General features: G+C 47.3%; 1 protein-coding gene and 3 long non-coding RNA genes across 5 annotated transcripts; 2 read left to right on the top strand and 2 right to left on the bottom strand.

The window, feature by feature from the left end:
- The first annotated feature begins 20,324 nt into the window (after positions 1 to 20,324).
- LOC128110941 (uncharacterized) lies at positions 20,325 to 26,011 on the top strand. Its single transcript, XR_008218418.1, has 2 exons — positions 20,325 to 24,822; positions 25,617 to 26,011. It is a non-coding gene; the product is annotated as an uncharacterized LOC128110941 (long non-coding RNA).
- A 40,144-nt stretch (positions 26,012 to 66,155) lies between these two features.
- On the bottom strand, positions 66,156 to 409,512 carry LOC128110943 (uncharacterized). Of its 2 annotated transcripts, none has more exons than XR_008218421.1 (5): positions 409,365 to 409,512; positions 258,981 to 259,125; positions 80,738 to 80,847; positions 69,336 to 69,447; positions 66,156 to 68,045 (listed from the first exon to the last, which is right to left on the bottom strand). It is a non-coding gene; the product is annotated as an uncharacterized LOC128110943 (long non-coding RNA). The 2 variants fall into 2 exon arrangements; XR_008218422.1 differs by lacking the exon at positions 409,365 to 409,512 and adding an exon at positions 330,989 to 331,094.
- A 125,795-nt stretch (positions 409,513 to 535,307) lies between these two features.
- Positions 535,308 to 538,427, bottom strand: LOC128110536 (uncharacterized). The gene is made up of 3 exons (XR_008218242.1): positions 536,533 to 538,427; positions 535,743 to 535,884; positions 535,308 to 535,509 (listed from the first exon to the last, which is right to left on the bottom strand). It is a non-coding gene; the product is annotated as an uncharacterized LOC128110536 (long non-coding RNA).
- A 114-nt stretch (positions 538,428 to 538,541) lies between these two features.
- Dio3 (iodothyronine deiodinase 3) lies at positions 538,542 to 540,878 on the top strand. Its single transcript, XM_052738219.1, has one exon. The coding sequence runs from the start codon at positions 539,174 to 539,176 to the stop codon at positions 540,086 to 540,088; it is 915 nt and encodes a 304-aa protein (XP_052594179.1). The 5' UTR covers positions 538,542 to 539,173; the 3' UTR covers positions 540,089 to 540,878.
- Positions 540,879 to 576,716: the final 35,838 nt, after the last annotated feature.

Raw genomic sequence — 576,716 nt, forward strand, 5'->3', positions numbered from 1 at the left:
CAAATGCTGCCTGGAAGCAAGGCTGGCGGCCTGGGCCTAGCAGAAGGACGTGGTCACTCCAGGGTGAGTAAGTGCATGGTGGGCCACTGTGCATGGACTCTTCCTACATCTGACTCTCCGGATCTCGTGCATGTTTCTGAGAACTTTCTTGAGAAGAACCCGACTGGGGAGATCATACAGGCTTTTCTTGGCAGAGCTGAATTTATCTAGAAAACTGCTTCTGCTTCTGACCATTCTTCCCAGTGTGATGTACATATCAGCCCCTTGTTCAGTGCCATAAGAGTGTCAACAGCAATCCAGTGCCTATTTAGATGTGGGTCATATGCCCTATCCACTCTCCATAGCCAACTCATCCTTAAAATCACCTTTAGGGCTTCCTGTCCAATTAAGGGAAGGGGGTTGGTGGCTATCCAAAGTAAAGATGGCCTCAGAGGTCACCAAGACTGTGAAACCTCCCTCCCTAGGTGTCTGCTCGGCCTATAGTCTCATAGCATGGGTTACTAATAATTTAGTTAGACAGAGTTGGTACGGGGGGTGGGGGAGGCGTCTCATTTCCCTTTGGTGAGCCTTGCACTGGGTGGATGTTTAGAGTGGGGGCTCACTGTTCCTCTGGGTTTCTGAACTCACCAGCACCAGCAAAAGAGACGGTGGTCTCAGCACTATTCTGGTTTGGGAGGCGGGCGGAGGCTCTTCAAATTGGTTTCCTGGTTTTTCTTCTTTCTTGAATGATGCATGTTGCTGTGCGTTCTAATCCTGCTCTTTCTATGACCATCTGGAAGACTTCCTGGAGGCTGCGGCTGTGGGCACAGATGGAGGTTTTCTTCCCAGGGTGGCTTTGCAGGCTCTAAAGGAACGCCAATCATTCTCCATTGCTTTCTGTCAAGTTCCGCAGGATTTCCCTGTCTTTTGGAAGATCATCCTGTCTTGGAGTGATGCTGAGGAAGGAGTAAACCAGCTTCAGGGCTGGGTCCCAGTGTGCAGAGTGCAGGGCCCATGCCAGAGCTGATCAACTGAGGCTTGCTTCCGCAGCCCCTGTGCTCGGCTCAAGGCCTGAGGTGGAGTCAGCCACTCTGCTGTTCCCTGGCCCAGTCCTCACTCTTCCTGCCCTGATCTCTGGTACCTGAAGAGAGGATAGCCTCTGTACATTCATTTTATTGATGGTGAATATGCAGAGAGAGCCACTTCTTTTCATATCGAGCTCCATCTGGGAAGCACTCCAGCCCTGCTCCATCTTTGGGGCAGGCCTCTAGCCCCAGTGTCATTTAGACCCTCTCAGGTACGTTCCATTTCTTGGTTCTAGGATGGGGATTATGGCTGAGCGGCTAATCTTAGGTCATCCTTGTTCCCTTGGCACATGATTCTTTTTCTCTAGAGGATACCCTCAGGTGTGCCATGCTGGCAGGGTGGGGGAGGGGGCGGTTATGCCTATTGCATGTGCGTTGAGTATAATGGCCCAACTGTGGCTTTCTCTTTAAAGGACAGTGGCACACAGACCTGCTGTCTGTCTATACCAAGTCATCTCCAGAGCCTTCCTGCCCACAGCATTAACCTTAGAAGGGAAACTGTGATGTTGGACTGTCCCAACAATGATACACGTGATGGAGTGTCACAGGCACCCACTTTTATTTATAATGGTTTCAGGCCTGATCCACCAATCTCCCATTGGGGACTTCCTGGATGTGGTGTCTGTCTTTGGGAAGAGACTGAAGTTTGTAGTCACCTGCTGCCTATCTAGCGGTCTTCTGTGGCTGGACCTATCAGAAGAAGCATTTGGAACAGCCCCCCATCCAAGGAAGCAGACCAGCTTGTCCAAGAAAAGTGAGTGTTTCTCCTGGCCATGACCCACTGCTCATCCGTGGCAGCCATGACCTGTTCTTCTCTGGGGAAAAGGTCCCAAAGAGGAAAGATGGCTCCCTCCATCACTCAGTGGCATGTGGAATTTTACTCCTGTGTAATATTGACTTTCTCCTAGTCTTGTCCCATACCAGCATCTGGCAGAGTTAGGGGGACAATGTCTGGTCCTAGGAGTGACACTGATATCCATAACTCTTAGGGAGACAGGAAGGACCCTGGCCTATCTCTTCCATAAATTCATTAGGTCCTCCTGCCTTCTGTGTGCGGTATACCAATGGGTGGACATCTTAGAGTAAGGATACTAAGGGTCCATCGCTAAGAAAAAGACTGTTCCTAGCCAGATCTTCCCTCAGAAAGCAAGAAACTGAGTTCTGTATTTCCTGAGAGAGCCAGGAAAGGTCCCTCTTATATCCCAGCCCAAGCTCCTTGGATGGAGAGCTGACCAGTGGGCACACATCTGGCAGGTGGTGTTTGCCACCTGGTCGGCTGATTGTGAATCTCCCATCCCTCCCCAGGCTAAGTCCCGGGCGACGAGGCTGACCCTGCTAGAGCGGAACCTGCCTTATGCTATTGTTTGGTACTTAAAGCGAGGTTGCCCTTTGTATATTCGGTTTATTGACATGGAATATACAAGGGCAAGCTCTCTGTGAGTATCAAACCTTATCTTGGATCCCGTCCACACTCAGCGAGGGATGTGGTATGTGTGTGCATGACAGTGTGTATCCATCTTGTGTGTGACAAACTGCTTCCTGGGTTCTCCATTTGGCACTGATGGCTTTATGGTTGCAAGATGACTTCAGGAAAGACCTTGGGAACATCCCCTCTCCTTGTTCTGTATGGGTGGGTTCCAAAGCATGCACTGTGTGTGTAGCCTGGGTCCCTGCTTCCCAGGTGGGCAGTCCCCAGCCCAGGCTGATGGTCAGATTTGTGCTGGTGTGGGCCATGGTTTTAGTTTTGGTTTGGTTTTTGGTTTTTTTGGTTTGTTTGTTCATTCGTTCACTTGTTTTTGGTGTTCTGTTGTGATGTGGTACTTGAGTGTGCATGTTCTTGCTCGGTGTGTGTGCCGTGGTCCGCTAACCCTCAGCATCTAATTCATCCCCAGGACCCCACCTGGAAGACATAGCAAGTCCACCCAAGGCAGTGGCCTTCCTTTCCAGGCCAACCTTTGGTACTTGGAGAGTGGTTATCCCTGTCCTCTTCGTTTCACTCATGTCGAATCGTACAGGGTCATCCACTTTTTCAGTATCAAGTGCGCAGACTCTGCAGCCTGGCTTCCTGCGCCTGGATCCTGCTTCTGACACTTCCAGCGCACATCCTTGGACAAGGATGTCGTCGTGCTATGCTCGTTGTCTCATGTGTCACATGGGAGTCGCGTTGGGGTCTGCTGCCTATGGCTGCTGGGGCTGGGAGAGATCAGGCTCTCATAAGGCTAAGCGTAGAGCCTAGGCTCATCGCTTCTTCTGTGCTAGCCAAAACTCTGGTGCGCCAGGAGCTGACTAGTGGCTGCTGTGGTGGTATTATCAAAACCGCTCCTTGGATGTGGGAGTCAATGTTGAGACAGAAGTTCTCTGTCAGGTACATGAGTGGGTGTTGGAGCTTAGAGTTTGTGCTGGACTTCCGATGAGACCGATGAAGCCTGTGCTGCTCAGTAGTGACAGCATTCCAGCAGCGGCTTCTGAACAGGATACCCCATGCAGTGGGGTCAGCGGGGCCACCAGAATGCTTGCTTCACTTAGGATGGCAGTGCCTGGATTCTTGACCCCAGCCACCATTACCCTTAGAAGACTCTTGTGTGAGGATGCCAGGCTGAATGGAGAGTGGGTTCCATGGCATCTCACCTCCCTGAGGAGCCATGAGCAGCACATGCATGATGCACGTGTGTGTTGTGTGCAGCCAAGTGCTAGGAGCGGTGCTCACTCCCAGGAGGCCTATGGATGCTCGTGTGCCATGCTACTGTTTCATACTTGAAGAGAAATTATCCTTGGTGTGTTCGCTTTTTGGGATGAATCATACAAGGACAATTTCTTTTTGAGTATCAAATACTACCCCGGTGGACTTCCTGGATGCCAAGATAGCTCTGTAAAGAGGTGCATGGGTTAACCTTACCTGGGCAGAGGGCAAAGAACTCACAACTGATGTGTAGAGGGTGCACTGGGCTCCTACCTCAGAACCTTACCCAAAGGGTCCAGGGGCTCCTAGTTGGTGCCATCTCCATGGCTTGGTCATGGTGGGATAGCATAGCTTTCGTGACTCAGAAAATCCTGCTTTTGGGATGTGACACTGATCTCAGAGATCGTCACTGGGCTCAAAACCCTGCCTCTCACTTGAGAGTGTGACTGGCTCCACAAGCATGTGCTTGACTCTCATGGAGTGACACTGACCGACTAGCCATATAGTCTGGACCATGGGAGATCAGGCCAGAGGAGCCCCTGGCTTTGGAGGCGATCCTGAGGTTTTTCTCAATGCCGTAGTTCTCTGGCACTTAGAGAATGACTGTCCATAGTATGGTCTCTGTATTTATGATGTTTAATATCGGACAAGCATTGTTTTAGTTATCTGAATTTGCTTCAGAAGGTACTGGAACACAGTGCTGACTTCAGCTGATGGACACTGGTGCCTGCACCAGGAGAGGGTGACTTTATTAAGCTTTCTTTTTAACAAATGCAGTGACCTCAGAATGCAACCCATCCCCTCACCCCCCATCTCTTGCCGTGTGCTCTCACGCTGACAGCTTTGAGGTGGCAATAGCTTTGGTGGCTTAGTTCTTTCTGCTTGGTCTGGAGGACACTGGGAATAACTCACCTGTCTGTTCTTGCTGTTGAGTCTTAGCTCAGAAGAACTCCTTGGGGGAGGTACTGGGGTCAAGCAACTCTGTAGCTACACAAAGCTTGGCCGAGGACTTCTAAGTCCAGCACCCACTCTCCTTAGCATCCATTCTGAGCACAGACTTCCTGTGGGAGATATAGGTGTTAATGAGGACACTTCGTGCCATGGTTGCTTTAAGTCACTCTCTATCTGGTCCTATGGCTTATTTGTGGTGGGCATGACATGGGTTCTTTTGGGCTGACCTTATCTTAGAAGTATGTGGACTAAGACACTGTGGTCAACAGCACATCTTTTCATCTCATCCCAGCACCTGATGTGTGGTGTGTGTGTGTGTGTGTGTGTGTGTGTGTGTGTGTGTGTGTGTGTGTGTGTGTGTGGTAGGTGTGTGTGTGGTGTGCATAGGTGTATAAATTAGAAAACCATTTTTCTAAACCATAGGTGTACGGTTAGAGTAGGGTCTCTCAAACTGCTCAGTGCTGCTAAGATATTCATCGCCTAGGGATCTTGTTAAAAAGCAGATTCTGATTGAGGGACCAAGATTCTGCATTTTTAGCAAGCTCTCAAGTGATGTTAATGCTGCCAGTCTGTGGACAACACGTGTAGCCACTGGGGGCTGGAGCTGCGCTGTGTGTTCCTTGTAGTGTGTGTGCACCATCTCCCCCATGTGCTCTACATTATCCATCATGAGTGAGCATCCTTTTGATAATCAAACTGTGGTCAGTTGTGAAGAGCCACCTTCTCCACAAATGTCATGTGATTATTCTTTCAAATCAAATCATGCCTTCATGGGCTTCCCAGACATAAGAACTACTTCAGGGAGGGGCTCCTGAAGGACTTGTCAGCACCAGGTCCCCAGCCTTAAGTGTTATTGATGATCGAGGCCATCTGACTCTGTAACCCTCCATTTCCAGTTGATCCTCGGGAACAGTTCCTGAAAGCACAGCCGCTGGGGCCCAGGAATCCTGCCTGTAGTGCCAGAAGCACTCCCTTCACTTACCCAAAGAGGTATTAGCCACGACGGCCTTGCCCTCCTGTGATAGTCCCCCAGCTGGCTTCTTGTCATCCAACCTACCTCTCAGGGAGAACCAGAGAAGGTGTCCTTTTTTTTTTTTTTCTAAATTGATCTACCTTAGAAAACTTCCCAAACTTGGTTCCAATGGGTGTGGGTTTCTGTCAGACCAGATGTGGACCTTGGGACCAATGTGTAGCACCGAGTGGTTGATGTCAGCTCATGTGCTTCCTTACAGGCTGTGGGCATGTACCTCTCTGGCTAGGGGTTCAGCTCATCATGGGAAGAATCTTCTGGAAGCAAAGATGGCAGTGGGCATGAGGCCTTGGTTTTCCTGTCAGAACTATCTGAAGATATTTGAGGTCATCAATGTCATGTTTATTTACTCACCATGAATAATACACAGTTTAAAAACTCCTTTTGAATATCAATCTCTGAATATCAAACTTTTTTGAAGGTCTTCCCTCACAAGAGATGCGAGATTGTGTGCCTTGTGTGACCTTCAAGTGAGCCCTGCACCTCCTTCAGGATGCTACTTGGATATTTTGCTGATGGGCAAGCACCCTAGGAAATTTGGTCCTGCTGATGGTGAACTTGATACATTTTTCTGATCACCTTCCTTCATTCTACTCCACCAGTTTTCAGAGCAAGGATGCACTCAGAGGGTGAGCTGACCACAGGACTACAGGCTTCCCCAGTCCAGAGCATGTGGGCAAAATCCTTTCACGATGGGTGGGCAGTGGGAAGAACCCATGACAAGTAGTCACATCCTCTATAAAGACTCCCCTGGGAACAGTCTAGTTTTCAGGGTTACATTCCCACTCAAGAACACCCTGGGAATTCAGGCTTGACTTCTCCCAAGGTGTGGGAAAGGCAAGCTAACTTGGCCCTGTTCTTTTTTTCTCACTGAGGTCACTGTTCTTGGCATCCACTTCTTCCTCTGGTAGACACCAACAAGGTGCAGTCACTACCTCGATGGAGCTTCCTGACCTGCTGCTTGGCTCTGGGAGAGACTGGATTTCTTTCCTTCCTTGCTCGTGGAGATCACACCCAGAAGGTAAGGAGATCCTAGCTTCCAGGGTGTCTTTTGATTCTGGGAAAGGGAGGTTGACCCATACCCCTGCTATGTGGAAAGATACTGTTCTCTTGGCCTATCACTTTCAGGGATGATGCCTATGCCTGATGGAAAGCTCAGCTCCCGCCCTATGGATGACGGTTCCCTTTGAGATGACCACTCCTGTTGAATCCTTGGATAGAATCCATTCAAGATGGATGTCAGCTTCATACAAGGGCACCATCAGACTTGGCCCAAGGTCTGTGGGAATAGAGTGGGTCCAGGTAAACCCAGGCACTAGGGATGTCTATGGCCTATAGCCCATACACCCCATCTTCAGAACACTTGTGAATTCAGGTTGCTCCAGCCCTGCTCTCTCTCTTTGTCAGAGACAAGTACCATCAGCTACCAAAAGCACATACTAGATGGCCAGTCTATGTAAGAATCCTCAGAATGGAAGCCCAAAGCCCAGGAAGATCTGATGGATCAAAGGCCACAGGATGTGCCAGTGAAGGTCACAGGCTTCTTTTTACCGGACCCTCAGCACCCAAGCTACGCTAGTGGGGCATGACATCCTTCTGCCACACCTTGGCAGGTATAATCCCAGCTCCATTGAAGGAACATAAATATTTCCCCAGGTATAGGGAAGGAGAGCCTATTTCACAGCCTGGGCCTTAACTGGGACTAAGCCCCATGTTCTCCAGAGATACACCATTAAAACTTGGGAAGCCATTTCTAATGGAGTTTCCATTTGTCAAGACAAGCTCCTTGAGTAGGCCAAAAGGAAGCTTCCTGGGGGCAGAGTGTTGTCCCTCATAGGGGAAAGGAGTCTGATCAAAGAACACACATGTAAACTGATGCCAGCAGGTTATAGCCCCTTCCTACCAAGTGACTTCTTGGGTGGCTCCCACAGGCCATCCAGCTCTGAACAAGTAGTGGGGTCCTTACAAGTTGATTTCCTGGCACATGAAGACAGGTTTCCACTCAGTTTGTTTTCTTTATTTTTCTCCCTTTTATTGTTTGAGTTACGTTTTTATAGACAGAATCTCCCTGGCCTGGAATTCACTATAAAACCAAAGTCCCCAGAATTGAATGTATGCCAATCCTCCTGCCTTAGGCTCCCAAATACTGTGACTTCAGAAATGGGCTATGGAAAGCTAAGAGTTTGCTTTCTTTCATGTATATGTACATAGATATATATTTTTTAATTTTTTTTTTTTTTTTTTGTGTGTGTGTGTGTGTGTGTGTGTGTGTGTGTGTGTGTGTGTGCCGGAGTCTATGTATGTGTAACAAGTGCATTCAAGAGTCTGCGGAGATCAGAAGAGGCCATTGGATCCTCTTGAACTGGACTTATACACGACTATGAGTCAACCATATGGGTTCTGGGAACTGAACCCAGTTCTTCTGAAAGAGCATTAACTCCTGAGCCATCTCTCCAGCCCTCCAGGTTTGCTTTCTTGACATTGGGCCCTATATGGGAGTATTGATCTTGCTGGGGAAGGGCGGTTGACCTCAGCCAGCCTCAAGGACAGTTGTTCATTTGGCTAGATAGGAAAGCAAGGAGTGTTACCAATTCTCCTGATTCTTGGTCCTCAATCCATTCTTAGGGATACTTGCTGGATGGTGGATGTCTCTGAGAAGGCGGGGCCCATGGGCAGCCTCTTTGATGTTTGCAGAGCAGTAATCCCTTGTGCTGTTGGCTTTATTTGTGATGGTCATACAAGGATAGACCAGTCCCCAGTGCCGCTGTAGAGGTTCCAGGTACGTACACAGACTTCTGAGCTCTTACTCTGAAAGCGGTAGAGGCTGTGGGGAAGGAGGCACCAGAGAACAGTGTGTGGTCTGTGTTCTGAAGAGCCCTCTGATGCAAGGACAGTGACCAGAGAATCCATGCGGGCTGTTGTGCAGGTCATGGAGAGCTGATAAAAATGTCACCAGAATGAGAGGTCTTCCCGATGTGGAGGTGTGGAGACTGCAGGGTGCCCTCAAGGTGGGAACTGGATGAGCCAACATCAGGAGTGAGCGGGTAGGAAGAGGAGGGCCCGGAGGCTGTACAGGCAGGATGTCTCTGAGCCCTGATCCTCAAGTGACTCCATGGGCTACAGGGGCCATCCTTGCTGGTGTCATGGCTATCCCAGCTAAGGCAATGACCTGGGGGTCTGAAAGGCTAGGAAGATGGAAGCAAGGGTGACTGAAAGTGAGGAAGTCATAGGACTAATGCTGGGGAGTTAGATGACATGTCAATGAGTAGGTGGTTACAAAGAAAAAGAAGAAGGGGGGCGTGAGACATTGATCACTCATAGCCGGAAGTGTAGAAATTGAGAAATTAAAAACAATTTCCATGTCCTTAGAGGAGAGCCAGGTTTCCATCAGGGTGGAAGGTGGAGCTTTGGGAAAGAAGTGAAGCCATGAGGGACTTTGACAGTGGAATGTCTTATGGAACAATGGGGGCAGGTAGGACATGGAAAGGTGGGAGGCAGGTTCTTAGTGGAGCTTTGGGAAGCTACTCTAAGGAATAGCTAGCTTCCCAGTAGCTAGCCACTGGGATCTGGAAATGGTACGTGATCCTACACGTCCAAGGTTTCTTCTAGGAGGTAGGTAAGCCATTTGTGATAGTGTCCTTCTTGGAAGTGATTTCTTAGAGATGATGCAGGGGTGAAGCAGTGCAAACAGGAGGGGTGGGTCTCCTGGGATCATGAAGAGCCCAGTGAACTTCCCCTTGATCCGCCTGAGGATGCTAGTAGCCTGGGCTGGGCTCTTTTGCAGTGGGACTTCTGTAGTCCCCTGAGGAGTTTGAAGTGTCTGGTGGCTAACTGTGTGTGCACCACAGAGAAGTCCAAGGCCCCATTCACACACCCTGGGCTCTATATACCTGCAGAGGACTGCTGATCTACAGCAAGTGGCCTCCCCTTCTCCTCTTGAAAGCTTCTCAGTGCGGACTCTGGACCAAGGAAGTTTCAACTTCAGAGAAAGAGGACATTGCCAGCATCACTGCAAGGAAGGTGAGTGGGCACTGCCGCCCCACTCCACTGTGCTTCGAGAACACTTGTCCCCCACCTCACTAACACTCAGCATCCAATCTGCCCACAGGTTGGTGGTTGGAAACCATAGCCCTTGGAGAAGTGGAAGGGGCCCTTTGTCTGTCTTGTCTCTGCTTTTCTGTGGTACTTGAAGAGAAGTTGTTCGTGGTGGATTCGCTTTACTTGTGACGAATCATTCACGGACAACACTTTTTTCAGTACCAAATGCTACCTCTAAGGAATTCCTGGACATGATGGCAACTTGCAGAAAGATGGCCTTTCAGTCAAGCTTGTAGAGAAGCCAAGTATGGATGGTTGGCCACGGACAGTATGCTTGAGCTAGCTGTGAGTCACCTGTTCTGGTTCCCTGAGCATCTGACCCATCTGTAGGCCTCTCAGTGAGCCGTGCTAACCTTGGGGAGGCAGCTCTGGTTTTACTCCCAGCGTCAATCACCTCACAAGACTTTGAAGAGAGGCCATCTTCCAGAAGAGATGTTGGTGCCAGCACCATTCAGGGTGTGTGACTGGTTGACCAGAGGGGCGTGCACTCTGTTCACCCTGTGGGCCACCTAGTCACCAACCCTCAGCATCAATCTCACTCAAAGAAGACTCTCCAGAGATCCTGTCAAGTTTGGGGAAGTGTCAATGGACTTGATGGCTGTGCCTGCTCGGTGGACCAGGATGAACTGTGGTCTTGGGGGTGTATGTTTACATAAGATGCCATGAGGCTTCCATGCTAGCTGCTGCATCACTATCACAGCCTACTTGAAATGTTGACTTCAGATGTGGACATGATGTTGACTTCCCATGAGGGACCTGAAGTCCCTTCTCTCCTGGGTGTGTGACTGAATTGTACTTCACTAAGCATGTGCCTTACTTAGCTGATGTATCTTTCATCTGGTCCTCTAATCTCAGTCTCTTGTCTCTCTGCAGGAGAGTCTGTGAGATACCATCATGGTTGTCCTGACATCACCACACCACCACGGGGGCTTCTTCGAGTACGTGCTCCCTTTGTGGAAACTGTGGAATGGCGCCCCCTCTGGTCCAGGAGGACTAACAGGATCTAACAGCATCACCATCCCCTTCAGGTAAGTGTGCCTCGGGTGAGCATGCACTCAATGTAGGTGTATGTCACTCGGCTCGGCCCACTACCCACTGCTGTCCCTCCCCTTCTTCCCAGGACAGAGGATGTGATCACCGTTTGGCAAGAGTCGACACGTTCTTCACCGGTGTTCATGTCTGGTACTTGAAGAGAGGCTGGCCGTGATGAATTCGATTCATCTAAACGAGTCATACACGGCTCTCCTCTCTTTTAGTGCCAAACTCTGCCTCAGAGGGCTTCTTGGACCAGTGCTATTTCCAAGGTGGGTTTCTGAATGGCTGAACATGTGATAAGTGTCTCCCTCCAGCTGCATGTTTCACACATTAACCCCAGTGTCCAAACTAACCCTAAGATAACTTCCTAGAACACCTCTGATTTTTAGAAAGATCACAGTAGCTCTTAGGGGAGTCTATCTGTTTAAATATTGAAATATACTGGCTAGCTTCTGTTTTTATTAGTACCTAATTCTACCATGGAGGAGCACCTAGAAGCAGCTTTTGTTAGTTAACTTTCAGGATATGGAATAGATTGGGAACCAGGACTTTGTGGGACCCAATGTTGACTTATCAGTACCATTCCATGCCCTGAAGTGAAGTCTTTGAAAAGTGAGCACAGGTTCATCTAACAGCCCCAGGACAACCTGTTTTATAAACTTGTGGTTTTCTGTGAGTGTGGCTCCACCACCTTCGACTCACTGAGTATTGCATGACAAGTTACCTTCCTCTTGGCACTAACTTTGGGCTGATGAACTAGGGGTTGGCCAGAGAGCATGGGTCTGATTGGGAATTGAGCCACCTGATCCACTCATCCTCAGGGTCCTGTCCACTCTCAGAAGCTACTCCCAAGCTGCCCTGCTTCGAAGAAGATGCAGGAATGCTGTGAGAAGTGCCACCTCCTGGTACTTGGAGGGAGGTTGTCCGTGGTAAGTTCACACAATTTAATGATGCCCAATACACAGTTGACCTCTTTCCACTATCACATCTCATCAGGTGTCTTCTTAGACCTGATGCCAATCTTGGAAGCCACGTTCATGTTGGTTTTATACTAGTGTCCTTGAACATGTGGTTGCCTCTGTAACTAGCCGACAGGCACGCTGGTGTTCTCTAACTCCATCTAGGCCCTTCATGGAGGGCGTTGCCAGCATTGAGAAAGACACCTATGTTATAGACTTAAGGCATGGATGTGGTAGTACCCATGGTATCTCTTGCTTTTTATCTATTTGTAAAGGAAAGTAACAGATCTCACCCCCCTTCTTCCACTGCTAGCAAATCTTGTCTCACAGGGAGGACTTCTAGATATATTGGGAAATTCAGGAAAGGGTTCCAGGGGTCAACATTTTGGGGATGATTTTCCATGCCTGTCAGCCAGGATATCAGAAGAACTGAGCACAGTGGGAAGAAATATTTTCTATTTCTTAATTTTCTTTGTGAAAATAGTATTTACTCTACCTATTCATATATTTATAAAAAAGATGCATGCTTGTGATAAAAATTCAAGCAATATGAAAAAATTAAATTAAAAAAATTACTAAAGTTTCCACCCACACATAAACAACTTTAGGAATTTCAAACTTCCTCCTGAGACTATATACACAAATGGAAAGGGAGGCTAAGAGAAAACCATTTCACAGGGGTGAATCTACCATGTGTCTAATCATTTTATTTAAAATATTCATTATTTTAAATAATTTCACTTGTGCTTAACATAAAGAAACAACTAAAGGAGCCTGGAAGGTTTGGTAAGCTTCTTCTTTTGCTTTACTGAAGAGTTGTGAACTCTTAAGAGTCCAACACCACTAAGAAAGGTGATGTGGAAAGCAGTGAGTAGTGGAGAATCAGTTCCCCTGCTGCTTCTGACAGCTGCAGACACGACCATGCTCCCACACTGACCCACATGCTTTCTTTACTAGGGTTATGCATTTTAATTTTTCCGTTGGAAAAAAATTAGAAAGTAAGTCTTACAAGTGTTGAAGATTGGTCCTCAGTATGAACAGCTTTGGTCACTTGTTTTGTTTAAACTCTGCCTTCTTTTTTTAGAGTCTTTAATTCATCTCTCAATGCAATTAGGATTTTTGTCATTCCTTCAAGAATGTCTCACAGATATACCCTTGAGTTCTTAAGATTGGTCTCCTGCTCTCAACCACAGGGGACAGATTAGCTGTGTATAGAATTCTCAGCCTACTTTGGACATTTCCTCTGAGAATGTCCATACTTCACTATCATCTTCTGTATTATTTTACTACCTCTTTTGGTGTGGCTTTCAAAAAACTTCTTATTTATCTAGATATATTATCTAGTGGGTCCTCCTTTGTAGTTCTAGAGAGTGAATGCACAGCCTTCTGCATACTAGACAAGCATTCCTACCTAGCTACACCGAAGCCCATTGTACTCTCAGTTCTGCATATACTTTGAGGAGAGACTTGGGAATACTGCCTTCTGTGAGTTCTCTTATCTCTAGGAATGTCCCTCTAATGCCTGTATAACTCTCCTTTTCATGGGTTTGCTAACTTTTCATTGTCTGTCTATAATCAGCCCAGAATTTAAAAGTTTGGGTTTGTTCCTTTCTTTCTGGGTGTAGGGGTCATAATGCAGGGCTGGGCAAATGGCTCAGTTGACAAAGCGCTTGCCATACAAGCATGAGGATCTGGGTTTGACCCCAGCACCTATCAAAAAAAAAAAAACTAGGTTATGGCAATGTGTACCTGTTATCCTAGCACTGGGCCGGGGTGGGGGGCAGAGACCAAAGGATGTTTCCTGGGGTGCTCACTGGACAGCCCGTGTAACCAACTCAGTGAGCGAACTCCAGGTCCAATGAGAGACCCTATTCAAAGCAATAAAGTAGGGAGCAATTGAGGAAGTCATTGGACATTGACATCTGGATTCTACACACATTTATGTATCCCCCATGCACTCATTACCCTCCCCCACCTGCACACACACAGTTATAACATGGTGGTTCGCATAAGGTTCTGTCTGGTACTTCAAAGGTTTCACTAAATTTATTGGTGAATTCTCTGCTCCACTTGTTGGCTCGTACCTCATGACTAGTATAAATTCCCCCATCTTTGTCTTGGAACTTTGACATCTCACGGATGTCACTGTGCCATCTTTATGGCAGTCCTCCCTGCTGTCATTTGCATCACAAATTTGCTTAGTTAAAGGAATCAGACCCCTTTCTCAGTGTCACCTTCTATCTTCACAGGATGCCGAATTGCTGCGCCAGCTTCTGGGATGGACAGGGACCCAGGACCCACCATCATTGGGCAGGTATGTGAACTTACTGTCAATTATTGGTTTTTCTCACATGCAGTGGGCCATTCACTACAAGTTACAACTTATCTTTAGGCAGACATCCTGGAAGTTTGCTTGCCATGAGAGGTGAGGCCATGACCCTGGTCAGTGCCACACCGTGGTGTCACACAGTTGGCATTCAGTGCTGACACTGTTTTTATGACCAGTGTTGTAGAGCTGGCCTCTCTGTGAGCTCTGCAGGCAATTCCTAGGCACAAGGCCTATGTAAAGTAAAAAAAAAATGTGAGCATCATTGCTGTTTGCCTCAATGCTGATGTGAAGCTAGGGACCCTCCACTCTTATGATAGACACAATAAAATCTATGCACTAGGGCCTCCTTCATCAGACCCTGTAAGAGGCTCCTTCGACACTGCGTCCTCAGCAATGGTGCCAAGGCTAGATGACTGCTTCAGTGGGGAAGGGTTGGATATGGGGTGTGTGATACGTCCTCAAGCCCTCTTGCAGTCAGCGCACTAACCTGTTGTGTTCACTGTGCTCGGGGGACTTCCTGGAGGAAGCCAGCTTCAGAGAAGAGACGCTGGCACTCACCCGCGGTGCTTGAAGATAGGTTATCCGTGTTGCCTTCGCTTTACTTGTGACGAATCATACACGGTTGACCTATTTTTCAGTACCAAATCCCGCCTTGGAGGAATTTCTGGGGTTGACCCTCACTTCAGGGTGGGACTTTGGTGTTAGCGCTTCTCCGGGGTAAGTGAAGAGGTCATTCACCCCAGGCAGATCCAGGAACACACATGCTGTCCTCACCCAGTGCGTCCCTGGTTCTCTGCAGGACTCGTGGAGGTGGTACCTATTTGGAATGAGGGGAAGTGTCCTATAATCATTCAGTTTATTCCCTCTACAGATGACAGATAGTTACACTTCTCTGGTATAAAATGTGGCTCTCAAGGTCAAGTTCAGAGCTAGGAATTCTGTACACACACATCTACATGGGTGTTTCCATCAGCCCTCCTGGCACGCACTCATCTCTGGGCTCACTGGAAGACGTGGAAGTTCTGTTCCCTGAGTGTTGTTCTGCTGAGAGGCCTTGTCCCTGCTCTCTAGGACACACCCTGTGTTCCACTGGAAAACCCTTCTGTGATAGTGCAATGGCTTCTGACAGTGGCCCTAACCACAGGCAGGGGACAAGAAGTAGCCCAAGCCACAGGGCATGTATCCTTTGGCTAGAATGTGTAGCTATCTGCCCAGTCCTCAGGGATTCCCTCTTCAGGCCTGCTGCCTGGGACATGCCAACACAAGCTCCCGAAATCAAGTGTTTGAACAGAGGTTGTCCATGGTGTGTTCATTTTATTTATGATGAGTATTACATGGCCAATCTCCTTTCGGCACTAAAATCTTCCTGGGAGAGTTTCTCCGGGGGAGTTCTGTCAGCATCTGTGCGGGGTAAGGAAATGGAGTGTCCCCTGCACCTAGTGCTTTTTTTTAAAAAAAAAAATGAGATTTATGTCATCTGGTTGTCAAAGTAGGATGTCCCAGAAATGACACCAACTATTTGGGGTGGCTCTGTGGTTTTCTGGCCATTGTTATAAAGAGCAAGCACATTGGGTCAAATACCATATTTAGATGAGAAACTGTCTCAGATGGAGACATGCTGTAGGGAAGGGAGAATTTGAGCCACCCCTGTTCATTCATCGCTCTCATCCTCAGTGTTCGAGTCCAGGGGTGATCTCCAGGAAGTAGAAGCAGCTATCAGACTGGAATGTGGGAGGGCATCTCATGGTGACATTTTAGTGGTATTCGAATGCTGATGTCCTTCCTCTGACTCCAGTGTCCCTTGTGAAGGAGAGGATGCGGCAGCATTCATTACTACCTGGTGCTTGCTAATGGTGTGACCTTGAGTGAGTCAGCCTGTCGTCTGTCTGTGCCTCAATTTGTCTGTATGAGAGCATTAATGGCTGCTTATAAGGTATGTATGTACACACACTGAATGTGTGCTCAGTATTTTTGTAGTGCCTGGTTTTCCAGGGAAAGTTGGAAAACCATTGGATCTTGTAATGATGCTCGCTGTATGAATGTAGTTACCATGTGGATGTCCTTCCACCCTCTGGAGCACAGGTTCCTTGAAGTCGGAAGCCTCGTCTCTAGTACCCTTAGGTGTACACAGTACAGATGATGTTGGATGAAAGGCAGTTTGACATGCTTTCTTTGTCGAACCCTCTTTGAGGCCTCTCAGAAGCTGGAGAGAATGGAGGACGTTCCCAGAGCCTTGTACTCCCTGATGCTGCTGGTTTGTCTGTGGGGTCTTGCTGTCCTCTCAGGATGCTGCCTTGGAGAGGGAGTTACCCCCTTTTAGGTCAGCCTTCATTGGTGGGCTGGATGGACCCCGCCACACAGAGAAGTCATGGTTCCTACTGTGTCAGACCCAACTCAGGACTTCTCTGGGAGACACATTTTGGGATTCAGACTTGGTATCCATACATTTCTGGGTGAGTGACCAGTTCCTGGCCAAAGCCTGGACCCACGATGCATTTATATAAGCCTCTTTCCACCTGTAGGCAGGATAGAGCTCTGCAAGCCAGTCCATGAAAGGCTGTTTTGCAGTTGGACCTGGGGGCTCATTGGAGGTAACACCAGCCTCACTAGAGGGTGGGAGTCAGGGAGCCAGAGCCGAGGGAGGCAGTGGCGCCTGGGGAAGAGGTGCCCTGCACTGCTCTCGGCCTGCGCTGACGTTTGATTCTGGAGCAGAGGTTGCCCTTGGTGAATTCGCTTTATTGATGTTGAATCACACAAAGGCAACTTTTGTTTGAGTATCAAAGCCTGCTTGGGGTGGCTTTGGGGAGGGTCTCTGTGTATGCCATGTGCTAGAATGGGTGACGGAGATAAGGGGTGAATAGTCAAGGGTGTGGCTCAGAAAACACAGATGGTGTAACCAGATGCAGGATCCCTGGAACCCATGAAGAGATGCCAGTGTCTGCTTGGCAGCTTTTCTCAACCCAAATCCTCTTTGTCACACCAGCACTTAGGCCCCCTGGTTCCAAACACATTGGCTACTCTAATCTGAAGACACCTTGACCAAATGAGCTCTCCCTTGACTGTGTCAAGGACAATGGCAGCCTGCCTTCTCTGTCTTCCTCCCCTCTCCAGCTCACTAGGTCAGGAGCTCTTACATTCCATCCATTTTCTCCCCCCAACACCCGCCCTTCTCCCTGTGTGCTTCTCTTTCTCCCCTATTTCTCACCAAACCTTGTTCTCCATTTTTGGATGGGTTAGGAAATGAGTAGAGGAGACCAGCATTTCATCCCATTTACATTAAATAATAGTGATAAAATAATCACAAAATAACACTACAAACTACCGGAACGGCTCGGAGGAAAATGTGTTCAATTGACTACAAATTGGCAGAAGAATCCAATTTTCTTGACAACGTTTCAGCTACGACTTTTGACCTGGGGAAACAGTACTCTGTAGACATGGCAGCCGCAAGAGGAGGCTTGCGATAGTGGCGGCTGCTGTGAGCAGTAATATTTGTGGTAGACGAACACACATTGAGGAATCAAATCTTCGTTCAGATTTTTAAATGGGAAAGAATTGATCCTAATGAAAATGATTTGAGGAAATAACAAGGGAAATAAAAGAAATGAAAATGGCTCAACAGCACAGTCAAGGAAGCTAAACAGGGAATTGGATTAGTTTAATGGAATTTACTCAAAAAAAAAAAAAAACAACAAAAAAGAAAGCTTTTTTTTTTTATGAAAATCAATGCGGGTGCAGATTTTGGCCAGGTGGAGACATCCATGTGCTTAGACTGAAGCCAGTGGGGCAATAGGAAGACCTGGTCTCCTGCAGGTCCTCTGTGTGGCTAAACTTTATTTTCTGTCCCAAACCTTTCCAGAGCTCCTCCTAGACCGATGTGCTGCTGACTGCAGCAGTAACAAGCTGGCGAGGGTCCTCTGGAGGATGTGAATGGGTGCCAGTGCAGAGCATGTACCCCGTGAGCAATCTTCTTCAGCTTCCTCTAGCCTCAAGACACATTCTGGGTGAGACACTGGCTCCAGGGTGGGGTGGATGCTTCCTGGACAGTGGGTTCTGCCCTTCCTGAGCAGTTGGCACCTGGAACGTTCTAGGGACTGCCCTTCCTTTGGGTTCCCATGTTACCAGCTCTCAGTGTTAGCTTTTAAGACATGCCCATGGTTGGCGCTGAAAGTCTCTTTGTCCTGGAGCCTAGCCCCATCTGGGAGATCGTCACAGAGCTGATGTATCTAGGATCTAATGTACTGCCTGTGGTGTGAAAGGGCTCATTGTTTTCTGGCTCGCTTTAGAGGTGACTAGGGTTTCATGGTGGTTCTTTCCAGAAGGATCTTTACTTCGAAGGACCTCAGAGGCAACACCATTATCTTGGAGCTGGTCAGTGGCTGGAGCCCTCTCCAGGACAGGTGCTTGGAGGAAGACCCTGGAAGTTCTAAACATGCTTGCTGGCTGGAGCTTGTATTTACCACTAGCCATGGCCGTTGCCACTGTGTGGTTCTTAGGAACACTCCCAAGAGGTGATGCCAGGTCGGGAAAGAGCCTCTGATCCACAGGTCAGTTTCCAGAACACCTAGCTGAAACTGCCCGTGACGTCTTTTCCCCTTATGATAGACTGCGTGCGAGTGGCCTCTTTCTGCGCTGCAGCAAGGCTAGAAGCCTGTGAGAACTCTTGCCAATGTCAGAGAAAGGATTCTGCTGTCGGTCCCACTCCACGGTTTACAAAACGGGTGGTGCGCACAGAATCCAGCCTCTGCTGTGGCCCATGTCATCAGGTCCTGACCCTCACTGGCTAGCCTTCTCCTGTGACACGCTTGTCTGGGTTCTGCAGATGAACTGTTCTACTGTGTGAAGGGAGACTGTCTAGGGTCTGGTTCAATTGTTCTTCCTCTCCTCCATCCATGTTTGTCTTTGACATTTTAACTGCTTTGTTTATGGGCTGAATGGTCAAGCAGTTCTTGCTGTTACCTCTTAAACCACCTGTGAGGGATGACAGGGTGGGGGTGCCAGGTTGGGGGGTATGCGGTGGTTGGGCCCAAAGAAGAGCATCTCTGGATGTTGGCATCATTGCCACTTTGCTCCTTCTGGAAGGCATCCTCGCTGAGAGGGTGGAGGGTGTGCATGCAGGATCTTAGGGCTTCCCTGACTCCAGGGCTGGCAAAGGAGTGTTGAGAGTGAGCAGAGTTCTGTGTTCACTTCCTGCACTGTGCCCACTTCTCTTGCTCAGTGCCAGCCCCTATCTACCTGGGTCTCCAGGTCAATCTCAGGGAAGGCTCTAGATAATCATTCTGGGGAGATGAAAGGATGGTAGATGCGCCGGGGAGGTGATGGGATAATTGCTCTCAGGTAGTGGAGGGTGGCTCCTTGCTGAATGGGGAGACGGGGTACAAACTCCAGGGATGGGTCTTCTGGAAACACAGCCACCTTGAAGCATCGGCCTTGGTCTGAGCATCCGAGCCTCTCCATGGTACTCGGAGAGAGGTTACCCGAGCAACTTTGCATCTGGAGGACGAATGTTGCTCGGTGAACCCCTTTTCGGTATCAAATCCCTCCAGGGAGGCCGAGTGGAGGCCCCGGCACCTCTGGGAAGAACGTGGAATCATCTCTGCTCTGGGGTATAGGACGGATGGTCGACCAGCTGGAAAGTAATTGTTTCTAATGTACTTCACCTGGTCCACTAGCCGTCGGTGCCCGCTGCAGCCTGCGTCTAGGATGCCACTACCTCGGCTCAGCACCTCTGCTGGTACTTGAAGGGAGATCGACCGTGTTATATTCGCTTAGCTGACTTCGAATAATACATGGTTGATCTTTTCTCGGTATCAACACTCAGCTTGGAGAAGCACTTGGAGTTGCAGCCCCACTACCCCCCGAGGGGGTGGGAAATGGGATGGTGCTTCTAGATTGCTACCTCAGTGGGGACTGGGCTGGGTGGGACAGGCTGTGTGCTGTCTGTGTCCAACTCCTCTCACCATTCATATCTACCCTACCCCCCTCCCCAGGACAGCTTCAGGAGGTGATGCAAGCTCCATGGATGCAGCAGCCAGCATTGGGTACTTGAGGAGAGGTTGTCTGTGATGAGTTCGCTTTATTAATGACGAATATAACACAGATGGCCTGTTTTCAATACCACCTGTCACTCCTGCTACACAGCAGTACATACCAGGTGCCACAGCACTGCTCGGTAGGTGAATGCATGGACTCTGTATGACACTTGCCACCCTCTTCACTGAGCCTCAGCTTCACATCCATCCTGAGGAGCTTCCTGGGATCACACCAACCTTGCAGGCTGGGATCACACCAACCTTGCAGGCTGGCCACGAAGCATTGGCCTGGTGTGCGATGGATGAGCGGAATCTGTCCACTTGCCATGCCTCTTGCTACAAGAGTGGGTGTCTGTCCCTATCTAAGGCATTCCACTGAGGGCTGCATGCCTGCATGCCCTGCACCTGGGGTGCCTCCCAATACCAAAAGTGCTTGAAGGGATGGCATAATACTTGCGAAAGAACCAGGCCAGCCAGTTGTACATATAGCCCATGATGGGTTTCCATTCCTCATGATGGTATAATACATGGTCATCTCTCTCTAGTATTGGATCTCACCTTTGTGAGCCTGGGTGTCAGGGGAGGGACATGCTTTGCTGGCCCACTGGACACAGCTTGATGGTCAGGCATGTATCTGACTCATCCTGATCCAGAGCAACACATCTCCCTCAGTGGGGGTTAGGAAGCCCATCTTAGAGGAAGAAGCACCCTATGTAGAGTCCATGCTGCTTCGTAGTACCTGAAATAGGTTGTCTCTGAGATGCTTACTTTTTGGATGCTGACATCCTACCCTGGACCACTTCTGCTTTGAGATGCTGATGCCAGCAGCAGAAGCCTCTGTGTTGATTGACACCATAGTCTGTGTGTGAGCCTGCGCCCTGGCCTCTTACCTTCCCAGTTCTCCTCTGTTGGAAACAGCATAGAATGTCCCCTTGAGAGTATGAGGCAGTGATACCCCAGCTGTGTCCCTACCTCAAGCAGACGCGAGTCCCAGACAGGGTTTGGCCTGTACATAACGCATGCTTTCTCCATCTTTGCACTCTGGCTTGCCATAGAGGCTTGACCTGGAGATCAGAAAGCAGCTGATCATGCCCAGTAGGAGCCTTGGAGACGTAGGCTAGAGACATTTGGTATTTAGTAAGGATCTCCAGAGTGGCAAAGAGTTCTTTCTGAGTAGGCTTGCATTGCCGTTCCCCCTTCCCCCTCCAATGCAAGTAGCACCCTCACCTTGGCAGCTCTACCCTGTGGGCTTCTTCACCTCTTCTGGGTCTCCTCATCACCAAAATCCTCTGTGCCCACAGAGACAGTGTCTCCCTCCCCTCTCCATCGTCACTCCCCCACAGACCTGCCCAAAGGGTATGTGGTCTCTCTTCAGTCTCTTCCTCTTGTTCAGGAAGACCTGCCCATGCCCCTCCCTCTGGGAGCTGGTCCTGGTTGCCTTTTCCCTACCTAGTCCATCCCTCTTCCTCAGCCTTCATGCTCGCACATTCCTTTCACTGGAATTCAGGATTCCAAGGGGGATGGAATGGTCCCTGCTCAGCAGTGCCATGGAAGGCTGGCTGGCAACAGCTATCCAGCGCCTTCCTTTTCCACACACTAGCACTGTCTATCAGTCTACTTGTTAGCTGTTCCTCCCAAGCTACCTGCTGTCCCAAACTGCCTAGTACAGTCTTCATGTTCCCAGGCTTTCCAACCCCCCCCCCAAAAAAAAAAACCAATTTCCCAGGGTAGGGACAGACCTTTACATTTTCCTTTCTTTTTCCTTCCTCCCTCTCTTCCTCCTTCCCTCTCTCCCCTCCCTCCTTTCCCTTCCTCTTTTCTTACTTCCTTGGCTTATCCTCTGCTGTATTCTAAGCCTTAGGATCCAGGCCAGGTCTATAGTGACAGAATAATGAAGCGTGCTGATTGACTAATAGAGTCCCCAAAGGCAGAAACCATATTAAGTTAATCCCCTGGAAAGTGGTGAGCATGGAGCAGGAATTCCATAAGATGTGGTGGCTGATTCCATAAATATGGAAGCTGGGTTTTGCATAGTCTTTGTATTTATTAGAGGCTGTTTGATTTTCCAGTCCCTCGCCCCCACCCCACTCCAGAACCTCACTCTTCTGAGAGTTGTTGCAACGGGGGACAGGTTAGCTAGGTCTACAGGCTTTTCTCCACTCCTGTAGCTGGGGCCCCATGCTAGTCCTCAGATTCAGCGGAGCACAACCCCCACCCTCCACTCCATGAACACTTCTGTGGCGGTGAGCCAGAGGCCCCGTAGGGCCCCTGTGCAGCAGCCCTGATCCTCTGTCAGGGCTGATATTTGATGCATGGACCTGAGTAAATGGGAACATTTGGAGATGGAAATTGCTGTTAATGGCACATCTTTGGAATATATTAAGCGTGTGCAAGGCTGCTGCTGGTCTCCCAGTTTAATTGTTCCAATGTAAGCGCAGCCACACCACAGCAGCAGCAGGAAGGCCACCCCAAGTCCCTTCACCACTCGATGGGGAAAGCCCCAGGTACCTCACCCACCAAGGGAGTATTATGCTTGAGACAGAATGTCAGCTGGGATGCCAAGCAATCAGCAGCATGCATATTCCAGACTCAACGGAGACCTGGAGAGGATTGACCCCTCCCGCTTGAGGCAGACTTTTATTAAAGGCAAAATCACTAGATTTCTCTATTGTTTGAGGAGAAGAAAAGACAAACAAAGGATTTTTCTCATCCAATGAGTCAAGTGAAAATGTCTGTCCCCCAGGACAGCAGGCAGGCAAGAAGAAAGTCCCTGGGGGCACTTCAGGGGTCAGAGAATTCACCATCTCTGAGATAGTGCATAAACCCTGTGTGGCAAGGTCACAGAGCACAGGCCGTTTCTCTGTGCCTGGCAGATGTTAAAGCCAATTTGCCCATCCCATAGTTTCTTCTGGGTGTGACTGGACTGAAGCAGTGGTGCATTCCTTTACTGTTTTTAAGAGGGGGGAGGTGTGTGTGTAGGGAGTAAGTACTAGCTGTCTCCAGTGAGTATTTGTGACCAGGCAGGGGAGTAGGTTATGTTTTACAGAAGAGGAATTTACTAGGACTCAGAGAGTTTGAGGACTTTCCAAGATAACCCATCTGGAGACAGGGCTTCAGGCTATGTGTTCTTAACATTTCTGCTTGTGCTGGCCCAGGTACCTCTAGAAATGACCCCATGAGCCATAGATGACAAACAGCTCATTGAATAGGTCTCCACATCTTTCTGCACAGTGAGGCAGGCTCACTTTTCCCAAGACATTGCTTGCCAGGATTGTCAAGCTTTTCTTTTTTCCCTGTTAACTTACTTGGTTCCTCTCCCATTAACTAAGATGCTTTCATTCATGTCTGCCTTATAATAGGGCTGCCTACTCCATCAGAAAACCCAGGGCACTGTGGATGTTAAATATCAGGCCCAAATTGGCTGTTTTGTTTGCTTCCACTGAAGGCCTGCATTAGCTGTCTCTGTCATTGTGTGTGTGTGTGTGTGTGTGTGTGTGTGTGTGTGTGTGTGTGTGTGCGCACGTGCATGTGTGCATGTGTGTCTGTATGTATGTGTGAATGAGCCTGCTGCCTCCCATCAGAGGCTGAAGAGCTGAATACCTCCTGGCTTGTGTGCTGGGTAGACTAGGCCAGTTCTGAAGACGTCATTCCTCATAGGAGTCTGGCCAGTTTCTCTTATCACATCTTTGAGCAGCTAAGGACTCAGGACTGTAGGATCCTGTCCCCCTGGGGTGGGGACGTGGAGTCAGACCCACATCTAGTGAGTTAGTGGTGTTTCTTTGTCAAGATTTGAAAGGCTGTGAGAACCTGTGGACCCCTAGGGCTGGCTCAGAGTAGATGCTCAGAAAATACCTGTCTTCCTTGGATCAAATGGGTTTAGATGCTAGCACAGGAGATGATGAATAGACGGCTGTGAGGGGCACTCAGAGGATGTTTGTGGAATGAATAAATAAACACACACTTTTTTTTTTTTTGAAGAAATTAAGAAACAAGGAAAGGGAGAAACATCCAGGGCAGACAACATAAATCTCCAGCAATATTACCAACGCTCGCTACAGCTGGGGCCACTGAAAAGACCCTGTGGAGGTGGTGGGGCCATTTGTCATGGGCGAGGACAGGCTTGAGGGCTGGGACATGGGGCCTGATGGAGGCTCGTCCATCATTTTCTCATTATCCCCGCGACGTGGAGGGCAGCTAGCGCATCGCAGAACAGCAGCCTCCAAAGGAAGGTGGCAGGGTTGGGAGTGCGAGGGACCCCGAGGGAGGGCAGGCTGCCCCAGGCCCTGCCCCCTCCAGGAAGCCTTCTCGCTCCAACCCAACACACGATCTCACTTGCTCTCGGACGCTCATCTTGCGATCTTTTATCGACGCTACTGGGAAGGGGCCGTTGGGAACTTGTCCGCATGTGTGCCTGTGCTTGCCCAGTTTGCGTCCAGAGAAGGCGCTGTGAATGCTTGTTGGCTTGTCTTTCCATTGTAGACAGGTGAATTGGATTGGTCCTCCAAAGTAGACGTTCAGGAACTCCACCTACTTTCCATCCACACTGCTAGTCCTAGGTTGGAACAGTCCCATTGGGTATGACCATGGAACAGCTATGGCTATGAACAAGCCCTGAGGCCTGACCTGAAGCCGTCAGTGGGCCTGGTAAGTGTCTGCCCTCAGGACTGGTTCATTTAGGGGTTGGAGCAAGGATGGGGTTTTCCCAGGGCACAAGGGGTCCAGAAGTTGTGTAGAAGATACACAGAATGAGGTTGGAGGCACACATCCCAGCCCTGCTCTCCCCCCACCCCCACCCCACCCCAATCCTGCCATCTGCGACAGCTTCGTTTTCTCTAACACTCAAAAATACATGGTTCTGCTACGTTCTCCTTGGCAGGCAGGGTAGCCAGAGCTGCGGGGCTGCCAAGGCCTGGGGGAGCCGCCAGCCTGCAAAGTTTACTGTACAAACAGTTGGGGGGGGGGCGTCTCCGTTAACTCGAAATCCCCATCAGTAAACATGCCAGTTTAAAGTGTAATTAACTCAGGCCGGAAAAGAATTCTGATTTGGACTGCTTTTCACAGTTGAGATTGTTTTTCTTTTATTTATTTATCTCTTTCCGGGTGTGGTGGTGTCTGTGGTGGGTTTTAGCCAGGAAAAATAGAAAGGGGGAGGGCTTGGTGGGATGAGCCAGTTGGGAGAGAGAATGCCAGAAGGAAAGGACAAGGGTACATGGGTTTGCCACCTGTACAAGCCGGGGATCTCCATCTATTTTCTGTCCTGGGTGGTGGCTCCCTGCAGATAGAGAGACTAAGCTGGAAGGCATACCAGGGCCGCTTAGTGAAGAAGGAACACAGGTCTCTGTGCCAGCTGGTCAGGTGGCTCAGCGGTTATGGGATGCTAGCATAACCCAGAGTAACTTGGAACTCCCTCTGATGCCTTCTTTGCTTCCATCTTCCAGGAGCGGCTCTGCCCATCTTTGTTACCTCTCCCTCCCTGGATCTCCTGCTTAAGACAATGAAGCCTTCTGACTGGAGAAGACGCCCCTCTGAGAGGACCAGGACCATTCCGGACCCAGTGAGATCCAGTACCCCAGCCACACCCTGTGCCATCTGCCACTGAGCCCGCCCCCCCCAATACCCTCTGCTTCTTACCATTGCCCCGCCCCCCACCCCAGCCTTGCATTTCAGATCTCAGCGGGACCTGAGCAGCCCTTGCTTAGGAACCTGAGGTGGGGGTTGGGTAGGCAGACCCAGGGGACTGAGCATGGGTATAAGAAAAGATTTCTGCTCTTGGTTTTCAAAGTCTCAATGTGTGGAGCCCTTTGAATAATAAACATATATCATAAAATGTAAATATGCCTACGTGTCTGTGTTCAGAGGGACTTTTGTTAAGTGGGGGTGGGGGTTAAAAGCATGGTCTGGACTCCTTCAGGGGGGACCTCCTGGGATGTCTCTGGCCTCTGTCCTGGAAGCACTTTGCTGAAAGCAACATCCCAAAGCAGGAGTTCACAACTGTATTCCTGACCTTGGGTACCAGCCCCATAGTCAGACTAAGGAATCAGGGACATGAAAAGATACCCTTTCCTATCATCCTGGTGTCTCACATGAGCCCCCCTTCCAGCTCCTTCTGCACAAACTGAACCCCCCTCAGGAACAGAGGCCAGATCCTGGGATACAGCCTGTGCCCACGCGCCTCTCATTGCTGGGCCTCAGCTTGGTCACGACTCAGCCGGGCTGACTCAGACAGAGCCCGGAGCAGGAGACTCATAAATTACATAATTACCCATGAAACCTGCCGCCACCGCTCTCTCCAGCCGGGAGGGACACGCTCCACTCAGGCTCTGGCCGGTGGTGACTCACTGTTTTCCCCAGAGCCTCTGCCCGCCCACCCACACAGCCACCTCATCTGGGCTGCTGGGCAGGAGGAGGGGGGCCCCCCAGCCTCAGCCCCATTTCCCCCTCTTCCTGCTGTCGAGACAAAGGCAGGCAGCCCCCGTCTTGCTGAGGGCTTTGGTGGGGGCACTTGCCCCACCAGCGTCCCTCTACAGCCCCCTGGTGGCACTTCTCATAGAAGGCTGCATGTGACACAGGAGGAAACTGAGGCTTAGGAAGGCAGGCCTGTCTCCTGTCCCTCCTGTAAGGTGGTTTTGCTTACAGCTGGTCAGACCAGCAGAGAGAACTATGAAGCCTCCAGCTACCCATATCTGCTTTAAGACTTTTATCCCCTTCCCCAGTGAATCTTGGGCAGAAACTAAGTGCCCCTTTGGAAAACACTTTTCAAAAATGACTATGCATTTGACAGGCATAAGGTGGTCTTTTCAACCCTCATGAGGGGTGGTCAGCCCCACAGCAGAAGGGACACCCACAAATAGGAGAAATGGATCAGTCAGTAAGGTATTTTTCATGCCAGCATGAGGACCTGAGCTCAGAGCCCCAGCAGAGCTCAGAGCCCCAGCGCTCATGCAAGATGCCAGTTACAGCAGTATGGGCCTGTCCAATGAATGTCTATGACCCAGCATGTTGAGGAGGAAAGGGCAGAGAGACCTCTGAGCTCACTGACTAGCCAGCTTAGCCAAATCAGCTTAGCTGCGTGAAAGAAATATCACAAAATAAATAAATAAACTAGAGTGGAGAGACATTCAATAAGATGGCTCAGGGGTAAAAGTACCTGTGGCTGAGCCACAGTTTGATTCTCTGGACCCACATGGTAGAGGCAGAGAACTGATTCCAGCACGTTGTCCTCTGATCTTCTCTGCATGCATGCTTTAGCACATGCACACAATGCATGCAAACAAACAAATGCAAAAAAAAAATCCTCTTTAAAAGTGGAGGATTGCCGGGCGGTGGTGGCGCACGCCTTTAATCTCAGCACTCGGGAGGCAGAGGCAGGCGGATCTCTGTGAGTTCGAGGCTAGCCTGGGCTACAGCGCGAGATCCAGGAAAGGCGCAAAGCTACACAGAGAAACCCTGTCTCGAAAAACCAAAAAAAAAAAAAAAAAAAAAAAAGTGGAGGATTATAGAAGATGCCCATGTCAACCTCTGGCCTCTACATGCACATGCATGCACAGCATACACATACACATAATTAGATAATAAAATGGTGTCTGAGACTGGAGAGATGGCTCAGTGGTTACAAACATGTCTTGCCTCAGAAGACCCAGGTTCGATTCCCAGCATCCACATGAAATAAAAGTAAATAAATCTTTAACAAAATGAACGAATGAATAAATAAATAAATAAAATGCTGTCTGATGGTATAAGCTATGTTTCAAAACCCACCTGTGTCACCAACCACTGGTAAATGTGGCTTTCTCATCTCTAGGCCTCAGTTTCCTTAGCTACAAGTCAGGATCAAGCCCACCATCCTCTTAAGCAAGAAAAGGGGAATCTTTAGCAGTGTTTTAGGCTCTCTTGAATTGGGAGATCCCTCCAAGGCTCTCATTGACTTAGAGGCTTAGGGCTCCCTCCACAGTTCTCCCTCTAAGGCTGTCATTCTGTTGAAGACTCCCCCACACACAAGGCTCTCATTGAGTTGGGGGCTCCCTCCAAGGCTCTCATTGAATCTTGGGACTCCTTCCAAGGTTCTCATTGACTTGGAGCCTCCCTCCAAGGCTCTCAATGAGTTGGGGTCTGCCTATAAGGCTCTCCTTAAGTAGGGGACTCCCAATAAGGCTCTTATTGAGTTGGGGACTCCATCCAAGGCTGTCATGAGTTGGGGGCTCCCACTAAGGCTCTCAGTGAGTTGGGAGCTCCCTTCAAGGCTCTCATTGAATTGGGGACTCCCTATAAGGGTCTCACTGAGTTGGGGGCTCAATCTAAGGCTCTCATTGAGTTATGGGCTCCCTCTAAGGCTCTCATTGAGTTAGGAGGCTCCATCTAAGGCTATCATTGACTTAGGGCCTGCCTCTAAGGCTGTCAAAGAGCTAGGGGCTCCCTTTAAGGCTCTCATTATGTTAGGGAACTCCTTCTGAGGCTATCATTGAGTTGGGGGGCTCTCTTCAAGGCTCTCATTGAGTTGGGGGGCTTCCTCTAAGGCTCTTGCTGTGTTCAGGACTCCCACAAAGGATCTCATTGAGTGGGGTTCTCCCTACAAGTTCTCTTTGAGTTGGGGACTCCCTGCAGGGCTTTCATTGAGTTGGGAGCTCAATCCAAGACTCTCATTGAGTTGGGGCTCAATCCATGGCTCTCATGGAGTTAGGGGATCACTTTAAGGCTCTCATTGAGTAGGAGGCTCTGTCTAAGGCTTTCTTTGAGTTGAGGGCTCAATCCATGGCTCTCATGGAATTAGGGGATCCCTATAAGGCTCTAATTGAATTGGTGACTCCCTACAACGTTCTCATTGAGTTGAAGGCTCCCTCCAAGGCTCTCACGGTGTTAGGGGTTCCATCTTAGGCTCTTATTGAGTTTGGGGCTCCCTCTAAGGCTCTCATTGGGCTAGGGGGCCCTGTCTAAGGATATCATGAGTTGGGGGCTCCCGCTAAGTTTATCATTGAGTTGGGGGCTCCCTCCAAGTCTTTCATTAAGTTTGCAGCTCCCTCTAAGGCTTTCATTCATCTGGGTGCTCCTTCCAAGTCTCTCACTGTGTTAGGGGCTCCCTCTTAGGCCCTTATTGAGTTTGGGCTCCCTCTAAGGCTCTCATTGAGTTGGGGGCTCTCTCCAAGGCTCTCATTAAGTTGGGGGCTCCTTCTAAGGCACTTATTCTGTTAAGAGCTTCCACAAAGGATCTCATTGAGTTGGGTTCTCCATACAAGCTCTCTTTGAGTTGGGGACTCCCTGAAGGGCTTTCATTGACTTGGGGGCTCCCTTAAAGGCTCTCATTGAGTTGGGGACTCAATCCAAGACTCTCATTGAGTTGGAGCTCAATCCATGGCTCTCCTGGAATTAGGGGATCACTATAAGGCTCTAATTGAATTGGGTGACTCTCTCCAAGGTTCTCATTGAGTTAGGGGTTTAATCCAAGGCTCTCAATGAATTGGGGGCTCAGTCCAAGGCTCTCATGGAGTTAGAGGATTCCCTCTAAGGTTCTCATTGAGTTGGTGCTCTCTCTAAGGCTTGCATTGAGTTTGGGGCTCTCATGGAGTTAGGGGATCCCTTTAAGGGTCTCATTGAGTTGGAGGCTCCAACTAAGGCTTTCATTAAGTTGAGGGCTCAATCCATGGCTCTCATGGAGTTAAGGGATCTCTCTAAAATTCTAATTGAACTGGGGACTCCCTACAAAGTTCTCATTGAGTTCAGGGCTCCCTCCAAGGCTCTCAATGACTTGGGGGCTCCCCGTAAAGCTCTCATTAATAAGGCTACCATTGAGTTGGGGGCTCCCTCCAAGGCTTTCATTAAGTTTGCAGCTCCCTCTAAGTCTTTCATTCAGTTGGGTGCTCACTCCAGGTCTCTCACTGTGTTAGGGGCTCCCTCTCAGGCTCTTGTTGAGTTTGGGGCTCCCTCTAAGGCTCTCATTAGGTTAGGGGGCCCCATCTAAGGCTATCATTGACTTAGGGGCTGCCTCTAACGCTCTCATTGAGGTAGGGGCTCCCCCTAAGGCTCTTGCTGTGCTTAGGACTCCCACAAGAGGATCTCATTGAATTGGGGTCTCCCCATAAGCTCTCTTTGAGTTGGGGGCTCCCTGCACAGCTTTCATTGAATTGGGAGCTCCCTCCAAGGCTCTCACTGAGTTGTGAGCTCCCACCAAGACTCTCATTGAGCTGGAGGCTTCATACAGGCTTTCATTGAGTTGGGAGCTCCCTCCACAGCTCTCATTAAGTTAGGGGCCCCCTCCAAGGCTTTCATTGAGTTAGGAATCCCTCCAAGGATTTCACTGAGCTAGGAGCTCCCTGAAAGGCTCTCATTCAGTTGGGAACTCTCTCTAAGGCTCTCATTGAGTTGAAGGTGACCTCCAAGGTTCTTATTGAGTTAGGGGCTCCATCCATGACTCTCATTGAGATAGGGGCTCCCTCTAAGGCTCTCATTGATTTGGAGACTCCCTCCAAGGGTCTCATTGAGTTTGGAGCTCCATCAAGGGTCTCATTGAGGGCTCCCTCAAGGCTCTCATTGAGTTTGTGGTTCCCTCTAAGACTCTCTTTGAGTTAGGGGACCCCCTCTAAGGCTATAATTGACTTAAAGGCTCCTTCTAAGGCTATTGTTGAGTTAGGGGCTCTAACCATGGCTCTCATTGAGTTGAGGTTTCCCTACAGGCTCTCTTTGAGTTAGAAACTCCCTCTAAGGCCCTCATTGAGTTGGAGGCTCCCTCCAAGGCTCTCATTGGGTTGTGGGCTCCCTCCAAGGCTCTCATTGGGTTGGGGGCCCCCAAGGCTTTCATTGAGTTAGGCTTTCCTCTACAGCTCTCATTGAGTTGGGGGACTTTCTCCAAGGCTCTAATTGAGGGGGGGCTTCCTCAAAGACTCCATTTGGGTTGGGGGCTTTCTCAAAGACTCTCATTGAGTTGGGGGCTCCCTCCAAGGCTATCATTGACTTAGGGGCTGCCTCTAAAGCTATCATTGAGTTAGGGGCTTCCTCCAAGTCTCTTAATGAGTTGGGGACACCCTCCAAGGCTGTCACTGAGTTGGGGGCTCCCTCCAAAGCTCTCATTGAGTTGGGGCCTCTCTTCAAGGCTCCAATTTGGTTGGGGGCTCTCTCCAAGGCTCTCATTGTTTGGGAGAGTTCCTCCAAGGATCTCACTGAGCTGGGGGCTCCCTCTAAGGCTTTCATTGAGTAGAGGACTCCCTCTATGCCTGTCATTGAATTGGGAACTCCTGCTAAGCTTCTCGTTGTATTAAGGGCTCCCTTTAAGACAATCATTTTGTCAGGGCTCCCAAAAAGTCTATCATGTGTTGAGGGCTCCCTCTAAGGCTCTCACTGAGTTGCTGGCTCCCCTCCAAGCCACTCATTGAGTTGGGACTTTCTTCAAAGCTCTCATTCAGTTGGGTTCTCCCACGAAGGTTTTTACTGAGTTGGGGGCTCCCTCTAAACTCTCATTGAGTTGTGGGCTCCCTCGAAGGGTCTCATTGAACTAAGAGTTTCCTCTGTGGCTCTCATTGAGTTTGGGGCTCCCTTCATGACTCTCACTGAGGTAGGGGCTCCTCCTAAGCTCTTGTTGAGTTGGGCACTCCTTCCAGGGCTCTAATTGAGTTTGTGGCTCCCTCAAAGGCTGTCATTGAGTTGGAGGCTCCCTCTGAGTCAATCATTCAGTTAGGAGCTTCCTCCATGGCTCTCACTGAATAGGGGCTCCCTCCCAGGCTTGATTGAGTTGGGGGCTCCCTCCATAGCTCTTCCTCTAAGGCACACATTGAGTGGGCACTTCCTCCAAGGAGCTTCATTGATTTAGGGGTTCCCTCTAAGCCTCTATTGAGTTGAGGGTTCTGTCTAAAGTTCTCATTTGGTTAGGGTGCTCCCTCTAAGGCTCTCATTGAGTTGGGAATCCCTCCAAGACTCTCACTGAATTTGGAACTCTCTTCAAAGCTCTCATTGAGTTGGAGTTTTTAGTGAGTTGGGGCTCCCTCTAAGGCTTTCATTGAATATTCTTCTCTTTCTAAGGTTCTCACTGATTTAGGGTCTCCCTCCAAGGCTCTCATTGCCTAGGAGGCTCCCTCCAAGGCTTGCACTGAGTTGGGGGCTCCCTGTAAGGCTCTCACTATGTTGTGGGCTCCTTCTAAGGCTCCTATTGAGTTGAGTATCACTCTAAGGCTCTCATGGAGTTAGGGATCCCTCAAAGACTGAGTTTGTGGCTCCCTCTAAGGCTCTCATTGAGTTGAGGGCTCCCTTCAAGGCTTTTACTGAGTTGGAGGCTCCCTTTGAAGCTCTCAATGAGTTGAGGGCTCTCTAAAGTTCAAATTGAGTTGGGGTTCTTCTCAATTTGGGGGCTTCTCTAATGGTCTCATTGAGATGGGGGTTCTATCCAAGGCTTTTACTGATTTGGGGGCTCCTTCTAAGGCTCTCATTGAGTTGGGAATTCCCCCAAAGGCTCCCATTAAGTTGGGGGATCCTTTCAGGCCCTCATTGACTTGCAGGCTCCCTCTGTGACTCTCATTGAGTTAGGGGCTCCCTCCAGAGGCTCTTGTTGAGTTGGGGACTCCTTCCAAGGCTCTAATTGAGTTTGCAGCTCCTCCCTTAAAGGCTGTCATTTAGTTGGGGGGGGGCCTTTGAGATTCTCATTCAGTTAGGAGCTTCCTCCAAGGCTCTCACTGAATTAGGGGCTCCATCCCAGGCTCTGACTGAGTTGTAGGATCCCTCCACAGCCCTCCCTCTAAGGTACACATTGAGTGGACACTCCCTCAAAGGATCTTCATTAAGTTGGGGGCTCCCTCCAAATCTCTCATTTGTTTAGGGGGGCTCCCTCTAAGGCTTTCATTGAGTTAGGGGGTTCCCTCCAGGCCTCTTATTAAGTAGGGACTCCTAGTAAGGCTATCATTTGTTAGGAGCTCCCTCTAAAACTCTCTCATTGAGTTGAAGATCCCTCCAAGACTCTCATTGACTTTGGAACTCCTCCAAAGCTCTCATTGAGTTGGGGCTTTTAGTGAGTTGGGCGCTCCCTCTATGGCTTTCATTGAATTTTCTTTTCTTTCTAAGGCTCTTACTGATTTGGGGGTCTCTCTCCAAGCCTCTATTGCCTAGGAAGCTCCCTCCAAGACTTATACTGAGTTGGGGGCTCCCTGTAATGCTCTCACTATGCTGTAGGCTTCTTCCATGGCTCCTATTGAGTTAGGGATCCATTGATTTAGGGATTCCCTCCAAGGCTCTCATTGAGTTTGGGGCTCCCTCCAAGGCACTCCTTAAGTTGAGTGCTCCCCCTAAGGCTCTTGCTGAGTTTTTTTACTGAGGCTTTTACTGAGTTGAGGGCTCCCCTTGAGGCTGTCATTGAGTTGGAAGCGCCCTCTAAAGTTCTCATTGGTTTGGAGGCTCCCTCCAAGTCTCTCCTTAATTTGTGGGCTCCCTTTAATGTTCTTACTGAGTTGGGGGTTCTCTCCAATGCTTTTACTAATTTGGGGGTTCCCTCTAAGGTTCTTATTGAGTTGTGACTCCCTCTAAGGCTCTAATTGAGTTGGTGGCTCCCTCTAAGGCTGTCATTTGTTGGGGATTCCCTCTAAGGCTCTCATTGTTTTGGGGACTCTCTCCAAAGCTCCTTTTGAATTAGCAGTTCCTTCAGAAGCTTGTTAGTTTACAATACCCTCTCTCTAGGTAATTCATAGACTGATACAATTCCTGCCCCTCAGTCCAGAAATAGACACCTGTGGTCCCTGACTCCTTCTCTTGGACACAGAGTCATATTTTCATGCTTGCCTATATCTAGTGATTGTGCACTCCCTAGATGTCCTCCCAGGTGCCCTAGAAATTGACAGAGACCCTCAAACACAAAAGCCAGTATGCTCCAACCAGTATCCCAGTTCCAAGTAAATCTCCTTGATGGATTCTAGAGGAATAGAGAGAGGGTCATCAGGAGTGGACCTGGGCCATCTAAGAAACCCTCCCAGTCAGATGGGGATATGGCAGAATGTCTACCCAGTGCTTTTAATGCTCTAAGTTCCACTCCCAAATCCATGATTTTTTTTTCTTTTTTACAAAAAAAAGGACTAATATGTATCTGAGGACCAGGCTTTCTGTGGGAACTCTACATGAGGTAGGAAGGTGCTGAGGCAGCCAGGTAGCAGAGCATATGATGACAAGGAGAGAGAAAGAAGCTGTAAAAATAGAGACAAGTGTGTGCTGTGTCTGAAGTGGGCTAGAAGAAAGGAACAGTGTTAGAGTAAAGGGACTGGATATGGAGCTCAGTGAGTAGAGCCTGACACACAAGAAGCTCTGGTTTCAATCCTTAGCACCACCTAAAACAGGAGTGTGGCTGACACATGGAATTCCAGAAAGATAAAGGAAGAAAAACAAGGAGTTCATCTTTGCAGGCAGAGCCACTTCAAGGCCAGGCTGTGTTATGTGAATCCCTGACTGGAAAAATTAGATGATAGATAGATAGATAGATAGATAGATAGATAGATAGATAGATGATAGATAGATAGATAGATAGATAGATAGATAGATAGATAGATAGATAGATAGATAGAAAATGTTATCAGGTCAGAGTGGGCCTGGCTGTCTAGCTCCTTCTGAAACCAAAGCAAGTGATACTCTGATTCTCTGTCCCTGGGTCACTTTGTATGATACAACTAAACTACAAGTCTCTCTCAAATTCCCCTACCAGTTAATGGGGCCTTGTGATAAGGCCCTTTTCACACAGATGGTTTGTCCTTTAGTGTCTAGGTCTCCTAATGCTCATGTTCCTTTGCTTCCAGGGCACAGAGGTCACTATCCCTCCTCTGAGGATGTTCAACTGGCCATGCCCCTCCTGCTGTGATGGGTATCAGGGTGGCCCACCTGGCCAAACTGACTTTGATCACACACCACCTAAGCATAGAAGTGAGATTCCCACACACAGAATGTTTGCATTCCAGCAATCACTATCCTTCCCGGCCTTGGGAAGGGACCAAGGGACCAAGGGGTAAGGTACTGATACCAGCCAGTCTAGTCAACCTTGGGCTCTAAACCTAAGATGGGGCTGTTCAAAGACGGCTCACACTCTGACCCATCTGAACACTCAGCCCAGCTCTCCCACACAACTGCTGTATGACCTTTGGGCAGTCCTTTGTATTCTTTGAACACTGCCATTGTTGAATGACCTGGGTTCTTGGGACTTGAGAGCATATGGGTGTGGTGCCCAGTGAGTGTCAGATGCTCTATCAGTCCTAGGTCTCTTAGCCTCTGCCTCTCCTGCCCTGCCCTATGCCCAGTGCTGACACTAGCAACACTTTGTGCCTGGAACAGAGGCTGGAATTGGAGTGTGGCCACTGGGCACTTTTCCTATGGAAAAAGAGCCCTGTGAACAGAGCCCCATGTGGGAGAATGGGCAGCATCAGGTTAAGGGGTATGGGGTTCAGGGCTTGGCCACTAAAGGAGCTGTCATTTCTCCCCTGTTGATTGTCATACTCCCCCTGCAGTTTCTTTCTAGGCTGACAATTTCCTGGGAAGGTCCATAAGGAAAGGGTGGTCCCTAACCCCACAACCGGGAATGGGGTATGTCCCAACTTTCAGGCTCTATTCCCTGGGCTTGGGGTAGAAACGATGTAGTCCACCCCTCCGTGTATGTTTCATGGGAATTAGTCAGTTTGGCCCTCTGGTCGCATTGTGTGTATAGCACAGTCGCCTGCCCCCAGCTGTACTCCAGCCTGCATGAGTGGCAGCTGTTTCTCTATTCTGTGACCTTCCATGGGGAGAGATGAGCAAACATCTATTCACCCCAGATAGAACGCTGACAATACACCCCCAAAATTTATACATATATATTATAAATTATATATTCCAATCCAATTTCTCATGGAAGAAATTTACTTTTGCTAATTAAGATGTTGTGTATCTATGGTAAATGTGTGTGCATGTGTGTTGCCCATATATGTCCATGTGAAGACCAGAGGAAGTCTGGCTCTGTTCTGTCCTTCCTCAGACTTGCTCATTGAACCTAGAGCTCACTGTTTTTCAGAAGGTTGACCAGTAAGCCTCAGCAACCCTTTCATCTTCACTCTCTCAATGCTGGAGTTAGAAGTGTGTGCTGCCACCCCTAGCTTTTATGTAGATGCTGGGGCTCTGAGCTCAGGTCCTCATGCTCACACAGCAGACCCTTTGCTCACTGAGCCATCTTCCCAGGCTTCCCCTAAAATTTTTTTATGTCACCCAGCACAGGTCTATAAGATAGATATACAAAGCAAACACTTACTCATAGTGCTTGATTTTTGTTTTTTTCAAGACAGGGTCTCACTATGTAGCCCTGGCTGTCCTGGAACTTACTATGTAGATCAGGGTGGCCTCAAATTCACAGAGATCCACCTGCTTCTGCCTCCTAACTGTTGGAATTAAAGCATATGCCATCATGCAGGGTTAAATTATAAAGTTATTAAAAATTCTTTGGCATATATATTTTTGCCAATTTATTAAATATTAAGGCAAACTTGTGTATCAATGAGTTGGAAATGTTTCTTTATATAAACAATTAAATCCTGACTGAATATTTGATCCTTCAGGACAAAGAACCTCTTCAACATTTTCCAGAGTTGGTTGATATTTTTATTTCATAATCATCAAAGCTGAGAACACTGCTTCACATGAATACATGGTACAGAATGGCAGAAATGCATTTAGTGCCATTTCAGAAATTGTTGGGAATTCTGTCCTAATCCTAGGCCAAAATCCATTTAAAGATTTTTTTAACATAAAAATTAAGCCAGCCACTCAAATGGCAGTTTTAAAAATCAAACATTGTAACAATAGACTCCAAAGGTATACTAATTGGATGCACACTGAGAAATGATGCCAGGAAAACACTCAAAGCTTTGATTTCGGTAATTAAATGATTATGTTTCTATAAGAGTAGGATGCTGTGTATTGTACAGTCAAGCACTGCAGTTCATTATGTGTAGTAGGCTTGAATTGGAGGCCAGGGGAGACTTTTGTTGGCATCGCATGCCGAGATGGCATGTGCTGTGCACAAGCGTGTTGTGTGTTCAGATCAAGACTGCAGTGAAGTCACAGGATGCAACATGGGTGGGCATTGGTTATGGATTTGAGTTTTGAATGAATTTTCAGTCCATGTGCATTTAGAAACCTTTTATGGTGCCAATATTTTTTTAACCCACCATCCCATTCAGTTACACGACTACCTATGGGGTCCCAACCCAGTTGGAGAGCTAGGCTGCATGTGCCAATCGCCATCAGTGTGATTCATACGCCAACTGTGGGACTAGGGGACTCCTCTCCTCTCCTCTCACAGGTACCCCACTCTCCTGGGAGCCCCACGATGAGAAGAACTACTGCTCCCCAGTAGTACACCAGACTAAAGCAGCAGGGGTGAGCCTCAGCAGGGCTTCTGCCAGTGAAGCTGCTGTGTCCAGCCTGGGGCGGTGAGAAAGCCGGATTGCACTGTGTCAGAGGCAGACCCACCTGTAAGGAAGGCATCTTTTCAATTCCTTATCCCTGGCATTTGGCATCAGTCTGTTGTCCCCCTCTCTAAAGGAAGCCAGCTCTACCAGCTCTACGTGGACCTACTTGCCCACTGCCAGCAAGGATGGTTGCTAGATGCTGCCCAGGGCTGGGGGTGGATGCTGAGGGATGCTGTGGAGGTCAGACCACAAGAAGCTTCAAAGACCAGCTCAGCTCAGCAGCTGGGCTAGCGAAGACCCCCACCCCCACCCCCCAGACCTAGGGCTGCCATTTTGTTTGTATTCTGACAAATAAAGCTTGCCTGGAGATCAGAGGGCAGAGCTAGTCACTAGTTAACCATAGAGGCTGGGCAGTGGTGGCACACACCTTTAATCCCAGCACTTGGGAGGAGGAAGCAGAAAGGACAGGAGTTAAGGCCACCCTGGGCTAGACCAGATTGAACCAGTCTAAAAGAGAAACAGAGCTGGGCAGTGGTGGCACACCCCTTTAATCCCAGCACTGGGAAGGTGGAGACAGGAATGTAAGGTGGGTGGAGACAGAATCTCCGGCCATTCAGTCTGAGGATTCCTAGAGATAGAATCTCTCCCATTCGGTCTTGGATTTCTTCCAGGTAAGAAGGGACTGGTGGCTGGCGGCACTGCTTCTCTGGTCTTTCAGCTTTCACCCTCAGTATCTGACTCCAGGTTTGTATTGTTAAGACTAATTAGGGTTGTGCATCAACAGAACACTGGCAGGGAGGACCTGACCGGGGGGGGGGGGGGGGGGGGGGGGGGGGGGGGGGGGGTTTCCTCATGGTAAGTGGGAAGGACTGTGAGCCTGGGTGGACCCGAGGAATTACAAATATCACCATTGATATTCAGAGACTTAGGGAAATGCAGCAGAGTTTCCTGAGTGGTCTTTTGGCCCAGGGCTACTGAGTATTCACTTGGGGTGGGAGGATGAAAAATGGGTGTTTGGGGATGGATGGTGGAAGGTGGTCTGCAGGGGTAGATGAAGCCTGGCCTGCCAGAGATCATCACTCTACTGTCCAGGGACCAAGGCTTGCAGGTAGGGGTCCATACTAAGAACTCTGGGAAGGTCCAACGAGGGAGGAAAGGCTCTTGGAGGTAGGTCACATCCGAGCTTCTGATATTTCTCCATTGGTCCCCACCCCAATGTTTCTGATATGGAGGTAGATGGTGACCTGGGAGCTGTGGGACATAATTTTTACATCCACTTCCCTGGTGCATGGTCTTGGCAACCTCACTGAACACCAGTTGGTTATAGATATATGGATTGTTTTCCAAGCTCTCTCCTCTTTTTACCTAGTCTGTTTGTTCCCATGCTATGCTGTTTCGGTTATTATAACTTTGCTGTATGTTTTGAAGTTAGGTAGTAGGATGCCTCCGGATTTGCTGTGTTTGCTCAAGATTGCTTTGAGTATTTAAAGGTTTGGGTTTTATTTATTTTTTGTTTTGTTTTGTTTTTGTTTTGGGGGAGTGTCCATAGGAATATTTTCAAATTTTTCTATTTCTGTGACTATTATTTTTAAAAGATTTATTTTAATCGTGTATATATTCATGTCTGCGCATGCACCTAGGGATAGATGCCTCTGGATCCCCTTGAACTGGAGTTACTGGGCCTACGGGCTGCCTGATTTGGGTGCTGGAAACTGAAATAAGGTCCTGTGGAAGAGCAATCCACACTACCGCCAAACCATCTCTCTATCCCCTAATATTCTTATTTTTTAAGATGGCTTTGTATTATTTTTAATTGTGTGTAAGTGTTTGTGTCTGTGTAGGGTACACATGAGTGCAATGCCTATGGAAACCGTGCGCCCTGGGGTGACAGACCACTGTGAGCTATGTGATGTTAGTTTTGGGAGCTGAATCCAGGTCATCTGCAAGAGAAGTGAGTTCTCTTCGGCACCGAGCCAGCTCTCTAGCCCCATCAATACCGCTATGGATGTTCAAAAATAATGCTTAGGTTAGCATACAAAATGATGCATTCACCACGGCGTCTTCAAACACACCTGTGTGTCACTGGAGTTTGTTCTCATTTGTCCTCGACCCCCCCCATCACCCCCCACCTCACCCACCCCCCAACCCCGCTGGTTCCCTTTCTCCCCGACTCAGTCCCAATTTTACTTTCCCTCTATTTTCTACCCACTTAATATCTGTTCCTTCTTGTCATGATTCACTTTTTAGTTTAATGACCTGCACACACACGTAGAGTATATAATAAATGTATAATATATAATTGTGTGTGTGTGTGTGTGTGTGTGTTCGCGCGCATGCATGTTCCATGTGTACAAATGCCGGCAGAGGCCAGAGAGGGTGGTGAGGGTATTGGATCCCCTGTAGCTGGAGTTACAGGTGGTTGTAAGCCACCCAACATGGGTGCTGAGAACTTAACCGAGGCACTCTTGAAGGGCTGCAAGACCTCTTGACCCCTTGCCAACCCCACTCATATGTATATATATTGCCTTATTTCACTTAACATGAGTTCCAGTTGTATCCATTTCCTGAACATGTCATTATTTCATTTTCCTTTATGGCCACATAAAATTCCATTGTATATATGCCCCACAATTTCTTTATCCAGTCATCTGTTTATGGGAATTTAGGCTGGTTCAATTTCCTGGCTATTGTAAATATTGTAAATACATGCTACCGCAGAAGCATGGATGTGCACGGGCCTCTGAGGCACACTGACTTTGGGTCTTTTGGTACATACTCAGGAGTGGTACAGCTGAGTCATATGATAGTTCTGATTTAGTTTTGGAGGCACCCAGCAACAGTTACTGCAGTGGCTCGACTCCTCTGCATCCCACCAGCCATGATCAAGGGCTTCCTTTTTCCATAGCTCTCCAGAATTCTCCATTTGCTTTCCCTTTTTAAAAGCATTATATTGTTTTGCTGTTGCTGTTTTTTTGTTGTTGCTGTTGGTGAGTGTGTGTGTGTGTGTGTGTGTGTGTGTGTGTGTGTGTGTGTGTGTGTGAGTACTGGTCCCTGTGGAGGTCCAAGGTATCAGATCCCTTGGATCTGGGGTTATAGGTAGTTGTGAGGCACCCAGCTTCTGTGATGCAAGAACAGTACGTGCTCTTAACCACTGAACCATCTCTCCATCCCTGCTCCTGTTTTCTTAAGGACTGTCATACTGGCTGCAGTGAGGTGGAATCCTATTGTGGTTCTGATTTGTATTTCTCTAGGGACTGGTGACTTTGGTCAGTTCCTTTCATGTTTATGGGTCATTTGTATTTTATCCTTGAGAACACTCTACTCAGTTCACTGGCCCATTTGTTGATCAGATGATTTGATTCTGGGAGTTCAATTTTTTGCATTTCTTTCTGTGTTCTAGATATCACTCTTCTGTCAGATGTCTAGCGGGCAGAGGTTTTCTCTGGCTCTGCAGGCTGGCTGTCTCTTCACTCTGGTGACTGCTGCCTTTGCTCTGCAGAAGCTGTTCAAGTTCATGCCATCCCATTTGCCATGTCCTAAGATTATTTCCAATACTACTGAAGTTCCTTTTAGAAAATCCTTGCATGTTCTGTATCTTGAAGAATTTACCTGTGGTTTCTCTCTAGCAGTTTTAAAGTTTCAGGTTTTATAGCGAGGACTTTGGAATAGATCTTTGTTTAGGGTGGGAGATATAAATCAAGCTTCATTCTTCTCCAAGTGGAAATCCAGGTTTCCCAGCACCATTTGTTAGGAGGTCATCTTCCCTCTAGCGTATGTTTTCTTAAAAACAGGTGCCTGTAACTCTGTGGTTTGTTTCTTCTGGGTCCTCTGTTCCATTCTGTTGGTCTACAGATCTGCTCTATGCCACCACCACACCCATTTTTGTTATCACGGCCTTGTGATACAAGTTAAGATTGGGGAGCATGAGACCCCCCTCCCCCAGCATTGCTCTTCTGCTAAGGACTGCTTTGGTTATTCAGGCCTATGATGGTTTTAATGTCAACTTGATACAAATTAGGATCACCTGAGTAGGGAGCCCAAGCTGAGAGATTATCGTGATTTTCATAGTTAGTCTAGGAAGACCCATCCTGAACATGGGGCAGCACCTTTGGTGGAAGCCAGATGAAAGGGGGCACAGCAGGAGGAAGATTACCTGCCTTTGGCTGGCTTAGACTTCCCTCCTGCAGCCAAGTTGAGTTACCCCATTGCTGCTGCTGCTGATTCCTTCATGAATATCAGAACCACCATTCCCAGACTTCCATCATTGATTAAGGACCAGTGTCCTTTCAGGAATCTTCCAGGGTTTTGGCACCATATTGGGAGTACTGAGACACCTGGCCCAGTGGACTGAGTAACTGCCAGGCTGTTGGGTTCTCTAGCTACTGTGGGACCACTCCAGTTCCAGGGACTCTGATGCCCTGTCACAGAAGGCACACACACACACACACACACACACACACACACACACACACACACACACATACGCACGCACGCATGTGCACACACACGGGGGTGGGGGGGTGAGGAGGGAGGGGGAGATAGACAGAGAAAGAGAGAGTAAAATAAATCTTTACAAAACCTAGAAATCAATAGCAAGGAAAATTATGGAAATTATGCAAATGCATGGATATGGAACAATATACCCCTGAATGACCTCTGATTAATTGAAGAAACCAGAGAGGGAAATAAAAAGTTGCCAGAGGTCTGGTTAGATAGTTCGGTGGTTAGAGGCTCTGAATCAGTTCCTTTCATTTACTGATCTGGAGGCTGACTTGCTCTTATTTTATCAAAGCCTGAAGGTGCATTATTATTGATGTAACCCTCTGATTTATTTTTAATGCAGGCACTTGTCGACTGCTTTCATCATATTGCATCGGTTTGATAGGTCGTGTTCTCATTTTCATTTAAGTCTAGAAAGCTTTTAATTTTTTTCTTCTTCTTGATTTCTTAAATGACCCATTCATCATCCAATGGAGTATTGTTTAATGCCAAGGGGTTCTGTGTATCCTAGTTTTTCTTATTGCTGATTTCTAGCCTTCTTCTAATGTAATCAGATGCTATTTCAGTTTTCCAATATTTGTTATTTGATTTGATTTGTAGCCTGTTATGTGATCTATTTCAGAGACAGTTCCATGAGCTCCTAAGAAGACTAGATATTCATCCTGTAGTGTGTGGATGGAATGTTCTGGATATGTGTATTTGGTCCATTTACTCAATGATGTCATTTATCTGAGATTTTTCTGTTTATTTTTTTTGGTCACAATGCCCTGTCTATTTGGATGAATAGGACACTGAAGTCACTTGCTATTATTGTGTGTGGGTTAACCTTTGACCTTACCTCTAGCAGCATTTGTTTTATGAAATTGGGTGCATTTATGTTTGAATTGTGATGTCCTCTTGGTGAATTGCTTCCTTTATCAGTATGAAATGACCTTTATAACGCCTGACTAATTTTTGTTTGAAGTCTATTTTGTCAGATATTATAACAGTGGCACCTGCTTGCTTCCTAGTTCCGTTCACTTGTAATACTTTTTTTTTGTTTTCTAACCTTCTTTTACCCTAAGGTAGCATCTTTTTTTTGGCGATGAGGTGTCTTTCTTAGAGACAACAGATAGATAGGTCCTACTTTAAAATCTACTCAGCTAGCCCATGTCTTTTGATTGAGGACTTGACTTAATATTCACTTATTGAAATATATATTAATTATTATCATTTTGTTTATTTTTGTAGTGTTTGGTATGTTTTTCTAGTCCTCATTTGCTTCACTACTGTTCAGCTGAGGTTTATTCTTTACTGTAACCTCCTGGGTGTGTTTGTCTTTTTCTTGGACCAAAGGGTTCCTTCTAGTATCTTCTATAGAGCTGGCTTAGTGGTCTCAGTCTCTTTTAGCCTTTTTTTTTCCTTCTTCCTTTGAGTGCAGCTTTGCTGAGTATAGTCATCTGGGTTGGCAGCTGTGATTTCGCAAATTAAGATGCTTCATCCCAAGCTTTCCTGTGGAGAAATCTGCTGTTATTCTGATGGGCTTGCCTTTAAATGTAATTTGGTATTTCTCTCTTGTAGCTTTTACTATACTTTCCTTGTTTTATATAGTTAGTGGGCTTTTTCCTTTATTATTAACATTTTTCCTTCATTTTACATATTGACCACAGTTTTCCTCCCCCCTTCTCCTCCCATTACCTCCCACCCCACCCCCCACACCGACTCCCATCTACTCCCCTCCCCATCCACCCACTCGTCCTCTGTCTCCACTCAGAAAGGGACAGGCCTCCTTTGGACTTGAACATAGCATGGCACATCAAGCTGAGGCAGGACTGAGCTCCTCCCGTGGCATAAAGGCTAGGAGAGGTAATCCAGCATGAAGAACAGGATCCTAAAAGCCAGTTTAGTGCTAGGGACAGGTCCTGATCTCACTGCTAGGAGCCTTCAAACAGACCAAGCTACACAACTGTCACACACATGCCCAGGGCCTAGGTTGGTCCCATTCAGGCTCCCTAACTGTTTGTCCAGAGTCCATGTGCTCCCATGAGCTCAGGTCAGCTGTTTCTGTGGGTTCCTCCATCATGACCTTCACACACACACACACACACACACACACACACACACACACACACGGATCGTATACTCCTTCCTCCCTTTCTTCAGGAGGACTCCCGGAGCTCTGCCCAGTGCTTGGCTGTGGATGTCTGCATCTGCTTCCATCAGTTGCTGGATAAAGGTTCTCTGATGACAGTTAGGATAGTCAACAATCTGATTACAGGAGAAGGCCAGTTCAGACACCCTCTCCACTATTGTTAGGGGCTCTTAGCTGGGGTCATCCTTATGGATTCCTGGGAGTTTCCCTGGCACCAGGTTTCTCCCTAGTCCTCCATCCTGCCTCCAAACCACCTCTTGCACCCAGCCCACCCAACCCGCTCCCTCAAGTTCCCCACCTCCTACCCCCGCCCCCAGTTTACCCAGGAGATCTCATCTATTTCCCCTTCCCAGGGAAATTCATGCATCCCTCTTTGGGCTCTCTTTGTTCTCTAGCCTCTCTGGGGCTGTGAATTGTAGGTTGGTTATCCTATACTTTATTTACTCTTAATATCCACTTATGAGTGAGTATATACCATGTTTGTCTGTCTGAGTCTGGGTTACCTCAGTCAGGATGATTTTTTCTAGTTCCATCCATTTGCTTGCAAATTTCATGAGGTCATTGTTTTTTACAGCTTAGTAATACCCCATTGTGTATATGTACCACATTTTCCTTATCCATTGTTTCCAGATTCTGGCTCTTATGAATAATGCTGCTATATACATAGTTGAGCAAGTGTCCTTGTGGTATAATTGAACATCCATTGGGTATATGCCCAATTTGGTATAGCTGGGTCTTGAGGTAGATTGATTCACATTTTTCTGAGAAACTGCCATATGGATTTCCAAAGTGGCTGTACCAGTTTGCACTCCCATCAACAGCAGTTTCCGTTACTCCACATCCTCTCTAACATAAGCTGTCATCAGTGTTTTTGATCTTAGCCATTCTGACAGATGTAAAATGGTATCTCAGAGTCATTTTGATTTGCATTTCCCTGATGACTAAGGATGTTGAGCAATTCTTTAAAGGTCTTTCAGCCATTTGAGATTTTTCTGTTGAGAATTCTCTGTTTAGATCTGTACCCCATTTTTAACTGGGTTATTTGGTATTTTGATGTCTAGTGTTTTTAGTTCTTATATGTCTTGGAGATCTGCCCTATGTCAGATATGGGGTTAGTGAAGATCTTTTCCCATTCTGTAGGCTGTTGTTTTGTCTTTTTTTTTTTTTTTTTTTTTTGGTTTTTTTTCGAGACAGGGTTTCTCTGTGTAGCTTTGCGCCTTTCCTGGGACTCACTTGGTAGCCCAGGCTGGCCTCGAACTCACAGAGATCCGCCTGGCTCTGCCTCCCGAGTGCTGGGATTAAAGGCGTGCGCCACCACCGCCCGGCTGTTTTGTCTTATTGACTGTGTCCTTTGCCTTACAGAAGCTTTTCAGTTTTAGGAGGTCCCATTTATTAATTTTCAATCTTAGTGTCTGTGCTACTGGGATTATATTCAGAAAGTGATTTCCCTTAAAGAAATTGAGGAAAAGACAAACAAAAAATTGGAAGAAATCAATAAGTCTGTAGCATGAATCTTGAAGAGTCTTATTAATATAATCAAACCTGAAGCCAGGTATTGGGGTAAACACTGGAAGATCAGAGAAGCAGAACAAGCCACAGCTACCTCACCTCACAAGTTCCTCAGCTGATCCTGTTTCCTCAGACTGAAAGCCTCTGAGTCCTCATCCAAATGGGTCTCAGCTGAACTGCTGCTCAAAAGCCTAAAAGCTTAACCAGCTAAAAGCTTCTAGTTTCTGGTCCTCACACCTTATATACCTTTCTGCTTTCTGCCATCACTCCCTGAGATTAAAGGCATGAGTCACTATGTCTGGCTGTTTCCAATGTGGCCTTGAACTCACAGAGATCCAGACGGATCTCTGCTTCTGGAATGCTAGGATTAAAGGTGTGAGTGCCACCATTTTCTAGCCTCTGTATCTCATGGCTGTTCTGTTCTCTGACCCCAGATAAGTTTATTAGGGTACACAATATTTTGGGGAACACAATACCACCACATAAGTTCTTTTAAAGAAAGCCAAGACTATAGGTAGTGTTTTAACTATAATACAATGCAAAAACAAACAAACAAACAAACAAAAAACCCCGTTGTTCTCTGGTTTTGTCTCTTTGATGTTCTGAATGCCACCTGTACCTGGGTGGGCATCTCTTTTCTTAAAATGGGAGAAATTTCTGTTATGATTATGTTGAAAATGTCTATACCTTTGGAGTGAAATTCTTCTCCTTCTTCTGTGCCCATGATTTTAGATTTGTTCTTTCCATGGTATCCCATAAATCTTACATGGTCTGTTCATACTTCTAAATTAATTTATCTTTGTCCTTGACTGTCTCAGTTCTTCTATCTTGTACTTGATCCCTGATATTCTGTCTCTCTGCTATCCACTCTATTGGTGAGGCTTTCCATGGAATTTCTAATTTGGCTTTGTGGATTTTTCATTTCCAGAAGCATTTCAATTTAGTTTTTCTTCAACAATTCCATCTCTTTATTGAATTCCATTTTTTATTTAATTTTTTTTATTTTACATACCAACCCCAGTTCCTCCTCCTTCAACTTTTCCTGCTACCCACCTCCCCCATCCCACTCCCCATCCTCAGAGGGGTAAGGCCTCCTGTTGGGTAGTCAACAAAGTCTGCCATACCAAGTTGAGGAAGGGCCTAGCCCCTCCTCCCTGCATCAAGGCAGAGCAAGGTATCCCACCATATGGAATGGACTCCAAAAAGCCAGTTCATGCACCTGGGATAAGTCCTGGTCCCACTGCCCGGGGCCCCACAAACAGATCAAGCCACACAACTGTCACCCACATTCAGAGGGCCTAGTTCAGTCCCATGAAGGTTCCCCAGCTATCAGAGGGAGCCATTATGGGGTTAGAGAGAAATTGGTGCTAGAGAAATTCCCAGGAATCCACAAGGATGACCTCAGCTAAGACTCCCAGCAACAGTGGAGGGGGTGCCTGAACTGGCCTTCCCTTGTAATCAGATTAGTGACTACCCTAATGGTCATCAGAGAACCTACATCCAGTAACTGATGGAAGCAGATGCAGAGATCCACAGCCAAGCACTGGACTGTGAACCCCTGGAGTCTAATTGAAGAAGGAGAGGAGGGATCATATGAGCAAAGGGGGGAGGGGGTCAAGATCATGTTGGGAAAACCACGGAGACAGCTGACAGGAGCTAGTAGGAATTCGATTTTTATAACCCATTTTGAATTCTGTATTTCATTCAATTATTGTATAGATCCTTTTGAAATTCATTCAGGAGTTTGTGGACTCTTTGATTTCTTTAAACATATTTATAATCGTTCTTTTGAATTCTTTGTGATTTCATCTATAAAAGTTCACTCATATTGAGGGGTCATTACTAAGGGTGAGTTCTGGAGGATCCATGCCTTGGTTTTTTGTGTTTCTTGTGTTTTTGCATTGAGACTTACACATCTGGGGCTAAATTTCAAAATCTTATTTAAGTCACCTTTAGTCCTTCAGTGGGAGAGTGTGCAGTGTTCAAGATTGGCTCAGTTCCAGAGTTTAGAGTCATCGTACCTCTGTGAGACTGAGGTTGAAGGTGCCGGGCTCAGTTCCCCTTAGAGTTGAATACCACATGTAACAGTCACTACCAAAGGGCAAGCCCATGTAAAAAATACAGAAATAATTAAACAAAAAACAATTACCCCTTAAGCAAAAATCATTTTAGCAAGTTAGTGAGTGTGAATGGAAATAGAAAAGAAAATGGATTAAGATTAGTGGTTGATATTGGGTTGATAGACAAATGGTAGAGATGGAAAACAGATAAAAAGGCTAATCATAGAACAAAACAAGGGAAGATGAGGTGGCTTTGACTAAAGGTAGACTGAGAATAGAGACAAAGACATGTAACCAGATATGTAGAACAGTCATGGCCCTTGGAGTCTGAGACACAGAGACCTCGCAAACCAGGCTAACCTTTGCTGTTGCTGCTGCTGCTGCTGCTGCTGCTGCTGCTGCTGCTGCTGCTGCTTGTTTTGGGATTTTTTGGAGAGGAAAATTGAAAAGGAAAAACTAAAGTGAAAAGAAGAATAGATACAGGGCAATATCAGAGCAAGATGGACCTGGCTTGCTCAGTTGACTCGGGTGTTAAATATGGAGTAAATGTGAAGGAGAGAGAGACTGGGGAGGGTATGGGGTGTGGATCCATCACCCTGATTGCTGCATTCTGTCTTCTGTCTTAGTGTTATTCCCTCAGCCCCCGGAAGGCTGTCACATCCCTGGCCACTTCCTAGCAATGCTGGGTCACAGTGCTGACTCTGCTCTTGGACAGTCCTGTTCTTACCTTCAGGTCTTCCATTGACAGACTGGATTTTACATCCTGATCGGTACAGCGAGCAGTGCTTCACTGCACAACCTCAGGCTGGTCTCACCAATGAAAACCATTTAGGAGCGCAGTTGTGAACACTGGCTTCATCTTATGCTTCCCAATCTAATATGCTACTTAGAGCCTGTGTTCAAGTTCTCCTGCAGACTCTAATTTGACCAGGACTTCTATTTTGCTGAGGATGGTGTGGTTCTTCTTTCCTTCAATGTAGAAAATTTCTCTTGGCCGGGTTCAGTACATGCCATCCACCGACACTTTCTTTGGGGTTCCCTAGGATGTGCTTCACAGATGATCTTGGATTGTTGAACCAATTGGATTCTTGGATTGTGGCTGCAGGGGGTCTTTCTGAAACAGCAGCATGCCACTGCTCTAGCCAGCTGCCAAGTGTTGAGAGGAGAAAGTTTTCCCAGCATCTCCTTCGGGCATCAGTTTGCCACTGGGTCCTGCTTTGTTTCTGCTCATTGAAAGTTTCATTATTGAAATTTCAGGGCGAATTTTCTGCGTTTCTCTGTCTGAAGCTGTGGTTCTCACAGTCTGTCTGTGTTTCCTCCCAGTGGGAGTTTAGAACTCCTCAAACCAAGACAGTCTTCCTGGAGTGAACTCTGGACTTTGTTGCTCTGCAAAATTCCTCATTTTACATGGTTATTAAAGATTAAAATATCTGGGCATCACCTACATCTTCTGATATCTCTTGTCTGATTTTCCCATTTGTTCTCTAGAAACACCAGCAAGCCACGCTGGGGTATTGCCCGTCTTTCCAATTGGAGGCTGCTTTATTGATGTTGAGTTCAGATAGCCTCTTTGGAAAAAAGAGAGGGGAATTGAAATCACTCACTATTATTGTATCTGGACTTATCTGACCTTTTATTGTTAGTGGAAATAGTGTTTGGTTTTATGAAATGAGGAGCCATGAACATTTGGTGCATAGCAGGGCAGCTGTATATATGAACCCACAGTGTTTGTGACATGTACAAAACCTGCATATGTATTTACAATTGATATTTCTTGTTGAATTATTCTCCTTATTAATATGTAGTAGCCTTCTTTGTCCCTTCTAATTTTGTTTCAAGTCTACCTTATTGGATATCAGAATAGTTATGCCAGCTTGTTTTCAGTTTCTGTTTGTTTGATATATTGTTTTCCATTCTCTGGCTTAGTCCATAGATATCTTTCTCAGTAAGATATATTTCTTGGAAGCAACAGGTACTTGGATCTAGTCTTTTGTTTAATTTACTCTTTTCTCCTTGTTATTATTTGAGACTTTCATACATGCATGCTGAGGTGGCTTGAATAGGAATGGCACCTATAGGCTCATACATTTGAATGCTTGGTCATTAGGGAGTGAGGTTACTTGGCAAGGATTAGGAGGTGTGGCCTTCTGGAGGAGGTGTATCCTTCTGGAGGAGGTGTGGCCTTCTGGAGCAGGTGTGGCCTTCTGGAGGAGGTGTGGCCTTCTGGAGCAGGTGTGGCCTTCTGGAGGAGGTGTGGCCTTATGAAGGAAATGTGCCTCTGCGGGGTGGGCTTTAGGGTTTCAAAACCTCAAGCCAGGCCCAATGTCTCTGTCTTCTTGCTGCCTGTGGATCTGGATGTAGAACTCTCAACTTCTCTAGCACCATGTCTGCCTGCGTGCTTCCATGCTTCCCGCCATGATGATAATGGACTAAACTTCTGAAACTGTAAGCCAGCCCCAACTAAATGTTTTCATTTATAAGAGTTGCCATGGTCTTGATGTCTTTTCACAGTAATAGAACACTGATTAAAGCAGAGGTTGTTACCAGGGACTAGGGTATTGCTGTGACAGGCCTGACCATGGTTCTTGTTGGCAGAGTGTGGACTTTGGGAGTTTAGATTAGGAAAGCAGTTGAGCATTTTAAGCGGGGATTAATAGGCCGTATATACTACTAGAATCATGAAGACAGTGGTGCAGAGAGAAATGTAGATTATGATGGTCCGACTCAAGAGATTTCTGAGAAGTGTTATTAGTAAGTGGCCTAGAGCTCATTCTTGTGATATTTTGGCAAAGAATGTGACTGCATTTTGCCCTTGTCCAAAAAGTCTGCCTGAGGCTAAATTGAAGTTTTAGATTAATGGCATTGGCAGAAGAGATTTCAAGGCAGCCTAGTATTGACTCTGTTGTGTGGCTGTTAGTGGTTACTCTTATGCAGATCTATAAAGAATAGGAGCATGGTGAGTAAAGAAAAATACAAAATGTACAGTTTGAGGAGAAAAGGAGCACCAGGAAGTGGAATTATGCTACATCCAGTGTTCAAGGAGATACAAAGTTTAAAGAAATCCTGAAGCTGAATGGAATAAAGGGAGTAGTAGCCTCAGGGCAAGACCCCTCCCAGCTAAGCTTCCAACTAAATTTGTGAAAAGGAACTAAAGAAAAGCTTAAGCAGTAAAGGAAACCACTGAAAATAGAAAACTGGTGAAAACCTATTTGAATGAGGGGGCCAAGTTCAAGCTCCAGGAAGTAGCAGAACTAGACAGCTTCAGCCACTTGGCTCTGGCTTTAGAGTCAAGAATAGAAGGAAAGGGTTGTAGAATCTCCCTCTGCATTTAAGGAGAACTGCTGAGGCCAGGCATGTATTAGAAGTGTCCCTGCACTGAGGCCCAGAGAGGCCATTGAATGAAGCTGTGAAGCTGAAGCCTGGATGGCCTTGGAGACCCCAAGATGTTGAGGATGTCAGAGCCGAGGGATACCTGCTGAGGAGAGCTGCTAACAGGGATGGAACCAGCCCAAGAGAGAGAAGTGTGCTACAGTCAACAAAGCTGAAAGGAGTTGGAGATCTGAAGAGCCCTTTGACATCAGACATGGAGATGCAGAGTTTGAGGTTTGTCCTGCTGGTTTTCAATTTTGCTTTGGTCCAGTATTTCCTTAGTATGTTCCCTTTTAGAATGGTAATGTATATCCTGTGCCATTGTATGTTGGAAGTATGTGACATGCTTTTTAATTTTGACTTTACAGGAGATTACAGTTAAGAGATGAGTCTCATAAAAAACTTGGGACTTTGAAACAGGGTTGAGACTATTATAGACTATGGGGAGTTTTGAAGTTGTACTGAATGCATTTTGCTTTATGATATGGCTACAAGCCTATAGGGGCCAGGGAGTAGAATATGGTGGTTTGAATAGGAATGGCCTCATTAGGCTCATAGATTTAAATGCTTGGTAATTAGGGAGTGGTGCTTGGTAGGGATCAGAAGGTGTGACCTTGTTGGAGTAGGTGTGACCTTGTTGGAGGAAATGTGTACTGGGAGTGGGCTTTGGAATCTCAAAAGTTCAAGCCATGCCCAGTGTCCCACTCTTCCTGGATGTAGAACTCTCAGCTACTTCCCTTCCTCCTGCCTGTGGATCCTGATGTAGAATTCTCAGCTCCTTCTCCTGTACCATGTCTACCTGTCTGCCACCATGCTTCCCACCATGCTGATGATGGATTAAACCTGTGAAACTGTAAGCAAGCCCTAGTTGAATTCCTTCCTTTTTAAGAGTTGCCGTGGTCATGGTGTCCCTTACAGCAATAGAACACTACATATCTAAGACACATACAATATGCTTTGATCAAATCCACCCTATTATTCCCCAAACCCTACCACTTTTCCCTCCCAACTTTATATGCTATTTTTAAAAGAACAGAGTCCACCCAGTGCTCTCTATATGTGCATAGGTTTAGGACCATCTACTTGAGTGTTGGTAGCCTCTCACATCCCTGACTCTCCTTCCCCAGAAGATGTAAATGACCAACAGTTCCTCAGGTAGGGGAAGGACTTCACAACTGCCTTGCACTCCATTCTGGGATTTTGATCTTGCGCAGGTCTTGTGCATGCTGTCACAAACACTGTGGGTTCATGTGTGCAACTGCCCTGCTGTGTCTGGAAAACATTGTTTCCTTGTAGACACTCACTACCTCTGGCCCTGACAGTCTTTCCACACCCTCTTCTGCAATGATCTCTGAGCCTCGGAAGGGTATGTATGATGCAGATGTCCCATTTAGGATTGGTCACTCCATGGTCTCTTATTCTCTGCATGTTTACTAGTTATGAGTCTTTGTGTTAATACCCTTTGGTGCAAAAAGAAGTATTTCTGATGAGGGTTAAGAGATGCACTAATCTATGGATATAATAATAAGTCATTAGGAATTGATTTAATATTATGTTCAATTAACAGATCATAGTACTGGGTTCTCTCCTAGGGCCTATGGTCTTTCTGGTTATAGATTCTTGTCCCAATAATGGTGCCAGGCATGGATTCCATCTAATGGAGCAGGCCCTAAATTCATCCAGAAAGTGGTTGGTTATCCTCACAGTATTCATGCTTCTATTCCACCAAAATGTGTGTTTGGTCATTGTTGCAGCTTGCACAGTTTGGAGTTAGGTAGGATCGATGATCTTTTCTCCCAGATCCAGATCTAAGTTTTAAATCCATGAGTCTGACTCTTGTTTGGGGAGCTGAAGTCAGGTTATTATTGAGAGGTGTTTACTAATTCCTGTGACTGTCTTGATTGTTTTTCTCATTGATTGGGCTGTTTTTGTTTGTCCTGTTGTTTTGTTTTTGTTTTTCCATCTCCCTTGTTTGCTAACATTACGAGTTTGCTTTTTGACTGTGTGGACCGTGATGGATTCCTTCCTTGGTTGCTTTGTATAGACATTTTGTTGATGAGATTTAATCTGTCTTGTATTCTCATGACTGATACTTCCTCCTTTCTGTATAGCATATATAAAAATAAAAACTGTAGTTCTGGCTTGATGGTTATGCCTTAGTTTGTGAATGAAATATCCTTATTTCCCCACCAATCTTAAAAGATAGCTTTACTGGAAGAGTAGTCATGGTGGACAGTATTTATTTTCATAACTTGAATAGATCATTCTATGCTTTCCCAGCTTTGAGGGTTGCTGACGCAAGGTATGATGCTATTCTGACGTTTCTGTCTTAATAAATGAGTTATATTTTCCCTTACACTTTTAAAATATTGTTTCTTTGCTTTGTGTTTTTGATATCTTACCTATGAAATGCCTTATAGAGATTCCTATCTGGTCATGTTTACTTGGGGTTCTACATGTCTATTTTGTTTTAATGCCTTTTTCTCTCTTTGGGAGATTTCTGTCATGATTGAATAGATTCTCTATGGTTTTAGTGTTTATCTAAGCTTTATTCTATCTCACAGATTCTAACGTTTTATCTCTTGACCATATCCCATGGTCACTGTGACCATCCTTATTTTTCCTATTAATATTTGAATGAAGTAGTTCACCAACCTTGTTCTCCTTTCTTGATAGTCTTTCTTCTGCTTGGTTGAGCCATGAGTGATTCTCTCCACCATGTTTAATATTTGTTTCATTGAGTTTTTCACTTCCTATCTATCTGACATACTTTTTTTTTAATATCAATTTCCTTGCTGGTTTTTTCTTCCATTTTGATGATTTTTATTGTACATTTTGAGGATGTTTTACTCTGTTGCTAACTTTCCTCTCCAGGTCTTGAATTGAATTCACTTGCCTATTTATACTGTCTTGCAAGTCATCCATCATTCTTGCCAGAACACATTTGGAATCATCTGGCATTTTATTTATTTTAGTGTCCTTGAGTTCAGTAGCTGAGGAGGCGCAGGCTTTGGGAGGAATCATACTGCCCTACTTTTTCATGTTTCTTTCATTGCAGTCTTGCAATCTGTGCATCTATTGACTTGGATATCTCATCTGTGCTTTTTTTGTTTTTGTTGTTTTTATTGTGAATCTTATTGAGTAGTCTACTCTTGAAAGCATCCCCCATACCAGTTAGTGAGGAAAAAAAATCACACTACCATAACAGCGATGATATCAAACCACATATAACATATAAATTCACTTAAAAGGCAACTGCAGCCCACTAGCACATCACCAATGACTATGACCTTGGAAATGGAAAACTACTGTAGAGCATGCTCTGAAGTTGTACTGGCTAGTTTTTGTCAACTTGACTCAAACTAGAGTCATCTAGGAAGAGTGAATATCAACTGAGGGATCATCTTCATCAGATTGGCCTGTAGTAGGTCTGTGAGTCATTTTCTTAATTAGTAATGGATGGGGGAGAGTCCAGACCACTGTAGGTGATGCCACCCCTGGGCAGGTAGGTGGTCCTGAGTGGGGACAAGAGCAAGCCATGGAGAGCAAGCCAGTAACAAGCATCCCTCCATGGTCTGTGCTTCAGTACACACCACCTGGTTCCTATCTCAAATTACTACCTTGAGTTTCCTTCATGAAATAAACCTTTTCCTCCCCAAATAGCTTTTTGGCATAGTGATACAGCAATAAAAATCAAACTGGGACGGGAGTTCAAAATTATTTATGGTAACCATGGAGATAGAAACCGATTGAGATAAAGGAAGGAGACACTGGAGGGGAAGGACGCCATGATAGTGAGAGGGGTAAGAACAAGATAAGCAGAGAATACTGTCAGGGAAGAGAGAGAACGAGGTGTGAGATTAGGGAAAAAACAACAACAACAAAACAACAAAGATCTCTCAATAATGAAATAGTTCAAAAACCAAATATGGAAAGTATAAAAATGATACTAAAAATTAAAAACTTAAGCATTAGGGGGAAAAGTCCAATAAGGTAAAGTCCAAATACTACTGAATGTAAAGAGAGGACAAAAGAGGAAACACAGGGTAGGGAATGTGTGAAACTCAGGCAAAGAAAAAATATTGTCCCCAGAGGGAAACAATGTATTAACAAAATTAGATGAACATATGAAGAGAAATGACAAATAGAAACATTAAAGCTTTAAAACAGGAAGCAAACATTCTGCTAAATACATAGGGAAAAGGAAATCACAAGAGGAAAAGGAAATCAACAGGGAAAAGGAAATCACCAGGGGAAAAGGCAATCACCAAGGGAAAAGGAAATCCCACGGGGAAGAGGAAAGGATGAGATGTTAGAGCAGCTTCATTCTGGATACTTGAAGACTGTAGACTGCCAGTTGTGTTCACAAGGAGTGGGCATTTGAACTTGTGAACTCTTATTTATTTACTTATTTATTTTTATTATATAAAAAATTTTAAATTTAAATATATTTTGGTCATATTCTTCCCCTCCCCCAAGTTCATCCAGATTGTCTTCCTCCTCCCTACCCATCCAACTTTAAGTCTTCCTCAATAAACAAACCTAAAACCCAATACAATAGCAAAACCTAGAAAGCAAAATATAAAAACACGCAAAAATAAAAAGAAACAAACAACAACAACAAAAAGCACCAAACTGTAACCAAATAAAAGCACACAAAAGAACCTGTGGAGTTCATTATTTGTTGGTCAACTACTCCTGAACATGAGGCCTGCCCTGGAGTGGTTGATATGTCAAGGTCATTGCATTGGAGAAAACTGATTTTTTTCTCTCTCAGGAGGTATAAATGACAGCTCAGTTGTTAACCTTTACCCTAGTGGCTAGCTTTTCATTTATTTATTTTTTAAAAAAAGTATAACAAAATAAAGTAGAGCAAGAGAAAACAAAGACCATCCCGTTAAGTTGGATGAGACAAACCAACAGAAGGTAGAGTCCAAGAAGCAGCAGAGTCAGAGACCCACAGGTTCACACTCTCAGGAATCCCACAAAAGCATTCAACTGAAAGCCATAATAAATATGCAGAGGAGCTAGTGCAGACCCGTGCAGGCCCTGTGCATGCTGCTGCAGTCTCTGTGAGCTCATATGAGCTTTGCTCATGTTGATTCAGAGGGCCTTATTTTCTTGGTGTCCTCCATTCTCTCTGGCTCTTACATTTTTTCCACCTCTTCTGAGTGTTCCCTGGCCTCCGAGGGGAAGAATTTGATGGAGACATCCCATTCAGAGCTGAGTGTTCCAAGGTTTCTCACTCTCTGCATGATGTCTGGCTGGGGATCTCTGCATTTGTTCCTATCTGCTGCAGGAGGAAGCTGGTTGAACAAGGCACTCAGCTAAGAATATAGCAGGATATCATTAGGAGTAATTTTTTTCACTACCCCCCCCTTTTTTTGTAAACCAGTATTATTTAGTTTTGACCAAGATCCCTGGGCTGTTTAGTCTCTGGGTCTTGGTCACCCAGCAGTGTTGGGCATGGATTCCGTCTCTCAGAGTAGGCCTTAAGTCAGATCTATTATTGGTTTTGTGCCAATGTTGCCCTAGTATGTCTTGCAGGTGGTACACCATTGTAGATAAAGGATTTGTGGCTGGCTTGGTGTTTATATTTCTTTTTTGATAGCATGCAGCATACCTTCCTGTACCAAAGACACTAAAATATAGAAGGAAAGGCTCTATGTAGGCACTAGCTCTACATCTCTTATGTTCAAGGAGTTGTGTAGGTATTGTCTTCAGCAATGGGGCCTTGCTGTCAGTTTGTGGAGAGCAACCTATGGTCTCGACAACAGCCTAGGTTGTTTAGAGATTCTCATGTGACTCCCTTTGGCCAGCAACTCAATTATAAGTAACCCAGACCTGGTACTGGAAGCTTCATTAGATGATAAGAGATGGCCAACTGGGACTCTGTTTCCTCCATTGTTTGGTGATTTCTCACGTTTTCTGAAAGGCACCCAGGGTGATGGCAATAACTTATATATGGGGATTTCATTTAGATTGCCTTCATATATGTACATATTTTAGGTTTCTACTGAATTAAGTTTCCATACTCCTCAAATGGGCCTTTAATTTTTGTTGTCTCTTCCTATATTCTCTCCCACAACCCCCTTCCTTCCCCTTTCCTCTTTCCACTTCTTCCTCCCATTCCAGACCCTCCCATCCATCCATAGATACCTATTTTATTTCCCTTTCCTACTAAGATCTATCTATTCCCTCTTGTCCCTTACTCTGTACCTAACCTTTGTAATTCTAGGAACTGTAGCTTGGTTATCATTGGCTTAACAGCTAATATTCACATATAAGCAAATACATGCCATATTTGTCTTTCTGGGTCCGAGATACTCAGGATGATTTTTTTTTCTAGTTTCACCCATTTGTCTGCAGATTTCTTTTATTTATTTGTTTATTCTTCTCTCATACATTCCATCCTAACCACAGTTTCCTCTCCCTCCACAACTTCTAGTCTCCCCACCAGCTCCTCTCTCTTCCAGATCCACTCCTCTCCAGAAAAGAGCTTGCCTGCAAATTTCATGAAGCCACTTTTGTTTGTTTGTTTGAGACAGGATTTCTCTGTGTAGTCCTGGCTGTCCTATAGACCAGGCTGGCCTTGAGCTCAGAGATTAGCCTGCCTCTTCCTCCCAAGTGCTGGGATTAAAGGTGTACACCACCACCACCATCTGGCTAATGAGGTCATTTGTTCAAACAGCTGAGTAATACTCCATTATGTAAATGCACCATATTTTCTTTATCCATTCTTCTGTTGAGGGATATCTAGGTTGTTTACAATTTCTGGCTATTTAAAAAAAAACAAAAAACAAACAAACAAAAAAACCAAAAACAGCAATGAACATTATTGAGCACATGTCTCTGTGTTAGGATGAAGCATCTTTTGATTATATGCCCAAGAATGGTATAGTTGAATCTTGAGGTAGATCTATTTCCATCTTCCTGAGGAACCACCACTCTGATTTCCATAATAGCTGTAAGAGTTTGCACTCCCACCAGCAATATATGATGTTCCTTTTATTCCACATCCTCACCAGAATAAGCTATAACTTGTTTTTATTGAGGTTAGTCATTTTGATACGTATAAGATGAAATCTCAAAGTTGTTTTGATTTGCATTTCCCTGATGACTAAGGATGTTGATCATTTCTTTAAATGTTTCTCAGCCATTTGCATTTCCTTTATTGAGAATTCTCTGTTTAGATTTGTACCCCGTTATTAATTGGGTTGTTTTCTTGATACCTAGTTTCTTGAGTTCTTTATATATTTTGAATATTAACCCATTAGATGTGTAGTTGGTAGAACTCTTTTCCCATTCTGCATGCTGCCAATTGTCTGAATGATGATGTCATTTGCCATGCAGAAGCTTCTCAGTTTCATGAGGTCCCATTTCTTATTTGATCTTAGTGCCTGCACTAATGTTTGAACTTGTGAACTCTTGACTTTCCTGTGGTCCATGCTGTTGCTGAGTCTGTGATGGATAAGCACCTGATACCTTAGTATTTGAATACTTGATCCCCTGTTGGTGGAGCTGCTTTGGAGACTTAGGAGGTATAGTCTTCCTGCAGGAAGTATGCCACTGGTGGCAGGCTTTGAGATGCAAAAGCCTCCTGCCATTGCTAGTGAGCTCTCTGCTTCCTGTTTGTGATTCCATATGTGATAACTCAGCCTTCAATATCCAGCTCCAGTCCCAGTGACTGTCTGCTGCCAAGTTCGCCCACTGTGATAGCAAAGGACCCTTGTCTCTGAATCAGTAAGCCCAGACAAAGCACTCCTCTTAGGAGCAACTTTGGTCTTCATGTCTTTATCACAACGACTGAAAAGTAAGTAGGACTGTAGCATGAATCTTAAAGGGTCTTATTAATAAAAACAAACCTGGAGCCAGGTATTAGAGTGAATGCTGAAAGATCAGAGAGACAAAACAGGCCACAGCTAACCTCACCTGGCCAACTTCTCAGCCAATCCTGTTTCCTCAGACTGTAAGCCTCTGTGTCCTTATCTGAATGGATCTCAACTGAACTGCTGCTCAAAAGCCTAAAAGCTTAATCAGCCAAAAGCTTCTAGTTTCTGGTCCTCATGCCTTACATACCTTTCTGCTTCTTGCCATCAGTTCCTGGGATTAAAGGGGTGTGTCACCATGCCTGGCTGTTTCCAGTGTGGCTTTGAGCTCACAAAGATCCAGACAGATCTCTGCCTTTGGAATGCTAGGATTAAAGGTGTGTGTGCCACCATTTTCTGACCTCTATGTCTATCTAGTGGCTGTTCTGTTCTCTGACCCCAGATAAGTTTATTAGGGTGCACAATATTTTGGGGAACACAATATCACCACATAGGACAGAGGACATCTTCATGGACTTGGTTCTTTCCTTCCACCATAGGTGTCAGGGATCAAACTGAGGTCGCCGGGCTTTGGTACAAGTCCTTTATCCACAGAGTTTTTCGATACGTAAAATCATGTCATCTGAACTCAGGAAGAATTTGGCTTCTTCCTGTCTAGTTTGGATGCCTATGGTTTCTTCTTTGTTTTTTATTCTGGTCAGGATGTCAGGGACTATGCTGAACAGAAGTGGTGACAGTGGGTAGCCATGCCTTGTTCTGAATCAGAGGAAAAGGCTTCACCTTTTGCCTACTGAACATGTTAGCTGTGGGCTTATCATGTATCCCTTTAGTTTATCGAGATACATACATCCTATACCTGATACATTAGCATTTTTGTCATAAAGGGGCATTGAACTTTTTCAAATACCTTTACTGTATTTGTTTTAACAATCTTATGGCTTTGTCTTTTTTGCTAATGTGATGTATCACATGCATTGATTTCCTTTACTGTATTTGTTTTAACAATCTTATGGCTTTGTCTTTTTTGCTAATGTGATGTATCACATGCATTGATTTGCATATTTTATCATCTTCGCATCCCTGGGATAAATTTCAGTTGACCATAGTAGATGATCTCTTAAGTGTGTGGCTGAATTTGAATGCTAGTGTTTAAGGTCATCAGGGATAATGGTATGCAGTCTCTCTCTCTCTCTGTCTCTCTGTCTTTCTCTTACTTATTTTCTCACTCTCTTCTTGTTTTGCTTTATTAATAGCATAATGATGACCTAATGAATAATGTTGGGCATATTCTCTACTCTTTAGTTTTCTGTAAATATCTGACAAAATGATATTATTTAGTAAAAGTTCAGTAGACTCCAGCAGCAGCAATACTATCACGTCTTCAGAGACTAGGGCTTTTTTTGGGGGGTGGGGGTGGGGGATGGCTTCTTTGTACTGACTTCATCTCTTTACTTGTTATTGATCCACTCAGGATTCCTTTCTTCCTGGTTCATTTTTAGGACCTGTGTCCTTAGCAATTTATCTTTTTCTTCTAGGCTGTCCAATTTGCAATGCATGAGTATATTCTCCCACTTGTTTGTATTCCTGTAATATTAGTTATAACAAATCTCCCATTTCTGATTTTATTTATTTGAGTTTCCTTTTCTTAATGAGTATAGATAAATGTTGGTCATTTTTTTTTAAATAAACTCAACTCTTTTGCTCATTATTTGGAACATTTTCCTAGACTCGGCTTCATTTATTTTTGCTCGGATGGTTATTACTTCCTTCCTTTAGTCATTTGGGGGCTTGTTTTTTCTTTCTGTAGTTCCTTGAATTGCAACGTTAGCTTGTTTACCGGCAGTCTTCTTTTCTTAGATAGGCATATTCCCATAAACGTCCTTTTCATCGTTGTCTTTGTGAATCCAATGAATTTTAGTGTTCTGTGTTTTCTTTTAACACAAAGATACGGTTAACTTTCTCTTTCAACTTCTTTATTAACTAATTGGCTCTTTATTATTTTGCTAACTACTACTATGCATGTGCTTGTGCTATCCCTATGTTGGTGTGGCTGTTGATTCCTGGTTTTATACTACAGTGATTTGAAAAGACATGACATGACCTCTGCCTTCTGGACATCTTCAGGCTTGTTTTGCTGTCCACGTGTGATGTCCTGGAGAGCAGTTCTGTGTAGCTGATGGTAGGTCTTCTTCCTGTGTTCTGTGTCTGTTAGGTGCGGGAGGCTTGGAGAGCACTTTCAGTCTGCTTTCTTTGCTCGTTTCCTTTTTGGATGATTTGTTCATTGCTCAGCGTGGGTGATATGGTTTTCTTCTACTGCACCGAGTTCTTCTTTTGGCTTTGTTAGGAATCAGTTTGGGGTCACAAAGACAGACCATCATCCCAGTTAAAATGTCTCAATAAGACACAACTTGACTTCTGATTACTTCTCAAAAAGCAGAAGAGCAAGCACACTGGGACAGGAAGTGACCTTGTTTATATTCTGATGCAGGGGTGACTGGGGTCTGACCTCTGAAGTCTTTCAGGGCCAGTTTTGAAGGAATCTGCAGCACAAAGGAATGAAGCAAAGTGGGTGGGGACCATTCACTCAAGTTCTGAAAGAGTGGAGTAGGGCCTCCGGCTAAACAAAAGTTTTGCTGGGTGAGAAGGAACTAAAATAGTTGCATAAAGGTTTCATGTAGGGAGTGAGTGAGGTCCTGAGCAAATGTGCATTGTTGGACATGGACACAGCCATGTCATGGGCCCCAGTGTCTCAGTCCCATGGGAGTGGCAACATCTTCCACAGGTGAGGTTCAAAAGGATGGCAAAGTCTTTCTCAGTCCAAGTACAAATGTTGACAGTGTGTGCAGAAAATGTCCACCATAGTAAATGTCCACCCTACCCCTGGATGTTTATGTCCTGAAGACTGCTCCCCTCGAGAGACTATTCCTATGGGATTAGTTAAGCCCAACTTTTTTTTTTAATTAATTAATTTTTTTAATTACACTCATGATATTCATTAATTACACTCATGATATTAATTACATTTGTGGTATTCATTGATTACATTTGCAGTATTCATTCAATAATTACATTTATGATATTCATTAATTGCATTAATTGTATTGACTTATTACATTCATGATATTATGTCCTGATACTACTGTCCATTTGTGGGGTTTTTCCATCACACAAAACAGAGATTCTGTACTTAGTAAACCATTGCTCTATATTCCTTTCTTCTCTATCTTGAGATAACGTCTAATCTTTCTGTCTCTATGAAATTTGTATATTCTATATATTTCATGTAATACAATTCTATAGTATTTGTCCCCTTTTTTTAATGTAAAAACATTTTATGTACAACTGCAGGAGAAATAATATACAGATAGCCTGAACATAAAAACAGATTATAATTTAAAAGTCCAGGGTTATTTTAAACAGTAAAATAGTTTCTCTGTAGAAAATAGTATAAATGATAACATTTCCCTATAAGCCCTTTTAAGCCAAATGATAGCTAAATTATACATATAAGTATTGATTAGATTCTGGGATACAGAAGAAACCTATCTTCATCCGTTCAGAGAGCTATGTTTTACTTAAGTTGTGTTAGTGAGATTCCTATTCATCTTCTCCTTCAGTGTTTGATTTATGGCAGACATATTTTTATAGGCTAATCCATATTCTAAAAAGAGTTTAGCCTCCCCTCCTGAAAGTATGACCAGCATTTTCTTTCATCAGCTTGATACAGAACAAATTCTTATCCTAAGAGTGATATGTTTCACTAAAGTTTGCCCAGTGATTCGGTAAAACCAAAACTTATTATAAGCCACAGTCATCCTAGGGTCGCCCTTGCTAGGTAGCCTCCCTGGATCTGTGGGTTGCAGTCTGATTGTCCTTTGCTTTATATCCAGTATCCACTTATGAGTGAGTACATACCATGTTTGTCCTTCTGAGTCTGGATTACCTCACCCAGGATGATATTTTCTAGTTCCATCCATTTGCCTGCAAATTTCATGCTGTCATTGTTTTTCTCTGCTGAGTAGTACTCCATTGTGTATATGTACCACATTTTCTTAATCCATTTTTCAGTTGATGGGCATCTAGGTTGTTTCCAGGTTCTGGGTATTACAAATAATGCTGCTATGAACATAGTTGAGGCTTGTATCTTTGTGGTATGATTGAGCATTCCATGGGTATATGCCCAAGAGTGGTATGGCTGGCTGGGTCTTGAGGTAGATCAATTCCCAAATTTCTGAGAAACCACCATACTGATTTCCACAGTGGTTGTACAAGTTTGCACTCCCACCAACAGTGGAGAAGTGTTCCCCTTGCTCTGCATCCTCTCCAACATAGACTGTCATTAGTGTTTTTATCTTAGGCATTCTGACAGGTGTAAGGTGGTATCTCATAGTCGTTTTGATTTGCATTTCTCTGATGACTAAGGATGTTGAGTATTTCCTTAATTGTCTTTCAGCCATTTGAGATTCTTCTTTTGAGAATTCTCTGTTTAGCTCAATAGCCCATTTTTTAGTTGGATTGTTCAGTATTTTGATGTCTAGTTTCTTGAGTTCTTTATATACTTTGGAGATCAGTCCTCTGTCAGATGTGAGGTTGGTGAAGAAGATGTTTTCCCATTCTGTAGGCTGTCTTTTTGTCTTATTGACCATGTCTTTTGCCCTCCAAAAGCTTCTCAGTTTCAAGAGGTTCCATTTATTAATTGTTGATCTCAGTGTCTGTGCTACTGGCATTATATTCAGGAAGTGATCTCCTGTGCCAATGTGTTCAAGAGTACTTCCTATTTTCTCTTCTATCAAGTTCAGTGTAACTGGATTTATGTTGAGGTCTTTGATCCACTTGGACTTGAGTTTTGTGCATGGCAATAGATATGGATCTATTTTCAATCTTTCACATGTTGACATCCAATTATGCCAGCACCATTTGTTGGAGGTACTTTCTTTTTTCCATTGTATAGTTTTGGCTTCTTTGTCAAAAATCAGGTGTTTATATGTGTGTGTATTAATGTCAGGGTCTTCAATTGGATTCCATTGGTCCGTATTTCAGTTTTTATGCCAGTACCAAGCTGTTTTTATTACTATAGCTCAATAGTAGAGCGTAAAGTCAGGGATGGTGATACCTCTAGAGGTTGCTTTATTATTTTAGCTATCCTGGGTTTTTTGTTTTTCCATATGAAGTTGAGTATTGTTCTTTCAAAGTCTGTGAAGAATTGTGTTGGGATTTTGATGGGGATTGCATTGAATCTGTAGATTGATTTTGGTAAGATTACCATTTTTACTATGTTAATCCCACCTATCCATGAGCATGGGAGATCTTTCCATTTTCTGCTATCTTCTTCAATTTCTTTCTTCAGAGACGTAAAGTTCTTATCATACAGGTCCTTCACTTGTTTAGTTAGTGTTACCCCAAGGTATTTTATATTATTTATGGCTATTGTAAAGGGTGTTGTTTCTCTGATTTCTTTCTCAGCCCTTTTATCATTTGCATATAGGAGGGCTACTGACTTTTTTGAGTTGATCTTATATCCTGCCACTTAACTTCTTGTTAAACTGTATATAATGTCCAAATTTCTTTGTTCCACTGAATGCAATGACCCTGTCTCCCTGTTCAACTGGAGATAATAAAGACTCTGTGCCTCTGGGCTACAGAGAATGCTTCTCCATCAGAAAGCCCAGTCCACCCAATCCCAGTGTCCATCATTTCTTCCCTCCCTCTTCACTATTGGTTCCAAAACCCAAACCATGCAAGGATGCAGAAGTTTTACAAGGTGAAAAAAATAAAAATATTTGCATAAAATTCCTACAAGTTAGGGGAGAAAACTTAAATTCCTTGTCATAAATAAAAGTTTTACCATGTTTGACAGAAAGTTTCATATTTAATATTTCTTACAGATCTCATATTGACATTGAAATATACATTTACAATTGTTACAATCTCTTATTGATGTTAGCTATTTTTATGTATTCTTCATAGAAATATATATTCATATGCTTTGCCCACTTTTAATTGAGCCTTTCCTTGCACTGAGTTATATGAATCCTTTTTTTTCTAGGTGTTTTTTGAGACAGAGTTTCTCTGTATAGCCCTGGCTGTCCTGGAACTCACTCTGTAGACCAAGCTGGCCTTGAACTCAGAGATCCTCCTGCCTCTGCCTCTGGATTGCCAGGATTAAAGGTGTGTGCTGCCACCTGGCTATGAATTCCTTCTCTCACTTTTTGTAATAACCTCTTGTGCATGGTTTGTAAATGTCACCTCCCCTCTACTCCCCTACCATGAGGTCGTCTTTGCTGATGGCCTTCTGTTATGCTATTTGTCTACTTTGGCTTCTGTTGCTTGTGCCCTTAGGGGTCACATCTAAAGAAGAGTATTGGCCAGACTGATGACATGAAGTTCTTCACTGTCTTACTTACTATTCTATTGCTGAGAAGAGACACCATGACCAAGGCAACTCTCATAAAAGAAAACATTTCATTGGGAGTTTGCTTACAGTTTTAGAAAGTTAATCCATAATTATCATGAAGAGAAGTAGACAGACATGGAGCTGCAGGAGTAGCTAATATCTTTACATCCTGACCTACGAGCAGCAGGCAGAGAGAGAGAGAGAGAGAGAGAGAGAGAGAGAGAGAGAGAGAGAGAGAGAGAGACTGAGCCCAGTGTGGCCTTTTAAAACCTCAAAACCCACCCCCAGTGACAGACTTTTTCCAACAAGACCACACCTCCTGATCCTTCTAATCCTTCTCAAACAGTTCCAATCTCTGGCGAGTAAGCATTCACATAGATGAGCTTATGGGAGCCATTCTCATTCAAACCACCACATTCCCTTTGTCTACTTCTAGTGGTTTTACAGTTTCAAGTGTAATTTTGAGTCTTTAATCCATTTGAGTTGGTTTTATATATGGCATAAGATGAGGGGCAAATTCTGTTTTCTCCATGTGGATTTCCTCATGTGGATTTCCCATGTGGATTTCCTCCTAGCCTTATTGTTGAAAGCCAGCTGATTCTCAATGAGTACACCAATCTCAGGGGCTGACTTTCCAAACTGGGGGTCCCATCTACCAAGGAACTGCAGGACACACACCTGGAGGCAGAGACCCTGAAACCAAGAACCCCTATCTATAGCATATACCTGGTGACACATGGGACCCTGGAAAGCCAGTGAGGCCGTTTCTTTTCTGTTGCTGTAATAAGACACCAGAACCAAAAGTGACTAACAGAAGACTTTATTTTGTCTTACAGTTTCAGAGGGTTAGAGTCCATAATGGTAGAGACAGCGTGACAGCAGACAGCCAGTACAGAAAGCTTAGAGATCACATATTTAACAAGCATGAAACAGAATGAACTGGTAATAGGGCTAGGCTATGCATTCTCAAAACCCACCCCTAGTGATGTACCTCCTCCACAAGGCTGCACTACCTAAACCTCCCCAAACAGCACTACTAACCAGGATCCAAGGGTTTGAATGCCTGAGCCTATGAGGGATATTTCTGATTTAAACCATCACAGTGATCATTATGAAATGGAAGTGGTCACTTACTGGCCAAGGGGACTCAGCATTTGCTGGGGACCCACAACTGTGCCAGCTACTCCAGTGAATATAGCAAAGCCTGGGCATAGATGGACTGGAAAGCTTGCTGGGCACAAGGATCTAGAGGGCATCACCAAAGGCCCAAGGGGCTGCCTAGGTGTTGGGGTCAGGGGAGGTATATTCATAAGAGAAAAGGCTGAGAGGCCCATGGAGGCTTGTAACATGTTCTGGGCTTCTTGGCAAGGCATCCACTCTGGACACTATTGGGGTATGACTCTGAGTATAAGGAAGAGGATGGATGAAGAGCACCCAAAATAATCCAGGCAGGGACTTTTGCCATGGCCCATGTGGAGGCAGAAGAACTTAGTCCTGGGGATGAAGCAATGGCAATAGATATAATTTCAAGAAGAGGAATCAAACCAATGGGGACTTGGGCTATCAGGGGAAGAACCTAGGGCAGACTGCCAGTGCCTGGATGGATTCGTAGGTGCCAGCCTGAAGATAACTGCTAATAGGGGCACCTAGAGGAGAGGTAGGTAGTGAGCAAAGATCTGGCCCAGTAGAGAAGGTCCCCTGCTTTGGGTTTGCCTCTGCAAACTAGCTTAGTTCCCTGGGATTAGGATGTTGAGTGGGAGGTGTGACAATAGCCAAACAGTCTGACCCTGGGCTGGAGGACAAAGTGGAGAGCCTGACTGGTTATGATGGAGGCACCAGAGCTCTGCTGCACATGGCTTTGACCCTTGAGTGGTGCCCTAGGAGGCAGTGTGAATTGCGAGTTCTGCCTCAAGTCTGAGCTCTGAAGGTAGCCGGCTCAGCTCCGCATGCCCCCTGTGTGTTTCCAGAACTCCAGTCTTTGGAGACTGGTTTGGCACCAACTGAAAACCACGAGCAAATTGCCAGTGGTAAAATATCGCATAAACATCACTTCTTGCAAAATACTGGTAATAACCACAGCACATTACCCAACAGTGAAGCAAGAGTCCTGTGTACCATACTGGAGAGCCCAGGGTCCCCTGGACGGTGTGTCCTGCCAGCTTGGGAGTTCCCACTCTTGGTGGCCAGATTCCTCAATGGCCACTTGGAGCGGCAAAGAGAAGTAGAGACCAAGGACCCTTGAGACCAGAGCCTCTTTCACCTCCAGTGTTTACTGCCCAGAGCTGGCTTAAGTCTGGCAAGTACTCGGTTTCCAGTGGCCAATGGGCTGCTGGCTCTGCAGTGAGAGCCATGATCCAAACCTGGTGGGTGAGCAGGAGCAGGATTGAGGACACCCTGGACCTGGCAGGGTGTGGTGGGGTAGGAGGTTTATCTTGATGTACTTGGGAATCCCTGGACCACGGAGTGAAGAGAACTCTGATAGGGCATCAGAGGGGTGGAGTGGAGATGGCTTGGCTTCACTTGGATGAGAGTAACTTCCATTCAGAGAGTCTTACCCAAGCACATGGTGAAGGGGTCCCGGCAGCTCGTCACTCTGGAACAGGCAGAGTAGGGATCAGGGAAGCTGGCATCTATGACTGTTCTCCACAAGACAGAGCCAAGTGCTATCTATGTTCCTTGCAGAGAAACTAAACACTGCAGATCAGGAAAACAAGTGATACACCAGAACAAAGCCGTTTTGCCTGTGCCCGCCCCAGCACTCTAACGAGTTTAGTTAACTCTCTTTTAATTGACAAATATCAAATGCGTTTATGGAATATAATGTCGTCTTAGTATCTAAGTGCTTAAGTGACAAAACCAACATAGCCATCACCTCACACACTTCCTCACACACTTCCTCTTTAAGAGCGAGAACATTGAAACGCTATTCATGTAGTAATTTAGAAATATTACTGTTCTCACGTGCTGTGGCTCTCTAGAACCCTGTCCCATTGTCCAGCCAAAGCTGGGTACCCTGGACCCACATCATTCCATTCCTTGCCTCTGTGTTCCCTGCAGCCCTGGCAACATCATTCTATTTGCTACTTCTAAGAGTTTAATGTGTACTTATTTATTTGTGTATCTATCTATTTAATGTGTGTGTTGTGTGTGTGCCATATGTATGTGTTTGTGTTTTGTATGTGAATGTATTGTGTGTATGTGTGCGTGTTGCGTGTGTGTGTGTGTGTATGTGTATGTATGTGTGTGTGTGTATGTGTGTGTGTTGTGTGTGTGCCTGTGTATGTGTTGTATGTTTGTATGAGTATGCTCCCGTGTGGAAATCAGATGATTCCTGGTAGCTTCCTTTATCCCTGTCACCTTATTTTTGATACAAGATCGCTCATTTAACCTAAAGGTTGCCATTTCTGATACGCCAGCTGGTCAGTGAACCCCCAGGATCCACCTGTCCCGAACCCCCAGCACTGGGGTAACAGCTACAGCACAACAGCCGGCTTTTATACGGGTGCTGGAGATCCAGACTCTGGTCCTCATGCTTGCCCAGCAAGCATTACCCCCTGAACTGTAGCCCTGACTCCGAAGTTAATGTTTTAAATGCCACATTAGCAAGATCCCGTGGTTTCTGGCTTCCTGTAGACTCGCCCTTCTTGTTATGAGTGACTGAATCCCATTCCCTTCAGAGTTTGAATAACATTCCACTGTGTCTAGGTACCACAGGTGTGTCTGCATCCATAGTGTGAACCATGCTGCCCTGTGCTGCTCTCAATGTGTTTCATGTCTGTTCTGGTGGGATAGCTGAGTCAGACAGAAGCAAGGATCCATTACACTATCTTCCAAGTTGCTGCACTAACTTAGACTCCAACCAGCATGTGAGAACTTCTCTTTTCTCCATGATTCCCCCCAGCACTTGTCAGCACCCCCACCTTTTTGACAGTAGCCATCCTAGGGCATGAAGTGGTATCTACAGTGACTTCAACGTGCTTGTACCTCATGTTGGTCATCTTGATGTCCCTTTTAAAATGTCTCTTTTGGACCTTGGGACACTTGGCTCTAAACAGGATGTTTCCATCAAATTCCTCCCCTCAGGGCTCAGGGAACCCTGCAGAAGAAGAGGCAGAAAGAATGTAAGAGCCAGAGGGATGGAGGACACCAAGGAAGCAATACCCTCTAATTCGGCATGATCAAAGCTCAAGCTCATATGAAGGATATGCACAGAGCCTGCATGGGTCTGCACCAGGTCCTTTGTATATATATTATGGCTTCCAGCTTAGTGTTTTTGTGGGATTCCTGAATGTACAAATGAGAGGGACTCTGTTTCTTGTGCCTTCTCTTGGGTTCTTTTTCTTCTGTTTGTTTTGTTCAATGCCAATGTATTAGTTTTGTTTTATCATATTGTACTATATTAATTATATTATTATCCCTTAGAACCCTGTTTGTTTTCTTTTTTCTTTTATCAAATCTTTCTATTTATCTTATTTATTCTATTTATCCAACCACAGTTTCCTCTCTCTCCCCTCCTCCCTTTCTCTCCCCCTACCTCCCCTCCATCATCCCCCATCCACTCCCCAGAAAGGGCAAGGCCTCCCACGGGAGTCAACAAAGCATGGCATATCAATCTGAAGCAGTATCAAGCTCCTCCCCCCTGCATCAAGGCCTAGCAAGGGAATAGGCTTCAAATAGCCAGCCCGTGCACCAAGGACAGATCTTGGTCCCACTGCTAAGGGCCCCACAAACAGACCAAGCCACACAACTGTCACCCACTTGCAGAGGGCCTAGGTTGGTCCCATGTAGGCTCCACAGCTGTCAGCCCAGAGTCCCTGAGCTCCCACAAGCTCAGGTCAGTCGACTTAGTGAGTTTCCCCATTATGATCCCAACTCCCCTCACTCATATAATCCCTCCTCCCTCCCTTCGACTGGTCTCTCTGAGCTTGTCCAGGTGCTTGGCTGTAGATCTGCCTCCATCAGTTACCGGATGAATGCTCTATGACGACAGTTAGAGTAGTCACCACTCTGATTACAAAGGAAGGCCAGTTCAGGCACCCTTTCCACGATTGCTAGGAGTCTTACTTGGGGTCATCCTTGTGGATTCCTGGGAGTTTCCCTGACACCAGGTTTCTCCCTAACCCCACAAAGGCCCCCTCTATCAAGACATATCTTTCATTGCTCTCCCTTTCCTCCCCTCTCCCAATTTGACCATTCCGATCCCTCATGTTCCCATCCCCCATCATCTCCCCTCTACCTCCTCCCCTTGCCCCCAGTTTACCCAGGAGATCTCTTCTATTTTCCCTTCCCAGGGAGAACCATGTATCATTCTTAGAGTCCTCCTTGGTACCTAGCTTCTCTGGGGCTGTGGATTGTGGACTAGTTATCCTTTGCTTTACATCTACTATCCACTTATGAGTGAGTACCTACCATGTTTGTCTTTCTGGGTCTGAGTCTGGGTTAGCTCACTCAGGATGACTTTTTTTCTAGTTCCATGTATTTGCCTACAAATTTCATGAAGTCATTGTTATTTTACAGCTGAGCAATACTCCATTGTGCAAATATACCATATTTTCTTTATCCATCTTTGGTTGAAGGGCAACTAGGTTGTTTCCAGGTTCTAGCCATTATGAAAAATGCTGCTATGAACATAGTTGAGCAAGTGTCCATGTGGTATGGTTGAGCATCTTTTGGGTATATGCCCAAGAGTGGTGTTGCTAGGTTTTGAGGTAGATTAGTTCCCAATTTTCTGAGAAACTGCCATACTGGTTTCCAAAGTGTCTGTACAAGATTGCATTCCCACTAGCAGTGGAGGAGTATTCCCCTGCTGGGGATGTCTTTCTGTATGCTGTGAACATGTTGCTCTGATTGACTGATAAATAAAATGGTCATTGGCCAGTAGCCAGGCAGGAAGTATAGTATAGGCGGGATAAAGAGAGAGAAGAATTCTGGGAAGGGAAGGCTAAGTCAGGAGATGCTACCAACTGCCACTGCCATGAGATGCAAGATGTAAAGTACCTTTAAGCCACAAGCCACATGGCAACTTATAGATTAATAGAAATGGGTTAATTTAAGATATAAGAACTAGATAACAAGAAGCCTGCCACTGCCATACAGTTTATAAGTAATATAAGTCTCTGTGTGTTTACTTGGGTCTGAGCGGTTGCAGGAGCCGGGTAGACACAGTAAAACTTCAACTACATTCCCCTTACTCCACATCCTCTCTAACATAAGCTGTCATTGGTGTTTTTTATCTTAGCCCTTCTGACAGGTATAAGATGGTATCTCAGAGTTGTTTTGATTTGCATTTCCCTCATGGCTAAAGATGTTGAGCAACTCCTTAAATGTCTTTCAGCCATTTGAAATTCTTCTGTTGAGAATTCTCTGTTTAGATCTGTACCCCATTTTTTAAAAATTGGATTATTTGGTTTTTTGGTGTCTAGTTTCTCGAATTCTTTATATATTTTGGAGACCAACCCTCTGTCAGATATGGGGTTGGTGAAGATCTTTTCCCATTCTGTAAGCTGCTGTTTTGTCTTGTTGACCATGACCTTTGCCTTACAGAAGCTTTTCAGTTTCAGGAAGTCCCATTTATTAATTGTGGATCTCAGTGTCTGTGCTACTGGCATTATATTCAAGAAGTAGTCTCCTGTGCCAATGAATTCAAGGCTACTTCCCACTTTCTCTTCTATCAGGTTCAGTGTAGCTAGATTTATGTTGAGATTTTTGATCCACTTGGACTTGAGTTTTGTGCATGGCAATAGATATGGATCTATTTGCATTCTTCTACATGTCAACATCCAGTTATGCCAGCACCATTTGTTGAAGATGCTTTCTTTTTTCCATTGTATTATTTTGGCTTATTTTTAAAAAATCAGGTGTTCATGTGTGTGTGGATTAATGTCAGGGTCTTCAATTGGATTCCATTGATCCGTATGTTGGTTTTTATGCCAGTACCAAGCTGTTTTTATTACTATAGCTCTATAGTAGAGCTTGAAGTTAGGGATGGTGATGCCTCCAGAAGTTGCTTTATTGGAAAGGATTCTTTTAGCTATCCTGGTTTTTTTGTCTTTCCATATGAAGTTGAGTATTGTTCTTTCAAGGTCTGTGAAGAATTGTGTTGGGATTTTGATGGGGATTGCATTGAATTTGTAGATTGCTTTTGGTAAGATTGCCATTTTTACTATGTTAATCCTGCCTATCCATGAGCATGGCAGATCTTACCGTTTTCTGCTATCTTCTTCAATTTCTTTCTTCAGAGACTTAAAGTTCTTGTCATACAAGTCTTCCACTTGTTTGGTTAGAGTTACCCCAAGATATTTTATATTTGTGGCTATTGTAAAGGGTGTTGTTTCTCTGATTTCTTTCTCAGCCCGTTTATCATTTGTATATAGGAGGACTGCTGAAATATATATATATATATATATATATATATATATATATATATATATATATATTAGTTAATCTTGTATCCTGCCACATTAATTGAAGGTGTTTATGGCCTATCCCCTTGATCTCCTTTTGTTGCCTTATTGCTCTAGCTAGAACTTTGAGTATTATATTGAATAGATATGGAAAGAGAGGACAGACTTGTCTTGTTCCTGATTTTAGTGGAATCACTTTGAGTTTCTCTCCATTTAATTTGATGCTGACTGTCCTTGGCTTGCTGTATATTGCTTTTATTATGTTTAGATATGTTCTTGTATTCCTGAACTCTCCAAGACCTTTATCATGAAGGGGTGTTGGATTTTGTCAAAGGCTTTTTCAGCATCTAATGAGATGATCATTTTTTTTCCTTTCAGTTTGTTTATATGCTGAATTACATTGACAGATTTTCGTATGTTGAACCATCCCTGCATCTCTGGGATGAAGCCTACTTGATCATGGTGGATTTTTTTTGGATTTAGTTTGCCAGTATTTTATTGAGCATTTTTGCATTAATGCTCATGAGGGAGATTGGTCTGTAATTCTCTTTCTTTGTTGCATCTTTGTGTGGTTTGGGTATCAGGGTAACTGTAGCCTCATAAAAAGAGTTTGATAATGTTCCTTCTGTTTCTATTGTGTGGAACAATTTGAAGAGTATTGGAACTAGCTCTTTGAAATTCTGGCAGAATTCTGCCATGAAACCATCTGGCCCTGAGCTTTTTTTGATTGGGAGACTTTTAATGACTGTTTCTATTTCCTTAGAGGTTATAGGTCTATTTAAATTGTTTATCTGGTCTTAATTTAATTTTGGTATGTGGTACCTATTCAGAAAATTGTCCATTTGTTTTAGATTTTCCAATTTTGTGGAGTACAGGTTTTTGAAGTATGACCTAATGATTATCTGGATTTCCTCGGTGTCTGTTGTTATGTCCTCCTTTTCATTTCTGATTTTGTTGATTTGGATATTATCTCTGCCTTTTGTTTAGTTTGGATAAGGATTTGTCTATCTTGTTGATTTTCTCAAAGAACCAACTCTTTGTTTCATTTTTTTTTGTATTGGTCTCTTTGTTTCTATTTGATCGGTTTCAGCTCTCAGTTTATTTCCTGTCGACTACTCCTCCTGGGTGAGTTTGCTTCTTTTTATCCTAGAGCTTTCAGGTGTGCTGTTAAGTTAGTAGTGTGAGATTTCTCCAAATTTTTTATGTGTGCACTTAGTGCTATGAACTTTCCTCTTAGCACTGCTTTCATAGTGTCCCATAAGTTTGGGTATGTTGTGCATTCATTTTCATTGAATTCTAGGAAGTCTTTAATTTCTTTCTTCATTTCTTCCTTGACCCAGTGGTGATTCAGTTGGGCATTGTTCAGTTTCCATAAGTTTGTAGGCTTTCTGTAATTTGTGGTGTTGTTGAATTCTAATTTTAAGCCATGGTGATCCCATAAGATACAGGGGGGTTATTCCAGTTTTTTATTTTTTTTTATCTGTTGAGATTTGCTTTGTGACTGAGTATGTGGTCAGTTTTAGAGAAGGTTCCATGAGGTGCTGAGAAGAAGGTATATTTTTTTGTGTTTGGGTGAAATGTTCTATAGATGTCTGTTAAGTCCATTTAAGTCATAATATCTGTTAGTTCCCTTATTTCTCTGTTAAGTTTCTGTCTAGCAGACTTATCCAATGGTGAGAATGGGATGTTGAAGTCTCCCACTATTAGTGTGTGGGGTTTGATGTGTGACTTAAGCTTTAGTAATGTTTCTTTTACAAATGTGGGTGCCCTCGTATTTGGGGCATAAATGTTCAGAATTGAGACTTCATCTTGCTGGATTTTTCCTTTGATAAATATGAAATGTCCTTCTCCATCTCTTTTGATTAATTTTAGTTTGAAGTCTACTTGGTTAGATATTAGGATTGCTATACCAGCTTGTTTCTTAGGTCCATTTAATTGGAAAATCCCTTTCCAACCCTTTATTCTGAGGTAATGTCTGTCTTTGGAGTTGAGGTGTGTTTCTTGTATGCAGGATGGATCCTATTTTCGTATCCATTCTGTTAGCCTGTGTCTTTTCATGGCAAACTGAGTCCATGGATATTAAGAGATATCAATGACCAGTGATTGCTAATTCCTGTTATTTATTGGTTTGGTGGTAGTGATGGTAGTGTGTATGTTTCCCTTCTTTACGATTTGCTAGTGTGAGATTATCTATTGCCTGTGTTTTCATGGGTGCAGCTAACTTCCTTGGGTTGGAGTTTTCCTTCTAGTACTTTCTGTAGGCCTGATTTGTGGATAGTTATTGTTTAAATCTGGTTTTGTCTTGGAATATCTTGTTTTCTCTGTCTATAGTGATTGAAAGTTTTGCTGGGTATAGTAGTCTGGGCTGGCATCCGTGGTCTCTTAGTGTCTGCAAAACGTCTGTCCAGGACCTTCTGGCCTTCAGAGTCTCCATTGAGAAGTCGAGTGTAATTCTGATAGGTCTGCCTTTATATGTTACTTGGTCTTTTTCCTTTGCAGCTCTTAATATGCTTTCTTTATTCTATATGTTTAATGTTTTGATTATTATTTGGTAAGGGGACTATTTTTGTCCCATTTATTTGGTTTTCTGTAAGCTTTTTGTATTTTCACAGGCATTTCCTTTTGTAGGTTGGGAAAGTTTTGTTCTATGATTTTGTTGAATATATTTTCTGTGTCTTGAGCTGGAATTCTCCTTCTATCCCTATTATTCTTAGGTTTGGTTTTTTCATGGTGTCCCAGAGTTCCTGGATGTTTTATGTTAAGAACTTGTTGGATTTAACATTTTCTTTGACTGATGAATCTATTTCCTCTATCATATCTTCGATGCCTGAGATTCTCTCTTCCATCTCTTGTATTCTGGTGGTTATAACTGCATCTGTAGTTCCTGTTCATTTACCAAGATTTTCCATTTCCAGAATTCCCTCAGCTTGTGTTTTCTTTTCTTTTCTTTATTGTCTCTATTTCAGTTTTCAAGTCTTGAACTGTTTCCTTTACCAGTTAGATTTTGTTTGTTTGTTTGTTTTTTTGCTTTCTTGGAGAGATTTTTTTTTATTTCTTTTTTTTTTATTTTTCTTTATTAAGAAATTTTCTACTCATTCTACATATCACCCACAGATCCCATCTCCTCCCCCTCCCATCCCCCAGCCTTCCCTCCCAAGCCACCCCACATCCCCACATCCCCCAAATCAAGGTCTCCCATGGGGAGTCAGCAGAGCCCAGCACACTGAGCCTAGGCAGGTCCAAGCCCCTCCCCACTGCACCAAGGCTGCGCAAGGCATCACACCACCAGCACTGGGCTCCCAAAAGCCTGCCCATGCACCAGGGACAGATCCCTATCCCCCTGTCTGGGTGCCCCCCAAACAGTTCAAGCCAAACAACTGCCTTCTGTATCTAGAGGGCCTAGTCCAGTCCCACGGGAGTTCCACAGCCACTAGTCTGCAGTTCATGGCTTCCACCAGTGTGACTGGTTATCTCTGCACGTCTTTCCATTGTGATCTCAGCGTCCCCTACCTGCAGAATCCCTCCTTTCTCTCCTCGATTGGATTCCTGGAGCTCAGCCTGGCACCTGGCCATGGATCTCTGTATCTGCCTCCATCAGTTACTGGACAAAGGCTCTATGATGGCAGTTAAGGTATTCACTTGACCGGTCACCAGAGTAGACCAGTCCAGGCACCCTCTAGACCACTGCCAGCACTCCCAGGTGGGGTCATCCTTGTGGATCCCTGAGAGCCTCCCCAGCACCCTGCCTCTTCCTATTCCCACGATGTCCTCATCTATCATGGTATCTCCCTCCATGCTCTCTCACTCTGTCCCTGTTCCAACTTGACCCTCCCATTTCCCTATGTTCTTATCCCCACTCCTCGCCCTCCGCCCTCCCCCCCCACTCCCAGTCCACTCATATAGATCTCATCTACTTCTCCTTCACTGGGCCATTCATGTGTCCCTCCTAGGGTCTTTCCCTATTAGCTAGCCTCTCTGGAGCTGTGGGTTGCAGTCTGGCCATCCCTTCCCTCACATCTAGAATCCACTTATGAGTGAGTACATACTATGTTTGTCCTTCTGAGTCTGGGTTACCTCACTCAGGATATTTTCTAGTTCCATCCGTTTGCCTGCAAATTTCATGATATCATTGTTGTTTACTCTGAGTAGTACTCCATTGTGTATATGTGTCACATTTTCTTTATCCATTCTTCATCCATTCTTCAGTTGAGGGGCATCTAGGTTGATTTTTTTTTTATTTCTTTCATTTTTTTGTTTGTCTTTTCCTCATTTCTTTAAGGGAATTTTTTTACTTCCTCTTTAAGGGTCTCTATCATCTTCATAAAGTTATTTTTAAGGTCATTTTCTTCTGTTTCATCTGTGTTGGGATGTTCAGGTCTTGCTGTTTTAGAACCACTATTTCTGGTGGTGCCATATTGCTCTTTATGTTGTTGAATGTGTTCTTACACTGCAATTTACCCACCTGGGTTTGGCATAATTATAGGTACAGGTGTTGATTTTTGTGATGTCTTTGTTGGATGGGTCTTTTGTTCCTATATTGTCTTTTGGCCTGAATGGCCAAGGGTTCTGGTGATTGGCTAGTTGTCTGTTTAAGTAGGGTTGTCTCAGCTGAGGTTAGTGGGGGTTTAGATGCCTAGATCCAGTGTATTGTCCAGTTCTTCTGGCTGGTATGGGCTTTCCTTGTGCCTATGGGGTCTTCTTCCGACTGGAGTGGGTTGTTCCTGTACCTATAGAGTCTGTTCTTCCAACTGGTGTAGGTTTTGCCTGCACCTGTTCTTCTAGCTGGTGTGGATGGTGCATGTGCTTATAGGGTCTGCTGATGTTGCTGGAGAGGACTGTTCATGGGGAGGCTGCTCTCCTACCAATCGGTGCAGGTGGTACTTGTGCCTCTAGGGGGATGGTTGGCCAGAAGGATGATAGGTTTGGTGGGTTTGGGTGTCATAGTGGATCTTGTAGGTTACAGAGTCCAATGGGTGGCAGTGGTGGTGGAGGGGCCTACCCACAGTACTCTTACCTACTGACTGACTGCTGGGGCTGAGATGGCCTGATTGTTTTCTATTCAGAGAGAGGGAGTGGATCCAGATGGGACAGGAGGTGGGGAGGAACTGGGAGGAGTATAGGGAGAGAAAACTGTCATCAGGATATGTGAGGGGAAAAAATCTACTTTCAATAAGTGAGAAAAAAGAATTAGAAATGGCTTATTAAGAAAGGAAAGGCACTCTCCAGAATTAGGAGTGGGCAAGTGAGGAAAGGGCCCCCAAAGCACCCACCAGGAGGTTTAAGACCTTCTATAAGACAGCTACACAGAACTGGAGCATGCTCTGTTCCTTAGATGAAGCCCAGGTGAAGAAGGGCTTCCAGTCTTTTACTGCCAGCTGGCTTCCTTCTGTTTTGATCACCATGCAGCTCTTTACAGTCTCCCTACTCCTGTTACAGAAGCACCCCTCACTGAAGACGTCAGTCCAAGCAGCCTTCTCTCTGTATTAACATGGATTAGACTAGCCTCAGAGAGCTGTATGGATGAAAACATAACCAGTCAGGGAAGTGAATTGAGAGTGGTTGCCATTGTATCTTACTGAGGAGTCTTATCTATTTAATGGACAAAGGTTCAATAATGAAGAAGCTGTGGTTGACAAACAAGGCCAGTGCAAGATCAAGCCAGTCAACACTCCAGCACAGCAAGGGACTTAGGGGGCCCACCCCAACTGAGGGGCTATTGGCATTTGATGACCCCTGGGGGAGGAAGAATCCCTTTTCTTCAAAGGTGGCCCATGCTCCAGTGGGCATCATTAACGTAATCCAGTGGGCATCATTAACTGAATTCAGTGGGTTATAAAAAAAAGCATGGAAGACATGAAGTCAGGAGGGAAATGTGGAGGGGAGGTCCTGGGGGAGTTGGAGAAGGAAAGCAGGAAGTGGGGTGGGGGTATGACCTTACACATGGCATGCATGTATGAAATTACTAAAGAATAAATAAAAAATTTTAAAGGAAAAATGGCTCTTTGTGGGGGAGTCTTTGCTCATTCTATAATTAGAGTTTTGTTTTCTTGTTGTTGAATTGTTTGAGTTCCTTGTGCACTTTGGATATTAACCTTATGATGTATGGCTTGGCGTGTTTTCCTTCAGTTTGCTTCCTTGGAACTGAGAAGCACTTTTGCACGATGTAACAATACTTGTACATTTTTTCTCTTTGCTTTTGGAGATAATATAATATAATATAATATAATATAATATAATATAATATAATAATTTTTTCAAGGATCTGGGTGTGGTGGCATACTTCTTCAATTCCAGCACTTGAAAGGTAGAGGCAGGTGGATCTCTGTCTTCAAGGCTAGCCTGGTCCTCATAGAGAGTTCCAGCCAAGATAACATAATGAGACCTTATCTGAAAAGCAGTGTTTTAAACCATGAAAGGCCAAGACCAATGTCTCAGCGTCATGAAAACTCTTCCCCCTTTGTTTTCCTCTAGTAGTTGTACAGTTTGGGGTCTTATGTAGGACACTTTAATGTTTGGGGGTTGATCTTTGTATATGGTGAGACAGAATGGTTCAGTTTCATGGACTGAATGTGGATATCTATCTAGTTTGCCCAGCATGACTTATTCAAGACACTGTCCTTTGCCCAGTGTGTGCTTGTGCCATAGAGATGTGTGGATTTACTCTTGGATGCTCTATGCTGTTGCGTCGATCCAAGTGTCTGTTTGAATGTCAACATCATAATATTCAGATCAACGCTCGCTAATAGATTTTTAATTCAGGTGTTGTGGTTCCTCTAGCTTTTTTCTTTTTGATCAAGGTTGCTGTGGCTATTTGGAGACTTTTATTATTCAATAAGAATCTCATTTTTTTCTTAGTTCCATGAAAAATGACATCAGAATTGTGATAAGAATTGCATTGATCTGCAGATCACTGAGTAATTTAGATATTTTAACAACATCAGTTCTCCCAATCATGAAAAGTTACCACATGCTATCTTTCCATTTATTGGTGTCTTGCTGTGTTCCTTTCATCAATGATCGACAGGGTTCAGTACATGCATCTGTCATCTCCTTGGTTAAATATTCTCCTGAGTAGGTTTAGGGACTGCAAGTGAGATTGATTGTCTTCTTAATTTCTTTTTCAGATAATTTGTTATTGTTATATATAAGCATAACTGATTTTCTCCACAGACCTTCAGAACAATACAGGCTATTGACATTGCTCTTAGTTGCCCACCTGAACTTGATGGTAAGACCCTGTTGCTGAAGACACACACAGGCTAGTCACAGGACATGAAAAAATCAAGTCAGTGCTTACCAGGAACTCTCCTCTCTACTGGATAGCTTGCATAGTACCAGAAGATGCTGTGCAGGCTTCTTGGGGCTTCTTGGGGTGGGGGTGGGGTTGCAATAATGACAGTCAACAGCCTTATCAGCTGTGAGCCCTGTGAACTATAATAATAACCATAGTGGCAAGTTATGCCCATGGATACAATTGTGGTATGTATGTATGTATGGGGTATCCAATTGCTTTCTGATAGGATTTAAAGGCTTCCTCATAGGAGGAAACACATGCCTGGCACTGCAAACCTGACCAAGATCCCATGGTTGGGGAGCTCACAGGCCCCAGAAGTGAGTCTACTATTATTATTCTGCTAAATGGACATAGTATCAAATTGCACTCTTAATCTATCTCTCTCTACTCATAGATTAGTGTTGCTCTCAGATCTCATCCATGGAGTTTCTTTGTGCAGCTAATGATAGTCAAATTACAGATAATGTGTCAGTAGAGTGCTGAGCCACAAATGGGTCATCTATATCACACATACGCACACACATGCACATGCACACGGACACACACACACACACACTCCAGGGCTAAGGGATGACTGCAGATCTGAGGCTGAAGGATGGCTGAGATCTGAGGCAGGGGGATGGCTTAGTGAGTAGATTTCTGTTATTCAGCATCCATGTTAAAAAACAAGCAAATGAAAAAATGAATACCTGAACACAGTGTTCCAGTCTGACAGCAGCACTGGGGGGAGTGGGAAAGTTGATCCTTGGAGCTGGTTGGCCAGACAGCCTAGCCGCACTGATGAGCTTCAGATCTCCATCTCAAAAATAAAATGGAGAGAATAAGGAAGACACTGGCTGTCTAGCCTCCACACACATGTGCACATGTATACAACATACCCACACAAACATGTACATAAGACACACACACACACAGTGCCAGGAGGGAAATCTGAGGTCTCACTAGGCTGAGAATACAGAGTTGGAACTCCCCAGTGAACCTAACCCCATTACCTGGGTCTACCTTCTACCAGGGTATCCCTATTCAGATACTCCCGTGCTCATGAAATGGCTGCACCCACTCCCTCTGATCCCTTGGAGAATCCATAATTCCAGCCCTATTCTGCATTCCTGCCCCAGTTCCCCCTGCTGTCCATGGGGTCCACATGCCCTTCTGTGCACAACTGGTGACCATGCTAATTCCCTGGTAGACTGACCCCGGACACCCTTCACTCGGTACTGCTAAGTTGCCCAAGCCTCTGGGAAGCATTTTGGCTTAAATATGTTCCTTCCATAAAAGACTGAATCCTAACTCCCTAGTCATACAGGAGATTAGAGCTTTGCAGTAATACCCAAGTTAATACAGGGTCATTAGGACGCGAACAAATCAGAAACATATGGGTTCGTATCCCCCATACTGCAAATGGGTTTATGGGTATTAAAAATATGTTTAGATTTCTGAGACAATCTGGGTACCAGCATGTGCCAGCTGCCCAGGATGGGAGAACACAAAGCTAGGGGCTCCAGATGTCATTGACTCTGCATATAAAATTCCAGGAAGCCAACAACCATGAGCTACAGACCTATCACATGATCCCCTCCTTATTCTCCCAGTGTCCCATGATTGACCAACCTCACCTTCCAGGTGGAGAAACTGAGGCACACACAAGGTCATGATCAGGCATCTGCATTCTCTGAGGCTAAGTCCCATTACATTCTGCATAATGAGGGCTCAGGAGCCTCAGGGGCCCCTGCAGAGACAGGCAGTTCAAGAGAAGCACCAGGTTTGAGCACAGCTGCGTCAGAGAAGGGGCTCTGGGCACACGGCGGGGGAGAGGGGGCAGTGGAACATGGCCCTCCTCATCCATGGCATGGAGAATGCTAAATCCCTATTGGGAGCAATGTTCTTGTGGCTTCTGGATGCACAGATGGGCTGTGGGCTGTAAGCACGCACATGGTGTCTTGGTTTGTGGTCTGACTGCATCAGGAGGTGGGTGGCCTGACCTTGGGGCACAGCCAGGTGGTGTAAGTGACCTCAGGTGGGACTGATGGCTTCCCAGGACTGGAATCTCCATCACACGCCACCCACACTGTCCTGGGCTTTGAGCCCATTGTCCCCGGATGGCTCTGGCTTGCTGTCCAGTGATTCTCCCTGGAGTCTCAGCTATCAGGGGAGCTACTGTGGGTCATCTGAGGCCACTTCCTCTTGACAGGGAACAGTCAATGGAGAGAATCAGGGGCTGTGAGGACTCAGTACTGCCTCCCCTAAATAAGCTGAGCTGGGGCAGGGCTGGGGAGACACTGGGGGTACACATTCACTTATGCCAAGACTGGCAGGGATGAAGCCACAAGCCCAAGGAACCACAGGTTCCGCTGAGACCTCTTTGCACCCATTTTGGCCTGTAGTTTATTCCCAAGTCCCAATGAGGTGCTTGCCCATACAGCAGGCTCATCCACACCTGTGTGTCTCTTCCACACCTTAGTGTCTTTGTCTCTGTCCCTACCTTCCAAGCTGCTGTTCTTCAACAACTGCAGACTGACTCAGCTCTTACTGTCATGGTAGAGTCTGCCTAGCCCAAGGTGTCCGCCTTTTGAACCTATGCCCATCCTCTCAGATGTGTGTGTGTGTGGGGGGGAGAACCAGAGAACGTCACCTTCCTCCTCAGCCACGGTGCTTTGAGGGTTTGCTTAGGAGATGGCGTCACTGTCCTTCTTGTTTAGGAGATGATGTCATCATCCCTCTCCTCACCACACTCTTTGACCCCCACACCCAGCATAATCTGCAGCTGATGTTTCTTCACCTTCCTCAGAGCAGCAGAGAAGCTCAGAAAGGCTGTTGGCCCATTTGTGAATACCCCCTGCTGCTATCCGTACCACTAGCAGCAACCCCTGAATGTCAGTCTCCTACACATGGAGTGCATCAGGCACAGGCCTGCAGAGTGGAATATTTGAAAGCTCCTAGGAGAAAAGATGGGAAGCGAGTCTGAGCAGTTTGACTCTTGTGATTGAGTATTGTCTCAGCCCACCACTCTAGATCACTCCTCATCCCATCTCCTGAGCAAAGTCTACGCAAGGCAGAAAAGCTCCCAGCCTGCTTGCATCTCCCTTGTCCATCTCAGGAAACCTGTGTGGGTTCTGGAAAGGCATCTGTAGGCTGGACATCTGTAGGACTAAAATTTAATCTCCTTGGGAAAGAGGTATATGAGAGCTTTATTCGGGAGTTCTTAAAGCCTAGAGGTAAGGGACAGACACTCACTGAAAAGCTATTGGCAATTTATGGCCACTAAGAGAGAAGAAGTAGTTTTCCTCAGAGATGTGGCCTCCTGAGGCTACTTGTGTTCTGGTGGCTGGTTCTGAACCTGTGCTCCCTCGTAGATGACTCTGTGCCCTACACAGGCAATAGGAAGTGGGCTCAGTGGGGCTTTTCCAAAAAGGTGTGAAGAAAAGTGGTAGAGGGAGTAGATTGGAGGAGAAGGAATGGGGTGGATTTGATCAAAACACAATGTATGCATGGGTGAAATTATCAAACAATCAATTTTTTTTAATTTAAGAATAAAAGAAATATTACCTCAGCCACAACTGCCCTGGTGAGAGACAGAAAAAAAAAAATCACTGGGTCTTTGTTTTAGTAGTTTTCATCCCCAAAGATGCCTTTACCACGTGGGATTCCTATGATCTTCATCAACGTCAAACTCAGCTGACAGCTCCAGAGAGTCTGTGCTGCACTCTTACTGCACAGTTAGCCAGCCTTTGTACTCACTCACAAGAGAAACCCCTTTCCTATCAAAACCATCCCACGGGGCTGGAAACAGCTCAGCGGTAGGGTGCTCTCTTAGCGTGTATTAAGATACTGGGTTCCATCCCCAGCACCCAAGAAAACAAACAAGCAAACAAAAAATAATAGGAAACAAAAAAGTAATCAAGGGTTGGAGAGATGGCTCGGCCATTAAAGGCTAGGCTCACAACCAAAAAAAAGTAACGACAACCAATCCGTAAAAAAGTGGCTGCTTCCACATCTGTGCGAATACCAGTCTAGAGCAACACAACAAGAAAAAGCAATGGGATGCACACCACTGAAAAACACATTGTGATACACCTTTGCGATCCCAGCTCTCGGGAGACTGAATCAGGAGGATCAGTACAAGTTTGAAGCTAACCTGAGCTACTTGCCTAGATTCTGTCTAGAAAACATCTCCTATCTTACCAAAAGTACCCCACAAAACAATGGCTGTCCCCTCCCCAAATGGAGATCTACAAACTGCTTGACAAAGAATTCCAAGTAATTAATCATGGAACTCAGAAAACTTCAAGATAACACAGAGAAACAATGAGATAAAACAAGAAAACGGTATGCTAATGAGAAATGGAAATTTTAATAGAGATTGAAATAAAAAAATTTAAAACATAAGAGTTCAGCAATGAAGAATATAGTAACTAGAATGGGAAAAAATGCAATTAAAAGCATAACCACATAACTGATTGAGCAGGATCAATAACAACTCAAACTCATCAGAAAATGAATTATTAATTAAAAATAATGAAGAGGGCCGGGCGGTGGTGGCGCACGCCTTTAATCCCAGCACTCGGGAGGCAGAGCCAGGTGGATCTCTGTGAGTTCGAGGCCAGCCTGGACTACCAAGTGAGTTCCAGGAAAGGCGCAAAGCTACACAGAGAAACCCTGTCTCGAAAAACCAGAAAAAAAAAAAAATGAAGAGGAATTAAGTTTGTGGGGTTTAAGTTACAGAAATTAAATTAAACTTATTATTTAAATATATAGTCACCGAGAGGCTGGAGAGATGGCTCAGTGATTAAGAGTACTGTCTGCTCTTGCAGAGGACCTGGGTTCAGTTCCAAGCTACATGGTGGCTCACAGCTCTATGTTACTCCGGTTGCAGGGGATTTGATGTTGTCTTCTGGCCTCTGTAGGCATGGCAAGCACACAGCACACATACACACATACATACATACATACATGCATACATACATACATACATACACACAAAGTCATAAAATATTTATAAAATACTTAGCTGGAAAATCCATAAATCTGAGGAAAGTAATCAGATTCAATCCAAAGAAACCTACACCAAGGCAAATTTTCTACAACTGAGGACAAAGAGAGGGACCTGAAGACACCAGGAGAGAAGGAGCAGATGACCCCTAAGACAGCCCAAGTTGTTAGCCTAGCATCAAATTTCTCAGAAGGACCCTTAAAGGCCAGGGCAGAATGGGATAATATATTTAAAATGTTGAATGAATAAAATAGCCGGCCAAGAATGTCACCATTAAAAGTCACCCTTCATAATTGAAGGGATGATGAACCAAACTTTCCCAGATAACGAAAGTGGGAAAAGTCATTTATCATTAAACCCACCATACAAGAGAGCAAAACAGAGCCCCAAAGCTGATAAAGCCTTTATATTAATCACATGAAGCATAAAATAAAAATAAAATAAATCAAAAAAATAGAGTGATTGAGTAACTAAACCATTAAAAAGTAGTTGATCCAGTGATAGAAACTCTAACTAAGACAGAAGTTGTTACCAGCAACTAGTATTGCTGTGATAGGCCTGACTGTTTTTGCTTGGAGGAATTTGGACTTTGGGTTATGAAAACAGTGAAATGCTTTAAGTACTACTTAATGGGGCACACTAGTAGGAGCATGGAAGACAATGGTGCTGATAATGATTTGAACTGTTGGGGGCTGGCTCAAGAGGTTTCAGAGGAGAATTTTAGTATGTCGCCTAGAGATTGTTCTTGTGATATTTTGGTGAATAAAGTGGCTACTTTTGCCCTTGTTTAAAGAGTCAACCTGAGGTTAAAATGAAGAGATTTGGATTAAATCCACTGTCAGAGGAAATCTCAAAACAGCTGAGTACAGACTCTGTCATGTGATTACTAGTGTTCGTGCTTATAAAGATTTATAGTGAAAAGCAGCAAGCTGAGAAAAGAAAATAATTTGAATAAAAAAGGAGCACTAAGAAGTGGAATGGAGCTAAGTCCTGTGTTCAAGGAGATAAACAGATTAAGAAATGGAATAAAAGGAGTGGTGACCTCGGCAAGATCCCATGCATCTAAGTTTCCAATTTGTGAAAAGCAATTAAAGAAAACCTCAGAGCCGGATATAGTGGTGCACACCTTTAATCCCAGTACTCCAGAGGCAGAGACTGGTGGATCTCTGAGTTTGAGGCCAACCTGGTCTACACAGCAAGTTCAAGGACAGCCAAGCTTAGTCAATGAAGGAAAACAGAAAGCTTATGAAGATGTAATTGAATGAGGGGGCCACGTTCCAGTCCCAGTAAGGAGCAGAACTTGGCAGCTCTGGCCACATCATTCTGACTTTAGAGACAAGAATAGAAGTGGTTGTGGAATCTTTCTCTGTGACTAAGGAAAGTCTCTGAGGCCAACCATGTGTCAGGGGTGTTCCTAAATGGAGGCCCAGAGAGGCCATTGCATGAAGCTGTGAAGGCAAAGCCTGGATTGCCTTGGAGACTCAAAGATGTTGGAGATGCCAGAGCCATGGAATACCTGCTGAGGAAAGCTGCTAACAGGAAGTGAAACCATCCCAAGAGAAAGAAGTGTGTTGTCAACAAAGCTGAAAGGAGTTGGAGATCTGAAGAGCGTTTTGACATCAGACATGGAGATGCAGAGTTTGGAGTTTGCCCAGGTGCTTTTCAGTCTTGCTTTGGTCCACTATTTCCTCACTATGTTCCCTTTCCTATATTTTGGAACAGTAATGTATATACTGTGCCATTATATGGTTTTCTTTAAAGGACACACATAGAGTTAAGTTTGGAGGGATGGAAAATATAGTACCTGTAAATAAAACCAAAAGACAGTAGAAGTATCTATAGATATAAAGGGAAAGAAAAAAGCAGAAGCCAAGAACATACAGGGAGTGCTAATAAGTATCTACTTACACAATAGACCTTCAGAAAAACAGTAAATAAAGAACGAAGAAGTAATTATCTGATGAGAGGGTGTCACTTCATCAAGAGGATATAACCATTACAAATATATTTTCACTCACCATCAGAGTACAAAAGCTATAAGGCAGACAATAACCAACCTAAGGGGAAAGACAGGCTGTTATAACAATGGGAGACTTCAACAAACCACTTTTCTGAACAGATTATCTAGAAAGAATAGCAAAACATCAGAATTGAGAAATGCTTTAGACACAATAGATGTAACAGCCACAATACAGAACATTCCATCCGAAAGTAGCTGAACACACATTCTTCTCAAGTGCATGCGGAATGATCTCTAGGACAGATCATATGTTCTGCCACAAAATAAGCCTTAACACACTTAAGAGGATTAAAATTACATCAAGTATTTTTCCTGACCACAATGGTTTGAAAGGAAGAATCAATAATGAGAAGAATTTTGGAAAACTGACAAATATTTGGAAATGAAATAACATGCTCCTGAATAACCAGCTTGTTAAAGAGGAAGATTTAAAAAATAGCTCAAGGGAAGATGGAGGACAGTGGCCGTGTGTTGACTGTGAGAATCTCCAGGGAATGAACCAGAGATGGTTGGAGAGAAGCTACCCTCAGTTGTGGGGGACTGAGGAGAGGCACTGAAGTTTCAGTGGGCAATAAAACTTTAGAAAGTGGGAGGGACAGAACCAAAGAGAGTCCTTTCTGGGAAGGAATCTTCCCAAAGAGGTAAAGCACCTCCATAATGTAAACTTCAAAGCACCGAAGAAAAAAACGGGGGGAACTAGAAAATGGAAAAACCTCCCATATTTGAGCATTTGCAGAATTAGTGCAAAAATGGCTCGATTACCAAAAGTGATCCACAGATTTGATGCAAACTTCATGGTAATTCTACTGACATGCTTTACAGAGTAGGGAAAACTATCCTAAAATTCATGTGGAAATAATAAAGACCCCAAACCATGCTGCACATAAGGAATGCTGCTAGAGCGATTCCTGGTTCAGATTGTATTGTAGAGATGTGATAACAGAAAAGAGCGTGTTACTAGCACAAAGCTGGTACAGCAGAACAAGGAAATTAAATGATAGACCCAGAAACAAGCCCACACAGCAACAGACACCTGAGTTTTGATGGAGATTACAAAATACACATCGTAGAATAGAGGCTCTTCAGATATGGGGGAAACAGGGAAAATGTCCACATTTACAGAATGAAATTAGATTCCCATCTCCCACCCTGTACACAAATTAATTCAGAATGATTAAATACCCGAATGTAAGAGCAGAAACCCTGAACTGTTAAAGGAAAACGTATCTTGAAAAAAACGCTTCAAGATACAGGCATAGGCAAGAACTTCCTAGAAAAAAAAGGAATCAGTAGCTCAGGAAATGCAACCATGGATTGACAAAAATTGGAGAGAAATGTTAACTAAGTGAAGAGAGAGCCTAAAGAAGGGAGAAAATCTTAGTCAGCTGCACATCTGACAAAGGACTAACACTTAGAATACATAATAAACTTAAATATTGAAAACCCCAAACCCAAACTATCCAGTCAGTAATGGGTAAATGAAGTGAACAGACAGTGCTCAAAAGATGAATTACATATAGCCAATATGCAGATGAAAAAGTTGTTAAACATCTTTTCATCATCAGAGAAGTGCAAATCAAAACCCATCACCTCATCTCAGTCAGAATGGCTGCCATTAAGGAAACAACAAGTACTGGAGAGAATATGGGAAGGGCAACCCTTGTGCACTACAGAGAGAGCGCAAATTAGTCCAGCCACTGTGAAAATTAACACAAGGGTTCCTCACAAAACTAACAATATAACCACCATATGATCTGTGCACCATTCCTGGGAATATACTCAAAGGAATCTAGGTGAGAATGGTGTAGAGACCATTGGTGCACATCCATGTTTACTGCAGCACAATTCACAATAACCAAGCTCTGGAGTCAGCCTAAAAGTCCAACAGATTAATAAAAGAAAATCTGATATATCTATATCCTCTGTATCTATAAATAGACCTATATATGCATATATGTGTATATCTACATATACACATATGAACAAAATTTTGTCCAGCTATAAAGAAGAATGAAATTGTCATCATATGGTTGTTTCTATGAGAAAGCTACCTCTCCAGGACTCATGTATTTGAATACTTGGTCTCCAGTTGGTGGCACTGATTAAGGATGTTATGGTACATAGATAGATAGATAGATAGATAGATAGATAGATAGATAGATAGATGGTAGATAGATAAATAATAGATGATAGATAGGTAGATCTATGTGTATAATAGTTTTATTCTTATAGAATTCATACAGTGTATCTTCATTTCTTAACCATGTTTATCATCCAATCCTCTCCCAACTCCTTCCAGATCCACTGCCTCTCCTCTCTCCTACTTCATGTCCCCCACCCCTTTTTTGAAGAAGAGGCTATCTCACAGTAGATGTCCTAGTCCTCAGCTCTTACACTCTTTCCACCACCTTTTCTGAGCTATTTCCCTGATCCTTAAGCATAGCGGTTGTGTTATGAATGCATTAATTGGGGGTGAATAGTCAATTGCTGTGGGATGTGCTGTATGCTCTGAATGTGTTGCTCTGATTGGTTAATAAATAAAGTGATGATTGGCCAGTAGCCAGGCAGGAAGTATAGGCAGGACAAAGAGAAAGGAGAAGGCTGGGAAGTGGAAGGCTGAGTCAGGAGATGGTGCCAGCCGCTGCCATGAGAAGCGAGATGTAAAGTACCAGTAAGCCATGAGCCACGTGGCAACTTACAGATTAATAGAAATGGGTTAATTTAAGATATAAGAACTAGCTAGCAAGAAGCCTGAGCCATTAGGCCAAACAGTTTAAATGATATAAGCGTCTGTGTGTTTATTTGAGTCTGAGTGGCTGCCAGTCCAGGTGGGACTGGAGATAACTCCAGCTACAGTCCACAATCAGTTGCTTTCTGCATTTGACCAGCTGTGGTTTTCTGTGATGGACTCTGCTGCACAGAGAAGCATCTTTGATGAGGGGTGAGAGCTACACACTGCAGGTACAAGGATAAGCACTTAGAATACAGTTTGGAATTATACTGGTTTAAAGCAGCAGTAGCAGGCTCTCCTCTGGGGTCCATGGCCAAAATAGCCACAATGAATTGGCCACATTTACAGTTCCAGACATGAATTTCCTCACATTGAGTAGACTGTGAGGCTATTAGATGGCTGTTGCTTATACCCAGGATAGAAGTGCCACTATTTCACCTTCCAGAACATCTCGCCATGCTGGTCAATGTCACGGCTCATTGACATTACAGATACATAAGACTACTGATTGCTTTTCTCCATTAGCAGCTTGCACGGCTCCATCCAAAACGTTGAGAGCTGGTCCTCAGTGTCTCCCAAGTTATATCCAGATCTACTCCTCCAAATTCTGTGTCTCAAGTATGTAGAGTCTTCTTTTATTGGGAGGCCCCAAGGGTGATGGCAGTAACCTATGTATGGTAATTTCATTTAGATCAAGTTCATATATGTATGTAATTTAGAAAGTTCCTGCTGTATTAGGTTTCCATACCACCCCTCAATTGCCCCTTAATCTTAGCTGTCTCTCCCCATATTCCCTCCCACAATCCCTCTCCTCTCTCCCTCCCCACTTGATCCCATTCCACATCCCCCATCTATCCATAAATATCTATTCTATTTCCCTTTCCTAATGAGATCTGTTTGTTCCCTCTGGTCCCTTACTCTTTACCTAACCTCTGTGGTTCTATGGATTGTAGCTTTGTTATCACTGGCTTAACAGTTAATATTCACATATAAACAACTGCATACCATATTTGTCTTTCTGGGTCTGAGAAACCTCACTCAGGATGATTTTTTTTCCAGTTCCATCCATTTGCTTGCAAATTTCATGATACTGTTTTTTAATGGCTGAGTGACACTCCAACAGTGTAAATGTATCATATTGTCTTTATCTATTCTTCTGTTGAGGGACATGTAGGTTGTTTCCAATTTCTGGCTATTATGAATAGTGCTGCTATGAATATGGCTGAGCAAGTGTCTCTGTGGTAGGATGAAGGGTCCTTTGGGTATATGCCCAAAAGTGGTATAGCTGGATCTTGAGATAGATTGATTCCTATCTTCCTGAGGAACGGCCACACTGGTTTCCATAGTGGTTCCATGAGTTTGCACTCCCACCAGCAATGGATGAGTGTTTTCTTACTCAACATCCTTGCCAGCATGAGTTGTAATTTGTTTTATTGATCTTAGCCATTTTGATGGGTGTAAGATGAAATCTCAAAGTGGTTTTGATTTGCATTTCCCTGATGGCTAAGGATGTTGACCGTTTCTTTTAAGTGTTTCTCAGCCATTTGAGTTTTCACTACAGAGAATTCTGTTTAGATCTGTACCCCATTTTAATTGGGTTGTTTTCTTGATATCTAGTTTCTTGAGTTCTTTATATGTTTTAGATATTAGCCTTCTACTTGATGTGGAGTTGGTAAAAATCTTTTCCCATTCTGTAGGCTGCCACTTTGTCCTAATGACAGTGTCCTTTGCCGTGCAGAAGCTTCTCAGTTTCATGAGGTCCCATTTACTAACTGTTGATCTTGGTGCCTGCGATTACTGTGTTCTGCTCAAAAAGTCTTCTCCTGTGCCAATGAGTTCAAGGCTATTTGCTGCTTCTCTTCTGTCAACTTCAGTGTATCTGGTTTTATGTTGAGGTCTTTGATTGATTTAGAGTTGAGGTTTGTGCAGGGTGGTAAGTATGGATCTGCCTGGATTCTTCTATATGCAGACCCAGTTTGACCAGCACTATTTGTTGAAGATGCTGTCTTTTTTCCAATGTGTATTTCTGCCTTTATCAAATATCAGGTGTGTGGATTTATGCCTGGGTCTTCAGTTCGATTCTATTGATCAACATGTCTGTTTTTGTGCCAGCATCACAGTTTTTATTACTGTACCCCTGTAGTACAACTTGAAATCGGGGGTGATGATACCTCCTGCAGTTCTTTTATCATTCAGGATTGTTTTAACTGTCCTAGGTTTTGTGTGTGTGTGTGTTTTCATGTGAAACTGAGAATTGTCCTTCCACGGTCTGTAAGAACTGTGTTGGAATTTTGATAGGGATTGCATTAAATCTGTAGATTGCTTTCGGTAGGGTGGCCATTTTTGCTATATTAACCTACCAATCCGTGAGCATGGGACATCTTTCCATCTTCTGATATCTTCTTTAATTTATTTCTTTAATTACTTGAAGTTTTTATCATACAAGTTTTTCACTTGCTTGGTTAGAGTTACTCCACGATATTTTACGTTATTTGAGGCTATTGTGAAAAGTGTTGTTTCCCTGGTTTCTTTCTCACTCTGACATTTCTATATAGGAGGGCTACTGATTTTTGTAAGTTAATTTTGTATTCAGCTACTTTGCTAAAAGTGTTTATCCAGTGGAGTTTTGTTTGTTTGTTTGCTTGTTATTTTGAGACAGGGTTACTCTGTGTAGTCCTGGCTGTCCTGGAACTTATTCTGTAGAACAGGCTGGCCTCAAACTCAGAGATCCACCTGCCTCTGCCTCCTGAGTGCTGGGATGGGATTAAAGGCATGTGCCACCACTGCCCAGCTGGAAATAGATTAAAAAAATACAATATATTCTTGATTATGGCTTCCCCTCCCCCAATTCCTCTAAGATCCTCCCTACCTCTATTCCCATCAGAATCCACATCCTTTACATCTCTCCTTAGAAAGCAGAGCAGTATCTGAAGAATAGTAATGAAGTGAACCAAGATAAGACAAAAACAAAAGAACCAAAACAGGCTAGAACAACCAACAAACAGAAGGAGAAAGCTAAAGAAAAAAACATGGAGAACCACATGCAGATGCATACACACACACACACACACACACACACACACACACACACACACACACACACAGAGAGAGAGAGAGAGAGAGAGAGAGAGAGAGGAATCCCATAACAACACAAAACTAGAGGCTGTAATATAGACACAAAGAACTCATGAGGCATGAGGTTAAAAAAAATCTTGGTTTTCTTTTTCATTTGTTTGTTTTTTTTTTTAAAGCTTGTTATATATTTTGGATATTAGCCCTCTCTCTGTTGGCTGTGTACTTGATAAAAACCTTTTCCCATTCTGAAGCCTGCCACTTCGGTGGTATAGTGGTGAGCATAGCTGCCTTCCACTTAAAACATGTATTTTTCAGTGTGTGTGTGTGTGTGTGTGTGTGTGTGTGTGTGTGTGTGATGAAACTAGAAAGGGACTGCTGTGATGTAGGAGGAAGAAATCTGAAAGTGATAGAGGGTGACAAAAGTGTCACAAAGTACATGTGACATGAGAGCAGAAGGGAGAGCTAGTGTGAGGACCGGGGCCATCAGGAGGGAGATGGATTCGAGAAACGGTGATATCTTCCATCTACTGTGCAAGCCCGTGGAGACAACCTCCACACTTCCTGGCTGGTTGATTTTCTCTTGCACACCACTGAACTGCTGAGGATTTTCAAAGAAACACCAAGTAAATATGGATGTCACCCGGAAGGTGCCTTCTTTCCAGACTGGAACTTTCTTTCATTCCTGGTTATTATCAGACTCTGATGTCTTGAAGACAACCGTATCTAGGGCTTATCACTGTAATAACTAGGAAGGCTAGTTTGGCATAAGCCATTTCGTCATTGCCAGAACCCCCCTCTCTCTTCCCCTCCCTCCCTCCTTCCATTTTGCTCTGTTGATCCACGTGTGTTTCTGTGCCAGCGCCATGCTGTTTGTTACTATAGCCCTCTAATCCTGAGTTCTGAAATAATTCCTCCACCATTGCTCTTAGGCTTGCTTTGGCTACTCATTTCTGTAAGGTAACTTCATATTCTGCCACTTTGCTGAGATTGTTGGTAGGAGTCTCCTGGCGTTTGGGGGACTCGTGTATAATATCATAACGTTTTCAAATAGGAATACTTAGATTTCTTTTTCTGTTTGTTTCTCTTTATTTTCTTTCTTTTGCCTTACTGCTCCAGCGAGTGCTTCAAGCATTGTACTGAGTAAGAGTGGGGGTATTGGACGGCCCCGTCTCGTTCCTCCTTTTACTGGTATTGCTTTGAGTTTTTCTCCGTTTACTATGATGTTGGCTGTAGTTCGTAGTTTTTTGTAGCCTTTATTAGGTTGAGTATGTTCCCTCCAGTCCAACTCTCCAGGATTTGTATCATGAGGGTGTGTTGTTTTTTGTGAAAAAGACCTGGTTCTGGTGTTTGTTTGTTTGTTTTTGTTCAGATGGCCATTCTATTGGAGAAATTGGGGTATCAGAGTCACTTATTATTATTGGGTTGATGTAAAAAGTTGTGTCCTTCTTAGGAAACTGAGTGTGTAAGAGTTTAGTGTGTGTGTGTGTGTGTGTGTGTGTGTGTGTGTGTGTGTGTGTGTGTATGTGTGTTTAAGATTGTGATGTTTTCTTTTTAATCATCCCCTTGATTAGGATGAAGCATCCTTCTTTATCTCTTCTGATTTGTCCTCATTTGAAGTCTGTCCTGTCTGATCTTAGGATAAAGACACCTGCTTGCTTCCTGGTCCCATTGACTTGGAGCATTTTGGTCCATCTTCTTACTTTAAGGTGGCTCTACCTTTGAAGGTGAGATTAGCTTCTTGTAGATGACAGAAAGATGGGTTTTGTTTCTTAATCCCTTCAGTAATCCTGTGTCTTTTGACTGGGAAGTTAAAACCATTTGGCATTTAAAGTTATTATGTGTGTTAATTAGAGTAATTTTCTTTGCTGATTGTGTTCTTTGCCTTCCTTCGTGCTTCAGAACCCCCAGCCTCATCTATGCTCTCACTGTAGTGTGTTGTAGAATATTAGTTTAAGGTATGCTACATTCGTTTATGCTCTGGGGTATTTGTTTAATGATGCAAAGATGTGTTGCATTCTTTTATGCTGCATTTGTTTAACTCTGTGAAGCTGTGTTACTTTGCCTGCCTAGATTAGATTGGTCTAATAAAGAGATGAATGGCCAATAGCTAGGCAGGAGAGAGAAATAGGTGGGGCTGCCAGACAGGGAGAATAAATTGGAAAAGAAATCTAGGCTCCAGAGAAGAGAGAAGAGGGAGGAGCGAGAAAAGGAGAAGAAGATGACAGAGATCAGCCACCCAGTCACATAACCAACCATGGAGCAAGAAGGAAAAAAAAGGTATATAGAACAGAGAAAGGTAAAAACCCAGAGGCAAATGGTAGATGGGATAAGATAAGTTAAGAAAAGCTGGCTAGAAACAAGCCAAGCTAAGGCGGGGCATTCATAAGTAAGAATAAGTCTCCATGTATTTATTTGGAAGTTGAATGGCGGGCCCCACAAAAAGTAAGAGTAAAAAAAACCACTATTGTGTCTTAGCTGTTTATCCCTCTCTTCAGTGGCAAGTATTATTTCCAGTAATCTCTCTAGGATGGTTTGCTGGACAGAAATTCTTTTAGCTTGTTTTCATCATGGAAAGTTTTTCTGTCTCCTTCCACTATGGCAGACAGTTTCACTGGGCAATGTTGTCTGAGCTGTCGTCTGTGATCTTTAAGACGCTGAAGTGGATTGCTCCAGACTCTTCTGGCTTTTAAAATTCCAACTGAGAAATCAGCTGTTATTCTAATGTGTTATCCTTTATATGTGACTATGGCTTTTCTTATGTTGCTCTCAGTATCCTCTCTTTGTTCTATGTATTAAATGTTTTTATTGTATTACGCTATGAGAAATGTTTTCTGGCTCTGTGTGCTTCTTGTATCTGTACAATGTGTCCTTCCTTAATTTGGGAAACTTTCTCCTATGACCTTGTTTGACCTACACCATTGACCTGGCGGGGGGAGTTCTTCTCCTTTATCTACACCTGTAATTTGGGGGAAATGGATCTTTTCATGGTGTCCATGGTCTTGTATTTTTCCATGTGTTTTAAATAGTTTTCTTATTCTTTGTTTGGGTGGTCTAATTCTTCCCCCTTTGACTTCAGGTTCTGGTATTCTCTCTTTTACTTCATCCATTCTACTTATAAGGCTTCCCTTGAGTTTTGTATTTGGGTGATTGAATTTTCCAGGTCCATCTTAACTTCAGCTTGAGTTCTCCTCAATATTTGAACTCAATTTTCAAACCCTGAATTGTCATCATCATTTTTATATATACGCTTGTTGGACATCAGTCTGGCACGTTTTGTCATCCTCTTGTTCAGTGAGGTGTTTGTTGATGTCGTCCTTGAATTCTTAGAACTCTCTGGTAAAGTTTGCAGTTTATGGTTGTTCTTTCAGATTCTGTATCTTTCAGGACTCAGATCCTGAGGTTCATTGAGGTAGTTCTCGTTGGAGAACATTTCTGTAAGGCTAGTTGGTTTGATGGGAGACATGCTGTCTTTGCCATTCATGTTGTTTTTGGTTTTTGTGAGGTGACCTGGACATGTGGACTGCTTTCTTTGGTTGTGTGTCTGATGTGAGATTCTAGGCTGCCTTAGATGGAGTCAGTGCAGGAGCTGCATGGCCAGAGCTAGGCGGAGTAAAGCTGCTACACAGGCTGTTTTATTGTACACAGGCCAGGCAAAGCTGGTTCATGAGCTGTGAGTCTAGACCTAGGCTTGTAGGTACAGAGATATCAGTGTGGTGAATGGAGTGGGATTATGGGACATTTAAGACACAGAGCCTTGCTGGAGGAAGCAGGTCATTGGAGTTGGGCTTGGAGTATCTATAGCCTCCCATCACTTCCACTTTGTCCTCTCAGCCTCCAGTGTGTGGTTGGGATGTGGGATCACAGCTTCCTGCTTCTGCCATGCCTGCTTGTTGTCATATGATCCCCACCATTATGGTCCAGTTGATTTTGCTTATGGTATTTAATCACAACAATAGAAAGTTAACTGATATATGTCATTGGCAGTACAATTAATGGAACTGGAGATCATCGTGTTAGGTGGAAAAGTCAGATTTAAAAATAATATTACAAGCCTTCTCTAACATGTGGGTCATGTATATATATTTAAAATCATACACACACACACATACACACAAACACATACACATATATGACATGAAATAGAGGAAGACCACCTGAGAAAAGGAAGACTAGAAGGGCAGGGAGGATGAAAATGGGAGAGTATAGGTGGTTAATGTGATCAAAGTATATGACATGTGCCCTTCCTGAATTTCCCCATGTTTGTAAAACAGTGCTTCTCCAGGCTGTGCCTTGACCCAAGAGATTCCATTTCACACACAGTTTTCCACTCCATTTGGAAGATGGAGGATGACTATTGGATACATGAACACCATCTATCCATATAGCACTGGTAAATGACTTATTCCTGGGAGTCTAAAGGGTGCCACCTGATACATTTATCAAGGTTAATTGTTACTGCACAGGCACCCAAGTTTGTTAAGTCATATAAGGGGAAGCCAGGCCCAAGAACTTATCAGACACAACAGACCAAGGACTCCTTCACAGGGCCCCCATGAAGACATGAATAACCAGCACTGCAATCATTATGGCCTCCACCAATCTGTCATCTGATCAACCAGTGTGTGTGTCAAGGACCCATAGGCAGAAAATTCCATCTATCCCTGGGGCTTCATCTTGGTTCCATCCCTGCTGTTGACATGGCCTACTCAACTGCTGTCTGCCCATCTCTGCCTGCTCATCCATCTGGACCTGGACCTGGACCATCTACTCATCAGTTCCCCTGTCCCTTTGTCTGTAGTGATCCTGTCTTCTGTTTCTGAAGCTCCGTTCTCAGACCTCATGACCCTCGGTGGCCTGCTTCACAGGAGTGCTTTCTTCTGTGTAGCTGGTGTGGGTTCCTTGTCTTGTCAAGGGAACACAGACTTACATTTCCTCAAATTCTATTTTTCAACATAGAAGCAGTTTAATGAAGGTTTTATCATAACAGGACAAAGAAAGTCACAAATCAAGAAACTTTTCAAATACGTTGGTGGAGACATGAGAGACACAGGTTACCACTAAGCAGAGAAATCGCTACTATACGCCCTAGATACTGCCTTATAATAGCGTTCTTCACCCTCTGATTGGTGGAAAGTTGGGCTTTGTTAAGTTGGTACGTTCCAAATGGTTTTTAATCTGTTTTCAAGGGATGTTAGTTAGATCATATTTATAGGTGAGCAAAGAATGGCAGTTTAGAGGACTTAAGATAGCCCAAGAGAAATTGTAATTAGGCTCTGCATCTACAATATTCCAACTTCTCCAAAGCGCTAATCAGCCAACCAGCCTTTGCTGACACAGCTTCTTGTCAGAAATTCTTTGCTCATACATACAAATGCTAATATAGATTTATTTATGTGGTATGAGAGTTAATATTAGTAATTAAAATCATAATAAAGTAACCTGTGTTCATATTAGCCGGGTTACCAAGGAAAGTGGGGATACCTGTCAAATAGCTGCCATGTAAAGTGTTATATCCTGTGCATTTATTGTTAGTTAATCGACTCTAACATTGCAGAAAGACACAAGCATGTTCATCTATGTTTCTGACTTAACACTGACAGCAATACACTTGAGTGAAAACATCTTTATAAAACCCATCACCATGTAAAATAGATACGCACTAATAGCTTCTGATGTGTATAAAAGGTGTCAATAAAAACAAAATACTTCAATGTATAAAAATAAGTTTATAAAAATGAGACAAAGGGAAATATAAACATAGTGTGTCAAAGTGGATGGGATGTAGCAAACATGCTTTTAGTAAGTATATGGCGATAAACACTTACATATGAAAAGAAAGCTCTTAAAGAGATAATCCAATGTTGCACCTAAAGGCTTAACAAAAGAAAAAGCCAAAACTTGGGGGGGTTGGGGGAAGAGTGGTAATAAACAGAAATTAGAAAGCCCAAATAAAGGCTTAAAGCTTGTCTTTTAAAAAGATAAAAATCCTACAAAGTGAGTTCCAGGACAGCCAGAACTGTTACACAGAGAAACCCTGTCTTCAAAAAACAAAGACAAACAAACAAACAAACAGATCTTAAACTAAGAGAAACAGTGTGAAGTTTTAAATAAATAAGATTAGAAATAAAAGAGGAGATATTGTAACTGATACCACAGAACACAAAGGGCCACTGTGAGCAATCCCATGTCAACAAGTCAGGTAACCTCGAAGGTGGAAAAAGCAGATCTATCAGCAATGAGTCAGGAAAAAAAAAATAGAAAATCTGAACAGACTAACGGCAAGTAAGGAGCTTGAGTCTGTGAGGAAATCAAGACAAAAAAAAAAAAAAAAAACTCCCATCCAAGAAAAGCCTGGGATCTGAGGGCTTCATGGCTGAACTCCACAAAACATTGAATACACAGATATCAGTCCTTCTCAAATGCTTTCAAAAAGTTGAAGGAAGAGTGCTTCCCAAAGGAGCGGTACATGCAGGGCAGCATGACGGCGAAGCAGGTGCAGTGGTGCAGTTCTAGCATGGCGGAGGCGAAGGCAGGGGAAGTGCCTGAATTTGAGGCCAGCCTGGGCTCCATAGCAAAATCCTGTCTCAAAAAAGGAAAAAGAACGCAAAAACAGGCCACCACTCAGGGATGTAGCCCAGCAGAGGGTCACTTGGCTAGCATGCATGTAATCTTGGACTCAGCCATTGGTATTAGAAAGGAGGAGGAGGAAGAGGAGAAAAAATTATACATGCTTGATGGCCAGATGTAACTACCCTTAAGGAGCCACGCACACACCAGATTCAACAGCACATTGAAGGGACACTCACCATGATCATGTGCTGTTTTCTTCTGAAAGGCAAAGTAAAGACCTTTCTCTCAAAATGCAACATCTTTTCATGATAAAAAGCTCTCAGCACACCATGTGCAGATAAAATGTGTGTCAACACACAAGACAATCATACGGGACATTATATGGGAAAAGGTGACAAACAGAGCTTTTTCAGGACAAACAAAGCTGAGTTCAGGAATGAGACAAAGATCCCCACCCTCACCACTTCTGTTCAGCATAGGAGAGCCTGGTCAAAAGCAATTAAATAAGAAAGAAAAATAAACAAAAGACTTCCCCATCAGACAGGGAGTCACTAAACCTTGTCTTTTTGCATACAACGTGATTCAGTACAAAGAAACCCCCAATGACTACAAAAAGAATGCTATAACTAATAAACTAATTCAAAAACGTGGCAGGAAATCAATATATAAAAATCAGAAACTACCTGCTTACAACAGCTATTTGGAAATGAATCAAAACAGCAATCCCATCTCAGTAGCTACAAAAGCTACATCAATTTAACCAAGGATATGAAAAGCCGGTACAATGAACATAAAACCTCCTCGATGAGTTCAAGACGGGTAAGTACAAGGAAGTTAGCCCATGTTCAGGGAAGGGAAGCTAATTTTCTTAAAATGTCCACAATGTCCAAAAAGATGGCTACAGATTCCATCAATGCCTATCAGACTCCCAATATTACTATTCACAGAAGTAGAAAGAACGATCCTGAAATTTGAACTGAGACATAAAAGTCTCTAGATAAACAAAGGAACCTTGAGAAATAATAGTAGATAGCTGGAGGCATCACGTTTAATTCAAACTCTCCCACGTAGCTGTAACAATCAAACATGACATACACTGACAGATGCAACAGGTGGGTGAGAGTCCCAAAGCAGACTCTGTGGCTGATTGACAGCAAGCGGGAAGACTAGATGCCATATGTAGGAAACAAAACCGAACCATTGTCTCACATCACAATGGAAAACCAGTCCCCAGATGGATTAAAGAGTCTAACATCACATCTCACACTGTAAAATTATTCTAAGGGAGATATCTTTGTGATATGGGTCTTGTTGGCCATGATTATTCTTTCTTAATCATCTCCGAAGCACACACAACAAAGGCAAATCAAAATAAACAAAACAAAAACAAGACTACATCAAGCAGAAAGGGGGAGAAAACACTTTCAAACCAAACCAAACCCCAGCATATGAACCTTCTGACTGGAGGGAGAGTACATAACCAGGCTGGTGGGGACCTTCTTGTAGCCAATACAAGCCACCTCTGGGTGAGCTGTTCTCTCCTTGGCTGATGGACCGCCCATTGCTTAAAGGGATGATTAACGGCCCTAGGCCAGTCTTGTCCAGTCACCCTCCCTTCCTGCCTAGTGGACACGCCCGCAAGTGGATCTTCCTGAGGCTACAAAGGCTGCCAGACATGGGACATTCCTTGGGAAGGTACAGCCACCTTGCCTGTTCCTGCAGCAAGCTGAGTCAGGCCCAGGAATGAGAGGTTCTGGGGTATGCTGGTGAGGGATACTTTGGGAACTGCTGACAAATAGACAGAGAGAAAGAAAGGAAGAGAGAGAGAGAGAGAGAGAGAGAGAGAGAGAGAGAGAGAGAGAGAGAGAACAGAATTATCAGAATTAGAGGTGTGTGTGTGTGTGTGTGTGTGTGTGTGTGTGTGTGTGTGTGTGTGTATGTGTATAGAGGGCAGTATAGGGAGAGAGAGAGAGAGAGAGAGAGAGAGAGAGAGAGAGAGAGCAGACAAGAAGCAATCCAGGCAAGCAGAGGCACTTGGACAAGAACAGCAATCAGTGCCCAGCTTGTGCTGGGCTACTGTGTCTTTTAGGTTTGGGACGAGTACCACTGAGCAGGAAAGCTGGGGACGCCAGGGGGCAGCCATGTTCGGGTCTGGAACTGGCACACAGGAGCAGACACACCCCTGTGCACAGTGAAGGGCAGGTGCAGATACCCAGGCCTGGCCTGGTTGGTGGGAAGTGGACCAAGATGTTTTGTATCACCTGCAGTCCCCAGGCCGATGCATGGGTCCTGACAGGGCATCTCTGGTGGTTAGATTACTTTACAGTCATGGCATGTTGTTGAGGCACGGTTAGATTCAGCAGCCCCAGGGCCACCAAAGGACAGCGTTCTGCTGGGGTGTGGGCAGCTCCAGCCTCCCCTCCCTTCATTACCACAGGCTCACAGGGTGTGTGGACATGCCCTCCAGCTAAGGAAGGCCAGCTCAGCCCCAGGGCTTTTGGGTCTCAGCCCAGGGCCACTTTCCCAGGCTGACCCGGAGGCCCGGGGCTCTGTGGGCAGCAGCAGTGACCCCAGCTCACCCTAGGGGAGGGGGGGCAGTCACGTCTCCTGTCTGGCCCAGTCGCTCTCCTTGGTGGCTATAATTGGCAGGACCACAAGGAGGGTTTTGTTGACCCCTCTGCAAGGGCAGCACTTGGTGGGGGGGCTGCCCCTTTCATCTCCCAGGCCCCCAATTACCCCTTTCTCTGGCCTGGATCAAGATGCTTTTAAATAGCAGCAGTCCAGGCCTGGGGGGCTGAAGTGCTGGGGGAACACGGGGCCTCTGCAGCTGCTCACAAAGGAAAGAGGGTGGACTCCTGGACCTGGGAAGAAAGAGGCTCCATTAGGGCTTAAAAATAGAATCCTGTTCTGAGATGTCCCAGCCCTGTTACCCAGTTTGGGGACACCCACTCAAAGTACCAACCCACCCCAACCCCTGTTGCTCCCCCCTCGGTGTCTACCTGAGAGAACTCTGGAAAAGAGAGCTTGGAACAGATAATGGGCACCAGCTAGCAAGGCTTGCCCACAGTACTTCTGCCTCCGCAGCACCCAGGCCAGTAATGGCTCTCTCTCTTCGCTCTTCTACCTGTAGACACCTTCTTGATCTCTCAAAGCCAGTTCAGACACGGTGAGGGACTTCCATGTACTTGTCATTGCCCCATGGGCCACACGCCACACTGGACATCTGTCATCATGTCTGGGCACTTCTGAATCAGAGAGATGCTTTCTTTGAGCCTTTGACCCTAGTACAGAGCCTGGAACTTGGAGCTAGAAGGAGTGAGGAGGTGTCCCTAATTCTAATTTAAACCTGCCTTAAGCCTAAGTCTTCTCTCCTTTGACTGAGCCCTCTAGGTCTGTTCCCACTGCTTGAGCCAGCCTAGATACCCCAATTTCAACATGCGCTCTGAAGCCCCTGCCGTCTGTGACAGGGGCCTTTTTCTGAGGTTCACACAGACTACTCGAAACCTCAGTGTGGGGCACTCAGGGTGGCTATAGCAGAATAGCTGGAGGTTGGGACTCCCTTCCCATACTCTGTCCCCACTCATGATGCTCTGGTATGTATCCTCCACTCAGGGCTTGTGCTTGTTAGTTTTGTTTTTGATTTTGTTTTCAACTTGACAGAGTTGGAGTCAACTGGGAAGAGAGAACTTCAGTTGAGGAAATGGCTTCCTAAGAATGTCCTGTAGGCCATCTGTGGGACATTTTCTTGGCTTATGATTGAAGTGGGAGGTCTCAGACCACTGTGGGTGGTGCCAAGCTTGGGTAGGTGGTCCTGAGTTGTATAAAGAACTGAGTGAGAGCTGAGTGAGCTGTGGGGCTCATCCAGCAAGCAGCGCTCCTCCATGGTCTCTGCTTCCATTCCTACCTCCAGGTTCCGGCCTTGAGTTCCTGCCCTGACCGTCCTCGGTGATGGACTGTATATTATGTACATTGCTTTTGGTCAAGATATTTGATCACAACGATAGAAAGCAGACTACCACAGGGGGATGGCCACATCCATCTTTGTCACCTCACCTTACCTTCCCTGTCCCCATTCACGTGCTCTCTAAGGCCAGGCCTCTGCAAAGTGGCCAACGCTAACACCACCCTACAGTGGCTTCTCGCTTTCCTGCTCACACCAGTCTTGGCTTCCCTCTGCACGTCCCATGGACTGATACTGTTTTGGAGAATAACAGGACCCTTCTGAGCCCAAGCATCTGTGACCCGGGGACTTACGACACCGGGACTCAGTCACCAAATGTCAGCTTGACACAGTTGATCTCAGGTTGACTCCACACTGATGGAGATGAAGAAAACAGCATCCATGAGTAGAAGCAAAACCAAAGCAGGCTTTGCTAGAGAAATTCATTAGAGAAAAGTGACAGATACCAAGAGATAGGAAAAGCATCTATTATTTATTTATTTATTTTTGGTTTTCCTAGACAGGGTTTCTCTGTATAGTTTTGGTGCCTGTCCTGGATCTCACTCTGTAGAACAGGCTCAAACTCACAGAGATCTGCCTGGCTCTGCCTCCTGAGGGTTGGGATTAAAGGCGTGCGCCACCGCCGCCCAGCTATGTTTGGGTTTTTATAGGATTTATGGCAGAAACTAGACAGACTGAAGTAATTGCTGTTTGAATTGGTTAGTCCTCTGGGCTATGATGGGCTGATACAATGGAGGACACGCATGCTCTGTGCAAGTCCCCCTGGCCAAAACAGAAATATGACCGTTCACACACTGTCCATCCAGTCAGGGGTTGAAGCCCCTGACCTATGCTCCTTAACTGTTGACCTTGACTCTGCTTCCTCCCATTAGCCCGGTAGTCATGCAGGTGGTTTGCTGGCTGCTGATTAGACTCGACTCTCACTCTTACGTGAGCAGCTTGTAGTTTCACCGTGTGGAGAGCTAACTATCCCAGCCCTTGAGACATAGCCACCACCTCTCCTCATGACCTCATATCTAGCTCCTAATCTGTGAGGTCCTCAGGGTGGTCACCTTTCTGGAGTAGGCAGAAGCTTCTTGCTAGAAGCCATTCTTAACTACAATATAGTGTTACAGTTAGCTGTACCAAAAGCAAGACTGTGGAGGGCTTCATGGTAGTTAGCAGCTGGCCACGCTGTGGGGAGGTCAAGGCAGGACCTCAAAGTGGCCAAGTCACATCTACAATAAAGAGCAGAGAGAAATGGATGTGTTCATGCTTACGCACGCCAGCCTCCTCACTACGCTCCTACATTTCAGGACCCCAAACCCAGAGAACAGTGTGGTTTACACTAGGCAGGTCTCCCCAGCTCCATGACACAGTCCTCCACAGACATGCCCAGAGGTCAGCCTCATCTAGATAATCCCTCCCTGATACTGTCTTCCACTGAGACGCTGCTGTCAAGTTGAAAGTTAAAGCTGTCGCGGGGTCCATGACTGCCTGCCAGTGGGCAGGGCTGCAACCTGAGTGAAACTTTTTCCTGCTCGTTTCTCTTCCCTCCTTCAGCCTCCCCTCCCCCTTTCATTCATCCATCCACCACTCATTAGCCTATCTTTCCAACATTCATTCCTTCATCCACCTCGCCATTCCTCTGGCTATCATCCATCCTTCCACCCGTCATCTGCTCTCCTTTAACCCTCCCATTCTTTCCTTCATCTACCTCATCTTCCCTCTACCTATCCACCCATCCTTCCACATTTCCATCTACCATCTAGGATGTCTCCCATCTACCTACGCAGTAATAACCATTGTAATAATCATAGCAGATAAAAAAATTGCCTCACCTTCCACCCGTCCACGTCCCTTCCTTCCTCTGTATCCTTTTCATCTTTTCCTCCACTCCTCTCCTTCCAGCCATCTCCTCATTCATCTGCCTTCCTTTATTCTTGTATCCATATCTTCAGCCACTCATTACTCCCCCCATCTACCCATCTGTCCATCTCCACCGCGCTCGGCAGCACACTCACTAACACTTCCCTCATGTTGGGGCTCAGGGGCTGAAGTGGATGACTGCTTCTTTAGAAGAGCAAGTCCTCGTCACTGGGAGACTTCAACCAAATACAGACTCCTAGGACAAGGAGTAGGGCGGGGTGGACAGGTGTGCCATGCAGGACTCCAGAGGAGAGCTTCAGAACTAGCCGAGTGAGGGCCAAGGTCCTGGAGGAGAGTCAGTGGCCTGCTTTCCTCCTGCCGTCCAAAGGCTGAGAACCTGAACATGTCCTCTGCCCCACCTCACCCCGATATCTTCCTCACCTGTCTGAGCAGGAAAGCCACCTTCAGCTTCACAATTTAATTTCAGTTCCCGTCACGCCACACTTTTTCTAGACTCAAAGACAAAGATAAAGACATCATAATAACTGTAGCAAGGCAAAAAATAATAATCCCCAGTGCTGAGAAAAAATGGGATGCTGTCGCTTATGTCTGGGTAATTGTAAGATTTATCTTCTTGCGCCTATCACCCCTTCTCTATTTCATTTATGGTGGATTTTTAATAAAAAAAAAGTTGATAAAAATCAAAGCAATGTAATCAAAATAGAAAAGTCTGACATTTATAGATGTTGTTTATTACTTTAGCGTTTTAAAGTATTAAAAAAGCACACCCAAATTAGTTTCTTATCAAATGTCAAATTTTCATCAAGTCTGTGCCCACAAACTATTTAAACTTTGTTCTTTGGAAGGAAGTTGTGCATCTTGGGTAGAATGTGGAGGAGACTCCCCAAAGACTTAGCACGGATGCTTTCCCTCATCATTCACCACTAAAAATATTAACTTGTCATGTTGTTGTCCCCGTAATGAGCCTTGGGAGGCAGTTGTTTTCCATGCTCACAGTTGGAGCTGTGGCTGGTGTCTGTAGCCCACACAACATACACGAGGACAGAAACAAGAGGCAGGATGGCTTTCTGATTTTGGCCGGGACCAGATTCCTTCTAATTCATCCCGCAACATCGGCTTTGAACAGGTGGAATCCCTCCCCATACACAGTAGTTGTTCAAGGTGCAGGGCAGCAGCAGCCAGGGAAGGGACTAAGGGCAGAAACTCAAGCTGGAGTCTGGGAACAGCGGCATAGACCAGTTTAAACCTGTTTTGCAGGGTAACCTCTGGGACCCCATAGGGGAGCCTCCTGAAGCCAGGAACAAGTTCCTAGTGGGCAGAGAGAGGTGGGGGTGTCAGACCCTAAGGAAGCCAGGACTACCATTCTTAGAAGTCTGGTGACTGCCCAGGGCAGAGGCAAGGGAGCCAGAAGTCGATCAGCATGCATTTTTATAGAAGTCTAGCCATGACCTGAGCCAAGTCATTCTCCGTTGAATGGTTCCAATGACTGAATTGCCTTCAGCATATTTCTCACTTACCAAATGAAGCTAATGAACCCCCAGCCCACAGGCACACTGGCACCAAACACTCTTTCTCCTGACCTCTGAGTCCCCTCTGTCTTGGAGATCCTACATCTCTGTAGTTGAGCCATTCAATGGGGAGACTTTTCCCCTGCAGGCCTCATCTCAGGCAGATGCCAGGCCCCTGGCTGTGGGGGAAGAAACAAACAAAATCCTGGTTGGGGGCAGAAGTAGAGACCCTCAGTGGGAGTGGGGACAGGCAGACAATGGCCTGTGATGTGGGAGAGGGAGAAGCAACACACACACACACACACACACACACACACACACACACACACACACACACACACACACACACAGCCGCCCTGGACCAAGCTGTGGTTTCTGATTGTGTCTCCCACACACACTCCCTCTCAGTTCCAGGACCCTAAGAAGGGGCCTCTGACGCAGGTTCATGGTTCTTGGGAGCTTTGGCTCTAGAGGAGGCTGAGTATTGGACAGCTGGTGGCTAGAAGTGGGGGAAGGCAGCGGTGCCAAGAGATGTGGCATTTATGGATGATTAAAAGGAAGCAGCCACCACCGCTGCTCGTTTGGGAAAAATCTGTGCCAACAGCCATCAGGGAAATCGCTTCCCGTGAAAGTCACATGACTTCAGACCCGGGAGAAGAAAGCCTTAAATCCCAGGGAAGATAGTGAAGGGTGGAGAGTTCTGTCCCCTTCATAAATAACTAGCAGGGCTTTCATCCTGTCATACAGCAGAGAGGACCACATGGCAGATGGGGATAAGAGGCGCCCAGACCTCTGCTACAAAAACTGCTCAGAGATAAGAGATTTACCTCCTGGTGACTAAGTAACCATTCTAAGGATGGTCCTTGGAGCTTAACTGTTCCTGCAGATTACACCTCCCTACACAGTTGAGTTGGGGATTTAGTTTCCAACTGTGAACCTAAAGGACACATTAAGGCCAAGGCTATGATGTCCCATCCATAGACCCCATCCACTCTCTCTGCTGGCTCCAGGCTGTCTTCACTGTGTCGAGAATGGAATCCTTTTCTTTTCTTTCTTTCTTTCTTTCTTTTTTTTTTTTTTTTTTTTGCCCCTTTGCAACAGTCATAAATAAAATCTGCTTGAAACTGCTCAGGTCAAACATAGGAATGCCACTGGGGATCAAAGCAATCCTCTCCATCTGGAACATTCTGCTCAGACCCCGGCTTCCTTGATCAAGGCCAGGGATTGTCAAGATGGGGGTGGCGTGGGAGCGTGGGTAGCAGCAGTACAGGGACTTGGGAGGGTGGAGGTGGAGTGAAGGAAGTCTTGGGAAGTGTGAGCAGACAGAGTGCAGGCCTGTGTCTTCTTCTGCTAATCCTAAAGGTCCCTCCAGTCTTGGTCAGGCCAGGGTTTTGGAGCCATGTGTCTGTGCCCCAGCTGCTCAGGGCAAGGTGGGGTCCCTGGGAACGGGCACCCAGTGTCCTTCTTTGAAGACTGTTTCTGTTTTTAGGCCTCTCGAGCCAGAATGCCCACTGAGGCTATTTTCAGCTATTCATCACAGAACTGTCTGACCCTTATGAAAACCCCAGTTAAAAATTTCACCAGCAGAAAGCAAACAGTCAGCCCTTGAGCACCCAGGTTTCCTGAAGGTTCCAAATACCCTCAACTGTGCAACCTCCTGGAGGCCTTTGCCAAAAGGCCAGAGGGAACTTAGCTGGTCCCTGGGATCCTGTTTCTGTCACTTCCACAGAAAACAAACCCTGTTTTCCAGAACCCTGTTTCCCCAAGGCCATGACTATTCTCTTGAGGATATGTAGTGATACACAGGCCTACTGCACACCACCACCAATTCACCAGCTCCGGAGTCTAAGGCTTCCTTCCCTCTCAGTGGGAGTGTGGGGCCAGGGAAACCGGTGACCTTCTGGCTTCTATACGCTCCATGAGCTCAACCTCTCCAGGATAGGTGCTGTCTGGCTCTGCGTGGAGTAGGGTTGGATGCAAGCCCCAGGGCTTGCTCTCCGATTCTTGCTCCAGAGTCAGGCTTGCACAGAGCAGCCAACAAGTCAGCCTCAGGAGGCCTCGAGAGATATCCCCAAGCTGGCGTCCAACTTTGCCTGCAGTATTCATGTTTTAGTTTTACAGTGAGACCTCCAGCCATGGTACCTCCTTGAGTGGGATGGGACGTTGGTTCAATGGGCTCCACTCCCTGGAATAGTTCAAGTCTTGATTTCCATGAGCTCAGCTGCAGGTCAGCCGGAGAATGGAAAGAGAGGAGAGAGGCAGAAGCCTGTCTTCCATTAGGACTGAAGAGGAGGTGCCATGCTGGGGCCATGGGCAGATGAGCCACACTGCTGTATAGAATACTACACAGCGAGGAAAAAGATGAGCACCAATGGACAGAGGCCTCTCGAGGGCAGTGGTGGAGCTAAGGAACCCAAGTACAGAAGGATGCACTTTTCATGGGGCCATTCACATGTGCCCCAGACCATCTGCCATTCACATTGGTGGGATGGCGACTGATCTCTCAGTGCAGTGACATCTGAAGGCTTTGAGTTCCTGTCCTTATCCAAGGTGCAGGCGGTTATCAGAGCATGGCTTCCTGCTGGCAAAGGAGTCACCCCCTCCGGTTCTTCACTCCTTCATCCCACCTTGGGATGCTGAGCAAAAAGGCCTTTGTCAGGAATTTCTGGGCTTTCGACTCTCCAGGTTCCTGAACTGTGAGGAATAAACCTCTGACAGCTCAGACTAGACTAAGGCAGTGTAGTGTTTGATAGCTCCATGGCTAGCTTTGGGTGATTGTCACCTGGGGGTGGGCACAGAACCATTTTTGGTATTGGAAACACCTTAGAGTTACTAGTATCTTGGTACTTGCCTCTAATCCTAACACTCACGAGACTGAGGCAGGAAGACTGAGAGTTCAAGGCCAGCCTGGGCTACATGGGGACAACAAAATAAATACTCTATGGCTGCTCTGTGGTTTCCTGAGTGCCTGTGCATGTGAAATTCATGGAACTGTAGGCTTAAAAAGTATGTAATCATATCTCATACCTCAATCTTAAAATGTTTTTAAAATGTTTATCTTAAGCAGCCTCCAAAGGCAGCAAAAACCAGCTCTGGGCCCCTGACATTTTCCCAGGTCCTTCACCATCTTCCAGAGCTGTGCCCTGACATCACCCTGAGGTACCACCAAAACAGACCTTCCCCAGACTGTGCTGGAGCCATCGTTCTATAAAGGGTGCTTCAAGTCTTCTAAATCAGTATGTCTTGGTTAAGGAAGCCCACCCATGTTCCTGTAGATGGTCCCACACCCAGGTACATACAGGCACCACAAAGTGGACTTCATGATTAAAAGAAAAAAGAGAAAGAGAAAGTGATAGGGAGTGAGGGGAGAGTTGGAAAGGAGAGAATGGAGGGTGGATTTGACCAAAATACATTATATGGGTGTGTGAAACTCTTAATTAAAAAAGTATAAAAAGACTGTTTTACAGTCTGTCTTATACCATAGTAGACCCTTGCTTTGATTAGCTACCCCAGGGGTGGGAGTGCAGTGGAGAAGAAACGGCCTCACGATGGTGTCAGCGGTACGGAGGACAGAGAGAGCCATGGGGAGCCCTCCCCCCAGGGTTTGTATACACTGTGCCTTGTCTGCCTGACCTGAGGCTGCAGCCCTGTCCCACATGCCTGGACACCACTCCTAACCATGATGTCATGCCTGAGGTCAGGGTTCGAGTCAGGATTAGGACGGGGGCCTTGCTGCTGTGGTGGGGATGTGATGCCACGCTGGCAAACTTGAAGGGTGGGGCTCTGATGAGGAGGGAGTCTTCCTTCTCTCCAGAGCAGTTCATCCCCCAGAACTTGGCCCGGGGCCCCAAAGTGATGGACAGCTTGCGGGAAGACGGTTCCAGATGGCTGAAGTCATGTTTATTGTATACGTGCCATAGATACTGTCCTGTGCTCAATTAACCACTAGGGCCGTGAGGAAAATCAGGAGGCCAGGGCTCCTCAGGGTCCAGGTTGGCCTTGTGCCCAGAGACAGCTCTGCTTCGAGAAGCAGAACCACCAAGCTACTCTCAGCTGAGGCCGGGGGCCCACTTTCTCCTGCATGTACATTATAGCACTAACAGTGGAGGGAGACACTCCAGACCACCTCTAACTGTTCACTGTGCCATAAGCTTTGAGAACAAGACAATCTGTGCCGGCCTGGAGGCCTTTCTCCTTTCTTGCCTTTAATCAGGGAAACTGAGGCCCAGAAGAGGGAGACTTGGCCATGGCATGTAATGTTAAAGTCAGCTGAGCAGAGCTCTAAGCCAGGCAACTCCGGCTGGCCCTAAGCATCTAGACCCAAGACTGTCTGGGCCCTGAGGCACCACATCCTGCTGTGTTTTCTAAGATGGGAACCCTCTCTCACCAGACAGCTCCTTCCACTTCGCGGGGAGGAGGGGGCATCCCCAGGTGACTAAACAACCTCGGTTGCACTGGCCACACTCCCTTTCCTGGGGTCCCTCCCCAGCTCAACTCTACAGAGAAGGACCTTTTCCTTTCTCCATCATGCCTCTTCCCAACCGACCATGGAGAAGGTTTAAGCCCCTTGGCCCAAACCCGCCAGCAACCCCCAAGCTGCCAACTTCCTGGACTGGCAGCCAGCCTTTGGACATCCTTGTTCACCTTCCTTGAAGGCTGAGTGTGGACCCTCAGGGATCCCACCATAGGAGGCAGGGAACTCGCCTGACCCACACGCTGACAGTCAGGCTGGTTCTCGTAAAATGAGGTCATCTCCAAACCAAATTCGAGATTAGCTGGGGAAGCACTTCATGGCTTTAAAGAGGTTATGAGTTCTTATTAGATTATATACATCCTGCCAGCTGTCCGAAGAACATTCGCCGTCAGAACTTACGTAACTGATCATGTCAGTAACCATGGCCAGACTCACGCCCTCCCTAACCAGTCCCACATGGCAAATGTACACACTTTGTTAATGTGAGCTGACGCCTATGGAGCCCTCCCTCTGGGCCAGGCACCAGTCACAGACCAAGGTCAGTGTTCCCTCATTTCGTCCCTATGGAACCTCAAGGGAGGCATTGCTGGGGTCTCTGTCCTGTTGAGGCAAACACTGAGCCACACACAGACACTGTCATTCTCTTACAATCACAGGACGTGAGCTGGTGATGGATAATTAAAAGGCACAGGGTTGTCATTGCAGAGAAGTTTGTGTAGGAATTGCTAATACAATTATTTGTTTCAGAGAAGGACTTCAGGAAAGGCATGCACAAGGTTGCCAGAGCAAGTAGGTATGCAGAGGTCCTACAGACAATGGCCTTCCCCTTCCCTCTCTTGATTATTCCTAGAGCAGCCAAGGTCCTGTCTGGCCCTGACCCTATTCTATACTACCTCTAATGGCTTCTCGGTCATAAGAGCTCAGATAAAATGTCACCTACTGTAGTCATTATTTTTTTCTTGTTGCTGAGCAAACTATTTGTCAAATGCAACTTCAAGTGGGAAGGGCTTATTTCGGGCTCACACTTTGAGGGCACAGACGGCCGTGATGAGGAAGGCATGGTGACTGGTGTGGGAGGCAGTGGGTCACATGGCCGGGTCCACAGTCAGGAAGCAGAGACGTGGATGCTGGTGCTTAGCTCTCTTTCTTCTCTTTATTTAGTTCATGAGCCCTGTTCATGGGACGGCGCTGCCCACCTTAAGGGGACAATGATGGGATGAGGTCTCCTACCTCAATTAATCCAGTCTGGGAAACTCCCTAATCCCTTCCAGACGTGCCCAGAGATTTGTCTCCATGGCGATTCTCAACCCTATCAACTTGACAGTAAAGATTAAACATCACAGTTCCTCACGGAGATGTGTCTTGTCTGTGCTCAGTTAACACTTTGAGGCGGTCTCTGTACCAGCCGTTCCCATCCTTCCTCCCGTCTTTATCCTCATTGCAGCATTCATCTGTGTCTGAGATGGTCTGACTTACTGACTTTGACACATCGCTAGATGATAACCTCCCAGAACACAGCCTGACAAGTCACTGCCACAGTTCCAGCACCCTGCATAGTGATGGCGTGGGATAGGCCAGCAACGGGATTAGTGAGGCATGGGGACTGTGGATGGGGCCTGACCCCAAGCTGGGCTCACAAGCACCAGCCTTGAAGTTTTATCTCCAAGCTTCCTGGAGTCTGTGGTGAAGAAAAAGAATGAGTCATCTGCCCAGTAAACTCCAGTGGGATATGTCAAAGACAGCCAGTCGGGAATCATGGCTACTTTGGTTGCTGAGGCTAATGGTCATGTATTCCCAGCCCGATGCTCCCCAACTTCCTCATGACAAGTACACTGCACACTGTGGGGTGGCTGATTTCCAGTGCATGGAGAGGGCTCAGCTCACAAGAAGCTGTCCACTGATGACCCTGCCTGCCTAGAGGTGCCTGGATCCACAGGGAGGAGGTGGCTGGGGCAAGTACCCTGAGGTTGAGCATTACACCAAGGTTGTGAGAGCCCGTGCTGTGCTGCAGTCTCTGAGGCATACCCCTCCACCCATGGACAGGGTCCATTCTAGTTGTCCCTGAGGCAGAAGTTCACGTCTTTTTGCAGATGGTTTCCAAGCACCCGCTGACTCCTCCGGTCCAGTCCATGCCTGAGCTATGCAGGTATCGGCCTTGATGTGCTGTGAGGGCCACTCTGCTGAGATGGCCGATAACCTTTCCTCTGAGACAGAGGCAGAGACAGTTGGTCGATACGAGTCACAAGAAATCAGGAATTTTTTAAACAGCTTTTTCCTTCAGGTGGTGAAAGCCGCTAACGGGGTCTGCAGTGTCTTGGCCCCATCAATCAAAGCCGCCTGCCGCGAGCAAGGCAGCAAGCGTGTACAGAGGAAGTTGCCATGCACCTCCTGCCCTCAGCTTTTCATGTATTTTAAAAGTTATTTTATCTTAGCCTCTGTCTCTGTCTCTCTGTCTGTCTCTGTCTGTCTCTGTCTGTCTCTTTCTCTCTCTCTCTCTCTCTCTCTCTCTCTCTCTCTCTCTCTCTCTCTCTGTGTGTGTGTGTGTCTCTCTGTGTCTCTCTCTCTCTCTGTCTCTCTCTGTCTCTCTCTCTCTCTCTCTCTCTCTCTCTCTCTCTCTCTGTGTGTGTGTGTGTGTGTGTGTGTGTGTGTGTGTGTGTGTGTGTGTGTATTTACATGTTCATGTGTGCCAGGGCATGCATACGTGCATGCATGTAGAGACCAGAGGTCAATATCTTCTGTCTTCCTTTATTGAGCTCCATCTTATTTTTAAAGAGTTCTTATTTCATATGTATGAGTACTCTGCCTGCATGTTTGTCTGTGCTCCATGTGTGTGCCTGGTGCCTTTGGAGGTCAGAAGATGGTGTTGGATCCCCTGGAACTGGAGCTACAGATGGTTGGGAGTTACCATGTGGGTGCTGGGACCCACACCCAGGTCCTCTGCAATAGAGATAAGTTCTCCTTACCACTGAACCATCTTTCCAGGTGTCTTCTAGCTTATCTTTTGAGAGAGTCTCTCAGTCAACCTACTTGCCTACTTGTCTGTCTGGCCAGCAAGCTCTGGGACTCTGGATCCGGTTGTTTGCACGTCCCCTGTCCCCTCTGGCCTTACAGACACACACTGCCCTATCCCGCTTGTATGTGGGTCACTGGGGTCCTTATGCTCGCACAGGAAGCACTTTTCTCATTTAACTGACTTCCCAAGCCCATCATGGCTGCTTAAACAAAGTCAAAGTTCGTGGGGAGCAGCAATCAGAGAAGGGCTTTAGTCCCACTGGGGACAAGGATGTCAGCAGAATCAGGGACGGGAAAATCCCAGTCCCTGTAAATAAGGTGGCCCTGGGGTGCTGCCCTGTCTACAGGAGGGGACACTGTGTGGGAGAACTAGTCCACCTGCAGAAATAACACTTGGAACAGGAGGCAGGTGTTAATTTACACCCTTAACTCACAAGATTGAAGTCAGGCAAGTGAATAAAAATGGAGAATAATTAATTAGAAGGGAATATAAAAAGTTCAGAAATGTTCTTGCCTCAGTGAAAGGCTCCAGGGGGAGAATTGGCATCAACGAGATAATGAAACCTCATCTCGTTTCTAATCCGAGCAGTGGCCACTGAGCGCATCAAATGGAATAAAAAATAGAAATTGACAATGGCTCTAAAATTGCTTATTGATGAAATCACAGAATTATGTGATAGAAAAATCAATTAAGTAACAAGAGGTGAGGCCCCTGTAGGAGGGAGAAGCTTGGAAATTAACAAAGGAAATTGACTTGGGTGGTGAGAAAAAGGTTAGAAATTATCTTGCCACAGGAAAAGTAAAAATAGAAGGCTACTTCGAAAAGCTATATTATTAAATAAAAAGTATGATGGAAGAGGGGCTTGAAAATTGTGCTCACCAGGGGAAGAAGGCTTCTCAAAATAGAACTGGACACGATGTGCTGAAAGAGCTCAAGAGCCAAACTCATGGAAAAGACAACATGACTATGGGAACACTGAGTCTGTCCGTGCTGACGGCTTTCAGCTGGGGAAACTGAGGCTGCTGGGGACAGGCCCTGTGAAGAATATCAATCTTTATCTTCCTTCCTTCTACTGAGAGGGAGAGACAGAAAGAGACAAAGACAGAGAGACTGCATACATAGAGAGGAAGAGGTAGACAAAGAGATGGGAAGATACACAGAGAGAGACACACACAGAGAGATACACAAAGACACACACAAAGATAAAGAGACAGATGCACAGAGACAGAGAGACACACAGGGAGAAAGAGACAGAGAAATACACAGAGACAGAGAGACACACAGAGCGGAAGAGACAGAGAGACACAAAGTCAGACACAGAGACACAGGACAGGAAAGGCAGAGAGGAGGAGACAAGGAGACACAGAGAAACTAAATGCCTGCCCTATCTATCACTCAAGGGACAGGACAGGCTGGATGATGACTTGACTGACCAACTTGACTGGACTAAGGACGCCTAGGAAGTCAGTGCAGCCCATCTCTGGGTATCACATGAGGGTCTTCCCGAGTAGGTCAGCTTCTGAGGGCTCTGACCTAATGACTAATGAACCTACTGATGGATTCTAATGTGAATCAGCCATTGGGAGGTGGAGGTGGTGGACCTGTGGAAGGTGAGGCCCGGGTTGAGGAAGCAGGTCACTGGGGGGCATTCCCATTACTACTCTGCTTCCTGGCCTCCATGAGGTGGAAGCCACCCTCCACATGCTCCTGCTATCCTTATGCTCTGCCTTCTAAGCCCAGAATCCAAAGAACCTAGGACTGTGGGCTACTTTGAAACTGTGAGCTGAAATCAATACCTCTTAAGAGAGGCTCCGGTCCTTTGGTCCCCTCTCTGTAGACTTCATGCATACACTAGGTAAAGTGTCACTCACCACAGGGCCTCCATTCTTTAGAAGTAGTAAAGCCTAAGCACTCAAGTGGAAAATGGCACTCCCTTCTCAAGGGGGAGAGAGACCAAGGCCTCAAACCCCATGAGCCAGACTTCAGAAGGTAAAACCAAAGAGCTCCTCCCCCTTCCCTGCCCCTCAACAGCCATTGCTCTTCCTTTTGAGGCTGCAGTCAGCCCGGCTCACTCTGCCTGGCTCAGACCTGCAAACCCCAGCATTCCTCTACACTCCCTATGCCCACACAGCAAGTCCCATGGCTCAGACTCCACAGCTCAGCCTAGGATTTGAGTGGCCATTTGGGAATTTTCCAGCTGTTATCTCCTATTTAAAAAATGATGTCACATTTATAAGGGATGTGAGCATCTGTGGAATTGAGGTCTGGAACTGACCTCCCATGGATTCTGAGCTATGACCATTATCACTCTTAGATAAATAAGTGACAGCCTACATCAGGGGCTAGATGCCCTTTTCCAGAGCCCCCTGGCTGCCTGAAATCTGCTACCTCCCCATGTTCTGGGGGCCCCTGGTCATGGAGATGTCTTGGCGGATTTGACTCCTCAAGACCAGCCTCCTGTCCAAGACCCTGCACCAGCCCACTGCTCAGCACAGAGCAAGCACCCCAGTTTGGCAGAACACATGTATATTCTCATGTCAAGCATGGTCCAGGGTGAAAGGGCAGGGCCTGCAGAGTCATGAGACCCCCTTTGTTTTCAGACATGAAAACAGCAGCACAGAAAGCGCAGTGTGTACACCCCAATGATGGAAAGGGGAAAGTGGACTGACCCCGGCCAGGCCCACATGCCCCGGCAGTCCTGCTCTGATTGCCAGGCCTGGGGGGTGGCAGCTTCTGCCTCTGAGACCCAGCTAGGCCTGAAGTTGTTCTTGACACGCCAGAGACAGTACCTCCCTCCACCCTCTCCTTTCCCAGGTGAAAATTGGATCTTCCCACCAGGTGGTGCAAGCAATTTGTTGCCCCTGCAGGGGCCGTGCTGCTAATGACATTCAGCGGAGAAGGCCCACAAGCTCACTGCTGTGTCCAGAGGGCTGAGGCAGAGGCAGAGGCAGCTCCTCAGGTCAGCAGATTGTGGCTAGACTTCCTGAGGAGCCACAGCAGGCATGCTGGGCTGAGAAGTGAGTGGGCTCCCCAGGATGAGCAAGCTAGGCAGCTGCTGTTGAGTCAGGGCCACCATAGCAACTCGTATGTCTGACTCTGCCACCTGGGGATTGGCCCCCACACATCCAGCACTTACTGATACCTCTCTGGATCCAGCTATTGAATGTTTTATTATGATCAAATTCACTTTACAAAAAAATCATTGTAGCCAGGCCATCAAAGGCTGATTAAAAGGCCATGTTGAAGGGTAACTTGATAGCCCTAACTGCATTTATTTGTTTGTTTGTTTGATGGTTTATTACTGTGTGTGTGTGTGTGTGTGTGTGTGTGTGTGTGTGTGTGTGTGTGTGTGTGTGTATAGACACTTTTGGAGGTCAGAAGACAACCTTTTATAGTTGATTTTTTTTTTCTTCCATCATTTGAGTCCCAAAGGTTAAATTCAAACCATCAGACTTGGTACCTTTAGCCTCTGAGCCATCTCCCTGGCCCCCAAATGCATTTTCAATTCAGCTTATTCCTTAACCCTTAACTGAGCCACGATACTTTTAAGAATGCTGTTGGGATTTGGCTACACAGGGGCTATAGGCTCAGGCATTGGGACACTCAGTGCCCAGCAGGTGCTGTGTAGGGAGATTATGGAAGCTTCAAGAGATAAAACCTTACCAGAAGTCTGCCGGTGGAGGGGCTTTGGGGTTCTATAGCCTGACCTCTGCGCGTTCTAACTTTCTTCGCTTCCTGGGTGGGGAAGGAATGTGATCAGCCAGTTCTCTGGGTGTTGGGCCAGCCTCACACTGGTTGCACCAAGTCTTTCTGCCATGATGGGCTGTGTGCCCTCTGGAACTGTGAGCCAAAACAAACAAACAAACAAAAACAAAAAGCAAGCAAGCAAACAAACAAAAACCTTCCTTAGCTTGCTTTTTGTTTGTTATAGCAACAGAGAACTGACTAATACAGATGCTTTCCACAGAAATAATCACTTTGCGTGTGTACATATGTGGCTATGAATGCTTGCTGCAGCATTTTTTTTTTTTTTTGGCAAAACATAAAATTAAAACTCCAAAATTTCAACAAATGAGCCAATGCCCCAAAGTGCCCATATAATAGAGCATTATGCAGCCAGTAAAAATGTAGTTCATCTTCATGTATGGAAGTAAAAATATGTCCTCAAGTGAAACCAATCATTGTAGGGTAAGCAGAATGATCTCTTTAGGAAAATATCTGTACATTCATATTTGCAAAGAAAAATGACTATCAAATAAGCCATTGGTTCTGGATTCTCAAACAGAGGTTTAGTAACAACAGAGGAAACAGTAAACAGAGCAGTAAGTTTTTCTCAAATGCTCGAGGTGCCTCATTCCGTGGCAGCCAGATGCTAGGGTGCTGGGCTGGGGCCCTGAAGTCTGCATATGGGGACCCATTGCTTCTATACTGTTATTACAGTAATTGGGATGGGATATCCCTGCAGCCAGGCTGCCCTTGAACTCCTGAGCTCCTGTGATCATCTCACCTCAGCCTCTAAAGGCTGTGACCACCGGTTAACGCCATCCCAGCACTGTGGGAGGCTGAAGCGGGCAAGAGACACTCAGGAATTCTGGGAAAGGAAGAGGGAAGTAAGGCTCCAAGGACCCCTCACAACCCCACAACCAGCTGCAGCAGGGTCTGCTGGGACATCACAGTCATGATGAAGCAAGATGACAGCTGGCGGCAGGCGCCAGGGCGAGTACATCCTAAGGTCTTACAGAGCCTTCTGAGAACGGGAAGCTGATCAGAAGGGGATCTGGGAGCTATCAAGAGGGAGACAAGTCTGCTTTGCCTTCACAGTTGTTGACTTTTTCCAACATGAGCTCATGCGGGTGTTTGCTGGAAAGGCTGCTCACAGGCAGGGGGACTCAGGGAAGGAGCATGCAGAGTGGATGTTTATACAGTACCTTTCATTTTGAATGCCAAGGGTCTGTCAATGGGGCTGCACACAGGAGGTAAAACAGAACCCAGAGGCATGGGAGGACCAAAGGGATAGACTGGATGAAGCAAATTAGCAGGAAGAAAGGGATGACTCTGCTGGAGCACAGGCCAGAGCATGGGAATAACAAGGAGGTCCTAGAGATCAAGTTTGGTGGGACAGAGTGGACTAGGAGGGAGGCAGGATGGATTGCACAGAGCAGACTGGACCAAGCAGAAAGCCCTGATCAGGTCAGAGCTGAAGAGCTGGAGGAAAAAGAAGTGTGTATGTTTGTAGGGGAAGCACGGTTGTTCAGTGGTGAAGACAAGGACATTAGAGACAGAGTGGAGTGGCCTGTCTATTCTATTAGTCACTTTTCTGTTCCTGTGACAAAACACCATGACCAAGGCATCTTGCAGTAAGAAGAATTTAGTTAGGCTTATGGTAGAGGGTTAAGAGTGCATATGGCAGGGAGCCGTGGGAGCAGAAGCCAGAGGCCCACAGCTCACCTCCTCATCCAGGCAAATGCAAGCAGAGGGACACTGGGAACAAAGTGAGACTGTATTCCCTGTGCCGTTCTTCCTCTACCAAAATGGCACCTCCTAAACCTCCCAAATAATGCCACCAACTGGCAACCAAGTGTTTAAATGCCTAAGCCTGTGGAGGACATTCCTCATTCAAATCACAACTGTCATTGCCAGGAATGTTTGTAGGGCTTGTGGTCAAGGCCTCATGGGATCCTATGTATGCAGTGTCCTGGGAAGGCCTATTGGCAGAAGGAGATCAATGGACAGAGAGCCCCGGGCAAGTCCCCTCCAGCCCTGCTCTGACTCCAGTAAGCCTCACACTGGCTTTGTTTTTCCCACTGTTCAGTGAGGTCTGCTAGGCTGTGAAAAGGTCACTTGGGTTCCAAAGCTCCTTTTTCTCAGTTCTAGAAGCCAGGCACCAGCCATGGGATATGGACACACACAAAAAAATGGGAATAGCAGAAGCACAGAACCTAAGATTCACCCCAGGGCAGAGGGCTAAGCAGCATCCTGGCATACCAGGCCCCTGAAATAAAGGAAACTTTCTTGCTGATGGCTCAGGAAGCTTCTGGGAATTACAGAATTTGTAAGACTGCTGTAGGTCATGTGAGAGAGCAGAAACTGTGGATCCAGGGTGGGGTGAGCCTCTGATCCAGGTTAAGGCCTAGAGGCTTTCAGCTAATTCTGTAAATCACTGATGCAGCAGGAGAAGCTCTAGACCCAAAGTCGACACAGGACTGGATCCAGGATAATGGCCACAGTTACAGAGAGTTCAGCTCATGGAGGCAGGCTTTGCAGACCAAGGGAGTGGGCTAAGTGCCCCCCGAGGAAGGCCCACGGGGCAGGGGGTTCCAAAACTTCTGGTTCAAGTTGCAGACCCAGGGAGGAGGGTCAAGATGACCAAGGGTAAGGCCCACAGATATGGGAGTTTCCATGGATACGGGATACAGGGAGGAAACCAACTACTACGTTTTAATCCTATCTTGAACATTGTAAATGCCCCCACTGAAAGAAGAAAGGAGACGTGAATTTTAAAATAGCATTTAAGTGAAAGAAAGAAAAACACAACTAACAAATTAACTTTAAGTATTCAAGTTCCAGCACAGAGGAAAAAAAACAGCACAAAAATCAAGATAACATGTCTTCTCCAAAAAGCACTCTTTCCGTTGGTAATGGCTCCCAATGAGAATGATTTGGAAGAACTTTCAGACAAAGAAGTTACAAAGAATATTTATAACTATGCTCAAACAACTCAAGGAAAACATGAATGCACTCCAAAAGAACAAACACACAGATCTGAATGAAATAAAGAAGTCAATCCAAAATATGAGAATAGAATTCAATAAAGAGATAAAATTGCTGAAGAAGAACAAGCCAAGATGATGCTTGCAATTAAAAATTCAGTCATCCAAACTGGAAGCTCAGTGGAAATCCTCATCCACAGAATGTAGTGTGCAAGCAGAGTATCGGATTGGGCTTGACAAGTAGAGGAACTGGATCACTTGGTAAAGTTACGATGAATTTTAAGAAATAGGAGCAGAACATGGTAGAACTTTGGGACAACGTGAAACACCAAATCTTGTAATTATGGTCAAGAAAAAGAAGAATACCACACCAAAGGCATAGGAAATGTTTTCAATAAAACCTTAGAAAAATCTCAAATCTAGAGAACAGTATGTTCTCTGTATGTACCAGAGGCCTACAGAATACTAAAAGGACAGAACAAGAAGAGGAATCTGCTACAACAAGGGATTTATGAACCAGCTCTCAGCTCTACAGAGGATAACAGAAGGCATATAACATCAAAAGAAGAGTAAACACACCAAACAGGTCACAAGCCCAGGACAACCGATCAAAAGGAATCTAAGAAAAGATCAAAGAAGATTTTTAAATGGCAGAAACTAATGGACATCCTTCAATAACTCTAGATATTAATGATCTCAATTCCCCCAATAACAGGATATACTTAAGGCAGCGTGGCAGAAGCCAGCCAGGTGCCACTGTGATGAACAAATATGTGATGGTGAGGTGGGAAAGAGAAAAACAGAGTGCTACGTGCGCTTTGGAGAGAGGCGGGACTGGAGACACAACAATGGTTACAGGTGTGAGGGAGGGCTGAGGTCAGCACTGGAGCATGTCATTGCCCAGTACGGTCTGCAGGGTGGTGTGCAGCAGCCTAGAGCTTACACAGATGGATGTAGACTCAGCCCCTGAACACACGGCTGGGCTGTGGGATCACTCTGGCTCTGGGAAACAATGGAGGCCCGAGATCAGGAACAGTTCACTTTCTGGATTGTACCTCCTTAAAGGACCACCGTGGTCCGTGATGCAACTAGAGACCATGTTGGTGTATGCGGTGTATCCTGCTGCCTTGGGCAATGATGACACATGAGCTCCATGTGGACATACTTGTCTGTGCCACTGACTAAAACCTTGGTGATGTCCTCGGGTTTTGCTGCCTCAGGGGGCCATGTTGATGTGAGTGGCCTGTGTAGCCACCTGGAGTCATGTTGAGGCTGTGGTCTGTGCTGCTACCAAGGGCCATGTCTGGGTCTGAGATCCTACTGCAGCCAAGGTCTGTGTTGATGTCTGAATCACCACTAAAGGCCATGTGGATGCCTGTGGTTTGTGCTGCTGCCTGAAGCCATGTTGATGTCCTGATGTCCATGGGCCATGCTGCAGTGGGGGCCATATTGATGTGAGTGATACCTAAGGCCATGGTGACGTCCAGGTCCATGCTGCTGTTGAGGGCCATGTCTGGGTCTGTGATACTACTGCAGCCAGGGTCTGTGTTGATGTCCTTGGCTTGTGTTGCCACAAAAGGCCATGTGGCTGTCCATAGTCTACGCTGCAGCTGGAGGCCACAGTCTGGGTTGCCTGTGAAGACTTTGTCTGGGTCTCTAGTCCTACTGCAGCTGGAGGCTATGTTCGTGTTCTGCACTATTACCAGAAACCTTGTGGTGGCCCATGATCCTCGCTCCTGCTGACTCGGAAGAGCAAGGCCACTTTTGCTGTGATACGGATGACTGCAGATGCACAGTTGAGAGGGAGGGGCATGGAAGGCTTCTATCTCCCTGCCTCACAACTTCCACCAAACAAAACCAGTAACAGTCTAATCAGGAAGCCATCAAAGAGAACTCTTGAAAAGCGTGATGGACATGCTGAAGTGTAGCTCTTCACAATTGATGCAGTGGGTGTGGCAGGAGAAGAAGGACTCGTTTCTATTGAAGGGGCAGGCCACTGAGATTTTGACCATGCTCCAGTGAGTATGTAGATAACACAAATTGAACTTGTTTGCTCTTATTTTTTATTTTTATGTTTTGTTGTTGTTGTTTTGTTTTTTTTTTGGTTTTTGGTTTGTTTGTTTTTTTTTTTACAGGGGAGGTCTTGAGGGTAGGGGGGCAGACATGGAAGGACTGGGAAGTTAGTGTGATCAGGGTGCATAATGGGAAATTTCCAGAGACCAACAAAATATTATTTTGAGGGGGGAAAATAAAAAAAGGAAAAAGAAAAAAAATTTAAAGATACACTTGCAGATTTGATTGGGAAACAAGTTTCCTGTTTTTTTTTCCTCCAAAGAACACACTTTATCATGAGCTATACAGGCCATCTTAGAGTGGAAGAATGGAAAACATATTTAACGGAACTCAGAGACACACAAGTGTAGCTATCTTAGTATCTGGTGAGTAGGTTGCAAACCACAAATGTTCAGAGGAGATGAAGAAGGTTTCTTCATTCTCCAGCTAATCCATCAAGAGGATATTATGAGTCTAAACACATGTACATGGAGAAGGACATTCTAAACAGGGTCCAGTTCTTCAGAAAAGTAAATCAACAAATGGGACCTTATAAATTTTAGAAGACCTTCCGTACCTTAAAAGATACTGTCCAAGTAAAGAGGCATCCCACAGGGAAGGGAGAATTCTTGGCAAGCTATACATTTGATGGGAGATTAGAATATAAAAAGAACTAAAAGTCCCATCAACATAAAACCAACAACCTAAAAGTAGGCCATGGAACTGAACAGATAACTCTAAAATGAAGAAATATGAATGATTATGACATATGTTTAAAGTGTTCTGCAACCTTAGTCATCAGGGAAATTGCAAACGAGAACTATTTTGACATTCCATCTCACCCCTCCCCACCCCCAAAGTAGCTACCATCAAGAAAACAAATAACAGTATTAGTGAGGACCTGGGGAAATGGAGAAGCTTGTCCACTCTTGAAGAAGCTGTAAAAACTCATGCAATCATGATGGAAGTCAGTATGAAGGGTTTTTAAAACACAAGAAACTGAGCTGCCATATGATCCAGCTGTACCACTCCTGTGCACACGCTCAAAGGAACCCACAACATCCCAGAGATACGTGTACACACGCCCATGTTCAGTGCTGCTCTGTTCACAAGAGCCATGAAATAGAATTAGTTGATTCTTTGAAAAGATAAACAAAATTAACAAACTCTTAGCCAAATCAACCAAAAGAAAAAGAGAAAATACAAATTAATAAAATTAGAGATAAAGAGAGGAAGAGAGCACACACGTGACATTAGAAAAGATACCGATGAAATTGAGAAAACCACAAAGCTATACCTTGGAACGCCATACACCACTAAATTGGAAAACTTAAAGCAAATTGACAGATTTTTATGTGTTTACAGCATGCAAAACTTTAACCATGATAGAATAAACAATTCAAATAGATCTATAACCAGTTGTGACATTGAAACGATAATACAAAATCTGCCAACTAAAAAATCTGGATTCAGAGGGATTCACTTCAGAATACTATCAGAACTTCAAAGAAGAGCCAACACATATACTGGCTGGTTCTGTGTGTCAACCTGACACAAGCTAGAGTCATCAGAGGAAGGAGCCTCATTTGAGGAAATGCCTCCATGAGATCCAGCTTTAAAGGCATTTTCCTAATTAGTGATTGATGTGTGAGGGCGCAGCCCATGGTGGGTGGTGCCATCCCCAAGCTAGTGGCCTTGGGTTCTATAAGAAAGCAGGCTGAGCAAGCCATGTGAAGCAAGCCAATAAGCAGCTCCCCTCCATGGCCTCTACATCAGCCCCTGCCCTCCACGTTCCTGCCCTGTTTGAGTTCCTGTCCTGACTTTGGTGATCAACAGCATTGTGGAAGTGTAAGCTGAATAAACCCTTTTCTCCCCAACTTGCTTTTTGGTTATGGTGTTTCATTGCAGCAGAACCCTAACTAAGACACACCAATATTACTGAAATTACTCCATACAATGGAAGTATTGCTTCCAAACTCTTTGTATGAGTATTGTATTACCCTGATACAAAACCTTTGTATCTGACAGAGGGCTAGTGTCTAGAATATACAAGAACTCAAGAAACTAAACGCCAAGGAAATAAATAACCCTGTGTGTGTGGTGGCTGTTCTTTATTGTCAACTTGATTACACCTGGAATTAACTAAAACCCAAGCAGCTGTGAGGGATTTTTTTTTCTTAATTAAATCATTTGAAGTGGGAAGACCCACCTTTAATCCAAATCTTTTGAGGTGGGAAGATCCACCTTTAATCTGGGCCACATCTTCTGGCAGCCTACATAAGGACATGGAAGAAGGAAGAAGCTCTATGCCTGCTTGATCTTGTTCTCAACTAGCAAGTCCTTTCCTTTACAGACATTAGAGACTACTTCTTCAGGATTCTGTTCAGTCCATTCAGAACTGCTAAAATAAATGAATGAGTGTGTGTGTGTGTGTGTGTGTGTGTGTGTGTGTGTGTGTGTGTGTGTGTGTGTTAGTTTGAATGCAATTGACCTGCATAATCCCAAAGGGGGTGGCACTATTAAGAGGTGTGTCCTTGTTGAAGTAGGTATGCCCTTGTTGGAGGAAGTATGCAGGGCGGGCTTTGAGGTCTCTTTTGCTCATGCTTCGCTCAGTGTGACTGACAGATCACTTCCAGTTGCCTTCTGATTAAGATATTTCCAGCACCATGTCCACCTGCATACCGTCACGCTCCCTGCCATGATGATAATGGATTACACCTCTGAAAATGTAAGCCATCACTTCAATTAAATGTTTTCCTTTATAAGAGTTGCTGTGGTCATAGTGTCTCTTCATAGCAGTAGAAACCCTAACTAAGAAAATATGTATATATTCATTCATTCCTTCATTCATTCATTCTAGCAGTTCTATTCCTCTGGAGCAGTGGTTCTCAACCTTCCTAATGCTTGACCCTTTACTACAGTTCCTCATGTGGTGACCCGCAACCATAAAATTATTTTCATTGCTACTTCACAACTGCAATTTTGCTGTTATGAATCGAAATGTCAAAGACCTTCTGCATCTGTTGAGTTGATCATGTGATTTCTGCGCTTCAGTCCATTTAGGTGATGATTTACACTTGTTGATTTACTATGTTGAGCCACCCCTGCACACCTGGAATGAAGCCAACTTGTTTGTGCTGAGTGATCTTCATGTTGTTGAAATCCGTTTTCCAGAGTTTTATTGAAACTTTTTGTGTCTATGTTCATCAGGGAGATTGGTCTGATTTTCTTTTTTGTTGTTGTGTCTTTTTCTAGTTTGGATATTAGGACAATACTACCACTTATAAGGAGCATTTGGAAGTGGTGCTTCCTTTTCTACTTAGTGGGATAATTTGAGAAGTATTGGCACTGGATCCTCTTTACTGATTCTCTTTGTAATTTTTTGTGTCTATTTCATTAATTTCTGCCTTGATCTCAATATACATCATTAAATTATTTATTTTGAGTTCTAATTTTTTAAATTTAGGCACTTAGAGCTATGAACTTCCCCCTCAAGAGTAAATGCCTTGTTTTTATCCCATAAACTTTGGTATATTGTGCTTTTATTTGCATTCATTTCTATAAATTTTATTTCCTTTGGTTTTTCTTCAATGGTACCATCATCATTCAGTGGTTTACTCTACAATGTAGAGAGAGAGAGAGCTCAGGAGTAAAGGCATTTGCCTCTAAGCTTGCAAGCTGTCTTCTGACCTCCACACACATGCCATATCGTGTACACACATGCTCAAACACATTAATTAATTAATTAATCAACTAGCGTGCCATTTAATGTGCACATGCTTGTATATTTTCTGTGATCTCTCTTACTATTGATTTCAGTCTTTATTCCACTGCACTGTGACTTGTGCAAAGAATGCCAGATGTTGTTCCAACCTTTCTGTTTTTATTGAGACTTGTTTGTATATGCTCCATGTTCGAGAAAGTTCCGTGGACTGCTGAGAAGTATGTGTATTCTATATTGTTGGATGGGAGACTCTATAAATATCTGTTAGGTCCATCTGATCTATGATGTGATTTGACTGTAATGTTTCTCTGTTTGCTCTTTTACCCTTAGAATATGTCTTATGGTGAGAGGGGGCGGGGCTTTGAAGTCACTGCTATTACTGTATGGGTTTCATCTGCGACTTTATATCTAATAACCTTTGTTTTATAAAATCTATTTTACAACCAAGCACCAGGTCGAGCTCCAGGAATCCAGTTGAAGAGAGAGAGAAGAGGGATTATGTGAGCAAGGGGGGTCAAGATCATGATGGGGAAATCTACAGAGACAATTGAACCTAGCTCATAGGAACTCACAAACTTTAGACCGACAGCTGTGGAACCTGCATGGAACTGGACTTGACTCTCTGCATGAGTGAGACAGTTGTGTAGCTGGGTCTGTTTGTGGGACTCCTGACAGTGTGATCAGGATCTATCCCTGGTGCATGAGCTGACTTTCTGGATCCCATTACCTATGGTGGGACACCTTCCTCATCCTTGATGCAGTGGGGGGGGGGGGGGGCTTGGTCCTGCCTCAACTGAATGTACCAGGCTTTGCTGTCCCCCCATGGAAGAACTTATATTTTTGGAGGAGGGGATGAGGGATGGGTTGGGGGGTGGGAGGGAAACAGGAGGAGGGATGAGAAGGGGAATCTGTAGTTGGTATGTAAAATGAATAAAAAAATTTTAATAAAAAAAATCTATTTTACCTGTGAGCATGTATGTTTGGCATTGTAATGTCCTCTTGCTGGATTATTCTTTAGTAAGTATAAAGTCACCTTATTCATCTCTTCTAACTAGTTTTAGTTTGAAGTCTATTGTATATTATATCAAAAGAGTGATACCTGCTTATTTCCTGGTTCATTTGCTTGGGATACCATTTTCCATCCTTTTACTCTAACATAGCATCCTTGATGGTGTATCTCAGAGGCAGTGAAAAAAAAGATGCTATTTTCTGTCCAGTCTGCTACACTATGTCTTTTGATTGAGCAATTAAGACCATTACTATTCAGGGATATTATTGGAAACTGTGTACTAATTCCAAGCATTTGGTTGACATTTTTAGCCTTTAGTGACTTGCCAACCCACCAACTATCCTAGCATCATTTCTCCTTGCCCCTGTAGCCTCTTAGATATGTTTATCCTTTTATTTAGTCCAAAGTATTCCTTCCAGTATTCTCTACAGAGCTGGCTTAGTGGCCATAAATTCCTTTAGCCTGCTTTTATCATGAAAAGCTTTTCTTTCCTCTTCAATTACAACAGATAATTTTGCCAAATGCATTAGTCTGGATTGGCAGCTAGAAATATATCAACCTAAGACCCTCCAGCTTTTAAGTTTCCATTAAAAAGTCAACTGTCACTCTGCTGGGTCTGCCCTCTCTGTAACTTGAACCACCTCTTACAGCTTCACTGTATCTCTCCGCTTCCCCGCCCCGCACAGCTGATGTTTTAAGTATATGATGTGTGTGTGGGGGGGGGGGGTTCTTTTCTATTTAGTGTTTGGTATATCTCTTTGGCTAGCATGGGCCTCTCTCTTTCCCTAGATTTTGAAATTTTTCTTCTATAATTTTATTGAAAATATTTTCTATGTCTAAGTCTTATCCTTCTATGCCTGTAACTTAGAGATTTGGGTTTTTTTTTTTTTTTCATGGTATCTCAAAGACTTTGCTTCTTCCATTCCCATGTTGTTTAAAAATCTATCTTTGACCTTGGCCAGATGAATTCTTTCCCCTGCCTTCAAGCCCCGATATTCAACCCTCCACATGCTCGAGTCTGTTGCTGATGCTTTCAACTGAGCTTTTTATTCCAAGTACTGAAATCTTCATTTCCTGCATCGTTTCAGCTTGGTTTTTCATCAGTATTTCTCTTTATTGAATTCTATTTTCATATCCTGAATTTATTTTCTTGTTTCATTTAGCTGTTTGTTTGTGTTCCCTTGGAATTTATTCAGGGGTTTGTTACTCTTTCAATTCTTTGAATATATGCATGATTGTTCATTTGAATTCTTTGTTTATAATTTCATCTGATGTGCTCCCAATGGGGAGCCATTGCTGTGAGACTAAAAATCCTTGGAGGAGGCATGTCATTCTGGCTTTTCCTAGTACTTCGGGGTTTGCCCTGGGATTCGTGCATCTGAAGTTTGTTCACTGGTCGAGTCCTTCTGTCATATCTGCAGTGAGTGAGCATTTGGGTAGTGTTTGGTATTGCCGCCACTTAGCTGCCTTTGTCTCCACCGGGTGTTGCTCGAAGTTTAGTCATGGAGATACTTGGTGCTGACTCATAGATGGGGGTAGTCCTATGGGGGTTTGGGCTTGGATGGGTGATGTGTGGCTTCTGACATCATGGGTCTGTATGGTGGAGTGGGAGGTACAGAGACAGGCACTGGAGTCACATGACCTCTGACTTCACAGACAGAGCCCACATGGTGCATGGGGGATCTGAGGAGCAAGCATGACCTCTGACCTTATAGGTGGAATATACTTGGTGCATGGAGGAAGAGAACTGGGGAGTGGGCACGGGGTGCCACAGCCTCTGACTTTCAGTATTAATCCTTCAAAAATGTTTGATGTCTGATTCTCTTTTATGTGAGTTCAACTTTGTTGTTGAAGTTCTCCAGTGATGTTTTGAGCATGCATATTATTCTTTGAACCCCAGAATTTCCACTTTCCCCCTTCACTTCGCCCATCTCATTATGGTCATCTATTTGGTGAGAGATACATCTTACTAATCTTGTATTTTTTTTAATGGTACTAGGGGTTGAGCCCAGAGCTTTCCATATGCTGAGTAGGCTCTCTACCACTGAATCACTCCCAGCCTTTGTTTAGCTCTTTAAGAATGGTTTAATATTTTTTTCCAATATCTAATAACTAATCTAAATTCTTCGTCTCCCAAACTCAACATCTGAGTACTCTCAGGGACATCTTCTGTGGGTGTCTGTTTCTTATATGGAAACTACATTTTCCTGTCTCATTGTGTGTGTCGTTATATTTTCCTAAAAACTAGACCTTAGAAAACACATCTACGTGGTCACTAACCTTGCCTTCCAGGCTGTGGCTGCTGGGTTTTGTTTGTGTTTGCTTGCTTTTGTTTTTGTTTTTGTTTTGTTTTGAGAAGTTTTGCTTGGCTGCCCGTCTACTTAGTGGCTTTCCTGAGCTGACTTGTAGTGTGCAGCCAGCATGCTCTGCTCACTTAAAAAAAAACTGTTTTTGGTTTTAGCCTAGCTTCCTAGGGTTCAGTCCCGTGTCAATACAATTTCGTGCTCAGCTTGTGTTCAGTCAGAAGATTTCCTTAATTACCTAGAGCACAAGTTTTCTGTTCAAGGGTGTGTGTATGTGTGTGTCTGTGTTTGTGTGTCTCTGTGTTTGTGACTGTGTGTGTGTGTATGTCTATGTTTTGTGTGTGTCTGTGTGTGTGTGTCTGTGTGTATGTCTATGTTTTGTGTGTGTATGTCTGTGTGTAGAATCCTCAAACTTCAAGAAGTTTAAACCCCTCCCTAGTTCTCCCTCCCTGCTCGTGCAGGGTTTTATGATCAGCTGTGACAGCCTTCTCTACTACCCTAGTCCTTCCTGGCCTGCACAAAACTCCGCATGTGTACAGACTTGTCAGCTCTCCTCAACACTATCGGAATTTTTCCCATCCTCACAGTCTTGCTTTTCAATTTCCAGCTAAGCTCTTGATAGCACTAAGTGAAATCCCAGCCTTCGGCAGCCGAACCCACCAGCAGAATCATGTTGTTTTCAGTCCCACCCTGGGCAGGAGATAATGTTCGCAGAGCTGTTTGCAGTTAAATCCAACATTAGCCACACCGGAGGGATGCGTTTGCCAGGAACTTCTGGGGAGGTCAAGCTGCCGATTGTTTTCTGAGCCTTTAAATCTTTTTAATTGGCAAAATTATCTGTGCAATTTGGATGGACATCTAGTCTGTGGAGCTACCAGCTCTGAAAAGCACACATCTTCTGCTGTCTGTGAGGCTCCTCACGACGGTTGGACTTCTGTCTGAGCTGACAGAGTGGCCCCAAGTGAGAACGCTATGGGCTCCCTGGGATCGCCAAACTGCAGGCATTTTTCTCTCAGTAGGTGCCTTTTCTCTTCTGCTATGCCTGGGAATAATTTCCAGAGTTCTAAAAATGGTTGAATCTTACTGTTTGTGAGTAATTTTTTTTTTTTAGTATATCCATTGTGCTGGGTTTCATATAGAAAATTTCCACATTCTCCATTCCAGTCCTGTCCGTTAGTCCTTCCCTCTCATGCCCTCCCACACTGATTTTCTCTGTCTCCCCTCTATGTCCATGGCATATAATATATACAGTTTCATATATCTATACATACATACACACACAAACATACACACACACACATATATATATAGAGAGAGAAAATTCTAGGGCCCACAAAGGAGAGAAAATATGTGACATTTATCTGTGTGACAATTGTCTTCTACCAAATGGCATAATTTCATTTTCTTCATGACTGAATAAAATTCATTCATATATATATATATATCACTTCTTGTCCATTGATATGTGGACAGACACCTAGGATGGCTCACAGCTTGTCTATTGTGAACAGTACAGCAATCAGCATGAATGTGCAGATACTTAAGGGGCATATTGTCTTAAAAGTCCTTTAGATGTATCCCCAGATGTGATATAGCTGTGCCATATGCTAGCTCTCTTTTTAGATATTGTTTTGTTGCTGTTGTTTTTGTTTTGAGGCCCCTCCATAGAGATTTACACAGGCTAGATCAGTTTACATTTCTTCCAACAGTATATAAAGATTACTCTTATCCCTGTACCCTCTCCAGCACTTGATGTTGTTTAATTTCTTAAGGACTCCCATTCTGCACAGTGAAACCTTATTATAACTGTAATTAACATTTTCTTGAAGCTAAGGATATTGGATATTATATGCTTATTGGTTCTGGGTCCTCAGTATTTGAGAATGCTCTGCTGTTTTCTGTTGATTAGATTGCTCAGGATTTGGGTGCTTGGGTGTCACATGAATTCTCTCATGTCCTTCAGCTGTCCCTTCCCTCAACCATCCTCTCTGATCCACAGAGCTTTGCAACTCTGTACAATCACATCTGGGCATCGACATTCGTGAGAGTCCCCGACTGGGCTTGGATCCGGAAGTATTTTCCCTAACAGTTTCCGGTCTTGCATTAGGGTCTTTGATCTACTTTCAGTTGACCTACTTACAGGGTGAGAGATGGGGATCTAACTTCATTCTCCTGTGGTGGACAGCCAGACTCAGCACCACTTGTTGAAGATGCTGCCTTTTCTCCGATGTATGTTCTTGATGTCTTTGTCAAGGGTCAGGTGGCTATCACTGTTTGAGCTTACCCCTGGGTGCTCTATCACAGTCCATGGGTCTGTGTTTCCATTTTTATGCCAATATCTTGCTGGCTCTGTCACTACGGCTCTGAGTGTGATTTGAAGTCTGCATTGTGAGACCTCTGGCACTGTTCTTTTTGCTCAGGATCACTCTTATTATTCTCAGTTCTTTATGCTTCCATACTGTTTGGGGATTGTTTTTTTTTTTTTCCGTTTCTGTGTTGCATGCCATTGGAATTTTTTCTCCATTGTTACTGTTTGAGAATTCCATACATCTATAAAAATGTATTTTGCTCAAACGCACTCCCCATTCCCTGCTCATAATTCCTTCCCTATACCCCCACCACTTGTCCTTCCCAACTTCTTGTGATCTTCAAAAGACAAAACAAAACCCTGAGTCCAGATAGTGCTGCCAGTATGCACATGAGTATAGGACCAATTCCTGGAGCATGGCTATGCTCTCGGGGGCCACATCCCTAAAGAAAGCCGACTTCCTTTCCCCTGGTAGCCATCAATTGCCAGGAGCTTCTCAGCTGAGGTAGAATTTCATGAGCCCCTCTCCCACCATGTGGGAACTTTGTTTGGCTTCATCTTGTGCATGCAATTGCAGCTGCTATGGCTTTTTCTGTGCAGTAGCCTTGTCATGTCTGGCGAATATTGTTTCAGTGTAGACATCCACTACCACTGGCTCTTACAATCTTTCTGCCCACCTCTTCCATGATGATCCTGAGCCTTGAGGTGGTGGAGGTGTGATACAGAGGTTCTATTTAGATCTGAGCACTCCATGGTCCCTTATTCTCTGTACATTGATCAGTTGTGTGTCTCTGTATTAATCACCATTTACTGGAAAAAAAAAAGCTTCTCTGATGAAGATTGAAAGATGCACCAATCTGTAGGCATAAAGAGAAGAACTTAATGTCCATTTAGTAGAGTACTATTTTTAGATTTTTTTTGCCTAGGGTCATGACCTCACCAACTATGTATGGTTCTGGCTCAGTTAGCGGTACCAGGCATGAGTTCCATCTTATGGAGGAGGCTTTAAACCCAATCAGAAAGAGGTTGGTTGCTCCCATAACATTCACACCACTATGGTTAGTGGAGCTCACACACAGGGCTCACAGCTGGGTAAGACTGTTGGTTTATCCCCCATTAGCATGCATGGAACCTCCCAGAACTATGAAAGCTAGCCAGCAAGAATGAGACTTCCAGGATGGTACCAGATTTATTTCTCCATGTCCTATGGCTCAAGTACATGGTATACATGGTGTCATCAGCAAGAGGGTCTTATTACCAAGTTCTTGAGAGTTACTAAGAACAATGGAAATAGCCTGTGATGGTTTTGGAGCAATGGATCTATGGTATCTCACTAACCAACAACTCAGGAAGTGGTAAATCATCCCTAACACTGGGGTTTCCCATTTGATAGCTCATGCTGTGTGTTACCCCCTGTTACAGGACAACTGCGTTTAACCATCCCATTTAAACCTTTCTCTCCCATTATTCCCTTTTATTTTTGATTTGCACATACTGAACTCTCTCTCTGCAAGTCCCAGTAAATAGTATTTTTTTTTGTTGTGGTGAATAATCTTTTTAATTTGCAGTTGAATTCACTTTGCAAACATTTGATTTAGATTTTTAGCGTGCATTCTCATCAGCCTATAATTTTATTTCTATGTTGTGTTCTTGTCTGGTTTTGGAAGAAGTGTTGGCTTTGTAAAATCAGTTTGGCAGTGCTCCTCTTTCTGTTATGCAGGATATGTTGGGAAGAGTGGTGGTGGGGTCATGGAAGAGCTGCTAGAATTCTGCTGTGAATCCGTCTGGGTCTGGGCTGTTTCATTTAGGAGCTGTTTCATTACTGCCCTAATCTTATTGTTTAAGTCTGTTTGTTTCCATCCTCTTGATTTCATTTTGATAGATCACAAACGTCTAGAAATTCACCCATTTCTTCTATATTTTTCAACCTATTAGAATATAGGCTTTTAAAGTGCCCTAATTATCCCCTGGATTTCGCTGGTGCCTGTTGTACCACCCCCTTTTCATCTCTGCATGGACTAACATGGTCTTCTTGCTCTGACTTTTAGTTAGTTTGGCCAAGCATTTATTAATTTTGTTTATTGTTCTAAAGAACCAACTTTTCATGTCACCAATCCTGTGTTTTTCACCTCCTTCATCTCTGTCCTGATCTTGATCTGTAATTTGATGTGCTCTTGTTTTTTATAAGACCTTGAGGTGAGTTATTAAATTATTTATTTCAGATTGCTCTGATATTTTTAAGTAGGTATTTATAGCTGTGAACCTCCCTTTTAGACCCACCTTCGTTGTATTCCACAGCTCTGGTATGTTGTGGTTTTATTTTCATTCAATTCCAGGAATTTTTCAGTTTCCCTCCTGATTTCTTCAATGACCCATTCATCATTCAACAGCATGTTGTTCAAACTCCATGAGTTGGTTTATATCCTGTAGTTTCCCTTGTTGTTGATTACGAGATTTATTTCATTGTGATCAAATAGAATACAGGACACCATTCCAATTTGTAAATATTTGCTTTCTGTTCTCTAATGCAGTGGTCTTTAGAGAAAGTTCCAGGGGCTGCTGAGAAGAGCATGACTCCGCAATGTTTGTGTGGATATTTTGTAGATGCCTACTAAGACTGAACTATAGCATTGTTTGACTCTGGTGTTTCTTTTCTGTCTGTTTGTCTGTTTGGTCTGTGTGGTCTGTATATTCATCAGAGTGGGCTATGGCAGTCACTCTCCATGCATTCTGCTGAGCTCAGTCTCTGCTTTCTATCCAGGAGCATTAGTTTTATGAAATTGGGTGTGCTGGTGTTCGATGCATAAATGTTTAGAGATATGGTATCTTCTTGGTGAACTGTCTCAGCAGGTAGTGGCTTTATTTCTTTCTGCTATTTATAATTTAAAGTCTATTTTATCAGAAATTGGAATTTCCACACCTATTTTTTTTATTTCCCTTAGTCTGAAGGATCTTTCTCCATTTTTTTTACCCCAAGACTTTGTTTGTGTTTCCTAGTGTGGTGTTTTTATTGTAGCCAACAAGGATATGGATCTTATATTTTAATCCAGTCTTTTAGTCCAGGTATTTTGATTGGAAAATTGAGTCTATTAATATTCACAGTAATTACTGAAAAGTGTATGTTGACTCATGTTATTTTATGACTTCATAGTGTTTGGTGCTTTCCTACTCTCCGGTTTCCTCACTGTCGTAGTGTGGCTTACTCTTTCTTGTGGCCTTATGCGTGTGTTATCTTCCTTTTCTGTGTGTAGAAGTCCTTCACCTATATGCTGCAGTTCTGACTTGGCAGCCATTCCAGAATTCCTTTAGTTTATACTCCTCAGATTTCTGAATAGGTAATCTGAGTTGGTACCATTCCATACCCCTGTAGCTTTTAGTTTTGTTGAGAAGCATGTGATTGTTCTGATGGGTTTTTCTTTATACGTGAGTTGACACTTCTCTCTTGTAGCTTTCAAAATTCTTTCTTCTGTATATTTGCCGTTTTAATTCTATGATACAATAAAGTTCTTTTCTGAGCTTGTCTGTCTAAAAGCCTCCCATACCTGAATGGCCATCTATTTCCCTAGATTTGGGGAGTATTCTGCAATGATTTTACTGAATGTATTTTCTATTTCCTTGGCACAAAATTCTTAGATACTCATGATTCATACTTTGGGTCTTTGGGTGATGTCTTATAGATCACATGCATTCTGTTAAAACTCTATTAATTTGTGTTTGTCACAGGAATATTTTTATGCTTTGTGGAACTGTAGTTCATTCACTGAATTCCTGCCTCTTCCATTTGTCGCATATATATTTTTAGTTTCAATAGATTGCTTCCCATTTCAGTAGATGGTTGCTGGTTTCCAGGAGTCCATTTGGCAGATAGCCCTGAGTTTGGGCATCAATTGGTGAAATGATAGTGTTGTTTTCAGCTGGCGGTGATTATAAATAAAGCCATTTCCATTCATAGGTTTTCATACAAATATAAACTTTCAGTTCTCTCAGATAAATCTCTGGAAGGTACATTGCTATGGTATACACTGTTTTTTTAAAGTTTTTAAAACTGCCAACCCATTTTCAGAGTGCATATAAAATTTACATTCCATGCTTGTAATCCTAGCACTCAGGAGGCTGAGACAGAAGGCTTACTTCGAGTTTAAGGTCAACTTAGGCTATATCATGAAAGTTTATCTCAATAACAACAGCAAAACTTTTTTTTTTTGCATTCTAACTAGGATCAAACAAGGGCTCCGATTGTCTTACACCCTGTTCATCACTTTATTGTCCATTTTTTCATTGTGGCCATTCTATGCTAGGAAAATCTGATATGCATATGTAAAAGGATGAAACTGGATCCATGTTGGTATTTTAATGTGCCTTTGTTGGATGTCTTATCTGCCATACACACAGCTTCTCCTGATGAAGTGCCTCTGTTCACATCTTTCTGCATATTTTCACCTAAGTCTTAAGTTTTAAGAGTTCTTCACACATTTAAAATACAGTGATTTTTTAAAAAAAAAATATGTGTGATTATCAAATGTTTTCTTCCAAAAAGTACTTCAATTTTTTTTATTATTTTATGTGTGTGTGGATGTGCCTGTATGTGTGTGTGCATGTGTGCAAATGTGTGCATGTGTGTACGTGTGTGTATGCATATGTGTAAACATGCTTGCATGTGTGGAGGCCAGAGGTTAATGTCAGAAGCCTTCCTTGTTCACCTATCTGATTTATTCAATTACTCTTTCTCTGTCTCTGCCTCTTGTATGCTAGGATTATGAGCAAGTCATCATGACTACTTGGCATTTCTATGGGTGCTGGGGATCTGAACTCAGTTCTCATGCTTGTATGGCCAGTGTCTCACTCATGAGCCATCTCTCCAGCTCCCTACATGCACCTTTCTAAATTCTTCACAGTCTCTTTCCAAGAGAAGAATTACTGTTGGTGCAGTGTGTGTTACTTTTTGTCACTGTGAGCAAAAAGCTGCTTCTCAGGGGAAGGGCTTACGTGGCTTCCAGTATTAGGGTGCAATTCATCATGGTGGTGGGCAAGGCATGGCAGCAGGACTGTGTGGCTGCTTGCTCAATCCTGAGCAGACCACGAGACAGAAAAAAGGGAATTTCAGTGCTCATCTGCCCCCCACCTTTCCCATTTTATCCAGCCCTGGGCATGGTAGTACCCATATCCAAGACACACCCTCTGCCCTCAGCTACTTCTCTCTGGAAACACCTTCACTGATACACTGAAGGTAAACCTTTGTTTGATCTAATCAAGTTGACAGACTAAAGTTTCACACAGTCCAATCTGTGTATCCTCTAACTAGTTGTCTACTTAGGGTGTCATAGGCAAGATTCCCCCATATATTTTCTTCTAGCTGTTTTAGATTCAGGCTTTGCACATGAGGGCGCTGTGTATCCCACTGTTCTATCACTACTTGTTGGAGGACAATTCTTTCTTCTTTGAATGACCTCTACTTTTGAATTAAAATTGGCCATGCATGTGAGTTTATTTCTGAATCTCTATTCTTTCCCAAGCATCTACATGTCTGTCCCTTGACCAGTTCCACAGTTTTGTATTCTCTAGTGATAATTCTTTTACAACGGTTTTAAAAGGGAAAAAATGTATGTGTATATGCATGTGTCTGTGTGTGGGTTTGTGCATATAGGGACATGTGCCTAGAGAGGCCAAAAGAGGGCATCAGATCCTCTGGGCTGGGGTTACAGGTGATTATGAGGTTCCCAACATGGATGCATGAAAACAAATCCAGGTCCTCTGCAAGAACAGTATGTGCTCTTAACCTCTCTCCACCGTCAGTAGATCTCAAGATCTTGAGTTCCTGTGGTCACATGGAGTTTGGAGTCATTGGAAAATGTCCTGTTCTAATTTGAGCCTCAGTTTTCCCAGGTGTACCATGGAATAATCCTAAAACCCAAGACGGAGCCTACTAGTCCATCCCCCAACCCCTCCTCCTTTTATAATAGCCATGGTGACATAAAGGTTCTGTAGCATCTGGACAGTGGATACTGTCCTCACCCTGTCCCACTTTGCAGAAGTAAGTCCTTCCCCATGTGTGCTTACAGTGAGAATAGGGACATCTGTGATGCATGGGCTCTGAGACAGCCTGGAATAGAGAGCTGTAATATGGAAGTGTCCAGCTAGGTGATAGGGAGGGGCTGGCCCCAGACTCCTGAGTCTGGGTCTTGAGAGCTTCCAGTGTCCTGAAGGACACTGTCACACTGCCCTGCCAGGGAGAGCTGGCTGTGTGTGGAGGGCAGTTGGGGACCAGGACGGACTTCATCCTAAAGGCAGCACACATACTGCTCCCTGTTTTCTATCCCGCAAGGAGGGCTCTGCGTCAGCCAAGCTGCCGCCTCTGAGTCCATGGCAAGGACCCTAATGGAAGGAAGGCCAGCTGGGGCTGGCAGGGACAGGGTGAGTCACGAAGGAGACCTCCACCTCCTTGAGTATGGCCAGGTCAGCTCAGATATCTCACACTTGGCCTGGACACACCTGGGCTTGCTGCCCTGCATGCAGGCTGAGGGATGTGAGAGCCAAGGACTGTCGGCACTCCCCATTCCTTCCTCCATTGCCCCCTTCTGTGGCTCCTGAAGGCCCCTTGCCATCTCTTTACTTGACTGCTCCATTACCTGTGGTGTAAGCCTCCAGGGCAAGGAACACAGAGCAAAAGTCGACATTCACATGCCCACCTTGGGCCTGCCCATGCTTTCCAACTCAAGTGGAGCCATGGGGTTAAGGCTTTGGCCTGCCTGCCAGGAAGGTGGACTTTCAAAGAAACAGCAAATAAATCATGGCTGAAGAGTGGTCCAGCTAGCGTCAGTTGCCACTGGCCAGCCGAGTGTGGCTGACAACTTTGCCAGTTTCAGAGAAAAATAGTCGGGTCTTTTTTTTTTTTTTTTTTTTTTAATTTTTTTTTTTTTTTTTTTCCAGAGGCCAGTTGGAAGATGGCGATCTCCTCCCTTGAAAGCCATCTCAGCACAACTCCTGGGCACACGCTTGTGTGTTTCAAAACTTAGGCGTGGCTACTTTCTACAGCTTGGTGCCAATGACAGCGCAGAGCCAAATCGTCTCAGCCTTAAGTGACCCTGCTTGTCAAGACTGCCCTGTAAGGGCTGTTGGGAAGAGAGAAGCAAGGGTCGGGATGGACCCGCTGTGGGAAATCTTGTGGGCAGTTTTGAAGATTTACCTTCTAGAACTCAGTCAGGCTCAGACAGCAGGACAGAGTACCTCAGTGGAGAAGGACAATTCTCCAGCTGGTCATAGAAGCCAAAACTGCACCTGTAGCTATATCCAGGGAAAGTCGGGTCTGTCTAGGGCAGTAGTTCTCAACCTTCCTAACGCTGCAACCCCTTAATGTAGTTCCTCATGTTGTGGTGACCCCCCACAACCATAAAACTATATCCGTTACTACTTCATAACTGTAATTTTGCTACTGTTACGAATTTTAATGTAAATAGCTGATATTTCCAATGGTCTTAGGTAACCCCTGCAAAAGGGTCACTCAAACCAATGGGGGTCATGACCCACAGGTTGAGAACTGCTAGTCTAGGGCCCTGGGAGCTTCTTGTGGGGATAACTGGTGCCCCAGAGTTCAGGTCTGGCACTTTCTCTGTCCCCAGACCTCATCTGAAGCCCTAGGGAGGTGTTTGGCCCTTCCCAGTCGTGTCCAGAGCCACTGACGAGTCTTGGAAGGTTTTTCTTTAGCCTCTGTGTCCCCCGTGGGTCACAGAGGATGAGCATGACTCTGTCTCTTGGAAGTTGAAGAATGATGCTCGATTCATCTTCTGCACTTCAAATATGGAGAACCCGGGCACTGAGAAGGGCAGAGCCTGGACTGTGAGCATCAAGGGGAATGTCAGTTCTGAGCCCTCATCTCTGCTCTTTCTGCCCCTTTACATCCCTACCGGATCCTGCCCTTAGGTCTGTCCCCTACGGTGACTTCGTCCCATCCTCAAAGCAAATGGCCTTGCCCCAGAGCCCCTCCACTCTTCCCTGAGTCTCTTCAGCTCCTCCAGAGGTCTCACTCACATGAGTGAGAAAATCTAGAAGTCTGTGTACAGTCAAATCTAGACCCATGCAAGAGCTCCAGGCCTACCCTGGAGTTGGGCTTCCCCTGGTAGGTGCTTCCTGACACCAGGATCTTTCTGAAGGTGCCCTCCTGCTCCCTGCACTGTCCTGGGGCTGTTGTGACAGTGTCCTGAGATATGCCTGCAGGTGATCACGATGGGATGTCCTGCTTTTCTTCCAGGAAAAGGCAGGCCCCTCGCTATCCTTATGCTGGTCGAGACCTCCCCACCCCAGTGGGGCAGATTGCCTGAGAAGTTTTCCAGAATTGGGGGCTTTTCCTCATACTCTACAGGAAGGTAGATGAGCACCTGCCCTTGAGCCAACTCCATTTTCAGGACTCTGGGAATCTTCCAGACAGGGTCTAAGCAACAAGTTAGGCTGTTTTATCTGAATTTAAGACGCTGTTTGAGTGTGGAAGTCCACAGCCTTTTATGCTTCTGTAACTAAAACCCAAACCCAAACATGGGACCTGCCATCTCCCCCGGGGTGTCCACAGCCATACACCATGAACACATCCTATATTAGTTACTTTTCCGTCACTGTGACAAAAGACCATGACCAACAACAACTTGGAGAGCAAAGTTTATTTGAACTTATGGTTCCAGAGGGATAAGAATCCATTATGGTGGGAGGTCATGGCAGCGGGGGCAAGAAGCTGAGAACTCACATCTTGAATTACAAGCACAAAGCACAGAGAAAGCAAACTGAAAGTGGTAGAAGTCTTTTAATCTCACCACTACCGCCACCACCGCCATCACCATCACCACCACCACCACCACCATCGTTACCATTACCACCACCACCATCACCATTACCATTACCACCACCACCACCACCATTACCACCACCACCACCATCACCATCACCACCCACCACCACCATTACCATTATCACCACCACCACCATTATCACCATGACCACCAACACCACCATGACCACCACCACTACCACCATGACCACCACCACCACCACCATCACCATCACCACCCACCGCCACCATTACCATTATCACCACCACCACCACCACCACCATTACCACTACCACCATTACCATCCCCCCCCACTCCCAGTGACCAGTGACATACTTCCTCTAGCAAGGCGGAACCAAGCTTTCAAATGTCAGAGACTATGGGGGACATTTCTCATTCAAAACCCCACATGCACAGCCCTCACCAGCAGCTGAAGCTACTCTGATTCCCAACCCCCATAGCTGGTTTCCTCCGTTGTGTGTGGAACTGCAAAGGAACCCAGTACACCATTGACTGGCATGTAATGTCTCTCCCTAGACATAGCGCTTAGAGTCGCCATTTCCCTTTGATGTCTGATGGTATTTTATTGTATTGATTGTTAGTCTACTGTTCTATTAAAGACTACTTGGGCTGTTTCCAGCTTAGGGCTGTTAGAAAGTTTTTGTGAATATTGGCATCAAAATGTTTTTGTGACTGTTTTTTTTTCCCTTGGATGAATAGCTACAACTGAATTGTGAGGTCACAGAGGGGTTGTGTGTGGTGTTTGGCTTCATGAGAAATCAATAAACAACTTTCCAAAGTGGTGTTGCTACTTGTACTCCCACAGGAGCCGTCTCCTTCTGCACCTCTGACACTGTTCGTCTCGGTCTTGTTCATTTCTCAGGACACAGTAATCCTTGCCATGGTTTCATTCTGTTTCTCTGCTCAGCTTTTTGTGAGATGCCTGGCCAGTTTTTGCTTTGTTTTCCTTTGTTTCTTATTTTTTTAATCCATTTATGTATACAGTCTATCATGATCTCAACCACCTCCCTCCCACCGATACCCTTCTGAAACTCCCTTCACATCTGCCTCCCAACTCCACATTTCCTTCTTTTTAAAATGTACATCCCACTGAATCCATTTAGAACTGTCCATATGTGCATGGCTGTCAGGTCATCCACTGGGGAATGGACAACCTACCAGTGGCCACCCCCACCCAAAGAAAAGCAAATCTCCTCTTTCAGCATCGATCAACTGCCAATAGCTGCTTAGCTAGGGGTGGAGCCTCAGGAGCCTCTTCCTCCTCCATACTAAAATGTTGTCCTGGCTTAATCTTGTTTAGGTAATCATAGCTGCTGTTCACTTGTGTGTACCACAGTCATGTCATGTCCAAGGGACAACATTACATACCCCTCCTCCCCATCCTCCACTTCTTACGTTCGTCCCAGTCTCTCTTTTAGATGTTCTCTGCACCTTGTCATGCATGCGTGCGTGGGGGGGGGGGGGGTGGATGTTGATAAAGCCATCTCATCTCTGGCTCACAGGCACCTATTTTCAGCATTTTGAGCAGTGATGCATCTCTGCTTTACTCACTACCCACTGCAATAAGAATCTTCCCTGACCAAGGCTGAGAGCAGCGCCCAAGGCTGTAGATATCGACATAAATCTTGAGAAGGCAGGTCAGCAATATGACCAGTTAGCAAAGCAATATCAATAGATTCTTTCCTGGGGTCTGTGACCTCCCTAGCCATGACTTTTGACCATGTATACAGTACCAAGCATGACTTCCCTTCTGTGGACCAGTCTTCATAGTCCATCAGAAAGCAGTTGGTTACCCCATAAGCAATCTTGCCACCACTGTAGCTGTAAGCACACCTTTCCTGAAAGATCTGCACTGTAGCATGGAGGGTCTGGTGCTGGGTAAGACCACTGCTGTCTTTTCTCATGAAGTAGCTTGCTCAGTACCTTCTAACACCATGAAAGCCAGCTAGCAGGCAGACAGGTTCCTGCTCAGTTCAGGATTGCAACCAAAGTGTTTGGTGTCTTCAGCAACAGTGTCTTACCATCTAGTCAGGGCGTGCAAACAAGAGCAATGGCAAACAGTATGTATTGTTCTAGGTACCTCTGGGGCCTCTCTGACCAATAGTTCACAGGGAGATTTCCTGCACCTAGCGGTGAGACCTTCATTTAAAAACTCATGTCTTTTGGGAGCAGTACTGGTCACTCAGGCGGTTACCTCTGTTCAGATTCCATTTTTAATTATATTTTTAATTTTCTTACAGTCTAGTGAGTTTTTATAAGGCTGCTTTATCTATCTTAGTTTTGGTTAACCCATCCCATACCCTTCCCTCCCACCTCCCATCCCTGCTTACACCTTTAGGTCCCAGGATCCCTCCTTTCTTCTTCCACATCACGTGTCTTCCATTGTCCCTCTTAAGATTTTAGTCAGGTTACAAATTCACAGGTTCCCATGTAGCTTCTCCATGCACACTTTCCCATCCCCATCACTCCACTTCTGCTTAAACCCTCTGTCTCCACTAGTTCACCTCTCTACTTCCATTTCACCCACATTCTACTCTTCTCCTGCCTATAAGAGGCTTCCCTCAATAGACCATTTCTAGTTTTCTCATAGCCAAACTTGAGAGAGAGAGAGAGAGAGAGAGAGAGAGAGAGAGAGAGAGAGAGAGAGAGAGAGAAGAAAGGGGACATTTTGGAGGAGGAAAAAAACAGAAAGAATGAGAAGGAGACAAATATGAACAGAGTATAATGATATATCATGAAAATACAATAAAATCCATTGTTATTTCATATGCTAACTGTGGTGGTTTGAAAGGAAATGGCCCCCAAAGAAGTGGCACTATTAGGAGGTGCGGCCTTGTTGGAGTAGGTATGGTCTTGTTGGAGGAAGTGTGTCACTGTGGAGGCTGGCTTTGAGGTCTCATGTATGCTGAAGCCACATCCAGTGAGATAGACCACTTCCCACTGCTACAAGTCAAGATGTAGGACTCTCAGCTCCTTCTCCAGCACCATGTCTGCCTGTATACTACCATGTCACACCACAATGATAATGGACTAAACCTCTAAAAATGTAAGCCACCTCAATTGAATGTTTTTCATTTTTAAGGGTTGCTGTGGTCATGGTGTCTCTTCACAGCCATAGAAACCCTAACTAAGACACTAACTAAAAAGACCAATGAAGCATGTAAAGAAGAATAGCACAGTGGATTCCCTTATGCCCCTTACTCAGAGTCACATACATTATTTTAATATGCAACTATGTATTCAAATGCATGTATGCACATATATGTATATATAACACATGTAACTGCAAGCACAGACATATACATACACATTAATATATTTTTCCCATTGAACCCTCTGTGAGCGAGTTAGGAACTCCCACCTTACTAAAAAGCATGTAGTAAATCCTGGAGATAAGGGGTTATTTTCGAATTCAGAAACATATCAAAATGATCAGTCTCACAGAGAATGAGTGATAGTGGAGTACTCAGCCCAAAATGCATCATCTACATTACACTCCTTCCCCATAAGGGAGATAGATTATTGGCACTAAAAGTCCCATACCACTTCTGGTTTACCGTCTCCGATTCAGGCTTGCACTTGAAGATGTGAGCTCTCAGCTTCTGCTCCTGCTGCCCTGCCTGCAGCTTGGAGCTGTGCCTCTTGCCTCGATGGACATTTATGCCTGGGGGGGCTCTAAATCCAAATAAACCCTCCCTTCTAAAAGTGACTTTGGTCATGGCATTTTATCACAGCAACAGGACCGTAACTAATGCAGCTCCATTGATTAGTATCCGACAATTAATTGCTTTTTAGGGAGAGGAGTTAGGCTATTTCCACATAGCAATTATTTCCAGTGTTCCTCCCAGGTCAGAGCAAGAGTGTACCACCCTTCACACTCAAGAATTTCTTTTCTCATTTCTTGTGGCGTGGGTAGCGTGGTAAAAAACTTCTCTTATATTTTATTTCCCCAAGATCTTCATTATTTCTTGGTTGTTATTTTTATTGTACTTTTCCAGAGTAGCTTCAGTTAGAACTGAGCAGAAGGTACGGGATTTCTAAGACTCCCCGGCCTCACAGAAGCCGAGCAACCCTAATTATCAGCACTGCTCGTTATGGTGGTGCATTTGGCATGATTAATGGCCTTGTGTCTCCAGGTAGACACCAAGCAAACCCTGTATAGTTTATATTATGCCTCACTCTTATTGTACATTCTACGCATTTGAGCAGATTTGTAATAACATATACATTCCATTCTATGACAGTCCGTGTACCTCTCTACCTTGAGAAGACTCTGCTTGCTCATTCCCCTTCTCCTGCCAGGCTCTGGAAACCACTGATAACTTTACTGTTTCCACAGCTTGCCGGAGAATGCCTAGAGTTCCTGCAAACTTAAAAAGGACAGAGGGCTCCCACATGCCCCTTGCACTACATACTCCCTCCCACACTGTCCCATCCTGCACTCTGTGCTTAGGATTTTTAGCACTTCCCAGAAGCTTTGCACAGTATGCTGCCCATTCAGGTGGACTTCCTTTGCTTGTACTAGGTGCCCGAGGTCCTGCCTGTCTGTTTGTGATTTGATGGTGCATTTTCTTTTAGAACTGAGCAATATTCCATTGTACGACTGTACCATAGTCTGTGTATCCATAAACCCACTGGCAGACATTTTAGCTGATTCCAATTTTTGATATATTACAATTTTGATATATACAAGGCATCAATAAGCATCTATGTGCAGGTTTATGTGAGGTTTTTGCTTGTTTGTTTTTTGTTTTGTTTTGTTTAGCTGTTTTAGGTAAGAAGCACATAGCATGATTGCTGGATCATATGGTGAAAAACATGTTTAGTTTGGTAAGAAGTGGCCAGTCCATCTTCCTGGATGATTGGCGTTTCTGCATTCATACCAGCCTGTGTGAGAGTTCCCAGGGTCCCACATCTTCACCAGCATCTGGTGTCATCAGTGTTCTGGGCTTTGGTGGCATGTGTTGGCATCTCACTGATTTTAATTAGCCTTTTCCAGGCTCTCAGTGATGTCCAATATCCTTCCTTATGCTTGTGTTTCATCCATATGTCTTTGATGAAGTGTCCATTTTTAATCAGAGCCTCCCTTTCTCTCCTTGTTGAGTTTGGACAGCTCTTGTTCGCTTTGGATAACCAGTCTGAGCAGATAGGCCTTTTGCAGATATTTTGCTTTTGGCATGTGACTTGTCTTTCCCTTCTTTTGATAAGGTCACTCAGCAGATTAAAATAATTTTAATGAACTCCAGTTGTTCAGGTTTTTCTTTACATTTCATGTCTGTAGTGTCAGATCTGAAAAGTCATCGCTAACTTGGGCTTATGGCGATCTCTAGTGCTACACCCCGGAGTTTCTGTAAGCTCTTCATCTTACAGTTAGGTCTTTGATCCTGGCATATTTTTCCTCCCGTCCTGGGAATTGAACTCAGGGTCTTGTGCATGCTCCACAGCACAGCATCACTGAGCTACGGCCCCAGGCACTATGGCCCATTCTGAGTTAATATTTATAACAGGGATAGATCATTTCAGATACTGAATTATCCAGCTCTAGGTTTCCATTTAATTCGTGTGTGTGTGTGTGTGTGTGTGTGTGTGTGTGTGTGTGTGTGTGTGTTTTTCATTTCTCTCCTGATTCTCTTTGTTATGGAGTGAGCATCTACACAGAAGTCCGTGATTGAGTGATCCGGCATCCGAACCTTCCATCCTTGCAGCTGGGTGCAGTCTGCATTCAGCAACAACCTCTTTTCTGGTTTTGACTTCAGATCACTCTGCCATGTGGCACTCTCAGGAGGCTGGGCAGGAAAGAGCAGGCACTCTATCTACACTGTAGAGTCTACAGCATGCCGGTGGCCAAGCTCAGATGGCAGGTTAAATGTATGCTGCATCTTCACCTTGTGGTATTTTCAACTCTCCATCAGTTATCCATTGACGGTGGAGACAACTTGGATTGTTTTTTTTTTAATGTGTGTATAATACTTAAAGTTCATATCAAGTTCTTCTGAAATTGGGGTCGTCTGTTGCTTTGCTTATTTTGATTTATTTTAATTATGAGTCATGTTGTGTGTGTGTGTGTGTGTGTGTGTGTGTGTGTGTGTGTGTGTGTGTGTGTGCAGTACACATGTGTGCGAGTGTGCACATGTATGTGCATATGGAATCCAGAGGACCACCACCTCAGGCGTCTTTCTCAGACTCCTTAGTTTTTTTTTAAAGACAAGGTCTCTCATTGGGCTGGAGTCCCCCAAGTAGGCCAGGTTGGCTGGCCAGAGAGCACCCCACATCGACTGCCTCTCCTGCCCCAGCACTAGGATGACAGGTGCATGCCACCATGCCTTTTGTCCTTCTTTTCATATAAGTTCTGAGGATTGAACTTGGGTCCTCATGCCGACAAGGTAGCAAGCACCTTCCAAAAGGAGCCAGCTCCCCAGCACCTGGTATGTAATTTTCTGTTCCTTACGTCCCTGGTGATCAGCTTACACAATGGATCTGTGGGTGATGTGCTGCACAGGCCCTGGATTTGATTGTTTTGCTCGGGCCAGTGTTTGTTCACCTATCCCCCCCCCCCCCCCCAGGAGGTAGCTAAATTAGTGGCAATTGCGTTGGTCCTGTGGAGCTTTGGTTTGAGTTTTTCAAAAGGCAAATTCACTACACTTTCCTTTAGTTTTGATGCCTAAAGCAAGGCCTTTCTCTTGGTTACAGGGCAGCAACTTCCCAAAAGACCCATCTAAACAGAGCCTCTAGGTGAGGGACTTCCGCCCACGGCGCAGCAGGCCCTTCTCTGGCACCAGGGAAATGGCAGTTCTGTAGAAATTTAAGTCCCAATTCTCAATTTGCACAATTTAGACTTCAAATCCTATATCCCCCTTGCTGAGCAACTTATTCCAGCTCTGCATTGACTGACTGTCCAGGCTCCTGGTGCTGAGGTCTGCAGAGCCTTAACTGTCCCATAGAAACGCAGATGCAAGCCAACACCAAGAGGCATTTTGTGTAGATCTGGGGTCACTCCCTTCTGCCCCATAGTTCTCTCTGTTTTTCTGGGCTCAGCATCCAGCTGTCCTCATGGGGAGAATACCAGGGGAAACCATTTAGACCTTCGTCTCAACCAGCTTCTTCCTGATTTGGTGTCACGTTCTCCTCAATGTTAGCCTGATTGTGTTTCCTCTTAAATGTCAACTCAATTGTTTTTATATTTTGTCCATAGTGTAACCATGTCATAGGAAGCAGTTTGTAATAAGCCACTCCGCTTTTTTAGAATATTGAGACTTTTTTTTTCTCTAATGAGGATTGGGCCTAAGGCTTTGTGTGCCAGGCAAGCGCTCTACCACAGCTATCTCTCTATCCCAGGAAGCAGACTTTTAATGGACTTTAACTTAAAAAACTAATTAGACTCACAGGAAGCTGCAAAATATAGAACCTAGAATCCAACACATCTTTGCTCCAGTTCTCCTAGTGGAGACCCCTCTCCTACAACACAAAAATGTGGAGACCAGGTTGGTGCAAGACAGTTCACTACTCTGACCTTCAAACTTAACTGTCACTGGTATTTGGTAGAGCGTTGTGGGGACTTCGAGGCCATCTGGGTCTACATCAGATTTATGTAACCACCTTGCCCAAGGAGTCCCCACACCTGTCTCCCACTCAGCAAGTGGTCTCACCGCCTATTTGCTGTAGTCTGTCTCCCAAGGGTTCATGTGTTGAAGGCTTGGGTTTTTGGTGGGCTGGGTAGCCTTGGCAGATGCTGGGGAACCTTTAAAAGGCAAGGCCTTCTGAGAAGTAAATAAGTCATGGAAGGCAAGGCCTCCAGAAGGAAATGACTGTGGCTCCTAGAGAAGCAAGACTGCCCCCCGATGACTCTCTAACTTCTGACTCATAATTTCTCCTCACAGCCTTCTACCATACTACATGTGGTGAGAGGAAGGGACCCATCTAAGCTGCACTGAGGCAATACTGTCTCTTAGGCAGCCCTTCACATGAATCTCCATCCTTTGTTCGTTTGTTTGGAGAGAGGGTCTCTCTGTGTAGCTCTGACTGTCCTGGAACTCACTGTGTAGACCAGGCTGGCCTTGAACTCACAGAGATCAGCTTGTCTCTGCATCCCAAGTGCTGTTATTAAAAGCATGTGCCACCACACCCAGTGTGAATCTCCACTTTATAACTAATGCAGCCCCAGGCATTTGTTTTAATGGTAATTGCAAGCAGACCCATACAGTATTTCACCCCTGGTTCCTGGAAAACACTAATTTGTCCCCATTTCCACAACTTTATGGTTTCAAAATGGTCTCTAAGGGCCGGGTATTTGGCTTAGTGGCACACGTTCACAGTCCTAGGTCCCACCTCTAGCTATGGGAAATATCCTCTAATGAGAATTAAACGCATGGTGCTCTAAGAGTGACCTTTCACAGACAACACATTGCTCTTGAGACCCATCCAGGCTGGTACATTTATCAATGACTAGTTCCCAAAGAATCTCTTAATGTATTCTTTTAAAAATATTTTAAGGAAAAAATGAAAGTTGATACTTTATTTTTTAATTAAAGTTTAAATCAATCATTAAGGTGTGTGCCACTGAAAACATGTAGAGGTCAGAGGACAACTTTGTGAGGTCAGGGCTGGAACTCGGACTGGCAGGCTTGCACGCACTCAGCCATCTCACTGGCCCTAAGGCACTCTGGTTCTCTTCAGTTTTGATGTTCCATGTCAGCATGCTCCATTTGTCAAAACAAGAGAACCCATGTTGATATGTAATGTCAATCAGGTCCACTCCTCATTTTTTTCTTTACTTTAAAGTGGGCTTCCACACTTCCCGCAATGTCTCTTCCCTTTTACAGGGTCCCTTTGCATTCCTGTCCTGTGTCCTAAAACTACTTTTGTTTATGATGGCTTCTCAGTGGGATGGTTGGTTTTAATTGTCAATTTGACTCAATCTAGAATCGTCTAGGGAGAGTCTCCATGAGGGATTACCGATATCGTTTAGCCTGTGGGCATGCTTTGGGAGAACTGTCAGGATTCTATTCACCGATGTGGGAAGCCCCAGCCCACAGTGTGTGGCCCCATTCCCTGGGTCTGGGTCTAGACTCTATAGTAGGGAACGTGAGTCGATCACATGGACACAGGCACTCATTTTCTCTGCCCTTGACTTAGGTGTGACTCACTGAACACGTTCCTCTGGCCTTGGCTTCCCTGCCATGATGAACTGTAACCTACAACTATTGGCCAGAATAACTCTTTCCTCCTGTAGGCTGCCTCTTCTCAGTCAGAGTCTTTTGCCACAGAAAATGGAAACTAGAATACTTGGGTTCTCCTTTTGTTTTTAAAGTAATTTTTTAATTAAAACATAGTTTTGTCCCTCCCCTTCCCTTCCCTCTCTCCAGCCCCTCCGATGTCTACCCCTCCTTTCTCATTTCCAAATTCATAGCCTTTTTTTTTGGACTGCTATTGTCACATACATCCAAACACAACCTGCTGAGTTGGTTTAGTGTTGCTTGTAGGTATATGCTTTCAGGGCTGACTACTTCGTATTGGATAACTAATTAGGGGTCTCATCCCTGGGGATGACAACTTCACTCTCAGCATTCCTTAGCTTAGTTCTTTATTTAGAGGCAGGGCCCTGTGAGATTTCCCCCTTCCACATTAGCATGTTACTGATGTTGTCCTTGTCCAGGACTTAGGCAGCCATATTGTTGAGGTGGCATGGATGAGACGCCTCCTTGTCATTTCTAGGAGACACAATCTCTCAGCAGATTCCCTGGTCCTCTGGCTCTTACCAGTCTTTCCACCCTCTCTTCCAAAGTGTTTGCCTGGCCTTAGGTATAGGAGTGATGTTGCAGGTGTATCCACTGAGGCTGGGCACCCCAGCACCAGTTATGTTCTGCATTCTGATTTGTGGTTCCCTGTAACCATCTCCATCTGTCACAAAGAGAAGCTTCTTTGAGAAGGGGTGAGCGCTACACTTATATTGTTGGGGGCTTATTTTTAATGTTTTGGGGTACTCTTGAGTATTCCGAGGAGTGCTCACAAAGGATTTTTCAGAATATCCCTCATTTGGAAACTATACGGTATTTCTCTCATGATGGGAATAGGACCATATGACATGGAAGAGAGTATACACACACACACACACACACACACACACACACACACACACACACACACACACATTCTGTGTGCCTGGAGGACATGCTGCCTGCATGACTCAGCATGGCTGGAGATGATGGTGTAAGTGGTGCTGAGCTGGGAAGCCTGTCAGCTTCCAGCAGACTGTCTCTGGGGAAGCTTCCTGGTGCCTCCTGCCTACACTATAACCCTCCACTTAAGGAGGTGATGGAGTCACGCTCCGCAGAAAGTGCTTGTCATTGTTCAGAAGTTTCCGGGACAGGAAAGCGCTCTTCCTTGCTCCTCGTCATTGTATCTACCCAAGTGGATACGCAGACATCTAGTTTGGAGACTTTGGGTGATATACCAATGTGACATGCTTTGCTACAGTGTCAGCTTAGACCACTACAGCCTCCTCTGGGCCGCACCCCTTCTTTCACTTCACTTTATTGTGACTTTTCTGCTCAGTTGTTTGGGTTTTAAGCACCTTCTCACTTCCCACCATTTTCGTGCTCTAGGCTCATCACAGGCTCTCTTGGCATGGTCATCTTTCTAAAGAGTCTGTCTTGGTTACTTTTCTATTGACATGATAAAACACTATGACCAAGGAATGTTATAAAAGGCATTTAATATGGGAGGCTTACGGTTCCAGAGAGTTCAAGTCCACAACCATCACGGCCAGGGAGTAGGGCAACAGGCAAGCAGGCGTGGCACTGTATAGCCATGGCACTGGAGCAGTAGCTGAGAGCCTACATCTGATCCACAAGCATGGGGTAGAAAATACTAGTTGGGAATAGTGTTTTGTTAGGACAATAGAACAGTAACTAAGAAGTTGGTACCCCTATTGCTATGATAGGCCTGGCCATGCTATGGGGTTTGGGCGGTTTTGTTTATCTATCTGTTTTGAGGAATGTGGAAGACTTTGGGATGTTGGACTAGAAAAGCAGTTGAACGCTGTAGGCAGAGCTTAGTGGGCTCTCCTAGTAGGAAGACAGCAGTGCTGAGAGCCATGTGGACAATGTTGGCCCGGCTCAAAAGGTTTCAGAGGGGAACAATACTAACAACTGGACCTGAGACAGTCGCGTGATGTTTCGGCAAACACTGTGGCTGCTTTGTGCCCTTGTTTTAAGACTCTGCCAGATTTCTGGACTGACATTGTTGGCAGCGGAGATTTCAAGACAAGCTAGTATTGACTGTGTCAAGCGGCTATTAGTGATCACTCCCATGCAGAACTACAATGAAAAAGAGTAAGCAGGGGAAAAGAAATACAAAATGTATATATTTTTGGAGAAAAATAACACCAGGAAGTTTAATGTTGGAACCTTGGTTTATGGCAAAAGAGCTTAGGAGAATGGAATAAAGGGGGATGATGCTCCCAGGGCAAGTCCCTACCCAGCCAATCCTGCAAAGAGAGAAGACTTGAGGTATCACTTGTTCCAAATGAGCAACAACAAATCAAAACCTATGCAAATGTAATTCAAGGAGGGGGCCAGGTTCCATACCGAGCATGCAACAGAACTTGGCAACATCGGCCACATGCTTCTGGCTTTAGAGTGATCAAGGGACTGTGGAATCTTTCTCTGTGATTACAGAGGGCTGCTGAGGCCAGGCATGTGGCAGGAGTGTCCCTGCAAAGAGGCCATTGTGTGAAGCTTCTGAGGTAAAGTCTGGATTGTGTTGGGGACCCCAAAATGTTGAAGGTGCTAGAGCCATGGGATACCTGCCAAGGAGAGCTGTACACAGGGATTGGCACCAGCCCAAGAGAGTGTGTTACAGTCAGCAAAGCTGGAACAGTGGTGGGAACATCTAAGCTATTTGACATCAGAACTGGAGTTTCAGGATTTGGAGTTTGCCCAGCTTGGTTCCAGTCCTACTTCGGTCCAGTATTGCCTCAGTATACTCTTTTTCCTCCCTTTTGGAATAGTAATGTCTATTTTGTGCCAGTATATGGTGGAAGTGTATAATTTGCTTTTTGCTTTTGATTTTTCAGGGAATTATAATTAAGAGATTACCTTGAGTCTCAGATGGGACTTCTAAACAGTGCTAAGACCATGAAAGACTATGGGGACTTTTGAAGTTGGACTAAACGTATTTTGCACTATGATATGGCCACAAGCCAATGGGGGCAAGGAGTGGAATGTGGTGGTTTGAATAAGAATGACCCCCATGAGCTAATGTTTGAATGCTTAGTCCCCAGTTGGTGAAACTATTTAGGAAGGATTAGGAGGTGTGGCCTTGTTGGAGCAGGTGTGTCACTGTGGTGTGGGATTTGAGGTTTTTCGAAAGCCTAGCCATTCGCATTTAGTGCTCTCTGCTGCTGCCTGTGGATCAGGATATAAACTCTCAGCTACTCTTCCAGCACCATGCCTGCCTGCCTACTAACATACTCCAAACTCTCTGGAACCAAATTAAGTGCTTTATTTTATAAGTTGCCTTGATCATGTTTTGTAATGCCAATAGAAAAGTGACTAAGAGTCTTTCTACCTCTTGTACTCAATGTTAGAAGCCAAAAGCTGAGTATGAGACACACTCATTGCTTCTAGGATGTCCATGTTTCTAGGACCCCTTTTGCTTATATCAACCCTTGGGTTCCTGTGCAGATACATAATGTCCCCTCCCAAAAGGCTCATGTATTGAGAGCCTGGTTCCGAAAAGAAGGTTCTAGTGAGAGGTGACTGTACCTTGAGGACTTTCAGTCCAACACGTTAAGTCCAGGCATGTGTTCATGGCCAAATTGCATAAGGAAAATGGGGCCTTGTTGGAGAAAGGAGGTCACTAAGGGAGTGTCTTTGAAGATATCTTGCCCCTAGCCTCTTCCTGGGCTCTCTGCTTCCTGATCACAATATAAATAGCCTTGCTAACCACTCATTTCTAATACCTTTATGCCCTACCTGACCACTCAGAAGCTGTCTTAGTTAAGCTTTTGATTGTTGTGATAAGACAAGCATGACCAAAAGCAAAATGCAGGGGAAAGGGTTTGTCTGATTACACTTCCACATCACAGTCCATCACTGAAGGAGTCAGGACAGGAAGGCACGCAGAACAGGAACTGAGGCAGTGGCTATGGAAGAATGCTTCTCGCTGGCTTACTCCCCACGGCTTGCTCAGTCTGCTTTCTTATAGCACGCAGGATGATCTGCCCAGGGGTGACACCACCCACAGTGGTCTAGGCCCTTCCACATTAATCATCAGTTAAAACAATGTCCTACAGATTTGCCTACAGGCCAGTGTGATGGGGGTATTCTGTCAACTGAGGTTTCCTCTTCTCAGGGGACTCTAGCTTGTGCCAAGCTGATAAAAAAACTAACCAATACAGTTTATCACCTCAGGTATTTTGACACAGTAACAGAAATCTAAATGTCATGATATGTGTATGTACCTAAAAGTATTCATCTATAAATATTTATATGTAGCCATGTGTCTTTATATTATGTTAAACATACAGTCATGTTTTATATATCTGTTAAGCATGCAGTCATGTTATTATATATATATATATATATATATATATATATATATATATATATGTTAAGCATGCAGTCATGTTGAAGGTTCAATTCTAATCCATTGCAACTTGGACTGGAATGTTTTTTTTTTTAATTTAAAATTTTTTTATTTTATTTTGTGTGTGGGTGTTTGCCTATATGTATGTCTATATGACAGTTGTGTGTCTTGTGACCATAGAGGTCAGAAAAGGATGTTGGATCCCTGGAACTGGAGTTAACAGATGGTTCTGAGCTGCATGTGGGCACTGGGAATTGAACCTGGGTCCTCTGGAAGAGCAGCCAGTGCTCTTAACCACTGAGCCATCTCTCCAGTCTCACCTGAATAGTTTTAGATGCACTTCTTGCAATGACAAAGAAGAACATGATTCTCACCACTGGCCATCTATTTATATGATTGTTCACTCCCATCTGCATGGGGGGGTTATATATTCACATGTGTGAGTGAATACATACATTCTGCAAATATGTATAGAGATCAAAGGGAGACCTGTGTGTCTATCCTCACCTGCTCCCTTGTTTGAAAAAGGGTCTGTTACTCTTCACCGTTGTGTGCATCAGGCTGACAGACACCTTCTGGGGATTCTTTTGTCTCCATTCCCCATCCCACCATAAGAACACTGGGATTACAGACATGTACTACTGTACCCAGATGTACATGGGTTCTGCAGGTTCAAACCCACGTCCTCACACTTGTGTGATAAGTGCCTTACACACTGAAGGGCTTCATAATCACCAACCTGCGCCACCCTGGGAAAGAACTTCATCAGCTACAACCCAGCATTCATGTGCATTCCCAGCTTCAAGTTTCCACTTTGCTCAGGGTTCACTTAGTCAGCTCTTCCCCATCAGAGGTTGCCTCCTCCATTTGTGATTTGTTTAAGCCACATTGCCACTGCCTTCCATCTTAGTTATGAATATTAAATTGAGGCTACAAAGCCCTATGGTTTCACCACATGTGTGTATGGGTTTGTACCATGTACCTAGCATTAGAATATGATATGAAATACTTTCTGGACCTAAATCTCCTCATGCTTTATCTATACAAATGTCTCTCCAGCTCCCTAATGGCATCAACTTGTTTAAAGTGTCCCAGAACCTTACTACCTGTGGCCTTTTCCAAGTGGCTTTTTTCACTTAGCATTGTGCTTGCAGGATTTCTTCTTCCATTTAGCCATGGGTGTCTGCTGCTCACCCGTGTCTTTGCTGTGACTCAGCGAACCATTTCTTTTGATTGCTGAATACTATTCCACCAAGTGGATGAACTGCGGCCCGTTTTTCCCCATCTCCTACAAGGGCATCTTGCTTGCCCCCAGTTTTATACAATTATGAGCAAAGCTGCTATAAACATTCATATGCAGGTTTTCTGGGTGGCCATAAGTTTTCAACTCAGTTGGGTAAACACTGAGGAGCATGACTGATGGATCATATGCTAAGATTATATTTAGCTTTGTAAGAAACTGCCAGACTGTCTTCCACAGAGGCTGTGCCAGTTTGCATTATGACCAGCCATGAATGAGAGTTCCTGTCGGCCCATCCCTGCCGGCACCTGGCACGGGCCTCTAGCCAGCCTCATTGGTACACATCTCTATCCCAGTGGTGTTACGTTTGCAAGTCCCTGTTGACACAAATGACTCGGTTCACCCTCTGGACACTGTTTGCTACACTGGCGTCTTCTTTGATGAGGGATTTGTTTAGATCTTTGCCTAAGTTTTTAATCAGGTGGCTTCTGTTCCTTTTGTTGAGTCGTAGGAATTCTTTGTTTATTTTGGATCCAAGCCGATCAGCACACACATGTCACAGGGAAACAAGCTGATTAGCACACATGTGTCAGAGGGAAACAAGCTGCCAAAGAGCACACGTGTGCCACATGAATAGAAGCTGATTAGCATTCATGTGTCCCATGAAAACAACCTGGTTAGCACACATATGCCATATAGATACAAGCCAATTAGTGCACACACACACACACACACACACACACACACACACACACACACATGTCACATGGATATTCATCCCCTTTCCATGCTTCTAGCAAAGTCTTTGAAAGAACAGATTTCAAATTTTTTTTCTGTGTTTTTGCATGCGCTCACACGGCCACACACAAGTACACACACGTGTGTGTGTGTGTGTGTGTGTGTGTGTGTGTGTGTGTGTGTGTGTGTGCATGTATTTATAGAGGACAGAGGTTAATCTTGAGAATTGTTCCTCAGGAGTCATCTATAAGGTCTCTTATTGAGCCCAGAAGTCACTGAGTAGGCTGGCTAGGTAGACCCTCCCGTCTCTGCCTCCTCCCCAGCACTGAGGTTACACATGGGTTACACCAACACTCCTGACTTTTTCATGAAGGTGCTGAGGGTCAAACATAGGTCCCCATGCTTGTACAGCAAGCTGTCTCCCTGGCTCTAGAAGATTTTAATTTTATTGTCATTTAATTACCCTGTTTTCCTGGATCATTCTGTGTGGGTTATATATGAAAACTCAACAGCAAATCTAAAGTCAGGAAGAATTCTCTCCTGGTTTTTATTCAGGATGTTTCAGGGGACCACACATTTCCCTTTAGGATGTTGGTCCATTTTGAGTTAATCTTGATAGAAGATGTAAAGCTTGTGTCTAGAACCATCCATGTGCACTTGCATATGGATAGTCAGTCCTTTTAGCACTAGATCTGAGAAATTGCTTTTCCGCCATTTGTTGTCCTGCTCTGTTGTAAGAGGCCGCTTGGCTCATCTGCTGGACCCAGCTCTGCTCTTCCGCCAGTTCTCGGACCTGTGGGTCTATTCTTGGCCAAGACCACACTGTGTTGACTCCGCTCCATCTCCGTGCATCTTGAAATCGGATAGCGTGAGTTCATCCTCTGGTTACCTTCCTTGGCGCCGTGTTTCCTGTTGTAGGTCTCTGGCTTTTCCTTTTAGACTCTAAAATGTCTGCAGACATCAACAGAGTAGTTTTGTGGTAATTTGATTGATACTGTGCTCACGATACAGGTGAGTGGTATTAACCTTCCTCCTACCCACGAGCGCCAACAGCTCCTCCATCTAGTGAGGGTCTTTAAGTTTTTGACTAATTAATTGTGAGTGTTTGTGAGGATAGCTTCGGGAAAGTCACTTCTGTCCATCCACCTTGTTGAAGCAGGGTCTCTCTTATCTCTGCTGTGCTTTAAATATCAGGTTAGCTAGCCAGTGAGCTTCTGGGCCATTCTCCTGCCTCCACCTCCTATCTCACTCCAGGAATGCTGGGATGATAGAGGCACCCTCAGCATCCGGCTTTCTGCGTGGGTTCCAGGTTGTGAGGCTTGCATTGTGAGTATTTGTACTTCCTGAGGATGCTCCCTAGCCCCTTATTGAGATTATTTTGAAATGTAAATGTGGTTCCCCTTTACTCCTGAAGAGTATGTTTTTCCAGATTCAAACTCAAGAGTTAACAGTTATTTCTTTTTTTTTTTTCTTTTCTTTTTTTCCTTATTTCAAAGCATGACCTGACCTGTGCTCGCTGGGTCTCCCCGGCACTCTGGCTTCAGAAGAGAGAGCCTGCTGTCTTTTGGCTGGTGTACCCTAAAATGTGCAATGCCGTCCCCCCTCCACCATGGGCTTCTTTCAGGAATATTCCTTTAAGCCAGACGTGGTGACTCCCATCTGTAATCACAGCACCTGCCAGCCTAAGGTAGGTGGGCCGTCATGAATTGGAGGCCAGCTTGGACTATCTATCTAGTGAGTTTCAGGTCTGCCTGGGCTACAGAGTGAGTCCCTCTCTCAACCTCACTCTTCCCCTAGGGAAGAGGTGTCTTCGAATTCAGATCTCAGGCATTTGATGATTGCCTGGCATAGGTTTCTTTGACTTTATTCTGTTGGGTTTCTGTCAGATTCTTGGATCTGTAGGGTTATGGCTTATGTTTTTTCATGAATTCAGGGGATTTTCTGTTATTATCCCTTTAAATTCTACTTCAGTCCCTTCCCTCTCCTCTCCTGTGACTCTAAGAACATCCGCGTGTGACCCTGTGCCCCCATCTCACTGATTGCTGGGTTCCCGTGCATCTTCCGTCTGCGTTCTCTGTGCAGATTGGTCTGACTTTGAACTCTATTGACCCGTTTGGGGTTTATTATTCTCTCCTCAGCTGTCTTTACTCTTCCACTGAGCCCACAGAGCAAGGTTTTCAAATTTCAGCTATTGTATTATTTTAGTTCTAAGATGTCCCTTTGGCGTTTTTCTTAAATGCCTACTATTTCTTTGCTGAGGTTTTCTGGTTGGGTTTTTCTTTCTTTCTTTCTTTCTTTCTTTCTTTCTTTCTTTCTCTCTCTCTCTCTCTCTCTCTCTCTCTCTCTCTCTCTCTCTCTTTCTTTCTTTCTTTCTTTCTTCTTTTTTTCCTTCACTCATCTTGAGCATGTTCATAATTGCCATGGAAGCTTTTTATGATGGCTGCTTTCTAATCCCTGTCAGATTATTCCAACATCTGATTCACCCCAGTGCTGGCATCTGCCGACCGCTGTTTCTCAGCCGCCTTGTGATTGCCTGGCTCTCAGTCTGATGAGTGAGTTTTTATTGTATTTGGGATATTTGGGGGATTTGGTAATGGAGATCTGGATTCCATTTAATCTTGCCATTTAACAGCAGCCACTCTGCCTAAGGTGTAGTGTGCAGGCTGGAGTTGGGGTGGGCTTGTAGCTCCCCATTTCCTCTTTTAGTACCAGCTAAAACAGCTCCCTGACTCATAGCCAAGGGATAAAGTGGAGGGGCAGCCCCCCTCAACCCCATCAGAGGCAGAGTTCTAACTTGTACAGCCTGTTTCCTGCTGGGTAAAGTGTGAGTAACTCCATGTTGGGCCCCACAAGTCCCCAGTGGGATGAACCAGGCCTCCAGCTGACATTGCCCAGGTGGCTCTCTCCACTTCTCTGGTCCTGGGTATGTGATGTTCAGAGAGCAGCTGGTTCCCACTGGGCCGGCACCATCGCAGGGGGCCCAGGCACAGCCCAGGGGTCTGCCTTGCCATGCCTGCTGCTGGGTGAGGGTTTAGATGGCATCTGGGCCTATCGGGATGTAGGGAGGGAGCTTCTCAGCCCCCAGCACCGTGTGTTGAAAAGACAAAGGGGAATCCCTGTGCCTCTGCTATAGGGCTCTGCTGTCGAGGGCCCTGGGCATCCTGGCTTTCAGGGTACTCCCAGATAAGGGCTTTTCTGTTGTCAAACAGGTTGGGGAGAAGGGGACCACTTCTTTCTGGCTGGAATCAGAAGTTTCTACTTTAGCTGTTTTTTTCCCCAACACTTTTGTAAAAAGCAAACTTCTCAAAGCCTCCCCAAAATAGATCCATGTCCTCATAGCGACCATAATCCTCTGTGTGGAAGGGGCTTGAGGAACCACAGCAAAGCAGCCTTTCCTTTATAGCTGGTCAAATATTTTTAGGCAGTTATTAAAGGGAAAACACGTTAAAAATACCCTTTGAATTTCCAGACGTCCTCAGCTCTGTACTTGGCTCTGAGGACCTCAGTTCAGGTTAAGGAGCAAGATGGGAGTGCTGGCTCCTGTCCCTTGCCAGCTCCAGCCAGCTGTCATCATCCCAGAGCTGAAGCTCCTTCTGCTTCTGGTTCCCGGTCCCTAGCTCTTCTCATTGTGGCAAAGTGGCAGCAAAGACCTGGGTTCAAAACCAGATTCTGCCACTTACCATCTGAGCTACCCTGGGGCAGTTTCCTGACCTCTCTGGGTCTATGTTTGCTCATTGGTAAACATGATGGAGCTCTCACACTAACCTAGGGAGCTGTGGTGGTTTGGTTAAACAGAGTGTATAGCTAACGTGTCTCAAAATAGCAAGACAGATGGTACCTGAGGAGGAACGATAGCTGAAGTTGACCTCTGACCTATATGCACACACTCACTGGGGGGTTGGGGGGGATAGTTAAAAACATTTCAGCTGTTAGCTCCTGATTCCACACTGCAAAGCAATTCTGTTTTGAGTCCTTTCTCGCCTCTGCCAGTCTTCAGTAGACTGTCAGGAGGAACCAAGTTTCACCTTCAGTACTTTAAGAATCAGCTCCGTACCCATGGTGACTCTTCTGCAGCACACCAGAACACAATCCCAGCTAAGCCGGGCTCTTTGTATCACAAAGCTCTTCTGACATATCAGAGCAGTCTTTGGCGTTGCAATCTTCACAAGCACCCTCTATCAACCAGCCCAAGTAGACAGAGACTCTCTCTCAACACTGCCCCTCCCCTGCGCCCGCACCGGTCACCTTACACTCGTGACAAACAGCCTGGTCTGGCTCCTCAAAACCCTCCCAGCCTGTCCTTATTATTGCCTGTCACATTCTTAACATGTGTTATAGTGGCACCCTTTGTCTGGGTCAAATTCTGTGCCAGTCAACTCTACCTACTGTCACCAAAATGCTACAGACCATGGCTTGTAAACAACAGTAATTATTCATCACAGTTACAGTGTGGGCAAGTTCAAGATCAAAGCAATGGGCGAGGCCATTTCTGCTGAGGGTCTGTTTGCTTCCTGGCCATCTTCTCATGTGACTCATACCATCATTCTAGGGGCTTGGGTCGGGTCTCAGTACTGACTATCTAGTGAAACATGGACACTTGGTTTAGAGTGCTAGTGGGTCAGTTCCCTCTGAAAACTGGAATGCACCACTATGAGCCTACTGCCAGGGTGTTGTGACAATGTGAATTTACCTTACAATTCCAGAAGTCTGGGCTCTAAAATGGTCACCCTGGGGTCAGAGCAAAGATGCCCGTAGAAATTCTCCCCATGGAGGTTCCACAGAAGGAAGGTCACCCTCCCCAGCTGCCCACCTTCCTTGGGTCATAGCTCCTTCTTCTGGTTGTATAGACACTCTGCCTTCTTTGTCTGGAACTGTCTTGGCTCTTTCCCTTATAAGGAACCTTCTCTTCACATTGGGACCAGCATAGAATGCAGTCACCATCCTTCCCCACTTTCCCACCATTAAGCTCTTCAACTTAGCTCTATCTGCAGAGGACCTTTGCCTTGGGGGTTGGTGATCAAAGCGTCTGGGCACTTGGGCTGTTGACACTTGGGAGGGTCACGTTCCTACTCTGGCTTAGTATGGAGGATGTGCCTTTTACTGGTTCCGGGAAGCCAGGAATAGTTCAAGAGATAGAGAGAGACCAGCACAGGCTCTGCAGGGGGGTCCTGGCGCCACACTGCCATTCTGATGGACTCTCGGGGCACCCAAGGCATCGTCATCCTGGAGCCTCAGTACTGCCTGTGTGCTGGAAGAGGTGTCTGGACTTGTCTCTGAGCAGATTCCCACGGGCCACTGGGCTTTACGGGGTGTGTTCACCCCAGGCCCTCGTAACTTCTAAGTGAGGTTACAAGTTTCCTGCTGCTGTAAAATTTAACAAGTTGGAACTCACTCATAAAAAGGAAATACTTCCCAAGCAGATGTGCAAGCTCTGAGCTGTGAGCCCGTGGCCAGGGTTGAGTGGCTCCCCTGGCCTGGATCCCGCATGGACATAACTCCAAAGGGTTCCAAGAACTATGGGTAGAGCCATGCCATGGTACAGAGGGCAGCCTCAGGCTTTCCTGAACTCCTACACTGTGGACCGACTATCCCTGCACCCAGGTCCCTTGCACCCTGCCACACCCTGGCCTCTCACACAAGAGTGGCAGGAACAACCCCCCACCCCCACAGCCATCATTTCCACTGCTTCAGATAGCCATCCCCAGGCAGACAGCCAATATCATCCAAGGCTATGGAGCAGCAGGGTTTGAAAAAAGCCCATTGAAAGTATGCATCATGCCACTGACCCTGCCGTCCAGTGGGTGGAGGTCGTCGAGGGTCTGGTTGCTATGCCAAGCGGGCACTCTCAGGCTTGTGAGTGGCGGAGAGGCCAGCATAGCCTTGACACTGGCTCAAAGCGGGTGAATGATTTGCAAAGCAGGTAGGACAAGGCAGATCCAGGCTGAAAGAACCAGCCCAAGCTTCACATGTGTGACGCAGCACTGAGCCCAGAGGACAAGCTGTACCAAGAGGTGTCCACAGCTCTACAAGAAGCCTGTCACCTTTCCCGGATCCGCCACAGAACGGGCACTCAGGAAGTCTACACGGGTGACAGTGTTGAGGTTACAGCTGTCATGACACTGGGCCACAGTGGCCTTTTAAACAGGAGCAATTCAGGGAGCAGCTCAGGAGGACATGTCTGTAATAACAGCAGTCCAGGTACCAGGTGGGAGAAGAGGGAACAGGACTAGGCAGAGGCCCTGAATGCCATAGGCCCTGGCCCTAGCTCTTTAGACATGACAACAGCCTCCATATGCAGGGGTCACACCTCTTGACTTGAAGACAAAGAGAACTTTCTTTGAAGCTTTAAATGGCTATGGTCACTATACCAGGATGACATGCCTGGGGGAGGGGGGGGCACCCCACTCCCACACTGTATGTAAGGTAGTACTGGGCTCTCACATCACGGTGGCTTCTACAGTACCCCCAGAGACTGAGCCCCAGGTGGCCCCAGGTGACTTATTTGGAAATTCACCCTTCCCCTTGTATTTACTGGGGTCATCTTCCAAACAACTGCTTCATTCAAACGTGGTCTCCAGCCATGTTTCTGGGGAGATTGGCACAAAACTAAGAAAAGGCTGTGGCTTTGGGAAGTCACTGGTCGCTCAACAGGCTTGGTAAGAAGTGGGTACCGAGCCCCTGAACTTGCTAAGAAACCCAGTGCCCATCACTGTGTCCACCACCACGCCCTGCATTTCAGCCTGGCGCCTCGGGTCTTAGCCTCAGAAGGCGCTTTGATGCCTTGAGTCTGTGCAGAGATGGGGACCAGGGGCCTTTCCTGGAAAACAGGCTGGCCTGCCAGAGCACTAATCACAGAAGGAATGACAGCTATCCCGGCCAGCCTTCGATCACTGATTGGGGTAAACACAGTGGGATTAGAAGTAACCACCAGAACTCCAGCTCATTAGAGCTGAAACATTACAAAGCTTGGAATGTCTTCTCTCTGGGTCCCTGCAGACCCAGCCAGCCGGTGGAAAATACGCCTAATTCACAGATGAGTGTGGGAGTCCTCTCCCTCCCAGGCCCAAGGGTCACGGATCTGGCTGGAAGGGGTAGGTCTATGCAGCCCAGGGACAACAATGATTTCATCCTACCTTCTTGGGAGAGAAGCTGGGGGGTCACACTGTAGTATTCACAAGCTGGAGTGCTGTAGCTCTTCCCATCCTCAGGACAGCTGGAGCCCCCCACTCTGTGTGGCCAGAGCCTGATGAAGCATCTTCCCTGTGTACAAGTTGTCCCTGGCAGAAATAGTCCTGCTAGACTCTCAGCAAAGGTTCTGGCTGTAGATTCTTCTTTACTTTTTTAAGAATAAGCCTTCAAAAATGTCAAGTTATTTTCAGTTCCCAGGATATACAAAACAGGTCTCAGGTAGAATTTCGACATTGGGCTATGATGTGCTTACTCGGGGTCCATAGGGATGAATGTGTTCATCCAGGCACCAAATTCTCCACTTATAGATTCCTATTCAGCCTTCATAACCCAGCCCAATATGTTCCCTGCTGCGTGAGCTTTCCCCCACCAACCACTTACAACCCTAGAGCTGTCCTCTAGCCCAACAGAGGCTCAGTATTATAGCTCTGACTTATTCTGTCCCCCAGTAAGCACATGGAGGTACCAGGTGCCATTGTTCAAGTTGGAGGTAACATCCAAAGTGACCTGGTGTGTGGCAATTGACACAGCAGCTCCTGTGGACCCAGCCCACTGAGCAAAGTGTAGTGTGAGGGACAATGACCACCCCCCTCCAACACCACACTGGGCACCAGCTCTGAGGTATGGGCTCCAGCCAGAACACTGAGGTTGGAACTGCAAGCAAGATGGGGTAGCGGACAAAGTCTCCAGGGTGGGAAACAGAGTGAGCAGTTTAGTGGGAGGATTAGGCTGAGGTGTTGGCTGGGAAGACAGCTCTGAAAGCTGAGGTGCAGGATGCAAGGATGGGGGTGGGACCCTCACCCTGAGGCCAGCATTCTAGGGACCATGTTGAAACTTCAGTGAATTCTCCACAGACATAAGGAACCAGGCCTCCCTCCAGTACCAACCAAGTCTCAGTGTGCGGAGGCCCATCAGGGACAGTCAACCCTGAAGACAGGCAAGGACCAGAAACTTCTAAAGTCACAGGACCAGGTCAAGCAGACAGAAGCCTGAGACCTCTGCTCATCCCACCATTGCTAGTGACCTTGGCTTGTCATTCACAGGACAGAGTCAGAACCCTGAAGGTGGCATCCCTATCCTCCTCATGGCCCAGCTCCCTGGAAAGCAGACCCGGCCTCCCGGATCTCACTGTCACCCCGGACCTCCTTTCTTCTCCTCAGTTTCGGGGCCTCTCTCCAGAGCTCACAGCCTTGGCACCCTGCCACTGTGTCAGCCAGCCCGCCAGGTCCCTGCATAGCCAGTGTCCCCCCTGTGCCAGACTGCATGGAAAACACACTCTGCAGCCTTAATGTAAAGCATGTGTGGCCAGCCAGCAGAACCGTGGCTGCAGAGAGGAAGCCAGAGAGCCCCTAGCTGGGCCCCAGCTACAGTTCATAGGCTCTGCCCCAGCTCACAAGACACTGGCCAGCACTGGGACTGTGAGGTCCAGGTTGCCCAGGGCCTGAGAGTGGCCTTATACACAGCACATTAGACCTGGGGACTGGAGAGGAACCTTCACCTCTACCTAGACTCCCAGGATTCATAGAAAATTCTGAGCTTCTGCAGCTGGGCTTCCGGGCCATCTCCAATCAGTCTTTTGAAGCCATCTTGAAGGAAATCAGAGAGTAACAACCCCTGAAAATGGAGTAGCCATGCCCAGGGACTCAACAGATGTCCATAAGGACCTCAAGATGGGGACATAGTCATGAATGGCCCTGAACTGTGCCGAGCTCTCCTGGGGTCTTTAGAAGGAAGAAGGAGGTAGGCAAGAGAAAGAGGTAATGACGGGAGAGGGGCATCAGTGAGTCAGCAGCAAGCCAAGGGGCCTGCCGTCTCCTCGAAGCCAGAGAGGCGTGTCGGCAGGGCTCCCGGACTCCCCAGGGAGGTCCTAGCACTGCTGGCATCTTGACTCCCGCTCCATTAGCCCCATCTCCAGCATCAAACCTTGAGAACTGAGACAACCCATAGTGGTTTGAAGCTGTTAGAGCGGGCACGGGAGCTTCCTAGGCATTACCTGCATCTTACCGCCATTGCCCTGGCCTGGGCACCTCCCACCCCAGGCTCCCTCTCTGTCTCCACCTCTCTAGATTATGGCCAACTGCTCAGCCCTCGGGCTCTGCTCCAACTGTCCCCAGAGACTTTGTATTAGTCCCGTTGGTGAGCTGGGGGTTTCTCCCTTTCTCTCCGCTCACTGTCGGGCTCCTTGCCACAGCCAACACTCTTGCTGAATGCAAGGGAAGGCATTCCTCCTATGACAGGGAGGCTCGTTCGTTACCAGACACCCCGGGCCACCTCCACTTTAGAGGACTGTGCAGCACTGTCCCTAAGTGCAGAAGCTCAGATTCAGGTGACCTCTGCCCAAGAAGAGCTGTTTAGTACTTAGATGCCAGTTTTTTCAGACTCGGTCCTGGCTCTCGCACCCAAGAAAGGAAACAACTGGAGAACACCAAAGGCCGTCGTCATCTCTGTGTGCAGCTGCCTGCCCTTGCCACAGCATTGAAAAGTTGATCAAATAAGAAAAGGGACTCCCTGTCTACCTGGAAATTCCAAATCAACCTTTAATACAAGTTTATCCCTAATACTGTTAGGGTGCACTTCCACTTGGAAAAAAACAAAAAAGCTGTCTAGTTTTCTGATCTTCAGACTTAGTCGGGTGTCCTATCTCCTATCTGGAAAACTCAGTGTCATTTCCCACAGCCCAGAACTGGAGCCCAAAGGGCTGAATGAACCCCAGACCCACATGCCAGAGCTTCCCCGATCCTCTCACTCTTCTTCAAGGGGGGGGGGCAGGGACCCTCAGGGCAGCCCCGGCCTCCGTGTCTAAGGAGGGGCTGTAAAGGGAAACAACACCTGGGCTGCTCTGGAGGAAGGCCCGACAGTCACTGCACAGACCTGCTCTGGAGGAAGATAGTCACTGCACAGACCTGCTCTGGAGGGAGTCACTGCACAGACCTGCTCTGGAGGGAGTCACTGCACAGACCTGCTCTGGAGGTAGGCCCGACAGTCACTGCACACACCTGCTCTGGAGATAGTCACTGCACACACCTGCTCTGGAGGAAGATAGTCACTGCACAGACCTGCTCTGGAAGTAGGCCCGACAGTCACTGCACAGACCTGCTTTGGAGGTAGGCCTGACAGTCACTGCACACACCTGCTCTGGAGGTAGGCCCGACAGTCACTGCACAGACCTGCTCTGGAGGTAGTCACTGCACACACCTGCTCTGGAGGTAGGCCCTACAGTCACTGCACACACCTGCTCTGGAGGTAGTCACTGCACACACCTGCTCTGGAGGTAGGCCTGACAGTCACTGCACACACCTGCTCTGGAGGTAGGCCCGACAGTCACTGCACAGACCTGCTCTGGAGGAAGATAGTCACTGCACAGACCTGCTCTGGAGGTAGGCCCGACAGTCACTGCACAGACCTGCTCTGGAGGAAGATAGTCACTGCACAGACCTGCTCTGGAGGTAGGCCCGACAGTCACTGCACAGACCGGCTGGCATGGCCCTCAACCACTCTCTTCCCCTCAGCATTCCCACCCTTTCCGCCTTGCCTGCCTCCTTTAAAAGTGGCCATGAACTCAGGGACTAAGGGAGGAGGGAGATGGGAGGCACAAGGCAGACTACCTAGACAGAGACTATCCCATCCTCATCCACCTTGGTCCACCCCTTACACAATTCAAGGGGTCACCTCCCACGAAGCTCTACTGGCCAGCAACAAGTCTTTCTCTGGCTGAGCCCCCTCAGGGACCCAGAAGTCAGGCTCATCATAAAAGGGACTTCAGCCTCTGAGCAAAGCTGTAGGTACCTTAGACAAGCCCACCTTGTCTCGAACTCAGTTTCCCTGTCAGTGACTCTCGGGTTAGAACAGGGGTCAGATAGGGCCCGACCCTCCGTTTGGAGGCAGACCCTTCTCTTCCCACCAGCCACTGCGTCACAGAACCACCCCAAATTTAGTATCTGGAACCAACAAACAGGGTTAGTTCCACAGGTTCTGCAGAAGGAATGTGGAGTGGCCAGACCCTCCGTTCCAGGGTCACCTTCACCACTGCTACAGTATCGCTTGAAGGCTCTACTGGTGTGTAGAGGCCCTGGGGCCAGGTCCACTCCTGGACCCTTGGCAGGCTGTGGTCACAGGTCACTGGGGACTCTCCACAGGGCTGCTAAGAGGAGGGACGGGATGCATGCACTTGTGCCAGGGACAACATACACAGAAGACAGACTTGAGTCCTAAGGATGCAGGTGGGGACCCCCAGAGGGGGAGGTTCTTCAAAGGGGACACAGCCAGTCAGAGTCACACTTGCACTCACCTTGCCTTTAACTCTTCCCACAATGAAGGAAGTGTCATTTTTGCAGGATCTTAGGTGAGGGCTATAGAAGTGGCCCGAGAGTCTGAGACATCTCCCGGTGGGCACAGGACTTCCACAGGGACAGACACTGCCAATCATTCCACAGCTGTGCACACCAGCCCCTACTGCTCACACACTTGAGAGCCCTGGATGCTGTCAAAGGGGAACTTTTGGGCCCATGTCACTGGGCAAAAGAACTCTGTGTCTCATGGTTTTGTTCTGTTCCAAGTCCCCTGTCCCAGAGGCTCTTCAGATGTTCAACACTGTTTTTGCTCCTCCAGGAATTGCCTATTCAGAACTGTGTCTGTTTTTCCACGGAGAGCTATTTCTGTTCATTTTTAAGAGGTCTGGTTGGTGAGGGTCTCGTTCCTTTGCCAAGGAGAAGCACTTGAAATGTTGCCTCCTCCTGCCTCTCAGTTACCTTTCCATTCTGGTCTCTGGGTATACGCCATTTCCACACACTCAGAGCATCTCTCCGCTAATTCCCAAGCTGTCTGTCCCCCACATCTTTGATCCAACTAGGATGACACCAGTCTAAATGAAGGACCAAAGTTACAGAGTATTTTGCCATTGTGGACTAGGGAACTTGGGGTATCTTGGTGACAGACCCTTCAATGACAGTGGCATGCAAAAGGCCACTTGCCTAGCTCTCACTGTATCTGAGTGGCAGCCAGACCCTGTGTGGGTACAAAGATGGGCTTTAGAACTCGCAGCAACTTTTGAGCAATTCAGATGTGTCCCCTACTCATGACACTATGCAGATAGATGGTAAGGGCAGAATTGTAGGGACACGCAAGGCACTGCGGCTCTCTCTTCTCTGGTACAACGTTGGAAGAAGATGACCACTACACTTGTTCAGGGGTAGGAGCACCCAGGACGTCCAGGGGTCACTCCTCTATGAGAGGAGGAAGAGAATCTGTGAGTCCATCAGGGACAGCGTGGAGACCCACAGCAAACTCACGAGCCGGAAGCTTCTGAGGGTCAGAAGAGCTTTCTGATGTTTTCTTCTTTGGGGGCTGGGAAGATAGCTCAGTCAGTAAAGTGCTTGCCACAGCGGTGTAACAGCCTGAGTTTGATCCCTCGAACCCACATAAAAGGGTGCATGACGATGCACACTTGTAATCCCAGCACGGGAGAGGTCTAGGCGGATCCATGTGGCTGCTGATCAACCAGTCTAGCCTAGTCAGCGAGCCCCAGATCCCAGGGAAAAACTGTGTCTTAGAAACTAACTCCCAAGGACGTTCATGCCCATGGCTGGCTCTGACCTCCACATCACTCGTGTTCACACACACAAACACACCTTCATGTACAAATGCACACCCGTACATACAACCTGCATGGTCAGTAAAAATTTCTAAATGCAAAAAAAATTTTAAAAAGTGTAAAGCCAGGCATGGTAGTCTGCTCCTGTAACCCAGCACTCACAAGACTACAAGCAGGAGGGTGTACAGGTAGAGACAAGCCTAGACTCTGTGTGAGATCCTACCCGCTGCAAAAGAGTGATGGGCAGCCCCGAGGTGGGGTTGCTGGCCTGAAACAAGGGATGGGGAGGGCTGGGACACTAGCCGGGTGCTGTTTCTTATTCTAAGATGTGGCTGAAGGAGGGAGGCAGTGCATGTGGTGAAGATTCAGTGTACCCATTATCCATGTCTTCCCCACTTGAGTACTGTAGTCCAATGGGGGTTGACATCCTGGCAGCTATAGCCCAGGGGACAGGAGCATTTGACATGATTCTAGAAGTATGGAGATCTCTCAGCTGCAATAACTGTGACCAGAACTGGGTGACAAGATGAAACACATGATGGATGGGTGGGTGGATAGAATGGTGGATGGATGGATGGATGGATGGATGGATGGATGGATGGATGGATGGATGGGAGGAGTTGGTGACCACTGACTGCTCAGAGCCCATGCTAAGCAGGTGAGGGGTGATTCAGTCCTCCCTGGAAACCCTGCTGTGGGGCCTTCATTAAACCACAAAGAGAGAAATAAAACAATTTTGCAGCCCTAGTCCATGACTTCTCTGAGGATGGGAAGTCAAAGGCTACGGGACTGAAAGCCAGTAGCAATCTGATTAATTCCCCTGGACAAAGGCTTTAATCTAACACAACAGCAAATTCTTGTTTTTTCCATTAAAAACAATACCTCGACCCCACACCGACTGCCAGGGCCTTAATGAGATCCCTTGCCCCCCCGGGAGGCTGAATTGGACCTTTGTTCTTCGCAGCACGGGGTTCAGAACATTCCCAGTTCAGCATCGGCAAGCAGTGCCAGTTGGGGGCATGTGCTGTGATGAGGACTGTGAGTCTGGATGTGACATAAAGTCCCATGGAGTTCTCAGTGACCTCAGCTGAACTGAAAAGTGGTACAATTTCTTGGGAGAAGGTTGTGGGGTTTGCCCAGGCTGCACCTGGGCACAGCGCCCTGTGGTAGAAGCCCTGAGCTGGGAGAAAAGAGGCCTTGGGTCTATAGAGCTAGCCACCATGATGTTACCTCTCACAGGGAGATCTCAGGCAAGTTTCACCCTCATTCACCACCTGAACCCTCCCAGGTCTGCTGTGAGGACTGACTTCTCAGAAAGGCCACTTAGGCAATCAAGCCCTGGGTACGACTTGCCCAGCTGTAATGGTCAGTGTGAGCAGGGTATGTGACCAGTGGTCTGGGAGAGGAAGTTAGGGCAGCATTTCCTGATACACAGAAGCAATTGAGGGGAACATTAATAATGTTACACAGGAAATCCTCTGGCACCACATAGCCATGATCCACAACATGCACCCACCCCAATGGAAAACAACTTTCAGTAACAGCGACATCAGCTGAGCCTGCCTCCTTGTTTACCAGAAACTTGCCTAGCTTAGCTGTAAGAGTCTCACATTCTCGAGAAGTCTTCCATCCTAGATAGGCTGGGACCAGTGTTCCTTCTCTCAGAGTTCCATAAACACAGTGCTCAAAGTGAAGTTGAAACTAGGTACAAGATTAGGGGTGCAAACCCCCTCCCAGAAGAGCAGCATCCAGAGGCGGAAGCACCCCACACAGGGCTCTCCATAGGCTTAGTCACAGTTTGCCTTCCTAGCCGGTCTGAGAGGAGACTGGATGTTTTTCTCAGTATTCAGTCAGAATGGAGCGATAAACAAGACAAGAGAGACCACGGCCGGAGAAGAGGGTACAGCAAGCCATCAAGAATACCGTAAGAGGCCGGGCGGTGGTGGCGCACGCCTTTAATCCCAGCACTCGGGAGGCAGAGCCAGGCGGATCTCTGTGAGTTCAAGGCCAGCCTGGGCTACCAAGTGAGTTCCAGGAAAGGCGCAAAGCTACACAGAGAAACCCTGTCTCGAAAAACCAAAAAAAAAAGAATACCGTAAGAGAAGAAGACAGTTACTGGAAACCCCTCACACCAGGGCACAGGTAGGAGACAGGAACAGTCTGAAAAAAAAAAAAAATCTTCCAATACTCAAATGTGGGACAAGGCAGGGGCTATGTAAATGGCCTGTGAAGGGTCATGATGCCTCAGACCTTTCCCACATCTCTAGCCCATTTCCATTCTTGGGGATACCTTTCCTCTGAATGAGCCGCCTCCGTTTCTGTCACTCTCCATGTGTCTCTAGTCCATTCTTTGTCTCTGAATATAAGTACCTTCAGATCTCAGCGGGCTCTCTCTGAACTCAGTTCTGTGCCTTAAAACTCCCATGGTCTCTGATTGCCCCTGGCTGGCAAGTTTGCTTTGGTAGCTCGGCTAGGCCACTGCCATTTCTGGCTTGTGGGTACCCTCATCCACACCAAATTCCCTTCTGGTCATCAGAGGTCCCTGAGGTAATATGATGTACTCTAGTAAGAGCCAAAAAGATCCTGCCTGACCACATGGCCCCACCTGACTTCTGTAGTCACAGTGGACAAGCCAGGTAGGTGCCCCTGCTTCTGGCTCTACTGGCCAGCTTCATGCCCACTGGATATATGCCAGTCACGGCCTCGCCAGCCAGGGCTGCAGGGCATATTCTACCTCATAGGGATCCTAAGCTCTTACTGTCTCTGCTTCCGTAGGCCTGGGACCTGAGAAGTCACTTTCGAGGTGCTCCTAACAATAGCTATGATTCCCCAGGGGGACACCACACCTTTGGTAATGAGGTGTCATGGAGGGGTGTCTAGGACAGACCTGGACGGCTGATGGGCAGATAGAACTCTCGGACAGATTCTCCACTGTCTGGTTCCAACGCCTCCCATTTGGCACCAGGAGACCCAGGAGACCGCTCGTGGGAAACAGCCACAGGCAGTGACCTGTGAAATCAGGAGCCACAAGAAGAAAACATCTTGTCACTGAGAAAATATGCTTATGCTTATTGGAACAGCATTTTTAGGCTCATGTAAAATAAACATATTGGGTCGAATGTTGCTACAAGCCCTCACATTTACAAAGAGGCAAGGATGGAGGTATGAAATTGCGGCCGGGGATTGCCAAGTATGAAGAATTACAGCAGGATTAGCTTCTTGAACTGCAAATTGGAAAATTCAGAGATGTGTGGCACCACCTCAGAGGCCTGGGCTTCTAAACGAAATTTATTATTTCTGTAAAATCTGGAAATAACATCTTCAGGGATAACAAATATACAGTGAAAACCTGATTTCGGTCTGGATATTTGGTCTCCATGCAGACGGTTTTCATTAAAAAGGGCTTTATAAAAATGATAAAAATGTTACAGTTTGCTAAATTAAGTCTGAAGCAGTTCTATTTAATAATCTGATACATTTTAATCTTTTTTTAAAAAGCCTGACATATTGAAAAGAACTTCAGGCCTGGACACCTTTAAAAAACAAAAGAATCTTAAAAGAAATTAGTGTTTGCTATACTGTATGTTATTTTTGTGTTGACAGTTGGTGTCAAGTGATTGACACCTGAGGCCCAGCACCCCAGACCTCCCAAGCATATCATTGGGGTCATATGGCATTGGATTTCCTCATCCAGCTATCCCTTGTTGGGTAGCCCCTATGTCTGTGCCTCTCAGCTCCACGGTGCAGCCTGCTCTGGAAAGTGGGCACATGCCATGGAAGAGGCATAGAAGGGACAGAAAGGGAGACAGCTGTCATCGGAAGCTTATCATGAAGCTCTCGGTAGAGGGTCTTGTCAGGGAGCAGTGGAGAGGACCTTCAAGGGTTCGTGGAGAAAGTACTTGGTGAGGGTAAGTTTGTCTTAGCGAGGCTGCTGAAGGAGGTTGGAAGAGCCCTGGAGTCAGGCTGTGGTAACACTATTTAGGACCAAGGAACAGATGGAAGGGTGAGGTAGGGTGATTGGATGGATAAGAAGATGGGGAAATGGATAAATCTGTCTCTTGTGGGTTAGTAAGATGCCCTATATGCTTTCTTAGCCCTGAAAAGAATTTTCCCACAGAATTATGTTCCTATATCAAGGACCAGGGAACATGGGAAGACATGATTTGGGTAGAGTCGGTTGAAGTGGCACTTGGAAGAAAATTCTGGGACACTGCATCCTGGGTAGGGTGGATAAGATCATCTGGGACTCTAGGGATGGTCCTGGGTGCTGGGTGCTTGGGAAGCCTTCAGTGGGATTCAAGACAATGGAGTGGTGGGGAAGGTCGAATTTACTCCCAGATTCAGAAGTCTTTGTCTTGGGGTTCTTTCTGAGCACAGCTCCAGGAGATCCTGAAAGCTCCAGTGGGCAGAAGTACAGCGTGAAGACTGAAAGGTCTTGGGTCTGCCCCAGCTGTATTTCTCCACCAGCGTGCCCTGGAAAGACACCTTTTGTCCCTGGCCTCCTGCCTGTTCCCTACCATGCAGTTGACACTGCCTGCCCCCCAGTGCCACTGTGAGAGTGGGGCAATAGTGAGTTTGGCTTATCACAAGGAAAAAGCTACTCAGTGTAGCCCAGGGTGCTCTCGATGCTCACAGTTGGCCTTCATGCACCCACCTCATCCACCAGCGTCCACATAGCCAGGCTCCAGTTCCCCAAATGGACCCACTGGACCCTGCTAAGTCATCAGTCTGGAATGGTGTCAACCAGAGACCCATGGAAGCACCAGGGCCCCCACTGGGGTCCTGCAAAAGCTGGCAGAGGTGGTATAGTCTCTGGCAACACAGCCATTACCATCTGCTCATTAAATGACCCTATTAAAGATTACTCAATGCAAAGTGAAGCCATCCCAAGCTACTAAATAGGATGTGACTCAGGTCTTGAGAGCAGGGTGGCCTGTGGGTGGGCAGCATCTAGGAATGTCACCCCTGATGTCAGATCATAGCAAGTTACCTGGCAGTGGGACTTGGGCAGAAAAAAGCAGGGATTTTTCTTTTGGTCCCAACCTCACCTGGCTCGGTGACTGGTTCAACATCAGGGCACTAGTCTCACCTCAGCTAATCAAGATGTAGACCAAGCACCAGCTAGGTGTCTCACTCCCACACTCTCACCCAGCAGGCTGGAGGCACACACACATGGTCTCCCTCCTGGTTCTGGGTTTAATCTTCCCCCACTATCTGAGGAAGACACAGAGCAGGGCAGGGATGGGAAACTAGGGGCTAGACCTTCACCAGGGGTCCATGCTGTCCTTGGGCAAAGTTCTTCTGATTTAGATGAAAAGCCTTCTCTCTCCACCTTGTTTCCACATCTTCCCCAAAGCCTGAGTCAATTCAGTGGTGCCAAAAGCCAGAGACAATCTGTTTGCTTGCCTCCCACCACCAGCTGAGACATCTCATCCACACAGAAATTAAGTTTGATTCTTGGTGAGCCAGAATGGGTCTCAGGACCACCTTTCCCAGCCCAGACCTTTCAGACATATGGTTATTATACTTCTGAAATTTAGTTGAGGCCCACCCTGGAGACCTCCTGGGACCTGCAGGAGTCTTACTGGGAACTACAACTTTGCTTCTTGGCCTTGAGACACTGGTCCCATCCCAGAGTCTCCCACACTTACAGCAGAACTAGGATGCCTCTTCCCTTGCCCAGCATCCTGGCTCTCCCACCCACTAGAATCCCCAGAAAGGAATGAGAGTAGCCTCTCACTCCCATCACTGAACTTCACAGGCAGGACCCCACATACACCCAGCATCCTTCAGCCTGAAGACATGCAGTTATTGTTTCTATGCAGAGAAGTTATGCTTTCTGTCCCTCACTGGGTTTTTAGAACAAGCCTGGATGGCCACATGCAGACTCCATGAGATGCTGAAGCCCCTCCAGGGACTGGGGATGGGAGATCATGCCTTCCATGGCAGCTATAGGTATGAATGGTCCGGATAGCCACAAACTCTGTCCCTTCAGCTCATCGATACCACTCATGTCCCGGAGGTGGGGCAGACAGGTGCCTATAGTATGTAGGTGTATGGGTCCTGACACAGCCCTGCGAATGCCCAGAGAGCAGCTAAAAGCCTGCAGCTCCCAGCTGCACCCTGCCCTCCATGGATCTCTGCTCATCAGACTCCCTGGTGACTGGGTGGAGCATAGGAGGGCAGAGCTCCCACCATGCATCTTGGAGCTGCACTCTCATTGCCAAGATATGGGGAAGTCGGACATGTATAGAACCTCTGTCGCAGAAATAACCCATCCAGGAAGCTCCAGGGTCATGCCCGAGTCTACAGAGCTCTTGCGCCTCAGTTTCTTAATTCTCACAGCAACAGCAGGCCAGGCTCATTAACTGTCCTACGGAGAGGAAAACAGAAGTTCAGAGAAGCCCCCAGCACTACCTCTGGGCTGTCTGCCTAGGCTCAGGTCCTCCCAGGAAGACCCCACTCCCTTGAGTTTCTGGTTCAGGGATGGTAACTTGGGCATCTCTGGATTATTTTAGGAAGTTATTTTACATCCATCTCTGGAAGCCCATAGGAGGCCCCTGAACTCTTCAGGAGGATGGTCATGGCTGGCCAGTGGTGTACTGGGAATCAGTTCCATAAATGCCCTCTCCTCTACATCAAGTGCTGTGCCTTCACTGGAGGCTGTGGCAGTCAGGTGCCCATTCCCACAAAGTGTCCAGATTGCCCACCAGTAGGCCAGCAGACAGCAGTACCACAGACAGGGCTGGGGACCAGACTCTGCTAGAGGTCCCTTAGCTAAGAGTCCTGCCACCCTGACTTTGCACATAGCCACCCAGAGCTGGGGCGGGGCTAGTAATGTGTGCTTATAGACGACGACCACACTTTCCTCACAAATTCTCAGTGAGAGGCAGGAGATCCTCTGACCTTGCAAGTCATGGGGATTCCGAGGCTCCCCATGGAGTCAGGTTAAATGGCAGAGTCATGAGTCCTAGGCAGATTTGCTGTTACCCAGCCTGAGCCTCCGGACTCTGCTGGGCCTTCCTTGGCTTGTCGCTTTCTTCCCACTTCCTTGAAGATGAAGGTCCTCCAGGGACAGGACGCTTACTCCAGTCTCAGCTGGCTCTGAGTGTGAGAAACTTAGGGAGGTGTGGAGCAAACAGACCTAAGGACACCAATCACATGACTTCTGTGTGGCCCGGGAGAGGGAACCTCCTGGGGACCATCAGCTTAGTAAGTGGTTATCTAAGGGCAGGAGAAAGTACAAGAGCCACAGAGCAGTCCCATAAGAATGGGTGACCCCCAGATCCCCAGGAGTCTGCCCTCATCCTCCATCCTCAAATCTGAGAGCCCCTCAGAGTGCAGATGGCTGGGAGAGTTGGGCCTGGACTTGTCTCCAGAGTTTCTAGGTATAGGGAAGGGCCATGGAGTGCAGTGGTGGATACAGAGGGGCAATTTCGGGGACCACAGGGGTCCAGCCCCTCGACAGTCCTCTCCCAGGGCCCAGGAAGAATCTACAACCAGCTGATAATTAATCTATGATGATAAGAAATGAATCTACATACACGAAACTCCTTAGTCCATACATTTTATTATTCTGTGTCAGTTCTCTCTACACAGCTTCTATTCTGCTCTCGTGCCTAGCTCCTTTCTTGCCTGATTTCTCTGGACATTTATCTGCTGTCCCCTCTATGTTCTATCAATTCTCTCATATTAGTTCTGCCCCATCTAGGTTCTCATCCATCTAGTTCTTTCCCATCTCAGCTCCTCTCCCATCTCCTTTCTCATCTTGTTCTTCCCCATACGACTCTTCCTCATCTTCCATCTCGTTCCTCTAGTACTCTCTTCTAGCCCTTCAATCTAGTTCTTCCCCATCTCAGTCCATTCCTCTCCAGTCTTACCCATCTAGTTCTTCCGTTCCCTTTTCCCTTCTCTGTCTCCTCCTTCTCTGAAAATAAAACTGCCTTTTTATCCCTTTGACCCGTATCTCTCCAAGATATCTCAGCTCCCACCATTTCTGGTCAGTGTGCACGGTCGCTAGGCAACTTGGCTAGGCAACTTCTGTCACAGCTAGATGTACCTGTAAGTCAGAACCCTTTAGTTCTGAGTTAATAATTAAAAGTAGATCTATAACTAGAGATAAGACTTTGGAAAGGGAGAAAGTTAAACTTAATTAGCACATCCACCAGACCTTCTCAAACAGATAGTCTGGATGCTTAAGTCTGTTAGAGAGTACAGAGGTATCTCTGATAAGATACTTTTGTCTGTCTGGGGATGGTCTTGGCCAGATGCTGTCAATGACAATAATTACAGGGAGGCTTGAACTGGGGTTCTGACTGTGTATAGTAATCTAAATATTCCATTAGTAGAGGGGAAATGGTACCCAATGAATGATGGAAAAGCTACAATAACACACGAGAAATTCATAGCAGGAAATGGCTAATAATCAAAACCCAATATCACCAAGACTCTTTGAGCCTCAGCTTGACCTCTGGAAGGTCCTTGGCTTCTTCCAGGTATAGCCTGTCATAATCAGCTGAAATCCTACTTCATATATTTTTGTGGCTTGCAGCAGGGCATCTTCTGATTCCATAAATGTCTCTGCCTCCTTCTACCCATGGAAACTTTGCAGACATGGGATGGCATTCTCACGCGTGTCTCCAAGTCCAGGACCACAGGCTCTCTGCCTCCAGGCTATAGACTCCAGCCCAGAAACTCCATTCATGTGACAGCCTACACCGTCCTCTGGACAAGAGCCCAAGAGCCAGGTGTGGCTCAGTGGTTATCACTGCCAGTCAGGAGGACTCTCCCCCGATGGAGGAGCATCGCTGACCTCACACGAGCTGTCACCACCCCCTCCTCTTCCTCCAAACCACTAGTTGGTTTCAGAGCCTGGGATGTCTGACATGTTTTCCCCACATTTGCTTCTCATTTCAAAGTATAAACCTGGCAAGCAGTGCATGGACCCTGTTAGAGAAAGTTCCATGTTTTTCTCGTCCTTCTGTCCCTCCCAAGTATCCCCTCTCAGGGCAGGATGGTTCCGGAGCCACTCCTGGGTGGTTGCTACTGGCCACAGAGCTCCGGGCAGCGCCAGGCAGCCAAGGCGCTGGCAGCCCTCCGTTTCCAGTTGCTTTTGCCACAAGGTTTGTTGTGCAGAGGGCAAATCTCAGGCTCCTTGGGTTTCTCTAGTGTGTTGACAGCGCCCACGAGTCACCCCATTTATCATGGGAAGGGTGGACCCCACCCAGCTTTCTACCCTGACTGTTTACTGGGCCTGGCACCCCTCTGCAGGTGGGGCCTGCTTCCTTCCATAGCTGCCTTAATCCCAGTCCTTCCCATGGCACCCAGTGAAGACAGTTCTTTAGGATTTTAGTCAAAATTCCGCCCCCCTCTCTCCAAGCAAAGGCAACAGAAGAGGGCGGTGAATGTGAGGGTTCCACACTCAGCTCAGAGCCTGTCTCCACACAACCTGAGCCAACCCAGGCTGTTTGGCCTCACAGAGCCTCAGCTCCACCATCCCTGTAACATGCTCAGGAGGCTCTGGTGGCAGAAGTGCCTGTTGTCTCCTCTAGGCCTGAACCTGCTGCTCCCCACTCTGCTGAAGCAGACATTCCCAGGCAGCAAGGCTGCAGTGTCTCCCCACCTCATGGGCTGGAAATACTAAATGAGCTGATTTTGGCGGGGGGGGGGGGGGGGTTATCGACTTCTTGGGGACAGACAACTGAGACCCAGCATGGTCAGGAGCAAGCGCCAGCCACTCTGTCAGGATGAATCAAGGGTCTTCTACTACCCAACTCCAGAGCCTTGGCCAGAACCAGAGCTTCCGGGCCAGATGAGCATGAGAGGGGAGAGGAACACCCCCATCTGTGCTCTCAATCCAGAGACATGCCCCTCCCATCCCCATATACTGAGCCCAGTCCCCAGGATGTAAACCAAAGTGCCCTGAATCCAGAGTCTAATTTAACACTTGGCAAAGACAGGGAAACTGAGGCCAGGCAATCCAAGGGGCAATCAAGGAGCCACAGACTATGGCAAAAGGGCCTAGGCAACAGCAGCCCCCACTAGCCAGCTGCTGGAGACGGCAGCATGCTTCCTTCGTAATTAAAGGTCAGACCCAATTGCCCAGGCAACAAAAAAGACACAGTGTGGCTCCTGACCTTTCTCAGCTAATAAGGAGAAATATTTGATGTCGTAAAACATTTCATTATTAAAGCAACCAGAAAAACCTATTCAGAGACACAGCCAACAGGCTTACAATTAGCATACACAAAGACCCAGACAGAGCTGACTACTCACCCTGCCAGAGGGGCAGCTTCTGGGTAAGGACAATTCCAGCTTAAGGGTACAACTCTGAGGTCTACATGTTTCTACCACCATTTCACCCTTTCTGTTTCTGTTATGGGTAGTTTGGGGGAGAGCAGTAGGGTATACCTCGCTCTGAGAATCTGGAGGGTTGGGGGGACATGGTGATGACGCCAGTGGAATCTCAGGTAGGGCCATCTGGAAGGGAGGACAGGGTATAATGAAGGCTAGTTCTGCAGGGTGGTATGGAGAAAGATTTTCCAGAACCTTCTGGATGCCAAGCACTAGCTTGTGACCAGTGTTCTGCCCCTTTATCACTGCTTGGAGCCCTTAGCATACCCTTTACTATGAGATCTTGGGGATAAACAAGAAAAGACAGGTTATGGTTTGATAGTGATGTGTTGGCATGTCATGTTGACCAGGTGTCAATTGTGCTGGATAGTTTTCTTGTCAACTTGACACTAGCTAAAGTCATCTGGGAAGAGGAAACTTCACTTGAGAAAATGCCTCCATCAGATTGACCTGTAGGCAAGCCTGTGGGCCATTTTCTTAATGATTGGTCTGAGAGGATCTAGCCTACTATGGGTGGTAACATCCTCAGCCAGTTGGTCCTCCTAGGTAGTACAAGAAAGTAGAGCAAAAGATGGAGAGCCAGCCAGCAAGCAGTGCTCCTCCAGGGTTCCTGATTCAGTTCCTGCCTCCAGGTTCCTGCTCAACTTGAGTTCCTGCCTTGAACTGTAAGGTGTAAGCTGAATTAAATTCTTTCCTTCCCAAGTTGCATTTGGTCATAGTGTTAACCACAGCAAAAGAAACCTAAGACAGAGTTAGAGTCTAACCCTTAGGTCCTTGTCTCCTGGGAGCTGCCCCCTCCCTCCTGGCCTGCTTCTCTCCTCCTCCACCCAGTTTTCCAGCACCTTCTTCCTTCAGGCAAGTTCCCAGGTCCTCATCCACTCCTTTGCAGGGCTACAAGGAAAAGATAGGCTGACTTCGGGGTTGGCAGAGGACAGCTGATCCCAAGACAACAGAGAGAGATGAGTGAAGGAGTGAATAGATAAGGCCAGCTACAGACAGGGCAGTGCTGGGGTCCATGTGGTTTCCTCAGAATGGAGTCCTTGTCCCAAAGGTCTTGAAGGATGTCTACAGAGAAATGGCCTGAAATGGCAAGACTACCCACTGGTTGTGGAAGCATTTCTGTCTGTCTTGGGTAGATGGGGTGATCGCCAGTCCCTCTGGGGCTCATGTACAGGCTGGCCGGGATTCCTGGGGCCACGGCAATGGGACCGCACAGATGGAGCCTCAGCTGGCCCTGCATTGGCCTCCTGGGCCCAAGCAGGGCTCTTCCTTCCCAGTGCCTACCCCAGTGTGTCTGCCTTCCTAGGGAAGCTCAGGTTCTGACAGTTCCTCCACACAGTAGCTCAGTCCTGGGGATCCTTTGGGGGCCTCCATGCAGCACTCCCATTCCAATAGCATCTCCCTCAGGACCTCTGCAAGCCAAGATCCCTGAATCTACCTGTGCCTCTGTGGGCATTTGCACTCACTTGTGCTCAGGGAAAGTCCTTTTCAGCCCCTGGGCCACACTCACTGGCAAAGTCTATTAGGAGCTTAGAAAAGCCAGATTCCTTTCATGGAAACTTACTTTACTTAGAAACAGATTGAAAATATGTTTGCAATATGTTTTCATGTATATATTTATTCATACATACATGCATGCATATATGTACATATGTATATATATACATATATACATATTATATAATATGTATAAGATACACACATACATATGTCTGTATTTATGTATGCTAGCAACTGGAAGCCCCAGGCTGTTTATTATGGTCTTCAAGTGATAACCCCTCATGGACTTTCTATTCTCTCTGCTACAAAACCCAAGGCTGACCCTGGGTTGGAAAAGACTGGACCTGGGGAGCAGGTCAGAAAGCTTCCACATCCCTGAGGACACCCGGGTTCACCCTCCTGGCCCCAATCAGACTCCTCAAGCGTGTGTCCTCCTCCTGTCCAAACACCTCCGCAAACTGGACAAGCACTCTTCACAGACTGGAACCTTCCTAGCCCTGCCCCCACAGCAGTAATGGGAGATGCAGCCTGAGAAGGGGGTCCTAGGGGCTCTACACTCATAGGTGGATTTCGGTCTTTATTGAAGGATGAGGTTGTTGTCAGGGGAGTAGGCTTCATTAAGAGAGCGCCCGCGGTCCTTTTGTGTTCTACCCCTTCACAGCAGGAGTAGAATATACTCAGAGGCCCTTGTCAGGGAAGCCTCCTTGGCCTCCAAGTCTCTTTGTTTTGTTGTTGTTGTTGTTGTTTATTTTAACCCCTTTGTTTTTTTAGTTTCGTTTATTTTGAAACAGGGTCTCATGTAGCCCAGGCTGGCCTGGAACTGGGTATATAGCTGAGAGATGACCCTGAGTAACAGGCCTGCCTGCCTCCACCTCCTGAGTCTTGTGCTTCCATGGTCGCTTCCCCGTTCCTAAACCCACCTGTTCGGAAGCCTCCCTAACACCCTCCTTTCTCGGGAGACAGCTGGGAGAGGCTGTGTAGGCTGCTGAAATGAAAAACAGGGACTTTTGCTGTCATGTGTAGACAGTTTTCTGTCTCCCTGACCATCTGCTGGGGCCTGAGTGAACTCCAGGCATTCTGTCACTAAGGTTACTTACTGACCAGGTTACTATTTTCCTTTAGGGGTAGAGAACTCTGGAGCTCTAAAAGGCTCCAACTCCACCCTCAAGCTACACAGCAGGTAGAGGCCAGAACTCAGTTCTGCTCCTGGAGTTCCTGCTCTGACTAGATGTGCCCCAGAGGCCTCCTCCCCGAGGCCAGGCAGGGGAAGGCTGTGTTTATGGCAAGCTCACAGCACCCAGACTGTTTCTCCCCACCCCTAGACCTGGAGCAGGTCCGAGGCCCCAAACCTGCAGAAGGCCTCCTCGGGAGTAGAGAGCCCAGCAAACCTGTGATTAATTTTCCCGTCCTCATTAATTCCCGGATTTCACCCTCTCATTATGAGGCGGTGAGGCGGTGGGTGGTGTGCAGTGGGGCTGCATGCCTGCCTGGCTCCCAGAGTGGTTACCAAAAGGCCTGGCGCTGGTAACTGCCTTTGCCCAGCCTCGGATGGGCTCATTAGAGGTAATGAAATCTAGGAGCCCAGGGCAGGAGAAGTGCAGGTCCCTCAGGGGACGAATGTGCAGACGGGGTGGTTTGTTCTTCAGAGAAAAGTGGCCCCGGGGAAGCCAGGGCTATGAAGAGGCATGCAAGCGGTGATGGGGCCCAGGGCTCTGCCCATTCAGGGGCCCAGGCCAAGCTCTCGGGATGCACAGTTCAGTTCGGAGCTTGGTTCCAGACCCTTCCTTCTTCTTAGCACTCCTCTCGGCTCCTGATACCCACTCCTGGTGCTTCCACCTGGAGATCCACGCCATGCTGTCTTCACCCAGTACCCCTGCCTGCCCAGCTATCATTTCCAGGGTGGGCAGGACTAAAGTCCATCCCTGGCCTCAGTTTCCAGTCTTCCCTTCCCTAGCTCCCTGTCTATCTATCCAAAGAGTCTTGTAAAACAAACATGGCTGCCTAACACCCTGAGGCAAGCCCAAGAGTCCTAAGCTGCACTTTCAGGCCCCTGACCCCAGGTCTAGCCTTGGCTCTTAGCTCCCCACCACAGCTCAGCCTCTGGTCACATGACTTCCCTCTCACTCTCTTCCACCTGTGACCTTTGCTCAGCTGTCTCTATGCCTGCAGCTTTCCTTGCAGTGTGACAGAGAAGGCACTGGAGCCACTGCCCCCGCTCTCCCATCTCACCCGCCACTCTGTGTCACTCACCTCACTGACACCTGAGCTAACCTTTCTCCATGACACTACTTTGGGCACCCTGGCCTCTCCACCCCTGAACACAGATCATCTCTTCAGATCCCTAACAAAACTCAGCCTAGGCCTTGCACACAGTAGGCACATCATAAGTGCACACTGGTCTGAACTGGCAGTACCTTTTCTGTACATTCTCCCTGCATTTTGCTTTGTGGCTCCTGCCCAGGGCAGCTCTCTCCTAAAGGATTCCCATCGCCTCTGAGTCCTCAGAACCCTAGCAGAAGGAATTCCCTGCTTCCATGAGAAGGGAGCCCAGGTAGAGAAGAGGTGTAAGTGCTGAGCCTCGCTGTCCTGCTGCCCCCAGCTCTCCAACATGCATGGACTTGGAGAAACTGTGAGCTGTCCAAGGGCATGGCTACAACCCTGGATGACTGTGATGATGGACCCCTCAGCCCAGCACTGGTATCCTCCTGGGAACTTGGATGGGTGGGTTGGAGTCACTTCTTCCAGCTTTGGTGTGTGACCGGTTCTCTGCTGCTGTCGTCACAACGCAGTGCTTATAACTCTATAGGTGTCTCAGCTCACAGTGCAGGGGACAATGAACGAACCACCTTTCACTGGCTCGTATCGAGAAATCAAGGGCTGTGTTCATTCTGGACACTCAGGGGAGAACCTTCCTAGTTTATTGTGGCCTCCAGAAGCCACTCACATTCCTTGACTCCTGGCTTCTCCCCATCCTCAAGGCCAGACATGACTTGTCGGGTCCTCTTCTGGCTTGGCTATGACCCTGATCATCTCCCTTCATATTTTGAGGATCCCTAGAGTTACACCAAGATACCACACAACTCAGGTTCATCTCCCCATCCAAAAGACCCTGAACTAGACCTATGCCATGGAAGGCCCTATGCCTTCTGAAGCAGCGTACACCAGGTTCTGAGAGTTGAGCCCCAGACAGTTTCAGAATCACCACCTAGACTGCCTGGGCATTGTCTCAAGAAGCCTGGGGTATTGAGGAATTTGTGGGAGAGTCCTTGAGGGCATGCAGGGGAGCCTTTGCTAGGTTGTGTGTCTTGCCCAGGTCCTAGGAGCCAGAGGAAGCCCCTAGGGAAAGGAGGTGCCGAGAGGATAGAGAAAGGCCAGGGCATGAATCTGGTGTGTGTGTTGGTCAGAGCCCTGCCTCTGGCTTGAGACAGCCCAGCTGAGCCTGGCTGCATCCCAACAGTGGAGGAGGGCACTTGCCGGGAACTCCAGGGCCTGGCACCCTCAGCAGAACCATCTGCCTTGGCACGTGGGCTGCAGCCCCATGGCGCTCTTGGTTTTCCCTGATTCCCATTATCATTTCAAATTAATCAGATCTGCAACTTCTGGCCCTGACACCTGCAGCTCATCTCTGACCTGACATCTGACATGCAGTGTTTCAGCTGACCATGGGCAGGTGCTGGACCAGACTCCCAAACCCTGGTCCTCACTCTGCTTGCCACACTTTGTTGTTCGAATCTTAGATGGTCTTTTAATAATAATAATAAAAAAAAAACTCAGAGCCGGGCAGCAGTGGCGAACGCCTTTAATCCCAGCATTCGGGAGGCACAGCCAGGTGGATCTCTGTGAGTTTGAGGCCAGCCTGGTATACAGAGCAAGATCCATGATAGGCACCAAAACTACACAGAGAAACCCTGTCTCGAAAAACCAAAAACAAACAAAAAAAATCCACAAAAAAACAAACAAACAAAAACATAAAAAACAGAGCCAGTCAACTCCTTAGCCAATCCTGTTTCCTCAGACTAAAAGCCTTACCCGAAAGGCTCTCAGCTGAGCTGCTTTCGTTCCTGTTTCCTCACGCCTTATATACCTTTCTCTGCCTAGCCATGTCACTTCCTGGGATTAAAGACATGTGTGCTTCTCAGTACTCGGTTTAAAGGTGTGTGCCACCACTGCCTGGCTCTGTTTCCAGTGTGGTCTTGAACTCACAGAGATCCAGATGGATCTCTGCCTCCCCAGTGATGGGATTAAGAGTGTGTGCCACCACTGTCTGGCCTCTATGTCTAATCTAGTGGCTGGCTCTGTCCTCTGATCCTTAGGCAAGTTTATTAGGGTACACAATATATCACTACAACACTCAGCCGCCAGAACCCATATACCTACTGGATGCTTATGAGGGTGCCTGACCCTTCTCTTGCAGACCACTGACATGTCTAATATGGTTCTTTTGTGCCTCCAAAAGTGTCCCCTGAGTTTACCCCAACCATCGGTGGCACCAGCTGTCCTTGCTCTGACCTCCCTGCCTCTACAATGCAGTGTGCTCCTACGTGTGGGACCCTTCATTGCCTATTCCCAGGAACTTTCAAGGCCTCATTCCTTGATGTCCCAGTACAGTTCTGTTGATGTGGTGTGATCCTGAGGCTGGCTGAGGCCCAGCTTGGCCAGGTGGAGCAGTCATGGCTCCTTAGATCATGCATTGGTCTGGCATACGATGACTGAGGCTAACTGGGTCCATAGGACTGGATCAAGTTTACAGAACTGTGCAGTGATGGAGCCGTGGTCGTTGTTCCCAGCACGGAGCCACTGTCTCCTCCCCAAGGCCCTCAGCTGACACTATGCTTTAAGGCATCATACTCTTGGAGGTTCTTGGTTCTGTGAGCATCCTCTCTCCTGCCACCATTTTGTTTGCAATAACTGAAAGACCAAGCAGGGCCAGCCCTGCCCAGAGAAAGAAGAGCAGGAACTGTGTGCCCAGGAGCAACAAGAACAAGCATCTCCAGTTCCCGCCACCCCAATGGTGGCCACCGAAGATGGAAAACAATGGCAGGTACATTCTGTGCCTGTGCACACCTACCTTCGGGGACTCAGATGGGTCCAGACCCAGCAAACAGCCTTTACATTCCAGTCCTTAGGCAGGAGCACACAGTCATCTCTGAGTCACTCTCTTTTGAATCTAAATGCCACAGGCTAAAGGCCCCTGTAATGGTTTGAATGTGAAATGTCTCTAAAATGACTAATGTGCTCAGGACTTTGTCCCTAGCTAGAGGTGCTATTTTGAGAGATTCTGAAAACTTTGGAGGGAAAGAGCCTATCTGGAGAATGAATGTCAGGGGAGTGGGTCCTTCTGGACACCTTTTCCTTGCCTCTCCTACCACCACCACGACCACCCCTCCATCACCAGCACCCTCCTCCAGCACTACCACCCCACTCTGCCCCCACACACTCCCATCACCATGGTGATCTGCCCCAGACACCTGGGGTCAAGTGACCATCAATGGAATGAACTGTCTGCAACTCAGATCTCAGTGGCAGTGACTGGTTTGGGGACAGGGACTAACACATAATTACCCTTTCAGGAACAGGGCTTAAGGGAAGAAATGGCCTCAAGACCGTGACGGGGCTTTGAGGTGGGAGAGCATTACGAAGAAATGGTACAGTGACCCTCACGGGGAAGAAGCCTTCCTTTAAAACCTGGAAGGGAGCTTCATTAGAAGGAGGAGATAACGTATGGGATTCGGCTGGTAAAAAGCACACACCTACTCCAAGTTACTCCATGTTGCCTAAACAGTGGTTTTCCAAGATGTGCATTGCCCTAGGACACTTCATTTTACAAGCAGCTTGACTCCATTTTGAGGGAGAAGGATGACTGCAGCCACTGGATGGACCCAGAAACTGCACCACTTGTCTGGCACCCCCCAACAAACTGGGACTGATAAAAATGACTTTTCCTGCGAGTAGAAAAGGAGATAGCCTACTGTCTATTAGGAAGACTTGAAAATGTGGGGGTACATGGAGGATTAAAATCATATAAGGCAAGCCAGGACTAAGAACTTACCAGACACACCAGAGTAAGGAAAAGGTGTCACCCCCTCATCCAAACCCATAAAGTGATGGACACCTAACACTGAGATGCCATAGTCCCATACCAACCTATCGTCTGGAGTGTGCTTGAAGGAGTGACAACTCCCCCACTTGGCTTGGTCCCCCACTGTTGATGCATCTTCCTTGGCTGCCTGCCCAGCCACCTGTTCTCCCAACTGGACCTGGACCTGATCGCTGTTTCCTGCTCCAGACCTTCACAACTGAATTCTGCAGCCTTGCTCTCAAACCTGACTCCGGCAGCTCCCTCCTCCACTACTTTGGTTTGTTATCTAATCTGTAGAGACACTTCCTCACTTTCTCAGCTGCTTCTGAAGCCTCTTGAACTCAGCTGTAGCCTCTTCACCACATATACGTTCTCTAACCCACACACACCAACAGGTACACGGATACATTAACTGTGTACTGTGTGTGAGTTAGTATTTGGAATTAAGACTAGAATAAAGAACTACATCCGCCTCAGCCAGCTCACCAAGGTGGATTTTATGGTAAATTCCTGTCATTGGAACCACTAAACCTTATGACTTTATTGTCATTCAGTAAATTCTGACATTGTGGAAAGATACAGCATATCTGTTTATGTTTCTGGCCAGGGGTGCCTGCAGCACTGATCTTGCAAAGGACCAGAGTTCAGTTCTCAGCACTGTTTGAAATCTGTTCAGGATCGTAGAGAAGACACCACCGACCACTCCAACTGGAATGTCTGGACAAGGTAAACCTTACTCTTGGTCAGGGAGGTGTGCTGGGAAGAGCAGACACACAGACAGGAAGTGAAGTGCACTCTATTTTCATTCCAATGCAGGTAGTGACTGTGTCTTTTCGCATTGGCTGGGGCCCAACCTCACAGTCTTACATGATTGGCTAGTTTTAAAATAATTGAGACCAAAAAAAAAAAAAAGAAGAAGAAGAAGGAGAAAGAGGAGGAGGAGGAGGCTGACACTCCTCGGGAGGAGGCTGGCCCTAGAGGAAGTCAGCCACTTAGTCACTTCAGTCGCTTACGTACTTAGAACACAGCAGGGCTCTTGTGTAAGCACAAGTTTTATCAGGTTGCATGGAGAGGTTAAAACATTTGCATAGAAGTCTTTCAATGGGGAAAATAAAAAGGTTTGAATTCTTTGTTGTAAACACAAGTGTTTGATAGAAAAGACGCATATTCAGTGTTTCTTACAACACTCACATGGCTGGCCTACCTGTAACTCCAGCTCCAGGGGACCAGCCTCCCTCCCTCTTCTGAACTCTGCGGGCTCCCAGACTCATATGCACATATCCCCACATGCACACATAATATAAAGACATCTCTTCTGATGAAAGGAAGAGCAAAAGAGAGGCAGCTACATGGCCAGGCTGGCAGGGTGGGTAGAGGAGAGACCAGAAGAGCCTTCAGAGAAAGCCCCTGAAGAAAGGTCGTATCGCTGTGAAGAGACACCATGACCCAGGCAGCTTACAAGAGAAGCATTTAATTGAGGCTCGCTTACAGTTTCAGAGGTGAGTCCATGCCCACCATCATGGCAGGGAGCAGACAGGCATGGCGCTGGAGCCATGGCTGAGAGTGCTACGTCCTCATCCTCAGGCTGGAGGCAGAGAGAAAGTGACGATGGGCTTGACAAGGGCTTTGACAACCTCAAAGCCCACCCCCAGTGACACGCCTCCCCCAATACGGCCGTGCGTCCTAGTCCTTCCAAAACAGCCTGTCAACAGGAAACCAAACACTCAAGCATGCAAGCCTACGGGCTTCTGGTTCAAAACCCTACAATACAGCTAGTGGGAAGTTTCACACCACATGATTTAGTTCTAAATAGCAGACATGACAAAGAGCATGAGGAACCAAGTATTGGTTAGGACTATAAACTAGGAACTGTTGTGAGACCACAGTATATGGCGTCTTAGTTTCAGGAAAAACTACAAAGGTGTATGTGGCCCGATGATTTCTTCAGCCCGTGGGATTTGTCTTCTTATAGTAACCAGTGTCCTTTTTCAAATATATTTTATTTATTTATATATTTTTAATGTGTGTGTGTGTGTGTGTGTGTGTGTGTGTGTGTGTGTGTGTGTGTGTATACCATGTGTGTGCAGGTACCCATCTAGGCCAGAGAAGGACACTGAAGTGAGCTATAGGTGTTTGTGAGCCCTGCTGATGTGGGTGTTGGGAAATGAACTCAGGTCCTCTGCAAGCAGCAAGCATTCTTAAGCACTGCACTGTGCCATCTCTCCAACCACTGTGACCAATGTCTTAAAGGGACAGGCCACTCTCTAACAGAAACTGGGAGTGGAATAAATCCTTGATCCCATTAGGTTTTTTCTGGTGCGCATTTGATCAAGCCTTGATCAAAATAAAACCTCTTCCCAAACAGTCGACTTTCTGCTAAGGTCTGAGCTTATGGCTAGGCCAGGCCCTTTTCTACTTCAGCGTTGAGTAAGCCATTACAAGCCCACCTGGCCCTGCCTTGGCTCTCACTGCCTCACACTTCACCATAGAAGGACACATCTTTTTCCCATTATCCATGTCTTCCCAGAGGGTTGGTGCAATGGTACTCTCTGTTCCCCCTCAACATGCTTACCTAACTATAGTTTTGGAGAGATGACTTTGGCCCAGTAGCCATGGCAACCAACTAAGCAGAGCAATAGAGAAGTAGCTCAGTGTATGGTGATGAGGATGAAGCTATCGACACAACCTAGAAGGAAGAGGGAAGGGAGGCCCCCAGGACAGATGGACCCTCACCTAGGATTGAGGCCTTTCCTTCTCTTGGGTTGACATTCGTGATGGGGTGGGACTCTTTGGCAATGCCACTGTTTGGGGTCCCTCGTGCTCTTTAGCCCCAGTAGACTCACGGGTTCCCCAGCTGAACCTTGGTGGACTCCTCACTTGGTTTATCACTGGCATCTTGTCTGGGATGAGTAGATTTTTTTCATGTCTCCCCAGGAAAAGTTAATGCACCAAGCACCAAGCATGTAGGCTCAAGAGACAATGAGATCTGGCTTCAGTCATGCGCAGAATTCCTCCTCAGTGGTGAGACTATGGGCCTCCTGAGCCCCAACTTCTTCATCTATGTAACGGGTCAGATACACCTGCCCCTCAGAGCCTTTGCAGAGACTGACTGGCTGGAGCAGACAGAGGAGGACTGGCATACAATGGGCATGCAGCATATGACACCTGGCACCTGCCTAAAGCGGGTACTGGGCAGTAATGCTCAGCTTTGTATCACAGTGCCAAAACACTTGATGGAAGGAATTTAAGGAAGAAAGAGACTTGGGCCCCCAACTTCAGAGGGGCAGGGTGGCTTAGACAAGGAGTGTGTGGCAGAGGCTGAGAGAGAGAGATGGGGTCGAGGGGAAGAAACACGCTGGCTATAGCCTTCAAAAACTCGCCCCTAATGGCGTACTACCACCAACTAAGCCCCACCTCCTAGGGCTCCCTAGTCCCCCAAAATAGCTCCTTTGGTTGGGGGCCAAAGGAGCCTGAAACCGCCACAGTGCCCATGTGGTTTCAGGGCCACTCTGGGCATGGTTGTTTCCATGAAGCCATTTTTACAGTCTCCATTAAGATTTCCCATCCCACCTGTTTTTTTCTGATAAACAATTCACATTGTGTAAATTCATCTTTTATGAATATGTATATCTGTGGCTTCTAATATTCACAGCAGTGTGTAGCTCTTATTGTGGTCGAGTTCCTGAATGCTTTGTCATCTCCAGACATCCCGCACTCACTAGGAGTCACTTTCCACCCCCTTCCTCCAGCCCCCGTTCCCCATTCTTTATCTCTTTGAAACTTCCTATACCTTTCATACAGTGACTTTGTACGGTGTGCTTGGCTTCCCTCCATGTTCCTAAGATCCATCTGGGTTTCCACCTATGTTGGAGAACCAGAATCATTCTTTTTAGCAATTAATATTCCATCATGTGGTCATTGTATATTTTCTTTATTGAGGGGGAATTAGGCTGTTCCGACTTTTTGGGTCTCCTGAGCAGTCCTGCTAAGAACATTCTAGCCCAAGTTTTTGGGTGAACATGTTTTTGGGTTTGGGTATATTCCTGTGCCAACTCTGTCTAAATCTTTGCAGACTGATTAATCAGGCTGTTTTCTAAAGAAACTGCCTATAAATGTGTATTACATTTACTTATGTATGCATGTGAGGCGGGGTGTGCATGTCACAATGCACGTGTGGAGGTCAGAGGACACTGTGCAAGAGTTGCTTCTCTCCTCCCACTATGTGTGTCTTGGGAATTGAACTCAGGTCCTCAGGTTTGGCTGCAAGCACTTAGACATGGTGAGACATCTTGTAGCCCAAAGCTGCACCTTTTTATTTTCTTAGCAGTCTTTTGAGAGGATTCTTGTTTCTCCACATCCTCACCACAACTAGCTGTTCCATGCAGTTACTGTCCGTCTTGTGTGTATAGTGGCCATGGAGGGCATGGAATGCTCCCTCGTTGCACTTTGATATGCGTGTCCTTAAGCGTGCATGTGATAGAATGCCTTGCCATGCACACTGCCCAGCTGTGTGAAACAGCTGCTTTGGAGGAAAGTCTGGACAAACTACTATTTTGCACACGTTTTAACTGAAGTTATCTTCTGCCTGTATGCATGTGTGTAGTGTGTGTGTACACATGCATGTGGGTCCACATTACATTTTGAGACAGGCTCTCTCACTGAACCTGAGGCTCGCCATTTGGCTAGACTGACTTAAAGATTCCACTTGTCTCTGCCTCTCCACCAGCACTAGGGTTGCAGGTGTGTGTGTGTGTGTGTGTGTGAGAGAGAGAGAGAGAGAGAGAGAGAGAGAGAGAGAGAGAGAGAGAGAGAGAGAGAGAGAGAGTCCCCACACCCATGTTTTATGTGAGTGATTGGAATCTGAACCCAGGTCCTCATACTTGCATGGCAGGCCCTTCAACAACAGAACCATCTTGTTATGGTGCCAGTTGTCTTCTTTAAAAAAAAAAATCACTTTCTCAAGTCAGGATTGATATTCAAAAGCTGTGCACATAGCATACACAACTTGATGAGCTGGGAGAATTATACACCCAAGAAAGTCTCACCACAGTCTGTACGGTAAGGACATCCTCCACCTCTGAAAGTTTCCTCTTGCCTTTTTACTGTTTGTGGACATGTGAGATGCAAACACAGCATAAGCTACTGTCATAGCATGAAACACAGTTTTCTAGATGGATCCATCTTGCTGGGCTTTGCCGATTGACTAATGCTCCCTGTCTTCTGTGCTTCCCTGAGCTTCGCGACTTCAGAGTCGTCATATAAATGATGTTGCAGGTGACTTAGGGGCACAGCCTAGACTGAGTGAGGGATGCTCCTATGGCTGGATATTGGAATCATTATTCTCAGCACTTCATCAGGCTTCCAAGCTTGTCCCTCCTCTGCTAAAAGGGGGATTTCTGGTGGCTTAGCATGCTGGGAGGATGACTGGGAAGGGTGTGTGTCGAGGAGATAGGCAGTGGCCAGTGGGCTAAGTGAAATGACTGCTCTCCAATTGGGCAGAAGCTTCTAATTGGCTGGGAGTCTGACTAGATAAGCCTAGAGGGTAGTGTGAATTCAGCTAAGTGAAATTAGGCGGATGCAGAACAGCAAAGATGGCACAGTAGAGAGAATGAATGGGGTGGATGGTAGCCGTGTGAGAGGAGACTCCCCAGTTACTGACTCCAAGTGTTTCTCTTCTGAAACTGGGCCATTCTTCTACTCATAGTCCTCAGTCAGAACATCAGAACATTCTCCAGCGTTTGACTTAGGGATGCCACTCATCTGACCCAGGGATCTCAGGCCTTCAGTCTTACCTAATTCTTCTTGCCTGGATTCCTAGCACTGGCGTGAATAGAAGTGATGAGTGTGGGCGTCCTTGCCTACTTCCAGATCTTAGAGGAAAAGCCCCTGTTTCTCACTGTTGAACGTGGCATTAGCAGAAAGATTTTCATACACTGCCTTTACAGTGTTGAGATAAGCCCTTCCCACACCTAACACACCGAGAATTTTTACCATAAAAGACTGTTGTAGTTTGTCCTGTTGAGATGATTATATGATTTATTCTCTATTCAGTTACCATGCTTGTCATGTTGATTGATTGGCATATGTAACCTTAAGAACCACCTAGGGCAAATCCCACCTAGTCCTGGTGTGTAATCCTCTTAATGGGCTATTGCATTCAGTTTGTTAAGACTTTATTGGGGACTTTTGTAGGTGTGTCCATCAAACATACTGGCCTATAATTTTCTTTCCTTGTGTCTTGGTCCGGCTTTGGGGTCAGGGTGACACTGGTCTCATAAAATGACTTCAGGAATGTCACCTCATCTGCTTTTGGAAAGAGTCTAAATAGGCATGACATTTATTTTTTTCCCCGCTGTCCTTTAAATGTTTGCTTGTAACAAATTCACTTGTGACCCCACCAGTCCTGGGTTTTTCTTTGTGTGTGTCTGTGTGTATGTGTCGGGCGGGGGAGGGGGGTGCTATTTACTGATTTAAACCCCTTGTCTGTCATCAATCTTTTCAGACTTGATATTTCCTCTTGACTCCATCTTATCAGATTGTATATTCCTAGGAGTTCATTCAAGTCCGAATTATAGGATTTATTAGCATGTATTTGCCTCTAAGAACCTCTTATGATATTTGTCAATGGCCCGGCATCTACTACAGAATCCCCCTCCCATTTCTGATTTCATTTATCTGCCTCCTCTCTCCTTTTCTTTTCTCTCAATCTAGCTAATGGTCTGGCAGCTTTCTGATTTCAAAAATCCATCTTTCAGCATCTTCGACTCTTGGGTTATTTCCCTCTCCCTTCATTTGCGGTAATCTCTGCCATCTCCTTCCCGTTAGTGTTACATTTAGTTTGTCCTCTCATTCCTCCAGGTATGAAGGTGGGTTATTTGAGCTTTTTTCTCTCTTTGAAATGCATGCATCCATCATTACAAACCTCCGCTCATCACAGCTTTCTGCTGCAGCTTGTAGCTTCTATGATATTGTGTTTTCAGACAGTTTTCTAATTTCCATTTCAATTTCTTCAGTCTCATTGTTATTCAAGAGTGTGCTGTTTAGCTTCAATGTATTTGTGATTGTTTTCATGTTCCCGTTGTCACAGATTTTGACTTCACTCTTTTGTGGTTAGTAAAAAAACTTGGAATGCTCTCCTCCATATGAGGTTTGTTCGGACTTCTTTGGTGACCCAGAATGTGATGTAATGTGGAGCATGTCCCACATGGCTGAGAAGAAAGTGAACTAATGATGATGGAGGTTCTGGGCTTCTCTGTTCGGTCCATTTGGTCTGTAATGTTGGCCGAGTCTGCTGTTTCTCTGTTGGCCTTCTGTCTGGACCCATTGTGCAAATGGGCTGTCAAAATCTCCCAGGGCTATCAGGCGCTGCCCATTGCTCTCTTTGGATCACGTCTGTTTACTTGATACATGCTGGTGACCTGATAATCACATCTGTCCTCATTTCATTTCTGATTCTGTGATAAAACCCCCTGACCAAGAGCCACTGTCCGAGATTGTGATGGCACTGCCTCCATTAGTGTCAGGCAGGGAGCACCACCGTCTTAGCAGGAACCCTTAATTCCACATGTGACACCCCTTTACTGTTGTCCCCAGACTTCCCTAATCTGTTTCAACTATGTTTTGTAGTTTCCAGGGGACAAACCTTAAACTTCTTTGGTTAAGTTTTTTCTTACACATTTTATCCTTTTGGATTCTACTGCAAATGGAAATTTTTGCTCAATTTTCAGTGTGTTTGACATTACTGTATAAGAGGAAATTCACTTTTATATTAATCATTTATCCTTCCATCTTGCTGAACTCATTTATTAGGTCTGTATGTGACAATACATATACACAATCACATGCATGCATGCATGTAATTGGGATCTTTCACATATATGGTCATGTAATATAGGAATATGGCAAATTGAGTGCTTTTATACCTATTTCTTGCCTAATTTCTGTGGCTATGGTAGGGTGTGAGAAGAGTAGGCATTCTGGCCCCTTTCCTGACTACAGCAGGAAGGTATTTTTCATCATGATATAAGCCATAGGTTTTTTTGTGGCAATTTCTTAGCTTGAGAAATATTCTCCTACCTTAAGTCTGCTGAATGAAACACCATGAAAAGAGATTCCGAGAGAGCGTTTGACTGCATCGTGTTCTGTTCTGTGTCCCTTGTGGGGGCTGTGTGTTTAAGCCTCTATTCTATTAACAGGATGTATTATAGTGATCAACTTTTGGATTTCAAAACAAATTGCGTTCTGTGGATAAATCTCACTTTGTCTTAGCAGATGAGCCTTTTGTACACTGTTGGATTGATCTACTAGTGTTTGCGGAGGACTTTTAGCTACAATTGTATTCTGTCATGATGTCTTTGGTTTTGGTATCATGATAACACAGAAAATGAGTTGGAAGATGTGTCTGTCTCTTTCTCTTTCCTCCACTCCTCCTCCTCCCCTTCTTCAGATTTTGTGGCTGGTAGGCATTAAACCTTCTTTGAGTAATTTTGTAGAATTCACCCACAAAGCTGTCTGGTTCCTGAGGGTTTGTTTGTTTGTTTGTTTGTTTGTTTGTTTGTTTGTTTGTTTAGGAGCAGCATGTTGGTACAATTATTAATATTAATGATATAATTGTTTTATACAGGTCTCTTCAGATTTTCTTTCTCCTCCAGTCAGTTTTGGTAGCTTACATCTTTCGAGCGTTTTGCATGTTTCATTTGGATTCCCGAACTTTTCAGCATGCAGCTGTTGATGGTACTCTCTCGTGTTTTTTTAGAAAGTATGGGTTTTTATTTCTAAAGATCAATTTGATTTTGTGTGAGTGTACATGTGCACACATGGGTGCAGTGCCTGTAGAAACCAGAACAGAGCCTCTTCACTTGCATGTGTCTGCACACATATGCATTTCCAAACACATCCACGTCCATAAACATATACACATACAAATACACACATATACCAAAAAATATTTTCAGAAATATGTCAGAACTTTCAAAGTTCCTGTGGACATGAGGTTCCTTGCCTTTTTCTTTAATCCTTTGGCTACCTGATGGTTTTCTCAAGTTGTTATCAACTAGAGGAGGTAGGCCTGCTGTGAAGCTAAGTGCTGGCTACAAATATCTGCAAGAAATGGCGCAGGGAAAATGCTGTTTGGAACCAAGAAAACCCTAAGTTGGATCACACAAGGGCTGCTCTGCAAATCTGTAAAAGTCAACACAGAGGGTAGATTCTCTCCTAAGGTTCTGAAGTGACTCCAACCATTCCCTTCCGGTCACTGCCAGTCAGCTCGCACTCACCATGGACATGGGGGTTGGTTTTCAAGGATAACACAGTGTAGGAGAGAGGGAGATGGGAATCGAATAAGTTAAAATGCTGCAACATCTCACCCCTACCTGAGGCGCGATTAGCAGCTAAAGGTAGTCGTGGGAGGCAGAAGCATTTTCCTTGGGGGATGTGGTCCTCAAGAGGCCACCATGCTCCAGGCCTGTGTCTGTGTCCATATGGCAACACTAAACAGACTTAATGCATGAGAGGAAGAGAGGAAATCAGAAGGGGAAAGTGGAAGGCAAGTGGGGAGAAATTGGAAGGGAGGGAATGAGTGTGGATTTGATTAAAAATTATATGCATGTATGGTAAACATTTTATTTTAAATTTGTTATCAAGAGTTATTTTGTTGAATAAAATCTTCTAGAACAGATAACAAACTTTTAGTCAATTTCTAGAATTCTAAAGATGCTGATGCTACTAATTTTGGGGTGTGTGTGGTATATGTATTTATGCATGGTCATGTGTGTGTCCACATGTGTATGGGGGTATGCACACACATACACATGCATGCATGTGGAGGCCAGAGGTTGACATCGGATAGATTTCTCAATCACTCTCCACTTTATTCTTTGAGACATATAGCTCACTGATTGCAGCTGCACTGGTTGGCCAGCAGACTCCCAGGATCCTCTTGTCTCCACCTCCCCTGCACTGGGGTTATAGGTCACACCACCAAGCCTAGCTTTTGTGTGGGTGCTGGGGATCTGAACTTGGGTCCTTGTGCTTTGAGACAAGCAGTTTACCAAAGAGTGGGCACTGTCCTGGTCATTGTCGCCAGTGTTCTTGAAGAGAAGTCCTCACTTCCCCGGCTCTGCTGACATTACCCTACCACCTCTGAGCTCCTTCCTAGTCTCAGGAGGAGACCCTGGGAAGGCCTGAGGCACAGCCCACTGAATGACCTGAGGCAACTTCTTGGATTCCTGTTGGCTTCTTTTTCTATAGCAGTGAAAAGAGATGTTCCACAGAGATGGTCTCCAAGGGCTTTCTGGCCTCAAATACCCTGGCTCTATGCCTTGCCTAGAGGCATCTGGAAAGCAGGAAATCTCTGTGTTCTCAGCATCCCCTGAAGCAACAACTTTCAAACTTCTTTCCCACAGCCCAGGTAGAAATGAGAAACCATGCCAGGAACCTAGGTAGACACATGTATTCAAACTCACTACATTCAGGCTGAAATTCCCACAAACTGCAGCTGTGGCGGGATGCACTCAGGCCTTCCTCTCCTGGGGGCTGGAGGGATGGCTCAGCAGTTAAGAGTATGAGTTGTTCTTCTAGAGAACCTGCGTTCATCTTATAGCCATCAGTAACTCCAGTTCCAGGAGATCCAACGCCCTCTTTTGGCCTCTGTCGGCACTGCATGCATAGGGTACGCAGACACACACGCAAGCAAAACACCCATATGCATAACACAATAATTAAAAATAAAATAAAATGTAAATAGACTGCTGATCATAGGCCCCTAAAATGGCTCTTGAACCAACCCACCAAGCGTTGTTACCTTCTTCTACAAGTTGAAGATCCATGGAGAGCAGGCGGCCATATGGAAGCCTGAACTGCTGGGGCTCAGAACGCTTGGTCATTAGGGAAAGTGCTGGTTTGGGGGTCTAGAGAGAAGAGATACTGGAACATGAGAATGTGGCTCACTGGTGTCCCTGGGCCTCTAAGCAGGGTCCCCTGTCAGGGCAAATACGACTCTTTCCTGTGGGCATTCTGACAGGCAAGTCTTTCTCCTGAACAGCACTGTGGCTGCCCCTTAACTTGGAGTGTTACAATCCTGACAGGTGGTGTGAAGGTGTTAGAAGACAGGAGTATCAGGAAGCAAATGGGCCATGAGGGTAGAGCCCTCACAGTAGGAGCATTGCCCTAATAAGGAAAGCTATGAGGTCTCTTGGTAAATCTCTCTCTCTCTTTCTACCTACCCCCTCCTGACACAGGTACCTCTATTGTGTGAGAACACACCAAGAATATTTGCATCGTTCTCCTTTAAGCTTGCTTTCTTTCTTTTTTTTTCTTTCTGTCTTTCTTTCTTTTTTTTTAAATAGAATTCACAAGAAAAGTCATTTGGTTCCTGGTCTTTTCTTTGGGAGAGTGTGTTGTTATTATCGTCAATGATGTATTCCCTTTAAAAATTATTGCCGTGACGGTGCTTAAGTGTGGGCACCTGTCCCACTGCACACACATAAAGGTCAGAGGATAACTGTGTAGAGTCAGCCCCTCTCCTACCACCTTTATATGGGTTCTGGGGAACCGATCCAAGCTGCCAGGCCTGGGCAGCAAGCGGCTTTACCTGTGAGGCCGTCTTGCCAACCTTAATTATAGCTTATAGGTCTATTCAGATTTTCTGTTTCTTCTCCCCACAGTTCCAGTAGCTCATGTCTTTCCAGCGTGGCTACCCACAAGCCAGGAATCCCACCACCGGCGCCTTCATCTTTAACATTCTAGCCTCCAGAACCATGAGAATTTCTGTTATCTGAGACAAGATTTCTATGATATTTTGTTCGAGCAGCTCAAGCTGACTGGTATACTTACCCAATCTCAAACCCCCAAACACACCCAGCCACCTGGTATACACACTGAAGTGTCCCTTGAACCATTCATTAAAGCCACCACTGTGTGTTGGCTACAGAAGACACATGGTAAAGGAGGTTGTCCCTACTCCTCAAATGGTACCTGTGGGAAACATCCTTTTTGATTTATGAAGTTCTTTCTTGCTGTATGACATGGCCTGCAAATATTAGCACATCTATGAGGCAGAATGGGATTATTCTGAAGAGCCCATCCTTGCTGTCCCCCCAACACAGATAGGGGGGACCCATCATGGTGGCTGAACTACCCTGGTTGTCACTCAAGGACAAACAGAATCTCCCTACTTTCAGATCAACATCTCTTGGACCAAAACCACAATCCAAGTAAAATCAAAGTTATTACAAAAACATCCCAGTAATTGCTTCAGCTCCTTGACACTTGGAAATCACAGCATCCTTCTTTTTTTTTCTTAATTTCTTTTTAATTGACAACAGCAGACCTCAGTCGAAGGCTCCATGATCTCAATGGGAGTCTAGCTTTCCAAGACGAAATGAGATCTATGAAACTCCACCAGTGGCAATCACAGCTGGCTCCATCCTACATACTGGCAGCCCACACTCACTCAGGGACATCTGGAAGACGTCACATTTACCTAACATGTGGTCCTACTAATTAAAGGGTGGAGGGGGGTGTTAGTTGCTCTGTGTGAGACACTGACCAGATGCAGATGAGGCCAAGACATCAGCTGGATCCCGTCTGTGAAGGGCAGGGGTGCAGGCAGGGATGACTCTAACAGTCCCACCAGGTCAGACTGATTGAGAGCTTGATACACTAGACCTAGATTTCTAATAGGTGACAGAGGATAGTTTCCACAGGCTGAGGTCAGCCCTTCAACAGCAGTAAAGTCACTAGACCTCATTTTGAGTTGACAAAATGGAGACTTAGTTTTGTTGACAGAGGATGAAAAGACCTTTATTTTAGTGGGAAGTTTAATAAAGAGGAGAGAGGGGCAGCCCCCAAGCCCAGCCTCCCACTTACAGCTCTTTCTTAAAATGACTTCATAGGTGTAGCCTGTAGTTTTGCTAGGCGAGATCATGGGCCCCTTCCCCTGCAAACATCTGCATCACACCTTGAAGACAACATGAGAAGCTGTGTCCTCTCTAAGAGGGAAGGGTCCTTCCCTGCACTGCCATAGGTAGCTGGTGATACTCACCCAGAGATGACTGCATTATCCTGTGATCTTTACTCAAGCACAAGCCTCTCTCTCTCTCTCTCTCTCTCTCTCTCTCTCTCTCTCTCTCTCTCTCTCTCTCCCTCCCTCCTTCTCTCTCTTCTCTATTGGTGAAGAAGGAACCTCTGTGGGCAGCTGTGACTGCCAAATGATGTTCTGTGCTAGTCTTATCCCCTTACCCCTCTGTAGCCAAACGCAGGGTCTTCAGAGTCATGAGGGGGAGGATGTTCAGAATGAATACGATACTCTTCCTCTACAGAGCTGACCTCCATAAAATCCTTTATATGCCACCTTATTCTCAAGAAGACCTTGGAATGGCCCAAGAGTCCCACAAACCAAACAGCACCTCCTAGACATCCAAAGACTGCCATCACCCTGTGTATGCAGTCCATGCTCAGCCACACCAGTTCTTCTAATGTCCATCTACCACCCTCCTAACACGGAGTAACTCAGAATTGTCTCTCTTAATGAGATATTGTAAGGAGAAGAAATTATGCATGTCTACCCAGCATGGTTCCAGTGCCCTTAATCTCATGACAACAATCCCTGCAGTGGTGTGGCTTCCAGGATGATTTTTGTGTGTCTGTTACCAAACTCGGCAGTTCAAAGCCTCTCTCAGCATTTATGTGTCTAGTTTGCCTTTTTTTTTTTTTTTCTCTGAGAGCCAGTCTGGTCTCTGAGTTCAAATTTGCTATGGAGCCAAAGATATCCATGAACCCTGATCGTCCTCTGATTCTGACTCCCAAAAGTCCCAACTACAGAGTAAGCCACCTAGTGCTTGCCTTCACCTTTTGAAAGACATTTTTGCTGGGTATAGAAGAGAAAGTTGGTCATTGCATTTCCATCAGTACTTGAAGCCATCACCCCACTTCCTTTCAACTCAGCACTGTTGGTAAGACCCATGCCCTCATCTTTCATGTTGCTCCTCAGCAATATGAAAAAAACCAGTGACTGGTTTTTCCCTGGCTACTTCTAAGTCTTCCTCACCATTACCAGTTTTAGCCAATTCAGCCAGGGTATCCCCTATGCACTCCTCTTCATGTTTCATGTGTTGGGGGTTCACTACCCCTTCTTGGATCTTGACATCAGTTTTCACCACATCTGTAAAAGTTTCTGCTACTATTTTTTCTGATGTATTTTCTCTCTTCTCCTCTCCCATGCTTCTCTGCATAGACACTGGGCCTATGGAAGCTATCTATGGCTCCCTGATGTTCTGTAGTTTTCTGTCCTCCTGAATGCTTCATTTTAAATCATTTCTGTTACTGCTTCTTCGGGTCGATTCCTCTTCCCTTCTGAGCACTTAATCCTCTGCTAACCTCATAGATGTATTTTTACTCTCAAATGCTGTATCCTCACCTCTTTAAGTAGTTCTCAATCTCCCTTTATTACCTATGTCTATTTAGATGGTCCTGTGTTTCTTTTAGCTTCCTGAACACAGAGGATAGAGTTATGAAACTGCTTTTGGATCCTGCCTACTGATTCCATCTCCTATGGGATTTCAGAGTCAATCTGGATTCATTGAGTTCTCACATTATTTTTACTTTTTATTTTATTTTATCTGACAAGGTCTCATGTAACCCTGGCTGGCCTCAGATTCACTATGTAGCTGGGATGACCTTGAACTTCTGATCCTCCTGCCTCTGCCTCTTAAGCACTGAGATTATAGGCATGCTCTACCATAGTCAGTTTATATAATACTGGAGGAGCCCAAGGCCTTATACACACTAAGCAAGCACTCTACCAAAGAAGCTTTATCCCCAACCCTGATTTCTCCCATTTCTTCTGTTCCTTTGCATATGTGGGCTATTTATTTTTTATCTGACTCCCAACTTTGTATTACCCCATTAGGGAATAGATGTTTATATTCCCGTAAATGGTGGTAAGCTCTGTTCTCAGACACAGTTAAGGTATTGGGAGACAGTTTCATTTACCCACAGCTTCCAGAATGTGCCCAACCTTTTTGACAATGCTGTCATCTATGAAGTTCATGACTGAGAACTTCCCAAATTGGCCTTTTTTAAAATTACAAACAATTCTTCATTCATAATCTCTTAAGTGAGTTTCAAATTTTGTATTGCACCCCATTCATAGCTGTTCTCAGGTGCATGTGACTCATGGACTACGGATTGGGCACAACTTGAGGAACTCTAACAGGTAGGATCCAAATGTCATGTACCCTACCACTGGGCCAGCATCTACAGGACATACCTCCCAGTACCTGTGGGTGGTGCCATTGTTTTCATAGATGGTGGGGGCCAGCATTGTCAACAATCGTGTGTGAGCCTGCCATGGCCACACCTGAGCTGACCAAGCTCTGCTGAACTCTGAACTCTCATGAGGGGCCATCTACAAGCACACCCCTCATACATTGGCTTCCTCACCCTCCTTCCACCCTTAGACTGAGGTGCATCAGCTTCCATAAAACCTCAGTTCCATGAGAAAGACCCCGGGCTCTGTCTGGGTTCCCCTCCCTGTGGTGCGCCTGGACATTCTCCTGGCTGTAGCCTCGAGCCATGACAGGGCTCACATGGCTTACTCCCCCATCTCAGGATTACTGTCTCGAACTGACTTGGACTGTCTGACGTCCCATGTCTGACAATTGTTATTCCGTGTGTTTTGTCCAGATTCTTAGCTGTCCTGGGAGGGAGGCTAAATCTGGTGTCTCTTACGTTATCTTGGCCAGAGGTAAAAGTTCATCCCATGTTTATTGCATGTCAAACGATTAGAGTGCCAATGGTTGTTGAACACCAAGCAGACTCCTAGACAGCAGGGTGCTCTGGACAAACCCTCGTCTCTACTCCCTGGGTGCGTCATGAAAGAGAAGAAGGAAAGACTGGTCTGGACTAGAAAAATGAAAAAGGAATTTTTACAAGTCCCTAAGTCTTGTTGAGTATGTCCAGAGGTAATGAGCACCATGACAAAAAGACATTTTAATAGGACAGTAAGGGTGTCCCACCTGGTGTGTGATGGATCTCTTCCCTTGTCCCCTGTTGTTCAGACCCTCCAATTCTATGCTATCAGAAGTGCTTCAGGAAGACCAGACACACTTCTTTAGAGAGGCCTCACTCCAAATCTTGGGCTTTTGAAAGCGCCTTCAAGACATTTCCTGTGATGCCCATGTCCCAGGGGCAAACAGAAAGGAAGCATGGCTTGGACAGGCTTGTTCCCACAGCATGCAGCCCAGGGCAGCCCAGCCCAGCGGTAATTAATTGGTATACATGCTCTCTAAGTTGACAAGTGTTTACTCTACAAAATCAGGAACTTGGATCCAACAAGAAAGTGCATTTTTCCTGGTGAGCGTCTGGTCTGATGAGGCCTCTTGTGACAGGGCGGCTTGTTGGACAGCATGCCCTGGTTGCAGCACGGCTTCCTAGAAACCCAGAGTTTCCACAGTGGGTCCTGGGGGAGTCCGCACCCACATCCAGACCCAGTGCAGCTGGCCTACCCTAGGCAAGGCACATCTGTCCTCCAGGGGCCATCATGCTCCTGAATCTACCGCTGTCATTGATGGGGGCCCCCCTTCTGACTCCCTGACCACAGCCCTGCTCTTGTGACATGTGGGATCTCTACCCTCCCAGGGTATACTGGCAGTCCTCAGCTGTCACCTCCTCTTAGCCACACAGACACTCCATCCCATTCCCAGCAGCTCACTCGTTTCTATGAACTGAGGGTTTGAGTCCCACCCTCAGCCTCACTCACATGTGGAAGACCCAGCCCCTTGGGGATGGTGTCAGGTCCTTTGTGCAATGACTGGGTCCTGAAGTGGAACCCTCATAGTGGGATTAGTGCCCTAGAAAAGGGGCTGGAGCACTTTCCTCCTGTGAGGACTCAGAGAAACGGAGCTACAGTTCAAAAAGGGCCCCAACCAGGAGCCCACTTGCCAGCTCAACCTTCAACTTCCCAGTTGCAAATGCCTGGTGTTTATAAGGCCTCTTGGCTATTGATACTGGCTATGGCCACTAGTATTCATCTTTGGTCTCCCTCAGCCCTGCCCATCTCACATCTCCCTTAGTTTCAAACCCCTTCTATCTTCAACCCCATCCATTTTCTCTTAGCTCTACCCATCATCCCTCAGTGCACCCTTTCTTGAGTTCCACTTACCCCTCTCCCTCTTCAGGCCCACTCACTCTCACCTGGTACTGCCTAGTAGCAGGCCCTCCTCACATGCCTGCTGTTGCACCAGCCACTGTTCTAGAACATTCCAGCCTGTGTGCCATCCTGGGATGTGCCCTTGGGTCCTATAAAGGGTAGGCTATGTCTGTTGGGGGAAGACTCATAGTTGACATGAACGACCGAACAACCATTGAGTCCCATGGGCCACAGGAACCTATAGAGAGCCGCTCCCAAAGGTGCCTGGAGCCCAGTGTGTATCTCTTATGTCCTCTCCCCACAGCCTGGTCTTCCACCACTTTAGAGATTCACCACAGGGGCCAGGAATCAAAGGGTTCTGGGGTCGATCTCAGCCATCAGAGATCAGGTCCCCCAACAACTGCTGGGAGGTATGTGAAATCATTCAGGGTCCTTGAAAAGAAAAGAGTTGGGTGGGAAGCAAGCAAGCTTTTTTTTAAAGATTTATTTATTTATTTTTATTTTTATGTGTGTTCGTGTTATGTCTGCATGTATGTATGTACATCACATGTGTGCCTGGCACCTGAGGAGGCCAGAAGAAAACATCAGAGACCCTGCAACTGGACTTACAGATGGTTGCAGCCACCATGTAAATGGTGGCAGGAATAGAACATGGGGCTTCTGGAAGAGCAGCCAGTGCTCTGAACCCCTGAGCCATCTCTCAGCCCCGAAAGCTGGTTTTCATTTGGGCATTTTGACCCTAGCTCATGGATGTCTTCCAAACCTTTCAGCTTTTTAGTTGCACAAGAACAATGTCTTAAAACTTTTGTACAACTTTTCTAAAACTTAAAAAGAAAAAAATCGGAACAAAAAACTCTGGCTTTCTCATTTCCTTCAGGCACAAACCCGGAAGGATGGAAAAAAAACAAAACAAAACGAAAACCCCACAACAACAGCAACAAACGTTCCGAAAGTTAGGCCTTGGGGGTAATATCCAGTTTCAGGCAAGGACCAGGACTGTCTCCCTGGCCCTGCACTCGGGGCACCCCAAAAGGAGCATCCAGGCACTGCAGAGACCTGGGAGCCAGCAGGGAGGCAGTGGACAGCCTGCTGAGACACACTGGGGAAAACCACATTATGGGATGCTGAGAGTTACATACTGTCTGCTTAAGAGACCAAGGCAAGACCCCAGGAAGTTCCCACCTGCACCCCAATGTGTATCTGTCCATCAGCCAGTCCTGGTTGTGATCTCACTTTATGAGTCACCAGTTTCGCCCACCCTTCACTCTGGAACGGGAGGATGTTGTCCAGGGGAGGGGCGTGTGCTTTTTAGCCAGGCAGGCTGTGGACGTGCTGCTTACAGCCTCCCTTTCCTTAGCCCTCTGCACTCTGGGTGGCTTTCTATCTGCCCCTGTCACCCCACACCTCAGGATCCTTATTTGTAGACTTGTTCACAGAGCAATTGTGCCCGGTTAAAATGCAGTTTCCAGAAAGGCCGCCTAGATGCCCGATGGGAGCGTGATTTATTAGCATGTGAATGGCCCTGTCAGTGGGAAATAAAGAGAATTTTGACCTTGCCAGTACAGCCTGGCCCCTTCTTCCTGGGCCCCTGCCCCCCCACCACCACCAAGGAAAGCTTTCCCTACCCTCTAGTCCTGGTGCTTTTTTATGATGCAGATTTAGGAGAGTGGGCACCAACAGAAAGGTCTGCAAAGGGCAGAGAAGGGGGTGGACTCTTCTGGCTGGGTGAACTCCAGGGTTCTGCTTTGGTGTGGAGAAATATGGAGAATGGGCAAAGCAGAAGGAAAAGGAAAATGGAGCCTGGAGACTGGGTCTAGCTCTGTCACAGAGAACGGGGAGTGAGAGAGGGGTGGGGTTGGGAGAGGCAGGGAGCAAGGGGGGCTTTGTGTCTGTGCAGAGCTCACCACGGACATTTGAGTGGAGGGAGGCCAGGTGTGCGCCTCCTAGGCCGTGCTGCCAGGCTGGGCCCCTGGCTGATTCTCAGCCTGCCAGCGGGGCTGGCTTCCCACTCTGTCTTTGGTTGCTGCTTGCTCTGCCAGTCAGTTCAGCGCCTGGACACTTGGAAGCCTGGGGCCCCTCCAGCTTTCCCTCTCACACACCCAGTTTCCTACCTCCTCCCGGTGGGAGCCCCTGTGGTTCCTCAGGCACTGACACACACGGGCTGTGCACACAGGCTGGTGGCTGTGAGGACAGGGAACAGATTTGCTCCTTAGGGGGAAAAACTAGTCCTGCCAAGGCAAGGACTGCACACAAAGTAAGCCAAGCACGGGGGGGGGGGGGGGGGGGGGGGGGTTTGAGTGTGGGAAGGGCCAAAGCCCCTCCCCCCACCCAGGAGAAGCTGTCCAAGGGGGGACCTGCCAGCCAGCCGAGACCAGAGGACACGAATAATATATTGTCCCTTGGCAAGCGAGTTTGTGGGAAGGGAAATGAGCAAATATTCTTAGCATGTGCAAAGGCCCTGGGGGAAGAAAATGTTGTGTCCTACAGGTAAAGACTCCAGTATGGCTGAGGCTTTGCCTGTAGAGCCCTGTGTAGAGGGAACACTTTGGTTTTTACCACAGGATCTTGTTAGAAATTTGGCTTTGATAACTGCTGCAGGGAGTACTGAAGAGTGTGGGGCCTTCTGGTAGCTGCCAAGGTGTGCGAGCGTGAGTGCGAGCGTACGTACATGCGTGCATGTGTGCGTGCGTGCGTGCGTGCGTGTGTGCGTGCGTGCGTGCGTGTGTGTGTGTGTGTGTGTGTGTGTGTGTGTGTAGTCTGGGACACTGAGGCAGGATCCCTTCTTTGTACAAGACCCCTTCGCCCCAATACTGCCAAGGAAGCAGGTTGGCACAGCAGGCTGCCCACGGCTGAGCGAGGACTGTGGTTGCAGAAACAGCTGGAGGGAAATCAATTTGTTCTTTGCTACAGTCAGACATGAACCAATTAGAGCGGCCCCCATGGGGCCTCTGTGCTCAGGGAAAGTGAACAAGTCCGGGCCTATTAATCCCTGCTCCCACCTTCCACCAGCCTGCAGAGTGAAGGGTGCTGCAGGAAGAGAGCCAAGCCCTGTTCCTTCCTCACTGCTCCCCTGGTACTGTGGGTCACGTTTGACCTTCTGTACCCAATGCCCAGTGTCTGAGTGATTTCAAAGAGGCCCTCGGGGCTACGCACAGTGTTAGTCCTCTGAGTACCCACCTCAAACTCCAAGAACCAGACCGGCCTGCACTCTCTATGCATCCCAACAGGCCACTGCTCCACCCCTACGGAGCCCAAGAGGTGTGAGATATTGTGTCTTTCTTTGAGTCACATGGGCCTTAGACAGAGGGGCCCAGGGTTGCCTGTGACAAGCAGCCCTTAGAACGCTCTGCCAGGGTCTCCTCTCCAGCCTGAGCCTCTGTCTCTGGGCCACTCAGCGTTTCTCTGACCCCGCACCCCCACCCCTCACAAACTCTCCCATGCTCCACCCCCATCCCCCACCACCCAGTGTCCAGGAGTGATCAGGGTTAAATAAGACATCACCATCACTCTGCAGGAGCTGGGAGTGGGAGCTGAGACTTCCCTTTGTGGGATCCCCACATGCCAGCCCTGTCAGTATCTCTGTGAGAACTGGAGTATGCCAGGTCCCTGCCTTTGCCTTCACATTGCCCGATGTCCGATGGGAACTCAGGAAGGACAGGGACTTCCAGATGGCACTGGAGTCCCCAGTGGTAACAGCTCCTTCTCTGGCCACCCACCATGGTGTTCTGCTTCTGCTAACCTCGCCCCTACCAGCTGTATCTGGTGGCTCGAGCTGGCCGTAGCCCACCCTATTGCTCCAGGCTGTCAACATCCTCTGGATGTGAACCTCCCTGTGAGGCCCCCACTGGGGACCATAAGCCTGTTTTCCAGGAAACAGCATATGCAGGCCAGGACAGGCCTTGCTGCTTCCTGGAACTGGCCTTCTAAGAACTAGAAGGGGTGAATGTGGGGTGGGCAGCTAGGGAGGGGGGGTCCCTGCTTCCTCCAGGTGTGTGTCAAGAGTGGCCTCTGCTGTCAAACCCCTGCCACATGCTGCCAGCAGCACACCTCTAGCCTGAGTTTTGAGGGTGGGGGTGTGACCATGGGGTGGGGCTCCAGTTACAGGACTCAGCTGTCTCCTGCCCTGGCCACTTCCTAAGCGCCTCCTGCTGGTCATGTAAACACTTGAACTGATCCCTGACCCTGGGTTTCTTCTCAGTTTAGAGGGAAGATGTCATACCCCTCGAAGAACCTGTGTGTGTGAGGTGCCAGGTGCACAGGGCAGCAGGTGCGCTAGCTGCCACCCTGATGTTAAAGGGAATTGTTAGCTCCACGCCAAAGGCTGCCTGGTGCCTGGAGGAAGGAGCTGCTGTGACAGTTTTGGTAGGGCCTCAGGCTAGGAAAGTAAACAGCTGGGACAATAGAAGAGAGCTTGGGGGCTCTGGAGACCTGAGACTGGAGGTCTTGGTGGCCATGGAAAAGTTACTGTGAGCATCAAAGGAGAATCAGAAGTCAAAGCACCAGTGGGGATACCCAGCCTTAGGCACTGTGCCTGAAGCAGGTTGTCGGTGGCCCAGACTGTGGTTGCACTCAACAGCTTTAGAGGCCCCGCATTTCCCAAGAGGGCGTGGGATATGAGGACCAGGGCCCTGGAGTGCCTACAGCCACTGCACACCCTGCTGAGAAGAGGGTCTTAGGCAGGATTCCAACCTACTCCCTGCTCTGAGGACCAGCTGCAGGCCTCAAAGTATACAGCAAGGGGTCGGGGTGGGGAGATGGCCTTGGCCCAACACAAAGACTCAGAACTCACAGGTCCCAGTGCAGGGAGGAGGGCCTGTCAGCATGAGGCATGACTTTCTAGCAATCTCTGTCAAAAGGGAAACTACAGCAGAGGGCAAGCCCAGAGAGGGCACTCTAGGCAGACTCACAGCCACGCACACCCAGGGACGCTCACTAGGAAACACTGCTGGGAGACCCATGTGCACACAGACAGAGGTGTGGACACGAAGGATGTGCATGACAGATGCAGACAACGTGTCTTCACCTGCACACACGTGCATGCAGAGATACAGCAAGTGATCGTCACATGACCCTTGCTGCTAGGAGACTATCCCTGGCCCTGACACCCCAGGGTCCCGGTATAAAGGACAGGAGGAGTTTTCAACTCCTTGACTCAAGCCTTGGCTCCCTTTCCCTGCTAGAGGGAAAGCAGTAAGAAATGAGAAAAGGGGGCGTCTCAGGCACCGAGCCCTGCTTCCAAAAGAGGCTGCAAAAATGGTTCTGAGGAGCGGCCTCTGCTTGTCACCAGCATCGAACCCTTGTGGAGTGGGGCCCACCGAGAAGAAGAAGTGGGGAGCAGAATTTAGAGTTAGCTGTGACCCAAGACCTGCCTGCCTTGCTGGACCCAGCTAGGGGTAAGGCAACCGTGGTCCTGTGGGGATCTCAGGCCCAAAGGGCTTCTCTGGAGCATAGCCAGTATCCAGAGTCTGCAGAGCCCTGAGCATCTCTTCAGGGCTGGAGGGGACCCTTTGAAGCTGGCCCTGAGGAAGGTGATAACAATGCTGGATTCAGGAAGGTATTCCCCAGAGGCCATGATGTGGGGAGACCAGAGCCTTGGACATCCTCCCCGAGTGTGTGGGTGGCAAGCAGGTGTGTGCCAGGCCTGGAGCCTTCTGCCTCCCACTGTTTCCACTGGACTTCTGGGCCTGCCCGGAGGAGGCTGCAGTCCTTTCTGCCCTCCACTCACCTTCCACCCTCTCAGTAGGGGTCCCAAGCACAGAACCTCACTCCCACAAGGGTGGCTGTCCAGGCCCTGGATTACCCCCTACCCCAAGGACAGCCAGACCCAAGGATCTGCCACATCCCAGCCTCCCCAACTGCTACAGACAGACCCAGTGGGCCCAGTGCGACATCCATTTCTGCTTGTTTGGGTTTTTTTCTCTCAAAAAATAATTTAAAAGAAAGAAAGAAATAAAATCCACAGGGAACTTCTGGTAAACAAAAATCAAACCTCATTCCGGCTCCAGGCTGCTATGAGTCATCCGCTGTTGTTTTGACAGTAGGACTGTTAGTTCCCTCAAGGATGCCTAGACCTCTGAGGACATGGTTGCAGACCCCAGCTGCATACCCCTCCCTGAGACCCAGGGCCCCTCTTCTGCCCCTCACCCTGACTGCTGCTGCCCTCTGCACCCTAGACTCCTGAGATATACCACAGTTCAACCCCTGGCCTCAGGCCCCTCTCTTAGAATAATCTTACCCTTCCTCAGTGGTCCAGCAAGTTTTGTTCACCTTGATGTGATCCTTTCCTAAGTCCCCATGATAGTGAGGAGACCTCCTCTAGATGGTTGCTGGCTTTCTTCGTGTGTGCAGCTGACCCTCCAAGTCTACATGGTCCATAACTTTAAAAAAGAATTTATTTATGTGTATACCTACATAGCTTTATTTGTATCACACATGTGCAGGTGCTTACAGAGGCCAGAAGAGGGCGCTAGGTTCCCTGGAACTAGAGTTACAAGCAGTTGTGAGTCACCATGTGGGTGCTAGGAACTGAACCTGGGTTTTCTATAAGAACAAGTGCTTTTAACTGCTGAGCTATCTCCCCTGTCGCTACATTAAAAAACTGTGGACCAATTACAGGTAGAACATTTTTGGTTTGGTTTTGTTTCATTTTGTTTTCCAGACAGGGTTTCTCTGTATAGCCTTGGCTGTCCTAGAACTCGCTCTGTAGACCAGGCTGGCCTTGATCTCAGAGATCAAGGGGCGTCACCACCGCCCAGCTGCCATTTTTAAAAGTTGCACACGTACAGACTTTTTCTTATCTTCCTGTTCTCCACGATGGAGTTGATTGAACTTTGTGGCAGCATTCACACAACACCAGGTCTCAGTAGTTTAAACTTCAGTAGCCTAGAGGAGGGTACACAATGGTTCCTATCACAATGCTGACCGTTTCCTATAAGGGCTGTGCTTTCAGGGGCCTGGGGAGTCCCTTGGAACTAATCCTCCGTGGCTGGCAAGGAAGGACAGCACTCGAGCAGCTGTCCTGTCATTTCCGGTGTATTTCTAGACAGGAAGCCCCAGACTACCCAAGGCCTACTGTTGCCTGACCTGGGTCAGCTGCCTCCACCTTCCTGGTGCCGTTCTTGGGTAATCCTGCCCGGGCAGTGGTGTAGGTGTAGAGATGAGAGAACACTCACACCCAGGAAGGGCCTGGCAGGGACAGGAACATGAGGAGGAACGAGAGGATTCTGCCTGTGTGGGAATCCGTGTGTGTGAGCCTCTTCCCTGGGTGGCAGTAGATTCTGCTGCTCTAGACTCACTCCCCCAAATCTCTCACCGAAGGCAGGGAGGGCTGCCAGTAGTCCCGGCTGAAGATCAGTGACTTGAAGTCCTTCTCACTGAACCCCAGCTCAGCTGAGCACATAGGCTCCTACCTCTGAGCAGCTGGTACACAAAGCCTTCATCACCCATTGTCCAAGGGCCAAGAGCCACAGCCTTACCTCCAAGATCAGGGGACACAGGACTTGTGTTAATCTCAAAGATTCAAGGAGAAAGACCACCAACCCAAATCATCATGGCCAAATTCATTAATTCAAGCAAGCTTTTTGATTGTGTACATGGGCTGTCTCCCCCTAAAGGCGGGGTTAAAGATACCACAGCATTGGTCAGGGGAGGGATAAGGGCTTTTATAGCTCAGGGCTAGGGGGGTTCCAAATGGGGAATTTGGCAGGCAAATAGGCAGAATTACAGAAGCAGCTTAACAAAGTAGTCGTAGCAACCTTTAGAAACAAAAGTAAGGTTGCAAGATGGTCATAACAACTTTTGAAACAAAGACATGGTTGCCGTTTCCTGGAACAGGCAGTACAGACCATTTGTAGTTAAGGTTACAGGTGGGCCACGGCCCAATCCTTGAGAAACAGACATTTACTCATAAACAGGAATGGGCCTAGTTTGTTTTTTACTATAAGATGGCTTTCAAGCCCAAGATGGAGGCAGACCAGTTCATCACCTGAGACTGCAGTGTGGCCACAGTGGGAAGTATTGTGTCCTGGGTTCTGCTTTTAGCCATTTGGGAGGCTCAGAGTCTGGTCTGTGAATGGGGCTCATGGAGATAGCATGGGTGGATGAACTGGACCTTGAATGCGAACCTCCTACCAGGGCCTGGCTCTAGTGCCTACCACACCTTGTAGACAATAGCCCTCCACCCACCCCCCCCAAATGGGCAGTGCACAGCCCTCTGTCCTCCCAAGGGCAGTTCTGTGGATTGGAACGGTGGCCTTGGCTTGTACCGAGGGCTTCTGAGAAGCCATTTTATGAGACTTATCTCTGAACTCGCTCTCCAGCTGCTACTGAAGATCTCATCCATTTTCATTTTCCATCTAGATGAAGCTAATGGGAAAAAACCATCTCCCAGGGCCACGGCTGGAATGGTTTGTGCTCTCCGGAACATTGGATGACCACTTTCTCTAATGGAGCTTTTCCCTAATGTGGCTGTGCAGACACACCAGTCCACTCGGACACGGGGCAGTTGTCTCCAGGATGGAGAGCACAGCCTTGGACGCTTTCCCCAGGGACATCACCCATTCCCTGTGTACCCTAACGGGAATAGCATGCAAGGAACAGCACAGAATGGTAGGTACCGAGAGTGTCTGCACTTTCACTTGGGTTGTCAGGAGTCTCAGAGACAAATTAAAAATGCCAATCAAATCCACCGGCCTGGATCTTTGTCCTTCTTCTCGTCATTCCGCTCTTCTTCACATGCACATTTGCAATCTGGGAGCACTAATACATCGTTCGCAGTTCACTTATTCCTGCAGCATTTTCCCTGGAGGCCAAAGCAGGCCTTCTCGCAGTAAGGCTGGTCTTGAGTAAAGGCTGACATACAGCAGTTACGAAGCCCCATATGGACCACCAGTCCCAAAAGCAAAACCTACAGCTTCCTTGGCCACCATCCCCACCCAGGTTCACGCACCCAAAGCCTTCCTGACCTGAAGGTCTTAGGACAACACCGTGCTGCTAGGGAGACACAAGGCCTCCTTTCCAGGATGGAATTTCTGACTCAAATTGTGGGATTTCAGGCCCTAAGTGGTGCCTGGCCCTGGTGCTTTATTGGGGTGACTCGGAGGCCAAAAGAGGACAGAGAGTGGACTCTTGGTCGCATAGCACGATGGTGGTCTGGCCTCCTCAAAGGTGGTTCTCTTTATCCCCCCCCCCCCACTCCAGCCCAGAGCATTAGCAGAGAATCCATCCTCAGATTCCAAGCAAGGTCATTGCCTCCCATGTGGAAGATTCCAGGTAAACATGGATTGACTTATCACCGTCAACTGTGTGTCTGTTGTCCAGGCCAAGGCCGACGGACTGGAATGGAAACTGTGGGCAGCTGGGTGTTCTGCCCACCAAACTTCTCAGCAATGTGGGAAACACCGCCCCACGCCAGCCCTCCAGGCCACCCCACAGGGCAGTAAACACTGTGGCCAGGCTTCTGGGAGGAAGCAGCCAAGCACACAGAGGAAGCCGGCTTGTGAGCGAGCAATGAAAAGAACGGTTCAAAACAAGGCTGGGGGCCTGTGGGGTGGCTCCGTTGGTAAAGTGTAGGCCACACAAGCATGAGGACCTGAAAGCTGTAAAAAGCCAGGCAGCATGTACCTGCAACACCAGCACTCAGGAGACGAGACGAGACGTCCTGGGGCTTGATGGCAGCCAGCCTAGCCAAACTGGGAGCTCCAGGCCAATAAGAGATCCTTGTCTCAAAAATTAACGTGGAGAAATCATTAAGAAAACATCTGACATTGACCTCTGGCCTACACACACACACACACACACACACACACACACACACACACACACACACACACGGGCCAGGGTAGGAGACAGCTGTACAGGTGACATAAGGGGACAAGGATGGTGCCCTTGGTAGGTGCACACTGTTGCTGTTGCCCCTGGCTTGCCCCAAGCCTCATGGGAAACAGCTCTCTCAGCCTAGGAGCTGAGGGGAAGTTGTGTGCCTCGATGTCAGAAAACCTTGGCAGCTTCAGAGTAGAACTGGCAAAGCCCAGGAGAACCACAGTGCTTCTCAGAGGAGCTGGTGCAAAAAACAAAACAAAACAAAGAACAACAACGAAAACCCAGAGCTGGGGATAGGTGATGGCTGCAAGGCTTTAAAAATCCACTCTCCCCGGGAATGTTCCCCCCACCCCTTTTTGGCTGTTTGCCCATACATGGCTTTTTCCTGTGTGTGTTGGGGTGGGGAGGGGCGTTGCTTGCAACAGCAGACAGGTGGGCACTCCCTAGGGAAAGCAACAGGCCATCCACATGCTCAACCCTTGTCCCCTCTGTGTGTGCCAAGGCACAGAGCATCTCTCCTTTCTGAGCCCACCCAGCCTGGGGCTGAACTCGGGGAAGAAGAAGGCTTACAGCAATGGCTCAGAACCCAGAGGAGGCTCCTGCCAGGTGAACCTGCTGCATCAGACTGGGGAAACAGGCATCCGGAATAGGAACACCGGTGGGCTAGCACCAGGGGCCGTGGGACAGGGTGGGGAGACTATGAATGCAGATGGCCATGGTTCCTTATGCCTAAATGCCTGGAGCTCTCCAGGTATTTGTGTAAGCTCCATCCCCACAGACCCTCAAGCATGCAGACATACCCCATTCCACAGAAGGAGTTGCTGAGATTGTGTAAAGCAAAAGTTCCCCACACCCTTGCCTGTAGTGAGGCTCTGCAGTCCCCTCCTGTGTGTGGATGCTGCAGTGAGGCCCTGTGGTCCCCTCCTGTGTATGGATGCCGCAGTGAGGCCCTGTGGTCCTCTTCTGTGTGTGGATGCTGCAGTGAGGCCCTGTGGTCCTCTTCTGTGTGTGGATGCTGCAGTGATTGCAGAGCTAAGTTCAGGGTAACAGGTGTTGGCCCTAGGAGGTCTGGAATCTGCAGAGGAAGGACATGGGGGACATCAATGCAGGGGTAGGTTCCCCAAAATCCCTGAGATGGGAGTACTACCATGTGCATATGCAGAAGGGGCATGACAGAGCAAGGAGACCTTTCTTAACTTGCTGTGTGACCCTGGCTAAGTCACTACCTGTCTCGGGCTCAGTTTTGCCATTTGTAAAATGGGTAGGGGAAATGGCTAGCAGCAAGGATAGAGGGACAAGGAAGTGAAGAGAGATGTGGAGAGGGCTTCATGAAACTGCAGTCCAGCAAAGGGACAGTCAATGCAGGACAATCCATTCCATGGCCAAAGCTGGAGATGAGCAAGCTGGAGAGCGGAGCACCCCAAGGGTGGCAGTGGACACTGGGCTCAATTTTGGAGATGGAGAAGTACTGTCAGGCAAGGATTTGGGGGTCCCAGGATCCAAGCTGAAGAAGGGCTTCCAAGAAAGGTGACCCTGGAGCCTTCACCTTAGACCTTCCTCCATCTACTTTGAAACTACACCCAGACCCCTGCCAGGCTCCCTGCAAAGTAGAGGCAAAAGGAAATGTCACCAAAAGGGAAGGTCCCCACATTACACCCGTGCAAGAGCAGTGGGGGTACAAATGAGTCTGAGCACATGGGGAGGGTATGCTCATGTATGTGTGTGTTCGTGCACACGTGTGCTTGTACCCGTGCACAGTATATAAAGGTTAAGCTTACATGAATGAGTATGCTTGTATGTGTTATATGTGCATATGAGGGCCAGTGACTGTATGGCTATATTCTGTGTGTATTTGAGCATAAAAGCTTGCAAGCAGGCTTGTGTGTGTGTGTGCATGCGCGTGTGTGTGTGGGGAGAGAGAGAGAGAGAGAGAGAGAGAGAGAGAGAGAGAGAGAGAGAGAGAGAAAGGGAGAGAGAGAGGGAGGGAGAGAGAGAGAGAAAGAGAGAGATAAAGGGTAGCGTCTAGACCAGGGTGTGATGACTCTGGACATTAGGAAAAATCCAATGTTCAGCACTACCCTGGTCCCCACCCACCATGTAAGTAGGGGCCTGGTACTTATAGCTCCCTGCTGGGAGGGCCTCTGGGCGGGAGGAGGGTGGATCCCTGCCAGGTCTCCTGGCTAGCACTGCCCCCCAGTGGCCGTCCTCAGTGCCCAAGGGCCTGGGGCTAGAGTAGACGGGGAACCAACGACAAGGCTCACGGAACCCTCTGGGAATATGGAAAATTTTTTGGCCTGAGCCCTCTAGACCCACCAACATGGTGCTGGTAGGTTTGCAGGCAGACACTTTACCCTGCCTAGGGGAGAAAGGACCACCTCCACTACCATACCATCAGGAACTCAAGGAGAATAACCAGCACCCCAAAGTCCTCGCCTGGAGACACCTCTGTTCTGCCACCAGCTCTTGGCGCCCTCTGCCATGCCCTAGGAAGACTTCTCAGACATGTCCTGGGGTTGGCAAGGATGGGGATCCTTGATGATCAACATGCTGTGAGTTTAAGACTTCAGGAACTGGTGACGAGGACCTAGGAGCTGTCTCAAGTGAGCTCTCATAATTCCCCCACGGAGGGACCCTCAGGCCTCCTCTAGTACAGAGGGGAGCCTAAGCTGAAACCTACAGGCTTTCCTACTTGGTGGAGGGCCCTGGCAGAGAAGCAAGAACCCACCATGTAGCAATGGGGACTAGGGCTGGGCCAACCCCCACCCACCCCATGGGATGCACGGTCAAGGGTCATTGTTTAGGAAGGACAGAGCTTTGGGAGAAAAGCACTTGGGAGTGAGGAGGAGGAGTCCTCATGGCCAGGGTTTTGGCAGTGGGTGCAGGCAGCAGGTGGGGAGCGTTCCTCAGATGACAGCCGCAATGACTGATCAGAACCCAGGCTCCTTTGTAGGTGTCCGGTGGCTGGTGAGATGTCCAGTTATATCCAACTTTCTAACAAGCAGCCATGATTAGAACATGCTTGCACTAAATACCATTTGCTGCTCAGTAGAGCACACATTTTGACTGGGTGACCTGCATTGTTATCTGTTAAATCTGGCATCAGTGGAAAGAGGGCTTGCCTCTGCTCAAATGTAACATAAGGCCATCCTGGGCAAAACTCCTTTCTCAGTTTGCTGGGGCCAAAAGGCCTGCAGAGCCCATTGCCTGGATCCTGCAGATGACATCAGCCAGCAGGGTCATCTAAAGTGAGAGGGGGTGTGAGCTCAGGCCCCAGCCCCCTGTGGTGTGTTAGGAGCTGGCCCCTCAACTGTTTGGTGTAGGCATTCCCTTCAATGACAGCTCATTAGGACCCAATTGGGGAGGCTTAGAAAGCATTCCAGGTCCTTGCCTCCTTAGTGAATCTCAGCTCTTACCTCCTGGGTTTTGTTCCAGGTCCTTCAGGTAACTCCATATCTAAGGGTCTCCTCAAGTCAACAGGAAAGAAGTGCACCTGGTGGGTGCTTGAATTCTGGGGCAACTGCCTGAGCCCTAGGCCCTGGACCTGTCGTTGGTAAGCCTATACACTTGCATGCAGCTGGCTAGAAGAGGGGGGAGGGTGATGGGAGGAGCCTGTCCTGCTAAGAGTCTGATGGACAGCTTCTCCTGGGCACAGAGATGTGTAGCAGGTGGGCTGGAGGAGCTGCCCTTCTCCCTTACCCATTGATGCTGCTCACAGGACATGGTAGGCCCTGAGTCACACTCCAATGCTCTCTCTGTCTGCTGGCCCCATCATGAACCCCACGATGCCCTGTTAAATGTTTCCCATCTAACAGGGCATTTCCAGGTCCAGGCTGTGCATGTAGGACAGGAAAGGGTAGTCCACACTGCCCTGAGGCATGCCTTGGACAATGGGATCTGGCCCCACAGGCAGCAGTTTCTAGGTCCAGAGAAAGGCAGAGCAAGTAAGACAAAGCTCTATGGCCCCTGACTTCATCAGACTGGGGGTTCAGGAAGAGACAGAGCAGAAAGGGGCAGCAAGACAGTCAATAGAACATCATGGCCAGCATGAGGCATCTGGAACAGGCCAGAAAGCCCAGGTGTGCAGGTACAGAAGGCCTTGCGGTCTCCATCACAGCTCACTGATAATGTCAGCTGCACTGGAGACTAAACCAGGCCAGGGACACATCCATGCATGAATGAGAACCTGAGTTCCATCCCCAGAAGCCATGTGAAAACTATAGGTCTGGTGGCACACCCTTGTAATGCCTTCCCTGCAGAAAGAGGCAAATCCCTGGGGCTTCCTAGCCACCAGCCTGACTAAATCACTGGGCCCCAGGTCCCAGTGAGAGACCCTGTCTTCAAAAGCAAGATGAACAACTCCTGAGAACAATATCCAAGGTTGACCTCCAGCCTCCATGTGTACACTCACAAATGTGCGTGCATACACCTGTGCATGCACATGAACACACATACCTTCCATATACACACACATACACACGCACAGAGACAGAGACACAGAGACACACAGAGAAAGACAGAGAGACACTGAGACACAGACAGACAGAGACAAAGAGAGGAAAGAAGAGGGAGGAAGAGAGAGAGAGGGAAGAGAGAGACACAGAGAGAGACAGAGAGAGAGAGACAGAGACAGAGAGAGAATACTATAGGACATCCTGGAGACAAGTTAGGTGAATCTGAACATGAACTAAATTAAATGATCACACCATAGTTAAAATGATCACATCATAGTCAAGACACAGAACCATGACACATGTTGCAATGTGGATGGCCTTTTTCTCCTAGGCCGCAGCCCAGGACACAGAGGACTTGGTGACACATGGTGGGGCCAGCAGAAGTGCACACACTGGGGAAGGATACAGCCAAGCTGTGAGCTCCCATGCACCCACTGCATGCAGACATCACTCCACTCCATCTTACAACTCTTCACACTGATTGCATGGACAGTCAGCCAGTAGGTCTAGTTGAAGTCGTAACAGAAAGATAAATGAGGTACATTTCTGGAAAGGAGTTGGTGCCATCTTGGCCCCATCAGATGGAGGGGAAAGTCAGCTCCTGCCACTTTGGGCTGTGGCTAAGGATAACCAGGCCCTGTCAAAAAGTCACTGAGCTATCCCAGGCCAGGGTGGAGGGGTCAAAAAAGGCTGGTTGCACCTGAGTATGGACAGATGTGCTAGGAAGAAGCAACAAGAGAAAGAGTGGGTTTAGATATGCTTCCTTGTAGGCCCAATAAGCCCAAGGGTAGCTGAGGAGAACAGGATGGCCGGTGAGTGCTGACATCCTGAGTCTAGACTTAGGGTCACAGAGACTAGCAAGTCCTGTTCCTGAATGAATCACAAAAACCGGAGTCCAGTTTTTAGATGAACATCCACACTGTCACCACCAGACCACACCCTCCCCCCCCCAGCCAGATCAGAGGCTCTTGAGTGTGGAAGAAGCAAGAGTGCCTCCTGCCCCAAAGTGAGGTGAGAGAAAGCCAACATGAATGTATTGAGAGCCAGCCTCTCTGCAATGGCGCTCTGGGGCCACGTCACTCAGCCTCTGCCTCTGCCATCTCAAGTGCTCCTGTAGAATCTCCTGTTTCCTCACAAGGACGAGTCCTATGGGGTCTCACCCTCTTCCACTATCCCAGTTCAACAAGTATGTCTGCAGAATTCTCTTTCTAAACAGTGGCAAGTTCTTGGGGTTGGGATTCACATATACATTGGGGGGGTGGATAGTATAACCCTTAAATTCCCCATCTCTAACTTCCATCTCCCTCCTCTGCCTCCTTCTACACTTCCACCTCCCTTGGTGGTGCTGAGGCTCAAATCCATGGTTTTGCACACGTCAGGCAGATGTTCTACCATCAGGTGAAATTCTCAGCGTTCTATGTTAGCTTGAGACAGGGCCTCCCTATGTATCCCAGGCTAACCTTGAACTTATGATCCTCCTTGGTCAGCCTCCCAAGTATCTGAGATTAAAGATGTATGCCACCAAGTCCTCCAACCTCCACCTCATAAACTGAGAAGATCTGTACTGAAAACTTTAAGTAAAGGATAAAGTAATTGCCCTGGTGGCATCCTGAAAGGACCAGCATATTTAATGAGAAGACAGTGTCTTCACTTCAAGAGCCAAACTCAACAGAAAGTGCTCTGAAAAGATTATGATGGTCTTCAGGTTAGGAATAGGCCGCCTTTCCTGTGGACAGTACCAGCCAGTAAAGAGGATCCTCCAGGGTATCCCCCATAACCAGGGTGTCCCCATAACCCAGTTCTACCTGGTCTTCTCTGGGTTACTCTCCTCCTGTCTAGAAAGCAAAGACCTCTCCAACTCTGTCACTGTTAGGCAAGGGAGAGGGAAAATCGCAAGGAGTTGTTTAGTTAGCAAGCAGATGGTGGAGAAGCCCAGAGGGAACTCAGGGCACTTACAGAGGGCTGGTCCTGGTCGAGGGTGTGGGTCATGGCAATGCCACTCCGGGATGTAGCCTTCTTCCTCCCAACTAGCTGAGAGTGTTCTGCAGCCAGAGCTCATGCTACGGCCTCCACGGAGGCCAGCTTCTGTCCCCGCCATCCAAACACAGTTGAAAACAGGATGGATTCAAGACAAACACATAGTGGTGTGCTAATAGCTGACTGTATCCAACCCCGCCCGCTAAGTACAGTTTCCAGCAAACTACTTGGGTCAAAGGGGACACATCGTCTCTTTTCAACAAATTAACTGTTTTCCCAGCTATTCAGAGATTTGTGTCTGCTAAACCACTCCACAGACTGCGGTTTATATTCCAGGGACTTCAGGTGGACTCCTAGTTGGTTTCTGAGGCACAAGTAGCTTGCAAGAGACACTTGATGAATGAATGAAGAAATCAACAGACAAAACCCACTTCTCTCTGGCTACACTGTGCCCTCCTGCCTGTTTCCCCTCAGACCACAAGCTGTAGGACTGCAGGAGACACATTGTTATTTCTCATCCCTTAAGGCCTGCAGAATGCTTAATGTCCAACACACACTTCTCTTTCTCTTCTCTTTTCTTTTTGATGCTTGGGATCAAACCTAGGACCTTCTGCATGCTGAAGGTTCTCCTCCAGTCCAATATACATTTCCTGGGTAAAGGGATGTGTAGATGTAACCAACAGTCTTATTAAATAAGAAACACAGAGCCGATTCAGAGAAGAAAGCCAAGAGGTCAGAGCTAAGAGCCTCACCTGCTGTGGGATGTTCTGTATGGCAAATGTGTTGCTGATTAGTCAATAAATAAAACACTGATTGGCCATTGGCTAGGCAGGAAGTGTAGGCGGGACAAGGAGGAGAATAAAGCTGGGAAGTGGAAGGCTGAGTCAGAGAGACACTGCCAGCCGCCACGATGAGAAACAGCAGGTGAAGATGCCGGTAAGCCACGAGCCATGTGGCAAGGTATAGATTAATGGAAATGGATTAATTTAAGCTGTAAGAACAGTTAGCAAGAAGCCTGCCATGGCCATACAGTTTGTAAGCAATGTAAGTCTCTGTGTTTACTTGGTCAGGTTTGAGCGGCTGTGGGACTGGCAGGTGATAGAGATTTGTCCTGACTGTGGGCCAGGCAGGAAAACTCCAGCTACACTCACCCTTCCTGATTCAGGGATCCTCTTCAGCCAAGAGAGCTCTCCGAAAGGGACCTACTTCCTGTGTGTATGTCTTTATATACTCTAGCTGTTCTGCCTTCTCATTGGTTGTAAACCCAAACATGTGACTGCCTCGTCACTGCCTGTATGTACTGCCCTCCAGGTCCTTAAAGGCGTGCACCACTGCCGCCACGCACTTGCTATGGCTCTAATAGCTCTGACCCCCCAGACAACTTTATTTATTAACATACAATTAAAATCACATTTCAGTACAAGTAAAATACCACCACAGGGATGAATGATTATTTTCCTATAAAGACAGGTGTGTTCCATCCATTCTACAATGCAGCTCTCAGGAGGTGGAAGGATCCTTGCAAGTCCAGTCTGCTGAGGACTTCCCTAAGGAGCCTGCCTGGACCTGTCTCACATCCCCCTCCATGTTTCTTGAGATGTTAGCAGGCAAAAGTGTGCCCCAAACCCCAACTCTTCCACCTGCCGCCCGCTTCCAGGTTTAGGGCTAGCATTTTGCCCCAAGTGCCAGTGTGCTGAGCTTCTACTGCGGCTGTCACACAGACAACTGGGGTCCTAGCCATTGGCACATGGCCTGTCTCATGCACTGAGCAAGCAGCTCCTGAGAGGTGTCATTGGAACCCTGAAAGGCAGATTAGCAAGTGACATTCTTCCTGCTCCCATCTTCCCTTCTGGGTACCTCAAGTCTTTAGGGTTGGTCACTGAGATCCCTAATAGAGCCCCGAGGAGAGAAGGCCTCAGCAATGATGGGATGCAGGTGTCCAAAGCTCACTGATCTTAGAGAGTGTTCCATCCCAGTCTTGACCTAGGTGAAGGAATACTCTCCTCTAGGCCTCTGGCAGGCATTTAACGTGCCTGTTGTACATACACCTTTAGCACGTGAATGGAGAGATACATAGTCTACCTCTGTGGCATTCAGGTGTTCCATACCATCCCATGGTTTCTTTTTCCTAGGCTCAGCTCACTTGAGAAAGTACTCGAGGAAGGCAGTAATCTGATGTTGCAGACATGTTTATGGACAAAGACTCTATGCCTACCTACAATCACGTCCTCAACATGCCCACCATCACCACCACCTACAATCACATCTAAGAAGCCTCCACATCTCCTATGCTTTTTTTAAAAAAAAATAGGAAATTCCATTTCAAAAACTTTCAAATTAATCACAAAGTTAATTGCAAGCCCCCGCTTCAGGGCTGCTCGGAGTTTTCAAGTGTAACCTGGGGGCCGGGAGACAGTGGGTAAAGGGGCCAACCACACAAGCTTCATGACTGGAGCTTGATCTGCAGAAGCCAGATGTGGTGGCGCACACCTGTAATTCTAGCAGACCTACAGCAGAATGGGAGATGGAGACAGGAGCATTGCCTGGAAGCTCGTAGGCTGGCTACCCTGGAGTATACAACACAGCAGCCACAAGACCCCACCTCAATAGAGATCCTGCCTCAATAAGAGAGACCCCCTCAACAAGGTGGAAAGCTAAGAACTCCCAGATGGCCACACATGTGCCCCCCTCGCTACACACACACACACACACACACACATACACACACACACACACACACACACAGAGTTTCTTTATAGAAGAATATTCATTCATCCCTTCACCTAGGAAATGTATATTGGGCTGGAGGAGAACCTTCAGTATGCAGAAGATCCTGGGTTTGATCTCAAGCATCAAAAAGAAAAGAGAAGAGGTATATTTTGAACGTTAAGCATCCTGCTAGCCTTAAGGGATGAGAAATAATACATGCACAATTATTAATTAGATTAATTAATTAAAACACGTAAATGCATTTTCTAGATTCCCCTAGGGCAGACTAGAGGTTCTATGAGCTCCCAAGGTGGAAAGCCACAGGGATTCCAGAGTCCTACTTCAAGGTTCCATCTTCTGGAGATTGTCCCTCAGCTTCTCAGCTCTGGGAAGGGGAGGAAGAAAAAACATGGGGTGGACTAAAGGAGCAGTCTCCAAGAGGGATGTATGCTTCAGTGTGGCAGAAAGAGACGTGAAGAGGGCTCCAGGCTCTCTGCGGTAGCCTCCCCATTCCATGAATCAGCTAGGACTTATAGGATTGTCTGGTCTGTGTGAAGCCAAAGGAGCTCTGTGGGGTTGCAGAATGACTGACTGCCCCACTGAAGATGTGCATGTCCTGACCCTAAGAATCTGCCACTGCGCCTTTACTTGGCACCAGGGACTTTACAAGTATGAGGAGATCTGTTTATTACAAGTATTTATAGGTCCTGTGCTGAAAGATGAGCCTGAATGATCCCAGGAATCCCAACCTGAACCCTGACACTCCTAAATGGGGATGCATCCCCAGCCACGGTCAGAACATGAAATGGAATGAAGGGGTGTCAGGCAAATGCTACCTCACAACCAGCTTTGGAGATGCAGAAGGAGGCCCCAAGCCAAGCATGTCAGGTAGCTTTGCTGGAGAAGTAGAAGGAGCCTTTGCTATTGGAGCTTCCAGAAGGATGCAGTTCCTGTCGACAGCTTCCCATCAGCCCAGTGGCACTCTGTCAGGCTTCTGGCATCCAGACTATGAAGTAAGGCACTTGTGTTGTTTTAAGCCACTGGGTGTCTGGCAATTTGTCACAGCAGTGATCGGAGCTGAATTAGGCTCCTGAGTAATCACACCCATGTGTTGGTGCAACCAACACTCTCTAACCATGTCCTGCCTCTGGAGTGCTGCTTTTGTGTTTTTCTCCCCCAAAGGTGGCTATACACTGTGAGCCAAGCAGCTGTGGCCCCTCTTACCTCAAGCACAAAGGCTCTCATTTCATCTAGTGGTCATACTCCTTCAATAATTCTTCATTCATTCATTCTTCAGCAAATAGATACTGAACAGTGATGTGTGCCAAGCTGTTCTGGGCACAAGAAATAGCCGTGAATGTCACCCAAAGTCCCTGCCTTTCGGCAGCTGATGTTTTCAAGAGCCTTGAAGAATAAACAGATCTCCTCAAAGCGTCGACAGGCTCCAGGAAGTCCCAACAGTAGAGTGAGTAAGTCTGTCCAGCCATACATTGGAATATTACTCAGCCATCAAGAGTAATGAAGTATCGGCACTGGTTACAACAATGACCAGTCTCAAGTGTGGTGCCCAAAGAAAGAAGCCAGATCCCCAAACACCACATATTGCACCATTTCATTTGCCAGGAGTATCCAGATAGGCGAGTCCCTGGAGACAGGAAAGATTGCCGGTTGCCAGATGGGAGGAAGGAATGGAGAGCGACTACTAACAGGCTTTTTGTTTGTGGTGATGAAAAAAGTTTGGAACTAGATGGCAGTGAGGGTTACACAACAATGTGAAGATATCCAAGCCACTGAATTCTGCACTTTAAAATGATTCAAATGGGCCAGGTCTGATGGCATGGACCGATAATCCCAGCAACTTGAGAGGCTGAGACAGGAGGATCACAACTTTCAGGCCCCGTTTGCACAACAGAGTGGTTGAAGTCCAGTTGAGATAACTTAGTGAGACCCTGTCCTGAAATCAAAAGATGAGAAAGATGAGGGAACACGGGGAAATGACTTAGTGGGTAAAAGTTCTTGCTGTACAAGCCTGAGGATATGAGTTTGAATCTCCGGAACTCACATGAACATGCAAAGCTTCGCAAAGCCACAGACGCTTAACTCCATCACCAAGGACATAGGAACAGGAGGATCATGGGAGCTCCCTAGCTGGCCAACTTAATCACAATGAAGAGCTTCAGGCTCAGCGAGAGACCCTGTCTCAAGGGAATAAGATAGAGAGTGGTAGAGGAAGACACCTGACATCCTGTTCTGTCTGCTGAATGCACTCATGTTTGCATATACCTACATGCAGCGTGCAAGCACACACACACACACACACACACACACACATCAAAATGGTTATGACACAGCTCAGTGAAAGAGCACTGGCTCTATTGAGCATGCGTAACTCCTAGGCTTTCTCCCTGGTACTTCTCTTTCCTCAAATTTTATGGCAGATGTTTGCTGTTACCACAATATCAAAAAAAAAAAAAAAAAAAAAAAAAAAAAAAAAAAGACCCAGGCAGTACAATTCATGTGCTCCTCTTGGTGGAGGTATTTGGTTAGCTATGCAGAGGAGCCCCAGGAATGCTTTGGGGTCCTGGATCTCACGTATCTGTATCTCAGACTATAGATACAGCAAGCCTGGGAAGTGCCCGCAGGCAGCCAGCCCCTGCCACCAGGGTCCTTATCCCTCAGAAGCTGCCATTGTCACAGTAGTGACTCCTCACTTTTGTTCATCTGAACTTGGCCTGTAGGGTCCTTAGTCTCACAGCCTCCTCTGACCTCTGCAGAGAGTTAGCAGAGCTTTCCAGCTGTGCACATGGCCGCCCTAAGGAAAGGAAGAGGGGAGAAAGACCTCCACAGAGCTGACAGATATGACTCGTGTCAGCTATGGGGCAAAGAGAAGGATGATGAGGGCAGGCACAGAGATACAGAGCGACTCACCTCTCCTTTCCATCCAAAAGCCAGATATTAAGACATTTTCCAGCTCACAATTTCTCTGGCATTGGGCATTGGGTGGTGTTAACTATAAACCCTTCCAGGATTTCTAACACAGGTTTGGAAGAGATACCAAAGTGTTAGGATAAAGAATGGTCTCAGTGACCAGCATAGAACAAATATTTTAAGCAATGGTCTACTTGGCACACCTCTTACTGGGCTCCAGGCATTGCATCCAGGTGGTTCCAGGCCCCTCACCAACTCAAGCCTAAAAGGACCGACTCATCTTTGGGAGATGGGCAGCATCCACCCAGATGGGCACATGCTAGGCCGCCCTGTCCAGTATCCTGTGCCTGCTGGCTGCTTTAAATAAAAACAGCCGTGTTTCCAGCCAACGTAAGGAGGGTGGGATCAATCGGGTACACAGAAGCAGATTACCAAGCAGGTGGCTTTGGGCTAAAGATAAATTGTGTCCTCATGTAACTTGGGGAGAGTGGGATGTACACAGCTCCTAATGTGCAAAGCAAGATTGTTTAGTTACTTCTTTCTGCTGGGGGCCGGGGATGCAAGGTGCCCCAGAAGACCCTCCCTGGTGGATGCACTGTCACTCAGTGTGATGCCCTAAGCTCCCCACACTGGAGATCATTGTGGGGGAAACAGACGAGGGTTTGAGAGTCAGGGCTGGTGGGACAGGGCCCTGCTTCCCCTTTCTCAGGGCCACAGCTGCACAGAGCAGTGAGCAGGGCAGGGCAGGGCAGGGTGGAACACACCCACATGTAAGTCCCTGCTCAGGGTTTGGATGGCATATCCTGTTCCCAGCAGGCATCATCCTTGGGGGTCACCCTTTCTTCTCTGGCATGTGTTAATGCCCCCTACCAGACATCTGGCCTGGTAGGTCTGCACAAAGCTGTCGGAAGGAGCTCACTCCTCATAGGTTTCTGCCGCTTCTATCTTTGCTGTGCCTGGCCTCTGCACAAACTAAGATGTCTCAGCTCCTCCTCCTCTTCCTCTTCCTCCTCCTGCCCTTCTTCCTCCTCCTCCTCCTTTGTATCTTTGGGGGTGATCATTCTAGATTCACAGGAAGCTGCTAAAATAATACAGAGGTCTTAGAGCATCTTCATCCAGATCCCCCATGCAGCACCCTACATGACAACACAATATCAAATCAGGAAATGACCTCAGTAGCAGCCACCCACCTAACTCTGGTCTCTCCAGTTACACAAGCTGTCCCAGCCTGACCAGGCTTCTGAACAAAACGTCATAGCCCAGGCTGTTTCAAGCAGACTCGGTTTGCAACAGCTCTGAAAGCTGGGAAGCCCAGGGCTCCGGGGTGCTTCAGCCTGACCTGGTTCCAGCCTTCTCATGCCCTCACATGTCAAAGGGATGTTCTGTCCTTCACTTCTTTAAACAAGCTCATTTACAGGGACTCCACCCCACAGCCCAATTCTCCCAAATGACTCCCCAATACCCTCACCCTGGGGGTCAGGGCTTCAACATGGATTCTGGAGGGACACAAATATTCAACGCACAATCCACGCACTTAGGGTTTTGTGTGTGTGTGTGTGTGTGTGTGTGTGTGTGTGTGTGTGTGTGTGTGTGTGTGTGTGCTAACTTAGTTGCATGCAGTTTGACCAGATGATGGGTTAGGGCAGCCACCACAATCAATATATAGGTCAGCTCTAGCACACAGGGGCTCCCTTGCTAGCACCAGATTACGGGGTCTCATTCCTTCCCTTCAACTTTAACCCCTGAAGACTCATCATTGATTCTTTTCATATCTGTAATGCTATGTATCTGTAAGTCCCCTTGAGACTGTTGGGTGGCACCCTTCAAGACTGGCTTGTCTTCTTAGACACACTGCCCCCAAGCACCTTCTGAGTTGCTACATGCTCCCAGAGCTTGATCCCTCTCTCACTGGCTGACCATCGCTGTACCCAGAAGGGTATTTAGGTTCCCAGCTTTAGACTATACAAATCAAATGCTCTATTGTGTCCAGGACTTTGTATAAATATAAGCTTTCATTTCTCTGGACACTCCCACCCTGGAGTACATGCACTGGGCCAAATGTGTGTGTGTGTGTGTGTGTGTCTGTCTGTCTGTCTGTCTGTCTGTGTGTGTGTGTATATGTCTGTGTATGTGTCTGTCTCTGTGTGTATGTGTCTGTATGTGTTTCTGTGTGTGTCTATGTGTGTGTGTGTCTGTGTGTCTGTGTTTGTGTGTGTGTGTGCGTGTATGTGTCTGTGTGTGTGTGTGTGTGTGTGTATGTGTATGAGTTTATGTGTTTGTTTAGGTGTGCATGTGAAAGTGTACACGTACAAGCCAGAGGTCAACCCTGGGTGTGGTTCAATGGGTGCCCTCTACCTTGTTTTTCAGTCAAGGTCTCTCACTGGCTTGGGGCTAAGTGATAAGGTGAGGGTGGCTGGTTGGGGAGCCACAGAGATCCACCTCTGCAGTGCTGGCATTACAAGCACGCACCCCCATTCCCAGCTCTTTATCTGGTGGTGGGGGTTGAATTCAGGTCCTCACCTCTCTCAGAGGATACTTTACTAACTTGCTTAGTTTACTGTTTTTATTGTTCATTTGTTTGTTTTGACACAGGGTCTCACTGTACAGCCCTGACTATCATGGAACTCACTCTGTAGCCCAGGCTGGCCTTGAACTCACAGAGATCCACCTGCCTCTGCCTCCCAAGAGCTGGGATAAAAGGTGTGCGCCACCACTGCCCATGTTTAGTTTTTCAAGAACCTTGCAAACTCTTCTGGCTTGAACGCTATGCCCATTGCCCATCAGCCGTGTGCAGAGGCCCAGCTTCTCTGCACTCTCACACACATTTGCTGTGACTCTATCTTTGCCTTGCTTTGCCTTGAGGAATCCTGGTCGGGTGTCTTGAGACTGGCGCCCAACTTGGGAGCCTCAGCTGTTTTGCTCCCCGTCGCTGTAATTTTTAGTTGTTTGATAGTCGTTCCATTCTGTCCCTGCCAGTCTGAGTGTGTGTGTCCCTGGTGGCAAATGGCATTGCACACTTTTCGTTTTGTTTCATGCATCTGTTTGCTGTGTATGTGCTGTCTCGGGGTCAAGTCAAAGGTCTCCTCAATCACCTTAGCTCTCTCTAACTTGACTGTGGTTCTGTACTGTCCTGCCAGAGATCAGCGACCCAGGTAGGAGTTCCTGGTCAGGCCTGTGCTCTGCGGATGTTTTCTGAGGCCCATGGCTTCATGCTTTACCCTATGTCAGGGCACTGCAGGTTGCAAAGGTCTTTACTTCTGAGGAGCCCCATTTTGGGGGTTTTGTTCTGTTTTGTTTTTTATAGCCTATGGTTTTTAGAATCTTGCCTACGAACTCTCTGCCTAGCCCTTAGGTTCCCCGAATTTTCTCTTACATTTCTTTTCTAAAACATTGGCAATTTTGCTGTTAAATCTACGAACCTGGTTTTCGGGTTTGTTTTTTTTGTTTATCTTTATTTTCTTTTATCTGTACAAGTGCTATGTATGCATGTATATCTGTGCACATGTGTGTCTGGTACCCATGGAGGCCAGGAGAGGGCATCAGGTCCCCTGGAATTGAAGTTACTGATGGTTGTGAGCCACCCTGTGGGTGCTGGGAACTGAATTCAGGACCTCTGGAAGAACAGCCAGTGCTCTTAACCACTGAGTCATCTCCGGCTCCATTTGATCCTCTTTTGAGCATTCCTTTGCCCTCCCAGAAAAGCTGGCTTCTTCCACCCCCATTTCACAGGAGACAGGTTGCCATTAACCATCAGTGGCTGTTAATGGCCTCCACTTTTCTCCATCCCTGGAATCAGCTATGGGCTTTTCCTGAGTCTTTGCTTCCGTTTTTTTAGCCCCCAGATGAATACATGTTGACTGTCTCCAGAAACAGATCCTTACCCAGCCCAGTCCAACACCCTGTTGCCTCATACGGCCCTCTCTGAACCTATATCATCAGGTCTGGTCTTTGATCACAGCTTCCCATCCTCCCAGATCTCACTCATCCCAAACTCTCAACCATCAGCCCACCCCATGCTTGTCCGCAGCGGGTCCTCAGAGGCCTCTGCTTCCTGAGGCTTCTGTTCTCCACTTCCTCCTGGAGATATGTTTACCCAAGAGCGCTGACTGGGAACCTGCTGAGAGTGAAAGCCAGTCCTCTGACCTCCTTCCAGCTGAGTCCACAGCAGCCATCTCAGAATCACCATCTTTGGGCCTTTTTTCCTGAGGATGGCTCTCCTCCTCTCCAGGCCTCAGTTTCCCCACCCAAGAGCAAGCTCTTTGAGGTCTGGATCTGAGTCCTGTCACTTCTGGCAGCCTCGTGGGCCTCTGCCTGGTACAGATGAAAATCTACTGTGTGCTACTTGGAAGAGGGGTGGGAACACTTGGGACCAAGAATAAACAACAAGATGGGCATGTTATAGAGTCCACTGTCATCCTGACACAAACCTAGAGTCACCTGAGAGGAAGGAACCTCAACTGAAGAACTGCCTCCATCAGACTGGCCTGTGAGCATGTCTGTGAGACATTTTCTTAATTGCTGACTGATGAAGGAGGGTCCCGCCCACTGTGGAAGGTACCAACCTTGGGCAAATGGTCCTGGCTGTATTAAAAAGTGGACTGAGCAAGTCAGAGGGAGAACAATCCTTTAAGAAGCACTCCTCCGTGGTCTCTGCTTCAGTTCCTGCCTCTAGATTTCTGTCTCAAGTTCCTATCTTGGTTTCCCTCAATGGACTGTGACCTGGAGTACGTAATGTTTAGCTGGCTCAATTAATCTTACTCGCTTTAAATTTTAGGGTGCATTAGCAGTAGAATCATCTGGAATCTTCTATGATTTCCATGCCTTGGTGACTGTCTACTGTTCAGAGTCTCACAATTCTGACCTGCAAAACAGACCAGAGGGCATGCCCTTTCTGCTGGGAATGGGTGGGCCATGCCAGCCGTGCACTGGCTCACATCTGAAGACAGGATGGGACCTGTAAGAGGAGCCTGTCCCGCTAGGCACTGACCTGCCATTGTCCTCTCTCCACCGTGACCCTAACCTGGAACTCTGCCTTCCTCTCCTTGTCCGACGTTTTGAACAGGATGCCACATCTTTAGACTCAACCCGACTGTCACCCTGGAGGCCACAAATAAATTTCCCAGGCAAATAAACTAACTGGAAATTAGCATAAGAAACCTTAAATTAACAGGATGTCATTTTACAAGTGCCTTGCAAACCAGTGGTAAGTTGGCCTGGGGTGACTCAGCACTTTCAAGTGTCTTTCATTATATAATCCTGCTAATTTTTTTCAAATGTAAGCAACGTGCTTTCTTCCTAAGCATTGTGTTCTTTGTTCTGCAATTTGGAAAAATGAATTCCCTTTAAAGCAAGGCTTTGCTCAACCACAGAACAAGGTGGTGAGGCTGGATCAGAGCTGCCCAGCCCCCGCTGTTGAAGCAGCCCTGAGCCATGTAATGGAGATGGTTTCTCATACAGAGACTCCACACTCGTGGCCCCTAAGACTGGTGGACAGGACTGAGTGCAGGGGACTGATACCTAGGGCCCTTGACATTCACTGGTTAAAATCTTTCCTTCTCTCTGCAGAGCACAGCTGTGAGCCAGACATGGGCTGTGGCCAGTCAAAATTTGCTGAGTACTTACAGTGTACATATACTTTAGGCTAGGTGCTGGAGGGACCCCTTGACCCACACAGTCTTCATAAGTGTGGTCAGGTGGGCAAGGTGGCCTGCCTAGGATACCATAGGGCACTCAAGGAGGTTCAATACCCAACCTGGAGCCTGAGAAAGCTGTAGAAGGTCAAGTTTACAGGAAGTCTCAAAGACTAATCCACCACTCTCTGGGAACTGGGGAGGGTTTCCCATATCAGAGAAAAGGCTCCCAGAAATTTCTGGTATAAAGCAGTGAAGGCATGATTCAGGGGGTGAGACCACCCTACTATAGGGTTCTTCCCCCCGGGTTGTGGGTTCCATGGGGAGACAAATGTCCCAGGAACCAGCAGACTCTAGTGCATACCTCTGCTCAGCCCATAGCCCTTGGGTATCCAGAAGACAGGCTTTGCACAAGAAGGGTGTGGCGTCAGGGAACAGAATCACCTTGAGTACCCAGGTCTCAGACTAGCACTTAGAAGAACAAGCTAGAAGGTTCTGGAGTTCTCCAGTGAGTTCCTCAGGAGGTAAGTTGATATATGGAAGTCACAGGCCAGCCTTGATCTGAGTGAGAAAGCCCCAGCATACAAAGGGTACTGGCGTCTGCTGATAGGCTATATTCCACCATGGAGATGCAGAGAGGCAGGACAGAGTCTAAAGACACAGCCTAGGCCCAGGACTTTGACAAAGAGGGAAGGACTGGAATCCAAGTCCTTGCAGCAAGGAGCTGGTAAGGACCTAACGTACATGCCCTTGGCGCTGTAGAGAAGTCACACTGGAGGGGAACAGGGAGGCGCTGGGGAAAGAGCTGCACATTTGTCCTTTTCTAACCGTCCACTGAGCCTTGGTCTGTGACCCGTGTCAGGGCTAGAGACAGAACAATGGGCCTGACCAAACCTATGGGGACACCCAGGCTGCAGGAACACACCCAAAGCCACACTACACTTTGCATTCTAATAGTCTGCACCCTGTAAGGGACCGACCATATGTCACCTTGAAGCAAACCAGTGAGGCATCTGGGGCCTTGAGTAGCCTAGGGCTATATGTAGCATCTCCTCTGCCTCTCCTACCCAGGCAGCAAGAAGACCCCAGTGGGGTAGCAGAGCTGAGCAGGGCTCACTGGGAGAATTTGGTTTCAGGAACAAGAGAGACTGTGAAAAATTCACACCCTGTCCTGTGCTAAGGTGTCTTGGCCTGATAGCTCAGCTTCAGATGTGACCCACATGGTCACTTGCAAGCAGCCCTACAGAGCAGCCCCACAGTTTCCACCAAGCCTTATATTTCTGTGCCCATGGGCCCAGCCAGGATATCCCCAATAGGAATCTGCCTAGTCCACCAGGAGGTGCAGATGCACCAGGAAGTGGGAGCGGGGGGGGCTTCATCAGAGACATTCCCTAGGTGCCACCAGGGAAATGGGAGCCTCCAGAGCAAATCAAAGAGTACCCCTCCTCTGTTGTCTTATTATTCTCTCTGTGAAGAGACACTCTTGCTGTGCTAACAGACAGCTCCCCTGGCCAGAATGGAGGTGGCCTGGGAGCCACAAGACCTCATGCCTGCCCCAACTCTGCTTTTATCGTACTATGTGCTGCACAGTTTCTTTCTCTGGTCCCTAGACTTCATTTTTCCTTCTGAACAAAGAGAGATAATAGAATCTCTTTGGGATCCGCTCTGCCCCGACTCTAATCCCAGATTCCCAGCAATCGTGAAGATGGTACATGGAGAAGTATCCGTGTCTTGCTCCTGCTCCTGAAGTCACTGCCTGGCCTCTTTCCATGACCTGTTGCTTCCATCTTAGCAGCCTCTGGGAGCCCCCAAGGGACTCTTTGGAAAGTGGCAGGCAAAGCGGAGGACACGACCCCACCTGGAAGAGTGTGAGTGTTCCATCATCCGGGTCTCTGCCCAGGAGGCGCACACGGGCAGGACTAGAAGCTGCACGTATACCGGGGCTTCCCCTGCTGTTTCCCATGCACCTGGCTACGTGACCACGCCTTCTTGGGTGCTGCTCTTTATGTGAGACTATCCTGCGACCAGGCCCAACAGAGGGGAAAACAAACTTTTTTCAGTGGCTGCTGGCTGCCCAGGTGACAGAGAGCTCATCTTCAGAGCCCCTGGTTGATCTCACTCCAAAACTGGGAGTTCAGACCTGAGTGAAAGCCCCAAACATGGAAATAAGCTGCCACTAAGGAGGTTGTCATATGGACACCCTTGGATTCCTGGATGTCAAACTTTGGCTCAATTCAGATCAGAGAAAGACCCTATCACCCCAGAATTTTGTTATCTGAGAAGGGGAGTGGGAGAGGTCAGCTAGTGCCATCCATGCCGTCTCCCTTTGGGGGGGGGACTATGAGACAGGCTTTCTGGGATGTGTGGCCAGCAGGAAACCGCCTCCAGACAGCTCCCATTGTCCACGCCGCATGGCAGCGTATTGTGCAACGGCCCACTGAGTTATCTCCACTGGGTGCCAGGAAACAATCGCCCCATCTGGCTTGCCGTCTGTGCTCAGAGTCCATGCCAGTTGGGCACTCAGTTCTGAGCCGCCTTCCCCTGGATGTCCAGCATCACAGAGCACAGAAGTCATGTCCACACAAGTGTCTGTGTCCCACAGAAGGTCACCCATCCCATGAACATTAACTTCTGAACCCAGTTTTATGCATTTGGCTCTGAGGAATCCACCTCCAAGGTGCTGGAGCTGGGCACAAGGCAGCCTCAGACTCGGGGGATTCCTGAAGCTTCTGGAGCCAGCTCACCATTTCCAGACCCTGGGCAGCATGTACCTAGCTGGGTTGACCTCACTCGGCTACCTCCCATATTTTCATATTCCATATTTATTTTTGGTAAGTTTTGGTCCTTGCAAGTCCCCGCTCTCTTTCAGTCTTGCCTGTAAATGTGCTGCCATAGAGAAGAGCAAAGAGTGAGAAGCAAAGACAAGACATCAGAGGTCACTGGTGTGCCAGACGGGACAAGCTGCCTGGAGAATGAGCTGCCCGACCTTCTGAACTGAAACTAGAAAACAGGTTCCTGGAGGAAAGGTGCACATTGATGTTTCAAATCGTCTCCCAAGAGCAAGCAGCGTGGGACTGGGGAGATGGTTCAGTGGGTAGGAATGCTTGTACTAAAAGCAGGAGGACTCTGAGTTAGAATCTCCAGCACCCAGATTAAAAAGCTGGACACGGCTGTGCAATTCCAGCCTTTGGGGGTTGGAGATGGGCAGATCCTTAAAGTTCACTGCCTAAACAGCAAGCCTCTAGTTCAGTGAGAGACCCAATCTCAATGTATTCAGATGGAAAGGGATGGAGAAAGATGCCTGAGTATGCACTCAGCCACACACACACACACACACACACACAAGTCAGCAATTGTAGGACTGGGTTACAGAAGTACTGGGTGATGTCTGATAAATGAGGTGTTTCTTTTCTAATGCTGTCCTAACGAAGTGCCACAGTCAGGATCTTCAAAAAACAGCAAGGTTTTCTTGTTGTCCTCAAGCTGGAAGCCTAAGATCAAGGTGCCCACAGGCTGGTTCTGAGGTCTCTTTCCCTGGCCTGTAGCTGTTTCCTTGAGATGTCCTCACATGGGTGTCGTTCTCATGTCTATATTGATCTCTTGTAAGGACCACAGTTATGCCAGGTTCCAGGCCACCCAAACAGCCTCATTCAACTCGTCTGTTCAACTCTGTACACAGTTGCTTGTCTAAGAAATCAGCAGTTTGAACTTCAACAATTCAGCCAGAAACAGGGGCTGAAATATGTATTCACAGAACCTGAAAAAGGCTGAGGACACTCACTCAGTGAAGTGTTTGCCACGCAAGCATGAGGACCTGTGTCAGACAAGCTTTGTGTGGTGGAGGTGCATGCTTGTAATCTCAGTGTCAGGAAGCCGGGGGCAGCCTTGTTGGCTAGCCAGACTGGTGACTCCCCACATTTCAGAGAGAAACCCTACCCTAAAAACACAAGGCAGACAGCTTTTGAGGAAGGGCACCCAAAGTCATTCTTTGGCCTCCACCTGCATGCAGGGACACGGACACACACACACACACACACACACACACAGAGACAGAGACAGAGACAGAGAGAAAGAGACAGAGAGACAGAGACACAAAGAATTTGAAATGAAAAATGGAACACATTTATAAAAAAAAACCTCCCTCCCGCTTTCTTGGGTCAATGAGGGCTGGAGGTGGTGGGTGAACCGACCAGACAAGATAGCCAAAGTAGATGGGTTAATCAGTGCAAGCTCTCAGCAAGATGTAGGAACTGATGGATGGGATAGCACTTCATATTGAGTGCATTAATCTGCTCTGAAATCAGCCAAGTATTCATCATGATGAAGCCGATTTTCCAGGAAAATTGAATAATTGCAGCCCAGGTGGGCGGCCCTGAGTCAGCCCTCATTATCTGCTGCCCTTCACGGGAGTCTCGAGGGCCCTCAGTCGCTCCTTAGCCCTTCAGTGTGATGGATTCCATCCCTATGGACACTCCAGAAGGCTCTCTGTCATGCGTGGAAGCTTCAGGATTTGACAGACACATTATCCTGAGAGCTGGTGGGCGGCTGTCATATTCTGCACACTCTGGACGTGAGCCTTCTGTATGTCGTGATAATGGCCCATCTCAGCAGACAGTGAGGGTCTTGAAAAGTTCAAGCCCATTACCAAGTTTTAGAAGTTCTAGAATGACAGAGGACAGGATGGAGCAGTACCATTGGAGCAAAGTCTGAGTTCCCCTGTTTGGGTACTTTTGAACCATGCACCTTGGTTTCTGATAGTGCGCTGTTTTACCCCTTACTGTCCCAAGGCAACTAACTGCTTATTTGGGGTTGTATGAGCCCCAGTAAACAAAAATTTCCAATCCTTGCTCTCTCTTGATGCTCACTCACAGACTTCATGCATGTTCTCGGACTGCGTTTTACTTTACAGACATGGAGCTGTTAGTGGTGTGTGTGTGTGTGTGTGTGTGTGTGTGTGTGTGTGTGTGTGTGTGTGTGTGTGTGTTCCAGCCTAAGAATGTCTTGTTGCACTCAGCAACTCCTGTTCCTTACATTTTTCATTCAACAATATGCCTTAAAAATCTGTCTGTGTCGCGTGCTGCTGTGTAGATTTCCTGCTCCATGATGTGACAGTCCCCCAGTGCCACCTTCTGCTCCTGTATCTCACTAGTCCTGTCACCCTGGGTGGACCCTTAGGTTATTCTCTCTACTAACAGCTACAAGAAGATCTTTCTAGGCACTCCCTGGGTTCTGGACCCAAGCCAGCCTTCTCTGGGACAGGTAGTGAAAATGTAGAGGCCGACTTCCAATGCTGTCTGCAGAAGGGATGAGTGTCTGGACTGGAGTTCTAGGCCCCGCCCTCAGGAGGCCTCCATGCAGGCTGCTCCTTGAGGAGCAATAAACTAGAAATCCTTTCTGGTGTTCCTGACTGGAGAACCATCATTTGAAACGGCTGCTTTCAGGGTCGTCCCTTCCTTAAGTTCGCCTAACTGGCTTTGAGATCCTGTTCTCACTGTTCCCCACTCTGAGAAGGTAACCCAAACCGCAATGTGAGGAATGGGGGAGTCTATCTGACTTCTTCAAGCTGAGTGGCATCATTGGGTATGGCACTTGGGGCACTCCTTCAGTGGGCCTACCTAGAGAACCCCCAAAAAAATATCATTAGGGCTTAGGGAGGAATGGAAGTCCTTAACTGCTGCCTGGATAGAGACCCAATGGGTAGGCAAGAGTTAGCAAGACAAGCCCTAGGCAGAGAACCCAGAGAAACCAGTCTAGAGCCACTCAGGGGCTAGGCTGGAGCTCGGTGTGGGAAGCACTTGCCCAGTGTGCTGGAGACCCTGGGCTCCATCCCCAGCACCCAAGTGATGATCATTTTTAAAAGCCACAGTACCAGTCACCCTGCAAGCTCCTGTCAGGTCACCTGCCTCACGTCTCTGCAAACATCTGCATCACCCAAGTGACTGCCCCCCCCCCCCATTATCCTCTTACTTTTGCCTTCCCAAAGGTGACTGTTACAAGAGTGCACCCCTCACACACTTGACAACAGTCTGGGTCTTGCTACTTTTAATTGTCCATTGTTTTCTGCAGGTGCCTGGGTCTTCTTTGGGAATTTACGAGTCTCTCATGTGTCCTAGAGAGTAATTCCTTGAAGTATCAATGTGGTAATTGTCATATGACAATCTGTCCTCTACTGTTAAGTTGGAGTCTGTTTTCCATTGACTAGTGTCTTTAATTCTGATGTAGTGATACCCAAAGGTAATACATCCTATGGCCCATGGCCTGTATAAGACCTTATATAAGAAGTTCCACCTCTAGCCGAAGGCCACAGGGATTCTGACACTTGTATGTGTTTGTGTAAGTGTGCCATGCATATGAAAGCTAGAAAATGACACCCAGTGTCTTTCCTGGCTCTCCACCTTGGGTTTTTTGAGACAGTGTCTCTCACTGAACCTGGAGCTCACTGACTCAGCTAGACTGGCTGGCTTCCAAACTCCAGAAACCAACCTGTCTACACGCACGCCCCAACTCAGGCTTAGAGGGTTACAAGAGTATAGCGCCATGCCCAGCTTTTTACATGGGTGCTGGCAATCTGAACTCAGGCTGTCATGCTTACATACAGAACATTTTATCTCCTGAGCCATCTTCCCAGCCCCCAGTTTGCAGTTTTAACTCATGCAACAGTTTTGCCCTTTATGTGTAATATTTTTAATCCACTTGTATCTAGCCTGCCCACACTCACCATGCATGTGGCAAGAGGTGTTAGGAAAACCACCTATTCTTCCTATACTCGGTTAGTTGGTTTCCTCTGCTTGTGCAGCTAATTTGTCCTTTCTCCACTGGCTTCTGAACCTACCTTTAATATTGCCCTTGGCGAATGCACCCATAGGTTGTATAGAATCAACCATCCTCAGATCAAACATATTTTTTAGTGGGGCGTGATGCCTCATGTTTAGAATCTCAGCTTTCAGGAGGCTGAGGTAGGAGGCCAGTTGCAAGCTGGTGGTCACCCTAGGTTACATTGTCAGTGACCCCGTCTTAGGAAAAAGAAAGAAAAGGAAGAAACCAATTGTATCTGTCCTGAAGATATAAGGACTTTGCATTTCTGGGCAATAAGGTCTGAACAATGGGGTAAAAATAACCATTCACATGGTATTTACATTGTATTAGTCAAATTATAAATAAGTAACCTGGAGGTGGTTTAAAAGACTGGAGAGGACAGGTGTCCGACGCTACACTCACCACACTGTGCTACACACAGGACTTGAGCATCTGTGAGTTTTAGTGTCTGTAGATCCTGTCCTTGGGCCTCCAGGGACAACAATACTATGCTCTATTCTGCAGAGGGCAGAGTTTCCAACTCTCTGTGAGGTTTGTAGTACTACAACATGGTATATGGAATTCCAAGACACCCTGAGAATCCCTCCCTAGTACAGCGTGTACACCCTCCCTTCTCTTTTTGAAACCACGTGTGTCCTCCATGGAGGGTTGCTCCTGAGACTCAGTTACTAAGCAGACCACCGAGTTCATCAAAAAACAAGACCAGCTCTGCCGAACTCATCAGGCGAGCCCTGGGTCCTTCCTGAATGGAGAAATCAAGCCTGGGAGGGAACGCAATGCCAGGAAGAAACCCCATCTGGGCTTTGAAGATGAAGGCAGAGATCACAGGTGGTGTCTGGTTACCAGGAGCTGCCTCTTGTGGGCAGTCAGCTAAGAGAGAAATCTTCATTCCCCCACCACTGGGAACTCAACCCAATCAACTATGTACCCCCAGCCGAGAATCAGCCAGCCAGGCTGCACCACTGGCCTGCGGAATCCTAAAAGGCGGAAGTGGGGTAAAATACTTAACTTCTCTCATTCCCTAAACCCATACTTAATTTGTTACATGGTGTTACAAAGCAAATCCATTGTCTTCCCGGGAAGCCTCCAGACCAAGTGGGAGGAGTCGGCCTCCTCCTGCCCCCACCCTGGGCTCTCTTTTCCAAAATAAACTCGGCAATTGTGGACATTATGGCTTCTATGTATTTTAGAACGAATTTGTCAAGTCCTTCAAAAAGTCCAGCTGGTATTTTGAACAAAATTACATGAAATTTATAGATTAATGTGGGAAGATTTGACATTTGTGCGGCTCTAAGCATCCATAAAATGGTCCTTCTCTCCATTTGTTCATGTTTTCAATTTTATCGCCTCCCTTCTCATGCCTTCTTCTGTGTCCTTTATATATTTTCAAATTTTACCCCTCCTCCCCGTCATCTAAAGGTTTTCTGCAGTTATTTCTGGCTTAATTTCTAGATCCTTCATCGTTTGGGTTCATCGTATGAGTGTGTATCTTCTTCCATTATATTTCTAATTGGTTAATGCTGGTGTAGGGAAAGCTGCTAATTTTAGTTAGTCGATCTTGTATTCAGTGCTCTTGCTAGACTCTATTATTAGTCCCCATCAATTTTCAGTTCATTCTGTTGGCTTTCTATGTAGATGACATATACTGTGCATGGTGACAGCTGTGTCTTTTCCCTCCCTCTTCATTTCCTGTCCTTTCCTTTTACCGTCCTGGGGTACCAGCCAGAGCCTCTCTTCGAGACTGGCAATTCATGGCGTCTCCTCTTGTCCTGCTCCTAGCATCCAAGGGCACCGATCTTGAGTTCATCTAGACAGGGGTAGGATTTGGTTTTCTTTCTGTAAACTTTGTAACCTGCAAAGCCATTGCCACATTAAACATCTTCGTGTCTCTTGGGAGTTTCTTGAAAGTTTTTTTAAATTGCTCTTGGGTATTGAACTGTATCTGATGTACCTCAGTTCTCTCGCCAATCGCAGGGCCGGTGACATTGATGCTAAATTGATGCTAAGCTGTCCTTGCGCTCCCAGAACAAACTCAACGGGTCTTTTCCAAAATTCACCCAGAGTTTAATTAACTAGAAGTTTATCTGGAATTTTGCACCCATTTTTAAACATTAAATAGACGTGTGTGTGTGTGTGTGTGTGTGTGTGTGTGTGTGTGTGTGTGTGTTGGCCAAACCCGAACGAACTTCTCAGAGTATTGGTCTCATCTGATGCTTGATTGCCATTTCAATTTCTTTCTTTTTGTCCTTTGTGAAAGAAAGCCTGGCCCTTTTTTTGTAGCACTGGGAGCAGACCCCAGAGCTAGAGCTAAGCAAATACTCTTTCCGCTAAGCTAACCCAGCCTAATAGCCATTTCTGAGTCTTGAGAGCGTGAAGTCATTCTGTTCTACAATTTTCTCTCTATTTGCTTTCTTTGTTCTAGGGGCAGATAATGTCAATCTATTGGTTTCCAAAAGAGATTTTTCATTTGAGACAGGGTCCTGCACAGACCAGTCTAGCCTCAAATCCTCTACAGAGCCGAGGACGGCCATGAACTCTGGTACTCCTGACTGGGTTCCTAGTTGCTAGGACTATGGGCAGACACCACCATACCTGATTTACACTCAGCTAGAACCCAGGGCTTTTGCATTCTCAGCAAGAACTCTACTAACTGAGCTACAACCCAGCCTTAAGAGAGAATTTTTACACTTTTTATTATTTTTATGTGTATGAGTGTTTTGTCTGCACACATATCTGTGCATCACGTGCTTGTCAATTGCCCATGGAAACCAGAAGAGGGTATTGGATCTCCTGGAACTGGAGTTACAGACAGTTGTAAGCCACAGTTTGGGTACTGGGAATCAAACTTGGGGCCTCTGGACAAGCAGCCAGTGCTCTTAACATCTTAACCTTTGACCCATCTCTCCAGTCCAAGACAAATTTTTAATGACAACTTTAATTGTTGACTTATCTATTTTATTTTATTTTATTTTTTGCCAGTTTCATTGGTGGTGCCTGCCTGGATTTCAGTGTTACATTCATAGGGAGCAGATGCCCATGGTTGGTATTTTCCATTTTTTAATGGTGGTAAAGCTTACATAGACCAGAGTGCACAGGTCAGAAGTGTGAAGTATGAAGAATTTGACTAATGTATGCACTCAGTGCAGTCAGCACTTAAAGTAAGACAAGAACCATGCTGGTCAACCAGCACTGGATGCCCTACACCCATTCCAGGGACCTCCAACTTTGATATCAGAGTCCTGTCCACTGCTGTAGAACTCCAGGCAAATGGAACCTAGGTTAAGCCAGCTCGCCTCAGTGGCTTGGATACTGAACACTCGGTTGTGTCTTTATCCAGGCTCCCCTTTTTAGCATAGCATGTTTTCCACTGTACAACAAGACACTTTGTCTATCGCCCTGTCGAGAGACCGTTGTGACTGAAGAGCCCTCCCTGGTCTTCTACAAGCAGTTTATAGATTTTTTGTTCTCTTGGGCAGGTACCTAAAGGTGACTTGCTTAACGATTAGGTAGGTGTATATTTACTTCCGTTAGATTGTCTGAAATGTCACATGCTGCTCCACAGGCACACACAAATTGCACTGTTCGTCTGTAAAAACGATTGTTAAGGACTTTTCCGACATAGTTGTACCATTTGACACTTTGACAGAAGTTGGCAAGACTCCCAATTGGTCCATATTCTCCCTAATACTATATTAACAAGTTTTAACATTAGACAGCTATAAAGCAGATTCTCATTGTACTGTAAAATCACATTTTTCTGGCGATTAACATTACTGGGTACTTTTTTTTATGAACTCATTGTCCACTTATACATCTCCTTTTACATATAATTACATGCGAAAATCTTGTTCATTTTGGCAGGGATATAGTTTAAGTTCTGTTGCTGGTCTCTGTGCCTTCCCCATGTCCACAGTTAGTATTTAAACGTACATACTAGGAGTATTTTGTTCTTAGCTGTTACTTGCACTTTTACTCACTAAAGGAATCTTTTAAAGAACAGAAATCTCTAATTTTTTTTTATGAAGTTCACTGGAAATTTTATTTTTAACTGTGTGTGTGTGTGTGTGTGTGTGTGTGTGTGTGTGTGTGTGTGTGTGCGCGCGCACATGTGCTCATGTCTGCAAATGGGCAAGTGTCCATGGAGACCAGAAGAGGGCATCAGATCCCTTGGAACCAGGATTACAGGCAACTGCCAGCTTCCTGACCTGGGGTGGATACTGAGAACTGAACTTGGGTCCTCTGAAACCTACATCAAGCTAATCTTCGTGAGGCTGGGGAGGTTGCTCAGTGGGTAAGAGTGTGTTTGCTTATGCAAACAGGAGGACCTGAGTTTGGATCCCCAGTTCCAATGTGAAAAGCCACGCATGGCCACCCATGTGCAGGTAGCCCTGGTGCTGGGAAGATGGCTCCATGACAGGAGGATCACTGGGGCTTACTGGCTACTGGACTAGGAGAAAAATGATAATCTCCAGGTTCAGTCAGAGATCCTGTCTCAAAGGAAAAGGGGAGCAAACACTAGAGGAGGTCACCCAACATCCTCCACAGACCTCCATACATGTGCACGGGCTCACACAACTGCACACAAGATGCACACATGAGCATACACTATACACATACACACAAATAATATATGTGATTATTTTTGTATAACTATAATATTGGGGTCCAGAATCCCTTCCTATGGGCATCCTGGGGCTCTAGCTTCACTCTCTGGTATTACCATTCCTGTGGAAAGTCACTGCCATTTCCTTGCACATTGACTGGACATCAGCTCCCTGCACATCCTCATATAAATCTGTTTCTAGACTTCCCGTTTTGTTTCATTGATCTAGCTGTCTGGCCCCACGTCAATACTGAGTAATTACTGCTCTTTTACAGTAATTCTTGCAATCAATCTGGCTGTTAAGTCCAACAATAGCCCCCCCCCCACGAGTATGGATGTACACGTGTATGTGCAAATTTGTGCATATTTACGTAAAGGCCTGGCGTTGACATTTGGGTATCTTCCTCAGCAGCACTCTACTTCATTTACTGAAGCAATGTCTCCTCAATGAAGCCAGAGCTCATTGATTCTGGCCAGCCATCTTGCCCTGGAGATCCCCTGGCTCTGCCTCCCAAGTGCTGGGTTTACAGGTGGGCACCAAGTCTTCCTGGCTTTGGTGGGCGCTAGGGATTCCAAGCCCAGCCCTCATGTTTGCGTGGCAAGCGCTCTGTCCACTGAGCCATCTCCCCAGCTCCAGGACTCTGATGGCTCTTCCAGGACCTCATATTCCCCTCTACCTTCTGAGCAGATTCTTTGAGATGGAGCAACTGACCTGCACTTTTCCCAATCGCCTGGTTTGCTAAGCTCTCACTGCAAAAACCACTGAGACCATATCCTCACCATTGGACCTGTGGAGATGGTCATTGTCCCCAGTTACACTGCTCTTTGCAATCTCTGTCTCCCTCCTGCTTCCTCCTCTCTGGGAAGCCACCGATCTACTCTCCATCTGAGCTCACATTTTCTAGAGTTTATATAAATGGAAACATACTGCCTGTCCTTTTTTTAATCTGACATCTCTTGTTCACTTATTTTGAGATCCACATATGTTGGTGAGGTTATCAATAATTCACTCCTCTGACTGCCGAACTGTGTCCCACCATCTGAATAGTCTAAAATATGTCTCCCCACTCACCTGTTGATAGAGATTGGGGTCATTTCCCATTTGGGGATGTCACAAAGTAAACCTATATGAATATCCTTATATGCATATTTGCATGGATGTATATTTTCTGTTGTGTTCTGAATGGCGAGTCTCTCCAAACTTTGTACGTTGAATCCCTAGCCTCCAGGATGGTTGTATAAAGAGATGGAGCTTTGAGGCAGTGATGAGGTCATGAGGGTGGTGTTTTATGAATGGAATTATTTTCCATTTTTAAAACAATTCTGAGGGAAACTCATCCTACTACCATGGGGAGACAGAGAAGGTACCATCTCTGAGCCTTTCATAAGACGGTGGGTCCATGGCGCTTTGATATCTCTCTTCCATCATCTAGAACTGTAAGAAAGACATCATTTTGGTCTGTAAGACACCCATTTTGTGTGTTTGTTACACCACACAAAGGAAACATTTCTTTTGGGCAAGTGCCTCAGGGTAGAGTGCCTGAGATGTATGGGAGGTATATATTTAACTCCTTAGGGAAGTTGTCAAAGTGTTTTTCATTCCATCCCCACCACGCAGCAGGGGTTCAGTTGCTCTGTGTTCTTGCCAACACTTGGTATGGTCAGGTGCTTTCCTGCTGTGTTTTGGGTTTTCTTCATGTTTCCCATCCCTGTGTCTTGAAGTTCCCCCTCCTTCTCTAACATCTGGCGTGCAGCCGATCCCATTCAGTGGAGTTTTCACTATGGGCATTGTAGCACTCATCTCTAGAAGCTATGTTTTCTGTCTTCTCCAAAGCTTGCCTTTCCGTTCTGACCCAGTCATAATGTGAGCTTCTCCGCTGTGCTTTAATTCTAGTGTCTACATCAGAACCAAGTCTTCATTATGGGTCTGACCTTTCTGCTTGCTTCTTGCTCGGTCATCTTTCATGGGACACTAGACATTGTGATTTTACCATGTCCTGCTGTCTTTTGCATCCCTGACCTATGTTTTCAGATACAGTTAAGTAGCATGGAAACAGTTTGATCTTTTGGGTTTTGTCTTTCAGACTTATTAGGTGAGACCAGAGAAGTGTTTGATCCAAGACTGGGACCGGTACTGGTGTGGGGAGAGTTGGAGTGCCTGGGCTACTCAGAATCATGTGGGTAGAGGAGACACTTTACATTTTGTGCAGAAGTCTCTCCTGCCTCACTGTGTCCTGTCCTTAATTAGGACTAATTGTTTTTCTTCCAAAGAGACAGGAATTTTTTCCAGGAGCTTTACTCAAAGCTCTGTGAGTTCCACAGCTTTCCAGGCAGGACACAGTAGGCAGCACACGTGCTGTCTGCCCCCCACAGTCATTCAGGTCTTCCTCTCCATGTCTTACGTGCTTCGCTTGTGTGGATATACTAAGTGAAGCAGCACTGATCAGATGCTCAACAGGCCTGATGATGATGTCAGAGTTTCATTCTCTACATGATGCTCAACGGGCCTGGTGATGATGTCAGAGTTTCATTCTCTACATGATGCTCAACGGGCCTGATGATGATGTCAGTTTCATTGTCTACACGCTTGTCCTCTGGTGTTCTGCCGCAAGGTCTCTGGCTGCCTTGATAGCCCTCCATCCTTTCCTTGAGATCCCCTGCCTGGGAAATCCGCTCAGCTCTGGGCCTTCCATTCTGTCCCACACCAGGATGTAAGCTGATGCACCTACTTTGCTCCCTAACTGCTGTCCTTTGTTGAGTGTCTCAATGAACGTTGTTTCATGAGTTTTGTCTTTCAAAAATATCATTCAAGAGCAAAGAATAAATCTGAACTCTATTAGTTTCTCTTAGATGAAAACTAATTACATGTATTTTGGGATATTTTTACCAGTTTCTATAATAGTGCCTGATATTGTGTTGAATATGTAGGTTCAATATGAGGGAACATTGTGGTCATTATCACTGAATTCATGAGCATGGTATAACTCCCATTTAAACAGATTTTGTTTGTACCACAACATTTTGAATTTTGACCTTATTTAATTATTTAGGAGCTAATATCTTGTGCTCTTTTAAGTAATATTGTGATTAAATTTCATTTTTCAATCATGTCTTGCTATAATGTGAGAAGGAAATTTTGTTAAGTGGCCACGTGTCCTGAAACCTCAATTATTACTTGTAGTAAGCTTTGCTTAATTTAGATGGAGTCTTCGGAGCTTTTCCATATGGAAATCCTCACTCAAGGAAGCCATCTTCTCCTTTTCCCATCCTTTGCTTAACTTTATTGCACCTGTCGGGGCTAGGACCATGAAGACTGGATGTGGAGGAGATGGCGATCCACGCCTTGTTTCTGACCTCACGGGGAGCAAGGTAAGTTTCTCAACATTAGCTGGCTATAGTCCGGGGCAACCTGTTTGTTAGTTGAAAGCCTTTTTTCTACATAAATAATTAACTGAGACATTTCTCTTTAATTTTAAAATCATAGCAAATCATCAAATGTGGCAAATGCTTTGATTACATCTCTCAAGATGATTACAGTGGGTTTTTTTATTAATATGATGACTAACAATGAACGGCTTTTGTGTATTTAATGTTTTTGTTGTTCACGTGTGTGCGCACACTCACAGGCACATGCTGGTCACTTGGAAGCCAGGAGAAGGACGGGATTCTCTGGTGATGGAATTACATGCAACTGTGACCCATCTGATTGGGCCGTGGGACCCAGACTCAGGTCCTCGGCAAGAATGGCAAGGGCTCTTAACCACAGAGCTGTCTCTTCAACCCCCTGAATGGCTTTTGAATCTCATATTCCTGGGGGAGACTTGCATAAGTCATTATATTTTGTCCTTTTTTATATACTATTAGAATTCATTTGATCAAAGTTAGTTGAGAAAAATTTTATCTACGTTTCTTAGCAATACTGGCCGAAAAATTTCCTTCCCTTATGATGCCTTTTTAAGAGTCGGGCATCAGCTCTGTACCAACCTCATAAAATAAGTTGGGAAATTTTATTCCTATATCCTGAGAAGGTTTGTATAACATTGGTATTATTTCTCTCTTAAATGTTTGATCGAAATAAAAAAATGAAGCCATCTGGGCCTGTAGTTTGCTCTGTGGGCTTTAAACTATAATTCAAGTGCCATAATTGATAAATATAGGGATCTTCATATTTTCTGCTTCTTCTTGTCTCAGTTTTGTAAGTTGGGTTTTTCAAGAGAATTTTCCATTCCATGTAAGTTGAATGTATTTGCATTAATTTGTTCATAATCTTCCCTTCCTATCCTTGTAAGGTCTTTAAAACAGGAGTGAGGCTACCTCCTTCATCCCTAATATTGGTAACTTGCTTTTCCTGTTTTCCAAATCACTCTCACTAACTTTTGACAGTTTCATGACTGTTTTTAAAGAAGCAACTTTTCAGCTGGTTACTTTTCTCTCTCTCTCACCACCTTCTATTTAATGGATTCCTAGACTCACCTTTGGGTCCTCCATCTTGCACCTTCCTCGTTTTCTTAAAGCCGAGGAAAAACTCTGGGTTTTTGTTTCTAACATGAACATTCAAAGCTATAATTTCCCCCCCAAATTGCAGCTGCAGAGCCTCACACATCTTGTAAAATAAACATATATCATTTTAATAGTAACTTTAGTCTCACAGACAGATTACAGGGACAGCCCAGAGGTCTCACACAAGCCACGCCCAATTCCCTCCACTGCTGAAGCCTTGGGTATATAAACTGACTCTCCGTCTATGCATGTGGCAGATCTGTTACAAGCAATGGGCCAACACTGGCACATCGTGATTAAGTGAAGCCCATATGTTATCTGGATTCATAGGTTTTAAATCATTCCATATATCTGTGCCAGGATCCCATGCAGGACATTCCACACAGATCCACCATGCTTCCTCAGGCTCTGCTATACTTCTTTAGACTTTCCTTCATACTCTTTTTAATCTTTTTTTTTTTTTTTTTGGTTTTTCGAGACAGGGTTTCTCTGTGTAGCTTTGCACCTTTCCTGGAACTCACTCTGTAACCCAGGCTGGCCTCTGCCTCCCGAGTGCTGGGATTAAAGGCGTGCGCTACCACCACCCGGCTCCTTCATACTCTTGACAGTTGGTTATTTTGTGAATATGTGTGCTTCACCTATTTGTTATTTTTTAAGTTTGTGTGCATGTATGCTCTTGTGTGTGTTTGCTCGTGTGTGTGTGTGTGTGTGTGTGTGTGTGTGTGTGTGTGTGTGTGTGTGTGTGTATGTGTGTGTACATGCATGATGGTGCCATGGAAGCCAGGAGAGAGACTCAGATCCTCTGAAGCTGGCATTATAGGCAGTTATGAGATGACCAACATGGTTCTGGGATCTGACTTGGGTCTTCTGGAGCAGCAGCCCACGCTTAGCCACTGAACCATTTCTCCAGTTCTGAATCATCTATTTCAACACATTGGGTCTTAATCTCCATCAGCTTTGAAAATGTACTGACTTTCTTCCTCTTCTCATTGGTCATTTGGAGATGTGCTGCTTCATTTCCTCAAAGTTGAAGATTTCCAGGTATCTTTTTGGTGTGGATTCCCAACTCACTTCCATTCTAATCATTGCCAGTCCCCTTCCCGGCCCCCAAATTCCACCTCTTCGAGCATGTCCATGTTTGATGGACAGATGAGTAAGATCTATTTTGAATGCACTTAGGAAGACTTGCCTTATGCATTGCTGCATGAGGCAGACTGGAAATATTGACATATTGCATGGTAGAAAGTGTTCAGATGTTCCGCTCTGTGCCTTACTGAGTTGGTGCCTACTTGTTCTAGAAATTTCTAGAGAGCAAATATGAGAGCCTTCAACAATAACTTTAGATAAGTCTATCTCCCCTTTCACTTCATGTGAAAGCATGAAGTATAAGTGAGTTGTATTTATAATCATTTATGAAGTATAAAAGATTGATTTGTCTTAAGTGTGTGTCCCTTCAGTATATGTCTACGCACAGCGTGTGTACAGGGTGCTTTCAGAGACCAGAAGAGGGAGCTGGAGTTACTGAAGCTGGAGTTGAGAGAAGTGGTGAGGAACTGAGCCTGGGTCCACTACAGGAGCAGCCAGTGGCCTTCCTCACTGGCCAGTCTCTCTAACCTGTTACATCTCCCATCAGTTGGCACTTCCTGTAGGAAACATCCCTCTTCTTCTCCAGCAGAATCCGTTTACACCAGCGTACTGCTGACACGTTAAACGGACCACCATTCTATCTGTTTGTTTCTCCCCTTTGCTCTTTGCTGTGTCCTTTTCTCCGTCATTAAAAAACTTGGGCTGTATCTGGCAGGTGCAGCATGCATTTTGGCCACTGTTCTTTCCTTGGGGTTGTTGTCACGCATGGCTTTGCACTCTTCTACCACTGCCTACTTTCCCCGATTACAGATGAATCTTCGATGAACCGCATTCCTTTCAAACTCCCACTTCTCATGTGAGTCTTACAACACCACCTTACAACGCTTTACTGAAGAGAAAACCCCTGCCAGGCAAGCACCGACCACTGGGCCTTCCAACCCTCCTCTGTCGGAATATGTTACTATTTTCACTTAACACTCTCCCATCCTTTTTCTAACTGTATGTATTTCCTTTCCATATTTGAACAACTCCAGCTTACATTGACATATGAAGAAATTAAGAAAACTCATCTCCACACGGGTGGGCCTGCATTTCTACCGTCCCACACCCTCACTTGAACCAGTCATCTTCAGCGTTGCTTGTAGTGAGAGTCCATCAGAGCCCCAGTCCAGTTCCCTCCATTCAGGGGAAGTATTTCCGTTTTATGTTCATTTCTGAACGGCAGTTCATGCGACAGTCGATTTTTCTCTCAGCACTTTAAACTTGTTTCTCTGCTGTCTTCTAGCTTAAAGGGACATGTAGAAAGCTCCTGGTCATGGTCTCCTCGGTGTTCTTCTCATCGGCCCTCTCTCTTCCTGCAGGTCCATGTTTGTAAGACTGGTTGGTTGGGACTGGGGACACTGGGAACTGAACCCGGAGCCTTGGACATGTACACAAGCGCTCCCCCACTAAACCGTGTTCTAAGCCTACTTTTATTTACTTTTTATTTTGAAACTTGCTCTGCCCTTGAACTTCTTATGTATCTCTAGCTGCCCTTGAACTTGTAACGCTCACTCTTCAGCCTCCCAGGGAGCTGGGATTACAGGCCTGCACAGGCTCTGCTTTGGTGTTTACTAGTGCTCCATAAATCACTGAGGCTCTGTTCACTGCTCCCCCACTCCTCGCTTTAGTTTCGAAATTTCCTCTGGCATATCTTCATTCTCACCTATTACTTTCTCTCTACAATATATCCAATAAAAAGTTAATTCTATTTAATGAATGTTTGATACCAGGTTGTCATTTACAATTAGCCTTCTTTTTTTTTTTAACAATTTCCATATTTCTTCAAAGTTTGTCTCTTTCTCTGTTATAGCCATCTTTTCCTGTAGATTTGGAAGCATATTATAATCAATATTTTTAAATCCTCCCCTGCCAACTCCAAGGTCTGGGTGGTAGATGCAATCTGCTCTGTTAAACTCAAACCTTTTTTTTTTTTTGTCTTGACTGAAAGTCAAACGTTTGGACATTGTGGAGGAAACATTAGACACACTTCTGTTTCCACGTAGCTCTGGAGAATGCTGAGTTGAATAGCTGGGAGCTTGCAGGAATTCATTGTGAAGCTTTGTCCCAGGAGGTCAGACTTAGAGCATCTGCTCCTGCAGACGACACTCTCTGGTCCTCAAGGGCAATTCTAATGCAGGTGTTAACCTCCAGCTCCAGGATCCCCAGTCCTGTATCCTCAACACAGACAAGCTTCTGGAGCCTCTGCTCATCAGTTTCAGCCTTCCACACATCATTTCCACCAGATTCCACACCTGTCCAGCTCAGGAGGCAGCCAGGGACTCCAGGATGTGGGCCTCGGGTAGGACAGGGTCAGGTTAGGGGCCTTCCTACTTTAGTCTATAGTTTGAGGAACATTGGACTTGCTTCTTTAAGGGTCCAGGTGACTCAGCAGTGACTGCTCCTGGGCTTTGATCTGCCAGGCTTCCTTTATTCCAGCATCCATCTAATCACTCTGTATAGATGTATTTTTATTAGCGATTTCCCCTTGGTTCCATTTTGGTAAGTCATACGCATCCTGAGCCTTGTCTGTTCCCTTTAGATTTTCCAACTTATTGGAATTTAAATTTTCAAAACACTCTCTATTGATCTCCAGGTTTCAATAGCACCTGTTGCAATATCCCCCTTCATCATTCCTTTTATTAATACGGGCCTCCTTTCTCTTTATTTTAGTGAGAGTGACTAAAGGCTTGTCAACTTGGTATATATTTCAGGAGCAAACTATTGGTTTCCTTGGGCCTTTACATGTTGCCCTTTCGTCTCCCTCATTGCTGTCTGCCTGGAGCTTTAGTTCTCTCTCCCCACTGATCTGAGGTTTACCTCGTTCTTGGTTTCCTGAGGCTGCGAGATACATCATTCAGTTATTTACCACATCCTCCATGGTCACTTTCTAACAGAGTACCTGTAACTTTGAATTTTCCTCTTAGAACTTCCTTTGCTGAATTTAAAAAACCTCTTGGAAGTTCTGTTTTTATTTCAGTTTGATTCTGGGAGATTTTTAAATGTCCCCCAATTTCCTCAACAATCGTGTGTGTTCAACGTGTGCCATCCAATTTCTGTGTGTTTATCACTTCCCTACAGTGTCCCTTCCCGTCTCTACTCATAAAGACATAGAAAATCATTTCAGTTGTTTATATTTGTTAAGGCTTGCTTTGTGGCTTAAAAAAAAAAACATCTGTTCTGGAGAAAATCCATGGGTTGCTGAGAAGAACATTAGAATCTACTATAGATGTCTTAGTTCTTGACTTATGCTACAGTTTAACTTTGAACTTTTCTCTGGATAATCATGTGTTAATAAGAGATACCTACAGATTGTTTTATATAGACTTATTAGTACATTTATGTCCCGTAGTGTTTGTTTATAAAATTGGTGACATCAATGTTCAATTCGTATGTGTGTGTATGTTGTGTGTGTATGCATGCATGTGTATATATATATGGATATGTACATGTCCATATATATAACTGTTATATATTCTTGATTCTCTTTATTAATGTGTAGTGACATTATTTACCCCTTCTGACCAGTTTTGACTCAACGAATGATTTATAGTATATAAGTATAGCTACTCCTACTTTATTCTGTTTGATTAGAACAACATTGTCCATATTTCCTCCTTCAGTCTCTTGATGTCTTTCCCAGTGAAGTAAGTTCCCCGTGGACAGAAAATAACCAGATCTTGCTTTTAATCCACTCAGCCAGTGTGTGTCTTGAAGAGTTCAGACAGCCGTGTTTCCAGCTCTTATTGAGAGTGGGCACTGAGGGTGCCCACCTTGTCCCTCCCCTCTTAGAGACTTGCCGGTCTGCTGAGCTAATACAGTTTTCTTCCTCCTCCTCATTTGTTTAACTGTCCCCCGGTGAAATTCATTGTTTCTGGAGCTGCCAACCCTGTGCCTGTCTTCCTTCCCCCTCCCTGGGCAGCTGTCCCTCGAGTGTCTTCTGCACCGCTGCCTTCGTGGGCGGGAATCGCTTCAGTCTGTGCTTATCGGGGAAGGTCTTGATTTGCCCTTCCACTTTAGAAGATAACTTTGCTGGAGGTAGCAATCTTTCCTGACAATCTTTTTTGTTTTTTGTTTCAGTGCTTGAAACACATCAGCCTGTGCTCTTCCGTCCTTCAGGGCCTCTGCTGAGAGGACCTGCTGCTTCTCTGATAGGTTTGCCTTTGTGAGTAACTTGGCACTTCTCTCTGAGAGTTTTTAATCCCCGGTCTTTGTTCTGTGCTCTTGACTTCCCAGCTGTAATTCGGATGTGCACAGGTTCATTTCTGGCCATGCCTATTCAAACAGGCAAGTGCCTCCTACCCTTGGATGTTCGTTTGTTTCCCTAGGTCTGAAGTTTTCTACTGTGATTTCATTGACGACATTTCTGGGCTTTTAGTCTTTCTTCCTTTTTCTGTAACATGGCTCCAAACACATTTATTTCATTTTAAAGAATGTGTATGGGGAGTATGTACTCCTGAGGAGGCCAGCAGCAATAGTCAGATGCCCTGGAACTAGAGTTACAGGCAATTCCGAACCACCTGACATCGGTTCTGGGAGCCAAACACAGGTCCTGGGTTAGGGCACAAACACTCTCACCTGCTGAGCCAGCTCTCCAGCTTCAGTCTTGTCTCGTGACCGCCTCCCGAAGGCCTTGGATGTCATCGTTATGGCTGTATCCTGTCTTTCTTGTCACATCTTCATCTAATCATTCCTCAGCCTTGTCTTTAATCCCTGCTAGTCCTTCTCCTGCCTCGTTCAGTCTATTAGGAATCATTTTTATTGAGATTTTAATTTGATTTATTGACCTTTGGGTTCCCGGGAGTTCTGGAGGGAGGCTGTTGGACTGTTTGGTTTCATTTGTCTCACTGTTTTTCTCACCCGGTTGTTGAATGTCTTAGCCAAGTTGCTGGATTTCTTGTTCATATCTTGAATTTACTCCATTCACCCAAGTATTGAAATCTTCTTCGAGGTCACTGGCCATTTTAACAATGAGACTTCGGTATTTCTGTCAGGCATCTCAACCTGTCTTTGGATTCGGTTGTTCATAGGTGCGACATCTTGGGTGAATCCTATATAGTCCTGCTCTCCATAGTTCTTGTTTTTTTATGAGCTGAGAACTATGCAACTATTGGGATACCGATGGATGCCTATCTTTCCCAGTTCCTTCTGGGGTCTTCTTAGGGAGCAGCTGTTTCTTAGGGCTCAATTTCCAGTGGCACTCAGAGAGAAGCAAATGAATCTTCAGCCTGGCACATTCTGCAGGATAAGGCTCAGGCAGGTCAAAGGTCAGCTATCAAAATCAGGTCTGCGTTCTATTTAGAAGCTTCCCTTCTTTGCAGAGTAGGAGCTGCTGGTGGCCAATACACTTTGCAGCCCATAAACTAGGCAGCTTCTCCCTTGCTCTAGAGGCCCCACGGTGTTCGCAGTCAAGGGTGGCAGATTCCCAAGCCCAGGGGCTCTGGAGTATTGGGGAAGCAAAAAGAGCATTGAGCTCTACAACAGAAGGGGCAAGCCCTGGGTGACCCGTCACCCTGCCCGCCCGTGTTGGTGGCTTCAGATCCTGCCACCTCCTGGAATGGAAGGAGGGAGAGAGAGAGGGAGCAAGCTGTGGAAATAGAGGAATCTGGGATCTGCTACACCTGAGCTTGGAGCTCTGGTCCCAGTATACATAAATAACACACGATATGATGCAGCTCTGGAGGCTGAGCAATCCCCGGGCCACAGGTTTGGGGTTTGGTCTCTGAAGTGACCCTCGGGTGTCAGGGCTCACTCCTTTACAACACAGGGCATGCCTGATGCCCACCACATCCTCACAGCATAAGCTTCCTGCTCCTTAACTTCTTAGTGGGTTGGTACAGGACCCTCTCTGTCTTCACAATGGCCTTTCATAGCTCTCTCCCGCCCAGACACTGGGGCAGGGTGTCCTCAGGGTATCTGACTCTTTGTTCTGTTTTTTAAGATACAATTTTTTGAATTTATTATTTTCTTTTTATGTGACAGGTATTTTGCCTGCATGTGTGTCTGTGTGCTGTGTATGATCCTAGTGTCTGCAGAGACCAAAAGAGGGCATCGGGTCCTCTGGAATTGGAGTTAGTAATGTTTGTGAGCAGCCATGTGGGTGCTGGGAATTAAGCCTGGGTCCTCTGGAAGAGCAACCAGTGCTCTTAACCACTAAGCCAGTTCTCCAGTCCCCCTGACTTATTTTCATGTCCCCAGACTATCTAAGTGTCAAATAATAGACTCCTCCTTACATTTTTAAAATTATTTTGTTTTATGTGTATTAGTATTAGACCTGCATGTATGTTTGTGTGCCACATGCATGCCTGGTGCCCTCAGAAGCCAAAGGAGGATGTCAGACCACCTAGAAATAACATTACAAACAGTTGTGAGACACCATGTAGGTGCTGGGACTCAAACCCGGGTCCCCTGGAAGAGCAGCCAGTGCTCTTACTCACTGAGCCATCCTTCCCATCCCAACAGACCACTTATTGAGATAACACCTTGACATGTCACTGAGATACGGGGAGTGACAAAATGGATGTCTCCTCTCCGCCCGGCCTGCCACATTACAGGAGCCCCTCCACTGTATTTAAAACTTGCAAGAACTTCACATTCACACTGTGGCTAGGATTGGCAAGCTGTCACCGAGTCTGCCTGGCTTACTGTGTGCTTGTGGCTTCGGCTTTCTCTCATGCCTGGCGACTCTGCGGTGGAGCTGTCACCTACTCAACTGGTCTGCCTTTCTGATTGTCCTCCCTTTCATCTCTGCTGACACCATCGCTGTGATCTCCCCTGCCCCTCTCCTTCTCTCCGCGGATAGCCTGTGCTTTGTTAATCTGACTCCTTTATGTGTCAAACAGACAGCTTTCTAATCCACCATCTTCCCCCAGGAAACCTCTTGAAGGCAATTTGAGGTCAGCGTTTGGAGTGCCCCTGTCTGGGGTTTCCTAATGTCTAAGGTTTTCCTCCTGCACTTCCTGGACCCTTGAAACACTACTGGCCATGGTGGAAAAGGAACTCGTGGGGCTTTCCCTTCTTGCCTCAACTAGAAAATGGAATAGATTTATGACAGTGTTTTCTGGTCTTGAATAATAGATACATGAGCCAGTGATCCCTGGGAGAAAATAAAGAAACTGTCTTTTTGTCAACAAGACTGAGAAGAGAGGAGGAAGGGTGACGTAAAAACCATTTGAAGAGGAGCAGGAGAGCGGCTCCGTGGTGAAAAGCGGGCACTGTTCTTCCAGAAGACCCAAGTTCTGTTCCCAGCACCCATGCAAGGCAGTCTACAACCACATGCAACGCCAGCTCCGGGGAATATGGCGCCTGCTTCTGGCCTCCACAGGTCCCTGCACTTCCACCACACCACCACACACCCACTCATGCTCATACACACGGACACACACTTGTGCATAAACATGCACATCGCACACATGCATACACAGGCACATAATTTTAAAAAAATATACTTGAAAAAGTGCCTGAAAGCTTCTATGATTTTATGAAAAATGACAATATATAGATATAAGAACTAAAAAATAAAGGAAACTAAGCCATGAAGAGAGCCACACCTACAGACATCACAGCCAAAGAGACTGAGTCAAAGGCAGGGAAATTCTGTAAGTAGAAAGTGAAGACTGGTTGGTCATACACAGGGGGGCATAGTTAACAAGCAACTTCTCAGTATAAATAACAAGAAGTGAAGAGGTGGCACATTTCATGTGTAAAAAGTAAACAGGCAACCCAGATTCTGAAGCTCGTAAAGCTGTTGTTTAAATTCAGTTAGAAATAAAACATCCCTAATTTTTAAAAAAGCAAATGAGTTTCTTGCAGATATACTGTGTAAGAATTGGTAAGACATATAGAAACTAGTCCATGTCAGTGACTAAGTTCACACACCAACACATGCATGCATTGTTTTTTAAATATGTATTTATTTAATGTCTATGTATGTGTGCCTAAGTGTATGTCTATATTCCACATGTGAATAGGTGTCTGTGGAGGCCAGAAGAGGGTGTCAGAGTCTGCGAACTGGAGTTATACATGGTTGTGAGCCACCTAGTGTTGGTGCAAGGAACCAAACCTGGGTCTTCTGCTAGGGCAGCATGTCAAGGTTGGAGAGATGACTGGTCGAGGGGGGCGGGGCGTTGAGAGCAAGGGCTACTCTTCCAGAGGACCTATATGGTGTCTAGTTCCAAAGGATCTAATGCCCTCTTCTGGATTCCACAGGTACTGCACACATGTGGTTCACAGACATACATGCAAGCAAAATATTCATACATAGAAAATAAAAATTTCAAAAATATTTTTTGAGCAACAAATGATGTTGACACTGAGCCATCTCTCCAGCCCTATATGCATGCATCCTTAAATGCCTTCAAACTTCAATATTATTTAAAATAATAGTTGGAGCTCTGCATTGTTTGTTTTGTTAAAAACATAGCACACTTACATATTTAGAAAGAGAATTGATCTGTGTTTTTCTAGCTCCCATAATAAACACTACTGGGCACCCTGGATGTTACACATCTTATGAAAAGTTGATAAAGGAAGGAAGACTGGCGAGGGGCCTCAGGATTCCAAGAATGGCATAGAGTTGAGTTCTCTGGGTTATTCTTTTCTTTACATAACTCAGATTTGACCCCTAAGAAAGTGACACCCTGGAAATACTAATGTGTTTAAATAAAAATGCCCCAATGAGAACTCACTTTCCCTAACCAAAGGAGAGGGGATGGGACAGGTAGTGACATGGGACCTTTCAAACAAGAATCTCTCCTCTGCTGCCAAACATGAAGAAGAGACTGAAGCCCAGCTCCACATGGCCATGAGAACCTGGGGAGAGAACAGATGTCTGTCCTTGGGAGGTGACGTAGCTACTTTTGCGCCTCTGTAATCAAGTCCTTGTTTTAGCAGCTCAAGGTAGGGGAAGGTTTCCTCACAGTTTCAGACAGATTTCAGTACCTCACTGCAAGGGAGGTGTGGTAGTAAGCCCAGCTCATGGGTGTAGTGGTAGCATGTGGTGGTGTGTGCAGATCATGGGTATAGTGGTAGCATGTGGTGGTGTGTGCAGATCATGGGTATAGTGGTAGCATGTGGTGGTGTGTGCAGATCATGGGTGTAGTAGTAGCATGTGGTGGTGGGTGCAGATCATGTGTTAGCATGTGGTGGTATGTGCAGATCATGGGTGTAGTGGTAGCATGTGGTGGTGGTGGGTGCACATCATGGGTGTAGTGGTGGCATGTGGTGGTGGGAACAAACCATGGTGTAGTGGTAGCATGTGGTGGTGTGTGCAGATCATGGGTGTAGTGGTAGCTTGTAGTGTGGGTCTCCACGCAGCAGCTGATGTGGAAGCAGAGAGTGTGAGCCAGAACCAGGGGTAAGTATAACCTTCAAAGGCTCACTGCCAGTGTTTCTATTTCTGCCAGCCACACCCCACCTCCGAAAGCGTCCTTAGCCTTCAAAAGAGCAGCCTAAGCAGGAGACCTAGCATTCCAAACAGGAGCCTGGGGAGGACATTTCAGATTCAAGCCGCACCTGGCCCACAAAGGCTCATGGCCATTTCATAATTCAAAATGTACTTAGTCCAACTTCAAAAGGCCCCATAGTCTTAACAGTCCCGATTCTGCTCAAAAGGCCAAAGTTCAGTCTCTTCTGAGTCCCAAAGAAGTCTTTCAACTGGGAGCCTCTCTAAAGCCAAAACTTAAGTTACACGTTTCCAGCATACAAAGGCATGGAGCAGGCATTTGCATTTCAAAGGGAGGGACAAGACAGTGAGGAAAGATCGGACCAAAGCAAGACTAAAATCTAGCAGGGATATTACCTGTGGGGCACGTGTTGGCTTCATGTGAACTTCAGTGAGCTTGAACGGATCCATTCCATCAGTCCAGTCATTTGCAACACATGACCTTTCGCTTGGGTTGGTTGCACTCAGGACTTGCAGCTTTCTCAGGCAGACATTCCACATTCTGGAATATGTATATTTTGCTAGAGAATATTAGCACTATTTGAGAAGAACACAAATGAAAAAATGGAGCTATGCTCAGTAAGGCTGATTTTTTTTTAAAAGATGTATTTACTTTTATTTTATATGTATGAGTATTTGGCCTACATATATGTTATACACCAGGTGCCTGTAGAGGTCAGAAGAGGGCATCAGATCCCCTAGAACTAGAGTTACAAAGGATTGCCAGGTGCCAGGAACTGAACTCGGGTCCTCTGGAAGAGCATCCTGTGTTTTTAACCACAAACATCTCTCCAGCTTCAAGCCATTGTGTTTTCACCAGAATTAAGTTATTATTAAGGAAATGGCAAGAAGTTAAAGATGAACTTTGTGAATAGTGTGGTTTATGGAGCAATGACAAAAAATTATTTAGTTGAAAAATAAAAGTGGGATTAAAAATGACAACTGAAAATTGCTTACAACAGAGGGTAGGAAAGGAGGAACAGATAGCAAACATTTTGAATCAAAGAGCCCCACCACACCACTGACTACACCAACATTATCACTGATCATATAAAATGTGATCGACCAACTGTTTCAATGAAAATATAAAAATTGTTAAACTAGACGTAAGAAGAAAAAGCCGAGTAAGTTCTGACTATAACATATAGAACTTCCTGGAGTTAGGAAGAGGCCTCTATCTGAGAAAGCATTTGGGACACCACATAGACAAGACTAGGAAAGAAGTTCTCCTGTCACACTATAAGTAAAACACTAACACACAGAACAGAGACAACACCGTGAAAGCAGCTGGGGTCTCGCAGAAAGGCAGGCCCTTCAGAGCAACAGCGAATCATCCAACAGAGACTTTCAAAGCCAGGAGGGCCCGGATAGCTGTATTTCCAGTTGTGAAAGACAACAATTGCCAACCCGAATTCTCTAATCATCAAAGGAAAAATGAAAACTTTTCATGATTAAAAAAAAAAAGGTAAAGGAATTTATGACTGTAAGCCAGTTCTACAGAAAACACTACAGAAGGTATCCTTCAGACCAGAGAAAAACAAGTCTGTGAGGTCACAGGAAAGAATAGATGGTGCTAGAATAACAGTTAACCAAGAGGGAAAGAGGAAACAAAACACTACAGAATCAGCAAAATGGCAACAATCAGTAGAAACATTTAAAAAATAAGTCTGAGTATTAATGATCTTAAGTCCCCTGTCAAAAGGTACAGACTAGGAGGTTGGATCATCAAGCAGGGCCTTCCTATTTGCTGCCTCCAAGAAATGCACCTCACCACAAAAGACAGACACTGTCTCGGGGTCAAAGGATGGAAAAGGTGTTCAAAGCAAATGGACCTAGGAAACAAACAGGAGTCAATGTTCCAGTACCTGACAAAATAGACTTCCTACCCAAAGCAGTGAAAAGCAATTAAGAAGCCCACTTCATACTGGCTACACAAACAAGTCATCAAGAAGACACTGTGACTTTAAACATAAACGTCCGAACACAGGTATACCCAGTTTCATAAAACAAATACTATTGTATGTAAAGTCACAGATTAACCTGAGCACAATGGTTGGTGAGTTCAATACCCCATTCTCAGAAACTGGCAGGCCTTCTCAACAAAAAGAAAAGGAATACATGAATCAAATGGCATCATAAATTCAATGTATTTAACATATTTACAGAACATTCCATTCCAAGTCTGCAGAACATACATTCTTCCTAACAGCCCAAGAAACCCCCTCTGAAATAGACAATACATTAAGGCTCAAAGCAAAGCTCACCAAATGCAGGAGAGTTGCAATAATCCCCTGCATCCCATCTGTTCACAATGGAACAGACAATAAATCGATAGCAAGAGAAAGCCCAGAGCACACACAGACTCATGGAGGGTAAGAAATACCCTATTGAATGAGGAATGGGCCCTTGAAGAAATCAAAAAGGAAATAAAAAATTATTAAATCAAATGAAAATACAACGTACCAAAACCTATGGGATGCAACAAAAGCTTTCCCAAGAGGGAAGTTTATAGCTTAAATATCTACATTAAGAAACCAGAGAGCTTGCAAATAAATAACAACATACCTTAAAACTCTGAAGAAAAAAAAAAAAGAACAAGCCAAATCCCAAATCAAATCAGTAGATGGAAAGGAATCATTAAGATCCGGGCAAAAATTAATAAAGTGGACACAAACAAACAAACAAACAAAAACTACAAAGGAGTCAATGAACCAAAGAGTTGATTCTTTGAAAAAAGAAACGTGATTGATGTATCAAAAGAATCTAACCAGAAGAAAGAGAGAAAAGATCCAAACGAACAAAATTAGACATGTAAAGGGAGAAATTACAATAGATACCAATAAAATCCAAGAAGTCATTAGGCTTTACTTGAAAACACATACTCACTCTACTAATTGGAAAAGCTTAAAGATATGGGTGAAGGTCCTATGTCTAGATGCACATGACACACCCAAATTAAGTTAACTCGAGATAAACAATGCAAACAGACATTTAACAAGCACTGTGGTCAAAGAAGCACCTTACAAATCTCCCAGCTAGAAAAGGCCAGGCCCAGATGGGTTCCCGGTGAGTTTTGCCAGAACTTCTAAGAACTTACACCAATGTTTTCTCAAACTATTCCATAAACCGGAAAAGGGGCAAACACCACCAAACACTTTGTATGAAGTCAACGCTGCCGAGATATCAAAAGTAGACAGATGCCTCCCAAAACAGGGCAGGGGGGCATTACAGATCAATTTTCCTGATGAACTTTGAGGTAAAAATTTGTAACAAAATACTTGCAAATCTCATTCAAGAGCATATCATTTTACTACAAAGTAAACCATGACAGCAGCTAGATATTGGCTTAATTACAGATACACACATCAAAGAAGTAGAATTAGCCACAAATTTACCTATATATTAATGGTTAATTGATTTAACAAATGTCCCAAGGTAGAATAATGTGCTGAAATATGAAGGTAGGAAATCTTTTTCTTACATATGCTATCCAAACCTCAATGTATAAAATTTAATTTATTCAAAATGTAAATGCTTACTCTCCAATTAGAAAGGTACAGAATCTTCTTATCCATTGCAGATCCATTAACTGGGAAAAAGGACAATACAGAGAAGTTGAAGGTAAATCCCTACTGCTGATGACACCATGCACTTCAGACACAGGACTCGGATGACCTGAGCTGGGTCTGACCTGAATGTCTCCTCCCTGAGGACTAGCTTACACAGTACCAGAAGGTGCTACACAAGCTGCCAAGGGAGCGAAGCAACCAACAGTCCTTCTCAGCTGTGACACCTATGGACCACGACAGTGACCAGCACGTCAGGAGATCCCTGATGGTGCAGTAGTGGCGCTGACATCTTGGTGGAACCAACAGCTGTCGAACTGGACTTAAGGCCCACTCAATAAGAGGAAGATCGTGCTTGACACCATAACCCAGATGGCCACCTGGCACTAGGAATGTCCTGGATCGAGGAGAAACTGATACAGCCACTTTCCTAAACCTGTATTATCTCTAACTGCATTCTAAATATTTATCTTTGTACCCACAGACAAGTATAACTCTCACCCTTCATCAAAGAAGCTTCTTTTTTCAGAAGATGGAGGCTATTACAGATGGCTATGATGTTCAAAATGCAGATGGCACTGACTATGGGATGCCTACCTCCAGTTGATACATCTACAACACAACCCCAAACCCAAGGCTCAGGGAACATCATGGGAGAGGGGCAGAAAGACAGTAAGAGCCAGAGGACCCAAAAGTTTGTTGTGAGATTGTATCTCCTAGACATGACAGGAAGTTGCACCCACAAAAATCTCAATAATATGATGCCTAAACAAGGCCTGAACAGTGACAACACCAGATGGTAGCCCAATGCGGATGGGAGAAATCTCATAGAACTCTACCCCTAGACGAAGAGCTACAGGCAATTAATGACTACCAAGAGAGGTAGAATTAGTCTTCCCAGGATGAGCTCCTAATTGGTTATCCAATACCAGTGGTCAGCCCCTAAAAACATATAAATGTGAGAAACACTAAATGGGCACAGCAGGTTGTATTTATACATTTACCATGTATACATATATAAAGCAATAATTTTTAAAGAAAAGGGCCATGAGTTACATACGCAAATAATATAACTGTTATAGGATTTGTATCCATATCTTAATAAATAAGGCATGAGGCTCAATAAATAAAATTTATGAAATGAGTTTTTAAGAAGTGATTACATGCTTGAAGGCCCTTAGGAGGCACGAGGAAGGTTAACTACATGGGAAATGCTCATCATCATTGGCCGTTAGGTTTAAATTTAGATAAAGTAACTGTCCTTGTTTTCTTCTTGTTGCTGTGATAAACACCATGACTAAAAGCAACTTGGGGAGGAAAAGGTTTATTTGGCTTACACTTCTACATCATAATCCATCATTGAGAGAAGCCACAGCAAGAACCTGGGGCAGGAACTGAAGCAGAGACCATGGAGAAGTCCAGGAGGCAGGAACTGAAGCAGAGACCATGGAGAAGTCCTGGAGGCAGGAACTGAAGCAGAGACCATGGAGAAGTCCTGGAGGCAGGAACTGAAGCAGAGACCACGGAGAAGTGCTGCCGACTGTTTTATTCTCCAGGGCTCACTCAGCTTGCTTAAAAAATGTTTTTTAACTTTTAAAATTTTATATGTTAGGTATTGGTACACCATGTGTGTGCCTGTTTCCCACACAGGCCAGAAGAGGGTGCCAGACACCCTGGAACTAGAGCTATAGATAGCAGCCGTATGGATGCTGGGAATTGAACTCAGAGCCTCTGCAAGAGCAGCAAGTTCTCTTATCCACTGAGCCATCTCTTCAGGTCCATCAGCTTACCTCTTTATACATCCCAGGCCTACATGCCCAGGGCTGGCACCACACACAGTGAGCTGGGCCCGCCCATATCAATCATAAATCAAGAAAATGCCCCATGGATATGCCATGCCTGCACACCAGTCTGATGGAGGCATCCTCTCAGCTGAAGTTCACTCTTGTCACATGACTCCAGCTTATGTCAACTTGACAAAGCACTAACAGCATAGTCACTATGAGATATTAGTACTACAAAGCAGCTGGTGTCACACTGCATCATGACTGTGTGCTAGTCTCTGAACCCAGAACTAGGTCAAGAATGTTCTCTCTTTCCCAGGGTATTCAGCATGCCTAGTTACTGGAGACTCAAGTCAAGAAACAAAGCAATTAAGTAAGGAAAGAGAATGACAGCCAAACTGTCTTTATTTGCTCCCTATACAACATTTAAAAAAATCTACAAAATTCACTACTTTAGAAACTACAGTAACTTTAGTGCAAGAACTCCAGCAAGAGTACAAGATACATGTCAGTTAGATACATGTGTGTCTGTACCTACCAGCAGCAAAACTGAAAACTGAAGTTTTTTATGTCATTTAAAATCATGACATGCTGGTATGGGCCTGTACTGCCAGCATCAGGGCTATGGAAGCAGGGGGATCAAGGATCCAAAGCCAACATCAGCTTCATAGCAAGTTTGAGGACAGCCTAATCCATAGAAGACCCTCTTTTATTTTATTTTTAAATACTACTTAAAATAGCATATAAAGGAGCTGAAGAGATGGCTCAAAAGAAAAGAGCACTGGCTGCTCTTGAAGAGGACCCGGATTTAGTTCCAAGCATCCACATGGTGCCTCACAACCATCTGTAATTCCAGTTCCAGGGAATCTAACGCCCTCTTCCGGCCTCCGTGGGCACTGCATACAATTGGTGCACAGACATACATGCAGTCAAAATACCCATCCACATAAAATAAAAAATGAATACATCTTTTTAAATAGTGCAAAAGTTATGAAGCACTAGAGATACAGTTGCCAAAGTATCTAAGATCTACACAGTAAGAACTGTAAACAATCTCATTAAAATGAAAAGGATTTGAGTGAATAATGATGTGTTGTGTTCACAGATCAGAAGGCTCACTGTTAGTGAGACATTTTCTCCCCACCCTCACCCCCAAGTTGATGTAAAGATTCAGTGAAGTCACAATGCTAATAGAAAAGGCTCTGTTTGTAGAAGTTGACAAAAATGATTAGAGGATAGCCAAAATAATCTTTAAAGGAAAAAAATATCTTTGGATGGCCCCTGCCATTTCATGTCAATAGTTGTTATAGGAACTGGAGAGAAGCCTCAGCGGTTAAGAGCACTTCCTGGTTTTGCAGAGGACCTAGGTTCAATTCCCAGCGTGTAACTGGGGGCTTACAATGGTCTGTAACTACAACTTCAGGGGATCTGACACCCTCTTCTGGTCTCTGTGAGCACCTACATTCATGTGTACATACACACATAAACCAATAATTTTCTAAAAGTCTATAATTGTAGAGATACATAAACAAGACAACATGCTATTGGCATGAAGATGGACAGGTGGAGTAGTGTGACAAATAAAAAATTAAATATGTCTGCACTTACATGGCCTATTGACTTTTTATTGACTTATTTACTTTGTTTTATTTTATTTTGTGTATATGTGTGTGTTCCTAAGTATATGTATATGCACAACATGAGTGTATGTGCCCTTAAAGGCCAGAAGAGGGTGTCAGATACCTTGTGAGATTTCAGGCAGCCGTGGGCCACCCATCTTGGGTACTGAGAATGGAACCTGAGTCCTCTACAAATGTAGCAAGTATTCTTAACCACTGAGCCATCTTTCCAGCCCTAGCCAATTGACTTTTAATGAAGTTTCCAAGGCAATCCCATGGGGCAAAGATAATGTCTTCAACAAATGCTTAAATAATTGGCCATTCATATGCAGCAAGAAAGATATGCAGCTTAACCTTTACCTATGCCTTGTTACTTCAAATGTGCCACTGACTAAAATGAGAAATCTAAGCTATAAACGTTGTACAAGTAAGGAAGTAGATGGCTGTGGCCTTAGGTGAAGAACAGATTTGCTCAACAGGACACAAAAAACAGTGCATATTGAGACTATGGAACTATATATATATATATATATATATATATATATATATATATATATATTAAGCCATCAAATGAAAATAAAAAAATTACCTTCAAATAAATTTCGTTATGGTTATCAAAAATGTAAAAAGAAAGAAATAAATTGAGTATCACCATGAGGAAAATGAAAACAGAAGCCAATTAGGCTAAGAAAAGGTGTTTGTGAGATGTATACCTGAAAAGGGGGGACTTGCATCTAGAATATATAAACATTTGTTATAGTCCAACTGTAAGACAATCTCACTGCTTGACCAAAATATACAACAAAAAACTAAACCATTTGAAATAGACACCTCACAGAAGGTATACAGAGGGCCAAGAAATGTAGGAAGAGTTGCTAATAGTCACTGTTGATTAAAAAAGTCAAATCAAGACTCCAGAGAATCACTGCCTCATTCCTGAAAACACAAAGCACCAGCAACACCAAGCATCGATGAGGGCATTTGGGAACAGCCAGAGCCCCCATACAGCGCTGGGAGAAACGCAAGTCTGTGCAGGCAGCTTGGAAAAAGTGATCTGTTCTTTTCTTGGAAGTTAAATGTACAATATGTCAATTCCACTCCTGGGCTTTTACATATGTCCACACAAAGACTTTCACAAGACCCTTCATGGTAGCATTCTTTAAAACCAGCAAAAATTAGAAATGACCTAAATGTTTGCCATACACATTGCAGATAAAATCATCATGGTGCATCATAGACCTCAGTCCTTCCTAAAAAGGAACATGAACTCATCTTGAAGACATGTAACAATGAAGTTCACGATTAGTATTCAAAGAGAAAGCAGCCAGACAGAAAATACCACACTCTTTATGATTCCAATTATATGAGGTCCTACAAAAGCTATGTGAACAAAAGCAGATGCCCAGTGGCCAGGGTCCAGGTGGTTCAAGAGGGGACCTATCTCCAAGAGTGAGGAGATGGTGTGAGGGTGGTCTTCCGCCACAGCTGTGATGGGGTTTACATGTCTCAAAACTCATCCACTTCTATTTCCGTAAACAGAGAACTTCTTCACATGCACACTGTTCTGTGAGAAGGATAACGAGGGTTAGAGCGACGGCTCCCCGGCTGAAGCACATGTTGTGAAAGGATGGGGGCGGGAGTTTGGCTCTCTAGAACCCAGCGACACATGTGGGCATGCAGCCTGCTGGGAATTCCAGCCTCAGAAGGTGCAGACAGGGAACAAGCAGGCTTTGAAGACTATCCATCTCGGGTGGAGAGATGGCTGGGTGGTTAAGAGCACTTGCTGCTCTTGCTGCTGTGGACCCAAGCTTGAATCTGAACACCCACGTCAGGTAGCTCATAATCTCCTGTAACTTCAGCTCCAGGGTGCCCATCACCTCTGGCCACCCTGGGCACCTGTACTCATGTACACACACCCACATGCAGACACACAAGTATAATTTTTGTATAATATGAATTATGTACACATAATTTTTTAAATCAGTTTTAAAAAACACTACTCATATCTGAGAGCTCTGAGTTTAATTGAGACGTGAACCCCGACCTCTGAGCAACTGAAGAAAATTCTACCATGAAAAGAAGACTCCAAATAGGCAACAAAAATAATTTCTACCTTCTTGTAGCCTTAAATCTCAACTAAAATTTTCAGCCCAATAGTGCTCAGCTTTCTGTTTTGAGTATATCCTCCCCATATCCTGGGGATAGGGTGCACACTCCCAGGAAAAGAGTTAGATTTGGGGTGTGGGGTCATCAGGACATTTTCACCTCACTTCTCTCAGAGACCACAGCCCCTCTGCGGCCTTTCTCCTTGGTTATCTATGACAGGCACCACACAGCTTGTCTTCCAGGTTAGTTGAGAAGGCCATCTCACTGTCCCGGGGTACATTGCTAGGGTTAGCTCTCTGGTATGGTTTTATGTTGACTGTTCACTACCACAAAGTGTCTCCTTTTTAACTCACATGATACTTTTCAACTTTAAAGTTTATTTGGGGAGATCTTTAAAGACTGTTATTTTAAAACAACCTAAATGTTCTTTAACAGACAAACAAATAATGAAAATGTGGTACGGATACACAATGGAATACTACTCTACCCATAAGAAAAATGAAATTTGCTGATAAATGGTTGGAGCTGGAAAATATTAGATTGAGTGAGAAAGTTCGGACCTAGAAAGACAAATATCGCATATTCTCTCTCCTCTGCGGTTCCTAACCCCGAATACAAATGTGAGTAAATAAACTGGAGTAACTGCAGAGACCAGGTGAGCACAAAGGAACCATAGAGAAAGGGAGAAGGGAATAGCAGGATACAAGTGATATGAACAGGAAAAACAGGGAGAATGGCTTTAGTTGGGAGAGAGGACGGATGGACGGAGAGAAGGCAATACAGAGAGAGGGAGGAGGGGTAAAAGAACATTAAGAATGTTTGAAAAGTCACAAGGAATCATATTACCTTTATTTACCTCAAATTACATCTAATGTGTATACACACACACATACATACATACACACACATACACACACACATACCTACATGTACACACACATACACACACACACATACACACACATACACATACACACATACACACATACATACACACACACACATACACACACATACACATACACACATACACACATACATACACACACACATACACATACACACACATACACACACATACACACACACATACACAAACATACACACACATACACACACACATACACACACATGCATACACATACATACACACACATACACACACATATCTACATATACACACACATACACACACATACATACACATATATATTAAACAAAGTTATGTCATCTGGGTTGCAGTGCTCCCCCTAAGAGTCATTGACTATCTAACAAAATCCCAATACCAAGCCTGAGGAACCCCCTCTTAAGTTGTTGTTTTGGGGGAGTCCAAAAGACTTCCAGAACAACAGAGGCTATTGCTGTGGCCCTTGGTTCCTTCCCGGGAGTTGAAGGTCAGCTCCTATAGCTAAAGACACCATGCACTTTGAACAAAGGACTTAGGTGACTTGAGATGGACCTAACTGAAGGCCTCCTCCCTGAGGACTAGCTTTCCTGGTACCGGAAGGTACTACACAAGCTTCCAGAAGAGGGAAACAAGCAACAGTCTTGCTCAGTTGTGACACACCTATGAACTACAGTAATGACCAGAAGGTATACCAGAAGGAGTAATAGTGGCACTCATACATAGTCAGTAACCACCGGCCGCCTAATTGGACTGAAGGCCCACTCAAATGGGGTAAATCAAACCTGGTACTAGAACCCTAGTCGACTACTCAGGGCCAGGGAGGCCACAGACCTCAGAGGAGAAGCTACCACCAGTGTTTCACTAAACCAGCCTAATTCTGAACTGTGGTTTAAACACTTATCCTTACGTCCACAGGTAAGTATAGCTCTCACCCTCATCAACAAAGCTTCTCTTTGCAGCAGATACAGACTGTTAAAGGAACTCACAACTGGTTAAAATGGAGAGAAAAACTGATCCCGGGGAGCCTAGCCCCAGAGATAGAACTCCTTCTCCTAAGGCTCAGGGAACATCTCAGAAGAAGGGAAGATTGTAAGACCCAGAGGACCAGGATGTCAGCCGTGAGACTGTATGCCCTAGAAATAATGGGAAAATTTCATCCATCGTACCTCCACAATATGGCTACCTAAACCAGACCCGAACAAAGACAATACTGATAAACATGCTACTGTAGGAGGGAGCCTCTCATGGGGCCCACCCCTATACAAACAACTACAGGCAATTAAGGGATGCTGAGACCAGAATTAGTCTTCCCCAGGAAGGAGCTCCCTGTCTGGTTATCCAACACTAAAGGGACTAAGCAGGTTTTTTGTTTTGTTTTGTTTTGTTTTGTTTTGTTTTGTTTTGTGTGTGTGTGTGTGTGTGTGTGTGTGTGTGTGTGTGTGTGTGTGTACAATAACAAATAAAGAAAAAGAGGCCGTGAATTTGAAGGAGAGTGGGGTGGGGGTAGGGAGAGGTTGGAGGGAGGAAAGGAAAGGGGGGAAAGATGTAATTATATTTTACTTTAAAAAATAATCACCCCCCAAAGATTGTTACCTTAAATTTATTTGGACTCCCATATGCTTGCATTCTTGACATCCTTTTATTTTAAGCCCATCTCCTGAAACAATTTATTACTGGTGCCCTCTCTTTTCTTTAATCTAAAATGAAAGGCTTTCTTTTAATTGATTCAACCAATTTACATTTCATGTAATTGCGGTTACAATCAGATTTACTTCAGCTGCTCTGATCCATTATTTTCTCTTTACCTTTTGTTTTATTCTTTCCTAGTCTCCATTAGAAAATGGAACTGTTTTCAGTTGGTTGAAAGTTATACATCTTACGGCCTGGAGAGAAGGCTCAGGAGCTAAGCGCACTGGCTGCTCTTTTCAAGGACCTCAGTTCTAGTCCCAGCATCACGTGGCAGCTCACAGCCATCTGGAGCTCCAGTTCCAGGGGGATCCAGGAGCTAACCACACTGGCTGCTCTTTCCAAGGACCTAGGTTCTAGTCCCAGCATCATGTGGCAGCTCACAGCCATCTGGAGCTCCAGTTCCAGGGGGATCCAATGCCCTCTTTTGGTCTCAATGGGCACTACATGTGCATGGTGCACAAACAGACAAAACACCCATACACATAAATAAAAATGTATACATCTTTAAAAAAGAAGTTATACATTTTCTTTTCTTTTAATGACAGTCGTAATGATGTCATGCTTAATGAACTCAAGTTTAAACTTGTCTGCAGCCCCCCTCCCCCCATAACCCCTCCTCCACACATAGGCATCATTTGGAGCTTATCTGTGGGTTCTTCCAGGCTTGCCTTCAGTTGGGTAAGGCATGATCACATCAAGATGGTGGCTCGGACAACTGTGAATCTTGTTAGGTCAGTTCACTACCGCTTCTCTGTTTAGCATGTCATTGGACTTAAGTACTTTCTGCTCTGAGTGATGAGGCCGCCTCCCTGACCGGGTATTCAGCAGGAGCACCAAGCCAGTGCTCTCTTTACGGCCAAGGGGCTCCTTTACCGCTGAGGGTCAAGTGCAGGGGAGGGGCAGGGTGGAGGCAGGACTGGATGAAGAGGTCTGTCCATGCTCCCGCCTGGAATTCACTCTCGAGTGGAAGTAACACAGAAATGTGGTGGCGGTGGTTCAAATCACCGAGGGGAGTGAAAATGGAGAAGGAAGCAAGGCAGCGGCAAGCAAGCACAGGCTATCAAAATACCATCTCCCTGCCCAGCTGACTACATGGGACTTCGGGGATGGGCAGCCTCCCACGAGTAAACAAATACAAGGTTCCTGCCCGTGTAACAGGATAAGATGGAAAACACATTAAATGATGAAACCCTGTTTAAAAGGCGCAAGTCAAAACAAATAAATTAGCTTAGCATGTTATGAAACAATACCCACTGCCCTCACCCCGCCCCTGCCTCCATCTCCAACTTAAGGTCTTCTTTCTGGCTCAAAGGCTGGGGTTTTGGCAAAATTTAAGATGGCTTGAGAGTACAGTGCGTGCCTTTGGGCCAGCATGCCGGCTTTATTATGTGCGAGGTCTACATCAGCTCCATGTCTGGCAGGTTTCCCCCAGCGTCCCAAAGACAGCCATGAGCTCTCTCTGCCCATGCAGTGTGCTCCCCAAAGCCTGCCTCTGGTCATGCCACTGGCTGGTGCTGCCCTGGCTCCAGGGCACAGTGGGAGCTGGGTGGTCACTGCTTTTCTCAACTTCGACCCTTCAGATTGAGCCCTGCCAGGTCTTGTCTTCTTTGCAAAAGGAAGCCTGTTTCCAACCCCTACTACCACTACCAGCCTCCCTACCCTTTCAAGAGGACACTAAAGAGATCTGTGTCTGTTAAGCCTTGGAACTGTGGTGTCATACCAGCTCCGAGAGTTCCTGAGCGCTCTTCAAGACTCAGTTTAGGTACGGGCCATAAGGATGCCACTGCAGAGAGATTAACAACCCAGTCTAAAAATGTCTGCATCAGAATCTCTGGGACCTATCTATGTGTTCCTTATGTGCCTCAGAGTTAACTTGATCAACTAGACTTAAATAGATTATCCTGTAGTAGTCCAGGTAGGGGCACTTGAATCCCTGCTATCCTGAGACCCTTCAATGGGAGGTAGGAATGGGAAGGGGACTGAAGGTACCATCACTGGATGGGAGAAGGGGCCACCAGCCAAGGTCAGGGCTGGTGGCTGATCACTGTGTTCCCAGCTCTGAAACAAGCACGCAGTAGGGACGTCAGTGCTCAATGAGTGAGGAAATGAATCTATGGAGTCAGTAAACAATAAGAATAATGGGGTGGGAGATGGGAAATGGGGCTATAACTCCCCTGAGTGCTTGCCTGGCATAGATGAACCCCTGGCTACAATCCCTTACACCACACAAACCCCCAGCAATTGTGGGCTCCAGGAGCATGAAGATGATGCATACTGAGATGGAGGTTAGCCTGGGGTATGTGAGGCCTAGTCTCAAAAACAAAAAGCAAATGTACAAACAACAATAAAAACCCCACTGTGCTGGATAGTCTTGTGTCAACTTGACACAGGCTGTCATCTGAGAGGAAGGAACCTAAGTAGGAATTTTCTTAATTAGTGATTGATGGGGGAGTTCCTATCCATTGTGGGGGGTGCCATCCCTGGGCTGGTGGTCCTGGGTTCTGTAAGAAAGCAGGCTGAGTAAGTCACGCGGAGCAAGTCAGTAAGCAGCAGCCCTCCATGGCCACTTTCGTCAGCTCCTGCCTCCAGGTTCCTGCCCTGTTTAAGTTCCTGTCCTGACTTCCTTCCGTGATGAACAGTGATCTGGAAGTATAAGCCAAATAAACCTTTTCCTCTTTAAGTGGCTTTTGGTCATGCAATTGGTTACAGCAATAAGTAACCCTAACTAAGACATCCACCAAAAACAACAATTTAAAAACCCCAAACCAATAACCACCCCCACCACCACCCCAAACACAAATGACGTTTTCAGAGCTTGCTCATGGCTTGGTCACTCTGCTGATGGAGAAACTCTTAGCTCCTGGCCCCTCTCCCTAACACACTGCCGCTTCATGCCTGGCTTTTCCACTTCCCAGTTCTGCTATGCATAGGTTCCCTGCCCCTCCCTGTTCCCAGGGTGTCCTGAGCATGCCTGAGGTAGACTCGATTTCCCCCAGGACTGTCAGCTCAAGTCCCTTCATGCACTTACAGGAGCCCCCCCCTCCCCCCGTGTGCAGAGCCCTGTGGCCTGAGGCAGGAGCATGCCCTATCACCAGCAGCACCCTGTGGTGTACTATGGGAACATGTGTGTGTGTGTGTGTGTGTGTGTGTGTGTGTGTGTGTGTGTGTGTGTATGGGGGGTTTTGCGATGCTATTAGCCTTGTCACTGAGTTAATGAAGAGCATGCACATCTTGTGCTCACTTCTCTAATGGAATGCACTGTGGAGTAATGAGATTCTACACACCAGCCTCTCTCAAAGCTGTGGAGGACATGGCACGCCCTAGAAGTGCTGGTGGGAAGTCGAAATCAGGGGTCTCTAGTGACCTAGTGAGCCTCTGACTCGGAAGAATGCCCCAACTACAGCCTCCTCTGCCCCACAGGGAGGAGACACACAAGTCTTCTGGGGGTGTTTAAAAAAAAAAGAACTAGAGTTCCCACACACACCCACAAAAGAAGTCACTGCAGATCTGGGAACAGGAGCAGCCTCCACCCTGAGTGTGCCCAGGGCTCCAGAACCCCACTGCTGAGACCGAAGTCAGCCAGTAACCGCACAATTGCTACCTGCTGGACCCTGGTCCCTTTCCCAGGTCTTCCACTGTCCAGAGTCACCAACAGAGGCTGGCCAGCTGATGACCACCAATTGGCAGCCACCCCAGTGGCAGGAAAGTGTGTCCATAACTACCAATTCCACCCAGGCCCCAAATCACTCAAGCAGAACGTAGGCTCTGGACTTCCAACCGTCCTGGGGATTTCTGCACTCTCTACCTCCAGACTCAAGCAGTAGCCCCTCGCCCCCAACCAGACAGTGACATCTTCCTCCTTCTTCCTTTAGGTTTTCAGCCCCTGAAGCAAATATACTCTCCAAGAAGGCAAGACTTCCTCCCAAGGAGCAAAGGAAACTTCTGGTACTGGTGATTCTTGGTGGCATGGCAACCCCAGGCCACCCACGGGCCACTATGGGCCACTTGACATGCTTCTAAAGGAAAGAGTGGGGACTGTCCAGTAGACAGCTGTTCTTACAGGGGTCGGGGATACCATGCCTAGGATGCCTTCCTTAAGGAGGGATGGGCATAGGAAAGACTGGCAGCTGTTTCCAGAACTTTCTACTGGAGAAACATAACAGAGAGAGAGAGAGAGAGAGAGAGAGAGAGAGAGAGAGAGAGAGAGAGAGAGAGAGAGAGAGAGAGAGAGAGAGAGCATGTCAGACAGCTCAGGGAACCAAGCCAACCACAAACAGACTAAAATCCACATCGCCACCACGCCTTGTTTTGTATTTACCTATGTGTTTCCCAGGCTTCCGGTTGCACAACCCACCCCATCAATGTACAGTTGAAACACATCCCCCGACAGACATGTCACTGGTAAACACGTTTGCACTTTGTTCTCCCAATTACACCTTAGCTCACCAGTGGAGCCACAGAGGAAACATAACCTTGACCACAGCAGTTAATTTTTACCAAGCCACTGTGGTAAACAAGGGAGTTAGCATGGTGGTGCATATTTTTTTTTTCCCTAGCGTCGCCATCTCAATGTATCTGTAGAACAACAAATGAAACATTTTCTTGGCGCCTCTAAGAAATGAATGGCTCGGTTTCTCCCAGCTGACTGGTGGGAGGAGTACTAAATTACCTTGCATTGATTAAAGACAAAGGGTCCCTGCCTCTAAGCAGAGATAAACAATAAAGGCCAGTTAGCAAAAGGGGATGGCCGTGTGAGGGACAGAACAAGCAGAGCGCTCTCTCTCGCTCTCTCTCTCTCTCTCTCTCTCTCTCTCTCTCTCTCTCTCTCTCTCTCTCTCTCTCTCGTCATGTGTATGTGCATGAATGCACAATGCATGTGTACATGTGTGTGGAAGTCAGGTTAACCTTGGGTGTCTTGTTGCTCTCCAGCTTGTTTTATGAGGCAGGGTCTCTCCCTAAGCTTGGAGCTCACCCAGTTAGGTTATTCTGGCTGCTCAGTGAACTCCAGGGAACGATCCTGTCTCCATCTCTCCAGCTTTGGGACGACAAATACGTGTCACGGGTGCCCATCCTCTTTATATGGGAATTGAACTCAGGACCTCATGCTTGCTCAGTAAGCCCTTTACTGACCGAGCCACCCCCCCAGCCCCAGCTTTTCTCCTGTAGTACCAATTCCAAGTGCTACACAATGAAACGTAGGGGTGCCAGGACCACATTGCATCTTGGGCTGTCACTGATGACTTCTTACATCAAGATGGACAGTTTATCTAACTTCCCATTGGAACAAACGCCCCACAAGGTGGTAGCATGGACCTCATCTTGCAGTTCCAGAAACACAGCCAAAGGGCCCCACACAGGCTTGTTCCTGGAATGTGGAGCAGAGTGAGCTTGTGTCCCCAGACTGCTGCCGGATGTGCTGTGTCAGTGGCTCCTGGATGGCACAGCACGAATATGAGGGTCTGAGAGTGGACCTGTTTTAAAAAATGAAGTGTGGTGGCACATGCTGTAACCCCAGTGCTGAGGATGGGCAGGGTGGAGAGATCCCAGGGCTCCAGAGCCAACCAGTGTAGCTAAAACAGGGTTTAGTTTAGTGATATGCTTTGTCTCAAAAATTAAGGTGGGGGTGTCATAGAGGAAGGTACCTGAGACTGACCTCAGGCTTACACACACACACACACACACACACACACACACACACACACACACAGAAAGAGAGAGAGAGAGAGAGAGAGAGAGAGAGAGAGAGAGAGAGAGAGACTGATGATCCTTTGTTTGGGAAGGGCATAGCTCTGAAAATGGCCCCAGTGTTCTCATTACCTGCTGCATGCAATAATTTTTCTCTGCATTTCTGTATTCCAGCTGTATTTTTTTCTTTTTCTTTGTCAGTATATGAACCCATTGCATTTTGTTCCACGGCTGCTGGTAAACACACATTCACAACCATGCACACAACTAGATATGTGCTATGTGCACTGCCCACCCCATCTCCACAGCACAGAAAAGAGGCTGGAGTGGATAGATGGACAGAAGGGCAGGCGTAAGGACCCAGAGGCTGATTCCTGAGTTTCCTATCCTGCCTCTCAACATATTTGCCATGTAGACAAAATCACTCAGTACCCAGTGCACAATAAAAGGGAGGCCCAGGGTCATCACAAAGGTCCTTTCTCATTTTACATGCTATGATTCTATTAATATTGAGAATGGCTTTTACATGCTAAATGGAGTCCATGAAGGCTGACTATTTCCCGAGATTTAAAATGTCCCTCCGCTAATTGAAACTAATTCTCCAAACTGCACATTAAAAGCCCCAGGCTGATTTTTCTCTCTGATGGACCCTGACAGAGTGGCAATTGAGAGCGAGAAGCCTGCCGGGAGCCCCCTCGCCCCCACCACTTCTGCCCCGGAGAGTCTCCTAATTTATATTAATGCATCTTTGCTTTCTGGGGCAAGAGGGGGCCAGCCATCCCCCATCCTATGCCACTGAAATCGGATAATATGCTGCCACCTCCCTTCCACTCTTACTTTCTCTACTGAAAGCTTGGTAGCCTAATGGCCATAATCATCAGGATAAGCGCTTAACATTAGCTCCGATGCCTAGACCAGAGCCTGGCTCCTGGGGAAGAGGAGCTTTACATCCTCCTTTTCCTGAGCACAACACACAGCCTGGAAGGTCCAGGGCCCAGTGACTGGGGGGCAGGCTGGAACTGTTGGGGATCTGGCTCAGTATGTGAAGTGCTCGCCATCGGTCTTAGGGCTTTTATTGCTGTGAAGAGACACCATGCCCCACGGCGCACGCAGGCAGAGGTGGTGCTGGAGGAATAGCTGAGAGTCCTACATCTTGCAGGCAACAGGAAGTTCACTGAGACACTGGGCAGTATCTTGAGCACAGACATCCTCAAAGCCTGCTCCCACAGTGACACACTTCCTCCAACAAGGCCATACTCACGCCAGCAAAGCCACACCTCTTGATAGTGCCACTCTCTATGAGATTATGGGGGCCAATTACATTCAGATTACCACACCATCCAAGCATGAACACCTGAGTTTGGGTGCCCAGCACCTATGTAAACATCCAGATATGGTGGCATATGCTTGTAATCCGGCGCGGAGGAGGAAGAGTATAGAAAATCCCCAGGGCTCAGCAGCCAGCCAGCCTAGCCCACAGACAGGCATGCTCCAGGTTCAGTGAGGGACCCTGTTTCAAAAATGAGGTGGAGAGTAATCAAAGAAGACACCTAATGTCAGTATCTGACCTCTATACACATGCACACTTATGTGTGCATGCATGTTGCATAGGGGCACATAGATACACATAATCAGGTAATCAGGGCAAAAGCCTGAGAGCCTGTCTCCGATTCTCTGTAGCCCTGCGGTCGTAAGGCCATCTCATAATTGCCTGTCTCACTCAGCACCTTAAACACAAAGAGAGGAAGGTTTGTGGAATGGGAGCTGCCTTCCTCAGCAAGATGTATTTTTTAATTATGCTAAAATTTATACAATGTAGGAATCACCATTATAACCAATTTCTAGCCTACTGTCAAGTCAATCGGCCCGCTAATTGTGCAACATCCACACTGTCCATTTCCAGAATCTTGTCATCCCAAACAGAAGTTGCACACCTGTTGGATATTGCCTGGCATCCCCCTGCACCTGGCCCCTGCAAGGTGACCCACCCTCGGGTTTTCCAGCTGATTGCACAGAACAAAGGCTGGGACCACTCAGCACACAGGCTGGTGACCCTCAACAGAAACCTGCACTTTAAAACTTTGTGGCCTTTGCTCCATGGCTATTTAAGCTGAAGCCCAGAGAGAGAGAGCAGCTTGCTTCTGATCAGAGAGCCAGGAGCCACTGGGTAGCAAGGCCACTTGCCTGACTCCAGTCTCCCTCTTAAAAGGAAAAATACACAAACCACACTTTTATATCTGCAGCTGGCACTGAGTTTTCTGGACCATTCTTTCATAAGACTCTGAGATACAAGAGAGGAAAGTAACATGGCCACCACCTAGGTGTGACGAGTGTTAATACCATACGAGAAAGAGACTATGGCAGATGAGGCTTCCATCTTGTCCCCATCCCCAGGACATTCTTGTCACTGCGGGTACTGTTAAATTGCCCCCCCTTTGAGAATTGGGGTTACTTTCCGAAGCTTCTTCTCTCATGTTTACACCTACAGAAAGAGGTGGGCATGAATAATTCATAGTGTTGTTAGCAGTGTGTTTTGAAACATTTTCATAAACGCTCCTGCACCAAGCTTTTTCACTCAACAGTATGTTTTCCGAGATGTAACCATGCCCGTATCAGTGCGTGTAGACGGAAGTTGTTTCCAATTTGCTTTCCTATTACAAACAATGCTGCAATTACGAGCAATTCTCTCCGGATAATAGACGTGGAAGTGGCACTGCAGAGTCTCTGTGAACATGCATTTTCAATTCCAATTCTGCTCTGAATATGGACAAATTGCTTTCCAAAGTGGCTGAATTAATTCACACCCTCACCAGCAGTGGGTGTGAACTGCGGCTCCCTCTCACCTTCACTCTCAATATCCTGAGTCTTTTAAATTTGTACCCATCAGACTGGTGTGAAATGTTCTTCTGGAAGCTATAAATGGTGTTTATCTGATTATTAGGGCGGCTAAGCACTCTTCCTATGTGCACTGATAATTTAAATTTTCCTCAGTGAATGGCTTATTCGGCTACTCCATTGAGGGGTTAGCGAGGGGCAGCCTACAGGGCAGATGTGGCCCGCCAACTGTTTTCTTGGTGGTGTGAGCTAGGAGTTTACAAAAGGTCATGCTAAAAAGACCAGAGGATGTGTGGGTCCTATCAAGGCAGGGTGGAGAGCAGACAAAACTAGGGGGTCAGGGAAAGGGAGTCCCTTACCCTGAGATCTCATCTACAGATCTCATTGGTTGAGAGTCAGGAACTTCAACTCTACCGACAAAACTGGGGCAGATCATCAGCAAAGAGCAGCTTGGATACTGGTGCTAAAATCAAATCCTAGATGATCTTGGAGGTCAAGCTTCTCCGTACGCCTGTCTCATCTCTAAACTTGAGAAGGGCACTTGTAAACCCCCCTCAGAGTTTCAGTTACAAAAGGAAATTCTTTAAGATAAGAATACACCAACCACAGGCAGGGGCAGGTGGATCTCTGCGAGTTTGACATCAGCCTGGTCTACAGAGAGAGTTCCAGGGCTACACAAAGAAATCCTGTCTCAAAAAACTAAAAAGAAGGAAGAGGATAATAATAACAATAATAATAATAATAGAGAGTAAGAATAAGAGGAAGAAGAAGAAGAAGAAGAAGAAGAAGAAGAAGAAGAGGAAGAAGAGGAAGAGGAAGAAGAAGAAAAGATACACAAACCAGCTCATACTCATTTACTTCATTTTTAAACTTCTCTTGGTCTTTGAGCCTGTGTGTCTGTGATATCCTGTAAGCATTACAAAACCACACATCTAGCTATTGCTGAGGCACTTTGGCAAGACTCTCCACTTGAGAAGCCTATTGCTTGTCCTCTTCTTAAGCAGCCCCCTCTCTGAGTGCCCAAACTTGATTAAAAGCACATGCTAAGGCTTTCTCTCATCTTTACTTCATAAACCCAACTCTGCTTTCGGCTGCCTTATGCTGAATTCTTTGCTACAGGTGTCAAGATCCCCCAACCCTACTGCAGGTCCACGAGACGGAGCCCTGGAGCTTCGGCCAGCACTGTAGTGCTGTGTCTCCCATTGCCGCCAACACTATGGAGCCTGCTACAGGTGCTCTGGAGCTTTCCACAGAAAGGGGTCGGCTGGCCCCTTTTCTGTGTATGTATTGGCTTCCTGCTGACACAAGTTCTGGACACTGATAATTTCTCTGAGCTGGTTCCCTCCCTCATTAGCTACCATATTCCTGTTGCCCAGACACGCCAAGCTTCTATTGTCCCAATGCCACGGTCTAATGCACATCTTCTGTGGGGGGAAAAAGAGAATCAGCCACCCATGAAGCTCAGCTACCTTCAGAGTATGAGTGCACTGGTGGGTGGGTGTCCGTGTGTACATCACATGCATGTGGAGGTCACTGAAGCCACCCACCTTGTTTGTTGAGACAGGCTCTTTCACTGGGACCGGGGGCTAGCTGACTAGGCTAGGCTGGCTGGACAGGGAGCCCCAAAGATCATCCTGTCTCTAACTCCCCAGTCTTGGGGTTACAGGTGTGCACACGTAGCCTGGCTTTTGCATGTAGCTTCTGGGATTTAACTCAGACTCTTATGCTTGCACGTCAAACATTTTACCAATAAACCATTTTCCCAGCCTCTCGTTTATCATTAAATTCCCTAAATAAAACTAATGTTGGGGCCAGAAAGATGGCTCAGCAGTTAAGAGCACTTGCTGTTCTTACATAGGACCCACCCAGGGTTTGGTTCCCAGAACGCACATCTGTGGCTCACGGCTACCTATAACTCCAGTCTCTGGTATTCCAACCCTCCTCTTCTAGTCCCCACAGGCAGTTGTGTGCATGTGGTATACATACAAACAGGCACACACACATACATATAAACTTTTAAAATTAAAAGTAAGTAAAACTAATGTAGCTCTGTTTCTTCGTGCACAGGATGCTGGGCCATTTTGTTTCTGGGTCTGAGGGAGCCACTGGCTTTGAACTGACTCTTGTGGGGAAACAACTTGGGCAACTGGGCCGAGCACAGGAAAGAGCAGATGCCAGAGAGGATGAGCAGCAAGGGGTCCAGCTGCCTGACAGAGGCACTGGGGGGAGTGCAGCAAGGAGAGGACATGACAAGTCAGGGCCTGAGTGTGAGGAAGCAGTTAGAGCGGGGAGAAGCTGAAACTGCTGCTGCTTACAGGCCTGTGCGTCAGGAAGGAAGGAGGGAGCTGCAAGCCGGCTCTGGGATCTGCACAGGGCTCCCTTTAGACACCCTCGGGCAGCGGGACATTCAACTCCGTGTGCACGGGGTCGACTCAGCAAAGCTGGGCAGAAATTGATAATTTCCCAGAGCTCATGCAGGGATAAGAAAAATCTGTATTCAGTTCAGTCGGGGTAGGTAGGGAGACCTCAAGGAACCCAGGGACTTTCAGGAGACCTCAGAACGGTGGGGACGACATGACAGGGTCAGGCTAAACTAACTTTAGGCCTCCCTCCTCTCCCCCCCTTTCTCCTGCCCCCTTTCTCCTCTTCTTCCTCCTCCATCTTGAGATGGGGTCTCCTTATGTAGCCGAGACTGTCCTGAAATTCACAGTCTTTCTACCTCAGCCTCTTAAGTGCTAGAATTACAGATATATGCCACTGTGCCTAGCAGAAAAAAAAAAAAACTTTAAACATGTTTTCATGAAGAAAAAGAAAAAAAACTAACCTCGAAAAGATCTGAGCTGCCAGCAACTTAGCCGCCTGCTAAAATAAATTTCAGTACTTTGTAAAAACAATGAAACAAGATGATAATCTAATCTGCGTAACACCCAGCATCCAGTGAAAAGGGGTCTTCCATTTGAATGACCAGGAAAAGATGACCTGTAACTTTGGGGGAAAGATCAATCAAGTGAAATAAACAGCCTCACGGAAAGTCCCCCAGGACCCAGGGTGAGAGGCACATTGCTCTTCTCTTCAGAAGCCACACAAATTGTGCTGGGGATGTAGCTCAGTGACAGAACACTTGCCTGGCATGCTGAAGGCCCTGGGTTCAATCCTCAAAACTGAAAAAAAAAATAGATTAAAAAATTTAAAAAGATCAGAGAAACCGCAAAAGCAACAAGACAGCAAAATGAAACCTTCAAACTGTTGAGAGAAAAAGAATAATCCACCAGTGTAGAAGTCTTTATGCATTGAAGTTATCCTCCAAAAGTCAAGAGGAAATCCTTTCTCAAATAAAAAAGAAAGAAAACAGTTGCCACCATGAGATTTGCCTGGAAAGTTCTTCAGAGAAGGGGAAACAGTTGGGATTGGAAACTCACACCTATACCCAGGAGGAGTGTTAGAGAAAAGAGATAATAAACATGCAGTATTTCATGTTCCTAAAAATGCTTGAGCCTTTGTCTTCATTTTTTTATGTGTATGAGTGTTTGCCTACATATACGTGTGTGCACTATGTACATGGAATGCCTGAAGAGGCCAGAAGAGGGTAACAGATCCCCTGGAGCAGGAGTTACAGACACTTGAGAGCTGCTATGTGGGTGCTGGGAATTGAACCCAGGTCCTCTGGAAGAACAGCCAGTGTTCTTAACTGCTGAGCCACCTCAAGTATTTCCCCAAGTATTTCCATTTTGTTTTGTTTTGTTTTGTTCTTTTTAGAGACAGGGTTTCTCTGTGTAGCTTTGCGCCTTTCCTGGAACTCCCTTTGGAGACCAGCTGGCCTTGAACTCACAGAGATCCACCTGCCTCTGCCTCCCAAGTGCTGGGATTAAAGGCGTGTGCCACCGCCACCACCACCCGGCAAGTATTTCCATTTCTTCAGTGATCTAACAAGTAACAGTTGGTTCAAAACAGCTGGAGCAATGTCTTCAGTGATTAAACTAAGAGGTAAGTGGGTTGGATGGTGTCTGTCTGGCAGGGACAGCAACGAGGAGCTAGGCATGCTTTTGTAAAGGACCTGCACACTCCACGCTACAGCATAGTATCGTTTTTAAATGGAATCATTAGATTAGTAGGTGTACTACCAATTCAAACACAGCTACAGTTCAAAGTTTTTTCCCCCAAAGAAAAGTAATTAACATGCTTCAAGGAAAGAAAATACTTATTTATTACCACACATATTATGTGTGTGTGTGTGTGTGTGTGTGTGTGTGTGTGTGTGTGTGTGTGTGAGAGAGAGAGAGAGAGAGAGAGAGAGAGAGAGAGAGAAGCCTAGCCCAAGAACAACCCAAGGTGTCACTAGCAGGAACACCATCCACCTCCTTGGAATTGGGGTCTTTCGTTGGTCTGAAGCTCATCAGTTAGGCTAGACTGGCTGGCCACAGCCCCAGGGATGCCCCTGTCTCTATCTCCCCAGATTTGAGGCACACACCCCCATGCCCAGCACTTTTATGTAGATTCTGGAGATAAAGCTCAGATCTTGGTGTTTGCAGGGCAAACATTTTACTGACTGAGTCACGCCTCTAGTATCCAATTGTTTAGTGTTTATTATTAACCTGTATTTATTATAAAAGGAGAAGGTTTCATTGTGACATTGTTACACATGATTATCATCTATTCCTTTCCTGTCTTGATCCCCAACTCCCACCAGTCCCATTCGTCCCATTCTTCCCAGATAGTCCCCCTCAATTTTCATTTCATAAATATGTACCTGTCTAGTGTCTTATATAAACAATGTATTAACACCAGAAATGGAATACATACCACTACTATGGATTACATGGGTAAAATTAGATATGAAGGAATAGACTCTAAACAATGGCATGCTTGCACATCTGGATAACCTAGATAAAACTGACCTTTCCTTGAAGTCAGGTATACCAGAACTCACACAGAAGTCAGCCATCTCAGCAGGTATGAGACTATTCAAGAAGTCTAATGATAGATAGATAGATAGATAGATAGATAGATAGATAGATAGATAGATAGATAAACGAATAAATAAAAAGAAAACCAAAGAACTTGGTCCAGACAGGCTCACTGATGAGCTCCACCAAACAAGAAAGACAATAATATTCTACAATCTCTCTCAGGTACTCAAGCAAAGGGAGTGCTTCCTCATGCATTCTACAAGGCCAGCATTATACTAGAACCCGAACAAGACATGCACAAGAAAGAAAACCCACAAAGCCACTGTCTCCCAAGAACATAGAATCACAAGCCTCCAAGGAAATACCAGCAAATAAAATCCAACAATGTGCAGACTTACATACCATGAGCAACTGAGATTCATTCCAAGAGTGCAAAGAAGGTTTGGTAGCTGAAGATCAGTTAATGTAATCCAGCACATCAAAAGACCAAGGAAGAGAAATAGAACAAACATATCAAATGAAACATATCTAAAGTTTAAAAGATAATATCCACATATAAGAGAAAACGTGGTATTTGTCTTTCTGAGACTGGGTTACTAAACAAGGGATGGCTATGTCTGGCTCCATCCATTTATCTTCAGATTTATAGTTTCATTTTTCTTGGGGAATAATATTCCATTGTATACATGAATCATATTTTCATTATCCATTCATCAGTTGATGGACATGTAGCTGTTTCCCATTTCTGACTATTATGAACACGGCAGCAATGAACTCTGATGAGCAAGAGTCCCTGCTGTAGTAGATAGAGTTCTTTGGGTATATGCCTGAGTGGTACAGCTGGGTCTTGTGGTAGATCTATTTTCAGCTTTTTGAAGAACCACCACACTGATTTCCATCGTGGCTTGACCAGTTGGCATGCTTATCAGCAACAAATAAGTGTTCCCCTCCCCCCACATCCTTGCCAAACTGAACTGTGATTTGTTTTTATTAATATTGGCCGTTCTGACTGGGAGAAGACAAAAATCTCAAAGCAGTTTGGATTTGCATTTCCCTGATGCCTGAGGATGTTGAACATGTCTTTAAGTGTTTCGCAGCCATTTGTGTCTCATCTTTGAACTCTCTGTGTAGCTCTGTGCCCATTTTTAAGAGGGTTGTTTTCTTGATGCCCAGTTGCTTTTGCTGCTGCTGCTGTTGTTTGTATATTCTAAATACTAAGCCTCTGTTATATATATAATTGGTCAAGATTTTTCCCATTCTGTAGGCTGACACTTTGCTCAAAGGATGGTGTCAATTGCTGTTACAGAAGCTCTGTAGCTTCATGAAGCCCCATTTATTAAATGTTGGTCTTAACCCTTGCACTATCAGAAAGTCTTTTCCTGTACCAGTGGGTGCTTCCTAAGCACACAACTTGTACACTTCACACTGTATGTGAGTCATGTCCCATGGTGCTGACTCAATGCCCCGTAAACACTTGGCTCTGATTCCAGTGTTACATGTAGTGAATCACAGCACTTTCACTGTTTATACAGTTTTCTGCTCTTGTAGAAGAACAATGGTTAATTATGGGAAATAAAGACCAAAACATAACAAATATGAGGTGTTCCCAGCAATGCCCACCTGTGTTGCATCCCGTGATTTTACTGCAGTCTTGGTCTGAACACACACCAGGTCCACTTTGAACAGCACACACCATCACACTATACAACAGCCAATGTTATCTCCAAGAACTCAGCTCAGACTCCAAACCAGCTGTTCTCAATCTGTGGGTCTCGACCCCATTGGGAGTCAAATGACCCTTCACAGGGATTGCCTAAGACCATTGGAAAACACAGGTATTTACATTACGATTCATAACAGTAGCAAAATTACAGTTATGAAGCAGCAAGGAAAATAATTTTATGGTTAGGGGTCACCACAACATGAGGAACTGTCTTAAAAGGTCGTAGCATTAGGAAGGTTGAGGACCACTGCTCTAGGCTATTGTCTGTATGAACTGCAGAGTTTTCGCTGCACACACAGAGGTTGTTGCTACCTTAGAAACACAGTGGTTCAGCTACAGAAAACACAGACTTCTAGTGTTTTCCTACCATCATTCCTCGGGGTGTATCATATTAGAGTATCTTTGGACTGGATTGCGTTTGAATGTTTGATTTTTAAAATTGCTGTTTGAGTTGGAGATGTGAGTTTCATAAAAAAAAATCAAAATAGTTAAACAAATTCTGGCTTGGGATTAAGATAGAATTTCCAACCATGTCTGATATGGCTCTGAACACACTTTTGCCATTCTGTACTACATGTCTGTGCAAAGCAGAATTCTCATCACTGACAATCACAAAATAGAAATACCAGTCACCTCTGAAGATACTGAAGATGTGTCCTGCAGCTGGCTCAGGACACCAACTACGCTGTGGGGATGCCCTCAGGTCTGTGAGGTCCTCAAAGACCTGCATCCCTGGCAGAGTTTAGGGAGGAGGGCAGACCTCTGGACTGAGTTGCTTCCAGACACCTCTCTCCACCACTCCTTCCCCAACTGCACACAGGTTCCCGGGTCCCAGGAGCAAGCCACAGGGCAAAGGATGCTTTGCAGTCACTTTCACAGAGCTTAGGAGCTGGGCTTGGTGCTCACTGTGGCTGTCACCGGTCCCCTAACATTCGGCAGCGACAGAAGGAAGTCTTGTCTGTAGGTGTAGAGAGTGGGGACTCTTTTTGTCCTTCATACACATACCCAGGATGTGGGGGAGATGAGAATCTCACAGCAGCAAAGGGTGTGCAGCTGGAGCTCCTGCCCCACATGACTTTCTTGACGTGAAGGTTGTCTGAACTTGTTACATGCATTCCATGTGTCTACACACATACATTTGCTTCTCTGTGAAGGCCATGCACCCTAAGTGTGGCTGCTCTGTATCTTACATCTCTGGATGCACCTATGTCCAGGACTGTGGGGATGGACCTCACTGGGCCTTGTCTCTATTTCCTCCATTAGCTTAAAAAAATAAAAAGATAGCAACTTCATTTTAAAAAGAGTTAAAAACAGACAACCATACAGCAGAGAAGCTTGCAGAAAACACATGCTCAACCCCAGCGAGAGTCCACAGCCTCACAGCTGTGCTGATGAGGGCATGGAAGGCCCAGTGCTGGGCTGCCGGTGGATGTGTGACAGGATCTGACCAGTGGAGAGACTGGTCATTTCCTAACAGAGGCACATAGGCTTGTCATATGCCCCCCAAACCCTACTTAGAGAATAGCCCACGTCCACAGAACTTACACAAATGTTCACATATCCTACACAGGGAGCCAAGCAAGTGCCCACTGCCAGGCGAGTGGATACAGCCTGAGAGCCCGGCTGTGCAGTCAAGTCCTATCCCAGCATCATGGGTGAGCAGCAGGAAACAGTCCTGCCAAACTGCCAGGCAGAGCACAAGCATGTACAAAAGAGCACATGCCATTCCCTCTCACAGAAGAACCAGCTCATGGCTGGTGTGGCCGTGGGTGGAGAGACCAACACAGAGCATAGGAGAGGATGTATAGGGACAAATGTCCCACTGTAATTATAGTGGTGGGCAGCACAGGTCACATGTGTTAAGCCTCCTCAAACTATGTCAATTAAGTTTATTAAAAAAAAAACTTCAATGTATATGTGTCATAGGTAGCTGGTTTGGGAAAGGGCAGTATCCCTAAAGTGAGTAGATAACCTCACTCCTAACATGTAGATATGATTATGTTTGCAGGTGTACCGTTCATGTGGAATGTACCAGAAGAGAGTCAAGTTGTGTAAGCAGCCAAAAGAACAGTTAACTACTACAATAGTTTGGGGTTAATCATACAGATAATAAGAGTCTGTCTGAAAAGAAACAGGGTGGGTTGGGCGGGCATTTACAGCATCTGCAGGTGAGCAGCTCTGACGAGTAAGTTTGAACATTCAAGTCCCCACCTCACCCTGTCACTTGCCAGATGTGTAGCCTCAGGCAAGCATGCTGAGGCTGCCTCATAATCACCTCACACTTCTGAGCCTCAGAGATGCCATGTCGTATTCTAACAGCACAGGTGAAATCAGAAGCTGTCGTAACACGGCAGGAGCAGATTGTGCTTACAGAGGTTAATGAGAGATGGGGGAGCAGAACCAGCAAGCAGGCCTGTCGGTGAAGGCTCCTCTAGGTTTTCTTTTTTGTTTGTGGATGCCGTGTAACAGCTTTCTCCAAAATCGACACATTCCATTCTTAAGGGAAACTCTTTAACAGGAAGGTAAAGGATTCACAATAGCAACAGGAAGTCATTGAAACTGACCAGATTCTCTAGGCCCCTCCCTGCCTGAGTGAACAATGTAAGCTGAGAGTTTCCCCTAGAGGGAAGGAAGCTGAGTTGCACAGGAGACTCTCAGACAAGGCAAGATACAGAGAAGACTCTGAGACCAGATCAGCTGCCTGGAAGAGGTTTAGACAGCCGAGGCACCTAGAAAGGGTAACGCCCAACCTGGTGAGCTGCCTGCAGGCTGTGCCGTGTGCTCCCGGTTCCCAGCCTGTGAGCTGTCACCCATGCTGGGGTGGCTTTAGTGATGCAGCTGTCTTTGCATTATTTCTGCTCCTGTAAGTGACCCCTCACCCATACTCCTGGAAGTAACTTCAGCCAAACTCCTCGGTTCGCCAAGTTGAACTGGGGTGGTATCCAGACTTTGGCCTGCCAAAGACTATCTGGGGTGAGCAGACTGAGTTGTTGGGTCTCGCCAAGAAAAGCTGGTCACACCACAGAGAATGACAGTGTTTGCATACCTGAAGGCATCACAGTGTCGGGACCGTTCTGTGCGGACAGTTCTCTTCTTCCAGGCACTAAAGGTTACTCTGCCACTTCCAATTGTTTCTATGAGGCAAACGTGCAGCCCGAATCAATGTTCTCCTCAGGGGCAGGAAGGAGGAACTGGCATGGTGGGAATGCGGCCGCCGAACAGAAAATGTCGGTTAATGACATTTGGAAGGGGGCCTATGGGAGGTAATTAAGATTCTTGATAAGGTCACTGAGGTGGGGCCCTCATGACAGGATTATTGGCTTTATACGAAGAGGAAGAGGGCCAGTGAGGTGGCTCAGAGGCTAAAAGCACTTGCTCCAAAGCCTGATGACTTGAACTCAATCTGTAGGATCCATGTGAACTTGAACTAAGTCCACAAAGTTGTTCTATGAACTCTACACATGTACTGTGGCATGTGTGTGCCCTCACATCTGTACACACATGCATGAACATACGTACAAAATGATAACTTTTTTTTTTTTTTTTTTTTTTTTTTGGTTTTTCGAGACAGGGTTTCTCTGTGTAGCTTTGCGCCTTTCCTGGAACTCACTTGGTAGCCCAGGCTGGCCTCGAACTCACAGAGATCCGCCTGTCTCTGCCTCCCAAGTGCTGGGATTAAAGGCGTGCGCCACCACCGCCTGGCCAAAATGATAACTTTTTAATTTAAAAGGAAAGAAGAAGAGAGACCCAATGGCAGCTAGTATGTCTTGCCAGGCGACACCCTTCACCCCATTACGATGCAGTATGGAGACCTTCACCCAACCATGACCTGAATGAAGCCCTGTTCTTTGTAAAGCACCTAGTGTTTATCATAATAAGAGGAAATGGACCAAGAAAATAGACAGAGAACAGAGATAAGCATCCCCTCAGCTTTCACTGGCTGTGGGCCACCCCCCCCCCCTCCTTGGGGACATTGCCTGCTAACACCAAGTGCGGAGTTCCATATTTCCGGTGACCCTCAGGGACAAACTGGGAGATACTGGATGCTGAGAAGAAAAATGGACTCATTCCTCCTTCAGTAGCTCATTCTCCAGGAGGGCGGGGCCAGGATCTGGCTTCCTGGTCATTTGTACCCATAAGGGAACTGAGCATTTTTGCAGGTCAGTTCCTCCTTGAATTTTTGTTGAATAAATCAATAAACAGTGAAGACTAAATTAGACGGTGTCTGTAAGCAACTTAACAATGCCTGTCAGCTACACGCTCGGGAACAATGGTGTTCTTCCCTGTAGAACGCTGGAGCTGCCATCTCTCTCTTTGCCCTTCAGTGAGGTAACCCAGGAACAATGAAGACAGAGCCAGGAACTTTAACCTGTCACTAACCTAGTTAGGCAAATGAGACCACTCGCCAAAAGTGTTGTCTGTGGACCTCTATAGATCATACCAACTGCACAGAAAAATACAAGGATTGTTTTACACACAGTGACACAGACAGACAGACAGATACACACACACACACACACACACACACACACACACACACACACACACACACACACACTCTGGTACCTGAACTAGAATTCTTTGAAAAGATATTTCCTGTATTGGGGAGATATTTCATTGAGAAAAATGTTGGTGTGCGAGAATGAGGACCTAAGTTCAAATCCCCAGAGCCCACATAGAAGCTGGGTGTGGTAAAGCACATTTGTAATCCCAGCACTCGTGTGGGAAGGTGGAAGGCACGGACAAGAGAATCCCTGGGCATTCACAGGTCACCTAGTCGGTCCTATGCAGAGGCAAACAAGGTAGAAGATGAGGCCTAACCACTGAGGTGGTCCTTGTACACACGCCATGACACACCCACTCCACACAATTCATTTTAAAACTTTGAGAAGAAAGAAAAATTTCTCTCCATGTCTTGCTTTGAGGAAGAGTTGAGAGATTTTTTTCAATACTTAATCCTTTGAATAAAATATGGCCATTTGAACAAATGATTGCCTCCATACTGATGTTGCAGAGCCTTCTAGATGGGATCTCTGCGTCACACAATTCCAAGGGGAACAACTACACCATGGTCTCAAGGAAGTGGGGCACCAGGGGACAGGCAGTGAACTCCCGGCTTAGCAGGACTCCCTGCTCCCCCCAGCCTTCCACACCTTTTGCCTTCCACCCCTTTCATCAACCTAATGAGCTCCTTTCTCATGGGCAGACAGAAAGCTAGAACCTGTTACAGGGTGTCTGGGAGAGACCTGGGGAGGGCAGAGGGCTGAGCATGGACACAGCATCTGGTGTGTCTGGTAAGAGCTCTCTCGATTAGTGGTTAGTGTGGAGAATTACCTTAACAGATTCCCCAAACTTGAACCATTTTTTTTTCACTTCTGGGAAACAAAGGATTTTCTTGTGTTCTCATAGACAACTCTATTTTACTTGTAACTGACTTTGTCGGGACTTTCTGCCCCATTTTCACAGGCAAGGTGACCTATCTGTGCTTGTCCTTATCCTCCTGGGGTTTGGGCTCAGGTATCTTCGTTGGAGAAGCTGGATGCCATCTTTTCCATCCATCAAAGAACATCATGTCTCTAACTCACTTTGTGCAAGTGTGGAGGCCACAGAAGAGCCTGGGTGGAGCCTCTCTGACCTCCTTTCTTGAGGTTCACAGGGCTTATCTCCCTCTTTGGGAATATACTCTGGTTTGATCATTCCCAATTCATTCTGTTACTGCTAATTTTCTTTGAATCCAAGTAATAAGGAAACTGTCTGAATTTGCAAAGGGAAGAATTCCTGTCTAGTGAAGCAGCCTTGTTGTTTCTCGGTGCTGGCTGTGGCTCCTCTCCCTGCTCCCCCACTTTTGAAACCCAGATTTGGCTCTGACTTTGAGACCTGAGTCATGGTTTGTCTAAAGTGATTTTAGAATCCCCCCTCTTTTTTTCTCACTTTCCCAACCTCCTTGTGACCAGGGTAGCCATGTACCCACAGTACCCAGACACTTTCTTTCTCTAGCTATGAATACAAACTACCTGGAGGGACCCTATAACTTAAAAGGTCAGTACAGCTGTGCCACGTTTATGTACCTATCATACCAACTAGTAGCTATAGAACTCTGGATAAGTTATTGACTTGCTTTCTACCTCGGTTTCCCCATATGCAAATAAAGGATAGTGGAACATGTCGCAGGGCATTGAGTGATTGAAATGTGTAAGGGGCTCAGGACAATGATTGGTATAATGTATCCTTAAAATAATAACAGCCAGTAAATAAATAAATCAGTAAGTAAATACTATTTTAGTTGGGTCTTGATCCCCCAAAGGTTCATGTGCTAAATGCTTTGCCCCAGCCTATGGTACTCATGGGAAATGGTAGAGCCTGTGGGAGGTGGGGCTAGGCAATGAGGGTGCCTGTGCAGGCGACATTGATATGCTGGCACTGTTCTGTTTTTCTTTCCACTTCCTAGATACACAGAGTAAGTCACCCTCTCTGCCATGTGACCCCTCCGTGATGCCCCCCACAATCCCAGAGCACCCTGTGCAGCCCCAAGATTAGAACATCACCAAGGGGACCATGGACAGACACCCCTGAAATTATGACTAAAGTCTACTCTGCCTCCATCGAGCTTGGCTTATCTCAGGTGTTAGTTGCAATGGTGGAAATCCAAACCACACTAATCACTGCCACTATAGACACTGTCACTTCCACGATGAGAAAAGGGACAGACCCCAAGAGCACAGATGCTGAGGAGGGAAAGAGCTTGGGCCTCAGGGAGAACGTCAAGCAGAGCCATGAGAACCCACTAAGGGACGACTCAGAATCCTCACTGAGGTCATCGACTAGGTGCCCATGGGATGCCTTGTGGTGGCCTCGTTATATTCTGCATTCATTCAAGAACTGGTGTAGGCCACTCTTCTAGACTCTTGACTCAGCCATGTTCTGTCTCCCAGAACCAACATTCTTTTTTACTTATTTCTGTAATAAGTTTATTATTCATTTAATGTCAGAGTAATCACCTTAAGGACATTCTGATTTGGGAACTCTATTGAGATTTTGTTCCTAATAGATTTTTTTTGTGAGCATTCCATGACTATTTGAAAGGAATCCATATATACAACCTATAGGGACTGCGCAGCCACAGACTTAGAACAGAGATCGGTGTTTGCATGTGCATGTCCAATGAATAAATACTATTTGTGAGGCAACTCTGTAGACCAAAACCCTAATGAAGGCCAGCACAATGGCTCAGATCAAAACCCAAATGAAGGCTGGGTGGTGATGGTGCACACCTTTAATCCCAGCACTCGGGAGGCAGAGCCAGGCAGATCTCTGTGACTTCGAGGTCAGCTTGGTCTACAGAGCGAGATCCAGGACAGGCACCAAAACTACACAGAGAAATCCTGTCTCAAAACAAACAAACAAACAAACAAAAAAAAAAAAAAACAAATGAGGGGCAATGTGATGGTTCAGCAAGTAAAGACACTTCCTGTGCAGGCCCGAAAACCTGAGTTCAATCCCTGGAACCCACATAAAAAATCCAGATGTCACAATGTGTATCTGTAATTCCAGCACTCCTAAGGCAAGGCAGAGGGGGGAGGTAGAGTCACCCGGAAGCTCTCAGGCCAGCTAGCCTGGAATATTCAGCATGGCAGTAGAAACCAGAAAGCCCTTGTCTCAACGAGACGGAAGAACCAATTCCCAAAAGTTGTCCTCTGACATCCACACTCACACTGGGCACATGTGCAACAGCACACACACACACACACACGCGCGCACACACGCGCACACACACACACACACACGCACACACACGCACACACACACACACACGCACACACGCACACACACACACACACACGCACACACGCACACACACACACACACACACAATAATAATAATAATAATAAATTTTACAAATACAAATGACCTTATTTCTGGAGAAGAAGAAAATTAAAACATAATAAAGATATATGAAGTGAAATCTCAAATGTTGGCAAAGATGCTGCCCAGCTAACAGCCCATATAGCCTGGAGGTTAGTTGGAAAAACATGGTACCTCCAGCTGGATCATTTGAAGCGGAATAGCCTCTGGCCCTTGTGTTTCACTCCCAGGTACTCCCCGGCACAGATGCTCACAGACATCCCACAGGAATCACAGGCTAGAACATTCACAGGATCACGGGAAGGGCCCAAGCTTGAAACCATTAACTGCTCAGTTTCAGTAGACCAGATCAAGTCACACGGCAGACTGCAGTGTGGCAGTGGGAACAGCTGTACATCAGCATGCAGGAATGTGGGAAGACCTCCCACACGTGGCTTTGGGAACAGGAGAGGCAAGACAGGAGCGTGGGCCTGTGGTGAAATTCCACCGATGAGAAGTGCGTGTACCCCAGAACCGGCTGCATTGACGATGAGCTTTGGCTCGCCATGGCGGGAAGTGGGGCCCGCACGAAGCTGCAGCATACTGGGTCTCCCTGGGTGCTGGTTAAGAGGTATGTGTGGTCTATGGAAATTCATTAAGCCGCACACACTCATGAACATTCTGCAGGGAACTTAGATTCCAAAAGAGAAATGAACAAAAGTCAGCGCTCTTCTGGAAGAAAATAGCTCGTGTCCATGGGAAGGGTGAAATTGTCCTCCTCTGTACCCTGTCTGCCTGTCCCATAAACAGGGCCTACTCCCATGCCCCTCATTTCAGGTCTGTAGACTGTGAGGGAGTTGATGAGACAGGAGGACAGGGTATGAGCTTAAAATCTTGCTAGGGAAGAGAGAGGTGCAGAGAGACAGGCCCAGCCCACCACACCCTCCAGTGTCAAACAGTCCTTGGAGCCTCATGACTCAGGGCGCTCGTGGTCAGTCACTGAACCCCTATGTGTGGTTGACTGTCTGAAGCTCCCTTGCCATGAGATGGAGGACACAGCTCCTTTCAGACTCAGTCATATTGTACTGTGTGGCTAAGGCAGTGTGTCACTCAGGCCGGCCGTGGACTTGGAGTAGTTGTAAGGGAAGTAGCTGAGAAGCACCTAATGCAGGTGCCTGTCTGCAGTCCTGACTGGCACATGGTGTCATTTCTAGAGTGGCACAGAGCCGCCCTGAGCTCCTACTGCAAGCAGGGAGATGTTTGTTTCTTTATGAGACTGGGAAATCTCTCCATTCTCTCTGAGGGAAGGACGGGGCTCACACGGGCACTGAAACCGCCATGACCGGAGCTCTCTGCCTTTGCTGAGTCCGCTTCTCTCTCCGCTGTCTATGCATTTGTAGGACTCAAGTGGGGTGTGGGGAAGCCGAGGCTGTGCCCTTCCATGCTGTTAGGAGGGATGAGGGGAAGAGAAGTGCCACCTTGTGACCCTACACTCAGATTTATCTGAGGAGTGCGCCATCCCCTGTCCCACAAGTGTGTCACCTATCCCAGGAGCGTGTGACCTGCCCCGGGGAATGTGTTACCTTCGGGTGTGGCAGTGCATTGCTGAGCAAATACAAGACAAGGGGCAGAATGGATTTCGATGGCCAAGAACCTTCATCGTCAACTTGCCTGGGCGCAGAATCTCCTGGGAGACAGAGGCATAGTCTCTGGCTTTGTCTGTGATGGTGTTTCCTGAGAACTTAGTAAGGAGAGACCCCACCCTGACTGTAGGGACCCAGGAGGACTGAAAGAGGAAAAAGCCAGAAAGGGCTGACCTTCCTGGCCCAGAATGACGTGAAGGGGTCTGACATGCTAGCCGTGATGGACTGAGCCCTTTGAATCTGTGATCCAAATCGATATGTCCTCATCTGGGTTGTGCCTGGCAGACATTCTATCACAGTGATGAAAAACTAATGAAGAGAGAAAAATCAGACCGTGGGGGGACAACTACTTCAGAGGTCAAATCACCTGACAGGGTCCATGTCAAAGGTCATGTCGGAGCTGTCACTGTGGGGTCGGTCGTAATGATAATCACATCCTTAGCTGTTTTAATAAAAAAATTCCATATTTGTCATCAAGGAACATACCTGACATGACCCCCAGCAGTTAACCCCAGGTACAGCACCCCCTACTGGAAATGAAGTTCCCTGGTGCTCTTGGTACCTCCTAGTGCCTTGCCCAACCTGACATGCTCTGTCAAAGGGAAAAGCCTCACACACTGAACTCCCCACATTCCACACCATAAACCATTGGAGATGGAGAGCACTGTCTTTCCAGATGGTGCTAAAGTGTGTGCACACATGTATACATGTACACCCACAGACAGACATGCGTGCATGTACATACACATCCATTCACAGGATACATGTCCACAGTTAGATACCCCCACACACACACACACACATGCACACACACATACCACACACCTACCTATGCAGATCCATACACACATACATGTACACACACACACACACACACACACACACACACACACACACACACACCCTTGCAGGGGAGCTGCTCCTTAGCTCCAGGGAGGCTATTATGGCCACAAGGGAGTGGAGGAGTTTTGGGTCAAAGGTCACAGTACCTCTTCCTCATCAGAAGGTCCTTCTGTGACTTTCTGAAGCTGAAGCTGGAAGAGGTCACAGGGGTCATTTGACGAGGGGAGGGGTGGCACTCAATGAGGAGAATTCTGAGGGAGATGGGGGAGAGGAAAGCCATGAAGTTATTTTAGAGTGCTGGCCAGGAAGCTTCCCACTTGACTTCACAGAACCCTGAGACATTCACAGAGCAGGTAGGCGGTCATGAGGTATAAATAACTAGGCAGAGTCCCCAGGGAAAACCTCTGGATTCACACAGGCTCACACAGTCACCTCTGTCATCAACCCCCCCTCCCCCCATACAGCCAGCTCTCTACCCCCACTCCCTGCCCCCTCCCCCCACCTGATACAGCCAGCTCCCTGCCTGATCACAGGTCAGTTTCCAGAATACTCCTCACCATGATCTGCAGGGCCCTCCCTGAAAGCAGAGTTAGCTAGCAAGGGGCAGCTATGGCAGAGCCTACAGACTGCCCACCACATAGGCCTCAGGGGCCCCAGAGAGCCAGCGCCCAGGAGACAGCCCACCTCTTCCCACCAGAAGTCTCCAGAGCTTTCCAGGTGGCCAAAAGCAAAGGGTAACCCCATTTGGCTTGATTCCAAAGGACACAAGTTTCTTGAAAAAAAAAAAAAAGGCCAATATCACTGCACTGCTCGCCTTTCTCACTGCCCTGATGAAGCAGTGGACTACAGCAACTTAAGGAAGGAAGGAAGGGTCTGTTTCAGCGCAAGGTCCATCATGACGGGCAAGTTAGTGGCAAGAGCTTGAAGCCGCTGCTCATGAGGCCCCCACAGTCAGGAAGCAGAGAGAGACAAATACCCATACTCTGCTCACCATCTCTCTTTTATTCAGCTGGGGACTCCAGCCCACTGAATTGTTAGAGTGGGTCTTGCCACTCAGTGTAATCTAGAAACTCCCTCCTAGACATGCCCAGAAGTTTGTCTCCTAGGTGACGCTAGATCAGTAGTTCTCAACCTGTGGGTCGCAACCCTTTCGACAAACCTCTATCTCCAATAAACATTTACATTATGATCCATAACAGTAGCAAAATTACAGTTCAGAAGTAGCAATGAAAATAATTTTATGGTTGGGGTGTCCCTACAACATGAGGAACCGTATTAAAGGGTCAACAGCATCAGGAAGGTTGAGAACCTCTGTTCTAGCTCCTGTCAAGTCAACAAGCAAGATGAACCATGCTGATCTCCAAACCTTTTCCAAGGTCCTAGGAGCTGCATAGCCTTCACAGTGTTCTAGCACTGCCCACCGTCCTCATGGCCATTGCACTTCCAGATCCCTCTGGCTCAGAGGCAGCACCAAGGGAGTCTGTGAGACATGGTCAGGCAAGTTCAAGGGAAGGAATGATATTGCAGTGGCTGTGCTCTTCTGAGAAGAGGAGGCGTAGGTATCAGGGGACCACCAACACAGAAGCCACCTGCTCTGGCCACCCGTGGGACCCAAGGCCATCTGGAAAGGTGCCTCTGTAACCTCACCATGGCCCCACTGAAGCTCAGAGGGTATAGAGAAAAGCCATGGCCTGTTGTCTGTGTGTAAAAAAGCACCACAGACAGGCAGGGCCTGTGAACCATTGCCTGTTCAGAGGGGCAGAGCTGAGCTCAAAGAATGGGCAAAGCAGATCCCAGAGACCAGAGGGGTAGCCAGGCCCTTCTTCTGGCTCCCAGTGGCTGCCCACCATGCCTGGCCATCTTTGGCTGGTGACAGAAGGCTCATCTCCATCTGCAGCCTGGCACAGAACTCTCCTGTCACATGTGTGCTTCCAAGTCTTTCCTTAGATATGGACACAACCACTCTGTGGTAGGAAGGTCTATCTAATCTAACAGGCTTTGGCCCATAGCCACAAGAAGATTCTGTAAGGAAATTGCAAGAGCACTCACTCCACTAACACATTTGAAAAAATTAGACCTTTCTTTGTTTCATCCCCACAGTGGCCATCATTCCTACTGGGTCCCCCGCCCCCACTGCTGTCCAGCACACACTGCAGGGAACCATCATCCCACGCGGCCACGGACACTGTCCCTGCATTTCTCTCACGGTGAGCCGGCTCTCCATTGGCAACGCCGGTGCCTGTCCCTGCCAACAGCTTCAAGTCAGCACTGTGTCCTGCCTGTTCATCACCGCACCACAAAAGGGAAGAGGGTCTGGTCTTGACCCCTTTCCAGAGAAAGGCCTCCTTGGCGCCTATGCAAATGTGCCACCTCTGCCCAGAGCTCCCTCCCTATGAGCTAGTGCAGCCAGGGGCAGGGGAAGCTGTGAAATGCCAGGAGGGCCCTGGGTCCCCTCCCCCAGAACAGGAACCTTCCTAACACACTGGTTGTCACTAAGAGCTTTGACAGGAGAGATCAGTGAAGGCCAAGAATATCCGCTCCAAAATGTCCTAGTGAGTGAGTGAGCCTTGTCTAAAGACACCCAAGGAGCAACTCCGCCACAGTCCCCAGAAGCAATTTCAAGTTCTGCTTGGAGGGTTAGGCATAGCAGCCAGTTACCTATTCACAAGAGTCCTGCTCTCCAGATGGGGAAACTGAGGCACACTGAGTCCAAGAGATTTGTTACCTTGGACCTGGAGAAGGAGGGTTGGAACCAACACAGGATACTGATGAGACCCCTCTCCTCTACCTGTTCGGCAAAGGATTTCCAAGAGAGAAAGTAGTCTTGGGAAGGTCCCAGGCTCCGGAGCATCTTCTGACCACATGCTGTCCTCAGTGCTCATATGCCATAAAGCCTCAGAGCACTGTCACATTGGGGCATTCTCACACTGAGGTGGGAAAGGAACAGAGAACTCAGGGGAAAGAGCTACCCAGGGGCTATAAACGTAAGGGAATGGAGGCCCTTAATACCTCCACATGAAGACTCCTTGTAATTAAGATTCTTGGGAATAAAGTAATTCCGGGGCATTTCATGGAGGCTGTGTCTTCAAACAGTCAGGTCAGCTGTAGGCACCAGCATGGTACTAATTGATGGCTCCCGTTGGGTCTGAAAGAAAAGATATAATTGGGCCACACAAAGCATGTCCTGCCCAATTACAAGAATCGGCACAGATGAATTGACCTGTGACCTATAAAACAAAATTAAGATTTTTCCAACCTCACCAGGAGGTGTGTGTGTGGCAGGCCAGCTGCCCTCATCTCCCAGCTTCCCAGTGTGGAGATAGAACACATTGGGAGCCCTGGGGACAAGTGCCACAGGCTTGGAGCAGCTGTTGTATGGCCTTTCAGTCCAGACTTCGGAGAGCTGGGGGCCAGGAGTGGGAGCTGACACTTAAGATTCTTTGCCCCAGATGCCCAGATATATGAGACAAATGAGCAAACTCCTTTCTGTTGGGCTCTGGGTGCCAGCAAGCCTGTTCTTTATAAACAAACCAAAATCCCCAACAGCTCTGGGACATGTTGATTATGTTTAGCCAGAAAAATTAAAGAAGGGAATGGAAGGGGGCAGGCTGTGGAGAAGCCTCTAATGTCATTTGAAAACACCCTATTCTCATTCCCTACAAACCTACTTCTCTCCTGTGAGCCCCAGGCAGATGGCCAGATTCTAGGGCAAGGGCTGACCCCAGGCAACTGAAGGTCTTTTCTCCATTCATTCTTCAGCCTCCATACCTGGGGAGCTATTTCCCATCTCTTAGGAAGAAGCCATGTGGATGAGTCATTCCTCAACTCATTCGACCTTCCAGAACCTCTGACAGCAAGGAGGGAGTAGAGGCAGGGCCTTGGCTCCCCATGAGGACACCCTAAGAAGTGGCCCTTTGCCTCCGTGCAGCAACTGTGGAGCCAGGAGAGGAGCACTGAGCAGCCAACTCCCTTCCTGCGCTTTGCAAATCAACACGGTCCCCAGATTGGCTCTTGGCACGCATTGCCTAACTGCTGCTGTTTTCTCTGAAGTCGCTGCAGAGAGTCAGATAGTGAGCTGGCATGCTCTTTTGAAATGTTTATCTTGTTCCTTAAAGCAAGGGACATGCTGGTTCCTAAACTAATTTGGGGTCGCTAGATTCTTTTTGAAAAATCTCTGCGGTAAACACTCGGACTTAAGTATAATTCAGCTGCATCGGAGAGTCAAATAAACAATCACAGCACTTTCAGAAGGATGAGCTCTTGCAGATCTGCCCAGAGAAACTTATTCTCAGTTCCCCCCACAGAAAGGCAAAGCAGTATGCGATCATTAAGCTGTAACATGGAAGCACAGCCTGAAAACTGGGCGATAAATACCATCTGCTCCTGCCTTCCATACAAGGAACCCCGAGAACACTCCAGTCTCAGAGGCCATGCTGTATGGGTTGCACTGATGTGTGCAAAGAAACACTTCCACATACAAACTGCTTTTTAAAAAAAAGATTTAATTTTATTTTTAAAGTGTGTGCATGTGTATGTGTCTGTCTGTCAGTCTGTCTGTAAGTGTAGGTACTTGTGGGGATCAGTGGCACTGGATCTCCTGGAGCTAGAGTTACAGGCAGTTGTGAGTCACCTGACATGGGTGCTGAGAACAGAACTCAAGTCCTCTACAAGATCAGCAAGTGCCCAGCTGTCTCTTTGGCCCCAAATTAATCTTTATACTGGGAAGAAAGACCGTCAAGAAGACCATGCAAAAACCTCAGCCTCTTAGCCTGGCATATAGCAGTCTTCCTTAAAAAATGAATTAGAACTCAGAGCTTCAGGTCATGCACGTAACTTCCATGATAGCTGTAATAAAAAGCATCGACATAAGCCCCTAATCCCCACACTCAAATTGAAGCTCTGGGGTTAGGATGACATTTTATAAACTGCATGTGGTATTTTGATTGCATGGGTTTTTTTTTTCCCAAGGAGTTCAAAGGCATTTATAGATATTCTGAGGATTGCCTTGATACCCTGGTGAGGTGGCAAATTCTATTAGTTCAGTTGTTCAATTGGGAATAGAAAATCTAAGAGCAGCCGAATGGTCGGGCAAAAACCATATGGCGTGTTACTGATAACGCCTTGGGAAGAAAACAGGTTTCCTAGCATCGCTCCTAGCTCCATGCCTCTGTCCAAATTGCTTCCAGCATTCTTTAAAAGTTAGACGACATCCAGGTGATTGTAAGGGCAAATATAAAGCCCTACATTTCCAGCCCATTGGGCCAGTTTCCACCTGCAGAACTGAAGGGCCTGAGCCCCACCCCTACAGCTCAGCCCCATCATCCCTACTGCCACCACCAAGCTGCCCCAGTCCTCTGGAGAGCTGAGCCTTGAAGCAAGAAGGGTAAAGCCAGGATGAGTTGGAACCCAGAGAGGAAGTCCCGAAGTGTGTCTCCCTCTCTGCAGTAGCCTAAGAGGCTTGTGGCTCCTTGCACACCCGTGGTAATGACTTCCTTTCTTCTCTCAGTCTAAACAAGAAGGAGAAGGAAGACTGAGAAGAAAGACGTGGGCTTGCTGTCTAAGGCAGATGGCGTATCAGGAACAGATGCCAGGCATGAGGAAGGCCCTCCTCGGCTCCTATCTGCTGTTACCGTCTCTTCAAGGACCTCCAGGATACAGAGGATGGGCACGCAGCAGCCGGAGGAGAGGGGTAACCTGGGCTGCTGCTGACCAGAGGAAGATCTCTGGCACCTAGGCAGTGATTACATTCCAAGGCATTTCCAGACTTTCCAGCTGACATAGCTCAGCATGGCCTAGAGTAACATTTGAGGAGTTGCAAGGACATGGTGCCTGGGAGAAGGTAGGAAAATATTGCTACCATGAGACATTAGTTGGGATAGCCCCCACACACATGCATCCATCAAATGTGTAAACATGACTCCCTCCTGATCCTCATCCCAGCTCAGGTCCACTCCTCTCAGCTTTCTCCTGAAAGCCACTGTTAGTCAAGATGAAATTAATAAGATTAAATTAGACATTACTGTTTACTGATGTATGGGAAATATGTCCCAGTGGCCATAAACCATAGGGCAGCAAGTTCACCACTACCTCCTCAACGCTGATTCCTATCAACAAATGTCAAAGAAACTAATAAAACCAACAGGATGGAGTTAAGGGTTTAGTGGTCCTAGTCAGGAAACACATCACACACTGGGTCAGGTAGGCTTGCCTTTCTCCCTGTGGCTGGACTCTTCCATGTCTACAGTCTTGGGCAGCTGAAGGCCACCTCTCCCACCCAGTATCCACTTGATCTGCCAGCTTTGAGCAAGAAGGAAGGGAGGAGAGCCATGGGAGCTCAGGAGAGCTGGGGGAGCTTGCTCCCCTGAACCTTTCTCCCCATGGTCCGTTCTCCACGGGCTAGTCTTTTCTCGGTTGGAAGTAGCAAGTTCACTTGTGCTTTTCAGTGTTTCATATTTGTCCGTGGGAAGTTTTTTTTCTCTCCTCATTACTTCACGGGCTTTGCTTGTTTGGAAGGAATCAATTTGGTTCATTATACTTCAGCCAGGCTTTGAAATACACAAGAGACTTCCAATCTAAGCCTTTTGTGATTGCACTTTATTGAATTAAGACTGCTTATTCGGTTACAAAGGAAGGCCCCAGCAGCATCAGCAGCTTTGTTTACAAGCTTTTGACTTTTCTCTCTCAATAGAATTCGCCACCTCCCGGGGGATCTTCACAAAATACCACAGGAACAAAAGTGCCAGGCTCTTCCTTGAACCCACCCTCACTCTGCTGAATTTATCAAGCTTCCAGAAGCCTTTTCCCCAAACAGGGAAGTTCCCTAAGGAAGAAGTCATTTGGACTTATGAGATCTCCAACACAGCCACTCATCTCCACACACAATCTCTCCAGAGCTTAAATGCAAGTAATAGCATTCTTAAAAACAGAAGGAGCGGCTGGGGAGATGGTTCAGTCAACAGAGCACTTGCCACACCAGCATGGGGGACATGAGCTCAATCTCCAGAACACATGTAAAAAGCAGGGTGTGGTGGCCCATGGTAATCTCAGAGCTGGCAAGGCAGAGAGCGGAGGAGTCTTAGGACTTTGACCAGCCAGTCTGGGCTACTTGGTGACCTCCAGGCCAATGGTCTACACATGCTCACTCACCTGCATGCATACGGAGGAACACACAGATCATGTGCATGCACGCACATGCGCAGAAAGAGAGGAAAGGTAGAGGATGGAGAATAACCAGAGAGGGTGGGAGGCTGCACAGTGAGAGCAGTCATGCATCCGCAGCTGGAGACAGAGGCGTGCTCCGACAGAAGCTGACAGGGCACTGAAGGGGACTGTGGATGGTCCTTTCTAAGAGTCTGCAATGCTCTAGACCCTGAAAGCAGTGAGGGGGCACAGGCAGCCAGGCCACACATTTTGCCATTGGCTCAATCCCATCTTTTTCAGCTCCCTTCACTGAACACAGATACTGTTTCCAAAAGTCTCTAAACTTGAGAATACACACCGGATGTGGCTTCATGAACCCAGACTATCAACTGATGAAAACCGATATTTCTTTAGATAATGACCATACATTCAGAAATGTTCTTCATTTTCATGACAAATGGCACCACCCTGTTGGCCAGTTACCCAGAGGCGGGCATACATCTGAGAACAGAAGAAGCCATGGGGAGTCCAGAGACCAGCAAATGGGTCTCTGTGTTCTTGACTCTGTAGTGTCTGCCAAACTGACAAGGGGTTGTCAGTTTCATACAGGAAGGCAGGGTGGAAAAAGAGGAAGAGAACTGGAGGTACAGGGCATGCCATCAGCAACAGAGAGGTCAGCCTCATCCCCCACCTCACCAAGATCCCGGCCTAACAACTCACACTTCCCCAAAACTCCTCAGACCATCTTCATGGACTCTAGAGATGAAACTTCCCCAGACTGAGACCCACTCCCTGCTCCTTCCCCAAGCATGTCATTTCCACAGAGTCTCTGTGTTTCCGAACACAGAGTGGATTTCTTGCACCTGCTGCTGATGAGGGCGGCTGCTGAGGTTCCTGAGCAAGCCAGTTTCCTGAGCTCAGGCTTGACCATTATCACAAGAGTGAGGTGGGAATGGACTTTGCTCCACCCTTCCTGTGACAGCTGATCACAGTGCCACTGTGAATGAGCCGCTTGTGACCCAGTTTAGACACTGCCTCTGGATGTATTTCTAAAGGTGAGTCAAGACGAGGTTGGCATTTGGGTCGTTGACTTCCCAATCGTCCAGTTCCGTGAGGGTCTCAACGGAGCAAAGGCTGGAGGGCAAGCAGATTCACAGTCTGCTGTCTTCCGACTGCCCGTGTGAGCTGGACGTCTTCTCTCGTGTCCTCCAGGCCTCACACTGGTGTGGATGCCACCACAGACCCCCTGCTTCCTAGGGCTCTGTTCTCCTACATCCCCAACTTGCAAAGGCACACCCTGAGGCTCCCGCCAATGCATGAGCCAATATCTCACCAATTCTCCAGGAATTATATACAGGCACCTTCCCCGCCATTGGGCTTCTCTGGGAGCCCCGACTAATACTCCTGCCTCCCCATTTTGCCTACCTGATCTGCCACCCCTCATGTCTTCCTTAGTCTCCTAGGTGTCTTCTCTACATATGTCTACCCCGCCCCCCTCCACCTACTGTGGTTATCATGGTCTTCGGAGCACAAAGGTCTTACCATCTCTCCCATAGCTTATGGGATCAAAACCAAATTCCTGAGCTTCACGCTCCAAGTGCTGGGGAGTCTGGCTTATCCAGCCTTATCACCACCCCTCCCTTCCCGGCGGGGTTGTTGTGGCCACCCTAAACCATACAGGCCTTGAAGCTATCTGATTCCTCATATCTGCACCTCATGCCTCCCATGTGTGGAATACTTGGGACCTCCTGGGCACTGTGATGGATTCTAGGTGTAGGGATGAGCAGGGGTGTTATGATTCAAAGAGCTGGAAACAATGTTCTAAGTGTGGAATTCAGATCCTGTCACCCTGACCCTGGAAAAGCATCCTGACCATCGCCTGCCTGCCCTGCTAGACTGGAAGCCATGCCTTAGACTTTGCAGAGGAAGTCTGACCATTGAATATGACTGTGACTATTGACAATGTAACTCTCAACTATGAAGATGGCTATTATCAAAGCCAATAAATCAATTATGTCCAAGGGACAGAGAAACTAGGATACTTGTGCACTGCTGGGTGGGAGCATGCAAGGGTGCAGCCTCCATGGAATAGACTGGGATGATTATTCAAAATATAAGCATCCAACTCCTACATAACGGTGGTGTTAGCAGGGCTGGAGGACCGAAGTGAAGCCTTTGTCTAATCTGGATTCAGTTTTGATCTGGGAAGACGAAAGTCTCGATCGAGAGGATGGGGTGATGGCTGCAGGAACACGAGTGTGCACAATGACACTGAGCTGCACCCTTCACACTGCTGAGGGCTGGAGAGATGGCCTAGCAGTTAAGAGCACTTCCTTCCCAAGCGTGAGGACCGGAGGCTCGATCCCAGCACCTTTGTAAAAGCTGGGCATGCTCCTGCCCACGGGCCTGGAACCCCAGCACTGAGGGGTGAAAGCGGGAAGGTGGGGCGCTCGGGCTGCCAGCCCAGCCAAGAAAATCCATGCCCCGTGTTCAAGGAACAGGTGGAAAGTGCTGGAAAAGGACACACAGAGCGACACACCTGACACACACATACACCTGACACACATACACCTGACACACATGTACCTGACACACATACACCTGACACACATACACCTGCACACACATACACCTGACACACATACACCTGACACACATACACCTGACACACATATACACCTGACACACATACACCTGACACACATGCACCTGACACACATGCACCTGACACACACATACACCTGACACACATGCACCTGACACACACATACACCTGACACACATACACCTGACACACATACACCTGACACACATATACACCTGACACACATACACCTGACACACATATACCTGCACACATATACACCTGACACACACATACACCTGACACATATATACCTGACACATATACACCTGACACACATATACCTGCACACATATACACCTGACACACATGTACCTGACACACATGTATCTGACACACACATACACCTGACACACATACACCTGACACACACATACACCTGACACACATATACACCTGACACACATACACTTGACACACATACACCTGACACACATATACACCTGACACACATATACACCTGACACACATACACCTGACACACATATGCCTGCACACACATACACCTGACACACATGTACCTGACACACATACACCTGACACACACATACACCTGACACACATACACCTGACACACATATACACCTGACACACATACACCTGACACACATACACCTGACACACATACACCTGACACACATATACACCTGACACGCACATGCACCTGACACACATACACCTGACACACATACACCTGACACACATGCACCTGACACACATGCACCTGACACACACATACACCTGACACACATACACCTGACACACATACCTGCACACACATACAGCTGCACACACATACACCTGCTCACACATACTCCTGACACATATACGTTCACACACTAAAAAAATATTAAAACGAAAAAGGTTAAATGGTTAGGATGGAAGTATTTAAATCTTGCCATGATAAAAATGCATATGTAGCATCTTTCTTGTGTGCATGTACATGTGTGTGAGTGTACAGGTGTGAGGATTCGTGTGTGCATTTGCATGGGAAGGCTAGAAGTCAGCTTCAGACGTCACCCTCTAGTGCTGTCCACCTTGCTTTGTGAGACAGGGTCCCTCACTTTTAGCTAGAACTCAACTATTGGACTGATGGTCAGCAAGCCCAAGGGTCTGCCCATCTCCATCTCCTCAGCTGGGATTACAAGTGTGTGTCACTAGGCCTGACATGATTTTAAAACATGGGTTTGTGGGGGTCACATTCAGGTCCCAGTGCTTGCACAAGAAGCATGTTAACAACCCAGCCATCTCATTACCAGAGTTTCTACTTCTGACCATGGTACACAGGGACAGGATAGATCGACGGACAGATAGACAACAGACATTTTTGAGACATGGGCACGGGGCATCACATCACAGGGATCCTGGAGAGAAAGGAAGAAAACAAGCAGGGCCTGTGCCTGCCCAGCTCACAGAGCCTGGACAAAGTGGCCCTCCTCAAGAAAAGAGGCCCAGCTGAGGCCCAGGGAGGCCCCGGATGCTGCTGTGATGTAGCGGCTCCCGGAGGCTTTGGCTTAGCCCCGAGTGGCAGACACAGATATGGCTTCAGTGTGAATGTCCTCCACAAGCTCATGATGTAGGCACTTGGTCCCCAGCTGACAGCACTATTTGTCACAATTCTGGAACCTTCGGAGGTGGAATGTTGCTGGAGGAAGCAGGTCACTGGGGGGTGTCTTTAAGGACCCTACCTGGTCCCTGGCCCCTCTCTGTCTCTCTATGCTTCCTGCCTGCCGTAAGATGAGGAAACCTCACCAGGTGTTCCCATCCCCATGACGTTTCACACAACAGCACAGGGGCAAGCAATCACAGACAGAACCCTTGAGAGCAGCAGCCAGAGCCAACACTTCCTCCCTTTTACTCAGAGATAAGAAAGTAACAGAGTCAGGACAGCAGGCCATCCTTGGGAACCCAGACAGCACCTGAGCAGCCTTGTAACATCCTGCACCAGGCCAGCACTTCAGGACACTCCATCTAGAGAGTTAAGTGAGTTATCCACTGACCGCCATTCAGGCCCCACTTGGTGCAGGTTAAAAGCAAGCCCGGGAAAAATCAAGTTGTTCACAGCTAACAAGGGACTTCTAAAATCAAGGGTCAGAAATATGCCCAGGAAGATGAAATATCAAAAATAAAATGTACAAGTCTGGCCTTAAGAAAATATGCAAAGCAGAGGGAAACGTGGCCCATGATCAAGGAAACAGACACATGAATAGACAATTGAGACATGGAAATGACTACATTGTGCACATCAAGAAGGAAGAAAATACGAAGATGTTGAAAAGAGACAGGTACATGAGGGAAACATACAGTGAACTGGTAGAGACTTTCCTCTTTTGAATATGCATTTTATTTTTTAAGGTGTGGGGGGGGGTATGTGGATGTGGGTTGTAGAGTCCCTGGAGCTGGAATGGCAGGCTGAGAACTGGCTGATTGGACGCTGAGAACTGAACTCGGGTCCACTGCAAGAGCAATTCACACTCTGAACCACTAAGCCTGCTCTCAAGACAGCCCGGTAGAGATATTCTTAAACTATAGGCATAACAGCACACTGCTTACCACAGACTTAAAAGAAGGGCACCCACAGGCAAAGCAACAAATAATAGAGTGGTCCAAGCGTGGAAGGAGGCCGAGCAGGGCGCTAGTGAACAGAGGGACACACTGACACGGTCTCTTGACATATCTTTAGAGCCCTCAAACAAGAAATGCATGAGGACAGAAATATTTGAAGAAACCACAGTTGAAATGTTTCCACATTTTGGTGAAAACTATAAACTCACAGGTACAAGAAATTCCCAAACACCAGAAATATGAAGAAAGGGAACCGAGGTATATCATAACATAACTGCCCCAAAACTATGATAAAGAGGAATTTTAACTAAAAGCAGACAAAGAGGAGGAAGGAGAGACACATTACAGACAGAGGAATAAACACAAGATGACCACCACTTCTCACCAGAAACGACCCACACCAGAGGACAGTGCCACCGTGTTTGAAAGCACAACCCTATCACTCCAGAACTACCACTCCAGAGAAAATCGACTTCTAAAGTAAAGGCAAAACTCAGTCTTCCCAGACATGCAAAAGCTGAAGAGATCTGTCTGTCACCAGCAGAACTTCAGGGGAAAAAAGTAAAGGAAAAAGTTAAATAACAGACAAAAGTTGGTTGTGCATGAAGAAAATGAAGACTAGGAGGATTGGTAAGTAGAAAGGACATTTGTATCTTACGGAATGAAATCTTTAAGTTTGATGAAACAGCTGGGCGGTAGAACTGCGGCCAAGGCTGACAACCTTTGTTCAGTTCCTAGGACCCACACGATAGAAAGAGAATCCACTCCCATGGGTTGTCCCCTGACCTCCACACATCTTTAAAAGATGATTATTTCAAGCAAGCGTAATAACAGTGTGACGTGGGTTTAACGCACCGGTGGATTGATGACAACACCAGTCTTACGCAGGCCCAGTACAAGCAAACACAACTGCTGTGAGTTCACGCTCACCATGGCTGCGCTGTACCCAGAAGTGCACAAGCAGCCCCACTTTACTCGGCTGGTCACATAACAAAACCAAATGACAGATGTGTAAGAAGGGAATTTGTAGGGAGGAGAAGAAGGATAAACAGAACTAGAAGATTATTAAAAGGAATGGAGGTAAAAGTAATCAGTATGCATTATATGCATGCATGAAATTGTCAGAGAAAAATTAAGTAATTAAAATACCTGCCAAGTGCTCAGTCCTGAAGGGAACACATAGGTCACACCCAAAGCTCAGGGATCTTGGCTGGAGAACACAGAAAGAGTGTAAGAGCTAGAGGCAGTGAGTGATTACAGGGAAACATTATCTGCTAGACACAGCAGGGCAGCTGCTCATAGGAGCCCCCAGTGGTTACTGCAGCACGCACCAAAGCCAACCCAGATCTCAGCATAGAGAGGAGTGGGCAAACAATCCTACCCCTAACCATGGAACTATCGGCAACTGTTAGCTGCTGGGAGAAGGAGACAGTTTTCTCTACAAGTGTACCCCTGGCAAGTCGACCACACTCCGGTGCAAGACCATATACATCCAAGAGTATTTGGGCAAGACAAACAGGTCTTGAAGGACTAAATCAAAAGGATACAATGTAGGGTGAATAGGGAAGGAGGAGGATCTGGGAAGAGACAGGGGAGGGGGTGAATATGATTAAAAATAATTCATTGTATGAGAATCTCAAAGAACTAAAACAATAATAAAACTGGGTAGAAATCAAAAGCTTGGAAAAGAAAATTAGAAATACAGACTTAAGAGCCTATCATACTTCATGAAATGTTGACAATATCACTGGATAAATTCAAGACATACATTAAAAGCTCTAAAGAAAGCTTCGGTTTTGTAAAGACAGCCAATGACATTAACGAAGATAACAAAAATTGTTACAGTTATCCAAAGGAGGTCAGGAGAAAAGGAACAAAGAATATAGAAGGAAAAAAAAGCACATACAAAATGGTAGAGGTAGATTAAAATGTAAATGTTTCAAATACCTTAATGAAAAACATATTAAAAATATAACAAGAGCAAGCTATATTCTGTCTAAAATAAGACACAGACAAGGGCCAGAGAGATGGCTCAGTGGTTAAGTACACTGGCTGGTCTTTCAGAGGACACAGGTTTGGATCCTAGTACTCACATGTTGGCTCACAAATCCCTGTTACTGCAGTTTTATGGGATCTGTCTGCCACTCTTTCCTGCTACCCTTGGGCATCAGGCACTCATATGATACATAGACATACAGGCAAGCAAAACATTCATACACATAAAATAAAAATAATAAATCTTTTTTTAAAAAAAAATGAAGACATAGACACAGCTGAGCATGGTTGCCTTTGATGAAATTCTAGTTTCAAAAGGCTGAAGCAAGAGAATGGATGATTTCAGGCCATCCTGGGCTACAAAAATTAGACCTTACCTCAAAACCAGAATGAAATAATAACACTTGGAAGCAGTAAGGATAAAAGGATTGAAGCAGGACATAGTGCTGACTGTAACCAGAGGAGAGCTAGAACCACTCCATCAGCAGACAGTGTAGAGTCAGAGCAAAGAGCAGGAATAAGCAGTAAGGGAGTCATTTAGTAATGGTAAACCAGTCAGCTTGTCAAGAAGTGATAGTGACCAGGATTGCTCACACCACTGACAAAGAGCTCCACATATCTGGCACAGACTGGAAGCAGAGGTAGACTAGCCCGCCATTGCAGCTGAGACCTCAGCTCTCTTGATAACTATGGATGATCTGTCAGGAAATTTGGTGAGGATACCAAAGCTTTGAATTATACTATGCCAGCTTAACCTGACCTGAGATTTAGAAACATGTCAACCAACCACAGCAGAGTACGCTCCTTCCCCAGCGGAGTACGCTCCTCCCAGTTTCGTCCCGTGACTGTGATAAAATATCCTGTCAAACTCAACACGGAGAGGAAAGGTCTAATTGGCTCACAATCCCAAGTTACAGCCATTGTTTTAGGTATATCAAGGCAGGACATCAAGCAGCTAGCCACACCCACAGTCAAGAGCAGAGAGAATAAACACATCCTTGCCTGTCTGCTTCTACCCTCGGCCAGCCTTCTCCTAATCTTACACAGTTCAGGAACCCTTGTCTAGGGAATGGTGCTGCCCACAGTGAGCTGAGTCTTCTGACCTCAATCAATAATCAACATAATCCTCCACAGACATGCCCTCAGGCCAACCTGATCTAGGTGATTTCTCACTGAAACTCCCTTTCTACTTCTTCTAGATTGTGTCAAGTTGACAGTTAAAACTAGGCAGATCACCACTTTTGTTTACAACTTCATAAAACATTATGAATAGAGGGCACACTCTAGGGAAAATAAATCAGATACGATTTACCAGATTCAAATCACACAAAGGATTTATTTCCAGCACTGTGATATAAATTAAAAATGAATAAGTGATACCAGGCATGGTGACACATGCTTTTAATCTCAAAACCTATGAGGGAGAGCTAAATAGATCTCTTTGAGTTTGAGGTCAACTGGGTCTATATAGTGAGTTCCAGGGTTCCAAGCCAGCTAAGCCTACACAATGTGATCCTGTCTCAAACAAACAACAAACAAACAAACAAAAAACAAAAAGAGGAAGGAAAGAAAAGATACCTGAAAAATTCCTCAAATATCTGGAAACTAAATAACAAACTTCTAAGTAACTTATGGGTCAAAGGAAAAAAAAATCCCACATTAGAATGGCCTTTGCAATAAATGAAAATAAAATGATACATCAAAGGTGTGCAAGGTAGCAAGAACTGTACCTGAATGAAAATATAAAGCTCAATTACTTAATCAAAAACCAAGAAATTCCTCAGACCCTCACTTCTTCCTTAGGAAAGGAGAAAGAGGAAAGAAAATCAATACTAACCTCATCAAAAGGCAGGAACTAGGCACGATACTAATAAATCAGCAATAGGAGGGATGCTAGAAAAGGTCAATGGAAACAGAAGAGAGACGTTTACAAAGATGAATCAGGGAAAGCCCTTGACAGAGTGCTCTGGGAAAGGAGAGAAGGAATAAGTCACCAAACTCAAAGACAGAGGGACCTTGGTGCCAACCCTACAGGCAATGAGATGGTTACAGACTATCAGGAGCAACTTTATAACTGAAGAAATAGAGTCAATGACAGATATGAACCACTATTGCATGTAAGAATAAACAGATTGCCGGGCGGTGGTGGCGCACGCCTTTAATCCCAGCACTCGGGAGGCAGAGCCAGGCGGATCTCTGTGAGTTCAAGGCCAGCCTGGGCTACCAAGTGAGTTCCAGGAAAGGCGCAAAGCTACACAGAGAAACCCTGTCTTGAAAAACCAAAAAAAAAAAAAAAAAAAAAAGAATAAACAGATTAAAGACTGGAGAGATGGCTCAGCAGTTAAGAGCACTGGCTGCTCTTATAGAGAACCCAGGTTCAATTCCCAGCACCCACATGGTGGCTCACAGCTGTAACTCCAGTTCCAGCGGGGGATCTGACACCCTCTTCAGGCCTCTGCAGGTAATGCACACAGATGGGGAACATACATATATACATACATACATACATACATACATACATACATACATTCAGAGAAACACTCAGATACATAATAAACCTTTTAATAGAAGAATGGACAGATCTAAGAGCTGCCCTGCTTCATGTCTATTAAAGAAATTGAATTTGTACTTAAAAACCATGTCACGGAGACAATTCCAAGCCCACATACTCAACTGGACAATTCCATCAGTTTGTTTGAAAAGAAACAAAACCAGTTTTCCCCAAGTTTTTCTAGAAACCTGAAGAGGGAGTACAGCTCCAGTGCTCCTCCTGAAGCCAGCTGAGAGGCTGGAGCTAGACACTGGTGTCCTAGGCTTGTTTGTGCTACTGAGATAAAGTACACCAACAGAGAGTTCCTTTGGGGAAAGAAATGGATTATCATAGCCTACATTTCCAGGTTACAGTGTATAAAAGCAGAGAATCGAGGTGAGAACTTGAAGCAGCTTGTCCCAAACCATCCACGGTCAAGAGCAAAGAGACTGAATGCCTTCATGCTGCTTACTTACTCTTCAGCTTCCTTACTTTACATACAGTCTAAGACCGAACCCCAGGTAACGGTGTGCCCACAGTGGGCTGGGTCTTTCCCCATCAATTAATGTAACCAAGACTGTCCTCAGCAGACATGCCTAACATGATCTAGACAATCCCTCATTGATATTCTTACCAGGGGATTCCAGACTGTGTCAACCTAGTGGTACGTTCCTTTAATCCCAGCACTTGGGAGGCAGAAGCTGGCAGATCTCTGTAAATTCCAGGCCAGCCTGGTCTACAGAGTGAGTTTCAGGACAGTCAAAGATACACAGAGAAACCCTGTCTCAAAAACCCCAAACAAACAAACAAAATAACAACAACAACAAAAGCCTAACCGTTACACTGGCATTGGAAGAATTGTGGAGTAGATTCCTCATGAACATAGCTATGAATATGCTTAGCAAACTTTGAGCATATTGAGGGCAACAAAATACAGAAATGATCATATGCTGTAGCCAAATGGGATTTTTAAAGCAATAGAAGGCTGACTTTTCATTTGAGAACCAAATAATGCAATTAGACATATTGACAGAGGGGAAAGCAGGGGGTTGTCTCCATACATGCAGGAGACCCCTCTGGCAAGACCTGATATGTCATTTCTTAAAACTACCCTGACAAGTGAAAATTGGAGGAAATCTCCCCAACCTGCTACAGGGTGTCTACAACTGAGATCGGTGATAGCGGAGTACTCAGCCCGAAATGGACACCTACGTTACCCCTTCTAAGGGGCAAGGAATGTCACAGAAGAAGAGGAGGGAAGAATGGAAGAGCTTCAAAACAGGAAGAAGGACCATGAAGTGCTGTCTCCTGGGCACGACACAGCCATTGCTATCATGATGTCACAGAAGCTCTGGTTGCCTGCACTGGGCCTACACGAGAACAGATTTGTCAACTGTCAAGCATGGAGCTTAGGAGGGCATAGCCTCTCCCCCACTGATTCTGGGGGAGGCAGTCATTGTCTTCAGCTGTGTGCCCATTCCTGAACCAGACTCCAATGTATCGCTCCAAACCCATGGGTACACGGGTGGCCCTGAGCTGGACCGGCATAGTTGGAAGTCTTAAAGGCCAGTCTTCCACTGAGTCAACAGCTGCCAAGAAGGATTTAATCAGTTCCAACACCCTGTTCCCCCTGCCACTGTGCAGAGGTAAATGCTGTAGGTGCAAGAAAACACACCTCAAAATGACCTCCTGCTGGGCGTCTTCCTGGGACCTGGGGAGCAGATTCCTGCACTATCCATCAGGCTGGTCTAAAGGGAGTGACCCTTGAACTTTCAGCCACCCTAGAAAGCTGCATCTGCTGAGAGGGAACGGCCCAATCCACAGGACAAAGCCCTGACCCCCGAAATGAGCTTGGTGTGACCAGCACAGGATGAAACAGGTCTCAGACAAAGGCAAAGGCGGATTTCCTTCTGGAAGATACCACGCTAGTGGACTTCAGGAAGCTATGAAACGTGGTCCATGTCATCACAGATATCATCCTCCAGCTGCACAGGAAAGGGGAAGATCAGTGGAGCACAAAAGGGCATTGTCCAAGTTAGGGTTTCTATTGCTGTGATGAAACACCATGACCAAAAAATAAGTTGGGGAGGAACAGGTTTATTTGGCTTACACTTCCACATCACCGTTCATCATCAAAGGAAGTCAAGACAGGAACTCAAACAGGGCAGGAATTTAGAGGCAGGAGCTGATGCAGAGGCCATGGAGGGGTGCTGCTCATTGGCTTGTTCCCCATGGCTTGCTCAGCCTACTTTCTTATAGAACCCAGGACCACCAGCTCAGGAATGGCACCACCCACAATGGACTGGGCCCTCCCCAATCAATCACTAAGAAAATGCTCTACAGCCTAATTTTATGGAGGCAATTTCTCAATTGAGGTTCCCTCCTTTCAGATAACTCTAGCTTGTGTCAAGTGGACATAAAACTAGCCAGCACAAGCATCTTTGACTGGTTAACCTTACTGAGACCCTCCTCCCCCAGCCTTCACAGGGAAGCAGAGATACGCAGTGACAGGCAAGGAGTCAGGCATGATGGAACAATACTGTTTTTCCCTAAATGCCAAAAAGGAGACTGAAGTCCATGCCATTTGGGTTCCAAACCAGACAAAGCTGACCCACACTCTCCCCTTTGGACGGGTCCCTAGGTGGCTTCCAGAAAGGAGAGGGCGGCTCTGTCTGACCTTGCCCCCAGAAACCACAGCTCATTCCTGAATGAGCGTTCTTTTCTCTCCCCCACATTCCCATTCTTCCCTGGAGCAGCATCCCAAAAAGGATGCTACGGAATCCAGCCTCCACCACAGGCCAACGCCCTTCCCACATCTCCAGACTTTCTCCATCCTGGCCTGCTTACAGTCCTAAGGCACAGCCTCTGTAGTCAGCTGTTGCTCCTGCAGAGAATGCCAAAAGGCAGCTTACGTGGGTGGGACTAAAGGGCCTGGAAACTCTCTAGTCACTCTGAGCTCAGTTGTCTCAAAGACACCCAAACCTTCGCATCAGCCTTCAGTGGGGTCCCGGCCTACGTGGAGATCCCATGAGCTGTGCCAGCAGGACAGGGAACGCACTGTCAGGCTTCAGCAGCTGACCCACTAAGGAGTAGGGGCTTGGGCAAGACAATCCAGACAGGGCTATTTCAAGGAAAGAAGCCAGTGTGAGTAAGGTGAGGACACAAGAAAGGTGGCAGGTGCTGGGGGAGGGACTGAGGAGGGTCCCAGCCCTGACTCTGCTCAGAGCTGAGGAGCAGAAACTAAGCATCAGTAGGAAAAAGCAGAGTTTAGACCTACACTCTCTAGGCAGCAGAATCCGCCATAGCAGAATACAAGATAGCTACAAATAAAACATGCAAAGAAAACAAGGGTGGACTTCTGAAAATAAGCAAACAAGAGCTTCTACACAGGATGGGTACACGGGCCTGAAAAACGTACCAAGGGGAACTCAAAGAAAGCAAAGAGCTAATTTGGGAAATAATTAACACGATGTGGAACACAAACGATACGTACGTTCGACACCACCACCTCTGCTTTCTGACAGGCCAGTGCTCCCCTCTCAACCAGGATGTCACTGAAAAAATGACACTGACCAGAAGAGAGGTGCCATAAACTTACACAGCCACTTGTGTAACACGTAGCTTCTGCACACACACCTTCATTCCTGTGCTGGCAACAAGCCGGAGTTCTTCTACTGGTACGGAACTAGCTCTCCTCCCAGAAGGGCGCTGTCTCAGCCCCTCTCTCTTTTATCCTGCATAGCCCACTTTCTCTCTTCCCTGCAAAGTTTCCTTCACAATATGTTTTAACCTTGGAGTTCTGTGAATTCAACATTTGGACTGATTCTTATCTTTTGGCCCCAAGTCGGCTAAAATTCTTATACTAACCAATTTCCTGACTTCTTGTTTATCTATATATTCATAAGGTCAGTTTATCTAGGTATAAAATGACACCCCTGTGCATTTTCCAAATATGTACCTGTCTCCTCAGACTAGAAAGAATATGCAAGCTGTATTTTAAATATGGAAAGGAAATTGAGAAAATGGATCTATTTTAGTAACTTTAATAAGAAAGAAAGCGGTGTTGACCACCATAAGCATCCCCTCTGCATGATGGCTAGCCTTAGTTCTTAACTTGACAATTAGTCCAGAATCACTTGCAGAGATGGGCTGCTGAGGGATTATTTTGATTGGGTTAATTAATGTGGGAAGATTTATTTTGACTGTAAGTGAAACCATTCTCTAGACAGGAGATCCTGAGCTATCTGAGGTAGAGAAGTGGAGCTGAGCGTGCATCTTTATCTGCTTCTAGACTGTGGATTCAATGAGACTAGCTGCTTAATGCTCCTGCTGCTTTGAGTTCCTGCCATAAGGCACTATATCACGACCTGTGGGCTGGTTAGGGTTGTTTTCTTGTTTTGGGTTTTTTTGTTTGTTTGTTTCTGTTTGTTTTTATCAGCCTGACACAAGCTAGGGTCATCCGGGAAGAAGGAATCTCAACTGAGAAAATGCCTCCATTAGACTGACTTATAGGCAAATCTGTGGGGCATTTTCTTGATAAGCGACTCATATGGAGGGTGCATCCCACTCTGAGCAGGTAGTCTTGGGTTGTATAAGAAAGAAACCTGGGCAAGCCATGAAGAACAAGCAAGAAAGCAGCACTCCTCCATGGTTCCTGACTGTTCTTGCTTGAGTTCCTGCCCTGACTTCTCTCAATAATGGACTGTAATCGGTATGTGTAAGCCAAAGAAACCCTTTTCTCCAAGTTGTTTTTGGTCATGGTTGCTATCACAGAAACAGAAAGCAAACCCAGAAAAACTAAACTGTGAGCCACAATAAACCTATTCTGAAGTTGCTTTTGTCAGAGTGTTTTATCATAGCAACAAGAAATGAATCTAAGACTTCTGGGGGAGACTGTAAACAGGATGCCATCTTTGAGTAGTTATCTTGGAGTTATGAGGACAGATAAGTATACCTGCTTCATGCACGAGGGAGTCGCAAAGCTGTGGGGCAACATGATACTGAAGAGTCAAGATGCTGGTTGTGGGTTGCAGCCTCTGTATTAGTGGGGTGGGCACCTTGCCATGGAATCTCAACTATTCAACGAAGCTGGAAACATCTGCCTCAGAGGGTGATGGGAGAATTTCATAGCATGAAACTTAGACATGCATTGAGCAAGGTCCCTGGAATCCAGAAACTGAAAACCCCAGTGGGCTCCATGTTCCTCTTTCTGAACTCTGCGGTTAGAAGAAGCTCTTGTGAATTCCTTCCCTGGAAACAGGGCTTCAGATGGCCACATGAGACACAGCAACCCTCCCAAAGCTGCTCTGACACCAGGCAAGTTTCATGCACCAACATTAAAATGACTTTGTTGGGTTCCTAAAAAGCACTATTTTTTTCAGGGCGGGAGAGACAAGATGGTGCAGAAGTTAAGAGTGCTTGTTGCTCTTCCAGAGGACCCAAGCTTAGTTTCCAACATCCACATCCAGCAGCTCACAATCCCTTTAACTATCGCTTCAGGAGCTCTAATACCCTCTTCCAGCCTCCTTGGGCATGGCACATACATGATGTATACTCACACTGAGATACACATAAATAATAATAAATCTTTTAAAAATGACTCTACTTCCACCAAGTAATGTTCATGTGGTTGTCTGATATCACTCACACTGTACCCTCAAATTACATCACAGTTACCTTTCTATCTCATTTTCCATTTTCCAGTTCCATTTTCTATATCTCCTCTTTTTCCACTTTTACAATAAATTTTATTTTATTTTACATTTGATTCATCTGGATTCTTATAAGCAGGTGTTATGGTCAAATATGTTCCCCAAATGGCTAGGAACTCAATCCTCAAGTGCACCTGATGAAGGCATTGGAAGCAGAGCCTTTGATTAGGGCTAGATATTATATTGGGGTGACTAGGGCTAGATCAGGCCGTCGTAGTGGGGCTCCCATGACGAGACTGATGATTTAATAAAGAAAGAACAACAGACTTGAGCTGGCACAACTTGCTCCATCTCACCATGTGACCCTCTGCCACATCATAGTGTTCCAGCGCCACGTTCCTCTCTATTTCTTAGCCTCCAGGTCTACAAGACAAACAAACTTCTATTACTTATAAATTATCCAGTCTCTGATATTTTGTTACAACAACAGAAAGCTGACTAAAACAATAGGTCTAGTTTTTTTTTTTAACAATTAAAAATATCCCTTGTGATGGTTCATCTTGACTGCTAACTTGATCTATAGAACTATCTAGAACACAAATCTCTGGGAGTATTTGGGGGTGCATTTTCAGAGAGGTGTAACTGAGAAGTGAAGAATCACCCTGAATTTGGGTGACACAATCTTATGCACTGGGATCCGATATTGAATGAAAGGGAGAAAGCCACCAGAACACCCACATCTGCCCCTCTCTGCTTCCCGACTATGGACACTATGTGACCAACTGCCTCGTGTTCTCACTGCCACAGCTCCCATTGCTCTTGCTGCCTGTCCCACCACAGTGGGCTGCACCTTCAAACTGTGAGACAAAAGAGATGCTCTTCCTTGAGTTTCTGTTGCCAGACTGTTGTCATAGCAACAAGAGAAATAGCTGATGCAGAAAACTGGTACCAAAGAGTGGGACTGTTGCTGTGACTAACCTGACTATGTGCTTATAAATCTTTGGAACTGGTCTATGCAAGGACCATGGAAGAATTTGGAGCCCTAGAATATGGTAACCAGAATTTGATGAGAGGCCTGGCTCGTGCGATGCCGGAGGAGAACAAGGACTCTATCAGAACCCGGACTAGAGACCGTCTGTGTCACATCCTGGCACAGAATGTGACTGCATTGCCTGTGTCCTGAGAACTCAAGTGAGTCTGAATTCAAAAGACCTGTTACTTCGGTGGGAACAATTTCAGGGTGATAGAGCATTGGGGACATGGCATGGTTACTGTTGACTGCTCATGTTTGGATCTACAGTGAGAGACAGCAGCAAGTGAAACTGAGAAATAGGAAAATGATGTGCAGTTTGCTAAGGAAAAGAGTGTGAACCAGCTTAAAGTCGCAGATGGGGAAGATTTAGTTAAACACCTGTGGACCTTAAAGAGATGCTGTGGGCTTCTGCATTGCGAGGGTGGTGAAATCCTTCGCAGAGAAGAAGCCTTTTAGCTTGATGAGATCCCATTGATCAGTTGTTGGTCTTAAGGCCTAGGCTATCAGCGTCCTGTACGGAAAGTCCTTTTCCTGTGCTAATGAGCTCAAGCCTCTCCTTGACTTTCTCTTCTGTCACGGGTGTCTGGACTCACGTTGATTCATTTGGAGTTGAGTTCTGTGTAGGGTGACAGATATGTACTTTTCCATCCTGACACATGCAGCCGTCTGGTTTGAGCAGCACCATTTGTTCAATCACTACTTCTCCTCGGTGTGCATTTTTGGCTTATTGTCAAAAATCAGGTGTCTGTAGGTGTATGGAATTATATCTGGGTCTTGAATTCAATTCCATTGGTCAATATGTCTGTTTTTATGCCAACATCATGCTATTTTTATTACTACATCTCAGCTTTGTAATACAATTAGTTTTTTTTGGCATTTTTTTTTTGTCTTCTCGATCTTTTGTTTATTTTGATTTTTGTTTTTGTGTTTTTATGGGTTTTGTTTTTGTTTAGTTTTTTTATGTTTTAAGGAGAAATAGCTCATAAAGTTGAGTGGGTAAAGAGGTGGAAAGAATCTGGGAGGAGTTGGGGGAGGGGAAAACATTATCAAAATATATCATATGAAAAAAACTTAATTGAAAATATAAAGATCAAGCAAATTTTCAAAACTGAGTCATTATAAAACTATTAAAAATAACAGAAAAAAATTGGCAGTGGGCACAGGGGAAAGGTAGGGCAAAGAACCTTCTCTAACTTGTCTGAACTGAGGATACCACTGCAGGAATCCTCTACTCCAAAATGGCCAACTTAGGAAGTATTTCCCCAGGGTCATCCTCCAAGGCACACAGAAGTTGCTCTAACAGTGGTCCAGGGAGGCCGGACTTCTTCTCAACCTTGCAACAGAACTTGGCACTGCTGCACATGTGACACCTGGTTTTGCAGGCATGAAAGATGCAGAAGTGAGGGTCTCATGAAGGCTTGTATCCAGGTTCCAGAAAGCCACAGAGGCCAAGCAAGGTATGGTGGCATCTAATTCCCTACAGGGAGGCCCCGAGAGGTCACTGAACGATGTTGGGAAAGTGAGACCCTAGGATGGAGACACCAGGGCTGTGAGGTGTTCACCAAGGAAAGATCCATCCAAAGCAAAAGGCTGTGTATGCTGTGAGCAGTAGAGCTGGGAGGGTGGAGCTGCCTGAGTCCCCTGGGATCTGGGTTGTGCTACCACATGTCCCATACACTGGACAGGGAACTGAAGGGCTTGGTGTTAGTCATTCTTGGTTTCAGTCTTCCTTAGACCTAGTCTTTCCTTGCTTTGTCCTAATGGCTTCCTTTCTGAATGGGAATGTTTACTTTGTACCATCGTACATTGGAAGCATGTAATTTGTATTTTTTTATTTTTTATTTTACAGGGGTTTGTGGTTAAAAGTTCACTGGAGTCTCAGAAGGGACTTTGAAATTAACACTTTCAAATAATAGTGGAACTCTTAGGAGTTTCCGAGATGGACTAAATGCACTTTGCATTAAATGCAAAATGCCCTAAATGCATTTGGGGATGAACATGAGATTTTTAGGCACCCGGGAGTAGAATGCCATGATTTCAAACTAGTAGGTTTTCGAGTCTAGTTGACAAAGAATGTACTTGTGATCCTTAATATTGAATTTCAATTTGATAGGATTTAGACTCAGAAGACACACTTCTGGGCATGTCTTGGCATGGGGCGGGGGGTTTCCAGAGAGCTGGAAGTGAGGAAAGAAGACCCTGAATGTGGATGAAAATATCCCATGGGCTGGGGCCCAAACTGAATAAAAAGGAAAAGAGGAGAAATGGAGCTGAGCATCAGCATCCTTCACTCTGCTTCCTGCCTGAGGTTGCAATGTGACCAGCCACTTAAAATGCATAACGCAAGTACATCACTATGTGTGCTTGATGGACTAAAGCAGGTTCAACAGGGGCCTGAGCTCTGGAGGAGCTCGAAATGAGGGGATAACTACCATTTAATACCCTCTATTACTAACCAGAAGCCTTGCAGAAGGACAGCCCTGATGCCAGAATGAAACTCTTCCAGTGTCTTCCAGCTACCTTCTACCAGCCACATGACACCACACACTTGACCTTTGCCCCTGAGTTCCCTTGTCTCTCTGTTTTAGTCTATGATTGTTCTGTGATTGTGAAGAGGCACCATGACCAAGGCAACTCTTAGAAGATAAAGCATTTAATTGGGGGCTGGCTTACTGTTTCAGAGGTCTCATCCATTGTCATCATGGCAGTAAGCATGGCAGCATACATGGCATTGGAGCAGTAACCGAAAGCTACATCCTGATCCACAGGCCAAGAGAGAGACACTGAGCCTGGAGGAGGCTTCTGAAACCTCCACGCCCACTCCTGGTGACACACTTCTTCAACCAGGCCACACTTCCTAAGGCTTTTCAAATAGTGCCATTCCCTGATGACTAAGCATTAAAATATATGAGTCTATGGGGGCCGTTCTCACTCGAACCACCACACTATCAAATCAGACAAGAACAATGAGGACTCATCGGGCACTGCAAGGACCACATGAGGCAAAACAGATAACAAACATGCAAAAAAGATACTGAAGATACCGTGGCCATCATCAGGGACACAGCCCACTGGGGTTCGCAGCACCTAGGTGCAGCCTGTAGAGGTACAGTTCTCCCCACTGCAGAGATGAGCCTTGGGGACTCAAGGCTTAGAGAAAGAAGCCAGGAGAAGGAAGACAATTGCAACAGAATTCCACTTACACAAAAGGCCCACAGTAGGCAAAGCTGCTGAGAAAGAGGGTAGGTCAGTAACTTCCAGGGGCTGGGAGGGAGTGACGATGTGATGGCTGAGTCCTTTTGGGATAATGAAAAAACAAAATCTGAAGCTGAATAGTGATAATGGCCATGTGACATCATGAACTCACTTGAAGTCATCATACAGTACAGTTTTTTTTGTTTTTTTTGTTTTTCGAGACAGGGTTTCTCTGTGTAGCTTTGCGCCTTTCCTGGAACTCACTTGGTAGTCCAGGCTGGCCTCGAACTCACAGAGATCCGCCTGGCTCTGCCTCCCGAGTGCTGGGATTAAAGGCGTGTGCCACCACTGCCCAGCACAGTACAGTTTTTAACCATTAGATGTTATTTGCATTCTGATGCCTCCGATGCTTCCAGTGAATGCTAAGATGAGTGTCGTGATGAAGCAGCTAATTCTAACTCTTCATCATAAATCAATGAGCAGTGAGCTCCCTAGGATGCAGAGGGAGAGATGGGACTGTCTTCCACACGTATCATCGAGCTGTGGGCAGAGTCACCCACTGCTTAATAACTCAGCAGCATCAGCAAATGGCTGGAGGGCACAGCAGGGCCTCATCTCCTGGTCGGCACTGAAGGAGGGTCAGGGGCACATGAAGACAGACACACAGGGAGTGATTGTAGCCCTGCTTCATGCTGAGACCTTGCTCACACTCAGCCCCAGGGTCTGATGGGTCACAGGGGCTAAAACACAACTTTCAAGCAATAGGCACTTTTCCTCTCTGAGCATGGAAACCTATTCAAGAACCAGACCCAGCTTCTTCCGTTCCTCTCATCCAAGCACTGGTAATCCTCTACAGTTGGACTGGATCACTCACAACAGGCTGCCCCTTTGCCAGGGTCCTTGGTTCAAACAGCTAGAATGAGTCTATGCCCTCTGAGCCGTGCAGACTTCTACCATACTCCATGCTTCTACCCACAACTGTGACTGCTTTAACCAGCACCCTTTGTAGGAACAGTTCCCAGACAGTAGGAGGTCATTCTGAGGTTTCATTTTTCATGTGTTTAGAAGCAGGCTGGAGCTAGAGGGCCCAAAGCCACCATAATCTTGGTCACTGCTAGGGCACCCCTAGTCAGCACTGATGAAAATGAGATGCCTTCAGTTCTTAGTGGGGTCCTGCTGAGATGCACTGTGCCTGGTGATTACACCCTGGCCATGGTTCTGTGCTAACACCACGCCTGGGACTTTGCCAGTCTGATTTCAGTTCAGTTCCAAGGGCATCTCAAGACCAGTTAGCTCACGGTACATTTGAGAGGTCACTCAAGGTCAAGACCAGAAGGATGGCAAACTTTGATTCCTTCCTGGGGCCTTTGGTTGTAAAAAGACCAAAGAAGTCATAAAACAAAGATTTATTCAGCCCCAGCAGGACAGCTCAATGGCGCAGCCCTGAGAGACCAGGACAAAATGAAACATCTGGTCAGAAAAAAGTACACTTGTTTACACACCACACACACACACACACACACACACACACACACACACACACACACACACACACATACACCAAAAAAAAAAAAACCTTCTCTATCTTCACCAAGTTCTTGGACAAAACTTAGGCTGAAGATTGAAAACAATGCAGAATCCTGAGGTCAAGGGCAATGCAGGCAGGAGAAGGAACGTCTTGTTTTCTCTTCGCCTGACTGCCTCAGGCAATGGGTCCCCTCCCCAGCACCCCAGAGAGCAGCCCTGCCTGCCCTGGTAGGTACCCCCCTCAGGGACCACACAGCTGTGGCACACCCTGAGCAGGTGATGCATGTAACCTCTGCTCTGAAGCTACAGCCATCTGGGCCAGGGTGTGGGGGAGATGTTTGAGGCAAGGGAACCTCAGAGAAGGGAGATGCCCTAAAGATGAAGGGGTTGCTGATGATGTGGCTAAGGCCGCTGGCGCCGGAATTCTGACATCTGCTAGTGTTGAGGATGGGCGCATCTTTGGAGGCGTGGACAATGGCTGTTTTGTGAGGAAGGAAGTCTGCCCTGGCAGCATGGCCCTTGGCCTGAGTTGAGAAACTCGGCTCCTCTTCCAGACTCGAGTTGACTCACCGAGGACATTCAGGCCAAGCTTTGGACTCCTGAGTACACAGCAGCAGGGTGGTTAGGAATCACAGGACCCACCGGAGGCTTCCTGATCACTCTGGGATGCTAATGGGATTAATGGGTTAAGGCTAGAAGACGCTTTGAACTTCTTGGCACAAGGCCGTCTCCAGTACGGTAATTAATAAATCTTACCAAAGAGGTGGATTAAGGTCAGGATACACTCTGAAGCCCGGGGGAGAGTGGGCTGGGCTTCGAACATGGCTGGGTTGCTCCGGCACTGTTGGGAAAAGGCATGGTCACTGGTCTGCAGCTGTGAGGAGCAGCTGTGGTTTCACCAGATATTTCTGGGTCCCTGAACCATGTGTGTCAGCAGCTCAGACTCACGCTGGCTTAAAAGTCCATTGCCGAGATAAAATGCAGAGAATAAGTGGCCATGGGGTGGCCAGCTCCAACTGAAACAGCCACAGTGTAAGCCCTACACCTGAGGTTCAGGCAAAATCACAGAAGATGGACAGAAAAACAGTAAGAGCCAGAGGATCAGGACACTCCTTGCTTGCTAGCTAGTGTCTTCTAGACATGGCAGGGATACTGTGCCTATGAAACTCAACAGTATGGGTTCCTAAACCAGACATGTACAATGACAACACCAATTGACATGTCAACTATTAGCATAGAGAGGGGGAATTACATAAGGCCACATCCCTAGTTAAAGAGCTATAGACAACCAATGGCTGCTTAGAGAAGAGGGAGGTGGAGAGAGAGGAAGAACCAGTTTTCTAAGGGAAATCCCCCCTATAGGTTATCCAAATCCAACTGGTCAGTCCTAAACACATGTACATAGGAGCAACACTAAATGGACTCAGACAGTGCTATATATACTATGCATATATGTAGTAATAATGATTAAGAAAGAGGTGGTTAATTTGGGAGGGCACAGGAGGAGTTGGAAGGGGAGAGGGAAAAGGCAGAAATAATAAATACGGTACTCATGTATGAGGCTCTCAAAAGAATTTAAAAATTTCTTGCTTCAAAAAAGCCAACAATAACAAATACAAACACATACTGTCCCTGAGAAAGTCAAGACTAAAGAAGAAATGCAACAATCTTTGCAGAGCAAAAGAGAGTTAGCTAGTCTGACAGCCATGAGGTTCACAGGGAAGTGTCATTTCACAGAAAGTGGAGGTGAGACTTCCAATAGCAGTAAGAAATAGTGGCACTCACCAGGTGGCCAACCACACACATAGAAGTCCCCACAAACCCATGAGATATCCTTTCTAAGACCCTCCAGCAAGTGACTACATACACTGAGACCATATGTAATATATTGATTTTCCAGGATATATAAGACATCTGATAAAGTTGAATTTATAAACTCAGTACAAGAGATTATTAGCAGTAAGTAGCAATGGTCTTAAAATAATCATAACTCCCTACACTGTAAATTAGACAACATCACTATTCTTGCATGATACAGTCATTATTAAGAAAAAGTTATTATTGCTTGAATAAATACTGGGCTATTCAATTGTCACTCTAGTAACAAAGACGGCCACAACATAACTAACAGGCAAGAGGCAGTGGGATGGATCAAGATTTCATCACACTACTTAAAGCTGTAATGTAATTTAAAACATGGATTCTTTATTTTGGAAATTTTTCTTTTGATATTTTTTGATAATTAAAACTTAAGGAAGTGAAGCTGAAGACAAGCATGGGCTTCAGTAGAAGATGACCCCATTGCTATCTTCAAGGTGGATCTGGAAATCGCTAACAAATCTCGAGTGCTCAAGATCCCATTTTCTACCTCCATTAAACAGGAGCGATTTTGGCTTTGCAGCTGATTATTTTAGCCACCTGTCCTTTTTTTGTCCTGTGTAGACTCCCTGAGCAGTGACAGTGCCCTGCAGACACTCCTCACCTTCTTCTGGTCTCCAGAACCCTGGGAATTCCTAAGACCTTGCTACCTGGAAGACACTCTGTAGATGGTCAGAACCAGACATGATATGAGCTTCCTGCCTCTGACTGGATCACACAGCACTCCAGTTCCTTCCTGCCTATTCTCTGTTCTTTCACGTCTTCTTATACCACTTCGAAACTGCCACCAGTTGCTTGCTCAGGGACACAAAAGTAGTCCCAGCTGCAGGACTCCATTGTGTGACACAGCCCACACACCATGTTCTCTGCACTCCAGCTAAGCTGGGAACCTTTCCTCTGAAAGCCTTTCCAGAGCAACCTCAGCCAAACATCTTATCGACCAGCTGCTGCTGAACTACTTTGTCATTCAGAACTGTCTTAGTCCATGTCCTATGACAATGCAGAGACACCATGACCACAGCAATTCTTATAAAAGAAAGCATTTAACTGGAGCTGACTTGCAGGTTCAGAGGTTAGTCCATTATCAGCATGGTGGGAGCATGGCAGGCCACAGGCAGACAAGATGCTAGAGGAGCTGAGGGTTCTACATCTAGATCCACAGGCAGCAGAAAGAAGAGACAGGAAGGGCCACTGGACCCGGTTTGAACATTTGAAACCCAAAAGCTCAACCCCAGTGACACACTTCCTCCAGCAAGGCCACACCTCCTCCAACAAGGCCACACCTCCTAATCCCTCTCAAGTAGCACCACTCCCTAATGACCAATCATTCAAATATATGAGCCATTAGTAATTCAAACTACCACATTCTACTCCCTGGCCCCCATGGACTTGTATCAATATCATAATGCAAGAATGCATTCAGTACAACTTCAAAAGTCCCCATAATTTATAAGAATCTTAACACTGTCTAAAAGTTCAAAATTCAAAGCCTCTGAGACTCATGGCAATCTCTTAACTGTAATCCCCTGTAAAATCAAATTCGAAAAGCAGATCACATATTTCCAATATACTATGGCACAGAATATACATTACCATTCCAAAAAGGAAGAAATGGAGCATAGTATGGAAATACTGGACCAAGGCAAGACCTAAAACTAGCAGACAAAGTCTGCATCTCCATGTCTGATGCCAAAGCACTCTTCAGATCTCCAACTCCTTTCAGCTTTATTGATTGCAATACACTTCTCTCTCTTGGGCTGGTTCCACACTCAGTTTGCAACTCTCCTCAGGAGATAGCCCACAGCTCTGGCATCTCCAACATCTTGACATCTTCAGGGTAATCCAGGCTTCACCTTCATAGCTTCATGCAAAGGTCTCTTTGGGCCTCCATACAGGGACATCCTTGATACATGCCTGGCCTCAGCAACTTTCCTTGGTCACAAAGGGAGATTCTATAACCCCTTCTTATATCCTTGACTCTAAAACTAGAACCATGTAGCTGATGCTGCTTGATGGGGCTGGAACATGGCCCCCTCATTCAATTACATTTGCATCAGCTTTCTGTTGTTGATTATTTCCTTCACCGCTTAAGCTTTTCTTTAGTTCCTTTTCACAAGTTGGAAGCTTAGCTAGGTGAGGTCTTGCCCTGAGGTCACCACTCCCTTTATTCCATTTAGAATCAGGCTTTTCTTTAAACTTTTTATCTCTTTGAGCACTGGAATTACCTCCATTCCACTTCCTGATGCTCCTTTTCTCCTCAAACTGTACATTTTGTATTTTTCTTTACTCAGTGTGCTCTTATTCTTTATAGATCTGCATAAGAGCAATCACTAATAGCCACACAACAGAGTCAATACTAGGCTGCCTTGAAATCTCTGCTGCCAATGCCATTAGTCCAAAACTCTTCAATTTAGCCTTAGGCAGACTTTCTGGACAAGGGCAGAATGCAGCCACATTCTTTGCCAAAATATCACAAGAATGAGCTCTCGGCCACATACTAGTATTCTTCTCTGGAACCTCTACATTGCTCTCAGCACCTCTGTCTTCCATGCTCCTACTAGTAAGGCCCATTAAGCCTGGCTTAACACATTCAACTGCTTTCCTAATCCAAAGTCCCAAAGTCTACATTCCACCAACAAGTAGCATGGTCAGGTCTGTAACGGTAATACCCCACTCCTGGTACCAACTTCTATCTTAATCAGTGTTCTATTGTTGTGAAGAGACACCATGACTCCCTAATGACAAAATATTCAAATATATGAGTCTATGGGGGCCACTCCTATTCAAACCACCACAGGAACCATGTGTAGACAGGCAGATCCAGGACTCACTGGTACACACACACACAGGCTCTTCTGCTGCCTTGAGGGCAAGGCCTAGAGTCTTCAGTGAGGTACCCTGATCTCTCTGTATCAGGCCCCTGACCACCCATGCCCCATTTCAGGACCTCCTGAGACTTTCCTTGAAATACTTCACATACCAAGCTGAGAGCATGCAGCAAGTTCTGCTTCCAACCCCCACCTCAGCTTCCACTATCATTTTTATGGCATCCATTACTACAGTAGCTGTGTTGACCTCCACAGAAGCCTTATCACTTCTTTGCCCACCAATCTGTACCAATCTCAGCCAGGAACATTAAAGAACCGTCAAATTTGGATGTAGGATTCCAGCATCTTGCCCCACCCCACTTCCCACCCCTCCCTGCTAGCCCACAATCCCAGACTCGTGTAGGCACCTGTCCTCTGGTGTATATTCTCTGCATAACATTTAACAAGACTCACACACGAGGCCCCGCACACAGACCTGCAACGTCAAGTGTGGCTCAGCCACACGGCAGTCTCCAGGCCTAGCACTCGGGCAGAGCGTGCTGTGTCGACCGGCCCCACGGCCAAGAGGAGGCTCTCTTTTGAAATCTCTCATTTATGAGTGTAGAGGGCTAACATTCTCGGTTACCTCAAAACAGTTTCCATCTAACTGATGAATTACTGTTCTAAGATGGAGAGACACTGGAATGCCAGGAGGCAGACACGAATCGCCATCGTGCTGGAGTATGTTTTTAAGTTGGCCTCAGCAGACCCATTTATGGGGGCCAGGTGTCCCAGAGTTCACTTCTGAGAATGAGGGGCTGCAGAGGGCTCTGCCTGGCCCCTGCAAAGAGAGCAAGCACGGACAGGATCTGGAACCTTCTTCCCTTCTTTTCGGAAGCACGCCACCATAGAAGGGCTGGAAGGGGTGAGAAACATAAATCATCTTCCCCACGGTCCCTATGAAAATATCAAAATGCTCAAAATAGGTGTGGGCTGAGCCCAGCAGTGGCAGGGCCAGCCTGAGAGCCTGCAGCACAGCCAGTGAGCAGGAGTTTGAAAGTGCTGTATCAATGGGATGCCGAGGCCACCACCCTCCATAAATCATAGCAAGCCTTGGCTGCCTCACCAGGCGCTTCCCGGTCAGGTCACTCATGGGTGAGGGGGCTGCTGCTGGCTCAGGATCCTTTTGGGTGCAGCAGGGGACTGCAGCGTAACCTGGCCTGACCCTGGCCAGAGCCCACACACTCAGTGTCTACTCACCGCATAGTCCCATGGTTATACAAGCGCATTTGATGTTACAGAGAACATCATGTCCAGGCAAAGCCCAGCCCCTCAGCCCACGGGGGACAAACAGCAGGGAGGAAGGCGCCTAGGTGCTATCCGGCCGGATCTGACCTCAATGGGAGCTCTGTGACTCGCTGGCTGTGTTGCCTGGGACAGCCAGCACAGCCGCTCTGTGCATAGACTGCACAGCAGAAGGAAGACTGAGTCACACAGGGCTCAGCGAAGTGTCCATGTGTAGCTGCTCAAGCTCGGGGGACCCCGTGACCCTCCTGGGGCCTCACCAGCCTCAGCAGGGCAAGGTAGCTGGTGGGATAGGATGAGGAGCAAGGATGGAGGGATGAAGATTTTTTGTTTTTTTTCTTTCTTCTTGATTCTCACTGAATCAAGGGTAAGCTGCCTGGAGAAAATGGGCTGTTATAATCTTTCCTTTCATGTCTAGCCAGGAATCTTGCTACTCAAAGCAGAATGCTGCCTGCGGGCTCCTAACCCATCTCAGGAGTGCCGAGGGTCAGCTGTCCCAAAGTGATCCTAGCCATGGCTGGGAAGGGTCACTTCCAGGAGAAATGGTAAGAGGAATAAACCAGCACTCTTCCTGCAGAGACTAGTCCTGAGTCACTGGAGCTTAGGGGAGGGAGACTTCTGGGAAAGAGAGCCGGAATTCAAGCACCCTCACCCGTCCATGTCAAGTATCCATGTGGGGAGCCTAGGGGCAATGCAGATGGCCAGAGGGACAGAGTGTTTGTGGGCTGTGACATGTGTCTCTTCTATAACATGAGGACTTCTCTGTCTGCATGTCACATCCCCTAAGTCCCTACACCTGAACATGCAGAAGTAGCAGAAAGACAGAAATACAGAGGCTTTGTTGAGTCCCAGCAATCCCCAGAGGGACCCTCTAGAACTGCAGCACAGCCACTGTGTGGTCCTGGGCACACTGTGGGTGGCCTCCTCGTAGGGTTGTGGACTTACAGAAGGTTGGATGCTGGTCACTGCAGGAAGAGGGAACTAGAGGACAGTCTGACCATGCGCCAGGGTCACAGAGGTAAGAAGCACGATGGCCGTTTCCAGGACCTGGTAGAAGAACACAAGGCAGGGTTGGAGTTAAATGGGGACAGTTTCAGCTCAGAAAGATGGAAGTTTTCTGGAGGTGGACAGTGGCGATGGGAACGCCCATCCGCCACCACAGGGTAACTTCTGTCGGGTACATTTCTCCACATACACACACAAGATCTTAACAAGAAAAGGTAGACTATGCTTATATATAAATATATGGTGTCACTTACATAATCTAATTCATTATGTAAATGGTGTGGAAATTGTATAACACATTTAAAGTTTTTAAAGTAACAAAAACATGTACTGTGTATTTCAAAATAGCTGGAAGAGATTTTGACTGTTTCCCCAGCAAGAGATGATAAATGTTCGAGGTGATGGAATACTAATTACCCCATTCGGTCTCTCTGAAGTGGATCCGTGCGCTGTCCCTACAGATGTATCCACATGACTACGAGGTGCCAGTTAAAAAAATTTTTAAAAAGCCTTAGTAGAAAAGTGGTGAATAGAGGGACCCAAGATGGAGGAGGAAGAAGTGGACCTGAGCCAATCCTTGGCTTCTATACCAAGGGGTGCAGAGGGGTATAAATGGCTGAATGGACAAGCCCTCCCCTAGAGTGACAGGAGCTGAGGGAGGTGGTAAAGAGGTGCTGGTTTTCCCCTCCCGGGCCCCGTGCAGGTGTTCTGTCATTATGGAATCCTGGCTGGGTGTCACTGGGGTCACCACAGCACTGCTAGGCTTCTGTGATGAAGACATTCAGCTCTCCAGGAGGGAAACCTCCTCCTGGAACTCCTGCCTGGGTCCCTGCAAGTTTCAAATGAACTGTGGATGTCTCCGACTTCACCTGGTTCCTCCTGGCTGTGCGGTGCTGGGTGGGCAGGAGACAAATGTGGGTTCTCTGTCCCTTTGTGAGCCTCGACTCCCCTGTCCCATCTTCTCTGCTCGGCCAACTTCTCCTCAAGCTCCAAGCCCAGCACTGAAGGGAGGAGGGGTGAACGCAGGCAGAGAAGAGCAGGAGCTGGCCCCTCATCCCCTCCCCAGATGTTTATGTTGTATGGGGAAGGTGGCCAAGCCAGCAGGGCAGGAGCTGTGGGTGAGTCTCAGGATGAGATGAGGTGGATGTCATGAGTGAGCTAGCATCACACACAGGGGAAAGGAGAGGGCAGGATAGACCTCAAGACAGCCGGAAAAGAACCTGTCTCTCATAGGCTCTGGAAACACCACTGTCCAATCTCCTCATCTGCCAACACCTTCTGATACATTCCTGATCACAGAAGATAAGCTATACAAACCACTATCCAATGCAGGGCCATGGACACCCATGACTAAACACCACTACCACCATTGAGGGAATGGCTGGGTAATGGTTACGTGAGACTGGTACTCGGCCTGAATAGCATGTATATTATGGTGGCCTCTCAAATTTAGCATCGGAGTCTTTACCACTTCCCCCAGCCATTTCATTTTCATGGCATAAATGGGTTATTTGTCCAACAGTAGGTCTAGATCCTTCCATACAAGCCTAGAAGCTCAGACACGGCATGGGGCATAAAGAAAACAGAGCAAGCGTCCAGGCATGGAAGTGCCTTGACATGAGGAGGCCAACACGATCCCTGTGGTGTGAGCAAGGGCAGGCGTGTCTGTGGGGCATGTGTGACACACAGGAGCAACAACATGGCAGATTTCTGAATGGAACTTCTCAGACATGTGGTTACCAGGTGTTTTGGTAAGGACACGATAACTCAGTATAAAAAAAACACCCCTTTCCAAACCTCTTAGAAAATGTATCCTACAAACAAGACTCAAAACCATAACCCTCCAGCCTCTGGCCTTCATGAATGAGCTAAACACATGTCCTGAGGCTTGCATAGCGCTGGTACGCAGGGCGCCAGAACCAGATCATGGACATATGTTGGCACATGAACCATGGTATGTAGAAAGGGTCACAGCTTCTTCAGGCTGCACAAAGAACACACGTCAAATCACTGTAGGGGCTTATCTCTCCCTCCGAGGCCTAGAGCTGAGAGCACATCACCAACAGCCAGCATGGGTAGCTGTCCCATCCACCCTACCCCTACCAACCTCTTGGACCTCTTGTGCTCACATGTTCTTCTGATCTAGTCCCTGAATGAACACAGCACTGCCCTACCTTAGTATATTCTTGCTACTGTGGCAAAACACAACACCTGAGCCTAGAGACTGATCTCTTGCAGTTCTGAGGCTGGGGAGTGCAAGGCCAGGTCCCAGAACATTAGTGATGGCCACTTGTGTTCCAAGACAAACCCTTACCAGTGGAACTTACATGGCAGAAGGAGAAGAAAGTGCATATTGTTTCAAGTCCTTAATAAGGGCACTAATTGTGCCCAAGAGGACAGAGCCCTCAGACTTAATCATCCCTTGAAAGCCCTGTGTCTTAATACCACTGAACTCCAGACATCCATCTCAGCACAGACTTTGGAGGAACCTAAGGATTCAAACCTTCTCACCCCTAACTTCAGAGTCAGGGCATATAAGTGTTCTTGTGAACACTTGCCAAGTGGTCACATGGCTCAAGAACCGATCAGCCAATGCAGAAGCCCCACCAGCGACCCTCAGCCTAGTGGCCTTCATCAGGCTCGTTTCTAGTTCCGTACTGATCTTTTCCCGTGGTGCTCTTGTCAAATTCTTCTCCCCCAGCTCTTAGTGATGAATTAAATTCTTTTCATTTATTTTCTTGATGTAAAATGACAATCCAGAAAGAGAAAAAAGAGAGGAAAAGTCCCAACTGATGGAAACCCCAAACCATCTGACCAGCAAGGTTTTTCGAAGTGTGTCTGAAATCAGCCAAACAGGAGGGGCAGCTGGCCCAGCTGTGCTGGGAGGGATAGCTGCCCAACAGAAGGAAGGCCAGGCTATGGGACAGCTGGTCCCCAGGCCAGATCTGCCACTTAGGCCTGTGGGGCCGGGAGCACATCACTGCAATGTGTATAGCTTCTACTGTAGCCCTCCTCCCCCAGATGACAACCGTTCGTGGGTGGTGACGAGCACAGGTATTGATAGTCCCTGGGTGACAGGAGTCACCTCTTCAGACTGCTAATTCCACGCGAATAGGGATGCACAAAACACCATAGAGTTAAGAGGGCGTCAGAGACCACCCTGCAGCCAGTGCACAGGGGACCCCAGTCTCAGAGGGTCATGTTCCAAGACCCCCAGGAGTTGCCTGAAATGATATCAAACCCTACAGAGATTCTGTCTCTATAGTTACAGACCTATGATAGAAACCCAATTTAATTAATTAAAATAAATCAAATTAGTTTAATCTAAGAGATTAATAATAGCACAGTAAAATAGGACAAGTATGATATATCACAAAAGATGTGAGTCGGTATGGTCCTCCCTCCCCCACCCCACCCCCTCTCTCCAGCAGATCAGTGAGGGGATGGTGACTGGAGAGTACATCTTGGAAGTGAGGGGCAGAGGGCTGAGTCACATCCCGGGCGTGACCCAGCAGGGAAGTGCAAGATTGCATCACGCTGCTAGAATAGTGGGCAATTGGAAACTTGTGACTCGTTCATCTCTTGAACTTTCCAGTTAATATTTTCAGGCTGTAGCTGACGGTGGGCGACTGAAACTGTGGAAAGCTAGATGAGAGAGATCGTGAGGGACTTCTGTGTTTGTGTCCGTGACGTGCAAATAAGAAAACAGAGCCTCAAAGGGGTTCTGTAATAGGTGCCAGACCACAAGAATCAGTGAGGGTCTGTAACGAGACCCCTGCAACCAAGCCAGAAGCCTTTCCCCGCCAGTCTTCTCGCTCAGTACTTGATGGTCCTCTTTTCATGAATTGCTAAAAGATTCAGGAAGGACCAGTGCGCAGGATGTCCTTTTCCCCTTTGACCCCTTCAGTACCTCATCCAGAACCTGGCCGTAAGGGCCAGGGCTCTTGAGGACTCATGGGACAAGGGCACCTGGACTGGTATCTATTTTAAATTTCTGTTGCTACCCCCCGGGAGCAGTCACATTTCCAATGTCACTGTCTGTGGCAGTGTAACAAACACACACGCACGCACACACACACACACACACACACACACACACACACACACACACACACACACACACACACGTGCACTTGTCACGGCACGTGTGGAGGCTAGAGGACAACATTTGGGATTTGGTTCTCTCCTTCCATCTTGTTTCTGAGGCTCCACCGTCTCACTTCTCTGCTGCATACTCCAAGCTGACTGGCCTTACACCGGATTCTCGTGACTCTGCCTCCCATCTCACCACAGGAGTAAAGGGATCACAGATGCACCCACTTCATCCAGCTCTATACACACACTCCAGGGATCAAACTCAGGTTGGCAGGCTTTCAGGGCAAGCGCTTTGAGCCACTGAGCCATCTCCTAGCCCCACGTTCTGATCTCACTAACATGAAGAGTCTCTGCAATCACAGCAAGGTTCTGAGTGTCCTTTGGCCTTAGTTTCTTCAACCACAACAGGTGAGCAAGAAAGGACCAAAACTCCAATTTTTGCGCAAGTCAGAGAGAGGACACATGTTTTGGCCCAACATATGCTCAGAGGATGTGATGTGTGCCCAGTCACGGAAGCTATAAACATGGCCATCACTTTACTGCCGCACACTGTATGATCCTGAGCCAGCCCCACCACAGGAACCCCATTTCCTCTTGTGTAAGAAGAGAGTGATCATGCGTACTTTGCTCAGTTCAAAGCTGTCACAGTCACAAAACTGAATGATAACATGTGTCTCCACTCTTATAAAGCAGGTAGTTTGTTCTGTTCACAGAGAATCATGGATGCCTGTGTGTCAGTCACCATGTTGGGTGCTAGGAATACCCAGGAACCAAGGCCAGACCCTAGAGCAGAGTACGCACAGCCTTCTGGAAATGAAATCTCCAGCAAGTAGGCATGCATAGGGAGCAGGTTATGAGTGTGCAGGAGACTCTGGGTACAAAGAGAAGGCATGAAGGATGAGGGATGAGGAAGCATCTTTATGGACATGGAGGGATACAGCTCTTGAGGCTGGTACTTATATGTCACTAGGTCTAACAGTCCTGAAAGTTTCAGAGCATCTGAGGCCACATCTCTGTGGCCACTTTGGAAGGAATCGTGCTTTTCTAAGGAACCTGAAAGAGTAATGAGCCCCATACAGTTTGTGTAGCCACCCTACACATGCCCCCACATGAGAGGGACTAAGACAAAAAAAGGGAGAAGCGCCCAGAGCTGAGCTCTTTGGAAACTCATCCCAAGGGCTCCCAACTCAGTAGCAGGTACTCGGTGACTCAGTGACTCCAAGTGGAGGCGGCTTTGTGGAAAGTGTGGATCTGGGGTTGAACAGACCTGGCTTCCTCAGTCCCAAGATTTTTAAAAATTGTAATATATTTTACTGAATTTAATGTACTTAAAGCATACATCACTATTAAGCATCACTGAGATATGAAGTATCTGGGTTTTGTTGAAATAATCTCTCTTTGAAAACTGGTGTGTATTTGACAGTTATACATCTCAGTTTGGGCTACTCTCACATTTCAAGGACCTGATAGTCACCCATAGCTAGCCATTCTCTTTGCTGGAAAGCATGGATGGAGAAACAGTCACAAGCAGGACCAACGGCTGGAAGATACAGAAAAGGCAAGTTCTGTCCATCCCAAGAAGCAGCTTCCCAATGCTCCAGCCATTTGGCAGTGGGATGTGCTCCTTACAAGGCAAAGCCCATGTGGCCGAAGTTCTGATCGAAAAAGGGATTATCCCTGTGTTGCAAGAGCCTTGTTGTTTGTTTTCTTCTCAGTGACGAATTCTTTCATTTTAAAAGGCTTTCCTTTGCCCTTTTGAGTGTATATTAATTATACAAAATGGTGGGTTTCATTACGGCAGTTTCATACATGTATGTGAGATACTTTGATCATACATGCTATCCCTGCCCCCTGTGATGGGGAGTTTCAATTATCGATTTGAGTCAGCTGAGACTCACCTGGGAGAGAGTCTCAGTGGGGGACTGCCTAGATCAGGTTGGCCTGTGGGCATGGCTAGGAGGAATTATCTTGATTGCATTAATTGATGTGGGAAGACCCAGCCTGAAAATGGGCAGTACCATTCCTTGGTTTGGGGCCTTTGACTGTATTTGAGTAGGGAAAACTAGCTGAGCACCAGGCACACGTGCATTTATTTCTCTCTCCACTTGACTGTGGGTGTGGTGTGACCAGCTGCTTCTGGCTCCTGCCTGAAGCCTGGAGCTGTGAGCTAAAATAAACGCTTTCTCTTGTAGAAGATGGGCTGTTAATTAAGGAGTAGGAAGGTGACCAGCAAGAACCTAAAAGAGGAAAAAGGGCGAAGTGTAGGTAATGGGGGGAGGGCGGGAAGCTCACAGCTCCAAGTTCCCAGGGATGCCACACAGACTCTGCAGTGCCTGGCCAGTTCCCACCAACATTTGTTTTGTTAGTTTTAGAGTAGCCTTTCCAACTCGAGTGAGACAGAATCTCACCTTGCTTTTGAGTCATACTTTCCTGACAGCTAAAGATGTTGTTCTCTCATTAATCTACCGGCCATTTTTATTTCTTCATTTGAAAGTATCTGTTCTAGCCAGGTGTAGTGGTACGCATCTTTAATCTCAGCACTCGGGAAACAGAGGCAGGCAGGTCTCTGAGTTCAAGGCCAGCCTGGTCTACATAAGGAGTTCTGGGACAGTCAGATACAGTGAGGCCCTGTCTGGAAAAACCAAACAAACAAAAACAAAAAGGAGAAAGGAAGAGAGAGAGAGAGAGAGGAGGGAGAGAGAGAGGGAGAGAGAAAGAGAGGGGGGAGAGGGAGAGGGGGGAGAGGGAGAGGGAGAGGGGGGGGAGAGGGAGAGGGAGGGGAGGAGGGAGAGGGAGGGGGGGAGAGAGAGAGGGGTGGGGGAGCAGTGCTTGTTCAGACCGTTGCTCATTTATTGCTGGGATTATTTATCCTTCCAGTGTCTAATCATTCTGAGTTTGTTTTTTTATATATTCTGGATACTGATCCTCTACAAATAGCTGAGAAAGAGTTTCTCCCGTCGTGCAGGTTGTCTCTTCATTGTGCCGATCGTTTCATTCCCGCCAAGAAGCCTCTCGGTTCACTGTCATCTCGTTTGTCTTTTTTTTTTTTTTTCCTGACCCAATTCCATGACTGTGAGTGGTATTGGGTGAGGAGAGACCATCTCATCATGAAGCCTGTCCTCGTGTGCACAGAGAAGACTTCTGCCCACCTGAAGCTGGGAACTGGCCATGAAGCATTTCACTTGGTGCCTGACTCAGAGAAGTAGCATAACGTGAGGCTGTTACCACTAATGGAACACAAACAGGAGCACTCCTTTAATCAGAGCAGCAAGGAGGCTGAGGCAGGCAGATCTCTGTGAGTTCGAGGCCAGCCTGGTCTACAAAGCAAGTTCCAGGCCAGCCAGATCAGCATAACGGGACTCTGTCTATTAAAAATAAATAAATAAAGTAAAATATAAGAATGAAACCAGGGCAGGTGACCCAAGCATGCTTTTGTAGTCAAACCAAGAGAGCTGAGGATAGAGCCATTCACGTCAGAAGCCGTGTGAACTTGCCAGCAGTGTCTGGCCAGCCCCACTATGACCTGGCCAACGTCTGCTGGCTTTTCTCTGCCCATCTGATGCAGGGGGAGAGAGAACCAGACATTCTTCTGCAGGAGCGCTGTTCGGTTTCTTCCAGAAACCACTGGCTGTCCGGCCACTGTGTGGATGGCCACATCAGTACAGGAGGAAAATCAAGTCCCAGCTCTGGCATCACCTATAGGAGAGGCTTTAGCCCCTGTGGACCCATGCAATCCAACTGTCCCTCTCAGACAGCCCCTCTGGTAGACAGACTCACAAACATTCCACATTCAGCAAGCCCTGTACACTGGTTACTCAGCTGGAAGGCCTAAAGAAGTGAGGCTACAGCAAAACGTGTGAGGCCAGCTTCTCCACAAACCCTCCTGCCACCAGGAGATGAAAAAGTGCGGCTCGAGGGCCAGATGCAACCATCTGCCTGGCTTTGTCCACGATGTTCTCGGCACTCAGCCATGCCCATTTCCTTACCAGCTTCCTGTGGCTGCTTTCACAATGTCACAGCCGAACTAAATCCATGGTGGTGACAAGAGACTCTTAGAGCCTGTGGCGTTCACCAGCTGGCCCTTACAAAGTAAGTTTACTGGCCCCTGCTTTCCACAGATGGGAGATGAGCATACAGCTATCTTTGCACACACTGCTGGGGTCCCATATGGAGAGGGTGGCAAGCTTCTCAGTCCCTCTGGACTGGTCCACCTGAGCTGTAAGAAGGATGCAGATGGCATTTCTGGTGTGTTTGCAGGAGGTGAGGGGGCAGGTGTGATATCCTGGTTTGGATCTATCTCCCAAGGGCTCATGTGTTGAAGCTTTGATCCCCAATGTGGTGATGCCCACAGGTGAGGATTTGGGACAATAATTGGACCATAAAGTTTATGACATAATCAGTTCACTAATCCATGCTTGCATTTATAATCCAGTGGACTTGTAATAGGAGGTAGTCAAACTGGAAGATTAGAGGAAATGGGTCCCTGGGGATGTGCTGTTGAAGAGTATGATTTGTCCCCAGCACCTCTCTCTTCCTCCCCCTCCTCATCCTCTTTCTCCTCTCTCTCTCTCTCTCTCTCTCTCTCTCTCTCTCTCTCTCTCTCTCTCTCTCTCTCTCTCTCCCTGTGTGTGTGTATGTGTGTGTGTGTCTGTTTCTGTTTGTGTCTCTGACTCTGTGTGTGTGTCTCTGTCTGTCTCTGTGTATCTATCTCTCTGTCTCTGTCTCTGTCTCTGTCTCCCCCACCACCTGCCATGAAGCCAGCCTCTTCACCCCATCACACCCTTTCCACCATCATGCTCAGCCTTGCCTCATTCCCACAGCAAAGGGACCAGCCAACCAGAAGCTAAAACCTCAGAAACCATGAGCCCCCAGAGTCCCTCCTCTTCTCCCTAAGTGTCGGTCTGGTTTTTGCATATCTATCACAGTAATGGAAGGGTTGTTAACACAGTGGGCAGTAGGAACTCTCTCCCTGCCATCCCTGCCTTCCCTGCCCATGTTTGTTGAGCTGTGCCCTCGCACCCCTGGCTTACGTCTACTTCCTCGGTGACTGTGACGCCTTCTATCTGTTCTTAGATTTGTGAGATGGTTGCTATGATTCAGGTTCATCCTCACAGCAACCCTGCAAAGGTGCACAGCTCCTTAGGTGACTGAAGAAAGCAGTGCTTTCTCCAAGTGCTGCTCTTGCCTGCATGGAGTCTTCACCACAGGCAGCAGGGACCAGAGTCTGGGCTTCAATGCTGCCTTGAATCTCTGAGGAGCCACAAGATGGCTGTGGATGAAGCCAGGGTTCCCAGCAATTCTGCCCACCCATGGGGCCATGAGCAAAGCCTTGATCATTGATCTTGTCTCCAAATTCCAAATAGCATCCAGCCATGGTCATAAATGCACACAGACCCAGAAAGGGTGGTGCATGGGACTGAACAGGGATCAGAGAGCCTAGAAGGAGGCAGGTAAGGATGGTGAGCAGGCTGAAGAGAATTTGAGAGGGGTCCTGTGGGGGTTCAACTCTGTTCCCCACTTTGTGTGTGTGTGTGTGTGTGTGTGTGTGTGTGTGTGTGTGTGTGTGTGTTTGCACATGCATGTGAAAGCAAATGGTGATCAGCTTCAGGTTTCTCAGGCACCATTCACCTTGTTTTATGAGATGGCCTCTCACTGGCCTGAAACTCACCAATAGTATAGACTGGCTGGTCAGTGCCTATGCCTGCCACCACACTGCTGGAACTACAAAAGCATGCCACCAGACCCAGCTGTTCACAAAAGTTCTGAGAACTGGAGTCAAGTCTCACTCTTGCACAGCAAGCATTTAACGACCACCCATCTTCCCGGCCCTCTGTCCATCATCAAGTGAAAGGGGCCACAACTTAAAATTTGCACAGGCTTTGCTGCTGTATTTAAAGGGATCATGGTGCAAGCTGGTGTCTCTGAAATGTTGGTACGTACGGTGACTCTAAATGGTGACCTCTCACAGTGCTACAGATTATTCACCCCCAAACAAGGCATGGAGGTGCCTCCTCCCTATAGAAAGCCTAGGTGAGGTCCCTTCCTTTTCCCATCCAGGTTCTGGGGCACCATTATTCCAGTCTCAGCCTGTCTTCTCATGCCCTGTGTTTCCATTTCTGCATATGTGTGTATGTATACATACATGTATGTGTGTGTATTCGTATGTATACGCTCCTGCCAGGGAGTGTATATGTCTGGCACCGCTGTGCACAGCCCCAGTCCTTGGCTCCCATGAGTTTAACTGGTAGTTTCTTGGAGATCATGTGCTCCTGGAGGACAAGGACCAAATGCTTAATCAGCTCCGAATCCTGACCACCCAGCACAGTGTCCAGAACCAGAACTCCACACCACAGGCCCATCTACCTGGTGCACACACAACTCCAAATGAGACACCTCCACAGGCAATGGTCGTCAGCAGGCTTCAGATACGAAGAAGAGCCTTACGCACCCTCTGTGACTTCTCAGGGTTCGTCTCTCCCAGAAAGGGGAAAGTCCCTCACGCTCTCATCTTGGAACACTTTGAAGACAGTCATGCCGTTTTCGAGGAACATAAACACTGAGCACAGCTTTCCAGATGCTCAAACTTCTTATAACAGGATGGTGTTAAAGCCACCTGGAGCTTCAAGAGGAAAGTGCATAGAAGCTAAACAGCCACCAAGTCACTGGGTGCTGTCCTCTTGGGCTCATCAGCCTCCACCTTAGTCAGAGCACCTCTACCCTCAAGAGACCCTCAGGAGATGGAGCCTGTTGACACTCCTTTGTAGAAGGAGGGAAGGACAAGGTCATTCGACCCTCCCCAGGGGTCACAACCGTTCCCACCCTCCAATGGGCTAGACTATTGGGAAATGCTGGTTTATAGGAGGTGGGAGGTTAGCTGAAGAGGGGAGACTCCTCCGTCTGTGCAGCTCTAAAGGAAGTGATCCATCCTGGGTGAGACTTTCTGGTGACATGGCTCTTTTGGTGTCATTCACAGTCTTATAAAGTAAATCAAGTGAAGTCCCTGGTTCCCCAAGCTCGATTTGGATGTAGCTGTCACTTTGCTCTTTGGGTCCTATCTGGGGTGATGAGACATTTTTGACATGGCCTCAGAAAAAAGTTAGCGCCCCAGTCCAGACATTTAGGCCAAGGGACATACCAGAGACAACCGCCCTCTTGTGCCATGTGGACTGAGCTAGCTCCAGCTAGCCTCAGAGTACGCATGGCAGCACCTTCTCCGAGGGCCAGGCACTTGGACACAGATTGGCAGAGGCCTTCAGACTACACAGCCAGGTGGTTGTCAGGAAAGTGGTAGAATTTGGGGCAATTCTGCTAATGCCCAATGGTGGAGACAGCAGCGGGAGGGCCCATTCCCTCTGTTCCGGCCTGGCGAGCACTCCTCACACACCATGCAGCCCCCACTATTATGCACTTCCGGCTAAAAGCCTTGCTTGTCTCCTCTGCTCCTGGCCATGCCAGCTGTCAGGACACACCTTGCTTGATCCCTTCTGTGCCTTGCTCCCTTCCTGCTGCCCACAGTCCTCATGTGGCCCTCTGGCCAGCTGCCCAGAGCTTTCTCAGCTCTCTGTACCTCCAATTCTCTCTGCCCCCACAGTCTAGCTGCTCTATCTCTTGCTTCTGACTCCTCTCCAAGTCCCCAGTATCTGGTGGACTTTTCTTGCCCTAGGGGCATGGCAGTGCAGGCATATTCATGTGGGTGTGCATGCATATGTGCACACATGCATATGGAAACCACAGGCCAACATGCAGTGCCTTCCTCTATCACTCTCCACTCTGTTTTTTGAGGCAGGGTCTCGCCCTGAATTGTGAGTTCACCAATTCAGCTACATTAGCTGGACGGCAAGCCCCAAGGATCCTCTTGACTCTGCCTCCCCTGTGCTGGGATTTCAGGTGCATTCCCCTGTACCCAACTTTTTATTTATGTGGCTGCTGGTGATCACACTCAGGTTCTCAGGCTTGCTGTGCACACACTTTACCCTGAGTCTTTCCCCCAACCCACTTTTCCTGTCCTTAAACTCTTGCACCGACAGTTTGTTTGCAGACTCATTTTGCTACTTTCTCCACTGGTTCAGGCAACAAAGACTAAAGCACACCCAGAACTCTCCAGAAGTATATGTGTTCCTTCCACCACCATGCAGCCCAGGACAGAGCCAAGCCATGCTAATGGTGGCACCCAAGCTGTAATTCACTTACCAGGCTCATGTTTTCCCTCTCCTTTATACCTCATTCATTCTTTCTTTATCTGTCTTACAAATGCCACCCCTCCAGCAGATGCTGGAAAGGCTCAATAGCCCAGCCCTGCCTTGAAGGAGTTCTTGACCTGCTGTAGAAACCAGACATGCACACACAAGGGACCAAAATAAAGCACCCTTGTAATCGGCCTCTCTGACAGTTTTGTCTCAGTGGGGAATGAGTGCCCATTGTCTCCCAATGGTAGGCATCATGGTGGACACCGAGACTTGTCCCCATGGACACTAAACAGTGAGCATGGAGTGCTGCCAGGGAAGGTGTCAGACTAGGGGCTTCACATTCAGCCTCCACCTCCTCCCGCCTCCACTAAGTGACAGATTCCTAAGAGCAGGCCAGCAACAGCCCCTGCCTCAAGCCCATCAGGAGTACAGCTTAAGAGGTGGGAAGTGGGGAGCTGAAAAAACATTTTTTTTTTGGCTTTTTGAGTCAGGGTTTCTCTGTGTATCCCTGCACATGCCTTTGATTCCTATCCTCAGGAGGCAGAGGCAGGTGGATCTCTGTGAGTCTGAGAAATCTCACAGAACTCCCTCCACAGGCAGGCTGCAGGAGCAGGTTATTGGGGAAAGTGGAGTTAAAAACTCTCAAGAGGAGAAAACCCTGCCCGTCACAGAGAGCTCAGTGGCTGGGGAAAGAGCCAACATCTTCCAACACTGGGAATTGCCACCTGGAGGGCATGAGGACATCTCGTAATGTCCTATTTTGGACATACTTATACTAATACACCACTGCTGCTCCTCTGATACTCAAATTTAACAGGGCATCGTATCTCACCAGGCACCACACTGAGCAACTAACAATGTAATGTCCCCCTAGAAGATAGCTGCATCCACACCGAGGGAGTCAGGGGCGGGACACTCTAGGCAGGAGCTGGTTGGGAGTTCCTCACCTCACTGTACCCGGCCCTGGCAGAGACCCCTCTGCTACCACACATCCTCACAAACAGAGACCACGGAAGACTGGGTAGAGAGCAATGGTGTTCAAATTACAGCCTCGAGGCTTACTGCAGCTGATGAACCATCTCATTCTGCTACTGCCTGAAAGAGATTATCATTTTCAAGTGAGGCCACTTTGACACCTGAGAACATGACATCCATTCCTCCCAGCTCAATCCTGATACTAGTTTCATAGAATTAACTCACGCAAGGCACAGAAAACCCATAGCACAGAGTTATGTATCTGTGCAGAGAGCCAGGTATCTTAGAAAACATTAAAGTAATAAAATAGCCTCAATGTTCTCCATGCCCAGCACACTTCAGAGCTCTGGGCTGATCTGTATTTCCATTTTGTGTCCTTTGTTGGTAAGCCTCTAAGAGTCCTTCCCACATTTCCTATAATGCCATTTTGTTGGTGATAAATTTATTTGGATTTTCTATGTCTGAAATCAACTTTATTTCCTCCCTTCACCTGTGAAGAATGACATCGTTGGGTCAGAACTCTGCATTGAGAGCATTCCATTAGGACATAGATGGTCCTTCCGTGTCCTCCCACTCACATTGCATCCAGGAGGAATTGGCTGCCATGCTTATCTTTGTTCCTCCGTACGTAATGTGCCTTTTTCCCGGGGCCCTTATAGCACTCTCTCTTTATTGGTTTTGACCAACCTGCTTACGGAGTGCATTGATCTTTCATTACATTTCCTGTCCTCGCTTCGGTGAGCTTCTGGAATTTGTAGGTTGATAGTTTTCACAGAAATTGGAAAACTTGGGGCCATTATTTCTCAAAATGACTTTCACGTCTCCACCTCTCCCTCCATTTTCACGGCTTCCAATTACACGTTCTGACAGTTGATGTTTTCCTCACGGATACGGATGCCCTGGGTTTCCCCTCCACCCTGCGTGCTTTGTTCCGCACAGATTCTGTTGGCATGCCATTGAGTTCTTTAGTGTTTTCTTCTGTGACGTCTTGTCTCCCGCGCCCTCCAGTCAGGCAGGCAGTGAGTTTTCATCTTCTACACTGTACTTTCCATTTCTAGGAGTTTGATTTGGCTCATCTGTGTATTTTCCTTAAACTTTCGGACATACGGAATACAGTTATTGTAAATAACTATTTTTTGAGACATGGTCTTGCCGTGTAACCTTGGCTGGCCTGGAAGTTGTTATGGGGTCCTGGAACACACAGAGATCCACTTGCTTCTGCCTCCTGAGTGGTAAGATTAAAGGCGCATACACCATGCCTGGTAAATAAAACAACCATTTTAATGTCTTTGTTAAGTCTTGTCTGAGTTAATTTTGAAAGAGTCACAGATAGGTGTAGATAGATAGATAGACAGACAGACAGACAGATAGATAGGCAGACAGATGATTCTGCTTATGATATTTTCATGCTTCTCTGCATGTCTGGTGACCTATGGCTATTTGCCACACACTGAGTTTTGCCTGGATGGGCTTTTCTTTTCTGTTTTCTGTAAATGTTCGTGAGCTTTCTTGACACAAGTTGAAGGTGACATAGTTGGTCTTTGCCATTATTTTCATTATTTACTAGTTGTATCTGGAATCATGTTCAGCATAGTCTAATTTTTCCTAACTATGAAAGCAGGACCTTTCAGAGTGTTTGCCCCATAACTATGAGTAATGGCTTTTTCCAGTTCTGTGGATGGGACACCATTATTCCTGGCTCTGTCTGAGTACTGTTGGATGCTTCCCCTAAAATGTTCATTAGCTTCCCCACACGCCTGAGTGGGCCAGGGCTCTGCTCTAACTCAGAAGGTGCCCCTGTGGTTCTCTGCAGATCATTCTGCGGCTCTCCCCTCGGCAGTGCCATTCTATAAATACAACCCCCTCAGCTGGACTCCCCAGACTCCCTGGACTCTTAGCTCCTTCTGGTCCTCCACTCAGCAAAGCCAGTCTCTGTCTCATTTCCATCCTTTTACTGAAACTGGAAACTTTGAATGTGAAAACATCAAAGCAGTGAGTAACTTGGGCAATCTGAGGGCCCATTCAACAGTTCCCACTTCTCAGGGACCCATGTCCTTTGTTGCCTGATATTCAGTGCTGTGAAATTATTTTTTTTTTCAGAGCTGCAAACATAGCTCAGTAGTGAAGGGCTTGCCTTGGATATGCAAAGCCCTGGGGTTCAGTCTCCAGAACTAGAGGGAAAATTAAAGCAGAGCTGTTGTTTAATAGATTGGTTAGATTTTATTTTGAAAGTTTCTGACTGTTTCAGGCAGGAAAGCAACTCCTATTCCTGGGACTTCCATCTTTCGTGGAAGCTGAACTATCAAAAGAAACATGCTCTCTACTTTTGGGAGTAAGGACGCATTTACATACAACAAAATAAGCCATCTGAGATGCCCAGAATTTTTTCCAGGCTTAAATGGGATATTGGGCTTTTTAAAAATTTTTATTTTTATTTATGTGTAGGTGCATGTGTCGGTGTGTATGTGTTTGTGCCTGTGTGTTAGAGAGTGCCTGTGGAGGCCAGAAGAGGGTGTTGTATCCTCTGTAGCCAGATTTACAGGCGGTTGTGTGCTGAGCTGCCCAGTGTAGATGCTGAGACCCGACTCTGGTCCTCTGCATGATCCGCAAGCGTTCTCACATGCTGCACTATCTCCCCAGCCCCACAGAGCTGAGTTGTAAAGGCTCTTTCCATTTGTGTGCATTGTGTGTGTGGAGGTGTACACATGTGCATGTCACAGGGGACAACCTCAGCTGTCATTCCCCCAGTGCTGTCTGTCTTGGTTTTTGACACATGGTCTCTCCCTTTGCATGAGATACGTCAAGTAGGTAGATGGCTGGCCAGTGAGCCTTGGGGATCTGCCTGTCTTGGCCTCTCCAGCACTGGGCTGAAAGCGTGTGCCATTCAGCTTTTTTGATGTGAACTTCAAGGCTCAATGTCAGACCTTCCTGACTGCCAGGCGAGAACTCTACCCGCCACGCTGTCTCCCCAGCTGTCATTCCACGTTCTTGATACAGTATTTTGTGAGATCCGAGAGATGAACATTTCCTCCCACCCTTTGCCTTGTGCCTTCATTTTCTCAGTAGTGAACTCCAAAGAGCAACTTTGTGATTCTGATGAATTTCAAATTAATTTTTATAAAATCTTAAAGTAGTTTTAATTTGCATTTCCCTGATAGCTGGGGATGTTGAACATTTTTGTAATGTTCATCAGCCGTTTCTATTTAGTCTTTTGAGAACTCTCTTTAGTTCCATGCCCCATTTTTTTAAGTTGGGTCGTTTGTTTGCCCGGTGTTTAGAACATTTTTTAGTTCTTTGTATATTCTGCATATATAGCTGGTAAATTTTTTTTCCAATTCTCTTCTTTCTAACGGTGTTCGCTATAAAAAAGGTGTTCAGTTTCATGAGGTCCCACTGATTTGTTGTTGGTTTTAACACCTGCTGGGGCCCCACTCAGAAAGTTCTTCCCTGTGTTGATGAGTTCAAGCATGTTTTCTCTTCCTCCTCTATCACTTCCAGGGTCCCAGGTCTTATGCAGGGTGAGAGACAAAGGTCTAGTTTCATTCTTCCACATGTAGTTAACCAGTTTGATTAGTACTGGTTGTTGAAGACGCTGCCTTTTCCTTGTGTGCTTGTTTGTTTGTTTGTTTTTTGCTTATTTGCCCAAATTCAGGTGGTTGCAGGAGGTTGGACTTATGTATGGGTCCTTTAGTTCTATCATGTGATCAGTGTGTCTATTGTTTTTTCAATGTTATGATCTGGATATCTTGATTTTTATCTACGGGGTGTGCTTCCCTCCGACGCCAGGCAACTTCTCCAATGTGTTTCTGCACAAGTTTGGTTCTTCCATGTGTGAAGAACAGATCCACACCCTACTTGGAGTTAATTTAACATCCACTTCAAGCAATTTCAAGAAAGTTTGGAAATGTTTATAGGAAGGGGAAAAATCACTCAAAAAAAGATAAAATTCACAGTGTCTCATATCCAACCTCAGCTCACATGACATATGTTCACTTTTCATAATGGGACAGAGTCAAGGTTCCAACTTTTTCATAAGGGTTGTTAGGTGATTGGGTAATAGCTGATGACCCTTGACCCCACCCCAAGAACCTTGCTACCTTTTTGTTCTGTTGCTCGCGACTGGTCTTAAGTGCCCAGGCTGGCCCCAAACTTACTATGTAGCTAAGAATGACTTCTAATCCTCTTGCCTCCACCTCCAGAGTTCTGGAGTTACAGATGTGCAGCGCTGAGGGTGGAACTCTAGGCTTTGTGCATGCAAGGTAAGCACTCCATAACCCAAGCCACATCTGTATCCACAAACCTTGTATTTTTATCAAAACCCAGTTGACCACATAGGCTGCATCTGTTCCTGGCCCCTGTTCTGTCTGCCCTTTGGAACTGTGTTGTTTTCATTCCTGTAGCTGTAGAGTGAGTCTTGAATTCAGACAGCTGAACTCTTCAGGAAGTGCTGTTCACATTCAAACTCACTTAGGCTTTTCCTGATCCCTCACATCTCCAGATAAGTTTTAGAATCAACTTATCATTGATGCTAGAAAGAAAGTATGTTAAAATACATCTACTATACAACCCCTACACTTCAGGCTCAGAAAATATCAAGGAAGAAAGGAGTTGAGAGATTGTAAGACCAGGACACCTCCTGAAAAAGTCTCTTCTTAAAAAAAGCAACCTGAAGTGGGGGGAGGGGCAGTGAGGGGAGGGAAAGGAGCTGGGAGGAGCTGGGGGAGAAAGGAGCAAGGGATGAATATTATCAAGATACATTGTCTAGAATTCTCAAATAGTTAACAAAATTTCATGCTATTAATTTTTAAAGACCTTTTTCAAGACTGCATTGTATTTGTAAATTTAATGGTAATGGCCATTTTAACATGATTAACTCTCTCAGTTCACAAACATGGTCTGTCCATCTCTCTCTCTCTCTCTCTCTCTCTCTCTCTCTCTCTATATATATATATATATATATATATATATATATATATATATATATATATACTTACCTATCTACCTAAGATATCTATCACCCACCATCTATCTATAACATCTCATATACTATTATATATATAATAATTTATAATAGCTATTTATCCATGTATCCATGTCTATCACATGTCTATCTTATGTATATATCAATAAACATGTATTTATGTATGTATGTATCTTTCTATCTATTAACTATTGTATCTACCTATCAGTCATGCCTACCTATCATAGCATCTATCTATCCATCTTTCTATTATATCTATTTACCCATCTATTTATTGATCTTCCTATCTATTCATCTATGTATCTATATATGTATCTATGTATGCTTGTATCTATCTATCTAAGCTTCCTTTCATTTCCCTCAAAAGTATACTGGTTTTAGTGTTTGGATATTTCCATATTTTGTTGATTTCTCCCCCTTACTCAAACTTTTATTATACTTCTGCAACTCATTGCTATATATAACTCAACTATATAATAAATACATAGAAATACTGACATTCTAAAATCCTACTAAACTGAGTAGTAATTGTAATTCTTAAAATTAGATTCCCTAGAATTCTCTTCCGTCAGTCACCTGTGAATACATTCTAATTTATCTTTTCAATGTATATTCCATGGTTGTATTATAAGCCTTATTAATCTCATTATTTCTCTTATTATACTAGCTAAGACAGCCAATAAAATGTTGACTAAAAGTAGCTAGGGTAGACACCTTTCAAAAGAGAGTATTTAGTCCTTTGCCACTAAGTATGGCAGCTTCAGGTTTTCCCAAAAAAAAAAAAAGCATAAATAAGTAAGATTCATATTTATTTGGGGTACATCAGTGGCTCTCCTGACCAACTGTGGGTTCTCTATGTGCCCTGTGTTGTCTGTCCATTTTATTCTTTTATTTTTTCATGCTATCTTTTACTTAAGTATATTTCAACATCCCATTTTTATCTCTTACTAACAAGGACTTACCTCATTTAGAAGAGTGATCTGTGATTGTCACTATGTGACTTAACTTGACATAGTCACCTTCAAATAACATCAGAGCACCTAATACATAACCTTTAACGTTTCTATGTCCCACTACTTGTCTCTGTGTTTTTACTATCATACATCTTACTGCTGTGTGTGTGATGAACTCCATAACCCATTCTTTGTTTTAGGCAGTTATCTATAAAGAAAATCAAAAACAAAAGAATGATGTCCTCTGAAGACTCACCAAACTCCTTACTCTAGGCTGATCCAGGTCCCACACTAACTCTTGCCTTCTGCTTGGAGAGTGTGTCTAACATTTTATATAGAATGGTTCTGCCCACAGCAAAGACAGATGGAGTGTGTGCAGAGAAATGCACAGTTCAATTCCATTTTGAAATTATTTTCTCAGGATTGAATGTTTTCTTTCTTCTTTCAGCACTTTATAAAAATTCCTTCTATTGCTCCTGACTTTCATAATTTTGTGTTTAAAATCTACAGTATTTCTGTCTCACTCCTTGGTGTATAATGACTCTTCAGTCTCCAGTTGCTTCGAGATGTTTCGTTTTCATTGGTTTTCAATAATTTGATTATAATATGCCACTGTGTGTGAGAGAGAGACAGACAGACAGAGATCCAGCCTGGGTTTTGTAAAGATTCTTATATCAAACTAAATAAACTTTCAAATATTATTAGCTCAAACGTTTCTGCCTCCACTCCCTCTCCTTCTGGTATGTCAGTCAAAACTGTGTTAACCCAGATGACATCATCTTCAGTACACACATCTATATGTACTTCATCTTAGACGTTTATCTCATTAAAATTTGAATGCACTGCCATTTGGGGGATTTTCATGTAGTATCAAATTGACTGTTATGGACCAGCAAAATGTCATAGTGGGTAAAGGAGCTTTCTGCCAACCCTGATGACTTGGTTTGATCCCTGGGACCCACATGGTAGAAGGAGAGAACAGACTCCAGTGAGTTGTCCTCTGACCTCTGTACATGTTTCATGGTACACACACACTCATACACAATAAATAAATGTATTAAAACACTTAAAGCAAGCTAGGTGGTGGTGACACACACCTTTAGTCCCAGCACTTGGGAGGCAGAGGCAAGTGGATCACTGCGAGTTTGAGGCCAACCTGGTCTGCAGAGTGAGTTCCAGGACAATTAGGGCTACACGGAGAAACCTTGTCTCAAAAAACAAAATAAAATAAAATAAAAACCTTAAAGCAGCTGCTAATTCTTCTCAGTGCATTCATGTCAGAGCTTGTTTTCCATCTCCAGAGCCCCGTTTGGTTTTTATTTTCACATCCTCCTTATCTTTCCTCTCTATTACAGCCTCACCAACCCCCAAATCTCTCTCCATAAAGTCCCATCTTCCTCTATCTTCCTTTTTTAACAGTTTTCTGAATTTCTTTTCCCCCCTTATATTGAGTGAACTTTATGTTCATTATTATCCCCCTCCTTTTTTTTTACAGACGTGCTAATTCCTGCTGTTCTTTTAATATTAGTTCTTAATTAAGCTATCAAATTCCAATATGTTCCTCACCTCCTAGATAATTCAATAACCTTCAAACATGCTGGCTCTTCTACTTTTCTGCTACATTTTAATTATTTTTCATATATCTCAACTTACTATATATTTTAAATTCCACAGAATGCTATTATTATTCTACCAAATCAAGATTCATTTTGATTAAACTGTGTAGTTTCCTTCTGCATTCCTTTTTATTCCTTTTTCCCATTAGCAGCATTCACTTGGGATTCCGTTCCTCTGCCTGATGAATATCTGTGGTGCTAGGTACTTACTGCAATTCTCCTCAGTTAATATTTGGTGGGAAGTGCTCCCATTCGTGAAAGTGCTCCCATTCATGGAAGTGCTCCCATTCGTGTTTTTTTGTTTTGTTTTGTTTTGTTTTGTTTTTTTTTTTTTGGTTTTTTGAGACAGGGTTTCTCTGTGTACCTTTGGTGCCTGTCCTGGATGTCACTCTGTAGACCAGGCTGTTCTCGAACTCACAGATATCTGCTTGACTCTGCCTCCCAAGTACTGGGATCAAAGGGGTGTACCACCACCACCCGGCTCATGGTCCTTTTTGACAAATAGTTTTTATGGTGTAGAATTTGGTTATTTTCTCTGGGTGTTTTAAGGACAATGCTCCATCCTTCCCTGGCCTGTTTCTCCTCTTGCTGCTGCTTTGGAACGATTCCCGTTCCCAGGCTGGCTTGGAAGTGTCGCTCAGCTTCCCTGCTGCACCTCACGTCTCTACTGTTGTCCCCGCACACCCCTCACTTGGTGTGCTCTTCCTGGCATTGTGCGGTCTGTGGGTTTGTAGTCTCATGCCTTCCCTCCACGTCTGACACATTCGAGGCTTTTAGAACTTCGGACTTTTTTCCTTCCCTCCATTCTCCCCCTTTCTTTCTCTTCTAATTGGACTCCAATTACATAGATACTTATTTACATCTAAGCACATGATTTTGGGCTCTTCAAAATACCCATTTGATACTCTTCCAAATATTCCTATTTTCTGAATACCTCACTTTGTTTTGCACTTTCCACCCTCTATTTCTGCGCCACACTTCCTTGAAGCTATTTTCCTTCTGCTTAGCCTCCGCTTGCTTGTTTCCTCAGTTGTACAATGGAGATAATAACAAGACCCATCAAGGAGTTGCCACAGGGATTATACATGTTAATGTGTGAAAATCATTAGGCCCAGTGCCTATAGCATCACTATTTTTATCATCTGTGTCCCATACAGAGAAGAATCTCAGGCTCAGATAGGTCAATTCCCACCAAGTCAAATAAAACTCTTCCTCCCAAGAGGACTCCAGAGCTGATCCTTGAGTATCATCAACTATGGCTAAATAGAGAAAGAAGAAGGACACATCTAGGGGAATGTATTAGTCAGAGTTTTCTAGAGTAACAGAACTTATAGAAAGAAAACACACACACACACACAGGAAATTTATTAGAATGACTTATAGGCTATGGTCTAGCTAATCCAACAATGGCTGCCTATGAACAGAAGATTCAAGAATCCAGTAGTTTTTCAGTCCATAAGGCTGGATGTCTCAGTTGGTCTGCAGTAGACACTGGAATTCCAAAGAAGTAGGCTCTAATGCCAGTGAAGGAAGAGACTTGTTGGCAAGAGTGAGAGCAAGCAGGCAAAGAGAGAAGCTTTCTTCTTCCACGTCCTTTATCTAGGCTGCCAGCAGAAGGTATGGCTCCGATTAGTGGTAGGTCTTTCCATATCAAAAGATCTAGATTAAAGGTGTGTGTCTTCCCACCCCAAAGATCCAGATTAGAAGTGGATCTTCCCACTTCAAATGATTTAATTAAGCAAAAGCACCTCACAGGTATGTCCAGTCATTTTTTTTTTGGTATTTTAGTTAATTACAGATGTAGTCAACAGTTGACAACCAAGAACAGCCATCACAGGGATCTTGAGGAGACCAGCTTGATGGAGTGGACTGATGCTTCAGAGAAAGCTGAGAGAAGGCAATTATATGGGGCAGTACAAAAGTGTTGTCCTAGTTAGCATCAAGAGTCAACTTGACACAGCCCAGTGTCACCTGCAAAAGGATAAACTAAGTAATTGCTTTTACAAGGTTGTTCTGTGGGCATGTCTCCAAGGGATTGTCTTGATTATTAATGGATGTAGGAAGGCCCCTAGGCTGGAGTGCTGGACTGTATCAAAAAGCTGCCATAGCATGAGCTTTAGCTAGCTATAGAGCAGCATCCTACATGGCTCCTGCTCAAGTTCCTTGGCTGTGAGTGAATTTCCTGCTCAGCAGTAATGTTGTATGAGCTAGCAAGCAGTGCCGCCTTTGGGTTCCTACCCTATCTTCCCTCGGTGATGGACTGCAACCTGAAAAATGAAATCAACCTTTTCCTCCCTGTCTTAGTTACTTTTCCATTGCTATGGAAATAATATAACCAAGGCACCTTTTAAAAGAGAGTGTTTAATAGAGGCTTATAGTTTCAGAGAGTGAGTCCATGACCACCACAGAGGGGAGCATGGGGGCAGGCAGGAATAGCAATGGAGCAGTAACCGAGAGCTTATGTCTGATCCACACGTCAGAGGTAGAGATAGAAAGAGAGGGCTAGCTGGGAATTGCAGTTGACTTTTGAAATCTCAAAGCTCACCCTCAGTGACCACACCTCCTAATCCTCCCTGAACAGTTCCACCAACTAGAATCCAAGCATTTGAAAATATGACTCTATGGGAGCCATTCTCTTTCAAACCACCACTCTCCCTACGTGACTTTTGGCAGTGGCATTTTATCACAGCAACAGAAAGGAAATAGTATACCTCAGGATATGAGGTCACCTGCTCTAACAAGACCCAGGGTGACAAAGTGATATAAACCAGCTCATTGGATTTGCCACTCAATAGTACGGCATGTGTGAGCTTGAGCAGCCTTGTGTGTTTGAGATATATTAAAGATTTTCATGAAGTAGAGTAGTCTAGATTGGACTTGAATGCTTGTATGGGGACCACAGAGAACATTTAATTTTTAAAAAGCACCAGAGGCCGGATCCCAACGGGAATGTAGCACTTCCTGCTCACCTTATTAATACCCCCACAAAGCTCCTAGCCGAGAGGCCAGCTTCTAGTCTCACACCACTATGAGCAGTGAAGCACAGTAGTGGGGTGTAGATGAAATTCTAAACAGTCTTATTAAATAAGAAACACAGAGCCAAATACAGAGTTAAAAGCCCAAGAGATCCGAGCACTAGTGAAGAGCCAAGACCGCCTTATCTTACCACTCACTGCCATAGCTTCCCCTGAGAAAGAGACCTTCTTCCTGTGTGCCTTGAGTTTTATTGCTTTTCTGTTCTGCCTTCTCATTGGCTCAGCCCAGCCATATGACTTCCTCGTCACTGCCGTCTATACAGACCTCCTGGTCTCTATGGTTGGTACTGGGATTAAAGACTCAAGGGTCACCACGCTTGGCTCTGTCCTTGACCACACAGAGACTCTGCCTGTTATGTGATCGGATTAAGGGAGTGGGCCACCACCACCTGACTTCTTTATTTATTAACATACAAATAAAATCACATTCAGCACAATTAAAATATCACCACAGGGGGTTTCCCCTAAGATATAACTCAAAACACATTGCTCCCATGTTTATAGCACAAAAATAAGTAGGAACTCAGAAAGATGCCCCACTTATCTGCCAGATGATGTCTAAGTCACCTCACTAAGTACTTAAAGATCCAAAATAGTCAAGGGCCCTCATGGTCAAGTGTGGTGATACTTTGTGTATACTCTAACAAAGTTTGCCTGAAGATCTGAGGGCAGAGCCAGCCACTAGTTAGCCATAGAGGCCAATCAATGGTGGCACACACCTTTGATCCTAGCACCTGGGAGGTTGAGACAGGAAGTGATATGGCTGGGTGGAGAAAAGGAATAGAAGGCGGGAGGAGAGAGGAGCTCAGTCTCCTTTCAGCTGAGGATTTCATAGAGGTAAGAACTAGTAGCTGGCTGCTCTGCTTCTCTGATCATTCAGCATTTACCCCGCTATCTGGCTCCGGGTTTTTATTGTTAAGACCAATTGAATTTGTGCTACAGTCAAGTCCCACATCCTTCTCCCTACTCATCTTCTACCAGGTCTTTATAACAACACAGGCCAATCTTATTCCCACAGACACAGTGTACCCTGTCCCACCTTGCAACAGGTTTGCTTGCTGAGGTACTGTGTGACCCCTCTAGCTTCTAGAGTGCTCATGAGCTCCTCTCACGGGTCCAAAATGGATCCCCCAAAGTCATCACCTATCTTCCACCTAGTATCAACTCTGATGACATCAGGTGATTGCCTTGCCTTGGGTATCTGGTTCAAATGTCTTCTCGGAGGACAGGAACTCTATCTTACTAAGTTCTTGAAGTCCCAACTCCATTCTGACATATGGTAGGCATTTCATGAATGTGGGTAGAAAGGGAGAAACAGGGATAGGAAAATGCCATTCAGTGGGCAGGGCTACTGTGAATGCCTAGTGGAGATGAGGGTAGGGTACGTGCCAGGACATCATGTGTGCAATTCAAAGAGTGTCAGGAACAACACAGCAGCACGTTAGCCTGACTTCTGTCACGCCCCGAGCTCGTCAGGTACTGATCGCATCTATTGAACAGAAGACTAGTCTCTGAGAGATAATTGTCTCCACTCCACACCGACTCTGTTCCCTCCATTACCTATGTGGGAATCCTCAGCCTGCACAGCCTTGGAGTTACTGCTTTCCAAAGCTTGACATGACGCCAAGTGCTGAACAGACATCCATTGGCAGCTCTGGAGACCAAGTTCTGCATGAAGGCATGGCACTAAATAAGCATGCCCAGAGAGAAATTATATAATACAGAGAAATTAGTCCAAGAAACAAGCTACGTGCTACACTGTCTCAGATCCCAAACACAGCACAACTTGGAAACAAGACGTTCATCCATTGCAAGCATTAAAACTGGGCTAAAGGTTGCACTGGTTCGGCAGGAACTTAAGCTGTCACTTTACACAAACAGCTCCTAGTAAAAACGATTTTTATCTCCCATCTCATTCTGTCTTCACTTGTTCAAGGGCCTAGCCTGATCTTTAAATAACAAAAAATCTTAAATGCTGAAATGATTTAGACACTAGTGAGACAAGACTGATAACATAATCCGAGTCCCAGGGAGCCAACAGCCCCGCCCTCCCAGAGTCCCCGGAGCAGGAGGGGAAGACCAGCCTGCAATTACTTTGAAGTCAATTACCGACAAGGGTGTCCACTGGGCTGGAGCCCTGCTTTGGGCAGGATTTTCCAAATGTCAAAGCTAACAAATGAAGAGCTAAAGGACAAGGGGGGTGCTTTGGAAAGAAAGCACCCATCATCTTGTTTAAAAATTGAGGAGTCTGGAGGTGGACAGATGCATAATAAATGCACAGATGAGGGGGACTTCTTGGAAACAGACACCAGTGAAATCCCAGGCTGCCTCCTGCTCTCTGCAGCTTGTCTGACCTGGAACTCACAGGGACTCTGCTGGACCAGCCCTCTATCAACAACACCTCTGACAAGGAGACAAGCAACAGCCATGGCCAAAATGTAGCATCCTGGGGCTTGCCACCCAGCCATCCCAGAAGTGGGACAGAACTTCCTAAAAGGACCCTGCCTTCGTCCTGTGAAGGATGTGTTCTCCATGAAACCTGTGTGGTTTCAGTAGACATTTTGTATTGTTTTAACATGTTTTTGAATGTGTCTAAGACAGAAAACTTACATAACCTTTTGGACCACTTCCCTTAGGAAAGGAGAAACCGTAAATGTCAACTCGCAGCTAATGAGGAGCAGGCACTTCTCGAAGAGGCTTTACTTCACAGGTTGGACTTCAGCTGGCCACAGTCGTGAGGCAGGCCAGCTGGTCAGCCACAGTGGGAGGTGCCTGTCTCCCAGGATATGTGTGAGCTTGCCCAGCATCAACTTTCAACCACTTTTGACTTCAGCAAGAACTGTGAATTTGTGGGCAACTTTGGTCCTCTGGAGAACCAAAGCTAAAGTAGTATTATCCATGAATTAGCTACTCTGCTTTTCATGAGCAAATATCCAATGAAAGCAACCTTAGGAAAGACGGGTTTATTCCAACTCCCAGTTTCAGAGGACTCAGACTGGGACCACTTTGGCTCTGTTTCTAGGCCAGTCTTACAGAACACTTTGGCAATGGGAGGCCTGACCAAGATCCTCAGCCTCACTCCCTGGTAGACAGGAAGCAAAGGGAAGCACATGGGAGGAGGCCAAGGCAAGATACAGCCCCCAAGGGCATGTCATGTCACCTGGGACTACTTCCTCCAACCAGTTCCTACTTCCTACCTTTCCTCACTCTCCAATAACAGCCCTTATTGTGAACCCGTCAAGGGTTAACCCATCCATTAGGTCAGAACCTTCAAGAGATGATCCCTGAAACATTCTCACAGAAACACCCAGAACTATGCTTCACTAATCTCTGGGCACCTATAGATACAATCAACTTCACAATTAAGATTAACCATCGCCTCCCTCACACCAAACCAAGAGCTCATTACTTACATCTCGGACTATGTCAAAACTCAGCCTTATTTTTGCAACTTCTTGTGAGACTTAACTCCAAAGTCAAAATGCACATTTTAAAAGACTACTTACAGTGATGTTACTTCTCCAAATAAAGACATCAAGTGTCACAGGACAAAAGGAGCTATCCTCCCCCAGGGACCACACAGTGTCTGTCAGTCAAGGGAAGCTCAGTCATGCTGCACAATAACCATCTCCAATCCAGGTGGCTTGTGCTAACACTTACTCCCCTCCTCCCCCTCCCCCCGTCCGCCGCTTGCTCTGTACATGGCCACCACAAATGAGCTGGGACCTCAGCTCTGGACTGGTGCTATTCTTTTTCCAGAGGACCAAGAAAAGCATGCCATGAGAAGGTCGTACGCACAGGGAGGCCATGATTGTGGTGACACCTGGAAAGAACTGTCACCACCTTCGTTCACATGTCATTGACAATTCTCCCATTAGCTAAGAGAGGCAGACATACCTGGTAGCTGCCAACAAGGGCCACCACATTAGACAGTGTCCTGGGGGGGGGAGGGCGGGGATGTTGACTGTCGTCCGCCACAGCCCATCCGCCAGCCCTCTGCTACATTCTCGCTTTAAACCTCTCTGTTTCAGTGTTACTCATTTCTGCCTCTCTTAAAAACTAAACGATGTAGACACAGCCTGCCTATCTCTTAATCTATGCCTGGTTTTAACGAACGTTGCCAGGTAGCACACGGAGCTCTCAGCCAAATTGCAATGTTGGTTAAGCAGCACTAAAACGCTGGCTATGAGTATGTCCCAAACAGTGCCCGGGGCCTCTGTGTACTAGAAACTAGCCCTGCTGATCAGATAGTCTATCTGAATGGGGCATCCCTGGGTGGGGAGGCTATGGCTTTTTGTTTGTTCAGAGTTTTATTTCTGCTTTTACTAAACGTGACAAATGTGTTCAATCTTACTCAGAGAAAAGGGGACATTATCCCACCCAGCAATGCCAGAGGACAAGTATTAAAAGTTCAAACAGTCGAAGAGCATATAAGGCCTAAGGAGCGTGTGATCTGAGGTGCAGCAGAGCGAACAGAACTGGCAGCCCACCCAAAGAGGTAGGCCTGGGGGTGCGTTTCCAGATCCAATAACACTGGCTCTGCTGAGCCAGACTCAGGATGTCTCCAAGGACTTCTTTCTTTTAATTTAATTTAATTATGTGTCTCTGGGTGTGTCTGTGTATGTGTGTGTGTCTGTGTGCATGTGTGTGTCTATGTGTGTGCATGTGTGTGTATGTGTGTGTATGTGTGTGTCTATGTGTGTGTATCTGTGTGTATATGCGTATGTGTCTGTGTGTATCTTTGTGCGTGTCTATTTCTGTGTGTATCTGTGTGTTTCTGTATGTGTGCATGCACACGCACACAGAAGCCCACACTTGATGGAGTGGGCACTCTAATACCAAAGTGTGTGTAGGAGGTGAGAGGCCAACTCTGTCTCGCCAGCTTTCTCCTTGACCCTTTACATGCATCCCACAAATCAAGCCCGGGTTGCAGGCTTATGCAGCTAGGGATTCCCCTGCTGAGCCATCCAGCCAGTCCCCCAACTGCAGCTCAGACAGACACGTGTGTCATTAGCCTGGTTTGGTTGGACTCGGTGTTTCCAAACAACCAGAATGTAAAGGACCACAGTGCAGAATGGGAAGGAGAGCGGGCGCAGGTGTGGGAAGAGGAGATGGCAGTACGGAATTCCATTTTCTAAACACTTCTTTTTGTCTTTATTTAACTGTGTGTGTGTGTGTGTGTGTGTGTGTGTGTGTGTGTGTGTGTACATCTGTGTATGTGTGTCTCTCTGTGTGTGTCTCTCTGTGTGTGTCTGCATGTGTGTGTGTGTGTGTGTGTGTGTGTGTGTGTGTGTGTGTGTGTGTCTATGTCTGTGTCTGTGTCTGTGTGAGTGATGTACAGGTGGTGCCTGCTGAGTCCAGATAAGGTATCAGGTCCACCAGAGCTAGAGTTGCTGTGGTGATATATTGTGTACCCTAATAAAAATTTGCCTGAAGATCAGAGGACAGAACGAGCCACTAGATTAGACGTAGAGGTCAGGCAGTGGTGGCGCACACCTTTAGTCCTAGCACTCAGGAGGCAGAGATCTGTCTGGATCTCTGTGAGCTCAAAGCCACCTAGGACTATATGAGATTGACTCAGTCTAGGAGAGAAGCAGAGCCAGGCGGTGGTGGCACACACCTTTAATCCCAGCACTTGGGATCTCACGCCTTTGCTTGGAAAGCACACATGCCTTTAATCCCAGCACTAAGAAGGAAGTGATATGGCTGGACAGAGAAAGGTACATAAGACATGAGGAGACAGGAACTAAAGCTTTTTGGCTGAGAGCCCTTTTTTGGCTGAAGCCTTTTCAGGTTGAGTCCTGGAGGTAAGACGTGGCAGTGGCTTGTTCCTTTGTCTCTCTGATCTTTCAGCATTTACCCCAATATCTTGCTCTGGGATTTTTATTACAAGACCTGTAGAAATTCGTGTTCCAAGTTGCAGGCAGCTAAGAGTCACTCAGCATGGGTTCTGGGAACGGAACTGGAGTCCTCCAGAAGGGCAGCAGCCCTCTTAACTGCTGAGCCATCTCTCCAGCCTCTAGCACCCCATTTTGATTGGCCCTCTCTGCAGCCTTCCTGTAGGTTCTCCAGAGCCCCCAGAAAGCCCTTCCATGAGCTAACAGGGCGGGGGGGGGGAGGGGGCTGCTGCTTCCCTCATCCACAGCGGCCCTTCCAGAGGTGCCTCCAGATCAGTCACTTCTGGTCCCGGCATACCGTGAGCAGACAAGCCTGCTAGCCTGTGCAGGTCTAAACAAGTCTCTTCCTCCCTGGACAGGCCAGTGCATGTTGGCTGCAACCTCCCATCAGGCAGGACCAGGGCTCAGGTCCTGCTCAGCTCTCAGTACTTGCTCAGTTGCCACCCATACATGGGATCCCTGGCTTCTGTCCCAAGATTCTGGGGGGAAACTGAGGCACAGGAAGCCACCTTCAGATGGAGGCATTCCCCTGTGGCAGAACTTTCTACCGCTGTGTTGTCCACAGCCACCAAAGAGATACAGAATTGGGACAGAGACACAGAGAGAGAGAGAGAGAGAGAGAGAGAGACAGGGAGACACAGAGAGACAGAGACAGAGACAGAGACAGAGAGGCAGAGCAGTTGCTGAGTGTCATTCATACCAATGCAGGGGGAAGAAGTGTCTGAATGGAGTTCGTGAAGCATTTTTCTCACACATTATCACTTTTTCTTTGTATTGATATTTTGGTACTTGATTGTGTGTGTGTGTGTGTGTGTGTGTGTGTGTGTGTGTGTGTGTGTGTGTGTGTGTATGCACATGCACACACACATGCATGTTAGGGGGTGGCATTACGGGGTGAGCCTAATTTCCCGAGGAGGGTGGCAGCTGAGGCTGACACTTACTCGTCAGTTAATTCAATTGTGCCTAATTATCTTGTTGCTTTGCAATCCAGCCCTGTCTTCCAACCAGCACCAGCCCCAGGAACATTCCTCATAATTGCAGAACAGCCAGTGAGAGAAGATGAGTAACGCTCTCCCCACTCTCGATTTCTGCCATGTCCCTAGATGCCTCTCAAGTATGGGGGAGAAATCCCTGGAGTCCAGACCACTCCAAGTTCTGTTAAAATTCTTTGGAAGTTCTTCCCATCAGCTTGATCATAAATAACCAAGTGACACCTAGTCCAGTTAGGACAGAGTGTCTTATCACAGACGGTCACCGTGATGACAGGGAAGAGAGGAAATGAGCCATCTTCAAATGGTTTGCAAGACACTCAGATGACACCTGGCCTTGGTGGCTGCTCTAGATGTGATAGGGTTGGATGTTGTTCTGGTCTGGTTTCGTTTGTGGGTTTGTTTTTTGGGTTTCTTTCTTTTTTGTTTTTTTTTTTTTAGGTGGGTGTGTTTGTTTGTTTGTAGCAAATTCTCTGTGGTGCTTATACTGTTTTCTGTACTTAGAAAAAATTTTCCAACATTCTAAAACTTCAAAATTATACTCCAAAGTTTTCAGCCAAATTCGGGGCCCCTTTGGTCTGCCCTCATCAGAATTTCTTTTGGGAAAAGGTAGTTTACAGCCATAGCCGAGAAAATTGTCTTCAATGTTCAAATTGCCTCTAGTAAAATGACATATTTTTTCCAGCAAATATGTGTCTCTATGAAATGCTTTCTAGCAGCGAGCTGAGTACAAGCCAGGTGAACTCTACATTTAAACATGTGCCCAACAGTGCCCCTGCCCAACCCCTCCTGAATTCTTGGCACCCTGGCTTCTTTGGTGTCTTCTAGATCCTGGAAAGAGACTGGCTTCCATGGACTTAGAGATCAGTAGAAACTGCTTAAGACCAGGCAACAGACCCAGGGAAGGGCTTGTTTCTTTTTTTAAAAAAAAAAAAAAAAACAGAAGTGAATAACCAGAGCAATAAGGAGCAAAGGAGGAGAAAGTTCTAGATCAAGTTCTCGAAGTGTCAAAGGAAAGGAGAAGGCCCCTAGCTCAGGAGACTCAACATCGGATGGGGTAGAACCAAGGGCTGACATAGTGTTTTGACCAGTATCCATGCTCACTACTCTGACTTCACTAACTACTTCTCATCGATCCAGAACTTTCTGTCACTGAATGGAAAGGTGGCTGAAAACAGCAAGAGGTGTGGAAAGTGCTGCCAGCCACCTTTGCAAACTCACCCTGATTTGCACCAGCACAGGCTTTGCACTCTGGCCTGCCACTTACCTGCAGAGTGACACTGAGTAATAACAAAGCTCCATGCCTCAGTTTCCCTCTTCAGACCATGTCTCCAATAATAATCTTAGTTTTCCTTATGCTTGCTTATGAAAAGACAAGTGAGCGGAGACCAGCAAAGCCCCGAGGACTGTAGCTGAGGAGAAAGATGCCACCTCATTCAAACCTCCGGGCAGCTCTAGGGGAATCCCCAGTGGAAATGGGTTCCCTGTGATCTCAGATCTTGACTTGATCTAGAATTGCATGAGAGGAAAAGTCACCAGGTCAGAACTCTTCCAGGAAGTCACCAATACCCCGGGGAGTATGCTAGAGCTGGGACACTGCCTCACACTTCCATCAACATTGCCATAAAAGACAGTCATCAGTCCCCCGTCACAGGAAGGGAAAGTGGGCCACAACAACTGTGCAGGGTTTGGGCTGTACAGCCGGAGAATAACTAACAAGCAAACCTCTAAACCCTGCACCCATGACAGCATAGGGAAAGATCACAAACAGAATTGCCACATAGCAGTGGGCCTCCCCTGACCTGGCTAGAGCTCAGAGCCCAGCTCGGGGGAAACAACGATCCACCTTCTAGACGCATGGAATGACAGTCACCCGATCGAAGAATCCATGCACTCACATTGGCCTCATAGGACACAGCACCTGCGCCTGGGTCCACTCTCCCTGCTCAGTCTTCATGGGTGACAAGCAGAGTCCCCAAGGGAACCGAGACTGGAATGGTGAAGGGCCACCGTCTAGAAGAGGCAGGAGCCAGGCGGCACTTGACCTCCTGACAAGAAGCACAGGCTGAGTCCTTGAGCCAGTCCCACTGAGAACTCACCCCAGGGACTTCCCGCAGTAGGTTTAGGGTCATGGCCAGACCGGGGGTGCAAATACGCACGGTGCCACAGTGCGAGGCAAGGCGGAGGAAGAGGAGAGCGAAGCAAAGAAGGCTGTCAGCCCAGCTCTTTTTCCAACATCTTGTATTTAAACTATCAAATGTTTTAGCCAATCTGCAGAAAATAAATTCTTTGCACAGGGGAAGAAATTTGGCTCTGTCTCTCAGCAGAAGGCCCTGCTCGCGGTTCCCCATGGCTCCCAAGCGAAGGCAGGGCAGCTCTCTGCAGCTTCCCCACACCGCCGTGGATCTGGGATTTACATAATCACAGGCAAATAAAACGATAAAGGCATACTCTTTCATAACAGGCATATTGTTACTATTATTATTCTTAAGGCAAATTAGCTTCTGATTATAGGGATTAGTCAGACCCGATCCTGTTGACTGAGATAGGACTGAGTCTTGCTTCCTTTCTTCTCTTTTAACAAGGAGGAGAGCTGTTGTTTCGATGTCAGGAAATTACATAAAATGGTACTTGCTCAGAGAGAGAGCGCCTCTGAAAGTCGTCTGATTATCAAATATTTTACCTCCAAGTTTGTTAACTTTTTGGTGCATTTTATTTAACCTCTTCCTCTTAGAAGTATCTCCGATGTTTAAGTATCTATTTTCCAGATACTTCTGTGTGTCTGCAGGGGGTTTCCATCATTGAAGTAGTTCACAGCTCCTTTTAACTAAAGAAATGCTTTGCGCTCTCTCTCTCTCTCTCTCCCCTCTCTCTTTCTCTCTCTCTCTCTCCCCCTCTCTCTCTCTCCCTCTCTCTCTCTCTCTCTCTCTGTGTGTGTGTGTGTGTGTGTGTGTGTGTGTGTGTGTGCATGTGTGCATGTTCATTTTGTTTGTTGGTTTGAGGCAAGATCTCACCAAGTATTCCATCTGGCCTTGACTCGTGTGATCCTCCTGCCTCAGTCTCCTAGTGCTGGGATTGTGGAGATGAGCCATTATACTGGTTCCTGCCATTTTTCTTGAAGAGACAACAAGGAAGGAACTGTCTGCCCGCCCTTCCAGTGGACAAAGACCCTGCAAATCAAAGCTGTTAGGAGCCTAGGCAATACATCACTCCTCTGGTATGTGGGAACCTGGGGAGAGTCAGGTTGGGCACACCAGTCCCCAGGGTCCCAAGCAGAGGGATATACATTGAAAGAGGTACCATGTGATTATCCACGAACAAATTCTTCTTTCCTCACTTTAGATATTGCTTCCAAGAGACATTTCATAATGTCTGGAGATGTTTTGAGCCATCTGACTAGGTCAGATGGTAGAGAAGGGCCTCACTTGCTACTGGAATCTAATGGATCAAGGCCATGGGGGTTTATCAGCATCCCACACTGCAAAGGACAGTCCTCACCCTCCAAGAATTCTCTGCCTCCATGTTAACAAGGCTATAGTTGAGAAACCTTGGCCCAGCTGATTAAAGGTCTTCTGAATGTCATTAATAGATAGCAACAGGGGGTTAAGAAGCATGCACAGATGGTAGATAAATACATGGATAGATAAATTGATGGATAAATATAACGGATGCTAGACAGATGATAGATAGATGGGGGGAGAGAGAGAGAGAGAGAGAGAGAGAGAGAGAGAGAGAGAGAGAGAGAGATGACTAATAGATGATAGCTGTTAGATAGACAATAACAAGGCAATGGAAAATATGATGGGTAGGTACATAGATAATGATAGATAGGTGTTGGTTAGCTAGCAGACAAATAGGTAAAATTGATAAGTAATGACAAATAGACACATGTGACAGACAGGTGACAGGGAGTTAGTAGATAAATAGACATAGGCAGATCTGGACCTGGAACAACTCGGGTGTTTCTGGAGACTTTGTTCAGCCCTGATTCCTTTAGTTCTCAGTGATACTCCATGTTCATAATGTCAATTTGAGTTGAATTAAACCAGAATAAGGCAAAATTTATATAACTAAGGACCCCGAATACATGTAAAGACTGCATTTAGGGAGACTTTCCTAACAGAAAATTTCCCAAACAGAAAATCATCTCCTTCAGTGTGTGTATGTGTACAAACAAACCAACTTTTAGTGATGCAGGCAAAACGGGAGAAATGGGGTTCGGTGGTTCTATGTGTACTTTGTGTGTGTGTGTGTGTGTGTGTGTGTGTGAGAGAGAGAGAGAGAGAGAGAGAGAGAGAGAGAGAGAGAGAGAGAGAGAGAGAGAGAGAGCTTGCACACACGCATGTACAAGAGCAGACATGCACATGTCACGGCCTACGTACAGAGATCAGAGGACATCTTTGTGGAGCTGATTCTGCCTTTCCACTCTGGGTTCTGGGGGACTGAGCTCAGGTTGCCAGGCCTATTAGCAGGCACTTTAATGTGCTTTGCCATCTCACCAGGCCCAAATACAGGAAATCTGAGAGGATGTATTAGTGTCTCATTCTAGATCCTCTCCTAGATGTCACTGACCTGAGAAGAGGAACTCATTAAACGTCAATATAAACTCAGAGGCTGCTGCACAGGGTGGTCTCATGCCTGTCACAGGATGCTTTATAGATACTTTCTTTCCTTCTTCTAGTGTGTTGGAATAAAAGAAAAAAGAAAACGCAATTCTGTACTCTACTCCTCAAAGAATTAAACATGCCAGCACCTCTCACAGCAAGGGTATTGGCAACCTTTCCTGTAAGAGACAGACAGTAAATATTTCTGCCTTTGCAGGTCACGTGGCCTCTGTGGCAACCACTCAACCCTGCTGTGCTATCAAAGGCAGCCATAGATGATACGGAGATGAGTGTGCCTGGCTGTGTCCCAATAAAACTTTATTTACAAAGCCAGGGCGTGGGAGGGGCTTGGCCCTGTGACTACAGTCTGCTACATTCAGCTTACAACACAGAGTTCCTGAAAATGATGAGTATGGGCAGAGGGAAGAGGGGAAAGTTCAGAGCGTGTGTGCTGGAACATGGCAGCAGCAGTTGTGCGAAGTAGCCTGTGTAGAGCTCACTGCCAGCCCCAGGAAGGCCAAGAGGCAGGCAGAAGTGAGCTCTAAAGGTCAGATGCCAGCTAAGGGCAGAGGCGTTGCAAACACACCAGCCAGGAATCAGGAAGGCAAGGCTTATTTTCATGTCCCACAAATTTCCCTTTCACTTAAAGCACAGTTGCTTTCTTATTAGCATGTATTAATTATACCCAAGGAGTTTTATAACGATGCTTTTGTATGTGCATATGACCACACTCACCCCCCATCCCCAGTGTCTTCTTGCTCCCTCCTTCCTCCTGCTAAAGTCCTTCTTCCCAGGTGGCCTCCTTCCACTGTTTCATGTCTGTTTTTCAGTGTGTGTGACCCAGTAAGTTTAATTAGGGCTTCTCACAGGAGTAGAAGGTTATTGGGGAATGGGATGTTGACAGAAGCATGGCTGCCTTACCTTATCAATGGCTATACCACTCAAGAAAGCATCCCTCCCTCTTCCAGCAACCATAAATTGCTATTGAGCCTCGGGAGAGGGTAGGATCTCCTGAGTTTCCATTCAGAAACAGCAGCCTTCACTCATACAAGCACGTGCAAAAGGAACCAGACAACTGGGCCGGCAAGGGCTGTGATGTCCACCTTGTGTACTCCCTTGACAACGGCCATGGGCAATGGTAGAGAAGGTTCTTCAGATCAGGAGCCCTGAGGAGGCACTTTGGGAGCCTGCTGAAAATGGAAAGGAAGACCCACACACACTCCTAAGCCCTGTACTTGGAACAGCCCAAATAATAGGTAAAAAGCCGGAGCCTGGAACCCTGGAAGCCGGGCTCCAACTAGAGATCAAGTTAGACTTTGCAGGCAGTTGCAAAAACTGTGTGCCTAGTTCCCTCCCAGGAGGCAATGACCGCGCTCCAACTACACTCAGTTAAGAAGACTTCTCTTTCTCTTTTACCATGTTAACACATACACAACACAAAATTTGGCATCTTAAACATTTTTAAGTGAATTCACAGCTCAGTGGCACTCAGATTCACAGCTCAGTGGTACTCAGATTATCAGGCACCTGTCACCCTCATCCATCCAAGCTCATCTTCTAAACGTGTAAACTCTGTCCCCACTTAACAGGAACACCCTGTGTCCCTCCTTGCCATGGGAGTCATCAGTCACTCTGCTTTCTGTCTCAGGGAGCTTCACATGAATGGACTCCTACTGCACCTGCTCTAGGGACTGTCGCACTCCAAACTGGTCCTTCAGCACTCTGCTTGCACCAAAGGTCAAGATGGCCTTCATGTAAAAGCTGAACGCTGATCTAGATGTCTAGACAAGGCTTGGCCCACGCATCCCTCCCTAGGGTGCCTCTACTCACTAACAGGTGGCCGCAGGCCCTTGACATTTTTCCTCTCTTCTTGAAGTTCATGGCTCACCTACTCCTCCCAGGCTCCCATCCCATCTCCACACTACCCCACATCTCTTGCCAGGCTCCAATCTGCCTGTCTCCTAAACCTGCCAGGGATCCCAATCTCAGAAAAAGGAAGTCCACTACCTACAGTAAGACCCCAACCTTTCCCTGCCTCCCAGTTTTCCTCTCTGCTTCCAGTTTCTCCCATGCTTGCCTTGTAGACTGATCCTAATTTTCCCACTTTACTGCCTCTGTCTTGAGGAGGACATCACCCTTCCCCTGGAGAACTCACCCTTCTAAAAACAAGCCAAGCAGCTCCTCTCTGCAGTCTCTGCCAAGCCCCCTTCCTCCAGGCAGCAAACCTTGCCTTCTGGAGCCTCAGGAAGGGGCCTCACATGCTGACCACATGCAAATGCAAAAGCAAGCCTGTAAGCTCTTACAGAGGTACCCAGAGAAGCCATGGGGAAGTAAGACTGCAGAATTGGGAAGACAAGAAAATGTGCCATCGGGACTATTCTTGAGATGCAACTTGGAATTCAGCAGCTGGGAGGCTGTGATAGTAGTATCTATGGCCAGGAAAGACCTGAAAGCCCACCATGCAAACAGCAGCTGACCTCTGGGACCATAGTATCCCCCAAGATACTAGCAGCAGTCAAGGTGATTGTAAAGGCTCCAACGCTACCAGCACTGCAGTGGGTTTGTGGACTATCAATAGCACCTGCTTGGCCCATAATTCCCCGAGCTCCTGGGTCCCTCGGAGGCAGAGATGTCCAAAACATGTTGCCAGTCAGTTCACATGTGATCCTGGTGGAGGCAGTATTTAGTTTTTTTGGAGAAAGGGAACCTGAAGGGAACATCACTTAGAGCAGAAGACCTCAGCAGGGGCAGGTAGGACACGGTGGCCACTATGCAGCCTCACCCCTTTATCACAGGCCCCTTACCTGTCCCATCTGTCCGGTCCTCATTCCATCTCACCTTCCCACCCTCTCTGCTGGCTCTGGAGGCAGTCACACCTTACCTAGCAACTGTTGCTACCAAGAACCAACCTTCCTGAAATGTCTACAATGAAACAGACACTAGCAGAAAGGAAAAGCAGGCTGATTTCAAGCTCGGGCTGAAGGGGACCTGAGTTCCTTTATGGGTTGTAGTACATTAAATGACCCACCAGACGATGCCATAAATGTCCAGCAGGACACTGCCAGGAGCAGCTTGTCAAGAGGACAAAAAGAATCCATGCTCTGCAGCCCATGATGGTCTCTGTTCACAAAACCCCTGCTGTTCCCCGTTCCCATTCAGCTGGGTCAACATGTGCCTGTAAATTCCTCCCCAAAGGGAAATCTTAGCAGCAACAGCAGCCCCAGAAATGACAAACAACTCAAGTATGGAAAGGCAGCCGCCAAGTATTCAACAGTGTTCTCACACTCACCAGAAAAAAATCAGATAAGAAAAATAAACCTAGTTGTGTGCATAGTTCCTTAAGTATGTATCGCATTTTATGCTTCCAGTCTTTGGTGTAATGAATGCATCCATTTGTCAGGGGTCAGGGAACAGCAGTCCTACGGTGCTGGCTTGCTGCTGAACCTCACTGATCTCAGCTCTCACCCTTCCCCAGAACACAAGGTTGGGAACAGAAAACCCTGAAATCAGTGTTCATCCCGTGACCTGGGTCAACTCCTTAGCCTGGGTCTTGCTTCTCCCTTCATGTTTAGCTGGATAGACGCTCACTGCAAAATTCTTTGTCTGCCTCAGGGCGAATGCAAGATCCTTGGGGTGGTGTGTGTGTGTGTGTGTGTGTGTGTGTGTGTGTGTGTGTGTGTGTGTGCACATGTGTAACTGCACAGGGAGACCAAAGAGGAGTCTTGGATTTCCTTCCTCAGAATACTGTCCACCTTGTTTTGTGAGACCGGATCTCTCATTGACTTAGAATTCACTGATTTGGCTAGGCTGACTGGCCAGTGAGTCCCAGAGACCCTCCTGTCTCTGCCTCCCCAGCACTGGGGTAAAAAGCTGGGCACAGTGGCCCATGCTTTTAAGGGAGCTACCTCCCCAGCCCCTTGTTGTCACTTTCATCCCACAAAGTGACTGTAGATCTCGGGTGCTATGGGGGGGACCTCTCTCCCTGTGCTGGCGCAGGTCATCCCCACTGTTAAACTACACTAGCTTGGGGAAGATGCAAATAGCTAAGAAGGCCCGGAGAAAGGCCGGTCGATGATAATGTACAGGACCTCAGGCCACGCTGCTCAGGAATGGGGGATAGCCAGGGCATCAGAGCCTTTGCCAAACTCCCAAGGCTACTCTTTTTTTTTTTTTGTTTGTTTGTTTTTGTTTTTTCGAGACAGGGTTTCTCTGTGTAGCTTTGCGCCTTTCCTGAAACTCACTTGGTAGCCCAGGCTGGCTTCGAACTCACAGAGATCTGCCTGGCTCTGCCTCCCGAGTGCTGGGATTAAAGGCGTGCGCCACCACCGCCCGGCCCAAGGCTACTCTTGATGTGACCACAGAATCCACAGTCACAAACAAAAATGAAGCAAAAAAAGAAGACGGCAAGGAACCAGTTTGCCCTTGCGTCCATTCTGGAAGACATTTCCCCATCACCAGAGACAAGAAGCCAAACCCCTCAATGCCTCAGATAGTAGCAGTATCAAGCAAGCATCCAGTCAGGGCTGGGACCCATCTTTAGGATACTCGTCCTCTAACGGTATAAACCAAAATGCTCACCGAGTGTCTGTTTGGCCACTCTGCAGTCAAGGAGGAGAGATGATGGAAGCCAAGAGAAAGGAGGTCAAAATTCTACCTGAGATCACCATCATGAGCAAAAGGAGATGGTACCTCCCCCAAGCATCTCTGTTCAGTTTCCCATAGTCTGTGGCTTCTGGGAGACATGTATGTAATGCACAGATGGATGCTGACCTACTGTGGCTGGTACCTCAACTTTAATCTCTCCACAAACTATCATGATCTCCCTATACTGAGGGCCAACGCCACACATGCCACTTCTCCCACATCTCAATCTGGCTGGTGGAGACACAGAACTTCTAGTTTCCAGGAAACATTTCTACAGGTAGCTGGGCTCAAATCCCGCAGGAGTTAAGGATGGGTTCCTTGAGAGCCCAGCGAGCCCCTGGTGTGTGTTAGTTTCTTTCCTGTCTTGTTATGACCCCTGATTCTGGTTCACCGATTGCCAGTTGTTTCCCTAAGGCTTGGGATGGAAACTCTGTTTTCTTTGTAATGCTGTTTACATTTGAATGCACTTAACTTGTGTCTGTGCCCTGCTCCTTCTCAAAGGGACTGCAGGTCCCTGTAGACACAATATTCTTGTTATAGAGTTGAAGGGACTTGGGGAGGTCTGGAGACTCTGCTGCCGATGGGCACAGGGGGTTGTGAGATTTTATTTTAGTACTTGCATGTGTAAGCGTGTGTGTGTGTGTGTGTGTGTGTGTGTGTGTGTGTGTGTGTGTGTGTGTAAGCATGGGCATACCACAATGTACCTTTAGGGATCAACGGATGACTTTGGGAGTCAGTTTTCACCTTGTGTCTTCTTGAGGCAGGTTGATCTCCCTTTACGTCTGCAACTGCAGTGTCTACTCCAGGCTAGCTGGCCCCTGAGTTCCCAGGCAATTCTCCTGTCTTCACCTCCCATCTCACTGTGGGAGATCAGGGATTCCAGAAGCATGCCACATGTCCAGCCTTTTGGTTTTTATGTGGTTTCCAGGGATTGAGCTCAGACCATCAGGCTTGTGGGGCTAGGTACACGTGTGTGCTGAGCCGTCTCCCCAGCCTGGTGGGATTTAGTTTGCAGAGTCTGTCTCTTCTTCGCTCTGCTGCTGCACCCTCATCCAGCTCTTTGTCCCAGAGTGTTTTCAGAAACTACAGGAGATGGTTAGAGTCAAGAAGGCCAGGCGTTTGAGACACTGTATATTTTATAGTGGTGACAGTGAAGGTCATGGTTTTGAAGTGTGTGCCAGAACCTTCTGGGTGGTTCATGTGTTAACTGCCTTGGTTCTTTGTGTGTTTGCTGCCACACCTACTTCACATTTAGGAGCTTAAAGCACAGAGATGTCAAATAATTTTCTGGAGTTAGAAGCAATGAGGAGAATCTGGTATGAAACCTAGGTCTCAGCCAAAGTGCCCGCTGATCCCACAGCATCAAAGAGCCAGTGATGGATGAGGCAGAGCTTCTGCAGTGAATGTCCACCTGAGTCTGCACACCTTGAGGCATGCATCTGTGTTCAGAAGCGCAGCGCTTCACAAGCCATGTGCATGTTGCTTTTGCAAACCCTCTGACTTGACATCTTGGTGTCACTAAAGCCAGAGTTAGCACATCCAGGCCCATCAAAAGGATGGAGTCCAGTCCTGAGTACCATTTTTACCTGTGACAGAAGTTAGCATCTTACTGCTCATAGCTAGACCCAAGAAGTGGACCAGAGAGAAGACCTGGGCCTCAAGATCAGCCACAGGGCTCTCTGCCAAGATGAACTGGAGAAAACCAGCACAATCCCCACCCTGTTCTTCTTACTCCCATCCAAGTAGACAAAAGAGCAAACTGGGAAATCCTTGCCTAAAACTCCCAGCAGGCAAAGGCCCAGGGGTGGAACAGGAGACATAAACGCCAAGACCCCCACACCCAACTCTTAATTCAGCCTCGCCAGCTTTCCCTGTGTTTAGCCGCCATTTGTCTTCAGGATCAGAGGGTCTGACCCAGTCAGTGTGTTTATCCGAGACAAGTGAATTGTAACTCAGGAGATGTCCCTTAACATGGTCTGCAACGAAGGGCCAGATGCCCATGAACACTGGCATCTCCCACTTGGCCCTTCTGCTCTCAAAGCAGGTACTGTTGTCCTGAGTCTGTCCAGAGCCAGAGCAGAGGGAGATGGCCTTTCCAGATGATTCCAGCTGTGACCAGGGATCACTTGGGATACACTGATGTTCAAGAGGCTGCCTCAGGACACATCTGAGGACTTCAAGAAGACTGTTTCTGCAGATGCCAGGATTTGGGTATTCATCAATTCCACTGCTCAGAGAGCAGCCTCATTGATTAGAGAGAGCCAAATTCAAACAAACTTCAAGTCCACACTTATTTCCTGACCACTTCGCACTTGATGGGTTCAATGTTGTGCTGCTGTCCTTTGTCAGACAGAAGATGTCTCAGTTCTCCAGCTCATCAGCTTGGTCTTAATAGCCTCACTAAATGAACAGCCATGCACACTTCTTTTGTAGGGTTTACTTTATTATGTATTGCGCTGGTTAATCCCTTCTCTATGGAGTGAACAGGTGTTTGTTCCATGACTTAGGGGACCACAGAAAAAGACCTCACCAGCACCATGTCATGCTTAAATGGGTAAGCAATTTAGAACTCCACAATAAATTGTAGCTTATTAGGGATTTGTGACACTCTTAATAATGCACATTAACTGGAAAGCAGGCTTGCAAGCCATGGCAACGCATCTCCCACCTCCCCTGCTGTCACTGCCAGAGTCCTCATCGGGACCCAGTTCATAAACACACGAGCCAGCCCTCATCTTTCTGCAGCCTTGCACGCCTAGCAGAAGACTTTGCAATGACATCATCTGACAAACCTTGGGAAATTTGATTCTGGGGCACTTACGGAGAAATAGGTTGTCAACTTGCCTTTCATTCTTGCCTAAGGACCGGCGTAGCACGCTTACTTCAGTCATAACCTTTTTAAGGACGGTAAAATTGAGACAGAAAGGCCAGGGGTTCTCTCTAAGTGCAAACAGAGGTTGGCTGTTTAAGAGACTGCCTAAATGTTGTTATTGAGACTTTGTAGACTCACAGAGCTCTCTCTGTAAAAAAGAAGAGTCCCGGCTACTACACCAATTACTGTATTGACCCGGTGGCTCTCTAAACGGTGAGTTGTGTGTGTCTACATCACACTGTCCAGGGCAGAATAAGCCACATTCAAAGACTGGTTCAGATGGCCTGATGCTGGGATTGGGGGTAGTGGCTTGATGAGAATGCTGAGGAGTGGGGAGAATGGTCAGCAGGTAAGAGACTGAATGGTGTGATGTGTGTGTGTGTGTGTGTGTATGTGCACATGTGTGCATGTGTGTGTGTGTGATGTATGTGTATGTGTGAGAGATATGTGTGTTGTGTGTGATGTGTGAGATGTGTGTGTGGTGTGTGTGTGTGTAATGTGTGAGATGTGTGCGTGTGTGATGTGTGTGTGCTTGTGTATGTGCGATGTGTGTGTAGTGTGTGTGTTTGATGTGTATATATGCATGTGTGTCTGTGTTTGTGTGTGCCATGTGTACATGTACACCCAAGTGCATACAGGATTATAGGGTGTCCTTCTCTACCATTCTCCACCTTATTTTTGAGACAGAATCACCCACCGAACTTGGAGTTCACTGCTTTAGTTAGCTGGCTGGCCAGTGAGTTCCTGGGACCCACCTGTCTCTACCCCCTAACAATGGGGTTACAAGCCAATGTGGCCATGCCTAGCTTCTACATGGGTCCTGGGGATTCAAACTCAGGTCCCTTGCTTGCCTAGCATGTGCTCTTACCCATTGACTCATCTCCCTACTCCTCAACAGTGGCCAGTTTTGTTCTGTTTTCAATGAAATCCTGCATGGCCCTTTTCAAGCTGATAACTACTAGCTTATCAAAAGTCAAGACACTAAAACTGGAGATCAAGGAGAGGTCAGAAGACTTGGGTGGCTGGCCTTCTCAACACAAGGAAGGAATGGTGTCCTCTGTGCTAAGTCGATATTTCCAAGCTATGCGGAAAACAAGACGTATGTGTTGACAAGTGGCCATGCAGTTCAACACATAAATCTCCCTTAAGGATCAGATTGTTGGGAGTTTAGTGACCTTCAAACTGCTGTCAAGTTTCCATTATAGAAAACAAACATTTGACTAAAACAATGGTTCCAGGGCAAAGCCCCCAATCTCCACTGTTTTGATGCACAAAACCTCATAAGCTGTACTTAAATGACGTGGGTGGACCAGTGATGTCCTCCACGTCTCTAAAAACTGGTCTTGCAAGCTTACAGAACAAGGAGATGGGAACCCATTTTCCCTTCAGAAGTCTCCTTGGGAAGCCCACACTTTTCTGCAGTTTTTTGGGCAGTTGGTATGTGATCTAGACCAAGAGATTTCTTGCCACCCATGTGGCATTCCTTTACCCCTGAACGTACCAAAGGAACCTAGAGAAAAAGAAGACTGGCATACACAGATCTTTCTAAAATGTAGTGGCACAGGTACACTTTTGCTGGGGGCCCTCGGGTATTTAATACATTTAAAGTAAGTTTTTTGAATTAGACAATATCTTCTGGGTACATCCCAAAATAAACAAAGTCTAATTACTGAAGAGACGCCTGCACTTTTGTGTTTGTTGTGGCTGTATTCACAATAGCCAGGTGATGGAAGCAATCTAGTCTCTGCTAATGGATGAATGGGTAAAGAAAATGTGATATATACACAGTAGAGTTTTAGTCAGCCATAAAAATGAATGAAATTATGTCACCTGTAGGAAAATGGGTAGAGATCATTGTCTTAAGAGAAATAAGTCTAACTCACAAAATCAAAAACTCTGTTTTCTCTCATATGAATCTAGGGGCTGGCAGGATGTATGAGCTAACAGGGGACCATTGTGGATGTGGAAGGAGGGGAGGGCGGGGAGGGGAAGGAGGCGACATTGTGGTGGTTTGAAAGAAAATGGCCCCCAAAGGGAGTGACACTATTAGGAGCTGCGGCCTTGTTGGAGTATGTGTGTCACTTGGGGGGTAGGTTTTGAAGTCTCCTAGGCTCAAGCTATGCCCAGTGTCACAGTTCACTTCCTGTTGCCTGCAAATCAAGATGTAGAACTTGCAGCTCCTTCTCCAACACCATGTCTGCCTGCATGCCTCCATATTTCCCACCACGATGATAATGGACTGAACCTCTGAAATCACAAGCCAGTCCAAATTAAATGTTTTCTTTTATAAGAGTTGCTGTGGTCATGGTGTCTCCCTGGCAATTGAAATCCTAACTAAGACAGGCATAGAACATGGATGCGATCAGAGAATGTTATAGTTATATATGGAAACACTGTAAGGAAACACCTTCTTTTGTACAATTAAATTGCTGTTATTGTTGTTGTTTGAGACAGTCTCTTATTATTTAGCTCTGGCTTGCCTAGAAATCACTACATAGACCAGGCTGGACCTTAGCTCCCAGCAATCACTCTATCTCTTCTTCTTGAGGGCTAGGGTCAGAGACAGTGCCATCGCACGGCCCAGTTGAATTTCTGTTAGTGCCAAAAGAAAAGTTCATCTTTGCTCTCAATAGACTCATGTAGTCTTCAAATTTTCAATATTACTTAATTTTCTGGTTTTGTTACATCAAATAGTGTCCCCTAAAATGCATGTCCATGAACTCGGCTCTATTTGACAATAATGTTGGTACAGATGAAATCAGATAAAATGAAGTCACGGTAGGTTAGGCTGGGTCCTCATTCCAATGACCGGAGTCCTCATAGACAGAGCAGAAAGACTCCCAGACTCAGACAGAGAAAGATGTCCCCATGCTGATGGAGGCAGAGACTAGAGTCTCGGAGCCAGGACTCAGGAAGTGCCAAGGGTCACTAAAGAGCACCAAGAGCTAGAAAGAGGCAAGGAAGTACTCTCCCTGAATCCAGAGGGAATACAACCGTGTATGCACCTCAACTCCAGACTTCAAACCCCAGAATTCTGAGAAAATAAAATTGTCTTCCTAAGTCACCCAGTCTAGGCACTTTGTCACACAGCTCTATCAAACTAAGTGAGTGCTAAAGGTACACCTTTCACCCATGTGACTTGCCACCTAGTCTCACGTGTGCAAAAAGAAACTAAAAGGTGCTGAATGACCAAAGTTTGGACACTTCAAAATGGGAGGCTTCCTGCATTGCATCTTAGAACCCAAGGATGGCTGGTGTGATGGGTCAGGGGTAAAGGTGATTGCCACCAGGCCTGGTGGCTTGAACTTGACTCCTAGAACCCACATGGTGAAAGGAGCAAACTGACACACACACATACATACACACGCACACACATGCACACTCACATCCCACTCATACAGCTAAGCTGCAGTTAAATCAGAAACTCTGGAAGCAGATCCTAAATGTTTTAGTTTTCTGAGACAGGGTTCCATGTATCCCAGACTAGCTTCCACCTTCCTATATAACTGAGGATGACCTTGAATTTCTGATCCCCCTGCCTCTACCTCCTAAGCATAGGCATAAAGGTGTGTACATCACATCCAGGTTTATGTGGGCTGAAGATTGAACCCAGGTCCTCCAGCATGCCAGGCAAACACTCTACCAATTGAACTGTAAACTCTGTCCATACATGTTTTAACCCTGTGTGGGTGATGTCAGCGTGCAGCCAGACATCGGGCACCCCTGATCTGTAGGGCAAAGCAGCAGCCAGGGCCAGGTTCAGAATCAGTCCAGTCTTTGCTTGATTTCTGTCTTTGCCCAGCGATGCCCTTAGGCAGGTCATTTAACTTATCTGATACTTACCCTCTCAAATCTAAAATGAGACAGTGTAAATGTAAATCCTTTGCATCATTTTAACTATGTAAAACATCTGGAAACACCTGCCTCGAGTACAGATATCAAATAAGTGTCACTCTCTTTCTCTCACCATGCAGAGAGGAAGTTAGCAGGGATTACAGGAATCCAGGCTGGGGACTGAGACTGCACTCAAATCCTCACTCCACTACATCTGTAAACTGCAGGCATGGCTCCACACTCAGTGCTCCTATCTGTTGAACAGCCGCAGAGAGCCATTATGACATTTGCTTGAGATAATTATGAAGTTTACTTGAGATAATAAGGTAACGCAATCCCCATAAGCACTTCCAACGGTATCTGGCGCTTGTAAGCAAGTGTTAGCTCATCCAATAGACCTGATCTTATATCCTGCGGACAGTCCCTTGATATGACCGAACTCGCCTAGCGTCGCGTCCCTCCGCAATCAGACACAATGTGGTATAGATCAAAGAACCAACCGGATTAGATGGAGCTGAGACTCAAGTTCTGAGCTCAACTGAGAAGCTATGAAGCCTTAGTAGCCAAGATCAGTCTTCATCCCCACCCCAGGACTCAAGCTGTGAGAAGAAAGGTTTAATAAATGACTCCTATGGCACCTCCTGGCGTCAAACAAATATATAATTACCTGAAAATTATAAAGTGATAGAAGGGCCTGGGCTGCATTTGGCAAACAGCCCCAATGCCATTGTGGTTAGGATTTTCTTTTGAGGTTCACAAAAATCCATCATGGGCAGAAGAGGGAACAGGATTCTGCTTCATTGGAGCGGAGGATAATCCTGGGGCCTTTTCCAAGAAGTTGCAGGCTGATGGCCCTGGCCACCACTCTGTGATTGCCAACTGAAGCCAGAGAAAAGATAGCAACTTGAATGTTCATTGTAAAAGTTAAGAAACAGCCGGGCGGTGGTGGCGCACGCCTTTAATCCCAGCACTCGGGAGGCAGAGCCAGGCGGATCTCTGTGAGTTCGAGGCCAGCCTGGGCTACCAAGTGAGTTCCAGGAAAAAGGCGCAAAGCTACACAGAGAAACCCTGTCTCGAAAAACCAAAAAAAAAAAAAAAAAAGTTAAGAAACAGCACAATATGGTACAAATGCTCCAGTGGGAAATGAGGTAATATGGATTGATAGCTTTAAAACTGCACAGTGATTATGTTTCTCAGCATCTATCCTGCGGAAACACAATTAAAATGTGAAATTAGATAATGGGGATTAATGGTCTCAAAAAATACTCGATAATTGTGTTACTAGGACTCTACACAGAGGGGGAAACGGAGTTTCTTTTTTCTCACAATTTTGGGATCAGCCGTTGGGACAACCTGGTCAATTCAATGAAAGGTCAGTTAAATTGGAAAGCCTCAAAATGGTCACAAAATACCCAAAAGCAGTTGTCTAAAATTTGCAATATAAACATATAAATTCTCTCCCAGCCATCTTACAGTGAAGGATTAAGTCTCCCTAGACCCTTCTATGAGAACTCAGTGACATTCTTCGACCAACCACGCCAGAAACGTGTGCTTCACTTTGAGTTGGTTTCAGTCAGATGGAGCACCACTTAACGATGTCAATCTCAAAGTAGGCTTCTTGGGCCAGTGAGATGGGGGAAGTGTGTAAAGTGTGTAAAGGCGCTTGCAGGAAATCTGACGACCTGAGTGCAATCCTCAGAACCCACACAGTGGAAGGTGAGAACTAACTCCCCAGAATTGTCCTTTGACCTCCACATTCATGCTGTGGCATGTGCTCATGCTCACCTTTGCATGCCCACACATGAGCACATGTAAATAAATAAGTAATAGACTTCTACAGTTTCCATTTCATTTTCACAGTTGTCTGGCCAGTCAGCTAATCTCACAGCGATTTTATTTTCATTTCACTTTATTGAGTCTTTCCTAAGCATTCAACTTAACTTTTCCTCTTCTGACTCCTAATTGGTAACTTAGTATTCTGATCACATCACAATAACAGCAGCATAAACGGGTTTGGGATCTACATTGTCACTTTGGTGGAGCTGTAGCAAAATGCTTTCAGAGATGAAGCAGAGCAACACCCACCATGGCCCCCAAGTAGAACACTATCAGGGAGGGGCCCGGGGCAAGACAGCCCCCAAGGCCACATCCCCAGTGAGCTACTTCCTCCAACACAACCCTGTCTCCTTCTCCTTTCCACTTCCCAATAGTGCCATAATTTTATGGCTCCATCAAGGGATTAATCCATTCATTAAGTCAGGGCCCTGATAATGTATTTTTCTCTGAGACTCCTCGGCAGATATACCCAGAGGTATGCCTGGCTAATCTCCTAGGCGTTTCTCAACCTAATCAACTTGACAGTCAAGATTAACTACCACAGGAACATGCACAATTAGCTCTTGGTTAGCATACATCACAACAGTTTGAGCAGAGAGAGTTCTCCAAAAGCCAACATGACCGAGACACAGAAAGCAACAATCAGTCCAGCAAATCGGTTCAGGCTGGAGCAGTTAGAGGGATTTCTTCTACAGTCAAAGACTTATATGCAAAGATGTCTTATGGGAAAGTACCTGGTACTGGCAAAACAAAAAAACAAAAAACATGAATTTACAATAACTAAGTTAATTAGTTTGTACCCATATAACAAAATGTTATGGAGACATTTAAAAGCGTCTTTCTCAAAAGCATTTTATGATATGGGCCATGCCCATATGCAGTAGAACACAAAGCAACAGAACATGTTGTAAATGAAGAAAAGATTGTATCCTCCTTATGCAATTAAAAGTGAGCCAGGACTTAATGAAATAGGGCTGATACCATCTTGAGTCTTGGTTTACTTTGACAGTGATTCAAGGGAAGTTCAGATCTTATTTTTAAGAAGACATCATGTCCCATGCAAGTTGCTTAAAATCAAACTGAGTTAAACCTTAAGGAGATGGGGAGGCACTGTCCTGTCATGAGCAATAAGTTCTTGGACCTACCCATGCTGTAGAAAACAACTATGAGATTAGGCATGGTGGCGCACGCCTTTAATCCCAGCACTCGGAGGCAGAGGCAGTGGATCTGCAAGTTCAAGGCCAGCCTGGTCTGCAGAGTGACAAGTTTCAGGACAGCCATGGCTACATAGAGAGACTCTGTCTCACCCACCTCCAAAAAAAAAAAAAAGAAGCCCAACAAGCATGAGCCCTGGGGAAAAATGGAAACCAAGACTTCAATGGAAACAGAGCGAAAACAAAATGGCATGAGACAAAACTGTGATGCTCTGAAAGGCATGTTAGCCATGGCCAGACAAGTAGCTAAATAGCTAAAGGAAAATTTGTGGATTTTCTGGCCTGAAGAACCTAGGAACAGAGCTTAAAGCAACTGGAGATACTGGAGAGTGAGGATATAATTCTGAAAAAGAGAACTAGGGAGGCGCCCCAAATTCTCTACCTGAAACCTAAGCTTCATGTGGGAGATGAAGTCAAAGAGATTAAAGCTAGAAAAACTGGACTGACCTAAGAGTTTTAGCTGCTTCAAAACTCAATTTAAGTACAAACAAATAATACAAATACTATTCTGGGGGGGGGGGGTTGTTTTGTTTGTTTGTTTGTTTGTTTGTCTGTTTGTTTGTTTGTTTGTTTGTTTTACAAAATTAACATTCTTCAGAGAAATATAACAAAATCCAGATGGCATTCCCAATATTCAAGACACAATTTAAGATTACTAACCTAAAAGAAACTGAAAATGTGATCTATCCACAATAGAAAACACACTAGATGAAGAAGAATTCCCAAACAATGCAAATGTTTAAATTACAGAGATCCAAAAGCATTGTCAGAGATGAAAATGTTCTCTGTATGCTTGTAATGACAGGAGGTATCTACAGATAAGTAGAACCATAAAGGGAAATTCTGGAATGTCAAATAAAATGTACAACACTATAACATTTGATAGTTGTCCATAAACATTTGTCAACCCACAGGGGGAGCCCTGCCAAAAGGCAGCTCTCACGTAAGCAATGGGTTTGAACTGAGGAAGTGTGTCAATGAGAGTCATCAGTCACCACAAAGTAACCACCTCAGTGAAAGATGTTGATAATGGGGGAGGTTAAGCATTCAAGGGCGCCAGGAAGTTGATGGGAAATACCTGAGCCTTCCTCTGGACTCTGCTTCAGGCCTAATACTCCTCTAAAACTTCCAGTATTGAGCTGGGAGAGACAGTTCAGTTGAATAAGGCACTTGATGTGTGAGTGAGAGACCGAGTCTCAGTCCCCAGAAGCCACATAAAGCTGGACGTGGCAGCGTACCCCTGTGACCCCAGTTTTCTTATAGCAGAGACAAGAAAAGCCCAGAATCTCACAAGCAAACTCACCTGACAAATGCAATGGTTAACGACACACAGACCATGTCTTCAACAAGTGGAAGACGAGGATGGGCCCCCAAGGTTGTCCTCTGACCTCCACCCGAGTGCTGTGGCTGGCTGTATGTGTACAACCACATTCAAATACACATATACACAAAATCAAAAATTTAATGAATTCTTTTAAAAACTACGTAGGAAATGAACTAGGCATAGTGGCATAATGGATATGATGTAGGAAAGACTTGGTTGAACTTGAAAATACTTCCAAGAGAAATTATTCGACCTGAAAAATATAAGGAAAAAGACTTTACAGTTAATAGGGCTCCTCAGCCCCCAAATGATGATCCCAACAAATCAACCAGCAGTTGAAAGACAAAGAGAAAACCATGAAAGCTGTGAGGGGAAAGTGAAACACAGCATACAAACAGCCAACCACGTGACCTTCAGCCTAGCCTTGTGAAAGGCCAGAACAGCTCCGAAATTCTGAATTTAAAACATTAAAAATCTGAATTTTAAACCTGCTAACCCAGTGTGCCGCTTAGTTTTCATTGTCAACTTGACACAACCTAGAGTCACCTGGGAAGGGGGAGCCTCAGATGAGGAATTGCCACATCAGATCGTCCTGTGGCCACGTCTATGAGACATTATCTTAGCTGATGATTGGAGGGGCAGCCTACTGTGGGCAGCACCATCCCTAGGCAAGTGGATCTGAGCTACATAAGAAAGCTAACTGAGCATGAGCCAGTAACTGAGCCAAGGAACAGCTTTCTTCTGTGTGGTCTCCTCCAGGTTCCTGCCTTGAGTTCCTGTCTTGACTTCCCTCCCTGATGGACTGTGACCTGGAAATATAAGCCAAAGAAACTTTTCCTCCTCCATGTTGCTTTAGGTCATGGCATTCATCACAACAGAGGCAAACTTAGAATACTCAGATACCTGCATTCATGAATACATCTGTGAAGGTCTGAGATAAATATAGCTTCAGACCTGCACTAACAATGGCTACAGGACATTTTTCACGTTAAAGGGAAATACGCTCACCCAGGATAAAACAGGACGATTGAAAACAGTGGACACAAGGCTGGTGATATGGCTCAGTGGTTAAGAGCACTGGCTGTTCGTCCACAGGACCCATGTTCAGTTCCCAGCTTCCACATGGCTATTTGCAACCATCCATAACTCCAATTCCAGGGGATCCAATAATGTCTTCTGGCCTCTGCAGGCAACAGGCATGCATGTGGTACACAGACACACCTGCAGGCAAAATACTCATACACATTAAATAAATATTTCTTGAAAAGAAAACAGTAGATATGCAAAATATCTGAACAACGGCAGAAACTATTTTTCCATGACTCACATATACTAGCAAATATATATAACAACTAAAGTGAAAGTTGCAGCCTCATATGGGCGGAATTATAACATAGGTGTCATATATACGACTGTAGTGGCAGTGGCCGTTCACACACTTCTCATTCTGAGCACAACGTTAACGGTAAACATAACCTGGTAAGCTGAGAGCATCACCCAATGCTTAGAGAAACCACTAGAGATGCAAACACAAACACCTAACATCAATAGATCAATTGAAATTATATCTAAAAGGACCCAAAAGAAGGGAAGAAGAGAGGGACAATGAGCATACAGGATGACAGTAAGCAAAAAAAGAGAGCTAGGTTCAATCATATAAACATGCTTTACATGTTAACTGGAGAGGGACACCCTAACGAGATGGAGAGAATTGGTTGAAAAGGCAAGAGAAGGGCTGGACAGATGGCTCAATGGTTAAGGACTTGCCATGAAAGCGTAAGGCCAAGATTCAGCTCCTCAGAGCTCATGTAAATGCTGGGTGGGTGTGATAGCCTGCCTGTAATCCCAGCTTCAAAGGGTGGAGACAGGGGCCCCCAAACAAGCTGGCTGGTAAGAACAATCATATTGGGGAGCTCTGGGTTTGATTGAGAGACCCTGCTTCCATAAATACCGTGGAAGAGTGATAAGGATGATTCCCAGCATCAGTCTAGGGCCTCTGCAGGCACAGGCACACTCATTACTTGTGTGCCTGCATGTGTGTGCATACACACAAACATGTATATATACACACATGTACACCACATACACATGAAATTTAGGGAAAAAAGAAAAAGAAAAAAATGTGCTTCCTATAGGCAAGCAAAATTAAAATATAAATACACATGGGTTTTTGTTATTTTTAACTATTACTATTCTGTGTGGATGGTGTTTTGCCTGGTGTGTGCCTGGTGCCCACAGAGACCAGAAGAGGGAATCAGGCCCCCACTGCAGCTAAAGTTACATACAGGTATGCCATGCCATATGGGTACTAAGAACCTCAAGTCCTCTAGAAGAGCAGCAAGTGGGCCATCTCTCCAGTCCCACTGACAGGTTTCCAATACAGATAGACAGGTTTAAAGTAAATGAGTGATATATAATATATGCGATTGTCTTAGTCACTGTTCTAGTGCTGTGAGAAGACACCATGATCAAGGCAACTTATAAAAGAAAGCATTTGATTAGGGGTTTGGTTACAGTTTCGGAGGGTGAGTCCGTGGCCGTCATGTCAGAGAGCATGGCAGAACATGGGCAGGCATGGTGCTGGAGCAGCAACAGACAGCTTACATCTTGATCAGCAAATTGGAGGTGGCAGGAGGCAGTAGAGAGGGCCTGAAGTGGACTTTCAAAGCCTCAAAGCTCAATGTCAGTGACACACCTCCTCCAACAAGGCCACACCTTCTAATCCTTCCCAAAACAGTAGCACTAACTGGGGACCAAGCATTCAAACATGAGAGCCTATGGAAGCCATTCTCATTCAGACCACCATAGTGACGAAAACAGCAAGTAGGAGAAGATTGAGGAAACCACAGTGATACATCAGATAAGATGACTTCAGGAGCAATTTCAGCACTATTAGGGCCCAAACGTGGAAAACATACACTCCCTCAAATGCATGTGCTGCACCAATGAACACAGAGCATTGAATTTTACCAGAACCACACCAAGTATGAGTTCCAGCTGCAATGGGATTATAAATCAAATAGTGAGAAAAAAACAGAAAACCCCAAATACGTGAAAATTAAATAACAAATTTCGAAGTAGTGTATGGTTCAAGAATAAATCTCAAGAGAAATTAGAAAACATTTGAGCTGAATGATCATGTGAGTTCACATCCAAATTTGCAGAACTGAGACAAAGCCCTTAGCGGGGAAAAATAGTTTTCAGTGCTCATATAATAAAAGAAGAAATATTTGGGGTTGGAGAGATAGCTCGGCAATTTAAAGCACTTGCTGCTCTTCCAGAGGACACGGGTTCAGTTCCCAACACCCACATGGCAGCTCACAACCACCTATTAATACAGTTCCAAGGAATCAGATGGCTGTCTAGCCTCTGAGAGTACAAGGTACATACATGGTACACATACATCAAAGCAAATACCTACATAAAATGAAATAAAATGATTAAAAACTTTTTTATAATTTTTTTGTTTTTGTTTTTATTTTTTGTTTTGGTTGTTTTTTTTTTTTTTTTTTGAGACAGGGTTTCTCTGTGTAGCTTTGCACCTTTCCTGGAACTCACTCTGTAGCCCAGGCTAGCCTCGAACTCACAGAGATCCGTCTGCCTCTGCCTCCCAAGTGCTGGGACTAAAGGTGTTCACCACCACCCGGCTTTAAAAACTTTTTTTAAAAGAAGAATGATTTCAATGATCCGAGGTCCCAGCTTTAAAGCATTAGAGGAAGAGGAGCAAAGGAAATCCAAGCCTGAAGAGGCAGGCAGAAGGAAAACTAAACACGAGAGCAGAAACCAATGCTGTGTTAAAACAGAAGTAGACGCGTCAGAAACCAGTGCTAAATATGATTAATATACCTGTTCTGATCCAGAGAATGGAGAAGGTACTAATGAACAACATCAAGACTGAGACAGGAGATGTCAGCACCAAGTCTACAGGGATTAAAGACGTAATTATAGACTGTGTCAACTTCACACTAATGAATCTGACAACTTAGACGACATTGACTAATTCCTCATGACATGAAATCTCAATAATCATTATCTATAAAAAAATTAATTTCTAAGCCAGGTGTGGTAGGTAGCTCATGCCTATACTCCTGGTGTTTAGAAGACTGAGGTGGTGAGTACAGCAAGTTCAAAGCCAACCCAGGGTGCACAGTGCATGAGTTCCAGGTCATCAGGACTATAGTCAAGACCTTGTCTCCCAAAACAAACAGAATAGTCTCTTTGTCAAGTACTTGTCCATAAAGAAAATGTTAGACTCATCAATAGCATCACTGGCTAATTCTGTCAACTTGCAAGGAAGTGGTTATAACAACAATGTAAAATTCTTCCTAAGAGCTGAGGAGGAAGCCCTTTGCAACTTGTTTTATGACTCACTAAAACCTTAAATTCTAAGCCCTGCAAAGGTGTCCACAAAAAAATTATAGACTCATAAACATAGATACAATTTTAATAAAATGTTAGTAACATATAAAAGAGCTAATACATCCTGAGCAAGTGGGGCACATCCCAGAACTTAAGGTTGAATTAACATTCAAGCATCAATCAATGTCATTCACTGTATTGGCAGAGTAAAGGCAAGTCCTAGCAGTGTTCTGATAGATGCAGAACAAGCATTTAACAACACTCAACACCCACCCTCAAAAAACAAAAAACAAAAAACCAACTTAAAAATGACATCGTGCGTCCCTACTGTCACATCTAATGCTGATAGACTGTCATTTCCCCCACAGAGACTGAAAGGGAGGTGAGGATGTCCACACCTGATGTTCTGTCTTTTAAAATCCTTAATTAATTCTTTGAGAATTTCATGCATTGTATTTTAATCATACCCATCCCTCTCTTTCATCTCCTCCCAGATTGACCCTCATTCCATACCCACACAACTTTGTGTCTGTTTTTGACAGAAACCATCAAGTTCCAGTTATTGCTGCCTATATACTCTGCTGTGTGGGGCCATCCACTGGAGGATGATCGAACAACCGTGGGCCACATCCCTAAAGAAATCTCTCTCTATCTCTCCCTGAGTGTCTCTGTCTCTGTCTCTCTGTCTGTGTCTGTGTCAGTTTCTCTGTCTGTCTCTCTGTCTGTCTGTCTCTCTCCTTCCCTTCCTTCCCCCTCAGTAGGTATCAATCAGCAGTATATCTTTAGATAGGGCTGTGACTTTAAGCCCACCTCCATCCTCCATGCTGGGAGGAGATAATATGTTTCCCACAGAGATCCACCAATCTCTCTGGCTCTTAACAGTCTTTCCTCCCCATCTTCCACAGTGACCCCTGAGCTTTAAGGGGGGCCAGGTTAAGGGTGTCCCCCTCACCACTCTTATTCAGCTTTTCCCTGGAGGGTCAGGAAGTACGATGGCAAAGATCAATTATAATGCCATCCAGATTAGAAAGGAAGAAATAAAACTGAACCTATTGCCAAACAGATGGTCACAAACCTAGAGGATTTTGAAAGAATTAACAAGATGGCCATCAGAACTAAGAAAGGAATTTAGTGAAAATCTAAGGACAGGAGACAGACACACAAAAGGTATCATGGAAAATAACCAAAATATAAAACTTGAAAATCAATTCACTGACAATACCATCAAAAAAATACAAGACACTTAAGGATAGATTTAATCAAATCAGTTCAAGACTGATACACTGAAAGCTACAAAATATCCCAAGGGAGATTACAGAGATTAAATAAATAAACTGAGCAATGTACCTTCATCAAGGCCAGAAGACAGGTTATGGCGAGGCAATCCTGTGACCCACCTACACATCCAGAGTCAGTTCCCACCTGCCTAAGAGAGACTGGCAGCTCCTGAAATGTCCTTGGAAATGCAAACACCTATGACTAAACTGTGCTTGATATGATCCCTAACCAAACATAGCTAGTACACAGTTAATAACTCAGTTCCTTGGCCAGAGTGATGCTCGCTGGAAAAGAGGACTTGCTGTGCAGGTATGAGGTCTGAGTTTGAATTTTCAACACCCACATAAAACCCAGGCAGGACCACATGCACCTGTAGCCCCAGTGCTGAAGCAACAGATCCAGGAGCTCCTCAAGCATCACTGTCAAGTCAGCTGAAAGGATGAGCTTTGGGTTCAGTGAGAAGAAGGTGGAGCCCGGCATGGCAGCACATGCATCACTCAGGAGGCAGAGACAAGTGGATCTGTGTGTTCAAGGCCAGCCTGGTCTACACAGCAAGTTCCAGGCCTGTCAGGGCTACAACGAGACCCTGCCATCACCATCATCACCATCATCATCATCATCATCATGTGGACAGCAATAGAGGCAGACATCTGATGTCCACCTCTGGCCTCCACATATATGCACACAAGTCCATACACCTGCACATGCATACATTTCCACATACAACACACGTAAGCACATGCATAGATCCAGTTCCTTTTATCAACCATGTTTTAGGATGAGATACTCACACAGAAACCCCAAAACACCTTAGAGAGAGAATACTTTTGCCATTGAAGAAAGTTGTAAGGACAATGCCGACCTTGGCTATCAAAGCAACCTTTAAAAAAAGAAAAACAGTCAAGAACTTCCATTACCTAATTTCAAAACTGACTGTTGGACTGCTGCAGTCAGATGCTGTGGTTCTTGCCTAGGGGAGAATGTGCTTAGACTTGGGGACTGGTAAATGTTTATTTGACAAGTCCTATGAAACAATAACCATAACAGAAAACATTGAAACATTAGACGCCGCCAAAATTAAAATCTACTGTCTATCAAACAACATCAGGAGGAAAAGTCATACTTGAGCCACAGACTGAGAGGAAATATTTGCGTGACAGACTCGTGACCTAAGGCGTGTGTCCAGGAAACATGAAGAACCCTCCAACTCAACAAGAAAATATACACAATCCCGTTCCTCAAACAAAAATAATTAGAGGCGAAATTTCTTTAAAAGAGCTTTCCAGAACAATCTATACAAGGGTCTGATAAGAAAAAAGGCAGTAGCCAGCATCCTTAGAAGCCAGGAAATGAATTAAACCACAGCTGTGACCCACGGCACGTCTGTTAGAATCACTAGAATCGAGAAGGCTGGAACTACACGGCAAGGGTAGTCTCCCATGGTGTTAGTGAGAACGAAGAGAGAGGGAACCCCTTTGAGAAGTTCTGGAAGTCTAATCAAGAGGTGTCCTGTGACCTGGTAAATCCACAACTAGGTGTTCACCTAGGAGAAGTAAAAATAGACATCTATTCACAAAGAGGCCTGAAAAAAAGAAAACAGAGACATGGCAAATGATTCATAACATCCTAAAACTAGAAACTGTTCCCAGTGGGTAAAGGAACATGATAAAGTCATACAGTAGAGAAAGATTCAGTGATATAAAGGACCAGCTACAACACACAATGAAGTGGACAGGTCTCTAAAATATGCTGGGTGAAAGCAGACAGGACACCCCCCCACCCCACGAAAGTATATACGATATGATTCCATTTATATGAAATCCTAAAGCAGGTAAAATTAATCTAGAGTAAACAGCATCAGAAGAGTCTTTGCCTCTGATGGTTTCAGGGTGGGAGTGACAGGGAAGAAACCAAGAGGATCTTCCAGAGTGATGACAATGTTCTCTCTCTCTCTCTCTCTCTCTCTCTCTCTCTCTCTCTCTCTCTCTCTCTCTCTCTCTCTCTCCCCCTTCCCTCCCCCTCCCTTCCACCCCCTTTCCCTTTCTCCCTCTCTCTGTCTCTCTCATCCTTGTTTGTATGGCATGACTTTTCCAAATCCCAGTGTCTTTGCTTTCTACTCTGTAACAAGCTAACATAATTAGGGGCTTAAAACTTCACCCACATGTCACCTGACAGAATTTATTGGTCAGGTGTGCAAGCACTGCCTCCTTGGGTCCTCCTCAGGATCCACGAGGTTGCCTGTGACAGCACAGAGGCTGCAGCCTCACTTGTGGAAGAATCTACCCCCAAGATCTTTCTACTAGACCCAAGATGACCATCTGGAGACAATCCCGGGTCCTAGAACCTGCAGTTCCAACAAGGTGCCCTCGGTTCTGTGTCCTGAATCATCTCTAACAGGACATCTGATATCAATGAAGCCTTGAGAGTCTCTGGTTTCACTTGTTAGCACAACAGCAACGCTGAGAAACATTACTTTGAAACCTCCTACCCTCTTGTGTGGGGAGAGACCCGTGAGACACACCCTCTCCATTGATGCCTCTAAGTGACAGCATAGTTCACCTTTCAATCGTTGGGGATCTAGTCAAAGGTTGTACCATCACTCCCTCGGTTTTTTTTATCCTAGACCATGCTGTTTTAACATCTGTTTCCAGGCAGGTGTGCATGCCCATGCACGTAGAGACCAGAGGACAACCTTGTGTGTCGTTCCTCAGACACCACACAGGGTCTCTCACTGGAACTTGGCAAGTAGGACAGCTGGCTGACTAGCCAGTCCTAACCATCCTCCTGGTTCCGCTCCCCATGCCCGCTTTTTATGTGGGTTCTGCTTCTCTCCAGCAAGTCCTCTACTGACTGAGCCATCTCTCCTGCTCCCCTTCTTTTTTGTGCAATAGCTCTCTCCATCGATTGCTCCTTTCACATCTTACCAGACACAGCCAGGAGACCACAGAGGAGGATGTGGGCATGGCTGCTTTCCAAATAGGTGAGGATATTGGCAAGTTTTCAGCGCAACATCCCAAGGACTCACCTCTTCTGTGCTCTGGCTTGCAGCCCCCCCCCCCCCCCCCCCCCCCCGCCAAATCCCTGATTTCTAGTCCCATCCTTTTAGAGACCAAAGCTTTCTCTCTCATGCTTGATGAGTTCCAAGACTGCCCCAAATTCTTGAGTGTTTGTTACAGTGACACTCCCACTTCTCTAAGTGTTAATATTTGCATTTTTCTATTGTTGTGTAACAAATTCCCACACACTCGGCATCTTAAAACAACAGAGGCACCCACTGTCTCAGGGTTGCTGTAGAGGGAAGCTCAGGCATGACTTCCCAGGATCCTTTGTACAGTGTTCTGTGAGGCTGCAGCCCCATCAGGATGCTAAACCAGGAAGAGTCTCCATCTAAGCTTCCTCTCAGTTGGGATTTTTTTTTCCTTCCAACTATACAACCCAGCTCTTTGCTGGGCATTGGCTTGAGGCCAGGTTCAGGCGCTAGGAGTCACATCTAGTTCCTCAACATGTGGACATTTCTGATAGGGCCCCTTACCTTCATGTATCCCACACAGGTCTCTGGTTCGAGGCTACTAACAAAGTGGAACCTCAGGTACACTGCAACATCATTGTGGGGGTGACTGACTCTCTCTCTTTGAACTACTGGTTATGAGTAAGTACAAGGGATTGTGCAGGGAGCAAACACCAGGGGCCAGTATAGTTGGGGCTGCTGTAGTATTCATCAGCCATACTCAGGGAATAGATCATTAGCTCTGGGCATTTTACATTAAATTAAAACTCTAGATATATGTACTGGATTGTTTTGAGAGGAGTATGCAGAGATGCATCCAGAGAAGAATGCATATTTGTGGAAGGATGGAGGGACAATCAGGTAAATAACTGATTAAGCAAGCATGCTAAAATGCTAAGGGTGGAATTCAGCTGCAAGGATACCCATATTCCTGAAATTTTATTTCACTGTTTCCTAAAACTTTGAAATACACACCTGGTAGACTGTTGGCTGGCTTGATCTTATTCAAGTCTGGTGCAGGCAACCACAGCTGCTGGAGTTCTTGAGTTCAGCCATCCTGCCACATCCAGATGACAGTTTTGTACAGGTTTTCACTGACCTCTGGCTCTTCTGTCCCTCTTCTGTGATGATCCCTGAGTCTGTGGGAAGGGTATGCTACAGACATCCCCTTTGTGACTGAGCCCTCCACAGATACTTAGTCACACTGGGCTTGGAGCAGTTATGAGTTTCTACAGTAACCAATGTATGAGGCACAAAGAAACTTCTCTGATGAGGTCTGAGTGCATACTTCCTTGTTACATACTTCCTTTGTTACACACATACTTTGTTACATACTTCCTTTGTTACACACATACTTTGTTACATACTTCCTTTGTTACACACATACTTGGTTACATACTTTGTCACATACTTCCTTTACTACACACATACTTTGTTACATACTTCCTTGTTCTCATCAACGCTGTCATTTTATGACAAAGCATGGGTTTTATGGATAAGCAGGAGCTGGGAAAGTGTATTTAACTGACAAGGTAGCCAGTGTGTGAAGCCACAGCTCCCTCCACCCGAGAGGCATCATTGTCTTCCCAGGAACCAGGCTCCAAGAGAGCGGAAACTGACACCCCCAAAAACATTCTTGAGTTTTCCTAATAGCCAGTTGTGGCCGGACCACGCATGATCTCATGAATGTTCGGGGAATGCATCATCTCTTTGGTACAACGGTTGCCTGACAGCACCCCACGGTATGGCCCGTGGCTCTTTCCACGTGTCCTAAAGCTATCTTCTCCTTCCAGATTCTAACATTTCTGAGTTTAATAAAAACAAATCCAAATCCACACTAACCTTTGTGGTATAGATTCTTCCATAAAAATAAATACTGTGCAAACGTGGCATGTGTACAGCTACACAAACAGTGTACCTAGTAACCTACTAGTGCCATGCCTGTGTAGGTGAATTAATTAGTCGTTATTATGTAGATCATGTCAGAGCGCAGCCAATAAAAACAACAGATGTTCCGGGAATGAAGTAACTGGTGTAAGCAGGCCTAGACATTTGCTTTTCTGTTTTCACTTTTTACAGGGGAGATGGCTCGCCTGGTCAAGCACATCGTGAAAGCATTCAGATTTAACAAGCGGGTCCCGACAGAGGGGAGAAACAGCCAACACTACTTGTTAGCTGTTAATAGGTTGCTTATGCTCCCCTCAAAATCAGCTTGTGAGTAAGTGCCTCCTCAGTGTGAGATCCCTGCCAGAGGCAAGGACACAGACATGGAGTAACACATAAAGCCATCAGCAAATGATGCAGAGAAGCATCTGAACGTGCGCTAAAAGAATCCAGGCTTTATTAGGCTGGGCACTAACAATTAGCAGAAGAGATCGATGCTTCTGCCACCTCCCTAAGCACACAGTGGAGAGAAGGCCTGTCAACAACTTCCTGCTAAATGAATACAGCCCTAGAACACAGAGACGGTAGAAATTAGTAGGCACAAAAGCCAAGATCTCTAAATGATGGGTTGAAACCCAGGACTATGAAGATCCTCTTTAACTGTGGGCAGAAGCAATGGTAACAACACCCTACTGTTGTGCTAATGATGACCTGGTTGCCCCTGAGGAGCAGAGCAAAATCAAGCCACAGCTTGGGGTTTGGGGCATTGAATACCTCTTGAGACTCAAAAACTATGATGAAGACAAAGAAAAGCTAAGAATGGGTTCGACTCTTCAGCAGGAACCTCAGTGGAGTCTTTGTAGGCATCTTAGAAAGTCTGGGGGAGCAATTCAGCTGGCCATATTTCTCGGGTGGAACTAGTCTTCAACATAAAAAGGGTATGTGCTGTCCTGTATGTTTTTAAGTGTGTTACACACACACACACACACACACACACACACACACCATCTGAGATCCTCACTGCACTTGACACAATAAAAAGTACCCCTCTCCTTCTCAACAAAGGCAGCCTCTTACCCCTGCTTTGCCCTCACCACAGACCAGCCCTCCATGCCTGCAGACACAATAAACTGGCCCCAGGTTCTGTTGCTTCTGCTCAACACAGTCACCTTGAAATCTGACCATGTTGTAGCACTTGGTTTCACATAGGGAGGACCAATTCCTTTTTACTACTGAGTCGTGATCTACAGTGTGTATCCCATCAGTGTCCCACTGTCTTATGGTGATATTCACACTTCTTCCAGATACTGGTGGTTACAACTAGAAACGCTGTGAGTATCTGTGTCCAAGTCTAGCCAGACAGCTGTCATGTATACCATTGCTCTTGGGTGGAGTGCCATGGTTGCCAAGCTCTCTTCCTGTGTGGCTTGTTCCTCCTATAATCCATGTGAGGCATAGGGGATGTCCTGCGGCCCCAAGTCAGATGTGTGCTGATAACATGTTTTGAATTCATAGTTCTCTGATACCAATGGGGTCAAACATCTTTTCACACCCTGTCTTAGTCAGGGGTACTATTGCTGTGATGAAACACCATAACCAAAATAACTTGGGAAGGAGAGGGTTGATTCAGCCTATTCTTCCACACACCTGTTTATCATTGGTGGAACTCAAGCAGGGCAGGAACCTGGAGGCAGGAGCTGATGCAGAAGCTATGGAGGAGTGCTGCTTACTGGCTTGCTCAGCCTGCTTTCTTACAGAACCCAGGATTACTATATAGCCCAGGGGTGGCACCACCCAAGGGTAGACCCTCCCCCATCAATCACTAATTAAGAGAATGCCCTACAGGATTGTATAAAGCTCAATCTTTTTTTTAAATGATCTTTTTTTATTATTATTAAGAGATTTTCTATTCATTTTACATACCAACCACAGATTCCCCTGTCTTCCCTCCTCCTGCTCCCCAGCCTTCCTCCCCGCAACCTACCCCTCATTCCCACCTCCTCCAAGGCAAGGTCTCCCATGGGGAGTCAACAGAGCCTGGTACATTCAGTTGAGGCAGGTCCAAGTCCCTCCTCCCTGCACCAAGTTTGCACAAAGTGTCTCAGCATAGGCACTAGGCTCCAAAAAGAAGAGCATAAATTTTGGAAGAGCATAAGTTTTCTCAGTTCTATTGAAGTCCAGTTAGTGCATCTGATCTACGTGATTAGTAGATCATGGTTTATAGTATTTGAAATCTTTACCTAGCCCAATGTTGTAAAGGATCCCTCCTGACAAAGGATCCCTCCTGTTTTCCTCGTGCAAGCTCTCTATTATTAGATATAGAAATCACCCAGATGCCCTTCAACTGAAGAATGGATAAACAAAATGTGGTACATATACACAATGGAATACTACTCAGCAGAGAAAAACAATGGCATCATGAGGTTTGCAGACAAATGGATGGATCTAGAAAAAATCATCCTGAGTGAGGTAACCCAGACTCAGAAAGACAAACATGGTATGTACTCACTCATAGCAGGATACTAGACATGAAACAAGGATGACTTGTCTGCTACTCACATCACCAGGGAGGCTACCTGGAAAACAGGACCCCAAGAAAGACACAGGGATCGCCCAATGACAGAGAAATGGAATGAGATCTACATGAACAGCCTGGACATGAGTGGGGGTAATGAAAGGCGAGGGTTGAGGGAAAGAGAGCTTGGGGGAGCGGGAGATCCCAGCTGGATCAACAACAGAGAGGAAGAACAAGGAATAGGAGACCATGGTAAATGAAGACCACATGGGAATAGGAAGAAGCAAAGTGATAGAGAGGCCCACAGAAATCCACAAAGATACCCACACAACAGACTGCTGGCAATGGTCGAGAGACAGCCCGATCTGACCTACTCTGGTGATGGGATGGCCAAACACCCTAATTGTTGTGCTAGAAACCTCATCCAACTACTGAGGGATCTGGATGCAGAGATCCATGACTAGGCCCTGGGTGGATCTCTGGGAGTCCAATTAGCGAGAATGAGGAGGGTTTATATGAGCGAGAATTGTTGAGACCAAGGTTGGATAAAGCACAGGGACAAATAGCCAAATGAATGGAAACACATGAACTATGAACCAATGGCTGAGGGGTCCCCACTGGATCAGGCCCTCCGAATGGGTGAGACAGTTGATTGGCTTGATCTGTTTGGGAGGCATCCAGGCAGTGGGACCGGGTCCTGTGCTCATTGCATGAGTTGGCTGTTTGAAACCTGGGGCCTATGCAGGATTGCTTGGCTCGGCCTGGGAGGAGGGGTCTGGACCTACCTGGACTGAGTCTACCAGGTTGATCTCAGTCTGTGGGGAAGGCTTTGCCCTGGAGGAGATGGGAATGGGGGGGGGGGTTGGGGGGAATGTGAGGGGGACGGGAGGGGGGAGAACAAGGGAATCCATGGCTGATATGTAGAACTGAATTGTATTGCAAAATAAATAAATAAAAAAAAAAAAGAAATCACTTCCAGTTAGTTGTTGGTATGTGATTAAAGTCTCAGCACCAACTGTTGGGAAGTCTTGTCCTTTACCCACTGCTGTGCTGAAGTGACCATGCACATGGGAGTGTCCCTCAGTCTAATTCTCTTCTACCGATTCATCTTTTTCAAGCCAAGGCTATACTGACTTGACTACCTTTACATAAAGAGAGACTTTGAGGTTGAATGATGTGAATCTTCAAGCCTGTTTCAGCTATTCTAGTGTCAGTTTGTGAAGTACAAAAATAAAACCAAGATATCCTGGCCTACAACGTTGGAAGAAGTCTTTGGCTTTACCAAAGGCCAGGCAGGACCTAGGAACCCCAGGTAAGACATTGCCCACCACCTCACTAACACTCCTTAAAGCCCACACAACAACCCCAGACTGCACCCCTCCCCTGGGCTCCATATTCTGGTCTACAATTTCAGAAGACTTCAGCTTTACAGAGGCCAGTCTGGATCTAGAGAGCCCAGGCCCGAAAACCACAGTGGAGATACCCTACTGGACCTGAAGACTCACTAGTCACCAGAACCCTTGGACACTTAGGCCAGAAGACCAGAAAGGAAAGAAAAACCAAGGAACAGAACACCCATCCAATAAAGACAAACACTAGACCTATTATCATCCCAAATCCAGATGCCTAAATACCAATGTAAGAAGATAATCAATAACAGAAAAGGCAGTATGGCACCACCTGAGCCCAGCTATCCTACTACAGTAAGACCTGAACAATCCAAAACAGCTGAAGCCCAAGAAAACAACCTTAAAAATAACTTTATGAAAATGATAGAGGTCCTTAAAGAGGAAATGAAAAAAATTCATTAAAGAAATTGAGGAAAAGAAACAAAAAAATTGGGTAAAATCAATACATTAAAAGAATGCTAAGAAAGCAAAGGAAAAACAAACAAAAAGGTGAAGAAAACAGTTCAAGACCTGAAAATGGAAACAGAAACAATAAAGAAAACACAGAGGGAATCCTGAAAATGGAAAACCTGGGTAAGCAAACAAGAACTACAGATGCAAGTATCACCAACAGAATACAAGAGATGGAACAGAGAATCTCAGACCTTGAAGACACAATAGAGGAAATAGATTCATCTGTTAAAGAAAATATTAAATCTGAAAACTTCCTAATACAAAACATCCAGGAAACCTGGGACACTGTAAAAAGACCAAACCTAGGAATAATAGGAATAGAAGAAGGAGAAGAACCACAGATCAAAAACCCAGAAAATATATTTTTAAAAATCATAGAAAAATATTTCCCTAACCTAAAGAAGAACATGTCTATAAAGATACAAGAAGCTTACAGAACACCATATAGATTGAATCAGAAAGAAAATCCCCACACCACATAATAATCAAAACACTAAACATAGAACAAAAAAAGAATATTAAAAGTGGCAAGGGGAAAAGGCCAAGTAACATATAAATGCAGACCTATTAGAATCACACCTGACTTCTAAACTGAGACCCTAAAATCCAGAAGGGCTTGGGCTGAAGCCTTGCAGACTGTAAGAGACCACAGATGCTAGCACAGTCTACTATACCCAGCAAAACTGTCCATCATCATAGATGGAGAAAACAAGATGTTTCATGACAAAGTCAAATTTAAACAACATCTATCCATAAATCTAGCCCCTTCAGAAGGTACTAAAAGGGAAACTTCAACCTCAGAAAGTTAACTACACCCACAAAAACACAGGCAATAAATAATAATAATTCTCACACCAGCAAAGTCCAAAGAAGGGAAACAGGGAGGGAGGGAGGGAGGGAAGGAGGGAGAGAGGGAGGGAGACAGACAGACAGACAGACAAACAGACTACCACTGCCACCATCAACAAAATAACAGGAATTAACAATCATTGGTCATTAATATCCCTCGATATTAGTGGACTCAATTCACCAATAAAAAGACACAGGCTAACAGAATGGATATGAAAACAGGATCCATTATTCTGCTGCATACAAGAAACACATACCAACATCAAAGTTAGACATTAACTCAGAGTAAAGGGTTGAGAAAAGATTTTCCAATCAAATAGACCCAAGAAGCAAGCTGGTGTAGCTATCCTAATATCTAACAAAATAGACTTCAAACCAAAATTAATACAAAGAGATGGAGAAGGGCATTTCATATTCACCAAAGGAAAAATCCACCAAGATGATGTCTCAATTCTGAACATCTATGCCCCAAATGTAAGGGCACCCACATTTGCAAAAGAAATATTACTAAAGCTTAAATCACACATCATACCCCACACAATAATAGTGGGAGACTTCAACACCCCACTCTCACGAATGGACAGGTCATCTAGAAACCAAACAGAGAAATAATAGAACTAATAGAAGTTTTGACTCAAATAGACCTAACAGATATTTACAGAACATTTTACCCAAACACAAAAGAATATGCTTTTTTCTCAGCACCTTGTAGAATCTTCTCCAAAATTGATCAAATACTTGGCCACAAAGAAAGTCTCAACAGATACAAAAAAACAAACAAACAAACAAACAAACAAACTTGAAATAACCCACTGGATCTTATCAGGTCACCATGCATTAAAGTTAGATTTCATCAACAACAGAAGCAACAGAAAGCCTACAAACTCATGGAAACTGAACAACTCTTTACTGAGTTACCCCTGGGTCAAGGAAGAAATTAAAGATTTCCTAGGATTCAATGAAGACGAATACATAGCATTCCCAAACTTGTGAGACACAATGAAAGCTGCACCAAGAGGAATGTTCAAGCACTAAATGCCTTCATAAAGAAATTGGAGAGATCTCATGCTAGCAACTTAACAGCACACCTGAAAGCTCTAGAACAAAGAGAATCAAGCGCACCAAGAGGAGTAAATGGCAGGAAATAATCAAACTGTGGGTGATATTAATAAATTAGAAACAAAGAGAACAATGCAAGGAATCAATGAAACAGAGAGTTGGTTCTTTGAGAAAATCAGCAAAATAGATAAACCCTTATCCAAAGTTACTAAAAGGCAGAGAGAGAACATCCAAGTTAATAAAATCAGAAACAAAAAGGAGGACATAACAGACACCAAGGAAATCCAAAGAATCATTAGATCATACTTCAAAAACTTGTACTCCACAAAATTGGAAAATCTAAGAGAAAATGACAAATTTCTTGATAGCTACCACTTACCAAAGTTAATTAAGTTAAATTAAACAATTTAAATAGACCTTTAACCCCCCAAGGAAATAGAAGCAGTCATTACAGATCTCCCAACCAAAAAAAAAAAAAAAAAAGCCCAGGGCCAGATGGTCTTAACACAGAATTCTACCAGACTTTCAAAAAAGAGCTAACACCAATAGTCCTCAAATTATTCTACAACACAGAAACAGAAGGAACATGGCCAAATTCATTTTTTGAAGCCACAGTCACCCTGATACCCAAACCACACAAAGACTCAACAAAGAAAGAGAATTACAGACCAATTTCACTCATAGCATTGATGCAAAAATACTCAATAAAATACTAGCAAACTGCTGGGGATGTTGTGAATGTGTTGCTCTAATTTGGTTGATAAATAAAATGCTGCTTGGCCAGTGGCCAGGCAGGAAGTATAGTGTAGGCAGGATAAGGAGACAGGAAAATTCTGGGAGGTGGAAGGCTGAGTCAGGAGACGCTGCCAGCCACCGCCAAGAGAAGCAACATGTAAAGATACCCCACGAGCCATGTGGCAACTTATAGATTAATAGAAAATGGGTTAATTTAAGATATAAGAACTAGATAGCAAGAAGCCTGAACTATTAGGCCAAACAGTTTAAATAATATAAGCGTCTGTGTGTTTATTTGGGTCTGAGCGAGTCTGAGCAGGACTGGAGAAAACTCCAACTACAGCAAACCAAATTCAAGAACACATCAAAAAAATCATCCTTACAATCTCAAAAAATAAATGAAAAAAAAAATCATCCACCATGATCAAGTATACTTCATTCCAGAGATGCAGGGATGGTTCAACATATGAAAATCTGTCAATGTAATCCATATAAACAAACTGAAAGAAAAACACCCACATGGTCATCTCATTAAATGCTGAAGAAGACTTTGTCAAAATCCAACACCCCTTCATGATAAAAGTATTGGCGAGGTTAGAGATACAAGGAACATGCCTAAACAAAATCAAAGCAATATACAGCAAGCTGATTGCTAACATCAAATTAAATTAATTCAAGCAATTTCACTAAAATCAGGAACAAGAGAAGGTTGTCCCCTTTCTTCATACCTACTCAATATAGTACTTGAAGTTCTAGCTAGAGCAATAAGACAACTAAATGAAATCAAGGGGATACAAATTGGAAAGGAAGAAGTCAAAGTACCATTATTTGCAGATAATATGATAGCATACATAAGCGACCCCAAAAATTCTACCAGGGAACTCCTACAGCTAATAAACACCTTTAGTCTGGTTTATGGATACAAGATTAACTAAAAAAAAATCAGTATCCCTCTTATATACAAATGATAAATGGGCTAAAAAAAAAAAAAAACAAGAAATCAACACCCTTTACAATAGCCACATATAATATAAAATATCTTGGTGTAACTATAACCAAGCAAGTGAAGACCTGTATGACAAGAACTTCAAGTCTTTGAAGAAGGAAATTGAAGAAGCTATCAGTAGGATTAACAAAGTAAAAATAGCGATCTTACCAAAAGCAATCTACAGATTCAATGAAATCCCCATTAAAATCCCAACACAATTCTTTACAGACCTTGAAAGAACAATACTCAACTTCATACAGAAAAACAAAAAGAACAGGATAGCTAAAACAATCCTGTACAATAAAAGAACTTCCAGAGATATCACCATCCCTGATCTCAAGGTCTACTACAAAGCTATAGTAATAAAAACCACATGGTACTGGCATAAAAACAGACAGGTGGATCAATGGAATCTAACTGAAGACCCAGATGTGAAACCACACACCTATGGACACCTGATTTTTCACCAAAGAAGCTAAAATTATATATACAGTGGAGAAAAGAAAGCATCTTCAATAAATGGTGCTGGTATAACTGAATGTCAGCATGTAGAAGAATGCAAATAGATCCATATCTATCACTCTACACAAAACTCAAGTCCAAGTGGATAAAAGACCTCAATATAAATCCAAATACACTGAACCTGATAGAAGAGAAAGTGGGAAATAGCCTTGAATACATTGGCACAGAAGACAGCTTCCTGAACAGGATACCAATAGCACAGACACTAAGATCAACACTTAAGAAATGGGACCTCATGAAACTGAAAAGATTCTGTACGGCAAAGGACACTGTCAATAGGACAAAACAGAAGCCTACAGAGTGGAAAACGATGTTCACTATCCCCACATCTGATAGAAGACTGATTTCCAAAAATATATAAAGAACTCAAGAAACTAAACATCAACACACCAAATAATCCAATTTAAAAATGGGGTACAGCTCTAAACAGAGAGTTCTCAACAGAGAAACCTCAAATGGCTGAGAAAAGGCTTAAAGAAATGTTCAACATCTTTAGCCATCAGGAAAATGCAAATCAAAATGACTCTGAGATTCCATCTTACACCTGTCAGAATGGCTAAGATCAAAACCACAAGTGACAGCTCATACTGGAGAAGATGTGGAGCAAGAGGAATATTCCTCCATTGCTAGTGAGAGTGCAAACTTGTGCAGTCACTTTGTGGTAGATTGAGTCCCAGTTTTCAATCTACCATAAGACCCAGGTATACCACTTGGACATGTACCCAAAAGGACACTCAGTCATACCACAAGGACACTTGCTCCACTATGTACATAGCAGCTTTATTTTTAATAGCCAGAACTTGGAAACAGCTTGGATGTCCCTCAGCCTAGGAATGGATAAAGATATGTGGTGCATTTACACAATGGAATACTATACAACTGTTGAAAACAATGACATCATAAAATCCGCAGGCAAATGGATGGAACAAAAAAAAATCATCCTGAGTGAGGTATCCCAGACCCAGAAAGACTAACATGTTATGTACTCACTCATAACTAGACATTAGTTGTAAAATAAGGGATAACTATGCTACAATCCACAGAACCAGGGAGACTAGGTAACAAGGAGGGTTCACGGGGGGAAGATGCCCAGATCTCCCTGGAAATGAGAAATAGAAGAGATTTTGTGAGTGGACTTTGGGTCGATGGGGACGGGAACATGAGAGATCAGGTTGGGTGGGGGAGGGATATGGAAGGGGAGAATACTAAGAGAGACCACTGGAAATGGGAGGAGGCATTTCAGGTAAAAACCTGGTGCAAGGGAATCTCCCAGGAATCTACAAGGATGACTCCAGCTAAGACTCCTAGCAATAGCAGATATATAACCTGAACTGGCCGTCTCCTGTGACCAGGCAAGACTTCAAGTGGAGGGAGTGGACAACCAACCCAGCCACATAGCTTAAACTACAGTCTGTCCTGCCTATGAGATGTGTTGGTTAAGGATGGCCTAGAGATTGAGGGAGTGGCCAACCAATGACTGGTCTAGCTAAAACCCATGCCAAGAGAGTGAGCCCACTCCTGTCACTGCCTGGAGCACCTGGGTCCACAGGCTGGATGACCCAGAGACCCAGGATAGAACCATCACAACTGGAGGAGAGCAAATGTCAATGTAATCATGCCTCACGATATTCTGCTATACCACTAGATTGGTGCCTAGGTGTCATCAGAGAGGCTTCATCCAGCAACTGATGGAAGCAGATGCAGACCCACAGCCAAACATTAGGTAGAGCTCAGGGAATCCTGCAGAAGAGGGGGAGGACTGTAGGAGCCAGTGGAGTCAAGGACACCACAAGAAAACAGAATCAACTAGCCGGCTCACAGGGGCTCACAGAGACTGAACTAACAACCAGAACGCCTGCATGGGACTGATCTAGGCACTCTGCATATATGTTACAGTTGTGTAGCTTGGTCCTCCTGTGGAACTCCTAACAGTGGGAGCAGGGGGTGTCTCTGACTCTTTTACTGGCTTTTGGACCCTACTCCTTATACTGGGTCACCTTGTCCAATCTTAATATATGGGGAGGTGCTTAGTCTCACTGCAACTTGATATGCCATGTTTTGTTGATACCCATGGGAGACCTGCCCTTTTCCTGAACAGAAACGGAGGTGGAGTGGATAGGGGGTGGTATGGAAATAGAGGCACTGAGGGGAGGGACTAGGAGGGAAAATCATGGCTGGGTTATAAAATAAATAAAACCAAAACAATCTACCAGATTTTGTGACACCAGGCCAGAATCCCCACACTCCAGGAGTGGAGGCAGGAGGATCCTTGTAAGTTTGAAGCCAGTCTGGGCTGCATGGTAAGTGCCAGGCTAGCCAGAACTACAGAGCAAGAAACACACACACACAAAAATCAAACAAAAAGCCAGAGACAGGAAAAAGAGAAAGAGAATGGTTGATTGGGACTGTATTCAATCCCTCCAGCAACTTGTGGAAAATTGATGTACAAATAATGTCTGTCCTGCCCACTGGGGCTGTCCATTTTTGCATTTTATGAAGGCAATATTTTCATGTTTCATGTGCAATTTATACAACTTGGTCAAATTTACCCTCACAGATTTCATATTGTATGCTATTATGAAAGATAACTTGGGCTGGAGAGGCGGCACAGTGGCTAAAGGCTTTTGTCGCTAAGTCTGATGACCTGAGTTTGGTCCCCAAGATTCATGTGGTGGCAGGAAGGAACTCCCAGAAGACATCCTCTAAGCTCTGCTTGTCGGCCGTGGCCTGAGTGCACCCATGCACATATACAACACAACAAACAACAACATACAAAACAACAACAAAAAACTCTATATTTTGATATGTGTTTTTTTCTTAGTGTATAGAAATACACCTCTGTCTATTGATTGTATATCCCACAACTCATTGCCAAGCTCACTCATTTTGGGAGGCTTTTTTTATAAACTGCATTAGTTTTTCTTTGATACTGGTAATCAAACCCAGGACTCTACCCTGAGCTCTATACCACCCTCAGATTTTCAACAACCACAGCATCTGCTAATAAGGGCAGTGTACCTTTGTTTATTTGTTTATTTATTTATTTGTTTGTTTGTTTGTTTTGAGACAGGGTTTCTCTGTGTAGTTTTGGTGCCTGTCCTGGATCTCAGCTCTATAGACCAGGCTGGCCCCAAACTCACGGAGATCCGCCTAGCTCTGCCTCCCAAGTGCTGCCACCACCGCCCGGCTGGTGTACCTTTTATTAAGACAGGGTCTCACTGTGTAGCCCTGGCTGACCTGGAACTTGCTATGTCAACCAGGCTGGCACTGAACTCAAAACAATCCACCTGTATTTGTCCCTGCCCCTACTCCTGCTCCAACTGTTAGAACTTAGGGAGTGTGCCATCATTCCCGGCCTACCTTCTTCTTTTTGAAATTATCGTTTATTCACTTTTTTCCTGACTAATCATGCCAGCCAGAGCCTTCAGTACAATAACAAACAGACACAGGGAGTGAGCACTTGCTTGTCTAACTCCCAATGTAATCATCTCAATCTTGACTGAAGGTTATCCATGGTGTCTATATTACACTGAGCACATCTTTTAATTTACACATTTGATAGAAGTCTCCAGTAAAGTTACTTTGGTTTGACATTTTTCACTGTGGGCAAAGTACTTAATTATAAATTCATTTACATAATAGACATAGGTCATTTAAAAATAGGGCTACTTAAATTGCTTTGTGTTAGGCATGAATGTCTGCATGCTTGCATGAATGCATGTGTGTAGAAGCCAGAGGTAGGAATTGAGCGTCTTTCTTACTTTCTCTCCACTATATTGACTGAGTTAGGGTCTCTAACTGAACCTGAAGCTCATTTATTGGGCTAGTGTAGCTAGCTAGCTTACTCTGGGGATCCCCTATCTCTACCTGGAGATCCCCATCTCTGCTCGGTATTACAGGTAGGCAGCCACACCCACCCAGCTTTCTGTGGATCCTAAGGATCGGAACCTGTCCTCGTACTTGCATGGCAAGCATTTTCTCCACTAACCCATCTCCCCTACACCTGACATCATTTTCAATCAGGGAGCTTTGCTGACGCATGTCTTTCAAGGCATTTGTCAGTTTGTCTAAGGGGCAAGCACATTCACATAAAGTTTTCTGTGTTATTCTCTTTCATTTCAAATAACACACAATTTCTGGTGAGGTTGGTCACCTGTCTCCTCTCTAATCGTGGACATTAGTTTCTTCTCTTTTTCCAGATCAGTGTGCATATGGGTTTGTCAAGATTAGTTTTGTTTTATTTCAATCCACGTAAAGAACCATTCCCCTGGCTTTGTTGTCATTGATGGCGGTGGTTGTTAGTAGGATTGTTTTCTTAATGACTCCACTCTGTTCCTTTTCATTTTCTTTGCCTTCTTACTTGGAGTAACTCTACTTTGTCCTATTTATCACTGTTTTTTGTTTTTCCTTTGGGGACAGAATCTTCTTACACAGCACAGGTTAGTCTCTAGCTAGTGGCGACAACATCACTATGAAATTTCTTCATTCTTGATAATGCCCTCTGCTCTGAAATCTATTTGATCCAGTACAGGCCCTTCAGTTTGCAATTTATACGTAATTAGTCATGTTTATAAAGTTGTGATAAGAGCACATCATGAGATCTGTTATATAAACAAACACTTAGGTGTGCAGTACGGTCTACTTTATATGGTTATTTTTATCATAGTGCATCTTTACCCATCTCTGTGTGTCTCCATAGTCAAGGTGCACCTTGTTTGATTTTATTTTATTTGACAGTATAAAGTTGGGTTCTCCATTTTCTTTTTAATCCGATCTTAAAATCCTTGCCTTTTAATTGGGATATTTTACTATTTACATTTCATATGTGTTTGGGTAGGGTTAAATTTTTCTTAAGATGTCTAAATGTTTGCTATTCATTCTGTCATTGGTTCTTTTTCCTTTTTTGAATTAACTGTATATTTTTTTTTCTAACTTTATCACTTTCGTTAGCCCATGTGACAAGACAACTGTTGGGGTATTTTGATAGAGGCTTTGACATTTTAGTATACATTCTCTAAGATTTTATTTTTATGTGTTTGATCTGTATAAGCCTATGCCAGGTATGTACAGGTGCCCTCCAAGGACAGCCAGAGCTACAGGCAACTGTGAGCTACCCAAAATGGGAGCTGAAAACCAAACTCAGGTTCTCTGGAAAAGTAGCAAGTGCCTTTAACCATGGAACTACCTCTTCAGCCCCAGTATACATTTTTATCACTGCCTATCTTCAATGGATATTATTAGTTGCCATATATCATGAGTCATATATCATATACATTATGTCCTGTAGCATAGAAACCACACAGTAGTATGCTTCTGTTTTATCACTCCTGATCTTTGCATAATTGCTTTCATTTTTTGTTTGTTTGTTTAAAGAGTCAACTATCATTTAAAGAGATGTAAACAATAGGGAAAGTATCTTAGCTGTCTGTTCACATGGTTACCATTTCTGGTATTATCCATTATCTTGCGAAAACCCACATTTCTGAATGTTATCAATTTCTTCCTAGCTGAAAGCCTTCTATCTGTTGTTGCTGAGTTACTTTGTCTTTTGAATGTATTCATAATTTATGAGTCTAACTCCATTTTATGGATATATACAGGCTCTGGAGCTACAGTTTTCATATAAATTAATTTTCTAAGGATATGACTGCTATATCAATAGAGATAAAATATGATTTGTTGTATTTATGAATTTGGCTACTGAATATTTTGGGGGAAAAAATCACATTATTGATGCTATCACTCAGGTGCCATCCAACTGGGGTAGAGAAGTTCCCAGTGGCTTCAGGCACATATAGCTGCTTCGCTGTGACTTCAAACACAATTGTCTCTCAAGAACTCACATATTATTTTATTATAGATTATTTTCCTATTACATCTGCATTAAAATGAAGGCACTCTGTTTTTCTTTTCATCTGTATGTATGGCAGCCTATGATTTTCACAGATACTAGGCATTTCATATGCACTTAAAATATGGTTTTCAGAGTCATGCATTAAAAATTGTCCCCAAACTTAGTGATTAAAAAAATAATCACACCTTTTCCCATAACGGCTGAGCACATAGTGCCCTGGTGATGTGTCATCAGATCCATGAGGCCAGGCCAGTCCTGGATGGCTGCACATACAGCAGTAGCCCAGGGCATTGGACCCTCATCCCCATGGCCTTTCCACATGGCTATCTCAGGCTTCCTCCCACAGTGCCTTGGGTATAAGGAACAAATTGCCAGGCCTTTGAGGCCTCAGCTCTGGAATCACACAACACTTCTACTGCAGCCTGTCAGTCATGGTCCATCAGGAAGCCAGGCTGGATTCAAGGAACACAGAAACATACCCCTCATCTTGATAAGAACAGTGGAGACATCACATTGCCAAAGGAGTAGACACATGCAAAGCATTGGCAATTCTGTTCCACCATTTTCCACAAAGCATCATGGTATATTGGTTATGAAAGAGTGGGTCTAAGAGGATTAAGAACCATTAACACAGACAATATTCTCTCCGACTCAATTCTCATCTAGTCCAAAGGACAAGCATCCCGTCTCAGTTCCTCATACACATAAGTAAGAAAGCATCCCCATGTTCCATGTCCCCTACACAGGTTGCAGCAATGGTGTATGCTCCAGCCTGCTGGTAACAGGACAGCACTTGCCTGCAGTGGTGGAGCACTCTACAGAGAACTTCCTGCACTGTAAAAATACGGTGAGATGAGGATTTGGTAATTACCTCTTTCTTGCTATTATTGCTTTGGTTTGTGTTTCTAGCAATCGACAAGCCACAAAATGCACAACCCATAATGAATTTTCAGGTAAGAGATCTTACTCTGGTCTTAACGTCTGGGTTTCCCAACAAAGTTCACTGTGATAATATTAAGAGATAATGGGACTTCAGCGAGGTGACTAATCATAAGGGTATAGCCCTCACCAATGGGATTAGTGTTCCACAGAGCTGGTCCTACAGAAATTGCCTGAGGCATCTGCTATGTGAGTTTACAGCAAGATAACGCCACCTATGAAGCAGAGAACCCTCCCCAGCCACTGAGTCCCCTGGCACTTAAACTTCCTGACCTCTAGAACTGTGAGCAGTAAGTTTCTGTTATTTCTGCATTACCACGCCCATGGGGCTGTTTGTTTGTTTGTTGATAGCACCCCAGAAGGACTGAGATGGGGGTCTTCACTATCGGAAGAATGAAAAATTAATTGGAAAGATGACATGCTTCTTACACAAGTGACACCTGTCCGAGACACGGGGTGCTATTCAAGTGTAGCCTTGATATTAAACTGGGGGTACCCCCACCCTGCATCCTTCTTCCCACCTGAGGTTCGTAAAGAGCCTAGCAGCCAGGAATCCAAAGCATCCAGTCCACGAGCACACACAGGCCCTGTGACCAGGTTCGCTCGTATTTCAAACAGTGTGTACTCTACACAGCTGAAGAACTTTGAACTTCTCCAGGAGCACATGGTGTCCAGACCCAGTGCTTCCTGGCTGGCCTCTCATTTCCTGGTTGTTTCTCCTCATGCCCACAGGTTACTATCTACACAGCAAGGCTGGAGACAGGTCACAGAGACAGCAGGCATTTATTCTCAACCTGTTTGTTTTTAATCATGCCAGTGTGTGAGAGGTCAGGACAGACGTTTATTTTACATGCAGTAGAGGTCTTCACCTATTTCTAGAAACTTCTTCTGGGATGAAATAAGCCCCAGAGCCAAAAAATGACTTCAAACACAGCAAGCCTGCAAAATATTTAACAAAGGCCAGTTCATGCTCTACAGTAACCTCGATGCTCCTAACAGTACCTGCCAGCCAAGGATGTGTGCCAAGTAAACAAGGCCTAGAGAAGACAGGCAGGCCTCTGCACTTAGAGGCACCAAGAAACAGCTCCCCCTCTCTGAGCTTGGCACAACCTCTACCAAGGAGGAAGTCAAGTTCATCAGACACAGGGGCAGAGGTTATATATGATGTGACCTACAGAAGCTGAGTCAAAGCTGCAAACACAGATCTAGGAAGAAGTAAAACCATCCTCCAGGTCACTGGCTTCTCTGCTGGAGTTACCCTAGCAAGCAGGTGGTCTGCATGTCATCCTCCCAGAATATAGTGCTTTGTTACAAAGCCTGAACTTCCGGTCCTGCACTTAGCTAGTGGCCCTCCAGACCCCTTCAGCAGGCCAGTACAGCCCTTCCTCAGGGAAGAGCAGCTTTGCATACCAAATCCATAGATTAGGCTGAAGCAGGCAGCACCAGGGGCCACATCCTGATACTTGATTGTCTGAGGGTCCTATTCCATGGAGCAGGTCGATGGCCACATAAGACTGCTTTCACAGTTCAAGGAGACAGGAGCTTCCCATGGCCTTAAAGCAGCCAGGAAGCAAACCTCCACCCTGCCTCACTTCCTGCCTCCACCCTGCCTCACTTCCTGCCTCCACCCTGCCTCACTTCCTGCCTCCACCCTGCCTCACTTCCTGCCTCCACCCTGCCTCACTTCTTCCTGCCTCCACCCTGCCTCACTTCCTGCCTCCACCCTGCCTCACTTCCTGCCTCCACCCTGCCACACTTCCTGCCTCCACCCTGCCTCACTTCCTGCCTCCACCCTGCCTCACTTCCTTCTTCCCTTTTTGTTTCCAGTCTCCTTGTTTCCAAGTGCCTGCCTCTTAACACTTTAGAGTGTCTTGGGAAGGTGTGTTTACCTAACACAACTGGGGAAGGCCGTGAAAGAAACTGTGTGTTCTGAGAGGGGGCTGGTTCAGAGGGGTTTGGGAGGGGCCCGAGTGAGTCATGTGAAAAGGTAGATCGGAAGGGAGATGTGGACAGGAACACAAGGTAAGCTTCGTGCAAACATAGATGGCCATATGTGGAGCTATTCTTGATGGTGTGTGCATAGTCCCTCCCCCAGCTCCCCACACAGAGAGGTCCAATCAGCAATGGCACCTCATTAGCAATGAATGCATCTCTTGGACCCAAATCTTAGTTTCTGACAGACTTCCATTTAAAAAAAAAAAAAATTTTTTTTGAGGCAAAGGGCTGGGGAGATGGGACAATGAGCAAAGGACTTGTCTTACAAATACAAGGACCTGAGTTCAGATCCTGGTGCCCACATAAAAACCCCAGAGTGATAGGGCACACCTGTAACCCCAGTGCTGGGAAGGCAGAGACAGGAGGATCCCTGGAGCTTGGTGGTCAGCCACCCTGAGTCTGACTGTTCCAGGCCAAGGAAGAGACCCTATCCCAAAAAACAAGGTGGACAGTGATTGAGGAAGACACCAAGTGTTAACTTCTGGCCTACACAGAGAGGGAGGGAGGGAGGAAGGGAGGGAGGGAGGGAGGGAGAGAGAGAGAGAGAGAGAGAGAGAGAGAGAGAGAGAGAGAGAGAGAGAGAGAGAAGAGATGAAGGAGAATTGGGACTCCCAGGAGTGGCAGCAAGAAAGCACAAGAAGCCTGGAGCCCCTTAAATAAAATGTCAGGAAAGAATAAAGTGACCAACAGGAGCCACAAACCCCACAAGTACCAGTACGTCAACAGCACAACAGTCACCAAAGCCCAAAGGGTGAACCCCCAGCGGCCGGAGCTGGATCTGTGTGAGCAACAGAATAAATAGCATAGTATTGGATCAGAGCCCAAAGCATGCAAATAAACACACCCAAGACTAGTCTCACATAACAGATGGGATAAATAACCAAGTGGGGGCTGAGAAGATGAACAATTTGAATCATTTATGTAGATGCTCTATCCTCAGACAGGTGCCATATACCTGCCACCCTCTGGTGTGGCCTGTGCGTGGTCACTTCCTCCCAAAGAGGACACCACAGAAGGAGGAGAAAGGTTGGCAGCTTCTCAGCGGGGAAGCCCAGCAAACACTGCGTCAGCAGGGCAATGTGGGTCAACACAGCAGGGTCAACACAGGATGACAGGGACGGGTCATGCTGACAGCATGTACCCTGGAAAGTGCTAAAGAAAATGGTCCTTCACCTGGGGCTTCCTCTCTAAACCTGGCTAATCCCCAGGAAAACACCAGATGAACCCCCCCCCCACAGGGCACAGCCCTCAAAATACTTGACTAATGTTCCTCAAACTATCCAGATCATTAAACACAAGGACAATTGTACACACTGTCATGTTAAATGTAACCAGGCACTAAGGAGCAGGAGAGGATAGTTAGAGGAAAGTATAGCGGTAGGGACGCGGGGTGGGTTCGGGTATAATAATGCATTGGTGCTGAAGTAGTCATTGTGGTCAGTGTTCGTAGAAGGAGAACCTATAGGCCACTGCCAATGTTGAAAGTCTTCAATTAATCTAAAACTATTCTAAAATGCAAGGTTCTGTCAGGTTACTTCATTTGAGATGGGTCTCAGGTCATAGCCCAGGCTGGCCTGGGATTCACTATATAACCCAGCATGAATTTAATCATGGTGATCCTCCTGCCTCAGTCTCTTGCTGGGATTATAAGCATGAGCCATCGTGCCTAGCAAAAGTTTTATTTTTAAAACATACATGATAAATGGCATAAAGGGATGTTTAAATAAAGCCAATGTTGAGCAAGGCATGGTGGTACATGTCCTTAATCCTAGCACTAGGGAGACAGAGGCAGGAGGATCTCTGTGAGTTTGAAGCCAGCCCAGTGGAACTAATGAACTCCAGGCCAGTGGATCTGCATGCTGAGACCTTGTCATATATGTATGTATATGACATAATTTTACACAATTTTAAAAACTGAAATAACACATATTTCTAAAAGCATTGGCATTGGTTATCAACTCATTAAGGCATCAAATTGCATTTTATAATGTAACAAGTATTTTTAAAGGCGGATGTTATAGTATGTCAAAAGTTACACACTGAATCATATGGTAAATTTTTCAAATAGCTTGAAAATATTGTAAGAGAAACAGAGTATTTCTTTCCAAAAATATTTTAGGCTGTGACAGAATTCAGGGAGGGGTGGGGGCAAGACAACCCAACTCTGCTCCCCTAAGCCATGAAGGGCTGGACAACGAGGTCAGTGAGTTGGGCTCTGTGGGAGCACACAGATGCCAGAAGAGACCAGTACTCTGGCCTGGCTCTCAGGAGCACTACCTGGACAGAGCTGGCTATGTGCTCGCTTAGTATGGCCAATGGTACATGCCTGAAGGTTCTTCAGACATGAAATAGAAATGAGTAGGTCTCAAAATGCACCCGAGAGAACTAGTCAGCTCAGCTAGCCGCCCCTACTCCCAATACACCCCCGCAGAGTATAGAACCAAAGCAGGGGTAAAAACATGGGGCAGACGTGTAGTCAACATTTGAAGGAAGCAGAGTCTCAGCAGTGGGACTGCCCCCCAGAGCTGGACTCTGGGGTCACTGGGGAAGGGAACTTCCCACAGGGTTCTCAGAGCAGCATGGTTGCATTTCATGTTTCCTGAACACATGAGCTGCCGTGATCTTAATCGATGCAACATGTCCATCTGGAGAGACCTAAATGGCCGCCCATAAACACGCAGTAAAAAGAAATGTGTTTAAAGTTACTAGAGCCTGCCAGCCAGGCCGTTCACGGTTTCAGTTACTAAACTAAGTTTAATAGGGAGTTTATTATTTTCACACCACATGTGTGCTGTATAGAAAGAAAAAGGTGATTCCGTGACAGCAAACCCAGATTGTCATTTCCTGGGTCACTCTGTCCCTAATGCTCGCAGAGCCACAGGTTCTTCTGTGCTCAGGCCCTGATTCTCAGCCAGGGCACTGTAAACATGGTGGGGGGTGGGTGTTACCGTGGGGGTCATCCTGTGTATCACAGGACATTAGTCAGCCTTCCTAGCCTCTCTTCCCCAAGTCATGACAATCAGAAACATCTGCAGGAGCCCCTTGGGAGTGGGGGTGGGGTGGCCGACATCATCCTGTTAAAATCAAGGATCTGAAAGCCACAAGTATAGGAACGCTGCCCACTGCCAGCTTTTGCAAATAAAGCTTTATTAGAACATAGCCACACCATGCTCTATCATTTATGAGTATGTGGTCAGTTTCACAGTACTTGGGCAGAGCTGAGAATTCCCCCACGCAACAAGGAATGGAGAACTCACAGGGATACAACATCCACCATCCCAACAGAAGGTTCTCAGCCTCTTCTCGGATCAGCCATGTTGAATTCCTCAACCTCTCTGTTCCCATCTCCACCTTTGCTGTGACCACCTGGCCAACCCAGATCTCCCACACACAGACTTCTGCAAAGCTCCTCAAGGCTATCTTTCCTCAGCTCCCCCGTCATCCTTCAGTTTACAGATAATTTCATCATCACTTTTCTGTTCAAAAGCTGTTGAGGGCCAGGGTCTTAAACAGCCCAGACTGTCCTCAAATTCCTCATCCTCCCCAACTCTGCCTCCCAAATGCTAAGATCAATACACATGTGAGATCATGTTCTGCTACCAGTTGGGTCTCTCTTTTATTTATCATTTGTTTATTTATTTGCATGTGTCTGTGGTATGTGTGGTGTGTGTGTGTGTGTGTGTGTGTGTGTGTGTGTGTGTGTGTGTGGTGTGTGTGTGTGTGTGTGTGGTGTGTGTGTGTGTGTGTGTGTGTGTGTGTGTGTGTGTGTGTATGTGTGGTGTACTGAGTTGCCTCCTCTATCACCCTCCACCTGTTTCTTTGAGGCAGAAGTCTCTCCCTAAACCTGGAGCTCATGTTTTCTCTTCTTCCTGAGTAGGCATGGGGTACCTGACTTGTCAGGTAGGTGATGAGATCCTAATGCCATACAGCAAATGTCCCTAACTGTTGGGTCTTCTCTCTAGCCTCCACCAGTTTGTTTTTAACATGGATCCTGAATGTTCCGAATCATGAAGACATTTGACCATAAACAGCTTTCCTTTATCCACTCATGTCTTACAATTAGACAGCAAGCTGGAATTTCTCTGGAGAAGTGCCCATCAGTCACCTGAGGCTCACCCTGTTTTCCCACTTCCATATGTACCATCCCTGTGCTCTGGTATGCTACTCAACCTTCTGCTTTGACTGACAAATACCAAACCAAAGCTGCGTGACATGACTGTCCAGGGCACATACACGTGTACACTCCTTGTTTATATTTCCTTCCTACACTAAATCACCTCTGCTTAGTCTGTGGACCATACAAGTGTATTTCACTTGCTTTTGTAATTCAGCCTTATATAATGTACCTATAATAGCTCTCAATTTAAAAATGATCATCTCAAGTGCTTTTCCACAGTGATCTCCTACCTGGGGTAGAAATAAAGAGTGAGAGACAAGTTCTCAGAAATAAAAAATGCTGGGAGACAAAATGAAGCCCTTCATGCAGCCTATGAGACTCTTGTCCTCAGAGTTACCCCACCTTCCCCCAGCCTCTGGATGCTGCTGTCCTCTGCCTTTGGCATCACCTGTATTTGCTTTATCTACCACAAATGCCCTGCAAAGTGGCCAGCGGGATCACACCCCCACCCTTTCTGTCCTTAGCTCTTCACATAGTCTTGTCCCTGGGTGTCCTGGGAAACTGCTTCCAGGTCCCCAGCACAAGCAAAAACCCAATGATGTGAGTGTTTCACATAACGTATGTCCAGCCTCTGATGCACATTAAAACCACCTCTAGATCCCTCAGGATTCTTGGTTTAAAGTGGGAGCTATGCAAGAGGTTGCTGCACTGTGTTCTTGAGAAATGATGATGGCGGGAGACCTCCAAACCTTTCAGTACAGCCTTACTTCATTTCAGATCTGTCCAACCTGCATTTGGTTGAATTTGGATATGGGACCTACAGTAACAGCAGATCAACTACCCACTCAGTTAATGTGACAATTTCTCCACTCTGAGTGACTTTACCATTAGGAAAGCTCTCTTACCATGTGCTGAAAATCTCTCACAATGGGGAAGTTCCAATGTTTGACTATAACCCAAAAGAAAAATAAATATACAATGTACCATGATCTAGCTAGTACCACATAGCTTGCGTATGTGTGCAGACCTGAGGCATGCGTTTTGAGATAGAACATTTGCCTCTGTTGTTAATTTTTTCTTTTGTTTTCTATTTCAGTTTTCAATGTTGGCCATAACTCACTGCGTAAATTCTACTCAGCCACTAAGGGGATACACAGAATAACCCCTGTCCCACGACTCCTAGCAAGGAGCTTCATGCAAAGGAATTACTTGGTAAATATTTGATAAATGATTGCATGATTGGCTTGTTATGGGAATGCTCAAGAAATGTTGGAAGGGTCTTGATTGTTGGCTCTGGGTCTTTACATTTTTCCAACTTGTTAGATTTAGTGGTAAATTACATGGTTTTCCTTCATAACTGGTGAAGTCCCTCAAAGGGGTCCTGGAAGAAGGTGAGGGGGATCCAAGTGTAGTATTGTTCATGCATTTGCCAAAGTCCTTGTGCTCCCAAGCAAATCCTGTAATTTTAGAAATATTTAAATGATTGACAGCATCTAGAGAGCCAGAACTGACCGGAGATCAGCTCAAAGTAACGGTTCCAGGAAGCAATGCCAAGAAAGGCTACAAATGAGCAAAGTGGGAATGCATGAACGAAAGCAGAAAAAAATGATAAAAATTGAAAACAGCCCAGAAGGGCAGTGTGAGGAGCTATACCGGAGGGGGTGGGGTGCAGCTGACCTCCCTACCCAATCCCTGCACTGTGTCAGCATCCCTGCCCCCAACAAACCTGCTTCCTAAACATCTCCCAGCCTGCCCTTCCTTGGCCCCAATCCCCACAAAGGCTTGATTTCATGTTAGCAACCAACATTCCCCAAATGCAGCAAGCCTAACTTAGGCTTATTTAGCCTTTCCTGCAATGGGGTCCATGAACTTGAATGGGAAAAATGAATTCTATCTGTTTCCAATGTCTCAATAAGACATTTGGAATGTCACCCTCCATCATGAACTTAGATGAAAGACATTAGTATCCTTAACAGTCTACCTCGGTCATGAGTAAAAATTACAAGAACTTTCTTGTCACACTGAAGTTGTAGGAAGTATCTGAGCTGTCATGTACTCTTGCCTCTATGTGGACTGACGGCAATGGTTCGATTCCCACTAGGTCTTCCCCACAGCACTGACAGATGAGCAGTTATTACATCCTAAATTTGCCTTGTAGCTGTCTTGTGGCTTAACAGGACAGGTTTTCATTGTAGCACTTTAGGCTTTGCATTTAAAATCTTTATTCTCAGAGTCTTCAAGGCTTCACTCGACCATCAAACAGACCACCAAATGAAGGCATCAAGGAGGTCCACCAAGCAGACACACAACCACATGGGGACCACCAAACGCACTCATGCCCCCAAAGCCCTCTCCAATGAATGTCTCCACATGCCAAGAAGTTTTCATAAGTTACTTCTTCACATTTTCAAGCACTCTATTGTTTAATTTCTTCAAGTTTGCTTACTTTCAGCCAATTATGAAACTATAATCATCTCCTCCTGTCCCAACCCTATCACTTCCACCAGCACAGAGAAGCAGAGAGGATCAGTCTGTTTCTGTGTCCTACACAGGGCTACAATTGACACATCCCTGCAAGTTAGCAAGACCAAACTGCATTCTCTCCTCCTATCTCCAACCCTGCATTTGTGTGTCTGTGTTGACATGTGTGAATGTATGTGAGTGTGTTGATGTGTGTGAGTGTGATGTGTGTGTTGGTATGTGTATGTGCATTGATGTGTGTGGTGTGTGTGTGTGTGTGTGTGTGTGTGTGTGTGTGTGATGTCATACTAGGGATTGAACCCAGGACCTAGTGCATACAAGGCAAACACTTTACAACTGAGCTATACTCTCAAGCCCCTTCCAATTTCTTTAGATAGATTTTTATGAATGAATCTGGGGAGATAGTTCAGTAAAGTGTTTGCCTTGCAAGCATGAGAACCAAAGTTTAATCCCCAGAATCTATGCTTAAAAACAAACAACAGCCGGGTGGTGGTGGCGCACGCCTTTAATCCCAGCACTCGGGAGGCAGAGCCAGGCGGATCTCTGTGAGTTCGAGGCCAGCCTGGGCTACCAAGTAAGTTCCAGGAAAGGCACAAAGCTACACAGAGACACCCTGTCTCGAAAAACCAAAAAAAAACAAACAAACAAACAAACAAACAACAACAACAATAAAAACTGGGCATGTTGGCCTGTGTTTGTAATCCCAATACTGAGCAGGCCAAGACCGAAGGATCCTGCACACACATGTGCATCCACACACACAAGCAAAAACACTCTATGAATGAAGCCATGCCATGCACCTACCCCTCCGTGCAGACTCTCCTTGCTGTCTGCTTTTTCTCCTCCCTAACTTGCATTATTAATAGTTACTCATCTTTATATCACAACATAATCCAAAGCGTTGTAGCTTCAAACAACAATAAGCAGGTATTTTCTCATTGCTCCTGGAGGTTGGTAATCTCAGGGGCTCTTAGCTGGATGCTTCTGGGTCCAGATTCTGTCCTAAGGTGTCAATCAAGAGATCAGCAGAGGTCATTGCCACCTGCAAGCTGGATAGAGCTGGAAGGCCTGGTTTCACATTGCTACATTCACAGTGGGAGCCCGCCTTTAGTGGGAATCCTCTACCTTATCACATGGACCTTCCCATGGGGCCGCTAGAGCATCCTCACCCTACAGGGCTAGCTACCCCAGAGCAAAAGAAAGGAGAGAATGGGGAAAAGGCTCTTTCCTGAAGGCCAGCTACCTCCACCTTCAATAGTCTCACCCTACAAAGGATCCCAGGCAACCCATTATTAATAATCTGGGTTGCATCCTTACATATGTTGCTTCATGTTTTTGGTCAATGTATCAAGGCATGCAAACACATGCATCAGAGAACCTCAAAGATTTCAATTACCTCGGGAAATATGTGTTATTAAATCTCAAATATTTACAAATATTTAATATAAGTGTAATATTTTCTAATTTTACAGATAAAGAAACTAAAGGTTGATCCAAGGTCATAGGATTCAAAAGTGGGCTGCCAGTATAAGAGAGCCAGGCTGTCAGATTCCAAAGCCCACTTTCCCATGACGCTCAGCCAAGGCACTGTCTTGCCAGGCCCCCTCTTGGTGGCAGATCTGAGTCTCCTTGCAAAGGACAGCCAGGCTCTCTAGCTCTAACTTCTTGAGTTTTACTTCTTGCCTGTGATGGCTAATATCAATGATCAACTTGACAGATATCGACAGATCAACAAGCTGCTGGGCATGTCTGTGAAGAGCATCTAGATAACCAGAGGGGAGGTGGGGAGACCCACGTTAACTGTGGGCAGCAGCATCCTACAGGATAGGATGCTTGGCTGGGTGAAAGGGTACATAAGGAGGCTGGGCACCAGCATTTATCTCCTGCCCATTCCCAAATGCAGATGCAAAGCGACCAGCTGTTTCAAGTTCCTGCAGCCTTCGCCTTCCCTCCATGGTGGGCTGCACCCTGGAACCTAAGGTAGGATAAGCCATTCTCTCCTCTAGTCAGGGTAGTTTATCACAGCCACAGAAGAGACACTGCTCAAAACCCTTAAACCCCCATTCAACCTACCGGACAGAACCATTCGCTCCACATGTGTCTGCTTGGAACCCTAGTCGGTCAGATTATTTCTTTTGCTAATTTTAAAAAGAAACATTTTTCATATGCTATAATTCCTGCAGATGCAGACAGGGATCAAGAGGCCCCTGAAGGCACCCGCTTCTCATTGAGGAAATGGAATGCAGGAAGAGAGCGCAACTGAACCGACCAGCTCCGCCAGTGTTTATTTCCATTGTCTACCCTGCCTCTGCCTCTCAAACGTCTCTTTCCAACCTTCACCACCAGTACCAGTTCCAAAACTGTGCCTCAGCCCCCTCCAAGGAGCTGCAAGAAAATGAGCTTTCAACAAACAGTAACTGCATGCTCCCAATGTCACAAGGCTCTTCGGGAACACAAGGACCAGAAAGGGAGCATTTCCTCAGCAAGTGTGGTCAGTCCTGAAAGCCCGGTGGGCCCTACCAACAGCTCAGGCGTTGATAGGGCACCATGAAGCAGACACAGACCCGGGCAGAGGGGGTGGGATAGAGCTACACTAGCTGCTAGTGGCCACACTGAAGTGTGGATAAAGTGATTGTTCCCATAAGATGTGAGCAGGTGCCCAGTGGTGGAGGTCTGTGGCCACACAGGATGATTAAGTGCTGGGCTCACCGAGGCAGATGGCCTTCTTTTAATATACTCCTGTCCACAGCGAGTGTCCTGAGGAGGAGAAAGGACTCACGTGGTGGCTGAAACTGAGTTGCCCATGAGATCTCCCACTCACCCCCAAGAAGTATCTTAGATTCCCCCAGAGCATGGTTTGAGAATTGCTGAAGCAGAGAAATCTAAGTTTTGTTTGGGGGATTGATTTTTTTTTCCTGACCTCAGTGATTCGAAACACACAGCCAACATTAGCTCCATCTTTAGTTCTTCTCTGCAATTGTTTCTCTTTAGGCTAGTGACAAGATAGGAGAGGTTTTCTCCTCTTGCCCAAATTCTTCTCTTACATTTAAAAAAGACAGAATAAATAAGTAAATAAAGGACAGCCACCACCAACAGTTTCCCCCTTGCTTGCACTAGGCACTGGGCTCCGCGTTTTACCTTGCTGGAAGGGGGACTTAATTGCTTGCAGGTTTCTCTAGACAGTCCTCAGTTCAACTCTGCCACAGTTTACACTGTGGCCCACATTACAGAATTCCACTGGCATTTGGCTCCTCCGCATCCCTCTTTAGAGTGGTAAATGCTGCGCTCCCAACCATACACACAGCAAGGTTGAGGAAATACCAGCCTGTTGGGGCTGCGCGGTTCAGTGATCGGCCCCGTTGCCCCCAAACCTGTAGCTGCATTTCACTCACCACCACTCTAGGCCAGGGCAAGGGCAGAAGCTTTCCCATCAGCCACTCACACAAATTATGCATGCCTGCCTCCAGAACTCAGTAGGTTAATGCACAGAAGTGACCAGAGGAGCCTGGAGAAAGTGAGGACAACAGGGAAGCCCACAGGTTCTCGCCCATATAAGCAAGCTTCTGGAAACAGAGTGTTTCTTTCCAAAATTGCTTTTAAAATGATGAGCCACTGGGGCTGAGGCTCAGTGGTGAGCTTGCAAAGCCTAAAGAGGCCCTGACCATCATCTCCAGCACCACAAGAAGAGGAAGAGGAGGAAGGGGAGGTGGAGGAGGAAGAGAAGGAAGAGGAGGGGGGGCAGGGGGAGGAGGAGGACAAGGAAGGGGGGGGAAGAGTTCAGTTAAAACAAAGTGGTTGCCTTGCAAACACGAAGCCCTAAGTTTGATCCCCAGAACTCACATTAAAAAGCTGGACATGATGGTCCATTCTTGCAATCTCAGCCCCAAGGAGTCAGGAGCAGGTGGGCCACTGGAGCCCACTGGCCAGCTAGCCTAGCCTAATTGGTGAATTTCGGCCAGTAAGAGATGCTCTCAAGGAGGGGGAGGAGGAGAAGGAGGAAGAGGAAGAATAGAGGAGAAAGGAAAAAAGGGAGGAGAGATGGACAGCACCTGGGGAATGACACGATATCAGAGCTTATCCTCGGGTCTGCACACACACACACACACACACACACACACACACACACACACACACACACGTGCTCATAGGTGCACATAAACACACACAGGCATATAAACACACACACATACAAAAAGAGTAATAAAAAGATGAGCCCTTGGATTCCAGCTTGTCCCTAGTCTAGCCCTGACCTCCAAGAGGAAGAGAACAAAGGCTATCCCATGCCATCCAGTGTGCACAAATGCTCCGGACCAGAGCACATCGCCTCTTTTGAGGTGATTCTCTGCACCAGTTTGTGAACCTTCAGGACCACAACAGCACTAGCTGAACAGTGTCACAGGGCTCAGGGCAACAGTATCAGCTCTCTCCCCATGTGCTCACTTCCTCCCTCCTAGTGAGACTCCACTGCCCAACCACCAACCACCAACACGGATCATCGCCTCCAAACTAGACACTGTTCATCCTACCCTGGACCCCTCAAAGCCAGCATCTGTATGGAATCCTGGGAATAGCACAGGCTTCCTGTCCAGGGACAGCACCCAGATGACCTGCCTGTAGTCTTCAGCATTTGGAGCTCTCAGTCGCCCTAAACCGCCCCTCTAAGTTGGACATAATATTATAATTCCAAGTAACACAAGAGCAGTTCCCCCATCATTGGATACCAAGCTCAAGATGTTATGGGAAAGAGAAATAGCGTTTACTGCTGATACGAGAATTTTCAAAGAGAGACAAGTGTGAGGAAACAAAAGCTGTCACATCAAAATCCACGAAAAAAATGCCAAGAATGCTCCCGTCTAAATAAAGTCGGTGCCTTGTCGTTTTAACCCCTTCCCTGCCAGAGCTACTGTGGCACAAGGCAAGTCATTCCTCCATAGGTGGGCCACACTGAGGATAGGTGCTTGTTCCTGGGTGAGCAGCTGTTGTGTGGTCGAGTTCCTCAGCTCTCTAGTGTCAGTGCCCTGGATGCTCCTCCAGTCCTCAGTCCCCTTAAAGTATCATTTGGGGTGGGTGAGAATTCATCCTGAGGCAATTCTGCCTCATCAAACAATAAAGCATACCACAGGCCGCAGCTATCCATCATTCATTTTTGACACACAGTAGGTGCTCAATAAGATATGTTAAAAATTGTTCCTTGAAAGCAGACATCCTATACTGACCTCTGATCTCCACATGCACACACATGCAGGAACTCACACAGTCTATACATCCACATGAATGCATGCATAACACACACACACACACACACACACACACACACACACACACACACACACACACACAAAAGCAATTACTTCTTGAAACACATCTCAAACAGGTCATATATAACTCAGGCAGAGGACTCCTGCAGGGGACTCCTTAAGGTAACCAGAAAAGTGAGAAGAAAATGATTGGATAGACCTGGATTGATCCCTTATACTTCTCTGCCTAAGTTCATAATAATCCCATTTGCAATATCAAGGTCAAGCACTTCTAAACAAAGCAGTTACTACTGGTGAAAATATTTCTAATGGAGGTCTAAAGAAACAGGAGGAACAAGTGCCAACTAACATCTACCCAGGGGACAGTGTTGGGGAGACAGGTCAGTGGATAAGGCACTTGCCACTCAAGTACACAGACCTGAGTTCTGCCCCAGCACCATATAAGTAGCAGGTGGAGGGTCCGCCTGTAACCCGTTGCTGGGGAGGCGGAGACAGGAGGGTCCCTGGAGCTCCCTGGCCAGTTGATTGAGCTGAAGTGAAGAGTTCTGGGTTCAGCGAAGGCGCCTGACTTTAAAAGTTGGTTAAGGAAGACAACACAGGTGACTGTCTCTATTAACCGCCTTGGCAATGACTACTAGAACCTCCCAACTGGCAGCATCTCCTGGACTATGTAGCCATGCAGATCGCTGGCCACTGGTGGCCTGGCCTGACCTTGTAGGAGACTTGCTCACCCATGGCTCCCCCCACACTGACAGTAGCTCCTCCAGGACCCAGTCGTAGAACACAAGTTACCAGGGTCCCTCTTTTACCCCTCAGAAACTTGCCTCAGCTCCCACTTACACACACACGGCCTCTTCTCCTGGCCCTGGGTGTAAAGGTGCTGCCATTGGCTGATCTTACTAACCACCATCCTTCACACGTCCAACCATCCAGTATGGCGTTGCTCGGCAGCTGTGGCTCTAAGCTGAGGAGCCCAGTGGCATCCTCGTCTTCAGACCTTCCTTGTGGCTCTGCCAGGACAATTTCCCAGCCTTCCTCTACACGTCAGCCTCTTGCTGAACACTCTGAGGATCTTCCAGGGGTTTGAGTCCCACTACCCCATCTCTGCCAGCTCACTTCCAACCACAGTTCCCAGTCAGGACCAACTCTTCAGTCCTGCACTCTAAGGCCCACACAGCCTTAGCCTCCCCCATACTCCACACCCCCACATCCTCAGATGTGTCTGAATCCCACACCTTCATCCTCTCTGCACAGGTAGGTCCTGCTGCACCTTTGACTCGTGCCCACCACACTCCAGGGACCAGGCCCCTCAGCCAGTGACATAAGATATGTTATGTCACTCTCTCTATTTCTTCCTATGGGCACCTGTGTCCCCCCCACCCCAGGTCCTTATTCAGGGCTGAGACAGGTGATGGTTCATATTGACTGTCAACTTGACAAGACCTAGAGTCACCCAAGAGGCAAGCCCCTGGGCAAGTCCATGGGGGAACTTCTACGCTGGGTTGATTGAAATGGGAAGACCCACCCTGTGGACAGCACATTTGCCATGGGCTGGAGACCCAGGCTGAACAAAAGGAAAGGTGAGCTGAGTGCGAGTCTTCGCCTCTCTGCTTCCCGAAAGCAGAGGCGATGTGACCCCAGCCGCCTCACCCCCGCTGCTGCTGTGACTGTCCCCCCCAGGACAGCTGCACCCTGGAGACACAAGGCAACACAGACCTCCCTTCCTTAAGTGGCCTTTGTCATTGGTCAGGTGCTTTGTCACAGCCATGAGAAATGTCACTAATACAAGCAGGGTGGGTCCTCACAAAGCGACCGAATGAGTGCTGCTTGGAGCTTCAGCCAGCAGCACAACTGTGGGCTGTTCACGGGCAGCATCGGCACTTTGTTGTCCTCGTCTGTGGTGCTTGGGATGGAACTCGAGGCTCTGAGTGTGCTGAGCAAGAACTCTACCCCTGAGCCACAGCCTCAGACCCCATTTTAAAAATTGAAATAACTAAGGTTCGAGGGTCTTCAAAGCCAAACCCAATCAGGATGGCCGTGCGGCGTTCCAGCATCCTCCTCCATGCTCATCCGTATCACCTGGACCCGGCACTCCTCTGCTGTGCCCTTCATGCGCAGATGCTATGAGTGGGCGAGAAGGGATATCAGAGCTGGGGGATGACTAAAATGCCTTCACTGTACAAGCATGAGGACCTGAGATCGACTCCCCAGAACCCTCTAAAACAGTCAGGCAAGCATGGTGGGATGATTATATCACAAATGCTAGAGAGAAAGACACAAGCAGATCCCTGGGAGTAGCCTAGTAGGTGAGGCCCAAATCAACAGTAAACCCTATCTTAAAAAAAGCAAGGTAGACAGCACCTGATGAACGACACTGGAGTTGACTCCTGATCTACACACACACACACACACACACACACACACACACACACACACACACACACACACACACGGGGATGGGGGGGGACCTCTTCATAGACACCACCACCTGCTTTTCCAGTAAGCTATCCCCTCAGCACCCTACCTGGCACCAAAGTTTCCTCAGGCAGGTGCCGTGAAAAAGCAGCATGGACGCCGAGCACAGCCCATGGAGGTAGGAGTCCACGTGTTCCAGATGGTGGCAACGAGACGCTATGCTGCGTCTCTGTGTGGCGAGAGGCCAGACTGCCCTCCATGAGTCCAGAACCAATGCTCTGTGTTATCTCACAGTTTCATATTTGGAAGAGGTACTTTTTTTTTTCATTTGAAGAGTTGTGAATAATTATGTAATTCCACCACCTTCTCAAAACTGAGATTTTTTTCCAAACTGACTCCTGCAGTCTGGGGCTGATATCCTTCCGGGAAATTTGGCTTTATTTTTTTTTTCTTTTGGATTTGTATCAAGTGTGTGCCAATCAAATTCTTTTATCTGGTCAAACTACTTCATTATGAGAGCCATCAAAGAGGGGGTGGGGAGGACAGGAAAAATCCTTCTGAAAGACCAGTCCTTCCCTGGCTTTTAGTGTGTATGTGCACATTGATGATGCACATGTGTACACATACCTGTGTATATGGGGTCACCGAGGCTAGAGGAATATACCCGGTGTCATGCTCTATCATTCTCCATTTCCTTCCTTTAAGACAAGGTTTCTCACAGAACCTGGAGGGAGACTGGCAGCCAACAACCCCCAGAAATCCTCTTGTCTCCACCTCCTCCCACAGCACTAGGGTTGCCGATGCGTAGCCACACTCAGCTTTTTACATGAGTGCTAGGGATTTGAACTCTGGTCCTCATGCTTGAGCAGCAAGAGCTCTTACCCACTGAACCACTTCTCCAGCCTCTTAGTCCGCTCACTTTTACGCTTCTAAAGTGCCCACACAGGTGAGTAAGCTCTTACCTGTGAATTACCTTGAAATCCCTCCTGGGGGTCTTCCTTCTTCCTCCTCCATGTTTAAGAACCTAGGGAAAGGATCAAGAGAGCTGTGTCCTCCAAAACTGCTATGAACTCTTTGTGGTCCCTCCTCCCCCGACACATTCAACAATGATTGCCAAGGCACTTCTCTGTCAAACGTTTTCCATTCTAGATTCATCTGTGATCTATGTCCATCGTGAGGTTCTTTGGCCTCCACATGTTTCTGAGCACCCCAAATCTTCTTTGTAGCACAGGGAATTCCAAGTGCAAGGGATGAGTGACATCATAGATCCAAGACCGAGGATGAGGCTCCATTGATAAGAGTGTTTGCCTAACAAGCTCAAAGCCCTGGGTTTGAGCCCCAGCAATGCACAAACCAGGAGTAGTGGTGTATACCTATAATTCCAGCACTTGGGAGGTGTGATCACAGATCCAGGGGTGGCATGTGACGTTTGCACTCTAATGCCACCCACAGCTGACTTCACGATGCGTGTGATGGGAGTAGAGAGAAGGGTGATCCTGTCCTTGTATTCAAGGGAGAGCCTGTCAGTGTTCAGATGTGCGTATCCCCCCCACCCCCAGGGCATAGCTTTTTTTTTTCTTTTCCTCTCAAATGCATTTCATATCCCTAGCTGGAGAAATCCCAAGAGAATCTGAATATCACCATCTGTAAGTTGTGCCATGGACTCCAGTGGGCAGGATTGAAGCTGGGTTTCTCTCTTTTTTTTTTTTCTAGAAATGTGTTTCTTCTGCTTCAAAATGAGCACAGCTTCGTCTGGCTCCCCACGAGACTGACTCAGAGTCTGGAAGCTGGTCGTTCTTTGCTCTCCCTCTCCACCTTGAGGGTTCTCTGGATTCTCCATATGCAGATGAATGGGAGAATCTACCCAGGAGTCACATGCCTGTGGCTTCCCTGAACCCCCAAACCGCATGTGTTGAGATACTCATGTGTCAGAAACAGAACACACTATCGCATACAGTTGCTCCGCCTTCATCACAGTCAGGGGAGGAAGCCCTGAAGATGGGGGTCAACGTTCAGTAGCTTGAACATCACATTCAATACTTCCTTAAGGGGTACCACCCTTTGCTGCCACCCCTGAGTGTTTAACTCACTCCTTTTGAAAGTACTGGGGTGCTTACAAAGCAGAGGGATGTACTTCAACATATTCAGTTTTTTAGTGCTCTACAGTCCTTTCCACATACACAAGGCTCTTCCTATCACCTCAGAGTGGCTCACTGTCTCAGGGTGTAACTCTCACCCTCAGACTCAGAGCCTGCGGAACCAGACAGCCCCTTTAGCTTGGCACCTGAGATGCCCAGCAGATACCGAGCTCTGCTGAAAACTAAAATTTAAACCTACTTTTCAATTCTCCCCTATTAGCTGGCACCCAAGTTAAATAGCTAAAGAAGAATCATGCACAAATCAGCTTCAATGTGTGGACCCAACCTCAAATCATTTTGCTAAGTTAGCTTAAAGTATATCATTGCAAAATATGTTTGGAGACAGAATTGAACCAACTTTATAGGACTTAAAAAGTTAACAGCATGTTTATTCCGCTTCCTAAAATGGTAGCTAGGTAGGGTGTGTGTGTGTGTGTGTGTGTGTGTGTGTGTGTGTGTGTGTGTGTGAATTGGCCCATTCAGGTGTTGAAAGCCAATATTTACAATGAGGTCTAACTCAATTGTCATAACTGGGAGAGAATATTCCTAATTCTTGCATATGTGCCCGTATGTGTGCATGCATTTGTATGTATTGATGTATGCATGGATGTATGCAGGAACAGATACATAGGTGTGCTGTGCACATGCACACGGAGACCTGAGCTAAACATCAGTCTTCCTCAGTTGCTCTCCACCTTGTGTTTTGAGATGAGGTCTCTCACTGAACAGACTGTCTAGACTAGCTGGCCGGAGAGTCCCAGGGATGCCCCTGACTCTAAGTCTCCAGTATTGCAATGACCAGCTCGCAAGGCCGTGCCTGGCTGTTTTCACATGAGGTTTGGGGATAAAACTCAGGTTCTCATGCTTGCACAGTGAACACTTCATTGACCTGGCCATCTCTCCAACCTACGTCTCTGTCTGGATTCTAAAGAGTGTTCCCTACCCTGACTGAACACGAGGGGCTGAAGGTCCTTTAGTGGAGAGAGAGACTAAAAGAGAGTTGCCGTTTTGTTTCATGACTACAAAGTATAAGGCTCCTTGTGAAAAAATGGCTCACTCAGTCACACAGACCCATACTGCTGCTCCAGACAAAATAGGTCAGCTCACAAACCACTGGCTTCCATCAGACATTCTGTCAGTTTCTCTGCCTCAATTGCATATAAAAGTAACCACTTCACAAAGCAACTGCTTCCTGTTCCTTAGGATACTGTGTTATTAAGTCAACAGGCATATAAGTCTCTCATGCTCGTAAAGGGGAGGAAGACAATCTTCCCACAACAGAGGAGATGAGGTTCTAGAAGGTTCTCAGGCTCACCCACAGCCAGAGGCTGAACCAGTTCTGCCTAGGACTCTTGATAATCCATGTCCCTTCCCTTCCATCTAGTTTATGTCTCCTTCCACAGTTCTGCCTTCTACCAAGGTTGCCTGGGGTTATAGTGGTCCATTCCTTCCAGAGGAAGAGGAAGAAAGCCTTTCTCCCACATTCCCGATGGTCTTCGGGCCAGGAGACCCTTCAGTGGCAGAGAGGAGCCATGCCTCTGAGGCCACTATGTCACGAGACCATAGTTCACAGCACCAATACTGGGACACAGACTGGCCCATGGGGGCTTTTTATGTCAGCAGTGGTATTTGTGTCCACTCATGACAGCGAGAAGCTCAAGGCGGGTGTGAGACCCTCCTCAACCCACGGCAGACATGGGGCTCAACCGAGCCTGCTGCCGTTACCAGTCAGTTTGCAAATACATCAATGGCTAGACACAGATGTGACTATACACACACACACGTATATATATGAATGTGTGTACAAATACTTCATACTAATTAATTGACAATTTCCACACAGAACAAATGTTTATACCTCCTTAGGATCAGACATCACAAATGAACAAAAGGGCTAGAGAGATGGCTCAGCAGTTAAGAGCATGTACTGCTCTTTTAGAGGACCTACATTGGGTTCCCAGCACCCACAACAGGCAGGTCACACCCACCTGTAACTCCAGTTCTAGGGGGTCTGATGCCTTCTCCTGGCCATGTGTTCACGCGCGCGCGCACGCACACACACACACACACACACACACACACACACACACACACTATCTTAGTTTGGTTCCTGTTGCTGTGATAACACACTAACAAATAGCAACTTGGGGGGAGAGAAGGTTTATTTGACGTACAGGTCACAGTCCATCATCCAGGGAAGTCTCGGGAGAAACTCAAGGCACCTCAAGACAGCCGTCAAGCAGAGAACAGAACAGAAGCTCTCGGAGAGCCAGCCACGCCCCTCCAGGGTCCACTCAGCCTGCTTTCTTAGCTAAGCCAGGACCACCTGCCCAGGGGTGGCACCACCCACAGTGGGCTGGGCCCTCCCACATCAATCATTAATCAAGAAAATGTCCACAGACTTGCCCACAGGCCAATCCGATGGAGACAGTTCCTCAGCTGAGGGTCCCTCTTCCCAGGTGACTCTAGTTTATGTCAAGTTGACAAAGACTAACCAGCATCCACATAATTAAAAATAAATCTTGAAAATTAGCATAATCAAATTACTTGATAATAGGCTTAAATGGTTTTTAAAAACATGCCTCACTGATAAAACAAATATTCAGCCACCTTATTTCTTTTTAATTTGTTTTTGTAAATGTAGTCTTGCCCTTAATGACTGATTTCATTACCAAAGACTTAGCCAAGTGTTAGGAGTGTGCTGTGCTCTCTCTGGGTATCTGCTTCCCCTGCAGGGTACTGATAGGGTGAAGACGAGGATACCTACCCACTCTGCTGCAAACCAAACCACGGTGCAGAGGGACAGAGTAACTTTCACAACAGAGCACAAAGCTAGAGACCTAAGGCCATGTCATTCTTGAAACCACAATCAAGATGAGATACAAAGATACTCAGATTTCCACTGAGTGCCCAACTAATTACCAGGCTATTTGTGATGCAACTCACCTGCTCTACAGTGGAGCAAATGAGAAACAGGTAGACGTTTTCCTGTAAGAATGACGTGTTCCTTGCCATTCTGACCCAAAAGGGTGGGAGGGGAAGGGTGTGTGTGCATGTATGTATATGTATGTGTGCAAACATGTGTGTATGTATATGTATGTGTGTATATGCATATATATGTACATATAGAAATAGGCATAGGTGAGTAGTGAGTAACTTCAAACATAAATCTCTGCTTTCCTTCCTACATAAACTCTCCCATTACTTAGCTGAGGTTTATCTTGCACCCCAACCAGGTTCCAGACAAAAGGCACCAGGCACCCATCTCCTTCCCCAGAGACCCATTTGGTTCAACAGATAAGATATCAATGCTGCAACACTCAGCTTTCTGTGAAGATAATCAATTCACGCAAGCTCACTTATCAAAAATGGATGAACAAAGGGTGAAAGCATTCCCTAGGGTGAATAAATAAAAGATTTTATCCCTTTCTCTCTTTGGTGGCAAAAGAAAAGGCGAGAGCCACATGTGCCATGAAACAGTCGACACCGACGCCCAGAAATGAGCAAGGATGTGTCTGAGATGACCAGCAAGGGCATTTTTGAACTAGCCTTACTTTTTAAAATACATTACAATTATTTGGGGTTTTTCTTTCACAATCTATTTGTATGGATTTAATACAAATTGCTTTAAGTTTAAAAAAAAACAAAAAACAAAAACAGCTGGGCAGGCATGTCTCCTCTGTTTCTGGGGGTAAATTTTAGAATCTTTTAACAATCAAAGTCAAACTCCTCCAGCATCCTGCCTGCTAGCTTTGATGTTTGTCTCTCCGTGCCAAGCTTCATGCTGAATACTGATTTAAGTGTGGCTCACAGAGTAGACTTAAATTGTCCTTCCCACAACTTTATCTCAGGAGTCTGACAATGGTGACAGTCACAGGGCGAGTTTTCCTGGGTAAGACTATTCTATCTGCAATTTACTCTGACAGGCTCCACGATTTTTAAGTGCAATTAGATGCTAAGAATTTGCCCAGGAAAAGAAAATCTACCACATTAAGAAAAAAATTTAAGAAGGCAAAAAAATACTGTTGAACTGAACAACTAATTGTTAAATGGTTGTTCTTTTTTTTTTTCATGTGAGATTGAAAAATCAACTTCTTTGTACGACAGGCAACTTCCTGGGTTGGGAAAAAGCCTGCTGGGAAGTCACAGTCACTGTGGTCTCTACATGGTTAAAGTTAAGGCTTAGCTGTGTTGGAGACACACAGAGAACCTTGTAAAAGTATGCTTCAGAAATCACTGAATCTGACTCCCCTCACCAGGTAGACCAGAGGACCACAACTCAGACAGAACAGCTTGTTTCCTCAAAGCCGTTACACACCACACTTACGCCTCCCTCCCTACCCAAGAAATGGAAAATAGAATTCTTGCTAGGCCGACCACACAGAGCCACCTGAAGGGCCAACCTGAGGCCAGTGAAAGGCCAAGTCCTCCTCTGGAATGGTCCAGGCAAGACTCTTGATAAACATGAATGTAACTGTTGGGAGTGGTTGCCTTTGTGAAATTCAGGTTGCTCTTCCCACCTGTCCATCAGCCTCCTTGGAGATGTCACTCAGCAGAAAGCTAGCCTGACATTGAAATAGCTATCCAGCTTATGTTTGGGAAATCAGACGTTTGTAAGGGCTGCCTGCTCTGCTCATGTGCCAATGTGGCTGCTAGAAACCATAGTCACAGATGGGTGAGGTCTCCAGGTCGCAAACTGGCCATCAAGCCTTAACAAACACAGAGGGGGCCGGGCGGTGGTGGCACACATCTTTAATCCCAGCACTCAGGAGGCAGAGACAGGTGGATCTCTGTGAGTTCGAGGCCAGCCTGGTCTACAGAGCAAGATCCAAGACAGGCACCAAAGCTTCACCGAGAAACCCTGTCTCGAAAAACAAACCAACCAAACAAACAAAAAACAAACACAGAGGGTAAAGAGGCTCTCTGAAGATGATGGAAAGATGAGAAACAAGATATGGGATGAGACAGAGGCTTGGCCAAGAAGTGCCCCGTGGGGATGAAACCCTCACCCCAAGGAGAAGTGCTCCCTGGGTTTCAGCACCAAAATGTAAGGACATGTGAGAATTAAGTTTGTAGGAAGAAACAAAAGATGAGAATTTAAATGACCTCAAACAGCTAGAACAGACTTTGTTTAATGCCAGAGAGGGGGTGGCTCCATTTCTGGCCTTGCTGTGATCACGGCACAGGACCTAGTCACTCAACAACCCAAGTTTAAGAGAATACAGATTACATTCTTCAAGCTGAGGTATTTGTAGCTAAAGATACAGAAGGGGGAAGAAGGGCTTGTTGGGGGCAGAATAGGAAGTTAGCTGCTTTGCTTAAATAAGCTGTTTTTTAAACTGCAGGGTCTTCTGTCTCTTTTTGCCACCGCCAGGTGTCTGGAATCAGGGTCAGTTGCTTTTCTTCTATACCCCCCCCCCAAATAGCTGGTTTCCTGGAGCTTTGAACTAAGTTTTAGGGCTTAGGTTTTTGGGGAGTTGGGAAGGCTCCTTTAACTCTAAATTATAAATAACGTCATGGCACATCTTATTGAAGTTGTGAGTATGACACAGCAACATCGTCGATGGTACACTTCAGCCAGAATGCCCTCTGTAACCTAGGAATGGGCAGCCGCCACAGACAAGGTTGGGAGAATGGGGACCTTGGGTGTCTGTTCGCCATTCTTTAGACTCCCGCCCTCTCCCCTTCCCAGCACCAAGAGCTTCCTGAGTCCTGAACTCTCTGCTGCTCTGTGGGTCTCCCTGCCACAAATGTGTCACACTGTTGTGTGGCAATTTCCCCTGAATCGAAACAGTTCCTCCTAGAGAGAAGCAGGGAGAGCTTAAGGCTCCGAATAAACAACACCTACAGGCTCAGGATCTTATAAGATCCACAAACCCCCAAGGTTATAGAAGCATTGAAACAGTTACTGGGAGAAGATTCCTCCCCCAACCTAGGCCTCCCTGAAGGAGACTCTTCGACTTGTCCTATTTGTCCAGCTCAGCATACAGGGAGTTCAAGGTCTGCAGCTTTGGTGAGTGCTCACCTACACTACGGTAGACTTCTGTGATGAACGGTCTTTGAGCCATCCATGTTCCTGTAAGTAACCCCAATAAACTCACAGGTGTTGTGGAATGTTACTTTAACTATGTAAAGGTGTGTTACATTTGTTTGTGCTGCATTTGTTTAATTATGTAAAAATGTGTTGCTGTTTTACCTTGCCTGCCTAAGGCACCTGATAGGTCTAATAAAAAGCTGAACGGCCAATAGCTAGGCAGTAGAGGCATAGGGAGAGCTGGCTGGCAGAGAGAATAAATAGGAGGAGTAATCTAGGCTTGAGAGAGAAGAGGAGAGAATGAGAAAGAGAGGGAGACACCTGGGGCCAGCCAACCAGCTAGCCGACAGCTAGCTGGACACGGAGTAGGACATACAGAGTGAAAGAAAGGTACAAAGCCCCGAGGCAAAACATAGATGAAGAGAAACAGGTTAAAATAAATTATAAGAGCTAGTGGGAAAAGCACAAGATAAGCCGATCATTCATAACTAATAATAAGTCTCTGTGTCATGATTTGGGGGCTGGTGGTCCAAAGAAGCCTGTTACACATAGGCTTGCCTAATTGAACTTTGGTGGAGTCATTACTTTAGCCTGTCATTGGTTCCCTATCTGGAGTGAGTAGACATTTGTCTGTCTCCCCAAGAAAAGTCACACAACACACAGACATGGAACACTGATACCCTCTCTTCCCATGTGCCCAAGATGTCTGTCATCACTCAATGGGCTGAAACGACCTTAGCTTTCTTGCTCAGTTAGATTCCAAACTGGCTGAAAGCATGGCTTCAGTTTCCTCCTTCCCAGCAACATCCAGGCCTGGTGGCTGGCACATGGCAGAACTCCTGGAGTTGCTTGCTGAAGATTTCTTTCCTTTTGAACTGCTAAAGTAACAGTCATTATAAAGTCACCTAGGTCATACTGTCACTGTGTATTTCTGTTGTCAAGTGTCTTCCTCTGCAGACTTAAACTCAGATGGTGGAAACTAAAGATCTCTCATTGTCCTCTCAGAAACACTAATGTGTGTGTGTGTGTGTGTGTGTGTGTGTGTGTGTGTGTGTGTGTGTGTGTAAAAATATGTGGATTAAAGCTAATGATGAAGAGAGACCTGAGCAGGAACCAGCAACTGCACATCCAAGACTTCAACCTGTGCATGCAGAATATTGGTACATCTGTCCATCAACACTTTTCTTTCCTGTAGACCTTGGATTTACCTACTGCAGTACAAAGCAGTATTAAGCATGAGCAAAGATGTAATCTTATCAGCTGTCCCAGTCTGAGGATCTGAGGCCTCACAGTAGAAAGAGGAATCCTGTTGCATATCAGTTCCTTTTGGAGAGGCATTCATTCAGACTTAAGAAGCTCCAAAGAGAGACTGTTAAGTCTCAGGAAGTCAACAACTCAGAAGTCTCAGGAAGTCCCTGAAACTGACTTGGATACACAAAGTCCCTCCCTCACCAAGATTATATAAGCAATAAGGATCTCTGAGAGGACTCAGAGAAGCCAAGCTGTGTGGAAGAGATTCTCCAACCTATCTCCTAACCATAAAGGGACTTCAGGGTTTTAGTGTCTGTGAATCATCACCCATGCTGGGGTAAGCTTTCCATGATACAGCTGACTTTGAGTCATGCTCCTGTAAGTAACCCCTCGCCTGTATTCCTGTAACCCGAATAAACCCATCGGTTCACCAAGTTCAATTTTGTGACATTGTTACTTTGGTCCGCAATTGGTTCTCTATCTAGGGTGAACAGACATTTTTTTTTTTTCAGGTATCCCGTATCCCCAGGAAGTGTCACACAACCACCTCACAGACTTCCCTTTTCATGCTGCCCCTTTTCCTGGATGGCTGTCTCCCATGACCTTCCTTCCTGATGGCTGATGTGTGAAGCTCCCTCAGGAGAAAACATCCACCTCCTAATGGATGTTTCTGAGCTCTCCCTGCCTGGCCTAGCATAGAAGCCTCTGGGGCTTTGTCATGCCATCCAAGATAGCTGTTGCCTTATCCTTTGACCACTATTGCTAAGTGAGGGGCATACCACCGTGGCCTGTGCCAAGTTCTGCTGCCACTCAGGCCTCCCCCATCTTGTAAATCTCACTCTCTCTTCTATGTCCTGGTTCTCCCACCCGACTTCTCTGGTTTAAACCAGGCACCATGAAATCACTGACTCATGTACAAAAGACTCCACACCGGACCATGAGCTACCCGGGAGGGATGATACAAGCCTGGAAAACAGTAAGAGGAGCTGTGGATGGAAATCTTCCCTGCCCTGAAGCAGGCTCATCTCTGTCTCCCACAGAGGCTAAGTCCCCCTGCCAGGGTATCAGCCTTCAGTATGCGGTGTGAGTACACATGTTTGGTCAGGAATGGAGCTCCTGCAGGAGAGAGAGTGGAACACCATAGCTTCTCAGCCTCAATGAGGCCATCCCACTGATTGTGGAAGTTCTAGAACAGCTGCCCCAAAGGCACTCTTGCAGAGTTTCCTATCTCCTCCGGGGTTTTCCTGAGCGCTTCCAGCTTTTTCCTCTTGAGCAAGAGACACTGCCCTGAGCCTTCTGGCCCTGTGATGATGTGAAGTGACGGCAGGGCCCAGGCAGCAGTGACAGAAATGCTCATAGATCTCCCTGTTCCTCTCAGGACTGTCTTACTTCATGGTCTAGATGGATCCATGAACAACGAAGAGCGAAGCTGAACGTTGCATACACACGGAACCATCTTTCTCGGTAAATTGTCTTTCCATCTATTTATTGATAGGACGTGATATGATGTCACAATGCTTTTCATAATGTTTTATGATCAAATAAAAGCAGTTTTATTTTTCTGTTTCCCTAAATATGCACCATTTCTTTGTATTATAGAACTGAACTCTTCTGGGTTTTTTTTGGTGGGGGGGGAGATGCGACAGGGTGGAGGTTGGATATGTGTTTGTAGTATATGTGTATATATAGGTTTGCAGGTCTGCGGATGCATGTGTGGGGATGATGCATGCATGCATGCCTCTCTGTGTGTGTGTATGTGTGTGTTTGTGTGTATGTGTGTTTGTGTGTGTGTGTGTGTGTGTGTGTGTGTGTGTGTGTGTGTGTGTTTATGGCCTGAAATTGAAGTCACTCTGCTCTTTTATTTAACGAGGCAAAGGCTCTCACTTGCTCCAGGGAGCCCACCTCTACCTCACAAGGACTGGGATTTCAAGCAACCACCACACACACCTGCTCTGCCAGGCTTCTTTATGTGGGTTCTTCTTGTTGTTTTTGTTTGGTTTTGGTTTTTGAGACAGTCTTTCTATTATGTAGCCTTGGCTGTCCTGGAACTCACTAAGTAGACCAGGCTGGCCTCGAACTCACAGAGATCCACCTGCCAAACTCTGGTACTCAGGCATGCACAAACATGCTTGATCCATGAATCTGTCTCCCCCGCCTCATCTTCTAGATCTTCACAAAACATACAGCAAACCATATAAACTACAGCCATTCCATGGTGCTGTAGAACCTAGAACATATTTCTCTAGTTCACTGGATTCTGTTAACCCTCACCCAAGCCCTCTCTGCAGGTCCCTTCCCCCTCTCATAATCTTGTGCTCACATTCCACTCTCTACTTCTAGGGAGCCATTTTTCTTCAGCTTCTCCATGTACGTACTATCATGGAGTATATGACTTCCTGTGACCAGCTTATTAGTATAATCTCTCTGTGCTCCATTCATGCTGCCGATGACAATGTTCTATCCCCCTTTGTGACTGATAATATTATTCCATTGTATAAATATGTACTCATGACTCCCATTTTAATTTCAGAAATGCATCTCCAGAGGTCAAGTACTAGCATACAACACAATATAGGCTCTAATAAAGAATCCTGACATCTACGGAGAGCACGAAGTCCACTTCATCTGCTCCTCAGGGCCCTGAAAATAACTCAATCAAAATTGAACAATGCAGGATCCTACGTGAGAAAATTAAAAAGCCCTGTAATAATTAAAATGTATATCATAGCCCCACTTCAGCTAGATTGCTTACTGTTTCTGCCCAAAAGGGCCTGATCTCTTGAAAGGGCTGATGGTTATTAGAATTTAATATAGGTCAGGCAGACTCACTGAGTCAAAACTGGGTGGGTGGGGGTCCTGTGAGTTACATAAACTAGTTTCTGTTTGTATGCTGCTGGCCAGCCAGCCCAGGGATACTCCTGGCAGGAGGAAGGTCAGGTGCTGGTATCCAGATCATCCACAGTCCTTGGTGCCACCTCCTTGTGATAGTATGTGTCCTGCAGTTTCAGAACCCTCCTGAGACACGGCACGGATTAATACACCCAAGTGTAGGGATGGTGGCTGGAGAAATGGGTAAGGCTGTATAGTGTTTACCTTTCAAGTATGAGGGCCTGGATTTGATGTCTAGCACCTACATAAAACAGGGGGTGGGGGATGCCAAGACAGGCAGATCCCTGGGGCTCCTTGGCCAGCCAGCATAGTCTAATTGGAAACCAATAAGATTAATATCTCCAAAACTGAGGTGGACAGAGCAGCTCTTGAGGGACATCAGAGGTTGTCCCCTGGCCTTCACATGGACGGACACATACACAAATATACACACATTAAAAATGCACCGAAGTGCAGCCCTTAGTCCACATGGTTTCCATGAACCTTCTGTAAACGCATGCTTTCTTTAACAGAGAATGCTTCAGCGCCAGAGTCACTACTCAAACTGACCCATCCAAGGATGCAGAAACCTCCTAGAATGAATGCTTTTAAAAAAAAAAAAAAGTTTTTTAAATTAAGAAGAAAGGCCCTGATATGCAGACTCACCACCCCTTCCACTCACGTTCAAGGTTCCCTGAAGACCTGGCTATGCATTTGCCATACTTCCTGCAAGAGAGTGTTTACAATGGCATGTAACTGGATGGGGGGGGGGGCAGGGAGGAGGGTCTAGTCCTGTCACCATCCAAATGTCTGTGCTCCTGAGAGGCAGTGACCCAGATGCATAGGCATCTGCCTGTGTTCCCTTCCTACACTCTGAAATCAAAAGGGACCTTAATGCTGACATTCCTCCTACCCCACGGGCTTGTGGACAGGTATTGTTAAAGTCAGATCTAAGCAGGGGCCTGGCAACTAATTAAGATAAAGAAGCCCAGAATAAAAGAGAGGATGCTTCGATTAAAAACTGAAATCCTGGCCTGAGTCCAAAGCCTCCTTTAACACACAGTGAAACAACGCACCAGTTCCATGACGGTTGGCACAGACCCCAATATCAGCTCTGCTTCCAACCATAAATCAGAAGTGGGCATTTCTGTCTTGTTTGTTTCTCTCTTCCCATCCCCCTAGAAGAACACCCAGGGAGCCAATTTAAAAGGAACCTGGCCCTCTATATTTTCTTTAACTATTCAGTTGGAATAAAATCAGCACATCCAAAAAAAAAAAAAAAAAAAAAAAAACGGTCTCCAAAACCATAACGTGAATGGAATGAGTGTTTTGTTCATTCTAAGTCTCTGGTTGAAAAGACACAATAAGGTCAAAGGATTTCATGGCTCAGAAAGGCTTAAATCACCCATCTATTAAAAAAAGGTAAAATAATAAAATACTTTGAGGGTGAGCCGGCGCCCAACATGGGGCTATTCTTCATTCCTTGGGGCAAAACAGTCCCTTATATCTCTTAGATATCAGTGCAAGCTTGTAAGACGGCTTGAACATCACAACTTCTCCACCCTGTGCCTTTCCCCAAACCCAGCTCTGTTTTCTGTGCTTTGCTTTTGGTTATCTTGCTGTCACTGATGACTATGAAATGAGAATGGCAAACTGAGGGGCAGGGTTCAGTTTCCCGGCTAATGATGAGACCTCTCTGAGACGGTCCCCTTTGGAGAGCGTAAAGTTCATGGCAAAGCCACAATCCATTTTCAAATGCTAATACTTCTAATTTAGTTCATCTGAATAAGTGGTCTGAAATGATACCTGGCTCATATATGAATTGTTAACACATTCCGGAAAAACCTAAATGCCAAATTTCTCTCCTTCAGACTCCAGAGAGAGTTGTTCTCCCCACTTTTCCTTTCTTCCTGAACCACAGCAATTGCTGCTTCTTTGTTCCCCGAAGAGTTTTAAAAGTAGCTATGTTCAAGTCATTTTTACTTCACTGTTCTAATCACGCACTTATTGATGGCAGTGGGGTTTATCAAGCTCTTCAGAGCAAGCCCCCATCGCCAGGGTTCCAGTGTGATTCAGGGTGAGCTATGCTCTCCTGAGGAAGGTGCCTGAACTCAACTCACCCAGGTACACAGACTGTCACTGTGGTAGCACATTTTCAAAAACACCCCCACTTTCACATAGGATGACTTCCCAGAGAGTCCCAGGTGAGGCAGGGCATAGACCACCTATCAGAAACATCCTGCACTGGAGCCTTCACCAGGACATTCCTACGTCATAGAACCTCCCCTGACTCTCTTAGGCAAATGCAGGCTATCCAAAACAAAAATGCTGTTTAGATGTCTCTGTTTTGTATGTTTTCCCCCTCATTTTCTATGGCAGTCCAATTGAGTCATCTTTTAAATAGTTTAAGATCCTACCCAATTTAAATCATTCACCTAATTTAAAACTCAAGTGACAAAAAAAAATAAATAAATAAATAAAAATTAAAAAAAAACCTCAAGCGACAATGACTGTGAGCTTATGAGGAAGTGTGTGGTCTTCACTCACGGGCGCCATGCTGAGGGTGAGCAGGCGCAACTCTAAAATGTCTCCACTTCCCCTCTTGCTGAGACAAGATGTATAGACCAACATCCTGTTGACTGACAAATAGTCTGTGGAGTCCTGGGCACTGTCAGAGAACATGAAACATACGAATAACCCCTGTTAATCAAGCCTATGTTTTTTTCCGACCCTGGAAACACAGCCAGCCCCTTATAGGAGCTGCAAAACAGGAAGCTAAGCATTGAGGACAGTGTCACTAGGTTTCTGTGACCACTCGGTGGTAGGGACAGTTCCACAAGGATCCCTGAAGGCCAGGTCACTGTGAGGCTGAGGAGGCCAGACTGGACATGTGGAGAAAGGGGTGAGGGACACCCAGGGACAGGACAACAGGAGTTTGTGAAATAGTGTGGCTGAATCTGGGCGTCTGAAGGAGGGGTACTTGCCCTGGGATATGGGTGGGGGGAGGAGGTTGTTCTTTACCACCCAGGTTTCTTGAAGAGGCCTTATTGTAGCCCAGCAAATGCAGAATGACAATGGTAGCACACACAGCAGGGCCAGAATAGACGCAGAGCTGGAGAGCAGAGGCCCAAGAGCTGCCCCTAGAGGCAGCAGGCCAGTGGAGATGATGAGACAAAGGAAGACGGATTTGTGAACTTTTCAGAATTGTGTCTAACCAAATATTATAACACAAATTAAATATTCCGCTTCTGAATACAATTTTTAAATCCCAACCCGACAGGTCTAGAACACAGTACACCTCCCCTACAACCAATGCAGACAGTCAGTATCTAAATTATACTTTCTTTAACTGGAAATCAATCCCCTCCCCTCCCCTTCCCTCCCCTCCTCTCTCCTCCCCTCCTCTCCCCTCCCCTCCTCTCCCCTCCTCTCTCCTCCCCTCCTCTCCCCTCCTCTCTTCTCCTCTCCTCTCCTCTCAAGTCGAATCCAGGAACTGTCAAATACAAACTTCTGCTTTAACAAAACGAACATCTGCGCTCACCCACCAGGAGCAAAAATCCTAACTGTGCTAACCCTGGCACTTTGCTTTGACAACTGAGCACCAACTTTTTTTCCCCTATTACTTTATTTCCTTAACACACCTGCTTTCTTTACATACTGCCTTCTTAAGGAAGAGATTGATTTTTATTGTCAAGAACAGTTCTTTTCCAGAACAGAGAGGCAAGGGCTGTGCTGTATAGAACGTGCCTGTCATTACATAATCCCCAGGAATGTGGACCCAAACCTGCACGTCCAGCAGGATACCCGCCCCCCAGCTTCTCACACCAGGAAGTGGTAACTTCAGCTCTTTGGAATTAAGACTGATGGAGATGACTCCCGCTGTGCAGAGTGGCCTGCCCACCCCACCCCAACGTAGCAGGCCTGGATTAGCATTAGAATTCCCGTTCATCCTCCTCAGCCCTGCTCCCTATCCAGTTATTCAGTGAGTTATAATTTGGTACTAAAATTTAGTTAAATTGAAACTTTGGTCGTAAATGGTCGTGTCCCCCCCCCCCCCCCAGCAAAGCACAATTTCTTTGAGCCATTTTCCAAACATTAGCTGAAAAAGGTACAAGTTTATTTTTAAAGATCAGGCTCACATTTCTAAAACCTGGCTGGATTTTTTTTTTTTCTTTTCAAATAAACAGTCAGGGTGCCGGTAGCTGTATTAAAGGACTTGAAGTTTTCATAGGCACTTGTCAGAGCCCTCAGGACGGCTCTGCAGACATTAATTAATGTTCAGTCCAATGGAGATTCTGATGAGAAAAAAAGGAACGGGAGGTTCAAGGCCGCGCTGTTGTGAGTCGGCTTCGGAATTGGAGATTGAAACCCCTCTTTCCCAATGAGCCAGCAAGAGTCTGCCGAAGTATTGAGGAGCCCTATTGAAGGCTGTGGGAGTTTTGGCGGCTTAATGGGATTGTGTTCAGTCCTCAAGCTCCCCTTTAAACGCCTCCAATAAAAGGGCCTCTCTAATTGCTTTCTGACTTTCTATGAAACTTTCTAAGCTACACTGACATCCTCGAAGACAACTACGGAATTAAATAGTAGAGAAAGGCTAGACAAAGTGGGTGCAGAGGAAAAAAAGGAGGTTCTCAGCCTAGTGTGTGTGAGGTGGGGGGTAACTCGGCGGGGGGAGGGGGCAGATGGATGGGTGTGAAGTCTGGGTTGCGAAAAGAAAAATATGAGTGTTCTCTTTTGTGTGCGGACAAACAGCCTAGCGCAGGGAGGTCGCGGCTAGGGTCACGCGGCTCCGGGCTGCAGCTGCCGCGATGGGGCGGGGGTCCTGGGCGGTCACCGCGAGTCCCCAGCCGCCAGCAGCATCAGCATTCCGGCGGCGCGGGAGGCCGCTGTCCTCGCCCGACCCCGGCCCGGTCCAGTCCAGAGCGCGCCCGGCACCAAGTCTGGCCAAGCAAGGTAAGCCGCACGAGGCAGCGCCGAGGGCCTGAGCCTGTGCGCAAGGCGACCCCCTCGACAGGACGCAAGGCCCGCTCGGTGTCCCGGTCCCTGAGTCACTGATGTGCCTGGGAGGACGCGGGAACCTGAAGGGTTCCCGGGGACAGCCGGCTGTAGTGGCACAGGACTTGGACCTGATCAGGACTTTAACAGGAACTGCGCTTTATTGTCTTGCCCAGGGCTATGTCGCCTCCGCTCTCACTAGGGAGTTCAGGAGGTCACACATAACCCTGCCTGGGAGGTCCGTGACAGTGGGTCACCCTCCCTGGGAACCACTCCTTAAGCAGACCCTTAGCAGGGTCTGGCCAGCCTGGGCCTCCGAAGGGCAGGTGCAGTGTCCGCAGCTCTGTGAGCTTGGCTGCCCCCTGGAGCACCTGCTTGGGCTCTGCCAGGCCTCCTTCCGACTTGAGCGCAAGGCTGCGGGAAGACCCGGCGCACTCACTTCGGACCCCGAGAGCGATGGCACACCGTGGGGCGCAGAGGGCAAAGAAGGCGGCGGCGGCCAGGCGCCGGCCATCAAAGGCCTGGGGTGGTGGCCCGCCGCATTGCCCGAGGCCAGGGCAAGGACATGAAAGGATCTTTATCCTCGAGTGACACGGCCGGCAGTTTCCTCCTGCCTCCCCCTCCCTTGTCCCTAATTGGGGCCGGCTGCTAATGTGATTAAAGGCCAGTTAAACGTTTCTCCGAGCAGAGGATGGGAAGAGGCCGAGACCCCTGCCCCCTCCCTGGGTCACTCCAGGCCCTTGGTCAGGGGGTCGGTGGCAGTGCCAACCCCAGGACAGGCTGCCCAGGCGCTCCATGATTGTTCCCCTCAGGCCTGGAGGCCGCGGGCGGGCGGGTTCCTGAGGCTTTATGTAAGCCGGTGGGCTTGCGGCCCGGCCGGATTTGGGGATTCTTTTCTCAGTTTCCATTTTCTGGCCTTTGGAACTGTGCCCTGGGCCCTCAGAGCCCAACACCCCTCTGGTGCCTGGCGCCGCGGGGTCCATCCACGAGGGCAGGCTTGGGGGTGCGGGCATTGGGGATCTCTCTACGCGGGACAGTGACTCCGGCAGTAGTGCCCTGGCAACGTGCTATGGACAATCAAAGCCCGCGACCCCGCGGAGGCCTGTGTGACCGCCGAGTTCCCACTTCGGCTGCGGCGTGGGTGGTCCCGCGCACCCCGGGAGGGCTCATCAGTGTGGTCGCTGCGAGCTTCAGGTCTGGGAGCCAGTCGTGCCCGCTCTGCCCTCGGCGTCCTTTTCCAAATGTCGCCTGCGGACTCATGCCCGGAGCCCACAGGCCCTGGGGACCCCCTTCCTAGGCTTGACTGATGCGGCCAAAGCCGCCGGCGCGCTCTACGAGTGCAAGGTAGGCTAATGTATGGGGCGCTAGGATACAGAAGCAAAAAGTCTTAACCCCACACCAAGCAGCTCCTGCCGGTGGCCTTGAGCCCCGGGAACAATGAAAGTTAAAAAGTACCCCTGCGGGCCATCATCTGCAGTTCCCAAAACCTTTCACTGAGCTGGCTACCTTGGCCACAATTGCCTGGGAGTCCGTGAGGGGCTCTGAGAGCGTGGCCCAGCGGTATGCCCACGCTCTGAAACTCCAAGTCTGGACCGATTAGAACTGGGTCAAGGCAAATAAAAAAACAAAAGGTACTCAAACCGACGAGTGAACTTCCGACATCAGGTGGCAAGGCTGCGCGCTCGCTCGGCGGCGGCTGCAGCGCTGGGAACTGCGGGTCCGAACACACTAACAAGTGGATTCCACACAAGTCCCCGCTGCAGGCCACGCACGGTCCACCTCCTCCGAGGGTCTGTCCACAGCTTTCTCTGTGAGTTTCACAGAACGAAAACTCTAGCTAGCCCTGGGACAGCGGAGGGCGCGCTGGGGAGCCAGGCCGAGCAGGTCTCCAGGGGGTAGAGAGAGGTCCTCTGTTTGCTTCCTTCGCGCCCCTGGGGATCACCGCACCATGGTGCCCACCAGCCAAGCTCACCGTTTCAAGATTGCCAAATGCCTTAAAAATTAATGTGAACCGAGGAGGAACGCTTCCGTGGAAATTTTACATATAGGCTGTTTACACTTTTCCAATATTGTCCGAAATCCTCCCTAGGGCTTTTTCATATCCACACGTCAGTCTGAACACTTCAGAAGATATTAAATGAAAATGACATTTTATTCAAGTAGAACAAAAGCAGACGGCATTTTTTTAATATTTCTGGGGAAATATGTTGTGGATGTAAGATTTTTTTGTCATGCTCAAAATCTATAATTTTTTTATATTTTAAAAAATATATTTTGTTCATTTTTAACCAAAAACCAAGGGAAGATAATTTTTTAAAGCAAAAAACAACAGGAGCCAAAAAAAGCCTGAAAGAAAGTGGAGGGTTGGAAGCCACAGTTTGCCTTTCCCTCACATTCTTTTTATTTATTTCTTTTTCTTCTATTCCTAAGAGACTGGAAAAATAAAGCCAAGATACAATAATTTCTTATTAATTTAACACATAAAAGTAACTGATTTCTGTGCAGATGGATGGAAGGGACCTGGCTGCTTCATATGCACAGAAATCCCTGCTTTACGTGATTCTGTTTCCTTCTGCTGCTCAAAGCTTTGCAGAGTGAAAAAGTAAACAGTTTCATTTGTGTGTGTGTGTGTGTGTGTGTGTGTGTGTGTGTGCATTGTTGTTGTTTTTTAAAACCTGTTTGTTGAACACAGATAAAATTAGAATCCTCATCTATTTGAGACAAAAGTTGGCTGATTTTTTTTTAAGCCAAAGGAGTGTGGGGTTTTGTTTGGTGTAAAACAGTCCCATTTAACTAAAGTGTACCAGATAGAATGACCTTAGGCGTGTTTTCACTAAGGCTCCATTACCACAGTGGAGGGAAAGGTAGTCCTAATATTCATCTCATCCTGCAGTTTCTTCCCCCCCCCCCCCCCGAGATAGCTTTTCTAGCAATCTTACATGGATAAATGAGCAATATAGAAAAATAATAATTTGTGTGTTCTTAGCAAGTAATTTTCTCACGTTCAGAACAGCAAAAAAAAAAAAAAAAAGTTCAATGCTGCTTTTTAGGAATAATCTCTCAACTGAATCCAAGAGAGGAAGATAGATTTTTGTTGCCTCTTCAACAGCAAGAAGGAAGAGGGCTGAGGCGCAGGCAGGCAGCTTCACTAGGGGAAGCAACATGGTCCCAGCTTCAGAGGGTCAGCCGTCCCAGCTGTCCGGGTACCTATTGGTAGCTATGCAGATAACTGTGCTGACCCTGACAAGGACAACTGTAGACAAGCCAGGTGAATGGACTGCACGATGGGAGTGTGGGAGAGGCCACAGCATGCAAACTGTCGTGTTTTGGTCCCCTCTACAGGGTACCCCTGTACTCTACAGCAGATTGCTCTCAGGCAGTGGCCTGTTTGCACTATGATATTACTGAGGACCCAACTACCATTTTTCATGACCCAAGTATAGACAGAACCTTAGGATTCAAGGTGTCCCTGAACTGACTTGTCACATCCAGAAGTTTAGAGAGAAAGCCACTAAGATGTATCTGTTTACATCATATACACACCAAAAATAAAAATGAAAAATAAAAAGAAAGAGAGAGGGAGAGAGGGAGAGGGAGAGAGAGAGAGAGAGAGAGAGAGAGAGAGAGAGAGAGAGAGAGAGAGGGGGGGGAGGGAAGGAGGGAAGGAAGGAAGGAAAAGAAAAGGCTGAGGCAAGCCTCCTGAGGATGGGTATAGGATGGGTTTTGTGTGTGTACAAATATTTGGGGATTTTGCTCCTGATTTTTGTTCAGCACTTCTGGGGAAGCAAAGATGCCTTTGGGGCACCAGGATGGGCAGCACAGCAGACAGGAAGCACGTCAGGAGGACATGGCTTCCATGGGCAGCATGGTCTGCTGTGCTTTTTATTAGAACTGGAGACCTGGCCTTGTGCAGGGTTGTCCAATGGAATGCTGTCCCAGGAAGAATGAGTGGGCAAGAGCAAATACAGATATAAACGTCTGACAGCGCCCAGGGGAGAGGGCAAATGCAGATGGACTCTCTCTTATACTTCCTGGGCTCTGTGGCAGGAAGTTTTACATGGGAAAAAAAAAGGATAACAAATGAGAGCTTAGGGTTGATACCTCCCAAACATTCATTTGGGCCAGACTTACTTGATGGAAAAACAAATCCTGTGCATACCTATAATCCCAGTGCTCAGGAGGCTGAGGCAAGGGGTGGGGTGTCACAAGTTTGAAATCAACCTGGGCTGTTTATCTATACTCTATCTATCTTGTAAATACAAAATATATCTCCCTAAATCATGTGGACCCAGAACCTTCCTCCACCAGCTAAAAAGCCGCTGCCTCCAGGAAGCCTTCAAACTACTCCCAGCCTCTAGAATTCAGTGACCCCTGACCTGGGGGGAGGGTACTGTCTTCCTTCCCTCCCTCAAATCACCAGCACTACCTGAGACAGGAAAGACTTTCTCCATTTACCCCACACATAGGGTTCAGGGTTTCTCCAATCAGCCAGTTGGACCTGTCTTAGGGTCTTTCTTTGCTGGCTTGCAAGCACCCTTCACCACAGGTGAGGAACACAGGGGCTCAAAAAGAGGAAAGCAGGGCTGTCCTCCTTAGCATAGACGCTTTGGGGACAGTTAATACCCCACACACCCATGTCACCCAAGTCCTCAGACCCCCCCGTCATGGTACCCACCACCACCTTGCTGAGCCAGCAGTGTTGTTGTGTGGGAAGAGACACACTGCAGCAGAAATCTTCTACCCTGCCCTGGCCTGTGCCCAGCACCAGCGTCCTTGTTCAGGGAACAAAGACCTGGAGGCCTCTGCAGAAATGAAAAAGACTGAAAGCCTGGCTTTCAGAGTTCGCTCACTGTAGTCAGGAAGACTAATACCCCAGAGGCTTGCATGACAGCTGTGTAGACAGTGGGCATCAACTATTCACACAAAGGAGTACCTATCCTACACCGCACAGGGGGGTGTGTTCCCCTGTTTCTTTCTTATCCAAATGGTGGCTGCCATCCCAGGACCATTCCCATCACCTTTAAGTACAATGTGGGAAATACATGGACCCTGCTGAGTTGAGGGTGTGGGGTGAGACGACTTGGGACTCGGCCCATTCCTGGATTCCTCCCCTTGGACTAAGCATGAGAATGTTCAGCGCCTCTGGTGAGCAGTGAGCTTCTACATCAGAAAAGGCTTGACTTGGTGCCTGCCTAGGTTGCGTGTTATCTTGTTCTTGTCATTTCTGAGCCCTGTCTCCACCCCCATCAGCCTCCTGAGAGAGTCTTCCTCCTCCTTCTCCTCCCCACCCCCAATTCCAGCTGCACCCCAGGCTTCCCTTTGAGGAGCTTTCTCTCAGAGTCTGCTGCAACAGCTAGGGTCAGTGGGGGATCAGTACAGTCCCTATAATGCCCTCCTTATGTGTGGACTTCTAAAATGCTGGGGATCTGCCTGGCCCTCCAGGATATGTGGGCAGTCAATCAGCCATCTCCAGAGCATAGCAGCACTCATCAGCAGCATTGTTGGTCCTGGATAAGGGCACCATTCTCCCCATTTTACAGGTTGGCAGTAGGGTCCCAGAGAGATATAGTGATGTGGTTCGGGGAACAACCAGTGGCAGAGTAAGGTGAGGCTACCTCTCCTGGTCCCTTGGAGACTCTTATGCTCTGTCTGTTGTCATGCACAGGGTCAGGCCAGGTCTCCTTCTGCATGCCTGGGCACACGTCATCATGGAAAAACTCAGTTCCCTCACCACTGCCCCTCCTCTGCCCTGAGAGAGTTGACTATATTCCTCTCCATTCTTGTCCCCCATGGCGGGCCAGGCCAAGATCTTCCTGCCCCATCACAGACCTACCACCCCAGCCAGGAAATAACCACTTTAGTTCCATTACCATGTGAGCTGGGGATGGTTGCTTCCCATTCCCTGTGTGTGATATGCACACACATGCACATAGATTCATCTCACACTTATGCCTGAACACACAGCACAGAAAGCCCTGATCCTCCAGCCACATGTGTTGAAATTCAGCATCTCCCCCTGCTCTGTGCCTTTAGTTTCTCCACATTCTGCAAGTATAGGTGAAAAACTGACCACTAACTCTCTCTTGGTCTAGTCACGAAACTTACTGAAATGTGCAATCTGGTTCAAGCTGTCTGTGAAGAGTTCCTTTCCCCACAACTTATCTGGGGCTTTGCAAGATTCCTGGGGACTTGAAGTAGAAGAGGATTCACAGAGCGCCATGGTGAGTCTCCAATGTGGACAGAGCCAGCTGGGGGCTGGCCTTGCCAAATGGTACTGTTATTTTCCAGAAATGGAGACAGTTAAGCCATTCTTGTGTTCAGACGGTGGCTTTGGCCCTGGCAAAACAGGAATACGGGAAGGAGGGGTCTTGTCTGGTAGTGACTGGCCATGGACCACATGCACAGGGAAGGTGACACTGTCTACAGTGACAACACATCTCTTGGAAAATGTTTGGTGCCTGTATGCATACAAGTCCCGGTCTGCAAACTGGCTGGTATCAGTGAAGGACAGGAGGGAGGCTAGTGTGGCAACAGAAGAGGAAGAGAGGAAACATACGTGACGGAGGGTAGTTTAACCCTGACCTTTTCCGACTACAGGACCCAGGGGAACTGTGGGACCTCCCTGGGTACCCACCACCCTGAGAAGTCCTGGAAGACCCGATTTAAACCTTTCAGTCTGTTCCCTGCATCCACCCCAACCTGTGTGGCCTTTGTGAACTGCCTCTCTATAACTCGTTTCCCTTTTCAATCCATCTCTTGGTTTTGTTTACTGGACAGCTTTTGGTCATGTCCAAGCTGCTCCTGCCTGCCATGTCCTGCAATCTCACACACCTGGAAATGGAGGACCAGGGTAGTGGAGACCCCCTTACATACATGCACCACCTTCAACCTCTAATGTCTCTCGGTGCTCACCTTCCTTCAAGTGGAGACCTAGGGGTCTGAAAAGGAAAGAGAAGGCACTGACAAGGGGTCAAGAATGTCCCCCAAGCTTTCTATGACCAGAGACTTAGAACTCCGAAAAAGGCTGTGGACCACTGCAGCCTCACACAGGCACAGGTCCACATACCTGCTGTCCCAGAGGGAAAACTGTCCTGGAAGCAGTACCCTGTGGTAACATTCTAAAGCCTCTCCAGAGCTGTGCAAGATGTCCTTTAAGGCCCTCCATGGCACCCAAGAAGCAGAAGGCTTACTCACTACCAGGCTACCCTAGGTATCAGATATGATGAAGCCTATTGCCTACCTCCTGGTCAGGGGAAGCTAACCCTGTAGGAACAATAAACATGGCTACACCTATACTGGGAAGGACTCTGTAGGGAGGGGCGGTTTTCAACCCAGGAATGGCCTCCCCTCCATACTCTGTAAAGAGATACTCTCAGGCACATTAAGGGAACACCATGACAGGAAGTCAAAGTTTGTTTCCAGACTGAGGTGTGTTCCACAAAACCAGCTGAAAATTTCCCAAGGGATCAGGGCCAGGGCGGGCACGAGACCTGTGGTTGGTGGAGTTACGACAGTGTTAGTGTAGAGGCAAGCCACCACCCCAGGGGACACTGGAAGACTGAAGAAGAAACCAGCATGGACAGGCTACGGATGGGACAGGGAAGGTGGACTAAGGTGCAGCCGCTATCACCTTCCCCTTGGGAGCTTGTGACTAACTCAGGAGTGGACAAGAAGTATAATGGGGCCGACTGAGAGTGAAGTGATGAACGGAGCGGAGCGGAGGCTGTTGAACTGGCAGGAAGAACCCAGCTAGGGCCGGCACCAGCTCTGCCAGGAAATGGACGAAATCCACGGAGGAGTGAAAACCTTGGGAAAGCTGAGCTGGGACAGACGGCGAACTCGGTGCACGGACAGAGCCCAGCAGTGAGAGAGGGCTCTCCTGCCTCTTCTGGGACTCTAGTCCCATCCAAGACGCCCCCCCCACACACACACACACCTTCACAGACCTGTGTAATAGAGGTTGGGATCTTAGTATAGGCATTTGGGAGTGACTCACACATTTAATAGATGCTCCTTCTAGTCCCCAACACCTCCCTTCTAGGGTCCCCAAGAACTCCAGCTCTCCCAATAACTCTCCACAGTAACTCCACTTCTTTGGGAGCCAACTGTTGCCATACACAAAGGCATGTGCAGTTTCTCTGGAGAAGTTGGGCTAGCGCAGCCTCCCACGTGACAAGGGGACCCAGAGAGAAACTGACACTCAGTACCCTGGACAGTGTTGGGGATGATGCTGGAGCTGGGTCCAGCTGACCTTGAACTCTTTGATCACAAGAACTACCTGTAGGCCATCTGAGCTGAGTTTCTGTCATTGACCCCAAAATGTGAGTGTGAAGACATTGGAGAAACAGCTGTGTATGTCCAACCACTCCCCTACACTGCCACCCTCAGGTCTGGGTCATAGCCCAGTCAGCTGGAGAAGATGGATGCTTCCACATAAAGTACGCCAGTTCTGAATCTACACCCACAACCCTGTCCATGCCCTAATGGATCATCCTCAGGAGGTTGTGACTATATCGTACACTGAGGACAAAAACCGAGATGACCAGCCTGCATCTACACCTGGCCCATCACCTGTGACCAGGTCAGTCACGGGAATATTCTTGAAGGTATTTTGACCAACTGGTCTCTGAGTGTTGGGCCCTCAATGTCAATGCCTCTTTTGAAAGGTAGAAGGTAGTAGATTAAGTTCAGAGACATCATGACTGGAGTTTGGGGACCTAGAAGACCCTTTACAAATGAAAGATACCAAGAGTGGAGAAGGCCCTGAGAAGCTGCTGTGGCAGAGTGTGAAAGGCCAGACTAGTATATGGGGCTTCCCACCAGACTGTTCTGCCTCCATGGCCTCTCAACAGATCTGTGAAACAGGGCTTGGTCGTTATGGGTCCCAGCACTGTGGACATTCTAAGGGACTAGGATCAAGGTCACCAGCCAGTAAGAGGCTTGAACCCACCATATCCCAGAATCACCATGAGGAAACTGGCCAAAGAGGGGATGGGCAAACTGGTTCCCTTGGAGACAGGGCAGAAGTCCTTGTTCCCCAACCCTACCCCCTAAACTGAAACTGGGACGAGAGAATTCCCTGGGAAACAGGGTTACTGTCTTAAGGCTTCGGCCATTCATCTGCAGCCTTCCATCCAGCCACTCCCTTAAGTAAGTCATGGAGCTAATCAGCCCCAGCCCTCAAGCCCACACCATGCCAGCCCCTAGGTCTCCTGTGAAGCCTTAAGTGACCTTTCTGCACTGGCTGCCCGGATACCTGCAGTCACCAATGGCAACGTCATTCTCAACAGTCAGGCAAGTTAAAGAGTAGTGGGCATGAGCTGGAGAGCAGACTTGGAGATGGAAACCAGAGAATAAAGAGGCGATCTGTGTGCCAGGCTTTTAGAGGGACACTTCTGCTGCCAGGTGGCCCTTGAGTTCTGTCCTGGACGAAGTGTAGTTCCTTGGACGGTTTTGACTTTGGTAGCCCCGCAGCCACAGCACAGGAGTCAGAGGCCACTCTCATCTTTCCCAGCTTAGAGCCAGGGCAGCCAAGTGGGATCTGGAGCAAGTGCAAGCCTGTCCCTCTGCCTGGGCTTCCACCTTTGCTACGAGGACCTGAATTAGACCCCGATCAGGATTCTCCAGCTCTAACATACTGTTTTCCAAATCACAGCACACAGAGCCGGTGTCCATGAATAAACACCAATGTATCTCACCGAGACTTGAGGACACTTTTACAGCATCCTGACCACTTCTTCCACCGACTTCCCACAGGCTCCATGTTCTCCCCTTTGGATAGGGAGGAGATTTTAAAACAACATGACAGCATTTTTACTTTGAAATGTAGTAAAACATAGTAAAGGAATCCAAAGTTCATTGTCCTTATCCAGGGAGCTTCTGTTGGCAGTTTCTAAAATAGTCAAATAAGTAAGTACCCAGGGAAAGAATGAAAAGGCTGCGGAAAGGCCGAGAAGAAAAGGAGGCCTGGGAGATAGCTCAACTGGTAAAATGCTGGGGCTTTCTGGCTAGCTATCACAAAGGCAGAGGGTGGGGGAAGGAAGAAAGGAAGGAAGGTAGGTAAGGAAGGAAGGAATGGCATTCAAGGTTTTCCACTAGCCTCCACATGCATTCACACACATTCACGTGCATGCATGCGCACACACAGAAAATGAGAGCCAGGAAGATGGGTGGGCAGGTTAAAATATCTGCCATACCAGCTTGACGACCTGTACAAGCCGGATGTCAGGGAGGTGTGATCTGTAATCCCTGTGTCCTTTGCTAAGGTAGGCGGCTGAGACGGAAGACCCCCCTGAAGGTCACAAGCCAGCTAGCCCGGAAAAGACCTCACATGGAATAAAAAAAGAGAGACCCTGATTCAATAACAAGTTGGAGAGTGAAGATCAATGCCTGAGGCTGTCCTCAGACCTCCTCATGCACACTGTGACCTACACATCCCTCCTGACCCTACTTACACACATGAACACAATTGTACGCTTCATAGACACGAACAAAAACTTTCTAAAGAAAATGAGTTCCTGCCTCAGCCTTACTCAGCCCTCTCATTGCAGAGCCCATGTCCTCATCACCTTCAATGAGAAGACAAGGTCCACATCCCACTTCATTACAGACCACCTCTACTGCCTAGGCATGTCCATCACCTCCCTGATCCTCAGTTTCTTTACCCACAAAGCGGGTAGAAACGATAGCACCGACCTCCTGGGGCCTGCTGAGGACCCACTGAACTAACTGTATAGGGGACTCAGGAAGGGATTCTTCGTGTTTCATGTGTTTGGTGGTGACCAGTCACTGCCTGGTCTTTTAGAAGCATGTACCGCTGTCTATTTCTGTTTCTTTTTGTTTAATCCCGCAAATGGACCATACTTTGTCCCACCTATTGCTTTCTCCCCTGTGCTGATTTAGAGACCCACTCATTCTGGGACATGCAGATGCACCTTGCATGTGAACACAAACCCAGATCTGTGTGCCCCCACCATTTGCATGCACACTACACCAGCCACACTGTGTGTGTGTGTGTGTGTGTGTGTGTGTGTGTGTGTGTGTGTGTGTGTGTGTGTGTGTGTGCGCGCGCGCGCGTGTTTAACTCGCCTGGATTTGAGCTTCCATTGACATGACATGGATGAGGGTCCCCTTTCCCTCATACCTCTGCCCAATCTGAGCATCACAGCTGCAAGCAATTCCAGTCTAGATATTTTGGTGGCTAAGAGCCTCTGTGGATATTTAGGTTAGAGGACTGTAGTCACACATGGTCCTAGCATCTAATGTCACAGCAGCCGTGAGAGACCACATGGACCCACAAAGACTATGGTGATGCAGTAAGGAGCACCAGGCTCTGGGACAACTCCAGGGGCCTTGGGGAAGCGGTACTTCGGCAAGCTTTGACCTGCATCCACCACACAGGATTCTCTATAGACTGAAGTGCCTGCTCTGAGTCTAGAGCAGTTGACAGCAATACTACTTTCTCTGGGGCTTTCCTGAGTCTGCCCCCAACACCAGCCCTGGGGATCCCTGTAGAGAAGCCTGCAGAACCAGGCTCCTCACTGTGACCCCTCAGCAGTTCAGTTCCAATCTGCCTTATGGAAACAGCCGGACACCCTTCTGAGTCAATCCCAGCAGGGATGCTAGCAAGGCTGATCCAGGTCATCCATCCACTCAGCCAGGAGGCAGTGATGCCTCTTGCCACCCCATCATGACTCACTTAGAGAAAATTTTAGAAAAGAGGCTCCTCAAATGTCTGATGAGAAGGATGCCTGTCTTCTGATGATCAAGTCTGGGTTTCTTTCTTCCTTCCTTCCTTCCTTCCTTCCTTCCTTTTCTTTCTTCTTTCTTTCTGTAGCTAGAGTTTTCCTGCCTGGCCCACAGTCAGGACAAATCTCTCTCACCTGCCAAGTCCCACAGCCTCTCAGACCTGACCAAGTAAACACAGAGACTTATATTGCTTAAACTGTTTGGCCTAATGGCTCAGGCTTCTAGCTATCTAGTTCTTACATCTTAAATTAATCCATTTCTATAAATCTATACTAAGCCACGTGGCTCATGGCTTACCGGCATCTCCACATGCTGTTTGTCATGGCAGCGGTTGGCAGTGTCTCCTTCATTCAGCTTCCTGTTCTCTCAATTCTCCTCTGTTAGTCCCTCCTATACTTCCTGCCTGGCCACTGGCCAATCACTGTTTTATTTATTGACCAATCAGAGCAACAGATTTGACATACAGACCATCCCACAGCATCTTTCTTTCTTTTTTTGGGTTTTTTGTTTGTTTGTTTGTTTGTTTGTTTTGTTTTTTCAAGACAGTGTTTCTCTGTGTAGTTTTGGTGCCTGTCCTGGATCTTACTCTGTAAACCAGGCTGGCCTCAAACTCACAGAGAACTGATTAAGTCTGGGTTTCTATTTGCAGGGCCTTGAGGCTAAATAAAGAATGTATGAGCGTATGTTACTCTGAGTGTTTCTGTGCAGGTATTTGAGCATGAGATTAGCATGGGGATGGACTGACTAAGGAGAGCGGTTTTCCCTCCCAGATATATAGGTGGGCCTCATCCCATCAGTTGACAGCCTGGGGGAACAAAGGGCAGTTCCCAGTACCCACTTCCCAGTACTAGAGGATCCTCCATCCTACCAAATGGCTTTGCGCTCTGACATCTGGATTTTCCCTGCCTGAGCTTGAACTGAAATCTCAGTGTCTTGGGATAAAAGTCTAAGTTTCAAGTGCTGCCAGTTTGGTTCTGGTAAAAGACTACTCCTTAGTTTGCCAAGCATTGGCTGCCCTCTGTCCTGACAAAGCAAGGAGAGAGAGATAGAAGGGGAGAGAAAGAGAGAGCAGTGTGCAAGCAAGAGAGAGAACACACCAGGGCTGCCACTCAGTTGGCAGAATGCTTGCCTAGCATGCACAAAGCCCTGGACTCAGTCTCCAGGGCCACATAAACAAAGTGTGGTGGTTCATGTCTGCAATCCCAGCACCCAGGAGGTAGAGGCAGGAGGATCAGAAGCTCAAGATTGCCCTTAGCTTCACATTAAGCTTGAGGCTAGCCAGGACCACATGAGATCCTGTCAGATAGAGGAAGAAAGAGACATTTTATTTCTATCCATCCAGGGGGGCTCCACCTTCATGACCTTATTGCCTCCCAAAGGGCACCACTTCCTAATTGTGCCAGGAAGTTGGGGTTTCATCATGTAAACTTGGGGGTGAGCTAGACCTCCCTGAGACTCAGACTCCAGATAACCTCTCTATTCTCCCTGGGCTCCTGCTTGGCCGCTGCACAAGTCAGCCATCTTCTCACACAAGCGCATCCTTTTATTGACTGTTTCTCCAGAGAACCTTGGCAGACATAGTGTCCCAGGCAACAAAGGGACTCAGAGGGGGAGCCCGAAATTCAGCTCATTGGTTAAAATATTTATACTGGTTAAATATTCTTATCTGTTTCAGGTAGGATCTTACAGCATCTGTCCAACGAGGTCCTATCTACAGCTAACATTCCTCCTCAGCCTCCCGGCGCTACCAGCCTTCCTCAGCCTGGCCCCCTCAACCTGCCCCATCTATGGCTTAACCACCACTGCATTCTGGAGCCTCCACTCATCTCCACTTCCTATCCCATACATAGCCCAGGACTCTAGAGGTCACATCTTTAACATCCGGGTCATCATCCCCCCAAGGCTTTGAGGGGCTCTGGTAGGATTCCAGGTGATCAAGGATGTCAGAAGAAAGGAATAATCCCAGAGAGAGAGCATGAGCACCTGAGACAGGGCTTAGGGTCTTAGTCCAAAGTGCCTTAGCTTCTTAGTCCAAAGGCTGGGCCGTTGGGATGATGGATACCAAGCATTCCTTACAATCCCATTATTTGTGAGGTTTCACATGATTGTAGCTAAAAGGTGAAAAAGGGCAATAAAGCCAAGAAAGCCTTGGTCACTGAATCCCTAGCTAGTGAAGTCACCTCCCCACAGGACACTTAAGGACAACCATCCTCCTCACTGGCCTCCCACCTCCAGGACAATTCCCGGACTCCAAGTTGTCCCAGGGAAGGTAACGGAGATGGGCTGGAGGGCACAGGAGGACACACTTCCACTGACCATCCAGCCTAGCAAAGCTAGAAACCGTCAAAAAATAAAAATTCCATTTGTAAACAAGATCAAATTATTTGATTGTGAAACCAGGGTCCATGGAATTTGAAATAATTTAATATGAAACAATATCATTTGAAATGCTGACCAGCCAAAGACCTGGAGGTGGGGAGGGCGCTGGATCCTCCTGTACCCAGACACGTGGAACCCAGCCTCAGGGAATATCAACAAACCATTCTTTCAAGGCGCCGTGTTCGGAGTCTGCTATGTGGCTGCCCCAGACCAGGTTCTGCCAGCAAGCCTCTAGCTCGCCATCTTCCAGTTACCTAGTATCTTACCTAGTGAGATGGGTACAGAAAATACGGGTGCCGAGGCAGGGCAGGAGTAAGGAGGCAACATATAACTCAAGACAGGGAAGAGATCCAGACCGAACCAAGGGATACAAGCTGAGTCTTGGGGACAGTTGGAGAGGCTATGGGAACTACAGAAGTGCAAAGAGCTATGCACTCCAGGGAGGACATTAAGAGGGGTCCTGGGCATGTGCAACCCCAGCTCTGTCTTGTACTGCCATGACGATGAGTAAACAAGGGACTACCAAATCCTAGCTCCCTCCTCCGCAGAACAAAGAGAATCATGGTTCCCTCTCCCTGACTCCCAGAAGGCTCAGCAGTCACTCCCTTACAGCCCAGAGCCGTGGTCCTAGTGGGCAGAGCCCCTCCCAGCAGAGTATTAATGCAGGCAGTACCATCTCCAGGTCCTTCAACCGGAGGCAGCAGGTGAGGTCCTGCTGGCCTGGCTAGCGTCTTTGCAGCATGTGGGGTTGAACTAGCTCAGGATCCCGGACATAATCTGGCCTCAATAATGGGAGCAGGCTCCTTGGGTCTCAGAGGTCAGGAAGACGCCGCATGGCTCCTGTAGCTAGTGAGTCTTGAAGGGGGAATGAAGGCGGGACCCAGAGGGTCTTAAAGCCCCAGCACTTTGCCTCCACAGAAACACCACTAGGAATCTCTCAGGACTGTAATAGCAAGAAAAAAACAAACCCAAAGAAGCCAGACAACACACATGCAAATAGGAACTTTCATGTCAGGTTCAGAAACTACTCGTTCACTGAGCCACCTGCGGCTTGTAACTCCTTGGGGAGATGCAGGCTTGCTGTGTTTAGAAAACTCAGGCCGGCCTTGTAGTTGTGAGGGAAAAGTACAGTCCCATCACCCTGAACCGGACTCCCACCACAGAACAGGCTGCCACTCCCATATGTCCTCCAGCCTCTGGGCCCGAGATCTTCCGGATAGCGAGTAGCAGACCTAAAGGCCCCATCCAAATGCTTGAATCACTGTGCCTCTGTCTCTTCTCTCCCTGTCGCCTTGACTGAGCTCAAGTACCCTGCCTGGAGCCTGGAGGAGTGAGCTAAGACAGGCACCATGCAGCCACCCACCCTGCTTACATGCACACCAGCCACCTGTGGGCTTGGGAAGGGCTCTGCTCTCCCCCACCCTCAGAGATGGCGACGCTACCGAGCCATAAGCGTTATTTTTATTCCTCCCTCAGGCTTGCCAGATTACATTGTCAAGGCCAGCGCTTTGGAGATAGTTCCTTGGTTTCGCAATTCACGCAGTGACTAACACATGTTACATTTTGAAAACTTCTCTGGGTAAAAATTTAAGCTGAATTGTAAATACATAAAAGTCTCAGTGTTAATGGGGCGCATGAGTTCTCGGTGACTGTTTTGTAACCCAAGACCCTGAAAGGATGTGGAATTCTATAAAATCAGCAAGCAGGAGCCTGGCCCGGAGCTGCCCTTTGAAGCCAGTCTATGGGCAGTGGTTCCTACTGCTCCCTGACATTATGTAAGTCACAACACCTCCACACTCCCTGACCCCATGGGTGTCTGGGAGTGTTCTGAGGCAATCAAAGCAGGATTTCAGGACTCCATAGCCCTGATGGCAACTCTGTGGCCATGTACACATTTGCTACCTCTGGGGCACCACTGAACTTCATGTTTCAGGTGGCAAAGCTAAGGGGCTTGCCAAAGGCACAGCCTTCTAAGGGACAGATGAAGCAAGATCCATCCCAGGCATTCTACCTCTGCCTCACAGGGTACCTATGGCTGTATCATCATACTGGCAGACCATGCCTCTGAGCAGCTCAAGGCTAATCACATCCCAGGTCACCCATCCTGCACTAGCTAAAAGCCCAGGGTGGTCCACACTAGGTCAGGAGCCTTTCTGTTGCAGTTTCAAAAACTAGGTAATAAGTGTGAGAGCATCCAGTCGACCTTTACACATGAGACTACAGGAGCACTGTGGGAGTCCAGGGGAAAGGAACAGAAAGATGGAAGAAGACAGCAGAGACAGTGGGAGGGGCTGTGGAGTCCGGGAGGAAGCTAAGAAGGAAGGTGTGAAGGAACCAGCCCAAGGTGCAGGAAGGAACCCTGTCTGTCCTAAGCAGCCTTGCACCACACCCCTGTTTATGACTTTGGTGGATAACACTTAATCAGCCTGGAGTCACTGGGTTTTGTTACCCATGCAGCAAGAATACCCACAATGTACTGGGCTTCCTGTGTGTTCCAGCCAAGCTGGGGGTCCCAACCGCATCTCCAGTGCCTCAGCAGGCGGACATTTGCTGGCTACTTGTCGCATCTAGGTACCTCAAAAGGAATAGGGGAGCCACCCCTCCACCCACTGCTTGGGTCTTGGGGTAGTTTTGCCACCTTTAGACGCCTAACCTGACCCAGGTGGCTCTTGCTTCTCTCCCTCCCCCAACTATGTCCTCAGGCTGGCTGTTCAGGGAGAGTGGACTGCCAGGGGCTCTGCAATCAGCAGGGTTCACCTTGGGCCACCTGGGAGCCAGGAAGTGGCACTACACTAGAGACTTTATGAGACCATAAACTCTTGGTGAATATTGATTTTTCTTCAAAGTTCAGGGACTATCTGTCTGGGTTCCTCTGATCACCCCAGCTCACCCAGGGCTGCCTGATCAGTCTTTGCCTGGGCTATCCAGGCTGAGTGTTCTTTGATGCGTGAGGGCCACTCGACCCTGGAGAGGAAAAAAACAACTACCTACCAATGTCAAGGGAGCAAATGGACCATTTCCTCCCATGGCAGTTGCAGAGGCTAGAAGATTTATTGATCCAATGATACCACTTTAAGAGGGGTGGAAAGTGGTGTGTGTGTGTGTGTGTGTGTGTGTGTGTGTGTGTGTGTGTGTGTGCATGCCTTCATTCTGTGGGGGGATAGAAGGTGCAAACAAGCCATCCTCAAAGTTCATAAGACATTACAGGGTGTAGTGGTCAATCAAGCAAGAGACAACCCCAGAGACACCTTCATTGTACTAAGCACAGCAACAAGATTCTGGCCAAGGTGCCCTGAAGAAAAAACCAACTCTGATGGGGGTCAGTAAAGGGGTCCCGCAGAAGGGGAATTTCCACTATTATCTGGCAGTGTTAATTCTGTGTCTTCCAGAACGAATTTTGCTTAGCGCCTGCTGGGAACCTGATGGCATTACTCAGCTTTGGGTAATAATGAGTTTGTCTAGGTCATATAGGGAAGTGCTTTAAAGTTATTCTTTCTTTTTTTTTTATCATAACAACGACTCATGATACTTAAAAAGACATTTTCTTTAATTCAATTATCAAGTGAGCTAAATGCATTTGCCGGAGATAATTAAAACATCTTTATAAATATAAAACAATTATCTCATCAAAATACAGTACTGGATGCTATTGTTTGAGCTGGTGTTTCAGAGCTCCCTCCTCTCTCAATTCTCAAAGCGATTCTCGAAGACTTCCACCCCTTTCTCTGCCCAGCATGCCCAGAACACTCTAGTCATAAGCTACCCCCGTGTGACCAGAACAGGTATCAAACTACTGAGTGGCACAGATCAGAGGCTCCTTGGAAGACAGGACAACTAAATGCAGCGAAGTACCTGGCTTGGATCTTGAAACACAGGAGACCTGTATAGGACCCTGGAGTATCACTGAGCATCAGGGCCCATGTCAGTTTCATAGCACTAGGTAAAGTACCACAGCTTTTGGAGATGATTAGCCAAGGGAAAGCTGAGTAGGGACTATATGAGAACTTTCTTTGCAGTTTTTCTATAATTGTAAAGTTGCTCCCAAATGAAGGATCTTTTGAAACAAAAACAACAAATTTAATTTAATGAGCCACAAGGGCAGAAACTTGCTGTTGCCGGAGGGCTCCCATCTTTAGAAATTCACCCTAAATCCATTTCCCACTTCCAGCTTCTGATGGTCTCTGATCCCCACAGTTGCCTCTTCTGTATCCATTCCCCTGTCCCTACTCCACCTCAGGATGAAGATCAAATGCCTACTGGCTGCTCTGTGAACCAGGCAATACTTCTCTAAGGCCTCGCTAGATAAGCGGAATTGCCCCATGCAGCAAAGATGGACTCTGCTGACAGTATTGGCCCCAGGGTGCAAAGCCAGGTTTCTCCAGCTACCTGGAGCTCCTCCCCTTGCTGACTGACCACACTCCCATTAAGCTTCCTCCCTGCTTGGATACAAGCTACAGGGTCCCACAACTGATCATGGCTGGAAGGGACAGGTTGAGCTGAGCCCACAGATCCCCCCAGTCTGTATAAGGACAGGGAGTGCCCTGGAGAACAGGAATGGCACTGAAAGTGGGCTGCAGAGACCACTAGCAAAGTACCACATATGTGAAAACCGGACAAAGAAGGTGCCCTCCAGGGTAGCTCAGCTGATTAGGATTGCAACATGCTTGTGCTTGATGTCAGGTGTCCCAAACTATCTAAAAGCCAGCCTTTGCCCTCCTCATTAACCCACCTGTCACCTTCCCAAAGCCTAGGCAGGAGACAGGCTGAATTAAATTCCTCAGAGCTGTGCTGCCTTTGAAGGGGCCCCTCCCATTCTGCTGTTATCTGTATTAAAATCACTTTTAACAAACCATCAAATTCTTTCACATTTTCTTCTGCTTTAGGCAAGGTTGGATAGATTGGGGTAGGGGGGTGGTTAATCTAAAGTATTCTGTTGAGACCGATATTCTCACAGTGGGTTTGCAAGGCCTCAAGGATGAGTAGGGTCCTCAGGTCACACTTCCTGGCCTAAATGACCTAGGACACATTACTTAACATCTTCATCCCATCTGAAAAACAGGGATAATGATACCTGCTTTGCCTGGGCTTTTATGAGCATTGCTCAAGTTAATGTGTGTCAAGGCCTTCATTCCAGCCCTGTCCACCCCCCCTTCCCACCCCAGAGGGGATCAATAAATACCTCCTCTTGAGCAACCTCCAAAGCATCAGGCAGCCAACAGTGTTTCCTCTGCAAACACTCCAGGGAGACCCTTGGCTTCTTTCTGCAAATAAGCCTTCTTGATTTTTATCTTGTGAGCTTAACTCTGCTGAACTCCCTGGTGACCTGAGTCCTGGGGGCGCTTCAATAGGGTCCTGCCCCTGCACTTTGTCCTTCATGCTCTACAGACCCCTTGTTCAGTGCCCACAACCAGCACGTGCCTCAGTGGGCCTTTCTGGAATTTCTGGAGCATGCTGCAGGCCCCCTGGCTCAAGTTCCCTCGTTGGAATAAGCACAGGACAGGGTGTTTATAAAGGAATAGGGATTTGACTGAAGTCCAGGCTCTGCTTGGAGTTCCCTCTGACCGCTTTCTCTTCCTCCCTGAGTGTGCTGGTGGACAAGACCCCAGGGAGTCAGCTCAACAGACCTTTAACTGCCAGGAACTCTCTGCGGGGGCTGGAGAGCGGACAAAGGCCTCCTCAGCACTTGTCAGGGCTGTGCTTCCACCTTGGGTCCTCGCTGAGTCTTATTTTGCTAATGAGATCAGACAAGCTTGTAATTTTAGGTAACTGCAGTCGCTGCGAAGACTGGAAGAGAGACTCATTCCCTGGCATTCCCACAAATTCCTCCCAGTTTGTTTGGCTTGGAGAATTAGGCAAGAGCAGGTAGGAAAGCGGTGGGTCAAACACACGCCATCGCGAGAAACTGACTCACGGTTACCCACAGCGATGTTCAGCCTCTCATTCCTCTTCTTGGCTTTTTATTTATTCAGCAAATATTTATTGAGCAGCTAACATATGTCTCTGCCTCTTCACACCCCCAGGCCTTTGCACAAGCTGGGCCTTCCACCATGCCCACCCATTAGCCAACCTACAGTTCCTCAGGCTGTGTCAAAGGTTACCTCCTCTGCTGTCTCACTGAGGCTTGTCACACAGGATCTTCCCCCTTAAAAAGCAGGATTGTTCCCAAATCAAGGTCCCAGGACATCTCCAAGGCAAGGCTTCAGCAAGCTACTGAAGTCTCCCTTTCCATAAAGTGTAGATAACAGCTGTAATTCTTTCTTCTAGCACCTGTCTGTAGGACCTGCCTGCCTAAAACACAATCAGCACTCAATTTCCAGTGCACAAGAAACCAAGGAGCTGCCTATCAGGAGCTGCAAGTGAGAAGAGCTGAAAGGGAGGAGCCAGGTGATGCTAATACACCAGGTGATCCCACATGTGCACAGGCAAGTTAGGATGTAGGACCCAGCATCCTCATCCAGAACTGGATCTCAGAGGCTCCAGAGAAGGGACCAAGAGCAAAGCTACCTGCTGGGACAGTGTCATGGAGCCTCCGAGACCCACCCACTTGACACTCCTCTTCCCCCAAGCCACCAGATAAATGAGTTGGTTCTCTGCACACTGGTGTGAGCTTGGGCTTGGCGCAGGCTCTGGTCAAAGGGTGGGGGAAGGGGGCTGTGAATCACCATAGACCAAAGCCGTTCCCAGGCAGTGCCAGACCACAGGCTGACTCCTCTCCTGAGGTCCCAGCGGAGGCAGAGCCATGCTGGAACTGGAACAACCTGGCTCATGCTCCGTGGGACTCATGTGCCTGGAGGGGCTCTCAGGGGTGACCTTCTGGAGTCCGTTCTCTGCCCACCATGGATTCAGAGACCAAACTCAGGTCCCCAGGTTTATACAGCAAATGCTTCTGCCCACTGAGCCACCTCGCAGGCCTTAAATAAGTTCTTTTAGTGTGTAAAGAAATGAAACTGAGAGTCAAAACTATGGGCATTTAGCAAAGTACACTCCAGAAAAGACTAAATTTGAAAAAGAACCAAGCAGAACAGATTATGGGAATCTTATTAGGTATTAAAACCTTGCTATTGAGTGAAGCAGCAGATTCAACCACACTGAAATCAGAAACGGGAAAATAAAGGTAGGAGTGTTGCCCAGTGGCAGCCCAGGAAAGAGGTCTGCAGACAGAACGGAGGGTGTGCTGGTTAGCTCTCCTCAACTGGACACAACAGCGTCACTTGGGAAGGGGAACTGTCAGGTCCAAAAGAAACTGAGAACAAATGGCTAACTGTGACGCAGATTAGGCACTCAGTGTAACAACTACAGCAGCTCTTCCCGCCCCCCCCCCTGCCGCCCCTACCCTAAACTTCTCCAGTTCAAGAATCCTCCTCCCCCAGCTTCTCATTCCTGTATAAGTGCCATTTCAGCCACGTGGTCTCTTGGCTCTCTCGTGTTCTCTCTCTCTCTCTCTCTCTCTCTCTCTCTCTCTCTCTCTCTCTCTCTCTCTCTCTCTCTCTTCCTCTCTTTTGTCTTCCTCTCTCTCTCGTTCCCCTCCCCTCTCTCTCCTCTCATGGTCCGGTTCAGTGTATTGACCATGTTTAATCTACTGCTTTCTCTCCCTGCTCTGGACTCTTCCAGATGCCTCTGGCTGTACTCTCTCTCTCTTATCTACAATTAAAACCTTCCCCTCAACCATACCTTGGAACAGTCATGACCCCTCTTTATACAGAAGCCTCAATCGAGAAGGTGCCTCCATCAGATTGGCATGTGGGCAAGTCTGTGGGGTGCATTTTCTTGATTAATGATTGAGGTGGAGGGCCCAGCCCTGTTTTAGAATGTTATTTTAAGGTGTGTTACGTTTGTTTATGCTGTGGAACTTTTGTTTAATGATGCAAAGATGTGTTGCATTCTTTTATGTTGCATTTGTTTAACTCTGTGAAGCTGTGTTACTGTGCCTATGTAAAACACCTGATGGTCTAATAAAGAGCTGACCAACCAATAGCGAGGCAGGAGAAAGGATAGATGGGGCTGGCAGACAGAGAGAATAAATTAGAGGAGAAATCCGGGAGGAAAGGAAGAAGGAACAAGAGAACAAGGAGAGAAGGATGCCAGGGACCAGCCACCCAGCCACACAGCCAGCCACAGACTAAGAGTGAAAGTAAGATATACAGAAGTAAGAAAAGGAAAAAGCCCGGAGGCAAAGGTAGATGGGATAATTTAAGTTAAGGAAAGCTGGCAAGAAACAAGTCAAGCTAATGCCGGGCATTCATAAGTAATAATAAGACTCGGTGTGTGATTTATTTGGGAGCTGGGTGGTGGGCCCCCCAAAACACCAAAGACCAAAGAGCAAGAGTAGAAAAAACAACCAACTACACAGCCCACTGTGGGTGGTGCCACCTGTGGGCAGGTGGCCCTGGGTGGTATAAAAAGCAAGTTGAGCAAGCCATGGAGAACAAGTCAGTGAGCATCGATCCTCCACGGCCTCTGCGTCAGTTCCTGCCTCCAGGTTCCTACTCTGACTTTCTTTCACAATGGACTGTGATGTGTAACTAACTGTACGCTGAAATGAACCCGGAATTCCTCCCCAAGTTGCCTTTAGTCGTGTTGTTTATCACAGTAATAGAAAGCAAGCAAGGACAGATAGTCTAACAGGCATTTAACTGATGTTCTAGGAAACAACAGGAGTAACCGGGATAGAGGCGAATGTCTGAAGCTATAATAGCTGGAAATCTTCCAAAAGTTAAGAGCAAGTTTGAATCCTTAGATTCAAAAGGTGTATAATGCAGGCAAGCTACTTTTCCATGAACAACAGGATGCCAAAGACAAAGAGGAGTACACCTTACTGTGAATTTATAAATTAAACTCACTCATAAAGGAAACATTGATCAAATACCTATGAGGTGCTTCTGGATACATCCGTCAAAAGATGGACTTGTTATGCCTTGGATACTCCCAGGTGGAGAAGCTGCAGCTGTATGCAGAACTGATGGGTAAAGCTCACACGGCGTGAGAAAGAGGTTGGGCACTGTGAAAAGTAAGATGACAGGGATAGGGCATCTGGAGCATGTGTGCAGCTGGGAGAGGTTGAAGCAGGATGCAGTATTCACCGAAGGTCATGGGAGGCCTCCCTGAGCAGGGGATAAGAGAGGGAGGAGCTGGTGGATTGTGGTGAGGGAATACACTTCCGGCAGAGGATGGGCCATTACTTGCATCCATCTTCATCGGCAAAGCATTCTGATCGTTCATCTGCCTGTTAAATGATTGAGCGTCATGTTGTTTGGGAGTTGTAGGAGTCTTTGATACATTCTGGGTGTGGGTCTGTATCAGATGTGTAAATGGCAAATTGTTTGCCTCCGTGTGTGATTAATCTTGTTAGTCTTTATGGGAGAAAGAGCACAAGGAGACAGCTTACAGGACAGATGTCCCTGCGGCATTTATGACCTGAGTTCAATCCCCAGGATCTACAGAGCTGGATGCAGTGGTGCACATCTGTAATCCAAAGACTCCTGTGGTGAGGTGGGAGACAGAGACAGGACAGTCTCCCAGAAGTCCCTGCCAAGGGCCAGCAAGCCTAGAATGCACAGTGTGGATCTCACAAGAGAGAGCCAACCACAGAAACAAGATGCAAAGAGAGAACTGGCTCTGAAAAACTGTCCTCGGACCCTCACAAGAGTGCCCAGGCACAAGCACACACACATAAATACGACCTAAGAATCTTACAGTAAAATGCCTCACCCACCCCCGACCTTGGCACCCGGAACTGGGTGGTGGGTATCACTTTTTCGTACGTAACAAACTGCAAAGTGAATTTTTGCTGTTTTTCAATTACCTTTTAAGAAGATCAAAAGATGAGAAAAGTTTTAAAATAAGTGTTCTTAACTTATGGAGCACAATACTGGGAAGTATTTCGTGTAAACACTAATTTGTATTCCATGTATGTTTGTGTCTTTTATACTTATAATAAATATAAACTATGTGGAAGGCTGTTTATCAAAAACTGTTTAATTCAGGGGGCTTGTCATCAATTTATAACTGGGTAGCATGAGCTTGTGTTCTGTATCACCATAATTTGAACATACCTAATCAATTTTTTCCTTTCCAATAACATTTATGAACCATGAGGATTCTATCAATATATTACAAAATAATCATTCTTTTTTTCGAGACAGGGTTCCTCTGTGTAACTTTGGAACCTATCTTGCAACTCACTTTGTAGACCAGGCTGGCCTCAAACTCACAGAGATCCACTTGCCTCTGCCTCCCAAGTGCTGGGATTAAAGGCGTATGCCACCACCGCCTGACCCAAAATAACCATTCTTAAAGTGGATTTGTATTTGCTTTTTAGAAATGGGCTTTGGGGTTTGGGTTTTTTTGTTTTGTTTTGTTTGTTTTTGTTGTTGTTGTTTGTTTGCTTTTTGGTTTTTTGTTTGTTCGTTTATTTTTTCTTTTTCTTTCTTTTTTTACATTTGTTTACATATTTTATGCTTTTACTCGACTTTCTATCTAGGTTCATTTTCTTGCTGGTTATATGAGTTCTCTTTCCTAGTGTGATCTAATAGTGTCTAAAAACTTCTTGCTTCCATTTTTAATGTTATCTGTAGAATTCTGAGTTCATGGCGTTCTTCGTCTCTCTCAGTGCCTCGCCTTTTAGAAGCAGCTTTGCTGGCACCCTCACATTGCTCCCTGTGCAGAACGTGTCTCTTTTTCTGTGGATAGTTTTTCTCTCTAATTCGGGTTTCAGAAAAATTGATCCTGGGGTGGTGACCACGTGATTGTGGTGTGACAGAGGTGTGATCACATGCAGTCCTGATGTGAATCTATCCTGGTTGGTTCCACGATGTCTTGGATGTAGAGAGTTAGTGTTTATGCATCACCATTGGGAATGTTTCCGCCATTTACTTCTGAAAACACTTTTGACACACCCAGCCTGGGATCTTCCATTCCACACAAGTACTCGACCCCCTGTGGTCATGAGGAACCTGTTTAGTGTTTCCAGCTGTTCTGCTCTGTCTTCAGGTTCACTGGTCTTTTAATCAGCTGTCAACCATCTCCAGTAAAACTTCCATCTCCGATACAGCTGGAGCTGTTTTCATGGCTTCCATTCTCCCTCACTTAACTCCCCATGTCTTCCATATGCTAGGATGTAGTCATGACAGCCAATCAAGCACTGTTTTCTGACATTTCTTTGTTCCTGTCAACTGCTGCTCCGGTTCTGTAGCCTGGTGCTTCTCTGGTTCAGAATCTCATTACCTGGCTTCCTGGTATGTGCTCTTGATGGGTGCCGAGGAAGGTGAATTTTCCCTTGCTGAGCATCTAGATCTTGCCGTGTTCTTTGATGAACATTGTACAAGTAATTTAACTGGGTCCTAATAGGCTGCAATTGGCGTGCCTAGTGCAGGTCTGGAGTAGCTACCCCCTTGCATCTTAGACTCACCAGGGTGGTTCTTCTAGTACCTGCTCAGTGCATTCTCTCGCTGTCTGTGTCTCTGTGTCTCTGTCTCTGTCTCTGTCTCTGTCTCTCTCTCTCTCTCTCTCTCTCCACCCTCTCTCCACCCCTGGACAGTCCATGCCACCTCCAGTAGCAGGAGGGTTTAAACTCTACACTAAAGGTCTTCTGCCCCCTCTTCTGTTATATGGCCCCTCCCATTTTATACCCCTGACCCTGGGCATACCATCACCTTGGAGACCTGAGTGCTCTGCCAAGCTACCTGTCTCCCCTCCATATGAGCCTGGAAACAAAATCCACACAGAAAACAATGCAGCATTCGTCTGGGCTCTTTCCTCCCTCAGAGTCAGAGTGCTTGCTGGTGTCTGCCTGTTGCTGGCCAGTGTGGAGGATGTCAGTCTAGTCCCCAGGATGCATCACTGAAGTCTGCCCATGCAGGAGTCTGAGCAGGAGGGTAACATAGCTGTGGCTTCATCAGGGAGAACTCTAGCAGGTCTTTCTTGTCAGACTCGAGCCCTCAAATAATGACACTGAGACTTATTGTTAATATGAAAGCTTGGCCTTTAGCTTAGGCTTGTTCCCAACTAGCTCTTTTTATGTTTGTTTTGTTTTGGTTTTTGGTTTTTTTGAGACAGGGTTTCTCTGTGTAGTTTTGGTGCCTGTCCTGGATCTTGCTTTGTAGACCAGGCTGGCCTCGAACTCACAGAGATCCACTTGGCTCTGCCTCCTGAGTGCTGAGATTAAAGGCGTGCACCAACTAGCTCTTATAACTTAAACTAACCCATTTATATTTATCTACATTCTGCCACGTGGCTTTTTACCTCTCCTTCATTCTGTACGCCTGACTTTCTCAGTGCCTCGCTGGTGTCTCCCCCACACCTAGATTCATCCCAAGTTCCTCTCTTTCCCTGGAAGTTCCATCTGTTCTCTCCTGCCTAGCTGTTGGTCATTCAGCTCTTTATTAACCAATCACAAAGACAAATCTTCTTTGTGTCTTTGTGTAACCAAATATCCTACAACAGAGAATGGGCAGTGAGCACCCAAAGACTGAGGGAAGGAGACCCGAGGCAGCTGAATACTGAGATCCAGGAAGATGCTGGTCAGCTGGGGTGAATGGTCAGTCAGGCCTCTGTACTGTGCATGGGGTTTACATACATCCATTTGATCTACTAAGCATTGAAAATACTGGGGGAAACTTGTGACATACTAAATGTGTATAGATTTTCATACTTGTTATATTCTTTGACACAACATAACATTTATACCAAATTTACATGTACCATGTGTTATTAGAAAGCTAAAAATGATCCAAAATGTACAGGAGTCAGTCATAGGTGATATGAATATCCTGTACAATTTAAATAAGGAACCTGGATGCCAGGGGGCGTCCTGGAGTCAACTGGTCCCCCATGGTACTGAGGGATGACTGTATTTCAAATTCGAAGCCTGATGGTTCTTGGCAGACTGGGCATAAGGAGGAAAATCACAATGTGAGATTTGGTGACTGAGCAGCGCAGGAGACACACTTGCTACCCTCAGAGATGGGGCAGTCTGTGAATGCACATGTGAATTTAAGGGTCTGCAAAGGGCCTGCCTAGAATGTCAGGCTGGAACTCGGTCAACAAGTCTTGAGTTTGTGGAGAGATAGGAGTTGTCGATTTGGGAATAAAAGTAGAGAAAAGAAAGTCATGAAGCTTGCAGAGACAAGGACGTGGAGGACTCGGGTGAAGAGGAAGGGGTGAGGAATTCCAAGAGGACCAGAGAATGCTGAGTGGCTGAGGGAAAGGTGTGAGCCCTAGGAGCAGCAGTTGGCGTGATGGTGTAGCAGTTCAAGAGGAAATGATCCCCGAAACATCGGTGGCATTAGCTACATCAGAGTCACGTGCAGAAGCAAGAGGATGACAGGCTGACTCTAGAGGAAGAGGCTGGAAGAGAATGGGAGCGAGGCGGTGGACAGCCCCAAATGCAGCTGTACTCTGTGAGGGGGAGCAGAGACCAGGATGGAAGCAGAGTGGGAGAGCAGGCAGGTGGATAGGGCAGTGAGCATGTTTCCGGCCTGGCACTGTGTACCCTTCCTCACCCTGGAGCATGTCCCCAGGGAACCAGCTGCAGCTTCTGTGGCAGCTGGTCAGGGTTGATCTCCTATCCCAGCTTAGGAGGGAGCTCTGAGAGGAGGGAGCTGGAAGTTGGAAGATAGGGCCAAGAATTGCGGAGAAACAGGATCCTAAATACGGCTGGGAGTTCGAGTCAACACACTGCTCTTGTGAGCTGTTACTGCCTCTCCGCCTTCACCGAGCATCCTGACAACAAGGTGCAGCCACAGAAGAGCTCTGGGCCCACAGTTTGCCCAAGTCAGTGGGGTTCCAGAGGTGGCTGTGCTGTTCTTTGGAGCCTGTCCCTTCCCGGGGAGAAAAAGGCCCATCTTGAACACAACCTGCTCGAGAGGTGACCCTGTGATGACACTGTGTGCCAGCCCTGGGCACACCACACATCCATCCCACCATACTCTTCCCAGGGCCAGTAGCTTTGCCGACATGGAACGCCTGACTAGCGCTCCCCATGGACCTCCACTGTGCTTCCTCGGCAGCCCCCATGGGCATCTCTGGCAGTTACCACATGCCCTTTCCTGCATAGGAAGCGGTGTGGTATTTCAGCTGGCCGGCAGAAAGAGCACTGCTGTCTTTGGAGCAAGGCCCAACTGGTGCATTATTCATGGCCTCAGACCACACCTCTCAGCATGCTGCCCAGGAGCCAAGCAGGCAGGTCCCAAGGGGCTGGTTAAAGCACTGTGTTAATAGCCCTGGCATGTGGGCTGGGTTCCTGCAGTTCTGTGAGGGTCTCTGGGCTCTTCCAAGAGAGGAGAGATTGACAACACCTCCTCCAGGCACAAGTAAGTAACTAACTTGAGGGAAGGTCCCCTCTGTATCTCCACTACCGTGGTTGGAGTGGGTGTGCCCAGGCCCCCAGACCATGGGTACATCACTTTGTTTCTGGTTCACACTCGAATTGAGATCTGGAGTTGCTTAGCCTATCCATCCCCAGTATATACAGCTGGTGCTTGGAACCCCTTCACCCTCCAGCATTCTTGTCCTGGGTGACACACTGGCAACTGCCCTTTTGACACCCCCACCCATCCAGCTGTTGGCCTACATGTGGAACTGACCCTTCTGCTTTCCATAAGAACTCCCTTAGCACAAGTCTCCATCCTAGCACAGGACATACTGAAAACTGAAGGTTACCAACGCTGTGGTCAGCCCTCCCCACGGCAACCCCTCTCCCATGCCCCACCGCCACCGGCTCCTCCTCTTCCTCCCTGCAGGGATTCTCCTGAGCAGAAGCAGAGAAGGAGGTCTGGAGCTAGGAAGAGGTGAGCAGGGTGCTCATCTCACAAGCAAAATTGAAGATGGTATTAAAAGAATTTAGCAATGAGCCTAAGTCACATTCTAATGTGCTATTTAATCTTTTTTAGATTTATCTATTCTTTGACAATCCATACGTTTAGACAATGTATCTCTATCATATCCACCTCCAACTGGGACTTCCCACTTCCTTAGACACCCCCCCACCTTCAAGGCCTCCACTGTTTGTTTTGGTTTGTTCTGTTTGTAACCCACCAAGTCCGACTAGTGATGCTTGCTACAATGTTGCCTGATCTTTCTGTGTTGATTTTTGTAAGGGTCTTGTGCAGGCAACCATAGCTGAGATGAGTTTCTGAGCACAATAACCACATCACATCCAGAAGACCAGAATTTCCCAGCACAGAGGGTTGAGGGCCCCATCTTCCAGCTCGTGTATTCCTTCAGCATCCTCATCCATGGTGTTCTCTGAACCTTTAGGGAAGGGGTGGCTACAGCTGTCCCATTTAAGGCTGAGCACTCAACGCTTATTCTCAGCACTTTGACCATTCTGAGCCTCTGTACTGACGGCTGCCCACTACAGAGAGAAGCTTCCTTCTCTGGACAAGGTTGGGAACAGAACTAATCCGTGCCTATTAACAGAAACATTTAGAAGGCAGTTTGACAACATGTCCATCCATCAAAACAACAGTAGCAGGTTCTCCTTAGGACCTATAACTCCTAAGCCATGTGCTTTTGACCAAGTTTACAGTATATATAACAGGGTCCAGATTCCCTGCTGTGGAACAGGCCTCAGATCCAATCAGAAAACAATTGGTTACCTCCAAGACAGTCACTCCACTGATAAACCTGTGGTACGTCTTGCCCGGCAGGTCATTTTGGTCAACCTGCGGGGTTGACCACTAGATAAGACTATTGATGGATAATCTTCCCCAGCAGCCTGCACAGCACCTTCCAGCACTGTGAGATGTGCTAGCAAGGAAGAAGCTTCCAACTCAGTTCCAGCTTGATTTCTTTGTGTCCTATAACCAAAATAGCTTGCCTCTTCAGCAAGGGAATCTTATCATCTTGTTCTGGTAAGTAATCAGAGCAATGACAGTAGTCTGTTGTGTATGAGAGAGGCATCTGGGGCCCCCTAACCAATAACTCCCTGGAGAGGTAGCCCATGCCTAGCTGCTGTGGGATGTTCTGTATGGCAAATGTGTTGCTGATTGGTCAAAAAATAAATCACTGATTGGCCAGTGGCCAGGCAGGAAGTATAGGCAGGACAAGGAGAAGAATAAAGCTGGGAAGTGAAGGCTGAGTCAGAGACACTGCCAGCCGCCATGATGACAAACAGCATGTCAAGATGCCGGTAAGCCACGAGCCATGTGGCAAGATATAGATTAATAGAAATGGATTAATTTAAGCTGTAAGAACAGTTAGCAAGAAGCCTGCCACGGCCATACAGTTTGTAACCAATATAAGTCTCTGTGTTTACTTGGTTGGGTCTGAGAGGCTGTGGGACTGGCGGGTGACAGAGATTTGTCCTGACTGTGGGCCAGGCAGGAAAACTCTAGCTACAAATGGCGCCCAACGTGGGGCAAGAGTTTCTACCTAAAAACTGAGAAAAAAAGATTCTAAAATGGAGCTAAAAACAGTTCCTAATTGTCTCTCTCAAATGTGCGGCAGCTGCCGGTTTGAACTACTGGTGGGTTCCTAGTGTGCGCGCTCGACCTGCTGTATGGTGGGAATGAGGCCTCTGCAAGTAGCACATTAAGATGTGTGGTGGATTTAGCCTTTGCTAGTACAAAACCAAAAAAAGAGGTTTCTGGGCTACACGCTGCTTGGATAAAAGCATAGACCCACTATAGCTCCCAGAGCTGGTGGTAGACATACTACCACCATGTTGGGAAGCTGAGGTGGGCGGAGCCAGCAGCCACAGCTGCTGCAGTTTAAAGCAATAGATACACAATAAGACAGATTCAGATGTAATAGTTTAAAATGTGTGTAAAATATACGTAGGCTTGAAAGAGACAAAAAAAGGTGATATATACAGTTATAGAAACAAATACATAGTTTTAAAAAATAAAGTCTTTAAAGAGACAGTAAAATTAATATAAAAAATAAGCCATGTAAAGATGAATATTACACAGAGAATCTGAATTGTGTTGTCTTTGGGATTTTTAACTGCAGAAGAACATTTGATTGTAAAAGCTGTTGAGTTATGCCAAAATATATATTTTAAAGGTACCTTGACTTCAAAATTTGGATGTAAGGATATGTTGCTTTGGAAAGGAGACTCTGCTTTTGTTCCCACAGAAAGCCAAAGGCTATGGATTTGTTCCAGATTAAGATACATCAGGCTTGACCAGCCAAGACCCCCTGAAAGGTCTCCGATGACACCATGACCCAGATGATCCAACATCCAGAATGGTTTGAAGGCATCTGGCTCAGACAATACAGCCTCATGGACTATTCCATAATCCTAAAATTTTCTTTGTATCCCCATAAGATACAGCACCCCCCTCCAGCAGGAAGTAGTAAGAGAAGCTATGCCCAAATTCCCAAATTATGTGTAATTTTACTTTGTTAAGGTTAAAACCTTCCTTTTTGGGAAAAAAAAAGGGGGGGCAGTGCTGTGGGATGTTCTGTATGGCAAATGTGTTGCTGATTGGTCAATAAATAAATCACTGATTGGCCAGTGGCCAGGCAGGAAGTATAGGCGGGACAAGGAGAAGAATAAAGCTGGGAAGTGAAGGCTGAGTCAGAGACACTGCCAGCCGCCATGATGACAAATAGCATGTCAAGATGCCGGTAAGCCACGAGCCATGTGGCGAGGTATAGATTAATGGAAATGGATTAATTTAAGCTGTAAGAACCGTTAGCAAGAAGCCTGCCATGGCCATACAGTTTGTAAGCCATATAAGTCTCTGTGTTTACTTGGTTGGGTCTGAGAGGCTGTGGGACTGGCAGGTGACAGAGATTTGTCCTGACTGTGGGCCAGGCAGGAAAACTCTAGCTACACCTAGCACTGAGGTTTTGTTGAATAACTCATATCTTCTGAAGAAAGCATTGTCTTACCCATTCAGAGTACCTGTGTTCGAATTCCTTTCTTTTTAAATTATATTTTGTAGTTAGCTTACAAAGTAGTGGCTTTCTCTAAGGGTTGTTTTCATACATCCTTAGTTTTGATTAACCCATCCCTAGCCTCTCCTCTCCCATCTCTCCACACTACTTCCACGCTTAAGCCTTTTACCACCAGTGTTCCCCTCTCCATACTGTCATGTCACGTGTTCCACTGTCCTCTCACTTCCTAAGCCCTCTTCTCCTCCCCGATTCATGGACAGACTTTTCAAATTAAATGCTAATGTGACTAATCTGACCATTCAACATGAGGGTCTAGTGTGATGTGGTTTAAACCCCGGGCTGGGCATATAGTGCGTCAGGAGAACATTTATTTACCTTGTACCAGTGTGGCCCCATGTCTGACCCTCAGCAAAAAAAATGGTGCAATGTGGCTATGAATTTGCCTAAACTCTCGATACAGAACACCCCATGCTCAGAGCAAAGGCTTAGGTAAGAAACTGTAGACTCAGGATGTTCATACAGACCAGTCACAACAAAGGTACAATGGAGGGGCATGGGGTGAGGGGAGTGAAGAGTGTGGGGGGGTCTGAAGGAACTCTTGGGACTGTCTTCTCAATTTTACTGTGAACCTGAAATTACCAGAAAATTTAAAGTGGAAAAAAAAAAATTGTACTTGTCCTCACTAATACTCAACCTGATCAACCCAACCCAGAGGACTTGACAACGTTTCTCTAAGAAGCTACGCACGTGATGAAGAGAAAAAGACCCTCCTGTCACTAGCCTTTGGGTAACACAAATCAGAGCCACGGCAGGATGCCACCTCACACCCCTAGAGAGGATTGAGATCAGTAAATCCTTAGAGAAAGCAAGGGGTTCTGGGGATGTGGGAAAAATCAAGGCACTTGGGGACCACTGGTGGGATGCGAAAGAGACAGCCTTTATGGAAACCAGTTAGTGGCTCCTCAAAAAGAGTATGAGCCAGTGACCATGGTATTCAGCTATTCTACTTCCTTGTGTATACCCCGAAGAATTGAAATCAGGGTTAGGGTTGTAGCTCAGTTAGTAAAGTGCTTGCCCAGCATGCACAAATCTCCAGCACACATAAACAGGCATGGAACACACCTATCATCCCAGCACTTAGGAAGTCTAGGAAGGAGGGTCAGGAGTTCAGGGTCATCCTGAGCTATGTCATGAGTTCAAGGCTAGCCTGGGATATGATAGCTGTTCTTTGTTATCAACTTGGCTACATCTAGAATTAACTAAAACCTCCCAAAAACTGGAGGGCGCACCTCTGAGGGATTTCTGCTTAATTTCAAGAAGAAAGATCTACTTCTAATCTAGATTTCTGAAGACACACCTTTAATCCAGATCTAATCTGGACCACACCATCTGCTAGAAGCCTATAAAAGGACATGAAAGAAGGAAGCTTTTGCCCTTTGCCTACTTGCTCCCACCTCGCTAGCAAGTCCAAAATCCTTCACTGGCATTGGAGCCTACTTCTTCAGGATTCCAGTGTATACTGAAGACCAGCTGAGACATCCAGCCTTGTGGACTGAGTGACTACTGGATTCTTGGACTTTCTGTTCATAGACAGTCACTAATGGATTAGCTGGACCATAACCTGTAAGTCATTCTAATAAATCCTCTTTTTAGATAGATAGATAGATAGATAGATAGATAGATAGATAGATAGATAGAGATTCATTCTATAGGTTCTGTTATGCTAGAGAACCCTGACTAATGCATGGAGTAAGTGAGAACCTATCTTAAAAACAAAAGAAAATCATTGTTAAAACAAAGGATTCAAAGAAATCTTTGTATGTCCACATTCATGGCACTGTCATTCACAAGGCCCCTAAGTGGAACCAACTCAAGTGTCTGTCGGCAGATGAACTGATCAACAGATGTGGCCCCACACACAATGGAGAATTTTCAGTTGGAAATGAGAAGAAAATCCTGTTGCAGCCTATATGTCTATGGGAGAACCCCCGAAACTTGAAGCTGAGGATACTAGCCAGACTCAAATTAAAAATCATGGTACCCCAAGTAGTCAATTCACAGTGGCAGAAAGAACAGAGGTGACCAGGGGCTGAGGAAAAGGTAGCAGGAAGTAGTTTAATGGGAACAGAGTCTCCATGTGGAATGGTGGTGGCAGTTGTGCTACACTGTAACTCTACTTAATGTACACCTAAAAAATGACCGACGTGGAAATTCCATGCTGTGTGTGGTTCACCACAACTCAATACAACAGCAATGCAAATAAGTTACGATAAAAACCAAAGCTTGCTGTGGGATAATCTGTATGTCAAATGTGTTGCTGATTGGTCAATGAATAAATCACTGATTGGTCAGTGGCCAGGCAGGAAGTATAGGCGGGACTAACAGAGAGGAGAATGGAGAGAACAGGAAGCTGGGTGAGAGAGACACTGCCAGCCGCCATCAGGACAAGGAAGATGTAAAGTACTGGTAAGCCACAAGCCACATGGCAAGGTATAGATTAATGGAAATGGATTAATTTAAGCTGTAAGAACAGTTAGCAAGAAGCCTGCCACGGCCATACAGTTTGTAACCAATATAAGTCTCTGTGTTTATTTGGTTGGGTCTGAATGGCTGTGGGACTGGCGGGTGTCAGAGATTTGTCCTGACTGTGGGCCAGGCAGGAAAACTCCAGCAACAAAAGCTGATGAATATTTTCACCAAAGATATACCTGAGGACGCATATGACACCACAGGATGGAGGCAGGCAAGCATGGGCACAGCTTGGCAACACAGGACTCCACTTGGCTTTAGCCATACATCCTCATAGGAGCCTTCCCATGAAGAGTTACACCCCACCTCAAACAATGGAATAAGTTCCTCTTCCCACAGCAATCTCTGCTGACTCCCCTTTTGTAGTCAGTTTCATTCAAACTTACCCTGAAACATACCTTGGGAATGAGAGATAGGGAATCATTCCAGCCTGAACCAGTTTGGGGTGCATGCACAATAAGGCAAACTGTATCCTCTGAGTGAACTTTGAGGGAAAATCCTCTACTTAGCAGCTTATACCGAGTTGGGAATGCACATGATTGAAATCAGATGCACCATGGGAAGTATCAAAGTCTTGCATAATCCAAGCCTGTCAATCAAGCTGGTGTCACCCATATCATGCCCCTTAATAACCAGCTCTTCCTTCTCCTAGACCCCATAAAAAGAGGCCCCAAACAATAACCTAGCTCCAGAAGCCTGCTGCTCAGTTGTAGCTTATCTGAGCCTTAGATTCGGCAAAGTTCCCTGGCACAGTGCAGTCTGTGCTGTGTCTTGAATTCTTTCAATAAGACACTAAGAACCCAAGCACACCCAGCCTATGCACACACCAGTGACAGGATGACAGCATGTCCTCCCTTCTGAAAGGGGACAGGAAACAGAGTAGAGGTGTCCAGGGACCAGGGAAAGGCTTAATGGCTTCCACTTTGGAAAGATGGGAAGAGTCCTGGAGCCGGGAGGCAGTGGTGACAGTGTAATGAATGCCACTGTACTCAGTGTCCGTACTCGGTGTGAAGTACTTACCTAGCATGGGTTAAGACCCTGGGTTCCATCCCCAGCTCTGAAAAAAAGAGCGTTGCACTGGTGACCAGTGCCTTATTTAAATCATCCCACTTGTTTTTTATTTGTTCGTTTGTTTGCTTGTTTTTTTCTTTTAGGGATGAAAAAGCAAACTGCCACCAACAGTAAACAGAGAGTGCCAGCCCTCAGACCACGGCTCTCGGAGGCCGTCTGGCACATGAGCGGTCAGTGGGGACCTTCCTGCCACCTTTGCCCTCGGAGCTCCATGGAGCAAAGTCTCGCTGTACTTGGCACTGCTTCATCTGGCCAGAGGCCAGTATTCGTAAAACAGCAAAGATAAATATTTTCCACCTGGACTTGGGTACAAGCCTCTAAACAGAAAGCATTACATTTGGTTTTTAGAGTAAACGTCTTGTTTTGCTCCTCACATGCTTTCTAATTCCTGTATTGTTGACTCTCGTCGGTTTTAAAAAGTGCACCCAGGTTCCCCTGGACTGCTGTGATGTGATGAAACTTTCTGTGTGTTAGTATAACAGCCTCATGATGTGGCTACAGGATGGGCAGAGTTGAGCTGCACATTGGAGATCTGGATGCTTCTGAAACCATCTCCCAGCTCTGGACAAACTTTCCCTTCTGTACTATGATTCATCATACATCCTTCCACCCATTGAGGATATCATGATACATCTTGGAGGTAGCATCAGGTCCCCTGAACCCATGAAATTAACATATGCAAATAGGAGGCATGGAAGCCCCAGCTAGGTCCAGCCAGGGGCTTCCTCCTACAAATGAGTGTTCACAACAGGATCAGAGGCCCCTGAACACAGAAACTGACCAGCCTAAGACCATCAGCATTGGTGCACAATCCCACACTGGGACTTTTTCATGTAATCATCCTTTCCAAGAATTCCACAGCTCAGCCGGGTATGCAGGCAGGGTCTGTGACAGGGTCCAGTCCTTTCCCAGATCATGCCACCCAGCCCCAGTGGAAACTGTCTGTTGGTACCACCTTCAGCTGTGACAGGCAGTTTCTGTCTTCCAACACAGGAAAGTATCTTTTGCTCCTCTCTTGTGACTCTGACTATCGAGCCTAAAGCAGGGACCAATTAAACTAATTAATCCCCAGGCATTTGGCTCAGAATGGAGACACTAGGCCCTCACACTTCGAATAACTCCAGAGGAAATGCTTAGATTCACAAGCATCTGGGGACCTTTGGTATGGCTCTAACTTCCAAGCAGAGCAAGGACCCAGAGACCTCGGTGTCTCCGGAGCCTCTTCTCCAAGCCTCTGGAGGGGTCTCCCTGTTGGCTGACCCCAGGACCATATTCAGGGCTCTCAGGGACATCAGTTCCTCCTACCTTGTGCATCCTCCCCGAGGATACAAGCCAGGCAGCTCCCCTAGGGGACCTTCTTGGCACTCGCACGAAGGATTTGAGCTTTTTCTTATAAGGAAATCGGAGGGGCTTGAGTACTTCCAGGTTCAAGAGGACATTTTATTAAAAGTGAAGTTCAAAGACTCCTAAGAGGTGGCTCTGTCCTTGGGCTCCTTATCTCTGAGTTAACAGGTCCCTCATCCACTGCCATTTCTTCATGGACAACAGCAGACTCTCCTTGGCTGAGGCGGGGAGGAGCAGCTGTCCACGCTGTTTACTCAGATACCATTCTGGCAAAATTCAGTGTTTTTCTCTTCCTGCAGGATATGAAACTCCAGGGCACTTGGATGCACGTTTCTGCGCATGATTTTCCAGGGTGGCGTCTCTGCAGAGGGTAGAAATCCACCTTCCTTCCTGGGTCCCTACCCCCCCCCCCCCGTCCCTGCCATCCCATCCCTGATAGCAGGTGTCTGAAGACAGACACCATGCGGCTTCGAATGTGCCTCTGTCACCCTCAACACACCTTCTTTTCATTGTGCATCTTGGCTGAGCCATGTTTTCAAATTCCCAGCAACCACTTCCAAGTCAAGTTTTCAAAGAGACTTGCACTTTTGACCTAATTAAAAAAAAAAACAAAGAGAGCTGGACAAGAACCCCCCATATGTCTCTAAGACCATTTTGATTGTTTGCTTGCTTCAATAAAGTTGTGCTCTCTTGTCTCTGCTTGACGCTCTGGGCTCGTAGGCCAACACCCCTTCCCATTGCACTCACCATGCTCTCTGACGTTCTCTGGGCTCCAGGAAGATTTGGCACAGTGTGCATGCTCAAGTACTCAGCATCTGTGAGGCCAGATATCCCTATTGTCCTCAGACGGCCATCATTTCCTGGTCCAGAGGCAGCCTGTGAGCCTGACGCTGCCCTCCCATCAGGCTTTCCTTAGACGCTCTCAGGGTTTCTCTTGTCCTTCCAAATTGGACACAGACCCTCAACTGGAGGTCAGAGTCCCAACACAACTCAGCCTTCTCAGTCAGCCCCACCATGTAAGTTCTCCCTCCACACTAGCCTAAGAAGGCATTGCTATCCATCAAGGCATCCATATTGCTTGCAGGCTCTGCCTCATGAGCTTTCTTCCCATTAAACACCCAGACCCTTGCACCATGCCATCTGCCTGCTGTTTCTGCAGCTGAACCCTGTGGACTTGCTGGCCTATGTGATCTCACTGCTCTGAAGGTCAGTGTCCAAGGCGGCCCTCACTGTGTAAAATCAGAATTCCAGCAGGCTGGTAGCTCTGCAAGCCCTAGGGTGATCTGTCTCCTCAACTTCCAAAGCACATAGAGGCACCCACTGGCTTATCACCTTCTCTGCGGCCATAACCTTTCCATCTCCTTCTTGCCCTTCTGATAACACTGGACCCACAAGACAATCCAGGATCCCTCCCATATTAGCTTTGTCATACCTGCAAAGTCCCTTTGGGGCCCTTATCCAGCCAACCACAGTACACAGTGCTTAGCTTGTTCCAGCTCAAGACATCCACTCACTTCCACTGTCTCCACCGATTCCTGAAGCAGACAGAGGAATCCTGAGGCTCCTGCAGCAGGAAACATCAGAGCAACACATGAGGGCTGGGTCCCAGCAAGCCTCCCGTGGGTCCTCATCTGTGCTCACACAACATCTGCTGGTTCACCTTCAGCCGCCACACTGACAGTGGCCATCCTGGTCCTCAAGGTGATTGATCACAAGGGTCCATGCCTGGTTCTGGAGTGGCAATGACTATCATGGGACAAAGTCCTCACTTCTCTCCGTGGACCTAATGCTTTCCCACAAAGATGCCTCAATCAAAAGCCCTGGGCAAAGGAGTACCCAGACCAGAGCTGGGCCAAGAGGCCCTGGGTCAAAGCCAGCCACTGAGTGTCACTACAGCAGCACATACTTGGAGAGTGCACACACGTACAAGCATACCCACACATACACTCCTATACATGCACAACGCACACACGCATGCACATAGGGACTCAAGTGGACTTCCTAGGTTAGAAGTAGACTGAAACATACATATTCCAGGCCTTTGGCCTAAAAAGAGGGCACAGGATTGCATCCTTCATGTTCTCCTTTCTGATTGGTTCTAGCCAGAATACAGCAGTCCCATCTTAGACCATGAGCTCAAAGCTCTTTGTTGAGGGCAGCAGAGCAACAGGCAAGCCAGGATCTGGGCTGTTGGTGTCTTTCTGCTAACCTGTGTTTATTAGTTCCTTGTCAATTTGACACAAGCTAAAGCTTGTGGAAGAGAGAACCTCCACCCAGAAAAGACCTCCATCAGTCTTGCAGTAGGCAAGTCTGTTAATTATTGATATGGGAGGACCCACCTGGGTGGATAAGAAAGGAAGCTGAAGAAGCCATAGATAACAAGCCAGTAAGCAGCATTCCTCCAGGACCTCTGCTTCCGTTCCTGCCTCCAGGTTCCTGCTTCTGTTCCTGCCATGGTTTCCCTTCCTGAAGGATTGTGAGCTGGAAGATGAAGTAAACCTGTTTCCCCTAAAGTTGCTGTTCGTTGGTGTTTTATCAGAGCCTCAGAAAGCAAACTAGGATAATCCCCTTGAGCCACCTGCATTTGGAATACCCCACAAGAAAGACGTGCATATTCCAGCCACTGCTGAGGGGCAGCTTCGGCTAGGTGCAGAGTCCCTGCCCTGTGACCGACCACCCTGCAGCACCCTTAGCCTCCACGGCCCATGTCATCATCAGAAGCCTCAGGGACACGGTGGAAGGAAAAGCTATTGGCCCTCAGTGCACATCATGAAACCACCTTTGCAGGATTAGAAGGCCTGTGGTGCTTAGCTCTTCAGCAGAACTGACTGCAGACACTCACAGAGCAGGTGGATGGTGGAGCCACTGGTTCCTTCTAGGATACTGGGCAGGTGGCTCTGAAGATAGCCTCAGCAGAAGGGAGAGGCTGGCTCTGCTCCCTTAGCAGCCTCCATCAGATGAGGGCAGCCGGCCCAGGCCAGGACCTGCAGAAAGTACTGTCTCCCAAGGCCCTCTGACAGCATCCAGGGACTAGCCGATGAGTCTGTGAGAAGAATCTGGTGGAGAACTGAGGCCTGGAAAGAAAAGCAAAGACTCACAAAGTGTAAAGAGCTAGGCCTACATGCGATCCTTGAGTGAGGCTTTGTGCATTGTCTAATGAACCAGGTGAAACCACTAACTTTCCCTAATGTGTGCCGTGGAAGGTATCATACGGCCCAGGGGATCCAACGTGTGCCTTTTAAGAGCATGCCGCTGGTTAACAGTCTCCCCACCAAGGGATCCAGAGACACCCCAGGCTGCCATCAGCCAGAACCGAGCTGCCCTGAAAGCCCCACTTTAGGGAGTGAGCACAGTAGAATGAGAGAGAAGGCAGACTTCAAGAGGCCTGTGGAGTACAGGAGACTGTAGACAAGGGTAGGGGCTGACGGCTACAGCACATCTCCATTTCCGGTTCCTGAGGCGGGAGTCCACAGTCCTGCTGAACTTGCCTCCTTGTCCATGAGGAACAGCAGACCCTCACCAACTCCCTAGCTCTCAGATTGCTCTCCTTTAAGCTTACTTTTGGTTATAATGAGGGAGCTTCAAAACATCTGCAGATCCTGGGCTTAGCTATCCACTGTCCCACGCAAAGGTGCCAAGCATGTTCCAAGGGTGGCAGAGTCTGCATAGATGTTGGTTGCCCAACAGGACAGGCTATGACATAGACCATCACATGTCCCCAACATCCATTTGCCTTTCTTTGCTGATCGGACTCTTCCAGTTTTCAGTAGGTTATGGAGCCACCCTCTAGGATGATGTACCTAGCCTCCCTGAAAATGCATTACATCAGTGGGGTGGGATTGAACATGTTCTGTTCTGTCTTCTTCATCTGGCTACACTGTGGGGTCTGAGGACAGGCAAGGCCTTCTGGAGAAGATGGGAGGAAGCGAGAGAGCAGCAGGGTGTGGCAGGAACCTGCGCCCAGACCTGGCAGCAGTCCAGGCAGCCTTGCATGGCTTATACAAAAAGAGGGATATGGACCTTCTTCACACTGCTTAGAGATCCGCTGGGACCCTTATCACTGCTGCCAGTCCTGGAATCTAACACCACAAGCGTCTGCCACACACAGGTCCTGAGGACTGGTTGGAGAGGGAGAGAAGGAAGCCTGTCATAGGCTGGGCCTTTTTTTGTTTTCTGTGTTGTACTATTTAACCAGGAATAAGCTGTTGTGAGATTGTCGGTAACTCCTTATGTCGTCTACCTCTCCAAGGAAAAGATGCATCATCGGTCTCCATAGTGATGCAGAAATGCAGACTGTAAACAGAGGTGCACGCCTGTACATGTATGCAACATGCTGCTAGAGTTTGGCCCCTGCCATCCCCTGGGGGGCCGGCAGGTAACTGGTTCTTTCCAGAAAGGCTGGGTGAACGTGCATCTTTGGATAGTTGAGTCAATGTATGTCCTTCGTGGAAATGGCTCTCTCAGTCAGTCACACACACACACACACACACACACACACACACACACACACACACACACACACCCAGCGGCTGTGGCAATCCCATGGGGCCATGCAAGGGAAGCACTCATAACCATACCTGGTATTCAGTGGTCTCTCGGGAGGACAGAAGTCCAACATTGGGGGTCCCCACGTCAGAAACTATCAGAGATGATGCCGTCCAAGGACCCCTAAGTTAGGGAACTGATCAACTTGGGAGAGGACCAAGAAAGCTAGTTAGAAACATGTGAAGCCTGAAATGACATCCTAGACTGCAAGAGGGACCTAGAAGTCACAGAGTATAGCTGTGACAACTCGGTACATGCAGAGACAAGGCCTCTGAGATGGCAACCATGCGGTGTGTTCTTAGCTGATGGGGAGAGGCAACAGAGGTCTCTGGCTGAGCTCTGGAGATCAGTGGCATGGGACAAGATAGGAATCAGCTCCTAGGAAGACCACTCAGATAACCCTGCCACACCACAGCACCCTTCCCAAATCACAGGCCACTGAAGAGCAGGTTGGAGCCATTTTTCTGTCCTCCAAGGGTCTTATTTCCTCAGGAGCCTCCTCACCTGGAAGCATGGCACAGTGACATTGTAATCCCTCCAGTGACTCTGCACCACATAATGGGCACTCAGGGACATCTGGTGGAGGAAACCTGGCACACAGTAGGTACTCGGGGACATCTGGTCAAGAAGGCCCAAGGAGCACAATGGGTACTGGGTGACATCAGGTAGAAGAGGTGTTGGCACACAGTAGGTACTTGTACACTGGCCAAGCAAGTCCCTGGTCATTCTTTGAGGGTACACAGAGTCTTCAGAGCCTGACCTCATTGTGTGCTCCCCTCATCCCAGAACCTCAGTCCCTGGGCCTCTCCTTGGTCACCTCTGCCAGGATCTGGGTGTCCTCAGGAGACCCCGGGAAGCGGGTGCCGCAGAACTGGGAGGCAGTGTTCCTTTCTGTCTTCACGTCGGGCTGAGACTCAAAACAAAACTGTCAGATTTCAGAACATTTCACAGCAGCAAAAATAACTGCACTTGGGGAAAAAACATGCAGACACTTCTCAAAGTCATCTAGTCGCTTCAACAATGTGCCAAAGGCTTCTGGAATTGACAGGTTCGGTTTGCCACGCACCAAATGCGCCTACCCCTGCCAACCTCATCTCCCGAGGCTCCCGAAGTTCTTGTGTGCCAAAGCCGTGGTACAGAAAAGACAGCAAGCAGGACGCCACAGGGCTGCCTTGGCTCCGTCCTACTATGTTACTGGTTCAAAAACTCTGCCCAGAACTCACAGGTCCCACATGCCAAGTCCAAGGTGACTGAAGCCCGAGCCGCCAGAAGAAGCACTTTCCATCGCAGCTGATTGCACTGGGATACTCTGTGTTTGCCATCACATTTGGTCCTCCTAACTGCCCCCAGAGATGTGACTCTGCTCTGCAGATGAGATTTCTATCAGGGAGCTCCCCCTGGTCAGAGGCAGCCTTCCTTTCCTGGGAGGGAATCCTGTTGGCTTCTGCACCAACTCAAGGGTTGGCTGGGGGCTTGAAAGATGTCTCAGTGGGGAACAGAACTTGTTCTGAAGGTGTGGAGACCTGAGTTTGACTCTCCAGGGCCCATATTAAAAAGATGAGCATGGTTGCATGCATCTATAACGCCAGCACTGAGAAGGGGGTCAGAGGCAGGAAGACCCAGGAACTACCTGGCCAGTCAGTGCAGCCAGAAAGGAGAGCTTTGGGTTCAGCAGGGGATATTGTCTCAAGGCAATAAGGCAGAGGTCAGTAGACAACTAACATTTTGCTCTAGCCTCTAAACTTGTACAGCTATGGATGCACACACCCACACAGGTGCATAGGCCATACATACACACAGTAAAGGAGAAAGAAGGGTTGGCTGGCCATGTAGTTTCCCAACCAAAAACTATCTTCTGGCCTCCTAAGGAGTCAAGTTGGCCACGTGATGCATTTGGTCACTGGCTCTAAGCAATGTCCTCTGCCCCTATTCTCACATTCCCAGGGCAAGAAATGGCAGGTTCATCTTGAGTGGCAAGTAGAAGTCACCTCAGGATCAGCAGGGCCATGAGAGGCACAGGGGCTGGGCTGGCACTGTGAAGCTGCCCCAGGAGAACCTGGACACTGTCCACACCATCGTGGCCTCTGAGGGAAATTAGCACTTAACCTACAGTGAGCATTGGGCAGCAAGACTTGCCACAGCCCCTCCCAGAGCTCAGCACAAGGAGCCCAACCAGGGAGCCTTGCAGAATCCCATCCAGGGAGACACAGAGACTGGTGACGAAGGGCTTTACCAAGGCAGGACTCTCTCCTGGCTATGACTCAGCCATGCTAGAGTCTGTCTCCAAGCAAGTAGAAGAACCGATGGCCTTGAGCTGGAGCAGAAGTGGAGAGATGGAGAGACATGGACAGGTTGGACATGTGCTTCAGGGAGAGCTCAGGGGAGGGGGAGACATCGGAGCTGAGGAAAGCCAAACTGGTGCCATTGAGGGTGGCAGAGAATGCTTGTGGGAGAGCCAGCTGGGACTGGGGACAAACCAGCCCAGAGCAGGACACTGAGAGCTATCTGCAGGTTGACTAAGAGGAGGCGTCCAGTGGGCAATCAGTGGGCAATCAGATATATAGGTTTGAACATCAGAAGATGGCCTGAAAGTGTAAGTGAAGTGATTGTTCACTGATGGTTAGTGGCGGATACCAAAGGCAGCAGTGGGGTTGGCTGGGAGAGGGAATGGTGTAACCACATGAGAACCTAAGATGAGTCTAAGGAACAGCATAATTTTAGGGTTGATGGAAGGGAAGGGGCCTTCCGGGGAGCTTTGGGAGAAGGGGAATCCCTGGAGGAAAGAAGGAGAATGGGAGGTGCAAATGCGGAAGTTCTGAGAGAGAGAGAGAGAGAGAGAGAGAGAGAGAGAGAGAGAGAGAGGGGGGCTAGCTAGGTCAGCACAGCCATCAGATCAATCAAGATGGCAGCCTTGGGGTGGAGGAGCCAGTGGCAGATGATGTAACACGGAGAGTGAGATCAATCCAGGGACACACAGGGGCTGAGAGAGCCTTTGAGAGCCCGGGGCCAACAAGGGACTTTGAGGCGTGAGGACTAGGGACACAGGCACATGGGGTCCTGAAGGAGTCCGAGGGTGCCTGGAAGAGGCGGCTGTGTGCAGGACTACATTTCATTGCAAGACTTGAATCACTGCCATCCTCCAATTTCCACCACTTTCTACTTAATATTTTCCTTAGATTCAATCCAAAATAGTCTCAAGTTTTAAACCTGCCTTCTGCTAGACAATATTCTCAGTAAAATCCAAATTTGTTGGGCTATTTTTTCTAATACACATGAAAGTAAATGTGCCATTATGTAAAAGGCCTGTCCAGGCACATCCGAAATTGCCGTGGGACCCAGAGGGCCCCCCTGGCCTTGGGAACTTGGAAAAGAGGAGGGACACATACTTGTGTCTAGAGTCAGGTGACATAGGGTGGCCTCCAGGCTCTGCTAGACCCAGCTGGATGATCTCAGGCATGTGATGTGCTCCAAACTCCATCTCTGTAAAGTGGAGATAAGCTTGTCTGTCTGTCTATCACAAGCAGAGAGGTCAGGGTGACGTGAGGTCAGAGCGAAGCACAGAGCAGACTGGTACTCAGTCTTGTGAGCTTTTATAGCGTCTGTCATCGTCACCGTTGATGAAGATGACCCCGATGGGATGGATAGACACACACACACACAGAGGAAGCATGCCTGGATGCCTGTGCCTGGCCCACCTCTCTCTAGCCAGGACTGTGAAATGTTCCAGCTAGACTCTGGAATAGATTACAAACCGCTAACTTCGGAGCCTCCATGCCAAACATGAGCATGGGCAGACCAAAGTGTGTACCCAGCTCCACACCCCAGTGTGATTGGCTTCTGGGAGGATCCACCAGGGGAAGAGGCTCAGTGGTGCAGACAGGCTCTGCCTCCCAGGGCTGTGCGCACAGCGGGTAAACATGCAGAGGCTGTCGGGTACCACACCACATGGCAGTCAGTGGATTCCAGCTTGCCCACAGGCTGGGGACAAGAGCTGCTCCCTGCTGTCGCCAAGTGAGAAGCTGTGTAGCCTGAGGCCATCATCACCGCCCCTGTTCACTGTGCAATGTACAATGAAGATGTAAACTGTAGATGCTCATCTTCCTGCCCACTTCTCCCCACTTCTAAGTTTGGTCCTCTCTAACTGTTTTAAATTGGGTTCTGTCCAAACTAGGAGGATCTGCAAAGAAAACCCCAAGCCTCTTCTGAAGCTGCTTTCTACGTGGTCTCTGTTGGAATAAACCTTGAACAAACTCTTCCAGACCCTGACCAAGCCCTGTGTTGAAACTCCTGCCTCTCCCCCATGTCACCGCCATTGCCAAACTCAGTTGCCCGCTATGACCTACATCCCAATAGCTGGGGCAAGGCAGGTTCTAAAGATAAAAATGGCCTTGTCTGGACAAACAACTCCAGGAGGGGTGAACTGCAGGCTTGCACATAGCCAAGAAGTTGCATTTAATTTCCCACTCCCCAACCCTCCTATACAAACCCTAGTACCCCCTTCCCCTCCTGCAGCCACACCTCTCCTGCTATGTCTGCCCCTCGCTGTTTGAGATAAACAGTCCAGTCTACTGAGGTCAGTCACCTCTCTTTTCTGCCTCCTGTCCCTTTAAGCTGCCTGAGAAATCTAACAGGAGGCTTCCTCAGAAGCCTAACAGTCTCCCCTTGTTGGGGGAGTGGGGCAACTGAGGCACATGGGAACATTTTGAAGTAAGATATAGCTTTAGAGAGTGGTCTGGTCTTCTCCCCAGTTAATAGAAACTGAGGCCCAGCAATTCAGAAGGCTCAAAGCCACCGGCCAACAAGAAAGCGGTCCGAGGCCAGTCTGGCCACAAGCTCATGAAAACATTTTCCCAGGGACTTTGCTACATACAAAGAGGCACCCTAAGGACCTTGCTCCTCTCTGCTCTCTGCAGTTGCCAGCTTGTTCCCTGGAAAACAAGCAGTCTGGCTGTGCTGTGGTTGACTGGGTCCAGAAAGAAATAACTCAGTTCAGGGTCAGAGGGCAGAGCCCAGCAAGCATGTTCTATGTTACCGTGGCTTGTGTGCTTGGCAGAAGCCACTCAGCCTGACTGACCAAGGAGCCCGGCAAGCCCCCCTGCTCTACTTTCAGCCCTGGCTGGACCAATGCCAACTTGAGGACAACTAGGGGACCGGCTATGCCCAGGTAAGGTGTGCCTGTAACCTTAGCACGCAGGTCCTCTGAGCCAAGATGCCCCACCCATCTCTCTCCAGGATAGGGGATGCCATGCCGCCATTGCATCCAGGACCTCACTAAGCCCCCAGGACAAAGGTGAGCCCCTGCCCAACCCTGCTCAATTACATTAAATTCCAAACTGGCTGGGTCCAAAGAGCAATCCCAAACATGCTTCTATAAAAATGTGTTGTAAAAGAACATTCTCCGCTCACACTGGCCCTCTGCCCGCTTCCACTTTGGGGTTCTGGGCAGAATTTGAGAAGCAAACTTCTCACCAATTACCACGAACAAAACAACTCCCAGAAGAGGCAAGCTTCTGCCAGGCCAAGCTGGGGACAAACCCCATGTACAAACAGTTTCCATTCTGTTTCAGGAAATCCCCAGAGATGTCCCTCACGAGGTCCAGGCCACAGCCCACCCTGTCCCATATGCCCCTGGCATCTCTCACCTGTGGCTCTACTCCTCAGACCAGGCAGCCAGAAGCAAGCTCCCGCAGACACCGGAGTCCAGAAACACTAGATGGAAAGACCAGGCAGTTACCCTAAGACCCAGGCCTCCCCGCCTATCACTGTTACCACAGCCAGGGCCAGACAGGATGCTGCTTACCCCAGGCACAGTCCTGGACATATCCAAAAGGTCTTCAAGGCCAGAGGGCTTTGGAGACCCCCATCCCTCACCTCACATTTTATACGATCAGGGGAAAGACTACCAGGAGGAAGTACTTCTGCTCGTGGCTAAGACCATGTCCCCAAATGATCCCACACGCTAAGAACTGGGCCTTTCCGGAGCAGATTGGAAAATCCGCCGGAGCGAGTGGGGGCCTTGCCAGCTGCTTGGGAAAATGTCTTTTTAGAGTGTAAGGGAGTCATCTCCGCATCCCTCTCACTCCAGTTTGCACGGCCCTGTGGTAGGAGGTGGAGACTGTGGTCCATGCCTCCTGGTCTTCCTCAAGGGGCCTCTACCCAGAGTCAGAGGTGGTCTTGCCAGGCTCTGCACCATGCTGTGGAGGCCTGAGGAGCAGGAGCAATCAGGGAAGGCTTCCTGGACAGATGGCTCCTGAGGATAAGTAGGAGTACCTTACAAAACCAATATGAACCCAACCACAACATTCAGGGGTAAAGGAGGCATCAGAGTCCACAACTGGCTTGTCAGCATACCACAAACAGCACGTGCAGCTGCAAGGCTGGGGGGGGGGCCCTGTGGGGTGGGGTGAACCTAGCAATGAAGGAGGAGAGGTGCTGGACAGCCTGGCATGAGGCATCTGCGCCACAAGCAATGTGGGCTTTGAAAAAACAGTGTGGAGCCATAGAAGGGTCCAAACAGGTAATGACAGGGGGTCATGTCTTAGAAAGTTCACTCTGGTGGCCACAGAGCAGCACTAACAGAGGCCAGTCACAGGGGACTGGGAATGTCCTTTCTGAATACCTAACTCTCCAATGGCCCTGTGGTGGGCCACTTGGCTTCCCTGTCTAGATGAGGACTGGACCCACCAACCTTTCAACTGGCTACGAAGGACAGCTGAATGCTATCTGCTCTTATGAACAGAACCTCAGTGTCCTCCTTCAGGGCTGGTCCCTTTCCTGGTGAACCACAGCCAATATGCCTAGCCAAGGTCTCTGCCCTCACCTGGGACACCCTGCACAGCCACCTCAACCAGAGGCCTCCTCTTGGCATTGTCCGAAGGTCCTACAAGGATAGTATCTCAGCCTGCCTTTTGCCCACCAGTTCCCTCTGCCTCTTCCACGGCTATCGATCAAGAAGACTTCTTCCATGCTGTTCCCCCTTGGAGCTGTTCCTGAGAAACCCCAAATGGAACAAAGGGTGCCAGCTAAGGTCTGGTTAAGTAGCCATAGCTGGCTCAGAAGAGCCCGCGCAGGTCCTGGCAGAGTAGAGGGAACCCAGTCTACAGCTTTCCTGAGGTGTAGGACCTGGATTCCACCCAAACGGGATGAGAGCACGGATGCAGCAGGCACTCAAGAACATGGGGGCAGCACGACTGTAAAGAGCAGTAACTGGACAGGTCTCAACTCAGGGAGTTTACGAGACAGTCAACTGACCACAGGACCTAGTGACACGGCACGTTCATGGGCTCTGATGATGAGGCTCCTAGCCAGATGGGTCAGCTCTGTGAGGTTAAACATGGCTAGGAGTATTGAGAGCCTGGCTGTGATGCCTAAGCTTTATTGTCAGTTTGAAACCAGGCAGTGGTGGCACACGCCTTTAACCCCAGCACTCAGGAGGCAGAGGCAGGAGGATCTCTGTGAGTTCAAGGCTAGCCTCATCTATAGAGCAAGTTTTAAGCCTGCCAGGGCTACATAGAGAGACCTTTGAGGTGCCTGGGGATTAGTAAAGTACACTTCCAGGTGTGTCTGTGAGGACACGGCTAGAGATGACTGAAACGTGGGGCAGCAACTGAGGGGAAAGGCTCACCCCAAATGTGGGCAGTGCTGCCCAACGGGCTGAGGACTCAGATGAAATACAAGTGGAAGAGGAGAATGCCAGCCAGCAAGCACAAACTCCATTCATCTTCAGCAAGCACCGCTATTGCTGTGTGGATTCACATCATTGATTCCCAGGGAAAACCCAGGCCTTGAACCTGGGACTGAATCATTGTCTCGCTCATTCTGAGGCTACCAGCTTCTTGTACTGTGCCGCAGGTACTAGGTTCTCAGGCTCTTCAGCATGAAGACAGCCATTGTTGGACTGTGCAGCTTTCACTAGGGTAAGTCAAGTCAAACTAGTATAGAGTGTGTGTGTGTGTGTGTGTGTGTGTGTGTGTGCGCGCGCGCGCGCGCGCGCGAGCATGCGCGTGATTGGTTCTGTTCTTCTAGAGAACTCTTGACTAATGCACTGGTAGGATAGTGACTTCTCAGTTGATGCACCCCTACTCTCAAGTCTCCAGGTTCCCCTGAACTCTCAGAGCCCACACAAGTATCCACTTGTTACTTGTCCTTGGGAAAGACCAATGCCTACCTTCACTCTAAGACCAATAGGAACCTCCTCACCCCAGGACAGAGTGTCCTACCTCCCTTCTTGGCTATTAGCTGGATGCCCAAAGACAAGTCACACTGTTAAGTTTACCAGGTTTGAGAAAGGAGAGAAGGCTGGACCCGCCAAATGCCACGAAAACATGACCAGCTCAGGACTGAACCCTGGAGAGCACTGCCCAGGGTGGAGAATGTCAAGGACACATACCATAATACAGGTACAGGAGCAAAGTGACTCCTGGAAACCTGGGGCCAATAACACCCACATAAACAGGCAGAGATACCAGCATTGTGCAGGTGAGGAAGGGTTGAGACAGGAAAGGGCTCAAAGATATGGGCAGTTGGTACAGTTTCTTGGGGCACTGTGCCCATCAGCATCTCTCCCTCTACTCTCAAAAGAGCCATGTGGTGTCCTTGTACTCAGCTGATAGAGGAGGGAAAGATCTGAGCTTGGCTGGGGGTGAGAATCTCAGCCAACAGGTGCAGACTGAAAGTCTGGTTGGTTGCTCCAAGCTACTCAAGAGGAGCCTGGAAAGTACTAGATGGGGAGAATCCTCCAAATGGGAAAGCTATTTGGGCATCGTGGGATGAGTTCCACATTGCTTGTGAAAAGATGAGACCTGAAGCTAGAGCACAGGTAGATTCATGGGCAGTAGGGCACGGCTAGACCAGCACAGGGCTGGCTTGAATTTGAGGGAATCAGAGAGATGCAGGGCAGGTCATGCAGGTGGAATTGTGCATAAAGTGGGGAGGCCCCCATCTTCGTCTTCACACCCACAGGAAAGCACACACTTCAGGGATGCACATAGACCTGAGAGTGACTTGGCCACTGGACAGCAACCATTTTCATCACTGGCTACCTTAGTCAGTGTTCTGTTGCTATGAAGAGGCACTATGACCATGGCAACTCTTATAAAAGAAAGCATTTAACTAGGGCTGACTTACAGGTTCAGAGGTTTAGTCCACTATCATCATGGCTGGGAGCACATCAGGATTCAGGACATGGTGCTGGAGAAGTAGCTGAGAGTCCGACATCTGGATCTGCTCTGGATCTCCAGGGAGCAGGAAGAGAGGGGGACTCTGGGCCCGCCACCAGTGACACGCTTCCTCCAACAATGCTACAGAGCCTAATCCTTTTAATCCTTTCTAATAGTGCCACTCCTTAGTAGCCAAGTATTCAAATCTATGAGCCTCTGGGGTCCATTCTCATTCAAACCACCACATTGGCCAGCCCAGTGCTGGTCTAATGGACATCAGAAAGTATCCCATGGACACGGGTTCAGACAGGCCAGATGTTTAAGTTCCCCTTGCATGGCAGATCCAGGTACCATGAATCAGGTGACTGTCCCAAATGCAGCATCAGAGAGCCTTCTTCCCCCTACCCACACTGCTCCCACAAAAGGCACATCTGTCCCTCAGAGCAAGGTAGCTGTCTTAGTTAGGTTTTTATTGCTGTGAAAAGATGCCATGATCACAGCAACTCTTATAAGGGGGCTTGCATACAGTTTCAGAGGTTCAGTCCATTATCATCATGGTGGGGAGCAGGCAGATGTGGTGCTGGAGGAACAGCTGAGAGTCCTACATCTTGCAAGCAACAGGAAGTTGACCAACTATTACACTGAGGGAAGCTTCAGCAAAAGAAACCTCAAAGCCCGCCCCCACATTGACACACTTCCTCCAACAAGGCCACACTTCCTAATAGTGCCACTCCTTTGGGGGCCATTTTCTTTCAAACCACCACAGTATCCATTAAAGGAATGGACAAGCAAGAGCCTCAGATCCCCTGGAGATCTGTCTGGAGGAGGCGGAAGAGGTCTCCAGTCTGCGTGAGCAGCTGAGAGCCATGAGTCTGCAACCCTGGACCCCACCTGCAGAACCCGCAGCAGACACTGAAGTGAAGCAGCTGCTCAGGGGCCTGTGATGGGCTGAGTAAGGCAGGGTCTCCCACCTTCCTCTGACACTTGCACTTTGGTACCTGCAAACATATGCTCCCTCAGGGATGCTACAGAGATCTCCCTACCCAGTCATCCAGCTCCACACAAGCACCTGCTGCAGGCTTAGGCCTGGAGAACCAAGCTTGCCCATAAGGAATCATGTGGTGGCACTGTGGGTCTTTCCACCAAGCAAGAGGGGAGATGTGGCAGACCCTCATCTGAACTATCAGCTTATAGAACAATACCTAGAGAAGATTCTAGAAGACCTCAGTTTCCCCATATGTGGACAGGATTCCTTGGCAGTAGGGTCTCTGGGGACCTTCTAAGACACTCTCAGTATCTGACCCACCAGAAGCTACAGGAAGATTTCAGGTCCTCTCTAAGCCTCATAAAAGGTACATTGCAGACGTGTAAATTATGTATATTTACATGTGTAAGTCAGTGGGAATCTTGGCCAGGATCCTAGGAATCAAGGTCCTAGACCTTGTTTACCATTCTACAGAAGCTCTACTGACTTCCAGGACCCAGAAATGCCACCCTAGCCTCTGAGCACCTAGTGTCAGCCTCACTGATGACCCTTACACTCTAGGGCCTCAGCCCTGCCCCCATGGGTCCCCCAACACAGCTGAGCTTTCTGCCTATCCACTGAGGTATGGATACCCTGCAGAGCAGCAGCACCCACCCCACCCCACCCCCGCCCCCCGTCCAACTCTAAGGAGCCTGCTGCATAAACAGTCCCACCACTAATGAGGGCTTTCAAAGAAGCTTGCTCCCCAGGCCTGCTCCCTAGGGAACCTAACTTCCTGTTCTGAGCAGACATGTGGGAAGAGGAATGTTCCAGGGGCATCCTGGTTGGGATCGTTGGAGCCTAAGGTGGCAATAGGAGAGGAAGGGATCCTGAGAGAGGTTGCAAGGGGAGAACTGCTCCTCCTTGGGAATCCCCATGCCTCCCACTCTGATTGCCAGTCCACACAGGACGAGAGAAGGGTGGCCCAGAGTCATGGAGCTGGGAGACAGGGACAGACGGGGCCTCAGCCTGTTGCATGGTGACATGGCTATCTCTGAAGCTACTGGATATGACCGAGTTGGGCCTTCCTCAGCACAGTCCCAACATCCAGAGACACTTGCCCAAAGATGCCTAGCTTGGGGTTTGGGACACTATGAGGCTTATAAGACCCCAGGAGCGTGTGGCTCCAGTGATGTGGAACCTCAGCTTTGGACCTCTGCTGGCTTATCCTTCCCAGCTCAGATGGACCACAGACAGAAAGTCCAGAGCCCATGGCCTTGGTGGGAAGCCCATCTACCTTCACAGCTCTGCTTCCACTAATAAAGGTCTGGGGACCCCGAGTCTCATCATTCAGCTGGGGACACCCCACACACACAGATGGTATCGGGGATCCCGCTCTGCCAAGTGCAGCCAGGGCAGAGCCTTTTTTCCCACCCCTAGAAAGTTGTGGGCCCTGGTACAACAGAGCCCTGCTTCCTCTGTTAGAACGGACCCCTGTGGCTGTTGTAAGATCTCCAGCTCCTCCCTCCCTCCATCTCAGCAGTCAGTTCTCACATCCCTGAAGGAGAATTCAAACAGGACCTAAGAGTGGACCAAGTGGCCAAGAGTTTAACCAGATGACTGAAGAAGTAAGGCCACGCTTTAGAAAGGTAGCAGACATGGTGGAGCAGGCACCTCCCCTCTCCTATCCCTTCCTCTGTGCCTCTCTCAGGAAAGAGCCATATTCTTCTCAAAAGCCCCCTTTACCCAGTATCCAGTCTGTTATAAGTAGATGCATAAGATAAAGATGTGTAGGGGATTAAGGACCCCAAAATTAAAGGTTCAATAGGGCAAGGGTAACGGCACTCTGCACCTGCTCCGTTTTCAGGAGGCTCCCGAAGACGGAGAAACTGCTGCACCTGCTATTCCTTACACCCTGCTCTGGGGTCCTGAGCTGGTTCATCTGGGGGGACCACCACAAACTGTCTTTGCACCCTGCTTCATCAATCCCCACCCTTATCTCATGGCCCTGCCCAGTGCCCACCAGCACTCTATGTCCCAGTTTGTGTGGCCTGTCGGTCAGTTCCTCCCAAACATAACCTCCTTCCTAACATTCCCCAAACCTTCCAAACAGCTTTGTCTTTGCTGAGGGAAGAGAGTGGGCCTGTCAAAGTAAGCACAGCATAAAGTGGGGTGGCCTGTTTGGACTCTCCCAGGAAGGAGAGCCCCTTCCAACCAGAGGGTGGTGAGCTCCTCATCCAGGGAGATGTGGGAGTTTGGATTCAGCCCTAGATCGTGAAGTAAGGAGGCTTTGACATCACCCAGGGCAATGTGGACTAAAAGGATCACATGCAGAAAGCATCAAACTTGTACAAGCTTCATGCACCTGGGTCTCCCCACTCCCTTCCAGGAGTTCCCCAAAGATGGCCTCTTGCCTCTCCACTCTACGAGGGGTCAGCCTGCAGGGAGGCAGCTACAGTCTACAGTGGGGAATGGGCCCCATTGTATCAGTAGCAACTCAAGAGCTTGGCTGCTTGGGGGCAGAGGTAAAGGATGGGACAGGGGAGAATGGGCTGGACATAGAATCCATCTTCAAGCCCAGGCCCACCTCTCACCCCGCAGTGGCCTAACTTCTGTCCCGTGCAAGTAGCTCTCTGTGAAGTGATGTTAACAGTCGATGGTAGCTGGTATTTTGTTTTCTGTTTTCAATGTTCTTTCTTGGCAAAATAGAAAGTTGGCACCCTAAGACAGGAACTAAACTTGATTTTTGAAATTTTAATTGTTTGTGAAATCCACAGGCTTGGAACTCCATATAAATCTCATTCTCTCTCTCTCTCTCTCTCTCTCTCTCTCTCTCTCTCTCTCTCTCTCTCTCTCTAACTCTGGGTCTAGGAACAGAATTCAGAGTCTTGCATGTGCTAGGTGAGTGCTCTACCACTGAGCTACACCCCAGCCCCAAATCATCTCCTTTTATTCCCCCAGCCCTCACCAGGAGCGGGTCCATTTAACCCACTTTACAGATGACACATAGGTGATGAGAAGGGTCTTGTCTGAGACCTCACATCCTGGGTCTGGGATAGGGCTGGAACAGGGTCTCTCTGACCTGATGGAGCTCCCTCTCCCTTCCTGGGCCAGCCCCACCCTCCTATGGTCCTTGTCTTCGGACCAGTCTCCACCATCCTCCATCCAAGCACATGGAGGCTGATGAAGTCCTTTCTGGTCCCTCCCATCCCCTTGCTAGGAGCGGAAGACATGGTCATCCCGACATTGGCCAGGGATCTGGGTCAGCCTGCCCCAGTGAGGGTTCTGCCCACTTGCTCCTGCCTCACCCACCCTGCCCCACGGCAAGTAGCCCAGTCTCCCTGGAGTGAGCCTTTCTGCCCATGTGCCACACACACACACACACACACACACACACACACACACACACACCACACCACATACCACACACACACCAGATTCCCGAGCCCGGGATGAGACTGGGGGTCCTGGTTCTCCCTGTCTGGGCTGCCAGCAATCCCACTGTCCTGAAATGGCCCAGACCAAAGGACCTAACTGTAGTTACTCAATGAGAATAAGGACAAATTGTTCACAGTGGCCACAGGCCAAGGGCTCCCATTGTGGTCTTGCCTCGCCTCCAGAGACTTCTGCACAACCCCTCCTGAGCACAGAGTCCTCAGGCCCTACTCTGTGGGGGAAGCTGGCCCTGGTCACGCTGCCTCCCCAGCTTTACCAAGCACTAATGTTTCCTCACAGATGGACATCTGAAGTCCACTATCCATCCCTCTGACTTTCCATCACCCTCTCTCCAGACCCCGAGGACCCCAAACCTGTCCTTCTCTTCCATTGTGTCCAGTGTGCTGGAAGGCCTCAATTCTAGTTCCTGGCCTGTCCACCTCCCCTCCCAACTGTTCAGGCAGCACCTCTACCAACATGTCTTTGGGAGAGAGGAGGCCTCTAGACCATCTCCTCAATTCCCAGCCTCAGCGCCTCAGAGCTTTCATCTGTAGAGTATGCATAAGAGCAATACCCGGCTCATGATGTCATGAAGGCTGAGCATGACAGTGGGTACCAGCGTAGCCACCAGCACTTAGTGATGGCTCCACAGTGGAGGGCTTCTCTGTGACTTCCACTACCCATCCCCCATCACCATGGCCACACTCTGCCACGCACACGCCTCCTGGTACTCTGCCTGCACCACTTGTCCTTCTTGCTCTGTCACCCTCTCCAAGCAATCTCGCCCCTCCCTGTGGCCTTATGCAACCACTCATCTGGGCTCTCCTGGGGCAAGTTCAGCTGTCACATGGCCATATGTGCGTGGATGACACTCAGAGGTCCCTAATACTTCTTCTTACCGAACTCCCTCTGCCCCAGCAGACTCCTAGTAAATACTGGCATAGTGTTTCCAACCCCACTCCTGTTACCAAATCTTTTTATCATTTGGTAATGTCTTTGGCTGCAAATACTAGAAGGGCCAGCAAACTATGAGTTTCTTTAGACATAGAATGGTTTATTTTCTTGGACTAACAAGAAGTCTTTGGGTCATTGTGATGGCTACTCTTGGATGTCAACCTGGCTGCAACTGGAATTAATTAAAACCCAAATGACTGGGCACACCTGTGAGGAAATTTTTTCTTATTAAATCATTTGAAGTGGGAAGACCCACTTCTAATCTGGATCTTTGAAGTGGTGAAATTCATGTTTAATCCAGATCTTTTGAGGTGGAAAGGTCTATCTTTAATCCGGGTCACACTTTCTGCCGACAGCCTATATAAAAAACATGGAAGAAGGAAGCTTGCTCCCTTTGTCTACTTGCTCTTGCTCTCACTGGCAAGTCCACTCCTTCACTGGCATTAGAGCCCACTTCTTCAAGATTCTGGCACATACTGAAGACCAGCTGAAATATCCAGCCTCATGGAGTTAACAACCACTGGATTCTTGGACCTTCCCTTGGTAGACAGCCATTGTTGGACTAGCTGGACCACAGCCTATAAGTCATTCTAATAAATCCAGGTATGTATGTTTATGTGTATTTTTATATATGGTTCATATATATATATATATATTTCATATATATTATATGTGTATATATCTCTCTATATGGATTTATTAGAATGACTTACAGGCTGTGGTACAGACACACACACACACACACATACACACAATTTCATTCTATGAATTCTGTTCCTATAGAGAACTGGGACTAACACAGTCATCATCTACTGACATTGCTTCTGCAGCCCTGGAACAGCCTTCTCTGCCTCTCATGACTTCCATTAACTTTGTCCTCATGGGTGCCAGATGACTATATCAGCTCTAAAAATCAAATCCCAAATAATGTCCAAAGTCAGGAAGCATGAAAAAAGACAGGATAGAAACATACCTCACATAGCCTTTCTTATCAGAGGGACCAGTCTTTCCCAGAAGTCCCTAAGGTCATGTCCTTATACATCTTACTGCTAAGAATTAGCTCATGTTGCCACTCCTAGCTGCAAGGGAGTCTCCCAGAGAGCAATCTCCTATGAATATGGATAGCATTGTACTGCCCTGCTGTCCTTGGCAAAGCCATGGCTCTTCCCTCCTTACCATCTGGACAGTCATAGTTCCAGGCTTCCTCTGATGCCCTGATAGCCCTCCATGTGGCCCTGCCCACACCCTTTACTGTGTACTGAATAACACTCATCTCTCATGCCCTGTACCTACCTGACTGTGCCTAGCATGGAGAAAGCAGGATATTTCCAAAGCCAGCCCTTTCATTGGCTCCTTACTTCTCCAGGAAAAATCCAGACTCACTCTATCCCCAAGTCCTCCCTTAGGGACCTGTGTATCTTTCCAGCCTCACCTCCTCTCCATTGCCAATAGCCCCCAAACTGAGAATGGGTTCCCCTAAATTCAGCCCTAGACAGGAAAGAGATAGTGTGTGGTTCTAGTGCAATGGACACTTTGAGGACAGTGGGGAACAGAGCAGGAAGGAGCCAAGAACAGTGTGCTGTCAAATGCTGTCCACAGGCCAGAGGAAGAGCCCCGCCCCCAAGGTAGTATCCACCTGAGGGGTAAGGAAACTGGGGAATGGGCAGCCTGTTCCCAGTCACCATTGGTTCAGAGCCATTCATAAGAGGAAGTGGGCCATTCTCTACTGTTTCAGCAAGAATGGTTCATTAGGCAGCAAGGCACTTGGGTCCATAGCTCATGAGGCTGGGGTTGTGTAGGATGCACTTTAGCACAGTCCCATCTTTACCTTCTTCAATGCCCCTTAGATTGAAACTAGAAGATCCTTTAGAAAGAGACACGTGTGTGTGTGTGTGTGTGTGTGTGTGTGTGTGTGTGTGTGTGTGTGTGTGTAACAATACTAATAAAAAAGAGGCTGTGAATTTGAGAGTGGGGAGTATGGAAGGGTTTAGAGGGAGGGTACCTGGGAGAGAAAGAAAGGAGGAAGGGAGAGTAGTTAGAATTCGATTTTAATGAAACTGTATAGGAAGGGAGGGAGGGAGAGAGAGGGGGAGGGAGGGAGGGGGAGAAAGAGAAAGAAAGAAAGAAAGAAAGAAAGAAAGAAAGAAAGAAAGAAAGAAAGAAAGAAAGGAAGGAAGGAAGAAAGGAAGAAAGAGCTGGAGAGATAGCTCAGCGATTAAGAGCGCCGTTCTTCCACAGGACCTGGATTCAACTCCCAGCAACCATATGGCAGCTCACAACTGTCTCTAACTCCAGTTTCAGGGGACCCTAAACTTTCCATGGCAAAACACTAATGCACATTTTTTTAAAAAGAAATGAAGGAGGGAGGGAGGGAGGGAGGGAGGGAGGAAGGAAGGGGAGGAAAGAAGCTGTGGTAGAGGAAAAGGGAGGGAGGGGCCCAGAGAAGGGTCTGATGTAGTCAGGTAATCTCTCAGGTCCTTCTCCACGACCACTTTAATGGAGAAGAGCTAACCCTTTGAAACCAGCCTGGAGCCGGGCAGTGGTGGCACACGCCTTTAATCCCAGCACTCGGGAGGCAGAGGCAGGTGGATCTCTGAGAGTTCGAGGCCAGCCTGGGCTACCGAGTGAGTTCCAGGAAAGGCGCAAAGCTACACAGAGAAACCCTGTCTTGAAAAACCAAAAAAAAAAAAAAAAAGAAAAAAAAAAAAAAGAAACCAGCCTGGGCTCTTAAAAGAATGTAAGAGTAAGCCTCCCAGACACTCACCCTCAGAAAGCCTCAGTTTCCCCTGTGGGAAGAGTGGCCATCAGAGACTACTGGGAGACTTGCAAGGCTTCACAGTATATATCAGAAAAAAAGGTCAATCAGAGGGTATTTGTGACTCACCATGTCCTGCGGTGGGATACCCCTCCCCCACCTCCTTGGCCCTGGGTCCGTGATGAAGACAAGATAGGAGTAGGAGGGATGAGTCCCTTGCACAGAGCCAGCCCCAGAAGCAGAGAGAAGGCAAATTAGTGAATTCCAGAACCTGGGCACCTTCTGGGTCCTCCCATCCCTATCTTTTCCCCAGGGGGCTTGAGGCTGGTGGGGAAGGTGCCTTAGGGGTCATATAGTGCAAAGCCAGCCTTGGGTGCTATCCACTGCTGAGTGGCACCCAAGCTCAGGTGGGGGTGGCTTCTGTCTCACTAAGTGTAGCCCAAATCGTGGCCATTGTGGACATCCAGGCACAGCAGGGTCAGCACCCGGACGGAGGCGGAGCTGGGAAAGCCCCAGGCAGCAGAGCTGGGTCGGTGACAGGCGGCCCAGTGCCCAGGCAGAGGACAGGACACTATGTTTTGATTATTTCCAGTTTCCTGACCCCCAAGTAGTGATTTAATGTTCCTGTTTACTCCAAGGGTTAGAACAGAAGGCGGGCTGGCTAAACAGGCCTCCCCTGGTTTCACCCCTAAAACTCCCAAGAAGGAGACACCCAGTGAGAGCAAAGGGTCCCTAGGATGGTACCAGGGCTCTGGGTGTTTCACGGACCCTTGGAACAAAGCCAGGGCTGAGCCAAACATCTAGTAGTCTCTGGAGAAATACAGTTTTGCCCCCTAGGGAGCGTGGCCAGGTGACCCATATGGCCAACCTAAGCCTGTGGACATGAGGACCAGGGTGCCTCAGAGCTCATTTTGCCACCCACCCCCCATATGAAGAGATACCAGGATGGTGGCCTGGATGTGTCTCCCGTGGGAACTGGGTATGGTGGGACTGCTGGGCAGGCAGGGTCAGGGACCTGTGGCTGGCTAGGGGAGGCTGTGGCTCTTGGCTCCTGCAGTCCTCGGCTCACGGGCCAGGCCAGTGGTAACACAGGGCCTTCCGTGGCATCCTCTGAAGTGCCATCTACACAGGGCACGCAAATTGTGTTCATCTTTTAAACTATGGCTGACCATATGAAATGGTGTCACTGCTGAAAAACAATGAAATCCCAGTTTAGCTTGTTCCTTCTGTACTCCCCTTATTCCAAAGCATGCTGGGCCCAGAGTCACACATCTCATGGTGGGACAGAGTGTGAGCATGAGGCCAGGACCGAAGGGAAGGAAGCACCTGCAGCCTCTACCCCAGCCTAGAGCATCCCACCACAGTGGCATGGATCAATATGACCACCTCCCTTCTATAAGCCACATGGTACCCTAGTCACAGAAAGCTGTGGGGACCTGGGCTACCTGTCTTTGCTACATCCAGCTCTGGTCCTTCCCTGGGCCTTCTAAGTCCAGGATCTGCTGATCATTAAGAGCCAGAGTCTCCCACTGCCCAAGAAAAGAGGTTGCCAAGGCCTAGGTGGTTGAACTAGATAGGCTCAGAAGATCTAAACCCCATCCCATAATCTCTTCTGACACCCACTTCTATCTGTGCCTCAGTTTCCCCATTACTGAAACTGGAGTTGAGTCCAAGGACCCCTTCAGTCATCCATCATTCTCTATGATAGAGTGGGACGACCAGAGGAGATTGTCTGGTGAGGGGGACCTTGATAGAGACAGCCTTTCACTGGAGAGTCTGTTTCAGACCTCCCACGTGGGACAGAGGCTGGAGTCCATACCCACTGCAGCCTCCTTCACAAAAGGCCCCATGGAGCTGGTGCCTGTTTATTCCAGCTCTGTGACTTCTGGCTCATTTCTTGACCTTTCTGAGACCAAGAGCACTGATACCCAGAGTGGGAGTTGGTGGTGAACAGACCAAAGTCTGCAGCAGGCATCCAGGGGAGAAAGGGGCTGAGACAATCAGGAGCATGCCCCTGGAAGGAATCACAGCTGTGGGCAGGCTGTCCCTCCCTGGGAGCCAGCGGCAGTAGGAAGGTGCAGAACACACGGACTCAGCTCTGAGAGCCAGTCCTGCCCTTTCCCAGTCTCTCCTCTGAGCTCTTGGGTAGGGCTGAGTAGAAGGGAGACCCAGGCTGGAGAGAGGTGTCCCCTAACACCATCCTGAGCTGGCACTTGTGAGAAATCAGGAAATGTTGATCTAGTCCTGACACTGGGGACAGCTCTGAGGGTGGAGGGGACAGAAGTCAGTGGGTAGAGACTAAGACAAAGGAATCAGCCAGGCCAGGCCAGCAGTCCTGCTCGGAACCAATCCCGGGACACTGGAATGGGCTCCAGCGTGGAGGAGGGAGTCCTGGGTCAAGAGCAGGAGTCAGGACAGGAAGCTGCAGGTAGAAGGATAGGACACTGAGTCCCAAGAGGGAGGGCCAGGACCCGGAGGAGTATCACTGGGGTGGGAAGGGTGCCACTGGGGTGGGTGACACGTCACTCGGGTACATGGGGCAGCAACTGGAGCCAGCTTCCTTAGTGTTCCAGTCCCTTTTTCCAGATTGGCTATTTAGGAGGAAAAAACATAGCTGAAAAAATCTACAATTGCCAGAAAAATGGGTCAGTGGCCAAGAGGGATTGCAACACAGTGGCCCTGAGCAATGTCCACTGGTGCCAGGCTGGACGGGACTCAGCTCTGGGTACCTTCCCGGGTGCCGCCTAGCCTCAGAACCCAGAGCCCAGACCCCGCCTGCTGGACATTAGAACCTGGTTCCCAGAGACAAATGAACAGCCAGATGGCCACAGGACTTCAGAGTGTGCTAACGGGTACCTTCTGCAGGCTTCCGGACAGGGTCGGGGAAGGGATCCAGAGGCAGGAGGTTGGTGAGAGCCTGGGACAAGTTGGGGTGATGCGGATTGAAGACTGACAGCATTGGTTGTGGGTTGTGGGCAGGAAGCCTGGAGGAATGAAAAGGTGTGGGGACCCCCCAATGGGAGCTGCAGAGGAGGAAGATGGCGGTCGTGTTCCCGGGAAAGAGCCCTGGGTCCATGTCCACCCACAGCTAACACTGCCCAAACTCTTCCCTCCTGCTTCAGGGCATCCTGGCCACCTGAAGCCATGTGTGCTCAAAGTTCCAGGCTAGGCTGAGCAAAGGAGCATTGTCCAGATTGTATCCTCTTAAAATGTGGGGTGTCACATAAGTGAATGTGGAAGCTGACAAACAGGCTGGCAACAGTAACAGGCTTCTGCAGGCACAAGGACGACTGCATTAACCCAAAATCAAACGAGTGATAAAGAAAGCGGAGGGGCCTCTGACAGTGCATGCCTGTGCTGTATCACACAGCTTCTCTGCAGCCTTGTTTGCAAACACACTACATGTGCTCTTTGAACTGTGCATGCTGCCACACCATGCCCACAGCCTGCAATGCCTCCGCTCGAATTCGAGACTGCTGTACATGATGAACTGCATTGTTTACAGCACATATAGTTTTCTGTTATTACAGAAACCGTGTTCTAACTACGGAAAGGATTTTTTTTAAAAAATGGATGGATAAATGTTTTGCCAGCACGTGTGTCTGAGTATTCTGTGTATGCAGTGCCTGGAGAGGCCATAAGAGGGTGTTGGAGCTCCTAGAACTGGAGTTACAGATGGTTGTAGGCTGCCATATAGGCGCCAGGATTCGCATCCTGGTCCTCTGCACTGTGCTCTTAACTGCTGAGCCATCTCTCCAGCCCCCAAAATAAAAACTTCTAATATTTCCCTATTGTATTCTTCAGACATGAGCGTCAAAGTACTGTAGCTTTTGATTGTGTTGTATTAGAATGCTTTGTTGCAATTTTAACATATTTTTTGAAGATTTATTTTTAATCCTGTGTCTGTGTGTCTGTGTGTCTGTGTATTGGGGGGCGCATAATGTGCATGTGAGTGCAGGTTCCCCCAGAGGCCAGAGGAAGGCCTTGGATTCTTTAAACTGGAGTTTCCAGCAATTGGGAGCTGCAATATGATACTGAGAACCCCACTTGGGTCCTCTACAAGAGCAGTATGCACAATTAACCACTGAGCCACCTCTGGGCCCAAATGTTTGATTTAAAAAACTGTTTGAGTTGCTAACTTGAATTTCACTTTTAAAATTGCTATAATTTGACTTGAGATTAGAACAGAATTTCTAAAATTTTCTGAAATGTCCCTAAACATGCCTCTGCTGTCTTACACTGTGGATCTGTGTGGAGCCGTGTTCACTCCCATCACTGATGATTCTAAAATCAAAATATCAGTCATCTCTGAAATGCACTGGAGATACCCTGTGTCCCTGTCATATCAAACATTTAACCAAGGTTTAATTCTTTATGTAAAAATAGGCACATCCATACCAGGAAGATGTGAACTTGCTGACACCTTTAATAGTTGGTCAAATTACACGTATATCAAAGAACTGTTTGCTTTTGTCCTGTCAGCATGTACTAATTATACGTGACAATGGTTTCACGGTGACACTTTCACACGTGTGTATTTTATTTACTCCATTAACTTTTCTTATCCCCCTGACTTCTCTCGATCCCTTCTCTTCTCAACTAGACCCCTTTCTACTGTCCTCTCTCTCTCTCTCTCTCTCTCTCTCTCTCTCTCTCTCTCTCTCTCTCTCTCTCTGTGTGTGTGTGTGTGTGTGTGTGTGTGTGTGTGTGTGTGTGTGTGTGTGTGTATGTGTGTGTGTATGTACCAATGAGTCTCACTGAGATGGGTATATGAGCGGTGACAGAAGCCTAAGCCCCTTACCAGGGACACCACTGAACTGATGCCTCTCCCTCCCTCAGTAACCATTAACTGCCCATAGGTCCTCAGACCTCTCTACAGGTGGGGCCCCATGAGCCTCTCCTCCGTCCATGCCAGGATATTAATAGACTCAGTGTTGTGCAGGTCCTATACGAGCAGCCATGTATGAGTTCAAGAGTGTCACAGCCATGCCACGCCTGACCGTCATTTATTCTCAGCCCTCTGACAATCTGTGCGTCTCTGCAGGTACCCACTGCAAAAAGATGCTTCTCTGACCAAAGCTGACAGTAGACTAGTCTATGGGGATAAACATAACTAGAGGACGTTTTGACTGACACATCGTATCCATTTAGCTCTGGCTCCCCTCCTAGAGCCCATGACCACCGCAGCTACAAGCTTTTGACCAAGTTTACAGCACCAGATGTGAACTCCCTTCTGCAGCGCCAACCTCACATCCAATCAGAAGTGGTTGTTGTCACCATAACAGACATGCCAGTACCGCACCAGTGAGCACATCTTGCCTGACCTCTTGAGAGTGAGACCAGGACACAGGGATCACAGCTAAGTAAAACGCACAATTACCACCCTCCCCCAGCAGCCTGCACAGCATCTCTCAGCACTGTGAGGGCTAGGTGCTTCCAGAGATGCTTCCAGCTCAGCTCCAACGTGATTTCTCCGTTGCACAACCAAACCGTGTGGTGTCTTCAGCAATGAGGTCTTGTATCTATTTCTGGTGGGCATTCAACTGCAATGGTGACTGCCTAAACAGTCTTGGGGGCTCAGGGGCCTCCCGGAGGTATCTATCCCACCCTGGCACTGGGATTTTCATTTGAGTAACCTATGGCTTCTGGGGACAGCTTTATCCATTTATGAAGTCTTTTTTTTTTAAACTACCATTAAAAAGTCTTGTTTATTTTATTGTATATGTGTGCCACAATGCATGTATGGAGGTCAGAGGACAATTCGCAGGAATCAGTTCTCTCCTTCCAACACGTGGGCTCAGGGGCTCTAACTCAGACTGTCAGGCTGGGCAGCAAGCACCTTTGCCCACTAAGCTATCCTGCCAGCCCCTACTTTATGTTTTGATTAGCTTACCAAGTACCAGGATTGCCTGTGGCTTCTTCATATGCCCTTGCTTTGGGGTGATCTCCCCTCACGCACCCCTCTTCTCCCCACCTCCCTGCCACTCCTCTTTAAACCTTGCCACCCCAGTATTCACCCTTCCACTTCCAAATCATGTGTCCATCACCCTCTCCTACCCTGGAAGCCTCTTCTATCACCCCTCATGGCCCCTGTCTAGTTCCCTGACCCCACAAACTCACTCCCATATAAATGTACATCTATAAATATCAGAAGCTTGGATCCTCGTACGAGAGGGAACATGTGTTCGCCTTTCTGAGCCTGGGTTAACTCACTTAATACAATATTTCCAATCCCATCTATTTTCCTGCAAATTTCATCATTTCAGTTTTCCTTACAGCTGAATAAAATTACATTGTGCATTTTCATTATCCATGGACGTCTAGGCTGACTTGAGTTTCATTTCTTTAAAATGCTAAATTAATTTGGCTTGAGATTAGAACAGAATTTCTTTTAAAAAAAAAAATTCTGAAATGGCCCCAGACAAGCTTCTGGCGTTTTGTACTATCGTTGGCGATGTTCTAAGTCCTTCAATATCAAATATTCAAGCAAGATTCCATCCTTTATGTAAAAGTAAGCACACCCAAGTCATTTGCTGTCATCTCTAATAAACGGTAAGATTACATGTATACCAAAACACAACTGTCTTAAAATAACTGTCTTTAAGATCAGTAAGGGATGAATCTGTACATCTATTTTTTATACCTTTATATCTAGGGTCAGATTAAAATTTCTTGGGTGAAAGGGGGTCACAGTAAGAAAATTTAAGAAGCCTGTGGTCAGCTGCCAGCTAGTTTTTCACGTTAGCAGCTGCAGCTCCAACCTGTGTCCCTCCCTGCCCCTCCGCACCTCTGCCTTCCGGGTCTTGACCCTTTGTAGAATGTCAAATGGGCATCACAGCCATGTGCCACCTACCTACTGTGTACAGAGCCTGGGGTCAGGGCGTATACAGGAGTACAGGCAGCAAGTGTCTGCAAGGACCCCAAACAGGAACCAGCAGGGAACCCCAGCACAGAGCTGGAGACTCCTCTGATGCCCGTGAGCCCCATTCTACCACATTCTCCCCAAGCCCTCTGTGTGTCATGCCCACCATCCTCCACTTGTAAAACCCCTGCTGAGAGTAAAGGAAGAGGCTGGTCTGTGTGCCCTTCAGTGCCTGGATTACCTCTTTTCTTGACCCCTAGTGGAAGTGTCCTCAGCCCTGCTGTAGGTGACACAATTAACTGAAAGAGAAACCTCAAGAGTCAGTTGCCTGTTGCCCCTACTGTACCACAGCTGAACCCCTGAGCTGCCTTCCCAAGTACCAGGCCTGAATCTCTGCAGAGTCTAGGAATCAACCTCATGTGGCAGTAGTAGTGGCCCTGGTGGTATGTCCCTGAGTCCCAATATCCCCTTCTATAACATAAGAAGCTCCAAACTGAAAATGTCTCAGATCTTTTCTTGTTATATTATCCACATTCTACAATCTAGAACAGGAATGCTGAGACCCACAGCACACACGTCCATGTCTTGTGTCTACTACACTCATGGCAGACATCAGTAATCAATCACCGATCTATCGAATATCTGACTCTTTCTCAACACGGGGCAGAAGGTATTATTATAGTTACTTCTTCCATTACTGTGACAGAATACACAGTATTAACATCACAATAAGCATTTGATCAAAACTGATAAGATAAAAATCATCTTACCAGCTCTGGTTATGGGGTGGAAACTAGACTAGGAGCAGGTCTGAGGAACAAGAGTCAAACACCAACCCGGTCCGGCCTATCCAGAGGGAAGCTGCCATGAATGAAGACCTGTGATCCAGGCTGGCAAGGAGGCATCTGGCTCCAGAGTACCTGTGACCGTCTTCCCCCAAAGACTCAGAGCCTTTTTGCCTAGTCCTAAGACTCAGACCCTGACTTTTTCCTCTCACGCAAGTTAGGGATCCTCATGGCACCCCAGTTATCCATACGCTCCCTTAGTCTTCAGCAAACACACTAACATTTGTTTCTGGGTCTGTAAAGCAGCTCTGGTCAGAAAGCCAGGACTCAGGGCTCCAGGGGAAAGTGTGAGGTGCCTCTGAACCTGCATATAAGCAGATCCACCTGGCCGGTGTGCCACATCCTCATTTGTGTTCACTTGTATCAGTGCTCAGACCCAAGGAAGCCAGACAAGAGCAACATTCTTACCCTTTTCAACGTCCCTTCTGGTGAGGAAGAGAGGCATTTCAGGGATAGCTTCACATATAATTAAGTGCCAATAAATGGGAGACTGCTTCAGAAGGTGGCCATGGGTGGGGGAGGGGGGGCGTCTTCCTGAAGGCCTGATGCACAGGTGGAGCGAAAGGTGAGCAGGGAGCTGGCGTGAACCAGAAGACAGTGCAGGCCCAGAAAACTGAGCCTTCAGTCTGGCACAGCCACTCTCTGGGACCAGACCCCTCATTCCCTCTCCAGGAAGCCTTCTCAATGCTCCCCTCTAGGTCCACCTGCAGCTGTCGTGGAGCCAGAAGCCCACCCCAAGAGAATCTGTGCCTCATGTGTGGGTGGCTGTTGGCTCCAGGGTGGTCTCCTGGTGTCCTGCTGAGAAGGCGACCTCTGCTCTGTGGAAGGGGATGGCAGAAGAGGGTGGAGCAGGAGACCACACAAGGCCTTCTACCTGTGCTGCCAGGCAGGCGCGGGGGTGGGCCTGACAGCTCCCCCCACCCACCCTCTGCCAAATTGTACTTAATTATAATGATAAGCGGTGGCAGGCATCCACAGCCACATGCAGAACACGACAAACACTCCACAGCTCCAAGCCAACGAGCTAGCTTCCCCACCCCGCATCCCTGCACAGGAGGCTCAGAGGGGTTATCTGAGGCCACTGAGGCCCACGAAGGGATCAGGCTGGACCCTGCTAGCCAGCTCAGAGAGGGTTCTGTACTCGGTGGAGCCCAAGGCACCAGCAGCATGGACTCAAATCCTCACCCATCCCCCCCAGAGTCCCCAGCATCACCTGCTCGTTCCAGCAAAGCATGTCTATGAATGTGAAGAACAACACACAAATGCATGCCACAGCCACCTACTCTCCAGAGTGGTGTCCAAACTCAGGACCTCAGCTTTACCCACACCATGAGGGTGCGATATGAGCAGCCTGGCAGGGGTGAGCCCAGGTAGGACCCAGGCTAGACTGGATGGGCCAAGCATGCCTCCCCAATTCCAGCGAGGCAAGTCTTCTTCGCTAGTGGGTAGTAGGCGGTCCTGGTGTCTGGGCTAGGAGAAGGCGTTTGCTTTTCTCCCCAAGAGAAGCCCTCAGACTCCTTCTAGTACAGCAGGTGGGGGAGGGAACGGGACCTGGCTTTCTTCTTTGCTTTTCTTTCTTTCCTTCTTTCTTTTTCTTAAGCACCCAGGGCTTCTCTCACGCCAAGCAGCTGTTCTGTTCTAGAGCTGGCTCTCCAGCCCTCGGTTTCCTTTTATTGTGAAGCACGGCCTGGCCTCGCTAAGTAGCACAGCAGGGCTTGCACTCAGCCTGGAGTGAGTGTACCATCCTTCCGCTTCTGCCTATAGAGGAGCTGAGCTTACAGACTTGCACCACCAGACACACACCAGGTTAGGAGTGTGGAGTCAGCTGGAGAAGGCAGGTATGTGGTGTGGGCTGTGCTGCTGGAAAGGGAACACCCTAGCACGGTGCCTAATGTAAAGGGTAGTTCTCAAGAGGTACACGTCAGCCTGAGCTAGAAGGACCAGGAAGGAACCCATGGAGGTTCCTGTTACATAGTAGAGAAACTGAGACAAGAAACTACCATCCACAAAACCTGGATCTGTAGAGAGGGGTCCTCTGAGACCTACTTAACCCCCCTTTATAAAGTACTTCTGCTTCTTTGAGGGTTGAGGGAGGGAGGCAGGGGGAGGTACCCATGGAACCCTTGCTGAGGCTCTGCCTGGTTGCAGGAACCCTGAGAGGGCATGGTCCGCTACAACAAGACTGAAGAGTGGGTGTGTCTGTGTGGAAATGACCTTAGGCTCCAGGACTTTAGGGCAGTGGCTGCTTGTATTCATGACGGGATCGGGAGGGGCCTTAGGAGCATAAGGAGGGTGCTGTCTGAGATCTTCAGAGAATGTGGGCTGTTGGGATAGATCTAGGGGTGCAGGTGTTTCAGGGTGCATCAGCAGCATAGACGTGAGTCCGTGTGTGGGAGGAGGGGAGGATGTAAGTGGGTGGAAACTAACGAACTGGAACCTGGTTGTCAGCCTAGGTCTGGCAGCCATCTCTGCCTGTACCACCACACTCCCTGTCTTTCGGTGGCTCCCTCATCGGACCCAGAACCTTCAGCAGCTCACCAAAGATGGCAGGTAGCCCTGCCCAGGGTCCTCCTAGCTTGTTCCACTGGCCTAGTGTAGGTATTGGCTCCTTCCCTGACAGGCTGGCTTTATAGGGCCTAAGAGGATGTCTCATTTCACCCACAGAGAGGCACACATGCTCGAGGCTAGAAGAGGACACAGCGATACCTCTGCAGGCTACCCCCAAACACCCCGTTCGTGCTGTGCTCAGGATCCTCTGGGATGTCAAGCTCCCAGGTTAGCCTGGAGTAGCAACTGAGCTATTTCCTCAAGCTGGCTCTAACCTAAGCTCCTAAGCATGCTGCCCTTTGCCTCATAGCCTCTATCTGAGCTCCCAAGCCTAACCCAAGAGCAGGAAGAACCAGCCCAGCCCAGTCAGGAGTGCTTACTGAGCTTGTGAGGCAAGGACACAGCAGGAGCGACTCTAGGCACCACAAAATGAGGTGTCATGCCCTCCCCTGATCCTGACTCTTGGTTGTCCTGCATGCAGCCAACACTAGTACCTGTTCCATGTAATACATGAAGGTGAAGCTTTAAGCAACACTCACTTGCCTTGTTGTCATATCAACACCTGTCCATCGGTCCCTACACACCTCCGCTCATCGCTCCTTCTACATTAGTATCCCTAAATGTGTCCATTCATTTATCCATCCCTTTATCTAGCCATCCCTCCATCCAACCATCCCTCCATCCATCCCTGCTAAAGCAGGGCAACCAGGTATTTGTAGTAGAGATGGGCTGGAGGCCTGAGCATCCATTCATCCAACCATCCTCCCATTCATCCAATCATACATTCATTGACCCTCTCATTCATCCACCCATATATCATTCTGTCTGTTCATTGAACCAGCTAACCAACAAACTGCTCCATTCAGCCCTTTGTCAATTCATGTAACAATCCATAGATCTACACATTCACTGATCTACCAAACACCACCTTACCCCAGTCCATTCATCCATAAGCCCATCTCTAATCTAGCCAGCCATCAAGGTGCCCACCATCACCCATTAACCCATTTGCCCATTCAACCATTTACTGACTTGGTTCTACAGCCATAGAAACACTTTCACCCATTGTCAAAAGTGAGCACTTCAGGACTTTCAAGTCTGAGAAGGGCCACGTTCTTACTTCCAAACCATCCCAAATGCAGCAAGCACAAATTTTGAGCCTCTTCCTTTGACTCAATGCCTGCTCTCAGTACCAAGGCCCTCTATCTACCCAGGGTTATCCTGCTTCCCTTCTTGGCCCAACACAAGGATCAGAAGGAACAGGAAAGAGCCAGAAGCCAGTGTGTGGTCCTAGGGCAATGTCTTGTGGCAATGCTATAGCCCTTGCATTTGAAAGTTCTGTAGACATATGCACACAGCTAGCAGGTACCTCCCACCTGCATGGCTCCCTCCACCTAGGCCCTGGTTCCTGTTATAATAGCATCACAACAAGGACATGATCACCTTTTATGGGGTCCTACTATGTCCTATGCACTCTACAGACATCCATTCATTCAATGCTGTCATCATCTAGTCGACCTCCAAGGCCAGCACCACCACTGCACACACTGTATATGTTAGGTTTCAAGGGCTTAGGAAAGAGCACAGGTGGGACACATTGTCTCTGCCTACCTGCACTTGCTGGGCCACATGCTTTCCAGACTTGATCCAGTTCACAGAAACAGGGACCCTGATGTCCCTGCCACACAACTGGGTTAATGGAACCTGGTGGCTTACCCAAAGTCACAGTTCTAGAAAGCAGAAGTGCTGAGCTGTGAACCCACCTATAACTCCAAAGCACATGCTCTTAGCAGTAGGTTGGCAGTGACAGGTGTCTATGTTGTAGGAATAGCGAAGGACAGAGAGGAACCAGGAAAGCTGGCAAGCTGGAAGAGCCCTGATGCTCTTCTGCAAGCCACAGACCTGGGGAGCTGGGAACATGAAGAGATGAAAGCAAAGAAGAGTCAAGCAGAAGGAAGGTGAAACGGAGCCATGGTGCAGGATGGAGAGGAGACGAGGCCATGGTCCAGGAAAGAGATCACTGTCAGAAACAGGGTTGGGACTGAGCCAGGGATGTGAGCAGGTGTCAGGCAGAGGCTAGAGAAACACTGGAGGCCAGAGAGGCCCCTGGCCAAGTCACAGTGTCAGAACTGATTCAGCTGATAAATCTGAGGCAGGGCTAAAGCAGGGCAACCAGGTATTTATAGCAGAGATGGGCTGGAGGCCTGAGCATGGTCTTTGGACTCTCAACAAGCCCACCTGAGCAGCAGACTCAGAAAGTACTTCCAATGACACTCTCTTGGCGGGCCACACATGTCTCCATCTGCCTCTCTCACTCAAAGAGATCCATAGAAATCCCTGCAGCCGATCACGCTTTGGAAACTTTGTCTCATGCCATTGGGGGTCAGGGATTTAACACTGGGTCTTCATGTAGCCACTGTTGCCCAGTTCATGGTCATAGTCATTGTGGACACTCTGATCTTCTTGGCCAGGAACACTCCCTATACACCAGAGTTGGGCACACAGTAGGTGCTTCAAGGATGCTTGCAGAAGAATAGGAGAACATGTGGACCTAAGAGGCTTGTTTGGCAATGGTCCTTTCTTGACTCTGCTATAACTGGGCAGGTTTCCCGTCTAGTCATATGTCCTCAGATCTAGCTGAGGAACACATTCATCCCTCAGTGTTTTCTTGAGCTGTCACTATGAACCTATGGCAGGCTACAGGTCTAGAGAAATTAATCGTAAGAAGAGTTGTCCCACCTCTCCTGAGTGTCCTGTCCTTTTACAGTGCGTGCATTTTATCTAAAAACCAGGAGGAAGTTTGTTGCTAAGACTTCAGCATGCCTGTGGCCTGTACAGTGAGGGGAAGGGGCAGGGGCAGGGGCTGGTGATACACAGGGTAGTCATGGGTGAGCCGTCCAGGGGTGCCTGGAGTATCATAGTGTGACCATCTCTGTCCATCATGTGTATAGACAGTCAAGTCATACCAGCAGGGCAGGGCCACTATGGCTGGGAGAGTATGGCCTTCAAGACCACTGGCCAGTGCTATGGAAGTAGCCCTGGAGTGCCAGCCTAGGGGTATGACTTCAGCTGCAAAACCCACTGGAGTTCAACTCACGACTGGAGGGAGACCGGCCTGGTGAGGGGTTCAAAGATGCCTTTTTTACTGAGGCAAACAGAAAACCTTGCCTCACCTCAGCTGTAATAAGCTAATTTTCTCTTCTAAATGGGTGTAATCAAATTCAGCCCCACAGCCTCATTTCCAGGCAAGTTTATTCATTGTTATTTTTATTCCAAGAATTCCTTGGCATTTTCTGAGAGCCACTGAAGGGTTTAATAGCTGCCTAAGTAACGATGTGCCCTCTTTGGAGAAAACAGAGAAGAAAGGAGTCACGGCTGGGGGTAAGGTTGGGAGGACACATGAGGTCACAGCCCAGGCGTGGGAATGAGGCCAAAGTGGCCAGACCAAGGGGCACTTGCTGCCTGGCTGGGTGGGCAAGACGGGGCTGTGGTCGGGCCACCAGCTCTGGGGATGAGTGATAGTTATGAAAGGGCTGGGAGTCTGGGCAGAGGAGACAGCGGGGCCTCAGGGTGGGGACAAACTCAGGCAGGACAGCAATACCCACAATTCAGAGGGCATGGCTCAGGGCCTCCCATCTGCTGTGATGGTAAGGCTCCAGGGAACTGGGGTGGGCGGGGGGAGCTGGCGTTTGCAGCTGTATCCTGTGCAACTCAGATGCATGGTGTTCTAGCTCCCAGGAAAGAGCTATTGGCCCTTACCACACCTAATTTGTGGACAGCTGCGCACCTATGGGTGTTCCCTGGAACCAGAAGGTCCCTCCTTTGTCCTCTGCATCCAGGATGGACCCCTGAGGTGGCAGTAGAGGGCTGAGGATGAACTGATACAGGACAGTGCAGCTTCAAGGGCCTGGGAAAGATCTGCGCTGTGTCTAGAGGAGTGAGGAGCATCCTGGACAGATGAAGCCAAGGTCAGACATGCCGGGCGAGGATGGGGACAGATCAGACGTGCAGATGGCATATGGGTGGCTAGAATGGGACCAAGCATTGGAAGATTGTAGGTGGAAATTTAGAGGGGTTGAGTACCTGAGGGGATTCAAGATGCTGGAGGCAAAGGAGACTGGAGCAAGGTTAGGACTCCCTGGATGGGGCTGCTCACCAAGCCTGAGCTATGTCCCCTGACACTCCCTGAATACCTGAGTCAGAGGGAGGGCTGTTTTTAGCCCCTCTGGACCTCTCAATCCTCTCACATATGGCCCACCATCCTCCTTGGCTGAGTAGGACCCCAGAGCCCAAAGGAAGGGCTGGCCGGTGTGTTTCTCATTGTGCCGTTTAAATCATTAAATGGTTCTTTTGTAAGAGTCATTTGACGTTCAGGAAGTCCTTTGATGCCTTTCAAAGGCGTTTTAATAAGTGTTTCTAATCCTCTTCTCTTTAAAAACAGGAAGTCACTGTGTGCCGACTGTAAACACCACAAGGTCCAAGTCAGAATGGCGAAGCAGAAGACCCAGGCACCCGGTTGCTGAGCCCACCCCACATGGCCAGGGCCACTGTACCAGGGAGACCTTGATCTGGAGACGAGCATCAGCCTGTGGAAATGCTGAGCCAAGACCACAAGTGACACCTGGGCAGGCACTCATCAAGGAGGATGCTTCTACTCAAAGTCACACTGTGCTCACCAGAGCTCAGAGCTCGTGCCTCAGCCAGCCACGCCCACCTATAGTACTACCCAAATCTTGAGTCATCTGAGCAGAAAACCCTGGCTGGGGTCTTTGTCACCTCATGCCCTGTGGTGGTCTGTCTATACCTACACATTGCCTCTGTATCCCAGAATCCCCTCTTTCTGCCTTGCTGCACTGCAGGGTCCTACTCATCCCGCAAAGCTCATTCTCCGTGATGATACTCCTGTCCCTAGGTTCCCTTCCCCCCTCCAGCCCCAGAGCCCCTGCCCTGGGCCTTCTACTCTATGGAAACAGCTCTTCCCAACCTGGCCTGAGAGCATGATCAAGCCCTGGCCCTACCTGCACCTCTTCTCTCCAGTGTGCTGTGGGGTGGGGCAATTGGCTCTGTCTAGGAATACTAGCAGGAAGTAATTACATCTAGAGAATTCAGCCTCCACCCCATCAGCCACACACACACACACACACACACACACACACACACACACACCTGTGGTCCAGCAAGCCTTCTGGAATAGCAGGAAACACAGTCTTTGTCCCCACATAGCATCCTGATGCAAGCTGGGCCCAGGGGCCACCAGGGCAGCAGGGAGAGAAACAGAGGTTGACAGAGGTTACAGCTGAGCTAGAGAAGGTGCTTGTCCCTAGAACCATGCAAATGCTTCTCCCTCATCAGGAACATGGTGGGCACACAAACCAGCTAGACCTGAGCATCTGTCCACTTCTTTCCAACCTCCTGTACCCTTCCCTATGCTTTCATTTGTTCTGCAAGCGAGTGCTTTTTCTGCACAGGAACTAGGGGACTTATGGGGTTGGGGGAGGGATATGATGCCCCCAGGGGGTCCTTAGCCCTGGGCCAACCCACCCAAATAAGAACAGGTTCAATCTAGAACTCTACATGTGCCCCACTGTGGCTTGTAACAGTTAGGTTTTTTGTTGGTTTTTGTTTTGGTTTGTTTTGGTTTGGTTTGGTTGGGGTTTTGGGGTTTTCTTGCTTGTTTGGTTTTGTTTGCTTGTTTTTGTGTTTTGGTTTTGGGTTTGGTTTTTTGAGACAGGGTTTCTCTGTGAAGCTTTGGTGCCTGTTCTGGATCTCGCTTTGCATGTAGACCAGGCTGGCCTTGAACTCAGAGATCCACCTGGCTCTGCCTCCCAAGTGCTGGGATTAAAATCGCCCGGCTGTGACACTTAGCTTTCACTGTCAACTTGAAATCTAGAATTGCTTAGGGGAGAGTTTCAGTGAGGGATTGTTTAGATCAGGTGAGCTTATAGGTATGCCTGTGGGGGGGGGCATGTCTTGAGTACGTTGATTGATATAGGAAGATTCAGCCTAAAAGAGGGAGGCACCATTCCCTGGGTTTAGATCCTGAACTGGGTGAGAGTGGAGAGAGCAAGCTAAGAGTAAGGCATGTGCACACATCCTCTACCTGCTTCAGGTTCCCGCTGCCCTGACTCTCCTGCTATGGTGGACTACAACCTGGACTTGTGAGATGAAAATCAACACTTTGTCCCCTAAGGGCATCAAGAAATGAAACTAAGAAAACAAACGGGACCAAGAAGGGTAGCTCTTGTCATGATAAACCTGACCACATGGCTTTTATACCTTTGAACTGTTTAGCCGGAGGAATACAGAAGCATTTGGCACATTGGTACAGAAAAGTCATTGAATACCATAAGCAAATATTAATGGGTTGTCCTAATGACAGGCTGGAAAGCGGTACTGCTGAGAAAAGCAGGCAGCTTGTGAAGGAACAAGGACTCTGTGAGGAACTGGACTGGGGGCCATCAAGACTCTGGCTTCATTCCACCCATGTCCTGAGACCTGAGTGAAGTTGACTTTAAAGAGATGGACTCATTTGCTTTGAGTGGGAAGCTTCAAGGCAGCATTGGAGTCAAGCTGGTGTTGAAGAAGCAGTCATAATAGAGAGATCAGCACCGATGCAGCCTCCTCTGCCGCTTTAGGAAAGTGTTTGGTCAAGGTCCGTACACAGTTGGTGTGGCTGTGGCAGACTACATCTCGAATCTGGCAGCAACAGAACTGGGTAATGTCCATATGGTACTGGTTTTAAAGGCAAAGATGCAAGACTGGGGGGTCACGGGGAGCTGCTGAGCCAGGCACCATGGAGCAGGTCCCTGGTCTCTGTGGAGAGGCTCTGAGAGGCCTTTGCATGAGGCTGTGAAGGTGAACCCTCCACTGCAATGGGACACCAGATTATTGGAGATGCCCAGAACACGGGATGTTTGCCCAGAAGAACTGCAGGTACGGTGTGTAGCCAGCCTACGGGAAGATCTGTGTGCTGAGGTGGCAGAGCTGGAGGGGGTGGGGTTACTCAAGCTCTTTGGAACCAAGATAATTACATTACAAACCCTAGATGCTTGACATGGAGCTGTAGGATTTGGTGCTTTTCTCTGCTGGGGTTTGGTTTTGGTTTTGCTTTGGTGTGATTGCTCCGTTACGCTCTATGTTTTCCAAGTGTGGAAATTTTTTTTAAAGATTTTGTATGTGTGTGTGTGTGTGTTTTTCTATGTGTGTTGCCCATAGAGGCCAAAAGGCAGCTTCAGGTCCCCTGGAGGTGGAGTGGCAGTCAGTTGTGTGCTCTGGTGGATGCTGGAAACAAACCCGGGTCCTTTGAAAGAGCAGCAGTTGCTGGTCACTGATGAGCCATCTCTCCAGCACCAAGTGGCGGACTTTTTAAAGACTATAGGAACTTTTACAATTGGACTCTGTTTTACATTATGAGATAAACATGAGGCTTTAGGAAGAAGAGGTGAACGGGTATGGCTTAAGGTGATGTGTCTGTGCGTCAGATTGGCAAGGGATGGGATTGTGATGGTTGGTTGTAACTGTCAACTCGACACAACCTAGAGACAGGCACCCATGAAGAGAACCTCAACAAGAGAGTGTCTAGATCTTGTTACCCTATGGGCGTGTCTTTGGGCGTGTCTGTGGGGGTTGTTTTGCATATATTAATTGATGTGGGAGAGCCTAGTCTAAAAGTGAGTTTGGGTCCTGGACTGTGTAAAAATAGAGAAGTCAAGTTAAGTGCAAGCATGCATGCATCCATTTTCTCTCTGATCTGGACTCTAGGGATGGATGACTAGCTGGTTCCTGCTGCCATGACTTCTCCACTGTGATGGATCAGAACTTGGAACCATAGGAAAACTAAAACCATGGTCCCCTACGTCGTTTCTGTTGGGGTATCTTATCATAGCAACAGAAAGTGTTCTGCTAGTACCTATCATAGGGAGAGGGATACAGAGTTAAAGAAAATGATGCTATGCTGTAGTTTTGGCTGCACAGGGGTCCCGAGATGTGCAAAGGAGTAAGTCTCTGAGATATCCCTGCACATAGGACGTCCTGGTCTAAGTGCCATGTGGTCTCAGCTCCAGAGGAGGCCCAGGAGGAGAAGGGTAACACCCTGAAGACCCACGTGGCTCCACAGCATAAGAGACTCCAGCAAGGGCTGTGGAAGTCAGTGGAAGAGTCACTGGATTGCTGTTTCCAAGAGCCGGGGTTGGGGTGATCCTATGGACAAAGGATTACGCATTGTAGCCTGGCAGGGGTACTGCTGCCATAGACAGAGCCACTGTCCTTGTGTTTAGTAGGTGTGAATGTGCACCAAAGATCCCACGTGACAGTGCCTCCCTCAAATCACATTCTGCCTCTCCCCTAGAAGGCTAGGCTAAAGGAGGAGCTGGGTTTAACCAAAAGTCCAGGGTGCATGCCCCTTTCCGGTTTGGGGAGTGACTGAACTAGGCCCAGGGTGAGTCTGCTGACTTCTAGGGAGGCTGGGAAAGGACAGATTCTGGGGGTAAGCCTGAGATGGGCAGAAAGAATTCTGATTGTGGAAAAGGAGGGTGGCAGTTGAGGCATGCCTGCCCAGCTCTGCTACTGACGGTGATGGGAAGCAGTTGGTGCCTTGGTTCTGGAGGGAAAGTATGAGGCATGCCAAGGTAGCAGTGGCCAGGAGGATCCCTGAGCATGTGGTAGAAGGAGGAAATCCCTGATTCCTGTGAAGGGGGCCACCAGAGCATGCTGGTGTGGACCCACAAGGAATGACCGTGAGCTCCAGGCCCATCATTGTGGAGATGCCAAGCTAAAGGTAGGGTACACCATGGGGTAAGGGGGCAGTGCTGGATGATGACCAGGCTAGGAGAATGCAGAATATGGAGTGGGGAGCAGGACTGGCCTTTGTGGGCTCAGGGAGGTGGGAGGCTACATGCCTGGAGCAGGATTCTGCAGCCCAGAGCAAGGGCACTGGACTGTGAGGCCACTGTGGCTGGGAAGGCCACTGGCTAACATGCACCCTCAAGAAACTGTCTCCAGTTTCCAAGGTAAGAGAAAGTGGCAGGAGCCTGGTGGAAAAAAACGGCATCTCCCCCTTGGGGTCACCTCCATAAAACTCACCTGATAGACTCCTGGAAAGACAGAGGAGGAGACCCTAGCCAGGCCCAGGAGAATCCCTAAACCCAGCGATAAGACAGCACCTTGAGGGGATGGGGTGGGGATGGGACAGAGATAAGGCCTTGTACTCCCAGACACAGAGACCCCACCCCAGCTCCTAACAGAATGTGCTGCAAGTCTTTTTCCCTTTCACTGACTTGTGTGGATGGCGGGCAGAGTGCAGGCTGGTGCTGGCTCCCCGCGGCATCCCCCACAGCAGTCTGTCTACCAGACTCTACTTGACCCCAAAAGTCCTGTGGAAGAATAAGCAGGAACAGAAATCAAAAGAGGCATGCAGGAGACTGGTTCAGCCATAGGGCATCCCTTCTGCGTGAACAGCAGAGGAGACAAGAGCCCAAGGGTACAGGGAGGGGTGAACTCCTGAGTGGCTGTGTGTTGACATGGGCACAGCCATATCAAGGACCCCAGTGGCCCCATCCCACGGGATTGGCAAAGTCTCCCCCAGGCAAGGCTCAGAGGGCTAGCAAGGCCTTCCTCAGGACAGAGTGCAAATGTTGACAGTGAGTGTGGGGGGGAGGGGGGGGGTTGGTGGTTGGTGGGTGGTGGTGGTGGTGGTGGTGGTGGTGGTGGTGGTGGTGGTGGTGGTAGGGAGCTGTCCACCCTAGCTTTCTCCTGGATCTTCACAGCATGAGGCCTGCTCCCCTATGGAGAATGCTTCTCCTGAGGTTAGCCAAACCCTCCTTCTTATCTGTATGCAATAACCCCGCCTCTCTGTCCAGCTGTTTATGATAAACACACTGAGCTTCCAGGTGCTGCAGCTCCTCCACCAGAGAGCCCCGCCCACCAGCCCCCAGCCCGGCTGTGTCCAGGTGCTTGTCTTTCCTACATTCCCTTGCCACCCAAGTCAGGTTCATCCCTAGAAGTGTGCAGAAAAGAGCTGGTCTATGGCCTCTCCGGGCATCAGAGCACTCAGCCAGCTCCCAGGTGCCTTGTAAAGACAAGGAGTCAGAAGCTAAGAGGATGGCCCAGTTGGTAAGGCACTGGCCGTGCAAACAGGGGCACCTGAGTTTGGATACTCAGAATCCTTGTAAAAACACAGTACACACCTGCAATCCCAGTCCTGGGGGGAGGGGTGGAGACAGGCAGATCCCTGAGCTTATTGGCCAGGCAGCCCATTTGAATCAGTGAGCTCCAGGTTCAATGAGAAGCCCTGTCTCAAATAATAATAATAAATAACAACAACAAGGAAATAAATAATAATAGCAACAACAAGGAGGCGGCTAAATCCAAGGTTGTCTTCTGGCCTCCACTTGCACACTCACATACGTGCATGCTCTCTCACACACACACACACACACACACACACACACACACACACACACAGAATGAGGAGGAGAGAGGAGGCAGAGAACTCACAGGAACAGCCTTTCTCTGGGTCACACAGCAGGTCTGATCTGTGACAATCCTGGGACTACTAACCTCAGTCCACCCACAGCCATCGAAGGATCTGATCCCCACACGGTAAAGCTACCCCATAGTCCAAGGAAACAAAGCCCAGAGAAGCAAGAGGAGCCTGAGGAGCCAGGAACAACCTCCTTACCCTTAAGGCTCAGCTAGTTTGGAAGGAACCAAGGAGCTAGAAGGTCTTTCCCAACCCTGTCATCCCCCACTTCTCTCCCTGTGCCCTACCCCACCAGCTGTTCCCGAATCCTGGATGTCCCCCTTCACACTGTGTCCAGTGGGGGCCCTGGTCTGGCTGCAGACCACCAGTTCCTGGAAAGGCCACCCTGGGAATTGTCCCACCAGCCGAAGTCCATGGTGCCGCCCGCGGAGTGAGACCAGGGGCTCAGGTCCCTTCTGGGATCACTCACATTTCCAGGAAAATTGCAACACACAGGAGAGAAACTGGTCATACCCTTTCCCATCGGCCTAGAAAGAGGTATGGGGGAGGGGCACAGGCCTCCCCCTGCTGTGCCTGCAGTGAGGGACAGCCTTGGAGGGAGGGCAGGCAGTCACTGCTAGGGCACCTCCCAGGGGACAATTACAGGACCACTAGGTGCTGGTGGCCCTTAGCCAAAAGCAGGGCCAAAGTTCTGCTTCTCTGAGGCCACCCAGCAAGGCTCCACCCAACCACAGGAGGCTGCAGGGGCAAGGGCAGATTGGCAACCCCAGTTTACCCCACAGCCGAGGCATGGAGGCTTGCAGGCTGATCCTCACTCCCCCAGGCACGAGCTCTCCTCTTGAGGGTGGGCTGGTCCGTATGACTGGCTTCCTCAGAACCATGCCACATCACCAAGTCAGAGCCTGAAAGATCACGGTTTCCGTCCCATGGGACTCTCCTGCTTTCTAGCTCTTGGGCCTCCCTGAAGTGAGCTGTGACACTAAGAAACCATGTGGTCAGGAGCTAAGGATCCATCCATCCCCAGACTCCCCATCCTTCCACCCCCACAACCCACCCTCAACCCACCCCTGACATCCCTCACCGTCACCGTCAGGGAACAAGGCCTTGGGTCCAGCAACCCCCCTCCCGCCCCCCCCCCCCCCCCCCCCCCCCCCCCAGGAGACTAGGCCTGCAGTCTCACTGAGAAAACTCAGGAACTGGCCCTGTCCCAGGGCAGACCAGGGGTAGATAAAGCCCTACATATGAGGCAGCCTAGTCTATACTTGAGCTCTGAGCCCTAGGATACCCCCACATACCCCCCCACACACACACACCTGGGAGATGACAGACATTGGTGTTCCCCAATGGGGGTCAGTGAACTTCGTTACACAATGATGACTGTGTAACAGGAGAGCAAGAGAAAGCAAGATGCAGCTCCATCCCACCAAGGCACTGGCAGGCTACCCTGTGGCCCGCTCACACAGGCAGTCAGCCCTTAAAGGATGACAATTGGCTGGAAGGAGGGATGGGAGGAGGGATGGGAGGAGGGATGGGAAGAGGAATGGGAGGAAGGATGAGCCACAGGATAAGCAGCAGCACTCTTCAGCATGACAGGGACACACTGTACATCCCCCCATCCAGGAAGACCCCAGTTCTCCTCCACAGTTACACCTTCCTCCTCAGACCCCATGAAGTGGACCGAGTCTCATCGTTCATGTTATATATTCCTCTCAGCCTCCAGTCTCCTGAAGGGGAGTCCAAGTCTCACATTTTCCATTAGCCCCCACCCTGGACCACAAACATCCTCCCAGCCCAGCCTGCAGGGCCCACAGCAGGTGCCTGACTACGCATGGATGGCTTAGGGGCAAATGAAAATACCTCCAAGACATCTCAGAGTGTGAGCCAGACCCTAAGCAGTGATGAAGACAGGATGAGAGGTGGACATGGGTCTCTGATGGTCACTCCATGCACCCCAGAGCCCTGCTGGCAGCCTACCCTTATAGGATGCAGAGCAGAGCCTGGGGACATTCCTGAGGAAGACTCCTTCTCAATGGTGGGGGAGGGGGCAGGGGCCCCAACCTTCTGCTTGTGAGAGAGCAGAGATCTTCCCAGAAGATGGGAGTGATGGGTCCCAGAGCTGGGGCTTTCCTGAGGGAGTGGGAGGAGCCATCCAACTTCAAGAACAAAGAGTCCAGAGTAGTCAGAACCAGTGAGCAGCACGAGAGACTAAAAGTGAGATTAGAACAGCCACGTAAGCCCCTGAGGTCAGAAGAGCCTGGGGTCAGACCGGGCTGACTATGACCACCAGACCCAAGAGGTCCCCAAGGTCATGCTTGCAGGACACCCAGGCTGCTGCTGGTCTTTAGCCTGAGGCCATTGCCTTAGACATCACTTCTCCAGGAGGAGTCCATCTCCAGGAAGCAGTGAAGCGGCTGTGTGGAGGGCAGCAGGTGCCTGGGCCATGGCTTAATTGAGCCAAGGACCCTCAGAGGCCTAGGCACATGACTCCTGGAAACCTTAGCTCCACCAGGCAGCACAGAGCTCCCCAGAGAGAACTGACAGATGATTTTAAAGGGTGTCCAGAGAGAAAGAGAAATCCTGTTTTAACATTTATTTATGGTCACATGTATTGAAAAAAATATATATAGCATGTCCAACCCACAGTTCCAGATTCTGCCATTTAGGTCATAAGCATTTAAGCTTAAAAAGCAAGTTGATTTTAAAACATTAAGTAAATGATAAAACTACTAATAGGAGTATACAATATAAAATCAGGTCTCAAGGGTCAGCTGGCCCGTGTTTCTCGGCCAAAGAATAAAACCTCCCCTTGTCTAAGCCACAGCTATTTTGGACCTTGTCATGGCAGCCAATCCTGGACCCTTGCTCATAGGAATAGCCCTGCAGCTAGTGAAGATATTCAAGGCAGGGAGGATAGGGAGTGCAAAGGCCCTGGGGCAGGAACAGGATGCTGCGCTGAGTGCAAGGGGCACCTCAGAGCAGAGCAGCAAGACTGAACCAGGCTGAGTGGACAGTCTGGAGCACACTAGCCTGGCTTGCCCCCTCTCTGTGTCTGCAGAGTCCAGAAGCTTCCCAAGGGCAAGGCCTGTGTAGAGTGTGTCCTCAGCTTCCACATTTACCTGACAGGAGAGACTCCAAGGATTCTGCTGAATAAGTACAAGAGGGCCTCCGGATCCTGACCCTCCCTCACACTGTGATCGGAGGACACTGCACAGCCCCAGCTGGGTACTGGGCTCTCCCTAGGAGCAGAGGGACAAGAAGCTGCCCACCTCGGTCAGAGTAGAGGATAAGGGCACAGAGGACCTCACCCAACCCCACCAGGGCCTGGAAGTAGGAAGGAGCAGATGGGGCAGTCCTCAGTGGGTGGGGGAGGTGGGCAAATGTACTGCCATTATCCCCCTCCTGGGCCCACAGAGCTCACTGGATGTTGGCCTTACTCAGCTGCCAGGGCCTCATGGACACAGACCACAGGACAGTCAGCTGAGGGCAAACTACTCACCTAGGAAGGCACAGTGAGGCTTTCCTCCTTTTCCAGGGCTAAGCGAGAGCCACTGCCCGGAGACCCCAGCCAGCACAGGCCTGACCTCACTCTCTCTCTTCCTACATCTAGGAAAACGGACATCCCGGGCCACAGGTGGTAACAACACTGTGATGAATGAGTTCAAGTCCAAACAGCTGAGTGGAACATGCTCTACCCCCGACCCTACACTCTGCTATCAACACGAGAGGTCTCCCCCAGGCTTGCAGTACTGCGAGAAGGTCAGGCTGTCCCAGGAACCCCAGACTCGGGACAGAGATTCCTTCTTCAGCCCCCATCTCAAACTGGCACCAGAGGCATAGCACCTGGGGCTGTGCAGCGCTCTGAAGAAGCTGCTTCCAAACGGGCCCTGTACTTTCTGGACTCTTCCCCCACGCCCCTTGTCTATGTGCTCCCTTCCTTACACACCTGTCCCTCTCCCAGCCACAGAGCCCTCTGATTGGTTCAGCTCTGTCACATCCCCTTGCAGAGACCAGGCACAGTGCTTGGCCATCTCAGAGTCAGGCACCTGCCCCCTGTCAGATCAGAGGCCTCTCTTAGCTCCAGGGTAACCTGAGGCTCATACTGCAGAGGTGGAGCAGGCACTGGGTAGGAAAGGGCTGGAAGGGCTGGGGGACCAGTTCTAACTGAGCAACAGTGGTTAGTACAGAGCTTCAGAAGGACCTATAATTGCGTTCAGTGACCAGCTCTCCCCCAAGCTGTACCTCACCACCCCCGCTGTGGTGCCGAGGTCAGCCCCTGATAGGTGCCAGTGCCATGAGAAGCTGAGTTCCAGCAGGAAGGAGAGGGCAGTTCCCTATGGAGGGGCATCTGCAGCAGCAGCCATGTGCTGGTTCCCTGGGGCCCCATGGTCCCCAGGCAGGCAGCGCCTATGCCTCTCCCCCTATACCTTGCAGTAGCCTTCTCAACTGCTCCAGTTTCTTTCTGACCCTGACAAGCAAGCAACTGAGGGAGAGGGTGTGTTTTAGCTCACACTTCCGGGTGACAGTCCATTGCTTCGGGATGGTCACAGCAGCAGGAGCCTGAGACTGATGGTCACGTCCCACCCACAGCCAAGGGAAGGGTGAAATAAATGCGGGTGAGCTCATCCGGAAGCTAGCATCCTCTCTGCTTACACAGTCCAGGGCCCCAAACCAGAGACTGGTGTCACTCACTTTCAGGCTGGGTCCTCCTGCATCAGCTCAGGCAACTGAGACAATCCCCCACAGGCATGTCCACAGACCAACCTGATCTCCACAATTCTTGATGCGATGCCATTCCCAGGTGATTCTGGAGTGTCGAGTTATCGAAGAAAATTAGCCATCACAGCTGGGTGTGGTGCTGCACCTCTTTAATCCCAGCCCTCAGGAAGCAGAAGCAGGTGAGTTTCTGTGAGTTCCAGGCCAGTTTGGTCCACATAGCAAGTTCAAAGAGGAAAAATAATAATAATAACCATCACAATGAATTTCCCAGATCGAGGCTCACCTCTCCTTGCTTTCCTGCCTTTATGCACCCTACTTTGCTCTTGCCAGGGTTAGCCCCTACCTAGCTAGCATGACCCATTGAGACCTTGAGTGAGAGTGGCCACTACCCACAAATACCATCCTCTCTCCAGGTGGATCTCAGCAACACTGAGTGGCAAACCAGAGACCACCCACACACACACCCCTTCAACCCCCAGCATCAGGGAGAATATACACCTTAACTGATACTCCCATTAGCTCTGGAGACTCAGAAAGTCCTGGAACATTAGGAACATGGCATCAATGGACATGCTGGGATGCCACTGTCTACCCAGGGCCTGGGTGCAGCCCAGCAGCTCTGGAATGCTCCCAGGCACAAAAAGCAGAAACTCAGCCCTTAAGCTGAGCCCTTAGCCTGGTCCATTCCCAAGGCCAAGTTACCCCAGGCCACCCCATGGCACATGGCTTGCACTGGTGCCCCTTGGGTCCCTCAAGGACAGGTCCTGGGTCGGAGCAGAGCCCCTTGTAGTTTGGATTGCTGGGAAAACAACACGAGCTGGGGGTGGGGTGAACACAGGCCGTGAGGAATCGGAGCAGCAGCAATGGCGTGTGGATGGACAGCATGGAGGAGGCATTGAGCAAGGGGCTCACACATTGATGACTGAAGCCACATGATGCAGCAGCCCAAGCGTGTGAGGGAGCAGTGTCACCTGTCACGTGGATGAGCCTGGAGGACACTCAATTACGCCACTGTTAAGTGACACAAGCCAGTCACAAAAGGACACACACTGTAGGACCCTATCCATTAGGTACTCCTGGGAACTGTGGCTTGAGTGTCCCCAGGGGTCCATGTGTGGAGATGACAGTGAGAGAGCAAAAACTTAATCCAGCACAGTGTGTAGACAGGAGAGTCAGACCGAAGCTAGTCAAGGTCATCAGGGACCTTGAGCGTGAGTCCTTGTGGACTCGTAAGGACAGAGTGAGCCCTGAGGGACACACGCTCATAACCTCTGCCTCCTGCCCCGTCTCACTCTGGCCACAGGGGAATCTGCCAGCAAGGGGCCACTGTGAGATGCGGCCCCTGGACACCACACCTCCAGGAATAAGCCTCCTCCCTGGGACTCACAGGCCTGTGGGACCGTGTTAGCATAAGCAAGAGACTGTGCAGCTGGGACAGTGGAATTCATAAATAGAAAGTGGGGAACGAGGAGTAGCTGCAAGCCACTGAGGAGAGGGAGGCAGCCACAGTTTAAGGGCTGAGCTTCAGCCCTTTGTGCCCAGGAAAATTCTAGAGCTGCTGGGCTGTACTGGGGCCTGAGTGGACAAGCATTGCATGCTGTCTGTGAGTTGCTAGGTGAGAATTGATTTAGCTGTACACAAGATCAGTCTCCTGTTGCCCTGGGCTGCTCTGAGTCACATGGGAAGGAAGTCACATGTAGTCCCAAAACAGAAGGGACAAAGGGACTCACGTGCCTAGGGAGAAACCTGCCTCCCTAGTCATTCCTGGTCACACCTAGCCAGTGGCTCTGAGACCGGAGCCCTGAGGGGCAGGTGTGGCCTCCCAGAGCTCATGTGCCTTCCTTCCTTCCCCCTCACCTGGCGCTTCCCTGGAGAAGAGTGGCCATCAGAGCAGAAAACTGACCTGCGAGGGCAGCCAGACTCTTGTCTGTCCAAAGGGCTGAGTCCGGGCAGCCGGCTAAATATTGGCCCAGTGACTGCAGCATGACATCCCTGGGAGGGAGGGTCTCCTCTATGTCTGCAGCCAGGGTCTAACTGCTCACCGCAGCACTGAATCCCGGCGAAAGTTGCTCCCCTGAGGAGATGAACGCTTTCCCTGGGGCTCATTAAATCCAGCAGCTTCCCAGAGAGCTGGGATGCAGGCAAAGGAAGGTGGGAGTGGAAGGAGGGAGAAAGCCCCTCCCCCCGCCACACACACACACACACACACACACACACACACACACACACACACACACACACACACTAAAACTGCTACCACAGTGGGAGTTCACCTAGGTCCAGCTCAGCAAGGACATCACCCACATGTCACACAATAACCCTCAAAGCCCTGACTCATTACTGACCTGCCCAGGATCCCACAAGTGCATGGCCAGGGCAGTACTCACACCACGGGAACACCCTGCTGCAACCCCAGATGAAGACCAGGCTCTGAGCAGTGGTGGTCCATTAGTCATTCTGCAAACAGTTAACCAATTTCCCTCTCCAAATCTATTTTAATTAGTATACATTTTGTTACTGTGACCAATGTCAAAATAACACAGGATTAAACAAGCTACAAAGTATCCCCTCCTTTCCCGCCTCATGTATCCTGAGTTTTAGCAACCTAGGCTGAAGTAGCAGTAACTTGTGTTCTTAGGCTAGTCATCTTCAACTACCAGCTTCCCTCCAGCAGTCAGCATAGCATAGCAGCTCCTGCCATCCCACAGTACACACAGGGGTGTAACACACACTTCCTCTCTTCCCTCAGAGGGACTCAGAGGGTTCATGGTCACTTTTTACACATCTTTGTCAAGGATTTGGGCAGATGGGTAGACAGCCTCCTGCAAAGGAAGCTCAAGTTTGACTCTTCAGATGCACCCTGACCGAATTTGGAGTTACTGTTATGCTGGGAGGAGGTGGGAAGCAAGACACTGTCATGGACATGCCTTCTAAAGCCCACAGGAAGCTAGTGAGCCAGGGCCCTGAGGAAGAGACCTCCGCAGGGGTTGGGGGAGGGAAAGGAGGAGAGGATACCTAGTAAGAAAGGAGTTGGGGGGTCCTGGGATGGACTATCTGTGTGGAGCTCTGAAGGGTAGGCAGGCTTTGGTGAGGTGAACTGGACCGTTTCAGGAGACGGTTCAGCAGCTAATGACCATGTGCGGAGCCCATGGCTCAGGACAAAAGCCAGAACTTGAGACATAGACCATGTTCAAACCCTACAGTTACACATCTCTCTGCACAGCCACGGGTCCTGTCTCCTGAGCCCTCAATGAATAGCCAAGGTCCCCACTGAAGCTATTGGGGAGCCAAGCACATGGTGTGTCGGGGGGAGAGTGGAGTAGGATAGTTGATATTTAAGTGTACCCAGAAGATGGAAATAATGAAGGAGGCACAGCCCCCACCAAGGCCTGAAAGGCAATTCCACATCAGGGGCTGTATGCTGAGCAGAGAACAGTTTTGTTACAACATGCAGATCTTGAAAAAGGGAGAACAGAGGAGAGGAAGGATGTGCCAAGCACAGTGGACATATCAGAGCTCAGGGCAAGAGTCTGGGGGCGGGGGGTCAGGCCTTAGACATGGAGGGCTTCCTGCAGGAGGCTGCAAAGTGCTTCTGGGTGAGGCCAAGGAGGAACTGGAAGGGCCCAGCCATAGCCGGACCACACACAGGACAGACAGTCCCTGCTGTCCAGAGTACACACAGAACTGTGTCTGATATCACCTCACATCTCACCAGAGCCTCCCAGTGACCTTAAGAGGTAGAGATTCATGCCCCAAAGTTAGAAAGAAGAACCAAGCTCTGAGAGAGTGAGCAACTGCCCTGAGGCTACACAGCAAGAATTTGGGGTTGAGAATAGCAGACACTGGAGCTTTCCTGCACCTTGGGAAGTCCTCCAGGAGCCAGCTGACCCTGACATCCTGAAGGTAGGTGAAGATGGCCAAGGATATGCATTCCAAGCACTTCCCAAAAGGCAGGGGTAGCACTGTTCTACTGGAGAGGAGAAACGAGGTCCAGGGGTAAAGCCAGGCCACACTGCCTATCAGTGGGCGGCAGGACTTGAATCCAAGCCTCCAGACTCTGCGGGTTCTCCCTAGTTCTCTTTGAGCCCCGCCCCTGCTGTTCTCCTGGCTTCTGCTCAGGGGAGAGAACGCACTCCGAGTCTCTGGTTCCCTGGGAGAAATCCATTTTCAGAATCTGGAGGTGTAGACATGTGTTCTTTTTGCCTCTCCAAAGAGCCCTTCCTGAGGACAGAGGTGCCCCCAGGATCCCTCCAGGACAAGACAAGATCCCACCTGTGTCAGCCCTGCAAGGGGTCTCGGGCAGGTGACAGCACTCAGGGACAAGGGCTCTCCAGGAATCTAGAATTCATCCAGCCCCTCAACCTTTAACAACCCTGCTCACCTCCCACCTGGGCCATAACAGTGATGCCCAGGGCTCCCAGGAGTGGGCAGCCACTGCACTTGTCTTGTTGAGGGGAGGTGCCAGGCTCCAGTGGTGACCACTGGAGCCCGCAGGAGCCCACAGACAGCCAGGCCACTATGGTCCTGGTTGCTGAAACCCTTCAAGATTGCTTACCCTGCAGAGGGCAAGAGCAGCACCATAAAAGTCTTCCAATTGGTAGGGGCCTCTCCCTGAGCGAGGAGAGAAGGGAGAGAGGAGGAGAGGGAGGCAGAGCAGGGGTGGGGAGATGAGCTTCCCTGCCCCCAGTACACCTCTTCCCTCAGCCCTCCTGTCAAGCCCACATTTCACATCACCCCCCAGTTCTGCCCCACCCCTTTCATACTTGGCATTAGAAGGAGGCTCTCTCCTCTCCTCCGCCCACCCACCCCTAAGCAGCTCCTGACCACAGATTCATGGGTAAATTCAGTCCCAGTCCCTTCCATGGCTTGTGCTCAGGCCTTCCAAGCTCCACCCATGAACCAGTCACTATGGGCAGGGACCATGGCAGGCCTAGAGCCCCCAAGAAGCAGTTCCATTGGCCCTGGAGTCCAAACCCCAGAACTGTGACCTCATCAGCATCCATAGGCCTGAAAGACCCAGCAAGGCCAGCCTGTCCCAGCCTTCTCACTGGGCTACCACAGTACCCCTAAAAAGAGCTTCAAGCCTTCAGGACCAGCAGCAGGCAGCTCTCTGGCACAACGGGCAGTCATTGATGGCGAGAGACGTGCCTCAAGAGCAGAGCATGCTGGCCTTCAGTATCCCAGACTCCACCTGCCTGGCCAGAGTGCTAGACACTAAAGACTGCCCCCCTCCACTCCAAGGCTGGTGGTGTAAGACTGCTCCCTGTGAGCTCTCACAGGCCCATGCTGGGGTTCTGGAACCAAACCTTGCCACCCTCCTAGGAACCATCTATGCCTTCTGTCTCCTTCCAGGTCTCTGGAAGAAAGTTTCAAGTATTCTGGGGTGCTGTATCTGATCTCCAGGGCAACAAGATCCCTGGAGGACCCAAGGTGACATACAGCAAGAAGGTCTGGTTTGAGAAAGAAGGAGTTGGTCCCCAGAGAACAGATCTGTGCATGAATGCTAAGCACCTCCTCATCATGGCTCAGGCTCCAAAGGAAGACAGCATGGCCAGTGTGCCTGTGCCCCATCTCCAAGGGCCTAGCCCCTCCACCACCTCCACCTGAGTGGGCACCTACCCTTCCCCCTCTACCTTCAATCAAGCCACTCAGAACTGCAGGAGCTATTCCACCTTAGATTTCACTAAGCTTCCCTTCTACCCAGGTCTTTGAAGGCTCTGGCTTCTTACTCATCCCAAGCAGCAGCATCCTGTGCCACTGACCACAAGGGGCAAACCAGAGTCGGGCTTTACTGGGCTTCATGAGGATGACCATGAAGTTCTCTCTGTCTACAAACCCCATCCTCTCCCTACCTCTTAGTCCATGCTCTAGGAACTTCAATGGGCCAATAACATCCATAGCATACTGGTCTCCTAGCACTCACCTCTCCAAGGAAGACCTGGGCCCATTGTGAGAGGGGCTGGTCTAGGCCTTCAGATCAGCTGAAGCACTGTGGGTACCAAATGGATAAACAGAAGAGGAGGTTGACAAGGAGACATGGGTGAATAGATAAGTGGATTGGTGAGTAGATGGATGACAGATGGACTGTCAGATGAGTAGATGGGCAGATTGATGGATGAATAGATGAATGGACGAGTGGATGGATGATAGATGGACAGATAAAATAGGTGGGTGGATGAACAATATATGGACAGATGGATAGCTGGGTGGGTGGATGGATGAATGATGGAAGTATAGATGGAGAGATAGATGGGTGGGTGGATAGATGATGGACAGATGGATGGGAAGGCAGGCAGACAGATGGGCACCTTGTGGATGGGCAGTACCACTTCTTAATAGGATCAGGGCATGTGCTCCCCTGGAAGACCCAGTATTCTGAGTGTGAGGAAGGCCTGGAGATTCCCTAATGTTGCATCAACACATGAAAATACTCCCAGCTGAGCACCTGGCACACAGTAGGCATTTCAAGCTCTAGAGCATCCTTGATCCTCATTGTCCATGCCACCGAGTAGGCAGTGCGGCCTACACTTGTCTCCTGAAACGTAACTTAGAATGAGTTTCTACCATCCTGCATTCTAGCACACTGAACCACTTAACCAAACAGACTCTTGTCCCACATGAAGCCACCACCCCCAGGGATAGCCCCCAGGTAGGAAGAGGAAGCAAGAAGAGCCCGCCTCCACCCTGACCCTCTGCCTGGGGAATTTCCCAGGGCACAGCTCAGATCTACATGGTGAGGTCACTAGAATTACACCACAACCCAACCTCACAGCTCCTGCACCTCACAACCCCTACTCAACCAGGGAAGCCTGAAGAAGCTTCCAGAAAGGGAAAGATAAACATTAGAGGCAGGAACGAGGCCTCCCTGGCACACCCCTGCCACCTCCCATCTCCCTCTTTCCCTGAGCAGCAGCATCTTTTGAGGGTCTTGAGTCAAGAAGATTCCACTATGCCTGGGAGGTCATGGAGCCCAGGGGCAGGGACCATGGCCACAGAATAGAGAGGGGCCAAGCAGGAAGCCACCATTCCTCCCAAGGGGCATGTGCATTGTTTCTGTGCCAAGGGACTCTGGGGAGGAGGAGATATACTCTCCCTGACCCTGAAGCTGCCCTTGCTGCCTTGCAGAGTCCCTCCATCCTGGGGGGCACCATAAAGTAGGATATGCAGAGGACCTGGGGACCTGAGACCCCATGAGGCATTCTCCCTGAAAGACGATCTTGAGCCTTGCTCCTGCTGGGTCCTGGCCTCTGATTTGTAGGTGATGAAGATGGGGCCGGCCACCATCAGAAGCTGCAAGATCAAGTCTAGCTTTGGCCCTACCTAATTCTTCACACCTCCCAGCACCTATGCTCCCTTCCCTGCTCCTATGGAACTCTACACTCCCATGAGGGCACCCATCATGACTTCTTTGAGCTGAGGATATATGCAGATACAACTTCTGCCGGCCATGTCCCAGCCACCATATCCCAAACTCCCATAGACACATGAAAAGGGACTATTAAAATAGGGACTTCAAAAATAAGCAGGTCCTATCCCATAGAAGTTTCAGGACGTGGCTGTAGACAGTAGTCACAGGATCTGAGCCTAGGTCTGGGAGATTCACAAAGCCAGTGTCCCTTCAGAGGGAAAGGCCTGGCCCTAATGAGATGACCCTCCTGACAGTTGGCATTTGCACCATGGCCCAGGCCAAGAATCCTGGTCATGCCATTCACCAAGCAACTGAACTTCAAACTCAACACCTGCCCACTATAGTGGCTTTGAACCTGGGACCCCTGGATGGAGCTGTCACAAGTCCTGTGCCATACAGAGTTTGACTGGCTTCTTCACCAAAGCCTAGATACTATGGGCTTCACACCTCCAGCCATTTCTATTTCAATTTGTCCACAGTCATCGGCCCCAGTACACATCCAGGAACCTCTGGGACAAAGGGCCAGAATATGTGGCCCCTTTCCAAGGAGGAGCACCAAGACAGGAGGTCCTCCAGGCTTCACAGGAGAGCCACAAAGAAGCTGAGGCTACCCCCTCCACCTGTGGCAACTTTCCATGATCCTACACAACACAGGAAACTCACTGGGCATCCTTGCACTCTTCATGAGTACACGACACTCCTACCCAGGGTCCCACCATGTTGGGAGCACCTGAGGATCAGCACACGTCTGTCACTCCATGTGCAAACCAGAGAGAGAGAGAGAGAGAGAGAGAGAGAGAATCAAACACAAATCAGAGTCTGGAGTGGCCTCCCCCAGAGGATAAACATCTCAGAAGGATATCTCTCATTTGGGCTGTCTTTCACGCCATGGGCAGTGGGAAATGAAGAGCCTTCTCCTCCCGTGGTCCATAAACTCATACTGGATGGCTGCACTTCAAGGAGTCTGAGACTCAGAATTCACACTGAGCCTCAGTGCCTGGGCCAGGCTTCTGACCAGCATGGCCTGCAGGCATGCATGGGCACAGTTAGACAACATGGTTCATTCACTGGTCCTCTGGTGTCATAACCAGACAGACTTTACCACCAGGATGTTAAAGGAATAATCTCCATGTTTCTGTTGTCAGGGCAGTGTTCACTGTGGATGTACTTTGTCCTGACATGGTGGGTGTCTTGACTTCTGTTTTATATTCTCCTCTCACTTGTGATGCCTTTCTGGGAAAGAAGCTGAACTCCATCTGAACAAGAATAGGTATGGACACACATACACGCACACACACTCCACATTTGTTCCACATCATGGTGATTCAATGCATTAAAACGTTAGACCTGCCAGAAGTAAAGGAACCTGGGACTCAGGTCTGCTGGCTGGTGAACTCACCTCTTTCCAGAGGCTCAGTGGTAGAAACACAAGAAGGTGGCCCCTAGGCAGGCTGGGATCTGTCTCAAATGAATAGCCCTGCATCCTAAGACCAGGCAGGACCCAGGTACCCACAGGCAGCTGCTGGTAAGGGGTGCTATCCCTTGTCGTGGTACAGGGCTAGCCTAGTATAAAGAGCATGGTGGGTGCTTGCTTGTGCCAGGACTGAGAGCCTAGGATAGGCTGGAGGGTGGGGACCAGGCCTTAAGCTGTGACAGGAAAGGCCCAGTAAGACAATACTTGAGGTCAGTGGTCAGAATGTGAGTCCCTGTGAGAGTTCACCGGAGCCCCTGAGTAGCAGACAGGAGGGAGGGCAAGATCTTCCAAGGTGTCTAGAACCTTCTGCATTTGTGGAACACCAGCACAAGGAAGCCACTGGCCAGATGTTCAGACCCTGAATCTCTAAGATCAACGCTGAACCTCCAACCGCCCTGTCTCTTCAGAGTATTTCTGTGCCCCACTAGCTGGTTTGAGTCAGAGTTGGAGACATGTGTCACAAGAGACCACTTTAACTAGTAAAAAGGGCTAAGAACCTCCTTCAGAGGGTGCTGTGCCTAGAAAGGGAAACCCTGGTAAAGTGGCCAGGGGGAGGGCATGTTCATTAGAGGCCACACCCAAAGGGGGACGTTCCAGGGAGCAGGTCCTAGGTGACCTCACTCCACCCTGCTGCCACCAACATGCCCTGCCTTGCTTACCGCCGTGTGCAGAAGGGCAGAACCACACATCTGGAAGTTCCCCCAAAGCCAGAGTTTTCAGGAAGTCCACACTGCACACATTACTCATGGTGCAAAGCTTTATTGGGCACCTCTCAGCAGTCACTCCAGAGGATCCCAGCTGAGCCAGCCTGGGAGGGGCAAGTCTGCCAGGCAGACACAGAACTTCATCTGCTTCGTAGTAGGCTGCTGGCCACTGAGGAAGAACAGGCCAGGTAGAGGGCATGTGCTCCTTTGAGGACAGTCCAGGCAGGAAGACTGGGCTCCCCTACATGGGGAAGAGTGGGACAGGTCAGACTAGGGCTTTGGAAGGAAAGAAAGATTAAGGGGGTCCCAAGGGAAGAGAAAGGCAAGAGGAACACCATGGGTGGAAGTTCAGAGGGAGAAAAGCCCCTGGAGTGTCCAGAGGCCAGTGCAAGGGAAGCAGAGTAAGAGTAACAGGAGTGATGCCCAAGGAGGCCCAAGTCCACGCCACCAAGCCATGATGAGATGGGGCCATACCCAGGTCACTGGACTGTCGTTCTCCAGCACTCTTCTAAGTGTAGGAGCTGAACTATCTTTTCTGAGCGCCTAGGAGGTACCCCTGCTGGGAGAGTGTAAACCACGGCACTACCCACCAAGCTCCATGGAGTCTCCTGACAGCCTTGGGAAAGAAAGGCAGAGACTAAGCCTGCCACACCCATCCACCAGCCACACCTAGAGGCTGGGAGACAAGGGGTTAGTGTCAGGCCCACCAAGCACCCCCTCACAGGCAGAACACTGTGGGCGAGATGTTGCGAGTGGAAGGCTGGCCAAAGTCTAGTCCACCCCAGTCATGCCAGGGCCCGGGCCCCCACCCCCACCCTGAGTTGTGCCAGGGCACCAAATGGACCCAGGCCAACATGTCCCTCCTTTTCTCTCCCCTGTCTGCCCTCTGCTGGAGCTGGAAGAGGGCAGGCAAGAGGGCCCAGGGCATGCCCTGCCTGGGACCTTGAAATATGAACAGCGCCCAACTTGGGTCTCCTCCCAAATCTGCCAGGTCCACAGAGGCCCAAGCATCCCATGGACTTCAGATGGTCTTGGCCTTGGGCCAGTATGCACACTCTAGACAGTTGGGACAAGACAGGGCAGCCTAAGCAACTGGTAGAAAGGGAGAGAGCTATAACTAGTTCCTGGAGGGAAGTGGAAAAAGAGGGGGCTAAAAGAGACGGGGAACAGGAAGAAGGGTGGATGGAGCACTGGGGTAGGAGTTGTCAGGCCAGGTATGTGTCCCAAAGGCACAGAATCACCCATGCCTTGGGTCTGTCCTCACCTGTACAGGAGGCCATAGGAGTCAATGGGTACTTCATCCAGTGCTCTGGAGTCCTGAGGTGTGGGGTATAGCCTGTCCCCCACACACCAGCAGCTGCCCAGCGAGGCTGACAGCTTCTTTCTCAGATGTCCCACATCAGGAAGGAGTGATGATCAGATGTGACTGGTCCCACAGGGCAGGACCAGCAGGGCTGGACTTATGTCTGTCCCAGACTATGACTGCCACATGGCATGTGCATCCAGACACATATGAACATATCCCAGGTGGCCTTTTCAGAAACTGAATGTGGGAAGGGGAGGACCTGCCTCATATCCCTGTCCCAAGTCCTTGAGTGAAGGAACAGGACCCCCGCCCTAGAATGGTATCTCCCAGAGATGAGGGAATCTTGGGCTGAGGAGAATTATCTCTTGCCTTACCCAAGACAGGGTCTCAGAAGCCCCCAATCTGCCTCTCAGACTCTTCAGCATGTCTCTTTTCTATCACCCCAGTCCAAAAGAGAAGGGGGTGGAGGTCTGCAAACTCAGAGAAGCCCTGCTTCGGGATAGAACCATATGAGTGGGACCCCCAGTCAGGTATGTTCAGGGAAAGTTCCCTAGTCCACTTGAAAGACCCTAACATGGCTGCTAGGAACAGTAGGAGTCCACTTCCCTCAGGTGGGAAGTGTTGGGTGTACATCCCGTCCCACAGAGCAGAGAAATCCTCTGACCCAGAGGGAAAAGGAAAGCCCCATTCACAAGCTACTCTGTTCTCCAAGCAAGGTACACTCAGGGCTCCAGCGGCTGCAGCCACAGGTCCCGCCAAAGGAACCCCTGGCAGAGACCGCTGAAACGCAGTGGCGAGGGCGGGCGCCTACCTGTGCCCCCTCCCTCTGGGCCACTTGCCCTGCGGACGGTCGACTTCTCCCGACAAGTTCCTTGGCTAGTGGAAAGCGATCTGCCGGCGCCCACCCGCCCGCCCGGGACGCCAGAGCGGTCTCCGGCGGAAAAGTTAGGCAGCTGGTCTCTGCTGGGAGGGCAGCGCACGGGACACGAGCGGCTGGAGCTGCGGTACCCGGCTGGGGTCCCGTCACCCAGAAAAGCCCCTGCGATTACTGGGGTGTTCTAGGCCGTGCGGCTCCCGGGAGCTTTGGGGTTGAAACCCTGCCCTGGGGAGGGGGGTCACTGTGAGATGTAGCGAAGCGGAACTTGATCAGAGTCTCGGGGACCCCAGGTCAAGGTACCTCCCCGCCCCGCCGCCCCTGAACCCAAAGTCACCAGCAGTGCGCTGCGCGCAGAGACAGATTAGGAGGTCTCCGCCGCCGCGGCGGGGCCTGCCAGAACCCCACGTTGTTGGGAGTTACCCCGCACCCCTAAAAAGCCTCTGCACACGTTCCTAGTTGAAAGTACGCACTTTACGCGTCCGGGCGCCTCCGCGGTGAGTCGGGCCGCCGCGCTCCGGGTTCGCGAAGGTGGCTCAGTTCGGGCGCTCCAGTCTCGACGTTCCCGGGGCAGAGAGCAACGTCCGGGGACGAACGGGACGGGTGCGCCCGGCGGCCAGGGCTGCGCCGGGCGAGGCAAGCACCGAGAGGGGAGCGCTCCCGCGTTCAGCAACAGCTACCCCTAGTGGGAGAGCCGCCCGGGGCCGGCGCCGCCCCGCGCCCGCTGCCCCGCGCCCCGCGCCCTTAGCGCCCCGCGCCCAGGGCGTCCGGGAGCCGGCCGGGGGCGAGGCTCGGCGTCGCTTGCCGCGACTCTCCGGGTCTCCCGAGCCAGGCACTAGCCCACCCTCGGGCTCTGCCCTCTGCACCTCCCGGCTGGAGCCGAGGGGACGCTGACCCGGGAACTGTGGCGCCCGGCGGGAACGAGATGGGACGGGGCGGGCGCGGCGTGGACTGGGGCGGCGCGCGGCAAGCTCGGGCAGCGGCGGGGGGCGCGGAGCGCGGTGTGCGTGGCGGGGCGGTGCGGGGGGCGGCCGTGTGCGAGGCGCGAGTGTGAGCGCGCGCGGGAGGCGGGCGGACGGGCTGCGGCAGTCGAGCGGCGCCCGCGGGCGAGCGGGGAGGGCGGCGGGAACCCAAAGTTGCCTCCTCGCGGGCCCGCGTCCCTGGCGGGACTGCAGCCAGGGGCCAGCCAAGCGGCGGCCGCGGCCCTGGACTCCCGCGGTACCTGGGCAGCGACCCCGCACGAGCGGCAGCAGCGTGGGCGGCGTTGGCGGCGGCGGCGCGCGGGAAGCGAACCGGAGCTCCGGCGCGGCGCTGCGGCCGCCAGGGAACTCAGCTCAGGTGCGCGGCGAGAGGGGCGCGGGCTAGGGCCCGCCCGCTGGGACCTGAGCAGTACGAGGCGCTTGCGCGGGCTAGACCACTGCCACCACCGACTGCCCTGCCCTGGGATCGGGCTCCTAGTCCCCGACCGCAGCGACGCCGGGGTCCCCCCGCCCCTGAGAGCTGGCTGCGGGGCTCAGGCCCGCCCCTGCCAGCCTTGGGACGCACCGCTCCACCCTCAGCCAGCCTGCGCCCGCCCTCGACCCAGGATTTCTGGGGTATTGGCCGCGCCTCTGGGTGATCCCTCAGGGCTCAAGTTGCAAGGGGGCGGGCCCGGGCCGGAGGTGGAGTCTCCCGCCAATTCAAGCTTTGGCTATAAATTGAGCTCCCTGCGCCACCGAAGACCAGATGCCTCGCCAGGCCGCCTCGCGGTTGGTGGTGGGAGAAGGTGAAGGACCCCCGGGGGCTTCAGGACCCGCGGCCACCATGCTCCGCTCCCTGCTGCTTCACTCTCTGAGGCTCTGCGCCCAGACCGCCTCGTGCCTCGTGCTGTTCCCGCGCTTCCTGGGCACGGCCTTCATGCTCTGGCTTTTAGATTTCTTGTGCATCCGCAAGCATTTCCTGCGCCGTCGCCATCCTGACCACCCTGAGCCCGAAGTAGAGCTCAACAGTGAAGGCGAGGAGGTGCCCCCCGACGACCCACCCATCTGCGTATCGGACGACAACCGTCTGTGCACCCTGGCCTCTCTCAAGGCCGTGTGGCATGGCCAGAAGTTGGATTTCTTCAAGCAGGCCCACGAGGGTGGCCCTGCGCCTAACTCGGAGGTCATCCGACCTGATGGCTTCCAAAGCCAGCGCATCCTCGACTACGCACAAGGGAGCCGCCCGCTGGTGCTCAATTTTGGCAGCTGTACCTGACCACCATTCATGGCGCGAATGAGCGCCTTCCAGCGCCTGGTCACCAAGTACCAGCGTGACGTCGACTTCCTCATCATCTACATCGAGGAAGCCCATCCATCCGACGGCTGGGTCACCTCAGATTCGCCCTACACCATCCCACAGCACCGCAGCCTGGAGGACCGTGTCAGTGCGGCAAGGGTCCTGCAGCAAGGTGCACCTGGCTGTCCTCTGGTCCTGGACACCATGGCCAACTCCAGCAGTTCTGCATATGGTGCCTATTTTGAGCGCCTCTACGTCATCCAGAGTGGCACCATCATGTACCAGGGAGGCCGTGGCCCCGATGGGTACCAGGTGTCTGAGCTGCGCACTTGGCTGGAGCGCTATGATGAGCAGTTGCACGGTGCTAGGCCACGCCAATTCTAAATAACGAAGGGACCAGTGACAGACATTGGCGGGCTGGGTCCTCGGGCCTTCGAAGCCCACATGCTAGTGCTACAAACGAAGTCAAGATTTTCGGGGTGCCCATGACACAGATGCGCACAGCCACAGAACTCAGAACTGAGTCTGGCTCTCAGCCAACTAAAGACTTAACATCCCTAAGACTCTGCTATAGTGACTCCCTTTTGTACCTGCTTGGCTTGCTCTCGGGAGCATTGCTGTGGCTCAAACTGGCAACTTTGTCCCTGCTGGAGTTTACCTGCTGGACTTTCTCACACTTGCTCCCCAGCGCTCCTCCAGCAACTCCATAGTCCCCAGCATCTCACAGATCAGACTTGTCGGCCACGCCCGCGCGCGCCCTGAGCGCAGCTGGGTTCCAGCAGCGCCACGGTCTCTTGCTAGTTGCCTGGCACCCACCTGTCGCGCGCAGGGAGTCCTGCTGCTTTTGTGTTTATTTCTTGTCCCTGGGTTGGGGGAGGGGTTCGGGATAGGGGAAGGGTGGGCAGGGTATTTTCCCCGCCTAGCTTTGGGTGCGCTGGAGCCCGGCTGCTGATGACGAACCGTCTCTAACTGGGCTTGACCACGGGTCGGCTCTGAATTGCAGGGGAGCTCTAAAACAGCGCTTAAAGTAAGAGGGGGAAGAGTGCTCTGGGTCCCATGAGGAACCTTCCAAAATGGGGTGGGAGGGGGACGTGGTAAAGGGTAGGCTTTGGGACCAAAGAAGTGGCTTGAAGCATTGGTGAGGTTCGAAGGGCCCCAGAGGGAGGCTAGAACTCCTTGGAGAAGGGGGAGGGGGGCTAGTTAGAAGAAAGGAGATGGGGGAGATCCTGGGAGTCCTAGGCACAGTGCTAGGATTGGGGGCGGGGTGGGGTGGGGGAATGAAGACCAGTCAGTGAGTGTTGTGTTGGAAACATTCCTTGTGTATAAACTTTTAAGCTACAATAATAAAGACTTGAAGGAAGTTGTTCTGATTGCCTTGGTCAGTTTATTTTCTCATATCTCTGAAAAGCAAGAAGAATTAAGCACCAATTTCTCCCTTGTGTCCCCATAGTGACTGGCGGGGGGGGGGGGCTCGAAAGAGCTCAAGTCTTGCAGTGGGGGCGCGCGAGAGGGATGCCTTGGGAAGGGATTAGCCCTGGGACCACAGACGCACACCACACCTGGGCGGAGAACTTGGGGCAAGAAGACGGATCGAGATACAAAGACCCACGAGAAAGAGACCTGTGAGGCAAGAGGTCCTCATTTGCCACTGCATGTGTCCGCGCTCGAGGCGCGCGCGCGCGCGCGCGCACACACACACACACACACACACACACACACACACACACACATACACACTCAGCCAGACACTAGAACAGCTATAGCGCCGTCTAACTTATCCCAGTTTGGGATGTTGCTGGAAGAAGTGTGCTGTGCAGGACGAAAGAGACTCTGAACCTCCAAGGGCTAGGTTTCCGCCCTCTGAGTTGCTCTTGCACTCCTGGCCCAGCCCTTTGTGCCGCACCTGCGGAATGGTCTCCGACCATCCCTCCAGGTTGCTGGGAGGTGCGACTAGAAAAGCGCACCGGGGCACAGCGGCTCCATTATCCAGGCACAACTCCCATAGCTGGGATGGGGGATGCCCGCGCCCAGGACACCCCTCCTCCCGCTTCCCACGCCTCAGCCAAACCTCACTGCCGCCCACCTCTCACCCTGCTTGGGAATGGGAAGCAGAGAAGAAGACAAGGAGGATGGGAAAGACCGGGGGCGGAGGAGGGTGGGGAGGGAGGTCGTGGCGGCTGGCACCCATCCCTGTGCAGTCGTGGCTAGGAGCTCACTCAAGCCTCGCCCTCAGACTTTCCCCCTGCAGCTCCCAGAGTGAGTAGAAAGAGGCTCCCCGAGCAGGAGAGATCAGCGCGCCCTGCACCTCTCTCTGCTGGTAACATCTTAGGGGGGAAAGTGAGATAAACATAGTTAAGGGGGTCTGAGGCCAGAGTTGAGGACCGGGGTGAAAGGACTATGAACCCTGGGCAGTCCGAGTCCCGGGGGCATGGGGGCGTGTGGCACACATCTTGGTGCAAGGCGCGCGCGCGTGGGTGAGTAGAGACGCGACAGGCAAAATGGAAGACAGGCCCTTGCCCAGCCAGCTCGTCCCGATTCCCCGGGCAGCGCTCCCCCTCCCCCGCCGCTCTTCCCTGAAAACCCTTGGAACTGACACCCTAACATCGGTGAATTATTTTTTTATTGTATATATCTTTTGCTTTGAAAATACTTCAATTGAAAAATAACTTTTAAGGGAAAAAAATCAGCACAGATGGTATTTTTGCGTCCCCCCACCCCCCGCGCGCACTTCTCATCCCAAAACCTCAGGAAGAATAAACACAGAGAATGCGCAGCAGAGCCGCCGCCTGGAGCTGGGCAGGACCCGCCCTAAGAACTCAGTTGCCCCGCAAAGGCTTGCCCGGCTAATCTGGGTCCCCACTGGCCACTTGAGGGTCTCCTCGGGTGCAGGAAGTAACCCCTCTCTGGGTGTGATTAGCGAAACAGAGTTTTCCCAGGCGTCCGTCCGGGCCAGAGCTGGGAGAGCTCCTTGCGTCCCAGAGGCTCCTGTCCTCCAGTCAACCCCCACCCCAGCTCCAACAGAGTCTCAACGCCCTTCTTCCTCCTTCCTTCCTCCTTCCTTCCTCTTTCCTTCCTCCTTCCTTCCTCTTTCCTTGCCTTTCCTTTCTCTTCCTTCCTTCACTCTTGCTTTTTTTCCCCTCTTTCCTGAAAAAAAATATCCTTTTCTTATTAAAATGTGTGCTCATTACAGAAAACAAAGTAAAGCCTGAAGAAAATAAACCGACTTGTGGTAACCTCCCTGCCTGTGTGCTGTTGCCACTTGTAAATATCGATCTTAAAAGCAAAAGCAGATCCCGCCTTTGAAGCTCACCATTAACTTTTACCCACCCTGCCTCTCACGCTCTCCTTTGTATATCAATAACTGAGATTTGAACAATGCCAACAGCACGGAAGGAAAGCCAGGGACATCAGTCTGGGTGGGCACTCCAAAGGCCACAAAACCTGCCCCTCTGTCCAGGGCACAGCACATTTCCTAATATGAGATAGCCAAGTCAGCACAGGCGACCATCTTCACAGACCTGCGTGCTTTTTAGCATGTTGCTAAACTGCCTTCCAGAAAAATGTGATTGGAATTGTTTTGTATTTTCCCGATGTGCCCCCTTCTTTATTTTTAACTAAAAACCACAGAGATGGCACATAAGCTTATTCTCCATATTAAATTTTAAAGACAGAACATACAGTGGTACGCAGAGTCCTGGCTGAGAGCAGTTTTCTGACTAAACATCAGGACCCAGCCACGGGCAGGGAAGTCAATGTATCCCTTGGGCGGTGAAATCAGCTATCCCTTCAAGTCACAAAACCTGAAGAACTGAAACAGAATGCGTACAATAAAAATACCAGTGTGTGCTTCACCCAGAGTATTGGGGAAGTGCAGTGTCCTGCAATGGTAAGAAGGGAGGGGGGAGGGAGGGAGGGAGGGAGGGAGAGGGGAGAGAGAGAGAGAGAGAGAGAGAGAGAGAGAGAGAGAGAGAGAGACCCTGATGTGAAATGCAAGGAAGTCAACTCTTGGAAAGTCAAAAATGGAAGTGCTTGTGAGCCCTGACCTGAGTCTCACCTCTTCCCCTGGGGTCCAGGACAGCACCGGTGAACTGCTGGGAGCAGCTCCCTGCAGAGTCCATGTCAGATAACCACTATTGTGCGTGCCACTCAGGGATATATCTTCCATAACTGGGTTTGATAACCGCCCACCCACCCCACATGCTTCTCTCAGGCCCTTCCCTCCAGCAGCCCCCTCCACTGACAATCCATCTGGTCTGAGCAGGTCTGCGCCTGCAGACTCTGCCTGGAACCATCCTGGCATCTAAATGCCCCTCCCCCAGGAGGCAGAACTCCACTCTGTCCTCAAGAAAGGCAACCCCGTGTGCACTTGAGGGGGGGACGGGTAACACAAGGTTTTTGTCTGTCCCCTTCATCCACCCATCTCTTTGCTGCTCAGGATTCCCAGAGGTCTAGGGCAGGCTTAAGGTACAATCCAGCCTCCAACAGGGAGTAAGAAATGAAGGCTATTAAAGAGATCCTAAAAGGGGGGGAGGGGTCTCACTTGCCCTATAAGGGCAAGGGTCCTCTCAAGAATGTGTGGAAGGAGGGGATGGCATCTTTGGGAGAAAAAGCATAGCCAAGAAAGTTTGAGAATACATCCACACAGCAAGATGTCCTCCACAGGACTGCAGACGGGGAGGGCGTCCCTTAGCAGGAGGACAGGCCACAGGAAGAGGTCCAGCCTGTTGTTACACCTGAGCCTTTGAGGACAGGAACTTCAGACAGGGAAATGGGCACTTGTAAGGAGAACTTCAGTTGGGGTGGGGCATACCCATCCACCCACCACAGGCAGTGGGATCCTGGGCTCACAGGGCAGCTGGCATCTCTGTTTCCACCCAGCCGCTCTGCTCTAGGGTTGACCTGAAGGAAACAAAGTATGTAGATGGGTAAAGGAGTAGGCAGCGGTGGGTACCAAGAGGCCAGGCCCCCTCCTTGCCTATCTGCTAGAGACATTCATGAGGGGATTTACTCAGGAGTGGGCATAAGAACAACGCTTCCGGAGGCCTACTGGTTGGTCACCTTGAAGAACATGATTGCAGCCCATTTCCTGGATGAAGACAGCAAGGCCCAGTGTGTCCAGCCAGGATGTTCAGGCCTGAACTGTTACCTTCTACATTCCTACACTGAAGGCCTCACCTCCTGCAATTAGAACATGACCTTATTTGGAGACGAGGCCTAGAAAGAAGTGAATTAAGTTAAAATGAGGTCATTAGGGCGGGCCCTCATCCAGTCCTCCTAAGATTAGGATAGAGGCACACAGAGGAAAGACCATGTAAGGACATGGTAAGATGGGTCTATTAGCCAGCCAAAGCCGCACGACCACCACCACCCCATCCCAACTGTAGCAACCCGGTTACAGAAGCCCCAGGGTTGGAAGTGCCTTTGACCGAGGCTTGTCATCCCCGACTCCTAGGGTTTAACTGGGCTCCTCCCCATGGGGGGGGGGTGCAGAGGACCTGCTCCTCCTTCAGCAGACCCCCAGAGCAATGAGTCTGGGTTGGGGTGCTTGGTTTAATGTTCCTTTTTAAATATCTGCAAAGATGAGTACACACACACACACACACACACACACACACACACACACACACACACAGCTCTAGAAAAATCTACCCGAGGTAGGCACAGTCCTCCTCTCTGTGTGGGTGGGATTCTGACTGTTTTCTTCCTTTCCTCTTACTGCTTATCTGTAGCCTGTGATTTTTCAGTAATGAACGAGTATTGCTCTTATGACAGAAAAAAAAATGCAACTAAAAACAGCAGAAGTGGTGGCTGTCACCCGAGGCCAGGAGGGAAGGGTGTAGGGCAGGCACAGGTGTGGCTGGAGATGGTGGCTCTGGGCCAGGCCTGAGGAAGGGGTACTATGATTAGAGGTAGGCAGGCCAGTAGGCAAGAAGGAAAGGAATGAATTGAGGAAGAAGGAGGGCGGTGGGGGGTGGGGAGGAAGGCTGATGAATGACAGGAGACACAGTTACACTTGAATTTCAGCTAAACAATAAGCAGTCGTTGAGCGTGTGTCCCACACACTGCATGGGACGTCCTTATAAGAATTTTACTCCTCACTTCATTGTTTACCTGATGGCGAAATGGAATGGGACATTTCAAGTTGTTTGTTTCCCTTTGCAGGATCGAAGCTCTTAGCTCCAATCTCCCACAAGTGACTAGCTCCTGTCAGTTGGCAGAGCACGCCAGACTCTATGGAGATTGCATGTGGGGATGCAAAGCCAAGAAAGAACGGCCACAGCTGGTACAGGCTTTGCAGAGTCCCCTGCAAATGAAACAGCAAGACCCCTGCTCTTTAAACAGAATGCCACTGACAATACAGAAAGTGTTTGCTCCCTTTCAAGGCATCCCAACTTGTCATGGTGTTTATTTGCTACTTAATGTCATTATACAGAAGGGAAAAGTAACGTTTTCCTCTTTGTGAAATGTATTGCCATTAACCAAACAGTGTTACCATTATATTAATGTCACAGGATGTAAATGTGTCGCCGGGTCGTGTAGTAGTGTTAGTCTGAGGTCTGAAAAAATGGAACCCACAGGATCTGACACACAAGTAGAGGTTTAGCACAAAGAGTCAGCTCCTGGAGAAGACCCTGAAACCAGAGGCAGCAACAGAAGCAAAAGCAAATGAGACAGAGTCAAAATAAAGAGCTAGTGCGCAGCAAAGGAAGCGGTGAGCCCAGGGAGTAGGCGGCGTGCTAAGCGGGGGGAAGCATTCATAAGCCACGCAAAGGCTGAAGAATCGCATACTGAGTCTGGAGAAAGGCTCAGTGGTTAAGAACACTTGCTGCTCTTCCAGAGAACCCAAGTTCAGTTCCCAGCACCCATATCAGGCAGCTCACAACCATCTGTAACTCCAGGTCCACAAATCTGATGCCTCTGTCATCCATAGGTATCTGCACTCACATGCGTGCGCGTGCGCACGCGCACACACACACACACACACACACACACACACACACGGACACGGACATGGACACGGACACATAATTAAAAGCAATGCAAATACGTATTCTTAAAAATAAGCAAAAATTACAATGGTAAATATGTAATTATAAATTATAAATTTTTAATATTTGAAACATATAACAAAGTCCAACAATTCAACAGCAAAAAAACAAACACTTGGATTTTGAAATGGGCAAAGGTTTTTGTGATGGTTCATCTTGATTGTCAACTTGGCTGGATTTGGAACCACTCTGTGACCCAGCAATCCCAGTTCTAGCTAGGTGTGAATCCACAGGAAAAGAAATCTGTGTGTGTGTGGAGTGACATCCGTCCTCCAGGTGCATTGCAGCCACGCTGCTCACAGTAGCTGAGGTTTGGGTCAATCTAAGTATCCATCCCTGGGTAAATGTTGGAAGAACACACCATCTTGAGCTGACAAGATGGCTCGGTGGGTAGCGGTATTTGCCAACAAGCCTGGTGTGGTGGTTTGAATAAGAATGGCCCCTATAGGATTATATGGGTATGGCCCTGATGGAGGAAGTATGTCACTGGGGGTGGGTTTTGAGGTTTCAGAAGACCATGCTAGGTGTATATCCCCCACCACCTGCCTGTGGATCAGGATGTAGCTCTCAGCTACTTCTCCAGCACATGTCTGCCATGCATGCCGCCATGCTCCCTGCCATGATGAGAATGGACTAAGCCTCTGAAACTGTTAGCAAGTCCCAATTAAATGCTTTCTTTTGTAAGAATTGCTGTGGTCATGGTGTCTCTTCACAGCAATAGAATAGTGACTAAGGTACCTGGTCACTTGAGTTCCATCCCTGGGATCCACATGGTAAAAAATTACTACAACAAGTTGTCTGCTGACCTATATACACACACATACACACACACACACACACACACACACACACACACACACAGGCACATGTGCACACACACACACACATACACAATGTAACTTTTTATTGAAAGTAGTTTTTTCTTTTATACAATATATTGTGATTACAGTTTCCCCTCCCCCAACTCCTTCCAGACCCTTCCCACTTCCCTACCCTTCCAAATCCACACCCTTTCTTTCTCTCATTAGAAAATAAACAGGCATCTATTTAAAAATTAATAATAAAAAAAAGATAATTAAAAAAAAAACAGAATAGGGCAAAAAACAAAACTGAAAATCGTAATACATAAAAAGATCTTTTTAGAATATTAAAAAGAAAGTGATGAAGAAGGAAAACTATTTAGCCCTTAAAAGGCAGTGGCGTCCAGTAGTGATGAGAAGGCAGAGCCGTTTTCCTCAAGCTGGAGAGCCGGAGATCTGAGCCTGTGAGCTCCCAGGCAAGTGCAGTCCCCTGATTGGATGGCATCTGGAGTCACCCAGGGGGCAGACCTCTGAGTATCTATGAGAGTGTTTGAGGAGACAGACAGGTTTCACAGCAGAGGGCACGCACGCTCTACACAGTATGAGCAGCACCGTCCCATGGGCTGGCGTCCAGGCCTGAATAAAAAGGAGAAAGTGAACTGAACACCAGCCTTCATCCCCCTCTGCTTCCTGACTGCAGGTGCAATGCAGCTAGCCACTTCACACTCCCGCCACCATGGCTCCCACCCGGCATGGACTATACCCTCAAACTGACCCGGAATTAACCCTTCTTCTTCCTTTCACTGCATTTGTCAGGTACTTTAGTTGCTGTGACAAGTGATGATGCCCTGGCCAGGGAAAAGCAGGGAGGGGCATTACCTTGCTCAGCCTTTTATGCTAGTCGGGCCCTCAGGCCCTCAGGCGGCTGGGTGAGGCCACTCAGGGGAGGGTGTCTATTTCACTCAGCGTACGAAGTCAAACATGAGTGAGCTCATTCAGAAGCCTGCTCCAAGACACATCCACAGATAATGGTTATCTGGGCACTCTGCGGACACAAATTGACCATCACGGAGTGCTGGCATGCGCTCTCCAATCATCTCTTCAGTCAGAAAGCAAAACACTCACATTTAGCTATGTGTAGGGTCACCCAAATGAAACCACTGATTTTGTTTCTGGTTCCCGCCCCCACCCCCATGTGTATTTTATTCTTGGCAACACAGCAGAGATATGATAGGTGTCTGTCCTGGATGTTTGTGGCACTTGAGGTTCCCACACCCTGTGTTCTGTGCACAGGTGAGTGAGGAGACTGAAGAGGGCCTCTGCTTTACCCTTCTTCCAGTCCTTCATAGCACCCTTTATAGAGTAAGCAATAAAATGACCCTGGTGCCTACTGCTCACCTGGACTCAGCTCACCTGCACACTCAGCTCACCTACATCATGCCATCAGACTCCAAAGCCTGTGACCCAGGCTTTTGTTTGTATTTGGTGGCCCCTCAGGGAACAGCTTCTTCTATACCTGGACTGTCCCTGAGCTAGACTCTACGAAAACCAAAATGACACACAGACACCAGCCACCACAGTGCACATGGATTCTGATGACCCAGGAGACCAAAACCAGAGTCAGAGCTTGGTTGGGCAGAGGAAGGCACCAGGAAGAGGGAGATATGAAACCTGTCACCAGCTGGATGCAGGAATGTGTGTGTGTGTGTGTGTGTGTGTGTGTGTGTGTGTGTGTGTGTGTGTGTGTAAGAGAGAGACAGAGAAACAGAAACAGAAAGAGATGCATATGTGTATGCTCATGTACATGTATGAGCCTAGGTAATGTATACACATCTGTGCTTGTATGTGCATGCATGAGTGTGCCTGAGCCTATGACTTCCCCCATCATACCCTCAATGAGTCGCTGACACCCAGCAAGTAAAAATGAAACCAAAGAAGTAGAATGCCTGGGAGGAGGAAAGCAGGGAGGCTGGGTAGAACCTTGGCAGCGGGGAGCATCATCCTGGCAAGTTTGGCCAGTGCAGGAGAATCCTTGAGGAAGACACTGGGATGAAAGGCAAGGGTGGCTAACCCGTGCTGCGTTGATCCTTGAAAGTCCTGGGAGGTACGGGAAGGCAGGCACTACGAGATGAGCAGAGGTGTGAAGAGTAAGCCCTACCTAATCCAGGGTACCTTCCTAATGGCTTCAGTACATGCTGGTGGCTGGTAGACCAGAGAGAAATGTTGGCTTCTATTTCCACCCACACCAAACCCTGCTTTCTCTGACCTAGACTTTCTCTTCCTTCTTTGGAACAGTCACCCTAACCTGCACAGAGCTCAGAGTGGGGCACAGCAGGGAGAGCCACCCCAGCGAGCTGTGACCGAGAACTGCTCCAGAAGCTGCCCCAGACCCAGCTGCTCTGCACGAGCTACCACCACTCTTGCTTCCTGAACCTCTCCAAGAGAAAGAGCTCCAACCATCTTTTGCCCAGACTGCAGTCCCACACCCATAGCAGTCCCTCCCAGGGCCCCATCCTCTTCTGAGGTGACACAGACCCACGATCCATGACCCACAAGGGTAATCCCAGCACAGGAAAGTTCTCCTTGTTAAAGATCTGAAAGTTTTTCATCTCCTCAAATCCATCTGCACATTCAGTGTAATTCCCAGGGTTTCCAACAAGATCACCCCATGTCCATCAGGAAGAAGGAAATGGGAGGGGAAAGGACTAGGGAGGAGACCATAACTGTGGCCACTCATTCCTTAGACCCTGCTCATTCCTGGCCTGAGCTGTGCCAGCCCTGAATCTTGCTCCACAGGGATGTTGTGAGCACACTATGTTAGAAACTTAGGCAAACACATTTTCATATTTCCAAAATGTCAGAATTTATTAAATAACAATAAATTCACATAGCACAGCAGTCTCAATGGCAGCAATTTGCTAGACACGCACTCTTTCCTTGGTAATCCTGGGCAGTGCAACATGGGTTCTTTTATTCTAACCTTAATTACTAATATTAAGTCTCAGATAACATAGTATACATAATACAACAAGTGTGTGTGTGTGTGTGTGTGTGTGTGTGTGTGTGTGTGTGAGGGGTGTATGTGTGTTTAGGTTACAGAATGGCTACAAAGGGTTCAAGAGGGTTCAAAATGCCTGAGAAGCCAAAGTGTAGAAGCCAATGGATTACACAGTAGTTCCTATAATGAGGCTAAGGAACCCAAACTGAACACTGAGAAGATGCTATAGGAACTATGAAGGCTGTAAGTCAGGCCACTGCCTGTCACAGGTTTGAGAGTGGGTACACACAGGTACCCACCAGCAGGGCCAATGAAATGTTAATCAGCCTTGAAAGGAAGGAATACCCACCATTTGCCACATCATAAGTAGACCTTGAGGGTACAGTGTTGAGTGTTACAAACCAGGCACAAAGGGCAGGTGCTGTCTAATATCATTGACACAAGGTCCTCAGAGTCATCTGTGGGAGTCCAGATCCCACCTTTTGAAGGGTTCTTAGGTGGAGGAGAGAGAGATAAGAAATATCAGATAGAAAGATAGACCTAGATGATGAGACGAAAAACAGAAACACAGGATAACTTTGGGAGGTCAATACCCAACAGCCTTGTCCCCCTTGCAAAATCAAAGCCAAGTGTAGACCCTTCCAAATACCTGGTAAATATATCCATGACCAAATCATCCCATTATGCAGCCCCGCTGGGTAAAGCAAGCTCAGATTCTCTGCCCCTGAGTAAGTTCTCACTAGGAAGCCTTTATGGGCTCCCACAGATCCCCTTTCTTAATAATAATATAAAGGGTCACTCAGATCCCTCAGAGGGACTGTACCTGTCTTAGGTCACCTTCTTCACTAGACAGCCTTACCCAACTTTGAGATACACTATCTGTCAAGTGTATTCTGTCTTAGGTTGACAGCTAGCAAAAAGACCTCTGGCAGGGGAGGGTGCAGAGCTTAACTCTATGAAGCTCTGAATTAGGTTCCCAATAAGAGCTTGCAGATAGCTGGAATAATCACAGCAATGCTCCTGATCCCTATGACTGCCAGACCTCCCAGTAAAGGAGTAGAGGATGATAAAGATGGAATGGCTTTTTTGAATGGGTCTAAGATGACTACAGAAGTCTTAGCTGCACCATGCCCTTTTTTAAATCAATAAACTCCTGATGCAACTACATCAAACGTAAGAACTCCTTAACATCATCATTAACATAATTCTAGAATGAATATTACTATACACAATTACAATTCTCACAAGCTTACATCCAAAAGCAAACTCTTAATAGAACTATTTACACTTCAAAAACTTTAGCAAACATCCAAAAGAGCAATTTCTTAATAGAACTTTTGCATTTCTTGCTAACAAAACAAAAGGTACATTAACACAAGTTAACATTAATCCACTCAAGGGACAAGAAAAATTTCTTTTAATTAAAGAGACTGAGGAATATTAACTCCCCCTTTTCTTTATAATTTTTTAAGCTGCACCCAAACTCCATTTCTGCACAAAACATTTTCATTTCTACACAAACAGTTTGTGAGTCACCACAGTTAATGAAGTATATATGCATAGGTGAAATCAAAATTGTCCCATTGCAATTGTACCACTCCTGTCCATCCCATTTCTTAAGTCGGAAAAGTTCAAAAAAGCTGTTCTGATACGAGTCTTAAAGTTCCACTGAAAGCTTTCTGATACCAGTCTTAAAGTTCCAAATATGAAGAAACTTACAACCAAAACCTTTTTGCAGTTCCCCTGAATGCAACAATTCAGTCCAAACCAGCATCTCCGAAGGCTCGCTCTCAGGTACAGAGGCACTTTCAGTTAGCCTTCCCCTAGGCAAAAGCTGCTCCAGGGCAAAAGCTGCTAACTGGCTGGGGAAGAGCTCTTCATACAGCCAGCATGAACCACCAGCAAACAAACTGTGCAGCTTCTGCTGCTGGCTTCATTCAGCTTCCACAGTCCTGGTCGGTCTGTGCCTCCCATAAGCAGCCTGTCTGCCCAGGACCCAGGTGTCCTGAGGCCCTGAGGGCTTTCTCATGCCTCGCACTGCATGGCTGAATGCCACCCCACTGCTATGACCTATGGCTTTCAAACAGCACCTTGGGTCCAGGAGGAAACCCAGCCTCAACCAGTCATGGCCACTGCACCCTGGCTCTGTTACCTACTTTGCCAAGGGTCTTCCATGCACTGCCCTGCTTATACAGCTGAATGTCACTCCCAGGGCAACTCCATGGCTCAGCTGCATACTGACGCTGGGAGCTCAGGCTGCTCTAGGTTCCAGCATCTCATTGGGCATTCTGTCAGTCTCCTCTGGGTCTGCAGCACTACCTCTGCCATGGTTCTGCCCTAGGGGGATGCTGTCCTGTTTCCACAGGGTCCCCGGTGTCCCCAGAATGCACTCCAACTCAGAGGCACTTACTCTCTGGCTTTCCTGGTGTGTGCCCCACAGGCATCTTTCTCTGGAAGCTTTGTCTCTCCTACAGCAGCCACAGTGCCCTGCACTCACCCTCTAGCAACCCTCTCCCTCACTAGGCTCTGGCTGCAGGGGACTCTGGCTCCCAGTGACAGACCTGCTCTGACTGCTGGGGTCCGAAGTCTCTGCTACTCTCCAAGTCACCACCACTGTTTGCCTTCGCCTCTCCCGTAGCATCTCTGCTAGGCTTGTCAAGGTTGGGCATAACCTCTAGGCATGTCAGTCCAGCTCTTACAAGCACTCTGGCTGACAGAGCTCCCCTCACTGTGGATCCTCATGGCAGAAAGCATGCAGAACCCCGCTGCTGGCTCTCAGCATCTGCCACTTGTGATGCTATGAAGCCCCACAGGTCTCAGCTGCCGACACCTGGCTGGGGCAGCTGCTGATCCCACTGCTGCTTGTGCTTGTGGTGGGGGTTTCTGAAGCCGCTCTCTCAGACCACCAAGTCCACATTAGCTGCTCTGTCCCAGATGCTGCTTTCTGTGTCCCAGGTCGCGTGCTAGGGAAAATCTACTCTACTCTCAGTTTCTATTATACCTTCACTATATCCCTATACTTAAACCTACATTTCTCAAAATCTATGACTTACTTATATTACACTTTTAGGCCTAACAGTAGATAGATAAAGATTGAGAGAAAGAGAGAGAAACAGAGAAACAGAGACAGAGAGAGATACTTGTTGCAGCCCAACTTGAACTATTCTGCTTTATATTTACAATTTTAGTCCCAAAGAATAGAATATCATTGCCTCAACTTAATTCATTACTAGGCATGCCCCCTTAACCTGTGGTACCCCCTCTCTTTTATCCTCTGTACCTAAGCCCCACATTGGGTGCCATCTGTGGGAGTCCAGATCCCACCTTTTGAAGGGTCCTTAGGTAGAGGAGAGAGGGATAAGAAAATATCAGATAGAAAGATAGACCTAGACAATGACAAGAAAGATAGAAACACAGGATAGCTTCGGGAGGGCCTGAGTCAACACCCAACAGTCTCATCCTTTATTGAAAAGGGCTTTTTATAATATGCCAAGGGGAGAGGCAAAAGACCTCCCCCTTGCAAAATCAAAGCACATTGTACAGCCAAGTGTAGACCCTTCCAAACACCTGGTAAATATGCCCATGACCAAATCATCCCATTATGCAACCCTGCTGGGTAAAGCAAGCTCAGATTCTCTGCCCTGAGTAAGTTCTCACTAGGAGGCCTCTGTGGGCTCCCACAGTCATCAGATTCACAGAAAGTAGAGTGACATGTTCCTGAACAAGATGGAAACTGCTGCTGAATAGTCTAGAGATCTCCTCTTGGAAGAGGCCATGTTTTTCCCATGGTGTCATTCCTTCTGTCAAATGTTAATGTCTGTGTCCTCTACTAGGAGCCAAGCTGACCTCTGGGATGGCCTAGACATACCCAGCATGCAGGAGAGATGCAGTGTAACTTCTGGGGTTCTACCGCAAAAACACTACACATCGGTTCACTTAGGGTGCACACTCTTAGAACCTGGCCTACACCCTCTAAGGAAGGCCAGGTCACAAGGACAGACACATTGGGAATCCCCAGCCTGAAGCTGGAAACAGCCCCAGGGAGTGTGATTAAGTAGGATGTGGAAGAAGAAGCCTCCTAGAGACCAATTATGCAGCAGTGTGAATTGCCTGACCCTATGGATTTATGTGCTTGGACAAAGTAAATCTGGGGCTGGGGAGATGGCTCAGTGGGTAAAGGCACTTGCTGTGTAAGCATGAAAACCTGAGTTTGCTGTGCCAGAACCTGCCTGAAAGCCAGATGTACAACATGAGTATCTGTAATCCCAACTCCCCTACAGGAAATGGGAGATGGGAGTCTGAGGCAGGAGAGTCCCTAGAAGCTCATGGGCCAGATAACCTCAAATACACAGCAGAGAACAAGGTGGAAGGTGAGGACCAACACCAAGATTGTCCTCTGACCACTATATTCATATATGCATACACAATGGTAAATCTAGCCGGTGTGGTGGGGGGCCCTATAACCTCAGCACTTGCAAAGTAGCGGCAGGAAGAGCAGGATTTCAAGGCCAGCCTGAGTTACAAAAGACCTGTCTCAAAAAATGAAAAGGTAAATCTTATGGTGTATATATTTTATCATATGTAACATGTACACACACAAGAATGTTTAATTTATTGTAAGGTTTCATACCTATATAAATTGTGTTACATGTTTAGCACGTCCCCTCTCATATCCATACACACCCCTTTCCCGCTACACACAGTTTTTAAAAGCGCATTTCCACCGTCTTGGGGTGAGGGAGAAACATCACATCTAAAATACAAAAAGCAAGCCCCAAAGAAAGATATGGGTGTCGTTGTGTATCGCAGCACAGGTATGTGGGTTCACATGGATCCATGGGATGAAGACTCAGAGGCATCTTAAGAATGAATCTAACCTTTCATGGCTATAGGGGGTCCAGCCTAGAAGGACTGAAGCCTTTCCCTTCACCTAGGGAAGTTTTATTTCTCTCTATTACAGTTTAGCCAGTTAATTTCCATATGCTCAGAACAACCTGAAAGGAGCTCCCAACAATACAATGCCAAGTGCAAATTCCTCGATTTCTCAGGTACCACAGTTTTCCTGAATCAAGTTTTGCACAGGCCTTTGTATCCTTGGGAAACTCCCAGACAAGATTCACACAGAGGACAACAAGGGAAACAAAAGGTGCTAAACAAAAGATGGATTAGGGCTAGGTGCTGCTCTCAGGAGCCAGGCCAGGCGCAGCTCAGCAGGAATGCAGCCACATATGGGCATTCTCTAAAGCAGAACTGTTCTTAGGATACCTGCTGGCACTTGTGCCTGTTTCTCCAGGGTATGGTCAGCTGAGGCAGTCCAATCCCCATCCTGGGAGTGGAGCCCCTACCACTGGGTGCCCTTGGTGGCCTCTGAGGTTGGAGCTGGACAACAGGAGGTCAGGTAGGGGGTAGGAGGCAAGAAGAAAAAGAGGTTCAATTTGGTCCCCATCAGCATGGTTGCAGCCTGGCTGTATGCCTAAGCCACAGTGCCCACCAGGCGGCTCTCCTTCCACCCAGCTCTCTACCTCCTTTCTTACTCCTGGATGCTTCAGGAGGCATGGCTTCCTAGGGTCATCAGCCTGGACACGAGGCCTGCCAATGGGCTCCTCCTTTGCTAACAGTCCCATTGTTAGCCTCCTTCCCACACGCAGCTGGAGATGCCACATTCTGTCACCTGGTGCATAAAAACAGGACAAAGAAACTGGGCACAATGACACATATTTATAATCCCAGCACTCAAGAGGCGGAGGCAGGAGGATCACAAGTTAAAGGTCAGCCTGAACTGTTGGATAAGATCATGTCTCAAAAAACAAACAAAACAATAAACGGAAGGACAAAGCTGACCATGGGCGCACTGTCATCCACAGAGCCAACAAGAGTGTGCATGGAGCATACACAGCATCCTAGAGGTGGACAGTGAAACTCAAAGCACCCCAATACAAAAAAGAGGGGAACAAACCATCCTGATGAGTTATATACCTTTCATGGCCAGCAAAGCCATCCTGCCCCCCAACCCATGAAATGCCCATGCCTGATCCCCAGGGGCTAGAGATGATTATAACATTTCATGGCAAAGGGTACTTGCAGATGTGGTGAGGAGTTGACTCTAGATAATCCAGAAAGGCTCTCATGAGAGGGAAGCAGGGGTCAGAGGATGAAAGGTCTGGTTCTTTGGATGGAGGAAGGGACTGTTAGCCCATCTGGTATAGCTAGCAATAGTCTCTACAGGGTGGGAGAGAAAGGAGGAAAGGAAGTGTTCTCTACCACATCTTCAAGGGCATCTCAGCCCAGGAGGGCCATCCTGACTCAGGACCAACAGAACTGAAGAAGCCCTTGGCCTTGTTTCAGGCCACCAAGCTCAGGTCATTTGTTGCCATAGTAATACCAGAACTCACCACCTTCAGGAGGGAATGCCAACTGTGTCCACATACTGTGGGATTCTGCACTGATGGGAACTCAGAGTTCACACATGGAAGCTGGGAATAGAGGCCTCTGACTTGCTGGGAGCATCCAACAGAAAATGTTTGGACTTAGCCTTGACAGCATCCCAGGAAGCAGACACACACCCATGGCTCAGCAAAGACACTAAGGTCTGTAGTCCACAGTAGGTGCTGTGCTCAACCGCGGCCCCTGTGGCCACACTCTAGTGTGAGCCCCACCCACACTGGCTCTGAGTAGGCCTATAACTCACCTAACCAGGAGAGACACAAGCTGACATCTGGATCTGGGACTTAGGGGGTCCCAGCTGCTTCACCTTCCTGCTTTGGAAGGTTGGGGCCACAATGTAAGGGGCTAGCTACTCTGCTGGAGTGGCCACCTTGTATCCCTTGTGTCTTCCTACGTAAGATGACCCGTGGGTCATCACCCCTTTGGGGTCGCATATCAGATATCTCGCATATCAGATATTCACAATAAGATGTATAACAGTAGAAAAATTATAGTTATGAAGTAGCAAAGAAATAATTTCATGGTTGGGGCTTACCACAACCTGAGAAACGGTATTAAGTGGTCGCAGCATTAGGAAGGTTGAGAACCACAGCGAGCAGAACTGCCCAGCTGAGGCCAGTCAGCCACAGAGGAAGAGAATTAATGAGTAAGCTGTCTTGACACTCACCTCTGGGTGGTCTGTTCTGCAGTATCTGGTCACTCCACCCATTCCGGGGAGCTGGGAGGAGGGGAAAAGAGGCCCCTCAAAAAAATCCTGGCATTGTACTCCGGGGGCTCAGCGAGCCCACCAGGGAACTATGTAACCTGGGACCCCTTCCAGCAGGCCTGTGGATAGCCTGGATCAGCTGGTCACACTTGTGGGCTCTGCAGACACTAGGTAGTGACTCCATCTTCACTGTCTGCCTGGAAGAGGAGAATCCAGTGAGACACAGGCAGCTTGGTGGCTGTCAGAGGAGGGCCTGGGGCCAGATGCCTCTTAGCGTACAGCTTCAAACAGCTGAGGGTATTTCATGTGACTGTCTCCTCAATCAAGGAAGACGTGTGAAGCCGAAAGGCAAAGTACAAAAGGGTGTGTGCAAAGCACTCTGGCGTTTGTGAACATATGAATCACCCTGCACACATGGACGGCATGAAGGACAGACAGAAAGCCACTTCACAGGTGCCCCCTCCTGTAGTGGGGGGAGAGGAAGCTTGAACGAACACCAGGGAACCCAGCCAGATCTAGTGTTTATTTCATGTTGTAAAACCAAAAACTCGCGTCACTCTGTGAAGAATCTGAGCAGTGGGTGTGGATGTGGGCTCTTTATGTTTGGAATGGTTCATAATTTACCATAAAAAACAGAACCCACTCAGGCTCCCTCCCCGACCCTACCTCCTCCAAGCCTGAGGCCTCAGTCACTGCTCCTCAGAGGACTCCTCCCATTCAGCTGTTGTCAAATTGTGGGGTTGTTCAAGAAGACACATCCGACAGTCCCTAAGACCTTAGTCTTCTCTGACCCAGGTTAGCACCCAGGAGCAGGGCCAGAGTAGGCAGACTGAAGGTCACCCGGCTGTCTGTCAGCATAGTGGGCATATTCCTTCCTCAGACTTGGAGCTCACAGTGGTACTGCATGAAGCCAGAAGAGCTGCTCAGACCTGCATGAGCTTGAAGGCCCTTACCTTCTTCAGCTGGGATCTTCAGAGATACAACGGTCTCAGAGGCCAACCCCTCTGCTCTGAACTCTACCATGGCCTCAAAGATACACTATAGAGCAACCCTGACCAAGCCTCCCTGCTGCCCTTGGCAGGTGCTCACAGAGATCTACCAGGCAGCCACCAAGGCTGACTAGAACACCAAATCCCAGCTCCTTCCCCTTTGCAGAAAGAAAGGACAGTCACCCAGTCATCCTGCACACAGGTACCTGGGTCAGGCTGCCTAGGCCATATTATTGCTCCACCACCAATGAGCCATGAGACCAAGAGAAAGGATTAGTTCTCCTATCTGTCAAGAGAGTGCTACATCTTAGCACTCTTGGATACACTGGTGGGTAGGTACCTGTGAAGCTCATGTGTCTTCACGAGGCTGAGACACCAAAGTCACTGGGAATTTAAGGGAAACTGAGTGCTGAAATGCCAGGACTCTGAGAGAACCATGGGAAATAAGGGAGATTTACAGGGTCAAGGGAGACAGGGGGAGATTCCCAGGTCCCTAAAACAGAAGAATCAACCTGATACTATCCCTGGATTAACACTCAGAAGGATGCTGCTGGGCCCTCAAGTGACCTGGAGCTGGGGACCCAGGTCTGATCTGCCCATCTCTACTGCAAACCTGACTGGTGGGCAGCACAGCCATGCCCCACCCTCAATAGCCTTCTGCTCTAGTTGGAGTATCTTTAGGCTGCAGGCTTCTGCCTTGCAAGATGTCCAGAGCAGCTCCTGGCCGTATGTTACATGAAAAACTTCAGTATAAGTAGCCCTGAGATGTGGAGTTCAGAACCTTGACAAGAATTTACATTTAATACAGAGCAGACTCCCCCAAAAAGGGCTGTGGAGAGAGGGGGCACGTCCCTGGCCCTAGGCACACGTGACCCCTCTGCTCAGGTGTATCTCTCCATGCACTGTGTAGTATGAGGTCCTCTGAGCAAAACAGCTACCATCTTCATGAGCTCAGCTGTGCCTGCTTGTAAGAGGTCATCATAATCGGGACTGTGTACAGGTGACATTCTCACAGAAGAGGAGTGAGGAGGGTCAGTGAACCCTCACTTGAGATTCTAGCCACTTTTCTCAGACACTTGGATGCAATCCTGTTTTAACTGTATATGGCTTCAGGAGGTGCTGGAGTACATAGGCTGGTACAGGTTAATGGGAGAGGGTTGCCTCTATGCAGCCATGGGGAAGCCATCATTGGTGCTATCAGAAGACTTTCCAGTGTGGCTGCTACAGGATCATCCATGCTCCTGTCCATAGCCCCTCACCATAATCTGTAAGCTCAATAAACTCACTGGTTCAGGTGGAGCCATGCTTTGGTTTGTTGTTGGGACCTTATGAGGAGAGGATAGATGTTGCTTATGTCTCCCCAGGGAAGGTGCTCTCACAGCACACACACACACACACACACACACACACACACACACACACACACACAGAGAGAGAGAGAGAGAGAGAGAGAGAGAGAGAGAGAGAGAGACCCATGCACCACACACAGACATGCCAAGTACACAGAGATCCAGACATACATATTCACTTTATGTACCGTCATGCACTCAAATACATTCATGCCACACACTTACAAGCTGCATGCACACCCATGTGCACACACATAGGTTCAGACAGATCACCCATGGCCTCTTGCTCAAAGCCATGGCCTCCCCACACACATCCCTCCTGTCTTCCATTTTTCTCCCCTGCCTTTTGGAACACACCCTGGGGGTATCTGACAGAGGTTGTTGACCCTTCAGTGAGCAAAAGAAATTCTTACCTACCCTTCTTTGGGGAGCTTAAGTAAGGAAGGGGACATGCCTTTCTTGACTAGAGGTGAGGATCTTGGTACACCCTTGAGACAGCCAGAGCTCAATCATCCATCTCCGGGATCAGTTAGCACGGCTCAGGAAACTCCATCCATCATCTCACCCATTCCCAATCTACCACACACCTGCTCACCTGTCCATCGAAATTCCTGTCCACCTACCCAATTCAAACCAGTGGCAGTGGAGAGACAGTCAATCAGTATATCAGTAACCCTTGCTCTGGACCCATCCCTGAGATTCAAATAATTACCTAAAATATGTGATAAGTTCCTCTCCACAGCTTCCCACACCTGGCTGTCACCAAGGCTAGGGAAGCCCAAGCCACTCTCGGGTAAGGGTCCATTTGTGTGTTGACCTGAGCATCTATGAGATTCCCATGAGGAGCTGACATGGGAATGGAGCTCCTTTTACATAGTTTACACATTCCAGGGACCCCCATCTTTGGAGCCAAACCATTTCTACACACAAGTTATAGGGTGGGGCAAGGCCAGGGTATGTGAGGGCAGGTCCAGGAGCAGTCTCATCCCCGGAGGAAGCACGTTTTTACAACTCCTGTAAATCCGACAGAGCTGTCAAAAGCTCGTGAACTTAGCTAGTAAATTGTGAATCGGAAGTCTCAGCTCTCTGCAGTGCCACAGAAAACATGACAGCTGTTATCAATTAGGGTGTTTCTGCCTCGAGGCACAGCTGACTCTGCTCCCAGTGGGGGTTCCTGGTGGATGCTGGGGCTACGGTAGGGCAGGCAGGCAGTCCTGGAGAAGCCCACCTGCCCTTGCTCTTCCCCAGAGCCTGGCCAGTTCTTGGCCCAGAACCGGTGGTATGTTGCCACACCGGGGGCAGGAGGCTGAAGCCCTGTTGGAAACATATGAGGAAGACGGAATCTGAGCGCAAAGAGAGGAGAGTCCGTTGGTAAAGTGCTTGTGGACAAGGACCCAGGTTCCAGCCCCAGCACACAGGTAAAAAGGCTCCGTGTAGAGGCAAGCACTTGTATTCCCCATTCAGGCGGATCTCTGGGGCTCGCTGGCTAGCCAATCTAGCCTAATACGAGAGCCAGGTCCATCTGAGAGACCCTTCCTCACACATGTGGGAGACTCCTAGGGCATGACACTCACGGGTCATCTCTGTCCCGCACACAAACACATACACATGCACACTCATACGCACGGGGACAGAGAGGGGGAGAGGGGAGGCTTCACTTTCTGGTGCACTGTCCTACTTTCTGTAGCTTTGGTAAACACCACAACCAGAAGCCACTTAGGAGAGAGCGGGTTTATTTGGCTTGCACTTCCACATCACAGCCCATCACTGAAGCAAGCTAAGACAGGAAGGAACCTGGAGGCAGGGACCGAAGCAGAGGCAGTGGAAGAACGTTGCTCACCGACTTGCTTCTCATGGCTTGTTCTGCTACCTTCCCTGTATAACCAGGACCACCTGCCCAGCGTGACACGGCCCACAGTGAGCTGACCCTCCCACATCAATCAGTAATAATAATAATAAAATGCCTGGTAGACTTGGACAATCTGATGGAGGCGTTTTCTCAATTGAGGTTCCTTCATCCCAGATGACTCAAGACTGTGTCAAGTTGGACAAAAATCGAACCAGTACAGATACCTTAAGGAGTGGGAGTCCAGGAAGCCCTTTGTCTAGTGGGGAAGGTTAAGATGAAGACAATTCACTTGGATTTGTGGGGGGGGCAGGCTTTGCCGTTCCAGATACATCAGGAGAATCTGTCACTATCCCGTCCAATTGGTCCCACACTGGACATCATACTGCTGTGTTTTCTGTTTTGTCCAACACCCCCCCCATCCTCCCACTAAGAGTTCCCTGTGCTGTAGGATTTTAAGATGTGTTTATGCTCTGGAACATTTGTTTAATGATGCAAAGATGTGTTGCATTCTTTTATGTTGCATTTTTTTTTAACTCTGTGAAGTTGTAATACTTTGCCTGTCTAAAACACCTGATGGTCTAATAAGGAGCTGAACAGCCAATAGCAAGGCAGGAAAAAGGAGAGGCCGGGCTGCCAGGCATAGACAATAAATAGAAGGAGAAATCTGGGAAAAAGGAAGATCAAGGAGGAGCAAGAAAAGGAGGAAGACATCAGGGGCCAGCCACCCAGCTACACAGCCAGCCATGGAGTAAGAAGGAAAGAAAGGTATACAGAAGTAGAGAAAGGTAAAGGCCCAGATGCAAAAGATAGATGGGATAATTTAAGTTACGAAAAGCTGGCTAGAAATAAGCCAAGCTAAGGCTGGGTATTCATAAGTAAGAAAAGTCTCTGTGTATTTATTGGGAGATGGTTGGTGCCCCCCACCAAAAGAGTAAAGAGAAAAAACAGCCAACAACAGTAGGGCACCAGCACATTCAGTCAGTTTAAGGTGGATCATGTGATCATAAACTGGTTTTTAAAGATCCTCTTGCCCCCTTCATGTACAAAACCCAAGGCAGAGCCAAGGAGAGCAGGGGAACTAGAGAGAAGGGAAAGTACTATTGGCGTTGGCTTAGTTACTTTCCTGCTGCTGTGATAAAATACCCTGACAAACGAAACCTCGGAGAGGAAGGTTTGTTTGGCCCCCACAGTTTGAGGGGTCAGTCTGTCACAGTGAGGACGTCACAGTGGCGGGAACTGGAAGCAGCTTGAAGTCACAGCGCACCCACAGTCAAGAAGCAGAGAGTAACAAATGTGGGTGCTCAGCTAGCTCTCTCCTTTTTATACAGTCCAGGATCCAAGCCTACGAAATGGGTCTTCCCATCTCAACATAGTCACCACAGTCCCTCACAGGTATGGCCAGAGGCTAACATAATCTAAATAATCCCTCATCAATGTGCCCAGAGCCTTGTCTAGGGATATTCTAGTTGACCGTCAACATTAACCATCACAGGCATTGTCCAAGCTCCTGGATTTAGCTATACCTGAAGCAGAGATGCCCTTGGATTTCCCACTGTGGGAAGTAAGTTTTCCCTTTAACTAGTATGGGTTGTGTTTCTGCTGTTTGCAATAACGCCTGTCTATCCAGGCAATAGGCATTTACCAATTGCCTAATGTATGTCTAGGTGCATGCTGGGCACCAAGACATAGTAATGAGCAAGACCCACTTTGCCTTATGCGTCACAAGATGCATGCAGTTCTGGAACACTGAGTCAAGAACTATTCTTGACACTTTTCATCTATTTGCTCACTGATCTGCTGCAGCCAGCAACCTACATGAGTTCAAAGTCCAACAGGGTGAAAGACAGACACGAGCTAGTGTGGGAAAGGCTGACTCACAGAGGACAAAGGTCACGGCTTCTCTGTAGGACTGTCCAGCAAGGAGGGTCACAGGTAGGTGGTCCAGAAGTGTCCCAGGAAGCCAAGGGGGAATCACCCAGAACAAGCCAAGAGAAAGGAGACCCGAAAATGGGAAAAATAAAGTTTCAGAAGGCCCACCCTCACTCTGAAAATATGCATGGTCTCAGCTACAGACCCCCACACAGGACTGGGGGTGCCCTGTACAGATGCCGTGGAAAAAAAAGACCAAAACGAAAGACAAGGGTTGACTGCAATTGCCACTGACGAATGAAACTAGAGGCTGTTTTTATTTTCATTTGTATACTTTTCCGTATTTCCCAAGTTATTTATTTACTAGTAAATTAAAAAGCACCCCAGACCCTCTTGGTCCTGCTCAGATAATCCCACAGGCACGCCCAGAGGCCCAGCTCCCCGCTGTTTCTAGGTTCTGCCAAGTTGACAAGGCTAACCATTCCCACCCTACAGACAAACCCTGTTCACAACAGGACAAAGGACACAGCTCCTGGACATGGGGACAGGTGATCCCAGGCCACAGCTCAGCTTCCTGCAGGCCCGTGAGTCAGGCAGTGGTGCCGACAGGAGAGATACCTTCCCTCCCAGTTCCCTCATCCCACCCACAGCTCCTCAGGTGGATGCCTCTGAGTGAAGCTGCACTCAGACTTCAACTGACCCAGACCCACCATCTATGCCAAAGTCATGGTAGCTCTATCCCCTGGCTAGACCTGGGCACTCTAGGCCCCAGGAGGAACCTCACAGTGTCTACTTCATCTGGAGACAGCCTTGAAGCATGTTCTACTAAGAAAGGATATCAGCCATGTTAATGAATGTCATTGGTGACTGCTTGACATTTGACATTTGCCTCAGCCAAAGAGGAAGGAGCTCAAAAGACAGAGAGAGAACATGAGGCCTGCCCTGACCCTAGAACAGCACTAGCCTGGAAAAGCATCGGAGTTTCAGCCCATCGCAGCCAGGTACTGCCGGGTGACATGTGGAGGGATGGGTAGCAGAAAATTCCTATCTAAGGTGCAATGTCCCGGTGGATCCAGACAGTAAATGGGAGCAGCACTGGAGACGGACGTGGGAACCAAGGCCTATGGGATGGGGCATCTAAATGGAACCTGCCCCTGCCGTGTCTGGGAACCACTGGCCTCTGACCTTCAAGTGCAGAGGAGGACAAGACCAGGAAGACAAGGAGACAGACTGCAGGGGTACCTGGCTCCCGGGAGAGCAACAGTCCCAAAGTGAGGTGAACTTGGAGAGGTTCAGGGGAGCTTCAAATAAAGCTGGGGGCCAGCGCTTGGCCCTGTGGCCACTCTCAGTGGTGGGTTCTCCATAAACCTGCTCCCCATGAGTCTCACTGCACCTGCCTTGCAAATAACCCCCAGGGAACACACACCTGAGGGATACCTTTGCGTCACCCCACCCATATCCCCTGTGGGCCTCACCTGCTGCTTCCATAAAATGGGTAGAAGGTCTGCCTTTAGAAACACAGAGGAAGGAGACCTGCAAGGGGGCAGTGGAGTCCTCTGGACCTTGGCTGTTCCCCTCAAGCTGCTGGCATGGCGCCCGTGACTCAACACTCGCCTTCCTCCCGTTCTTTTATCATTTCTCTCTGCTCCTTTTCTTTGCTTCTTGGCCATCAGTTGCAGAATGCTGTGCTCACTGACCTCTCCCATCAAAGGCAGCCCCTCTCATTTACCTGGGCCAGGTGGGCTGGTCGGAGGGCCCGTGCCCAAATGCGAGATATCCACACGGCGTCTCTACAAAGTGGCCACAGTCATCTGCACACCCAATGGACCAGCGAGTGCCTATGTTTCAGGTCCTTACAACGCTGGTCTTTTGTAAAAACAGAAGGCACAATTTCAACAAGAGTGACCATTATGCCGGTTATACCCACAGAAAGCTGGCTATGTGCTGGGCAGTGTGCCGGATAAAACTGGAGCTGGCGGTTAAAGAACTCTCATCTGAAGTCAGTAAAATTAAAGTGAGCAAGGGGAAGAAGGACTTTGTCCAGGACCCCCACCCTACTTTCCTCGCACTCCCAGGCCCCCAAGTCACAGAACACAAGACCCCAGGACAAGGAGAGATTCACCCAGGGCCATGCATGGGGGCGTCTCCCCACAGCCAGGACTCTGGCATCACTGGTTTTCCTGCCTCAGCCACAATTCTGCTTCTGCCACCACTTCACAGGCCCGTGACAGCTGCATTTTATAACCAAGAAAGTTCCCCTCTCAGCTTGCCAGAATGAGGCCCAGAGTAGGACCCCCGCCCTCAGAGCAGGCTCCTCTCAAGGCAAGGCAGCTATTCTCCTCCTGTGCAAACCACCCTTCCTGGCGCAAACCCATCTTCCTTCTCTCAAAGGTTTATGCTTAGAATCTGTCACCCATTCTGTCTCCACGGCTCATGTTCTAACACTTGTTTATTCTGAAGATGGAGACACTGTTTTGGGGAGCTATAGAGTTTTTAGGGGGTGGACCTGGCTGGGGAATGTGGGTCTCTAGAGATGGGTGTTTGAAAGTCATGCGTGGTCCCTAGGTCCTGACATGTTCTCTGCTTCCTAATCCACTGCATTTGAATAACTTTTGATATAATCACCATGCCACGGACTTCCCAGAGGTGACAGCCTGGAGGCAGGATAAGTCTCCCCCTAAACTGGGCATGGTGGCGCATGCCGGTGATCCCAGCACTCAGGAGGTGGGGGCAGGAGGATCAGTTTAGGGTCACACTTGACTTCATGATGAGTTTGCAGCTGGACTGTAATTCATGAGACAATAACGAACAATAATGAAAGTAAAATAAAATGAAACCTTTCCTCCTTCAGGTGGATTATGTCGGGCATTTATCACAGTGCCCACAGGGACCTGATACAGAGACTGGGCACCAGAGAAGTGGGGTTGTAGTTACAACTAAACGTGACCATGCGGTGCTCAGGCGTTTGGAACTGGCTTGCAGGAAGAATCTGGAAAAGTTTGGAAATGCAAACTGGAGAGAGTCCCACAGTGCTATAAGCAGAGCTTGATGGGGGATTCTAGAAGATCAGAATAGAGGTAAAACTGCTCCTGAAACTCCAGGTAGGAACAAGGACTTTACTCGGAATTGGGATCCAGGCAATTTGTGTCACATTTTCTGTGGGGAAAATTCTGTCCACATCCCAAAAATGTGATGATGCTGAGTCCATTAAAAATAAGGGACTAATGAATTAGGCAGAGGACATCTCTAGATGGTATATCATTCAAGTCGTGGCATGGGTATTGCTCACTGCTCTTAGCCACATTGACAATGAGAGTTGGTGGCAAGAAGCAGATCAGAAAATTTTTGAAAGATGTAGTTTGGCCAGGAAGGGGCTTGAATGTATTTCAAGTTGCAAACAAGGAAATGTGGTCCAGACGACTTAGTTGTTTAAGAAGTCGGTGTCACTAATGCACACCCATGCAGTTTGCACGGGGACAATAGGAAGGTGTCTTGAGGATGAGGGTCCAGACACAGAAAGCTCCAGGGAGTAAAGCTGAGAACTGGGGGCTGGACAGATGGCACAGTGGTTAGCACACTTGCTGCCCTTGCAGAGGACCTGGGTTGAGATGTCAGAATCCACACCCCGCAGCTCATACTGCCTGTGGCTTGAGTTCCAGGAGACCCAACAGCCTCCTCTGGCCTCTACAAGTATCAAGACACAGGGTGCACATGCATACATGCAGACACTCACACATAAACATAAAATGATAAATCTTTGTAAAAACTGAAAACTCATATGCAAGACTTCCGTGAGAAAACAGAGGGCCCTCTGGAAAGGAGTCACTGTGATGGTTAGCTTTGGCAGTCAACTTGACACACTGCAGAACCACCTGGGAAGAGAGGTTGAGTGAAGGACTGCCCAGATCAGGTTGGACACAGCTATGGGAGATTGTCTTAAGTTGATTGATGTGGAAAGACTCGGCCCACTGTGAGTTTGGGTCTGGACTGTGATAGTGGAGACAGGGCACCTGCAGAGATGGCTGAGCAAGTAGAACACATAGAGGAGCCAGGTTTGCTTCCCAGTACCTACACTGGGAGGCTCATAGCTGCCTTTAACTCCAGCTCCAGGGGATCTGATACCCTCTTCTGAATCCCACAGGCCCCTGCACTCACACATGTATGGACACACACAGGCACCTGCACTCACACATGTATAGACCACACACAGCACCTGCACTCACACATGTATAGACCCACACACAGGCACCTGCACTCACACATGTATAGACCACACACAGCACCTGCACTCACACATGTACAGACCTACACACAGGCATCTGCACTCACACACATATAGACCACACACAGGCACCTGCACTCACACATGTATAGACCCACACACAGGCATCTGCACTCACACACATATAGACCACACACAGGCACCTGCACTCACACATGTATAGACCCACACACAGGCACCTGCACTCATACATGTATAGACCCACACACAGGCACCTGCACTCACACATGTATAGACACACACACACACATACACACACACACACACACACACACACACACACACACACACACACGTCATGCTGGTTAGTTTTTGTCAACTTGATACAAACTAGAGATGTCTGGGTAAAGGGAAGCACAGGTGAGAAATTCCCTCTGTCATATTGTTTCATGGGCATGTCTATGGGGTATTGTCCTAGTGACTGATGACTGATGTCCAGCCCACTGTGGGTGGTGCCACCCCTGGACAGTGGTCCTGGTTGTATGAGAAAGGTAGCAGAGTGTGGTGGGTGGTGTGAATAAGAATGGTTCCCATAGGCTCATGTATTTGAATGCTTAATCACCAGAGAGTGGCACTATTTGAAAGGATTAAAAGGATTAGGAGCTATGACCTTGTTGGAGGAAGTGTGTCACCAGGCTGGACTTTGAGGTTTCAAAAGCACACACCAGCCACCCCCTCTCTCTCTTTCCTGTAGATCAGGATGTAGTTCTCAGCTACTGTTCTACTATCCGCCTGCATGCTGCCATATCCCACCATGATGACAATGGATGAAACTTCCGAAACTGTAAGCAAGCCCCAACTAAATGCTCTCTTTCATAAGAGTCGCCATGGTCTATGGTGTCTCTTCACAACAGAACACTGATTAATTAATGCACTGAGCAAGCCATGAGGATGAGAAACAAGACAGTAAGGAAGGTTCCTGCATGGCTTCTGCTTCAGTTCCCACCCTGGCTTGCCCTGATGATAGACTGTGACATGGAAGTGTGAGCCAAACGAACTCTTTCCTTCCCAAGTTGCTTCTGATCATGGTGTTTATCACAGCAACAGAGAAAGCACACTAGAACAATACAGCCATTATTAAAAATAAATATAAATATTTTAAAGGAGTAGGGAAAGTATAGCTTGCGTGCATTAGTTCATTCTCTCTGCTCTTGACCATGTATGTGCTGTGACTAGCTGCTTCAAGGCCATACCTTGACTTCCCTACTGTGTTAGACTGTAACTTGGAATTGTGAGATAAAACAAACCCTCCCCTGTAGTGTAGTGGTAAGTTTCTCTGGCCCCGCCCGGCCCCACGGTCCAATCACAGGCCCGGCAGGACACTGGAAGTCTTCCAGCTACACTCCCCTGCCCCACAAGTCACTTTCTGTCGGGGTATTTTATCCCAGCAACAGAAATGAAACTAAAAGAGCCACATTAGGAAGTGCCTTGTGGGGGTTTAGCCACCTAAGCACTCAGGGTGTTACAGTCACGGTCCAAAAGGATCACCATAACCCCTATCTTGTGGAGTCCATTCCAACCAAACAGGTGGATGAAGGGCAGCTTCCTCTCTAAGACCATGGTCCTTATCCACGGCAAGTGTGTGGAAGTTGAATGCTGTTCTGCCACGGCCCTGTAGCAAGCCACTTTCTCCCACTGTCCCAGACCACTCTTCCCCTTTCTTTCCACAGCGGTCACCCTAGTCAGAACCTGGTGCTCCAAACCCATCTCTACACCTGCTTCCAAAGAAACCAACACTGAGAGTGGACCAAAAGAGCAGGAGTGGGAGGTGGCACAGGATAGGCACAATGTGACAGTCTGGGTGTTACAGTGCCCCACCACGAGGAACTAGAGGGAAACTCACTATGTCATGATAGTGTCCCTGAGACGCACGGGTGACAAAGACAAGGCTGCTGGGATGGGACTGATGTCTGCTGCCTGGCATCCCAGTGCTCCATAGAAAGGTTACAGGGGGGGCGATTCACCGGCACTTAAAGCCAACGTGAAACCCGGGGGCTTCTTTGATGCTCTCCTGCCCCCAAGGGCAGGTCAGAGAGTCCTAAGGCAAAGACTAGGACCCAACCGTCTCAATGGCAGAAACTCAAATGCGATGAACTACAACCAAGGAGGGTCTACTAATCCCGAAGTTGTTGTGCCAGGACCCTAACATGGGACGTAGAGACAGAGGCTATGGGAAATTTCCATTTCCAGCACATGGACCTCTCAGGGCCTGTGATGATCTCCCTCCCAAGAGAGCAGAGGGCTCCGCAAGAGAGGAAGCCAGAGTCCACCTTCTCCTGGCCACTAGCCCTGGGTTAAGGGTTTAGACAGTAACATCACCCAGCTGGGAACATGCTGGCTTTGATAAGGCAAGTGCCCCCAGAGGAGCCATAGGACCCGGCAGCTCCATGCCAACACCTCCTGAGGGCTGCTGGCCCCATGTCATGGCTGGGTAAGGGGGTGACATGACAGGTTCCATAGCCTAGAAAACACACTGAGGGATGGGGACTTACCAGCACTCAGCTCCCAGAGCATTTATGGAAAGGTGGCTTACTCTCCTTCCCAGAACCCTCAGCACCCAAGCAGAGGAGTACTCCTGCCCACCAGGCCAGAAGTAGCTGTTCAGAGGGCAGGTTTCTCAAGGGTGGATACCCACCTCACAAGGGGCCTTGATGGGGTCTCAGGCACACTGCCAGTGAGGAGCACCCGTGGTGGGGAGCACTCTATGGTAGGGAGCACCTTGTGGTAGGGAGCACCCTGTGGTGGTGTATTAGGATTCCTTAGAAGAACTAAAGTGATTTTGCACACACACACACACACACACACACACACACACACACACACACACCTGGGGGAGATTGAGATTCATATATATATATATATATTCATATATATATGGAGCTGAGGGATGATTCAGCAGTTAAGAGCACATACTACTCTTGCAGAGGACCATCATTCACTTGCTTGCACCCACACCAGGCCATTCACAACCCACTATAGCTCCAGCTCCAAGAGATCAGATCCCCTTCAGGATTCTGCAGCCACCTGCACTCACACGTGTGTAGACCCCCACACACATATGCACATAATTTTAAAGGAAATATTTTGAAATGGGGAGATTTATTAGTTTGGCATGTATGATACGGTTGAGGTATGTGTGGCCGTCTTCACACCGGAGAGGCTGAGAATGGGTAGCTGTTCAGCTCATGAGGCTGGATGCCTCCACTGTCAAATCAAGTGCTGAAGGCCTGGAGGATTCTCGGGAGCCTCTGGTCTTCAGACCACCCTAGAAGAAGCTGGGTTCTCCCAGCAGCAGCAAACAGAATGAGATGAGATGAACACTTTCCTCATTTCTGTTGTGGTGATAAAACACTCTGACAACAAGGACGTAGAGAAGGGAGGCAATTTCAGCTTACACTTCCAGGCCACAGTCCATCATTGTACAGCAGTCGAGGTCACATCCACTGTCAAGAGATAAATGAATGCACGTGAGACCGGAGAGATGGCTCACTGGTTAAGAGCACCTGCTGCTCTTCCAGAGGACCCGGGTTCAATTCCCAGCATGCACATGGTGGCTCATAACCAGATCCAGAGGACTGGATCTTCCTACATCAGTTAACTTAATTAAGACAGTCTCCCATGGGCCAACCCAGTATAGACAATCCACACTGAGAGTCTCTTCCCAGCTGATTTTGAGTTATATCAAGATAACAATTAAAGCTAGTCATCATAAACACCAGACAAGTGAAGGTGCCACCCACTCTGAGGGAGGGTCACAGCCCCCCTAATCCTCCCTGGAAATGCTCTCACAGATTCCCCAGAGGTGTGCCTGTTAGTTGATTCTAGATTCGATCAAGGTGACGATACAGATGAACCATGAGGGCCAAGAAGGCTATGGAAGAAGGCTCACTCCCATGTGTGCTACTATGTGCTATAGCCTAGGCTAGCCCTCAGAGTGAAGGGAGTCCAGGTGCATGTCTGCTCTCCTTAATATTTCCAGGTAGAATCCTTGGTTCCATTTCTAAGCATTGCCAAGGAATACAATGGATTCAACAGGACACACAGGCTGGTGGTAGCTTTACCAGCATCTATGGCACCCGTCCACCACCCTCTCCCGCTCAGGCCCCTCCTTCTTTGGATCATCAGGAGAACCTACAAGGGCCTGAAATCTTTCTCATTGAAAATAAGCAAATGTGACCTTCTTGCCATGTTCCCACTCATTGACGAAGTCAGAAACAGTGGAATTAAAAGAAAGACTCAAAATAACAACAGGGGAAAGCAACAAATACAATTCTTAAAATCGGGCTTTGGTTTAAGCGCTGAGTTCCCTAGCAGCCAAAGCAAAAACAGAGCCATGGTCTATTATAAGATTTAGCCTGTCCAAAAGATGGAGCCACGTCAGCATTTCAGGAGACAAAGAGGTTATAACTTGCCCGTGACCCCCGCGCCAGGGAGTGGAGAGGGAGGAGCACACAGCGAGTTCTCCGGAGCCACGGGCATTTGTTAAGCCCCTGCACTGCCAGGCTTGGTGCCAGTTAGGCACATCAAATAAAAACCTTTCTCCTGTACATCCCTGGGCAAGCTTCCGTCAGTCAACCTCATTTCTGAGTTTGGGAAAAAGAGGGAAACCGTGCCAGGATTCCAGTCAGTGTCTCTGGAGGTGGGAAGAATCAAAACCAGAGACTCGAGGTCTTTGGCAATGGATTGACTCTGGGGGTTATGAGGAGCAAGAGAGAGGGACCAGGATCACTAACCAGCCATTGAGTTTCCTGTTTGAAGCCTCTGCCCCAGGAAACAGCCCGCAGATGGCCACAGATTGGGGACAACAGCATTGCTCGCCACAGTTGACAAGGCACTTGACGTGTTCGGCCTCTGATTTCTGACCGTGCAGTGATGTGAAATGCACTGTGAATACTAAAAATTTGGAAATTTTCCTGAGCTGGGGACGTGGGTGTGATGGCCTCTCCTGATATCAGGGGACAGCAACAAACCACAAGCCACAGCTCATCTGCCCCAAAGTCCCAAGAGGAAAGACACAACACGGTGCATGTGACTAACTAGGACACTCAGGAGGCCAAGTGTCCTAAATGTATCTTCCCATCTATGATTGGGTTACCAGGATGTAAACCCACCACATGGGGACATTATCACAGCAACAGCAATGTGGACGCTGGTGATACACAGACACCAGGCTTTAGATGCGGCTCTCAGGTAACCAGTGTGCAGGAGGTTGTATGTGTGAAAGGTCAAGCAGTGTGCTAGCCTTGGAGACCTAGGGAATAAAGCAACTTCTCGCCAGATGTTTGCTGACCCAAAATGAACATGAGCCATCTCCCTCTCCAGCCCAATTAGCCCCCTCCCAACAGCTCCATCTCTGACATGGGCATCTTTTCCTTTCTCCTAGTAACAGACTCCTGGGTTGGCTGGGCACATGGCCAGTCAGAATAAAAGCTACATTTCCAGGGCTGAGGAGATAGCTGGTAAATTGCTTGCAAGGCAAGCATGAGGACCTGGGTTTGGTCCCAGCACCCACCTGTAAAGGCCAGGTGTGGTGTCACAGGTCTTTAATCCTAGTGTTGGAGAGCCAGAGACAGGGGGATCCCTGGGGATTGCTGGCCGGCCAGCCTAGCTAATTGGTGAGCTTCAGGTTCAAGAAGAAATTCCATCTCAAAATCTATGGAAGGGACAGCAAGATGGTTCAGAAGATAAAGGTGTCTGCGCCAAGCCTGGTGACCTGAATTCAACTCCTAGGACCCAGATGGTAGAAGGAGAGGACTGACTCTCACGGGTTTTCCTTGGACCTTTACATGTTCACACATGCACATGCACATGCACACACACGCATGCTCACGCACATGCACACAATAATTTTAGTTTTTTAAGGTAGAGAAATGATTGAGGAAGATACCAGACATTGACCTGCTGCTGCCACATGAGCATACACATAACTTGCACATGCACAAAGATACATACACACACACACACACACACACACACACACACACACACACACACACACACACACACAGACTACATTTCCCAGCTTTCCTTGTGATTAAGGATGACCATGTGACTAAATTCTGGCCAATAGCATGTGAACAGAAGTGCCATATTCCACTTCCAGGTCACTTTCTTAAAGGGCAGTGGAACCTGCTCCTTCACTTCTTTGCCATGCTCTTCCTCTGAAATGGGAACCACCTAGGGGCAGCCACCCTGGACCAGGCAGGCAAGAAAACATGTCGAGGTGCGAGGTCTTGGGTCCTGGCGTATTTGCAGCACAGCGGGTCCTACAGCCTGATACCTGCATACTGCCTGATAGCTGCATACTGTGACTAATTCATGGTCGTTCTGAGTCTGCCACTGGTCATAACCCAACTGCTATGCCAAATAAGAAATATCTCAGCTGGTTTCTCTCCCATCATCTCCCAGGATGGAACCCAGGAAGTGTCGAGAGCTGAGCTCTACCCTTCAGAATACTCATCTCTCCTCCTAGAGTGTATTGCTCGTGGACCACATTAACCCCCTTCCTAAATATTCAGTCACCTCAGGACAGCCTCAGAGAGTGACATCATGACCCCAAGTTAACAGTTGAAAGAACATTCGAGGAGGGTGGTCTGTTTTCGGTGTTACAGGGGGCTGTGGGAGCCCAGCAGGGATTTCCAGGTTCTTAAGGTCCTGTACAAGATTTGGAGAGAGGTGTGTGGGTGCTGAGAATGAAGGTGTGCACCACCAAGCCCTGATCACCTACCAATCTTGACGTCTCACTACCTTTCTTTCCTTCCACACCAAAGTCACAGTTTGTGACTGACTGGGACACTATTCGGAGGTCTCACTCTCCTGCTGACACACTGCAGCCCTCTCAAGGGCCTCATGCAGAAACAAAGGCTGCCGTGTCCTTGGCTCCTTCAGGCCAGGGACTCTCTTCTTGGTGAGAGATCCAAGAAACCAGTGGTGGGCAGGAGATGCCCGAGAGACCAAATAGAGGGAAGCCTCTGGGAGCCAGGCTGGCAGTGGCCCCTGACCCTGCCTAGGGAGGAGCCTCAGAGGAGAGCTCACACCCTCCACACGGGGCTGCTCCCTCCAGCTAGAGGCCTGAGGCGCCCCTCACCCTTGAGCCTCAGTTCCCCCAGCTGTGCCACAGGGATACAATGGGTCCTGCCCCACCCTTCTCATCCACAAGGAGGAGGGGCTTCCTGCTGGCTCTCTTCCCCCACATCTGGAAGACCAAAGGATTGGAAGCTGTGTGGAGGGGTATGGGCAGTTGTGGGTTGAGTGGAGGTGGAGGCCATGCCCTGTGCCCTTACTTTTATCCCCAGGTCAAATGAGCCCTTGCCTCTTTACTCAAGGATGTCATGGGGCTACTAGCCAGTGAGCCAGGGACAGTGGTCCTGCTCCCAGCACTGAGGTCCAAATCCAGCAGTGGAACTGAGTGGAGCTGTTACTTACCCAAGCCTTGTAACTACCCTCTACTCCCTATTTCTTTTTTTTTCCTCTCATTTTTATTAGTTCTTTCTGAAATTTCTACACTATATTGTGATCACATTCACCTGCTCCCAAAAGTCCTCCCAAATCCACCTCAACTTCATACTCAACCAATTTTGAGTCCCCCTTTTTTTTTAAAAAAAAAAAAAAAAAAAAAAAAAAGATCACCAAGTACAATTCGTGCTGCTCATACACCCTTGGGTGTGTGGCTTTCCACTGTACATGTCAATCTACCAGGGGCACACCCTTAAAAAAAACTGACTCTCTTTCCCAGCACCTAGCCATTGCCAATAGTTCCTGAGCTAGGGGTAGTGCTTCGTGCCCACCCCCACACCCCCCATCCCACCCCAACCCCGCATGCTGGGGTTTTGGCTGGTGTGAGCTCGCACAGGCCTCGTGCATGCTGTCCCAGCTGCTGTGAGTTCACACCGGCCACTTTCTTGCTTTGTCTGGGAAAAACAGCAACAGCGCTTCCTTGGAGTCGTCCAGCACCTCTGGCTCTTCCAATCTTCCTGGCCCCTCTTCACAAAGATCCCCCAGCCATATGGAGGAGGGCGTGATGTGTAGACCCATTCAGGGCCAAGCACTCTGCTGTCTCTTAGTCTCTGTACACTGACCAATTCTGGGTCTCGGTGTTCCTCATTTGCTGGTGTGTGGTGTCTTGTTGGAGTAGCGTCCCACTCATTATAGTGTAACTCCATGTAAACTCTTTTTCTATACGTAAATATTTTAGGAAACTGCTGCAGTACTTGGTGGCTGTTTGGGAAGGATTACGAGGTATGGCCCTGTCAGAGGTGTGTCACTGGGGCAGGACTCAAGGTTCCAAAGGCTTCCTGCTGTTTCCAGTGGCTCTCTACCTTCAGCTTGCTCTTTGAGATAGGAGCTCTTGGGTGTTCCTGACACCATGCCTTCCCTCCTAAATCATGGACTGTAGTGATATTTTGTTTGTGCTCTCACAAATAAAGCTTGCCTGGGATCAGAGTGTGGGGCTAGCCACTAGAGGCCAGGCAGTGGTGGCACACACCTTTAATCCCAGCACTTGGGAGGAGCAAACAGGAAGTGATATGACTGAGCAGAAAGAGGAAGTGATAAGGCAGGTGGAGACAGGAGCTCAGCCCTTTCAGGCTGAGGATTCGGTAGAGGTAAGAAGTCTTTCTAGTGGCTGGCTGCTCCGCTTCTCTGATCTTTTGGCTTTCTGATATCTGATTCTGGATTT

This window comes from Peromyscus californicus, unplaced genomic scaffold (assembly GCF_007827085.1).
Source record: "Peromyscus californicus insignis strain IS unplaced genomic scaffold, ASM782708v3 Scaffold_15__1_contigs__length_86483966, whole genome shotgun sequence".
Lineage (NCBI taxonomy): Eukaryota > Metazoa > Chordata > Mammalia > Rodentia > Cricetidae > Peromyscus > Peromyscus californicus.